The 533617-nt window shown below is 41.1% G+C and overlaps 42 protein-coding genes and 3 long non-coding RNA genes across 55 annotated transcripts; 18 read left to right on the top strand and 27 right to left on the bottom strand.

Annotated features, from left to right (window-relative positions):
* The first annotated feature begins 3318 nt into the window (after positions 1–3318).
* Positions 3319–18603, top strand: LOC311249536. The gene is made up of 5 exons (XR_014621198.1): positions 3319–3656; positions 9230–9327; positions 9434–9599; positions 11625–11670; positions 12400–18603. It is a non-coding gene; the product is annotated as an uncharacterized lncRNA (long non-coding RNA).
* Positions 18604–21349: 2746 nt separating this feature from the next.
* LOC311249254 (myosin-6-like) lies at positions 21350–34899 on the bottom strand. The gene is made up of 39 exons (XM_084340145.1): positions 34888–34899; positions 34762–34800; positions 34183–34391; positions 33914–34057; positions 33674–33830; positions 33558–33585; positions 33352–33457; positions 33165–33257; positions 33022–33085; positions 32835–32933; positions 32646–32749; positions 30910–31048; positions 30657–30775; positions 30409–30558; positions 29451–29621; positions 29053–29362; positions 28873–28946; positions 28590–28795; positions 27671–27794; positions 27442–27578; positions 27103–27358; positions 26776–27018; positions 26201–26377; positions 25973–26118; positions 25792–25882; positions 25306–25695; positions 24719–24845; positions 24402–24520; positions 24126–24322; positions 23853–24036; positions 23578–23743; positions 23356–23480; positions 22940–23248; positions 22587–22790; positions 22203–22499; positions 21997–22101; positions 21818–21913; positions 21574–21708; positions 21350–21478 (listed from the first exon to the last, which is right to left on the bottom strand). Exons 3-39 carry the CDS (start codon positions 34381–34383, stop codon positions 21458–21460), a joined length of 5814 nt encoding a protein of 1937 aa, XP_084196271.1. The 5' UTR covers positions 34384–34391; positions 34762–34800; positions 34888–34899; the 3' UTR covers positions 21350–21457.
* Positions 34900–44559: 9660 nt separating this feature from the next.
* Positions 44560–46649, top strand: LOC311249833 (myelin-associated glycoprotein-like; the record flags this gene model as incomplete). The annotated part of the gene is made up of 6 exons (XM_084341149.1): positions 44560–44630; positions 44825–44900; positions 45151–45534; positions 45796–46101; positions 46216–46458; positions 46630–46649. The coding sequence occupies exons 2-6, from the start codon at positions 44828–44830 to the stop codon at positions 46647–46649; spliced, it is 1026 nt and encodes a 341-aa protein (XP_084197275.1). The 5' UTR covers positions 44560–44630; positions 44825–44827.
* A 5378-nt stretch (positions 46650–52027) lies between these two features.
* On the top strand, positions 52028–55322 carry LOC311249832 (B-cell receptor CD22-like; the record flags this gene model as incomplete). The annotated part of the gene is made up of 7 exons (XM_084341148.1): positions 52028–52055; positions 52218–52589; positions 52837–53142; positions 53257–53505; positions 53801–53879; positions 53990–54026; positions 54753–55322. The coding sequence occupies 7 exons, from the start codon at positions 52028–52030 to the stop codon at positions 55320–55322; spliced, it is 1641 nt and encodes a 546-aa protein (XP_084197274.1).
* A 5788-nt stretch (positions 55323–61110) lies between these two features.
* Positions 61111–63174, top strand: LOC311249831 (sialic acid-binding Ig-like lectin 7; the record flags this gene model as incomplete). The annotated part of the gene is made up of 5 exons (XM_084341147.1): positions 61111–61153; positions 61321–61704; positions 61952–62257; positions 62372–62620; positions 63152–63174. 5 exons carry the CDS (start codon positions 61111–61113, stop codon positions 63172–63174), a joined length of 1005 nt encoding a protein of 334 aa, XP_084197273.1.
* Positions 63175–71331: 8157 nt separating this feature from the next.
* On the top strand, positions 71332–74228 carry LOC311249830 (sialoadhesin-like; the record flags this gene model as incomplete). The annotated part of the gene is made up of 7 exons (XM_084341146.1): positions 71332–71359; positions 71630–72004; positions 72261–72566; positions 72681–72929; positions 73680–73758; positions 73869–73944; positions 74175–74228. The coding sequence occupies 7 exons, from the start codon at positions 71332–71334 to the stop codon at positions 74226–74228; spliced, it is 1167 nt and encodes a 388-aa protein (XP_084197272.1).
* A 1761-nt stretch (positions 74229–75989) lies between these two features.
* Positions 75990–79285, top strand: LOC311249828 (sialoadhesin-like; the record flags this gene model as incomplete). The annotated part of the gene is made up of 6 exons (XM_084341144.1): positions 75990–76017; positions 76268–76639; positions 76885–77190; positions 77305–77553; positions 78256–78296; positions 79046–79285. The coding sequence occupies 6 exons, from the start codon at positions 75990–75992 to the stop codon at positions 79283–79285; spliced, it is 1236 nt and encodes a 411-aa protein (XP_084197270.1).
* Positions 79286–85141: 5856 nt separating this feature from the next.
* Positions 85142–88031, top strand: LOC311249827 (myelin-associated glycoprotein-like; the record flags this gene model as incomplete). Its single annotated transcript, XM_084341143.1, has 7 exons — positions 85142–85169; positions 85440–85814; positions 86072–86377; positions 86492–86740; positions 87491–87569; positions 87680–87716; positions 87968–88031. 7 exons carry the CDS (start codon positions 85142–85144, stop codon positions 88019–88021), a joined length of 1128 nt encoding a protein of 375 aa, XP_084197269.1. The 3' UTR covers positions 88022–88031.
* Positions 88032–89838: 1807 nt separating this feature from the next.
* LOC311249826 (sialic acid-binding Ig-like lectin 14) lies at positions 89839–94247 on the top strand (the record flags this gene model as incomplete). The annotated part of the gene is made up of 6 exons (XM_084341142.1): positions 89839–89866; positions 90029–90418; positions 90662–90967; positions 91082–91324; positions 92554–92620; positions 93908–94247. 6 exons carry the CDS (start codon positions 89839–89841, stop codon positions 94245–94247), a joined length of 1374 nt encoding a protein of 457 aa, XP_084197268.1.
* A 7679-nt stretch (positions 94248–101926) lies between these two features.
* On the bottom strand, positions 101927–112529 carry LOC311249582 (myosin-7-like). The gene is made up of 39 exons (XM_084340735.1): positions 112415–112529; positions 112248–112288; positions 111894–112102; positions 111625–111768; positions 111382–111538; positions 111267–111294; positions 111061–111166; positions 110874–110966; positions 110444–110507; positions 110259–110357; positions 110084–110187; positions 109838–109976; positions 109626–109744; positions 109359–109508; positions 109110–109280; positions 108685–108994; positions 108511–108590; positions 108194–108399; positions 107971–108094; positions 107760–107896; positions 107197–107452; positions 106871–107113; positions 106608–106784; positions 106368–106513; positions 105801–105891; positions 105310–105699; positions 105054–105180; positions 104857–104975; positions 104574–104770; positions 104301–104484; positions 104045–104210; positions 103787–103911; positions 103398–103706; positions 103099–103302; positions 102715–103011; positions 102537–102641; positions 102352–102447; positions 102133–102267; positions 101927–102038 (listed from the first exon to the last, which is right to left on the bottom strand). Exons 3-39 carry the CDS (start codon positions 112092–112094, stop codon positions 102018–102020), a joined length of 5820 nt encoding a protein of 1939 aa, XP_084196861.1. The 5' UTR covers positions 112095–112102; positions 112248–112288; positions 112415–112529; the 3' UTR covers positions 101927–102017.
* Positions 112530–116522: 3993 nt separating this feature from the next.
* Positions 116523–134963, bottom strand: slc22a17 (solute carrier family 22 member 17). Its single transcript, XM_084340736.1, has 10 exons — positions 134382–134963; positions 131839–132397; positions 125916–126019; positions 123926–124080; positions 123162–123327; positions 122381–122505; positions 120969–121074; positions 120575–120798; positions 119732–119843; positions 116523–119072 (listed from the first exon to the last, which is right to left on the bottom strand). Exons 2-10 carry the CDS (start codon positions 132310–132312, stop codon positions 118796–118798), a joined length of 1743 nt encoding a protein of 580 aa, XP_084196862.1. The 5' UTR covers positions 132313–132397; positions 134382–134963; the 3' UTR covers positions 116523–118795.
* A 6372-nt stretch (positions 134964–141335) lies between these two features.
* Positions 141336–143878, bottom strand: cebp1 (CCAAT/enhancer binding protein (C/EBP) 1). Its single transcript, XM_084339952.1, has 3 exons — positions 143612–143878; positions 142116–142415; positions 141336–141999 (listed from the first exon to the last, which is right to left on the bottom strand). The coding sequence occupies exons 1-3, from the start codon at positions 143612–143614 to the stop codon at positions 141694–141696; spliced, it is 609 nt and encodes a 202-aa protein (XP_084196078.1). The 5' UTR covers positions 143615–143878; the 3' UTR covers positions 141336–141693.
* A 92-nt stretch (positions 143879–143970) lies between these two features.
* ngdn (neuroguidin, EIF4E binding protein) lies at positions 143971–149563 on the top strand. The gene is made up of 11 exons (XM_084339951.1): positions 143971–144018; positions 144325–144384; positions 144658–144729; positions 146642–146779; positions 146875–146959; positions 147102–147154; positions 147355–147466; positions 147702–147876; positions 148220–148373; positions 148976–149039; positions 149370–149563. The coding sequence occupies exons 1-11, from the start codon at positions 143998–144000 to the stop codon at positions 149387–149389; spliced, it is 954 nt and encodes a 317-aa protein (XP_084196077.1). The 5' UTR covers positions 143971–143997; the 3' UTR covers positions 149390–149563.
* A 972-nt stretch (positions 149564–150535) lies between these two features.
* Positions 150536–163796, bottom strand: pabpn1 (poly(A) binding protein, nuclear 1). Of its 3 annotated transcripts, none has more exons than XM_084340769.1 (7): positions 163319–163796; positions 160486–160594; positions 159784–159851; positions 158446–158552; positions 157762–157849; positions 156875–157026; positions 150536–151277 (listed from the first exon to the last, which is right to left on the bottom strand). In XM_084340769.1, the coding sequence occupies exons 1-7, from the start codon at positions 163451–163453 to the stop codon at positions 151082–151084; spliced, it is 855 nt and encodes a 284-aa protein (XP_084196895.1). In that variant the 5' UTR covers positions 163454–163796; the 3' UTR covers positions 150536–151081. The 3 variants fall into 3 exon arrangements, with proteins under 3 accessions (XP_084196895.1, XP_084196897.1, XP_084196896.1); XM_084340771.1 differs by lacking the exon at positions 163319–163796 and adding an exon at positions 162897–163045; XM_084340770.1 differs by lacking the exon at positions 150536–151277 and adding an exon at positions 151857–152446.
* A 411-nt stretch (positions 163797–164207) lies between these two features.
* zfhx2 (zinc finger homeobox 2) lies at positions 164208–176434 on the bottom strand. Of its 2 annotated transcripts, none has more exons than XM_084340869.1 (5): positions 176346–176434; positions 174047–174205; positions 172692–172752; positions 168109–172331; positions 164208–167340 (listed from the first exon to the last, which is right to left on the bottom strand). In XM_084340869.1, the coding sequence occupies exons 1-5, from the start codon at positions 176349–176351 to the stop codon at positions 166915–166917; spliced, it is 4875 nt and encodes a 1624-aa protein (XP_084196995.1). In that variant the 5' UTR covers positions 176352–176434; the 3' UTR covers positions 164208–166914. The 2 variants fall into 2 exon arrangements, with proteins under 2 accessions (XP_084196995.1, XP_084196994.1); XM_084340868.1 differs by lacking the exon at positions 176346–176434 and adding an exon at positions 175771–176029.
* On the top strand, positions 175476–180119 carry thtpa (thiamine triphosphatase; the record flags this gene model as incomplete). 4 transcript variants are annotated; one of them, XM_084340873.1, is made up of 5 exons in its annotated part: positions 175476–175668; positions 177097–177216; positions 178715–178784; positions 179087–179578; positions 179714–180119. In XM_084340873.1, the coding sequence occupies 3 exons, from the start codon at positions 178715–178717 to the stop codon at positions 179812–179814; spliced, it is 663 nt and encodes a 220-aa protein (XP_084196999.1). In that variant the 3' UTR covers positions 179815–180119. The 4 variants fall into 4 exon arrangements, with proteins under 4 accessions (XP_084196999.1, XP_084196998.1, XP_084196997.1 ...); XM_084340872.1 differs by having other exon boundaries at positions 175479–175668; positions 179084–179578; XM_084340871.1 differs by lacking the exons at positions 175476–175668; positions 177097–177216 and having other exon boundaries at positions 178703–178784.
* Positions 180120–185125: 5006 nt separating this feature from the next.
* dcaf11 (ddb1 and cul4 associated factor 11) lies at positions 185126–198769 on the top strand. The gene is made up of 15 exons (XM_084339823.1): positions 185126–185362; positions 185715–185961; positions 188408–188535; positions 189603–189721; positions 190000–190064; positions 190292–190392; positions 190558–190704; positions 192557–192611; positions 193092–193160; positions 193399–193456; positions 195042–195227; positions 195458–195611; positions 196118–196270; positions 197262–197368; positions 197590–198769. Exons 2-15 carry the CDS (start codon positions 185729–185731, stop codon positions 197686–197688), a joined length of 1674 nt encoding a protein of 557 aa, XP_084195949.1. The 5' UTR covers positions 185126–185362; positions 185715–185728; the 3' UTR covers positions 197689–198769.
* A 1380-nt stretch (positions 198770–200149) lies between these two features.
* fitm1 (fat storage inducing transmembrane protein 1) lies at positions 200150–202702 on the top strand. Its single transcript, XM_084340855.1, has 2 exons — positions 200150–200615; positions 202019–202702. The coding sequence occupies exons 1-2, from the start codon at positions 200329–200331 to the stop codon at positions 202689–202691; spliced, it is 960 nt and encodes a 319-aa protein (XP_084196981.1). The 5' UTR covers positions 200150–200328; the 3' UTR covers positions 202692–202702.
* A 148-nt stretch (positions 202703–202850) lies between these two features.
* psme1 (proteasome activator subunit 1) lies at positions 202851–210900 on the bottom strand. 2 transcript variants are annotated; one of them, XM_084340856.1, is made up of 12 exons: positions 210779–210900; positions 209003–209048; positions 208687–208719; positions 208539–208601; positions 208232–208333; positions 206290–206347; positions 205679–205776; positions 205358–205426; positions 205159–205226; positions 203881–203935; positions 203639–203725; positions 202851–203096 (listed from the first exon to the last, which is right to left on the bottom strand). In XM_084340856.1, exons 1-12 carry the CDS (start codon positions 210832–210834, stop codon positions 203016–203018), a joined length of 816 nt encoding a protein of 271 aa, XP_084196982.1. In that variant the 5' UTR covers positions 210835–210900; the 3' UTR covers positions 202851–203015. The 2 variants fall into 2 exon arrangements, with proteins under 2 accessions (XP_084196982.1, XP_084196983.1); XM_084340857.1 differs by lacking the exon at positions 210779–210900 and adding an exon at positions 209180–209272.
* Positions 210901–215131: 4231 nt separating this feature from the next.
* Positions 215132–226584, top strand: pck2 (phosphoenolpyruvate carboxykinase 2 (mitochondrial)). The gene is made up of 11 exons (XM_084340378.1): positions 215132–215654; positions 220722–220934; positions 221033–221217; positions 222043–222113; positions 222335–222470; positions 222595–222782; positions 223513–223675; positions 223775–223990; positions 224472–224609; positions 224767–224862; positions 225081–226584. The coding sequence occupies exons 1-11, from the start codon at positions 215623–215625 to the stop codon at positions 225548–225550; spliced, it is 1908 nt and encodes a 635-aa protein (XP_084196504.1). The 5' UTR covers positions 215132–215622; the 3' UTR covers positions 225551–226584.
* Positions 226585–230311: 3727 nt separating this feature from the next.
* LOC311249825 (sialic acid-binding Ig-like lectin 7) lies at positions 230312–242794 on the bottom strand (the record flags this gene model as incomplete). The annotated part of the gene is made up of 7 exons (XM_084341141.1): positions 230312–230703; positions 231486–231525; positions 231801–231876; positions 241206–241454; positions 241569–241874; positions 242122–242496; positions 242767–242794. 7 exons carry the CDS (start codon positions 242792–242794, stop codon positions 230464–230466), a joined length of 1314 nt encoding a protein of 437 aa, XP_084197267.1. The 3' UTR covers positions 230312–230463.
* On the bottom strand, positions 232003–233614 carry LOC311249787 (sialic acid-binding Ig-like lectin 7; the record flags this gene model as incomplete). Its single annotated transcript, XM_084341103.1, has 4 exons — positions 232003–232286; positions 232401–232706; positions 232952–233335; positions 233587–233614. 4 exons carry the CDS (start codon positions 233612–233614, stop codon positions 232003–232005), a joined length of 1002 nt encoding a protein of 333 aa, XP_084197229.1.
* A 4085-nt stretch (positions 242795–246879) lies between the features above and the next one.
* LOC311249824 (sialic acid-binding Ig-like lectin 12) lies at positions 246880–250816 on the bottom strand (the record flags this gene model as incomplete). Its single annotated transcript, XM_084341140.1, has 7 exons — positions 246880–247119; positions 248658–248697; positions 248973–249054; positions 249217–249465; positions 249578–249883; positions 250144–250518; positions 250789–250816. 7 exons carry the CDS (start codon positions 250814–250816, stop codon positions 246880–246882), a joined length of 1320 nt encoding a protein of 439 aa, XP_084197266.1.
* A 1888-nt stretch (positions 250817–252704) lies between these two features.
* LOC311249823 (sialoadhesin-like) lies at positions 252705–258143 on the bottom strand (the record flags this gene model as incomplete). The annotated part of the gene is made up of 7 exons (XM_084341139.1): positions 252705–253364; positions 254761–254797; positions 254908–254986; positions 256565–256813; positions 256928–257233; positions 257478–257849; positions 258116–258143. The coding sequence occupies 7 exons, from the start codon at positions 258141–258143 to the stop codon at positions 253311–253313; spliced, it is 1125 nt and encodes a 374-aa protein (XP_084197265.1). The 3' UTR covers positions 252705–253310.
* A 3878-nt stretch (positions 258144–262021) lies between these two features.
* On the bottom strand, positions 262022–264865 carry LOC311249822 (B-cell receptor CD22-like; the record flags this gene model as incomplete). Its single annotated transcript, XM_084341138.1, has 7 exons — positions 262022–262174; positions 262348–262387; positions 263029–263101; positions 263277–263525; positions 263640–263945; positions 264203–264574; positions 264838–264865. 7 exons carry the CDS (start codon positions 264863–264865, stop codon positions 262022–262024), a joined length of 1221 nt encoding a protein of 406 aa, XP_084197264.1.
* A 4160-nt stretch (positions 264866–269025) lies between these two features.
* Positions 269026–272372, bottom strand: LOC311249821 (sialoadhesin-like; the record flags this gene model as incomplete). The annotated part of the gene is made up of 7 exons (XM_084341137.1): positions 269026–269419; positions 270234–270273; positions 270548–270623; positions 270785–271033; positions 271148–271453; positions 271703–272074; positions 272345–272372. 7 exons carry the CDS (start codon positions 272370–272372, stop codon positions 269168–269170), a joined length of 1323 nt encoding a protein of 440 aa, XP_084197263.1. The 3' UTR covers positions 269026–269167.
* Positions 272373–274359: 1987 nt separating this feature from the next.
* LOC311249820 (sialic acid-binding Ig-like lectin 13) lies at positions 274360–285459 on the bottom strand. Its single transcript, XM_084341136.1, has 8 exons — positions 285404–285459; positions 284879–285268; positions 282870–283175; positions 282507–282755; positions 276411–276716; positions 276176–276254; positions 276029–276065; positions 274360–274944 (listed from the first exon to the last, which is right to left on the bottom strand). The coding sequence occupies exons 1-8, from the start codon at positions 285444–285446 to the stop codon at positions 274891–274893; spliced, it is 1464 nt and encodes a 487-aa protein (XP_084197262.1). The 5' UTR covers positions 285447–285459; the 3' UTR covers positions 274360–274890.
* Positions 277248–278038, bottom strand: LOC311249743. The gene is made up of 3 exons (XR_014621214.1): positions 277952–278038; positions 277582–277638; positions 277248–277333 (listed from the first exon to the last, which is right to left on the bottom strand). It is a non-coding gene; the product is annotated as an uncharacterized lncRNA (long non-coding RNA).
* LOC311249744 lies at positions 280907–282054 on the bottom strand. The gene is made up of 3 exons (XR_014621215.1): positions 281979–282054; positions 281212–281248; positions 280907–280974 (listed from the first exon to the last, which is right to left on the bottom strand). It is a non-coding gene; the product is annotated as an uncharacterized lncRNA (long non-coding RNA).
* Positions 285460–287610: 2151 nt separating the features above from the next.
* Positions 287611–292533, bottom strand: LOC311249819 (sialic acid-binding Ig-like lectin 14; the record flags this gene model as incomplete). The annotated part of the gene is made up of 7 exons (XM_084341135.1): positions 287611–287763; positions 288241–288279; positions 289382–289404; positions 289770–290018; positions 290133–290438; positions 291859–292230; positions 292506–292533. The coding sequence occupies 7 exons, from the start codon at positions 292531–292533 to the stop codon at positions 287611–287613; spliced, it is 1170 nt and encodes a 389-aa protein (XP_084197261.1).
* Positions 292534–294910: 2377 nt separating this feature from the next.
* On the bottom strand, positions 294911–298630 carry LOC311249817 (sialic acid-binding Ig-like lectin 13; the record flags this gene model as incomplete). Its single annotated transcript, XM_084341133.1, has 9 exons — positions 298594–298630; positions 298329–298388; positions 298148–298223; positions 297533–297916; positions 296980–297270; positions 296617–296865; positions 296432–296516; positions 295483–295540; positions 294911–295159 (listed from the first exon to the last, which is right to left on the bottom strand). The coding sequence occupies exons 3-9, from the start codon at positions 298218–298220 to the stop codon at positions 294911–294913; spliced, it is 1389 nt and encodes a 462-aa protein (XP_084197259.1). The 5' UTR covers positions 298221–298223; positions 298329–298388; positions 298594–298630.
* Positions 298631–300258: 1628 nt separating this feature from the next.
* LOC311249294 (sialic acid-binding Ig-like lectin 13) lies at positions 300259–305135 on the bottom strand. The gene is made up of 8 exons (XM_084340220.1): positions 305097–305135; positions 304671–304736; positions 303943–304326; positions 303272–303577; positions 302909–303157; positions 302592–302664; positions 301966–302005; positions 300259–301584 (listed from the first exon to the last, which is right to left on the bottom strand). Exons 1-8 carry the CDS (start codon positions 305101–305103, stop codon positions 301369–301371), a joined length of 1341 nt encoding a protein of 446 aa, XP_084196346.1. The 5' UTR covers positions 305104–305135; the 3' UTR covers positions 300259–301368.
* A 606-nt stretch (positions 305136–305741) lies between these two features.
* LOC311249295 (sialic acid-binding Ig-like lectin 13) lies at positions 305742–309294 on the bottom strand. Its single transcript, XM_084340221.1, has 8 exons — positions 309222–309294; positions 308996–309071; positions 308288–308671; positions 307051–307356; positions 306586–306858; positions 306419–306509; positions 306248–306284; positions 305742–305909 (listed from the first exon to the last, which is right to left on the bottom strand). The coding sequence occupies exons 2-8, from the start codon at positions 309066–309068 to the stop codon at positions 305841–305843; spliced, it is 1233 nt and encodes a 410-aa protein (XP_084196347.1). The 5' UTR covers positions 309069–309071; positions 309222–309294; the 3' UTR covers positions 305742–305840.
* A 5249-nt stretch (positions 309295–314543) lies between these two features.
* fen1 (flap structure-specific endonuclease 1) lies at positions 314544–319495 on the bottom strand. Of its 2 annotated transcripts, none has more exons than XM_084340671.1 (12): positions 319390–319495; positions 318777–318890; positions 318206–318308; positions 317954–318056; positions 317474–317537; positions 317103–317212; positions 316660–316796; positions 316293–316359; positions 315914–316045; positions 315663–315814; positions 315102–315216; positions 314544–314837 (listed from the first exon to the last, which is right to left on the bottom strand). In XM_084340671.1, the coding sequence occupies exons 2-12, from the start codon at positions 318856–318858 to the stop codon at positions 314760–314762; spliced, it is 1143 nt and encodes a 380-aa protein (XP_084196797.1). In that variant the 5' UTR covers positions 318859–318890; positions 319390–319495; the 3' UTR covers positions 314544–314759. The 2 variants fall into 2 exon arrangements, with proteins under 2 accessions (XP_084196797.1, XP_084196798.1); XM_084340672.1 differs by having other exon boundaries at positions 318777–318898; positions 319390–319472.
* A 510-nt stretch (positions 319496–320005) lies between these two features.
* On the top strand, positions 320006–329542 carry tm9sf1 (transmembrane 9 superfamily member 1). Its single transcript, XM_084340669.1, has 9 exons — positions 320006–320133; positions 322540–322751; positions 323478–323609; positions 324533–324655; positions 324891–325249; positions 326393–326547; positions 326812–326997; positions 327921–328194; positions 328374–329542. The coding sequence occupies exons 2-9, from the start codon at positions 322545–322547 to the stop codon at positions 328765–328767; spliced, it is 1830 nt and encodes a 609-aa protein (XP_084196795.1). The 5' UTR covers positions 320006–320133; positions 322540–322544; the 3' UTR covers positions 328768–329542.
* A 238-nt stretch (positions 329543–329780) lies between these two features.
* nanog (nanog homeobox) lies at positions 329781–332532 on the bottom strand. The gene is made up of 4 exons (XM_084340673.1): positions 331855–332532; positions 331017–331399; positions 330794–330937; positions 329781–330504 (listed from the first exon to the last, which is right to left on the bottom strand). Exons 1-4 carry the CDS (start codon positions 332252–332254, stop codon positions 330145–330147), a joined length of 1287 nt encoding a protein of 428 aa, XP_084196799.1. The 5' UTR covers positions 332255–332532; the 3' UTR covers positions 329781–330144.
* Positions 331669–349134, top strand: ipo4 (importin 4). 2 transcript variants are annotated; one of them, XM_084340667.1, is made up of 30 exons: positions 331669–331775; positions 336549–336635; positions 336784–336863; positions 336984–337025; positions 337174–337303; positions 337684–337863; positions 337953–338018; positions 338140–338241; positions 338376–338459; positions 338987–339142; positions 339258–339311; positions 339488–339597; positions 340301–340409; positions 340714–340843; positions 341141–341254; positions 341619–341732; positions 341897–342020; positions 342237–342348; positions 342442–342575; positions 342684–342761; positions 342988–343045; positions 344791–344896; positions 345149–345342; positions 345436–345486; positions 345728–345853; positions 346589–346815; positions 346907–347039; positions 347136–347240; positions 348283–348352; positions 348587–349134. In XM_084340667.1, exons 1-30 carry the CDS (start codon positions 331704–331706, stop codon positions 348715–348717), a joined length of 3279 nt encoding a protein of 1092 aa, XP_084196793.1. In that variant the 5' UTR covers positions 331669–331703; the 3' UTR covers positions 348718–349134. The 2 variants fall into 2 exon arrangements, with proteins under 2 accessions (XP_084196793.1, XP_084196794.1); XM_084340668.1 differs by lacking the exon at positions 331669–331775 and adding an exon at positions 335815–336184.
* On the bottom strand, positions 348944–354001 carry LOC311249559 (uncharacterized protein). The gene is made up of 3 exons (XM_084340674.1): positions 350505–354001; positions 350288–350417; positions 348944–349734 (listed from the first exon to the last, which is right to left on the bottom strand). Exons 1-3 carry the CDS (start codon positions 350634–350636, stop codon positions 349643–349645), a joined length of 354 nt encoding a protein of 117 aa, XP_084196800.1. The 5' UTR covers positions 350637–354001; the 3' UTR covers positions 348944–349642.
* A 239-nt stretch (positions 354002–354240) lies between these two features.
* On the bottom strand, positions 354241–368281 carry rec8b (REC8 meiotic recombination protein b). The gene is made up of 18 exons (XM_084340670.1): positions 368092–368281; positions 367869–367937; positions 366847–366989; positions 365502–365577; positions 364877–364994; positions 363276–363351; positions 362382–362449; positions 361370–361451; positions 360686–360743; positions 359740–359932; positions 359068–359202; positions 358488–358563; positions 357606–357775; positions 357289–357328; positions 357085–357160; positions 356905–357000; positions 354900–355006; positions 354241–354595 (listed from the first exon to the last, which is right to left on the bottom strand). The coding sequence occupies exons 1-18, from the start codon at positions 368145–368147 to the stop codon at positions 354504–354506; spliced, it is 1731 nt and encodes a 576-aa protein (XP_084196796.1). The 5' UTR covers positions 368148–368281; the 3' UTR covers positions 354241–354503.
* Positions 368282–369658: 1377 nt separating this feature from the next.
* On the top strand, positions 369659–392754 carry pdcd6 (programmed cell death 6). Its single transcript, XM_084340201.1, has 6 exons — positions 369659–369868; positions 374436–374497; positions 388606–388650; positions 389550–389708; positions 391196–391305; positions 391890–392754. The coding sequence occupies exons 1-6, from the start codon at positions 369786–369788 to the stop codon at positions 391986–391988; spliced, it is 558 nt and encodes a 185-aa protein (XP_084196327.1). The 5' UTR covers positions 369659–369785; the 3' UTR covers positions 391989–392754.
* Positions 392755–392945: 191 nt separating this feature from the next.
* On the top strand, positions 392946–413364 carry LOC311249157 (enoyl-CoA hydratase EchA19). Its single transcript, XM_084339964.1, has 7 exons — positions 392946–393282; positions 395180–395350; positions 400736–400833; positions 401576–401720; positions 410756–410905; positions 412222–412337; positions 412915–413364. The coding sequence occupies exons 1-7, from the start codon at positions 393141–393143 to the stop codon at positions 413020–413022; spliced, it is 930 nt and encodes a 309-aa protein (XP_084196090.1). The 5' UTR covers positions 392946–393140; the 3' UTR covers positions 413023–413364.
* Positions 413365–415432: 2068 nt separating this feature from the next.
* Positions 415433–466074, top strand: bmp6 (bone morphogenetic protein 6). 2 transcript variants are annotated; one of them, XM_084339927.1, is made up of 8 exons: positions 415433–415542; positions 417221–417689; positions 447240–447432; positions 451071–451219; positions 451434–451631; positions 462139–462215; positions 463519–463629; positions 464501–466074. In XM_084339927.1, exons 2-8 carry the CDS (start codon positions 417281–417283, stop codon positions 464648–464650), a joined length of 1287 nt encoding a protein of 428 aa, XP_084196053.1. In that variant the 5' UTR covers positions 415433–415542; positions 417221–417280; the 3' UTR covers positions 464651–466074. The 2 variants fall into 2 exon arrangements, with proteins under 2 accessions (XP_084196053.1, XP_084196052.1); XM_084339926.1 differs by lacking the exon at positions 415433–415542 and having other exon boundaries at positions 416808–417689.
* An 85-nt stretch (positions 466075–466159) lies between these two features.
* Positions 466160–475487, bottom strand: txndc5 (thioredoxin domain containing 5). Its single transcript, XM_084339928.1, has 10 exons — positions 475051–475487; positions 473537–473689; positions 472936–473041; positions 472401–472497; positions 471459–471574; positions 470662–470748; positions 470038–470196; positions 469584–469666; positions 469301–469430; positions 466160–468256 (listed from the first exon to the last, which is right to left on the bottom strand). The coding sequence occupies exons 1-10, from the start codon at positions 475233–475235 to the stop codon at positions 468134–468136; spliced, it is 1239 nt and encodes a 412-aa protein (XP_084196054.1). The 5' UTR covers positions 475236–475487; the 3' UTR covers positions 466160–468133.
* An 18012-nt stretch (positions 475488–493499) lies between these two features.
* bloc1s5 (biogenesis of lysosomal organelles complex-1, subunit 5, muted) lies at positions 493500–497746 on the bottom strand. The gene is made up of 5 exons (XM_084340859.1): positions 497465–497746; positions 496919–497001; positions 496003–496132; positions 495629–495687; positions 493500–494907 (listed from the first exon to the last, which is right to left on the bottom strand). The coding sequence occupies exons 1-5, from the start codon at positions 497481–497483 to the stop codon at positions 494734–494736; spliced, it is 465 nt and encodes a 154-aa protein (XP_084196985.1). The 5' UTR covers positions 497484–497746; the 3' UTR covers positions 493500–494733.
* A 21455-nt stretch (positions 497747–519201) lies between these two features.
* On the bottom strand, positions 519202–527077 carry eef1e1 (eukaryotic translation elongation factor 1 epsilon 1). Its single transcript, XM_084340379.1, has 4 exons — positions 526957–527077; positions 526117–526314; positions 523456–523551; positions 519202–521168 (listed from the first exon to the last, which is right to left on the bottom strand). Exons 1-4 carry the CDS (start codon positions 527038–527040, stop codon positions 521025–521027), a joined length of 522 nt encoding a protein of 173 aa, XP_084196505.1. The 5' UTR covers positions 527041–527077; the 3' UTR covers positions 519202–521024.
* Between the last annotated feature and the right edge of the window lie 6540 nt (positions 527078–533617).

The raw sequence follows: 533617 nt of genomic DNA, 5'->3' as shown, positions 1-533617 counted from the left end.
TAAATTATGCCGTAATCGAAAATAGCACGTCATAATTCTAATATGATTGATATGTGATTATGATCATGCGTTTAATCTCTCAGGCTGCAGCCCTGAACAGCTGTTAGTCAGACAAACCTGTGTTTTTCTGTACAGCAACACTGACCTCCTCTGGTGACTGGTGGAATTGCACCTCGATCAGACATTAAGTCAGGACTGCCTGGATTCACTCAAGAAGAATAACCAAAACAAACCAGCAAAACAATTTGGTAAAACAAAGGCTTTAAGTTATCTAATTACTTAATTATTATTTTAAATACATTTATTTCCATCTAATTCTAAGTTCAATGTAATGCGTCATATTTAAAATGAAGATTTAGACAAGAAATTTCATTCAGAAGAGAAAGGTTTTCTCTGACTGATTTTCTTTATGCCTAAACAAATAAAATAAATAAACTCTCTTTGTTTTCATGACTGAACAGACTGAATAAACAAACTGACCTTAAAAAACAACAACAATTTCATACTGTTTAACTTTGTTTACATGTGGCGGACCCTGCCACCTTTCTAGCTTCAAACAGTGTTCTGGGACCTTATTTTCCTCTGAGAACAGCTTGTTTATTCAGTTATGGAAAAAATAAATATTTCTGGGACAATAAAGTTTAAAATAGCCTGCTTCAGTGACATTTCTTTGTAACAAACATTTGTGGTATAACTACAAAAAAGTGTGTATGTCAGCAGATTTATCGAACCCAAGAATCAGTATCAGTCTGACTCTACTGTTATTGTCTAGTGCATCAAAATTTGGAAACATATTTGGTAATTTTCAATTATTAAATTGATCGATTCACAGTTTATTATCTTATATATCTTTTTTTGTAATCAATCATTGATAATCATTAGGACAGAGTAGATACAAACTGAACAACGGCTTGCTAATCGTATCATCTCTTGGAAGACTTTAGGCCAGAGCTGCGTTATAGGTCAGGTTGGCCATTCAAACCAACAGGCCTATTGCAGATTTGTAGATACTTAGTGTTTTACATCCAGGATTCAAGTTATCAGGAGGGACCTGAGATCCAATGAAAGCAGCAAATTCATAAATCTAGGGGTCGCTAACTACCAAGAAGCATTACTTTTTTTATCACAAAATCTTTTTCTCTGTTATGACTATAATTTGTGTTAAAAGAAAAAAGACAGAAACTCCACATCATATTCTCTTGTGAATTACAGTGATACAGTAATGACTGCACTTTACTACCAAGCCAATATTGGGTCCAGTATAATATTGTGCAAAGCCGCTACATGTATCACCAGCTAATATCTTTATATAATATATTAAACAGATAGTAGTAGCATGGAGTCTATACTATGGACCATGCTGCCGAAAAAAAGGCTGCTGCTGGTGACAGTCCCTAAAAGTTCACAGTATAACCTGTGTTTCCTGGATTTCACACAGGTTTAAGTCGAAAGTTCCTTGTTTTAAAAGGGTACTATGTAGTTTCGGAGAAGAAAATCAAAATCAGAATTTTAATATTTACAATGTTAATGAGGTAATAATACCAGCTCTCATAACTGAATAAACAAGCTGTTCTCAGAGGAAAATAAGGTCCAAGAACACTGCTTGAGGCTAGAAAAGGTGGCAGGGTCCGCCACATATAAACAAAGAAAAAACAGTATGAAATTGTGTTGTCCTTTAAGGTTAGTTTGTTTATTCAGTCAAGTTTATACAGGCATAAAAAATCAGTCAATGAAGATCTTTCTCTTCTCATTAACATTTTTCACAAAAACTACACAGTGCACCTGTGGGTAGAAACTGAGCCAAGAGCTGCTGGCAGGTGATGAAGAGTGTGGAAGTGTGAAGGACAAAAAAAACAAAAACAAAACTCCAACACGTTTGTTCTATTTTAAAAATAAAAGGGGAAACTACTGTCATGGTGTCAGTCTGGAGGAACACTTATCAAAAATAAAGTCACTAACAAGCCTCTTCTCACAGGGAAAATAAACATGTCTTCCAAAACATGCTCCACTTTTGCCACATATTTTTTAAATAGCCCACAGGACAAAAAACAACAAAATAAAGTCTATGCACTTCTAAATTTGGGAGTTGAGGGATGAGGAATAGTTGGAATCTTAAAGCACCAGAGGTCATTTTTAATGATGATTGGTGTATGATTGATTTTGATGCCTAGTCTAGTACCTGAGAACAGCGAATTAATGAGTTCGGGTCATTGCCGTGTTGTTTTTTCGGAATTAGCACACATGATCAGGTGGTTTAGCTATAAAGGAGCTTTTATTTAAGGATTTCCACAAACCAAATCTGCAAAAACAGGTAGATTTCTGATAATAATTAAGCAAACTTAGGCTCTTTTCTCTTAAAATGTTTGGTCTCCAAGGAACAGATAATGAGCCAACAGATGAAAATGATAACGCTTCCAGTTTTAATCTATATAAAATGTTAAAAGAGATCATCACCACAATGGTTCTGATGTCTTTGGTTCCTGACCAATCAGTGCTGTGGTGGAATGTAACTCAGTACATTTACTCAATACTGTACTTAAATAGAAAGTTGAGATACTTGAGTATTTTCTTGTCATGCCACTTTCTCCTTCTTCTTCATGACATCTCAGAGGGAAATATTGTACGTTTTACGTATTGTACGTTTTTTACAATGTTTGGACTCTTGGCTGGACAAATGAAGCACTGTGAAGGCGTCAATTTGGGTTCTGGGCAGTGGTGGAAAGAGGACTGAAAACCAAGTATCTAACCAAGTATGAATACAGTTACATTCCTCAGAGTTTTAGTTACTTTTTAACTGAAATTAATTCCAGTTATACTCAGTACTCAGTGTAACTAGGTAGATTACATTACAGTAAGTAGACTACGAGTCAAAATGCAGACTTGAAAAACTTCATTAAAGTACAAGTACCCCCAAAAATGACTTAATTACAGTAATTTGAGAAGATGTAATTAGTTACTTCCACCCCTGGTTCTGGGTAACCGTGACAGCATTTCTCACTATTTGTTTTTATAAGTAAATGAATGGAGAAAATAATCAGTAGCGTATTGACAGTACACATTAGTTGCAGTTCAATTCAAAATAGTAACTGTGAGAATCTTACTTTCACAAGAATGCAGGAGTGATGATAATCTAATCATACAGTATAGGCATTTAACAGTCAGAGAGGACATTTAACTGCATTGAGTACTGTTACTTTGAATACTTTAAGTATTTTATTTCAATTGGGCTACATTTATTTACTTAAGCAACATTTTAAATGCAGTACTGTTACTTGTAACAGCGTGTGGTATCAGCACTTTCACTTGTGTAAAGGATCTTGATAGTCCCTCCAGTCTGAGAAGGAAATGGCCGAAGGCAGCACTTTTCAGGAAGGGACGCAGCCGCCAGTAGTCACCTGCCTGTGTGTCAGGAGGTGTTGAACCTTCACCTCCACGCTGACGATGAGTGGCACCGAGTGGGCACTTCGCGTGCTCGCTGTGAATTCCTCCCCACGTTTCTGAGATGCGCCGGTGTGACCGATGAACGCTGAACGAACCGGTTAAAATAGGATGTCAACAAGTGACGCAGGAGAGTTGGAGCTCAGAGTTGTTGTAGGAGGAGAGACAGCTACGCCTCAGTGCGGGACAGCACGAGCAGCACGGAGTACAGCCGCGAGGTACGTACACACGGCTTTAAACTGCATTTTAACAACGAGTTTGTCGTTAATTTGTGTCCTCTGCGCTTCTTTTCAGCCCGTTTAATGTCGCTGCGCACTTTTTGTGACTTGTTTGCGTGCTGGAGACTTTAGAGCCGGGGCTCGAGCGCTTTTCTGTGAACCCTCGCCAAACTGCGTGTATAAATCTGCATGTTTAATGTTGCAGCGCGTGTCTTGGAAAACTGCGCGTCTCTCACAGCCAAACGAAGACGTGTCACGATTCAAGGCTTGGTTTGAGAAAATTCGGCACTAAGCTGTTCAGCGGTGTGACATTTTATACCCGGTTCTCAGCTGGAACCTGCCCACACGTTGCTGTGTTTGACAGCTGGGTGCGGGAATAACTTGTGAAGAAAGTATATTTTTTTTACTATAGCGTGTTTTGTGTGCTACTTTGGATACAAGAAGCTGTGCTGTTGATCAAAAGTGGCTGCTCACGATTCGTGTGCTCCTTGGTCTTGGTGTACGAAAGTTGCCAGATTTTTGACTGAGGTTTGGTGGGACATGCTCTTCTTGACACTTACAAAGCGTGACGTAACCGGGGTCGAGTTAACTTGCAGAGGTTGAATGTAGGAATTATGTAAGCAAGTTCAGAACGTAGGTTTTGGGACTGAATGCTGTAGTATATGAATTTATTATTAGTCTAGTTATGCAGCTTACATGCTAACCAATACTAGATTTGTATGGGTGTATTCAGTAAGCCACATAGGCCTACTGTAAACCAGCAGCATTTGGTTGGTGTATTATAGAGCAGTTCAGCTTAGGTGGCTTAGCAGGCGAGCTCATACATGCACATCCAGGCTTGCAGTATCACAAAGATACCACCACGGATACACAGTGCAGCTGCCTGTGCATGTCCAGAGCTCTACCACTGTTAATTATCTGCACATCCTTGTGCTAATACCCTCTAAACCCATCTACTGTATACCCATCCATAGGCTCAAAGGTAAACAGCTCTGCTGGAAGCCTGACAGACGCTGAAGGTGTGGCAGCAAACAGGGCAGGTCTTACTTTGTCCTGCCAACTTTTTGTTACCACTCATCTAGTCAGTACAAAGTCATTAAGATATCCTTGGATGAATCTCAAGAAGTTTAGGGTGTAAATAATTTGCAGTAGTTTGAACATTGCATGTGTTGAGTGCACACCCACACTTTGGTTCAGGCTGGATCTTAGTGGTTATGTAAGTGTTAGCTGGCAGATAGAGCGGGCACACACCCACAGCGAGGCTGACCTCAAGTGAAGAATACACCGACATACTTGTATGAGACACACACTGCACATAATGGTGCGGCCCAAATAGCCTCTCAAAGGATAACAATTAGTCATCAGCTCGCAAAGCATGCAAACAAACTGAGAGACAGTTCACAGAGTGCTGATAACATGTACTGTATGTGACATGGCTGCAGAAGCGCTGACTGGTGATTACAGGTTGTTTTATTTTGTCAACACCAGATTAGAGGTCACTAATGCCTGAGATTAATTTTGGGGATTTTACTCTTGAAATGGGATAATAACTCTAACCTTAAAAAACATTCAATTAAACCCATAGAAAATAAGGGTGTCCTTTTACCCTCTGTCAATTATTTTTTCAAGTACTTGTTTTGTTTATCTAAAGCTAGGAAATAAAGACCCAGAGAGACATTTTTAAATCCTCTGCTCGGCTGATTCTTGATCTAACTCAGAATGTGTGACCAGCATTTTCCAACATTGTCCATCATTTGTGGACCAAAACTGACAAATAGACTCATGGAGAAAATAATCACAAGATTAATCGATAACGAGAAGTCCTCATCCTGGTCCCTTGGATGCAGCCCTAAAAATATGTTACAAATATATTCACATATTTATATTTTTAGGAGCAAAATCTGCAGTAAATACAATTACAAATACGTGTGCCAATCTTTAATATATATTGTCACCATAACCAGCAAACCTTCCATCTATGATAAGCCAACTGCACAGGACATGGACCACTTTCTCACCAACCTTAGTCGCGTAACTGTTGAAAACTGTGTTGCAGTTGAACAATGGTTGTAGAAACTAGCAGAAAAATCTGCTAGGATGACTAAAAGCTGCAACTGATAAATATTTCCGCTATTAATTCGTCAGCTGATTATTTTCTCAATCAATTTTGAAAATTGTAAGATGCTGAGCACAATCTACCAGAGCCATGTTCAGATTTAAATAACTTGTTTTGTCCAACCAACAGTCCAGAACTTCAGAACATTTAATCAGTTTATTATAGCAAATTATTGGATCAACTAATCAATGAATTAAGGTATTGTTTCAGCAGTAGCTTAAAGTAATGGATAAGTAGTTGTAATATCTGGCAAATGGAGGTAGTATGAATGCAAACATGTCCAAACCTACTGGGAAAAAAAGACCAAGCCTGCACATCCAGGCATGCACAATATGGATTTTTTCAGCTGATACTGATAACTGATAATTACCTGCTTCTGATGGCCAATGCCAAGATAACCAATAATTTCACATATTTGTGTTTTAAAAATAAATAATTTACCTGTAATTTATGCACACGTGAAAGTAAGAAAGGCCAAGATGGAGTTAGCAAAGAATGAATTAATATTCTTCTTCTTCTTGTTGTTTCTTGGTGGATCACAAACCAACTTTCAAGCTGCAAACAGCCATCTGCTGAATTGGAGATTGTAAATGCTGCACCTGGTTTCATCTTCATGTCTTTATTCGTCGGCTACAATTTCACAGATACAGATAAATAGCCGATTACATAAAATTCCAAATATTGGGCTGATAATTTATCAGGCAGATAAATATCATTCATCGCTATGTTGTATTTATTCAATGCTTCAGCCACTGATCTGATGCAGACGATGTGGTTTCTCTGCGATGAACAAAGGTTGAAACAACAGGAAAGTAAACAACAACAATTTTGGAAATCGATGAATGGTTCAAGTCATTTTTCAAGCTAAAACACCAAGTATTTGCTGTTTCCAGCTTTTTCAAATGTCAGGAGTTGATTCTTTTCTTTGCCATATATGACAGCGAGTTAAATCTGAAGTCTTTGGGTTTTGGACTGTTGATCCGACAACATTAACAAAATAATAATCCACATATTCAACGATTATAGTTAAACTGCTGCCTTACTATCAATCAGTTCCACGCATGCAATCCCATCTATTGAAGGATGGAAATTAAGGGTTACTTGAGCGTATTCAAAAGAGCAATGGAGGCACTAAATGTTCTGAACCAGTGGACTCTCTAAATTTCCTAAACAAAGTAGACACTAGCGTTAACAATGCAGTTTCACCTTGTGGGAATGCGGCCCCTCATGCTCTGTCATCACAGGCCTACCTCTACTGGTTAAAATGTCCAAACATGGTTACCTCCAGGTTTATAGCACTGATATTGCTGTGATATGATCTGCTTTCTTCTGTTGCCTCCAGGAGAGGGAGGATTAAAAACACTGAGTACCATCCACATGGAAGGCGTGTTGGCTTTGGCACTGAAGTAGCTGTTGATGATCTCCCTCTCGCCAAATCCTCCCTCCTCATGTTTTATCTGTGTCTCTCGCATGTCATGTCACGTCAGGCTTTTATACAAGCTTAACAGACATTAAGCTCTAATGGGGCCCATGAGTCGTCCCTGAAGGCAAGGTGGATAGGGATAGGTCGAGATGTTCCATGTTATTAAGGAAGGTCAAGAGAGACAAATCATCTTCACTCTGTGATCACACAAAGCACTGCAGCTTACACAAAGACTATGGATCCTAAGTAGCAATTTCCATCCACTTATAAACCTCTGAACTGGATAAGAAAGAGAGAAAGGTATCCTGGAATGTCCCGTGACAGATAATTGCTGTAGTTAAATGTGTTATGTTTAATGTTCAAAGGTTGCAATGACACGTACATCCATTTTTAGATTACCGCCTCATCCGTGTTGTGGTGTGATCATCGTGCTCGGCAGTAGGAACACTAGCGTGGGTTCAGCGTTGGGTTGCAGCAGTAAATGTGCATATGCATGCTTTAGTGACTGTGTGAGTGGGTGTGTTAGCTCTGTGCTCTGGTTGTAAGAGAGAAAGTGTGGAGTGAACAGAGTCGAAAATTGTTATATAACCACAGCTTATCAGTCCAGCACTGCCCTGCTGATAAGATGAGGGAAGCATGATTGAGCTTCCTTACTTGAACCTTTAGCACTAATTAGATTTTTTATACAAATCAGATTACGAGAAAGAGAGAACAGTGTATGTAAGTCAGCAGAAAAGGTTAGTAGATTCTTGGAAGATGAGATGAAATGATCACAGAAAATAAATCGGCAGTCATTTTTCAAGCAAAAACACCAAACTTTGTGTTTTAGCTGTACAAATGTGAGGATATATAGCCCTTTTCACACAGTACTAGTACCTGGGAAGCTCTCGTAATGTAATTGCAGATTAGTCTGTGACCTTAATCCCATGCGAATGTGCTATGTCTGTAATTTGTAAAGTAAAAATTCCACCGCATATTTCCTCCGCATATTTTTTGCCAAACAAAGAGTTTCTGTGATAATATCTGTCTTGTGTCATCAGACAACTTAACTAAGACATTTGATCACGGCTCATAATCAACAGCAGTCAACAGCTGTGCTATGAGTTCGGCTATATTGACGTTTAAAAGTGATGACACAGAGAATTAGGAGCATATTCAAGTACAGCCACAAAGCATCTTTTACTTGATCTAACAGAGCTGCAACGGTGTATTTATGTTTGTAACACATGCAGAAAGTAGCGTCTTGACATGATATCAAGGAGATAATGTCAGGAAATCCAAGTAAAATACAGACTTTGCTTATCCTGTGAGAATGTGCCACACAAAACACAAACATTGGGTGGTAATTTTTAAATTACAAGAGGTCCCCTGGTAGTACTAGACCCGTGCGAAAAGGACTTGTGATAGTAAACTGAATGTCTTTGGGTTTTGGGCTGTTGGTTGGACAACAAGATGTTATCTTAGGCTGAAGCAATATGAGACTGACACTTTAAAAAACTAAACAATGAGCCAAGAAAATATTCACCAATTTTATGCTGGGCCAGAAATTGGATGCTCAACATTTAAGCTTGATTAATGTTTGTGGATTAAAGGGTTACAGTGTAAGTCTATGCACACAGCCACTGGAAATATGCCAATGTAACTACATGTTGGGGCTACGGAGATACCAAATAGGGACTACAAGAACGGTTTCTGATGCAAGTAGATATTGTCGCTTTGGGGAATATGATTAAGGCACAGTTATATATGATACTGTACATCTGTGTAGTGTTGTGGTGGTGCTAGAGACAGTTGAAATCCGACAGCTATAAAACAGAACATAAGCTGCAGGTACAGTATCTACAATAGGACTATGATTACGTTCTTGTGTTGACCCACTGCAAGAAGCACTGTCCCAGCTGCTTCACTGTGGGGCTGCACAGTCACCTGCAGGATATGAACTGGAGCCACCGTAAAAAATCTTTTTGCACTAGAAAAAGTCTTAAATAGATTTTAACTTTTTCTGGGGGTTTCTTTTCTCTTTTGTTTTTTCAGAGAACAGCAAAATGAAACATTCAGTGAAAGGTTCAGGCACCATTGTGATGGAACCGCAACTGGACAGCAGTGTCACCTTCAAGAAGAAACTCACAAAGGTAACACACTAACATCAGATGCACATGATGCACACATTGTGTCCGTCAAATGTTTGAATTTACAGCAGTGAGCAGAACATAATCCCCTACTCTGAATCTATTACAGCACTAAAACAGGAAGAAGTTGCCCATTGTGGTGATTCACAGGTCCAGACCCAGAAGCCAATTGGACCAAGATTCACCTCCGGCCTCTTCGTCAGATTCTCCAGGAAGCTAGGCCCTGAAAACCCAGTGCCAAGAATCAAGAAGAATTTAGACCCCTGTCTACACAGGTAAATAAGGAATAGATTTACGCTGTTACAAATGTTAATGAAATTGTGCACTGACCATGAATGCAGGCTCAATAAATGATTTCTCCCTGAGTCACAGTTCAAGGAATAACATGACTTCACTCTTCAGTTAAGACATGGGTGTAGATAAATAAAAACAACATTCATCAGGGTCCTTAGGTCATTAAATATTTCATACCAGGAATGGAAGCACCTGGTCCATGACAATGTTTTATGCAATATATGGGTTTTTAACCCAAGTTTTTAAGCTCAAGTTTATCATGATTTAATTCCATTGTTGGGATAATCGTAAATCAGGATGATCGTGAATATCCTCACATCAGTGATTTGAAAAATCTGTCTAGTTTGACAACGTACATATTGACTTTCTAATTTATATTCAATTGCCGTAAGGGAGAGCTCACATCTTTCCACTCATCCCAAAATCCTAAGCCTGGCACAATGGCTGAAGGCACACTTAAGGTTAAATCGGATGTGTTGAAATACTATGGATAGACAGGAAGATGAGGTGCCCACCTGCTGAACCCACCCAATCATGAGGTGCCAAGTTTCCCACCCCTGTTTGTTATCATAAAACAGGTCTTAACCATTCCCTCAACTTTCCCAACAATGAGTTGTTTCATCATGATTGGGAAGCTGTACAAGCCAATATCCCAGGGGCATTTTCTGAGGTCTGGAATAGGTACATCTGGCACTAATGGTCGTATCATTTTCAGAGTTGCTGAAATCACAAGTCATCACCAACATTTAGTCAAACACTAACTGAACCACTGAACCCTGTCTGCATACTTTAGCCTGTGATACACTAACTAGAGTGGTCAGCCCCTTGTATAAACAAGGAAGTGCAAGGTAATTATGTAACCCCTAAGTGTAGGTTGGACATGATTGCATTTATATGTGTTTGTCTTGTCGGGAGTTGACAGTATGTTTGTATTTGTCTGTATTTGAACTTCACACTTCATGACCTGAAAGCCAGTATAGGAAGATAAAAAGCTCCTACCACCCTTTCAGCAGCCCAGCTTTACAGTCTTTACCTGCAGGCTGATTCTTTGCATGACAGTACTTCCTGTAGTCAGCAGCACAAGAGAATCAGTCATATTAGGTTAGACTTGTTGTTTTTCTGGCTGCATAATTGCTTTAGAAATTGTGTATTATGGAAAAAGGAAGTATGTGCCGAACATTTTCCTGAGGCATACTGGAATACATGTGATGCAATGCCAAAGATTACATTAGCCTTGTGACTAGAGGTCATTGATATGACTGGCTTTATAGGCTCAAGGGAGAACACACCCATTTTTTCTGTCAGCTAGCTACATTCTTTCATGCCATCCAACATGTCCTTATATAGACATGTACTGAGTGTGTGTGTGATCATGTGTGGTCAATGTGCCGCCATGGTCATGAAAATACCTTGCAAGTGCTGTCATAATTTCGTAAAAGGTGTGACTTTAGTGCACCTGTGACAGTGGGAAAACTGTTAAGTAAAGAGAGAGGCAGGAGGAAAGGAATGCTGACCATCCTGTTGATCAGCATTGCTATGGCAAAATGATCTCCATGTGATCCTCAACTGTTTCACAAAAACATTACAGGAGAGCACAGAATGTATGTATATATACATCACTGCAAGTACATTTACTGTAAACACATAGAAGAGTACAGCTTACATGATAAACGAAAACAAAACGCAAGTCAGTTAGATTATTTAATGCTGTGTCATATTTATTCCTTACTACATTCATTTCTGATGTGCATATCACATCCAGCATTAACAATAATAAAGTGTTATTTATTTATTTAAGGGAAATCCAACAGCTGCCTGGTGTGTCAGAAAACTGATATACTGGTCTAACCTTATTCAGTGTTGCTCTCATAGGTCATATGTAGGAGAAACGAAACGTTTTGTGCATACTGTACATTATGTACAATCTACAGTTACTGTAAGTGACAAGTCCAATCCCAGATAGTATTCCTAATGGGTTTCATGACTTCTTTCTCCTGTTTTACCAGTTTAACTGAAACACAGAGGGCTGAGACTGAGATCAGCAACTGTCAGGTAAGAATTAGCCACAATCTTGATGATCATTAATAATGAATGATTGTTTTTCGGACTCACGCTAGAGTCGTTATAATGTAAAAAATAAATAAACACATTTAATTTCCTGTGTAATTTAAAGTGACAAGTTCATAGTCTCTGATATTCCTTGAAAACCAGATGAAGCAGTTTACTGTGAAATCATCACAACATAATAAGTGACATTGCGTACTCTTGAAAACATGAGTCTGGTTATTATTTTAAGAGTTAGAAAAGACAGGGTGTGTGTGTGTCCTTGGAAATCTTTCCTGTCTTTCAAAATAACCTGTTTGTCAGGGCCTGAATCTCTTAAATAGCTACACCATGGGAACAGACGCTTAAGCAAAGCTCAGGCGTCTGCAAGCCAAAAATTTGAATATGAGATAGGCCACTGTTGCATACAGTAAATTGCAGAAAGCATTTTACTTTAGTGTGCAAGTAATTTGCATTGGTATGATTTGATAAGGTCAAGTTGACATATGAAAAGAGTTAGGCTTCAATGATACAGCTAGACATTTACTAATAAGTGGTTACAGTAATGAAATCGAATGTGGAATGTTGTGTGCTCATGTGAATTGTTTACGCAAAAATAATTAATTAATTAATTAATTAATTAATAATTAATTAATTTATAATGAAGATTCTCATTTGGTAAAACAAAAAAAAAGATTAACATCTGGTCAGTTGCAATAATTCCTCTTCTCTTTACAGGTTAATGGAGAAACATCACCAACGGACATCTCTATAAAGGTAGCCGGTGACTCTTCAAGGATCCAAGCCAAGAAGAAAGAAGAGTTTATCACAGTTGTTTGCAATGAACTGGAGATTTCCCGGGACTTGAGTATAACTCACAGTTTCTCAAATGGGGAAGTTCGACCATATGAGTGTAATGGCTTGCGCACACTTGATTGTGGGTCACAACCAAGGACTTGCACTAGATCAGTTGAGTTAGAGGAACTTATAAAAGAACATACAAAGCTTGAGAAACAAACTGATCCTGTGGAACTATCCAGCCCTACTAGAACCATGCTGTCTTCCACTGTGGTAACAGTTCTTGCCCCACACTTAAGTGGCCGACTAAGACGGACCAAAAGGTTTGACGGAACTGGCGGTTCAGAAGCCCAGGGAAATTTACAAGATGTGACAAACACTATGGAAAACCGTACACAGGAACGCTTTCAGGGGTCTATGGACAGGCCATTGACAGAAAGATCGCAAGCCCAATCAAGGTTGCCATTTCCAGGTACCAGGAGCAATACAGTGGGCTGGTCAACTAATAGTGGTCCTGCAAGTTTGGACTATGAATCCAAGAGGAGAATGATTCAGACTGTCTCTTTGGATGTAAACTCTGGAAGGATGGGCAGTAGGAATAGAGATGCAGGTGCTTTAGGCCCTGTAGCCACAAATGTAACACCCGTGTCTCACTTCTCCCCTGGTTCAAATGAACAAAGGAGGAATCCACAAACAGGTCATCAAGGAGAACTGTCATCTTTAAACTCAAAACCAACAACCAGCAGTCTACTTCTGTCTTTGAGAAGATTCAACTCCAATGGCAAGAACTCTAATGCAGCCTCCACACTTTCTCAGACAAACCCTTCACCTCTGAGCAGTTCGCCAAGTGATCGAGATGGAAAAGCATTCACAACATACCTTTCTCAAAGCATTAACAACAATAATGTACAAGAGAGGTCAAAGACCCTCCTCTCTCCATCGCCTTTTTCTTATAAGACAACTGAAACTGGGCCCACCCTTTCCCCATCATCTTCCAATCAAAGAGGAAGGACCACATTTGAATCACGGTTCTTTCCAGCTTCACCGACAAACAAAGATGCAGAAGATGCTGCATTTACCCAACAACCTCAAACAACATATAGGACCCAGTCCAGTCTTTCATCTTCCAAACAGGCATTTCTAAGTGGTGGACCGTCAGAGAGGCAACAAAGCTGCAGGGGCTCAAGTACAGACTTATTCTCAGAGAGCTCTGTCTCCTCATCCAGACATACCCCATATGACCCTTCTGCCCTCCAAAAAACACACTCCCTCCCTAGAAGGACCACCCTGACATCCACATCCTGGTGGAAACAAGTTACCCAGGAATCTGGTCCCCCCCTAAAGCTCAATGATGCAACTAACATCAAAGACAGGCCGAACACACCCGTTGTTTCACCCTGTAATGATAAATATGACTTGGCTTCTCCAAGTCCAATTGACAACAAAATATTTAGCAGTCCAATCCCCAATAACAGAGACAACAACAACACAACAACAGAGTCAGTTTACAAAGGTAACATGAACCTTTGTACGAAGACACAGGGAGGAACTCACAACCTCAGACAAAGAAATGCTGAGGATTCACGTGACCATGAATCAGACAGGCTTGTCAAACAGCAACATGGCTCCAATTTAAATATCAGGGAACCACAAAAGCTTCACAGTTTGCCTGATGTTCTGTCCGATTCTAAATTTAGCAGAGCTACAGCACAAACGATACTGAGTCACACAAAAGATCTCACCAAACATGACGCAAGTAATAGTTCATTTACAGCAAATGTAACTGAATTACCACCTACTTTGCTAAATCCCAAAAGCCCAGAAACACCCACTGAGAGCAGCAGCAAATACAATAACAATCATTGTACATCCAATACCAACACCAGCCCCGCATCTCCTCACAACAAGAACCCTCAAAGGTTTACCAAACCATCTCTTTCTCTTGCTACCACCACTCTCACTAGTCAAGCTCCTGCCTCCAAAACTGCCTCTGGTCTCCCCCTAACTGCAAACACTAAAACTAGTTCCTCCTTTTACTCTAATCCAGTTGCTTCACAGAGCAATATTCATGCTTCATCATATACCAGCTCTTCTTCCCAAACACCCAAATTCATGAAATCAGTTAATGTCACACCTCTTGGCTTTGAAAGAACTTATGCTTCAGTTCCAAAGCCTTTTCACCCTAAAACGGTGTCCAGCCTGATTCCTACAGTCGGTGCTTTGTCTAAAACAAACTACAGTCCTGTACAGTCCACTGCTTCCACCATCTCTTCATCTACCCCTGGCAGCCATCCTGCAGCCGCAACTGTCCCCAGCCAATCCCTCCTTACTCCTCCTCTCACTCCTGCCCTTTCATCTTCTCCCACCACGTCTCTCTTAACCCCTCCTTCCACACCAATCATTACTAGCCCCAACTACTCAGACAGTTCCAGCCCTACGGAAGGGAGGACATTTTCAAGCAGCCAAGAAGGAGGCATAAAGAAACTGCGTCCCAATGGAGAGACAAAGAGAGTGAGACGAGTGACATTTGAGGACTCTGTGGATCTGCAGCATTCTGAGCCCATCACAGTTGAGAAGCCAGAGCCATCTCATGTCCCAACAAGCTCCCCATCTCCTTCCAGGTCCTCACGAAGCGTGAGAGCGCCATCCATCTTTTCCTTTCTAAGATCAAGCAGTCCAACCACAAGTACACCTCCTCTTTGCTCTCCCACTCCTAAGACCTCCAACATACAGGTGGTGAAAGGGGAGAAGTATCGATCCTTATCATCTGACTCTGCTGATTTAGTATCCAGAGAGCGTGAGAGATCTAAGCAAAGACCTAGTGACACTTTGATCTCTGACTATGGAAGAGGGGCCACACCCAGACAGGAGAGGACACTTTCAGTGGAGTCTGGCACAGTTCAGTGCCATTCCTCTGCTCCTCTCTCCCTCCCTCCAGACTTTTCAAGTGGTTATAAGCTTCGATATAGCTCCCCACCTTACTCCGCTCTCATGTCTTCCAGGTCAACACAGGGAGAAACTAAGACAGTAACCCCCAGATCACCCCTCTTTCAACAACCCTCACAGTCAAATTATACCCCACATCTATCCACACATACTGACTCAGTTGCAGTCAACACCTTACTTATGTCCAAACCCCCTCTGTCACCCATCAGTCTGCCAAGGCCCCTATCGTTGCCATCCCAAACCAAAGCTGCCACCAGAGAAAGCTTAAAATGCGGGGTTTCAGAAACTGATCAACTCAACAATAATCTTCACAAGAACAGCCAAGATCGCCAGAATGACCAGATATCACTTGTCAACAACAGAGTTAATATCAGCTCACAGTCTCTGCCAGGTGATAGGGCACATAGCTCCTCTACATTTGTAACGGAGACTCTGGTTTACAGGGTGAAATCTAAAGAAGATACAGCTACAGTTGCCCCAAAGGACACCGCACCTCTGCAACATATTGCAAATGCACCGCTTTCTATGGTGACTAATTTAAGTCAGCAGTCACACAGGGTGCAGAATAAAGAAGCAGCAGGTAAGCCACGTTGTCAAGATCAAGGATCCAGTGGTAGCAGCTCAACAGGGAGTCAGCCCACTGATGGTGAAAGCTCCAACAGAAGAATGAAGGAGAGTGTACTTGGTAAAAGCCGATTTTTTTCAATGGAGAGCAACAATGAACAAAGCCCAAAGAGAAGCAGATTTGCACTGAAGAAAAGTGTCAGCACACCAAACTCCAGTCTATCAAGATCAGAGTCAGACAGGGCCAGTAAGACTAATAACAAAGTGGACCAGGTCCTTAACAAACTGAGACAAACATTCAGCACTAGACGGATTGATGATGACTTGTCGTTCCCATGGAAGTGGAAGCGAGCCTCTCAAACACCTTCTGTTAGCGGATCAAGTGACATCAGCAATGTCAGTGATGCCACTGATGACAGTTCAAAAACTCCAGAGAAGCGAGAGCAGGAGAAAGGGATGGTGCTGAAGGACAATGAAAAGGTAACTGATGTTACGAATAGATGGGCACAAAACAGATACACTGTCACATCACCCTCTGCTTCCGGGAGCACAATGACGGGAGATAATTTTTACATTTGGTCAGACAGATCAACTACAGAAACTGACCAAGACGAGCAACATGCTTGTGTAGATCACAAGTCTGAAAGTAAAAACAAACCTCATTTGACAATCCACAGCCCAACAACTGACCAGTTTGACTTTTACAAAGACAACAGGACAGATTATCAACCAGCAAACCAGTTCCTGTCTTGTAGAGACCCCAGTCCTGGAAGGAGCTCTAATCCCTCTTCTGCTTGTCCTACTCAATTGGGGAAGTCCACATCCAGCCCCAGGAGCCCTTTCTCACCCTTCTCCTCTCTTTCCCCTCTCTCATTTCCTTCACCTGATAATACAGATGACAGTGTCTTCTACAGTCCAAAGCTACAGCGTCGAAGAGAATCCTCCTCACCATGTGAGCCAGCAGAGGGGATAAGCCTGGGGGGTTCAAGAAGAAGCCGGGCCTCCACTGGTCCTCCAAGTGCAAGTCTAGGACAGGACGAGGAACGCTTGGCATCCTCCTATGCAGACTTAAAGTATGGCATTGAGCCTGGGAGGTCATTTTCTGTGAGTTCGGTTTCGTCAAGTCGACCATCAGGGCCTGGTCGCATCTCCACTGGATCCAGGTTCATGAGTGTGGGTGACCTCTCTCAATCTGGCTTGACTTGTGGAGGCACAAGCAAGGATCTGGATCACTGGTCTGTTACTTCTGATTGGACCACACAATATGATTGCCAGCCCAGTAAGGACGGTCGAATGTCATATTTCCCCAGTGACCCTGGTAAAATGAGATCGAGATCTCTTCCTCGATCACTGACAAGGTGCTTGACAAATTGGAGCTCCAGCGTCGCTGCATCTCCACCTGTAAATACCACAACCTCAAAGCCAGCACGCCTTTGGAGCCCAAACATGAACATTTGTCACTTTGCATGGGATACAGAAGGCCCTCCGACCCCTCCTCCAACACCTCCTCTGTCACCAGCGACCAGGCGAATGTCCAAACCTCCCAGCCTGTCCTCCCCTACCTTTGCGAGCTCACCAGGAGCACCACAGCCAGCGGACAGCCAGTCCTCCAGAGGACGTTTGCCCTCCAGAGGTTATGTAACCAGCCTTAGCACTTTTGAGGAGTCTTCAGACAGCGGCTCAGACACAACAACAGATGATGAATATTACTTAGAAACAGGTGAAGGAGAAGAAAAAGAGACAGAATTGTAAAAAGCAGAATCATTTCTTTAAATCCCCCTTGCTGTCAAGTCTCTGATGGACTTCATTATCTACAAAGAGGAGAGGGACATGAGAACGAAACATCCACAAGAAGAAAGATGGGCTTACATGTAATGTAAAGAGACCTCTTCCTGTCTCTTGTTTTTTTTTTTTTTTTTTTTTTTAATGTTTACTCTCTCATTGCCACAGCGGGGACGTGAGGACAATAGGGACATATGGTTGCCTGCATGATTTGCTTTTCTAAAGTGGTGGTTGCTGTCATGTCAAAAAGACACTAAATGAGCAAGCATGATATTATCAGTATAGGTTTAAAGATGTGTGTATGTACAGTGTAGTAAATATGATAGATCTGCAATCTAGGGATATTAAACATTGTTTAAGACTTGTGTAACATTTACAGTTAGGACAGTTGCATGGCACGGTTGAAGAAATGTACATCTGTTTAGTTGTTTTAATGATCAAACTACTGTGTAAGGTGAGAATTTTGACATAAGGCTTATCTTTAGGTTTCCATTTCATCCTGCTACTTAGTAAGTGCTGAGGTAATGTGGATTAATGTGGTATCATATGATATTTCACCTGTTTTCTTCTGTTGTTTGAAGATTGAAATGATTCATGGTAAATGTTTTAAGCATAAACCAGATCCAATTTATTTTCTTTGCCACATATTTTTAAACTGGCAGAGTAAAAAGTTTTGTTGAAGAGGTTTTTAAATTCTAGGATTAAATATAATAACACTGTATGTCAAGAAATAACATTTGTTATCAGATATTATAAAAGTACTCTATACAGTGCTTGCGCTTATTTGCACACTGACAAATTTTAAAGTCTTAATATATGTTTTATAAATAAATGTAATATTTCCAACAAGAACTCATGTTTTTGGATTTATGTTTGTGTTAAATTTGTGTTTCTGCAAGTTGGAAATACTCTTCCTGCTGCTTGATGACCAACTTTAACCAGCTTGAATTCTCACCTTTTTCCCATCCCGCATGCCAAAATAAGTGAAAAGATACGCTGAGTATTGGCATGACAAACCGATGATTCAGTGCCCAGGGCTTCACTCCAGTGTGCAGGAGACGATATTAATCACAATACTGTGCTGGGTGCTATCTTCTTTAAATGGTGTCCGCCATGGGTGGGGCTGTTTTAACAGTTTCACATTATTCAAATGGGTGTTGCCTTTGTTCTTGGCTGTGGCAGCACATAAACTGTTTTGGTGAAGGGAAGATAAAACATCCATTAGACTGGGTGGATTGAGTTATTGCATGTGTGTGTTTGCTGGCAGTGTACTTTGTGTCAATTACTTTCTCTGTATGATTTTTACCAGAGAGACATTCACACTGACACAATACAATCTGCTTCATATTATTAGCCGTGACATCATCAGGGAAAGGCATGGCTGCTTCACATCATGTGTCACAGTCTTCAGAGCAGTGATTTTGAATCTGTTTTTCCATCTTATGTCATCATAACAACAGCGCAGCACTGGTGACATGGCAACGGTGCAACACTTCATCAACCAGTAGCCTCATCCAGAGCCCTAGTTTCTCCTGGTAAAGACTTGGAAAAGGCACAAAGCTGAGGCTGACAAAAGAGACTGACGGATTGTATCTTTTATTTTGTGCAGTGATTGGACCAAAAGCAGCAATATTTAAGGCCTACCATAGGCTATTTTCTTGGTCTTGGGTTGTATAAGCCAACAGAAACTTATTTTTCTTGTTTTAAGGTTACTTGAGTTAAATCAACTTGCATTCAATAATTAATATTTTACTTTAACTTTCAGATTCTTTTAAACTGACTTTTTTTAAATCACTTTGCATCACATTATATAAAGTCTGTTAAGCTGCAGGCTCTGCAGTATAAATGTTAAACGTGCACACAACAGCAGTATCCACTTTCACCCAGCAATAAATTGGAAGTTGCAGCACTTGGCATGCTCATGCCAGGGGATTGTTTTGTTTGTGTGTGTGTACATGCATGTTTGGCCTGTGCAGAGCGTTTAGCAGGTGCAGTTGTCCAAAGTCAAACAAAAGAGGTTACCAGAGGAACTGCTTTGAACACTGATATAAAGGAGAGCAACAATTTTTTCCTTTTCTTCAGTGTGTTGCATAGGTTCATGTGCATGGAAAAGGTCTGAAAAATTAAAAGCCAAAAGTCTGTGCCAATGGGAGCTCTTCTCTCCCACAGAAAACAAAATGCCTGAAATGCTCATCAGTAGTCCTGCCTTTAACTCCATGACTTGTCGACATCACACATTTCCATAAATTATGCCTATATTAACAGTAGAAGTGAAGATAATTAGAAGCTAAAAGCAACAGAGCTGCCTGGAGCGGTGCTGACTCAGGCATGTGTGAGCTGACCAATCAAGGGGGGCTTGGTATGCAGGAAGAGAGGGGCGCCTTAAAGAGACTAAAACAGAGCTAAAACAGAGCATCTCAGTCAGAGGGGGAGCACAGGGCTGCTGCAGTGGACAGTATGAGAAAACAGATGTGTTTTTGAGCATTAAAGCATGTAAACCTATTTTTAATAGTAAGCCAAAGTAAAATTATGAACGTGAAAATGATTGAATATGTCTCCTTTAAAGTACATTATAATAATATTATCATACGTTATGTTATTGTTGTATATTTTAATGATCCTATGTAGCCAAATTAATTCATATACTTCAGCTTTATTCCACTGTATTACTACCTAATTACATTGTAATACTTTGTGACATCTCTGAGTATTGTATTTGTTACACAAACACATGTTTTTTTTTACTTTTGATGCTCATTAACAATAACACTGAACTGACTCCCTAAAAATATAATGAAACAAAATGACTATGATTTAACAATCAATGTATTCAAGAATTTCGAAATATTTTAACTGTCTTTATTTAAGAAAGGCAAACACTTTAAGATATGAATATCTTGTATTTTGAGGGGGAAATTGAAACCGGATATTTTGTATTCTCTTTCAGTTTTTCCTTTTTCTGTTATTATGGAGAAAGAAATTCTTACGAGTGGAGCTCTTTGACCATCTAGTGGTGACTTAGTATAGTACACCTCAACTCCTTCATGATATTGACTTGACTACACTCCAGTGTCTGTTCCCCCTTTTTTTAATATGTAAAAAAGTATATTCTTATAATAAATAGAAGAACATGTTCAATATAGGGCTATATCTCATTTTTTTTCCAGGTTTGCACCATGAGAAACAATAACAACGGAAGACTCACCACCTGGAATCACTTAAAGACGATTTCAATCATGTGATTGGTGGTCTCAACCACCAGCAGGTGTTTTGAGTTTACTCCTGCTTTGTTCCAGCTCATTCCCTGCTGTACCACCCGTGGCTCAAGCTCCCAGACTGGCAGTGCAGGCTATTGTCTTATTAGTACAGGGAGCAACGGTTTGAACTATTCCACTCTTGTCATGTTGAAACATGAAGAGCAACTCTGTTTTCATTTTGTGGTTTGGATTCTGTTGTTGGGAGTTGCCGCATGAGTTTTTATTATTATCTCACCGTGCAGGCCACTACTTTTTTTTTTTTTTCTTTGTCGTGTGGTGACTCACACTCGAAGTCATTACCTTTCATCCTTTCCAAATACAGTAAAAAAGGAACAAAGTGGTGCTTTCAAGTTGTATTTATTCTGTATTCCACTCATGTTGCATGGAGAATAAAGAAACTAAAACACTACTACAACTAAATCATGTCCTTGAAGATCCTGTTAAAAGCTTCACTCTTCTTCATGACCTTTCTGTAAAAAGAAAAAAATCCAATCAGAACTTTTTATCCCTGACAAATTATTAGCGTTACTCACTGTGCATCGCATCATTCTGAATGTTTACTGACCTTGGCACCAGAGTCACGGCTCTTTGCTCTCAGCTTGTTGACCTGAGTCTCTGCGATGTCGGCCCTCTCCTCGGCTTCCTCGAGCTCATGCTGTAACTTGCGCAGCTTGCCCAGATTTGTATTGGACTGTTCCTCCTATAAAAATCAACATCAGAGAATGGAAAAGAGCAGCTGCAGCACAGTTACTGATAAAAAGGCAAATGGACTATATTCTAGTAAATGAAGGTGCAGTATTTTGGCTTACAGCCTCCTCTGCATTCCGCTTGTAGGATTTAACTTTCAGTTGCAGCTTGTCCACCAGGTCCTGCAGACGGCTCATATTCTTTCTATCCTCCTCCGTCTGTTAAATTGGAAAATATTGCTTGTTAAGGCATTACTTTTTATCATTTGGTGAATGTTTATGACAGAGTCTGTAGAGTATACCTGATAGGTGAGCTCTTTGATGCGCCTCTCATACTTGCGTACACCTTTCACTGCGTCACTGCTTCTCTTTTGCTCCAGATCCACCTCATTCTCCAACTCTCTCACCTTGAAAAGAACAGTTATGGACGCAGCTTCTGTTAATGCCATCGAAACCTGTATTGTGCACTTTACTGCCAGGCAACACAGTGGAGGTTAGAAATACTCACCCTGGCCTCCAGCTTCTGGACCTGCTTCTTGCCACCTTTCATGGCTATTTGCTCAGCTTCATCCAGACGGTGCTGCAGGTCTTTGATGGTTTGTTCCATGTTTTTCTTCATACGCTCCAGGTGAGCGCTGGTGTCCTGTTCCTTCTTCAGCTCCTCTGCCATCATGGCAGCATCAGTAATGGCCTTCTTCGCTTTCTCCTCAGCGTTTCTGCACTCCTGCACCGCCTCCTCCACCTCATTCTGAAGCTGAGCTGTGTCGCTTTCAAGCTTCTTCTTCTGGTTCAGCAGGCTGGTGTTCTGCAAATTGTTTTACAGTGAGCACATAAATAACTTGGACATAATGGCATATTATCATACTGTACAGTGATAACAGTTTGGACATACCTGAGAGTGAAGCAGCTGAACTCTCTCACTGACATCCAGCAGTTCCTGCTCCGCCAGTTTACGACCTCTCTCGGTCTGCTCCACCACAGACCTCAGCTCATCAAGTTCAGCCTGCAGCAGGTTGTTACGTCTCTCCACCATGGCAATGTTCTCCTTCAGATCATCATTGGCACGGAGAGTATCATCCAGCTGCAGCTGAGCTTCCTGTTTAGAAAGATTTTTTTTTTTATTCAGAACATCTAAACTGAATATGCTGTTTACATGAACCGTTTTAAATTCTGAATATAGTAAAATTCTGAATTTTAGTGTATAGTATATTAGTGTATGTAGACATTGATCAGAATTAGGCCTACCTTCAGGTGAGCATGGACTCCCTTGAGCTGCTTCTGAGCCTCTGCTGCCTGCCTGTTGGCACAGCTCAGCTGGATCTCCATCTCATTGAGATCTCCCTCCATCTTCTTCTTCACTCTGAGAGCCTCGTTTCTGCTGCGAGTCTCAGCCTCCAGGGAGCTCTGCAGAGTGTCCGTCACTCTCTGATGATTACGCTTGGCCTGCTCCATCTCCTCTTCCTTCTCAGCCAGCTTCCTCTCAATCTCAGCCTTCACCTGGTTGAACTCGAGCTGAACTCGGAGGATCTTACCCTCCTCATGCTCCAGAGAGGCCTGTTAAAAAAAATAAATCTGTGTATGTCTTTCACGGCATCAGAAATTCCATCATATTGATCAATGAAACAATGGCACGTTCAATAGACGACAGTATTTTTGTTCACCTCAGCTTCCTCCAGAGCAGATTGTATCTCAGTCTTCTCCTGCTCCAGCTGTTTGCGGATCTTCTCCAGCTCATGGATGCTCTTTCCTCCCTCACTAAGTTGCTCAGTCAGGTCAGAAATTTCCTCTGTTTGGTCATATTCATTTTATTTATGTTTTCCCAACCTCACAATTGTATTCAGTATATATTCAAAGATAAATTGTGTTTTATTATATCTTCCTACCTTGGATATTCTTATTTTCTCGTTTCATGGTCTCCAGATGATCCAGAGATTCTTCATAGGAGTTCTTCAGTTTGAAGAGCTCAGTGCTGAGGGAACGAGCCTCTTTCTGGGCACCTTCCAGTTCAGTCTGGGACTCCTCATACTTCTGCTTCCACTCAGCAAGGACCTGGTTTAATAAAATATTCAGTAGTATATTTTTAGATTAGATTAGATTGGGTAATTAAATCACCCATTCACATTTTCCCTCAAGTGCTGTTTTTCCTGTCCTCCATTACCTTGTCAAAGTTTCTTTGTTTCTTGTCCAGAGCTGCAGCAGCAGCATTCGATCTCTCCACATCCACCATGAGATCTTCAATCTCACCCTGAAGCCTGTGTTTGGTTTTCTCCAGGGAGGAACATTTAGCATTAGCAGCTTCAACAGCTTCTTCTGCATCCTGCAGGCGCTGGGCCAATTTCTTCCTATTTGACAAGGACATGATAATTACAATAGTTATCAATCCTTCTCAAAAACATCTATGTGCTGTTGAAGAGGAGGCAACTGTTCTTACTTTGCTTCCTCCAGCTCCTCTGTCCTTTGGATGGCATCAGTTTCATACTTGGTTCTCCACTGGGCCACCTCAGAGTTGGCCTTGGACATGCTGCGTTGGAGCTCAGCTTTGGCCTCTTGCTCCTCCTCAAACTGCTCCCTCAACAAATCACAGTCATGGCGTGCAGACTGCACTGCATGGGCAAGTGCATTCTTGGCCTGGAAGGAGATAGTAAATGCTGTCATAAAATGATCTATCTTTCTATCTGGAAACTTCATTCATTGTAATTTGAGATACCTTGACTTCCTCCTCCAGTTGTCTCTTGAGGTCTTCAATCTGCTGAGTGTAGGACTGCTTCCCTCTGGTCAGCTGAGAGATCAATGAGTCCTTCTCCTCCAGCTGCCTGGAAAACTCACCTTTAAAAAATAAATGTTTGTAAGCCCCCAGATCAAGCTTTAATTGGTGTTATATATCAGTTTGCAGCTTGTAATTTTAGATTTTTTTTTTTAAATATGCCTGTCTTCGACTTAGCGTGATACTAAATGTCACGTATTCAGTATCAGTAGCAGTGTAAAACACTCACTAAAATGTTAAGTGTATGTTAAACCGATTACCATTTTCAGTTTGAAGCTTTGCTTTCTGCATTGTGAAGTCATTGATGATACGCTGGCCCTCCTCGGCTTTCGTCTTGTATTCAGTCATTTGATCCTCCAGTGTGCGGCACATTTTCTCCAGGTTGGCCTGATTTAAATTACATTTTCATATTGATATTAGTCGTAGAATGTATATGACCAAAGCAATATTTTCTGTATGTTATCATCTTTTAAATAACATAATATTTTAGGACATACATTTACTAGCCTTCTCTTTGGAGAGTTAAAGCAACATTATGTAGGAATTGGTATTTTGAGTGAACTGACAATGTCATCTCTGTAAGGTTGCCAGGAGCTAATGCCAGCAACCACTTAGCTATATTTAGCGCAAATACAGGAAACAGGAAAACAGCCAGACTGGCTCTCGCCAAACAAAGTCTGCATACTTGCACCATTAATTGTGCTAAGTGACGAGATGCTGACACGTATTTACCATGCAGACATGTAGCAATCTGCTCATCTAACTCTTGGCAAGAAAGCAAATACAGCATATTTCACAAAATGCTAAATACTTAATATGCATTCAATGAAGACTGATTTTGTCTTACTTTAAGTTTGACGATCTGCTCCATGTTGGAGACCACATCATCCAGCTCCAGTCTGAGCTCGCTCTTCTCTTTCTCCAGCTTCTGTTTGACTCTCTGCAGGTTGTCAATCTGCTCTCCCAAGTCTGCCACGCTATCTGCATTCTTCTTTCTCAGTGTAGCAGCGGTGGCTTCATGCTGCAGAGTGGCCTCTTCAAGGTCTCTACGCATCTTCTGAAACTCAGCCTCCCTCTTCTTGTTCATCTCGATCTGGGCAGAAGTGGCCCCTCCGGCCTCCTCCAGCCTTTCGCTGATCTCCTCCAGCTCTCTGGCCAAGTCAGCCCTCTGCTTCTCCACCTTGGCTCTGGCAGCTCGCTCTGCTTCCAGCTCTTCCTCCAGCTCTTCAATACGGGCCTTGATGACATTTATTAGATGATCATACATTGTGAGGAGCAATTCCCATAATGAAAAGATGATAACACGACAAATGAAACCTGTTTGAGCATTTACCTGTAACTCCTTCAGTTTCTTCTGGAGTTGAGAACTTATGGCTTGTTCATCCTCAATCTTACCCAGCTGCTGGCTGATTTCAAAGTCTTTCCTACAATTAATGACAAAATGGTTTGCATTAGTAATCAGCTTTTTGTAGCATAATGGGCATCGTGTTTGTTTGAAAAAGATTATTTTTTACTTTTTGAGTTTTTCCTCAAGCTGCTGCTTGTCATTCTCCAGGTCCATCACACTTTCTTGGGTTAACTTTAAGTCCCCCTCCAATTTTCTCTTGGCTCTTTCCAGATCCATCCTTACTTTCTTCTCTTGCTCCAGTGATCCTTCAAGCTAACAGACAAAACATCCCAAACATTTGCTCTCTGCGTTGTGTTTCCAGAAGGTGAGATTTAGTCTCAAATACTGTACTTACATCATCAACTTGCTGTTCCAGCTTGGCTTTGGCCTTGGTCAGAGTGTTGACTTTGTCCTCCTCACTCTGCAGGTCGTCCAGTGTTTGCTGATGAGCCTCCTGAAGAGCTTTCTTCTCTTTGGTCAGCTTAGCAATGATTTCATCCAAAGCTGCCATCTCTTCAGTCAGGTTTTTAACCTTAGAAAGCAGATCACAGCTGGTGTGAAGTCAGGTATTTAGAAAGATCCTTAATGAATACATGTAACAGGTTTTTGAACTTGCAATAACTGTTTTTGTTGGCAACCTGTTAGCAACTGTGATCAACACATTGAAATATCATTACCTTTTAGGTTGACATGGCTAACTTGTTAGCATACAGTTGCAGACACAAAGCACCATTAACACTCATTTAGAGACATGTTTTGGCCACCTGTTAAACTCCCAGTTTTTCCAGCGAGTAGCAAACCGCCTGTATGCTGACGATGTTTAAACGTTCCTGAGAACTGCAAGGTCAGGAGATAATTCTCTAAGGGTTTGGTGTACTAAGAACAACCTCTCTAGCCGTTTAACATTAGCATAATAGGTACATTCATTACCTTGTTCTCTGTGGCATGCTTTTCCTTCTCCACTTTAGCCAGAGTCAGCTCCAGATCATCAATGTCCTTCTTGAGTTCTGAACATTCGTCCTCCAGCTTCCTCTTCTTGGCAGTCAGCTCTGCATTCATCTCCTCTTCATCTTCCAACCTCTCTGTCAGCTCTTTGGATTTGGCCTCAAGTTGGATCTTACTCTTGATCAGACCCTCACAGCGCTCCTCAGCATCTGTGAGATTGTCTTGTTCCTGCAGATGGAACATTGTGTTATTTATCACATTTTTACAAGTATACATTTGTCAGTTTGAGGTAGAGCGAATGACTGATCTTACAGATTGGACTTGAAGCTGCAGGTCATTCTTTTCTTGGAGAAGAGTGACCATCTTTTCCTCCAGCTCTTTCTTGCGTGCCTCAGATTTAGCATAAGCCTCTTTCAGCCTTGTGAACTCCTCCTTCATGTTTGCCATCTCCTTCTCAGTCTCAGCTGATTTCAGCAGAGGTTTGATCTTGAAGTACATCTTCATCCAGGGCCAATTCTTGACACCCATGAAGGCACGGATGTTCCACTGGATCACCAGTAAGGAATCCCTGAAGATAAAATCAGTCAGCTTGAATCCTTTTTTCTGTACCTTGCCTTTTTTTACATCAAATGTTAAAAGTAATGCTCTAACCTGCGCTCAACAATTTTCTGGAACTCAATCCTGGCAAGTAGTCCTCTGGATCTCGCTTGAATACCAGTAATGATGAGAGCGAGACGATCGTCTCTCATCTCCTCAAGAACACCCAGTAGACCAGCTTTGAAGAACACCTGAAATTGACAGAAAGTTTTTCTTAACCTTACCTTAGGGCAGATATTAATTTCAAAATTGAACCCTTCTTTTTTGCAGAAACAGAACCAACCTTTGTGTGACCCAGTTTATACTGCTCATGGTCAATATCCAAAGAGCCCAACAGTTTTTCTGCTGCTTTCTTGTTGTCAATGAACTGTCCCTCTGGGATAGCATTAGGATTCAGGATGCGATATCTGAAATGATACAACAATAACAATGACTTTGCAAATAAACCCGAAGAACATATCATGGGCCACGCCACTACAGATCCTACAACATCCTCCCTAGCACGTCCAGCCTTTTCTGTTGGTGTCTGGCAGACACAACAGCATTCCCAAGTAAAGGGGATAGCTGGAGGATCTCATGAGTTGCTGTGCAAAGGTCCTTGGGGAGGGGCACTACTGGTGGTGAGGACAATAACAGATGCCACCTGCACAGGGTTTATCACCAGCAACAACTTCATCCAACAAGAAAGGACACCAGCTTTGTTAAAGAAAGGGCAAACCTTCTTGGAAGGCAGCTCTAGTTTCCAAATACCATCTCAAAGACTACATTGAGGTAAGACATGGTCCTTACTCTCCAAACAGCAAGGCAGGTTGTCCTGCTGGAATTGACTGTCCTCTGGGAATACTGGATAACAGACTGGGGGGGGTTTGGCTGTTGGCCAGGGAGCTTGAAATACCTGCATAGAGACTACCTGAAGAAGCCTTTGCAGCCAATTTGCCAAATTGGCACACATTTGGGACACCATCCTTGGCTTTTGCAAACAGGACGACTCTCAAACAGCCATCAGGAACATCACTGATACCACAAATGAGGCAACAAGACGACAATGGTTCATAAGAGGTGATCGATGGACCACACAAACAACTTGGACACAATTTGGGGCCTGATCAATCCTTGCCTGACAAGATAATATCTCTGATCACTCTATCCAAGCACATTGCATGATTTGTGAATAAGCAATAAATAAACATTGCTTGACTTGCCTTTGTTTGAAGTCTCCATACTGGATCCTGTTGGGGAATCCCTTCCTGCAGATCCTGATGCCCTCCAGCACACCGTTACAGCGCAGCTGGTGCATGACCAGAGGATTCTCCATCGCCCCAGGAGTCTTGGTCTCATTGGGGATGAGGCAGCGCACAAAATGGGGATGAGTTGACCTGAGGTTGGTCATCAGCTTGTTCAAGTTCTCCTGTAAATCAAGACTATAAATATCAACAGGTTCCATGTACCAAACTTAACATATACTCAACTTAAGACATATTTTACCCTGTGCAGTGCTGACACAGTCTGGAAGGAAGAACCTTTCTTCTTTCCTCCCTTTCCTCCCTTGCCTGAATCAGCTGTGTGGAAGATATAAATATGTAAGTCCAACTTTTTTATTTCTTTCCTTCTTGTTATCCTGCATAATTTACGGCTGAATAATCAGTATGGTCAAAGACCCCTTACCTGATTCTGCACCAGCATATCCAGCAAACAGGACACCCAGTAACTTCAGGTTGGACTTTTGAAACAGTCCAACTACGGTCTCATTCAGTGGGTCCTTGTTCTTCACAAGCCAGTTACCGATGTTGTAGTCAACAGTACCAGCATAGTGAACTAGGGAGAAATGAGCTTCTGGTTTCCCCTTAACAACCCTAGGCTTTTGGAAGTTGGGACTTTTACCCAGGTGGTTGTCATACAGTTTGGCTTTAAATGTTGCATCACTGGCTTTTGGGAACATGCACTCCTCTTCGAGGATGGACATGATGCCCATGGGCTAAAGGAAGGAATTGACTAGAATTAATCACAGGTAAACATGCCGGTTTGTCACAATAATTCTGAAATCAGATTAACTCAGTACTAACCTTCTCAATGAGTTCAATGCAGGCTGCCAAGTCCATGCCAAAGTCAATGAACTCCCACACGATGCCCTCTTTCTTGTACTCTTCTTGTTCCAGCACAAACATGTGGTGGTTGAAGAACTGCTGCAGCTTCTCATTGGTGTAGTTGATGCACAGTTGCTCAAAGGTGTTGAACTAGGAAGGTCATTCAATGAGAGAAGTTAGTTAAAGGCCTGATTTTTACCCCAACCCCACATTTTCAAGTGCCCCCTTGCCGCTTAGAACAGAGTTACAAGAGGGAACGGTTGAAAAGGACAACCCTTCAAGACCTGCATATGTCATCAGTTGTTGTCGATGGTGTTTATGTAAACAGAAGCAACCGGACATTTCCAGTACGCCATCTTCAGCTGTGGTGACTTGTCATGCATTACTATGGTAATCCTGGTTTTAGCACGATGCCATTTGCTATTCATCTGGTGGAGATAGTAAAGCATGGACGCTTGCAATTCATTAAAAAACTTCACGCTATCAATCAAGTCAGTTATCGAATAAAAAGAACGCTGCTTCATTACCTGGCCAACCCCTGTTCCTACACTTCCAGACTGCACTGATATTTGAGGAGCCGTACCAAGTACAGCAATTTAGCAACTAGACTTCAGTCAAGGTTCAAAGGATTGGAGTGCCACTTTGAAATATGACATGACATGAGTACACTAGTAGCATTTGTTTTATGCTTGTTAGAAAGAAAGGAACCATAATATATTAAAAAGACAGAGAGTTCTCATAAGCCTTGGTTTGAATTGTGCTTAATAAAAAATTGCATGTGGAGGGCCATGTAGCACTACCACTTCACCCAACCCTCTATCCCAACAAGAACTGGGACACCCTATGCCAAAATGTAGGTGTTGAACTAACTAGGAGGAGCAAGGGGTGTATATCATATATTGTGTCGTCACATGTCCATAAAATCATTCATACTCACATCAAAGATCTCAAATCCAGCAATGTCCAGCACACCAATGAAGTACTGGCGGGGTTGCTTGGTATCCAGAGAGTGGTTGATTCTCACCACCATCCACAAGAACATTTTCTCATACACTGACTTGGACAGTGCACCAATAGAGTAGTAGACCTAGATAATTGCAGAAAATCAATGATATTAAACATTAACTCACTTTATTCTTCAAACCCCCAATGGATTTCAGTGCACTGCCTCCATTTTCAACTTACTTGCTGCACATTCTGACCTTTGGTGACCCACTCGTTGCCTACTTTCACTCTCGGGTGACACAGGCCCTTGATGAGGTCAGCAGAGTTCAAGCCCATCAGATATGCAACTTTGTCCACATCTGTATATGGATTTTGAGTAGGAAAAGCATTTATTAAGTTATATCTGTCAAAAAGTTTCAGATTGGTTGCAGTTACACTCTTGATTTAAGAGAATAGAAGTAAACTAATATTTATTATCCTGATAATGTTTTACCCTCTGTGCCATCAGGCTCTGCTTGCTCTTCCCTCTGCTTCTGTTTGAACTTCATGTTTCCATAATGCATAATGGCACCAGTCAGCTTGTAAATGCCATTCTTCTCCTCTTGGGTGAAACCCAGGACATCAAAAGCATCCTTAAACATTGAAATTAAATTTGAGTTAGTTGTGAAGTATGTGTGTTTGTTTTAAAGTTGCGATATGTAAGAATTGGCCCTGTGTCTAATTTGTACACCAAACAGGAGCCAAACTGAGTAAGAAACCACCTCAGTGTTTTTGGACTGATGTTAGACTGGACTCTACAGTGACTCACTATCACCTCTCATGGTAGTAGGTGGTATTACAAGACAGGACAGGCTGGACAACACTGAAGCAAACTGGCTAGTATGCTAACTCCAACAGATATCTCTGCAACACAATACAACATAGATGTCTGTGACATAACATCATAATGGTTGTTTCTTTAGATTCTGTTGACAATTGTATTTATTTATTAACTCAAATCTTGCTTGTCTTGGGGGACAAGCTGGAGCATGCAGGGGTAGACCAACACCTCACGTCCTGGATTCTCGATTACCTCACCAACTGGCCACAGTATGTGAGGATTCGGGACTGTGTGTCAGACACAGTTGTCTGCAGTACGGGGGCCCCACAGGGAACAGTCATGGCCCCTTTCCTGTTCACCCTGTACACCGCAGACTTCACCCCACAGCCATCTACAAAAGTTCTGTGACGACTCTGCTATCATCGGCCTCACCAGGGACGGGGACGACAGAGCCTACAGAGAACTTATTAAGGACTTTGTGGACTGGTGCCAGTGGAACCACCTCCAGCTCAGCGCCGGGAAGACCAAAGAGCTGTTGGTGGATTTCCGCAGGCGCAAACAACCCTGCACACAGGTGAACATCCTGGGAATGGACTGAGATGGTGACATCTTACAAGTACCTGGGAGTTCACATGAACAATAAACTGGACTGGTCTCATCACACTGCAGCAACATATAAAAAAGGTCAGAGCTGACTCCATCTGCTGAGGAAGCTCACTTTGGGGTGCAAGGGGCACTCCTGACTTCTTTCTATGGCTGTGGTGGCATCAGCCATTTTCTATTGAGTAGTCTGCTGGATTAGCAGCGTCTCGGCAGCAGGCAGGAAGAGACTTGATAAACTTATCAAGAAGGCCAGCTCCATCCTGGGATGCCCTCTTGACCCAGTGCAGGTGGTGGGAGACAGCAGGATGATGGACAAGCTGTCATCGCTGCTGGTGAAGGAGTCCCACCCCCTGCAGGTCACTTTCACAGCACTGGGCAGCTCCTTCAGCAACAGACTGATACACCCTAAGTGTGTGAAGGAGAGGTATCGCAGGTCCTTCCTTCCTGCTGCTGTCAGACTCTACAATTAGCACTGCTCCCGAATGACCTCAATCTGTACCCTGCAATGTGCAATACAACTATACTATCTGGTCAATTTTCTTAATACCCATATTTATTATTTATTATTTATTATTTGTTTTGTAAATAAAAATTCACTGCTGTTAATTTTGTACAATATCATGTTTATATGTATATACAAGTCTATTCTAGTTCTTACCTTTTTAATTATATTGTTATTTTTGGCTATTGTTGTTTTTTGTAATATTCTGTCCTTTGGCTGCTGTGGAAAGCAAATTTCCCCGTTGTGGGACAACAAAGAAATTCTGATTCTGATTCTTCTTCAACAGGCTGCCTGTTTCACTTACATCAGTAGCCATCAGCTCTTCTGAATCATTGATGGAAGCTACGGTTGTCTCTCCTTGGGAGATGAAGGAGTAGTCATAGGGGTTGTTGGTGATGAGCAGCATTTCTGTTAAAGAAAGACAAATTTCAGTCTGTTTGTATAGGACATGTCTTAAGGCTGAAATATAATCTGTGTTTCATCCGGCGCTCACCCAGCAGTTCTGGTTTCTGTTGGGACAGAATCTGGTAGAAGATGTGGTAGTCTCTCTCAGCCTTGAGCTGATAGGTGACACGAGATTTCTCCAGCAGATCTGACAAAATATAATTGGTCTTAAAGTTTATTTCTGATCTATAAAAACTTTTTTCCTACCTTAAATTATTTATGTACTGTGAACTTACAAGTTTCAATATCAGCTGAAGACAGTTTCCCACTGACTCCAAAATGGATTCGAATGAATTTACCCTGTGATGAGAAAATGTTGTTTGTATCGTCCGTGAAACACAGTCACATCTGCACATGTACTCTTTGAAACCAAACGTACAAATCTGGAGGAGTTGTCATTTCTGATGGTCTTGGCATTTCCAAAGGCCTCCAGAGCAGGATTGGCCTGGATGATTTGATCCTCCAGGGTGCCCTGCAAGTTTAATGGGTGCCAAAATTTAGGTCACAGAAGTAAATTTATTATGTATATTATAATTCACTTATAAAAGAAAATGGTTGAAACCAACCTTTTTCTCTTGAGCAGCATCCTTCTTGCCAGAAACAGCTGCGATGCTGGCAAAGTACTGGATGACTCTCTTGGTGTTCACAGTCTTTCCTGCACCAGATTCTCCACTGAGAGTGAAAACAATCGTGAACCGAACACATCGTGGAGACAAAACATAAACTCTGCTCATTCAACCAGATTCAAATATAACTTCTATGAATTACTTACGTGATAAGAATTGACTGATTTTCTCTATCTGTAAGATTTAAGACAATGTTAAGTATTAGGACATTTTTCTTTTAATGTTTTGAGTCATGTCAGTGTTGACAAAGAGCTGAACTCACCTGACAGCATGTACTGGTAGGCATTGTCAGAGATGGAGTAGATGTGAGGAGGAGCTTCACTCCTCTTCTTTCCTCTGTAGGCATTGACCACCGCCTTATCGTACACTGGCAGCCACTTGTAGGGGTTGACAGTAACGCAGAACAGCCCTGAGTAGGTCTGTGGACAAAGATACAAGTCTGTTTATATTGGACTAAAGATTTCTCACAGTGAAGACGAGTAGATTTGTGATCTTTACTCACGTAGATCATCCATGCTGCGTAACGCTCTTTGAGGTTAAACAGCACAGCAGGTTCATGGAGGAAGGTGAACATCGCCATGTCCTCAATTTTATCGAACTTTGGCGGGTTCTGAGGGTGGATATCAGCCTCCTTATGGGTGACAGTCTGAAACAATTTACCACAGAGAATATCTCAGTATAAATTGTTGTAAAAGTCATCAAAGCTGTTAGTTTGACTGCTGTGTCACAACCACTTTCCCACTTCCATTAGTCAGTGTAAATCTGACTTACTTTTCCAGCCTCAGTTTCAACGGTGACTTTGTCGCCATCTCTGCTGGTGACTTTGGCTTTAATGTACTCCACCTCAGGGTCGGGCACAAAACACTGCCTCTTTATGTCAAAGGGGCGAGTCTGTGCCTCCAGACGCTCCTTGTCCGACTTTCTCAGGAAGGAAGCGGCAGTCCCGAATTCTGCCATGAGAGCGTCACCCATCTTGAAAGCTGTCAACCAGGAACTTGGTTTGAAAGCATTCTAATACATGGCCCCTGGAGTAGCACTGATTCATTGTAAGTTTATGATTTAATACATTTGTACAGTATGCACAGAAAAATTTACAGAAAATCAAAGGAATTATTGTAGTTAAGTAATTTAAGTAAGTAGAAAAGAAGCCTCTGAAATTAAATAACCAATGTTTTACAATGCAAATATATCAGCTGTCTTTATGTTTTTAAATGTATTTTTAAAAAGTTATCTTGATGAGTAATTCACAGAGGGTTTACAAACTACCAGAAGACAAACTAATGTTTTGAGTGTATTAATCATCATATATATATTTTTTTTTTGATAAACAAAGAGCATTGAGCTACTTACTTGTTTCCTCTCCCCCTTGATTGATCTGGTTTAGTGGATCTTTAGAAAGAAATAACAAAAAGGTGTTGTATTTTCAATTCAATAAGTGACATTGTTAAGTCACGTGTAAAATATATGTATATTTACCTGTAGGTGCTGTGTTCCTGTCTCTCCTCCTCTTCTCGAACCCCTCTTTATATACTGTTCATCCAGGAGGCAGAGCACAGCTGCCCTAAAAGGTATTAGCAAAAAAACAAAGGACACTGATCAGAAAAGGAGGATCTGTATTTGGAGATAAAGGAGTGGACAACAATAACTCTCATGTCATCATTGGTCAGTCTATTAAAACTTGTGATCTGGTCTTTGATCAGCGTCTATTTTTGTTTTGTCCTTCAAGTGGCAGCACATTTTAAATATAAAACATATGTATCTTTTTATTTTATTTTATTTTATGTTTATTCTGATATAAAAGGATGTCTGATGTTATTCACATTATAAAAACACTTTCCAACATATTTCCTGGCCAGGAAATTTCCTCAAAAGAAAAATATGTTTTTTTGTGGTTATATTATTGATATAAGTCTATATATAGTCAGAACTTCATCTGAAATTTAATCTTTTCCTTAAATTAATTTCAACTAAGGAGCCCACTGCACCTGTTGATCTGTCACTCCCACATTAAGCACTCTCTGGGTGGCCACAGACAACAGTATTGTCTGTCTTCTATTGTCCTGGAGGATAAAGATAAACTTGAAGTTCCTTATCCCCGTCCTTGTTTGTCTCCCAGTGGACCTCAGCTGACGCTCTTATCCATCTATAATAAAAGATGTGGTATGACAGCTGCCAGCTTTCAAATGTTTCACCACTTGAACTGTAAATAAATATGTTTGGGTCATACAGAACACTTATCACCTCCCCCATGTACACATTATTAACGACAACAGGTCAATGCTTGTAATAACTGTGGGGCCATTAGAGGAGATCCTTAAATCATGTGTTTATTGAGTGGACCACCTGAAGACCTCCTCAAGAAGCCCTTTTGACTTTAACAACTTCACACTTCGGGTTTCACCATGACCTTGTAGGTCTTGACAGTTGGCTGTCTGCACCCGTTGTACCATTCCTTAGCACATCAAGGGCAGCGCTGAGGCTGCCATTCCCAGCTGCCTTGTGTCCTTCTGCAGTCAACACTCATGAGTGCCAATGGCCTTCCTATATGTGTCTGTTGGTCAAGTACTTAGACAGATATGGCAGGTGGTAATATTCAGGGTTGTCCCTGTTGTATTGCTGTGTAGGTTAATTATCTTTGCAGGGTTTAAAGAAATAATATTAGATGAGAGGTCAGTATTGTTTTTGTAATTTATTTGGGTTGAGGGCCACTACACCAGTTGTATACATTAAGGCCAGTTTGTGCCATTGTTTTGGCTTTTTAGTCTAGTCATTTCCTCTTTAATTTGTAGGTTTCATCCTTGTGTCATGTTTTCCATCACACTTCCTGTCTCTGTCTTTTTCCTGCTTGTTTTCTGTGCTCACTGGTGTTTCATTAGTTGATTGGTCCCGGTTTATTCAGTCAGTTTGTTACCCTTTTTCAGTTGTCAGGTAATCTACTCCCCCAGTACTGCATTAACACTTGCTTCAGTGTTCCTGCTTTTGCGTTCTCAAGGTTTTGTATCAGTCCACCAGTTTTTTTTGTTTGTTTTTTTGCCTAGTTTCAAAATACGAGAAATCACTAACTAGCCATTCTATAGTGGACTATATAATGAGTTTGCCATTTTGTAGTGCTGTCCAAATGTATAGTGAGATTTATTATATCCTATTTAGTTGACCCAAAGTATCCCACACTGCATTGTGAAAAATAATGTGCAACCGATGGTCACTACCCAAGCATTGTCATTGTCACCATTTAGACATTTTAACATTTTGGGAAATTAGCTCATTTGCATTCTTGCTAGGAGTTAAATGAATAAGAGTTACCCCTCTGACATCTGCACACTGCTTATGAAGCTAGCCAGCAGCTCATTAGCTTAGCTTAACATAGAAACTAGAAACAGGGGAATTTGTACGTTTGTATGGACTGAACAAGTGAGGTATAACATGGACATTAGTGGACTTTAGAGGTGCTGGTAGGCAGATTTCTTTTTTTCTTTGGTAAGCTGTTTCCCTGTTTCCAGTCCATTGTGCTGAGCTAAGCTAACTGGATGCTGGCTGTAGCTTCATATTTATTGTACAGACACAAGAGTGGTATCAATCCAAGGCTATCTCTCAAGATGTCAAACAAGTCCTTTTCAAGCTGCTGTAAGCGTTGTTGTTGTTGTAGCTAACTTTCCCATCCATTTCACAGTCAGCAATTCCCAACATAATTTATTTTCTGTTTTACTGCATGAACAGGAGAAGGGCAGACATGGGTTACTGACCAAACACTAACGGTGATAACTGTCGGAATACAGAGCTATTTAACACTTGTTTGAATAAAATAAAATAAAAAATCACTTACAGCAGCTTTAAGAGAAGATGCTATTGAGTAACATTATGGGAAATGTAGGAGCTAGACCAACACTAAGGACAATAAGTGAGAATATCTCAGCCTCTGCCACATTGATTTTGACTATTTTTTATCTGTCTCGCAGAAGTTCAAGAACTTCATAGAAGTGCAACACTAAATTGCTAAATATATTTAATAAAATGCAAACAAAGCATACATCCATATATTTTAGATAAGATAAATAAGTATATCTACTAATGCTGTCTTAAAGACATTGGATCGCTTCAAACCTTATTCTCATGCATAGTTAATGGTTTTAACTACTAACTCATAGAAGAACACAAGACTGTATTATAAGCAGTCACTGTGGTTTCTCTTCTATTTACAGACTCCAGAGCCCTGTGTAAAGTGAGTCAACAGGCTTCCTACTTAGTGTCTTGAAAACTGACCACAGTGGACTGAGAGGTGTTTCTGGCACATTGTTCGCTTTCCTTTGTCCTTGAGCTCGGAGATCACCACATGACACTCATACAGCCACTACAAATGCCTTTGGCAGCCTGAGGCAGATTGCAAAGGCACAGTGAAATATCAAACTTAGACTCACACCCTCACACTTATTGGCTTCTTCTCTAACGTACACCACAGAGCACACCAAATATGAAGCTGCTATTAAAAGACAACACCACGTCTTCACTAGAAACATCCTACACGAGTCAGTCATCAGTTTCCTCTCAGGATAAGCTTTAGTGGTGGGCAGTTCTGGCCAAAAGAGAAGAGCTGTTTGGCAATCAGCCACTGAAAATGACATCTTTCTGTTGCCACCTTGTTTCCATCTGCATTTTGAGTGATCTGTCAACAGTATGATTATATTTCTCAACAATTTCTCAACCTTTAACAGGGCGATGTAGCAGCAATCTAACAGTACCATAAATTACATTTACATAACCACAATAATAAACAATCTGTTTAGGCTCTAACACTATAATAGTAAATTACTCAAAGCTGGGGCTGGTAAGTTATTTTAGAGATCAATAAATCAAATATTCTGTCAACAAAAAAGCAAATAATCCAGTGATTTTGGCTGTTGCACGCCTCTAAAAAGCCCATCCAATCATTTAATTTGGCCCAAAGGAAATCATATAATTATCAATGGCAAACTCTGTGTGAACAGATAGGGCAGGCAGGAGCCGCTCTGCAGCAGCAATGCAGCTGCCACGCAGTTGTGCCCAGCCTGTTAGTCGCTGTTAGCGCTTACTTTAGCAACGAGTGGAGTCATCTGTTCATCAGGAAACTTTCTAAATGACAGAGGGTTCAGGCAGAGCTGTCGGAGAACATTAGAGGGAAAAACAGAAAACACTTTCTCCATAAACTATGATCCAGTTTCACCCACATCAGTGAATAAAAGTATAAATTTGTGTTTTTGGACAGTAATCTGTGAAATACTGTACTCCAGCGGCATCTGTCTGACATGAAATCTGAGATTGCATATATAATAGAGGATTCCATTCGAAACATTTATTTTCTTTTTATTCGGGGAGATGAAGTCATAAAAGATGAAGACAGACATTCGATGTGTCATTTGATAACCTCGATAGAAGCGAGTTTAGCCCTAGTAATGTTATTTAGAGAACATCTGACTTCTTACTTTGATAATTACTGAACTGTATGCTTTATAAAACTGGTGAGCTCTTTTTCGAATGTGTTTGTTTTTTCAGTTGCTTGTGCCACTGAGAAGATATAACAATGAAAGTTTGAACATCGTCATAGTTGCAGCTGTTGTACAACTAGGCCGGGTCGTCACACTGTATATTGGTATTAAGTGCTAGTTCATACTGTAACTCCACACTCCTTGTTGGCCTGGCATTGTCTCCTTCTATGTACCCTTGAGGACAAAGATAAACCTGTGAAATTGTTTTGGAATTCCTTCTACTGACCTTAAGTGAAAGCCCTGTCACGTGTCACTGTGGTGAGTTTACCATTGTGAGTGTGTGTGTGTGTGTGTGTGTGTGTGTGTGTGTGTGTGTGTGTGTGTGCTCTTAAACTGAGGAGGAAAAGTGGTGCTTTCAGTCTCTAGTTGAGTTTCATATCATATGATTAAAATACTGAACACAGTATTTGTCTGCTAACATCAAGATGCACCAGTCTGATCCCTATCAACAGGGGCGCCGAAAAGGGGGGGTAAAGGAGACGGATTCTAGGGGCCCATGATTGAGGGGGGCCCAGAGAGGCCCCTAATGATGATGAAATTATATGCTAAAATAGCATCAAAAAATTTCGCCGCTGTGTTGGGGGGCCCTGTAAAGATTCTTTTCATGGGGCCCAAAATCCCTAGCGGCGCCCCTGCCTATCAACTCTAAAGTCAGCTGTTTTGAGTAATTGCTGTTAATTAGGGTTTTGTTGAGATACTCATCCAATCGTCTGCCCTCTTTTGACAATGTAAGCCAACATCCTGCGCCACAAAACAAAAACTCGGGGGTCGGGGGGTCAACCCAGCTATTTCTGCGCCATGCAAAGTGTAAAGCTGTCTACAACGTGATAATTTCTCTCAGACATAGTTGGCGACTAAATCTCCTCCTCCAAGACCTCTGCATTGCATAACAAGACCCTTTCAGCACTCACACTCATATCCTTAAGCGCTCTAATTACACCTCACAGCTTCCCCTGTCTGCACTTCCATTCTCAGCTGTTGTGAAGTAGTTGGCCTCTGACATCGTCTTGTTCGTCTGTCGTTCTTCATGTCATCCACCTGATGTGTCTGTCTGCCACATGTTAGCAACCTGTTTTGAGACTTCCTCTTCAGCTCAAAAAGACCCACATCTTGTCTGACTGATTAAATGGTTTATTAGACTATCTGAAGAGCAAAGATGTTGATTGGTTGAATCAGGAATTGGGAGAGGAGATGGGTGATGTTGGATAGCTGGGAGCTCCAGGCTGAGGTGTCTCTGGAGAAGGCCTTTACTGCTCGTCTCTGCCCTCCATGGGTTACTAAAGAAGCCAGAAAAAGAGAGAGGTGGGTGGAAAAGAGTTAACAGGGTTGCTATGTTATTCAATCACAATGGTGGTGCATGGAGATGCAGAGGCCGGTAGCCCCTCTAAATTATGCCCCTCTTAAGAAAGCGGGTGTTTTGGACTAAGAGTAGCGGACTTTGAGACCATCATGGCCTTCTGTGTCTTGCAACCATCTACCCTGACCAGCTGGACCGCCCCAGGGAAGAAGAGAGTCTGAATAAGAGCCATGCTAATCCAGCTTGGTTTAAGGCTGCTCCTGTCTCTAAATAGGACCATCATTTACAAAATGAACATCATGCTGTATTTCAAAAGACTTGAAACTAGAGATTGAGACCATAAACTCTTACTATAAAAATACTTTCTATGGTAATAAATCAAGTTAGAGGTAGGGTCATTTTCTCATAAGCTTACATACAATCTGACTTATTTTTGTAACCAGTGGAGCTGCTGGTTTAAGGCACTTCTGCATTGGCTTCAATTTTCACCTGGAAGCTCCGTCCACTCTTTATGAGGAGTTTCCAGATTACATGCAACCTAAACTTTTGTACCTACTTACATGCTAACTAATGTGAAAACAAAACATGCAGTTTAATCCTCCGTGTACTTTACAATTGAAAACCAAGGTAAAAAAACTTGCTACAGCTCTGTGAGGCTGTACTAAGGCACAGCAGGGCTTTTAGCATAATGCAAACGTCAGCATGCTAACATTTTCACAATGACACTGCTAATATGCTGTTTTTTTAGCAGGTGCGCAATGTTTATATGTTCATTATCTTAGTCAGCTTCAGTCTTTAACTTGCTCATGTGTAGGTAAAAGGGAGAGCGCACACATTAAAACCACGCAGCATATTTTAAGACGGCCTCTGAATTCTAACAACCTGTTGTGATGTAAATAACAAGGCGCTGAGCTCAGCGCTGCAGGTCCTGAATTTATGACTCAAACAAGTTAAAGGTCAAGTGAGCTGTCATCTGCAATGTGCTTCAGGGAAAGTGTGCAGTCTCTTTACAATGTGATAACGTGTTCCTGTATGACTGGAGGACGTATGACGACCTATACACCGTCTTGCCCTGCACTCCTCATAACTCAGCTTTCACAGCTTCACACCTCTTGTTTAGAGGGCCACTCTAACCTTGAGGGCATTGTTTTGCTACCAGGGTGGAACATACCAATCTGTGTTGAGGTTCTCATTCTCAGCTGTCTGAGCCAGCAGACACAGACAGACTGGGCCGGTTGACACAATGAGTAACTTCACTCTCAGCACTGAAGGGTAAGGAATGTGAAAATGCAAGGTGGGTTGTGGGGAGAATAAATAAATCTTCATCTATGTAACTTATCATTAGGTGTGACACTTGTTTGTGCAGATTACAGCAAATTGCCATGTAAATGTATTTGTCCATGTGGGGTACCAATGAAAGCAGCCTTTATTTTGCTGTTACAGATCCTGATGTTATGCATTTTATGTTGTTAGGGTTAGGGTTAGGGCTCAGCTTCCATCCTTCACCTGAGCCCCAACCTCACAACCCCTGTGTCTTCAGCTGCTATCTCTGGATCACAGAGGACCAGGACTTTTCCTTAACACGTGTGACAGATTTACACACTGTGAATTCATCAGTTTTAACCTTACAGCCCTCCTGTGTATCATGATAAGCTAACTTATAACTATTATTGAGACTCCCTTTTTTTATTTTAACTTTTAATTTAATTTCAATTGTGAAATAAAATGGAAGCGATTCGCTGGTCTTGTTATTGAGGGCAACTTTTATCTGGATGGTTTCTCTGATCTGAATACGAGAGGTTGTGGCTGAGGGGAGGGGAGGAGGCTATTTCCTGCCAAAGCTGCTCCATGTGTAAAACCTTCAGTGTCTGTTTCTGTTCCTGTTTCTATTATATTTTGATAATTCTGAGTCTTATCAATAGTTTATTTTCTTATTATTATTTATGCCACTGCTGAAGTTATTTACAGTTTTTTCCCACGTATCTGTTATTTGTCTTTTTGAGAGAGGAAGTGGCAAAAGGAAGAAATAACAAAAAGACAGGATGCACTGTGAAGCCTCTAATTCAAAAAGATAAGTCTACGTTTATGCTGCGATGTTATAATTCCATTTTATGTCATTGCTGAACTCACCGCTTAGAAATAAACTATTAATCCCTCTTATCTGCCCCCATTGTCTCCCCTCTTGCCCTCCTGTTTCAAAACATAAATATCTTTAAATTAAATTGTAAAAAACTTGAATTTTGAACACTGAGCGGATGTCACTTGGTCATCAGTAGTGAAAGCTGAAAAGACGTTTAAAGAAGACGTCAAAAAAACTTTCATTCAGGCTCTCCACTGGAAGTCTTTTCAACATCGTCAAAGACATTGAATTGAAGTGTTTTGGACATGTTTTTGCTCAGCGGGCAAGTTACAGTGTCTGATTGCATGGATTGGTAGAATAAAGTGAAAATATATTATATATTATATTAGTTAATATATTAGTGAAATATTAGTGTCAAATGAACAATAATCTCTATTTCCATGAATAAAACACGTCTGAGTGATGAATTTGGTTTAAGCAGCACAAATCTGCATAACATTTCACTTGTTCTTTGAGATCATCAGCAGTAAATGTTCAGTGTTCTGATAAATGAACAATAAATGACACTTTTCAGTTAAACTACATTAAAAAATTCCTAAAGAACTGAAAATTTTAATCATTCTTCTAATAATTCAAATAGTTTTTATTTCTGATAATGAAATAATAGAAACTATTTTAAATTTCCAATTTAAATGTTACATTTCAAACATTTTACATGTACTTATGCAGAATTTTTCTCAGAAGAATCATTGGTTTGTATATATATATAAATATGTGTGTTTGTGTGTATATATATATATATATATATATACATATATATATATATATATATATATATATATATATACACATATATCCAATGAAAGAGAACTGTAATCTGAAAGTGAGAATGCTAAAGAGAAGTGTTGGGACATAACCCGATGAAGTCATGAACCGACCTGAGAACTAAAAGGTCAGGGAAACAAAGGTAATAGGAGCATTTGGGGCTGTGACCCCAAAACTTGGAGAGTGGCTCCAGCAGATTTCAGGACCAACATCCGAGATCTGTCCAGAAGAGTGCAGTCCTCTGATAGAGGACCCAAGCTTGGATGAGGGAGGAAGAACACACATATATGTATAAATATGTGGCTGATAAACCAAAGCGAGATTGCTAAAGAGAAGTGGATGGATGTACCTGATAAAGTCAAACAGAACTGAGAACTTACAGTTCAGGGAAACAAGAAGTTAGTTTGCTGCTTCTGTCAACAAGTCCTCCACACAGCTGTCTGCAGCAAAATGTATTCATCATGTGCTTCATACAACAAATTCGCTCTCTGATACAGCTAAATGAGCTTCACCAGAAAGAGATCTAGATGAAGTATACAGTTGCATTTAAAAATATATACATAATCTCAATCTTTTTCTCCTGTAATTTAGTGCCAGGTGAGATTTCAGCTGTATGAGAAGCAGCTCCTCTCATCTCCGGTGATGATGGAAAGTTGACAGTGAACTACATGCAGGTTATAAATCTTTTCCAGCTACAGCAGTCAGGTTTACAATAGCAACACAGTAAAGCAACAGCTCTACCCTTTTGTTAACTTGTATCATCATTGATTTCCTACAGAAGAAACAGCTGCTTGTTGTGTGACGACCAAACTGCCAGAATTAATGTACATTTCTATAAACCACGGAAAAAAAACTGAAACTCAACTTTTCTGTATGTTCAATTTTATGTTGTGACCAAGCTGTGCTCATGGTCTGGTTTTAGGCACATAAACCGCTCGGTAAGGGTTAGGGTAAGATCATGTTTTGACTTTCCTGGTTCTGTGGGCTGGAAAATGTCCTGAACTCTCACTACCACCATGGCCTTCACCTCCTGACATGAAAGTCAGCTCATACACACATAATGTAATATGACACATAATGCAAACTGTCAGTATGGTACAACGACACGTACTAATGTGAAGTTGCCCATGGCTTGCAGAAACGTAAAATGTCGACGTTTTCTGGCTATTTCTGGAGTTAACTTTTATTATTACTTTTTCTATTGTTTGCTATTGATGTTAACGTAATATGTATTACAAAAGAAGATAACACATACAGGCTCCACTGAGTGCAGTGATAAAAATAACATTTAAAGAATGACTCATTTCCATTCTGATGACCTGATGACTTCCTCACTCACAGGGTGTGAACAGGAAGAATGGAGACTCTTATAGATACAGTATTTTAGTCATCTGTTTTCCTTTTATATCAAAACGTCTGAGCAGGGACGTCCGTTACCGGCTCTGATGCGGTTCTGCTGCAACTGATTGTTTCCCCGTTGTAGCTGCAGACTCGTTTGGTAAGGTCAAATGTTAATGCTTTTTCTTATGTTTGACTGAGAGAGGTTTTTATTTTGCTGCTTTTAATGCAAGAAATTTTAATTGTTGGTTTAGCAGAAATGAGCCTCAAAGAAATGAGACGTTGCTTGAGTGACATTTTAGTTGATCTATAATAACCTAATCTACGAACACGTTTTTAAAAATTATTTTCCAGGTGATGAGTGTCATGGCAGTCCTGTGTGTGAATATGGTGACAGTCAACATGTTGCTGAGTGTCTTCTTTGTTTCAGGTGAGCTGTTTGTTCACTCACTTTTATTTGAAGACATGATTATTTACAGTTTAGACTCCATTTAGAAATAAAGCAGAAAGAGCAGACAGAGTTACTTTATCTAACTGTTCATGTCCTGACTGCAAAGTGAAATGTTTTATACTGACATTGTTCACAGGACAGAGAAAAAGACCAGCAAACAACGTACTGCTGCTTTGTTTATCATCAACTTTATATTCCAGATTTTATTAATCATGAGTCTGGTTTACAGGTGTTTTGGCTGCTTGTCCTGATGATTCAGCCCTCTTCATCACTGCACCAAAGAAGATGGAAGCACTGAGTGGATCTTGTTTGCAAATCCCATGTAACTTTAGACCTAAAACAGAACAAGAGTTTAACAGCAGCAGAGAAATCTTTGGAGTGTGGATTAAAAATGACCCTGAATTTAAAATGTATCCAAACAATGTGATTTTCCACAGTAGTAGAACAAATAACACCTATCCAATGAATATTACTGGAAACCTGAGTGAGAAAAACTGCACCACTTTATTTTCCAGTTTAATCACTAATTACACAAACACATACTACTTCAGAATTGAGAACGAACCATTCAAGGCAACAGCTGTTTGTGATCCTCTTCTAATAACAGTTGAAGGTAAGAGAGTTTTGTTTCTTACAGTCAGTATATAATGTTATTGTTCAGAATAAAAATACTTTTTTCACTTTGCAGTGAATTTAAGTTTTAATATAATTTGACATCAAAGTTACTAAAAGCAGAGCAAACTTTTATTTTTACTCTATGTAGTTTCAAAAAAGAAGTGTGAGATTCTGTGTCAGCTGTGTTTGGTAATGTGTTTTTATTTTTATTTCTAATTTATTTTTCCATCTAAAATGTGCGTTTGATTTGAACCCACAGATTCTCCTCGTCGCCCCAGAATTGAGATCCCAGGTGATCTGAAGGAGAAGGAGTCTGTCACTATAACCTGCTCAGCTTTCACTCCCTGTCCACACTCTCCTCCTAAACTCACCTGGAATCTCCAACAAGACTCTCACAACAAAATAGAGGAAAACACAGATGGGACCTTTACAACTAAAATCCAGGAGACCATCACTCTGTCAGACCAACATGATGGATACAACATCAGCTGTTCTGCCACATATCCTGTGAATGAAGGAAAAGACGTCAAGAAAGCAAAGAGGAGGAAGTTTCTCAGTGTTTCATGTAAGACAACCAGAGTTTGTTATTGGATCCTGTCAGCACATGATACAAATAAAGGATCTTATTCAGGCTCTGATGTTACTCTCATATCTCACATCTCTGTCACATTTTCCTCAGATGCTCCTAAAGACACCTCAGTGTCCATCAGTGCATCAGCAGGTAGCTGGGTGAACCTGACCTGCTCCAGCAGAGCCAAGCCTCCCGTCAGCAGCTTCACCTGGTTCAGGAACAGCACAGATGGACCAATGAATGTATCTGAAGGACACTTTTACAGCTTTGATGTGAAAGATCGAGGAGATTATTACTGTGTGGCCACAAATGATCTTGGTAGTCAGAGGTCATTGTGGAGGAATAGTTCAGGTAAATGTAGAACTGAACTGAATCTGAATAATTTTAATCTAATTTTTTTTTTTTTTTTTTTTTCTTCTTTTCTGCTTCTGGGTGGCTTGTTAGGGTCCGGGCAGCTAAGCTGCCAGGACACTATTGTATTCCTAGGAATTCTTTCTTTCTTTCTTCTTTCTTCTGAGGAAGTCATACGCTCAGAGCGATAGATGACAGTCTTTGGTTCCAGAAGTTGTGGGTTCAAGTCTCAAGTGGTCCAAAATGAACATTGTTGTCAACTGTCTTGTCTTCCTATTCTCCTGTTTGTTGCTCAGAATTGCCTAAATTTGCCAAAAATAGCCCGGAGCCGACCCATCGCTGCGCAGCAGCTATAATTTGTCCCATTGCTCATTTGTTTGTTTTAGTATCCTGTGAATAATTTTTTTACTGCATTTTTAATTAAATTATTCTATATTAATAAACTCTTACATGGAGAGAAAAGATCTGCTCAGCACCTCGTGGTGGCTGGAGAGCATTTATTGTTGAATACAGTTTGTTCTGTTAATGAAATTCAGCTTTGTGAGAACTCAGAGTCAGTTTGACTCTCAGTGTTTCATGTTAGACATTTTATTTTGGTTAATGAAGTGCTGAAGGTCGTGTTTTATGATGTACAAGTTTACATTTGAGGTTAACAGAAGGAATTAAAGTTCAGGATGTTTTAGAGTCGTAACATTTTCCATTGAGGAGAAGGTGACCATGCTGTCTTGTTACAGAGTTTGGGCTTTCTGTCTACGTTACAGTGAAGATCCTGGGAGTCATAATGCTCTGCAGTACAATCGTCATCTTTCAGTGGTGAGACCAACTTTTCTATGATGTGATCATTTCCAGCTACAGGCTTATTGTTCTCTTTAAAATGTTTCACTTGTATTCATGTTTATTTATTCCATCTCCTTTTCTTTCAGCTGGTTCAGATCAAGATGCTGCAACAAACCAGTGAAGGTAAGCTACTAGATGAGGACAGGTACATTATTCTGTCAACAGTAAACTGTCTTCATTTCATTAAGGAGAGCTAATCTCACTTTATATTAGACTTTGATTTACCAAGACAAGCTCAAGGTGCTGCTGGCATTTCTCTTTCAGCTGCATTAAACTCACTGCAGAGCACCAACACCTCTCTCTCTCTCTCTCTCTCTGTCTCTCTGTCTCTCTCTCAGGACACAGATGAAGCAGACTATGTTAACATCATGATGGAGATTCAAGCATCATGACGGAGAAGAGGAAGACGTCATGTTCACCATTTTAAAGTTAACTGTCTTTTTGAGGGACAGAATTTGTCATGAGGTTTTCACACCGCTCACAAAGAATGACACAAAGCCTTTTTTTACTCAACTAAATTTATATGACCGCTGTAGTTGGTATTACATTTTGTTTGTGTGTTTGTCAGGAGTTGAAGGTCTGATTTGAAATAATGCTGACACTTTGAACTGCTCCTTTTCACAACTCCTCTCACCTGAATTCATCTCACAAACATGGAAGTGTTTAGTTTGTGAACAAAGTGGACTTACTCATAATACTGTTGCATTGCCTCCATCTTGTGGTTCTAACACAAACAGACAATGGAAATCTCACCGGCCGCATTATTATTACTGTCGAAATGAATCCTTTAAGAGATATCTTGGTCATGTAACTTGATCATAAGTATAATTCTATGTATGAATGACAATCAACTCCCACCTCACTTTAATGTGTCATCTGTATTATTTTTTACTTGTTTATTTACAAACTGTTTCTCTTTAATAATCCTCCTTATTGTGCAGCAATAAAACAGCAAAAACTTGACCTCCTCCATTGATGCATATTGATTATCATGAACTATTTCCTGTAATCTGATGCAGGACTGAGTCTGTGTGGGAAACATCATGGACACCAGCAGGCTGATACTCAGTTTATACAGTATTTCTAGGTGCTGTATCGTAGGCAACTGGACTTTCTTGGAGACGTTTCACCTCTCATCCAAGAGGCTTCTTCAGTTCTAACTAACTGGAGAGGAGTTGGCAGGCTTTTTTAAACTGGGTGTGGGAGTGTCCTACAGAGGCGTCAAGGACACGTGTGAGCTCTGAGTTTCAGAGTGGTTAGGGCCACTTGTGGGGCGTTGGTCAGACCGGCCTTCATGTGGGTTGCTAGGGCTAGGTGAGCCCATTTTATTTATCACAGTTTGACATGTGCTGCAGTTATAACCTGTTTGAAACACTGAGAACAGATGTTAAAGGATGTCTGACACAGTACACCAGTCAACATGTGTGTTTCATGCCACAAAAATATTTATTTTGCTTTAAAATAAGTTATAATAATACCCCCGATGGTGTTCAAAAATATCTTTTTAAGCAGAAAGTGTTTTGTAGAAAAGCATTTGTATCTTATTCTATCACACGTTTGTATGTACATGTGTAGATGACTGCTGAATTAAAAGCATTCATAAAATTGTCGTTGAAGACTTAAAGTAAGTAAAAGAGAGTGGTGGATGGTAAACTGAGGATGTCATGTGCTCGGGAAATGCTGAGAACTTTAACTAAACAGAGGAAGTTGATCATTTCATTGTTGATTAATCATTGAAGTATAACTGTAGACCTATGTAGCTTAAAAATACAAGTTTCAGTGTAAGATAGGCGACTTAGACACTTATGCTACGTTCACACCGCAGTTACAAGTGACCTGAATCTGATTTTTTCGCTCATATGTGACCCATATCTGATTTGCTTTTGACAGTGTGAACAGCACAAGTCGCATTGAATCTGACATTTTCTAATCAGATTCAGGCCACATTTAAATGTGGTACTGAATCGGATACGTATCGGATTTTTTTGAATGCGACCGCAATCTTAACAGCCAGGTCGCATTTAATGTGCTGCACTGTTTTGTAAATGAATGACAAATAAAGTTGATTGAAAAGCGGGCGGGAGCCACGAACATAATCAAAACAAACATGGAGGACAGCAGTGAATGCTCCGTCTATGCTCTAGTCTATGCTCCGCATAGAGCCATCATTAAAATATGAACTTTCTTTCTCCTCTTCCTCGTCGTGATATCACCCGCTCACAAATATGCCGGCTGCCGCCACACTGTTTTTAGCATTAAGCCATACAGTCCCACGTTACCGGTTGCCGTTGCCATGTTCGCTTCCGTAAACACCGCTGTGGCGTGATGTCATCAATGATCAACTGCGCATGCGGGTCACTTCAGGAGCGTGAGCTGTTCACACAGCAATCCGTAGACAGGCCGCATTTAAAGAGGTAATGTGAACGGCCAAACAAAAAATCGGATTTGAGCCATAAATCGGAATTGTACATTAAGACCTGCAGTGTGAACGTAGCCTAAATGTTTCTATTCACCGTCTTTATAATTTAACATGAACACAGAACACTTTTTACAGCTGTGTGCTGCAAAAAGTGAACAAATCTCCCCTGTTTTTCAAATCTTACTTCAGATGTGCATTTATTTGTTTGGTTGTATTTTCAAAATATCACAACAGATTCAGAACCTGATCCAACAGAAGAAGCCCACCAGCTCTGTCTTTGTTGTGTGATGAATGAGTCTTTGGTGATATGATCTTACTCTGGGCAAGTTTCTCACATATTTGTCTAATAAAACAGTCTGTCTGTACTGATGGTTTCACATCATTCTCCTTTGTTATTACAAAATGGTTCCACATGAACTAAACACTCATAACTACATGTGATCAATATATGAATTGAATATTTGTTAAACATGTCCCATCATGATGGAGATCCAAGCATCATGAAGGAGAAGAGGAAGATGACATGACTGTTCACCATTTTAAAGATCCTCAAACGTCTTTAAAGTTAACTGTCTTTTTGAAGGACAGAATTTTTCATGAGTTTTCATGAGGTCATAGTGTTGAAAATGAGGTTGGAGCCGTTGTTGTTCATGTATAGGCTATATCTATGTGCAGCCTTTTAAATCTGCTAATTGGAAATATAACATCAACAGGTCATGAAAATATAATTTATAATGTAGACCTAAATGTAGCTTAAAAATAGATTAACTAGATACAAATCGTTTCTATTCACTGTCTTTATAATTTAACATGAACACAGAACACTTTTTACGGGTGTGTGCTGCAAAAAGTGAACAAATCTCTCCTGTTTTTCAAATCTTACTTCTGATGTGCATTTATTTGTTTGGTTGTATTTTGAAAAAAACACAACAGGTTTGTCACCTGATCCAACTGAAGGAGCCTCACCAGCTGCAGTGATAATTGTCTCAGTGTTTATCCACTGCATGTCACTGTCCTTTCAATAATTATTTGATTTATTTTTCTATTGTAATATATATGGCTGATAAAGTGAGAATGCTAAAGGGGAGTGGTGGGTTGTGAACTGTTTAAGTCGTGAATAAAGCTGAGAACTGAGAGTAAACAGGGAAGTTGATTTGCTGATTCTGTCAACACGTCCTCCACCCAGCTCTCTGCAGCAAATTGTCTTCATCATGTGCTCCACAACTGTACAGTAACAGCTGCTGGGTTTTTCTTCACTTTTTTAGTGGCTGTATGTGAACAGATTGTAACATGAATAATGAGACCTTCTCTGTCTCTCTCTGGTGTCTATACAAGCTAGTGAGTGACTTGTTTAAGTTGTTTAATGCCAGCTAACAGCAGCTAACGGTAGTTTAGAAATGGAGTCCGCTAACATAACCTAAGGACCGGCTTCCAGCACAACACAAAAGTTCTGCAGAGCCGCTTTAACTTGTATTATTATAGATTTCCTACAGAGGAAACAGCTGTTTGTTGTGTGATGAATGAGTCTTTGGTGATATGATCTTACTCTGGGGGAGTTTCTCACATATTTGTCTAATAAAACAGTCTGTCTGTACTGATGGTCTCACATCATTCTCCTTTGTTTTAACAAAACGGTTCCACATGAACTAAACACTCGTAACTACATGTGATCAATATATGAATTGAATATTTGTTAAACATGTCACTATTTTTGTTAACTTAACATGAACTATAAGAAGATGATACATACAGGCTCCAGTGAGGCCTGTGATCAAGTCATATTTAAAAATAACGACTTTGCACTCTGATGAGCTGATGACTTCCTCACTCAGATGGTGTGAAGAGGAAGGATGAAGACTTCTCTTATTTCTGCACCTTTATCTTCGCCTGTTTGCTTTTACAGTACGAAGTCTGAGCAGAGACGTCTGTTACTGGGTCTGCTGCAGTGCTGCTGAGATTCACTGATCTTTTTATCTTAAAACTAATTGTTTAATCTGGAGGATCACTTGGTAAGGACAAATGTTACTGCTTTTTATGTTTGAACTTTCTAACTCAGGTTTTTATTTAGCTGCTTTTTATGAAAAGACGTGATTTTTTTATTTGGTGGGTTTTAGTTTAACAAAAATGTCTTACTTTTAATTCATGTTGAACTTGTTTTCAGTTCAACTCTGCACATGTTGTGTTATCTGTTTGATTAAAAGATGTTTTGGTTGAATTATTGAAAAGTAAAAAAGTTTTGTTGTTTAGTTTTTTTTTTACAAACCCAGGTGATGTGTCATGTCAGTCCTGTGTGTGAATATGGTGACAGCCAACATGTTGCTGAGTGTCTTCTTTCTCCCAGGTGAGCTGTTTGTTCACTCACTTTTATTTGGAGACATTCATTGTTTACAGTTTAGACTTCAGTGAAATGATTTATACTGACAGTGTTAACAGCATACATCATACTGTTGCTTTGTTTATTATTAACTTTCCACATAATGTTAATCGTGAGTCTGGTTTACAGGTGTTTTGGCTGATTGTCCTGATGATTCAGCCCTCTTCATAACTGCACCAAAGAAGATGGAAGCACTGAGTGGATCCTGTTTACAAATCCCATGTAACTTTAGTGCTAAACCAGGACAAGAGTTTAACAGCAGCAGAGAAATCTTTGGAGTGTGGATTAAGAGTACCTCCAATAAAGACAATGTGATTTTCCACAGTAACAAGAAAGATAACATCTATCCAATGAAGATAACTGGAAACCTGAGAGAGAGAAACTGCACCACTTTATTTTCCAGTTTAATCACAAGTTACACAAACACATACTACTTCAGAATTGAGAACGAACCGTTCAAGGCAACAGCTATTTGTGATCCTCTTCTAATAACAGTTGAAGGTAAGAGAGTTTTGTTTCTGTCAGTCAGTCTATAATGTTATTGTTCAGAATAAAAAGGGAAATCAGTTACACTTGAATACATTTTATTTCTGAAGTGTCATTACAGTTTGACATTAAATGGTCACATTATGGAGGAAATTGTGTGATTGTGAGATTCTGTTTCAGCTTTGGCATTTAAAAACACAAATATCTGAATTTAACATGATTTTGTTGATTATTTAAATATGTGTTTGGTTTGAACCCACAGATTCTCCTCGTCGCCCCACAATTGAGATCTCAGGTGATCTGAAGGAGAAGGAGTCTGTCACTATAACCTGCTCAGCTTTCACTCCCTGTCCACACTCCCCTCCTAAACTCACCTGGAGTCTCCAACAAGACTCTCACAACAAAATAGAGGAAAACACAGATGGGACCTTCACAACTAAAATCCAGGAGACCATCACTCTGTCAGACCAACGTGATGGATACAACATCCGCTGTTCTGCCACATATCCTGTGAATGAAGGACAAGATGTCAAGACAGCAGAGGAGACAAAGACTCTCAGTGTTTCATGTAAGACAACCAGAGTTTGTTATTGGACCCTGTCAGCACATGATACAAATAAAGGATCTTATTCAGGCTCTGATGTTACTCTCATATCTCACATCTCTGTCACATTTTCCTCAGATGCTCCTAAAGACACCTCAGTGTCCATCAGTGCATCAGCAGGTAGCTGGGTGAACCTCACCTGCTCCAGCAGAGCCAAGCCTCCCGTCAGCAGCTTCACCTGGTTCAGGAACAGTAAAGATGGACCAATGAATGTATCTGAAGGACACTTTTACAGCTTTGATGTGAAAGATCGAGGAGATTATTACTGTGTGGCCACAAATGATCTCGGTAACCAGACGTCGTCACAGATCCATTTGAATGTTGCAGGTAAATGTAGAACTGGACTGAATCTGCTCATTTTAATCTAACTTTTTTTTTTTTTTTTTATCTTTTCTGCTTCTGGATGGCTTGTTTTAGCATCCTGAAAATAACTTTTTTCCTGCATTTTTAATGAAATTATTCTATATTAATAAACTCTTACTTGCAGAGAAAAGTGCTGAAGGTCGTGTTTTATGATGTACAAGTTTACATTTGAGGTTAACAGAAGGAATTAAAGTTCAGGATGTTTTAGAGCCGTAACATTTTCCATTAAGGAGAAGGTGACCATGCTGTCTTGTTACAGAGTTTGGGCTTCCTGTCTACATTACAGTGAAGATCCTGGGAGTCATAATGCTCTGCAGTACAATCGTCATCTTTGAGTGGTGAGACCAACTTTTCTATGATGTGATCATTTCCAGCTACAGACTTATTGTTCTCTTTAAAATGTTTCACTTGTATTCATGTTTATTTATTCCATCTCCTTTTCTTTCAGCTGGTTCAGATCAAGATGCTGCAACAAACCAGTGAAGGTAAGCTACTAGATGAGGACAGGTACATTATTCTGTCAACAGTAAACTGTCTTCATTTCATTAAGGAGAGCTAATCTCACTTTATATTAGACTTTGATTTACCAAGACAAGCTCAAGGTGCTGCTGGCATTTCTCTTTCAGCTGCATTAAACTCACTGCAGAGCACCAACACCTCTCTCTCTCTGTCTCTCTCTCTCTTCCTGTCTCTTTCAATTCAATTCAATTCAATTCAATTCAATTCAAAGGGGCTTTATTGGCATGAAAGTTTCAATAACAATGTTGCCAAAGCATCCAAATACAATTCGTCCAAACATTTGGACAGAACACAATAAACAATAACACAACATTAAGATTGATTTATATCAATTATATATACAGCATATCTTGTGTGTTTGTTTGTTTGTTTGTTTGTGTGTGTGTGTGTGTGTGTTTTTTTGTGCGCTCTGGAGGCCAGTGCTTTGTTTTCGTGCTTTTCTTTTCTTTGTTTTTCTTTATATTTTCCTATTTCCTTTCCTTGTGGCGGGTTTGAGTGGTCAGTGTTTCTTGTAGTTTAGTGGTCTAAATTGTTTTTTAGGAGTTTGATCCTTTTGTTTTTCCGGCACGGTGGTGGCGATGTCCACCCCGGCCAGAGAGGCGGAGGGTGGAGGTGAGTTTATGCTTTGCAGCGGCATCAGGTGTGTGCCTACCACGTGGGTTATTGTGTCCAATGTCCCTTCGTTTATTAAGGATGAGGCCTTAGTAAAGGAGCTGTCTCGCTTTGGTAAGTTTGCAAGCAGGTTTAAGTCGATCTCTCTGAAGTGTAGAAGCACAGATCTGAAGCATGTGTTATCTTTGAGTGGACAAGTGCTGATGTATCTAAAATCTCCCGAGCAGACGCTTAATGTCAGCTTCTATGTAAAACACGGTGAAAGTGCTTATACTATGTATGCGACCCCTGAGAGCCTGCGTTGTTTTGAGTGTGGGGAAATCAGTCATAAGAGGATGGCCTGCCCCAGGAGGGAGGAGGAAGCTACGGTGACAGAGGACAGTAAAGCTGCAGGTCAGTCCTCTTATGGAGCTCAGGAGAGTCAGGGGCCTATAGCGGGTGGAGGACATGTGAGAGGGCAGTCTGCAACAGGAGGCAGTCTGTGTGAGGATTATCAGGGGGAGCAGGCAGAGGCTCTGGAGGAGGATGGATGGACTGAGGAGGAAAAGGAGCATAGGGGTGCCTGGGGTGCCACCTGCACTTGGGAGAAGGCAGGCTGGGGTCCAGAGATGGCAGACTGGTGGTCAGCAGGAAGTCAGCAGGCCGGCTGAGAAGTCTGAAGGAGAGTGGAATGACATGTAAATGTCTCAGGGGGATGTAGGAGAGGCTGAGCTGTCAGCCAGTCTGGCAGGTGAAGGTGAAGTCTACTCCTTTGAGGAAATTGATAATTTTCTGACGAGAACCAAGAATATGAAGAATATTGATTTGGCTGAATATTTTCCGGACTCCCAGAAGTTTCTCAGATCTGTGAGAAACGTGCTCGGGGGTAGGAGGGTGGCCTCAGGTGTGGGGTGGCTCCAAGAAAGAGGTACAACTGTCAGGAGGAATCTTGGATGACTGGATATATGTTGAGTGTGTCTGGTTTGTCACAGAGGCCTATTGTCCTGCTGGTTCTGTCTCTTTCTGTTTCTCCTCTCCGCTTTTCTTATGGAGATTTTAAAAATCGGGTCACTTGATATAAATTGGGCCAGAGACCAGGGGAAAAATGTTAATGTAATCTCTTTGCAAGAAAAACATACAGATGTGGATAATGAGGTGGACGGGGGGCTCTGGTGGAGGGGCACTCACATCCTAAGTCATGGTACAAACAGGAGTGCAGGGGTTGCAGTGTTATTCACGCCAGAGCTGGCGGTTGGTGTGATTTCACAGAAAGAGGTTTGTAAAGGCAGGCTGTTGGTAGAGAGGGCAACAATTCAGGGGCTGCTGTTTGTGTTTGTAAATGTGTATGCACATAATACAGGCAGGGAAAGGGTGGTGCTGTTTGAGGCTCTGAAACAGGAATTATCTCAGGTTGAGCAGGATGACATCTTAGTGCCGGGGGGATTTTAACAATAGACTGGTTAGGGCACAGTTGTCCTTTGCAGTATTTTCAGATCACTGTATGGTCCAGTGTCACATGAAGGAGGAGCAGAAGACTGCAGAACGGAGACAAAACCTGGCTGAACTAAGGAGAAATTTGGGCTCCGTTCTCCAGGATAGAGCAAGAGTAAAGGCTCGTTTTTCAATGTTAAATGAAATAGATGCACCTACCTCTTTTTTCTTTGGGCTGGAAAAAACGACAGGGGGAGGATGGATATGAGGTGGTGATGGAGTGCCTTCTTGTAGGAGGGCTACCACAAAGCTGTCGCAGGGCAGTCCTAACTCTGCTACCTAACTCTCAGTGACTTGAGGAACTGGCGGCCGGTGGCAGTGCTCTGTGCTGACTCTAAAATCTTTTGGTAAAACTCTCAAATGTGAACTTTGGTCTTCTAAATTTGGATCAGGAGAAGGCCTTTGACAGGGTGGGCCATGGCTACCTGTTTAAGGCTTTACACGCTTTTGGAGTGGGTGAGCGATTTGTTGCTGGGGTGAAGATGCTCTATGTCGGGGCCTCATGTCTAGTGAAGGTAGCTGGGGGCCTGTGTACGCAGGTGCCTTTGGGCAGGGAGATTCGGCAGGGCTGTCCATTATCAGGGCAACTATACACAGTGGCCATTGAACCATTGCTAGCCTTGCTGTGTAGGAAGGTTCAGGGTGGAGTGGGCCTAGAATTGGGTTTTAAACCCCCATTTTAGTCTCAGCCTATGCAGACGATGAGTCAGTGCTGGTCAAAAATGACCAAGACCTGCAGGCAGTAATGCGAGCACTTCAGATTTATCAAACGGCTTCGTCTGCAAAAGTGAAGTGGGGGAAGAGTGGGGCGCTGTTGTGTGGGGGGTGGAGGCAATTAGAGGCCCCACAACTACCAGGAGGTATGGGATGGTTGAAGGTTTTAGGGGTGTACCTGGGCTTGGAGGGCTGGGTCAGTAGGAACTGAGAGGGAATCTTGTCAGCCAAAACCACCAGGCTGGTAAAGTGGAGATGGATCCTCTCTCAGGTCTCCTACAGAGGTCGCACACTGATAATAAACAATTTGGTGGCTTCACTGTGGCACAAGCTGTCAATTCTTAATTCACCTGCCGACCTGTTGGAGAGGCTACAGAGGACTCTGGTGGATTTCTTCTGGTCCAGTCATCACTGGCTCAGAGCTGCGGTGCTGTATCTGCCGGCACATGAGGGTGTCCAAGGGCTGGTGGACTTGGAAAGCAGAGTGGCGGTTTTCAGGCTGCAAGCAGCCCAAAGGTTGCTGTGTCGTGCAGATATCTGCTGGGGTGACCCAGCACGGGTGCTGTTGCGAAGGCTAGTGGCACTGGACCGAACCGACAGCCCTTCCTTTTGAATCCGGGGGCTGTGGACATCATGAGACTGTTGAGGTTCTACGGTACGGTCCTAAAGAGCTGGTGGATGCCAACCCGCAGATTCCACTGGATACGGTACGGCTGCGTTACGGCTCCGCCACGGCGGCGGAGCTGATCCGTAGCACTCTCGTCTATGTGTTAACTTCCACCAGGTCCGCTGCGCTGCGTGTCTGCTGCGTCCCAGCTCCGGCAGTCCGCAGCCCTGCAGATCAGATACGCAGGTCTTCTATTCTGGCGGATGCCGCAACACAACGCAGCAATTCAGCCGAATTTAGCACAGAGCAGACAGGAAGTCAAACACGAAAAAACAACAACAAGACATCCGGTTGATTTTAAAAATAAAACACTCCGTGTTAATACAAACACAAAAACCTCAAAAAAGAGACAAATACGAGCTCTTCTTCTAATCCGTTGGTCGGGAACACTTCGTGTTGTTGTGTTTATAACACATACATATAACTCCGGTCGTGTGTGATTATGTAATTATCGCAAGAATTCCTCGTTTCGTAACTCCAGCTGATCGGCGGAGCTGCGCTGTGGCGGACTCAAAACGCAGCTGGTGAGGGTTGCCGGACGAGGACGACGGAGCAAAATCGTACCGGAGATGTAACGCAGCCGTACCGTATCCAGTGGAATCTGCGGGTAAAACATGTTCGAGAAGGGGGAGTGGGGCCAGGACCGTGGGTATGGGAGGAGCCCATCTTCCACAACCCTTTCATTCAGCTTGGCGGCACCTACTCTGGGACCCTGTGGAGCTGTTTTGTGAGTGCTGGAATTGTGACACTGGGCCACCTGAGACAGACGGACGGGCTGGGCCCACTGTCTCCATCAGCGCTGGGTCCCTACAGTCAGGCGATAGGGGAGGAGCCTCCACTCTTCCCGGTGCTGCGGTTGGCGGCAGGTCCAGAAGGTTGGCAGGAAGACAGAAAGCTGCTGTCCTTTGCCTCTCCGAGCCTGGGGTTTTTTGATGGTGTAAAGGGGAAATTTTTGTATGCAGCGTTAGTGAAGGTTAAGAACTTTGCAGTATTGAAGGACAACGGGGGAGCATCAGTGGCAGCGCTACCTTGACAGACAGACGATGGCAGGGTTGAGGTGGAGGGTGCTGTATAAGCTCCCGCTGCCTAAGAGGTCAGGGGATCTGCAGTGGAGGGTTTTACATGGAGCCCTGGCAACAAATGTGTTGGGGTCTAAAGGGGATCATAAGGTGGGGGAGGGCTGTGTGTTCTGTAACGTGCCTGAGTCTGTACATCATGTGTTAGTTGAATGTTATCGTTTGCTGTCTGTACTCTCTGCTCTCTGTGGGAAGATGGGGGTGGTGTTCTCTGAGGGGCTTAACATACTGGGGCCCAGGTATTCAGCTCGGACCAAGCTAAGAGATCTGCTAATGAATTTTCTGTTTGGCCAGGCTAAACTGGCTACTTGGCTCACGAGGTGTAACAGATTGCAGGGTTCAGGGCTGGTCGACCCTGAGTTACTGTTTAAGGGGCTGGTCAGTATTATTCTTTGGTTAATGACCCTGATGTGTTTCAGAAGGTGTGGTGTGTAGACGGGGCTGTTTGTATCTTGAGGGAGACTTAACTTGTTATCTGTTTGTGAAAAGGTCCTGTTACAGGTTTTTTTTATTTTGTGTGTGTGTAGGGGGGATGTGCAGTGTCTTGTATAGTCTTGCGATGAATACATAGACATATTTTGATAAAGGTGGTTAAAAGTCAAAAGTCTCTCTCTCTCTCTCTGTCTCTCTCTCAGGACACAGATGAAGCAGACTGTGTCAACAGAGTGATTGAGATTCAAGCACCATGAAGGAGAAGATGAAGACGTCATGTTCACCATTTTAAAGACCCTCAAACGTCTTTAAAGTAAACTGTCTTTTTGAGGGATAGAATTTTTCATGAGGTTTTCACGCCACTCACAAAGAATGACACACTCTTTTTTACTCCAAAAATTGTAAATGACAGCTATAGTTGATAGTTAAAATTTTTTTCGTTCAGTACCTTGTGTACTTTTTATGTAAATACAATCGCATCATGGTCTGATCTGTATTTGTGAAGAGATGAAGAAGCTTATCACTAATTCTTCAAGTACCCAGGACTGTTATTGTGAAAACTTTAATCCTAAATTATCATGTGTTTGTCAGGATTTGAAGGTCTGATTTGAAATAATTGTAACATTTTTAATGGAGATAGATAGATAGATAGATAGATAGATAGATAGATAGATAGATAGATAGATGAACAAATCTCTCCTGTTTTTCAAATCTTACTTCTGATGTGCATTTATTTGTTTGGTTGTATTTTGAAAAAAACACAACAGATTTGTCACCTGATCCAACTGAAGGAGCCTCACCAGCTGCAGTGATAATCGTCTCAGTCTTTATCCACTGCATGTCACTGTCCTTTCAATAATTATTTGATTTATTTTTCTATTGTAATATATATGGCTGATAAAGTGAGAATGCTAAAGGGGAGTGGTGGGTTGTGAACTGTTAAAGTCGTGAATAAAGCTGAGAACTGAGAGTAAACAGGGAAGTTGATTTGCTGATTCTGTCAACACGTCCTCCACCCAGCTCTCTGCAGCAAAATGTCTTCATCATGTGCTCCACATCTGTACAGTAACAGCTGCTGGGTTTTTTCTTCACTTTTTTAGTGGCTGTATGTGAACAGATTGTAACATGAATAATGAGACCTTCTCTGTCTCTCTCTGGTGTCTATACAAGCTAGTGAGTGACTTGTTTAAGTTGTTTAATGCCAGCTAACAGCAGCTAACGGTAGTTTAGAAATGGAGTCCGCTAACATAACCTAAGGACCGGCTTCCAGCACAACACAAAAGTTCTGCAGAGCCGCTTTAACTTGTATTATTATAGATTTCCTACAGAGGAAACAGCTGTTTGTTGTGTGATAAATGAGTCTTTGGTGATATGATCTTACTCTGGGGGAGTTTCTCACATATTTGTCTAATAAAACAGTCTGTCTGTACTGATGGTCTCACATCATTCTCCTTTGTTATTACAAAATGGTTCCACATGAACTAAACACTCGTAACTATGTGATCAATATATGAATTGAATATTTGTTAAACATGTCACTATTTTTGTTAACTTGACATGAACTACAAGAAGATGATACATACAGGCTCCAGTGAGGCCTGTGATCAAGTCATATTAAAGAATAACCACTTTGCATTCTGATGAGCTGATGACTTCCTCACTCAGATGGTGTGAAGAGGAAGGATGAAGACTTCTCTTATTTCTGCACCTTTATCTTCGCCTGTTTGCTTTTACAGTACGAAGTCTGAGCAGAGACGTCTGTTACTGGGTCTGCTGCAGTGCTGCTGAGATTCACTGATCTTTTTATCTTAAAACTAATTGTTTCTCGGTTTAATCTGGAGGATCGCTTGGTAAGGTCAAATGTTACTGCTTTTATATGTTTGAACTTTCTAATTCAGGTTTTTATTTAGCTGCTTTTTATGAAAAGATGTGATATTTTTTATTTGGTGGGTTTTAGTTTAACAAAAATGAGCCTCAAAGAAAAAAAACTGACTTACTTTTCATTCATATTTAACTTGTTTTCAGTTCAACTCTGCACAAATCCAGGTGATGAGTGTCATGTCAGTCCTGTGTGTGAATATGGTGACAGTCAACATGTTGCTGAGTGTCTTCTTTCTCTCAGGTGAGCTGTTTGTTTACTCACTTTTAATTGGAGACATTAATTATTTACAGTTTAGACTTCAGTGAAATGTTTTATACTGACAGTGTTAACAGCATACATCATACTGTTGCTTTGTTTATTATTAACTTTATCTTCCACATAATGTTAATCATGATTCTGGTTTACAGGTGTTTTGGCTGATTGTCCTAAGGATCCAGCCCTTCTCATTACTGCACCAAAGAAGATGGAAGCACTGAGTGGATCTTGTTTGCAAATCCCATGTAACTTTAGTGCTAAACCAGGACAAGAGTTTAACAGCAGCAGAGAAATCTTCGGAGTGTGGATTAAAAATGACTCAAGATTTGAACAGGATCCTAGCAATGTGATTTTCAACAGCAGTAGGACAAATAACATATATCCAATGAATATAACTGGAAACCTGAGTGAGAAAAACTGCACCACTTTATTTTCCAGTTTAATCACTAATTACACAAACACATACTACTTCAGAATTGAGAACGAACCATTCAAGGCAACAGCTAGTTGTGATCCTCTTCAAATAACAGTTAAAGGTAAGAGAGTTTTGTTTCTGTCAGTCAGTCTATAATGTTTTTGTTCAGAATAAAAAGGGAAATCAGTTACACTTGAATACATTTTAATTCTGTTGTGTCATCACAGTTTGACATTAAATGTTCACATTATGGAGGAAATTGTGTGATTGTAAGATTCTGTTTCAGCTTTGGCATTTAAAAACACAAATCAATTCATTTAACATGATTTTGTTGATAATTTAAATGTGTGTTTGATTTGAACCCACAGATTCTCCTCGTCGCCCCACAATTGAGATCTCAGGTGATCTGAAGGAGAAGGAGTCTGTCACTATAACCTGCTCAGCTTTCACTCCCTGTCCACACTCCCCTCCTAAACTCACCTGGAATCTCCAACAAGACTCTCACAACAAAATAGAGGAAAACACAGATGGAAACTTTACAACTAAAATCCAGGAGACCATCACTCTGTCAGACCAACATGATGGATACAACATCAGCTGTTCTGCCACATATCCTGTGAATGAAGGACAAGATGTCAAGACAGCAGAGGAGACAAAGACTCTCAGTGTTTCATGTAAGACAACCAGAGTTTGTTATTGGACCCTGTCAGCACATGATACAAATAAAGGATCTTATTCAGGCTCTGATGTTACTCTCATATCTCACATCTCTGTCACATTTTCCTCAGATGCTCCTAAAAACACCTCAGTGTCCATCAGTGCATCAGCAGGTAGCTGGGTGAACCTCACCTGCTCCAGCAGAGCCAAGCCTCCCGTCAGCAGCTTCACCTGGTTCAGGAACAGTAAAGATGGACCAATGAATGTATCTGAAGGACACTTTTGCAGCTTTAATGTGACATGTGGAGGAGATTATTACTGTGTGGCCACAAATGATCTCGGTAACCAGACGTCGTCACAGATCCATTTGAATGTTGCAGGTAAATGTAGAACTGGACTGAATCTGCTCATTTAATCTAACCTGCTCTCCTTTGTTTTAGTTCCCTGTAAAGTACCACAACAGACTTGTTACATGTCTACATTCAACCTTGGTTTTCTTTTAGTCACTGAGTTTTACTGTACTTTTCTTTTTGATGAACAGAGAACTCTGTAATATGGGGTTGGCATAATGTTGTCACAGCTCAAGACTTAAACATCAAGCACCATGAACCTGAACTTGACTGTGAATTTTTTTCATTGCTATTAAAAGCACTCATATGTGAACAGGCTTAGAAAAAAGGGAAGTCTCATGTGGCGACTGTCTGTCAGTCATTCACATTTATCATTATTAAAGGCTAAATTCTACAAAAATGTAGAAATATCCAAATGAATTTTAATGTCTCATGATGAAGCTGACTGGATTCAATTAAAACGCTCAAATTTGAATCTATGGTACAAACTGTACTGTACTGAATTCTTCAGTGTAAAACATAGGTTTGATTTGAACCCACAGATTCTCCTCGTCGCCACAGAATTGAGATCTCAGGTGATCTGAAGGAGAAGGAGTCTGTCACTATAACCTGCTCAGCTTTCACTCCCTGTCCACACTCCCCTCCTAAACTCACCTGGAATCTCCAACAAGACTCTCACAACAAAATAGAGGAAAACACAGATGGGACCTTTACAACTAAAATCCAGGAGACCATCACTCTGTCAGACCAACATGATGGATACAACATCAGCTGTTCTGCCACATATCCTGTGAATGAAGGACAAGATGTCAAGACAGCAGAGGAGACAAAGACTCTCAGTGTTTCATGTAAGACAACCAGAGTTTGTTATTGGATCCTGTCAGCACATGATAAAAATAAAGGATCTTATTCAGGCTCTGATGTTACTCTCATATCTCACATCTCTGTCACATTTTCCTCAGATGCTCCTAAAGACACCTCAGTGTCCATCAGTGCATCAGCAGGTAGCTGGGTGAAGCTGACCTGCTCCAGCAGAGCCAAGCCTCCCGTCAGCAGCTTCACCTGGTTCAGGAACAGTAAAGATGGACCAATGAATGTAGCTGAAGGACACTTTTACAGCTTTACTGTGACAGATGAAGGAGATTATTACTGTGTGGCCACAAATGATCTCGGTAACCAGACGTCGTCACAGATCCATTTGAATGTTGCAGGTAAATGTAGAACTGGACTGAATCTGCTCATTTAATCTAACCTGCTCTCCTTTGTTTTAGTTCCCTGTAAAGCTATTTTAAATGCAAGTGTATAATATTATTCTATCCAAATAATGACCACATCAATATTGTTACATGTTTACATTCAACCTTTTTTTTTTAGTCACTGTAGTTTACTTTATTACCTTTTTGATGAACAGACATTTCTATATTACTGGGCTCAGCTCTTGGAGGGATCATTGTCGTCATACTCATCTGCCTTGCAGTCTGTGTTTGGTGAGTTTCACAAACCTTCATTCATGGTGAGGACATGGATAAAGATGTGATGTGTCTATTAATTCAGTTCTGCACCAACAGATTCCTAATTTTTACAGTTTTCTTCCCAAGTTGTCTCTACAACTCCCAAAAAAGGTGCAAAAGTATGATCCAAGCTGTTCTGTGACTTAACTTCACAAAAAGTTCTTTAGCTTCACCACTAATCTCTTCTGAGTGGAATTTGATCTGGATTAATCTCTTTTTTTTCCCACTGATGAGCCTCATATAATCCCATCAGTCCATATGCTCCTGTCATCCTTTTAACTTAAACATGTAGAACTGTTCATTATATCTTCCAGGTGGTTTAAGACTAAACATCAAACTACACAGCAAACTCAGGTGAGTGAAGAAACTTCATTGTACAGTCCTGAAGTGTTTGTCTCACATCTGTTCACAGTGATTGTGTCCTCTATTTTATGTGAAAGCATCGTAAGTAGAATCTGCCAAGTAACTGCAGATGTGACTGCTAACTGAGTGAAGCAACTGACAAAGCTAACATTAGCTTCCTAATATATGACCTATTTAAAGTGAAGAGTAGCAGCTGAGAGGGATAGGCACCTTCTCCAAGTCAAATATTTAATACTTATAGTGAGAATGTAACAAAGAACTTAGAAGGACTTAAACAAATAATAAACAGCTGGTGAAACCCACTCTTGTTCTTGTGTTTACTCTTTTTATTGTGGGCTGGTTCTTGAATCAACCGGAGCAAAAACTTTGAGTCTTTTCCTTCTAGTTGTAAAGTTTAACTGAGTTTAACTGAAGGAAATAAATTCAATCGGTTCATTTATTATAATAATAATAGTATTATAGGTCACAGTGTAATCCAGCAGCATCAAAACTATTTTTTATCCTGAATCAGTATTCAGATTACTGTGATTTGACACCTTTACCAGTGCTGTGAGTCCAATTTATCCAAAGGGCCATTTAGTAGCTTTTAGTATGAAAGGATCCAGCTCACAACATTTCTTGTTTGATTCATTTTTCAGAGTCAAATCTACGACGAGCTGGCATTTCAAGTACCATCCAGCATAGCAGAAGAAAACATCCACTATGGAGAGATCAACTTCTCCAAGCGCAGACCTGAACCGTCCTCTGACTCGCAGGACAGTGGACAGCAGCAGGACACAGTGTACGCACAGGTCAATGTGTCCAAGCCAGCAAACACCTCAAGACAGACTGCTGACAGGCCAGAGGATCTCTACGCTCAAGTGAAGAAAAAATGAGTATTGTTTTGAGATCATATTTGGCTTGAATTCATAATATAGATTCATTTTTTACGTATGCAAAATGTTTTATGTCAGTTAATGCAGAAAAGACACTGGAGCCTAGACAAGAAAATGTCATCTTCACTGCCTAAAGTTAGATAAAGGGAAGCTCAAACCCTCCACACCCTGCGGCTCAGATAGTGTAGTATATCGTTGAGTAGTTTCAGATGGTTTTGTCGGTTATCTCATCATCATAATTTGTATTTATGTGCTGACCTCATGCAGCTGTTACCGGGTGATTAGTGATCTGTAGGTCAGATATGTACAAGAAAAAGTCCCAAAGCTCTAAATAGACACAAACACATTACCAGTGTGGTACAAGATTACAGTATATTTCATTTTTAATGTTTGTGTGATTTGATTTGTATGTTATATTATGGTCTGGGTGAAATATTGATTCTGATTGGCTGCTGGGTATCAATTAAATCCTGATATGAACTGTATGTTCACCGATCTAAATTAATGTGATATAGCCTGTATCTAAAATGAGTGGCACTGGCATCAGCTGGCTGCAGAAACCTCAATGTTAGAAATTAATTAATTTCATTAAATGAAAAAAAAAAAAGTGAATATATTATCTACAACACTGATTGTTATCCTTCAGTGCATCATCCTCTGAGCGCCACAGGATGGCGCCTGTGACACAAGCTGGCTAAAGTGTTCAATGTTAAGTAACGAAAAAGGTGTGTAAACTGAGTCTGTGCCAACAGTACACATGGACTATCATTTGTTAGTGAAAATCTTAACATTGATCTCTCACAGTCGTTCAGTGTGTTTCATAAAGTTTTGTGACTTGGTTTCAGCAGTGAGGACTCTGTAGATATTCGTACAAACACATTATGTAAAATATTTAACCTTTAATGATTTCACTGTATTTGTCATTTAGATGCATTGATGCTGTAGTGTGTGTGTGTGTGTGTGTGTGTGTGTGTGTGTGTGTGTGTGTGTGTGTGTGTGTGTGTGTGTGTGTGTGTGTGTGTGAAGGATGGTTGTAATGGGTGTAACTATTACAATGGCTGCATACACTTGTTGATTACAACTCATTGTTTTAAGTCTTAGTGAAAATAAATCTTGACAAGATGTGTTTTGTCTTTTTATGACTTGAATTATTTCACACAGGTTTCATTCTGAAAGCAGAGAAATTTAACTTGTAACTCAGTAACTCACTAATTCAGCATAGATTCCTTAAATTGCATGAAAATGCATCACACTTTACTTTTTTTACTTTTTTTTAAAAAGTAAGATAAAAAATCAAATTGCGAATATAAAATTTGGTCAAAATAATAAGCAAATTGATCACATAGAACTGTGAACACAGATTTCTGTCATATTCAGTGAATCCAAACAATACATTGTTTCAATACAGTGCAAATGAGGGTAAATATGATGATAAACTGTGTCAGTTTCCTCCATAGTTGTTTGGTATGTAAGCAAGACCAAAATAAATGCACCAGCTTTTCTTTCAACTCTCCACAAAAGGTCCAACTCACATGAATGTCCTTCTTCAGTTTCTGCAAATAGTGTTTAGTTGGATAAAACATGTGAAGCATTTTAAAGGATATCTCTGTGATTTTGTTTGTTTGCTTAAGGATTTTACAACCTCAACCTTATTTCTAGCATAAAATATGATCATTTACTCAACCAGATAACTTTGGTGTTATTTGAAGTCGTTCGGACGAAATTAGATCCAGTGTAGCGCCGGTATATCCATATAATGCGAGTGATGGGGCACCGACACACAGCCTCTATATAACGCATTATCTGCCACAAAACTAGTTCATTTCACCAATATTTTGTCATGATACGCTAGTGCTATTCCCCTCTGAGTCCGGGCTCATCTGTTATCAACAGCCGGGGTCAAACTAGCAGTAGCAGCTACAGGTAAACAAGCCGGCTGTCGCGGGTGCAGCTCAGAGATGACATCTTCCAGGTCAGAGGTAGTAGGTCAACCTACAGACCCCGGATGTTGATAACAGACAAGCCCGGACTCAGAGGGGAATAGGACTAGCGTATCGTAACAAAATATTGGTGAAATGAACTAGTTTCGTGGCAGATAATGCTCATAGAGGCTGCGCTTCAGTGCCCGGATCACTCGCATTATATGGATATACGTGGCGCTCCACTGGATCTAATTTCGTCCGAACGACACCAAATGACACCAAAGTTATCTGGGTGAGTAAATGATCGTAGTTTATGCTAGAAATAAGGTCCATGTTGTAAAAAACGGCAGTTATCCTTTAACAATTTACGTGACAGGTCACTGGTGTAAACGGGCTTGAGCTGAGATACATGAAACGTGGGATGCACAGGTAGGGATGCTGGCATTTTGATTCGGATGGCAGTGGGGTTGATGATCTTATCCACTTCAAATGGACCAACAAAATGTGGAGCCAGCTTGTGGGATTCCACCTGAAGAGGGAGGTCACGGGAGGAAAGCCAAACCCTTTGTCCCGGTTGGTATGGGGGCGGCAGACGGTGATGATCCGCCAAAAACTGACTTCACTGAGTGGAACAGGTAAGGGCATCATGGGCAGACCTCCATACCTCCTTGCAGCAGGTGACATAAGCCTGGATAGAGGGGACAGCGACCTCGCTCTCCTGAGCAGAGAGAAGAGGCAGTAGAAAGCCATAGGTGGCCAAAGAAAAGGGTCATTCCTGTTGCTGAGCTGGTGAGTGAATTATGGGAATAGTTCCCTCAAGGGTGACGGCGGAGGGTGGTCTCCAGGTACTGGTTGGACTCTCTCAGTCTTTCCATTAGATTATGGATGATAACCCGAAGTGAGAGTGGAAGAAGCACCAAATGCCTTAGGCCACCAGAAGTGCTGGCAAAGGAATTGAAGTGTCCACTGGGCTCCACGATGACAGATGAACCTGGATGAGTTGCCCCACTGTAACACCTGGGACCGGACCTCCTCTGGCACAAACAGGCGGTTAGGTGGACCCATACCAGGGTCAGGCTGACTGCGTAGGGCCTCCCACACTATGGTCTCAATCTCCCAGGTAGCAGCTCCAATGATCCAGGGAATGGGCACGATAGGCTCGAGGTTAGCTGGGAGTGTGTCTGGGGAGGAGAGCAGAGAAAGAGCATCTTGTTTTCCATTTGGGAAGCCGGGTCGGTAAGAGTGAGTGTAGTTGAAACAGCTAAGGAATAAGGACCAGCGAGCCTGGCGGGAGTTGAGCCTTCTGGCAGAGCTCAGGTAAGAGAGGTTCTTGTGGTCAGTCCAAATGAGAAAAGGGTACCTTCCAGCCAGTGTCGCCACTCTTGGAGAGCCAAGACCACTGCCAAAAGCTCTTGGTTTCCTACATCATAATTTCTCTCCGCCAGAGAGAGGTATCAGGAGAAAAAAGCACGGGGATGAAGCATGTGTGTAGTTAAATTACGCTGGGAGAGTATGGCCCCTTCGCCGGAATCCGAGGCGTCCCGGTCGGGATGCTGAAGGACCGGGGTGTGTGTGAATAACCTCTTCAACCTCTGGAAGGCAGCGTTGGCTCCGGGAGACCAGGTGAAAGGGGAGGCGATAGAAGTCAGTGAACGAGGGGAGCTGTGACTGGGCTGTAATCCCGGATGAACAGTCGGTAGAACTTGGCAAACCCCAGGAAACATTGCAACTGCTTACGGGAGGAGGGTGTGGGCAACTCCTCCACTGCCCGGATCTTGGCGGGGTCCGCTTGAAGCCTCCCCTGGGCTATCACAAAACCAAGGAAGCTGACCTCAGCCGAGTGGAATTCACACTTCTCTGGTTTAACAAGCAGTTTGTTCTCTAGGAGTCTCTTGAGCACCAACCTCACCTGCTCGATGTGTTCGTCAAGGTTCCTGGAGAAGATCGATATGTCGTCCAAGTAGACGAAAACAAAATGGTTAAGCATGTCGCAGAGAATGTCATTAATAAGGGCTTGAAAATCCACTGGGGCGACTCTCTCTCCAGGCGTGACAGGTTGTACAGGTGGCTGGAGGGGAGAGGCACTCCAGGTAGCAGATCGATGGCAGTCATACAGGTGGTGAGGTGGCAGAGACAGAGCTAGTTCTTCACAAAACACTTGAGCCAGGTCATGGCATACTGGCGGCACTAGAGGCAAATCTGGCAGCTTAGGAGGGATGGAAACAGATATCTTGACAGATGTAGCGGCGGAATGGACACAGTGGGAGTGGTAAAAGGTGCTCCAGCTGGAAATGGAGGCTGGAGACCAGTCTATGTGGGGGTTGTGAAGCCTAAGCCAGGGGAGACCCAGTACAACTGGGGAAGAGGGTGAGGGGATGACACGAACAGCTGGAGACACCCTCGATGATTTCCAGAGATGGTTAACATGATGGGTATTGTGCAATGAGTTATGGTGGCCAAACTGCATCCATCAAGGGCATCGAGGGTTTCAATGAGGATGAATTTTTGTTCTGTCAGGGCAGAGTGAACGAAGCTGTTGTCAGTACCGATTCCACAAAAACATGAATGGGAATAGACTCAAGTGACCACTGGAGGGATGCAGGTAGATTGATACCAACAAGGGGGCTGGAACTGGAGAAGGTCGGGCTCACCAATGTGCCCTCTTTCACTGGTGAGCCGGTCCTTATGGCCGGGCAGAAGGCGAGGTTGTTTCCGGGCAGGCCACAGTAGATGCATTGTTGGTTACAAACACGGCGTTGAGTGGAGTAACAGGATTACATAATTAGGATACACAGTGTAATTAGATTACAGATACATTCAGTACAAAGCTGAAGTCTGTAACTATGCACATGCGCACATATGACAACACTCTGGTCTGAAGTTAAAACAAATACATTCTAACAGAATACACACCCGTTATTGCGATGAACATCTTATTCATATTTCTTAATATCTTCCTCTTGATATTTCTCCTAACTGTGAAATTTGACGAAGATGTCACTGAATGAAATGAGTTACATCACTTTATTTACTTGCTCTACACGCTGACACATTGAGTCTATCTGCTGCAGTTGAATAGTAGTGGCCCAAGAGTCAAATCCTTAGGGACTCCTTCTCCCATATTAATGATCACTGCAAAACAGCATCGCCATGTCCACGAAAACTAGTGAGGATTGCTCCAGATAATCATAATCACTTTATTTTCAATAATATTAAAGGTCACAGTGTAATCCAGCATCAAGGCTAATTGTTAACCATAATAAGTATTTAAATACGTCATGAAACTGATGAATCTAGAAATCATCATCATCAGTGAGTCTAGAAAAATGCTTGATATATTGACTGTGAAAGACATTCTCATTAAGGATAATTGCATTAGTTCACTGATGAACCCAATTTAAAACCTCTCATCTCTCCACAAGAACCAAACTACTCGTAATAGAACACACTCTATATTTTACTTGTCAACATTTTATATCTATTGTTCACTTGAATCAAACCTACATGTGATCAAGAAGTTAAAATGTACAAAAGAAGATGCAAGATGTTGCGGTGAGTCTCGTCTCATCTGCATTCTGATGAGCTGAAGACTTTCTCACTCAGTGTGTGAACAGGAAGGATGAAGCCTTCTCTTATTTCTGCAGTATTTTAGTTTCGTGAAACAACAAAGTCTGTTTGCTTTTATCACAAAGTCTGAGCAGGGACGTCTGTTACTGGGTCTGTTGCTGTTCTGCTGACATTCACAAATTCTTCTCTGTTTTAGCTGCAGGATCGTTTGGTAAGGTCAAATGTTACTGCTTTTTATATTTAAACTTTATAATATCAGAAACGTGCTCACTTTGAATTCATATTCAAACTGTTTTCAGAGCAACTCTGCAGATATTATTCATCACTACACACACAACACTTGGTGGCAAGTTCCTGGTTTGAATGTTTGACTTTGAGGTTGAAACAACATGAATGATTTGTTTAAAGATGTTTTGATTAAAATATTGAAAAGTACCATTTTCTTTCAAATCCAGGTGATGAGTGTCATGTCAGACCTGTGTGTGAATATAGTGACAGCCAACATGTGGCTGAGCCTCTTCTTTCTCTCAGGTGAGCTGTTTGTTCTCTCACTTTTATTTGGAGACATTACTTGAATCATTGGAGTGTTTGTGTCACTGGGTTTGGTCACCACCGGGGGTCAGGCTTGTGTGGGATTAAGTGGAGGTTGTTATCTGCTTCTTGTAAACCTATAAAATGACCATTAACAAACTGTACAATGAAAACAGACATAATGTAAAATATTACTGCTGAAGTATATTTTGTCTTTCTCTGAATGAAGATTGTTTGAAACATTGTGTTCATCATGACTCTGGTTTACAGGTGCTTTGGCTGCTTGTACCAGGAATTCAGACCTCTTCATTACGGCACCAAAGAAGATGGAAGCACTGAGTGGATCTTGTTTGCAAATCCCATGTAACTTTAGACCTAAACCAGAGCAAGAGTTTGACAGCAGCACAGAAATCTTTGGAGTGTGGTTTAAAAGTAATCCCTACCAACAAAACAATGTGATTTTCCACAGTAAGAACAAAGATAACATCTATCCAATGAAGATAACTGGAAACCTGCGAGAGAAAAACTGCACCACTTTATTTTCCAGTTTAATCACAAGTTACACAAACACATACTACTTCAGAATTGAGAGCAGACTATTTGAGGCAACAGCTGTTTGTGATCCTCTTCAAATAACAGTTGAAGGTAAGAGAGTTTTGTTTCTGTCAGTCTGTCTATAATGTTATTGTTCAGAATAAAAAGACTTTCTTCACTTTGCAGTGAATTTAAGTTTTGATTGAATTTGACATCAAAGTTACTAAAAGCAGAGCAAACTTTTATTTTACTTTATGTAGTTTCAATTAAGAAGTATGAGATTCTGTGTCAGCTGTGTTTGGTAATGTGTTTTTGTCATTTCTAATTTATTTTCAACGTAACATATGTGTTTGATTTGAACCCACAGATTCTCCTCGTCGCCCCACAATTGAGATCTCAGGTGATCTGAAGGAGAAGGAGTCTGTCACTATAACCTGCTCAGCTTTCACTCCCTGTCCACACTCCCCTCCTAAACTCACCTGGAATCTCCAACAAGACTCTCACAACAAAATAGAGGGAAACACAGATGGGACCTTTACAACTAAAATCCAGGAGACCATCACTCTGTCAGACCAACATGATGGATACAACATCAGCTGTTCTGCCACATATCCTGTGAATGAAGGAAAAGACGTCAAGAAAGCAAAGAGGAAGAAGTTTCTCAGTGTTTCATGTAAGACAACCAGAGTTTGTTATTGGATCCTGTCAGCACATGATACAAATAAAGGATCTTATTCAGGCTCTGATGTTACTCTCATATCTCACATCTCTGTCACATTTTCCTCAGATGCTCCTAAAGACACCTCAGTGTCCATCAGTGCATCAGCAGGTAGCTGGGTGAACCTGACCTGCTCCAGCAGAGCCAAGCCTCCCGTCAGCAGCTTCACCTGGTTCAGGAACAGTAAAGATGGACCAATGAATGTAGCTGAAGGACACTTTTACAGCTTTAATGCAACATGTGGAGGAGATTATTACTGTGTGGCCACAAATGATCTCGGTAACCAGAAGTCATCACAGATCCGTTTGAATGTTGCAGGTAAATGTAGAACTGAACTGAATCTGCTCGTTTTAATTCATGCTTGTTTCTTCTTTCCTGCTTCTGCATTGCTTCTTTGTTTGTTTGTTAATTTGTTTAATACCCTGTACTGAATTTTTATGAAATGATTGTAGAGTAATAAACTTCTACTTGGAGAGAAAAGAAGTGCTCAGCATCTCGTGGTGGCTGGAGAGCATTTATTGTTGAATAAAGTTTGTTCTGTTAATGAAATTCAGCTTTGTGAGAACTCAGTCATGGGAAGATGCTCTGAAAACATTTCAGCTGAGTCAGTTTGACTCTCAGTGTTTCATGTTTGACATTTTATTTTGGTTAACCCTTGTGTTGTCCTCTGTGGTCATTTTGACCCCAAATTAAATTTTTGCTCTCAAAAAATGTTTTTTATTTATTAAATGGTATGAAAATAATGTTCCAAATTCCAAAACGAAGGGAAAAATTTGTGGTAATGGGTTGGACTGAAGTAAGACTGAACATGTAACACAGAATTGATCGACAATTTATACTATATGCTTTAAATAACAGTCAAACCAGACGGGGTCATTTTTGACCCCAGAGGAAAAAGATGTATGGCAATAGCGAGGACATTACGAGGGTTTTAATGAAGTGCAGAAGGTCGTGTTTCATGATGTACAAGTTTACATTTGAGGTTAACAGAAGGAATTAAAGTTCAGGATGTTTTAGAGCCGTAACATTTTCCATTAAGGAGAAGGTGACCATGCTGTCTTGTTACAGAGTTTGGGCTTTCTGTCTACGTTACAGTGAAGATCCTGGGAGTCATAATGTTCTGCAGTACAATCGTCATCTTTCAGTGGTGAGACCAACTTTTCTATGATGTGATCATTTCCAGCTACAGACTTATTGTTCTCTTTAAAATGTTTCACTTGTATTCATGTTTATTTATTCCATCTCCTTTTCTTTCAGCTGGTTCAGATCAAGATGCTGCAACAAACCAGTGAAGGTGCTACTAGATGAGGACAGGTACATTATTCTGTCAACAGTACACTGTCTTCATTTCATTAAGGAGAGCTAATCTCACTTTATATTAGACTTTGATTTACCAAGACAAGCTCAAGGTGCTGCTGGCATTTCTCTTTCAGCTGCATTAAACTCACTGCAGAGCACCAACACCTCTCTCTCTCTCTCTCTCTCTCTCTCTCTCTCTGTCTGTCTGTCTTTCTCTCTCTCTCTCTGTGTCTCTCTCTCTCTCTCTCTCTGTCTCTCTCTCAGGACACAGATGAAGCAGACTGTGTCAACAGAGTGGTTGAGATCCAAGCATCATGAAGGAGAAGAGGAAGATGACATGACTGTTCACCATTTTAAAGATCCTCAAACGTCTTTAAAGTTAACTGTCTTTTTGAAGGACAGAATTTTTCATGAGGTTTTCACACCGCTCATATTGTTGAAAATGACGTTGGAGCCGTTGTTGTTCATATATAGGCTATATCTATGTGCAACCTTTTAAATCTGCTAATTGGAAATATAATATCAACAGGTCATGAAAATATAATTTATAATGTAGACCTAAATGTAGCTTAAAAATAGATTAATTAGGTACAAATTGTTTCTATTCACTGTCTTTATAATTAAACATGTACACAGAACACTTTTTACAGGTGTGTGCTGCAAAAAGTGAACAAATCTCTCCTGTTTTTCAAATCTTACTTCTGATGTGCATTTATTTGTTTGGTTGTATTTTGAAAAAAACACAACAGGTTTGTCACCTGATCCAACTGAAGGAGCCTCACCAGCTGCAGTGATAATTGTCTCAGTCTTTATCCACTGCATGTCACTGTCCTTTCAATAATTATTTGATTTATTTTTCTATTGTAATATATATGGCTGATAAAGTGAGAATGCTAAAGGGGAGTGGTGGGTTGTGAACTGTTAAAGTCGTGAAGAAAGCTGAGAACTGAGAGTAAACAGGGAAGTTGTTTTGCTGATTCTGTCAACACGTCCTCCACCCAGCTCTCTGCAGCAAAATGTCTTCATCATGTGCTCCACAACTGTACAGTAACAGCTGCTGGGTTTTTCTTCACTTTTTTAGTGGCTGTATGTGAACGGATTGTAACATGAATAATGAGACCTTCTCTGTCTCTCTCTGGTGTCTATACAAGCTAGTGAGTGATTTGTTTAAGTTGTTTAATGCCAGCTAACAGCAGCTAACGGTAGTTTAGAAATGGAGTCCGCTAACATAACCTAAGGACCGGCTTCCAGCACAACACAAAAATTCTGCAGAGCCGCTTTAATTTGTATTATTATAGATTTCCTACAGAGGAAACAGCTGTTTGTTGTGTGATAAATGAGTCTTTGGTGATATGATCTTACTCTGGGGGAGTTTCTCACATATTTGTCTAATAAAACAGTCTGTCTGTACTGATGGTCTCACATCATTCTCCTTTGTTATTACAGAATGGTTCCACATGAACTAAACACTCGTAACTATGTGATCAATATATGAATTGAATATTTGTTAAACATGTCACTATTTTTGTTAACTTAACATGAACTACAAGAAGATGATACACACAGTACAGGCTCCAGTGAGGCCTGTGATCAAGTCATATTAAAGAATAACCACTTTGCATTCTGATGAGCTGATGACTTCCTCACCCAGATGGTGTGAAGAGGAAGGATGAAGACTTCTCTTATTTCTGCACCTTTATCTTCGCCTGTTTGCTTTTACAGTACGAAGTCTGAGCAGAGACGTCTGTTACTGGGTCTGCTGCAGTGCTGCTGAGATTCACTGATCTTTTTATCTTAAAACTAATTGTTTCTCGGTTTAATCTGGAGGATAGCTTGGTAAGGTCAAATGTTACTGCTTTTTATGTTTGAACTTTCTAACTCAAGTTTTTATTTAGCTGCTTTTCATGAAAAGACATGATATTGTTTATTTGGTGGGTTTTAGTTTAACAAAAATGGGCTTCAATGAAAATGAACTGTCTCACTTTTAATTCATATTTAACTTGTTTTCAGTTCAACTCTGCACAAACCCAGGTGATGAGTGTCATGTCAGTCCTGTGTGTGAATATGGTGACAGCCAACATGTTGCTGAGTGTCTTCTTTGTTTCAGGTGAGCTGTTTGTTCACTCACTTTTAATTGGAGACATTCATTATTCACAGTTTAGACTTAATTAGAAATAAAGCAGAAAGAGCAGACAGAGTTACTTTATCCAGCTGTTCATGTCCTGACTGCAAAGTGAAATGTTTTCTACTGACATTGTTCACAGGACAGAGAAAGAGAGCAGCAAACAACGTACTGCTGCTTTGTTTATCATCAACTTTATATTTCAAATTGTGTTAATCATGATTCTGGTTTACAGGTGTTTTGGCTGTTTGTACTGAGCATGCAGACCTCTTCATTACTGCACCAAAGAAGATGGAAGCACTGAGTGGATCTTGTTTACAAATCCCATGTTACTTTAGACCTAAACCAGAACAAGAGTTTAACAGCAGCAGAGAAATCTTTGGAGTGTGGATTAAGAATACCTCCAATCAAAACAATGTGATTTTCCACAGTAACAAGAGAGATAACACCTATCCAATGAAGATAACTGGGAACCTGAGTGAGAAAAACTGCACCACTTTATTTACCAGTTTAGTCACAAGTTACACAAACACATACTACTTCAGGATTGAGAACGACCCAATGAAAGCAACAGCTGTTTGTGATCCTCTTCAAATAACAGTTAAAGGTAAGAGAGTTTTGTTTCTGTCAGTCAGTCTATAATGTTTTTGTTCAGAATAAAAAGGGAAATCAGTTACACTTGAATACATTTTAATTCTGTTGTGTCATTACAGTTTGACATTAAATGGTCACATTATGGAGGAAATTGTGTGATTGTAAGATTCTGTTTCAGCTTTGGCATTTAAAAACACAAATTACTGAATTTAACATGATTTCTTTGATTATTTAAATGTGTTTGATTTGAACCCACAGATTCTCCTCATCGCCCCAGAATTGAGATCCCAGGTGATCTGAAGGAGAAGGAGTCTGTCACTATAACCTGCTCAGCTTTCACTCCCTGTCCACACTCCCCTCCTAAACTCACCTGGAGTCTCCAACAAGACTCTCACAACAAAATAGAGGAAAACACAGATGGGACCTTTACAACTAAAATCCAGGAGACCATCACTCTGTCAGACCAACGTGATGGATACAACATCAGCTGTTCTGCCACATATCCTGTGAATGAAGGACAAGATGTCAAGACAGTAGAGGAGACAAAGTCTCTCAGTGTTTCATGTAAGACAACCAGAGTTTGTTATTGGATCCTGTCAGCACATGATAAAAATAAAGGATCTTATTCAGGCTCTGATGTTACTCTCATATCTCACATCTCTGTCACATTTTCCTCAGATGCTCCTAAAGACACCTCAGTGTCCATCAGTGCATCAGCAGGTAGCTGGGTGAAGCTGACCTGCTCCAGCAGAGCCAAGCCTCCCGTCAGCAGCTTCACCTGGTTCAGGAACAGTAAAGATGGACCAATGAATGTAGCTGAAGGACACTTTTACAGCTTTACTGTGACAGATGGTGGAGATTATTACTGTGTGGCCACAAATGATCTCGGTAACCAGACGTCATCACAGATCCATTTGATTGTTGCAGGTAAATGTAGAACTGGACTGAATCTGCTCATTTAATCTAACCTGCTCTCCTTTGTTTTAGTTCCCTGTAAAGCTATTTTAAATGCAAGTGTATAATATTATTCTATCCAAATAATGACCACATCAATATTGTTACATGTTTACATTCAACCTTTTTTTTTTAGTCACTGTAGTTTACTTTATTACCTTTTTGATGAACAGACATTTCTATATTACTGGGCTCAGCTCTTGGAGGGATCATTGTCGTCATACTCATCTGCCTTGCAGTCTGTGTTTGGTGAGTTTCACAAACCTTCATTCATGGTGAGGACATGGATAAAGATGTGATGTGTCTATTAATTCATTTCTGCACCAACAGATTCCTCATTTGTACAGTTTTCTTCCAAAGTTGTCTGTTCAACTCTAAAAAGGGTGCAATAGTATGATCCAAGCTGTTCTGTGACTTAACTTCAACAAAACTCATTTAGCTTCACCACTAATCTCTGCTGAGTGGAATTTAATCTGGACTTAATCTTTTTTTTTTCACTGATGAACCTCCTATAATCCCATATACTCCTATCATCCTTTTAACTTAAACATGTAGAACTGTTCATTATATCTTCCAGGTGGTTTATGACTAAACATCAAACTACACAACAAACTCAGGTGAGTGAAGAAACTTCATTGTACAGTCCTGAAATGTTTGTCTCTCATCTGTTCACAGTGATTGTGTCCTCTATTTTATGTGAAAGCATCGCCTTAACAGTAAGTAGAATCTGTCAAGTAACTGCAGATGTGACTGCTAACTGAGTGAAGCAACTGACAAAGCTAACATTAGCTTCCTAATATGTGACCTGTTTCAAGTGAAGAGTAGCAGCTGAGAGGGATGGACACCTTCTCCAAGTCAAATATTTAATACTTATAGTGAGAATGTAACCAAGAACTTAGAAGGACTTAAACAAATAATAATAGCAACAGATTTAAAAACAGCTGGTGAAACCCACTCTTGTTCTTGTATTTAGTCTTTTTATTGTGGGATGGTTCTTGAATCAACCTGATCAATAACTTCATGTCTTTTCCTTCTAGTTATGAACTTTAACTGAGTGTAACTGAAGGAAATAAGTTCAATCAGTTCATTTATTTGCTCTACACACTGACACATTGAGTCTGTCTGCTGCTGTTGAATAATAGTGGCCCAAGAATCAAACGCTGGGGTATTCCTTAGCCCAGATTAATGATCACCAAGGAAAAACATAGCCATGTCCTCAAGATATGACCCAAACCTAGTGAAGATTGCTTCAGATAAACATATTCACTCTACTTTTAATAATATTAAAGGTCACAGTGTAATCCAGCAGCATCAAAACAAATTTTTATCCTGAATCAGTATTCAGATTACTGTGATTTGACACCTTTACCAGTGCTGTGAGTCCAATTTATCCAAAGGGCCATTTAGTAAACTTTAGTATGAAAGGATCCAGCTCACAACATTTCTTGTTTCATTCAATTTTCAGAGTCAAATCTACGACGAGCTGGCTCTTCAAGTACCATCCAGCATAGCAGAAGAAAACATCCACTATGGAGAGATCGACTTCTCCAAGCGCAGACCTGAACTGTCCTCTGACTCAGCGCAGGACAGTGGACAGCAGCAGGACACAGTGTATGCACAGGTCAATGTGTCCGAGCCAGCAAACACCTCAAGACAGACTGCTGACAGGCCAGAGGATCTCTACGCTCAAGTGAAGAAAAAATGAGTATTGTTTTGAGATCATATTTGGCTTGAATTCATAATATAGATTCATTTTTTACTCATGCAATATGTTTTATGTCAGTTAATGCAGAAAAGACACTGGAGCCTAGACAAGAAAATGTCATCTTCACTGCCTAAAGTTAGATAAGGGTAAGCTCAAACCCTCCACACCCTGCGGCTCAGATAGTGTAGTATATCGTTGAGTAGTTTCAGATGGTTTTGTCGGTTATCTCATCATCATAATTTGTATTTATGTGCTGACCTCATGCAGCTGTTACCGGGTGATTAGTGATCTGTAGGTCAGATATGTACAAGAAAAAGTCCCAAAGCTCTAAATAGACACAAACACATTACCAGTGTGGTACAAGATTACAGTATATTTCATTTTTAATGTTTGTGTGATTTGATTTGTATGTTATATTATGGTCTGGGTGAAATATTGATTCTGATTGGCTGCTGGGTATCAATTAGATCCTGATATGAACTGTATGTTCACCGATCTAAATTAATGTGATATAGCCTGTATCTAAAATGAGTGGCACTGGCATCAGCTGGCTGCAGAAACCTCAATGTTAGAAATTAATTAATTTCATTAAATGAAAAAAAAAAAAGTGAATATATTATCTACAACACTGATTGTTATCCTTCAGTGCATCATCCTCTGAGCGCCACAGGATGGCGCCTGTGACACAAGCTGGCTAAAGTGTTCAATGTTAAGTAACGAAAAAGGTGTGTAAACTGAGTCTGTGCCAACAGTACACATGGACTATCATTTGTTAGTGAAAATATTAATGTTGATCTCTCACAGTTGTTCAGTGTGTTTCATAAAGTTTTGTGACTTGGTTTCAGCAGTGAGGACTCTGTAGATATTCATACAAACACAATATGTAAAATATTTAACCTTTAATGATTTCACTGTATTGATCATTTACATTCATGCTGTATATACTGTGTGTGTGTGTGTGCGTGTGTGTGTGTATGTGTGTGTGTGTGTGTGTGTGTGTGTGTGTGTGTGTGTGAAGGATGGTTGTAATGGGTGTAACTATTACAGTGGCTGCATACATTTGTTGATTACAACTCATTGTTTTAAGTCTCAGTGAAAATAAATCTTGACAAGATGTGTTTTGTCTTTTTATGACTTGAATTATTTCACACAGGTTTTATTCTGAAAGCAGAGAAATTTAACTTGTAACTCAGTAACTCACTAATTCAGCATAGATTCCTTAAATTGCATGAAAATGCATCACACTTTACTTTTTTATTTTTTTTAAAAAAAGTAAGATAAAAAATCAAATTGCGAATATAAAATTTGGTCAAAATAATAAGCAAATTGATCATATAGAACTGTGAACACAGATTTCTGTCATATTCAGTGAATCCAAACAATACATTGTTTCAATACAGTGCAAAGTTTTGTCAGTTTCCTCCATAGTTGTTTGGTATGTAAGCAAGACCAAAATAAATGCACCAGCTTTTCTTTCAACTCTCCACAAAAGGTCCAACTCACATGAATGTCCTTCTTCAGTTTCTGCAAATAGTGTTTAGTTGGATAAAACATGTGAAGCATTTTAAAGGATATCTCTGTGATTTTGTTTGCTTGCTTAAAGGATAACTACCGTTTTTTACAACCTCGACCTTATTTCTAGCATAAAATATGATCATTTACTCACCCAGATAACTTTGGTGTCATTTGAAGTCGTTCGGACGAAATTAGATCCAGTGTAGCGCCGGTATATCCATATAATGCGAGTGATGGGGCACCGACACACAGCCTCTATATAACGCATTATCTGCCACAAAACTAGTTCATTTCACCAATATTTTGTCATGATACGCTAGTGCTATTCCCCTCTAAGTCCGGGCTCATCTGTTATCAACAGCCGGGGTCAAACTAGCAGTAGCAGCTACAGGTAAACAAGCCAGCTGTCGCGGGTGCAGCTCAGAGATGACATCTTCCAGGTCAGAGGTAGTAGGTCAACCTACAGACCCCGGATGTTGATAACAGACAAGCCCGGACTCAGAGGGGAATAGGACTAGCGTATCGTAACAAAATATTGGTGAAATGAACTAGTTTCGTGGCAGATAATGCTCATAGAGGCTGCGCTTCAGTGCCCGGATCACTCGCATTATATGGATATACGCGGCGCTCCACTGGATCTAATTTCGTCCGAACGACACCAAATGACACCAAAGTTATCGGGGTGAGTAAATGATCGTATTTTATGCTAGAAATAAGATCCAGGTTGTAAAAAACGGTAGTTATCCTTTAACACTTTACGTGACAGGTAACTGGTGTAAACGGGCTTGAGCTGAGATACATGAAACGTGGGATGCACAGGTAGGGATGCTGGCATTTTGATTCGGATGGCAGTGGGGTTGATGATCTTATCCACTTCAAATGGACCAACAAAATGTGGAGCCAGCTTGTGGGATTCCACCTGAAGAGGGAGGTCACGGGAGGAAAGCCAAACCCTTTGTCCCGGTTGGTATGGGGGCGGCAGACGGTGATGATCCGCCAAACACTGACTTCGCTGAGTGGAACAGGTAAGGGCATCATGGGCAGACCTCCATACCTCCTTGCAGCGGGTGACATAAGCCTGGATAGAGGGGACAGCGACCTCGCTCTCCTGAGCAGAGAGAAGAGGCAGTAGAAAGCCATAGGTGGCCAAGGAAAAGGGTCATTCCTGTTGCTGAGCTGGTGAGTGAATTATGGGAATAGTTCCCCCAAGGATGAAGGGCTGTGACACAACGAAGGGCGGTCTCCAGGTACTGGTTGGACTCTCTCAGTCTTTCCATTAGATTGTGGATGATAACCCGAAGTGAGAGTGGAAGAAGCACCAAACGCCTTACAAAAAGCCTGCCAGACCTGGGATGTGAACTGGGGTCCGCGATCCAAGACATTGTTAGAGGGAATCCCATGGAGCCAGAAAACATTGTGGGTGAGAAGGTCGGCGGTCTCAGATGCAGATGGGAGCTTGAGCAGGGGAATGAAGTGAACCATCTTGGAGAAGCGATCCACTATAGTGAGAATTGAGGTCTGTCCATCAGAAAGCGGAAGACCAGTCACAAAATCCACAGCAATATGGGACCGGGGATGACTGGGAACAGGCAGGGGTCTGAATGTATTGTCCTGAAGACGATGAGATGTCTTGCTCTGGGAACACACCACACAGGCCACCACAAACTCATTCATGTCCTTCGACTGGCTAGGCCACCAGAAGTGCTGGCAAAGGAATTGAAGTGTCCACTGGGCTCCACGATGACAGATGAACCTGGATGAGTTGCCCCACTGTAACACCTGGGACCGGACCTCCTCTGGCACAAACAGGCGGTTAGGTGGACCCGTACCAGGATCAGGCTGACTGCGTAGGGCCTCCCACACTATGGTCTCAATCTCCCAGGTAGCAGCTCCAATGATCCAGGGAATGGGCACGATAGGCTCGAGGTTAGCTGGGAGTGTGTCTGGGGAGGAGAGCAGAGAAAGAGCATCTTGTTTTCCATTTGGGAAGCCGGGTCGGTAAGAGTGAGTGTAGTTGAAACAGCTAAGGAATAAGGACCAGCGAGCCTGGCGGGAGTTGAGCCTTCTGGCAGAGCTCAGGTAAGAGAGGTTCTTGTGGTCAGTCCAAATGAGAAAAGGGTACCTTCCAGCCAGTGTCGCCACTCTTGGAGAGCCAACCCACTGCCAAAAGCTCTTGGTTTCCTACATCATAATTTCTCTCCGCCAGAGAGTGGTATCAGGAGAAAAAAGCACAGGGATGAAGCTTGTGTGTAGTTAAATTACGCTGGGAGAGTATGGCCCCATCGCCGGAATCCGAGGCGTCCCGGTCGGGATGCTGAAGGACGGAGGCGTGTGTGAATAACCCCTTCAACCTCTGGAAGGCAGCGTTGGCTCCGGGAGACCAGGTGAAAGGGGAGGCGATAGAAGTCAGTGAATGAGGGGAGCTGTGACTGGGCTGTAATCCCGGATGAACAGTCGGTAGAAGTTGGCGAACCCCAGGAAACATTGCAACTGCTTACGGGAGGAAGGTGTGGGCCACTCCTGCACTGCCCAGATCTTAACCAAGGAAGCTGACCTCAGCTGAGTGGAATTCACACTTCTCTGGTTTAACAAGCAGTTTGTTCTCTAGGAGTCTCTTGAGCACCAACCTCACCTGCTCGATGTGTTCGTCAAGGTTCCTGGAGAGGATCAATATGTCGTCCAAGTAGACGAAAACAAAATGGTTAAGCATGTCGCAGAGAATGTCGTTAATAAGGGCTTAAAAATCCACTGGGGCGACTCTCTCTCAAGGCGTGACAGGTTGTACAGGTGGCTGGAGGGGAGAGGCACTCCAGGTAGCAGATCGATGGCACAGTCATACAGGTGGTGAGGTGGCAGAGACAGAGCTAGTTCTTCACAAAACACTTGAGCCAGGTCATGGTATACTGGCGGCACTAGAGGCAAATCTGGCAGCTTAGGAGGGATGGAAACAGATATCTTGACAGATGTAGCGGCGCAATGGACACAGTGGGAGTGGTAAAAGGTGCTCCAGCTGGAAATGGAGGCTGGAGACCAGTCTATGTGGGGGTTGTGAAGCCTAAGCCAGGGGAGACCCAGTACAACTGGGGAAGAGGGTGAGGGGATGACACGAACAGCTGGAGACACTCTCTCTGAAGTTAAACCGAATACATTCTAACAGAATACACACCCGTTATTGAGATGAACATCTTATTCATATTTCTTAATATCTTCCTCTTGATATTTCTCCTAATTGTGAAATTTAACGAAGGTGTAACTGAATGAAATGAGTTACATCAGTTTATTTACTTGCTCTACACACTGACACATTGAGTCTATCTGCTGCAGTTGAATAGTAGTGGCCCAAGAGTCAAACCCTGGGGGACTCCTTCTCCCAGATTAATGATCACTGCAAAACAGCATCGCCATGTCCACGAAAACTAGTGAGGATTGTTCCAGATAATCATAATCACTTTACTTTCAATAATATTAAAGGTCACAGTGTAATCCAACATCAAGGCTAATTGTTAACCATAATAAGTATTTAAATACGTCATGAAACTGATGAATCTAGAAATCATCATCATCATCAGTGAATCTAGAGAAATGCTTGATATATTGACTGTGAAAGACATTCACATTAAGGATAATTGCATTAGTTCACTGATGAACCCAATTTAAAACCTCTCATCTCTCCACAAGAACCAAACTACTTGTAATAGAACACACTATATTTTACTTGTTGACATTTTATATCTACTTTTCACTTGAATCAAACCTGCATGTGATCAAGAAGTTAAAATGTTATTAATATAATATGTGCTACGAAAGAAGATGCAAGATGCTGCGGTGAGTCTCGTCTCATCTGCATTCTGATGAGCTGAAGACTTTCTCACTCACAGTGTGTGAACAGGAAGTGTGAAGCCCCTCTTATTTCTGCAGTATTTTAGTTGTGTGAAACAAAGTCTGTTTGCTTTTATCACAAAGTCTGAGCGGGGACGTCTGTTACTGGGTCTGTTGCTGTTCTGCTGACATTCACAAATTCTTCTCTGTTTTAGCTGCAGGATCGTTTGGTAAGGTCAAATGTTACTGCTTTTTATATTTAAACTTTATAATATCAAAAACGTACTCACTTTGAATTAATATTCAAACTGTTTTCAGAGCAACTCTGCAGATATTATTCATCACTACACACACAACACTTGGTGGCAAGTTCCTGGTTTGAATGTTTGACTTTGAGGTTGAAACAACATGAATGATTTGTTTAAAGATGTTTTGATTAAAATATTGAAAAGTACTTTTTTCTTTCAAATCCAAGTGATGAGTGTCATTTCAGTCCTGTGTGTGAATATGGTGACAGCCAACATGTGGCTGAGCCTCTTCTTTCTCTCAGGTGAGCTGTTTGTTCTCTCACTTTTATTTGGAGACATTACTTGAATCATTGGAGTGTTTGTGTCACTGGGTTTGGTCACCACCGGGAGTCAGGCTTGTGTGGGATTAAGTGGAGATTGTTATCTGCTTCTTGTAAACCGATAAAATGACCATTAACAGACTGTACAATGAAAACAGACATAATGTAAAATATTACTGCTGAAGTATATTTTGTATTTCTCTGAATGAAGATTGTTTGAAACATTTTGTTCATCATGACTCTGGTTTACAGGTGCTTTGGCTGCTTGTACCAGGAATTCAGGCCTCTTCATTACGGCACCAAAGAAGATGGAAGCACTGAGTGGATCTTGTTTGCAAATCCCATGTAACTTTAGACCTAAACCAGAGCAAGAGTTTGACAGCAGCAGAGAAATCTTTGGAGTGTGGTTTAAAAGTAATCCATACCAACAAAACAATGTGATTTTCCACAGTAAGAACAAAGATAACATCTATCCAATGAAGATAACTGGAAACCTGAGTGAGAAAAACTGCACCACTTTATTTTACAGTTTAATCACAAGTTACACAAACACATACTACTTCAGAATTGAGAATAGACTATTTGAGGCAACGGCTATTTGTGACCCTCTTCAAATAACAGTTGAAGGTAAGAGAGTTTTGTTTCTTACAGTCAGTCTATAATGTTATTGTTCAGAATAAAAAAACTTTCTTCACTTTGCAGTGAATTTAAGTTTTGATTGAATTTGACATCAAAGTTACTAAAAGCAGAGCAAACTTTTATTTTTACTTTATGTAGTTTCAATAAAGAAGTATGAGATTCTGTGTCAGCTGTGTTTGGTAATGTGTTTTTGTCATTTCTAAATTATTTTCAATGTAACATATGTGTTTGATTTGAACCCACAGATTCTCCTCGTTGCCCCAGAATTGAGATCTCAGGTGATCTGAAGGAGAAGGAGTCTGTCACTATAACCTGCTCAGCTTTCACTCCCTGTCCACACTCTCCTCCTAAACTCACCTGGAATCTCCAACAAGACTCTCACAACAAAACAGAGGAAAACACAGATGGGACCTTTACAACTAAAATCCAGGAGACCATCACTCTGTCAGACCAACATGATGGATACAGCATCAGCTGTTCTGCCACATATCCTGTGAATGAAGGAAAAGACGTCAAGAAAGCAAAGAGGAGGAAGACTCTCAGTGTTTCATGTAAGACAACCAGAGTTTGTTATTGGATCCTGTCAGCACATGATCAAAATAAAGGATCTTATTCAGGCTCTGATGTTACTCTCATATCTCACATCTCTGTCACATTTTCCTCAGATGCTCCTAAAGACACCTCAGTGTCCATCAGTGCATCAGCAGGTAGCTGGGTGAACCTGACCTGCTCCAGCAGAGCCAAGCCTCCCGTCAGCAGCTTCACCTGGTTCAGGAACAGTAAAGATGGACCAATGAATGTAGCTGAAGGACACTTTTACAGCTTTAATGCAACATGTGGAGGAGATTATTACTGTGTGGCCACAAATGATCTCGTTAACCAGACGTCATCACAGATCCGTTTGAATGTTGCAGGTAAATGTAGAACTGAACTGAATCTGCTCATTTTAATTCATGCTTGTTTCTTCTTTCCTGCTTCTGCATTGCTTCTTTGTTTGTTTGTTAATTTGTTTAATACCCTGTACTGAATTTTTATGAAATGATTGTAGAGTAATAAACTTCTACTTGGAGAGAAAAGAAGTGCTCAGCATCTCGTGGTGGCTGGAGAGCATTTATTGTTGAATAAAGTTTGTTCTGTTAATGAAATTCAGCTTTGTGAGAAGTCAGTCATGGAAAGATGCTCTGAAAACATTTCAGTTGAGTCAGTTTGACTCTCAGTGTTTCATGTTTGACATTTTATTTTGGTTAACCCTTGTGTTGTCCTCTGTGGTCATTTTGACCCCAAATTAAATTTTTGCTCTCAAAAAATGTTTTTTATTTATTAAATGGTATGAAAATAATGTTCCAAATTCCAAAACGAAGGGAAAAATTTGTGGTAATGGGTTGGACTGAAGTAAGACTGAACATGTAACACAGAATTGATTGACCATTTATACTATATGCTTTAAATAACAGTCAAACCAGACGGGGTCATTTTTGACCCCAGAGGAAAAAGATGTATGGCAATAGCGAGGACATTACGAGGGTTTTAATGAAGTGCAGAAGGTCGTGTTTTATGATGTGCAAGTTTACATTTGAGGTTAACAGAAGGAATTAAAGTTCAGGATGTTTTAGAGCCGTAACATTTTCCATTAAGGAGAAGGTGACCATGCTGTCTTGTTACAGAGTTTGGGCTTTCTGTCTACGTTACAGTGAAGATCCTGGGAGTCATAATGCTCTACAGTACAATCGTCATCTTTGAGTGGTGAGACCAACTTTTCTATGATGTGATCATTTCCAGCTACAGACTTATTGTTCTCTTTAAAATGTTTCACTTGTATTCATGTTTATTTATTCCATCTCCTTTTCTTTCAGCTGGTTCAGATCAAGATGCTGCAACAAACCAGTGAAGGTAAGCTACTAGATGAGGACAGGTACATTATTCTGTCAACAGTAAACTGTCTTCATTTCATTAAGGAGAGCTAATCTCACTTTATATTAGACTTTGATTTACCAAGACAAGCTCAAGGTGCTGCTGGCATTTCTCTTTCAGCTGCATTAAACTCACTGCAGAGCACCAACACCTCTCTCTCTCTCTCTCTCTCTGTCTGTCTGTCTTTCTCTCTCTCTCTCTCTCTCTCTCTCTGTGTGTCTCTCTCTCAGGACACAGATGAAGCAGACTGTGTCAACAGAGTGGTTGAGATCCAAGCGTCATGAAGGAGAAGAGGAAGATGACATGACTGTTCACCATTTTAAAGATCCTCAAACGTCTTTAAAGTTAACTGTCTTTTTGAAGGACAGAATTTTTCATGAGGTTTTCACACCGCTCATATTGTTGAAAATGACGTTGGAGCCGTTGTTGTTCATATATAGGCTATATCTATGTGCAACCTTTTAAATCTGCTAATTGGAAATATAATATCAACAGGTCATGAAAATATAATTTATAATGTAGACCTAAATGTAGCTTAAAAATAGATTAATTAGGTACAAATTGTTTCTATTCACTGTCTTTATAATTAAACATGTACACAGAACACTTTTTACAGGTGTGTGCTGCAAAAAGTGAACAAATCTCTCCTGTTTTTCAAATCTTACTTCTGATGTGCATTTATTTGTTTGGTTGTATTTTGAAAAAACCACAACAGGTTTGTCACCTGATCCAAAAGAAGGAGCCTCACCAGCTGCAGTGATAATTGTCTCAGTCTTTATCCACTGCATGTCACTGTCCTTTCAATAATTATTTGATTTATTTTTCTATTGTAATATATATGGCTGATAAAGTGAGAATGCTAAAGGGGAGTGGTGGGTTGTGAACTGTTAAAGTCGTGAAGAAAGCTGAGAACTGAGAGTAAACAGGGAAGTTGATTTGCTGATTCTGTCAACACGTCCTCCACCCAGCTCTCTGCAGCAAAATGTCTTCATCATGTGCTCCACAACTGTACAGTAACAGCTGCTGGGTTTTTCTTCACTTTTTTAGTGGCTGTATGTGAACGGATTGTAACATGAATAATGAGACCTTCTCTGTCTCTCTCTGTTGTCTATACAAGCTAGTGAGTGATTTGTTTAAGTTGTTTAATGCCAGCTAACAGCAGCTAACGGTAGTTTAGAAATGGAGTCCGCTAACATAACCTAAGGACCGGCTTCCAGCACAACACAAAAGTTCTGCAGAGCCGCTTTAACTTGTATTATTATAGATTTCCTACAGAGGAAACAGCTGTTTGTTGTGTGATGAATGAGTCTTTGGTGATATGATCTTACTCTGGGGGAGTTTCTCACATATTTGTCTAATAAAACAGTCTGTCTGTACTGATGGTCTCACATCATTCTCCTTTGTTATTACAAAATGGTTCCACATGAACTAAACACTCATAACTACATGTGATCAATATATGAATTGAATATTTGTTAAACATGTCACTATTTTTGTTAACTTAACATGAACTACAAGAAGATGATACATACAGGCTCCAGTGAGGCCTGTGATCAAGTCATATTTAAAAATAACTACTTTGCACTCTGATAAGCTGATGACTTCCTCACCCAGATGGTGTGAAGAGGAAGGATGCAGACTTCTCATATTTCTGCACCTTTATCTTCGTATGTTTGCTTTTACATGACAAAGTCTGAGGAGAGACGTCTGTTACTGGGTCTGCTGCAGTGCTGCTGAGATTCACTGATCTTTTTATCTTAAAACCAATTGTTTCTCGGTTTAATCTGGAGGATCGCTTGGTAAGATCAAATGTTACTGCTTTTTATGTTTGAACTTTCTAACTCAGGTTTTTATTTAGCTGCTTTTTATGAAAATACGTGATTTTTTTTATTTGGTGGGTTTTAGTTTAACAAAAATGAGACTCAAAGAAAAAAAACTGATTTACCTTTAATTCATATTAAATTGTTTTCAGTTCAACTCTGCACATGTGTTATCTGTTTGATTAAAAGATGTTTTGGTTGAATTATTGAAAAGTAAAAAATGTTTTACCCAGGTGATGAGTGTCATGTCAGTCCTGTGTGTGAATATGGTGACAGTCAACATGTTGCTGAGTGTCTTCTTTGTTTCAGGTGAGCTGTTTGTTCTCTCACTTTTATTTGGAGACATTCATTGTTTACAGTTTAGACTTCAGTGAAATGTTTTATACTGACATTGTTAACAGCATACATCATACTGTTGCTTTGTTTATTATTAACTTTCCACATAATGTTAATCGTGAGTCTGGTTTACAGGTGTTTTGGCTGCTTGTCCTGATTATTCAGCCCTCTTCATAACTGCACCAAAGAAGATGGAAGCACTGAGTGGATCTTGTTTGCAAATCCCATGTAACTTTACACCTAAACCTAAACCAGAACAAGAGTTTAACAGCAGCAGAGAAATCTTTGGAGTGTGGTTTAAGAATGACCCCAAGTTTAAAGATTATCCAAACAATGTGATTTTCAACAGTAGTGGGACAAATAACATCTATCCAATGAAGATAACTGGAGACCTGAGAGAGAAAAACTGCACCACTTTATTTTCCAGTTTAATCACAAGTTACACAAACACATACTACTTCAGAATTGAGAACGACCCAATGAAAGCAACAGCTATTTGTGATCCTCTTCTAATAGCAGTTGAAGGTAAGAGAGTTTTGTTTCTGTCAGTCAGTCTATAATGTTATTGTTCAGAATAAAAAGGGAAATCAGTTACACTTGAATACATTTTAATTCTGTTGTGTCAGTACAGTTTGACATTAAATGTTCACATTATGGAGGAAATTGTGTGATTGTAAGATTCTGTTTCAGCTTTGGCATTTAAAAACACAAATATCTGAATTTAACATGATTTCTTTGATTCTTTGTGTGTTTGATTTGAACCCACAGATTCTCCTCGTCGCCCCAGAATTGAGATCTCAGGTGATCTGAAGGAGAAGGAGTCTGTCACTATAACCTGCTCAGCTTTCACTCCCTGTCCACACTCCCCTCCTAAACTCACCTGGAATCTCCAACAAGACTCTCACAACAAAACAGAGGAAAACACAGATGGGACCTTTACAACTAAAATCCAGGAGACCATCACTCTGTCAGACCAACATGATGGATACAACATCAGCTGTTCTGCCACATATCCTGTGAATGAAGGACAAGATGTCAAGACAGCAGAGGAGACAAAGACTCTCAGTGTTTCATGTAAGACAACCAGAGTTTGTTATTGGATCCTGTCAGCACATGATACAAATAAAGGATCTTATTCAGGCTCTGATGTTACTCTCATATCTCACATCTCTGTCACATTTTCCTCAGATGCTCCTAAAGACACCTCAGTGTCCATCAGTGCATCAGCAGGTAGCTGGGTGAACCTGACCTGCTCCAGCAGAGCCAAGCCTCCCGTCAGCAGCTTCACCTGGTTCAGGAACAGTAAAGATGGACCAATGAATGTATCTGAAGGACACTTTTACAGCTTTAATGTGACAGATGGAGGAGATTATTACTGTGTGGCCACAAATGATCTCGGGAGTCAGATGTCATTGTGGATGAATAGTTCAGGTAAATGTAGAACTGAACTGAATCTGCTCATTTTTATTTAAAAAAAATCTTTTTTTCATCTTTTCTGCTTCTGGATGGCTGGTTTGTTTTAGTATCCTAAAAATCACCTTTTTACTGCTTTTTTATGAAATGATTGTAGAGTAATAAACTTCTACTTGGAGAGGAAAGATCTGCTCAGCATCTCGTGGTGGCTGGAGAGCATTTATTGTTGAATACAGTTTGTTCTGTTAATGAAATTCAGCTTTGTGAGAACTCAGTCATGGAAAGATGCTCTGAAAACATTTCAGCTGATTCAGTTTGACTCTCAGTGTTTCATGTTAGACATTTTATTTTGGTTAATGAAGTGCAGAAGGTCGTGTTTTATGATGTGCAAGTTTAAATTTGAGGTTAACAGAAGGAATTAAAGTTCAGGATGTTTTAGAGCCGTAACATTTTCCATTAAGGAGAAGGTGACCATGCTGTCTTGTTACAGAGTTTGGGCTTTCTGTCTACGTTACAGTGAAGATCCTGGGAGTCATAATGTTCTGCAGTACAATCGTCATCTTTCAGTGGTGAGACCAACTTTTCTATGATGTGATCATTTCCAGCTACAGACTTATTGTTCTCTTTAAAATGTTTCACTTGTATTCATGTTTATTTATTCCATCTCCTTTTCTTTCAGCTGGTTCAGATCAAGATGCTGCAACAAACCAGTGAAAGTAAGCTACTAGATGAGGACAGGTTCATTATTCTGTCAACAGTAAACTGTCTTCATTTCATTAAGGAGAGCTAATCTCACTTTATATTAGACTTTGATTTACCAAGACAAGCTCAAGGTGCTGCTGGCATTTCTCTTTCAGCTGCATTAAACTCACTGCAGAGCACCAACACCTCTCTCTCTCTCTCTCTCTCTCTCTCTCTCTCTCTCTCTCTCTGTCGGAGTGCATGCTGAGTGGACGGTGAGAGTTGGTGCGCATTTCATCAGCGAGTGTGTGTTTCTATCTTTTGTATGTTTGTGTGCTAGATTTATTACATTTTGTGCTGTAGTTTAAAGCGGTAGAGGAGTGGTATCAACCGGCCTCGGCTGGAAGTTATTCCCACTCATGGAGTCTGAGGCGTAGGGCTGGACAAGCTCACACGCCGAGACGGAGTTTAACTCTCTCCGACTGTTCATTGCTCTGTGGAGGATTGTAATAATCATCTATCTGTGTTTTATTTGTTTCTCATTTTTGCGTCCTTACCAATATCAGTTTTGTACAGCCAGGAGGAATACTTCCTCTCTGACAGCCAAGTTGGGTCGAACCCTGTCAACCTATGGTGACTGGACTTGTGCTGCTTGTCGGGGGGAGAGGGTGAAGCAGGTGGGCTGCTGCTTTGCTCCATGGATGCGGAAGTGAAGAAAGTGTCTCTTCAGAGTGAGTGTCTGCAGTCAGGTGAGAGTGAAGATGATGAGGAGAGTGATGTGGAGTCTGTAGCTTCCTCACAGACGTGGGCTCACAACAGGAGTGGTTACTCTTTAATGAGTATAAACAAGATCCTGCAGAACACCAAGGGAGCCAGAAATGTTGAAGTTGAGGAAGTGTTCCCTGATCTACAGCTCTTCCTTGATTCAGTGAAGGCTTTTGGGAGAAGTCCTGGAGCTCTGGGGGAGAAAGCTTTCACTGACCATGAGACTTACCGTCTACTGGTTCAAAAGGTCAAAAAGCAGTTAGATGATGATGAATAAGTCAAATAGATATTCCTTCTGTTCCCTGCTTTGTTCACTTGTTTTTGGTTTACAACTTTTTTTCTATGCTATGGGGGACATACGAATATAGGCAGCTTGGATTTAAATGGAGCAAGAGATGATGGGAAAAGAGCTTCTCTTTTCAAGCTGTGTTCTCTCAAAAAGCTGGATGCTATTTTGGTACAAGAGACACAGTACTTCTGATAACGAGACTGACTGGAGGACAGAGTGGACTGGTGAAACCTTTTTAAGTCACAAAACCAGTGACAGTTGTGGGGTTGGAATTCTTTTTTTTTCCAGAAACTTTATTCCTCAGTCTGTAGAATCTGAAGAAGTTATTAAAGGCCGTCTGTATAAAGTAAGAGCAGTGAGTGAAAATGTAAAGATGGTGTTTATTAATATTTATGCTCCGGTTGTGGGAGTGGAGAGAGTAGTGTTTCTAGATGTTTTAAATTAAGTAATTGAGAAATGTAATAATAAGGAATATGTATTTATCGGTGGAGATTTTAGGGGCGGCTGTAGCTCAGTGGGTAGAGCAGCAGGCTGGCGACCAGAAGGTCGCTGGCTCGAAAACCCCGGCTCCCCTGGGCGGAACTGAGCTACAGGCCGAAGTATCCTTGAGCAAGATACTGAACCCCGACATTGCTCCTGGCGTGCAGTTGGCACCCTGTGGGGCAGCCTCTGCCGTCAGAAGGGCCCTGCGATGAGCTGGCGACCATCCAGGGATATACCCTAGCCTCCGCCCATTAGAATACTGGGATTGGCTCCAGCAACTCGCAACCCCCCCTCCTTGAACCGACACCTTACCGTGGTGGAGGGGTTTGAGCACCTGAATGATCCTAGCAGCTATGTTGTCCGGGGCTTAATGCCCCTGGTAGGGTCTCCCAAGGCAAACAGGTCCTAGGTGACATGAGCGTTTCCAAAGAGCGTTTCCAAAGCCCCCTATGGAAGATTCAAGATCAAGGAAGTGTACATCGCCCGGAAGGGCGTCACCGGGGCCCCACCCTGGAGCCAGGCCCAGGGTTGGGGCTCGCAGGCGAGCGCCTGGTGGCCGGGTCTCTGCCCACGGGACCTGGCCGGGCACAGCCCGAAGGAACGACATGGGCCCACCCTCCAGTAGGCTCACCACCCGCAGGAGGGTTCAGAAGGGGTAGGTGCGGTGTGATCTGGGTGGCCGTCCTGGGCGGGGGCCCCGGCGACCCAATCCACGGACGGTGACACTAGCCATGGGGACATGGAATGTCACCTCGCTGGGGGGGAAAGAGCCTGAGCTAGTGTGGGTTAGTTAGTTACCGACTAGAGATAGTCGGGCTCACCTCCACGCACAGTCTGGGCTCTGGAACCCAACTCCTTGAAAGGGGCTGGACTCTGGAGTTGCTCGCGGCGAGAGGCGTCGAGCTGGTGTGGGCTTGCTCATAGCTCCCCAGCTCGGCCGCCATGTGGTGGAGTTCTCCCCAGTGAACGAGAGGGTCGTTTCCCTGCCCCTTCGGGTCGGGGATAAGTCTCTCACTGTTGTTTTGGCCTACGGGCCAAACGGCAGTGCAGAGTACCCGGACTTCTTGGAGTCCCTGGGAGGGGTACTGGAAAGTGCTCCAACCAGGGACTCCATTGTTCTCCTGGGGGACTTCAACGCTCACGTGGGCAGCGACAGTGTTACCTGGAGGGGCGTGATTGGGAGGAACGGCCTCCCCGATCTGAAACCGAGTGGTGTTCTGTTATTGGACTTCTGTGCTAGTCACAGTCTGTCCATAACGAACACCATGTTCAAGCATAAGGGTGTCCATCAGTGCACATGGCACCAGGACGCCCTAGGCAGGAGGTCAATGATCGACTTCGTGGTCGTGTCATCTGACCTCCGGCCGTATGTCTTGGACACTCGGGTGAAGAGAGGGGCTGAGCTGTCAACCGATCACCACCTGGTGGTGAGTTGGATCCGCTGGCGGGGGAGGAAGCTGGACAGACTTTGCAGACCCAAACGTGTTGTGAGGGTCTGCTGGGAACGTCTGGTGGAACCCTCTGTCGGAGAGGTCTTCAACTCCCACCTCCGGGAGAGCTTCGACCAGCTCCCGAGGGAGGCTGGGGACATTGAGTCCGAATGGACCTTGTTCTCCGCTTCCATTGTTGACGCGGCTGTTCGGAGCTGTGGCCGTAAGGTCTCCAGTGCCTGTCGTGGCGGCAATCCCCGAACCCGGTGGTGGACACCGGAAGTAAGGGATGCTGTCAAGCTGAAGAAGGAGTCCTATAGAGCCTGGTTGGCTCGGGGGACTCCTGAGGCAGCTGACGGCTACTGGCAGGCCAAGCGTGCTGCAGCGCGGGCGGTCGCTGAAGCTAAGGTTCGGGTCTGGGAAGAGTTCGGGGAGGCCATGAAGGAGGACTACCGGTCGGCCTGGAGGAAATTCTGGCAAACCATCCGGCGCCTCAGGAAGGGGAAGCAGCCCTCCACCAACACTGTTTACGGTGGAGGCGGGGAGCTGCTGACCTCGACTGGGGATATCGTCGGGCGGTGGAAGGAATACTTCGAGGATCTCCTCAATCCCAGTGACACGCCTTCCAAAGGGGAAGCAGAGGCTGGGGACTCGGGGGTTGATCCATTCATCACCCGGGCCGAAGTCACTGAGGTAGATAAGAAGCTCCCCGGTGGCAAAGCACCAGGGGTGGATGAGATCCGCCCTGAGTACCTCAAGTCTCTGGATGTTGTGGGGCTGTCTAGGCTGACACGTCTCTGCTCCCTCCGGGTCGGGGGAGAGTTTTTGCCTCAAGTGGAGGAGTTCAAGTATCTTGGGGTCTTGTTCACGAGTGAGGGAAGGATGGAGCGTGAGATTGACAGGCGGATCGGTGCGGCGGCCGCAGTAATGCGGTCGTTGTATCAGTCCGTCGTGGTGAAGAGAAAGCTGAGCCGAAAGGCGAAGCTCTCGATTTACCGGTCAATCTACGTTCCTACCCTCACCTATGGTCATGAACTTTGGGTCATGACCGAAAGAATAAGATCCCGGATACAAGCGGCCGAAATGAGCTTCCTTCGCAGGGTGGCGGGGCGCTCCCTTAGAGATAGGGTGAGGAGCTCCGTCACGCGGGGGGAGCTTGGAGTAGAGCCGCTGCTCCTCCACATCGAGAGGAGCCAGCTGAGGTGGCTTGGGCATCTATATCGGATGCCCCCGGGACGCCTCCCTCGGGAGGTGTTCCGGGCATGCCCCACCGGGGGGAGGAGACCCCGAGGAAGACCCAGGACACGCTGGGGTGACTACGTCGCCCGGCTGGCCTGGGAACGCCTTGGGATCCTCCCGGAAGAGCTGGAGGAAGTGTCCGGGGAGAGGGAAGTCTGGGTGTCCCTGCTCAGACAGCTGCCCCCGCGACCCGGCCCCGGATGAAGCGGGAGAGAATGGATGGATGGATGGAACTCGCAACCCCCCTGAACGGGGGGATATAGCGGCAACATCTCTCCGCGACCCACACAGGATTAAGCGGCAAAAGATAATGAGAGATGAGGTGGAGATTTTAACTGTACTGAGGACAGCAGGTTAGACAGGAACCATGCAGAGCCTCACGCTCGCACACATCTGCTTCAGCTCATGGAGGCTCAGGAGTTGTGTGATGTGTGGAGAGGCTTTCATAATAAACAGAGACAATACACCTGGACACATGCGAAAGATAACTCACTGTCTATGGCCAGGCTTGATGGTTTTTATTGCTTTAAACATCACTTTAATGTATTTAACAGTTGTTTTATCAGCCCTGTTGGCTTCTCTGATCACCCACCTGCTGGGTGTCTCAGCTCAGGGGGCTCTGGCTAGGTCCCGCTTTCAGAATGTAGCCCAGATGGATGTTTCATCACACTTCTTCTTTGGTCTGGAGCGTAAGAATGGACAGAAGAGGTTCATTCACAGTTTAACACTGGTCCGGTGCTGACTGATCACACTGCAATCCGCAAACATGCTGTCAACTTTTACAGTGACCTGTTTAAATGTGAGCACAAAGAAGGAGCAGGCAGTGTCTCAGAGCTTCTGTACTGGTCTTCCTCTGGTTGAGCAGCAGAGTAATGTAGAGTTGGAAGCAGCTCTCTCCTCTGATGAGCTCTATGCTGCTCTGCAGAGCATGCAGAGTGGGAGAGCTCCTGGAATAGACGGTCTACCTGTTGACTTTTATAAGTGTGACAGTTGAGGTTCCGGTCACTATGCCTCCAATTGATCATGTGCCCTGGCTACTTGGCCAAAGGGATGTCCCTTTGGCTGACTGGCAAGCACGCATGACTCTTACCCGGGAGGTGTGGGTTCAATCCCCGCCCGGGCCCTCTTCACCTTGCCACATTCTGGCGTTGTTGGCAGGATCCATGTAGCACTAGGGGTGGGTCCATGGATTCCTAATGTGTGGCAGCCTGCGCGGAAGCACAAGGACGTGCTTGTGAAAAGAGGGGGAGAGATGTGACAGTTGAGGTTCCGGTCACTATGCCTCCAATTGATCATGTGCCCTGGCTACTTGGCCAAAGGGACGTCCCTTTGGCCGACTGGCAAGCACGCATGACTCTTACCCGGGAGGTGTGGGTTCAATCCCCGTCCGGGCCCTCTTCACCTTGCCACATAAGTCTTTCTGGTCGGTGGTGGTGGGGGATCTGCTGGCAGTACTGAGTGACAGTCTCACCAGAGGAGGGCGGTCCTTACCTTACTGCCTAAGAAAGGTGACCTGCAGTTCATCAAAAACTGGAGGCCTGTGTGACTCCTCTGCTCTGATTATAAGCTCCTTTCTAGGTGTTGGCGTCCAGGCTGAGCAGAGTGATGGAACAAGTGATTTAGTGTGATCAGACCTACTGTGTAGCAGGTAGGCTGATTTCTGATAATAACATTTTGATTCGTCACTTTTTAGAGAGCTGTTTGGCCTCAAAGCTGGCATCATATCAGTTGATCAGGAAAAAGCTTTTGATCGTGTTAAGCAAGAATATTTATGGCTCACGTTGAGTTCCTTTGGTTTCAGTCCTGGTTTTATTGATAAAGTTAGGGTTTTATATTGTGACATTCAGAGCATCCTGAAAATTAATGGTGGTTTGAGCACCCCTTTTCAGGTTCAAAGGGGAATTAGACAAGGCTCTAAACTTAGAGCTGACCTTCAGGGGCTGACTATTCCAGGTTGTAATGCACCTTTAAAATTGTCAGCCTATGCAGATGATGTGGTCATCCAGGTGGACAGCCAGCAGGATATTGATGTGTTGGTAAGAGATGTCGTCCAGTTCGGCTCAATATCCTCATCCAAAGTCAACTGGGACAAAAGTGAAGCTCTCAGTGTTGGTGGACTGGAGAAGAAGCTCAGTTTGCCTGGGGGGTTGATTTGGAAGACGGGGGGGCTGAAATACTTAGGAGTGATCTTTTGTTTTTTCTTAATAACTGGGAGAATGTTCTCAAAAAAGTTAAAGGTTGTTTAGCAAGGTGGAGGTGGATTAAAACCAAAATGTCCTACAGAGGTCGAGTGCTCATCACTAACAATTTAGAATCGTTCACTTTATGGCATCGCCTGTCATGTGTTGACCCCTCACCTGACCTGCTGTCAAAGATCCAGGCTCTTCTTGTTGAATTCTTCTGGGACAGACTGCACTGGGTGCCTCAGAGTGTGCTGTATCTGCCGAGGAATGACAGAGGACAGGGCCTGATCCACCTGAGCAGCAGGGGGGCTACCTTCCGTTTCCAGTTCTTACAAAGGTTTCTGTGTGGTCCTGCTGAACAGACCTTTGTTTCTGATGGACTTAAAGCAGCCGAACATCAAGGTATTACCTTATTTTTATCGTGGACTGTTTAAGGTGTGGAGCTTGTTAAAGAAGAAGAGGCTGGGGCGACTACAACTCAGTGTACTGGCTGCTCCAAGAACCAGTAATCTATGGGACCCGTTTCAGTCCAGGCTGTCAGGTGGGGTCGACTCTGCACAGGCAGTTCCATGTGTCTAAAGTGGTGACTCTGGGACATGTAGTTCAGCTCGCAGGTGCAAACATGGACAATGCAGCTCCTCTTGCCTGCCGCTTACAGGTGAAATCAACTCAGGCTGTCTCTCTGTTGCTCAGAAAATGAAGAGAAGCTCTCACAGTTAGTGAGCAGACTTTGTTACAACAGTATTGTGACGGTTTTATTAAAACCTGACGAGAACGATGTTTTCCCTTCAGTGAGCATTTCCCCAGATTTCAAGGACTGTACAGGATTGTTCTTAAAAAGTGGCAGTTCCTCTGAGTTTTTCTTTTCAAGATGCAAATAGAAAATGAATGTATGAGACGTTTGTCAAAGTTTTGCAGAGGGATAAACTGAATGGTAGAACTGACACTCCATGGAGCGCTCACTTAGGCCTTATTGATGGTGTTGGACCTGAATAGAGAGCGCTGTATAAACCACCATTGATCAAAAGAGCTGCTGACCTGCAGTGGAGGGTTTTACACGGGATCGTGCTGCTGCTTCTGTTTACAATGTTGGAACACGTTTTCGGACCATTTGGGGAAGTTTTTTCGAAACGTGTTCATTCTGGGCTACAGGTACTCTCAGAAAAATAAAGACAAGTGACACCTTTTTAATTTCATTGTGGGGAGAGCAAAGATGGCTGTGTATCTGAGCAGAAGAAACAGAATGGAGAAAGCTGTAGATGATGATGCTTTTCTTGTGTTTGTTAAAATGTTAAAAGCCCGTTTAAAAATAGATTTTAAAGTATTGTTAAAATTCAAATTCTCCCTGTTTCTCTGTTGTTTCATCTCTACAGGAAGCAGAGACACAGACTATGTCGATAGAGTGATTCAGATTCAAGTACCATGAAGGAGAAGAATTCACTTTTAAAGGAATATTTCTGTTTTGTTCTTCTTTGCCTCAATGGTGTTTTCTTTGTATATAAAATATTGTATTCTTAATGAGAAATAAGCACAATTCGAAACACAACATGAAAGTGTGAAAGATTTTTTTTTTATGTCTCCTGCTTACAATGCTCACAATAAATCTTTTTAATGATCAAATGTGTTCTAACTGGTAACTACATCCAGGGCTGTCCTCAGTGTTTTTATGTCAAAATGTGGTGTTTGGAGTCCTCTTAAGATCAGTTTACCTTCTATAACTAAATACTATGATTTTATTATGATCTGATCTGTATTTTTAATAATGAAGAGATGAGGGTGCTTTTCACAAATTCCTCAAGTATCCTAGACTGATATAATAATTACAGTTATTCTAAATTATCACCTGTTTGTCAGGAATAGAATATTTGATCTGGAATAATTGGAGTATTGTTTCTGTATCAATCAGTGCTGTTTTTAAGTTGTTATGTTTCTCTGTTCTGCATGAATTACTTGAATAAAATATGAATTTCTGGCACTGAGTCTCTGTCTCAGCTCTGATTAGCAGTGAGTGTACGGCTGAATGTCTTTGCACAGCTACTGCTGACAATTTCTCACACCTACATTCATCGCTGGTGGCCATTATCACAAACAAGGAAGTACTGTGTCATGTAACGCTCCCAGACTAATAACTGTCATATCATTAATTAAAAAAATAAATATTGTGATTTGTATTAATCTTATAGAATCAGTCATATAGAGAAAGTCTTCTCTTTTGTATGTTCATTTAATGAAGTTATGAATAATCCCTCATTCATGTTACTATAATGAAGGAGTGCAGCCTGCAGTTTGTTCCCTGTTGTAATGTCTCCATCTTGTGGTTCAGGTCCGGTCCCTGTCTGTCTGTGTTGATGTGACCACACTGCTGAGAAACTAATCTCACCAGCTGCATTATTAACATTGTGAAGAGGACTGCTTCCTGGCCAGGCAACATGGTAAAGTGTATTTAATGTATGACTGACAATCACCCCCTACCTTCAATTTGTCTTCCTTCTTTCTTTCTTTCTTTCTTTCTTTACAGTATCAAGAGTTTAAAAAAAAATCGATAAAAATCTGTTTTACTTTGCTTTGAAATGACAAAAGTCAAAAGATTAAAAACATTCAAACAATTGGAAAAACGTTTAGTAAGCTAACTAACCTGCCATCTAGCTAAGCTAGTAAGCTAACAAACGTTTACCTTCCTATGTTAATGTCTGCCAGCTTACATTAGCACCTACTGTTAACTCGTGCTAACGTCTCCCACGTTAACAGCAGTTGCTAATGATATTATGGGATATATTATTCAGCGTTATATTACAGTTGACCGTATTTGTTGCTTTTATAATTAACCTGCATCCTCTTTCTCTCTGTGTGTGTGGGGGGCAGGTCAGCGTTTAGCAAAACATGGCAGAGGAAAGGAAATGGTGGACATGGGAACATTTTTGAGGGCTTCAAAGTACCTGTGATATTAAAATACTAGTTGATATGGTCTTCATAGAAAATGAAGGGCTAATGTTCAAATAACCTTTTAAATGAAGCTGATAGTCTCACCATGCAGTTGGAGTGTTTTTGGGGTACCTATATGTCCTCAAAGTGATTAATTTATATATATTTAAGCTACTGTTAATGGCTGTGTCTGTTACATACATCTATATGCTATGGATATTATTGTTGTCCCCTCCATAAAATACTCTGTTTGTGGTCCCCCATTGTAATTGCTAAATCATTATCAGCTCTATGTTAGTTTGTCATTATGAGTGAACGTTTTCACAAACTATCTTTAAAGCTTGATCTTGATCTTGGCTTTGACCGGCCCTTGGTGTATTTTTGCAGTCGTATTCTGTTTTACATGATTTGGAGTACGGGGTGGTTTTTAATGAAGAACAATCAATTCGACAAAACATAATCTAATATTATGTTGTCAAATTATGTAAAACTGTTGTGTACATGGAGGAGGAATATGAAGACTCCTCGCTGCGTCTTTTTGTTCGTACCTGGAAGCACTGAATTCTCCAGGCGGTGTCTTTTACGAAACAGTGAAGTTGTGGAAAAGACTGAACAGGACACAGAGATGTAGATTTTTGATATGCTTCATTCTTTATTATGGTGAGTTATAGTTTTAAGGCACTTTAATGCAGAGTCCTCGAAGGTTCCAGCCGAGAGCTTCACTCTGCATCATTTCCCTTCTGTATGAGAGAGAATGAATAAAAATAATTAGGTGTGCAATCAGTTTAGTAACAGTATTCAGTGTGCAGAAAAGCAACAGATATACTTTCTGACCTTGGATCCAGCGTCACGGCTCTTGACTCTCATCTTGTTGACTTGCGACTCAGCGATGTCAGCCCTCTCCTCCGCCTCATCCAGTTCATGTTGCAGTTTACGGAGCTTGGTCAGATGGCTGTTAGCTTGTTCCTCCTGTCATAGATAGTTTTGGTTAAATATTTAAATAGTATGGGAGCAGGATATCCACCTGTAACACCAGAATACACCTGTACTTACAGCCTCCTCTGCAGTTCTCTTGTAAGATTTGACCTTCAGCTGCAGTTTGTCTACCAGGTCCTGCAGACGGGCCAGATTCTTCCGGTCCTCTTCAGTCTTCACAGTGTTGAATGAGCAGAGTCATGGATTTTACAACTGACACAGGGAATCAATGTGAATGGATACAGAAAATAATTAGGATATACCTGATAGGTAAGCTCCTTGACTCGTCTCTCATATTTACGGACTCCTTTAACAGAGTCACCGCCCTTCCTTTGTTCAGCTTCCACTTCAGCTTCCAGTTCCCTCACCTATGAAAACATCGACAAAGTGTCACAGAAGCCAAGCTTCATGTCCACACCTGAACAGGTAAGTGTCACTCACCCTGGCCTCCAGCTTCTGGACCTGCTTCTTGCCACCTTTCATGGCTATTTGCTCAGCTTCATCCAGACGGTGCTGCAGGTCTTTGATGGTTTGTTCCATGTTTTTCTTCATACGCTCCAGGTGAGCGCTGGTGTCCTGCTCCTTCTTCAGCTCCTCTGCCATCATGGCAGCATCAGTAATGGCCTTCTTCGCTTTCTCCTCAGCGTTTCTGCACTCCTGCACCGCCTCCTCCACCTCATTCTGAAGCTGAGCTGTGTCGCTTTCAAGCTTCTTCTTCTGGTTCAGCAGGCTGGTGTTCTGCAAATTGTTTTACAGTGAGCACATAAATAACTTGGACATAATGGCATATTATCATACTGTACAGTGATAACAGTTTGGACATACCTGAGAGTGAAGCAGCTGAACTCTCTCACTGACATCCAGCAGTTCCTGCTCCGCCAGTTTACGACCTCTCTCGGTCTGCTCCACCACAGACCTCAGCTCATCAAGTTCAGCCTGCAGCAGGTTGTTACGTCTCTCCACCATGGCAATGTTCTCCTTCAGATCATCATTGGCACGGAGAGTATCATCCAGCTGCAGCTGAGCGTCCTGTCAAGGAAGATAAGGTAACTATCCATGAGAAAATGGACAAAGAAAGTAATCCACAAGCATACTCCCATCATTGGTAGGACTTAAAAACTCACCTTCAGGTGAGCATGGACTCCCTTGAGCTGCTTCTGAGCCTCTGCTGCCTGCCTGTTGGCACAGCTCAGCTGGATCTCCATCTCATTGAGATCTCCCTCCATCTTCTTCTTCACTCTGAGAGCCTCGTTTCTGCTGCGAGTCTCAGCCTCCAGGGAGCTCTGCAGAGTGTCCGTCACTCTCTGATGATTACGCTTGGCCTGCTCCATCTCCTCTTCCTTCTCAGCCAGCTTCCTCTCAATCTCAGCCTTCACCTGGTTTAACTCGAGCTGTGATCGAAGAATCTTACCCTCTTCATGCTCCAGAGAGCCCTGTAAGAACAGTCTCTTCCATTAATTTGCATATCTTGTGAGAATAAGAAGAAAGCCATAACAACATACTGTATTCTCACCTCAGCTTCCTCCAGAGCAGATTGTATCTCAGCCTTCTCCTGCTCCAGCTGTTTACGCATCTTCTCCAGCTCATGGATGCTCTTTCCTCCCTCACCAAGTTGCTCAGTCAGGTCAGAAATTTCCCCTGTCATCAAAAGAACATTATGTTCATTATACTGTATGATTAGTATTGCTTAGTCCCATAACAGACATATCAAGATCACAAATCCACAGGATCCACAGGGAGGATGATTCTTTCTTAATGATGATTCTTAAACCTTGGATATTCTTATTTTCTCGTTTCATGGTCTCCAGATGATCCAGAGATTCTTCATAGGAGTTCTTCAGTTTGAAGAGCTCAGTGCTGAGGGAACGAGCCTCTTTCTGGGCACCTTCCAGTTCAGTCTGGGACTCCTCATACTTCTGCTTCCACTCAGCAAGGACCTGGTTTAATAATATCCGGTTTTAGATTACTTGGGATAATTCATCAATTAACTTTTTCCCTCAAGTGCTGTTTTTCCTGTCCCCCATTACCTTGTCAAAGTTTCTTTGTTTCTTGTCCAGAGCTGCAGCAGCAGCATTCGATCTCTCCACATCCACCATGAGATCTTCAATCTCACCCTGAAGCCTGTGTTTGGTTTTCTCCAGGGAGGAACATTTAGCATTAGCAGCTTCAACAGCTTCTTCTGCATCCTGCAGGCGCTGGGCCAATTTCTTCCTATATGACAAGGACATGATAATAACAATAGTTATCAATCCTTCTCAAAAACATCTCTGTGCTGTTGAAGAGGAGGCAACTGCTCTTACTTTGCTTCCTCCAGCTCCTCTGTCCTTTGGATGGCATCAGTTTCATACTTGGTTCTCCACTGGGCCACCTCAGAGTTGGCCTTGGACATGCTGCGTTGGAGCTCAGCTTTGGCCTCTTGCTCCTCCTCAAACTGCTCCCTCAACAAATCACAGTCATGGCGTGCAGACTGCACTGCATGGGCAAGTGCATTCTTGGCCTGGAAGGAGATAGTATAAGCTTTGATAAAGTAACATTTAAAGTAAGTATTCATCTGGAAACTTCATTTATTGTAATTTGAGATACCTTGACTTCCTCCTCCAGTTGTCTCTTGAGGTCTTCAATCTGCTGAGTGTAGGACTGCTTCCCTCTGGTCAGCTGAGACACCAATGAGTCCTTCTCCTCCAGCTGCCTGGAAAACTCACCTTTTGATAAGGAAGAAAATTATCCTCATTTCTTAAATATCATGAATTAAATTTAAAAGATTTAAAGAGTGTTCTTACCATTCTCAGTTTGAAGCTTTGCTTTCTGCATGGTGAAATCATTGATGATGCGCTGGCTTTCATCACTTTTAGACCTCAATTCACTCGTTTGATCTTCAAAGGTGCGACACATTTTTTCTAAGTTTGACTGAAAAGGAAACACAAGTTGCTTTCATGTTTAGAAACTCTTTCATTCAGACATCTCTAAACATGGGATGAAACTGGTACCAGTGAAGCATTATCTAGTCTCCTGGGGTAATTTGTTAGTTGTACTCACTTTGGATTTGACGATCTGCTCCATGTTGGAGACCACATCATCCAGCTCCAGTCTGAGCTCGCTCTTCTCTTTCTCCAGCTTCTGTTTGACTCTCTGCAGGTTGTCAATCTGCTCTCCCAAGTCTGCCACGCTATCTGCGTTCTTCTTTCTCAGTGTAGCAGCGGTGGCTTCATGCTGCAGAGTGGCCTCTTCAAGGTCTCTACGCATCTTCTGGAACTCAGCCTCCCTCTTCTTGTTCATCTCGATCTGGGCAGCAGTGGCCCCTCCAGCCTCCTCCAGCCTCTCGCTGATCTCCTCCAGCTCTCTGGCCAAGTCAGCCCTCTGCTTCTCCACCTTGGCTCGGGCAGCTCGCTCGGCTTCCAGCTCTTCCTCCAGCTCTTCAATACGGGCCTGAGATGTACAGTTTCCATTAAGAATGCCAAGTGAAAAGGAAAACAATGTCTTTGATCATTTGAATTTGCAAAGTAAAGGCTGTGTTAATTTCAGCTGACCTGTAACTCCTTAAGTTTCTTCTGAAGTTGGGACGCCAATGCTTGTTCATCCTCAATCTTGCTGAGAAGTTGGCTGATCTCAAAGTCCTTTCTGTTAAGACAAAAATATATCTTAAGCAAGCTGTACCTAAGTTAGTTTTCCCTACCTTTGATTTGGCAACTATATCACCAGACAAGAACTTACAATTCAGTGACATGTTTTTAAAACTTTTGCTTTATACTGTGTCTGGACATGGCAACTATTGGATCATGGTTGAGGTGAAAGAAAGATTGTGGTTGTGGAAAATAAACTATCATTAAGGTAAGACAGCAAAAAGGATATCAGGAAGGGAAAGTGTGTGGTTAGGGTTGATAAAAAGATGAATATTAACAGCTGGTCGGACTATTGCATGAAAGTCGGATGTGCTACACATCCTTCCACCAACCCAACTTTACAATCTGCTTTGGAACATAAAGGGCACACTACGTCCTGCGCATGTTAACATTGGATGTAAATTGGAGGTGAGGACTCATCCAACATTGCAGTAATTCCTGGAATGCTGAATTGAATTGGGAGAGCAAACTTACTTCTTCAGCTTCTCTTCAAGTTGCTGCTTGTCGTTCTCCAGGTCCATTAGGCTTTCCTGGCTCAACTTCAGATCTCCTTCCAACTTTCTCTTTGCTCTCTCAAGATCCATCCTGACCTTCTTCTCTTGTTCAAGAGAACCTTCAAGCTATTTCAAAGCATAGAAAAACATATTCATTACATATTATCCAATCAAGGTTTTAAGTCTATATCCTATTGAATGTATGTGAAGTTGTACTCACATCATCAACTTGCTGTTCCAGCTTGGCTTTGGCCTTGGTCAGAGTGTTGACTTTGTCCTCCTCACTCTGCAGGTCGTCCAGTGTTTGCTGATGAGCCTCCTGAAGAGCTTTCTTCTCTTTGGTCAGCTTAGCAATGATTTCATCCAAAGCTGCCATCTCTTCAGTCAGGTTTTTAACCTAAATAGTTATTAAGTTTATTAAGTTAGAACACCTCATGTAGTGGAAAATGTGTTCTATTAACGCTAGTCAAAATACTTTGTTACCTTGTTCTCTGTGGCATGCTTTTCCTTCTCCACTTTAGCCAGAGTCAGCTCCAGATCATCAATGTCCTTCTTGAGTTCTGAACATTCGTCCTCCAGCTTCCTCTTCTTGGCAGTCAGCTCTGCATTCATCTCCTCTTCATCTTCCAACCTCTCTGTCAGCTCTTTGGTTTTGGCCTCAAGCTGGATCTTACTCTTGATCAGACCCTCACAGCGCTCCTCAGCATCTGTAAGATTGTCTTGTTCCTGCACAAACCAATATCATAATCAATGACACCTGTGAGCATAAATCTGTGCACGTTTTAGGAACGATGAATGACTGATCTTACAGATTGGACTTGAAGCTGCAGGTCATTCTTCTCTTGGAGAAGAGTGACCATCTTTTCCTCCAGCTCTTTCTTGCGTGCCTCAGATTTAGCATAAGTCTCCTTGAGCTTTGTGAACTCCTCCTTCATGTTTGCCATCTCCTTCTCAGTCTCAGCTGATTTCAGCAGAGGTTTGATCTTGAAGTACATCTTCATCCATGGCCAATTCTTGACACCCATGAATGCACGGACGTTCCACTGGATCACCAGTAAGGAATCCCTGTAGATAACATAAATCAGCTTGAATCCTTTTTTCTGTACCTTTTAAGTGCTTTTACTTTTTAGTTATGCTAGTAGCACAGCTCTAGGGATGACAATGTCAGTAGATCAAGAAAAATATCTCAGTAAGTATCGTGAAATTGGCACAGACATTCATGATCACCAGAAGATAGATGTATTAATGTTGGTGTTACCCTGACTTTTTGTCTACCACTATCAACAGGTCAAATTTCAATTTGACAAATACTTGAGTTTATTGTATGAGCAAATGCCTGCAATACCGTAAATGTTAAAAGTAATGCTCCAACCTGCGCTCAACAATTTTCTGGAACTCAATCCTGGCCAGTAGTCCTCTGACTCTTGCTTGAATTCCAGTGATGATGAGAGCGAGACGATCGTCTCTCATCTCCTCAAGAACACCCAGCAGACCGGCTTTGAAGAACACCTTGTAAAGATACAGAAAACGTTAATGTGATTGCTTTTAAATAAGTGTTGTTTTTACTTAAATCAATGCTTTACCTTTGTGTGTCCCAGTTTATACTGCTCATGGTCGATGTCCAGAGAGCCCAGCAGTTTTTCTGCTCCTTTCTTGTTGTCAATGAACTGTCCCTCAGGGATAGCATTAGGGTTCAGGATACGGTATCTGAAATGTGGACAAATATACAAAAACCATAAGAACATTTTGACTATGACTGTACTGTAGATTTAAAACACTTTTTTCATTCATTTGTATTTACGGTACCTTTGTTTGAAGTCTCCATACTGGATCCTGTTGGGGAATCCCTTCCTACAGATCCTGATGCCCTCCAGCACACCGTTACAGCGCAGCTGGTGCATGACCAGAGGATTCTCCATCTCCCCAGGAGTCTTGGTCTCATTGGGGATGAGGCAGCGTACAAAGTGAGGGTGAGTTGACCTGAGGTTGGTCATCAGCTTGTTCAAGTTTTCCTGTAATAGTCAAAAACATGCATGATGTGCAAATGTGTAGTGACAGTATAAGTCTTTTTTAAATTAAAAAACAAATTAATAACAGATTTTAAATGTTTTAAGTTAATTCACCCTGTGCAGTGCAGACACAGTCTGGAAGGAAGAACCTTTCTTCTTTCCACCCTTTCCTCCCTTGCCTCCTGATTCCTGGGCTGTAGAAAAAGTTCATAATTCATCTTCACTATTTCCATATCCAGATGTGTCAAGTAGTTTTAAATGTTATAAAATGTCACAGAAGAAATGTACCTGAATCTGCTCCAGCATAACCAAAGAAAAGATATGACAACACTTTGAGGTTGGACTTCTGGAAGAGTCCCACCACAGTTTCATTCAGTGGATCCTTGTTCTTCACAAGCCAGTTACCGATGTTGTAATCAACAATACCAGCATAATGGACCAGGGAGAAATGAGCCTCTGGTCTCCCCTTGACAATCCTGGGCTTCTGGAAGTTGGGGCTTTTACCCAGATGGTTGTCATACAGTTTGGATTTGAATGTTGTGTCACTGGCTTTGGGGAACATGCACTCCTCTTCAAGGATGGACATGATGCCCATGGGCTAAAGGAAGGCATTGAATTGAATCAAAATTAATTGTAGCTAGAATTGTTGGATTAATAAAGAGTAGCTTATGTTTGTGACATTAACCCTGAAATCAGTTTAACTCAGTACTGACCTTCTCAATGAGTTCAATGCAGGCTGCCAAGTCCATGCCAAAGTCAATGAACTCCCACACGATGCCCTCTTTCTTGTACTCTTCTTGTTCCAGCACAAACATGTGGTGGTTGAAGAACTGCTGCAGCTTCTCATTGGTGTAGTTGATGCACAGTTGCTCAAAGGTGTTGAACTAGGAAGAGAATTCAAAGAGGGAAGTTACACAAAGTATATTTCATAGTCACCTGTCCATAAAATCTTTCATACTCACATCAAAGATCTCAAATCCAGCAATGTCCAGCACACCAATGAAGTACTGGCGGGGTTGCTTGGTATCCAGAGATTGGTTGATTCTCACCACCATCCACAAGAACATTTTCTCGTACACTGACTTGGACAGTGCACCAATAGAGTAGTAGACCTGTTTTAATATATAAAAACAAAGAATTGATCATGTTAAAACTATATGTACTTTTAATATTTTAGTATTAGGTTTTACTACATTAACAATGCTCCAACACTTTGTGGGGAGACTCACCTGCTGCACACTCTGACCTTTCGTGACCCACTCATTTCCAACCTTGACCCTTGGGTGGCACAGGCCCTTCAGCATGTCAGCAGAGTTCAAGCCCATCAGATACGCAACCTTGTCTATATCTGCAACAGTGAAAATGTATAATTTATGTATGATAAAGATCTCATATATTATACAGTCTTTTCAGTGGTCTGCATTTTGGAAGCTGTATTTACCTTCAGTGCCGTCAGCCTCTGCTTGCTCCTCTCTCTGCTTCTGCTTGAACTTCATGTTGCCAAAGTGCATGATTGCTCCAGTCAGCTTGTAGATACTGTTCTTCTCTTCTTGGGTGAAGCCCAGGACATCAAAAGCGTCCTTTAAGAAAAGAAAATTGTACATCACTTTAATAAATTAAAATCAAAGCAATGTGGTAGGTTACCTCAGTGTTTGATGAATATAGCACTGTTCTGTATATTGCTTACATCTGTTGCCATTAGCTCATCAGCATCATTAATTGATAAGACAGCGATCTCTCCTTGGGAGATGTATGAATAATCGTAGGGGTTGCTTGTAATAAGCAGCATCTCTGAAAAAGAAAACAAATTTAGTCATAATGTATGACTCATGTGTCATTTGCATTCAGCAACTGAATCTCACCCAGCAGTTCTGGTTTCTGTTGGGACAGAATCTGGTAGAAGATGTGGTAGTCTCTCTCAGCCTTGAGCTGATAGGTGACACGAGATTTCTCTAGCAGATCTGACAACATGTAAAATATTTGTTTTAAGATTTATTCCTGAGAGCTATGTTCTTGCCTTAAATTGATTAATGCTCCGTGAACTTACAAGTTTCAATATCAGCTGAAGACAGTTTCCCACTGACTCCAAAATGGATTCGAATGAATTTACCCTGTGATGAGAAAATGTTATTTAGATGTTGTCCACGTAACACAGTCACATCTGCACATGTACTCCTTAAAGGTCCAGTGTAGGCTTTAGGGGGATCTATTGGCAGAAATGTAAATTTAAACATAATTGGTGATTATGTTTTTTTTACTGTATAATTTCCTGAAACTGAGAATTGTTGTGTTTAATTAGAATTAGACTTTTATATCTACAGAGGACGCAGGTCCTCTTCCACAGAGTCTGCCATGTTTCTACAATAGCCCAAAAACTGGAGCCACTGAAGGGAGGGTGGGGCAAGTGGTATTGCGTTGGCTGCATCTGCAACCTCACTGCTAGATGCCACACTGGAGCTTTTAATGACCAAACGTACAAATCTGGAGGAGTTGTCATTTCTGATGGTCTTGGCGTTTCCAAAGGCCTCCAGAGCAGGATTGGCCTGGATGATTTGATCCTCCAGGGTGCCCTGCAAGTTTAATGGGTGCCAAAATTTAGGTCACAGAAGTAAATTTATTATGTATATTATAATTCACTTATAAAAGAAAATGGTTGAAACCAACCTTTTTCTCTTGAGCAGCATCCTTCTTGCCAGAAACAGCTGCGATGCTGGCAAAGTACTGGATGACTCTCTTGGTGTTCACAGTCTTTCCTGCACCAGATTCTCCACTGAGAGTGAAAACAATCGTGAACTTAACACATCATGGAGACAAAACATAAACTCTGCTTGTCAACCTAGATTCAAATATAACTTCTATGAATTACTTACGTGATAAGAACAGACTGATTTTCTCTATCTGTAAGATTTAAGACAATGTTAAGTATTAGGACATTTTTCTTTAATGTTTTGGATCATGTCAACGTTGACAAAGAGCTGAACTCACCTGACAGCATGTACTGGTAGGCATTGTCAGAGATGGAGTAGATGTGAGGAGGAGCTTCACTCCTCTTCTTTCCTCTGTAGGCATTGACCACCGCCTGATCGTACACTGGCAGCCACTTGTAGGGGTTGACAGTAACGCAGAACAGCCCTGAGTAGGTCTGTGGACAAAGATACATGAAACACAAAAAACATCATCTAAAGATTTCTCACAGTGAAGACGAGTAGATTTGTGATCTTTACTCACGTAGATCATCCATGCTGCGTAACGCTCTTTGAGGTTAAACAGCACAGCAGGTTCATGGAGGAAGGTGAACATCGCCATGTCCTCAATTTTATCGAACTTTGGCGGGTTCTGAGGGTGGATATCAGCCTCCTTATGGGTGACAGTCTGAAACAATTTACCACAGAGAATATCTCAGTATAAATTATTGTAAAAGTCATCAAAGCTGTTAGTTTGACTGCTGTGTCACAACCACTTTCCCACTTCCATTAGTCAGTGTAAATCTGACTTACTTTTCCAGCCTCAGTTTCAACGGTGACTTTGTCGCCATCTCTGCTGGTGACTTTGGCTTTAATGTACTCCACCTCAGGGTCGGGCACAAAACACTGCCTCTTTATGTCAAAGGGGCGAGTCTGTGCCTCCAGACGCTCCTTGTCCGACTTTCTCAGGAAGGAAGCGGCAGTCCCGAATTCTGCCATGAGAGCGTCACCCATCTTGGGACCTGTGCAGTACAAATGATGACTTCACATAGACTTTACATTTGTACAAAATAAGAATTATTAATCAAATATTTGTCTAAATGCGTACTGAAACAAATTGAAAAATAATAATATAGGGTTAGATAAAGATTACTATTATTGCTTTACCTGTGTTTTACCCCCTTTTGCAAGATGATTTGTTATATCTGCTGCAAATTATACAGAAGAAAAAACATTTAGAATCCTCCTAAAACCTTATAATTATTAAGAGTTGAACAAAGAAGATGTCATGAAGAATATAATTGTCTATTAAAAATCTCTTCCACAATACTCACCGTCACTCTGTGGCTGTCTGGTTACTTGCCTCCTGCTCTCAGTCTTCTTTATAAAGGCTGCAGTCCAACCATGAGCGGCAGAGAAATTAATTATTCAGATCTTCCATCAGATGATCTAGATATCAAGGCTGGAGGTGTTCACCTATTTGACTTATAAGGCTCGTAACCATTTGTTCTCACGAGCCCAATATGGAGAACCTGCTGGTGTGATGACATCAGGTCAGCAATGGTAAATTTCACAGCCGTTGTTCTATTTTAGCCCCCCACCCTTAATATTATTTTTAAAGTTTCATTGTTTACGTCACTGAATTGTCCATTTGGATGAGTTTACATCAAAACACATGTGACAGTGTTAAACATGTTAAACATCCATGCTGTTGACTACTTTTCCAAAAAAAACATGCATGAATTCCTCATTTTATTCATGTGACTTAAGCACATCCACCTGTCTCCTGCTGACGACAGCAAGGTCACAATGCTCTATTGTCACAAGTGAGAGTAACAACTACACAGCTGGCCTCTCCTGTCAACTGTTCCTTCTCTTTATCCTTGAGAACAAAGATAAACCTGTGAAATACTTCTTGGATTCTTTCTGACACTTGTGAGGTTGGTTTGATTGCCAGACCTTGCCCTCCCTTTGTTCCGTGACAGGTGCTTGTGTTTGTGTACGTCCCAATGGACATAAATAAAACACTTAAAGGCCATACACGGAGGAGGCACTTTGCTTTGAAGGTATATAAAAGGTTTATAAAAGCAATATGGTTGAAATATGGCTATTATACATTAAACATTTACTCCAGATACAAGTCAGTAGCAGTTAGGGAGTATGTTACAGTCCCACAGCCCATAAAACTCACTCACATGACACAGTTTTCACAAAAATCAGAGTATGATTACTAAAACAATCAGCTACAAGAAATAAAAAAATATATAAATTATTAATAATAATCATATAAATGATTATAACGGAAATGGCACTGAAATAGATACATCAAACAGAGACCAGGGAGTGACTGAAAGAGGCCCGGAGGTTTAACAAACTGTTGAGACAAAAGGTTTTGATCCTCTTAACCTCTCCAGTGTCACCTTCCTTTAGGGTTAACATACCTGTCAGATGTTACTGTGCAAGAAAAGTGCTGAGTGACAAGGTGCTAACACGGTTAATAGTGAGTGGAGTTTTCATTCCTTAGCGGGACCTTAACATGTCACTTGTGAACCCCTTCAGATGCCACTAATTTACACCTCGGATGTTGCTGTTAGCTCCTTGGACAGGAGGTCAAGTTCCAGACATGTCCAGGGTCCAGGTCTCAGCTGTCTGCTTGGCTCTCGGCAGTCAGTCTTAAGCATGACAAGAAAGGACTACTGTCTGTCGGAGAGAGGGCTGTCGCTGACCTTGGTACATTTGTCCTAGAATAAACTCACTGTAGTCCATCCAAATCCAATATGTAATTAAAACAAATATTGTTGTTCACTTTATGTGGAAAGTTAGATGAGAAGAAGAATAAGGGCAGTACTACTCTCATATCTGTCCATTAAATTAGGCTAAGGACTGGAAACAGGAAACAGCTAGCCTAGCTCCATCCCAAGGTACAAAATTCAGGTGTATCCTTTAATCTTACTGTCTTCTCCTACATAGTGTGGTTTTTGGAGACTAGTGCTAGGTCATCTGCAAACAGTCCTCGAGCTGAGTCAACTAGGTCCACTGGATTTCTGCCCAGTGGTTTTAAGTTGTCAGTTCTCGTTGTCCCTCCCCACCTTGGCTTTCATGTCTCCCAAGACTTCTCTTCTTGGACTCTTCTGTGTTGATGCTTGCAGCTGTTGGTAGATCTTCTACCTCAGTTTTCAGTTTGTTGGTGCGTAGCACTCGGTGGTGGTGATATTTTGGCCCTTGGATCCAGATCTGGATTTGACGATGCTTTCTGGAACTGGTTTCCACTCAGGAAGGCTTCTGGCAGCGACTTTGGAAAGAATCGAGCCAGCATCATACATACAAGTTTACATTCTTTATTCTTCTTTTAACTTTCTTTATCAATGCATGGCCATTTTTTTAAATTAATTCTTTGATTACTCGTGAGCACCAGGCCAAATTCTGATGGAAAATCCCCAGACACCCCATGTTCACTGTAGACATTTAGTTTTTGGTCATTTCATGAAATGCCTAATCAAGGCCCCATCTTGTGGAGAGACCATTAGAGGAATTTATTTGTGGCCCTGAGGATTTTAAATGTCCTCTAAGAGCTCAGCCTGACAAACTTTGAGTCAGTTTCCTTCAAACACTTTTTCATACTCTCGCTTCGCCATTATCATTGTTAATACATGTTCTCTTAGCCAGGTTTTCAGTAGATGTAGAGCTCAGTGTCACACACAATGCTTCAAGGTACTTCTGCTCCAGGCCAGCATAAGTAACAGTTTCTGACCCAGCCAAAGCTCAATAAAGAAGAAAAAATGATGAATGACAGTAGAACTTTAGCTCAGCCGTATTCATGAGAGTTTGGATGACAAATTAACTTGAACTTGATGTGCAGTACAGAGGGGCTGGTCCTGTCCAGAAGTGTTGAGTGGTCTGTGAGCTGTTTCCATTCTTCATAGTGACAATGAGGTGTAACCAGATCCGTCTCGACCGTTGTCTCCTTCCTTTTGTCCTTGAGGACAAAGATAACTGGCTGTCATCCACTCTAAATGCCTTTGTTTGATTTAGGTGGACAGCTTGAGAGGTACATTTGGATCTGTGCATTTGATCGCAACACACAGTCTGCCCGTGTGCTGCATGTATGTTTCATCACTACTACGCTGTTTACTTAGAGCATTTACTGTCAAACACAGGTATAGACATCTAGCCGATACATTTCTCGTTCATTCTATCTATAATTTATACTGTTTCTGTGGTAGTTGTACAAATATCCTTTGGAATTAGTTCCTACAGAGAGGAGGGAATACAATTGAGAGAGATAAATTAAGAAATAGTTTAAGCTGCATGATATTTTATTAATTTTTTCATTGTTAAAGACTACATTTAAAGACTGCCCTCATTCACAGCTGTTCAGTCAACTTTATTTACTCCATTTTGTTCTCTGTCCCTCTCTCTACTTGTTGAAACACCATCAGTTTACCTTTTACTTTACTGCAACATTCTCTGTACTTAACTGCCAGCAACATTTTGTTAGACAGTTGCTGTATGTATTTAACCTTACTTGTTGAAAGTTGTATTTTAGAGTGTTCAGGTATCAGAAGTTATGACTGTGGGCAAATAGACTGTTATTTCTGGTCAGGGAGTGAAAGTGTGCGTTGTTTAAATCTGCTTCAAGGAACTTGAAGTCAATTAGACAATTCATTTTTGTCAATTCTGGCGGCCCCTGTGGACAAAAGCAGCATGATCCTTTTGTGGTAAAGGTCTGGCTAGCTGAACATTTTTTGCAAGCAGGTGAAAGAAAGATACAACTAACTTTTAATTTTACATTTCCTGTTTTGCAGGATGCATGATGATGAGGTAATGTATCTATTTGTAGCTATGTAAGATTAATAACTGTGATATGATAAGGGTGAAACAAAGTCAAATTTTAGCATACCGAGACTCCTCAATTTGTCCTCAACACTCTGCCAAAAAATATATATTTAATTTTATGACATGTCCAACCTGCATAAGACAGAATCCAACCCGTTGACCTGTGTTAAGGATAACTGTAACATTTTAAAAATAGCCAATCATCTCACTGATGGTCTTGTTGCTTGTGTAGGTCATGTAGAGGAATCAGTATTAAATAGTTTCATAACCAGTTAAAAGTTCCTTGTTGTAAGTTTAATGAACATTATGTGCTAAGATACATTATGTGTAACATAATTACCTCCTAAAGGATACAAATGTACTTTTTCGTCTCTGTATGACTTGTACTTAACATTACAGACAGGCTAATGTAGATGGTGGTGGGAAAAGTACTCTGATCTTTTACTTAAGTTAAACTAGCACTACCACAGTCCTGCATTTTAAATTTTACTTAAGTAAAAGCACAAAAGTATATACATCAAAATATACTTACTTAAATATAGTCTTATTCTTGCTTTGATTTTTATACAGCTGCAGCAGTTCACATGATTCATACTGTAACGACTCTTAAAAAATGCTCATGTCATGTTTATTTAACCAGTTTTATTTTACATTAAATCAGGCTATAGAGTTAACTGCATCACACTCATCATTGAACAGATCATCAGTGTTGTCAGACGTAATACTACTCGAGTCAAGTTAATCATAGTGATAATAATCATCAGTGTATAAGTGCAACATACAGAGGAAAAAACTACCAAAGGCTGACGGAGGAAGAAGTCATCAGCGAAGGTGAGTGTCCTTCATAACTTCAGGCTCCAAATTAAACAACTCCCGTTTCCTCTTTATATCACGCACCGACAAACACTTGAGGAAAAAAATCACCCGAGTACATTAATATATCGAGAATGTTTTCAAGCACTGAAACTGACATGCTTTTGTAATTCTCTATCACGGTTTAAACTTGTGCCAAATGTAACGTGGCATCTAGGGTTGTCGAAAGGAACGATACTTCTTTTGATACCATGTGTTTAAAACGATACACCTCTGTTAATTATACTATCGATAGTATCGAAAGTACCTAAACTATTAAGGAAAAATAAATTAATTCATTAAAAAAACAGAGCCACAATTACAAATGTGTTGGTATGTGTTCAGTGACTTTTTCTGTCCCACCACTGTTTACAGGTTGATAGTAAAAAAAGAAAGCAATTATCCTATTTTGTGTGTTCAGGACTTTTTTTTATTTATCAATTTAGTTGCTGTGGTATCAAAACAGGTGACAAGTATCGTTTTTTATGCTAGCACTGTATCGAAGTTTAAAATTCACCGATTTTGACAACCTCAGCCTCAAATTAATGAAGCAGCTATGACGAAAAATGCATCCGTGGTGCGTGCTTGAGGAGCCGAGAGTTAATTTGGAGCTCTGGGGCCCTCTTCAGCTCCCATTCAAACCTCCCGGAGCATCGTCATCAGGCCCTTTTTCCAGCATCATTACACATTCAGGCAAAGTACAGATGACCTCGTTCAAAAACCTCCACATTTAAGACCTGACAAAAAAATATATGTGCCTGGTTATACAACTTCTACGGTAGTTTGTTCGTACCCGTCTATTCTCTGGTCATCTAGAGAGGTATTGAGTAACTATAAGCTTCTGAGGAAATACAGAAAAAAACAAGCCCTTCAGTGCTTCCAAACATGCAGGAATGTTGTGACAGTTTAACAGCTGCACTGTTATTTGATCAGAGACATCAGAAAATGGAAAGTTTATTCCATGCCATCCCAATTAAATTATATTTAGCTTAATATTTAAAAAACACTAGGCCTCTGGATAATTTATTGATTATGCTTAATAACATAAATAAGACATAAATATAGCTGGCTCCAGGCCAGATTGAGTAACTGGATTCACACAGTTTGAACATAAACTTCTTTCTGTTTGAAGGCCCCCTTTTTGTTTTGTTTTGAGCCTCTGATCCCAATATTGATAAACAGTTGATTTACGTTCATAAAACTGCCCCTTAAATTTGTAGACTTTGGTCAAATTAACCTCCATCATCTTTAAAAAGAAAGTGCTCTGCATCATCTCTCCACTGCATAGCTTACTGTACTGTACAGTTTCCAGCCACAGGGTCTGCTTTAACAAAACTCAGATGCCCCACGAAGTTAAAGAAACTAAGTCTAAGTATTTACAAGGCATTTTAACACCCATAACGTTTGTCTGAGAACTGTGGTCCATCCCTGTTTGGAGCGCCAACTTTTTTAACACAAATGTAACAGGAAAGTGGAAAAGACTGACTGATTTGCTTTTGCACCCCTGCGAGCACTTACCGTGTTGTCTTACACAGCGAACACGACAACAAAACGTTCTACGCGGGTTAAGACAAATGCTAAGAATCACTTGCGACTACTCTCCGACCCCACGTCTGGTCTGGAGTGTCAGTAGAAAGCAGCTAACACCTCTACAACAGACACACTGGAGGACTGCGTGCAGCAGTGTATGCTGGTGTGTCACATGGTGGGGGACCGCCCGCCCGCCGTCTGGTCAGGAAGAGATGAAAGATGAAGACTTCCCTACAAGTGTGTGCGTGGACAATGTGTGTCAGATCGACACACATTTGAATGGCAGGAGATACAGAATGAAGAAACATGGCAACTCAGCCCAACCGCCTGCGTTTGGAATGACTAGTGGATGATATGTTAGGAAGCTTAGAGTCTGATCACCATCACCTTCAGGTCTCTGTCTTGCTCTTTCTCCTCCTCTGCATGAACATGACAGATGTAAATGTTCTGAATGCAAAGTGAGTGATTTGAGCACAGTCCACTCTTTCAGGAGTCCCTTAAGTCTCTGGGTTGGGAGTGGCCAGCAGCGGCACATTGTCCCTCCTCCTCCTGCCCAGCGGGGGGCGCCTGTACTGCTCCCCATCGGCCAGCGTCTGGGGCAGAGGCTTCCTCTTGCTCTCGGGCAGCAGCAGGATGGACAGCACGGCCAGCAGGGCCAGAGAGGAGTAGACCACGTGGTGCAGGAAGTAACCGTAGTGGTTCCTCAGGTCCATGAGCGGGGAGCTGAGGCGGCCCACGCAGCCCAGTGCGAGCACTGCGCCTACACCAGTGCCCCTGTAGACACAACACAACTTCAGATTCAATATATACCACATTTTATATGCTAGGATTCAGTTTTTCAGGAAGACCAAACTCTCGATTTTAATTGCTGGTCTTTATTTCTTTATTTCAGGTTAGAGGAACATCCCCTAAAAATGTATCTGCATGTTGCAGCCAAATGTCGTATGAATTAGCATTTATTTGAGAAAGATCGGTTCATACACAGCACTGAGTGACATGAAATTCCTTCAACTTGAGGCATTTTATTCCTTCATTTCCAAAAGTAGATAAGTTAAACTGTCACGTAATTGTTAAAGAGTTAATGAGGATTCTCTTAGATGTCAGAAAGCTTCTCTTCATCACTAATACATACTGAAGTAAATTTCCTCTTTCCTCCCTCCAATTGACTGCATTTTTCATGTCCTGATTCACTTTGGCAGCACTTATGGACAGAGCAGTCTCTTTCTGACAAAGAATAATAACACATTTTACATCTTAAAGGTGCACTTTGTATTTTTGGGGAAGACTTCTTAAACAGAAGAGAAAGATCTCTATTGACTGATTTATTTTTACAATACACAGTGCCCCTTTAATATTTTCAGAAAAAAGAATGAATGGTAAGACTGCTTTAACTTAAATTTTTCCGACTGCAAAGGTCGCTGTGTTAGTGTTACCTGATGATGGTGGGCATTATCTCTGCCGTGAAGAGGATGCAGAGGGAGGCTGTGGCCTGGGAGGAGAAGAGACCCAGCACTGAGAACACTGTGATGGCCGTCTCACTCAGATCTGAAGGGGAGGAGGGACAAGCATCAGTAATTATGGATTACCTTGATAGAGTGCAGTTTTTGTAATTTCCATTTTCTGATGATATATCATGATGCCCCTATGATTTGAATTGATTTTAATTCAAAACAGTGAATCAGTCCACCTATTCTTTCCCTAAAACTTTGCCAGACTTCTGTTATTAACAGAAGACACAGACAGCAGTGTGTGTAGCCTCTGAGAGGAGGTCAGCGCTGCTGCCCTCTCAGCCTTTGATGCATGATTAAAGCACAGCGCCTGACACAGCTTTGACTTTGCTGCCACTGCAGTGTCCTACATAAAATGAGTGTTATACTCATTATTAGCCACAAGGGGGAGACTGAGACTGAGGCAACAGCAAGTGTGTTTCCATACCAGGCTGTGGCAAGACAAAGGCACTCAGCACGTACTTTTCCATTCTCAAAGCTGACCGGTTTGCTTTTCATACAGCATGACGCCCATATGAAGTCAGTAGTGTATAGGTGATCTAATGTTACCACAAGTCTGAGCATAAACTAACTTTTGTCTTCATTTAAGGATTTAGGATTTGACAAAGCAAGGCTTTTAATCCCAAAACAAGCCTCACATATTGGTTCTCCAACAACAGGGGGGGGATTTAAGGAGAGGTTGTTGGCAAAGACTATTAATAGCTTTCTTTATCTGGCTCTAGATTTACTTGAGAAAACAAACAATCCTGCCGCCTAAAGACTACTTACACTCCATGAGTCCCAGAAGGATCAAAGAGGCCAGCCCCGTCATCGTCATGAAGAGGAGCAGGATGCCACGGCGGCCGCACCTGTCTACAGTCACCCAGAGCAACAGCCAGGCACCGCCCCCTGCACACACAGACAGCAGGTACGTCCAATAGAAGCTTGGGGCAGTGCCCCTGACGTCACCTCGGAAAGAGCTGTAACAGTGACTAATGCCATGAGAGATGAATCTGAGGGAGGAAGGGCAGGGAAACAAAGAGTAAGCACTCGTGTGTTTGCAAACAGCTCTTAAATAGAAAAGCGGCGAAGTGTGGAAGAACATCATGATGAAATATGAGAGCAGCTCCGATTCGAAGCTGCAGCGCTGCTTAATTAATGTCAAGAGTGTCGGATGACTTACGAGGTGAAGCCGAGCACACACATGTTCTTCCAGATGTTCCTGCTGTGGAAGAGCTCTGGGAAGGAGAGGTGGGGGCGTGAGGAGGGGGACGGCTCTGAATCCAGCTCTGCAGTAAGCGAAAGAGGACAGAACAGGCTTTCTCTTTTTACTTCACAGTCCAGCAACACCTGACCTGACCTGGTTTCCCTTTCAATCAATAGTCAATTTTATTCTCTGAGAAGAGACACGTACAGGAGATAAATCAATGATGGGACAATTCCTATTGGCTAAATAGAGTCTGTTTAATAACCACTTACAATACTGAAGCTATAAAAATAGATTTTACAGTAAAACTTTATGTTGATCCCCTAATTTGACAGCAAATAAACAAGTAGAAAATGATCAATACACTACTACACTATGTTGTTATTGTTAAGTATGATGCTCCAGACCAGACAGACAAGCACAACATCAGTAAATCATAAATGATCGACAATATGACACAGCTGTGATCTGAAATGTTTGTTATTTTTATTATATCTGTCAACTGTATATTTGTATACAGTATACATCTGGTCAAAATGTCAAAATTTCTCACACAAAAGTCTCAAATCATGGCATAAATCTAGCGATTTCTGTTTCGGGAAGAAAACACACTGTGCTATCAACCAAACAGCTCTCTGAAAACGTGCTCCCTGAGGACTGCACGGTTTACTGGATCCTCCAGTAATGCAAGATGAGCCATGTTACATCTTCTGAAAACCTGCCACAGATGTCTTTTATAGATTTTAACACCGATTAGGCTGAGTGTCTGTTTCTTTTTTGAGTCAAAGAAAATACAGAACAATACTGTACGTGGACGTTGAGATTGTTTACTGCGTGCTGTGACACTCGCAATGTTTCCTATTCTATACAGTATGTGCAAGTCCAGTTTGTGGCAAAGGGAAAATTCTTAATTCAACACTTTTTTCATATTGGACTTAAATAATGTATAAGTAAAGTAGTAGTAGTATAGTAAAAGAAAAAGAAGAAATGGTTGATTGTTATTATTTTTACACCAACCAATGTTGATATCACCAAATGTGAGCAAACTTCCTGAGAAGCATATTTGCATATAAACTGGTGCGGAGCCCAGTGAATATCCAGCTCAGACTGTGTAGCTGCAGGTTATGATGCTCTATTGTAATTCCATTTTTAAAACAGGAACCTCATGTCTTTAATAAATCATGAATCGCAACTGAGCATCATTACCTGCTCTTGGTAGTGGTGTGTGATAGGTACCCATGTTTTGAATGTAATGCATTATAAAAAACATAAATAATGCAGGCTTCATAAACTGAATGTCCATTCAGTCCGGCAGTGATGCAAAAAATAAAAATGTAAGCAGCTCTAACTTCGAGGAAGAGAATTGAAACGCATGTGTGCAGACTCACCTGTGAAGCTCTCGTCGTCCCTCACATCTCTGTTGGAGTTTCTTCTCTCACTGAAGGAGTTCATGTCTACAGATCTCTCTGACAGAAGGAGCCACCGAGGAGACTCTGGAAACACTCCAGGAATGCTGCAGGAGAGCGAAGACAGAACATAAGTCCATTCTTTGATCTCTGCTTACGTTTATCCAGCACCAAAACTATTCAGACGCATTAGGTTTTGTTGCTGTAGCCCAGATTTGATCCTTCGGCACGGAAACTAACCGATGTAGGTCACAGACTGGCAGAATTCTTTATTTCTTAATCCAGCTTTTTCCATTCTTATAAAAAACCTGCAGTAATCATCTGTTAATCTTTGTTAATTTGGTTTTGAAACTACAATGAAGGCTTATCTTGTAACAGAGGTCTTAGAGGGACCGGGGACCTTAAACAAAGTAGCTCTAATGCCTTCTGACATGAGCTAAAAGGCTCAGTGTGACGAGACGATTGAGATCAATACGATCCAACAAAGCTTTCAGCCAGTCAGATGGCATCAAGACACTTTATCAAAAGACTATCAGGTCCCTTCATTCTCTTGTCCCTGCAGTTTCTCAGAAAAACTAAACACGTGTCTGCTTACACAGTCAACCGATATCTTAAATATGAAAAGAAAATACTGATGATGATGATGAAGTTTTAAAAATGGGAATTAACTAAAACTGAATCAAATTAAGATACAGAAAAAAGAAAGATGTTTCTGAAATAACTTATCATACATGTGGCTGTTCAAACACACATGTAATCGTACCCGTAACTGAGGAAGAGTGTCAGCGGGGCGGCACCGGCTCCAAGCAGGCCCCTCCAGGACTGGCAGCCCAGGGCGACGGCTAGCAACAGCAGCTCTCCGGCTACAGTCATCAGCCCGGCCAGCATGGTCGCCACCAGCCTCAGAGACGGTTCACACAGCTCCAGACCTGACAGACGAGCACAACATCAGCAAATCATGAATGATCCCATGAAGAGGCGAACCAAACCTAATTTATACTACAACCAAAGCTGTTGCATATTAAAGAAACCAGAACATCCTCACCATCTCCATCTTAATTTTATGGTCCTTCAAAAGGAAAATACTTACCATCAACAGGTTAATTTCTGGTGTCTATGGTGAATGTGTACGTGTGATGGATGTAGAGGCAGTATTTTTAGCCAAGCTAGCAGCACAGCTCTATATATGGCCATGTCGGTCTGTTGGATGTCCACTTTGCCCCAGACTGAAATCTCTCAACAGCTACAGTAGTCAATGAATTGACATGAAATTTAGTAAAGATATACATGGTTTTTTGCATGGTACATGGCTTTCCTTTAGTGCCACCGAGGTGTCACATTTGTGTTTTTAGTCAAATGTCTGTAACAATGTTTGATAGATTGACATGAATGCTAACATGCTAATAAGCAAATGTTAGCATGCTAACAAGCTAAATTAAGATGGTGATGAAGGTAAACATTATACCTGCTTGACACCTGCGTATCAGCATCATTGTAAACACGTCCTTCAAATGTGTAAATACTCACGAGTGATGTACAGAATGAGGTAGACTCCCGCACTAGCTGCTGCCAAACAGAATCGCATGACGATGAAGATGGAGGGGTACGGAGAGACACACACCAGCACCCCAAACACCACCGACAGGGTCAGGGAGGTGAGAAGAGTCTTGGACCGGCCCAGCCTGCAGGTGAACAGAGATATATACTGAGAACAACCTAAATGACACATCAGTGCACCTTTGTTATTACACAAGAAAGTCACTTACACACAGAGTAATACACTTCAGATATTGTTGATCTTCCATTCTGGTTATTATCAAAAGTCTCTTTAGTCAGACCACAGAGAGATGAAGCTAGATTCATTTTTAGCATTAAAGAAAAAGAAATCAACACACTTAAACTCAAATCAAGATAAAAGCTTAAAAACAAAAGATGTACCACAGCAATAAAATTATAATGGAAGTGCTGATTATGCAAGAGCAAAAACACTACTTCACATGTTTAAATATTAACAGCTAGACAGTTAAAAACAGAAAATAGGACAATGGTCGACTGTGAAGTTAAGAGTTAGGATACAATGGAGAACTCAAAACTTTTACAGCATTCAGGATTCATTCCAAGAACCTCACACAATTTGTTCTAATCGGATATTTTACTAAAGCTAACTTTCAAAAAGTAATGTTTCAAATACAAATAAAGAAATCTTCCAATCAGCTCAAGTCTGAAGCACTAAGTGATCACTAAATGTGATGATTAGCCAATTTTCAGCTGCATGCGCGAGCAGCAGTTTCGTTTCCAACTTGCAGATTAGCGCTGTTCCCTTTTCTTCTGTGCTTGTTCCCAGGAGGCTGCATTAATTCACTAGTCTTAACAAACAGATGCTATGCTCAATTGGTCAGCAAATTAATGAAGGCTGTTAGCTGATTAAATCTGCATCATCTCCCTCACAATTCCCCCAAAACTACAACTTCCCCTGTGTGATTTTCAATCCGACAACCGGCTGGATTCATTATGTCAATTATCTGAAGCTTGGGGTGTGCCTCATGCAGACTGTCGAGCATCACGTTGGAAGATCGAGCCAAATAAAGATTGCAAATGTTAATAGGCTTACATTCGCGAACATTAACTTGTATACCATGCTTTGCTTACGAGTAATAATCATTTTGTGGCATATTCTTTGATTTCTCCGTAGCAAACAATATTTATTGCACAACATTTCTCACCGTGACTGAAAGGTCTATAAAATGGCATTTGGGCTGCTTGATACTTAATCTCTCTTTCGGCTGGAGGCCACCGTCTACTGACTGATCGAGGAACAGGGATAGTAAATCTATAGCTAAATTCATGTGAACATTAACATCCAGGCAAGTTGTTGTGCTTTTTGTGCGTTCTTTTGTGTGTTGTCTGAAGGGCTGTGAGGTAGTAAAACTGCAAAGTCATCACGACAGACTGAAGAATGAGGAACGGAGTCATTTAACAGCACAGATGGACGGAGTGGCAGTGGAACATGTTAACATGCCAGCAGTATGTGTGTGTGTACTTCTATCTTTGTGTGGTTTCATACCAGCGTTGTGAGGACACTTCTGGTTGTGAGGACATTTTGGCCATCCTCACAACGGCTGTTTGAGGGTTAAGACTTTTTTAAGGTTACGGTTAGAATAGAATTGCGTGTGTGTGTTTGTATTTCTTTCTTTCTGTGGCTTTAAACCAGTGTTGTGAGGACATGTCCGCTAAGGTTAAAGGTATAATTTGTAGAAAATAGACAAAATTCAGAGGTAGCACCAAAAACATAGGAGTCAGCATATCACCAGAGTAGCTGGCATCTGATGCCCTTTGCTAGCTATCTTTGGCTGTAGCTAGCTACCATTAGCTAATTAGCTCAGCCGTGTAGCCAGTGGTCCTAGTGTCCTATTTTGCCTAGACTGGGACCTCAGATGAGAGGGGAAGTCTGACGTGAGCGTGAATACAGCTGGTTAGAAATAGTGTGCATGCGTATGTGTGTTTGAGCATGTATTACCTGTCAGCGGCATAGCCCAGACCGAGACAGCCAGTCAGGACGCCCAGGATGAAACACACCTCCTCCACTGGGACCAGCCAGTACTGACCACACACCAGATCCCACTGGACAGCACACACACATAAGAGAGATCTGTCAGTTATCATCTGTTCAGGTCAGCACAGCAACGTACATGTTAGAGAACAGGCAGACATCAACACACATCAGGAGTTGTTTGTAATGTTTCAATCATGTTCCAACAAACCAAAAATAACTCAGTGGGTACCCAAATATCTGTTGGGCTGCAACAAACAATTATTTTTAGTGACAATTACTCTGACCATTATTTTTTGATTAATTCAATGTCTATCAAATGCGAGAAAAGAGTAGGGAAAAAAAGGTGAGGTCCAAAACTCTACAATTACAACGATAGAAAGCACACACACACACACACACACACACACACACACACACACACATACATATTATTATTATTATTATTATTATTATTATTACCACCTCAAATGGTGACTGAATAACAGAATATATGGTAAACTGGTTAATTGTCAGTAAACTCATGAAGGACCTCCTTGTCATAGTACCTACATACATTTTGTTTCTGAGGAGGATACAATGTGCAGGCCATGCCCTCCTCAGCCACGGTGACAGGCTCAGGCAGTTCAAAATAACCCAATGTAGGACTGTACGTCAGCGAGCTGGACAGCTTATTTAAGTCACTCGTGAGGATATTCACGATTATCTCCAATGATGACATTTCACCACAATCAACTTATAGTGAGTGTTTTTATTGTGGTCAGCCATAAAATCTTTCAGTCACATCCCTAGCCTCTACTTTTGATGCCAACATGAAGACAAATGGAGGCTCTTTGCTCACAACGACAGCTTTGCACTGAGTTTGAAATATGTTGCCTTCCTCCCTGCACGCTTTAAAGCCTGAAGCCAAAATGTATAACTCAGCTCACTGAGCGTTCATGCTGATTGTTAGCTTGAGTAGCTTGTGAAGAATTATGCTTTGAGCACATTAAATTACTTTCTTAATTAATTACTTTGATTCAAAGGCAGCCCAGTTTTATTTACAATGTTTAAAACAGTGAACCCAGTCTACAGTGCAAATATAAAATAAAGTTTACAGAAGAAGTACTAGCATTTTATGTCTACTATACCTCTCATACTACTCAGAGATGGTTCAAGAAAATTAGTTCCTGGTCCGTCTTGGATGTAATAACACGTGCTGTGTGGATAATTATTATAGATAAATAATTATGTGTCCCAGGTGTCACTAGCAGAGAGAATGAGGCAGTAAAAAGCCTTCAGGACCCATTAGACTCCGAATACAATCACAGGGAGATGTAACCTCATAATATTACTGTCTATGTGGCTTTGATAGTCAGAAGAAACTTGGTGTATTACTGTTATTGTTAATAATATTGGCAGTAGTAGCAGTATTAGTAGTTTTACACCAAGAGGACAGTCTGGTCATATGCATTTACTTTCAAACAAATGACTGTGTGGTTGCACATCATAGTGCATCCACATGGAAAGTCAGCACATCTGTTTAAAACAAAAAAAACAGTTATCTGCTCTCAGATCTGAGTTTTAATCACATTAAGCCGACCCACTGATTTGCATTAACAGCTGAGCTCTGCTAATGTCACTGTCTGCCCGCCCGCTGAAAGCAAAATGATTTTAATGATCCAGAGAGGGAGAGCGAGAGCACAAGGCTGGTGATAAAAAGGCCTTGCATAATTGGAGCCCGCGCATGGAAACATAAAAGCCTGTCACATAATATCAGCTGTCCTGTTGATGAGGCACAGAGCCGTGACAGTGCACACTGGTCGGGTAAAGGGCAGTGTCGCAACCTGGAGCACTCATACGGGTGGAATGCTTTGGACAACAGGAGGGTGAAAAATGTACACGAACCAGTTTGTCAACGGGTTTGGGAATGAGGCTCTGGCACCATTCAGGTATGTGCCTTTAAGAAGGACTAAAAACCTGCCACCATTTCCCACTTTGACATTGCCATAAAGCAGATCTGCAAGAAAGAACAGCTTTGACTTTATGACATCTGTGTGTTTTGTTGAATATATGCCTACTGAAGTTAGCATGCGAAGCAGTTGGTCCCAGCCCATCCCGGTCTTAAGTTCCCGTCTAAGGTATAAACACCGGTACCCCCCTGGTGCTCAGAGCTCACAGTCCGGATCAGTCACTGCACGGCTAACTGAGCTAACTAGCTCATGGTGGCTATAATTAGCAGCAGTTAGCGGTTACTCTGGTGATATGCCACGCCTCTTTTGTTTTGAGTATGAATTCAAAAGGTGTTCCCATTCCTACATATTGCACTTTTAATGATTTATAATATTGCCCCCTAGAGCCTAATATGCCTGGATATATCTGGTGTAGCTATTTTTAAAGGTTGACAAATTTATGTAATCTCATGCTATATTGTCATCAAACTGCCCTAACCTAATGATGACAGAAAGAAAAACTAACAAGGCCAATCTGTGCATTAGCCCATAGACCAAAGAATAGAGATGTGAATTGAAAAGTGTATTGATCAGGGGAGAAGCTGATCAGAAGCCTTCCTGCTTCCTGCTCACCAGACTGCCAGATCAGCAAAGCAAAGCAGCACTGGAGTGACATCATCATGACTTTCTGAGCTCAATCTGACTTAAGGGCTCAAATATGTCAGTGTCCTTCTCTGCCCATGTCACTCTCAGTATGTCAAATGAAGGATGGAGGAGGCTGTGCGAATACAACTTGCTCTTTAGGAATGTACTTGCAAGCACGCCGCTGCTAAATGCCTCCCTTGGCTGCGTTTACGGATCCCCAGCTCGCTGCAGTGGTGTGGGTGGATTACCGGCGAACTGCCCTAATACCACTGCCTAAAGGGCTGGGTGTGGTTCCCACATCAGTAGGCACAGCAATGCAAACAGACTCAAAAGCCAGAGCGACCAGCCTGAGTGGAAAACTTTGAGCAGCAGGCTTGGCTCTGGTAAAGACATTAACAAACGCAATTCAAGGCTTTTACTATGAAATACAGCTCTGACACAGAAAATGCGGGTTTTTTTCGGTCACTCAAAATGTCAAGCCAACCACAAGTCATGTGCAAGGTGACACATTATATGCCAACACAGCATTTATCTGCTGCATGTATCACAATTCAAGCAGAAGTAGGAAACACTGATGCTTTTATTAATATGAGCATGACAGAGCCAGAAGCAGTTTTGTTGCTACAGCTAGAAATCTGGTGTAATCCTCTCAGAAAACACTGATTGTGTAGTTATGAGCATTAGAGGAAAAAAACTCCCGCAAATTGTTGGTACAGGATTGTTCTTCAAACCTGTCAATATTCCTTTCAACAAAATATTGCCGCTTCCACTGTAGCTGATCCTCAACTTGCCTGTCTGCTGTTTAAATACAGCGAGCAATGCGAGAAGTATGTTACAGTTAAAAGGTTAGAGATGCAAAGCTGTGGCCAGCTGTGGCAGGAACATGTTAATGATGTGTCCATATGAGCAATGCAGCATCCTATCTTTGTGCAAATTACTGACAATCATATTCTAAAGCCTTTTTAAAGACTAAGATATTTTGTACCTTGTGTCCATTCATTTTATATCAATCAATCGTAATCTGGTTGTGAGCTGGGATTGTTCTTCCTTCATGAAGACATTTCAGACACGTTTCAGATATCTCCGAAATCTATTTCAGTTCCAACCAGTGACGTAGGGAAAATGCACGTTACACGATACACGAGTGAGTCACCTGGTGTTATCTAACCTGGCTTCACAACCCTGTTCTCATGGTTGAATGGAACTTTTCAAAGTATTTAACAGTATTAAAACTGATGCAGCAGACCCCGAGATCAGGGATGTCACGATTCTCTAAATCTATGATTCCGTTTGACTTACGATTTAAACATTATTTTTCAGAACTGAAGGCTATGACGTTGTTAGATCTATCGGATCTGAATCTGTAAAGATCAACAGATCATTGTATTAATGCAACTATCGTTTACATTTTTTCTCAATTCTTTAAAAAGGGGCATTTTTCGACTTCATTCTGGTGGCGTTTTGCAGGTTTGGGGTTGACTCGAGAGTTCAACAAAAAATACATCCCTTCAGGGATTCAACTAGTAATATTGATGATAGAGAGAGATTCTGTTTCTTACAAAGTTTGGTTTCTCATATCTGTACAAAGTAAACCCCCTTCATAAACATAACAATAAAGGTTCTCTGAAAAAATAAATAAACCCATCATCTCTGAGGCTGTCAGAGTTACCTCTGGTACCAGTCAGCTGATCGTCTTCCTGCACATAGGATAAGTGTCTGGAGGTGAAGCTGCAGGCTACCAGTAAGCATGCTATGAGTATTTAAATTAGGGAGGCACAATAATTATCAGATAAGTTATGGTCCAGATCTTGGTCCCGAAATGTATATTATTGTCTATTTATTGGTATTATCAATTTTCTATTTAGAATAGAAATCACACCTGTACCAGCAATATCATGTTCTTCATTGTCAAACTGTAAATGCCTTAATTACTCAGAATGCAACTTGACCACTGACAGTTTGGTTTGAGACTCGGTGTTGTTATGCTAAAAGCTGCTAATGTAGCCTATAGCCTGGAGCAGAGATGATGAGCAACTACAGAAGTCTGGTAACATCTCTTCTTTCTCCACATCCCCAGATTTTTTTCATTTTTCTCATTAGTTCAGTCCCAGCCACAGTCAGAGCAATTTATCAGACTCTGAGCAGCTCCCCTGGAGCCACACATGGTTTTATACAACTATTTGAAATATACAGCAGTACCTGTAAACAGACTTTGATGTATACCCCAAAAAAAGATATGCAGTTCCATTTCTGAATGGGTCCATGTGCATCACCCAACCACTGTCACAACGTCCCTCCCTCATATGGTGGAATACAAACACTAACTAAATAATATTAATGTTGAAACTCAAATCAACTACCTGACAAGTGAAACAAGGAGAGAAAAATGAAGACACAGAGTGAGCAGGTGAGCGCATGAGAGACATTGTATCTGAACACAACTTGTTTGTTTTATGTAATCATGTGTAAGTGTGAAGAAGTCCTGTGGTTTAGCGGTGGTGTGTATGGAACAACAGCCTGTACTGGTATTGCATCCAACATCAGTCACATGGATACCTCAAACATAGGAGCTACGCACATTCGCTCAATCGTTCATTATCTACATCAAACAAGATGTTTGTGTTGGAAAATGGTATCAGGGATCTCCTTAATCTCTGATGCTGGAGTTTTCTTAAAAGCACCAGCAAGGAAAAGTTTTCACAACAGCTCCTTTCTCCACACAACCGTAACAAAACATAACTTTAAGCATAACATCTATTAAAAGGTCCAGTGTCTAGGATTTAGGGGCAGAAACGGAATAAAGTATTCACTATGAATGAGCCTTTTACTTCTTCCTCTACCACAAAGTCTGCCATGTAGCACCGCCATGTTTCTACAGTATTCAAGAACAGACAACCAAACACATCACATTTTAGCTGCCATCCTAAGGGAGGCTGAGACAAGAGGTGTTCAGTTGTTTGCAATCTGAAACTTCACTGCTAAATCCTACACACTGGACCTTGAAATGCTATGATGGATTATGAACCAGGAAGATTCAAGGCTCCACAAGCCACCAGTAGACGACTTTTTGTCCGACTCATAGGGACAAATATGTGCATCCGTATTAAAGTTTAGCAGGCACTGCAGAAATCGAGGCTGCATGCTCAGCAAGACCCTCCAGCGGATAAATACAGGATAAAAAAGAAACAAACTTTTCAGCATTTTAGGACTAAATCCATACATAAACAAAAGGCAGCCTTCCCACAGAAAGCCAAAACAGTGAACAAGGCCGGGACCATAATTAGAGAACTAAGGAGGACCTCAGGCTGCTTTACCTCTGTAACGATGTTGTTCCTCAGCCCTTCTGTCACGTTGTAGTCCCAGCCGGATTCGCAGTCCACCACAGCCGACTGGCTGCCGTTGCTGTACTGCCTACACTGGGACAGGCCTCCTCTGTCCCCGGGCCTCTCCCCCTTGTCCCACGGCAGGGAGGCGTTCAGCACCTCGGGCGATGGCAAGGGTCCCGGCAGGTGGCAGTGGTGCGGCGGGGAGAGGGTGATAAGGGGGTCGGAGGAGAGCAGGAAGGCCAGGAAGAGGTTGGGCAGGATGGAGAGAGCGATCAGCACCCTCTGCTTCTTCCTGCCCAGAGCCAGCACCATCACTTCCCCCGTGGGAGGCAGCGAGGGCGGAGCGGGGAGGGAGGAGGAGGAAGGGGCCGGGGACGAGGGCACCGGGGATGAGGGGAGGGATGGAGGGGGAGCAGGGCACGGGGAAGGGGAGACCAGCGGGGGAGAGTCCGGGGATGTCATTATTAGGGAGAGTTAAAGGTAGAGGTGGGGAGAGGTTGTCGTGATGGTTGGTCCCCAGGCGGAGGGGACGAGACGTGGGAGAGCTCTGTGGAAGACAAGAGTTGCACTGCATTATTTTATAGAACATTTATAATGTCTTTATTTATTTCGTTAGTTTTTATACTTAAACTGCTGAAGTAAACAGTGCTGGAAAGTTTAAATGTGTATATATATGTAACACCGCTTGTTTTGTCACCACATTATGGCATTACTTGAAAGTTTTACAACAAATCTGGTGGGTTGTATATACATAGGGTTGGAAAGTTCTGGGAATATTCAAGGCGGATGGAATGGAATTAACAGGAATTTATGGGAATTTAAAGGAAGTAATGATAATAAAATTGAAATGATTATTATTATTTGCTCAGGCTGTATTAACCAGGTTAAAATAAAAACTTGTTTGCATGTCATATGCAGATGAAAACCACATGGTAACCGCTTGTTAGCAAAAACTAGAAGACAGGGTTTACAAGCTATAAACTGTGTACTTTGTTTTAAGCTACTATCTGCTGTTGAACCAAAATATCATAAAAAAAACATTAACTACATTTGTTCCAGTAATTTTAGTCAAGTTTTGACTTAAAGGCCTGTAGTTTTTTGGTCTTCTGTGCATAATGCAAAGGGTTGTAACTTTACTGAATTCAGGGCATACTTTGAATTTGTACCCTATTTTAAAAAAGGATACATTTTTTATTGAAAGTTTCTAAAATTCCATAGATTTTTCCTTTTGTGGAAACTTTCTGGAAAATGAACCGACCCTTTGCAACCCTAGTTGTGTACGCCTTTGTGTTTATTTCCTGCTGGACCACATGTGGCATGTAAAGTAGCACTTAAGTGAAAGTTCACAGTAACAGTGGATTTTGTCCAGAGTAAGAGGGGCACACTGGGTCATTTCACAGTGAGACTACAGTATTTTAAACACTGAGCAAAAACCAATCCTGAAATTCTGACTGAAATAAAGAAATCTGTCCCAAACAGGAGCAGATTATTTACATGGTCTGATTCTGTCCATGCACACCACACTGGGAGAGAAGAGTTATGTTTATGAGATCACACCTGCAGGCTCACACTTCAGGACAAACGTAGAAAATGTGAACCAACTCAGACTGGATAAAAAGAGCTGAAACAATTAGTTGATTGACAGAAAAATAAATCAACATCTATTTAGATTATTTTTAAAGCAAAAATACCAAACTTTGCTCTTGAATGCTTTTCTTTTCCTTGCGTGAGAGTATCCTGAACATCGAGTTTTGGACAGACTAAACAATCGATGGTGATCACTGTTAGTTGTAGCCCTAATTCAGGCCCGCTAATCCTTACATAAAACACTGCATATTGCTTACAGGCCTAACATGAAGCTTATAGTCTTTGTCATGACAAAAACCCTCAAGTTGTTACACAACAAGAGACTCAGCGAGGGGGTTTTGTGTGTATAGGAGTCATACCCTTAACCCTTAACAGGGACATGGAGAGACAGAAAATGTATAAGTAACAGTCAACAACCCAGATGTGGATTAACACCCTGACATAAAGCAGCATAATGATGGTCTGTCCAGAGCAGAGGGAGCCCGTCCTTCCCCTGTCTGTATCTCAGGCTGTGCTCCCAGTTGAGGGCAGGAATGTGAACAGCCTGTGCTTTTCCTCAGCAGCCTCCTCTGTCTGTCGGTGCACATGGTGCTCCTCTAGCAGCCAGTGCTGCTGTGTTTTCCTTGCACAGGGCCAGGAAGTCTTGCAAAAAAAAAAAAAAAAAAGGAATCCCACCGGGTTACATAAGAGCCTGTACACGAGGGGAGGGAAAGGGGACGTGGAGGGAATTCAACACACGGGAGCTGTCCGGCCTGTGTGGATGAAGAGCAGTTAAATAAGGAGAGCAGCGGTGTGTGAGGGGAATAAAATGACAGTGTTGGAGAGGAGGGGGGAGTAAAGCTGCTGGGCCGGGTTGACAACACTCGCACCTGCCCTGGCAGACTGGTCACACACACATATACAGTCTGTAAGGCTTCAGAAAACACATGTATACTGAGACTTACCCCTTTAAAATGTTGCTTAATGTGAGGCTAAATCCTACTGCGCGCTGTCAAACATCCGAAACATCGTGGGGTGACAGGGGAGCACAGAGTAGTTTCACCGCATTCACCGCGTCTCCTCCGCGCCTCGAAGCCAGCCTGCTTTGTCTGTCATGTGAAGAGACATGTCTGTCCCCGAGAAGAAGAAGAGCAAGTGTCGTGTCCTCTCAGAAAACGCCACCGCTGCCCGGGACACGAGCAAGGACGCCGGGGCTGGTGTCGGTCCGGAGCTCGGCTAACCCTCCGCCACTTTGAGATGAGGTGATGCCCGCCGGGGATGCTAGACTCCTCTCCTACCGTCGCTGCTTGGTAACGTTACCGTCGAGTCCAAGTTTCTGCCTGCCGACATTACACAAAATAATTAAATAAGGCATGTGTGTGTCCGACATCATCTTAAAGGGGAACTCGTCGTCGGTCGGTCGGCCGCGGACAAAGAGCGGGTGGAAACTGCATCGGGAGAAGCCTGTTTATAGGAGAGCTGCTCCACCGGCGGCGCCACACTTCGGGAGCAGTCGGTTGAGATCGTCATAGCGACGTCCCCTCGTCTCACTGCGGTCGAAGATCGTATTTGATGAGAAGGTGCGTCACTCCAAACTCAAAATCAGGTCTATTGCCGATTGCTTTATCCACATGGGAAGAATTCGCCGTGGTATATTCGTGCATAACATTAAAGGGGCACTATGTAGTTTTGGAGAATAAGTTCAAACTCAGAATTGTAATTTTTACAATATTGATGATGCAAACTCAAAAATATTTATGTAGCTAGAAAGGTGGCAGGGTCCACCAAAGGTAAACAATGTACAATATTGTGAAATTGTGTTGTTTTTTTTTCAAGGTCAGTGTGTTTATTCAGTTTATTCAGTCATGAAAACAAAGAGAGTTTGTTTATTTAGTTGGGCATAAAAAAAATCAGTCATTGAAGATCTTTCTCTTCTGATTAAAATGTCTTCCCCAAAACTACATAATGTACCTTTAAACATAGGATGTCTAAAAGGAAAAAAGCCAGCGCTGCATAAGTCAAAAGACATATAGATACTCTATATTTATATGTATACTTTATTATACTGTATATTTGTACTGATACAGTGTATTTGCATATTGTACTAAGGTGTTGCACCTTCAAAATACCTGACATTATCTCATAAGCTGTTGCAAATTATGGACGTTCATAAAAAATCTGCTTTATTTAAATGACATTTCTCTTGTTAAGGAGAGAAGAAAGACGAAGAGGAGAGCTTACTAAGCTCATAGTTATGGCTTCATTTGTAGAAAGCTTCTTATTGCTAACACTTTCACACCTTTTGATATGTTCAATAATAAAAAAAAATTGTTTCAAGTTTTTAAACACCTTATGTTGCTTGAGCATTTGATTTACAGTGGTTTTGAAGAGTTTCTTACTCTTTTGCTTATCAGGAACTAAAAATCAGTGTAAATCAGGAGCTATAGCCAATTTAATTTGTGTAATTTATTTTAGTTTTGTTCAAAAGCAGGGGTGGCAGGGAAGAGGTTTGGAAACGAAAATGTTTATTTCATATAGTCTCATATAGGCCTGGTCAGTGTGGCTTATGACTTAAGAAAAACCCTAAAGGAAATTGAGTTTCTTGGAACTTCTCAATAACATCTTTGATTTATAATTATATATAATTAATTTGCTTAAAAAACAGTAAGGTAAAATGTGCTCAGAAATAGGAACTTGCACTTCCCCAAAATACAGCAAATATGGTGATGATTTGGACAGCAGAATCAGTGACAGAGTGAGCCATCTGTTCTTTGTCTACTATCTGTACAGAAGGCCTACATGTAGCTCTGCCGCATGGTGGAGCCATAAATCATGAGCCACACCGGTGACAGGTCTAATGCACCGACTGTGCCTCCATGGTCCAGGCTGATGTGGGCTTGTTTTTTCTCATGAATATGTTATTTCTTATCTATAATAATAACATGTTATAATGTTGTTATTATAGAAAATACATGTTACATGTTTCCTTATTTATCTCCTGTCAGATTTATGACTTTACTGCATTCTGCAGTTACATCCAGCAGTACTGTACATGCCATGTCATTGTGCATTTCATTTACTCCAGTCATCATGAACAACACGTTCATAGGTGGAAATAGTGCAAGATTTGTATTACCTTATGTGTACAGAGAAAGCACCCTAATTTATGGTGAAAACCAACCCACAGGAATTATATGCACCATGTTTTCTAGATGTTATTTTATTTTTTTAATACATATTTTTACTGGTACTGGAAAAGATGACGTGATGTTGTTAATATGGTCACACCTGACAATAAGGTACACACAATGTGAATAGTTAAGGAGTGAGTTAGAATGAAGAAGTAAATTGATAGTTAATGAATTGTTAATTAGTCATTCCTGAATAACTGTGATTCAAGGACTATATAGTAGATAATGATGAGTTGCTATAGAACAGATTGGGACATACTATGTTAACTAATCATTAGGTAATGATTAGTTCCTAAAAATCTGTCTACTTTCTTCTTGAGTTGTTCCTCATTACCTAAGAATCAGCTGCTGAGTAGGGTTGACTCATTAATTGCTAATTACTTAACCATTAGTTACACTTTTTGTAACCTCTAGAGTAAATTACATCATGATTATGACAATTAGCTGTTTATTTTTAAGGCATCAGCACCACTGATGCTACAGAGTATGACTTCAATGTAAATAATAATAACGTATATATGGTGTGAATATGATAATTAATTAGCTAATTGTCATAATCATGTATTAATGAGGGATTACTTGGTAACTAATCAGTATTATGTTTCATTTTACTTGAAAGTACACAAAATGAATAACTAATGATTAAGTTATTAATATTTAAGTGTTGTATTGGTAACTATTAGTATTATGTTTCACTTTGCTTGTAGCTGCACAAAAAGAATAACTAGTAGACAAAGTAATTAGTAGGCTAATTAATAAATTGTCAATAGTTTGTGCCACTCAGCAGCTGGTTTATGGTTGATCAGGAACAATTCATGAAGAAAGTGGTCAGATTTTTAGGAACTAATCACTTCCTAATAATGTAAACAATAATTCAGTATAGTATCTCCCAGTCTGTGTTGTAGGAAGTCATCATTAGCTCCTTATAGCTCTCGAATCACAGTTATTCAGGTATTACTCATTAACAATTAATTATATCGAGACATTCCTGATTCTACTCACATTTCGGTGTACCTTATTGTAAAGTGTTTCCGTTAATACTGCTCCTACTTCATCTGTTATCAAATTCATAATATACCCAATTGTCTCATGAACAAAGACCATTGGTTTCAGCTTCACATGGTAATGACTGCTAGGCTACACTTGGTGGCACTAACACAGTTTGTTCCACTGGTGTTGCAGCGGCCAGTAGTGGAAGACTTTGTCTCCAACGGACGACACAGACGGTGCTGTAAATTTGAATGTGTGCCATCGGTCTAATTGTATCTAATGTGTCCTTTACACAGTCACACAGGATGACTGCGCTCTCTTTTCCTGATGAGTGCCATTCATTTTAACATTTCACATTTTGTATTTCAGGTCATTGTCTTCTGTCCTGACACTGTACCAAGATAACATGTATATATCACAGAAAATGAACATTTGTGGTGAATTATGTAAACAGACAGTTGGATGCTTATGATTACGACTTGGCACACTCTTATTCAGCGGATGATTCGCCCTCAATTAATCAAACATGCCATGAAAAGCGATTTGCACCTCTGCATAGTCTTCAATTTTTTAATATCTTTGCAGCATCACTGCAAACTTTTTGAAGGTGTGGTGGGAACTTGGAGCTGAGAAAGCTAAGCGTTTCACCGCAGAGTTGTAATGGCACATAGAAGGGCGGAAGTGCTGAAATAGAGGTAAAAAGTTTATCGCCCATGTTTGGACCTGTTTAAATATACATATATCTTTATAATCCAGAGACAACAATCCAACTAGTTTGTTCTGTTACTGCCATAAAAATACAATTAGATAACGGGAGTCATAAGATTGGAGCTGCTTCACTGGAGCTGTGGTGGGGTTCATATAGTCTGCTGCTGTTGAGTAACTTGGTAGGGACTAGGTGAAATACACTCTTTCTTCACTCTGCTGAGATGTTGCAGTCCTGGGACCACAGATTGCCCCACACGACACTGCGGGACATTTCAACAGACACGGACGCACAAGAAGTCATTATGTGCTGCTCAGTGCATGACAGGCTGGAAGTAACCTGCGCTACACTTTCACTCTCCTTCTACAAAAGAGGATTTGTGATTAAAAATGACAAAGCTTTTATAAATATGGAGGAAAACGTAGGCAGGTGTATAATATATCTAATTATCCTGAAAACAGGTTACAGTTTGTTTTAAAACTTTTTATTTTTTATGACCAATGTTTTATTGATTTTACCTTGAGATAAATCGTATATGTACATATATGTGCATGCACTCATACATTTTCATATATCTATGACTATGACATTTTTATTGACTTTAAGGTCAAAGTTCACCCCAAAATGAAAATCTGCTCAATCTCTTGCCAATTGAAAGTCAGGTGAAGGTGATCCGAGTCTCCAGAACGATTTTGGCTTTAAAAAGGGTGCAAATAACATCTTTTCCATGGATGAGCTATACGGAGCTATTTTATGTTTTGGAGGAGGAGGAAAGGGGGGTTACGCTTTTAAAACAAGTCCCCATCTACTTCAGTTGTTTAGGCGAATGCTGCAAAACCGTTTTGCTTTGAAACTTCATCTGACTTTCCACCGGCATGGGGGTGAGTAGATAATGACTATTATTTGGGGGAACTTATCCTTTAATTCACATTGCGTGTTTGCTTTTTTTTACATTATTATTGTATTCCAGTTATTCATGTTGTTGCTGTACAAGTAGATGACAAAATGATCCCAGTCCTCTACATAAAAACATACACAGCCATAAATATAGACTGATTGTCCGCTGTATTGTTCTATCTCGTCCTCCCATCATAACACTGGTATCTGATGCAGCAGTGCTGGGGTCTGTTCTGGTTTTTAAGTTCAAGTAGAGTGTTTTCTAAGTTTGTAACATTACAGATACTGATCATCTGTGCAGAGCTGCACTCTAATAAAATCTAATGAAGCACTCAGACTCAGTAACTGGATGTGATTAGTTTTGGTTCCCATTAGAGTGATCAAACTGCACAGTGATCAGTGTGTGCTGATTAGAGTAGTGTTGCAGTTATCATAGTTAAGTCGGTTGTAAAATTGCATACTGACATCGTTTATATAATTTTGCTTCGAGTTCGAGTTTAAGTCTATAATAATGAAGACAAATGTTTTCATTTAGCATTTTTATTTGTGAGAAGTGAACTTCTGAATCCATGTTGGCTCATTTTGTTTTTATCTGCCATAACTGCAATAAAGCAGAACCAGGATCAGGCCCCAAACTTATTTATTTGTGAAATTTTAAACATTTATGTGACTGTGTGCTTTCTTTACTTTGACTGTCACACTGACAGTGAGAAGTCATCTGATCCTCGATCTTGGGAACCAGATGCAATGAATGTCCCACTGTTGGTTATCTAATAGTGTTGAACATATTTGACCATAGTCACCACAATAGTTACCAGATGTTGTAACAATTATTTTTGGCAAAGATAAAAAAAAGAAAAACATGTCTGGCTTCTTGCCCCCACCCCCTCCTCTCTGTCTCCTATCTCTATGTCCCTTCACTACCATGACAGCCACAGGAAGGCCGTGGCAGCCCGAAACACTGATACTATCTCTGCGCTCCTCATCTCTGTCCTCCGCTGTGTCGAAATCTCGCCCATCCCACAAAGGGAAACCGCTGGTGCACAACCGTCCATGGCGTGACGTCCGTTTCTGTGGGTAGACAACTAATGATAAATAATGTGGCAGGTGCACGCCATGTTCCCTGACGAAGGATGCCTAAATGTAGAGACTGAGGTTATATCACACCGTTTCTTATGAGAAAATGTGTTTTCAGTCAACTGTAATCAAAGCTTAGTGGTTTTGCATCTGCAAAGGCTGTTTAAGGAAGTACTGAAGCTTCTTTAATATCCACGTGTGTGTTTAAATATCCCTTTTTATGTTGAATCTGAAACAGTTGTCACAAATCTTGAATTGGCAGATATAAAAGACGACCGTTTCATCCGAGCACAAGCAATAATTTGTTTATTTAAGAATTCTTTGGACAAAGTTTTGCTTTAACAATGTATTACAAATGTATAAAAGACATTCAACAACATTAACATCGTCTTATATTGACATTATTTCAAGTAATCCCACACTCATTTAGTGACAAAAGATAGAGTATCAGACAGAGAGAGGCACTTAGATTTCCCCTTTAATCCCCTACAAACCGCAGGCCGTGGTGTAACGTTGTTGGGCAACGACACTTACAATCATCTCTGACAATGACAAGAAGTGTCAGGTAGACGATTAGGCAATGTCTGTTAAATCAGATCTTATGACAAGCCAAGCTAATGCACAGAGGGGTCTTCTTTTTGAAGGGTCTGTGAGGATTATGCATGAATGTACAGAGACATTCTGGAAAGTTCATTTGGAATTAGTTACACTTAAGTTGATGCAGGTTTAGACCTTCAGGACTGTTTGTCTCCGGGCCCATTTGTGCAGTATTTGGGATTTTTATATCTGCTTCTTCTTTAAAACCCTTGTTTTACATCTCACACAGCTGCTTTACGTATCTTGATAAGCACCTCGACACACTCACTGGAGGTTTCTGTGCACTCTGCAGTCTCTTCGCTCACAGTTTAGAACATACAATGAATTAAAAGCATCTACATTCAAACCCATTACACGTCTTCCTGCAGAGACTTCATGGTCCAGCGCTGGTGTGCAGCTATAAACCTAACATTTCCAGAAATAAAGAGAGGGGACATGGCATGAGTGTCTACAGCCCTGCTAGCTTGTTCTGCTTTCTGTCTTCATGATTTTTAGAAAATTAAGTCCTTAAAGGTGCAATATGTAAGAACTGGACTGGCTAGGGGCTAGCTGGTTAGCATGCTAACTTCATTAGATATCTATGTGAGATCTTTGACATCAAAAGTGTTATTTCTTCGCATACTGCTGATAATTTTAGTTCATTTTTGACTGCTTTAAACTGAAAATCTTACATATTGCATCTTTAATACCTTTACTGCCCCACAAAATGCCTCATTTTCAAATCTACTTCTTTTATATGTGACTGTGGCTGCCTTTTGTGAAACTTCAACAAGGACACATTTGACTTTGAGTCTCAGAGACCTAATGATAATAATGAATCTAGATGTTAGACTCCCCTGCTGCTCCCTCCTCGCCTCCATGCAGGTGCCGCTGTGACAGGATGTGTTTGAGAGTGTCCAGCTCCTGTGTCAGCTGCCCTATCCTCATCTGCAGCTTCTGGTTTTCATCCTGCAGCTGCTGGGCCCTCTGCTGGGTCAGCAGGATCCTCCTGCGGGCCTTGTCCCGGCTCTTTCTCACAGCGATGTTGTTCCTCTCGCGTCGCAGGCGGTACTCTGTGCTGTCCTTGCTGATGCTCCTCTTGTTGACCGGGGCCCGCAGAGCTGGCAGGAGGAAGGAAGAGAAGTCCTGGAGGCCAGAAACACAAATGTGTCAAGTTCTGTTTGATGATTTTCACACTCAGAAAGAAACAGTTTTTTAAATCTATTATCCACACATCAATAATCACTCTCACAAACACACACCTGCTGAGTGTTGCCGTGGCTCTGGTTGTGGTTTGTGCTCCCTGCGCTCGAGGTGTTGCTGAGACAGGGACTGGTGTAGTTCAGGTAAGACAGTCCCATCATCTGCTCAGCCACTCTGTCGTCACTGCCCCCTCTCACCAGTCCCTGAGACTGGCTGTACGGTATCATGTCCATCTGGGTCAGCTGATTGGTGGATCCAGCGTGGTTGGAAGTAGACGGGTTCAGGCTCTGGGTGTGTGGGTGGACCTGACCTGGGTACGCCCACTCCTGGATGACAGAGGACACCCTGGAATCAGACATCTGGAGGGTTCAGAAAGAGGAAAAGATTAGGTTTGTCTTTTATTAAGGTGCTACTTTATTCTTCTACATCGCTACATGTGGGTGACATTTTACTCCATTGCATCTACCTGACAACTATAGTTAGGAGTTACTTTGCACATTAAGATTTAACATGTAAAACTTGCTTTTTAATGGATAAAAACATATAATTTAATTAGCTCCAGTTCAACCAACCACAATTAAAGGCTTCTTACATGTTATTGTCCCGGAAATAATGATAGAAAATGATATATCTGCTAATTTAACTGCCTGAAAGGCCCAATATTTATTTAATATTTAAGGATCTTAGTATTTCTTCTTCTTCTTAATACTTCTTTTGAGATGTTAAGTCAGATGTTAATATGTCTGTAAGAAGTTTTGACTGTAGGCAAGAAAATAATGTTACCTTCAAAATTTCACAAAAATAAATATTTTTTGTTAAATTGAATAATTTGATTTTTAATGTTTTTTTATTTTTTTTTAAATACGTTACAAATTACATATTAACACTTGGGGGAAAAAATACAGTGACAACTTAGAGGTTAGGAGTACCGTAACAGTGTCAGACCAGAAACAATTACTCAATTAATTTAACAGTCAACTGACAAATAATTAATTGATTGTTACTGATGAATTTTCTTTTTATTAGCAAATTCTATTATTGAAAACTTTGTTTCTTTAGGTTTTGGACTTTGGTTGTGATTCTGACTTTTATAGACCAAAAAATTAATCAATAAACAGAGAAAACCATTAAAATAATTGTTTCATGCTGCCCAACAATCGTCAAAAACATATCAACATAAAAACTAACCCTTCTCATATCATTTGACAGAAATGTTGTCAGTATGAATATAGTTGTAACCTTTGATTATTGCCATTCCCTTTTTATTCTTCACGTCCTCTTGTTAAACTGATCTGCACAGTTTTAAATAAAAAATAGAGACTATATATTTCTTAAAAAACTACATAACCTAATCTAAATAAATCCTTCTTTGGCTTCACTGCTTCATGTTCAGAGAGCCGTACTCAGTGAAACTTAGTGACCGTTCCCATCATAACTATAAGAGAAACCACCTCTGCTTTTAATTCTTCCAGTGGTTTGTTTATTCAAAAGGTCAGTGGATGAATTACATTGATCTAATGTCTGAATGGTCTAGGAAAGTTATGATCTGACTTACCATGACTTAGCTCTCCACAGACTCTGAATATTCTTCAGGTTTCTCTGACAGTCTGACTGAAAATGGTTTGAACAGCAAGGAGACAGAGAGACAGGTACCCCTGAGATCATCTCACCATCACTTCCCCTCTCTCTCTCTCTCTCTCTCTCTCTCTCTCCCTCCCTCTTACCCCCTCTCTCGCTTTCTTTCAGCAGCAGGTCACTTTTAATAACTAACTATTTAATAAGGCATTTTATTTCATATCTTCCCGTTTTTCCCCACCATTGACACTCACTCGTTTATTTGTGAGCTCTAATATTTTAACAGTGCGAAATTGGTTCCAGCAAACCAAACGGCTGTATGTCTGCTGTCACTCTGCGGCTTCCGTAGATTACACCCAAATCAAAATGGCTGCCCCTGTTGACAACGTGAGTTGGAGCTTAAATAGCTTCTCGTTTAGAAAACACGTATTTTAAACACGTATTTTATCTTTGTACAGTCTATGTTAACACATTAGACCGTTCTGACGATGTGATGTGCATTCTGAAACTGTGTTTGCTTGATAAAAGCGAGTGATAATAGTCGTTCTGTCTTGAATAACTTAAGCTAGCCGGCTAGCCACTAGCTAAGTTTTTTAGCAGCCTTCCAACTACATTACCCACATTTAACTGTAGATAAAGAATGAGAGCAAGTGTTGCAGGGTAGTTTTAACATGTCGTTTTACTTTTTGACAGGATTTAATTGAAAGTGATTTGCCCAAAGCTGTGCAGCTGCTGCATAGTCTCACAGAACAGGTAAGAACAAGCTGTCTGTACTATTATTGTAATAATAATGTTGGTTAATAAAGATATACTGAGTTCGTCTGAAGTAATTGAAACCATAAGAACACGTTAATATGCATACTGAGATCTCATGGTGACCCATCACAGACTAATCTTCTTATGATCCTGTTTTATGTACTGGAGTTAAGGGATCATGAAGTGATGTTGTGTCCCTTTCACTGTGGCTTCACATCCCAGACTACTTGTGTACATAGGATTCTTCACCACGGCTCTTTTTCTCACCAGGTGGCCTCAGTTACGAGTCATGTCCGTGAGCTGCTCACTCAAGTCAAAGATGGAGCATTTAAGACGTCAAAGGTGAGCAGGGGCTTAATCACAACCAGGGTACAAATGACATTTTTACCTAACGGTTATCATACCATGTATATACCATATTAGTGTTGTTAAAAATATACACATTTCAGGTTTCTATTAAGTTTCATGTGTGTCAGGACATTGTACTTGTCACATTGTCAATTGACTGTCACAATAAGTTGATCGTAGTCAATTTCCATCATTGGGATAATCATGAATTGAGACCATCCTGAATGTTCTCATATGAATGACTTATAAAAGCTGTCTAGCTCACTGACATACAGTCCTATAGTGGCTTCCTGATTTATTTTGTATTGCCTGAGCCTGTCACCATGACTGAAGATGGGTCGGCTTGCACATTGTATCCCTCACAAAAGCAAGTTAAATCGGATGTATGTAAATGCTCCAGAATCCAAACTGAGGTGTAGAGGTCCTTCATTTGTGCAGGGGGACCTTATGATTTATGATTAATATAGATTCTTTGATTGTTTTTTCACTAAAATAATGTGTGTCCTAACCCTAACCCTGAGGTTGAAGTAGCTCCAGCATGTTTTAGTGCAATTTTAGTCTTTCTTTTAAGTTTTAAGAATGCTGTGATCATTACCAGAATAATACTGTGAATCACAACTATGGTGGAAGGGATAACTGTGACATGAAATGTTCACATCATCTGTGCTTACAAGCAACAAAAAAATATATATGTTATCATTCCTTCATTCTAACTACTACTACTACTACTACTACTACTACTATTGCTACTATTACAAGTACTTTTAAATCTTTTTTTTTGTGTGTCATGCACATACATTGCCCTATCCTCATGGGTGTGCAAGACACCAAAAATACAGTTGCAACACTTAATTACATTTCATTACAAAATTACATATTATTTTGGTCTAGCTTGGTCTTAAATAAAACATTCTGCCTTCTCTCCCATGCTTGACAAAGAAGGTTCCCTTCCTGAAGCGCAACTCAAGTTTTTCATAATCATCCAACCAAAAGAAATCAGCATAAATTTTAGTAAAAAGTGTCTCTTACATTGTCATAGACAGGACAACAAAACAAGAAATGAACCTCATTGTCAATTTCAGATATCACACAACAAAGTCTGTTCTCCTCTGGTGTGATATTAAACCTGCCAGTCTCCAAAGCTAATGGTAATGTTCCTGAGCGTAACTGTGCACATGGGACCTTTGCCTTTTGTTTAGATTATACTTCACATAAGGTCCTACAGTATAGCTGTCCTTTATGAGACATTACTACTACTACTACTACTACTGCCACTCATAATAATAATAATAATAAGAAGAAGAATGTAATATCAAGTGCCATTAAAGTGTACTACTGTTGCAACCCTACTGGTGAGAGAAGCAAATCTACCAGCCACTTGTGTGCTGGTTCCTTGTGCTTGTTTTGCACCCTGATCAGAACTGTTAAATATATTACAATCCCTGAACAGCAAGGCTGCATTAACAGCTGGGACAAACAGGCCAAAAGCCCCATGTTCACTGCACGTCTGCTGCTTTTTAGTTATTCGATTAATTACAAATTTGTTAGAGAATTTTTACCACTTCAGTAAGTAAACTACAGCGTTTTCCTTGCGCTGTTTTGTATTATTTTTTCAAGTTAAGATGAACCGTGAAATGTTCAAAGTGTTTGGACAGTGTTGGTCTGGTGTACTCTGTTTGACACATGGAGACAGTCCAGTGTGATAGCTTGGTTTGATGATTTTTAAAGATTTCTCATGTTTGGGTTCATGCAAGGTTACAGAAAAATAGATGACTAGAATCTAAATTTTATGAAGGGTCGTGCATCTGACATGTACGTAAAAGAAATGGTTTTCTAATACTCCCCGGCCCCAAGTTAGTCTCGACACAGCCCCCTCTGACCCCCTGTCTGTCCTCTCTCCCTGCAGGGACTGTCTTTCTTGGACCTTCGCTACCACCTGCTGCTCTTCTACCTTCAAGACCTCACTCACCTGATCGGCATCAAAACTGAAGGAGGCAAAATAAAAGACAGCGAAGCCTTGAACAGAGTGGTCACCATCAGAACGGTGAGATGATTGTAGAAACAGACCACTGATAATACATTTAGTTTGTCCTTGACTGTGCAGCTGACACAGCGTTGCTTTTCCATCTTGGTTTCAAGGTGCTGGAGAAGATGCGACCGCTCGACCACAAACTCAAGTACCAGATTGATAAACTGTTACGCACAGCCGTCACCGGCAGTTTAGGTAAGACTGGGTTTCTGATTGTTGCAATGAATGCATCCACCAATGATCTGATTTTTAACCTTGCTTTAACATAAAAGACATGATTCGCAGGACAAATATTAGACTTCAGTTTATAAGTTGCTTCTTGTTTTGTTGATTTCAGCTGAAAATGATCCGCTGCAGCTGCGACCTAATCCTGAGAACCTCATCAGCAAAGTAAGTGCACAATTTATTATAAATGTATTTATTTATTTCTTGACTTTATTGAATGAATCTACTGAAAATAAGATTGCAAGAAGGTTTTGTTGTGTGTTAAAGCTTCGACACATTTACTGAGTGAGGCCACCGTTGATTTAAATACTGAACGTGCAATATTGTAACGGTGACTGACTGACCTAATGTGCTTCATCAACTAGTTGAGTGAATCCGAGGAGTCTGAAGGTGAAGCTGAGAGTACGACGGAGAAGAAAGCAGCCCACTCTAGTGGCAGGAAATATGTACCGCCAAAGATTGCTGCAGTGCATTATGGTAATGTCCTGTCTTTCTTACAGGGTTCTTCTTTTTTCTCAATATTGACTTGAGTTGATGATTAAAAAGTATAAACGTTTGTCTTTAATTAAGTGTTAATTACACTGTTTGGACTAAGTATGACATTTAGCAGCTGCTATGTTCATCTTGGTCATTTAGAAGGCACTTAGCTGTGCTGTCTTCCACATCAAAATAAAGACCAACACAAATTCTCCTCTCATCCCGTTTCCTTCAGACGGTGACATGACAGAAGCGGACAGGAAGAAGGCTCAGGCGGAGCGTCAGCGGCGGGCAGCCCTCAGAAGCAATGTCATCCAGGAGCTGAGGCAGCAGTACAGCGACGCTCCAGAGGAGATCAGGGACAGACGAGACTTCCAGAGCGAGCGGGAGAGCCGCGATGAGCTCCACAGGTGTTTATTTATTTACTGTATTTAAGCAGGTAGACACATGACGGCTGATAAGTGGTAAAAGACGTAGGGCAGGCCAAATCAACCACTTTTTTCCCGCCTCGAATACGTTTATTAGTTTTCACAATTAATAAAACTAAGAAACATTCTAAATACAAAAGTAGAGGGAAAAAAAATTAAATTAAAAATCTTTAATGAAATAAATATTTAAGAGTAGGTACTAGTTTTTTTGTGCTTAGCAACCGACATAACTAGTGAATGGGCTAATTAGCTAGGGGTTGGGGCTAATCATTACTTGAATAAGCTTTGCATACACAATTTCCCATCACCATTTTCTTTTTTCCAGGAAAAAATATGAGGAGTCGATGATGGTGCGTCTCAACATGCCCAGAAACCAGAAGAACAGCAAAAAGAGAGGCATGATGTCCATGTCCGGCCAGCTGAGCGGTATCACGCACTTCGGCGACATCTCGGCACTGACAGGCGGCGAGGGCGGGCAGGTGAGCTGGCAGCAACATCACCAAGGGATCATATTTCACTCACTGAGCGAGGCTGACACACTGCTGATGGTGAAAATTGTGTGGAGAGAGAGAATGGGAGTTTCGCTCAGGTGGAGGAAGGCTCTGTTCAAAGAGTAGAGGCTGACCTGATTACTTGCATTGATTATTATGGTTCACTTTGGCAGCCACCAGCAGACAGTAAGTGTTAGACAGAACATATCTGTTGGGTGTGAGCTGGCAGAGCTTTACTTTGTGCCTACACAGCTTTGAAATCCCTCTTGTTACCGTTTCCTGTCTCAATTAACCGTCTGCTGTTATAACAAGTACTAATGAGTCAGAGTAATTACTGGCCAACCTCATGCTGATTGTTTGTTCCACTGCCGGCACATGTGGAAAAGTCATTTAGCTTAAATACACTTAAGAGGGCTCGGAAAGTCCGTGTGCTATGTTTAGAATTTGTGCTGAACATAAGAAGCCACAAAAGGATGTTTCTAACAGGCCCATCTCCGTTTGCTATGAATGGGAGCATTGTTGCCTGTTTTTATTTAGATCACATTCTTAAAGTAGCTGCTGGTTGTGACACGTTGTGTTTGTCGATGCAGGATGGGGATAACTCTCGGCCCAAGAAAAAGAAGAAACTGATGAAGAAGAAGACCAAAAGACGAGGTGAGGACATTCAAGTATACCAGATAAATTCATTTACAACTCATTTTTAATCAACTTACTTTCTTCACTCTGCTGTGTAATTGTCCAACAACTCGTTTGTCTCTTGGGTCTGCATTTAGTGCAACACCAGAGCTACTTAATTGCTGTTACTAAGTCATTTTACAGAACTCTTATCTTCCAACCAAATGTTCAGAAAAAATGTATGTTCTGATTGTTTTCATATTGTTTTGAGTTTAATTTCAGTGACCACCTCTACAACTATACATTGTTGAGGCAGCAATGATCATTGCTTTGATTTGTCTAAATACTGTTTCATGTCTTTCTCTGCAGCTTTTAAAAAGCACAGATAGACCTGAGACGTGACGTCCAAATGATGAGGATTTCTTACCAACAGCCATCGTTTTCTTCAGACATGAGAATTTTATAACCAGTAACTGAGTGATATTACAGTAATAAGCTCCCCACCACCTCAGCACAGTGTATGACTTTGTCATTTAGTTTGTAAAATAAACATTTACTGTTGACTCTTGTATTTGTTTTATTTATCTCCATTAGAGGGCAGTCAAACAGCCTCAACAGCCTTCAATTAGGACAAAAAACAGTGGACTCTCCAGCTAATTTCAACATTGCGTTCATCTTTCTTAAACCATCAAATCAACCTTGCTGCTAATGTAAAGAGCATTTTAGGACACAGTCATTATAAGTATTGATAGACTTGCAGAGAAACCCATTCAGTTCTGTTTGATCTCCACACATTTGCTTGAGAAGCAGCCAGATGCTGACACGAGGCCTAATCACAACCCGGTGCAGCAGGCTCACCAGCCAACTGAGCAGAATGCAAATACATGTTCGAGGACACGTGTCACTGGGCTGGATACAGTATGATGCAAAAAAGTTAACCCTGCTGGTTTGTGTCATTTGTTCATGCAGTTACATAGCCCTTGTTTACAAAAGACATGTCACAGTAGGAAAAACACAAATAACATTCAAGGCTGAATTGTGTCTCAGATTTTAGAGTCCTGGTATTGTGAGCATCTGTCACGTCTTACTGGGCCACTTGAATAGCACAGAGCCATCATTAATGTTCATAACACAAGCTTTTCTTTTCCTGCAATGGTCAATGTCTGCTGGGAAAAAGCTAATTGGGGAGCCTAAAAGCGACATCATTACCTCCCAAATTTAAATATCCCTTCATAGAAATGCATCTCAAATTTCAGAAACATACAGTAACTTGTAGTTTGTCATACATTACGTGCCATCAAGTGATATCAAACCAATGAAGTTAACTTCTCAAGAGGTTTCTTGTGAATAAATATTAAAGACTTGGCCAGATTAATACAACTTGCTCCAGAGCACTTATTCCATTATAGCAATCAATATCATTATTGTTAGGGGACCAATGAAACTGTATGTTGATACCATTAAACCATCAATCAGAGCAGCCAGGTCAGAGCAGAGCAGAGCAATAGTCGGGACAAACTCACACAGACGCAGTCTCATTTTTACACAATGTCTTTATTTTTTTTTTTCCTAATTACAGACTCATGGGTTAAAAATAAAAATAAAAAAAAGCAAAACATTTGTTCAAACCCACTCCCCCTTTTCAAAAAAAGAAAAAGTCTCCACACAAACCCCACCCCTGACTTTCCCCCGCCCTAAAATAACAGCTCCGGCCCACTCCATTTATTAAATTAATAATCAATGCCATTAGCTCGTCAGCCTTCCTCAGACAAGCCGTGACTGCACTGCGCGTCGTCAGAGAAAGGGGGCGCCTTAAGGTCCGCACTGTACACCCCAAAAAACACCCTCGTCTCTGGTCCTGCCTTCCTCACTCTCACGCAAACTTGCCTGCCTGCCACTCAGCTATGTTGGCTTCAGCTCTCTGTATATAAATCATGTGTTGGGTTGGCTGCCTGTTAAGTGCCGCCTGCAGTGTGCTGTGGTGTGTGTTGAACAGGTGTGTGTGTGTATTTGTGCATGTGTCTGTTGTCGTCCGTGTGTGTGTGTCATGAGTTGAAGTGTGAAAGGGACTAAAAGCATCATCAGCGTTTGCTGTTGTAGTAAATGCCCCCTGCGGCGGGCCTGTGGTCGCCCTGCCCCCCTCCCCCGCCCCCCCACACGGACAGGATGGGGTGAGTGTGCATAGCGGGAGCAGAGAGAGAGAGAGACGCTGCGGAGACAGTGGGGGGGGCCGGCGCCACCTGGGGAGGGGTCGTCAGCCTCCACTGGTCCTGAAACCTGAAACGACAAGAAGTGGTCTAATATACAGAGAGAGGAGGGGGGAGGGAGAGGGGGGAGGAGGAGAGGGAGCACAGAGGGGGAGAGGGGGAAAAGGGGAAGGGGGGGTGCAGGGGGTTTTGCACGAAATAAAAACATTGATGCCTGTCAAAAGAATAAAAGGAGCTTGGGCCATGCCTGAGGTGGAGATGACAGGTATGGACGAGCGGTGGAGGGGTGGCAGCACGACAAAGAGCCCCGCCCATGAGGAAAAGGGGGAAAAAAAAAAAAAAATTCATCTATGTATGTACGAATCCACTGAACACTGAAGGTCCATCACTGCCCAGAGAGCAGAGAGAAACACAATCCATGGTGTGATGAGAAAGGGAGGAGGGGGAAAGAAAGCATGAGTTATAAAATGCAGGGAGGGTGAGAGGGGAAGAGAACGGCAGACACAAAAGGGGTTGAGGGGGAGGGTGGGGTGGGTAGGTAATGATATACTCCAAACCACAAACTTAAAACACAACAAATACTCTGGCTAGTGGAAGCTTCACATATGTACGATACATTAAAAACAAACAAAAAAATGAATACAGTATCTTTTCTTGTTGCCGTTTCCCCCCACGTTTTTTTTTTTTCTTTTCTTTTTTTTTTCCTTGTTTTGGTGGTGGTGGAGGGTGAGTGGGTGGGCCGTGTTGGTGATGGTGTGAAAGCAGGAGGTCACAGCCAGACCAAAGGAGACACATCTGCAGCCTGAGATACCATCATCTTCTCTCTCTTTTTTTTCCCCCCCACCTCCCCGCCCCCCTCCCCCAAAAACCAACAGAAAACAAGTAGAGATATCTGCCACCGTATTCTTTCCCCAATGGCCAACTTATACCTTACCAGGGGTGACCGCATCAACCTCCGCACACGCACGCTCACACACAATCGCACACTGCGGCCAGTCAGTCTCTCTGTCCAGGAGTTTTTTTTTTCCTTTTTTGTCTTTTTTTCTCTCTTCTGGGATTCTCTTCTTTTATTGTTGGGGAGGGGGAGGACTTTTTTCACTGTGTGTGGTTTTTTTTTTTTTCTTTTTCTTTTTTCTTTAAATGGGAACAGAGGGGGGAGAGGGTTGATAGTAAGGGAGTGTTGGGGAGGGAGGGGGTGTTTAGTAAGGGGAATACCACGATGTTGTTCGCCCTCGGCCCCTGGAAAAGAGAGAGAAAAAGAGGGTGAGTTTTTTTCTGGTTGGCTTAAGAAGACGGACACCAATTTCCTGGTGTGATAGTAGTATAATAGATAATGTGTATGTGTGTGACTGTGGGCACAGAAAAGGGTCTGCTGAAACTTCAGTCCAAGAAGTAAACTGAAGGGGGAAAGCATATATTTATAGATATCAAAACGAATGACAGAATGTTTAGGACATATTCACAAATCACTAAATAGACATACCATCTTAACGGTATTGTGCCTTTGAGCTTACGAGGTGTTTGCATTACAACAAATCAATCTGGAAGGATAGACTACAGTGCTGGAAGAAGCTGAAAGCAGCTTTGTCAAGAGAGGAAAAGTTTGATTTCCAGATAGGAGAATAATGATTAGTGTGTGGGTGTGAGGGGACAGCAAAGGCACTCTCTCTCCCTCTTTCTCTCTCTCTGTCTCTCTCTGCGAGAGCCGCCTCTGGGGTCACTGTGGGGAAAGACCTGGAGGACAAACAGCACCACACATATACCCCCAGCGGGACACGGTGCACACATAAACACACACGCACACGAACGCACACATGACAATTCGGGGGACAACACTACATCATCATTATACACTCAAAACACTCTCCTCCATCTCATACACACACATCATCATTCAGTGGCAACAAAACACAAAAAGGTCACACTGGGACTGAAACCAGTGGTTGTTAGGCTAGATGCTGAGGTCAGGCTGCAGTAATGAACCCTCGTTTCTGGGAGTGAACGCTGGAAAGGTGAATCTGAGTTGGAGTATATGTTCTGTGTGTGTGTGTGTGTGTGTGTGTGTGTGTGTGTGTGTGTGTGTGTGTGTGTGTGTCTGTCTGTGGGGGTTCCTGTACATGCAAGGACATACACTCAACATTCAAAGCACAGAAAAACCAACAAAGGTTTTCCACATCACGTGTGTGTCTTCTGGCTCACGTCAAAATCTGTGCTTTCACCACGCCAACTTGGGAAGATGACGAGAACTATGATGTTAAATGATTGTTAAATAAGAGGAAATACTTTTGGTAACCAGAGGCCAAACATTAAGGATTTCCTTTGTTCTCTGGCTTTCAGCGAGGATTAGAGGTGCAAGAGAAACGCCGATATTTGGCTGCGTTGTCTTTTAATCTCATTAAATTCTGGCAGATCAGGCCCCACTGCAACACTTACTGAGGCCTTGTTCAATCTTAAACTTCTTATAAACAAAGCCAATCAACACTTTTAATAAAACATATCCCTTTGGACTGTGAATGCAGGACCACAGCCAGACACTGAAATCTTCCCAAGCACACGACGGGTCAATGCAAAGATTCTGAACCCACCATGTGTTTTTCGTCACCATGGATGTGTTACCGCAACAAGAGAAGGCACCAGTGGAAAAAAAAAGTGTTATGTGGTTCAGATCTGAGCCTGATTCTGCTCAACTACAGCACTTAAGTAGAATAACGATGAATTCCTGATACAGCAACTAAACAGCACTTCTGCTCTCCTCTGCAAGAAGTGATCAAGGCCAGCTCAAGTGGAACAACTTTGCTTCTCTGCATGCTACTCCCTGTGGGTGACTATTACATTTTTACTAATGCTGTGAGATAATGGGAAGATACACTATGTAGTTATCAGTAATACTCTTGAGGGTGTTTTCCATGATTCTTTGACAGTTTTTTACAGTTAGATTAATATTGGCAACACCACAAATTCCATTCACCCTGGCTCACTCTGTGTCCGTTAACTTGTGAGTGTGTTTTTAAAGCTATTCTGCTGGATGGGATGTCAAATTGTACACAATTATCCTGGAATAACTGCAAATAAGTCAAACAGAACTTTAAAGTTCAACAGTCCCAATACGTGTTACCTATATATTCAATCAACAAGCTAACTTGAAGCCTTTAAAGTTAAACGCAAGTAAGTCTTTCAGCTAATTAACTACTCATAGACAGCAGTACTTTCATATTCTGGAGACTTGATTTAATATAAAAACCCTCTGAGCTCTCCTCCCCTTCTCCCCATGTCTTTGTGTGCCTTGTCCTGCAGCTCAGGCCAAATCCCAGTGAGTAAACTGGCAGGGTTAGGGTTTCTTGGTATGTGTGGGAGTGGCTGGAGTAAGTACACAGAGCGATTAGAGAGATTCTGACCTTGAGTTTCAGACACTTTCTCACACAAAGGAATGAATAGAGATGTAACCCTTTCTTGTGGTTTTTTTAAAAGGCAGCCTCGCTGAAATGGGAGTTCATTGCACAAATACTCGAGTCAAGAGGAAGGGCGAAAATGAAACATGAGAAACACAGGAGATAAAATGGACTAAAAGGGAGCTTGTAGGAAGAACTTGGCAAAGTGTTAAATCACTGAAATAAAGACCTCTGCATGAAGGTCTTAAGGCTCTTTCCAAAATAGCCCCGTTAGGGGCTAGCTCTTCTGGAGAACGTTCTTTGTTGAACATTAAGTAATAAGCTATTTCCAAGGCCTTAAGGTTCCAGATGCATTGCAGGGTGACCAAATCAGAATCTCTCCGTCTCACAGCTCAGTGCATGTGTGGGGAAGTTGGCATGCTGATCAACGTGTTTGGCAACACACCTCCTTTCTCAGTCTCAACAGAAAAATAAACAAGATGGCCCCACTGATAGAGCTCAGTGGGGCTTATATGGAGTTTATTGTGTAGCCTTGATTTCTCGCTGCCTTCAGGGGATAGCCACAGTTTACACAAATGAGTGCTAGGTTATGTATTTCACTTACGCTCAGAACAGCCTCTCAGATTATTTCTGCATCATCTCATTTATAGAAACGGTGCAGCTCGAGTTATCTGCCAAGTGTTTTAATCACATGCTGTAAACACTCAAAGTTTGCAGTGACAAACCCCATGTGGCCTTTCAGTAGAAACTAGACTACACAGACTCACAGGGCCCCACTGCAGAGCTCTGAAGTGAAGACCATCGAACAGTGTAGGTAGAAAGCCACCAGAAACCCAGTGCACAAGACTCTGATCAACACCAGGCTTTTTCTGTCCAATGTGTATCACAATAACAGGTCTATAAAAACAAACAAAAACACTACAAGCACCACCATGGAAATTTCCCACTGAAACAGGTTTTGAACATAACACTGATGAGACGGAGCATCCAACACAACTGCTACAATGCTGCAGGTCACTGTACTGATCATCACACAGCCAGAAGTTCTCGTTTAAATGCTCCCTCCTGCCATAAAATTACAATTGACATCCCAATCTCTCCAAAAGAAATGAGATGCATTCAGTGCAGCCACCAGAGCTTTGCACCAGTAACTTTCTGTTATCATTAAGTTGCAGGAGATTGCATTGGCACTAACCCAAACGTTGTGTATGAACAGCCTGGGAAGAACAAACTGATGTGCACCGAGTCTGTTTGCCTCTCCTGAAATGGTTATATGTGATGTGGCATGCAATGAGCCCCTCCGTCCCACAACTGATGTGATTTCTAACCTGACTACATGGCATGTTTGTGCTCCTGTGTTTCTATTTTGATGTCTAATCCAATCCATCTCTCAATAAAGTCAATACCATGATGACATATGGTTTATGTTCCAACACATCTGAGACTAACTAACATTTACACACAGAATTCAGATCTAAGAATAAATGTGTAAAGACCTTTGGAAATGTTACCTCCTCTTCAATGACAAAGCTCAGATTGATTTTTTTTGGCCCGTCTGCACCTACCCTCTCTATTCTACCAATCAGGAAGGAATTTTGTTCTTCCATCTCTGTTCTCAACCTATTTTCTTGCTCTGTTTTCAATGTGCCTAAAAACCTTTCTTACAGCATTCTATCCATCCAATTACATCTTCCGTGAAAACGCAGAACACCTGGACAACAATCTGCACCAAAGAAAGGTGACAAATGTCATCCACCGCACTGGACTGATGGAGTCATCTTCAAAAAATTGTCGTCAACTAATTAAAAAGCTTCACACTCAGACTCGTTGCTGTGGGCAGGAACAACAGAATGTGGTACACAGACTCTCATTTTCTCCAGTGGGAGAGGGCCTACTACAACTATACTGGTCAGAGTTTCTGATTAATGAAACCCATCCTTATTTCCATGCAAGTTTTCCTATTTAGTATATGAAAAGGATGTGATCAGTAATTTCTCCGATGGAATGATCAGCTTCCTCGTCCTATAACCCAGGGCCAATGCAGTGAATATTCTAATTTGCCAAGTCCCTCATCTGTGCAGCAAATGGCAATAAAATTCATCATAACTGCAGTCCATATAAATCCATAACACCAGCTGTTAATTCTAGCTGGTCATGATGGTCTGCCTTGTTTGTCCTGTCCTTTCCCTTCAGTGTAAAACAGTGAGTGAGGTGGAGTGCATGCAGGTGTTGTGTTCTCCCACAGTGTCAAAAGTGAGGCGTCTCGGCGTCAGCTCACCTGAAGGCCCGTCCTCTGCCTCTGGGTGGTGTGTAGCCGCTGTAGTAGCGTGCACGCGACGAGAAGCTTCCTCCCCGTGACCTGAACCGAGCCCGTGGGAAGCCGCGGTCTGTGGTGCTGATGCCTGGTCTGTTTGTTCTCTTGGCGCCCACCTGGGGAGCGAGAATGAAGCAAAGATTAAACATCAAGTGTTTCCTAACCACTTTAAAGTTCCTTGTAGTTAAAGTTTAGATAAAAGATTTTATATCAGTGTTTCAAATCATGTACCACAGTGACAAAAGTTTATGAAACCTTTTCTTTCAAACCAAACTGCACATCAGTAAGTGTCAATACTGCGAAAACTTTTCATCAAAAAAGTCATCATTAAAAAAGCTAACAGAGCTTGTTTTCAATTTGAACCAACCGGCTCTTCTGTTAGTGTAGAACAAGAATGGATGTTAGAACTTGTGACCAGATTTCTTTCTAAGTACAAAGGAGACTGTACCCTCTCAGCCAATCAAAACAAACCCACCAAACCTACCAGAACTGGCAGAGTGGTCTGTCACTGCCACTCCAAGCTTCAGTATCAGCTAAATTTAGCCAACAGTCTCTATTCTGCAACGGTGTTGTTGCCGCAGCAGTCATTGTAATTAAATCAGTATCATTGTTCCGTTTATTTTGAAAAAAGTATTTTGGGTTTGACAACTCACAATGAAGCCATAGTTTCTGAATACAGGAAGAGAAAGCTTGTTTGTGCTTCTTGCTAAGAGAAAATTAAACGGCCATGTTGCTCTTTCCTCATTTCCTCTCACAACAGTGTCACTTTTCTTTTCATTCAGACATGTTAATTACCTTAATTTCACTATGAGGACCTTCCAGTATGAAGCTGAAATGTGAAAATGTCTCACCTTTATCTGTCTTCCTCTGAAAAGGGACTCGTCCAAAGCCATGGCTGTCCTAACAGACTCTTTGTCTGCAAACTCAATATAGGCAAACCTGAAGAAGGAGAAATAATCAGTCAGAAGTATTTAAATACAAATAAAATGGCAGCAACGTGCAACACGACAGCTCCAGTACTTTGATTTATTACAGACATACCTAATATTTATGTATTTATAGATCAAAAACATCTAAATGGTAAAGGAAAACTTTCTCCTAATGGTGATCAAGAGTTTGTATGACATTAAAAGCTGGTCCTGGTGGGATTCAATGTGACTTATTTGTCTGTACAGAAGACTGTATGCTGACAGCAACAGATATCAGCTTTTTTTATTATCTTTATTTAAATGACAAGAAAGTTGCCACCAGAAGTCACAAAATGTTTGTGTTTCAAATCTGGTCCCAGCCAACTGTTACTGTTGAGCCCAAGCTTTATCTTAACAAAAGCAAATTCAACCACCCAGCTCTGGTGAAACTACATAATCTGTATTGATGCATCACACAAAGCTGTCCACCCACAGCGGGATTTTGTATTGTTTCTCCGCAAACAGTGTGACTTTCGTATATTTGCAACACACGACTCTGATAACCACCCCTCTACCGCTTTCTTCCAGTGTATAAGGAAAAGGTACAGTTAAGTGACAGTGTATTACCCCTTGGGATGCCCTGTGTATTTGTCACAAAGGATGGTGACTCTGTTTACTGAACCGCAGCCATGAAAATGGGCCTCGAGCTCTTCTGCCGTGGCGCCATAGTCCACCTGAAGAAAGAGAGGATGAAGTTTAACATGAGCAGAGCTGCTCCACTTAAAATCAATATTTAGAATAATTTTTCATCAGCTTACGCTTTAATATTAACATCAATGTATATCTATAAAGACACAAGGTGGACAAAAAATCAAATGTTTTATAGAAGACAGGCTGTTCGAAACTTTATCAAAGACTGAGGCAAAAAAAGAAAGACACAAAACTATAGAGACAGACAGAGAATGCAACTGTCAAGTATGGTCTCTACATAAAGCATTTCCCCCTTGGAGTTTCTATTGCATGAAATCACAGTACATTGAAGACTTGACACTGAATTAGGTCAGAAGTCCTTGACAAACTAAATAAAACTCTTGTACAAAACACTCTAAATAACACCCAAAGGTTAAACAAACCCATTGTTTTGTAAGAATTCACCCCATCATTTTACAGGTGTGGGGAGTGTTAATGAGCCAGGTTGTAAATTAAGTGAGATCAACGTTGTGCAATCACAGTGATCACAGGTTAATGGTACCTGCATCTGTAAGCTCAAACTGCTGGTTAGTACATTTCAGCAGGAGGCTGGCCTAAAAAAGTGTCAGTGTGAAGTTACCGAAAGGCAACTCTGAGGAAGCAACAGGGTTTCATGGCTCAGACTGGAGACACTGTGCAGTGTTCATAAAGTAACTGTAGGGTTTTAGTAGTCACAGCTTTATGGCAGAGTAGCCAAGATAAAGCCATTGTTTGCTAAAAGACACACAGCAGACTGAAAGTGGAAGACAGTTCCATGTTCTTATGAGATCAGCTCTGTGGTAATCGTACTCCACACCATTTTGGCACAACCAAATTGATGCACTCGGGACTCATTTGCCAGCAAAGCTGTACAGCCATTTAAAAATAACATGCATTTAGAATTTCTTGAAGGTGCTCTTAATACTTAAAAACTAAAATCTATATAAAGTCCTGGCGTAACCACAACTGTAATCCAATCAAGCATTTGTTGCAGGATTTCAAAACTTGTCCAGATGCACAAAGTTGATACCAATCTTCAGACTCAAACAAACTGTTCAATCTTTAAAACCACTAAAACCTTGCAAAAGATCAAATGGGGTTTGTTTTTTGTAGGGACTTTTTCTTTAAGAATTCGATAATTTTTGTTTGATGTCATCCCAAGAACTGTAAAAGGAAACATGACAATGTGGCCAAAATAGTGTCTGTGTATGAGACAACAGAGAGACAGTTACTCACATTTCCGACATAAATAGATCTGCCATCTGCTTCCATCTTCTCCTCGATGGACATGATGACGGGGCCGACTGTGCAGGGGAGAGGAGAAAATACAAATCTACATGAGCATGTAATGTAAAATTAAAACCGAACTATTCAGTTATTCGCAAATTTAATTCAATTGACAAGAAAGGAAGAGTTGAGTATCAAGTGCAGATCTGAATGCAACGTTAAATTTCCCATTTGAGGCCAGAGCTGAGAGACGCTGGCAGGTTTTTGTAATAACCGAAATTGGTGTAAGGTTACAAAGGCTCTTAAATTAAAAATCTGAACTGAAGGTTGTAGTGTTTTAGACTAGTTCTTAAGTACTGCATAAGTACATTCTTTCATCATTATTCTGTTTCTTGTATTTTTGTTTTCAAAACTTGCTTACTGACTTTAAACTCATCTGAATATTCAAGACTGTATTAAATCTTAAATATCTTTAAAAAACAAAAAAAAGGTTAAACATTTTAAAAAGGTAAAAGTGTCAGTTTGGTATCAAGTGGTTGCAGCAATGAATTGTTGTGCGGGATATTTTTTAAGTATGCACAAAAGCAGACAATATGGTTATTTCAAGATTCTGGTATTCTTCCTCGATTGGATTTTTTGACAGTAGAGAGAGAGATAGGAAATGTGGACAGATGGGAAGAAAGACGAGGTCTTCGTCTCACACAAACGCACCTGGTGGGGGGCTGAGATTCATCTGTTTCTCCACCTCGTTCTGTAGCTCCTTCAGCTTCTCTGCCTCTTCCTCCATCTCTCTCACCCGGGCTTTGATTGCCTCCAGCTCCTGCAACACAGAGACACATTCCATTGGAGCTGTCAGTCCATCATAAGCACAATACAACCACACAATGTGGGTGACTGCTATGCACCGCTCACAAATACAGACCTCCTGCCAAATCTATCCATGAAAATGTAATCATTTACAAATGTTACACTAACACCCCCTTTGACAACCCCACTGACAGCTGCGCCCGAGGGAAGATATGGTTCTGTCATAACACAGTCTCAATCTAAATAGAAGCGAGTCTGTGTGTGGTTCTGCCCAAGTCGAAAAATCAACACATTGGGACAACTTTCATCTAAAAGAGTCCTGTCTGACTGGTCCATTACCTTCACTAGAGCTGTGATGTTTCTCACCTTCATGTTTTAAAAGGTGTTTTCTACCATCCACCCAGCCTACATTTGGCAGTAATTGCCTCGTAAAACTTCAAAGTTAACCTTAAAAGCATTTTTTTAAAAGTGTCTCTTCAGGACATGATAGGATTGAGTAGCATATAGGCATAAGGCAAAACTTGATGAATCAGTAAAGCACGCTCAGTTTTCAAAATTTCCTTTCACTACTCACTGAGTATAAAGTCAGTGTTCAGAGTCGGCATTCAAAAGACTGATTTCTAACAAGAAATTAAAGAGATGAATATAAAATCCTGCTAGAAACTGATAGTCATAATGGGAATGTACATGAAATATGTTTATATGCCAACATTTGTTCAAATGCAACTGTCTGCACTACCATTAGTTGTTAGTTAAAATATTTTTACAGGCTACATTCTTGAAGCAGACCAGCTAAATTTGTGTTCCCAATGAAAATATTTAGTTGCATTTGACAAACTTTGGGCGCATTTGGACCAAAAAGATACAGCGCAGAAACCAAATAACGAGTATAAACATACATAAACACAAAGACAATCAATACAGATGTCAACACATTCATTGTTTCAAGTTGTTTGCTATGCAAAAATACACATAATGAGAATACGTATATTTCCATGTTATAATATCAATATTTCTGGACATATTTCTCATGTCAATCAATAAGACACTTGATTTGCTTCAGCTTTAATATAATAAAAATTTAATTAAGAGCCATTTTGGGGCATGCATTTGGGGCTGTGATTGCGATCAGGTCTGAGGCCAGAAGTTGAACTGAACCGCACCAAACAATCACTGCCAAAAAATTCAATATTCCTGTGGTGAATACAGAGATGGCTGTGTCCTCACGTGGGAGCGGACCCTCCTGTCTGACTGTGGTGCACTGCAGCACAGTGGGAGTCATTCCAGCTCCATCCAGGGCTGTTGCCTGTGCTGACAGGATCTGTAATGTAAAGGCTCTTTGTGCAACTGGGTGCACTGACACAGACAGCCCATATAAAATTCAGGTCTTCTAACCAGAGGAGAGTAGAAACTGCACCGTGCCATACCGCACGAGAGAATAATGGCACCATCCTTTCCCTCAGTCCTATTATATCCATGTGCCTGATAATCTGACACATCAGATGTCAACAACCTCCAGCTTCATGCATTATAGTGCACGTTAAACCAGAGAGAGTGATCCACATTCACAGAAACACTGTTAAAATAAGCCTTCCGACACTGACACGTTGGAGCTCCATTTTTTGTCGCATATTCAGTGCAAGCTCTTTCACTCCCCTCCCTTCTCTCGTTCTCCTTGCCCTAGCAAAAACACTGAAGGATGCAAACCCAGCCCCTCAAATACCGCAACCCCCTGTTTCTGCGTTGTATGCCGCGCTCTCGCTGCCCGACACACACTACAGCCCACCTGGACATGCTGCAAAGGCATTCCCCGGGAAAAAATACACTTGCGTGCAGGTGGTGTCAGAAAATTTAAATTAGGCCGACAAACGCTAATTGTGCATCTTGAACCATTACACAGGTCACAGCAAATCCTGTGTGCCACTGATGCGCGATACCAACTGTCGTCCAACATAAATGACAAAGATGGTCAGGTGCATGTCTGCCATCTCCACCCTAGCTTTGTTAAATTCAGCTAGCCTGTTAGCCAGTCAGGATCCTGTCATCGCATTGTCCTAAATCTAGCAGACAGGCTAATAGTAATAGGTCCCAACAGCTTAAGGTGCAAAGTCCGCATTATATCTCGTGACTAGTCATTACGGTTGACAGGTCCTCTGGTCATCTTGGCTGCAGCACTTGATGCTGCTGCTCGCGATAAGCTAATGTTAGCCTGCTGACGGTTGGTCATTTGCATGTGCACACACCGGTGCTTGAAATGCAGCAGCAGCAGACAGCATAATGGTCAAGTTAAATGGAATTTAGAAAAATGTCATTACCGTAAGCAGGTCGCCTTCTAAAGCGGGTAGACTCGCACAGCGGCGGCTAATGGCGGCGGCCTGTCCCACCCTCGCCCCTAACTGTCTCCTGCATCTCCGTCTCGCATTTTTTTTGCGACGAGGATTCACCCCCCAACGGCTCGAGCTGCTCCCTGGCGCAGAGAAACTGGCACCGCTGTTGCGCCAAGATGGCTGCCGACATCACGCATGTCACCACCCATTTCTACTGCACTGCGTGAACCACAATGGCGGTTGATATTACCCTGGCGATAGCAGCAACGCACACGGCATGTGACCCAAGATTTGTGGAAAAAATAACACCAAATCGGTTGCCTGTTTTCATTTACTATTCCGATTGGGCCATAACGTGTGTCCTGGTGCTCATGTGGGCTCTAACAGCCGAAACAATGCCCTTCACTTACCGGGTCTTCAATTGCGGCCTCTCCCTCTTCTAACCCCGGTTCCTCGTCACCGACACCCGGGTCTTCCAGCTCGGGATGTCCGGGGTCTGAATCTAGTAGAGATTCCTCCGCCAGTCCGTTACCGAACTCCGCCATCGCCCTGTTCCAACTGTGAAGTTACCAACACGCCTCGTGGCCAAACCAACGTTGCAGGCCCCTACTCACACACAAGGGGGTAGAGTGAGCGGGGCGGCGAAAAGAAAAAAACGGCGGAAAACGCCGCTTAGTAAAGTTAAAATGGGGAATAAAATGCTAGCTACAGTCCCAGCCAGTACTCAAACTGCATGCCACGATTACTAAGGACTCCGGTTTCACTCGCTACCTTTACGCAACGGTCCTAAATTACGACAGAGAACCTAGTTTATTTACTTAAATGAGTGTATAAAAAAGGCGAGGACTCTACGCGAGAGCGGCGGCGTCCCTTCAGTTCAGAAATGGAAGCCGGGGGCGGAGTCATGTATCACTGCGGGCGTAAAACTCTCAATCCTATTCGTCGGCGGATCATTCCAGACAAGCCTCTTCGGTGTCTGCCACGTTCCTATTGGCTGATCGCGCAAGACTTTCCGGTTTGCCAAATCGCATGTGTGCTTTTAATTGGATTACGTTTCTGTCGATCATATCTCTGTCAGTCTTAAGTAGACAGGCAAAGCCAATTGTTCGGCAAATTAATTCCAGGCACATTGAACGTCCCGTATACATCGTCTCCCTCAGTGTGACCTCAGTGACCTCTGTTTAAATATGCCACTCAGATAAAATCTCAGACTGCACAATGATTATCTAAATTAAAAACCTTGTCACGCATGGTAAAAATAATAAATGCCCCAGTAGCGCTACAATCAGACAGATATGCTTTGTTGTTCAACTGATTTTATTTCTTTTTCTGTATATCAAAGAAAGCATAATGGAGACCAAACACAAAAAAGGCAGGTACAAGTGAGGAGGAAAAAATAAGCTTAATCAAAAATCTAACAATTCATAACAACACTGCCACTATTATTGTTCAATATTCATAGGAATACCATACTGTTTTTGAGCAGAGAGGTGGCAATTAAAACCATTATGGATCAATAATAATCAAAAACAGTGATGAGTAGTAATGATAAATCGTATAAGTAGTAGTACAGTTATAACAATAGTGATAATCAAAGTGACAATGAAACATAAGGGAATAAAAAGCAGATCTCCATAAAAACCTATCTAGTTTGGACAGTGCAACACCGTGTCTGTGTGTGTGCGTGTGTGTAATCCCAGTCTTGAAGTTAAAGCACTCCAGTCCTTGCTTTACACACAAGATACAGTTTCCAACAGGAGTACAAATTATTACTCATGAAAAGGACTTTGTAACCCTCCTTGTTTCAAAAACCACACCAAGTGACTCTTCTTGTTGTGTTAATGGCTGTGTTCATTTGAAATGTCTGTAGCTTGTGCAAAAATTGTGGACTAGTGCAAGTGTCAAGCCGTGGGATGTCCTTTACAGTTTGCATTTACGAACACCTCTCCTGCTCTCTGTCGACCTCAAGATTGCTTTTTGGTTTTTGAATGACAGAAAGCAAAGGGAGGATTACTTTGGAATATCAGTTATTTTTTTTAATATATTTCTTTACAAAAGTTCATGTTTTAGTTTTGCATTTTGTTAAAACTATCAATAGTAACATTAATATACAACTTAAATTGAAGGAAAACATCTTTAGTATGTTATGTGTCCTTCAACACAGCACCATCTTATTAGCTCTCAGTCAACACATTTAATGTTTCCCAATTTGCTTCCAAGATTTGAGTATCCATTAGTCCCTTGAGGATACAGGTAATACCCAACTTTCTCCCTTGTCATAGTTTCCAGATATTAGATCTCATTTCACAGCACATACATTACCAGAATTAGTAACTCTGTATCAAAACTGAACAAAACGAGGGGGGAAAAAAGTACAGGAAACAGCCCATTTCAAGCCCTGTTCTCTTCATAATTCTAGAGGCTTTGCTTTTGACCTAAATAAAAATCTGTTACACCAGTTTAATTGCTTCTATTGTCATTTGTATAAATATTGAAGTAAATAAAATTGAGTACTTAACTTTCTTGTCTTATGCACAGTATTCATGGCAAAGGAAACCGTAGATTTAAAAAAAAAAGACTAAAATAAAAATCACTCTGACCCTCTGTCCCAGGTAAAATGAAATCAATACACTCACAATACAGGAGGATCACCTGGGCTTAAATTTATATACCTGGTGGTGGTGTTTCTTCTTAAGGCTGTCATATTTCTAACACACCTCCAGTGAGACAAAACTTTTATCCTCCGACAGGTTTGAAGAGCTGCTTTTCAAAATGAGTTATACACCATTTGGAGGGAAAGTGAAAATCCACAGGATAAAAGAAATGCGTTTTAAAAACCGGGATAGTTGACAATTATAGTCCTTGGCCAAGAGATTGCTGACACCTTTACAGAAAGGATTTGCTAAAATCTAGATACAGAATATGACATTCAGATATTTCCCCCAAAGATGGCTATAAAAGCATTTTGTAACAGAGCTCTTCTTCATTTATATACCCCGGTCTGCTTTTTGCACAATATTATGCTCACACCTAAAGCATGTTTCAATAGACTAGCAAAAATCAATTTATTTCACGTGATTTATATTAAGGCATCCAACATGCATTTCATGTATCTTTCCATAAAGACACTTGCATTAGAATGCTTAAAAACATTTCAAACAATGTAAAATGTGTCAAAGTGCGGTATGCCAAGATCAGACTTTCCTAAGCCTCTCTTTTTGCCCTGTCTATTTGGATTGTCATGAAAACTATGAACATGTAAATGGGGACAATTCACCAGCCCTATTCTCTCAAAAGTACCTCTTTTTATATCCCAAATGAGTGGACACAACACTCTTCAGATCACACTCCCATAGCAAATAAAAAGGTGACAGTCAATAGCACTTCTTCCTCTCCCAATGATTCAGTCCAGTCATATTTTATCCAAGCGATCTTTGCCCTAAAAGTGAAAGTAGGCATGAGAAAAAAACAATTCCACAGGAGCAAACTGGGAGATACTAATGTGAGTATTGTATGTTATTATCCCAAAAAGAGTTTCCGGGTCTACCGTCAAACGGCCACTTCCAAAGAGGAAACACTTTTGCATCAGTCTTTAGGGTAGGACAGTTCAAGCATGGCAAGATGAGTGCCTTTACAAATTATAGGAAGGTCATTGAAGTAAGTTAATATATAACCACAGGCTTAGGACCAAAAACGTTTGGGTAAAGTGTGTGAGGATTGAGGGAGACTTGAGATGTGTTCGTCACTTATCAAACAGCAACTGAAAAAGTGTGAAGCAGCATGGAAATAGTCTGCTGTTGTTTTGGAATCCAGGGGAACTCTATAGTTTAACGGATTTCGAGTCAGTGAAAGTTGAGCAAAGGATAGCGGGTGCAGGGGGAGCCAACTTCAAAAACTAAAGAATATTAGCTTTTGAGGGGTTAGTGCTCAAATTTGTTTATTAAAATCTGAGGAGCCCAAATGGGTCCAAGATAGTCAGTGTGCAGACCAATCCTGATCTGAGTCTTTAACTGTTGCTGATGGCCGTCGGTGGAGGCGACTCAATCTCCCCTCCAGGCCCAGAACTGGTTACCGGAGTAGAATGAGAGACCTGTGAGCCCGGCACAACAGTGCCAGGGCCGCTGTTACCGGTTCCATTCTTGTTGACGAGCGTCGTCGGTTGGCCAAAGTTAGTGGTTCTCAGGGTTGCCAGATGACGCGGGGAGAAGACGTGGGCTCTCGCTGCAGCGCGGGATTCAAAGGAGACATTGCAGGCATCACAGCGGCCTGTCAGGGTCTCCTTTGGCACTTGCTGGCCGGCTACTGGGGAAGCTGGAGGTTCAGTAACTGTCAGTTGAACAGGTTTGGGCAAGATGGGCCGGTTGGCTTTGAGAGCGTTGTACTGCAGGTAGGTTCCTGAGCTCATGTCCACCTTCCCATCTGACAGAGGATACTGGAAATAGGAAGGTGGGGTGGATAGCCAGGGCAAGAGAGGGAGATAGAGAATGGTTTAATGTCATATCATTTAAAGTCTAAATTTAGTTACAGATTTGAGTGAACCATCTGACGAATAATCAATCACTCTATGTGATTGCTATATGCACAATGTTTTGTTTTAATTATACTTGTTTTTAAAGAAAGCAAAATGTGTTCTTGAGAAACACTTTGACTACTGAAAACTGAGCAATACTAGTACTCCAAATAATCAATACATACTTATTGTCACAGCGATGCCACAAACTATGGTAAAAGTGCTATATTGTCAACGGCAGTGTATTCAGGGCAGAGACACATTTAGCTTTCAAAGGAATAAGAATAACTTGAATGCAGCAGTGCATTAATAGGAGTATTAATAGGATTTTTGTCACAGAATGGCAAATGCATGCAAAATTGCATCTGAAAATGAACTGTGCTCCTTTGCGAAGGACTACATCAGAAAAAAAATCATCAAATGTGTTTCAAAGAAAAACCTTCTGCGCTTTTAACCATAATTTGCTTGAAATCACATTTAATTTCCACCGCGATACTACACTGAATTATTACCCAGCCCTAGAATAAAGGTGACCACAACCACAACAAATGAAGGTTCCTCTTAAGTGACCTACCTTTCCTGACCTTGACCTGCTTGTTACTGTATATACAATAATGTTATTTATACCAGAATTTTCAAAAGAATTCTGTATGTATGTCTTACATACACTATGTCTTCTTGCCAGCTTACCATTTTCTCTTGCTGCAGCCTCCAGCGCTTCTCCTTGGCTCTGGTGTTTTGGAACCAGATCTGCACCACCTTGAGCGGCAGGTTGAGCTCGGTGCCGATTGCCTCGCACTCCATGGCGTTAGGGTGGGCACAGGTCTCATAACAGGACTGCAGAATGGACAGCTGTAGGCAGGACAAGTGTGTGCGTGGCCTACGGCTTGATGAGTGGGGCAAGAAGCTGCTTTCTGTCGGGCTTGATTTAGCTACGACCGGGGTGGAGGGGCTGGCCACTTTGGCAGAGCTGGGGGTATTTGGGCTGACTGGCGCAATGCTTGGTGTGGGAGGAGGGGGGATGGTACGAGGAGGCGCATGTGTGGGTAAAGCCAGTTGTTCTCTTGATAGGGTGTTGATCTTAATGGGGACTTTGGGGGTCCAGTAGTTTAGCCCATTCTGTTTTTGTGGCAGCACTGTTGTGGCAGGAGGCCTGTTATTAATGGGAGTTGTGGGTAGCTTGGGCACCATGCGGTTAGTGGTCCCTGGTCCAGAACCCACCTCATTTTCATTGTCTTTCTCCTCATCTGTCTTTTCTTCCTCGCTCTCCTCTTCTAACTTTCGTTTCTGGGCCGGTCGTGGGGCAATAGGGATTGGTTCCTTGGGTGGTGCTAAAAGGACAGGCGTGTTGACTTTGGGCGCAACTTTGACCATAGTGACGTTGCTGGTGGTTTCGAGCTTAGTCTTTGGCACTGCAGAAGCACTGCTGCTCACAGTAGAGACTGCGGTAGAGGAAACGACCTCCTTGGGCTTGATCGGAACTGGGGTAATTTTTTTCACCAAAGCAGGTTTGGCCAGCTCCTTGACAGGCTCTCTCTCTGTCTTAATGAGGGTGCGCACAATAGGAGTTGTTGTGATGCACCCAGTATTATTCGTAGGAGGCTTGTTGGAGAATATGGGTTTGGAAAGAGGCCAGGTAAATTTGATGAGAGGTTTGCCAACGGCTGCCAGGGTCCCGTCACTAATGAATCGGACCTCACCCTTCCGTTCCCTCGCCCTCATGTTCTGGAACCAAATCTGAACAACTTTCTTTGGAAGGTGGACCCACTCAGATATCTGTTCAAACTCATGTTTTCCAGGGTTTGGGTCTTTGAAATAGCAGCCATACAGAATGTCAAGTTGTTCAGCTTGAATGATGGTCCTTGAACGCCGCATATCCCGATATCTTTTTCCTTTAGACTTCCTCTGATGCTGCTCCTGCTCCTTTTCCTTCTCCCTCTCCTTCTCTCGTTCCCTTTCCAATAGTGTAGCATTCATTTTCTCTGCTGCCCTCATGTAAATACTAGACTTTGTCATGTTATTGCAGTTGACCAGACTCATACTGCTGTTGGAAGAGGACATGGAAGTAACAGATTCAGGCTTCACTTGGACAACTACAAGACCTTTGGATGTGGGCCTCAGGCCAAGCCCATCCAGCAGCTGTCCCTTCTGTGCTGCAATTTTATCAGCCAGAGATGATGATGAAGTAGCAGATTTTGAATTGTTTTTCCCCATGCTGAGATCTAGAGCGGACTCGCAGTCGCCCCCATTTGACAGGTAATGAGAAATTTGGTTGTGGGAGGAGAGAGACTGCGAGAGAAGAGAGCTGGAGAAGCGCGTGATAGTTGGTGGATTAGGAAAAACAGGTAACTTGCTCCCATCTCCAATCAGTGAAGGAGTAAGGGAGAGGACATAGGGGCTGAGGAACTGAGTAGAAAATGGAGCAATGGACAGGGGAAGTGAGTGGAGGGCACTGGTTGGAATCTCAGGGTGGTCCATAACATGGGACAGTGAGCTTGGAGGATCCCCTTGAGCCTCCAACTCTAGATCCACATCTGGGTCCTGTCTCTCCTTCTTCACCTCCACCTCATCCCGCTCAAATTCCCCCTTACGTTTTTTCCTCTTGGCCCTCTGACCCCCTCCGCCCTCCTCATCCTCATACTCATCCTCTGCATCAGAGAGAAATACAGTTGTGGAGCGCAAGACCTTTCCTCCAATTGACCCCTTATCACCATGGACCTCCCACTGTGCTTCATCTTTTGCAGGGCTCTCAGGACCCTCCCTCAATGACCCATTCTGACTTTCCTCATCAGACACAATGACAGAGGTGTACACCTCATTTTCTGAGTCAGAAGTAAGACAGGAATCTCCCAGCCCCTCCCTTCCCGAATCTCTCTGTCTGTGTTTCCCTCTTGTACTAGACAAATCAATTGCCTGACTACCTGAAGCTTCAGCATCATCCTCACCTTCTGCTATAATTAGTGAGCTTTCCTCGTCATCATAGTCATTGTCAGAACCTTGGGCATGTCTCGGAAATCCTACCAAGCCTTGCAGGTGATCCAACTCTGTCGCCCTCTGCCTCTGTTTTGCATGTCTTGCTTGGCTCAACCACCTACGTACCTCTTCCTCAGAAAGCCCCACCTCTCTGCCCAGCGCCTCACAGTCCTCATGGGGAGGACTTGCAGCATCAGCCTCACTACGCGACTCAAAGAACGCCCAGAGAACCTCCGACTGGAACTCTGACAGCACTGGAAGGTCTGGGTGAATGGATCCCATTGAAGTACAATGGGGTCGAGTTTGGTTGTTAGTTAAGGCATTTGTACTCGGGCTGGATTTTGGGGTGCCTAGAGAGCCACAAGGGCTCATGCCCGTTTGTGATTTTTGAGGGGTAGAATCAGGGCTAAGTGTAAGGTTTAAATTTACAGGGCTGAGGCTCGCAGTGCTGGGAACAGATGCAGAAGGCGAGAGGTTCTTATTGCGGAGGCTCTTCTCTGTGCCCGCTGGGGAGAGATTGAGGCTAGCTGCTTTATCACCTTCCAGGTCCAACTGATTAGTCGAGCTGTCTCCATCTGTTGTGCTATCTCTATGTGCCTTCTCATTGTCTTCGTTATTCTCAACCTTCACTTTGCTTTCTATATTAGGACACTGTGCAGATTCTTTACTGTTCTCTTCCTTAAGTTTCTCTGTTTTAATGTTCTCTGTAGTACAGTTATTCCTGTCATTATTCTGATCCAAGACCTTCTCTTTAACTGTCTCTTCACTGTCCTGCTTTTCTTTAACGCTCTCACCCTTTAAAGCCTGTGTTTGCTCTTCTGTGCAGGGCTGCACATTTGTTGAAACCCCTGCAGAGGGCCACTGGCTCTGTAAGCTGTTTAGTCTTTGGGTTAGGAGGGCTTGCTGGGCTGTGGTGAGACCTACGAATGGCACACACTGGGTAAGGAGCTGGCCTTGCTGGTTCTCTTGGTGCTGCTGGGTTTGGGCTTGGAGCCCATTCAAGATCAAGGGCATGACCATTTGAGGCTGAGGCACGAGCTGAGGCACGGCGGCACCAGGAGCAGAACCGGCCGTGAATAAGGAGGGGAGGAGAGAGTGTGAGAGGGTGTTGGGACTAGATGTGAGGAGGGTGAGAAAGGCTGAGACCGCCTGAGCTGAAGCCACAGGGGAGGTGAGGAGCGAGGGAGCCACTTGCGAAGTTTGAATCTGCTCTCCATCTTTTGTAGTTGTCACCATCAAGGTCCCAGGAGCAGCACAGTTGGTGGTGGTAACCAACTGACTGGTCCCACTTCCAGATGTGGTTACCACAGTGTTAGGAACAGTGGTGGTGCTGCCTCCCAAACTAGCAGTGGCCACTGCACTGTTTGCAGCATTTGCAACAATTCCAGCATTTCTGCTGCGGGACTGATGCAAGACAGATTTCATATGGCTCTCAAGGGTGATGGCATGATTGTAAGAGACTCGACATACAGCGCACTGGTAAGGTTTGTTTGATATATATGGCCGAGACAGGACAGGAACTAAGGGAGTTTGGGGATCAGTTTCCCCAGCTTGTTTTGCGGAGCCTGTTGTCATCCTCTGAATATGGGATGCCGAGTTGTAATGAACGCTCAAGGCAGTTCTGCTGGGAAAAGTTTCCAGGCAGGCATTGCATTTGAACGACCGGGTGTTATTTTCAGCTGGCACACCATTTTTACCAACTGACTTTTCACTGGCGTCTGGGATTTCTGTGTTTTCAGTTGCGTTTTGCTGTTTGGCTCCTGCGAGTTGATTTCCCTCCTTTTCTGGCTCTGGCTCAGCTTCACCTCCCTCCTGTTCCATTATGCTCTCTTCCTCCATCTCTTTGTCTCCGAGCGTCTGGGTAGCGTCTGAACTCTCACTAGATTGGCAGGGGTCTGATCTGACGTCTTCAGTAGGCTTCAGTAGTGAAGATTCTAGATCTGATAAAATCAATACACATGTTTTATGATGTAATACAGGAAGTACTAACTGATATCAGAAGTATACATTTGCACATTATACCAATTTGATGGCCCCATCAACCTTCTTACCCATCTGCACCCACCAAACCCACATTTGGGGCAATTTTTTCACTATAAATGCATTTCTTTGATTCCTCTTAAAAACTTCCAGTTTGATTTCCTTTTAAAATATGTGCAACACCATTTTAGTGACATAAGTCAAGTCTGGCTGGCTGAAAAAAAGTCAGTGATTATACATCTAATAAATGTTATAAGATTGAAGAATAACATGTGTGAAAATACACCGTTTTCAATTTAAAAAAGCATTTTCAACCTCACCTGCAGACTTTAGAGCACCTTTTTCCTGTTGTCCTGCAATGGCAGCCTGTTTTAGACCGGCCTGTTGAAAGAAAATGAAAGGAGAAGTCAGCAAAATTTCCATTGCAAACTAAACTCTGCAACAGTTCCTTTCAGATGAGCTAGATGCTGTGTCGCTTTGGAGCAGCACAACATTTGGGCGTGACACATAGATGTGTGGTTATATTACACATAGCAACCCTGGCTAGCCTTTAATTTGCAAATTACCCTGAAGGCATAAATTAAGCTATCTTTGATCAATTCATCCACCAATAAAATTCCCTCTTTAACACTTTACATACTAAGTTGTCATGGATCCATTAAAATAGTGTGTTCACTGAGGTGCTTACTTTGATGTCTCCTCAGCAAATACTTTCAAATTTACATATTTGTTAACTGGTTAATCCAAACAATAAAACATTCAAACTGCCAAAATATTGAACAACAACACTATACTGCTGGCTCCCAAAAGTTTATTTCCACAGAAGTGATGAAAACAGAAAACACCCTGAACAGTCAACTGACTAATAAAACTAGTAATTACTAATGTAAACAATGTCATCCAGTAAATACTCCTCTAAAAAGGTGCGATTCTTTGGATAAGATTTTTATCAAGAAATGTATGAGACCATTGATGTTTACATAGGAGTATTAACATTATTTCCTTATTGTATTTAGTAATTACATGTCAAAGGATTAACATTTTTGTTTATTAAAACGTCCCAATACATACATGTGTGCAACCTGACTAACTTTTTATGCATGGGTGACCAAACCAGGGGATTAATAAATGTATCCATCTCAGGGTTTCCCTCATATACAATCATAAATACAACAGGGTGAACAAAGCAACAGAAACAACGTATGATACTGTAACCCAGCAGTGAATGCTCATTGGGTGAAGCTTATATACGCTTTAAAATTATCATTAGTCGTAGTCTACTTGTGACCACTGTTCCTCTATACTAACGCAGTTGTCGACTTTCCACATTTCATAATTCTGTTTGTTAGCAATGTCCCAGCAGTTCAGGGATCAACTCTCAGGCCAGTCAAGTTGAACAAACATCTTAAAAGAGTCACAAGATTCATCAAATTTATATTTACTGCAGAGCTACAGCATTACAAGATGTTTGATGTAAGTCCAACCCGTGTATGTCAGTCAGCAACAAGTGGGCTCATTAAACATTATGCACATAATTGAAGTACCACCCAGAGTAATCAAATTATATCCTTGAGAGTTTAACCTGTGTGGGGAAAATCCATGCATACTCCGACACAGATTATGACACTGACAATCTTATAATTTTTTTTTTTTTTTTTTTTTTTACCATACTTACGATGTCGAGCAGTTTGTCGACACAAGATGGAAGTACGCTGTGTTGCTCAGTGAGATGTGCAGACAGGGAGGATCTGTCAGTTTGTCGTGTTTGGCACAGGGGGCACAGCCATTCTGCCACCCCATTGCTCTCACTGCTCACTGTCTCTCCAGACTCCTCCTAACGAAACAAAAGGATGTTAGAGAATCCTACTCTCTGGAGCCGCAATTATTTATCACAAATTCTATATAAAGCATTTCCTCGAAAGAGGAAGAATGGAAAATTGTGATGTGAACACTTGATACAAAAGCATATTGTTACTTGTTGGTTATGCACCTTAGCTTGGTAAATGGCATTGCTGTGTTTAACAATTTGAACTCACAATCAGAGGCCAGTTACTATATTCAATAGGCACATGGTGTCCTTTATGATAGCAGTGCTATGATAGTAAAACTAATCCTAGATTAGCATCTCATTCTTTGAAGATTAAATCCTGACATCTTTACTCCATCAACCGAGTTTTGTAGGGACATTCCCAACATTTTGGCTTCAATGGCTGCATCAAATTACACAATAATGCAATTGTTTACATAACACCTTTGTAATGTAAAGGATTATCCATCTAATGTTTTCATTACATTTTACATTGCATTCTCCAAATGGGTTCTAGATACAAGATCTATTGTTTCATACCACTTTGCATTCAATCCAACTTTCAACTTAGTGCTCTGATATCACATGTGCACATTAAATATATTAAATGCATAGTTACACCAAATTATAAACATGCACTACTTAACAATTTACAATGACTGCATTGTCTCTGGAATCCACTTATTTCCCTCCAGTTTTGACCAACGGCAGGGACATTAAATATGATCTGAGTCCATGCTGCATGTGCCAAAGACGCATGATCAAGTAACTATTAGTCCCATGTTTTCAGGAAGTCAAACAAAAGACCACTAGTCTGGATTTTATTTATTTAGCACGCAGCAGCGAGCATTCATAAAACAAGATGCGACCAACACAGCAATCCATGCCCATGAGGAGAAATACCAACACAGCTACAATCCTCACTTCCTCGTCATGCCAATTAGCAAGCTAGCAGGGTAATATGACCAGATAATATTTCGACAAGTCTAAATCTGCACTGTATATCATGTTTAAACCCTCCTCGTCACGAGTTTCATAATTAAAAGCCGACATATAACTAAATTGACGTTTCTCGACTCATAGCTGGCTAATTAACGAGAGGTCTAATTAGCTATGCCGAGCAGAGATGAATCAATTAGCTAGCAAGCTAGGTTGAGAAGCCCCCCTGTAACGTCGCATTACAGTCGTGTTTCTGGAAATGCTGGTTAGCTGTTAGTTTGCTGAAAATAAACCCCGCAGTGATAACTACTCACTTCTCCCAAACTGCGAAAGACAGGGCAGGCGTCAGCATAATCTCGTCGCTTTGCTCTCGGTTACGGCTGGACGGTCATTACATTAATAAACAAAAAAAAAAAAAAAAAGGGGGTTGAGCTAATAACAGTCGTGTCACTTTGCTAGCTAGCCTGTTAGCAGGCAGAGATAATTAACCGCTCCTCAAACTGTCTCCAACTGGCTCGTCTCCACTCCCCTACAAACTCTGCCTGGTCCAGGTGGGAACTGCAGCTCCGATACACCGACCGAGTTCAGCCAGGATAGAAAACACACTCGCTAGGCTTCAGATCAAAAACCTCGGCCTCGAGTTATTTCCTTACCCCTCTGATTGTGGGCTGCCAATCGGGCATCTAGTGTTGCACCGCCCGCCGCCTGCTGCTCAACAGCGCAAATTGAGGCCTAGCCGGACTAAAGCCATTTAATTAATGAACGTGGGCTCCGTTTACAGATGTGTTAGAAAACACTCGCACCCCCTCCTCCCTCGCCGCCCAGCAGACCCCCTTTTTGACGCGTCCTAGCGCTCAAATCCATACGTTAAATACTCCCGGTGCAACACATGGCCATTTAAACTATCATTTTAACAGCTTCCAGCCGTAATTGGCGAAGGAATTAAACGCAAAAAAAGCGACTTGAAGCGAGAGTACGTGCGCCGCGGTCGCCTCGACGATGGGGGTGGTGTAAGGGAGAGCAGGGCGAAAAGAGACGGAGAGGCAGAAAAAAGTTTGGGATTTAATGTTGGATTTCTATAAGGGATCGGATTAGTATGTGGCACAATCCGTCGTCCGCTCGATCTTCTATCAGTCGCAGGCCACTCTCGCCGCTCAAATCGGCACAATTAACCGATCGCGGATGACGTTTAATTAAGTTCGGGAGCAATTAGCTAATGCGTTTTTACCTGCATGGTCGCCGCTCCAGCACGCACACACACACACGCTTCCTCCGTGGCTCCTCAGAAGTGAAAAGTTTTCTTGCCTGCCCTCCCTCTCTCTCTCTCCCTCTCTCTCTCTCTCTCTCTCTCTCCCCCCTCTCTCCTGTTCTCCCCCTCCCTCCCTTCACTCGCCCTATCCCTCTCTCCTTCCCCTCTTCTCTTCCCTCTAGTAAACAGACCACAGCTCCCCCCAAGGCTGATTGCTGACATTCAGAAGGGGACAGACACGGCTATCAAATCCCTTATGTAACCCCGCAGATATTAGACATTATTAATGTATGTCGCGAGGCCGATTACTTTATTGAGCCATATAGATAAGAGGAGAGAGAATTAAAAAAAAGGAAGCACGACAGATGATGTTCTCAAAGAAAGTATGCCGATGCCTAGATTACACGGAATCCCCTTTAACACGAAACCCTCCCTCGTTTGTTTTTTTTTACATTAAAGGTGAATAAAAAATGAGTCCCCATTCTGCCAACTTGGATTGTCACAAAGAGTGTGACGAGTTAATTAAGGTTGAAATGATAGAGATGTGAGCGCCGAGGCTCCACTCAGCGTTAAGATTATGACATGTTTTCAATCAGATGATAGGTGTGGCGCATATCAACAGTCGAGTATGTGGAATAAATATTTATGAAGCGGAGGGGATTAAAACTGCACCATCTGCATGCCCCTGCGTTCCTGGGACAGGAAGTGATGTCCCTGAATACACTCATAGGTGTCTCCAACCGCGCCTGTGCAAAATAAAACTTCGCTGACGTGTGGGGGCTGCCCGGTTTCATCCGTCGCCCGGTTTTTCATGCCGAATTGTTTGGATTGAAGGACTTGACATGTGAAGGTGGGTTAGAGAGCAGTTCGCTACGTAGGTGGAGATTTTTCAAAAGTCTTTGGTTCAGTTTGGCGATTTTTTACTTGAAGTTCGTGCAGCCTTTGATTCTGCAGCAGTAGCTAAGGGCTGAGTGACTCGAGTCTGATTTTAATGACACAGGTGCGGCTAGAAGAGCTACTGCTGTATTACTGCATAATAATAGAGTTGGTACAACAATAACAGTTCAGTTTTGAGCATTTAAAGACAGTATTCATAATAATAATGATAACACCAAACGGAATTACCATGAAATTTACTACCAGGCTAAAATTTTGAGAAGCCTGAGCAAGTAGGTTAAATGCAGTAGTGGGAAGAGTAAGCAGATTTTTACTTCTACAGTTCAAAAGTCATGCTTTCAAAATTTTACTCCAGTAAATGTACAGAATAAGGTTACATTATTATAGTCAGAAAGTACATAATTATGATGATGGTGATGATGATTGTTGTTGTTGTTGTTGTATTAGATCATTAATACCAGTGCACTACTGTGTAAGCTGCATTTGAACGTAGCAGGTTGATGTAAAGCTAAATAATTATAAAGGATGTGTATACCTTTTTATATAGTTTTAATAATAATTGATTATTTTTTGTATATTTAAATGTATGTAATGTATGTAATATGTTAAAGGGGCACTATGTAGTATTGGAGAAGAAATCCAAGCTCAAAATGGTAGAATTTACAATGCTAATGAGGTAATAATACAAACTTCATTTTTTTTCCATAACTGAATAAACAAGCTGGTCTCAAAGCAAAATAAGGTCCCCAGAACAGTGTTTGAAGCTAAAAAGGTGGCAGGGTCCGCCACATATAAACAAAGCAAATCAGTATGAAATTTAAAACTACATAGTGCACATTTAATCTGCAGAGTAAAAAGTAACTAAAGCTGCTAGATAAATTAAAAGTACAATATACATTTGTAACTGAAATGCAAAACTAAAGTATCATAAAATGGATGTACTCAAAAGTATTTGTACATACTGTTGTTTTCAGTGTGCTATGGACGTTCCTCTGTGTCCTTAATAAAAGTTATTATCTTATCAAATCTAATATTATCTCAAGTACTGGTACCTTAAAACTGTATTTACTGAACAGTACCTCAATGCATGAACTTCATTAATATCCAGTATTGGTTCATTATAACAATTAAAAAGTCTTTAAAAAGATTTTTTATCTTTTGATTTGATGTTGACATCCTGACTGAGTGGTCACTGTTACTGATCACTGTAAGTGCTGGGAATAAATTAAGTGTTAAACAACAAAATAAACCCTTTTTTTTCATGAAATGGCCAATGCATTTTTCCCTGATGACAAAAAAAAATCCTCATATAAAACTTACACCTGCCTATTAGATTACTGACTATAAAGACTAATATCAGTCATGAAGTCTTGTAGTAGGTTAAAGTAAATGAAGCTGGATCCGTAAACACTCAGTATTGTTGGTGTTGATCTATGTTGATGTCATTTCAGATGAGTGTGGAGGTGGAAAGAAAGTTTTTATGCAGTGCAGACACTCTGAAAACACTGGAGGAGATCGGGGGTAAAAGCTTCATTTGCCTACCACACATTCACGCATGGGTAAATTTAGAATTGAGACATTTAACTGATGCTATGATCCGCGTCAGCTTACAAATGGTCACTGAAGGACTTCTACAACATTTAATGACACTAATTGCTGCGGTTTGTTCTGTAACTGTAGTGACACTGGCCATCTGTCTCTTGTTAATAATGAAGTTAAATTATCTGTGTCAGCCTCATTAGTAATTTTATATTTATTTACTCATTTGTGAAATCATCCGTCTCTCTTCCTCCCACTTTTTCTTTTTTTTTTTTACTCAGCAGTGTGTGTGGGCCAGCGTCAGTTTCATGACCAGTACTTTGACACCCCCAAGTTTGGCCTGACTTTGAGAAACATGTGGCTGCGTAAACGTAAAGGATGCTGGGAGCTCAAGTGCCCAACAACAGTGGACGGGTCAGAGGAGACGAGTGGAGAGAAATCTAAAGCAGCGGCGCTGTGCACTCGCTACAAGGAGATAACCAATCTGCCTGAAATCCAGCTGAGAGTGAAAGAGGGCATAAAAGGTGTTTGTGAGGATAGCGAGACAAGCGCCTCACAGGAGGAAGAGGAGTCTTGGCTGAGCAAAATGAATCTGGTGTGCTTTGCAGAGTTCACAACAGAGCGGCGGTCATTCACTTTAGAGGAGGAGGGGGTGCAGATCGATCTCGACCAAGCTGACTTTGGTTACAACGTGGGAGAGATAGAGGTCCTGGTTCCAGAGGGAGGAGATGTGCAGTCTGCCCTGGAGAAGATTGAAAGGACGGCTCAAAAGCTGGGTGAGCTCAAAGCTGTCAAACCCTTTCTATAAATGTAGCATTTACCATCATGTACTCATCAAGTAGGATGTCAACCTGCCATTTTGTGACATGCTTTCCTCAAAAGTCATAAACATTTGTTGTTCTTCTACACAGGTCTGACTGGAGATCAGCGGGTTGAAGGGAAAATGAATGTTTACCTCAGAAGAAAACACCCAGAACACTACGCAAAGCTACTGAGTACACATGTCCTGTAACTAAGACATATTATATACTACACGATCTGTAACAGTTACAGCTCAATAGTTTTTAAGATGTACATTTTATCTGTAAAACTGAGGTATTATTTATTAGAAAGTCTAGCTCTATAAAAATGTTTAAAAATCACACATTTTAAAGACCTGTCACTCTCAAGAGATGTACAGTGGCCTGGTGCTCATTGGCTGTTTTCATCTTCACTTGAACTTTTAGTGTCAGATGAACCACGTGCAATGTTTTTGTCCATTTGTATTATGGAGAGTGTGAGAGAACTGTGAATACTGGAAATAAATGGAGTGCGATACTGTCAGTTCATCATTAGTAATGACCGTTTTGCACTGTGTTATTAAAAAGACATATTAGATAATCACAAATGACGAGCAAGCAACCCAAGCACAGAATGAAGGTGCTAGAGGCCAGACACACCAAAGCAACGTCAAAGAACTAGTGGGGACAAAGACCGACTGTTGCGTCGCCTCACATGGCATGTGTCTCGGCCAAAAAACTGCACTTGAACACAACGCAAAGACAACAGCAGACAGCCAACTAGAAGTTTGACATCTGGGAAACACTGCATCAACTTTGACTGTGAGCACTTTAAAATTTAAAATGCCTTGTGCAGAACATTTCGCAAATAATAACCATCTGATGTTTTATTCATGTCTTAATTTTGCAGCCATCTGCAAACTGTTACCCACTCATCTATTGGGGCAAGTTAGATATTGAAGGTACAGCGTTACTTTGTGACTTCCAGGTCCATTTAAAGCTATTCGATTCAACTATGCAATAGATGTGATTGCAATCCTTCGTCAAAGGTTGCATACAGTTGAAAGTGAGATTTCCATGTCCATGTCTTTTCCATGATAAAGCAGGTCCAGATGCTGTTCAAATACTGTGACAGTATTGCCATATTCAGAAGCTGTGCCTTCAAACGAGCTGTCAGGACTTCAGTAAGGTTTTGATATCACAACAATACAGGCTCTGCCTTCAGAAACGCCCCCAGCATGGCCGTGGTTGGCAAAAACACCAGTAGAGCTAATACAGAAACGCGGTCGATGGTGCCTGCTCAGGCCTGTTAGAGCTGACCAATCAGAGCAGACTGGGCTTTTCAAGCAGGGGAGCCTTAAAGAGACAGGCACTAAAATGTATTCAGACAGAGGGTGAATAGAGGTGCTGCAACAATGGACAGTATGAGAAAAATAATGTTTTTTTCAAACATTAAAGCATGTAAACATTTTCTTGTAGACATCAAAATAAAAGTAGTATCCAACTGAAGCAGTAGAAGATATTACAGAATGAGCTACACCATAAGAAATAAGGCAAAATCAGGTGTTACCAAAGGTGCTCTGTTTCATGGTTCTCTCTCCACTGAAGCCACTTAGTTGATTCCCAGTGTGTGAATGATTAAGGCAGTCTGCTTATTACTTCAGAGCAAAACTTCCCTGAGAAGAAAGAAAATCTCATTTTCTGTTTTCAAAACAAGAGATGTATGTGTCATCATGACAAAACGTCTATTATAGCGAGGACATTATCTTGTTAAAGTGTCTAAACGTTTTTATTTTTACAATAACAACAGATGTTTTCTCATTATAATGAGATAAGTTAAAAGCGGTGTTAGAAAAGAAATAGACGAGCGAAAGCACTAAATGAACTGTTGAGCAAGATACTTTTTAATTAGTATGCAGACAATTGTCTGCTCTGCAACTCGCAGCACAAATTCTTTCTCCAACATTCCTGCAGTACTGTGGCGACAACAATACTGAGACAGAGACTTGAAACAAAGGATGAGTTACCACGGTCACGCATCCGTCATCATCTTCAATTTCAGGCTGTGGCCAATCAGTCAGAGGTGATGGAGGAGGTATCTGAGAGGTTGAAACAGCCCTTCTTTGTACTGTTCTGCTGGTTTCGTCTCTATTGATCAACACCAGCACCTGTTGTCGTCAACTTTTTCTGGACACCTGTGATCCACACACAGAACAACAGATTTAATACAGTTTAAAATAAAGTAATACAAGGGTTAACATCATCAAACAGAGAGGAATCAACAGTCTTTTGAGAGACACACACCAAGGCTTCTCCTGTATATCAGTCTTCGTTCTGACATTTGGGTCCCCACAGTCCTGGTCACAGGGACACTACACTGACAGGCCACATCTGCTCTTTTTGAACATAATGCAGCTGCCCCCCTCAAAAACAGCACACTGATTAAAGTTACAACATAAACCCTGACTGAATAGGCCTATAGATGTTAAGAATAAGATATTTTAACAACTTTACCCTTTTGGGACCACATCATATTTACCTTTTATACCAAGCCTAGGTTTACCATTTTAATATTTCATTATCACTGGACGCATGTCTGATGTTGAAGGCAAAACAATGCAGCCTTCGTATAAAACGTATATAAAGGCTACATAAACTGCTTACAAATAATTAACGGTGTTATTGATTACATTCAGTCATCCATGTCCCCCTTCCTTTGCAATCTTTTTACAACACGGCTGTTGGTCCAATCATCTACACCCTCAGCTGGTCGCCAGTGTTGCACTACCTAACGTTGCTAACGCTAGCCGGCTAAGGTTAACGTTTCTTATGCTAGCTAATGTTACGTTGTTAATGCCAGCTAATGCTAACACTAAATTAACGTGTTGGCTTTTATAAATGGAATTGTGATCAATATACAAAAAATATATAAACCAAAATATTTACCAAAAAAACCTCAATAATGTTAAAGTGAAAACAGATTTCTACAGAGTAATGCTGATTAATTAAAAATATATAATGTAGAATAAGTGATTGCAAAAGTAAACAATTAGAGGGTGAATACTTTTTATTGGCGCTGTATGTAAGGTAGTGTTTGTCAGTCTTGATGCTGAAGGCGCCCTGCCCTGCATGTTTTATATACTGTATGTCCCTGCCCCAACACACCTGATTCAAATAAATAGTTCGTTATCAGGCTGGATGACGAGCTGATCATTTGAATCCAACCCTCGTGTTAGTGACATCATCTTGCTGAACAGTCACGAAAACCTGTAACCTTTCACATTACTGCAGTTGTCAGTATGGCCAGATTTATTGTGATGTTCACCTTTGTTAACGCTTTTTCTGTGTCAAGGCGACGGTCATGTTGGTGTTGATGACATATGTTGAGCGAGACGATGTAGTTCACTCAGTGCTTTAACACAAACTAGATGAATAAACGTTGGTACCTGTATATCACTGAGGGGTGTGAGTATTACTTAGGCCCAAGCAGTGGTTGACTCCAGTAGCCTGGCAGTGAGTTGCACAGAGAACATTGTTTCCTTAGAAACTTCAGCCAAAAAAATAAATACTTAGATGCTTTAGCCCTGTTGGGTTCCCAGGATAAATGCATGGCATTGCATCAGGCTTCAGAATCAACTTTTTGGCAAATCCCATGGACCTTTGACAGAAATTCATGAAACATTCCTTACTAAAATGTTCACCGCAAATACAGACTCCCACTGCATTTGTGGGTCTGCTTAAGTGCTGTCTATAAATAGAAAAAATAAAAGAAATAAAAGTCCAACCATTTCTGCTTCAGCTCAGGATTCCTTGGCAAATAGTGGATGGAGGCTCCAGGCTTTGGTGTGTATCCAAAAACAGCACAGTCTGACATATTAACAGAAGTGGACTCTCCACCACTCCTCCCACTGGAGCTGCTTTCACTTTCAAGCATCTTTTCTGTGTGCTGGAGGTCTCAGATTTCCACATTGACACTTGTTAAATATCCATGAACAGTGATGCATACTGAACCATGACTGGCTTCAGGTTTGTGATGTCACAAATATCTGCACACGGACATCTCAACTTGCTTTTAACAACAGACAAACTTAGGCTCAGCGATGCTGGTTGTTCCATCAACCTCATTCACAAACCGTGATGGAATTAAAACTACAATTTCAAATAATCATTGGTTGTGTTTACTACAGGGCTATTCGCACTGCACAGAGTTGACTCTTGGATAACTTAGGCCCTTTGTATACACACATAGTTAAACCAGACTTAACCTAAGCCCAGGGCTATAGGATTCACTATGCAGTCATGCTGGCCCTGGGCTAAATATCCATTACAACATGTAGCTAATGTTTGCTTCTACAATGCTGTATGACTTCTGTTTACTTTAGCCCAGTTTCACACTGGCCCTATTTATAGTTAATTTTTTAAAACTTTTAACTGCTCTGGAGCAGTGCCAGCAATCCCAATTCTTTAGGGGGCTAAAGTCGGGGTTAGCCCACTAAAGAATGTACCAGGATTGTGCCAGTGTGAACGCTTTCTTAGGCTCGGACTAAGAAGGTTGTAAGAATGCTTTAGCCCTGTGGTAAGTGCGGTGTGAAAAGCCTGTAAACTTTCAGTCCGCAAGCAGTTTTAGAAGTGAACCAAATTGCATTTAAAACAATAATGGGAGCCGGTTTCACTCTCCATGGGGTCCTGGGGCTTTTGTGAAGAGGCCCCTCATATTTAATTTATCATTACGCTGACATCGTGTTCCAAAGTATGGAGAGAGAAATTTAAAGTTCTTTAAATTACTTCAAACCAAATGGCACACAGTGCATCTAGGGCTCAGGGCCCTGGTAATCCAGCCTGGTATGTCAGAGAAACTGTGGCTCATTAGATCGTTTTGTAGGAGCTAAAAAATGGAGGTATATGTCAAACATTTACAGATAATGAGATTAAGGAACCCTGGGCACAGATCAAATGCCTCAAACGCCCCCGTCCCACAAAGCACAACCCAGGCACACATGAAGGTAGCCTGATTTCTTTTAGTTGTGGCATCCTCCAAGTAAAAGGGGAAGACTTTTTTTTTTTGGCTCTCCGAAAATAAATATTATCACTCAAGCTTTTGCTCTGGAGGTTTGTTTAGTAAGCCGCACATGATGCCAAATGATTACCAAGCACAATGATCTCTTAACACGTACTGTCTGGTAAAGCAGTGAGCTGGGCAGATGCTGTTTGCAGAATAATTAAAGATAATTAGCAAAAAAAAAAAAAAGAAAAGAAAAAAGAGTTATATGCCTACCAAGATGCATTAATCTGTGGGATGCAGCATGACATGTTTTAATCACTTAACCTATAAACTTTGCTTGACTTCTTAGTAACGCTGCACATCCCAGATCATCCTCCTGTGTCGGCTGTAATGGGTTCTTCCTCGGTTCTTCTGCTCTGTGTGTTTGTTTTGGTTGATTTTCTGTCACAGTACTTTGTGTACTTGCTGTGTTACTGTACTCTCTGTCAGTTACTGTCCAGGCTGCTGTCTGGAGGTGCTGATCACGTGACGGCGAAAGGGCAGGGGCACGCGCAGGGTTTTTTCACACTTTTGTAAACAACATGGCGATTCACGGACTGGCCCTGCTGCTAGCCGACTGAACAAACACTGTGCTGTCAGACCTTCTGCCTCTTCGTGCGGTGAACGTCACACGCTGGACCCCGTTGAAGTCACCCCGTCGGGCACATTGTTAACTTCGCACCGACACGACAACGAGCTGGACTGACGAGCTGTCAAGAAGACCGTTTGACAATCAAACGGTAAGTCGTTAGCATCTTTAGCTAGTTAGCTCAACAAAACCATCCTCGTTATCTTGATCACGATAAGCTAACCTACGGGGCAAATATGCTGTTCTGTGTCTGTGCCGAACACGTCATTTGTCAATCTGAAGAAGTGGAGGTACAGTGACTAGAGCAAACAACTCGTATTAATTTCAGTTTAGCTAGCGCAGGTGTGTGTTTTTAGCCATTGTTGCCTTACTTCTGGTTTCACATTTCCTCTCAGGATCAGTTCACACACACACTCTCTCTCCCACACTGTACTTGTGTTCACCTGGCTTCCGCCAGGTAAATCTAGGACTGTCATTCAATGTCAAATGATTCTCCCTGCCAGGCCCTCTTCAGTCTATGGGCTCTCAGTCCAGTTCTGGGATGTCTGGTGGAAGGGGCTCTTCCAGTGGCAACCCAGCTGAGCAGTCTGATACAACAGAACCGAACCAGAGCAGCAGCAGCAGCAGTAGCAGCAGCAGCAGCAGCAGCAGCCGAGGCCGCAGGACGGCTGACAGGCAGCAAGGGGACAGACAGCCGGCATCAGAGGAGGACGTTGACTTAGCTGAAGTGCTGGCTTACCTACTGAGGAGGTGAATGGAGAGTTTAAACTTGCACTGGCATTGATGTTAACACAACAACATGTGCACTCTGGACTTCTGAACCCAGTTTAGTGAAACAGAAAGGAGACAAAATCCAATTGTCTTGCACATTAAAGATTAACACTCTTTTTGCAGTGCAATGCAATAGCTGTATATCATCTTACATACATGTACTTTCATTTCAATGTTTCTGGTCATTTAGCATATACAGTATGAGTATTGTGCTTGAGTGAGAGTGAGTACACGAAGCATGTACATAACATCAAGTCATCATTTTAAATCTTATTAGGATGTACCGCATTGATTGTATCAAATTGAGATTTTTACGTTAGATACCACCCCCTACACCCTGTTCTACTATAAAAATCTCCTCAAAACACAAACAAAACAATGGCGTTGTCATAAATTATAGGAACAGTCCATTTTATTATACCGCTGTGCAAGCAAGTGCAAATATTTACAAAAGGTGAATTGAATAAAGTGTACAAGATTATCAGTAACACTGGAAATTGAGTTCCTCGATAACTCAGAATCTTCCAGGCAGAAACAGGCAAAACAAATAAATAAATAGAAGCAATACAATTTTCAATTTGAGAGCTCAAACCAAGACTGACTTCACTAGGCCAAGATGACCCCCTTTAAACTAATAGCCCCTCCCCAGGGCGTATTTACTTACATAAAAACATACAATTAACAATATTATCTGGCAGAGAAAACATTTACAGGCCACTGAACATGTAGTGTATGTAAATTTTCCACCGCTGTCTAAAATTTCCCCCATATCCAAAACAAGTTAATTGGCAACAAAATCACAATAGAAAATAATTGGATAATTGGATAATGGGATAATTGGAAAATAAAAAGCATTTTTATGCTGATCACATGACCCTCAAAACACACAAAATGCTCTTTTTAACAGGAAATTGTTACGCCCATGTTTTGCCAGTCATGAATGTGAGATGATAAGATGAACATGCAGCATTTCATCACACGGTGAATGAGAGTAATGTTTGTGTGAATATATGCGTACAGGAAACAGCAGAACAACCAAGTGTGCACCTTTGATCGCGCTACTGAAACAGTTGCAGAAAGAGCTATAATTGCAAGGTTTTTTTTTTAACTATTTAGCGAACGGATCAGAGAAATGTGTGGTGTGTGTGTGTAGGTGTGCACGCTGCCTGCAGGCAGCGACACAACGGAGAAGTATGCGGTGCGTGTGTGTGTACTGCAGACAGTCAATGATGGAGCTGCTCTGGATCCGATATTCAGCGTTTATCTGATTTATTATTGTTTTTTATCCGATTGCTGATAAGATAAATTCATTTAAAAATGCACTTCTTTGGCTCAGATGTAGCATGCAATCTGGAAAGCAACTAGTAACCTAAGTTATCAAATAAATGTAGTGGAGTACAAAATTTGCCCTCAAAATGTAGTGGAGTGGAAGTTAAAAGTAGCAAAACAATGGAAATACTCAAGTAAGGTACAAGTACCTCAGATTTGCATTCAAGTAAATGTACTTTACATTCCATCACTGGCAACTACCAGGACAGATGTGACTACTTAAACTACGATCTTCGTTTGATTGTAAAGTGTCATGGTTATGAAAAGGTGTAACAGTTCCTGTTTCGGCTGGAGAGAGGAAACTTCATCTCGATGCTTGCTGCTGCCCTAGACTTCGATGACGGGTGCTTCATTCAGCTGGGAGTGTGACTACAGAGTTTACTTCATGATGGCGTTGGACTATGTTGGAGAAGTAGAAGTCACGCTTGTCACATCTTTATTATGTGACAGTTTATTAGATACTCTCAAAGTAGAGGGAAAGCTCACAGTGTTATTACCTCCCTGCCAAGAGAGCAAATAAGTGAAACATCACATTACATTCCAGTGTTACTAGAGTGGGGGTTGGGAGTTTCCCGTCCCTATTCCAGGTTGATTTTAATTCAGTTAAAGTTGCTGGGAATTTTTTGAATAACACCAAAAACCACAACTAACAGAATAGTTTTCAGCACTTGGATCTGATCCATGACGGTGGCCTCCAGTGATAACACAGCAAGAGGAGTCAGTAGTAGAAAGTACGAGGATCTGGAAGAGATGAAATGAATAAGTAGCACTCACATTTCTCAGTTCAGTTAACATTTAACTACTCTGGAGCAAGCTACTGATCCCCCATCTGTTACAGTGGAGCTGCACTGTGAAAAACAGAAGACTGTTGTTTTACCCACAGCACAATAGCCTTTGTGCAGGCAGGTGTCTCTGCAGCTTTGTTTTCTGAATGAGTATTTCAAGTGTTATTAATATAAGATGTCTGTTCCCTGTTATTCCTTGAAATTCTTTTTTTAGGTGCTCTCTTTGCTGTAGAGGGTTGGATTGATTTGATCATCTTGTATCACCAGTTAGACTGATTGGTCCTTGGGCTGATGTGAGTTTGTGTGTGCAGGGGCCAGGTCAGACTGGTCCATGGCAGTGGAGCCACAGGGCTGCAGCTGGTCCAGTCATACTCTGACTCTGATGAGGACAGCGACGGAGCCTGGGAGGGTCGGCTGGGGGACCGCTACAATCCACCAGGTAACCTCATACTAACACTTTTCACTGCAAACTATATTGTATCTGACTTTATAGTATTTTAGAGCCCCTCGTCGTCACTCCTCTGCTGAAAACAAACAGTTTTAACAGCCACACACATCTGAGAGCTTGTGAAGGTCAGTTTGAACTTAAACATTTACTTAAATGTAAAAGGGAGACATTTTAATATTTTGTACAACAAATCAATCTATACAGCTCTTCAAAACTGGTTAACAACTAACAGTTTAATTTCGATAGTGAGTTCTGTGTTTCTTGTCCTCAGTATCATTTGATATCAGAAAACAAAAAAATGTTTGACGAATGGTCATTAAAATATTAATATTAACTACAATGACAACATTTACATGCACACTAAAAGTTCTCTATTTTTCCAAATTTGATACGGCTCACGTCGGCCTGTTCCATTTGGACATACGGGAATTAGCCCTTATTTCAGACAGACACACTGCCTGTTTCCTGTTTACGGTCAGCTCTGTGTGTCGTCATGGATAATTTGGATACACACACCAACAATTTGGAAAAGTGGAGGCGCATGCCCAAAAGAAAAGCCCCCATTTCTGTTCTCAAGGAGAAACATACCAGCTTCCACGTTTAAACATTATGAAAGACTTGGATATCATCAGGTTTTGGTTATGCACAAATATTGCAATGCTGACATTTTCAAGAAGGTGGTTGAAGGAATAAAAGAGAGAGGTTGTGCTTGCATTGTCAGTCAAGTCTGCCACCATTGAAATACTAACAGAATTTTGACTCAAAAGAATTAAAATGGTACAAGCAGTTCCAGCTGTGAGACACGTATGACACGAGACATGACACGTTATTGCACGTTAATCGGAGTATGCACAGCTGCACGTAAACAGGAATATTAGAAGAATATTTATTTTAATAGCCATGTGACCAGTTTAATAAGGATTATTGTCCTTTTAGTCACTGTGTCAGTTGTAGAAAAGACCAACATTCTATTCCCGTAAATATGCAGGACTGTTGAATCAGAATGTAATTTATGTAACAAGGTGTAAAAGTTTGATTTGTGCGTGTTGCCTTTCAAGTGGACACCCAACCCGACACACATGAGGTGGACCGGAGTGAGATCCGGACTCAGATCCTTCTGGCCACGGCCTCCTCCGCCCAGAAAGGCCGACACAGTTTCACCCACATGCTAACAGAGGTCAGACCACAGAGATAAGATAGCATTAAAAAATGCTTGAATGTAATTTGCAGATTCCCAAGATGACGATGATTTGTTTTCATTAGTTTCATCCAGTTTTACAAGACATTTTTCAAACAATTAAGAGCTCTACTTTGGCATAACAAGTTTTCAACCCAATTCTTTCCATATTGTTTGAGATGACTTAAGTCACTAACTTGTTTGTGTTGGCGTGTTTAATTCCTGATGTTTTTCACCAGTTTGATGTTCTCTTCTCTGATGAACTCTTTGCTGTTTAGAGAGAACAAGGCAGATGTAGAGGCTCCAGTTTTTCCCATGGAGAGTGCAGTCGTATCCGCACACAGTAAGTGATCTTTAAACTCTACACATTTCCAATATTTCTCAACAAGCTACCACAAGGTGACACGGAGACTGAATGCGGATCAGTTAGATCACAAAAGTCGCACATTATGATCCATTTCATGTGACTGATTGCTGTATATTTTTTGTGAAAATCTACAACATGACGTGATGTTTACTCACACTGCTGTCTGTCATTGTCAAATTATATTGACCCTTGTTCCTTTGCAGTTTTCTGCCAAACCATGTGTCCCACAAGGATACTTACCTGCAGAAAGCCTTCTGTGGAGTGTACAGCGAGGAGGGCAACATGTTTCTCTCTGCCTGCCAAGGTGAGTCCCCCAAATAATTAAGGCCATCAGATTTGTGTAAAACAAACAAAAAGTTCTTAGAAAATACCAAATCTAATGGCACCATGTCATATTCATTCGTTCATTCATTCCTTTGATTACAGCTAGCCATTATTTTTTAAACCTTTTTTCTGTTGCTTGCTTTAGACCAGAACATCCGCTTGTACGACACCTCCAGGGGGCGCTTTCACCTACGGCGAACAGTGAAGGCTCGTGATGTGGGCTGGAGCGTGCTGGACGTTTGCTTCACCCCTGACGCACAACATGTGCTCTACTCCAGCTGGTCTGACTACAGTAAGGCTAGGGGACCTGTAAGATCATCATCAGTCGATGATGCTAATTAGTGATGTGTTTTGTTTGCAAGAGTCGTGGCTTGGACAGCTAGTGATCCCCTAAGACGCATCCATACTATCCATATGTGGCTTTTACTGATGATGCAGTAACTCTTGTCCCTGTAACTTAAGCGTGTTGCAGTTAGCTGAGCTACAGTGCCAAGAAAAAGAAAGTAGAAAACACAATAGGCTAAAGTATGGCTGGACAATATGGCCTTAGTATACTACTGATATTTTTAGACGATATACAATAAATATGTTGATATTTTGAATTCTCCTCCTTCATAAATGCTATGACTGAGTGACAAAATCAAATATCACAATATCATTGACTAAATACCTTTTATATTGATTTTGCGTCGATGTTGTAGGGATGACAATTGGTACTTTTATAAAATATTCACACATTTTTTGATAAATAATCATCAGTAATGTGGATATGATGCTAAGTGAGTAAAGGAAAGTATTAAAACACAACACTCTGGTAAGGGCCCATGTCCACATAATGTGTTTTTCTGAGCACCAGCATATTTTTTCCCACTTGTTCCTGATGAGAGAGTGTATGCAGTGCCCGGCATCTTTTTTTCAGAGCGCTCTGAGTGCTTCTAGGTGAAAATCTGAACTTTTTTAGAAAGGCAATGGGGTCGTCACCATTGCTCTTTTTCAGGCAACCAATCATATAATAGATCGAGTGCGACTCGTCACCTGTCACCCTGGTTTCCAAGAAAATGGAGGAGAATCTTGTTCCCGTCGTGTTTGTCTATCCTGAGCTTTATCAGACAGAAAAGGCAATTTGTTGGAGCAGTAGTGTTAGCTAATGTCAGTCAAAACCAATGTGCAGCATCTTCTCTCTCACAGCACAAGTGCTTCAACCCAGCGCTCCCAAGTGCCCTGTCAGCACTTTTCTGCTGGAAAAACATATAAAGTGGACAGGGGCCCTAAGGTCAGAAAATGACTGTACTGTACTGTAATGCAGCCTTCAAAGTCATGAACAGGGTTACACTTATGTCATACGAAGATACAACAATATCCCAAATCTGAAGCGATATATATATATTACGATAATGATATATTATTGATATTAAGCTAATAAAGCAGAAACGGTTGCAAAACAAACAGGAAACTAAATCAAGACTACCAAAAAGACACAAAGTCAAAACACAACAGGCTGAGGCTGAGAGTGAATAAGACCACCAGTCCCCTCTTCTGATGCCAGCACAGGAGCTTTTAAGCTTCATTACCAGGCCAGGTGCACCTCATTGAGCAATTACATGTAGTTCACCTGGGCAGAGCGAGAGAGGACAGGAGGGGGAAAAAGGACAAACAGCACAAAGAGCAGATTAAGCTGAAAAATGGCCATAATAGAAAAATAAAAGTAATGTCCGTGGCTTGTAAACTTCTTTCTGCCAACAATTCCAAAATGCTACAGTATGTGTCACATTTTATAGATGCAATAAAATACTGTCATTTGAACCCACACCTGTCAGTGATGACGCTGATGATTCACGAATGTGTGAAATCTCAATTTACAGCCCAAGCAAGAGTGAATTACTGTGTTTCTTTTGAAATGAGGATTTCTGACACAGTTTAAGTTTTTGTTGGTAGGCAATGTCAACTAAAGCTAGAACGACTTATCTTTCTATTGTAGCCCAGCAGATCAAAGATGCGATATTCAGCTTCAGAAAACACTGAAAATCAAATCGTTGCATGTTTTTGCAGCGTGACTGTTAATACATGGTTGTGTTCTGCCAGTACGTGTTCGTAGAATGTGTTGTTGTATTCAGATGTTCTCTCTCTCTGTGTCTTCCCCACAGTTCATTTGTGCAGTATAGATGGAGACAGTGAAAACCACACCGCCCTGGACCTCAAGTTAGTGTTTCCCTCATAGTAACTTATAGCATTACGGAGCAGGTAATCTATCATTCCCTACAGGCCGGCCCTCCTCTCCCTTCATTACCACCTGGATGAATGATGCTGTCAGAACTTGTCACCTCAACATTCATCCTCTCGCTCTGTGTGTGTGTGTGTGTGTGTGTGTGTGTGTGTGTGTGTGTGTGTGTGTGTGTGTGTGTGTGTGTGTGTGTGTGTGTGTGTGTGTGTGTGTGTGTGTGTGTGTGTGTGTGTGTGTGTGTGTGTGTGTGCGCTAATTGGAGAGCTCATTATTTCAACAAAGCGCTGCCATTACACTCACACCACTCCTAACAATAGCATTGTTTAAGAGTTGATTGGTGCCTTCATCAAGCTTTTTTGGTGTGTGATGACATGCAGTAGACGGTGTAGTTGTGATTCAATATTGGTGCCACTGCTGTAGTGTTAACCTGCTTGTGTGTGTGTGTGTGTGCTTTGTAGTCCAGATGAGAGGAGGTTCTGTGTGTTCTCACTGGCTGCGTCCACAGATGGCAATGAGATCCTGGGAGGGTGAGTACAATTTGCTCTTATGTTTCAAGGCAGTGGCTGACAGAGTTGAAACCAGAACTGAAGTCTCTTTCAGAAATGTGGAATCAAGCAGCTCTTCTTTTTCTGCTGTTTATTCGAGGTTGATTTTTTTTTTATTATAAAAGACAAGACACCTATATCTAATATAAGGGATGATTGGTTTAGTTCAATTTAAACCTTGAATGCGAATATGTTCATTCTCTCTCTTCTCTCCTCTCAGAGCAAACGATGGCTGCCTGTACGTTTTTGATCTTGAGCAGAATAAGCGAACGTTGAAGGTCAGTGTGTCAGCGTGCATTAGCTCTTTTTGCTTGTGGGTCTGCTTGTACCTGTTTCTGAGTCGTGTCCGCCTCTTGTGCCTCATTCTGTGATCAAGGTGAGCCAGACATTAGCAGACCTGAAAGTGTGCTGGCTCACATAAAGTTTTACACCACCCTGCCGTCTGAAAAGTAGCAGTCTAGCTCAACCCTGCAGCGGGACAGGGGGGTTAACCCTCCCCCCTCCCTCTTCCCACAACCCCCCTCTGCGTAGAAGTCAGTGGCTGGCCTCTACCATCTGCTTCATCACTGTCTTGTGCACTTTTTCACTCTGTCCGTTTCATTACCTCTGCGTCAGTGTGTCTGACCTTGTTCCTTTTCCCCATTTTTCTGCCCAGGATAAGTCTGAAGGTGGTCTATATTTTTCTTATTCTTAATAAATCCCTTAAAAAGACCGAAACCAACATTAAACCGATCCTGCTAACATATAATGCCTGTGGCCAGACTCTCATTAATGTTATTCTTCCGCTCCACTGTTGTCCAAAAACTACTAAAAACTGACCAGTGAGCCACTGTGGTGAACTTGGTGAACTTGGTGTCCCTTTATTACAGTAGATGACATTGGAGCTGCAGTTTATTTTCAGTGGATCCTATAAACATAGTTCTGCTGTAAATAACCTCTAGGGCACCAAGATAGTGGTTGAAAATAGTCCTCAAATCTTTATTTACTTTTGTTTTAGTTGTGTTGCTAAAAACAAAAGTGCCGTCAACTATTTTGATAATTGATTAATTATTTCAGTGATCATTAAGCAAGAAAGTCATAAACATTTTCTTGTTCCAGCTTCTTAACGGTGCATTATTTAAGAATTTGCCACTTGTCAAATTGATACAGAAAACAAAAAAGGCCCAGCATATCACCAGAGTAACTGCTAACTGCTGCTAACTGTAGCTACCGTTAGCTTGTTAGCTCAGCTAGCCGTGCAGTTAGCTGGTAGCTTGGGGACCAAGGGAGTGTCTTGTTTACACGGCTAGCACAGGGGCTGTGGCCCCAGGAGGGGCTGGTGCTAGCAGGTTAGCATGCTAACTTCACTTACCGGCATCACTATCCCACGGCTCATAAAGAGCATCGCCATCTTCACTCTTTATTAATGTTGAATAAATAACTACATTTCAGTAAACTACAGTAACGTTTTCTAGACTATTCTTTTTATATTTCATTTTACAATAACAAAGACCAGACTCTGACTCTGTCAGTGTTTTTAGCTGTTATTTTTTATAGTTGTAATGGCAGAATATGTGTTATCGTGTGTCACAAAGTCTCTGACCGAGGTATACAGTGGCTGAGTTAAAACATACATCCTGTGTAGTCACACACATCAGCTGGAAATACATTGGATCAGTTCTGGAAACGTTGGGCTAGCTTACATATTGCATTTTTTTCTGTCACGACTTTAAAGTACACACAGACATGCACAAGCACACAGTGCTTTCACAAAAGCATGTATACTACACACCGTCTCTCACAAAGGAAACCACACACGCTCACTGGCTTGCACACCCTCCACACAGCAACGCTGACTCTCTTTTTTGCGTCTCTACTCATCAGATTGATGCCCACGAGGACGACGTGAATGCGGTGGCGTTCGCCGACAGCTCGTCCCAGCTGCTCTTCTCTGGCAGCGACGACGCGCTGTGCAAGGTGTGGGACAGACGGACACTGCGGGAGGACAGACCGCAGCCTGTCGGACAGCTGGCCGGCCACCGAGACGGCATCACCTTCATCCACAGCAAGGTGGGGAGGAGAAGAGAGGAATGCTGCTGGTATTTTATCAATCTGTCAATGAAAAGCTCCCTAAATCCTTGCGGGTAGTTGAATATGACTGATGGCTGGTTGGAAGTTGATTAATTAAATGTCATTATTAGCCAAGTTAACTGTATCTTTAATCCAATGTATTGGTCTAACCCTGAGGTTTGTTTTGTTTTCATTTTAAAATTTGGTCACCTGTGTCGTGACTGTGGCAGGGTGATGCACGCTACCTGATCAGCAACTCGAAGGACCAGTCCATCAAGCTTTGGGACGTCAGGAAGTTCTCTCCCAAAGAGGGGCTGGCAGCTTCCCGCCTGGCCGTCACCCAACAAAACTGGGATTACCGCTGGCAGCAGGTTCCCCAGAGAGGTGAGGAGGAGGAGGAGGAGGAGGAGGAGATGTAGCTACTGGCAGTGAATGAGTCATGAGGGAGGAGAGGAGGTAGAGGTCACCTGGAGGAAGACAAGAGGAGGGGATAAAGATAAAATGATGTTGTAAAAGAAGGGAGACAGGGCCAATGACAGAGAGGTGAAATGTGGGTGTGTACGTGTAGTGAGGGTTAGGGGATATGGCAGTAGTATAGCCATGCATAAAGAAATGAGTGATTAGCATTGCAAGTCAAAAAGGAGGGAAGGCAGAGAGGTGAAGGATAGGAGCTAATGAGATGGAGCAGGGAGAGGGGGGAGGAGAAACCTAAAAATAGAAAATATAATATCTACCCTGCCCCCTTTATTCAACACCTGATTTTACATGTTTAGGATCAGTTAATTCATTGTGTCACTTAGTAAACTTATGTGAGCTAAATTATGACTTAAAGATCTTAATATCTGAAAGTATTATGTGTATTTACCTCCTGGCCCTGTTGTCCCTTTCAGCCCTGAAGAGACACAAGCTAACAGGCGACACCTCTGTGATGACCTACCGCGGTCATGGCGTTCTGCACACCCTCATCCGCTGCCGGTTCTCTCCAGAGTTCAGCACTGGACAGAGGTTCATCTACTCTGGCTGCTCCACTGGCAAAATCATCAGTGAGTGCCACCATGTGCCCGTGTTATTTTGTGTCAGCACCATAGACTGTGTAAAACATGGTCGTAGTTTGTGTGACATCACCCGCAGGTTTCTGAAGAGCCAAATCTGATCTCAGTGTGGTGGCTCCAGCCGTCGCTATCTTGGCAGTGCCTGGAATTTAACTCCTAAAGTTTAACTCCTTCTTCTTCTTGGTCTTCATTTTCTTCCTCGTTCTCTTCGTCTTCTTCTTCATCATCTTCTTCTTTGTTGTCTTCTTCGTCTTTTTCTTCATCTTCTTTGTCGTGTTCTTCTTCGTCCTTCTTCTTTTTCTTTTTCATCATCTTCTCCTTCAGCTTCTTCATTTTACTCTGTCTTCTAGGTTTTCTTCTTCTTCATCTTACTCTTCTTCCTCTTTTTCTTCGTCTACTTTTCTTCTTATTTTTCTTTGTCTTGTGTTTCTTCTTCAACATGTTCTTTGTTTTTTTGTTTTTCTTCATCTTCTTCTTCTTCTTTAACCTCTTCGTCATTGTCTTTTTCTTCTTTGGCTTCTTTGTCTTGTTCTCCGTGTTGTTGTTGTTGTTCTTCATCTTCTAGGTTGCTGTCAAGCAACCTCCCCCACACTCAATTATGCATAACTTTAAGCCTTAATATAGTTTTAAATGAATATTCCCCTTGATACAGTTGTAATAAATGGAGAAATTAGAAAAATTAGAAGAATCTTTAGATACCAAAACCATTTTTTGTACCAAGCCGTAAATTTTATTTTTAAATGGTCGTCTGTTGGGATTGACTCACTTTCGGGGCCAGCCTCAAGTAGCCATTCGAGGAAGTTTTTGGCACTTAATTGCCTTCATTTTCCAGCCACAGAGCTTGCAGCTTGTTCAAAACCAATTAACCCAGTGTCGTCATTTTTACACGGAGAATAAATACAGTTCTGATGTGTATGAGGATGTTATACAAAGCACATGCCAACAAGTAGCTAATTCTGTTGAATCCTTTGTGTGTCTCCAGTTTATGACGTGCTGACGGGCGCTGTGGTCTCCAGACTGTCGGGCCATGACGCGTGTGTGAGGGACGTCAGTTGGCACCCTTACGAGGACAACATCGTCAGCAGCTCTGTGAGTGCTGTTAACGCAAACTGTTCCGCTGGAGTGAAAAAGCTCAAGTTCACAATGTGACATTAAATTGAAGGAAAGCATTTTTCCAAAGTTGTTTTTGAATGAAGTCGGAGAATTTGATGTGTTCTGCTAATAACAGGTAATCACATGGAGTTGATGTTAGAAACAGCAAGACAGTGCAGCACTCACCTTCATCCTCGTCCTCCTTTGTTTCTCCACAGTGGGACGGAGCGGTGCGAATGTGGGAGCACAGACAGACGCATCCTCTAGAGGAGGAGAGAGAGAGGGAGAGAGACTCACAACAGGTGAAACACCTTTGAGACTGTGAGAGGAGACAAAGGAAAAAGATGTCGGAGGAAGTGACATCACAACAGAAGGGGCGACGCTGGCCCTGACACAGGACGACAATAAGCTCAAAAGGACCGGGAGAGACTTAAATATTTTAAAATTCAATGCTGGATATTAATGATTACAATTATAGCGTGGTTGTGAAGTGTTCATTTGGAAGGCATTATAGCCTTACGTTGTCATGTGCAGACTAGGGCGCAGTGAGAGGGCCTACTTCTGTTCCTCTTTTGTTTTTGCCTCACTGTTTTGCGTCAACAGGCCGAACCTTTTGAATTTGTCCTGTTAACACTTACTTAATGAGATATGGAAATGTAATGATAAGTTAGTGACACAAAAAATCATTGTTGGATATTGCAGGGAGAAACTGAGGATGATGATTCTGTATAAATGTATAGTATTTTCATGGTATGTGTGTTCAGGGAGTGTATTCGTATAGTTATCAGCGTGCTGACTTCGGCTCAGTTTTGACTCACGGGCCTTCGTCACGTACAAAGTTCACCTTTTAACACCCAGTATACCCAAAGTCACAACTCCTAAACCTGAGCTTTCCACTGGTGCACCACTTGGTCCGCTGTTCAAGGGCAACTTTCTGGTAGTCGGCTTCCTATGTCGGCTATCTCTAGCACACCACATAGACCAGGATGCTTAACTGTACTGCTAGTTTCACCGTCTTACTCGGAGTGATTTTACACTCAGTTCTCTTTGGACCACCTTAAGTCTGAAGGCAATCCTTGTATGTACACAGCCATAGTCTGAGGTATTGTTATTGATCCCAGGTCAGCACTCAACTCTGTAAACACAAGCCCTGAGTCAATTGGAAAAAAAGAAACAAGAAGATGAATTATGTTGGCTAATATAAACCTGTGATCTGTTTAAAAGATTTGAATGTGACTCATAATATGTTGAGACTTGGTGAAGGGACTGAAGATGTGAGCGTGGATCAAAACTCACACACTGATCTGTATATGCAATTTTCAGGTGTTTATATCAAAGCCCAAATTTCACTCTCCGTTGTTTTACAGAAACAATAAAACCTCTCTTAAAATTTTACAAGCGGAAGCTTTTTACTGAGTGTTCGCTGCTGTTGATGGCAAGCCCTGTTGTTTGTATTTAAATTTGCTTTATCGGGCTTTAAACATGCGGAAGTGGGCCACAGAGACAATGCAACACTTTCATATCCTGATAACAGTGAACTAAGTGGAGATAAGTGCCCATTTGCACATCACATGGTCCTCAGTGGCAAAATGGTTTTCAAAAGTTACCCTTTTCCATTTAGTTTCTTTTAATGTGGTGAGCACAACTGCAACATGGGCATTTACCAGTAGCACATAACGGACAATTAGCTGCAGGAGCAATAGCAAAGTTGCCTGAAGGTCGTTGTAACAACAGCAGTGCAGCAAGAGGTCTAAAATTAGGCAGAGATTCTTTGGCATGTCTGGCTGCAATTCCTGTTCCTACTTAACACAAATTAGATTCTTATAAAAAAAGCCACCAACACAGTGGAAGTAATTATCTGTCATCTGCAGCTTCATTGAAAGGAATTCAGGTCACAATTCAGGAAAAAACTTCTCTGGATCCAGAAAGTAATCAAAAAATGCTTGTCCTATTACTGTTTAGTAGTTTTTAATTAAAAAAGGACACTTGGGAATTTGCATTTGAATAACTGAGAAGGCGAATGGAAGAAAGCAACAGCTACTCTCCTTACATTTTATTATGTAACAACTGTTTCACTAAAAAAAAAAAAGCTTTCACACATGGACTCCAGCAGTATTTCTGTTAGTGTGGAGACTATATTAGAAGTGGGACTGGATGTCCTCGCTTGTAAAAACACTTCTCGTTTGTTTTATTGAGCATAAATCCCATGGAAAGACTAAATTTACTCAATTTGGCTCTGAGAGTCGGGGAGGTTTAAAAGGCTCTGGCCTGAGGAGTGGGCCTGGAAATAAAAAAAAAAAAGAGTGAAAGTGCTGTGAGAAACGCAGCTGTTCAGGGCGCCAAATGCGGGCTGGCAACAGTTTATAACTTAAATTAGTTTTGGCTCGAACAGCTGATTCTAAGAATGGAGAGACTTAAGAAGAACCAAAGAAGGAGCCAAATTACATGTTTGACTCTTTTTGCAGGAATAGACAGGCCTTTTTTGATGCTACATGCAAATGTAATTGAACAAAGTCGCAGCAAACCAGAAGTCTGATTGCAAAGTAGTTGTTTTAAGCCATTATGTAAGATTTACGGTTTAAAGTCAAGCCCCAGAGTGAGTTTTATTTTTTCATCAGCTGCCATCTAAAGGGATCAAATTCACAATGTGTTGGATCATTGTTGGAGAATAATGGGGTCAGTTACAGCAGCAGCTAATACCATGTCTACACTCTGAGTCTGTGTTGTGGAGGGGGAGGGCTTTTGAGAAGAGAGGGGACAGAGGGGTTGTATTTTTATAAACCATGTGCCCTCCTGCACGTCTGACAGTGATAAAGTGGAAAGGCTGCCAGAGTGGAACTGCTGTGCCTTTCAAAGACAAAAGAAAGTGAGACTCGACTCCACCGAAGGGTCTCCAAAGGGAAGAGACTCTAAAACTACAACAGGCATCATCAGGAAGACAAACGGAATAGATAAGCATGGATCTGAAGACCGAAAACTCCTCAAATGGCCCCACGCCTGAGATCAACTTGGAGAAGTTACGCAAGATAGCTGCAGAGCTGATACTGCCGGGAAAGTTCATCCTCAGGCTCCTGAATGCTGTTCTGGTGTTTGTGACAAACTTACTGGCCCGAGTCTTTGGAAGCAGCCTGGTCAGAGGACATTTCCACCTGATGCTGTCTGGTTTGGTTCTGTTTGGTCCTGTGCTGAGTTTCTGGGTGTCAAAGTACAGCATCTTCGCCAATAAGAACAACTTCTTGTACAGGTGAGAGCTCTGGAAAAAAAGGTCATTGTTGTATTTAGGCTTTTAAATGGAAATCTTATAGCCAGTTGCCGGGAACTAATAAAGCGGCTGTATGATTTTCAGTTGGACCTCTGTGCTCCTTTAAAAACTGTCATGAATGCTTGTCATTATGAGCCCAAAGGTAATTTAACTCACATTAAAGGAGCAATATGTCAGAATTCGTATAAAACAAACAAAAATGACCAACAACGAACTAAAATTACCGACAGAATGTGAAGAAGTTTTGACGATGTCTGTGTATTGTATTGCAGAGATATCTATTAAAGTTAGCATGCTAACCAGCTAGCCCCAGCCCGTCCTGTCTTTTAATACCACTTTGTGCCTCAAGAGATGATAATCCAGTAGTAGGTCAGGCCCGGTTACGTCGCCTGCTCACCCAGCTCCAGTTTTGTTTTCCATTCTAGTGGCACGAGCTCCATAATCCTCATCCTGGCAGTCCAATCCTGCAGTGTGAACAACACCAACACCCCCACAATGCTCCGAGCTCTGCTAACCGCTAACTGCGCAGCGAACTGAGCTTATTATCTAAAGGCAGCTACAGTTAGCAGTTGCTCTGGTGATATACTGCCCCCTGTTTGTTTGGAGTATGACTCGACAGGTGGCCAGTTCTTACATATTGCACTTTTAAAGACCAATTAAATTTAAAAGGTATAATTATACATTCACACTTAATATACTGCAGTCAATGTATATCATCACTTTATTTAAGGTAAACAATGAATCGCAATAATTAGTTTATTCTTCACAGATTCATATCCAAGTTAATGGATAGTTGATGCACCATTGTTCAGTTCAGTGCACTCAAAGGTTTTGCTCCTACACCCATACTTGGTCTGGTATGTAGCTTATGATGGCTCATGCTAGCTGATGTTTGCTTACTTTGACTGACTCCTCTCTATTGTATAAGTTAATAACTCCTATCAGCGACCTTTGTTTTATCTTGGTCCTTGTTCCCCATCTCCTCCTTACACAATAAAAGTATCAAATATCTGAAAAAATACTTTTGGTCAAAGTACACATGACTCTTAACATGCCATACATATATTAAAATAGTACTGTATATTGTATTGGTACCTTTCCTACTGTACATTGTAAAGGGACGTAGTAAGTTAATACAAGTTTGAACATGAATTAAACACCCTTGAGGCTTTGCTGAGTCCACACATTTTTGTGAGGTTATTTATTGTGTTTTGATGTTATATAACTCACGATGTGAAGCCATTAGCGGAGCAATCATTCATCCTTTTGCAGAGCAAGTGGATTTAAAAAACTGCAAAGTTTAAGCCCAGAACAACCTCACACATGGCTCAGTGGGTCAGTCCTATGGCACATTCACTGATTTCTGCTTCAACACTCCCTCACAGGAAGTTCCTGAAGTCCACCTGGGGCTGGACCTACACCTTCACAGGCTCCTTCGTCCTCCTCCTCTCCATGTCCGCCCATCACTCCCTCTCCCGTTCTCTCCGACACCTCTCTCGGATAGGCTTGGTGGGGTTGCTCTGGTGGTGCGGTCAGCGTCTCCTGACCCTGCTGGAGGACGCTGCAGGAACCTGTTACGAACCAATGACCCCTGCTCAGGATATCCAAGGCGCTGCCTCCGCAGTACAGCCCCTGCTGCTCCTGCATGAAGGCCTTACCAAGGCCTCCTGCCTCAAAGCCAAGATGATGTGGAGAGGTTATGAAGTGTCCCAGGAAGTCCTCATCCTCTGCTTTTGTTGCCTGCTGCTGATCGAGGAGATGTCCGTCTTTGGCGATCACCTGGCTCAAGCAAAGTCTCTGCAGAGGTCGCCTGGAGGCCCTTTGAGGTTCATCTTCCTCCTGTGTGTGCTTCTACTCGCCGTTTGGATGTTCCTGCTGCTGTGTTTGCTCGCACACTTCCCCCAGTTCCCCTCCCAGCAGCTGGGAGGAGCTCTGGGCTACCTGGGATGGAGGGGCCTCTATCAGGGATTGTACAGACTCAAATCGAGCTGGAGCGGTCCTGGTCTGCCAGGAGAGGGACTTTTTACCACCACAGACATCGATAAACAGCCTCAGTAGTATGAAAGCCACAGTAGATGATGTTTTAGGGACGTGATTGTGATTTTAAAAGCTCACAAGTTTTGAAACATATGAATATGCAGGTGACATTCAATGTAGGCCAATGTTAGTCCAAAACCACATTTTAAATTCACATTCGGACAAAAGAAGTGCACAGGATTATCAGAATCAAGTTGCTTTATTGTGTAATCGGAGCCAAAATGAATGCACAGTATGAAAAAGAGGACTTTTCTGTCAGAGCAGGTGTTTTGTTACTTGATAATAGTGTCACACTACACTGCTTGTATCTTATTAGAAAGGCTGCGAGTGTGTTACGAGTCAGTCTCAGTAGATGAGAGCTTTGCCGTCTCCTCTGGGCTTCTTAATCTTGTCATAGTTCTTGTTAATGATGTCAAACAGCACAGCCTGGTGAGAGAAACACAAAGAGAGACGTCAGTGGGAGAAAGATATAAGAAAGATAGACAGCGAGCGAGAGAGACAGAAAGGTTAGAGGCGGTAATAAAAGAGAGAGATGGCCAGAAACAGAGCTGTGATCGTGTCAAACAGCTCCTTTCATCATCACCTGTACCGCCTCGTTCATTAGCAGCATCAAACATAGGAGGACAATAGCCACAGGAACGAGACAAACAGTGATTAATGGACGGGAGATGGAGTGCCAATCAATTTAACACAAGCGCAGCAATTAGTTTAATTACCCTCCTATTAAGAAGGAATGGATTCCATTTAGCCAGCGTCCCTGCTGCTGGGACACGGCTGGAATATTTTATAGGTGTCTGGCTAGTTTTATTCAAAACACAGAGCATGGGAACAGATGGAAATTCATATATGTGATTTACATTATTAAGATTACATGTATGCAGTCTCAAATGTTTGTACAAACATGACTTTGTTCCATTTTTTAACACAAATATAACCCAACAGTAAACAACAGGGTGCAGGTGTCTTACATATGTGCTGCAGATCTCCAGGACCACAAGGCGGAGCTCGCAGTACTGATACTGGTCCAGCTCATGGACCAGCTGTCGGTAGTCTCCCTGCAGCAGAGAGCACACAACACAGAGTTGACAAACATCAACAACTTTTATCCAAATTTACACTCTCACTGCGAGTGTGACCATTAAAACTCAAAAACACAAATAAACACACAGAAGGAAAGTGTTACAGTGAACCTCTCTGTTGAGATACTGACCACATGGGGTTGTTTGGAGGCTTTGGCCACAGCGTCACCTCTCTCGCTGTAATATCTAAAGAACCAAAGAAGGAGAAGTTACAGTCGCCTACAGGATATGTTACTCCCTGACCATTAGTGTCTCAATAAATGCCAAAATTCAGTTATAATTTTGATTAGGGTTGGCACAGTATGAGATTTTCACAGTCCAACAACCAGTTTCAGGTTGAACAAAAGCTTTATTATAATTTCACAAAATATGATGTCCCGACAGACACGAAACTTGATATAAATTTAATATATATATTTTTAATAGCACTAATAGGTTAGAATTCAATACCATAGATAAGCAAATCTACAGGGTGCAACAACTGGCAGTTTTTAATCCACGCTTTACCTCAAAACTGGTTTACTGCTGGAGAGCATTGATATCAAAGATCACCACAGTCCATTTTTGTTTATGTGAGACTTTAACTTTGAATGGCAGTTATGGGTTTTTGCTTAATGCTGAGACGTTGTAGCATAATAAAGTCAGTAAATTTGTTTGTTTGTTACAAAGCAATATTTCCCTTAAGGCAGAATGTGTAGGATTTTCTGAAATGACTTTTACAAAAAATAATGCTGCCCAATCACCACTAATGACCCACTAGAAGTGTGCTGTTAGGTTAAAGCTTACAGTGATTTATCTGCTTATTTTCCTGTGTGGACTGTGTGTTACCTTTGGGCAGCCAATAACAGCACACAGTGTGTGAGGGTGGGAGGAGGGGCCAACTTTGAATCAATCAATTCTGCCTATAAGTTTGCTAACATCAGCTAATATTAGCCACCATAAGCTACTGGTCATAATGGACCAAGTGAGGCTTCAACTTATTATTATTATTTTTTTGAAAGGAAGATTGTATTATGTAATTTTTCATAAAGTCACATAGTTTCACTTTATAATGCCTTGCATTTCACAGGGAGAGCACAGATGCATGAACAAAGTAAAGTCTGAAAGTCCATAGTAAAGGTGTCATCAATTATATGGACTACTTTCATCTCTTTTTAGGACTTTAAGTGTTTACAGTCCATGACACTTGTGTTTTGTTGCTTCAGTGTGGTGTGAAAAACACATTTATGATGCTGATAAACATATACTGTTTGATCACGTGAAACTGAAAACCAAAACCAGCCAAACTAACTGACAAAACCTGCGTGGGTGGAGAGGGACGATGCATCTTGTTTGTGTGACGGCATCTTTTTTCTTTTTTTATCATTCAAATAATAAAAAAACAAAAAAACAACTAACTGGGCTCCTACTTTGAAATCTGGGTTTGGAACGCCTCGATCTTGGTGCGTGTGTTGGTCATCAGCTCGAACACTTTCTCCTGTTGCACAAGAACAAAGATATTAAACCCAACGTTCACACGAGAGATGTCATCTTCACAGAAACATCTTCATAACAATCAGAACAAGAGAACCAGTGTACTGCTCCACCAAAATATCAGCAGTTACTGACCTGTACAGCCACTCCAAAGTTGTTACCGTCTTCAATTTTAGGGACCTGGAGTTGCACCCACATCGACACCTGCCAGAAAAAATTGAATTTAAACATCTCTTGTGTGATATATATGTTTGTCAGTGTTGACAGTTACCGCTGTTATTAAAATCCCAACACATCCCCATTTAAAACAGGTCTAACCACGATCACAAAGGGAGCTCATTTATCAGAGCTGTTGAAACATGTAGCTCATGAGAAGAACTCACAGGCCAGTCCTTACATATACTGTACACTAGGCAAGAAAAGCTATTAACATTTAGACTGATTTCCTTCACTGACCGTGTTGAGCTTCTCCTTCAGTGTCTGGATCTGAGGCTTGACCTCCCGCAGGAGACTCTCTACTCGCTCGTTGCTGGAGATGGGACCACAGGGCGGCCCTGATGGACAAGACATCCCCAAACATTAGTCACCATATCAGAAAATTCTGGTTCAGTGTGGCTTCACCTGGGCTGCTTTCTAAAGGGATTTCCTTTTTAATTTAGAACACGCACACAAAAACAGCTTAGTGCTCTCTTTAATTATAGTTGGACTCCTCATTTTCAATGTTTTTGGATAGGGAATAGGTGGAAAAGCAATAATATCTGGCAGGGATTGATTCATCGCTAAAATGTTTTTAATAAATATTCATTGTTTTTAGAAGTGTGGCTGCCAAATTATTGTCATGGTTCACCTCTGATAATGAGATTTGTGAAATTAATCAACTTACTGGCATAGAAATATTTTTAGACACCAATCTTCACTTATATTTTCTTCACAAACATAGCAAACATGTTTTTGTACAGACTGCAATCACACAAAACCCAGGGTTGTTACTGTACAGTACTTGACAATCATTTCTTCTACTTTCAATCAGTATGTTGCTTCATCATCCTCTCAGTCTCCTCATTTACCTGAATCTTCATCTTCTTTATCGCTGTCCTTGTCTTTCTTACCCTCCTTCGCCTCCTTCTGCAACATAAGAACAGAAGGCAGCAGGTCAAAGAGTTTTCATTGCCTATTAATCTCTAAGACAGCTCACCCACGTGATTTTTTTTTCCCGAAGATGTCAAACGATGGATTTTTTTCTCTTTGTATAAGAAATGTAACCTACTTCCAGCAGTCCCTGCTCCTGAATGCACTCTAACAGACTCAAGATTGTTCCCAAGAGTTGCTATATGATGCCAAATATTCTTTCAACCCATTTTCCCCCCACATAAAACTAGCGACACTGGCAGTGCTGCACTCTTTCCTCCTCTAAATCAATGTGTGCAATGTGGCAGCAACTGCTAAAATAGAGGGGACATCTGTATAAATACGGCATAAAAGAAGGAGTGAAAAAATATCCTTATCCTTGAGTGACTTCTCTGCTTTCATCTTAACGTCAGTGAGGATTTTGCACTGCACTGCAGTCTGCAGTCTGCAGGATACTTCCATCTCTCAAACAGGTTTTTTTTTTTAAGAGCTAGTTCAATCAAGAATAACCTGAATGTGATTTCTTGCCAAATAAAACACATCGAGCGTTTGAAAGATCACCCAAAATAAAAAGGCCCACTCGCCAATTTGTAAAACATTCCTTGGAAATTACACAGCGATCGGTTGCCATGGTAACAAAGGACTCTTGTGTTTCGATATTTATGAAACGCTAAATATAAACCCGTGGCTGAGGCTCCCAGTTGAGAGGCTTTATACAGTTGCTCCTGAAGAAATTCGAGGTTTAGGTACGGGGAAGCTTAATTAGGAGGGAGCGGAGGTACCTGTGCTCCCGATGGCTGGTGAGACTCAAGCTCAACCCAGCAGCTCCGCTGACACTTAACAAATAAGAGAGTCCTCATCCTGCTAACATACAACTAAATGAACTTCATTCAACTGTGAGCATTTGACCAAAATTTTTGTCTATTCACCGCAGTATTTGCTGTTATTGTGTTGTGAACTATTATGTTTAAGTTTTTTTTCTTCTCCTTCAGTGTGTTACATGGGTTTATTTTGTATGTAAAAGGTCTTGAAAGTTAAAAAGGCCAGAGTCTGCACCAGCAGAAGCTCCTCTTTCTCACAGAAAACACTGCTCCTGAAACGCCTCGTCAGTAGTCCCGCCTATAATTTTGTGACTTTGTGACATCACAGTTCGCTACCACAGAAGTAAGAAGTTATTAAGCACAGCTGCTCTGTTGTTGTCAGCGGTGCTGGCTCAGGCATGTGTGAACTGACCAATCAGAGCAGTCTTAATTTTCAGACAGGGGACCTTAAAGATACAGGAGCTAAAACGGAGCGTCTTGGACAAAGAGGGAATACAGTGCTGCAGTAATGGACAGTATGAGATAACTGATGTGTTTTTGAGCATTAACGCATGTTAACCTCTTCTAGTAGTAACCCAAAATACAATTATGAACCTTAAACCCGCATTACATGTCTCCTTTAAGTTTGTATTAAGAGCAAACTCTCAGCAGCAGACCAGTTCAGCGAAGAGGCCACCATCTTGTTTGTACATCACTACCCATTTATGTGAAGACCACCAAATACAGGTGGTTCAGGTTATATTGTTTACATGAGGCAACTTTTATTTTGATCGGTTTATGAAACTACCCCTCTGCAACCAATTGAGATTTCTGAGTGAGTGTAAGCCCATATTATTGTACACTTAGACAGTCTACATAGGTAGAAATACCATTTAAAAAATATATAATTAAACATAAGTAGAGAGATTGATTTGGTGTTGACTTTAATATGTCTTAAGAAATTACAGGTAATGGCAAAATAAAAGAATCAACTGTACTCAACCAAAGAAAAAGTATTCTGCTCACTTAATCGGATTTGTATCACCTTTTCTGCCTCAACCCTGCTGATCGTGAGACATACCTCCTCTTTCTTCTTGCGTTTGGCCTCTTCCTTAGCTGGGTCTGGTATCGGGATGTCCAGCGGGGCCTTCAGGGACGCCAGGTCATCGCAGCTGAAAGACGTCTGACAGAAAAACACAAGTCCTGACAACCTTCCCCTGGCACTGACACACACTCTTACATGCCAGACGGATCTCAGATTACAGACAGAGCATGAGTTGCTGAAATTTTGTCTCAAGAGAGGTCACTGTAAAAGAGTGTTTTCAGTCAGGGAACAGGAAGTCAGAAGGAAAACTGAAACCCTGAGCACATAGCAGTATTTCTAATACCTTCAGTAGAATCTGCAGCTCTTCAATCTTCTGAGGGAAGAATAATGAAACCAGGTTTTCTGCCTGTTGTGAAGAAAACAATAATCATCAACAATGTTTATAACACACTTAAACTCATGGGAGTGATGGAAATATCTCAGAAAATTACCTCCTTGGTGAGGTTTTTGCAGAAGGTGTCCACCTGCAAAAGAAGAGATGATATGAACTGGTTCCCTTGATGTTTAGGCGCTGTGTCTACATGAGGGAACATCCTCACAGGCCGTTATGAGGCTAATTGCCTGATAACTCTCTGCTCACCTGAGTGACCCCTGCTGTCTGGCTACTTATCTGAACAAACAGTCGGTTATCTGAGCACCACCTGTCAGCCTCACTCACACAGCAGCACGGTGTCTGGAGTTTAAAGCAGCATTAAAGGCTGCTGTATCCGACACTTTTAAATCATGCTAGCAGTCACTCGTGCTCACCTGTTTCTTCGACTCGACGCCAATACCGAGAGAAGCCATGTCGTCTCTGCAGAGGAAAAAGTTGCTCGGTTAAGTTTTGTGAAAGCGTTTAAACGTCAGTACGGCGGAGGGAGACGAATAATAAACTCTTTATTCTGTGTAATTCAACACCAATGCACGACACGGAGACATACTCACAGTTACTCAGCAGAAAGAGCGAAAACGAAAGTAAAGGCGAACAATCAGACAGTTCCGTACTTTCCCAATTTCATATCGCATGATTCTGTTGCATTGTGGGAGTTGTAGTTTTTCCCCCCAGGAAGCGTTGGCTTTTCATTTCCCATAACAAGACCTCATGGTCCAAGATTCATCTACTGTATGGTGAAAACCTCCGTTATATTTAGTATTATATAATAACAATATATATTATTTAGCCTACTAATTAGTTTTATAATAATACGAATAAACACTACTTATTATGTATATTATTAATAATAGTGTGTGTGTGTATACAATTAATAAGTAGGCTAAATAATATATGATCTAAAATTACTTAAACAATTTTTTTACTCACAGTAGTAATGTAACTACTGTAAATACAGTTACTCATTTTGATGTACTTTACATTAGTACTACTGTAGTAGCGTATTATAGAGTATTTCCACTGTCTGCTACTTTATACTTTCACTCCACTACATGTTGGAGGCAGGTATTGTGCTTTTGCTCCGCATCATTTATTAGTTACTACTGTACTAACTTTGCTGATTCCATGCTGAAGCCGAAGAAGTACTTTTTAAAAAATGAATTTAATTTTATAAGCAACTGGATTTTAAAAAAAGAAAAGAAAAAAAAGAACAGATTCCAATATACATAGCTGTAAATATGTACAATTTACTTTGATACCTAAGTGCAGGTAATATAATTGAAGACTTTTATTCATTACTTATTCGTATGTGTGTCTCTCACTTTTACCAGAGAAGTATTTGTACATGATATCTTTACTTATTGGCTACTCAACTATGACTCTTGGGAACTTTTTACAACACTGATATTAGGAAATCCTCTGGTCATAGAATCATATTAAAAAATAAAACCTAAAACCCCACACATTTCAAAGGATTAGTTCTCCCTGAGGTACAGTCTTATAAAACCAGGTTATTTGACATGGCTTCATGTGTGGAAGATAATTGGGGGCACTGTGTTATAAAATTGTATTCCTTAGTACTCAGAATTATATTAAAATTATTCACTGGATTCATCTAAAAATGTAATTTGTCACTATTATGTTCTTTAATTATATTGACGCGACACTGCACCAAATGGCTTTTTCCAGGGTAGTGGTGCTCTACAAAATTAAACAACCTTTATGTCTATGCACTGAATAAATAAAGTCCAAAGAAATGATCAACTGCAGTGGTGTATGAGGAAAATCAAAATCCTGTATTTAGAAAATTCACACATCAACACCTGTTCTCCATCTATGAATGACTGGCTGATTACCTTCAGCTGTGCAGCACCAATTACTATACAAAACACACACCAACACACACAAACTCAATTCTATGCATGTTGTTATGTTTCTATTTAGCCTTTGTAACATTTTGTGAATGAAGGCAATCATGTAAAACACCACATATTCCAACTTCAGGGGTCAAGGTATCTATACTAGCCAGCAGCAACCACATTACAATCAGGCAACAATCACCAAAAAAGAAAACTCAACAATAAATACAAAAAGATCATAACACATTAAGTCATTTAAAAGGCCACTGGCAGCAGGGATGAATGAGTTCTTACATCTGTTGAGTCCTGCATCTTGGCAAAATGTATCTGTGGCCAGATGGAAGCAACATACGGTGAACTCTGTGGACAGAGGGTGTCTGGGATCAGCCAACACTGACCGGGCCTCCCTGTCAGCAAAGCATCTTCTCCTGTAGGTTCTGACTGTGTCCACTAGGTGATGCTGCTGTGTCAAGTGGAGTGAATCAATCTGCTCTGTGGTTAACTACAGGAAATAGTTAAGAGATTAACAGCACCAGAAAAAACCTGTGAAGATAAATGTCATTTATCGTGTGTGTGTGTGTGTGTGTGTGTGTGTTATCTAAATCATATGCGTATATGAAAGGTGTGTGAACCATTTAACAGATTTTTTTTTTACGTAAAATATATTTTAAATGTTTCACCTGTAAAAATGTAATAGAGCTTCAAAGTTATACTCAAAGACAAAGCCCCACAGGCGTTCAACAACAACAATCAAACAAACCCAGCAGCAGGAGAGCAGCTCTCCAGCTCAGTATTGATCCTACCTGAGGCCAAAGTGTGTCTCTTTCATCAGGAGCTGTGTGGACAGAGCTCGGGTCGACCCAGTCAGGTTAAAGCCTAAAACAAATACAGGATCCTGAGTGGACAGAAAGGACGTCAGAGCCTCCCACTGTAAACACAGTCTTCATCTGCACTGTTACATGCTATCATTAAGCCAACATGCTCTGTGTTATACCAGATTAAATCAGGTCAACTCCATCATGTTTAATCACATCAGGAGATTAATAGTACAAACACAGACTCAATCACATTTATTTACTATAAAATCATCAATAAAAACAGTTTTGGGTGTATGATTATAATTGTTGGCTGCCTACATCTGTTTAATTTCAGAGCGTGTGCGGTGTGTCGTATTAAACAGTGAACACACTAATACATCATTCCTCTCAGGCGTCACTCAAAGTTTGATTCAAAGGGCAAAGAGCGCACTTGTTTACAGTGTGAGCACCATTAGTTATTGGCTCTTTGATTTGATTGAGTTAGTGATTAAAACACTGTGTGTTATTTACGTGAGGGAGGCTGTTGTGAAATCCTGAGGACAAAGGTCAAACAGCCGAGCAGGGAGGAGACAACAACTTGTGGCCATGTCACTGTAAAGAAAATATTTGCACGCTGTTGATGTGTTGCAGGATTTCATCACCTGCCTCCACAGTTACACACTGACCATATTAACTCAATGCATCGACAGATTGTACACATTACACGTATGAATGTATTGTTTATGTCTAACTGCTGTCTTGCCTTGAAATGTAATGTGTGTACTGTATATACAGTTTATCACCTCATGGAAAGTCATGTCATATTACTGTAAATATATTTTTCTGTGTTTATTAATATTCCTCATGAAGATGCAAAATAGTGAGAATTGCTGTAACAGTCACCCAGAGCCCAAAGTGACACAACAATGACACAACAGTCAAAACCTTGATTAGAAATTAATTAAAATCATTAAAGGAAGAGCAGCAAATCTTTTAATTTGTGAAGCTGGAACCATCAAATGTTTTTGCATGAAAAAAAGGTAACGCTTTAAATTAAGCCTCTTGTAATAGAAGTTAGTTAATAGGTCAATATTCCAGACAGGAGCCCTCTGATGCATGTCATCATCTCTCTCTCTGGTACTATTCAACAGTCAATAAGTGCATTATAAATGATTTATTAACCTTAATAAGGCCTTCTTCTTGCTTTAAATGCAGTAGCTGCAAAAAGCATTGCTAACTGCTAATAAGAGCAAAAATAAAGTATGTATTTATCTTAATGAAGGAACCAGAATGCTAAAGGTTTAACAGTGACATTATAGGCGAGTTGGTTTAACTGAATGGATGTGTTGGTAGGTGCCTTAACTGTAAAGTGTCTTATAAATGTCTTAAAATCTAACAATAATTGTGTTCATGAAGCTATTATTTACAATTACAAAGTCTTATTAACACATAATAATGTTAAAAAGCATCTTATAAGGGCCTTATTACCTATTAACTAATGCTTATTAGTGCTACTTAAATATGCTGTAGTTTAAATTATAAAACTGCATCATATTTTACAAGCTCTTCAATGGGTTTGGTTTGCGAAAAGCCCAATTTGTTCACTAACTAGTAACTTTGGTTGTCAGAAAATTGTAGTGAATTAAAAAGGACCGTATTTCCCTCTGAGATGTAGTGTAGTAGTTGAAAGTAAAGTACAACTACCTCAAATTTAAATTACAGTACTTGAGTAAATGTACTTTGTTGATTCCATGATCAAACAAATTGGTCTCATTGCAGAAAGACAGCAGTTTCAACGTTAATCATCCAGTTGCTTGATTAAATCAGACATTAGACATTATTAAAATATAACAATGTATAAATCTTTATTGTGCTCCATCACAAGAGGTTTTGTGTGTGTGTGTGTCATAGATTGTTTAAGACTATTACATTGTGTCCTTTGGCCTATAAAACCAGAGTGATGCATCTAAATAGATTGAAACTTAACTTCAAATAGCCACAGCGGTGCTATCAGCGTTTCAAAGGTGTCATCAAGTCCACACTGTTGAATGATTAAAGATGGCTGATGGTTTCTTTCATGCAGTTTTTCATGCTGTTCCTGCACTTCTGAATGTTCCCTTTCATAACCGTGGGCTGCAGTTGTGGGCGTATAGCATGTATGCATTCATTCATAGTAAATGTGTGTGTGCTGCGTGTTCTTTGGGAGTCTGCTCGGTCGCCTGCTGACTCTGCAGGCCCTGTTAGAGAACATGAGGCAGGAGGGCTGAAGTTTAACCAGACATATTGGACTGTTGTATCTCTCTTTATCTCATGTATGCAGCGTAGCCCTTAGTCGAGACCCCACCCCTTTACTTCCCCTTTCTCATAGCTTGTATCTGTGTTTGTGTGTGTGTGTGTGTGTGTGTGTGTGTGAGACCCCTCCCCCCATTTCCCAGGGAAAGAAACATTAACAGGAAACTATTTAAAAAGTAGACACAGACACACTTGATTGCCCTGCAGTGTACTGTTAGTCTAAAGTGGGAGCCTCCTGCTGGCTCATGACTGAAAGTAAAACTATTATACTCATAAAACAGGCTTATCAAGGTTGTACAAGAGATCAGTACGACAACATTGTCTTAGAAGATCTACGATAAACCCTCGGCAGTTGCACAGTCCTTGATGGCTGTAAGACAGAGCTGTTTGAAACGTGAGCTTCAGTACTCGACAGTTATGTAACATGATATCGAAAATCACAGAGTCAGAGAGTCACGTTTCTCTGAGAGGTGGAGGGAAACTTAAATGTAACGATTTTCTGCCTTGCTTTGTCCTCTGTGAGAGGAAAGCAAAATGTCAGCCTGGGCTCTGGGATGGTGTGAAGGGCATTATTCGCGAATCGGTGAATGAAGAAAAGAGATAACCAATTTTGATTTTCTCTTGGTGCTTAGTTTAAGTATAACAAATGGAAAATCCAGTACCTGGAAACATTTGTACCACTGGAAGGAGAAGTATAGGTTAATATGATAAAAAATAAGCTGTGAACAAGTCATTTTACATTGAAACCTATATTGTATCCTCACATTCATTTTTTTGATTGATAGATAGCTATAAGGATATAATACATTCAACAGATATAAATTAAAGGGGCACTCCACCTATTTCACATAGGAAGTTTATTATATGTCTCATGAGGTGAACTACTCTCTGCCAGTGCAAACAGTTGTTTAAAGACTTTTGTGGCTCTTTAAAGTTTGTAAAATATAATCCTGATGACGTCATCACACATTTTGATTCCAGGTTACTCGTGGCTTATATTTGAGACTTGAGGTCAACACCATCATTAATACATGGTACATTTATTGTTAATTAAGCTTCAGTTAACAGTTATTTTACTGTTAACAAACAATGAAACACTTTCTAAACCATTTATCACGCTTTTTTTTTTTTTTTAATTGCAACTGATGTTTATAATTCTTGGTAAATAATTCATACTGTGTAGTTCATCTATAAACATTACTTGGACTATTTCTAAACCTTTACAATCGCTTAATAAATGGTTTATGAAGCGTTTCATTGTTTGTTAACAGTATGAACTGAAGTTTAATTAACTATAAATGCATCATTTAATTATGAGGGTTGTTATAAACTGTTAAGATGTCCTTGTAAATAGATGAATAAGCTGATTAATCTGATGTGAATCACTTTTGATACTCACCTGTTGCATAATGAAGCTAAAAAAGAAAAATGTGGACACTCTTGCAATGTAACATAAAGACAGCACACTGCTGTCCTTCCTAATGTAACGAGAAGCACGTTTAGGTTGAGCAGCAGTCTCATGTGGACATCATCCAGTGTCCCCGGTGATTTGTGTTTCCGTCCCGCAGCTCGTGTTTCCGGGTTGTCGCTGCTGCCGCGCGCCGCTCTGCAGCTCGTGTGAGTTTGGTGGGAGCTTGCATCATCCGGGAGGAAGAGAGCAGTCGGTCGGTCCAGTGTGGAGGAACAGACAACACAACAATGGACACAACCTGCGACCTGATATTTCCATATTAAAAGCACCACCTCCTCCTCAATGCGGGGCCGGGAGGTTAGCAGAGTCAAAACTTCACTTTTATCACGCGGTACCGGTGCGACTGAGGAGTTTGGGGGACTTAAATCTGGAGGCGGTGGTCGACATCACCCGGGTGACATAAGGTGTATCTGTGTGAATGTACACGTTGAGCAAAGTGCAAGGTCCCCTCCGAGCAACAGATATGAGCTGCGACCAACTGTAGCCGACTGCTCCTCACTTTTACCTCCTCAGCTACCTTAAATGTGCCTTTTTACACTTTACTTTTTTATAAGCTAGTTTTAAATTTTGCACCGAAGATGTCGTGCCTGTTGCTGGGAGTCATACGAAGGTGAGTAACTGGGAGTTTTGTGTGTTTTTTTCCCGTTGTTGTGTGGTTAGATCCTGTTTTAGCTTCGTGGACGGTACATTCAGTTGTATTTAAGCTAACTTGGTGTTTTAGAGAGTGTTTACAGCTAGCTTCAATGCTATCCTTCCAAAATCTGCTTTTCAAATGTGTGTTTGCCTGTTTTAGTTCAGTTTACTCAATTAATGCTTAATAATTTAGCCTGTTCTTAATTTCATTTTACACCTCATGTCTTCCCAATTTAATATAAACCTATTATGGATAATGTTAAAGGTGCACTGTGTAGTTTTTAGGAAGGAGTTTAAATCAGAAGAGAAAGATATTTATTTACTTACTTTTCATACCTAAACAAACTTAATAAACAAACTCTTCCTTTTCATGACTGAATAAACTGAATAAACAAACTGACCTTAAAGGACAACACAATACTGTTTTACTTTGTTAATATGTGGCGGACCCTGCCACCTTTCTAGCTTCAAACGGTGTTCTGGCGACGTTATTTTCCCCTGAGAACAGCTTGTTTATTCAGTTATGGAAAAAATAAATATTTCTGAGTTTGTATTATTACCTCATTAATGTTGTAAATATTAAAATTCCGACTTTGAAAGTCTTCTCCAAAACTACATAATGCCCCTTTTACCACTTTTTCTGAAGCAGGGACATTTATTTCAGACACAGTGGCACTATTAGAGCAATCAAACATTATTAGTTTATTTACTTTAAAAACCTGATCTTCTTAATGAGTCTTTGTGATAGGTCACTGTCCGTCAGCTGCTCTGCTGCCTGCCAATAGGAACTTGTCCAACTTGATCTCAAAGACTGGCCTCAGATCAGATAACACTGAGCAAAGACCTTTTTGTCTTTCATAGATTAAAACAACACCTCGAAGTAAAATGTGAGGATTTTTTTGTCTTTCTGCATTCCTTCTCTCCACCACTTCTTCCCCTCCAGGCTTTGTGATGACACCACGTCACTCAGGGACTCTGGAGTCAATGTGAGCGCTCCACAGCATTGTGTGTTTGCCCTTATTTCGTCATTAAGGATGCATGCGAGTGACACCGTGGTAGGGGCATGTGAGTCGGTGACAGGATGGCCCGTGTTCATGTGCATTCTGTTTGCATTTCTGCTTGAGAGATTGTTAAAGGCTGGAGTCATCACTCCTCTGTTGGAGCATGTTCCATGCGTTTTCTCCCAGTGTACACTCTGTACTCCCAGTGTGAGGATAATGTACGCAGCACGTGTGCATGTTTTACGTGAAACTCCGGCTTGACTGTGCTCCATGTGTAGACTCTGCCCTTAAGAGGCTAATGACCAGGATCCATGTGAAGGGGGAGTGTAGGCGTGTCCGGCTGTGGTGTGTGAGGATTGGCTCAGTGATTTGGAGGTGTGGTTTGCAGGAAAAGTTGCAGGGAGGGGAATGGACAGCACATCAGGGATATCTGTTCCTTGACATTCCTCGTTTCCCTTCTGGATAATGTACCATATTTAAAAAAGCTGGCACCCTTAAAATAGATAATGGCGTTCACTTTTTTAATGCTGCCAAATAGTCAAATTGAGGCATGCTTGTCCTCATCAGATATGGGGGATGGGTGAGGAATGGGGAGGCAGAAACAAAGGCAAGAGGGGGTGAATGACTGCAGGGGGAAATTAGGGTCAAAGGTCATTGGAGTCTGTTTAGGATTTGTAATTTTGCAGCTTTTTAGAAGCAAAGAAGGAAGAACAGAGCTGCTAATCCAATCCTGCTGCTTTGACCTTTAATCTTCAGTCTCTAGTCAGCCGCTGCCCGTGCTTCAGCAAGCAAATGAGTGAATCAAGAATTTCTTAGTTTCTGTTCATTAATTTCCAGTCATCTCCTCTCCTAATCCTAATCACTGTGGAGATATAATAGTCAGCACCACCCGGATGGTTACAGTAATTAGTGGCATGACAGTGTGGATCATTGGAAGCATAGATAATTGATTTGCCGTGTGAGGGAAAGAGACTGAAGTACTGTAGAGCAGATTTAGTGAGACTGGTTCAACTAAAATCCCAGACAAGTTAGACAAAGTGCCTCTATTTTTTATCGTCTGTGGTTAAAAGTCAACAGCGACACTGTAGTTCTTTGAGTTCCCCTTCAGCTAATCATTTATCTGTTCAGAGTTTAGTTAAAAAGTCTAAAGATTCACTGAAAACTGAAAAACATGAGCAATGTTTCTTCTATAATCTCCAGAGACTTGCTCTTGCACCACCATGAGGTTCAGATTTGTGGTTTTGAGTGAAAGATTTTCGACCGCTATCGTGAGGGTTTCCATTTGAAATTTAGTCCAGATGTTTTAGTTCAGGATTAGTTGAAGCAACTTTTCTAATCATGTGGCATTTCATCGAGCGCCATCATCAGGTCACCAGTTCGATTTGTCTCTCAAAATGAATGACATTCCCTTCAGCCTCAGCTTTACTTTTTTATTGAGTGCTAGTCAGCTAATGTTAGCATGCTAACAAGCTAAATCAAATGGCCAATATGATAAAGATTATGCCTGTTAAACAGTTGCATGGTAGCAAATTCATCGTTAGCTTGTTAATGCTAGCAGAGGCGGCAAAAGTACACACATTCTTTACTCAAGTAGAAGTACAGATACTTGTGTAAAAAAAGACCACGGTAAAAGTAGATGTACTGATACAACTACTCAAGTAAAAGTAAGAAAGTCCAGGTAAAAAGTTCCACTTCCGCTTCTACTACATCATTTTGTCTAGCTACAGTTATGCGTTAAAACTAAAGTGACATGTTTTGAAAAAGTAAGGAGTAGTAAGTCCATATACTGTATTTGTGTTTAAAATGTAGGGAGTAAAAGTTCAAAGTTGTCAGAAAAATAAATACTCATTAAATTTGTACTATGTTACTCCCCACCGCTGAACGCTAGCATTTAGCTCAAAACACCACTGTGCTCAATTACAGCCACTAACATGCCGTAGCAAAGTAAAACATTCTGGTATTATGCCAGCCTTTGCAGGTATTCCTTTCAGGCTGACCTCAACAACCTCCACAATAAGGTAGTGTAGCCTGAGCGGTCAAACCCGGGGCAGCGATCATCACAATTGTTGCACTTCTGACTGCTGCTTATTCAGCTTGTTTCTGCCTGATAGCTGAGGACGACTCAGACGAGCGTATCAACATTTTATCCATTCAGATCTTCTTTTATCTGGACTGTGGTGACAGTAAAAGGACACAGCACAGACTGTCTGTTCTGGATTAATTGCTCACACATCAATAGTTAAACAATAGTCAGGTCTCCTGTCCTGAGGGAGTTTGGACCCTGAGGCTGGTATTGGACTGCTCTTTGCCCTCACTGTCGCGCTACATGCCATCTCACTGTTCGCCTCTCGCCGTGCCTGCTGCCCGTGCCCTTACAATGTTCCGACCAGATTTACGTGTGTGTCTGCTCGCACAAGCAGAAGCGTGTGATGCATCTGTGATGACACACACAGTGCAGCCAATTGGGAGCCACGTGCTGACACACGACGGGACAGCTTTGAAACACCAAGTAGAGGAGTGTGACTTGAATTTCCAGTGAACTTGTAGTGACTGTAGTGAGAACGTGAGTCAGTTTGTGGTTGAAACTTGTTTTGGAGAATTTAGAATATGAGATTACAGGATTATGAATTTTACATTTTTCTAAAGAGTTCATCCGGGGTCATCCACACTGTCCATAAAACAAAGCACACACACACATTGTCTATTCAATCGTCGGACTATTGCAGACAGGAGACGCACACACACACGCACACACACATACACACAGGCTTCTGTTTTAACAGCTTGCATAGCTGCAGCCCTCCCAGTGGCTTGTGTTTGTGAATATCATGCTGCTAACAAACAACAGGCCGCCCCCCCGTATGCCTCTCTTTATGTGGAGGAGTCTGTGTGAGGCTCTCAGGTTTCACTAATGACCGCCCCATGGCAACAAATGCATTGAGTGCTGTCACATGAAAAGCACACAACTCCAATTTGGTGCGTAATTTCAACTTGTCTGTGTTCCCTCGTGACTTTTAAAAACTGCCTTCAGTTTCCATTGGTATCAAGACTGCTCATTTCATCACATATTTGTAGCACTGTGACTTTTTCGTTGTAGTCTGTAATTAAAAACGGCAGTAAATAAAGACCAGAAGTGTCACAACTGGAGAGAAATGAACCCAGTGAGAGACTGAATTTTAACTTGGCTGAAATTGATTAATATGTTTGAGTGATTTTGTAAGAAAAAACAAGTCAAGTTCTCTGTTTCCAGCTTTGTAAATGTGAGTAGCTTCTTTACTTCTCTATGACAGGAAACTGAATAACTTTGGGCTACTGATGAAACAAGACATTTGAGGATGTCTTTTTGGGCTTTGGTAAACACTGATGGATGGATGGACATCAATTAATTAATCTAAATCTTAATCTAAAAAATAATTAACAATGAATTTACTTGACTCAACCCACTAAACCAACCGTCTCCAATCAAGCCATTAAGGACACACTGTACTATATTTGTTCCGAACCAGTTCAACCAGCTAATCTGCACTCGTGCTCCAGTTTGGATGTTTCTGTTTTCTGGCTCATGATCAAGTGTTGGAAGTCTGCCTCCCAAATCAAGGCATAGTAGGAGTAGGAGTTATAGCTTCCTCTATTAAAGGGAAAATAAGAAAAGTTCCAGCAGACCACAGCCCTAGCGTTAGTAGATCACAGGACTGTTTTTATGTATACGTTTTCAAGAACCTCACGTGGCAGGTCTTGCAAGAAAACACCAAGAACAGGAATGCACTTAGAGTAGTAAAGTAGACTGCATTAGTTGTTAAGGGTCATCTGCATTATAGATGTCAGCCTGTTCGATTTGTGTGGAGTTACACCCAACTCAGTCACAGGGCATTGGAAATGCCTCGCTAGATTTTTGTGTGTAATCCTTTAGGAACAGTAAGGATGGTTGTGTCAGCATGTCATGTCAGACACGTTACTTAAGTTTCATTCAGTGTAGTTTCGATTTGTCCTGGTCCTAAGTAAATGGTCAAAAAAGTACTTACTCGAAACCTGTTCTCTTTTAGACATGGTGGTGTTGGAGCGAGTGTCGGGGTTCGGTCCCTGGCCTCCATCCCCTCGCTGCCCCCTGCGGTGGCCGATTTTGTGAAGGGGGCAGTGGATGAATGTAAGCCCGCCAATGTGCACGTGGTGACAGGGACGCCGGAGGAGACGGCAAACATCCTGGCAGGTCTGGAGAAGGAAGGGATGGTCAAGAGGCTTCCCAAATATGATAACTGGTAAGGGCTTACACAAAAACATGCATTCTTTGGCGTATTGCTTTTAGGCCCCCAAATGATTGTATTTAATTCCTGATTCCCGCTCTGTTTTTTTTCAGTTGGTTGGCGCGCACAGACCCTAAGGATGTGGCTCGGGTGGAAAGCAAGACTGTGATTGTGACCAAGAGTCAGAGAGACACCATCCCCATACCTGCTGGAGGGGCGAAGAGCCAGCTGGGCAGCTGGATGAGCGAGTCAGACTGGCAGAAAGCCAGAGTGGAACGTTTCCCTGGCTGCATGGCGGGTACGTATTGTATGACGGAAATGAAATGTTGGTCCCTTGTTGCCAGGAGATGTGTGTTCTTAATTCCCCTTTCAAACTTTTGAAAAGTGATATTTGAACCTGGACATTAGCCAACTATTTTAAGATTTAACAAGAATAAATAAAATGAAATGAAACAAGTTGTGTCTTTAAAGAGTAACGTAAGAGTTTGAAGCATGTATGTGTTCAGAGGGATGCTTTGTTGCATCTGTAACCACGGCCAGGTGATGCCACAGTAAATCTGCAGATCACTGCAGCAAGTGAGAAGTTAAACCACTGGAGGTCAGCAAAGCCAAAAAGAAGTCCCATCTGTAACAACAAACAATAACAAATGATTACAAATAATTTTTCACTGTGAATAAATGGGGAAAAATGACTTGATTTGAACTCTCTTGACAAAAAATGTCATAAAACTGTGTTACACGTGCCCTGTGGAGTTTTGTTGTAAGACACGTTTGCATTCACTATTTCACAGCAAAATACATTATGTGAATCCTTGACTTGAAGAACATACTGCATTGTTTACATGCATGTTTTCTTGCTGGCATCCTCTTCTTCACTGCTGTTTTTTTAAGTCTAGCTGCACTTTTTGCATGCTCCCGCTTCGAAAACGCGACAGGAACATTTGTCTTTTTGCATCTTGCGATCAAATGGGGATCCGCTTATAGAAGCATTGCTCAGTAGAGCTACAAGTGGTCAAAAACTCCACAGGGTACCTTTTCAAGAAAAGACTGATATCGGCATCATAATAAAACCTCAATTACACAGCATTAATGTGTTGTTTATACTTCTGTGTCTTCTCTGTAGGTCGGACCATGTATGTGATTCCCTTCAGTATGGGTCCTGTAGGCTCCGCTCTGTCTAAATACGGTGTCCAGGTACTTATTGTGCTCCTCTCAACAATTGATACTCAGGAAAAAACATTCAATTAAGCCATAAACCTGCCGTGATGTACCTAACAAGGATTTGTTGCTGTAATTCATTAAAGAAAGTTATCAGACAGGATATTATATTAAATTACTACAGCACTTTATGGTTATTACTCACTGAAAGTCTGAGGTTGTAGATCAGGGTAATAAACATTTTGTTCTCCTTCAAGGTGACAGATTCACCATACGTTGTGGCCAGTATGGGCATCATGACGCGCATGGGCACTCCTGTCCTGAACAAACTGGCTGAAGGAGAGGACTTTGTCCGTTGTCAACACACTGTGGGACGACCTTTACCACTCAAAGGTACAAATGCCAAAAGAAACAAGTTGCTTCAGTGCTTTGTATTACTTTCAAAGCTATTATTTATCATCCCTACTCCGTTTTACCAACACTTCACTAAATAACCTCTCATATGTCTGCTTTCCAGCCCCACTGGTCAACTCGTGGCCTTGTAACCCAGAAAAGGTGCTAATATCTCACCTGCCAGACCACAGGCAGATCATGTCCTTCGGCAGTGGCTACGGAGGAAACTCTCTCTTGGGGAAGAAGTGCTTCGCCCTCCGTATCGCCTCCCGCATCGCCAAGGATGAAGGCTGGCTGGCCGAACACATGCTGGTGAGTGCTGCCTAAAGCCTGCCTGACACATAATTCTCCACAGTAAAGCACGTAGAAGATGCTCATTTGTTGCTGTCTGAACTTGAGATGAATGGTCACATTTATTGATACATACATTGATACAGTTTCACAAAACAGCTAGCTGTTTTTTTTTTACCTCAGTACTGTATTCCCTGTCTTCAAACTGGCCTCTGTCTGTCATGGAGGCTTGTGTTCAGTGTTTATTGGGAGGCTGCTAGTTCGCAGTTGTTAGCGCTTACTTCAGCAGCTGGAGGACATCAGAGATAAAACTAGGATATATTTTCTCCATCAAATGGGTTTCAGTTTCAACCAAATCAGTGAATTCACTCATTAAGGTTGTGTTTTTCTGCAGTAATCGGTGAGGCTCAGCCCCCAGAAACAATTGACACCAGTGGCAACCTTGTCATCATACATCTATGGTGGCATCTTCAAAATTCAAGTGTTTCGCTAGATGCAAAATTAGCTTTTGCCCGAGTACAGGATTAGTTATCATTCATTTTTTTTTTATCATTCTCCAGGAAATTACCATTTAAGAATTTCTACAAATGAGCAAGACATATGTGATAAAATACTTGAACTTCTTTCCTGTATATTTTGTAGACTTGATCAGTGCTCATTCTTCCAAAAGTCTTTGATCATGAAGAACTTAGAGCACTGTTAAAATGTGTCCTTTTTAGCATTTTTATTCACTGCTCCCTCCTCTCCTCAGATCCTGGGTATCACCAACCCTCAGGGAGTGAAGCGTTACGTTGCTGCAGCTTTCCCCAGTGCCTGCGGTAAAACCAACTTGGCCATGATGAAACCAGCTTTGCCAGGCTGGAAGGTCGAGTGTGTGGGCGACGACATTGCGTGGATGAAGTTCGACAGCCAGGGTGAGAAGGAGGAGGAGTCCTCACACGCACGCATAGAATCACCTTGTTACTCAGTTGGATGTGTCTAAAATCCTCACGTGATCCCGTCTGTCTCTGCAGGTAAACTGAGAGCCATCAACCCTGAGAACGGTTTCTTCGGTGTGGCTCCCGGCACCTCAGACAAGACCAACCCCTACGCCATGGCCACCATTGCCAAAAACACTGTGTTCACCAACGTTGGCGAGACCAGCGATGGAGGAGTGTGGTGGGAGGGCCTGGACCCCCCTGCAGCTGGGGTCACACTCACAGACTGGCACGGCAAAACCTGGAAGAAAGGTAACATCCTCCCAGACTGTCCAGGATTAATGAAGACATCCATATAGCTAGAGAGGAGATGATTTATTTTCACCACTTAGTCTATAATGAATATTCATTTCACTGATATAATTTTAGCTTGACCATGTTTGTTTCTTTGCCAACAAAGATATTTCCCCAGGTTCCCACAGGTTCTGATTTATTAATGAGCCATGGGCAAATATATATATATATATATATATGTAAATGTATATATGTATATATGTTTATATATATATAACTTCGAAAATCAGTCAGTGACACAACAGTGTAAATTGCGCTTCCTTGTATCTCAGACTTTTTGCTTTCTGAACAAATCAAAGTGATATGAGACCTAAACTGAACAGCCATAGTGTTTACAGTGCCATCTTGTGGTATGCTAAAGCAATAGCATGAACCATGATATTCAGATGTTTACAAAGCATTGACTGTAAAATAAACGGTTGTTTCCTCTCACATAAAGGAAGCTCAACTCCATGTGCCCATCCAAATTCCCGCTTCTGTGCTCCGGCTGGTCAGTGTCCCATCATTGATCCCCAGTGGGAGAGTGAGGAGGGCGTTCCCATCGATGCCATTATCTTCGGCGGCAGGAGGCCAGAAGGTTGGTACTGCTTTCATTTTATACACATCAAGAGTTTTTCTATGATAAGTCACAGATATTGTTTTATGTGAAAGCATTTGTCACATATTTCACCTTTTTAAGAGTTTAGTTCTTAGTCTTTTGTGGCGTGATGATGATAAAATGTTGATGTTGGCAGGAGTCCCTTTGGTCTACGAGTCTTTCAACTGGAAACACGGAGTCTTTGTTGGAGCCTCCATGAGGTCGGAGGCGACGGCAGCTGCTGAGCATCAAGGTACAAACTAACACACCTGGATTTCCTCTTGTCTAAATTCCTACAAATGCATTTGTGATGAATGTTTTTGGGTTGATTGAACAGTTTTTAGAATACTTTAGACATTACATGTTTGTCCTCTCGATGAAGTGTTTTAAGACAATGAGGTGATGAGGAAGTTACTATTACTGAAGCCAATTATTTGCAAAAATTACAAAGCATTTAATGTTTCTCTTCAGGTAAGGTGATTATGCACGACCCCTTTGCCATGCGGCCCTTCTTCGGTTACAACTTTGGTGACTACCTCGCTCATTGGCTGAGCATGGAGACCCGAAAGGCCCCCACTCAGCTGCCCAAGATCTTCCACGTCAACTGGTTCAGAAAGGACCCTGCGACCGGCGCCTTCCTCTGGCCCGGCTTTGGGGAAAACGCCCGCGTCCTGGAGTGGATCTTCAAGCGCTGCAGCACAGGGAGGGAGGAGGAAGCAGCCAAGAAGAGCATTATCGGCTGGCTGCCAGAGAATGACGCCATCGACACAAAAGGTCTGGGAGGCAACGTGGATATGGGTGCCCTGTTCGACGTGCCCAAGCATTTCTGGCAGAATGAGACGAAGGAGTTGAGAGCCTACTTCACTCAGCAAGTCGGCGCTGATCTGCCCGCTCAGGTGGAGGCTGAGCTGAAGTCACTGGAGGACAGAGTGCACAGTTAAAACCCTACTGACAGGAAGTTCCTCCAGAAACAGGACAGGATATAGATCATTAGGGTGCAATCAGAGTCACTGGCTGGGTTAACATACACAGGGAATTTAGTTCAGATTAGGTTTTATCCATGAAAACATAAAAACTGAGATTGGACAACCAGGATGAGATACCTGGCTGACAGGTCACATTGGCATAGAAACACCCCACTCCTCTTTGGTTTCACAATGTAGAACATGTACTGAAATGCCTGCAAAAGGCAGTAGCTAGTATGAGAGATGACTAGTTCTTGGCAACCGCATTTTGGTCAGTAACGTCCTCTGTGTATGAAAACACAGTCAGTGACTCTCGTCTTTCTCTTTTATGAAGAGAAATCTGTGAATAAAATGTCAGATATGGAATTGGAGGAGAAGCTAGTAATCTACAATGCAATACTTACCTTTTGGTCACTACTTCACACTAATGCTGCAGCACTGAGGGACTGATGCTGGGTTGGCGGTAGGGAGGAGGTTTGACTCTCAACATGAAGGTTAGATTTCAGGCTTGTCATTTAGAGAAGCTCATGTCACTACCTCCGTTCACTCACAGGACCTGGCACGGTACTAAAGCACAATCAACATGGCTCAGTAGTGCCTGTGACACATTCAACACTACAGTGTCCAGGCTGCTAATGTTTACAAGCTAAAGCCCAAAGAGTAGATAAAGTTTTAAAATGTGTATTCATTAAAAGGTTTTAGGTGAATTTTAGCACCAGCTCTGTCTCTCATCAAATGGCCTTTATTTTAGATTGAGTCTATATCAGAAATCCTTTAACTACACAAAATATGGTAGCAGTTTTCAGTGGGCCTGAGGATTACTATGCATAATTCATCTTGCCACTTTGTTGAAATGTTTGTGATTAAACTGTATGATTTCAGGTGATGTTTACACACAATATGTGAAATGTTGGACCAATAAATGCGACTGAGATTATTAGGTATTTTTAGAAGTTGTATGCCAAGGTTTTTATTACAGTGCAATGAATAAATATCTTCAAATGCAGAAACTGTCTCATGTCCATTTTTGAAAAATCTGGGATACAAATTCTAAAAATAAAAAAAATGAGATTGTAGTTGTGCTGCTGTCCACTGTCCTGCGCTGAGTCAGAGGACGGTTCAGGTCTGCGCTTGGAGAAGTCGATCTCTCCATAGTGGATCCGAGCCAGCTCGTCGCCTCTTTGACTCTGAAAAATGAATCAAACAAGAAATGTTCTGCTTCAGCACTAAAGTTACTTGGGATCTGTAGACAAGATCCACTCAGGGCTTCCATCTTCTTTGGTGCAGCAATGAAGAGGTTATGACAATCAGCCAAAACACCTGTAAACCAGACTCATAATTAACACTATGTGGAAGAGAAAGTTAATGATAAACAAAGCAAAAGAATGTTGTGTGCTGGTCTTTTTTGTCTGTCCTGTGAACAATGTCAGCGTAAAACATTTCACTGAAGTCTGAACTCTAAGTTATTTTAATGTCTCCAAATAGAAGTGGGTGAACAAACAGCTCACCTGAAATAACGAAGACCCTCAGCAACATGTTGGCTGTCACCATATTCACACACAGGACTGACATGACACTCATCACCTGGATTTGAAAATAAAGTTACTGTTCAATATTTGAATTAAAGCATCATTCATGTTCTTTTGGAGCAACTTCAACTTCACACATTCAAACCAGGAACTTGTCATGAACAACCGGACGTCACTGCATTATATAAAATGTGTGCAGAGTTGCGCGAAAACCAGTTTGAATGAGTTCAGAGTGAGTGAGTTCATGATATCACAGCTCAAATAAAATGTCACCGAAGCAGCTTCTCATTTCTTTGAAGTTCATTTATGCAAAATCAAAGCTCAACAAACACAGTATATCATGTCTTTTCATAAAAAAGCACCAACATAAAGACCTCTCTGAGTTCAAACATACAAACATAAAAAGCAGAAACATTTGACCTCACCAAACGAGCCTGCAGCAGACCCAGCAACAGGTCCGTGCTCAGACTTAAAAAAGCAATCAGGCGGCAAAGATGGTGCAGAAATAAGAGAAGTCTTCATTCTTCCTCTTCACACCATCTGAGTGAGGAAGTCATCAGCTTATCAGAATGTAAATGACTTATTCTGAAATATAATTTTGATCACTCACTCAGCCTGTATGTGTTATCTCCTTTTGTGGTTCATGTTACATTAACAACAATAGTGACGTGTACACATGTAGTCATGATTTGGGTGACCAGTAGATATAAAATGTAGACAGAAAGGGTGTTTTTAATCTTGTGCAGCCATTTTGTTATAACAAAGGAGAATGATGTGAGACCATCAGTACAGACAGATAGTGTTTTATTAGACAAATATGTGAGAAACTCCCCCAGATTAAGATCGTGTTGATCACAAGTTAAAGGCCAGACGATCATTTTTAACAGCAGTATGGTTCAGCGCTGGGCTCCCCTTCTCTTCCTGCATGTGTTTGCTCGTTCATGGGCAAGTTTGAGGAAGATTTCACTCACAATAACAAGAACAGTCAATATATCGAGTATTTTTCCAGATTCATTGATGATATTTTTATGATGTGTCAGGCAATGAAGAGGAGCTTTCAAGGTCTTTCTCATATTTAAATTCATGTACCGTCTTCCTCAACAGATCAGAGCATTGATTCCAAACACTTCCTAGATGTCAAAATGATCACGAACGCAGAAGAAAATGACCACATGTATCTTTGAGAAATACCCTGACAGAAACTATTTCTACTGAGTTATATGGCTCAGCAATGACTGACTTTTAGGGTTAATGTGTTTCACTCTGGGTGGAGTCAGTGATTTAACTGACCTGGCACCCTTAAAAAGGTAGTACACACAGGTTAGTACACACTGATGAAGGCAAGATGGCTGATAACATTGTGCGTCCTTCCAGACAGAAGATTAAATGAGCTCATTAATATTCCTGAGTGCGACCTTGTCTTGTTTTAAACTGAGCCTTTATGCAGAGATGCTTCTTAATAGGAATTATTAGTCAATACTTGGACAATGAACACAGTTGTGGAGCACATGATGAAGACATTTTGCTGCAGAGAGCTGTGTGGAGGACTTGTAGACAGAAGCAGCAAACCAACTTCCCTGTTTACTTCTCAGGTTTTACTCAGAGCTCTGTTATAACTTTATCACTTTACATCCCACCACTTCCCTTCAGCATGTAGACACAGGCCTCTTTCATCTAAGTTATATATATATATATAGTACTGCTACCTCACACCTAATGCCTCAACTTACTCAACCCCAAAGACGAGACCACAGAGTTCTGGTAACTCGTTTTGATTTTTTCTCACTGCTGCTCTGCAATGCTTTGAATGCTGCATCACCATGAGACTATAATACAATAGTGATGTTTAAACAAATGTACAGTTCACAGAGCCAAAGGAAAAACACTGATCGAGGCAACAGACAGAGCTGGTGAGGCTCCTGCTGTTGGATCAGGCGACCAATCCTGTTGTGGTTTTGTCAAAATACAACCAAACAAATAAATGCACATCAGGAGTAAGATTTGAAAAAAGTGGCAGATTTGTTCACTTTTTGCAGCACACAGCTGTAAAAAGTGTTCTGCGTCTGTGTCAGATCATAATGAAGATGAACAGAAACATTAAGTGTCTAAGTGGTTTATTTTGCACACGACATCCTCAGTTTACCATCCACCACTTCTCTTTTACACACTTTAATTAATCAACCACAAAATGCTTTGAATTCTTCAGTCGTCTATATACAAACACAAATGATAGTGATAAGTGATAAAAGCGCTTCATCTTAAATATCTTAGACTCTTTTTTGTCACTTTTGAATATATATTTTTGCACACAAAGAAACACCAGCGAGGGGAAGAAGAATAATGTTTCTATGAGAAGGTGCCTAAAAACAACCCAACTGCACACAGAGCTGGATTTGTTTCTATGTTCTCCTCCATAAAGAAACATTAGATAACATCTGCCCTCCAGGCAGAAAGACGTATTTTATATAAGAAGGAATTTGCATTGAAATGCTCTTCAATCCTCTCGTTCTATGAAAACCACATCTGTAGTACGTTTTGTAACTGCAGTTTCCTTTAGTTTGTTGCTCGATATTAACAGTCATAAAACATTATAGATGTGACTTGTAATTAATTGTAAGTTCAAGTGTCTTATAGATGCTCCTGACTAGTTTTAAACAGTGATGGAATGAAACTAAATACATTAACTTAAGTACTTTACTTGACTACTATTTTGAGGTACTACTTTACTTGAGTATTTCCACTTCCTGCTACCTTATAGTTCCTCTCCACTTGTACTTTGCACTCCACTACATTGACTTTATACCTTTAGTTACTAGTTGCTTTACAAAGTGCATGCTGCAGCAGAGCAAGTAGCGCAGTTTAAATGTATTTATTTTATCAGAATAAAAAAAACAGAAAAATCTGGATATGATGATCATTAAAATGCTGAATTTCAGATGTAATAACTCATATTATACAGTATATACAGTACTTACATGTAAATATTTGCAATTGACTTTTACTTTTGATCCTGAAATACATTAATTGTGTAAATGAAATTAAATAACTTGTCACGTTGAGGTGTCTGCAGCCAGCCAGCACTCACTTTAGATACAGGGTATCGCGCATTAATTTAAAGCAGTGAGCAGACAGTTTATATCAGGATTTAATTGATAAACTACTCAACGGTATACTACACTATCTGAGCCGCAGGGTGTGGAGGGTTTGAGCTTCCCTTTATCTAACTTTAGGCAGTGAAGATGACATTTTCTTGTCTAGGCTCCAGTGTCTTTTCTGCATTAACTGACATAAAACATCTTGCAAACGTAAAAAATGAATCTATATTATGAATCCAAGCCAAATATGATCTCAAAACAATACTCATTTTTTCTTCACTTGAGCGTAAAGATCCTCTGGCCTGTCAGCAGTCTGTCTTGAGGTGTTTGCTGGCTTGGACACATTGACCTGTGCATACACTGTGTCCTGCTGCTGTCCACTGTCCTGCGCTGAGTCAGAGGATGGTTCAGGTCTGCGCTTGGAGAAGTCGATCTCTCCATAGTGGATGTTTTCTTCTGCTATGCTGGATGGTACTTGAAGAGCCAGCTCGTCGTAGATTTGACTCTGAAAATTGAATCAGATAAGAAATGTTGTGAGCTGGATCCTTTCATACTAAAGTTTACTAAATGGCCTTTTGGACAAATTTGAATCTGGATTCTGACCACAGCACAGCACTGGTAATGGTGTTAAATGACATACATCTAAATACTGATTATGGTTAACAATTAGCTTTGATGCTGCTGGATTACATTCCTCACTAGTTTTCGTGGACATGGCGATGCTGTTTTGCAGTGATCATTAATCTGGGTGAAGGAGTCTCCCAGGGTTTGACTCTTGGGCCGCTACTATTCAACCAAACAGCAGATAGACTCAATGTGTCAGTGTGTAGAGCAAGTAAATAAACTGATATAACTTAATTCATTCATTCATTTTCATTAGTTAGATTTCACAGTTAGGAGGAAAGACTTGATGTTATTATTCGGTTGATTCAAGAACTAGTCTACAATAAAAAGACTGAAGACGAGCAAAAAATGGTTTGAACCATTATTCACCACCAGAGCTTTGCTTTTAGCTACTGTGCTGTTAACAGATTAAACCAATTTGCAACAAACATAAATTGTCTACTGTGTCTGTTTTACAGTTTTGGAGGGTGATTGCTTAACATTATCCAACCACTGTGTTGCTAACAGATTGTTTTGTCCCATTTGTTGTGTTTCTTAATATTTAACCCACTCAGTAACCTGTCAAAGATTGTCTACTTTCACACAGAAGACACAATCACTGTGAACACATGCAAATACTCACAACAGTTCACTACTGTACAAAAAAGTTAAGTATTTACTCACCTGAGTCTGTTGTGGAGTTTGATGTTTCAACTTAAAACACCTGGAAGCAATAGAGAGCTGTCAGAATAACAAGGACTGAGGACTGAAGCAGACAGTTTTGGATGTGTATCAGTGGAATTAAAATAAAAAAGTTTTTTTGAAATTAAGTCACAGAACAACTTCTTTGTTTGTTCCCTTTTCTTAGAGTTTCAGAGCCTGTCACTTTAAACAGTGCAAAAATGTAAACATGAGGAATCTGTTTGTGTAGAAATGAACAAAACAGACATCACATCTTCATCCATACCCTCACCATGAACGTATGTTTGTGATACTCACCAAACACAGACTGCAAGGCAGATGAGTATGATGACAACAATCCCTCCAAGAACTGGACCCCATATTAGAGAGTTCTCTGTTCATCAAAAAGAAAAGTACAGTAAAACTCAGTGACTGAAAGAAAACCGAGGTTGAATGTAGACATGTAACAAGTCTGTTGTGGTACTTTACAGGGAACTAAAACAAAGGAGAGCAGGTTAGATTAAATGAGCGGATTCAGTCCAGTTCTACATTTACCTGCAACAATCAAATGGATCTGTGACGACGTCTGGTTACCGAGATCATTTGTGGCAACACAGTAATAATCTCCTCCATCTGTCACATTAAAGCTGTAAAAGTGTCCTTCAGATACATTCATTGGTCCATCTTTACTGTTCCTAAACCAGGTGAAGCTGCTGACGGGAGGCTTGGCTCTGCTGGAGCAGGTCAGGTTCACCCAGCTACCTGCTGATGCACTGATGGACACTGAGGTGTTTTTAGGAGCATCTGAGGAAAATGTGACAGAGATGTGAGATATGAGAGTAACATCAGAGCCTGAATAAGATCCTTTATTTGTATCGTGTGCTGACAGGATCCAATAACAAACTCTGGTTGTCTTACATGAAACATTGAGAGTCTTTGTCTCCTCTGCTGTCTTGACATGTTTTCCTTCATTCACAGGATATGTGGCAGAACAGCTGATGCTGTATCCATCATGTTGGTCTGACAGAGTGATGGTCTCCTGGATTTGAGTTGTAAAGGTCCCATCTGTGTTTTCCTCTATTTTGTTGTGAGAGTCTTGTTGGAGATTCCAGGTGAGTTTAGGAGGGGAGTGTGGACAGGGAGTGAAAGCTGAGCAGGTTATAGTGACAGACTCCTTCTCCTTCAGATCACCAGAGATCTCAATTGTGGGGCGACGAGGAGAATCTGTGGGTTCAAATCAAACACACGTTAAAATAATCAAAGAAATCATGTTAAATTCATTAATTTGTGTTTTTAAATGCCAAAGCTGAAACAGAATCTTACAATCACACAATTTCCTCCATAATGTGACCATTTAATGTCAAACTGTAATGACAACATAATTAAAATGTATTCAAGTGTAACTGATTTCCCTTTTTATTCTGAACAATAACATTATAGACTGACTGACAGAAACAAAACTCTCTTACCTTCAACTGTTATTTGAAGAGGATCACAAATAGCTGTTGCCTTGACTGGTTCACTCTCAATTCTGAAGTAGTATGTGTTTGTGTAACTTGTGATTAAACTGGAAAATAAAGTGGTGCAGTTTTTCTCTCTCAGGTTTCCAGTTATCTTCATTGGATAGATGTTATTTGTCCCACTACTGTTGAAAATCACATTGCTACGATCCCATTTAAATCTTGAGTCATTTTTAATCCACACTCCAGAGATTTCTCTGCTGCTGTTAAACTCTTGTTCTGGTTTAGCACTAAAGTTACATGGGATTTGCAAACAAGATCCACTCAGTGCTTCCATCTTCTTTGGTGCAGTAATGAAGAGGGCTGAATCATCAGGACAAGCAGCCAAAACACCTGTAAACCAGACTCATTATTAATAAAATCTGGAATATAAAGTTGATGATAAACAAAGCAGCAGTATGTTGTTTGCTGGTCTTTTTCTCTGTCCTGTGAACAATGTCAGTAGAAAACATTTCACTTTGCAGTCAGGACATGAACAGTTGGATAAAGTAACTCTGTCTGCTCTTTCTGCTTTATTTCTAAATGAAGTCTAAACTGTAAACAATGAATGTCTCCAAATAAAAGTGAGTGAACAAACAGCTCACCTGAAACAAAGAAGACACTCAGCAACATGTTGGCTGTCACCATATTCACACACAGGACTGACATGACACTCATCACCTGGGTTTGAAAAGAAAAAAAAAATTAAATGTACCAGTGTGAGTTAAAATGATATTATAGATCTAATAAAATGTCACTGAAGCAACTTCAAATTTTTTTAACCAACAAATAAAATGTGTCATTTATTATATTTAAAAGAAGCAAAATCAAAATATTTGAAGAAATAAAAAGCAGTATCAGTTGACCTTACCAAATTAAACGTTAGATGATTTGTGTCAGCAGAGCTCCAACAGACCCAGTAACAGACGTCCCTACTAAGACGTTGTGATATAAACACAAACAGACTTCTTGTTTCACACGACTAAAATACTGCAGAAATAAGAGAAGTCTTCATCGTTCCTGTTCACACGCTGTGAGTGAGGAAGTCTTCAGCTCATCAGAATGCAGATGACTTATTCTTGAATACGATTTTGATCAGGAGGCTCACTGGAGCCTGTATGTCTTAACTTCTGCTTTAGTACATATTTTATTAATAACAATGATATTAAACATATTTCAACAAATACTAAAAATATATCTTTTTCACACTGGGTCAGAAAAGGTGGACCCAAATGCAGAAGATGACAAGCAGGCAGATCTATGGATGAACATTTATTCAAAGTAACAGCAGAAACAAGCAAACAGGACAGTTTGACAAAGACTGAACTAATGACTGGACTTAAATCCAAACTAAAGTAACAAGGGGATGAGGTGCAGGTGGAGAGAGGAGGAGAAACACAGGTGAGGGGAACGAGTGGAGGAAACATCAGGCTGAGGAGGAGCACAGGAACACAGGAGGGAAACACAACAAAAGACAAAACAAAAACCCAGTCAACACATAAAACACAAGTAAAAGGAGACAGAAACCACAGCACCATGAAAACCTCAATACTGCTGATTATCACAAAAGATGAGAGGTTTTAAATTGGACCTTCACACAGAGCTGCTTCTCAAACAGCTGAAATCTCACCAGTTGGGACTGTGAGGTTAAATACTGGAGTGATCAGGTATTTTAAGGGAAACTGAGTCACAGGGGGTAAAGATTTGGATGATCTGTTAGCAAAGAGAAACTGAAGGAAAGTGTTCAGTCAAAGAATAAATAGTCAATACTTGGACGATGAACACAGTTGTGGAGCACATGATGAAGACATGTTGTTGCAGAGAGCTGTGTGGAGGACTTGTTGACAGAAGCAGCAAACCAACTTCCCTGTTTACTTTTAGCTCTCAGGTTTTTCTCAGAACTCTCTTCATGACTTTGTCGGGTTACATCCCACCACTTCTCTTTAGCGTTGTCACTTTGGTTTATCAGCCACACACAGAAACAGGTCTCCTTCATCTGCATATGGGTGTGTGACGTGACATGGCAGTTTTGCTGTCTTCAGTGTCAAACATGTATAAATAAAAAATATATTTGTCAAAAACCTCCTCAATATTGTGCAGAAAACTATGCTTTATGTGAACATACTCAACATTAAACCAGTTCATCACTCATTTTTTCAGAATTTTCAACCAAACATACCAAAACTCATATGGTGTGACTGTCCGACACTTGTTTCTCAAAGTAAGAACTTGAATAAAGCTAAGAAAAATAAATGCAAAAATTCTCAAAACAATACAGAAAAATAATACAGATGTCTATTTGTGGGCCTACTCTTTTCAAAGTCCAAGCATAGTGTTTTGAGTCAGTTCTGATCAAAAAGATTTTGTCCCACAAATTAAAATCATATGGTGTGACACTATTTTGAGATATTTCAACGGGCAACTGTTTTGACACCCTTGGGAATGAGAGGTCCTTCTTCAGCAAGGTTGTTCAGTACTATTTATACCAGACCATGACAGGTTTCTGAGGTGAGTTATCATTTTTATGTTTTCAATAAATCAGATTTTGTTGGCACTCTGACAAAAGTCCCACTTCCGGATGTCTTTTGGTGTGACACATTTTTCATAGAAAATGCAAAAGAAATGTAATATTTTTTGTCATAATTACATGTTAATCTATGTTGCTTTGTTATAGCTAGCATCTTGTCAGCAAGTTAATGTGTAGCTACAAGACTCAAGGTTGTGCTAAGTGCAGAAAACATAATATGGTGTGACACTTCATCATATGGTGTGACATGTCTGCCTGTCACGCCATATGATTTTGATTGTCGCACCATATGATACGAATTGTAATTCCATCATCACATAAAAGCTGTAATTATCCACAAAAGATTGTGTTTAGTTTAGTTTAGTTTAGTTTATTTGGTGATACAGATTTCTAGTTTATCAGACAGACACAGCAGACTCTTCACAGAAACCTTAGAATGCTGTTTAAGTCTAAACAATGTTTTGTCTTCGTCTTAAACCATACATTCCCTTTTCTTTTGTCAGCTTGAGGCAAATAATGACACCCTGCGAGGAGAGAGGAGTTGCTGAGGCAAAGAAAAGTAAACGACAACTGTGTTTCCATTCGCTGACCAATAGGAAGGTCTGAGGGAGGGTTTTAGAGGGTGCCTTCATTGTTGATTCAAAAGGCCTTGGGGCAGATTTCTTCGAAGCCTGGCAATACATCATATCTAAAATATCATTGGACTAGAACACTGTAGGCAGTGCAACTAAGAGGAACGCAGTTATGAAATGCAGAGAATAACCCTAATTAATATTTCCTGCCATATGAGTGATCAGTACTCACCAACAGGTAGGTTAATACATGTTTTGCACTGACACATGGCGACATGATTATATGGTGTGACACTATATCATGTGGTGTGACATTCCAAATTGTGAAAATAACATACCTTTATTAATGATAAAACGTGAAAATGTTCATGGAATACATAGAAAATAGTATGAGCAAGAGTCACAAATATTTTCATAATTTTATAGCAAGGTTTGTCACAATAAATAGAAAATACAATTCAATTTTCAATTTATTTAGGATAACCCCTTGAGATGCAGCATCTCGTTTTCGAGGGGGTCCCAAAACATACGTTGACAGACTGACAACATAGGTCTCACATTGAGCAATGATTTAGAAAATAATACACAAATTTGATTAATTTTCACAAAACTATAATGGATCACAGTTTAGTTATGATAAAGGACTTCGATAAAGTGAGTAACTTAAGAAAGGTATAATCTATTTTCATTTTATATAGAATTATTTTCATGTCACACCATATGACGATTTTAGGCAGTAATACAACAAATTGTCGCATAAATTCTGATTCCAATTGAAAATCTAAAAACAACATATGTTTCTATAAAGATGAGAGTTAGTAGAAAAAAACTCAATCAGTTTTATGCCTGTTATTTGAAGTTTTTGAAAAAACACTTTTTTCTGGTGCATATGTCACTGACCCATATATATATGAAGCAAGAAAAATGTATTGAAGAAAGAAAAAAAAACGCTTCTACTGTAATAATAATAATGATAATAATAATAATAATAATAATAATAATAATAATAATAATAATGAGACTTCCATTTTCAGCAACAGGGAACTAACAAATCATATTTCTTATGTCTTTAGTAATGATATGACCTTTATGTTGGTTGTTATGTTGAGATATGCAGCGTTTTTTGAAGATACCAGATGATTTTGACACAAACTATAAATCCTAAAAGCTTCGACACAAACACAACAATCTGCATCACTGTTCATGTTTGTGGTGGTGGTGACTAGTGATGAATTTAGATCAGAGGAGAGAAACATAAACATTAAAACAGCACTGATTGATCTGCATTAACAATCATCCAAATATTTCAAATCAAATCTTCAAACCCTCACTAGCACATGATACTTTATCATTTATTTTATTATAACAGTCTTTGATACTTTAGGAATTAGTGACAAGCGCCCTCATACAGATCAAATCATAATGAGATTATATTTACATAATTACACACAAGGTAAATAAAGCAAACATGTAACTATCAATTACAGCTGTAATATAAACTTATTGGAGTAAAAAGGCTGTTTGTGTCAAATTTTACATACATATGATCATTACTATGGTTCATTGCTACATTAAAACAAGCTGTTAGAATAAACACAACTCCTTCACACTTTCTGCCTCTTAATTATCTAAAATGTTTCACATAATCATGTTGTTGCACATCAGAAAACACCATTCAGCCCAAGAGAAAGAATGAACATAAAAATGCAATAAATCAGCTCAATCTTACACAAACTAATGATGAAACAGAGAAATATTCCATTTATGGGGAACATGACGCCTTCCTCTTCTCCTTCATGATGCTTGAATCTCAATCACTCTGTTGACATAGTCTGCTTCATCTGTGTCCTGAGAGAGAGAGAGAGAGAGAGAGAGAGAGAGAGAGACAGAGAGAGAGAGACAGAGAGAGAGAGAGATAGAGACAGAGAGAGAGAGAGATAGAGATAGAGAGAGAGACAGAGAGAGAGAGAGAGACACACAGAGAGAGAGACAGAGAGAGACAGGTCAAAAGGTTGATCAAAAGGTCAATTAAGTTCCAGGTTCACTTAGCACAAGCTGATCCTGATTCCTATCACCACAGAGCCTTCCTCAGTAACAGCCTCTGTCCAGAGAGAGACCCTCTGAGAAACACCAGAGAAACCTGCCACCTCAAAACCCAAGACCTCCAAACTCTCTCCAAAACTCATCTGATATCTATAGACAAAGAGAATAAAAAGACTTACATTGACAATTGGAAAAATCAAATCAAATCCATCAATAAATTGGAGTGCTATCGCTCACTGGACAGAGAGTATTCTCCAGCACAATATCTGGTCAGCATACAAAACCCCAAACAAAGACAAACACTAACAATGTACAGACTCAGCGACCATCAGCTGCAGGTTGAAACAGGTCGGCATAAGAAAGAGTGGAAGCCCAGAGAATTAAGAATCTGTAAACACTGCTCTTCAGGAGAAATAGAAACTGAGGCCCATTTCCTCCTCTCCTGCCCCCTGTACCAAACTGAAAGAGAGGTTTTCCTCCAGCAGATCACTGCAGCAGATCCAACATATCAGGGAAAAACATGTGATGAGCTGTTAAAAGTCTGTCTGGGAGAAGATCCACCATTTGTAAAATTAGCTGCACAATACGTAACACTCTGCCATGAAACTAGAGAAACACACAAATGCTAACCACAACCATTACTGCTATGGTATAATATTGTTGTTGTTGTTGTTTTTCATTTCTTTATTTTATATATTATTATTATTATTATCATCATTTAATATGAACTGTATATATATATGTATATATATATATATATATATATATATATATATATATATTTATATATATATATATATATATATATATATATATATTTTTAATTATATATAAGAACTTGCAACTGTCTAATGACACCCAATCTGTGTATAAGAGAGAGACAGCACTTCATCAACACACACACACACACACACACACACACACACACACACACACACACACAAGGTATACAGTATAAATATATATATTTTTTATTTATTTTTATTTTTATTTTTTATTGTATTATATTTGTATATATTTGATTCTGTGAGTTGTATTTGTTTTGTTTTCATTGACTCTTGATGCTTTGGCAACATAGTTCTTGTAACAGTCATGCCAATAAAGCAAAATGAATTGAAATTGAATTGACAGAGAGAGAGAGACAGAGAGAGATATTTAGATTTTCAAGAATAACTTTATTCTGTCATTCCTCAAAAAAAAAAAAAAACTATTTACAAATAAATACGATCATGTTCAGAAACACAGACAAATCAATCTTAACATCCATTGATCTCCTACAGAGAGTAAAGGTCGTTATCCAGCCCCTGATCAGTCCCAGGGAGCCGGTCAGTGTCCTCCTCCTCCTCCTCCTCATCATCATCATCATCACCACCACTCATAACTTGACTGCTGGATAAAACCTTTTCCTCTGTAACCTTCCTGCCCTGCTCACTAGTAGACGGCTCTGCCACATCAACACTGTGAGCAGAGCCCCGCTGACCTCCCACAGCGGGCAGCTGACTGCCCGGTCCTCCATCAGCGTCCTGACCCGCTGCGCCCCGCTTACCACCACCATCGGAGGCCGCTACGGGCGTCTCATCTCCGGCTCCCCGGGCCGACACGGGAGCCAAAACAGCGGCCGGCGGCGCATCAGCGCTCCCGGTGCTCCCTGCAGCCGGAGCTGCGGCGTTAGCCTCGAGCTGTCTGTGCGGACATAACACACGCTTGTGGCCGACACCTCCACACTCAAACACTTCATATATCCAGCGCTGGCATACACCATATAAACCCTCTCCATACTTTACCCTGAAGGACACGTCCAGGCTCTGTGAGTCCAGGAACACGAACACCTGTCGTCTCAGAGACATCACGTGTTTCAGCTCAGGATCTTTACAACCCAAACCGACTGTCTTAAACCCGCTGGCAAACTTCCCAAACCTGCGCAACTCTTTCTCCAGCAGCTCGTTTGGGATGAACGGCGGGACACCGGACACAGTAACTCTGGTGGACGGCACCGCCAGAGGAGACACCTGGACAAACATGTCCTGTATTAGCACCCCACTCTCCACCAACAAACTGCTCCTGTTTTACAAACACCACCACTGCCTTGTTCATCCGGGAGGCACAAACCAGCTGATCATGCTCCACCACTTCTCCCACAGCCAGCAGCACCACCTCCATCAGCACCGAGCCCAGGGACCAGCCTCACGCCGTGTTGGAGGCACAGAGACGGCGTCTCGCCGGACGCCATCTCGCCCACCTCAACGCCGACTTTTTCCAACTTTAACCACTAAAAACAAATGACAACCTTACCTGGACATGCACAATAAAGAGGAAAGAAAAGGTTTAAACTAACAGAACAAAGGAGAAGTTTAGGAAAAACTGCAGCAGTCCACACCGCGTGCAGCCTGAGAGAGAGAGAGAGAGAGAGAGAGAGAGAGAGAGAGAGAGAGGTGTTGGTGCTCTGCAGTGAGTTTAATGCAGCTGAAAGAGAAATGCCAGCAGCACCTTGAGCTTGTCTCGGTAAATCAAAGTCTAATATAAAGTGAGATTAGCTCTCCTTAATGAAATGAAGACAGTGTACTGTTGACAGAATAATGTACCTGTCCTCATCTAGTAGCTTACCTTCACTGGTTTGTTGCAGCATCTTGATCTGAACCAGCTGAAAGAAAAGGAGATGGAATAAATAAACATGAATACAAGTGAAACATTTTAAAGAGAACAATAAGTCTGTAGCTGGAAATGATCACATCATAGAAAAGTTGGTCTCACCACTCAAAGATGACGATTGTACTGCAGAGCATTATGACTCCCAGGATCTTCACTGTAACGTAGACAGAAAGCCCAAACTCTGTAACAAGACAGCATGGTCACCTTCTCCTTAATGGAAAATGTTACGGCTCTAAAACATCCTGAACTTTAATTCCTTCTGTTAACCTCAAATGTAAACTTGCACATCATAAAACACGACCTTCAGCACTTCATTAACCAAAATAAAATTTGGTTAACAAGTTAACAAACAAACAAAGAAGCAATGCAGAAGCAGTAAAGAAGAAAAAAACATGAATTAAAATGAGCAGATTCAGTCCAGTTCTACATTTACCTGCAACATTCAAATGGATCTGTGACGACATCTGGTTACCAAGATCATTTGTGGCCACACAGTAATAATCTCCTCCACATGTCGCATCAAAGCTGTAAAAGTGTCCTTCAGATACATTCATTGGTCCATCTTTACTGTTCCTGAACCAGGTGAAGCTGCTGACGGGAGGCTTGGCTCTGCTGGAGCAGGTCAGGTTCACCCAGCTACCTGCTGATGCACTGATGGACACTGAGGTGTCTTTAGGAGCATCTGAGGAAAATGTGACAGAGATGTGAGATATGAGAGTAACATCAGAGCCTGAATAAGATCCTTTATTTGTATCATGTGCTGACAGGATCCAATAACAAACTCTGGTTGTCTTACATGAAACACTGAGAGTCTTTGTCTCCTCTGCTTTCTTGACGTCTTTTCCTTCATTCACAGGATATGTGGCAGAACAGCTGATGTTGTATCCATCATGTTGGTCTGACAGAGTGATGGTCTCCTGGATTTTAGTTGTAAAGGTCCCATCTGTGTTTTCCTCTATTTTGTTGTGAGAGTCTTGTTGGAGACTCCAGGTGAGTTTAGGAGGGGAGTGTGGACAGGGAGTGAAAGCTGAGCAGGTTATAGTGACAGACTCCTTCTCCTTCAGATCACCTGAGATCTCAATTCTGGGGCGACGAGGAGAATCTGTGGGTTCAAATCAAACACACTTTTAAATAATCAAAGAAATCATGTTAAATTCAGATATTTGTGTTTTTAAATGCCAAAGCTGAAACAGAATCTTACAATCACACAATTTCTTCCATACCGTGAACATCTAATGTCAAACTGTACTGACACAACAGAATTAAAATGTATTCAAGTGTAACTGATTTCCTTTTTTATTCTGAACAATAACATTATAGACTGACTGACAGAAACAAAACTCTCTTACCTTCAACTGTTATTTGAAGAGGATCACAAATAGCTGTTGCCCTGATTTGGTCGTTCTCAATTCTGAAGTAGTATGTGTTTGTGTAACTTGTGATTAAACTGGAAAATAAAGTGGTGCAGTTTTTCTCTCTCAGGTTTCCAGTTATCTTCATTGGATAGATGTTATCTTTGTTCTTACTGTGGAAAATCACATTGTTTTGTTGGTATGGATTACTTTTAAACCACACTCCAAAGATTTCTCTGCTGCTGTCAAACTCTTGTTCTGGTTCAGGTCTAAAGTTACATGGGATTTGCAAACAAGATCCACTCAGTGCTTCCATCGTCTTTGGTGCAGTAATGAAAAGGAGTGAATCATCAGGACAAGCAGCCAAAGCACCTGTAAACCAGAATAATGATGAATAAAATGTTTCAAACAATCTTCATTCAGAGAAAGACAAAATATACTTCAGCAGTAATATTTTACATTATGTCTGTTTTCATTGTACAGTCTGTTAATGGTCATTTTATCAGTTTACGAGAAGCAGATAACAATCTCCACTTAATCCCACACAAGCCTGACCCCCGGTGGTGACCAAACCCAGTGACACAAACACTCCAATGATTCAAGTAACGTCTCCAAATAAAAGTGAGAGAACAAACAGCTCACCTGAGAGAAAGAAGAGGCTCAGCAACATGTTGGCTGTCACCATATTCACACACAGGACTGACATGACACTCATCACCTGGATTTGAAAGAAAATGGTACTTTTCAATATTTTAATCAAAACATCTTTAAACAAATCATTCATGTTGTTTCAACCTCAAAGTCAAACATTCAAACCAGGAACTTGCCACCAAGTGTTGTGTGTGTAGTGATGAATAATATCTGCAGAGTTGCTCTGAAAACAGTTTGAATATGAATTCAAAGTGAGTACGTTTTTGATGTTATAAAGTTTAAATATAAAAAGCAGTAACATTTGACCTTACCAAACGATCCTGCAGCTAAAACAGAGAAGAATTTGTGAATGTCAGCAGAACAGCAACAGACCCAGTAACAGACGTCCCCACTCAGACTTTGTGATATAAAAGCAAACAGACTTCTTGTTTTACGCAACTAAAATACTGCAGAAATAAGAGAAGGTTTCATCCTTCCCGTTGACACACTATGAGTAAGAATGTCTTCATCCTTCCTGTTCACACCATGTGAACAGGAAGGATAACAACAATATCTTCATCATCACATAATCATCTTGAGTAATGATATGACCTTTATGTTGGTTGTTATGTTGAGATATGCAGCCTTTTTTGAAGATATCAGATGATTTTGACACAAACACAACAATCTGCATCACTGTTCATGTTTGTGGTGGTGGTGACTAGTGATGAATTTAGATCAGAGGAGTTGTGAACAGGAGCAGTTCAAAGTGTCACCATGACCAGCTGGTGGTGTATGAACCACTCATGACTTAAAGTACAAAAAGCTCACTGCTAATCAGAGCTCAGACAGACTCAGAGCCAGAAGTTCATATTTTATTAAAGTCATTCCTGCAGCACAGAGAAACATAAACATTAAAACAGCACTGATTGATCTGCATTATCAATTAAAGCATCATTCATGTTCTTTTGGAGCAACTTCAACTTCACACATTCAAACCAGGATCTTGTCATGAACAACCGGACGTCACTGCATTATATATAATGTGTGCAGAGTTGCGCGAAAACCAGTTTGAATGAGTTCAGAGTGAGTGAGTTCATGATATCACAGCTCAAATAAAATGTCGCTGAAGCAGCTTCTCATTTCTTTGAGGCTCATTTATGCACAACCAAAATTCAACAAACACAGTATATCATGTCTTTTCATAAGAAATAACCAAAATAAAGACCTCTCTGAGTTCAATAGTTCAAACATAAAAAGCAGAAACATTTGACCTCACCAAACGAGCCTGCAGCAGACCCAGCAACAGGTCCCTGCTCAGACTTAAAAAAGCAATCAGGCGACAAAAATGGTGCCGAAATAAGAGAAGTCTTCATTCTTTCTCTTCACACTATCTGAGTGAGGAAGTCATCAGCTTATCAGAATGTAAATGACTTATTCTGAAATATAATTTTGATCATAGGACTCACTCAGCCTGTATGTGTTATCTTCTTTTGTGGTTCATGTTACAGCAATAGTGACGTGTACACATGTAGTCATGATTTGGGTGACCAGTAGATATAAAATGTAGACATAAAGGGTGTTTTTAATCTTGTGCAACCATTTTGTTATAACAAAGGAGAATGATGTGAGACCATCAGTACAGACAGACAGTGTTTTATTAGACAAATATGTGAGAAACTCCCCCAGATTAAGATCGTGTTGATCACAAGTTAAAGGCCAGACGATCATTTTTAACAGCAGTATGGTTCAGCGCTGGGCTCCCCTTCTCCTCCTGCATATGTTTGCTTGTTCATGGGCAAGTTTGAGGAAGATTTCACTCACAATAACAAGAACAGTCAATATATCGAGCATTCTTCCAGATTCATTGATGATATTTTCATGATGTGGTCAGGCAATGAAGAGGAGCTTTCAAGGTCTTTCTCATATTTAAATTCATGTACCGTCTTCCTCAACAGATCAGAGCGTTGATTCCAAACACTTTCTAGATGTCAAAATGATCACGAACGCAGAAGAAAATGACCACATCTATCTTTGGGAAATACCCTGACAGAAACTACTTCTACTGAGTTTCATGGCTCAGCAATGACTGACTTTGAGTGTTAATGTGTTTCACTCTGGGTGGAGTCAGTGATTTAACTGACCTGGCACCCTTAAAAAGGTAGTACACACAGGTTAGTACACACTGATGAAGGCAAGATGGCTGAAAACATTGTGCGTCCCTCCAGACAGGTGATTAAATGAGCTCATTAATATTCCTGAGTGCGACCTTGTCTTGTTTTAAACTGGGCCTTTATGCAGAGATGCTTCTCAATAGGAATAAATAGTCAATACTTGGACAATGAACACAGTTGTGGAGCACATGATGAAGACATTTAGCTGCAGAGAGCTGTGTGGAGGACTTGTAGACAGAAGCAGCAAACCAACTTCCCTGTTTACTTCTCAGGTTTTACTCAGAGCTCTGTTATAACTTTAGCACTTTACATCCCACCACTTCCCTTCAGCATGTAGACACAGGCCTCTTTCATCTAAGTTATATATATATATATAGTACTGCTACCTCACACCTAATGCCTCAACTTACTCAACCCCAAAGACGAGACCACAGAGTTCTGGTAACTCGTTTTGATTTTTTCTCACTGCTGCTCTGCAATGCTTTGAATGCTGCATCACCATGAGACTATAATACAATAGTGATGTTTAAACAAATGTACAGTTCACAGAGCCAAAGGAAAAACACTGATCGAGGCAACAGACAGAGCTGGTGAGGCTCCTGCTGTTGGATCAGGCGACCAATCCTGTTGTGGTTTTGTCAAAATACAACCAAACAAATAAATGCACATCAGGAGTAAGATTTGAAAAAAGAAGCAGATTTGTTCACTTGTTGCAGCACACAGCTGTAAAAAGTGTTCTGTGTTTGTGTCAGATCATAATGAAGATGAACAGAAACATTAAGTGTCTAAGTGGTTTATTTTGCACACGACATCCTCAGTTTACCATCCACCACTTCTCTTTTACACACTTTAATTCATCAACCATGAAATGCTTTGAACTCTTCAGTCGTCCATATACAAACACAAATGACAGGATAAGTGATAAAAGCGCTTCATCTTAAATATCTTAGACTCTCTTTTTTGTCACTTTTGAATATATATTTTTGCACACAAAGAAACACCAGCGAGGGGAAGAAGAATAATGTTTCTATGAGAAGGTGCCTAAAAACAACCCAACTACACACAGAGCTGAATTTGTTTCTATGTTCTCCTCCATAAAGAAACATTAGAGAACATCTGCCCTCCAGGCAGAAAGACGTATTTCACATTAGGAGGAATTTGCAATGAAATGCTCTTCAATCTTCACGTTTAGTTTTGTAACTGCAGTTTCCTTTAGGTTGTTGCTCGATATTAACAGTCATAAAACATTATAGATGTGACTTGTAATTAATTGTAAGTTCAAGTGTCTTATCGATGCTCTTGACTAGTTTTAAACAGTGATGGAATGAAACTAAGTACATTAACTTAAGTACTTTACTTGACTACTATTTTGAGGTACTACTTGAGTATTTCCACTTTCTGCTAGCTTATAGTTCCTCTCCACTTGTACTTTCTACAAGTAACCTTTAGTTACTAGTTACTTAAAGAGTGCATGCTGCAGCAGAGCAAGTCGCGCAGTTATAATGTATTTATTTTATTAGAATAAAAAAACAGAAAAATCTGAATATGATAATCATTAAAATGCTGAATTTCAGATGTAATAACTCATATTATACAGTATATACAGTACTTACATGTAAATATATGCAATTTACTTTTACTTTTGATCTTGAAATACAAAATGTGTAAATGAAATTAAATAACTTCTAACGTTGAGGTGTCTGCAGCCAGCCAGCACTTACAGTTTATATCAGGATTTAATTGATAAACTACTCAACGATATACTACACTATCTGAGCTGCAGGGTGTGGAGGTTTTGAGCTTCCCTTTATCTAACTTTAGGCAGTGAAGATGACATTTTCTTGTCTAGGCTCCAGTGTCTTTTTTGCATTAACTGACATAAAACATTTTGCATACGTAAAAAATGAATCTATATTATGAATCCAAGCCAAATATGATCTCAAAACAATACTCATTTTTTCTTCACTTGAGCGTAGAGATCCTCTGGACCGTCAGCAGTCTGTCTTGAGGTGTTTGCTGGCTTGGACACATTGACCTGTGCATACACTGTGTCCTGCTGCTGTCCACTGTCCTGCGCTGAGTCAGAGGACGGTTCAGGTCTGCGCTTGGTGAAGTCGATCTCTCCATAGTGGATGTTTTCTTCTGTTATTCTGTCTGGTATTTGAAGAGCCAGCTCGTCGTAGATTTGACTCTGAAAATTGAATCAAACAAGAAATGTTGTGAGCTGGATCCTTTCATACTAAAGTTTACTAAATGGCTTTTTCAACAAATTTGAATCTGGGTTCTGACCACAGCACAGCACTGGTAATGGTGTTAAATGACATAAATCTAAATACTGATTATGGGTAACAATTAGCTTTGATGCTGCTGTATTACATGGTGACCTTTAATATGATTGAAAGTAAAGTGATTATGATTATCTGGAGCAATCCTCACTAGTTTTCGTGAACATGGCGATCCTGTTTTGCAGTGATCATTAATCTGGGTGAAGGAGTCCCCCAGGGTTTGACTCTTGGGCCACTACTATTCAACCAAACAGCAGATAGACTCTAGGGCTGTGCAATCAATCGAATTTTGATAGTGATTTCGATTTTTGGGTCAAATGATCTCCAAACAAATATAATCGAATTGAAACGATTTATTTGGCATTTTTTGTTGTACAGTAAGCCGAGAGATTTTCTGAAAGAGACGATCATGCGCAATTCAGTCCCTCCCCCAAAGCTTCACTGCGGCCCTGCTGACTGGCACTCACTCAAGTTACGTTTTTCTCTAAATTACATAATTACATAATCGCCATCAGTCAACAGGACGCTGTCTGACTCTGTCACTCGCGGGGAGGGAGGCTGTTTTCTGGGGGAAAGTTCACAAAGTCTCGGTCGGAAGGGCTGAATCACCGCGACAAACACTTGGTGAGTGAAAGTTTTATGCCGGGGACAGACGCTGTTTTTCGCGCAAAATATGACGAAGAGTCGGTCGGACAGAAACTTCACGTATTTTTTTCCTCATATAAGTGGCCAAAGACACGAGTTACTACGTTACTGTTGTTTGGTCCTGTAAGGTTGCTTTGTGGGACATTTCTCTATTTTGTTGAGTGATGGACCTGTTCAGTTATCAGACAGTGAACACCATCAGACCGACACACCCCTGCTCCGCGCCGCCGGCTTATCCGTTCACACTGGGTCGGTTCGCCATTACTGCGTGTCATCGATCTCAGACACACTGTATAATGAGACTCCTTATCCGTCAAATTTGGACAGGCACAAGAAAATAAAGTAAATAAACTAATATAACTTAATTAATTCATTCATTTTCATTAGTTAGATTTCACAATTAGGAGGAAAGACTTAACGTTATTATTTGGTTGATTCAAGAACTAGTCTACAATAAAAAGACTAAAGACGAGCAAAAAATGGTTTGAACCAACTATTCACCACCAGAGCTTTGCTTTTAGCTACTGTGCTGTTAACAGATTAAACCAATTTGCAACAAACATAAATTGTCTACTGTGTCTGTTTTACAGTTTTAGAGGGTGATTGCTTAACATTGTCCAACCACTGTGTTGCTTACAGATTGTTTTGTCCCATTTGTTGTGTTTCTTAATATTTAACCCACTCAGTAACCTGTCAAAGATTGTCTACTTTCACACAGAAGACACAATCACTGTGAACAGATGCAAATACTCACAACAAACAGTTCACTACTGTACAAAGAAGTTAAGTATTTACTCACCTGAGTCTGTTGTGGAGTTTGATGTTTCAATTTAAAACACCTGGAAGCAATAGAGAGCTGTCAGAATAACAAGGACTAATGACTGAAGCAGACAGTTTTGGATGTGTATCAGTGGAATTAAAAAAAAAAGTTTTGTTGAAATTAAGTCACAGAACAACTTCTTTGTTTGTTCCCTTTTCTTAGAGTTTCAGAGCCGGTCACTTTAAACAGTGCAAAAAATGTAAACGTGAGGAATCTGTTTGTGCAGAAATGAACAAAACAGACATCACATCTTCATCCATACCCTCACCATGAACGTATGTTTGTGATACTCACCAAACACAGACTGCAAGGCAGATGAGTATGATGACAATAATCCCTCCAAGAACTGGACCCCATATTCTCTGTTCAGAGTTCTCTGTTCATCAGAAAAGAAAAGGACAGTAAAACTCAGTGACTGAAAGAAAACCAAGGTTGAATGTAGACATGTAACAAGTCTGTTGTGGTACTTTACAGGGAACTAAAACAAAGGAGAGCAGGTTAGATTAAATTAGCAGATTCAGTCCAGTTCTACATTTACCTGCAACATTCAAATGGATCTGTGGCGACGTCTGGTTACCGAGATCATTTGTGGCCACACAGTAACAATCTCCACCATCTGTCGCATCAAAGCTGTAAAAGTGTCCTTCAGATACATTCATTGGTCCATCTTTACTGATCCTGAACCAGGTGAAGCTGCTGACGGGAGGCTTGGCTCTGCTGGAGCAGGTCAGGTTCACCCAGCTACCTGCTGATGCACTGATGGACACTGAGGTGTTTTTAGGAGCATCTGAGGAAAATGTGACAGATGTGAGATATGAGAGTAACATCAGAGCCTGAATAAGATCCTTTATTTGTATCATGTGCTGACAGGATCCAATAACAAACTCTGGTCGTCTTACATGAAACACTGAGAGTCTTTGTCTCCTCTGCTGTCTTGACATCTTGTCCTTCATTCACAGGATATGTGGCAGAACAGCTGATGTTGTATCCATCATGTTGGTCTGACAGAGTGATGGTCTCCTGGATTTTAGTTGTAAAGGTCCCATCTGTGTTTTCCTCTATTTTGTTGTGAGAGTCTTGTTGGAGACTCCAGGTGAGTTTAGGAGGGGAGTGTGGACAGGGAGTGAAAGCTGAGCAGGTTATAGTGACAGACTCCTTCTCCTTCAGATCACCTGAGATCTCAATTCTGGGGCGACCAGGAGAATCTGTGGGTTCAAATCAAACACACATTTAAATAATCAAAGAAATCATTTTAAATTCATTAATTAACTTTTTCATTAAAAGTTCTTAAATGCCAAAGCTTAAAAAGAATATTACAGTCACACAATTTCCTCCATAATGTGACCATTTAATGTCAAATTGTAATGACACTTCAGAAATAAAATGTATTCAAGTGTAACTGATTTCCTTTTTTATTCTGAACAATAACATTATAGACTGACTGACAGAAACAAAACTCTCTTACCTTTAACTGTTATTAGAAGAGGATCACAAATAGCTGTTGCCTTGAATGGTTCGTTCTCAATTCTGAAGTAGTATGTGTTTGTGTAACTTGTGATTAAACTGGAAAATAAAGTGGTGCAGTTTTTCTCACTCAGGTTTCCAGTTATTTTCATTGGATAGGTGTTATCTTTGTTCTTACTGTGGAAAATCACATTGTTTTGTTGGTAGGGATTACTTTTAATCCACACTCCAAAGATTTCTCTGCTGCTGTCAAACTCTTGCTCTGGTTTAGGTCTAAAGTAACATGGGATTTGCAAACAAGATCCACTCAGTGCTTCCATCTTCTTTGGTGCAGTGATGAAGAGGGCTGAATCATCAGGACAAGCAGCCAAAGCACCTGTGAACCAGAATCATGATAAACAAAATGTTTCAAACAATCTTCATTCAGAGAAAGACAAAACATACTTCAGCAGTAATATTTTACATTATAGCCGTTTTCATTGTACAGTCTGTTAATGGTAATTTTATCGGTTTACAAGAAGCAGATAACAATCTCCACTTAATCCCACACAAGCCTGACCCCCGGTGGTGACCAAACCCAGTGACACAAACACTCCAATGATTCAAGTAATGTCTCCAAATAAAAGTGAGAGAACAAACAGCTCACCTGAGAGAAAGAAGAGGCTCAGCCACATGTTGGCTGTCACCATATTCACACACAGGACTGACATGACACTCATCACCTGGATTCGAAAGAAAAACGTTTCAATATTTTAATCAAAACATCTTTAAACAAATCATTCATGTTGTTTCAACCTCAAAGTCAAACATTCAAACCAGGAACTTGCCACCAAGTGTTGTGTGTGTAGTGATGAAAAATATCTGCAGAGTTGCTCTGAAAACAGTTTGAATATGAATTCAAAGTGAGTACGTTTTTGATATTATAAAGTTTAAATATAAAAAGCAGTAACATTTGACCTTACCAAACGATCCTGCAGCTAAAACAGAGAAGAATGTCAGCAGAACAGCAACAGACCCAGTAACAGATGTCCCCGCTCAGACTTTGTGATATTAAAGCAAACAGACTTCTTGTTTTACGCAACTAAAATACTGCAGAAATAAGAGAAGGTTTCATCCTTCCTGTTCACACGCTGTGAGTGAGGAAGTCTTCAGCTAATCAGAATGCAGATGAGACGAAACTCACCGCAGCATCTTGCATCTTCTTTTGTAGCACATATTATATTAATAACATTTTAACTTCTTGATCACGTGTAGGTTTGATTCAAGTGAACAGTAGATATAAAATGTTGACAAGTAAAATATAGAGTGTGTTCTATTACAAGTAGTTTGGTTCTTGTGGAGAGATGAGAGGTTTTAAATTGGGTTCATCAGTGAACTAATGCAATTATCCTTAATGTGAATGTCAATATATCATGCATTTTTCTAGATTCACTGTTGATGACGATGATTTCTAGATTCATCAGTTAAATGACATAAATCTAAATACTGATTATGGTTAACAATAAGCTTTGATGCTGCTGGATTACACTGTGACCTTAATATTATTGAAAGTAAAGTGATTATGATTATCTGGAGCAATCCTTAATAGTTTCCATGTGATCTTTGACCAGATCCCGAGGGAGGCTGGAGACATTGAGTCCGAATGGACCTTGTTCTCCGCTTCCATTGTTGACGCGGCTGTTCGAAGCTGTGGCCGTAAGGTGTCCGGTGCCTGTCGTGGAGGCAATCTCCGAACCCGGTGGTGGACACCGAAAGTAAGGGATGCTGTCAAGCTGAAGAAGGAGTCCTATCGAGCCAGGTTGGCTCGGGGACTCCTGAGGCAGCTGACGGGTACCAGCAGGCCAAGGAATACTTCGAGGATCTCCTCAATCCCACTGACACGCCTTCCATAGAGGAAGCAGAGGCTGGGGACTCAGAGGTTGATACATTTATCACCTGGGCTGAAGTCACTGAGATAGTTCGGAAGTTCCCCGGTGGCAAAGCATGGATGCTGTCTACTTTAAGCAGAAATTGTAATTTTAAAGCTACACGGATCTACAATTATACTTTAATAATTAATCCATGTCCTTACTGACAGTGACTGAAGAAACAAAACATGCTTCTACTGTAATAATAATAATAATAAAAATAACAATGATAATAATAATAATAATAATAATAATAATAATAATAATAATAATGAGATTTCTATTTTCAGCAACAGGGAACTAACAAATCATACTATTTCTTTTGTCTTTAGTAATGATATGACCTTTATGTTGGCTGTTATGTTGAGATATGCAGCCTTTTTTGAAGATATCAGATGATTTTGACACAAACTATAAATCTAAAAGCTTCGACACAAACACAACAATCTGCATCACTGTTCATGTTTGTGGTGGTGGTGACTGGTGATGAATTTAGATCAGAGGAGTTGTGAACAGGAGCAGTTCAAAGTGTCGCCATGACCAGCTGGTGGTGTATGAACCAGTCATGACTTAAAGTACAAAAAGCTCACTGCTAATCAGAGCTCAGACAGACTCAGAGCCAGAAGTTCATATTTTATTAAAGTCATTCCTGCAGCACAGAGAAACATAAACATTAAAACAGCACTGATTGATCTGCATTAACAATCATCCAAATATTTCAAATCAAATCTTCAAACCCTCACTAACACATGATACTTTATCATTTATTTCATTATATCAGTCCTGGATACTTAATAATTACACACAAGGTAAATAAAGCAAACATGTAACTATCAACTGCATCTGTAATATAAACTAATTATTAATAAAGACCTTTGAGGATCCTTAAAAAGTGTAACTGTTAGTCATAGAAGGTAAACTTCACATCAGGGGACTCCAAAACATGAGGACATGACCTCTGTTACCTCTGTGGCAGCTACAGTAACTTTGTAGATAGATTTTACATACATATGATCATTACTATGATTCATTGCTACATTAAAACAAGCTGTTAGAATAAACACAACTCCTTCACACTTTCTGCCTCTTAATTATCTAAAATGTTTCACATAATCATGTTGTTGCACATCAGAAAACACCATTCAGCCCAAGAGAAAGAATGAACATAAAAATGCAATAAATCAGCTGAATCTTACACAAACTAATGATGAAACAGAGAAATATTCCATTTATGGTGAACATGACGTCTTCCTCTTCTCCTTCATGATGCTTGAATCTCAATCACTCTGTTGACATAGTCTGCTTCATCTGTGTCCTGAGAGAGAGACAGAGAGAGAGACAGAGAGAGACAGAGAGAGAGAGAGAGAGAGAGAGAGAGAGTCCGACTTCATTTAATGTGTATATAAATGAACTTGCTGTTGCGTTAGATCAATGTGCTGCTCCTGGCCTCTCTCTCCTAGATAGAGAGGTGAAGTCTCTGCTTTGTGCTGATGACCTTGTTCTACTGTCTCCTACTGAACAAGGACTGCAGCAGCAGCTGGACATAGTAGAAAAGTACTGTCAGAACTGGGCCCTGGCAGTAAACATGAAGAAAACTAATGTCATGATCTTTCAAGAACGCCCCAGATGTCAGGAGAACAAACACCAATTTAACATAAATAATCATATCATTGAACATAGCATGAGTTATACCTACCTTGGTATAACCATTACAGCATCAGGGAGTTTCAACATGGCAGTGAATGCACTAAAAGAAAAAGCTCGTAAAGCCCTACATGCAATTAAGAAAACATTTTATAATTTCCAAATTCCAGTCAAAATCTGGCTTAAAATATTTGATAGTGTCATCCAGCCCATTGCGCTGTACGGTAGTGAAGTATGGGGTCCACTCAGTCATCAGAGCTATGGGACAAACATCCAACAGTCTTTACATGCAGAATTCTGCAGACACATTTTACACGTACACAGAAACACACCAACAAATGCATGTAGAGCAGAATTAGGCAGATACCCACTGATAATTAACATTCAAAAGACAACGCTCAACTTTTTTACCTGAAATACAGCCCCCGAGACACCCTCCACTCCAAAGCCCTCCAAACTCAAGAGCTGAGCCCAGAAAAGAGTCCCCTAAGTCAGTTGGTACTGAGGCTAACTGCCCCCTCTCAGACACAGTCTGACCAGCCTCACAACAACACTGCTCTCCAAACACGAATCAGAGAAAAGCAAATTATAACACAATGTAAAGAAATCTATCTGGAACATTGGAAAGAAGAAACTAAAAGCCAAAGTAGATCAGAATGTTATCTAGCCCTAAAAGAGATGATGAATCAGCAGAATATCTCCACTGTCAGAGATAGAAAGCAGAGACAGATCCTCACCAAGTACAGGCTCAGTGACCACAAACTGACAATCCAAACAGGAAGACACAAAAAATCATGGCAACCAAAAGAAAACAGAACGTGTGGTCACTGCTCGACAGGTGAGGTTGAGACAGAGAGAGAGACAGAGAGAGAGAGAGAGAGAGAGAGAGACAGAGGTGTTGGTGCTCTGCAGTGAGTTTAATGCAGCTGAAAGAGAAATGCCAGCAGCACCTTGAGCTTGTCTTGGTAAATCAAAGTCTAATATAAAGTGAGATTAGCTCTCCTTAATGAAATGAAGACAGTTTACTGTTGACAGAATAATGTACCTGTCCTCATCTAGTAGCTTACCTTCACTGGTTTGTTGCAGCATCTTGATCTGAACCAGCTGAAAGAAAAGGAGATGGAATAAATAAACATGAATACAAGTGAAACAGTTTAAAGAGAACAATAAGTCTGTAGCTGGAAATGATCACATCATAGAAAAGTTGGTCTCACCACTCAAAGATGACGATTGTACTGCAGAGCATTATGACTCCCAGGATCTTCAGTGTAACGTAGACAGAAAGCCCAAACTCTGTAACAAGACAGCATGGTCACCTTCTCCTTAATGGAAAACACGATCTTCAGCACTTCATTAACCAAAATAAAATGTCTAACATGACACACTGAGAGTCAAACTGAATCAGCTGAAGTGTTTTCAGAGCATCTTTCCATGACTGAGTTCTCACAAAGCTGAATTTCATTAACAGAACAAACTGTATTCAACAATAAATGCTCTCCAGCCACCACGAGATGCTGAGCAGATCTTTTCTCTCCAAGTAGAAGTTTATTACTCTACAATGATTTCATAAAAAATGCAGTACAGGGTAATTAAACAAATTAATAAACAAACAAAGAAGCAATGCAGAAGCAGGAAAGAAGAAACAAGCATGAATTAAAATGAGCAGATTCAGTCCAGTTCTACATTTACCTGCAACATTCAAATGGATCTGTGATGACGTCTGGTTACCGAGATCATTTGTAGCCACACAGTAATAATCTCCTCCATCTGTCACATCAAAGCTGTAAGAGTGTCCTTCAGCTACATTCATTGGTCCATCTTTACTGTTCCTGAACCAGGTGAAGCTGCTGACGGGAGGCTTGGCTCTGCTGGAGCAGGTCAGGTTCAACCAGCTACCTGCTGATGCACTGATGGACACTGAGGTGTCTTTAGGAGCATCTGAGGAAAATGTGACAGAGATGTGAGATATGAGAGTAACATCAGAGCCTGAATAAGATCCTTCATTTTGATCATGTGCTGACAGGATCCAATAACAAACTCTGGTTGTCTTACATGAAACACTGAGAGTCTTTGTCTCCTCTGCTGTCTTGACATCTTCTCCTTCATTCACAGGATATGTGGCAGAACAGCTGATGTTGTATCCATCATGTTGGTCTGACAGAGTGATGGTCTCCTGGATTTTAGTTGTAAAGGTCCCATCTGTGTTTTCCTCTATTTTGTTGTGAGAGTCTTGTTGGAGACTCCAGGTGAGTTTAGGAGGGGAGTGTGGACAGGGAGTGAAAGCTGAGCAGGTTATAGTGACAGACTCCTTCTCCTTCAGATCACCTGAGATCTCAATTCTGGGGCAACGAGGAGAATCTGTGGGTTCAAATCAAACACATGTTTTAAATTAAACAATTCAGTACAGTACAGTTTGTACCATAGATTCAAATGTGAGCCTTTTATATTAAATTCAGTCAGCTTCATCATGAGACATTAAAATTCATTTGGATATTTCTACATTTTTGTAGAATTTAGCCTTTAATAATGATAAATGTGAATGACTGACAGACAGTCGCCACATGAGACTTCCCTTTTTTCTAAGTCTGTTCACAAATGAGTGCTTTTAATAGCAATGAAAAAATTTCACAGTCAAGTTCAGGTTCATGGTGCTTGCTGTTTAAGTCTTGAGCTGTGACAACATTATGCCAACCCCATATTACAGAGTTCTCTGTTCATCAAAAAGAAAAGTACAGTAAAACTCAGTGGCTAAAAGAAAACCAAGGTTGAATGTAGACATGTAACAAGTCTGTTGTGGTACTTTACAGGGAACTAAAACAAAGGAGAGCAGGTTCGATTAAATGAGCAGATTCAGTCCAGTTCTACATTTACCTGCAACATTCAAATGGATCTGTGACGACGTCTGGTTACCGAGATCATTTGTGGCCACACAGTAATAATCTCCTCCACATGTCGCATTAAAGCTGTAAAAGTGTCCTTCAGCTACATTCATTGGTCCATCTTTACTGTTCCTGAACCAGGTGAAGCTGCTGACGGGAGGCTTGGCTCTGCTGGAGCAGGTCAGGTTCACCCAGCTACCTGTTGATGCACTGATGGACACTGAGGTGTCTTTAGGAGCATCTGAGGAAAATGTGACAGAGATGTGAGATATGAGAGTAACATCAGAGCCTGAATAAGATCCTTTATTTGTATCATGTGCTGACAGGATCCAATAACAAACTCTGGTTGTCTTACATGAAACACTGAGAGTCTTTGTCTCCTCTGCTGTCTTGACATCTTGTCCTTCATTCACAGGATATGTGGCAGAACAGCTGATGTTGTATCCATCATGTTGGTCTGACAGAGTGATGGTCTCCTGGATTTTAGTTGCAAAGGTCCCATCTGTGTTTTCCTCTATTTTGTTGTGAGAGTCTTGTTGGAGACTCCAGGTGAGTTTAGGAGGGGAGTGTGGACAGGGAGTGAAAGCTGAGCAGGTTATAGTGACAGACTCCTTCTCCTTCAGATCACCTGAGATCTCAATTGTGGGGCGACGAGGAGAATCTGTGGGTTCAAATCAAACACATAAAAAAATCAAGGAAATCATGTTAAATTCATTAATTTGTGTTTTTAAATGCCAAAGCTGAAACAGAATCTTACAATCACACAATTTCCTCCATAATGTGAACATTTAATGTCAAACAGTAATGACACAACAGAATTAAAATGTATTCAAGTGTAACTGATTTCCCTTTTTATTCTGAACAATAACATTATAGACTGACTGACAGAAACAAAACTCTCTTACCTTTAACTGTTATCAGAAGAGGATCACAAATAGCTGTTGCCTTGAATGGGTCGTTCTCAATTCTGAAGTAGTATGTGTTTGTGTAATTTGTGATTAAACTGGAAAATAAAGTGGTGCAGTTTCTCTCTCTCAGGTTTCCAGTTATCTTCATTGGATAGATGTTATCTTTCTTGTTACTATGGAAAATCACATTGTTTAGACTGGGGGTACTCTTCATCCACACTCCAGAGATTTCTCTGCTGCTGTCAAACTCTTGTTCTGGCTCAGGTCTAAAGTTACATGGGATTTGCAAACAAGATCCACTCAGTGCTTCCATCTTCTTTGGTGCAGTAATGAAGAGGCCTGCCTGCTCAGGACAATCAGCCAAAGCACCTGTAAACCAGAATGTTAATTAACAAAATGTTAAAAACAGTCTCCATAAAGAGAAAGACTAAATATACTTCTGCAGTAATATTTTGCATCATGGCCTCATACAGTCTGTTCATTGTACAATTTTTGTTGATCTACAAGAAGCAGATAACAATCTCCACTTAATCCCACACAAGCCTGACCCCCGGTGGTGACCAAACCCAGTGACACAAACACTCCAATGATTCAAGTAATGTCTCCAAATAAAAGTGAGAGAACAAACAGCTCACCTGAGAGAAAGAAGAGGCTCAGCAACATGTTGGCTGTCACCATATTCACACACAGGACTGAAATGACACTCATCATCAGCTTCCCTGTTAAGCTGTTGTAATCAAAACCACATCGACTTCCCCCTTTATGAATTTATGCCCCTTTTTTTATACCGTGTTTCTCCTTTCCTGCTGATATCCTCTGAGTATTTTTACCCACATGACTCACTGTGACTCTGTATGATGTCAAATTTTTACATATGTGTAAAACAATAATATTATGATAATATTTACTAATTATAATAATATTTAAAGTATTTAAAACATGTCATTTCACATGTAAGAACCACAGTGATGTCGCTGACTTGTGCGCAGCCACTGTGGGTCACTCTGTCACTGTTGCTGTCACCATATTCACACACAGGACTGCAATGACAACCACTATCAGCTTCCCTGTTTAGCTGCTGCAATTAAAACCACGTCTACTTCCTCCTTATTGACCAAAGACCACGCAACATCCATGACCTGGTTTTTATTTCACACGTACACAAGAATTTATCTCCTTTCCTGCTGATATCCTGTCAGTATTTTTACTCACATGACTCCCTGCAAGTCTGTATGATGTCAAATCTTTACATGTGCATCAATGCTGTAATAAATATGATAATATTGATAAATGATGAAGATAATTAAATCATTCAAAACATTAACTTTCACTTCGTTCACATGTAACATCCACAATGATATTGTTGACTTGTGCACAGTCACTGTGGGTCATTTGTAACTGCTGCTCAACACGATTGCACTGATGAAAATGTTTTCCTGCCTTCTCAGGCTTTTATTTGTACATTACAACTTTATCTTTGTATCTACTTTATCGTTCAGTTCCTAGCTGAGTTCTCATCAACTTTGACAGTTTGTGATCTGTCTGACAGGAAACATCACACACTGACATCACTTGTGCACGGTCCAGGACAGGAAGGCTCTCCAGCTGGTGATTAAAACCATCCACGATATCATTAGTTCTTATTTACTGAGCATCAGTGATATCGGTGAAGTGTCTGCACTGACTTCTGAGCTTATCCTCAACACTCCACCATGAACTGCTTGTTTCTCTGACTTGATTTTTCATTAATTAGTCTGTATAGCTTCTTATTTTTTGCATGTGTTTTTGTAGTTTAGGGAATTACAAGCAGAAATGTCCTTATACAAACTTGTATTGGATAAGAAAGGAGAGAAAAGGTGAGAAACTGCCTCGTGATTTCAAAAATCTAATTAGAAGTGTTTCAAAATGTATTTTACATACAAAGGAACACCAGCACACAACGGATTTATTTAAAAAATACATGAAAAGGTGCCATAATATAGCCCAGTGTTACACAGATTGTTGTTGAAGCTGTACAGTATTTGTTGTTATGTTATTCAAACTTGCAGGAAAAAGAAAAATGAAAAAATGAAGAAGAAATAGACCCTTTCTGCACTCATAGAAAGAGGCATTATTACAGAAACCCATGGTTAACAGTGGAAACAGTAACAAAAGTGATGCAGGCCTAGAAGAAGTCTCAGTTTTCAAAGATCAAACTCAGTGTATTCAGTCCTGGTCAGTGTTTACCTCATGCCTCAACTTCTTCTGAAGTGTCAACAACAGAAGACGAGTCAAAGTCTGTTTTATACATGTTGGCCTCACAGAGTTTTGGTACCTGTTACAGACGAGGACCGTACCTGAAAGAACCACTAGATGGACGCACTCTGCCATCAGTGTGTGAATGTGTGTGTGAAAAGGTGTATGTGAGTGTTTTAAAGCGTCTGAGTGGTCAGTAGACTGTGAAAGCGCTTCTGGATATAAATGCAAGTCCATTTACCATCATGATGAAAACACATTTATTAGAATTACATAAATAAACTTCATACAGAAGGGAACTGAAGCAGAAATGTCTCAACTGAAATGTAAATATCAGCTGCAGCTGTCATAAATTTAGTGGAGTAAAAAAGGCTGTTTGTGTTATTCTGTGTGAGCGGTGAGAAAAACTCAAGAACAAATCTGTCCGTCAAAAAGACAGTTACATTTAAAGACCTTTGAGGATCTTAAAAAAGTCATCATGTGTCAGTTATAGAAGGTAGACTGACCTTCAGGGGTCTCCAGCCGCCACATTTTGACCCCACAAAAGTGAGGACATGACCTCTGTATCCTCTGTGACAGCTACAGTCCTGGCTATAGTTCCTAGTTACAACACATACTCTCATTATTATGATTTATTGTTAGAACAAAACAAGCAGTTGTCATTAATAAAAATCCTTCACCTGCGTTTCCATTATCTGATATATTCCACATAAATTGTTCTGATTTCAGTTACAGAGAAAACATCATTAAGACAAAGAGAAATAATTCACAGAAAAATACCACAATTCAGCTCAATCTTACAGAAACTAATGACGCAGCTGCAGTTTATTATATTTGAAAATAATATATATATAATATAATATAACAAACATCTGTCCTGTTCACACTCCATCCTTTGTTCTCCTCACCAACCTTCACCAGACTTCTTCTGTGATCCTCAAAAGTGTCAGACATTTGTTACATTACAGTCGACCCACACAGTACACTTTTCTATTTCATTTTTAAGCGTTCGCTGAGATGATGCTTGACAAATTACTCTTAAATCTAGGGTACAGAAGATGTGAGTGACACGTGGTTTAAGTCCACATGACAACAATGGTGGCATTTAAAAAGAGTTGGTATTAAAGAGTTAAAGACTTACAGCTGTTGAGTGCAGACAGACCAGTTTACAGAGCCAAAGGAAATAAGGCTGAATGTGGCTACAGAGCTGTTATCACTTCTCTTCAGCACGTCCACTCTCTTTAACCACACATGCACAAATACTGTAGACCTGAGGCTAATATGTAGCCATCTTTCATCTCATTTAGAGCGACATCTTGAGTTCCCATTCGGCCTCAGAACTGACCTCTGAGAGAGTCATCACCCAAAGACCTCTGATTGACTAAACTACAGTACTGTAGCAGATAGCGCTTTGATTTGAGGTTTTACACTTTAGATGCAGTACTAAAGCTGCATGACTTTTGTTTTGAGTTTTCCAAGTTGCTGCTCTAAACTGTGAATCATTATGATTGCTGTTTGCCTTTGTGCTCTTCACGAGCTGATTTGAGCTTTTCCACATGTGGATCAACAGTGTTAGTTTTGCAACCGTGTGAGCACAATAAGCTGCATTTCTATCTGAACCAAGGAAGGTGATCAAGCCAGAGTTCGTCCAACGGCCTCCGAGTGATAGAAGAGCAATACTGTGGCTCTCTGCGGTCCGCTCCCAACAAGTGGTTCTTGAATTTGATCCCATGTTAAGAGCCATGCAGCTCTCCTCCTTCAAGTTACATCTTTCTGATAATATTGGGCATGTGTGAATTGCATGAAGTAAAATGTTGGACAAACCAATGTGACCAAGATTATAAGGTCATTTTTTAAACTAAGATTTAAAAAAAAAAAGGAGTTTCATTGCAGTTCAATGAATAAATATCTTCAAAAACAAATGACTGCATGAAAACAATATAATACACAGTAGATTATATAACACTCTGTTGCCAAAAATAATTTAAAATATCACAAAACTAAATCACAAACCTTTCAAAATGAAACAGAACTGCCTCTGGTGTTGTGTTCATTTATTTTATTTAAACATGGGACTTTTACTCACACATATCTGACATAACAGATTACACAGAAATGTCTGTGTGAGGTCAACACACAAATATGAACATGCTGATCATGTAAAGCTGCTCAACATCTTTCTGTCCAGGCTCCAGTGTCTACACCAACACATATAAAACTTGGTTTATGACTTAAACATTAAAGCACATTAAATATAAATTCTTCACTTCAGTGTAGACATCCTCTGGGCCATCAGCAGTCTGTGTTTAACTGTTTGCAGGCTTGGACACGTTGACCTGTGCGTACAGCGTCTCCTCCTGCTGTCCACTGTCCTGGACTGAGTCAGAGGCCGGTTCAGGTCTGCGCCTGGAGAAGTCGATCTCTCCATAGTGGATGTTTTCTTCTCCTTCTGTTTGACCCTGTATAAACACGAACCAGAACATGAACAAGACATGAGAGGAACATTTTCAGCGATATCCTTTCACCTCAAATAATTACAGACCCATCTCAAATGAATTAAACTGAATTTTTGGACAACAGATGTAAAACCTTCAAAGCACACAGTCCGTAAAGCTTTGTAGAATTTTCGCACCTGAGTCTGTTGTGGAGTTGGACTTCTTGATCTTAAATGCCTGTAAGACATGAGATCCTGTTAGAGTATCAGTTCTGTTCTTCAGGGGTGTTAGTAAAAATGATGGAAATAGATATTATCACATGTGGAGCTGAAATGTCAGTGCCAGTGTTACATCCTAGCAACACAAGGAAACAAGGGGGACAACACTAAGTGCAAGGCGGTTTATTAATGCAAGAAAACAACAGAAAACAGAACAAAGGGATGAGCAGCCAGGGATGCTGCGGCCTGGCCTGCTGTCAGTGGGAGTGTGAGAGAGAGAGAAGAGGTGTGGCCTGCTCTTTTAAGCAGGGGACCATGTGACCGCAATCAGCACCAGGAAGTGAGAGGGCCTGGACAAAAACAAAAGCACCAGCAGGCAAACGAACATAATATGAACATAACACGAGGCCTGTAACACCAGTTACTGAGTCAAGTGGCCACTGCTCAGATTTTGATCGAGACGTGAAGCCACTGGCGCTCCAGCTTGTATGTGGGTGCAGTTTGATGATGTCTGTCCTTTTGATATGTTTTGTTTTTACTTTTAATTGTATATGTTTATATATAACATCTGTTGTTTTCAGTTTGCTATCAACCTTTTTATTGTCATTGATGAAGTCATTATCTATCATCTTAATTATCTGCTTGATTAGGGATACTTACCAAACACAAACAACCAGACAGATGAGTGCAATGATCCCAATAAATCCTCCTAGTACTGCCTCCCACGGGAGTCCTGAAGACCAATTAGAATTTTTATGAGTGAAAATTCTATCTGCATTGTTTACATCGTGTTTTTACAAGCAATGTTAGAGTCACAATATTCATTAAACACGAGAAGTCAAATGAGACATCTGCCCCCATGTGCAGGGGTGATTGTTGCAACACATGTAGGCTAGTGACTAGATTACCTTTAACAGTCAGATGGATCTCTGATGACTTCTGTCTCCCGAGATCGTTTGTGGCCACACAGTAATAATCTCTTCCATCTGTCACTTTAAGGCTGTAAATGTGTCCTTCAGCTACATTCATAGGTCCATCTTTGCTGTTCCTGAACCAGGTGAAGCTGCTGACGGGAGGCTTGGCTCTGCTGGAGCAGGTCAGGTTCACCCAGCTACCTGCTGATGCACTGATGGACACTGAGGTGTCTTTAGGAGCATCTGAGGAAAATGTGACAGAGATGTGAGATATGAGAGTAACATCAGAGCCTGAATAAGATCCTTTATTTGTATCATGTGCTGACAGGATCCAATAAAAAACTCTGGTTGTCTTACATGAAACACTGAGAGTCTTTGTCTCCTCTGCTGTCTTGACATCTTGTCCTTCATTCACAGGATATGTGGCAGAACAGCTGATGTTGTATCCATCATGTTGGTCTGACAGAGTGATGGTCTCCTGGATTTTAGTTGTAAAGGTCCCATCTGTGTTTTCCTCTGTTTTGTTGTGAGAGTCTTGTTGGAGACTCCAGGTGAGTTTAGGAGGGGAGTGTGGACAGGGAGTGAAAGCTGAGCAGGTTATAGTGACAGACTCCTTCTCCTTCAGATCACCTGAGATCTCAATTGTGGGGCGACGAGGAGAATCTGTGGATTCAAATCAAACACATATTTTAAAGAAATCATTTAAAAATCATTCATTTGTGTGTTTTTGTGTTTTTAAATGCCAAAGTTGAAACTGACTGACGATTTTGTTTATTTTCAAAATTAGACCGTTTAATGTCAGAATATCACTATAGACTCAGTGTTTAAGCAAATTTAAAATTTAAAAAGTGTAGCTGATTTCCTTTTTTATTCTAAACAATAACATTATAGACTGACTGACAGAAACAAAACTCTCTTACCTTTAACTGTTATTAGAAGAGGATCACAAATAGCTGTTGCCTTGAATGGGTCGTTCTCAATTCTGAAGTAGTATGTGTTTGTGTAATTTGTGATTAAACTGGAAAATAAAGTGGTGCAGTTTTTCTCTCTCAGGTTTCCAGTTATCTTCATTGGATAGATGTTATCTTTGTTATTACTGTGGAAAATTGCATTGTCTTTATTGGAGGTATTCTTAAACCACACTCCAAAGATTTCTCTGCTGCTGTCAAACTCTTGTTCTGGTTCAGGTCTAAAGTTACATGGGATTTGCAAACAAGATCCATTCAGTGCTTCCATCGTCTTTGGTGCAGTAATGAAGAGGGCTGTCCTCCCAGGACAATCAGCCAAAACACCTGTAAACCAGAATCATGATGAACAAAATGTTCATGGACAAATATTCTCGATGAGGAAGCCAAATTATACTTCAGCAGTAATATTTTGCATTATGGCCTTTGACTGTATAGTTACAGGTTTTATCGGTTTACAAGAAGCAGATAACAATCTCCACTTAATCCCACACAAGCCTGACCCCCGGTGGTGACCAAACCCAGTGACACAAACACTCCAATGATTCAAGTAATGTCTCCAAATAAAAGTGAGAGAACAAACAGCTCACCTGAGAGAAAGAAGAGGCTCAGCAACATGTTGGCTGTCACCATATTCACACACAGGACTGAAATGACACTCACCATCAGCTTCCCTGTTAAGCTGTTGCAATTAAAACCACGTTGACTTCCTCCTTACAGTTTTTGCCTAATACTTAAACACTAAAGTGGTGACTATGTGCAAAGCATCACAACCTCTAACTTCGGTGACCATGCCCTAAACAAAAGCGCCAACCCTGCAAACACAATATATGCTTTGCACTACGTTTGAAATTCTCCAACACACTTCTTGCAAAACACTACACTGTTTTTTACATAAGACACATTGTTCAAAAAGGAAATCTCATGCAATCATTGGGAAACACATCTATTTAAAATACAAAACACAATTTAAATTGGAAAAGCACACAGATTCACACACATGAAAACATTTAAAATCTAATTGTACACCAATCAGCGTAAGCCATAGCACTACAAATACACCTGATGTGAGCTCAGCTCCTTTGTGCCAACTTTGGAAACATGGAGGCAGAAAGAGGAAGGGGGAGAGTAAGAGCAGTAGCAGGATGAGGAAGAGGACGAAGAAGGGGAGCAGGCAACAGAAGAAGACAAATATCTGATAACATGAGGGCCACTTTGGTGAACCATGTAATAAATCATGGCCTTACAATGAGGGAGGCTGGGCAGAGAGTTCAGCCAAACCTAAGTCGCTACTCAGTTGCCTCAATTATTAGAGGGTTAGGGTTATTTCAGACTGTAAAACAGGTATGTTTTGAAGTTTCCACACTAAACTGTACCAAAGAAATTACAGTATTTCACATTGTTCAAACGCACAGTACACTACATTGCTGTATTACTGTAGGTCTACGGGTCTAAAGTACAGAATGTATGATGTTTCATTTTCTACAGAACTGCCGGATGACCTGCTCAGGGTGGAAGGCAGATTATGTTCAGTGATGAACAGGAGGTGGCCATAGTTAACATTGTTTTGGCAAATAACGAAATCCGGCTTCGTGAATTGAGAGAGCAGATCATCGCAGATCAAATAACCTTCGCTGACATCAACACTGTCAGCATATCTACACTCTCCCGCATCCTTAAAAAGCACAACATGTCACTGAAGCAGCTGTAGAGAGTTCAATTCGAGAGGAACAGTGCGAGAGTCGAAGACCTCCATCATGACTATGTGCAAGTAAGGCCTACTGTCCTACTGCTGTGGAAAATCACATTTTGTCAATTGTTGTAAAAAATGTGATTACTTTTAATCCACAAAGATTTCTCTGCTGCTTTTAAACTCTTGACCTTGTTCTAAAGTTACATTTGCAAACAAGATCTACTCAGTGCTTCCATCTTCTTTGGTGCAGTAATGAAGAGGCCTGAATCATCAGGACAAGCAGCCAAAACACCTGTAAACCAGAATCATGATTAAAGGATAACTACCGTTTTTTACAACCTGGACCTTAGTTCTAGCAAAATATATAATCATTTACTCACCCAGATAACTTTGGTGTCATTTGGCGTCGTTCAGACGAAATTAGATCCAGTGGAGCGCCGGTATATCCATATAATGCGAGTGACGGGGCACCGAAGCGCAGCCTTTATGAGCATTATCTGCCACGAAACTAGTTCATTTCACCAATATTTTGTTACGATATGCTCGTGCTATTCCCCTCTGAGTCCAGGCTTGTCTATTGTCAACATCCGGGGTCTGTAGGTTGACCTACTACCTCTGACCTGGAAGATGTCGTCTCTGAGCTGCGTGCTCACCCGCGACAGCCCGGCTTGTTTACCTGTAGCTGCTACTGCTAGTTTGATGTTGATAACAGACGACAACAAATAAATTACATCATTTCTGGCATTAAAATGCAGCAAAATAAAAACCTGTCTGAGTTAAAAAGTTCACACATCAAAAGCAGCAACATTTGACCTTACCAAACAAGCCTACAGCTGAAAAAGAGGAGAAAGTAGTTTGTTCCAGTTACAGTGACCCAGTAACAGACGTCCCTGCTCAGACGTGTGATATAAAAGCAGCCAGACTTCTTGTTTCACAAGACTCAAATACTGAAGAAATAAGAGAAGTTTTCATCCTTCCTGCTTATGTCCTGTGAGTGAGGAAGTCTTCAGCACATCAGAATACAAGTGATTTCTTAATTATTATTTTGATCAGGAGACTTGTGTATGTGTTATCTTATTTTGTCGTACATGTTACATTAGGAGGACGTTTTAAATTGGGCCTTGATGCAGAGCTGCTTCTCATACATCTGTATCAAGTATTTTAAGGGGCACTAATACACAGGAGGAAAATATCGAGCTGTTCTAGATTTAAAATGCAACTGTGCAGGTCACCCAGATCAGTTGCTGGTGAAGCTCATTCTGTTGGGTCAGAGAAGGAAATTGTTTTGTGTCCATCAGAAATCATATCTGATAAAAGATGTGAGCTGTGTGTTGGATTCTTTCTCACTTCTCATTGCTGTTAGCAAATTAACTAAAGCAAAGTGTTCCAGTCAAAGAATAAATAGTCAATACTTGGACAATGAACACAGTTGTGGAGCACATGATGAAGACATTTAGCTGCAGAGAGCTGTGTGGAGGACTTGTAGACAGAAGCAGCAAACCAACTTCCCTGTTTACTTCTCAGGTTTTACTCAGAGCTCTGTTATAACTTTATCACTTTACATCCCACCACTTCCCTTTAGCATTTAGACACAGGCCTCTTTCATCTAAGTTATATATTTATAGTACTGCTACCTCACACCTAATGCCTCAACTTACTCAACCCCAAAGACGAGACCACAGAGTTCTGGTAACTCGTTTTGATTTTTTCTCACTGCTGCTCTGCAATGCTTTGAATGCTGCATCACCATGAGACTATAATACAATAGTGATGTTTAAACAAATGTACAGTTCACAGAGCCAAAGGAAAAACACTGATCGAGGCAACAGACAGAGCTGGTGAGGCTCCTGCTGTTGGATCAGGCGACCAATCCTGTTGTGGTTTTGTCAAAATACGACTAAACAAATAAATGCACATCAGGAGTAAGATCTGAAAAAAGAGGCAGATTTGTTCACTTTTTGCAGCACACAGCTGTAAAAAGTGTTCTGTGTTTGTGTCAGATCATAATGAAGATGAACAGAAACATTAAGTGTCTAAGTGGTTTATTTTGCACACGACATCCTAAGTTTACCATCCACCACTTCTCTTTTACACACTTTAATTCATCAACCACAAAATGCTTCGAATTCTTCAGTCGTCTATATACAAACACAAATGATAAGTGATAAAAGCGCTTCATCTTAAATATCTTAGACTCTTTTTTGTCACTTTTGAATATATATTTTTGCACACAAAGAAACACCAGCGAGGGGAAGAAGAATAATGTTTCTATGAGAAGGTGCCTAAAAACAACCCAACTGCACACAGAGCTGGATTTGTTTCTATGTTCTCCTCCATAAAGAAACATTAGAGAACATCTGCCCTCCAGGCAGAAAGACGTATTTTATATAAGAAGGAATTTGCATTGAAATGCTCATCAATCCTCTCGTTCTATGAAAACCACATCTGTAGTACGTTTTGTAACTGCAGTTTCCTTTAGTTTGTTGCTCGATATCAACAGTCATAAAACATTATAGATGTGACTTGTAATTAATTGTAAGTTCAAGTGTCTTATAGATGCTCCTGACTAGTTTTAAACAGTGATGGAATGAAACTAAATACATTAACTCAAGTACTTTACCTGAGTACTATTTTGAGGTACTACTTTACTTGAGTATTTCCACTTCCTGCTACCTTATAGTTCCTCTCCACTTGTACTTTGTACTCCACTACATTGACTTTATACCTTTAGTTACTAGTTGCTTTACAAAGTGCATGCTGCAGCAGAGCAAGTCGCGCAGTTTCAATGTATTTATTTTATCAGAATAAAAAAAAAACTGAAAAATCTGGATATGATGATCATTAAAATGCTGAATTTCAGATATAATAACCCATATTATACAGTATATACAGTACTTACATGTAAATATATGCAACTGACTTTTACTTTTGATCCTGAAATACATTTATTGTGTAAATGAAATTAAATAACTTCTAACGTTGAGGTGTCTGCAGCCAGCCAGCACTTACAGTTTATATCAGGATTTATTTGATAAACTACTCAACGATATACTACACTATCTGAGCTGCAGGATGTGGAGGGTTTGAGCTTCCCTTTATTTAACTGTAGGCAGTGAAAATGACATTTTCTTGTCTAGGCTCCAGTGTCTTTTCTGCATTAACTGACATAAAACATCTTGCAAACGTAAAAAATGAATCTATATTATGAATCCAAGCCAAATATGATCTCAAAACAATACTAATTTTTTCATCACTTGAGCGTAGAGATCCTCTGGCCTGTCAGCAGTCTGTCTTGAGGTGTTTGCTGGCTTGGACACATTGACCTGTGCATACACTGTGTCCTGCTGCTGTCCACTGTCCTGCGCTGAGTCAGAGGACGGTTCAGGTCTGCGCTTGGAGAAGTCGATCTCTCCATAGTGGATGTTTTCTTCTGCTATGCTGGATGGTACTTGAAGAGCCAGCTCGTCGTAGATTTGACTCTGAAAATCAAACAAACAGGAAATGTTGTGAGCTGGATCTTTTCATATTAAAGTTTACTAAATGGCCTTTTGGACAAATTTGAATCTGTTTTTTGACCACAGCACAGCACTGGTAATGGTGTTAAATGACATAAATGGTTATGGTTAACATTTAGCTTTGATGCTGCTGGATTACACTGTGACCTTTAATATTATTGAAAGTAAAGTGATTATGATTATCTGGAGCAATCCTCACTTGTTCATCGAAGCTGTTTTGCAGTGATCATTAATCTGGGTGAAGGAGTCCCCCAGGGTTTGACTCTTGGGCCACTACTATTCAACTGCAGCAGATAGACTTGCTGTGTCGGTGTGTAGAGCAAGTAAATAAACTGATATAACTTATTTCATTCATTCATTTTCATTAGTTAGATTTCACAGTTAGGAGGAAAGACTTGAAGTTATTATTCGGTTGATTCAAGAACTAGTCTACAATAAAAAGACTAAAGACGAGCAAAAAATGGTTTGAACCAACTATTCACCACCAGAGCTTTGCTTTTAGCTACTGTGCTGTTAACAGATTAAACCAATATGCAACAAACATAAATTGTCTACTGTGTCTGTTTTACAGTTTTGGAGGGTGATTGCTTAACATTATCCAACCACTGTGTTGCTAACACATTGTTTTGTCCCATTTGTTGTTTCTTAATATTAAACCCACTCAGTAACCTGTCAAAGATTGTCTACTTTCACACATAAGACACAATCACTGTGAACACATGCAAATACTCACAACATACAGTTCACTACTGTACAATGAAGTTAAGTATTTACTCACCTGAGTCTGTTGTGGAGTTTGATGTTTCAACTTAAAACACCTGGAAGCAGTAAAGAGCTGTCAGAATAATAAGGACTGAGGACTGAAGCAGACAGTTTTGGATGTGTATCAGTGGAGTTAAAATAAAAAGTTTTGTTGAAATGAAGTCACAGAACAACTTCTTTGTTTGTTCCCTTTTCTTAGAGTTTCAGAGCCGGTCACTTTAAACAGTGCAAAAATGTAAACATGAGGAATCTGTTTGTGTAGAAATGAACAAAACAGACATCACATCTTCATCCATACCCTCACCATGAACGTATGTTTGTGATACTCACCAAACACAGGCTGCAAGGCAGATGAGTATGATGACAACAATCCCTCCAAGAACTGGACCCCATATTAGAGAGTTCTCTGTTCATCAAAAAGAAAAGTACAGTAAAACTCAGTGACTGAAAGAAAACCGAGGTTGAATGTAGACATGTAACAAGTCTGTTGTGGTACTTTACAGGGAACTAAAACGAAGGAGAGCAGGTTAGATTAAATGAGCAGATTCAGTCCAGTTCTACATTTACCTGCACCATTCAAATGGATCTGTGATGACGTCTGGTTACCGAGATCATTTGTGGCCACACAGTAATAATCTCCACCATCTGTCGCATCAAAGCTGTAAAAGTGTCCTTCAGATACATTCATTGGTCCATCTTTACTGTTCCTGAACCAGGTGAAGCTGCTGATGGGAGGCTTGGCTCTGCTGGAGCAGGTCAGGTTCACCCAGCTACCTGCTGATGCACTGATGGACACTGAGGTGTCTTTAGGAGCATCTGAGGAAAATGTGACAGAGATGTGAGATATGAGAGTAACATCAGAGCCTGAATAAGATCCTTTATTTGTATCATGTGCTGACAGGATCCAATAACAAACTCTGGTTGTCTTACATGAAACACTGAGAGTCTTTGTCTCCTCTGCTGTCTTGACATCTTGTCCTTCATTCACAGGATATGTGGCAGAACAGCTGATGTTGTATCCATCATGTTGGTCTGACAGAGTGATGGTCTCCTGGATTTTAGTTGTAAAGGTCCCATCTGTGTTTTCCTCTATTTTGTTGTGAGAGTCTTGTTGGAGATTCCAGGTGAGTTTAGGAGGGGAGTGTGGACAGGGAGTGAAAGCTGAGCAGGTTATAGTGACAGACTCCTTCTCCTTCAGATCACCTGAGATCTCAATTCTGGGGCGACGAGGAGAATCTGTGGGTTCAAATCAAACGCACATTTAAAAAAAATATTCAAAGTCATGTTGAATTCATTAATCTGTGTTTTTAAATGCCAACGCTGAAACAGAATCTTACAATCACACAATTTCCTCCATAATGTGACCATTTAATGTCAAACTGTAATGACACAACAGAACTAAAATGTATTCAAGTGTAACTGATTTCCCTTTTTATTCTGAACAATAACATTATAGACTGACTGACAGAAACAAAACTCTCTTACCTTCAACTGTTATTAGAAGAGGATCACAAACAGCTGTTGCCTTGAATGGGTCGTTCTCAATTCTGAAGTAGTATGTGTTTGTGTAACTTGTGATTAAACTGGAAAATAAAGTGGTGCAGTTTTTCTCTCTCAGGTTTCCAGTTATATTCATTGGATAGATGTTATTTTTCTTGTTACTATGGAAAATCGCATTGTTTTGATTGGAGGTATTCTTAAACCACACTCCAATGATTTCTCTGCTGCTGTCAAACCCTCCTTCTGGCTCAGGTCTAAAGTTACATGGGATTTGCAAACAAGATCCACTCAGTGCTTCCATCTTCTTTGGTGCAGTGATGAAAAGGTTTGATTTTTCAGGACAAGACGCCAGAGCACCTGTGAACCAGAATCATGATAAACTAAATGTTTCAAACAATCTTCATTCAGAGAAAGACAAAATATACTTCAGCAGTAATATTTTACATCATAGCCGTTTTCATTGTACAGTCTGTTAATGGGAATTTTATTGGTTTACAAGAAGCAGATAACAATCTCCACTTAATCCCACACAAGCCTGACCCCCGGTGGTGACCAAACCCAGTGACACAAACACTCCAATGATTCAAGTAATGTCTCCAAATAAAAGTGAGTGAACAAACAGCTCACCTGAGAGAAAGAAGAGGCTCAGCAACATGTTGGCTGTCACCATATTCACACACAGGACTGAAATGACACTCATCATCAGCTTCCCTGTTAAGCCGTTGCAATTAATACCACGTCAACTTCCTCCTTGATGACTATCTATGAAGTTGTTATTTCAACCATACACAAGAATTTATCTCCTTTCCTGCTGATATCCTGTCAGTATTTTTACTCACATGACTCCCTGCAAGTCTGTATGATGTCAAATCTTTACCTGTGCATCAATGCTGTAATAAATATGATAATATTGATAAATGATGAAGATAATTAAATCATTCAAAACATTAACTTTCACTTCGTTCACATGTAACATCCACAATGATATTGTTGACTTGTGCACAGTCACTGTGGGTCATGATGACATTTGTAACTGCTGCTCAACACGATTGCACTGATGAAAATGTTTTCCTGCCTTCTCAGGCTTTTATTTGTACATTACAACTTTATCTTTGTATCTACGTTATCGTTCAGTTCCTAGCTGAGTTCTCGTCAACTTTGACAGTTTGTGATTTGTCTGACTGGAAACATCACACACTGACATCACTTGTGCACGGTCCAGGACAGGAAGGCTCTCCAGCTGGTGATTAAAACCATCCACGCCATCATTAGTTCTTATTTACTGAGCATCAGTGATATCGGTGAAGTGTCTGCACTGACTCCTGAACTCATCCTCAACACTCCACCATGAACTGCTTGTTTCTCTGACTTGATTTTTCATTAATTAGTCTGTATAGCTTTTTTTATTGTGTGTGTGTGTCTTTGTAGTTTAGGGAATTACAAGCAGAAATGTCTTCATCCAAACTTGTATTGCATAAAACAAGAGAGAAAAAGTGAGAAACTGTCTCGTCATTTCAAATATCTAGTTAGAACCTTTTCAAAATACATTTTACATACAAAGGAACACCAGCACACAACGGATTTATTTAAAAAATACATGAAAATGTGCCATAATTCAGCCCAGTGTTACACAGATTGTTGTTGAAGCTGTACAGTATTTGTTGTTATGTTATTCAAACTTGCAGGAAAAAGGAAAATGAAAAAATGAAGAAGAAATAGACCCTTTCTGCACTCATAGAAAGAGGCATTATTACAGAAACCCATGGTTAACAGTGGAAACAATAACAAAAGTGATGCAGGCCTTGAAGAAGTTTCAGTTTTCAAAGATCAAACTCAGTGTATTCAGTCCTGGTCAGTGTTTACCTCTAATGATGATTACTGAGATCATTTGAGGCCCCAGAAATGAACTTGTCCCTCTGTGACATTAAAGCTGTAAAAGTGTCCTTCAGACACAGCCATGGGTCCATCTTTGCTCTAAACACAGTTCTTGACCACTTGTTAAGACATTTTATTGCAGAGAGCTGTGTGGCTGCAGTCAGTCCTTCAGTCCTTATCTTCACTTTATCGGCAACACACACACACACACACACACACGCACGCACACACACACACACACACACACACACACACACACACACACACACACACACACACACACACACACACACACACACACACACAGTTTTGTTTCAACACATTTCCATCAGTGGTAATTACAGATTAAACTGTGAGGTGTCTCAGTTTCCTTGAACTAAAGAAGATATCTAATAATACAACCTGACGTCCAATGCCTCAACTTCTTCTGAAGTGTTAACAACAGAAGACAAGTCAAAGTCTGTTTTATACATGTTGGCCTCACAGAGTTTTGGTACCTGTTACAGACAAGGACTGTACCTGAATGAACCACTAGATGGACACACTCTGCCATCAGTGTGTGAATGTGTGTGTGAAAAGGTGTATGTGAGTGTTTTAAAGTGTCTGTGTGGTCACTAGACTGTGAAAGCGCTTCTGGATATAAATGCAAGTCCATTTACCATCATAATGAAAACACATTTATTAGAATTACATAAATAGACTTCATACAGAAGGGAACTGAAGCAGAAATGTCTCATCTGAAATGTAAATATCAGCTGCAGCTGTCATGTAAATTTTGTGGAGTAAAAAAGGCTGTTTGTGTCATTCTGTGTGAGCGGTGAGAAAAACTCAAGAAAACTTCTGTCCGTCAAAAAGACAGTTACATTTAAAGACCTTTGAGGATCTTAAAGAAGTCATAATGTGTAAGTATGTGTAATATGATTCATTGTTCGATTAAAACAAGCAGGTGACATAAATAAAAAGCCTTCATCTGCATCTTCATCATCTAAAAAATCTCACATAAATTGTCCTCAATTCACAATTGGAGATCATTATTTGTACAAAGAACACACCACTGTGGAAAAGAAAATAAAAACCATAAAAATACTATAAATCAGCTCGAACTTACATAAACTAATGATGATGAAGATGAAAAAAATATATTTGTGTTATCTTCCAATCAAAACAAACACCTGTCCTGTTTACACTCCATCCTTTGTTCATCTCACCAAACTTCTGCAGACTAATTGAATATTTAAGAATTAGAGGAACAAGAAACAGAAATATTCCGTTCATGGTGAACATCTTCCTCTTGTCCTTCATGATGCTTTAATCTCAATCACTCTGTTGACGTAGTCTGCTTCATCTGTGTCCTGAGAGAGAGACAGAGAGAGACTCTCAGACAGTCTGACCAGCCTCACAACAACACTGCTCTCCAAACACCAATCAGAGTAAAGCAAATTGTAACACAATGTAAAGAAACCTACCTGGAACATTGGAAAGAAGAAACTAAAAGCCAAAGTAGATCAGAATGTTATCTAGAGATGATGAATCAGCAGAATATCTCTCTACTATCAGAGATAGAAAGCAGAGACAGATGCTCACCAAGTACAGGCTCAGTGACCACAAACTGACAATCCAAACAGGAAGACACAAAAAATCATGGCAACCAAAAGAAAACAGAACGTGTGGTCACTGCTCGACAGGTGAGGTTGAGACAGAGATGCACTTTCTCCTACAATGTAAAAGATTCAATGAAACAGGGAACATTTATTTTAACAAGTTCAACTCTGTAATCTCAGATTTTAAAGAGCTGAATGACATCTCAAAAATAAAAACACTCCCGGGAGAAGGAGACAGGGCATACCTTGCTGCCCAATATGTGTCAACATGCCACAACCTGAGGGACAGTGAATGACCAACACACACACACACACACACACACACACACACACACACACACTGTATATACTGTATATATAATTAATGTAAATCAATCTTGGTGTTGTGTTTGTGTTGTTAGTGTTGTGTTCTGTCCGCGTGTTTGGACAGATGTGTTTTGGACAAATTTTCATCCCAATAAAGCCCCTTTGAATTGAATTTGAATTTGAATTTGAATTTGAGAGAGAGAGAGAGAGAGAGAGAGAGAGAGAGAGAGTATTATATATATAGAATATTATTATTGTGATTAATATTATTTTATTGTTATATGCTTTGGCAATATAAGCACTGCCTTGTCATGCCAATAAAGCTATTGAAATTGAAATTGAGAGAGAGAGAGAGAGGTGTTGGTGCTCTGCAGTGAGTTTAATGCAGCTGAAAGAGAAATGCCAGCAGCACCTTGAGCTTGTCTTGGTAAATCAAAGTCTAATATAAAGTGAGATTAGCTCTCCTTAATGAAATGAAGACAGTTTACTGTTGACAGAATAATGTACCTGTCCTCATCTAGTAGCTTACCTTCACTGGTTTGTTGCAGCATCTTGATCTGAACCAGCTGAAAGAAAAGGAGATGGAATAAATAAACATGAATACAAGTGAAACATTTTAAAGAGAACAATATGTCTGTAGCTGGAAATGATCACATCATAGAAAAGTTGGTCTCACCACTGAAAGATGACGATTGTACTGCAGAGCATTATGACTCCCAGGATCTTCACTGTAACGTAGACAGAAAGCCCAAACTCTGTAACAAGACAGCATGGTCACCTTCTCCTTAATGGAAAATGTTACAGCTCTAAAACATCCTGAACTTTAATTCCTTCTGTTAACCTCAAATGTAAACTTGTACATCATAAAACACGACCTTCTGCACTTCATTAACCAAAATAAAATGTCTAACGTGAAACACTGAGAGTCTTTGTCTCCTCTGCTGTCTTGACATCTTGTCCTTCATTCACAGGATATGTGGCAGAACAGCGGATGTTGTATCCATCATGTTGGTCTGACAGAGTGATGGTCTCCTGGATTTTAGTTGTGAAGGTCCCATCTGTGTTTTCCTCTATTTTGTTGTGAGAGTCTTGTTGGAGACTCCAGGTGAGTTTAGGAGGGGAGTGTGGACAGGGAGTGAAAGCTGAGCAGGTTATAGTGACAGACTCCTTCTCCTTCAGATCACCTGAGATCTCAATTCTGGGGCGACGAGGAGAATCTGTGGGTTCAAATCAAACACATATTTGAAAAGAAATCATTTCAGATTCATTCATTTGTGTTTTTAAATGCCAAATCTAACACTTTTTTGCCCCAAAATCAGACAATTTCATTTTAAACTGCAACAATAGACTCAGTGTTTTCTCAGAATTTAAATTCTTGGCAAAGTGACAACTTCTTTTTATTCTGAACAATAACATTATAGACTGACTGACAGAAACAAAACTCTCTTACCTTCAACTGTTACTAGAAGAGGATCACAATAAGCTGTTGCCTTCAATAGTCTGCTCTCAATTCTGAAGTAGTATGTGTTTGTGTAATTAGTGATTAAACTGGAAAATATAGTGGTGCAGTTCGTCTCTCTGAGGTTTCCCGTAATATTCACCGGGTAGATGTTATCTGTCCTACTGCTGTGGAAAATCACATTTTGTTGATTGTTGTAAAAAATGTGATTACTTTTAATCCACACTCCAAAGATTTCTCTGCTGCTTTTAAACTCTTTTTTTGACCTCGTTCTAAAATTACATGGGATTTGCAAACAAGATCCACTCAGTGCTTCCATCTTCTTTGGTGCAGTGATGAAGAGGTCTGAATCTTCAGGACAATCAGCCAAAACACCTGTAAACCAGAATCATGATTAACATGTGGAATGTGGAATATGTGGAATATAAAGTTGATGACAAACAAAGCAGCAGTACGTTGTTTGCTGGTCTTTTTCTCTGTCCTGTGAACAATGTCAGTATAAAACATTTCACTTTGCAGTCAGGACATGAACAGTTAGATAAAGTAACTCTGTCTGCTCTTTCTGCTTTATTTCTATAAACAATGAATGTCTCCAAATAAAAGTGAGTGAACAAACAGCTCACCTGAAACAAAGAAGACACTCAGCAACATGTTGGCTGTCACCATATTCACACACAGGACTGACATGACATTGAAAAAAACAACTTTTCAATATTTCAGTCAAAGCATCTTTTAAACAGCAAACAAGGAACTAGCCATGTAAAACCAGATGTTACTGTGTTATAAGTAGGAATGAATAATATCTGCAGAGTTGCACTGAAAACAGTTTAATTATCAAATGATTTTATGATACTACACTCGGCATCTCATTTGTTTGAGGCTCATTTCTGCTAAAACAACAAATAAATTATATCATTTCTGGTATTAAAATGCAGCAAAATAAAAACCTGTCTGAGTTAAAAAGTCATCAAAAGCAGCAACATTTGACCTTACCAAACAAGCCTGCAGCTGAAAAAGAGGAGAAAGTCGTTTCTTCCAGTTACAGTGACCCAGTAACAGACGTCCCTGCTCAGACGTGTGATATAAAAGCAGCCAGACTTATTGTTTCACAAGACTCAAATACTGAAGAAATAAGAGAAGTTTTCATCCTTCCTGCTTATGTCCTGTGAGTGAGGAAGTCTTCAGCACATCAGAATGCAAGTGACTTCCCAGTGAGCAAAGAGTGGTCTAGATCACGTCTTTTAGACGTCATTTAAGGACATCCAAGAAAAGTCTAAAAAGACGTCCTCTGGGGAGCCAGAATGAAAGTTTTTTATACATCTTTTCTGGATGTTGTATAGACGTTTATATATCGTTTATCGACTAATTCTGGCTGTCAGTGGACGTCTAGATTACGGCCTGACTGGACGTCTTTTCTCAACGTCATTTATTGACTAATTCTGGCTGTCAATGGACGTCCAGATCATGGCCTGGCCATCTCAATAGTCAGGCCATAATCTAGACATCCACTGACATCCAGAATTAGTTGAGAATAGACGTTCATACTGGCTATGATCTGGACATCCACTGACAGCCAGAATTAGTCGATTAACAACATATAAACGTCTATACAACATCCAGAAAAGACGTATAAAAAACTTTCATTCTGGCTCCCCAGAGGACGTCTTTTAGACGTCTTGGATGTCCTTAAATGACGTCTAAAAGACGTGATCTAGACCACTCTTTGCTCACTGGGTTATTCTTTATTATTATTTTGATCAGGAGACTTGTGTATGTGTTATCTTATTTTGTCGTACATGTTACATTAGGAGGACGTTTTAAATTGGGCCTTGATGCAGAGCTGCTTCTCATACATCTGTATCAAGTATTTTAAGGGGCACTAATACACAGGAGGAAAATATCGAGCTGTTCTAGATTTAAAATGCAACTGTGTAAGTCACCCAGATCAGTTGCTGGTGAAGCTCATTCTGTTGGGTCAGAGAAGGAAACTGTTTTGTATCCATCAGAAATCATATCTGATAAAAGATGTGAGCTGTGTGTTGGATTCTTTCTCACTTCTCATTGCTGTTAGCAAATTAACTAAAGCAAAGTGTTCCAGTCAAAGAATAAATAGTCAATACTTGGACAATGAACACAGTTGTGGAGCACATGATGAAGACATTTAGCTGCAGAGAGCTGTGTGGAGGACTTGTAGACAGAAGCAGCAAACCAACTTCCCTGTTTCCCTGACCTTTTACCTCTCAGGTTTGTCCTCAGAGCTCTTTACGTAACTTCATCCGGTTGCATCCCACCACTTCTCTTTTCACAGTCAGTTTGGTTTATCAGCCACACAGAGATACAGTTCTGTTGCATCATATTTACATCGCACCGTTTTAGTGGTAATTATAGACTGACGGCGTCAAAGTTTCCTCGTACCAAAATGGACTTCTAAAATACAACCTGACGCCTAATGCCTCAACTTATTCTGAACAAAGAAAGATAAGACAGAGAATATTTCATGTTGGTACCTCAGGGTTTTGGTTACTTGTGTCAAGTTTTTCTCACTGCTGCTCAGCAACACAGAGCTGATGAGTGAACCTCAGTGAGTAAAATGACATATACGCAAAGTTCTCAGTCTTTTCTCAGCACTCTGCACAATGACATCATCAGTTTAGCTCCCGCCACTTATTTTTTATTTACACTGAAATGCCCATCTTGTGTTCATCCTACCAATCTTATCATAACATTATTATTTAACATGTAGAGGCGGCTGTGGCTCCGGAGGTTATGCTAACCAGAGGGTCAGTGGTTCAATCCCTGGTTCCAGCTGCATGTCAAAGTGTTTTTGGGCAAGATACTGAACACCAACTTCCTCCCAGTGGCTGTTCCATCAGTGTGTCAGTGGAGTAAATGTGTACTTATCTTTTTAGGCTCACAGTGCCTGAAAAGTCTGACACTTTTGATGGTTGTGATGGGCGTGACCAGAGGTGAATTTAGGTTTAGGAGTTTTAATAGGAGAAGTATCAGCACCACCAGCTGGTGGTGTATGAGCCACTCATGAATTAAAGTAGAGAAAGACATTCAGCTGTACACTCAAACAGACTCAGAGCCAGAAGTTCATATTTACAGAGAAACATAAACACTTAAATACAGCACTGATCAACCTGATCGATCTGCATTTACAATATTCCAAGTCAAATCTTCAAATCCTGCCAAACAGATGATAAATGAGAATTAAAAATTTGTAACAATAACGGTCTGGATACTTGAGGAATTAGTGATAAGTGCCCTCATCTCTTCACAAATACAGATCAGATCATGCTGAGAGTATATTTACATTATAATACACAAGGTAACTAAAGCAAAAAATAAACTACCAGCTACAGCTGTCATATACAGTTATTGGAGTAAAAAAGGCTGTTTGTTTCATTCTTTCACCTCGTGAAAAATTCTGTCCCTCAAAAAACACAGTTACATTTAAAGACCTTTGAGGATTCTCAAAAAGTCACAATGTGTAAGTATCACTTATAGAAGGTAAACTGATCTTCAGAGGACTTTAACCACCACATTTTGACTACAAAACACTGAGACATGACCTCTGTGTCTTCTGTGACAGCTACAGCCCTGACTATAGTTACTAGCTACAACACATTTGACCATTAATAAGATTAATTGTTGGATTAAAACAAGCAGTTGACATTAATAAAAAATCCTTACATACAAAGAAAACATCATGAAGGCAAAGAAAAGCAATGAATATATAAATGCCATAAAACAGCTCGACCTTACACAAACTAATGATGAAGCTGCAGTATATCATATTTGTGTTATCTTCCATCAAAACAAACACCTGTCCTGTTTACACTCCATCCTTCGTTCATCTCACCAAACTTCTGCAGAGAATTTTTATTATTTAAGATTAGAGGAACAAGAAACAGAGAAATATTCAATTTATGGTGAACATGTCATCTTCCTCTTCTCCTTCATGATGCTTGAATCTCAATCACTCTGTTGACACAGTCTGCTTCATCTGTGTCCTGAGAGAGAGACAGAGAGAGAGACACAGAGAAAGAGAGAGAGAGAGAGAGAGAGAGAGAGAGAGGTGTTGGTGCTCTGCAGTGAGTTTAATGCAGCTGAAAGAGAAATGCCAGCAGCACCTTGAGCTTGTCTTGGTAAATCAAAGTCTAATATAAAGTGAGATTAGCTCTCCTTAATGAAATGAAGACAGTTTACTGTTGACAGAATAATGTACCTGTCCTCATCTAGTAGCTTACCTTCACTGGTTTGTTGCAGCATCTTGATCTGAACCAGCTGAAAGAAAAGGAGATGGAAGAACACACGAGTTAAAGTCCCCATGATGTCAAAATCACGATGTGTTTTTCCACATATATCTTGCTTCATATCTCACTTATACACCAGCATCAGGCCCAACATTAGCACACAAAAAGATCCGTTTTGCAGATATTTTTAATGTTATTTTAGAGTTTGTAACTGACTGGAAAATCATCAAAACTCATCAAAGATGACTTATCATGCACTCAGGGGTGTATATAGATTATTTGTCCAACGCTTTCTTGGAAGTGAGTTCCTCATGACAGGAACTAATGGATTACTGTACAAAAGCATAGCTTTATAACTTATACAAAAACCCACCTTTGTAACATTATTCAGTGTGTGTTTAGGGTGAAACTGGATCATGTTTTATGGAGAAAACATTTGCTGGTTTTCATTCTGCTGCCCTCAGGCTGCTCTGCCTTGTGAAACTCTTGACAGATAGCATTACTTGTTGCTAAACTAACTGCTAACAAACTGGTAACCAGCAGCTTCTCAGTAAACAGCTGTGAACTGGGGACATATGGGCCTCCAAGAACGACGACGGAGGCCCATTCCAAGGTGATTTATGGAAATTTCCTGGTAGACAGATACTGGTAGCTTTATTGTTAAAGAAAAAACGCTAACTGTTGCTAAATGTAGTGAGCTGCCCTTAGCTTGGTGAGTTGTCCTTGCTGACTCACGCATATCATAGAAAAGTTGGTCTCACCACTCAAAGATGACGATTGTACTGTAGAGCATTATGACTCCCAGGATCTTCACTGTAACGTAGACAGAAAGCCCAAACTCTGTAACAAGACAGCATGGTCACCTTCTTCTTAATGGAAAATGTTACGGCTCTAAAACATCCTGAACTTTAATTCCTTCTGTTAACCTCAAATGTAAACTTGTACATCATAAAACATGACCTTCTGCACTTCATTAACCAAAATAAAATGTCTAACATGAAACACTGAGAGTCAAACTGACTCAGCTGAAGTGTTTTCAGAGCATCTTTCCATGACTGAGTTCTCACAAAGCTGAATTTCATTAACAGAACAAACTGTATTCAACAATAAATGCTCTCCAGCCACCACGAGATGCTGAGCACTTCTTTTCTCTCCAAGTAGAAGTTTATTACTCTACAATCATTTCATAAAAATGCAGTCAAAAGTGCTTTACTAAAACTAGGATACTTAAAACAACAAAACAAATGCGTAGACTAAAATGAGCAGATTCAGTCCAGTTCTACATTCACCTGGACTATTTAAAGGAACCCGCGACGATGTTTGACTCCCGAGATCATTTGTGGCCACACAGTAATAATCTCCTCCATTTGTCACATTAAAGCGGTAAAAGTGTCCTTTAGATACAACCATTAGTCCGTCTTTACTGTTCCTGAACCAGGTGAAGCTGCTGACGGGAGGCTTGGCTCTGCTGGAGCAGGTCAGGTTCACCCAGCTACCTGCTGATGCACTGACGGACACTGAGGTGTCTTTAGGAGCATCTGAGGAAAATGTGACAGAGATGGGAGATATGAGAGTAACATCAGAGCCCGAATAAGATCCTTTATTTGTATCATGTGCTGACAGGATCCAATAACAAACTCTGGTTGTCTTACATGAAACACTGAGAGTCTTTGTCTCCTCTGCTGTCTTGACATCTTGTCCTTCATTCACAGGATATGTGGCAGAACAGCTGATGTTGTATCCATCATGTTGGTCTGACAGAGTGATGGTCTCCTGGATTTTAGTTGTAAAGGTCCCATCTGTGTTTTCCTCTGTTTTGTTGTGAGAGTCTTGTTGGAGACTCCAGGTGAGTTTAGGGGGGGAGTGTGGACAGGGAGTGAAAGCTGAGCAGGTTATAGTGACAGACTCCTTCTCCTTCAGATCACCTGAGATCTCAATTCTGGGGCGACGAGGAGAATCTGTGGGTTCAAATCAAACACATGTTTTACGCTGAAGCACATATTGCTTAAGTGTGACGTGTTTGGATTAAGTGTAGCACAATTAGCCAACGTCATCTCCCCACCAGCAAACCAGACCAGCAGGACCAAACGTCACCGCAAGTGACACAATCGGGTCCAGGATGAAAGAGAGCTGGGATTAGAGCTAAGATGACTCAGTCTAATTCTCTACCAAGCCTTCCTCTGGCATATGCCAGATCGCAGGAAAATACAATGGAAGAAGAAGGACTCTTGTGCCAACATGACCTGGCTACATCCCAACATCCTGGATCAAGCTATTGCAGTGGATGGGTCGATGGATTGTGTTTCCCAGCTGACAAATCTTTTATGTTATGATGTCAACCAATCTGATCTGAGAATTCACCAGCGTCTTTATTGCTGCTGTGTATATCCCTCCAGACGCAAACACAAATATGCAATACAGGAATTGTATGAAGTCATCAGGAGCAACATGACAAAAAAATCTGATGGGATTTTTATTGTAGCTGGTGATTTTAGTCAAACTGACCTCACACTGTTTCACCTAAATTCCACAATCATGTTCAGATCCCCACCAGGAAGAAACACCCTGGATCATGTCTATGCAAATATTCCTGGCGGCTACAAAGTAAACTGTTAGTGTGGACAGAAAAACAGAAAGCATGTCCTTTCAGTAAGGTGACAAGGAAGAATACAACACCACCGGAGCAAGACTGAAAGCTGGTGTCACGAAGGAAAAGAGGAGACATCAGACATCAGAGACTGGAGAGGAACCTCAACATCAACAGCACTAAAGAATTGTGGCTGGAGATTCAACATGTCACAGGCTACAAAAGCAGGAGTGTCATCAAGTGTGAGATCACGTTGCCGGATGAACTTAACGCATTTTATGCTCGCTTTGATCTCCTCAACAAAGAGTCAGCTCTTAAGTCTACTCCACCTCTAGTGGCTGGAGTCCAGCCACTATCATTATCCACAGCAATCTTGCGGAGAGTGAACATGAGTAAAACTGCTGGTCCTGATAACATCCCTGGCCGTGTACTAAAAACATGTCTCAGTCAGCTAGCTGATGTTGTTACTGACATTTATAACATATCACTCTCACGGGAGATTGCCACCATCGTCCCTGTGCCTTGAAGGTCGTCAGTGTCCAATGTTAACTCACCCCATTCTGATAAAGTGCATTGAAAGACCAGCTCTCAGGCACATCTCAGTCTTCAGACACCATGAAAATAAGAACAATTACATCAGAATGCTGTCTGTGGACCACAGCTCAGCATTCATTACAACCTCACCATTGAAGCTGATTGGAAAACTTCACACTGTGCTCGAGTACCACACTCTGCAACTGGAGGCACACACACCCAGTCCACATCAGTGGAGCTGAGGTGGAGCAAAGAGAGCAGAGAGTCCAAAGGATACTAAAAGATGACACCCACTCCTGCCACAGTCTGTTCACTCTGCTGGTATCTGGCAAAAGATATCTGTTGTTGTACCACCAGACAACAGTGCTTCTGTGTGGTTGTGAGACTCGTAAACTCATTCTCAACACTACACCATAAGAAATAGTTTTTCTTGTGCAGCATACAGGAACTACAACTTGCATTTTGTTGTACAACCCTGTGTTGTAGAATGAAAAACAAGTTAATCATGAACTTTGACAGAAGGAAACAAAACTCTCTTACCTTTAACTGTTATTAGAAGAGGATCACAAATGGCCGTTGCCTCAAATAGTCTGCTCTCAATCCTGAAGTAGTATGTGTTTGTGTAATTAGTGATTAAACTGGAAAATAAAGTGGTGCAGTTTTTCTCTCTCAGGTTTCCAGTGATATTAATGGGATACATGCTAGCTGGTTTACTGCTGTTGAAAATCACATCGCTTGGATTGTTGCCAAATCTGTGGTCATTTCTAATCCACACTCCAAAGATTTCTCTGCTGCTGTTAAACTCTTGTTCTGATTTAGCTCTGAAGTGACATGGGATTTGCAAACAAGATCCACTCAGGGCTTCCATCGTCTTTGGTGCAGTAATGAAGAGGCCTGAATCTTGAGGACAAACAGGATCAGCCAAAACACCTGTAAAGCAGATTGATGATTAACAAAATGTGGAAGAGAAGAGTTGATTATAAACAAAGCAGCAGTATGATGCATGCTGAAATGAATGTAAATGATCAATGTCTCCAAATAAAAGTGAGTGAACAAACAGCTCACCTGAAACGAATAAGACACTCAGCAACATGTTGGCTGTCACCATATTCACACACAAGACTGCCATGACACTCATCACCTGGTTTTGAAAATAAAATGTTGGTTTTCAATATTTCAATCAAAGCATCTTTTAAACAAATCATTCATGTTCTTTTAAAGCAACTTCAGATTCACACATTCAAACCAGGACTGTGCCATGTACAACCAAATGGTACTGTGTTATAAGTAGTGATGAAAATATATATATATAATATATAATATATTACCTCCTTTCATGGAAAGCAGCGAAATAAAACATCAAATTCAAACATAAAAAGCAGTTACATTTGACTCTACCAAACAATCCTGCAGCTAAAACAGAGAGACACTTAGTTTTAAAATCAGAAAGAACAGACTCCGCAATAAACAGATAAAAGCAAACAGATTTGTTGTTTCAAGCAACATGTCACAAATTTAAAACACTGCTGAAATAGTCGTCAATTTTCTAGTGAATCAGGAAGTCAACCTTTGATAGAGCTTAACTTCACACAGGTGCAAATAATTTTTTGTAGTATGATTGTATTACTCACTTACTGTGAGTATATTGTATCGGTTGCAAGCCCATATGCCTTATTTTTCTGGAAGTATTGGGTATATTGTAATAGTAACATACTAGTAAATACTTACTATATTGTAAGGAGGATATTTCCAGTCGAGATTCAGATGATTTTCTCCTGCTGAGTTTCTTATTGTCAAACTTACAGCTGTTCACTGCAGACAGACCAGTTTACAGAGCCAAAGGAAAAAAAGGCTGAATGTGGCAACAGAGCTGCTACGACTCCTTCTGCTGAATGAGGTGAGAAACTGTTGCGGTTTTTGTTGACATGCAACCAAGCAAGTGCCCATCAGAAATAAGATGTGACTAAAGAAAAAACACCGAGGGAACACAGATAAAAGTCTGTAAATGTCACAGCTTGAAGAAGAGTGGAGCAGAGTGAAATTTAGATATAATTTGGACTTTAAGGCTACATGTAACTTCATGCATACTTTAATCCATGGCCTTACCGGCACTGAAATATTATAGAGTATTAATAACTTCTACACTAAGTGATTAAGCAAATGTTTTGCAAAACACTGCAGACACCAACTGACCAACTTCCCCCTTCCTATCTTATCTTTTTCTCTGTGGTTTGCATGACATTATCATTTCCCTCGCCATCACTTCTCTTATGCACTTCCACTCTCTCTGTCAACAGGCATGCACATATACTGTAGACCTAAGGCTTATATGTAGTCATCTTTCATCTCATTTAAAGTGATGTAGCACTAAATGTAACGTCCACTTGCAGGACTTGCCCCACTCTCTCAAAATATAACAGATCAAAACTTTGCAAAAAAAATTCAGATGCTCATTTATTTACTTCTGAGAGAATCATCACCCCAAGACCCTTGTTTCACTAAACTACAGTACTGTAGCAGATAGCGCTTTAAGTTGAGGTTTTACACTTTAGAGGCAAAGTAGTGAGACTTATATGGCTTGACTGGTTTGAATTGAGGACAGCTTGTACCACAGTGTGGTTGTCCACAGAATACAACAGCAGTGCGTTAATATCAGAAGAGGTTCTTGAATTTGATCCCAACTTAACAACCACACAGCTCTCCTCACGGGAGGAATATCTTTCTGATTAATTGAATCCATCAGATTATTTTATATTTCTTTATTTTTCAATTCAAATGAAGACAAAAAGGGTTTCATTACAGTGAAATTAATCAATATGTTCAAAAGAAATGACTGTATCAATAAAATGGGATACACAGTAGATTATGTAACAACATCTCGCCAAAAATAATCTCACAAAACAAAATGACAAACGTTTCAAAATTAAACAAAATCTTGCTCATGTGTGTACAGAGCTGCCTCTGGTATCATCTTCATTCATTTTATTTACACTTTGGGACTTTTATTTGCACATATGTGACATAAAAATAACAGATCAAACAGGAACAGCTGTGTGAGGTCAGCACACAAATATGAACATGCTGATCATGTAAAGCTGCACAACATCTTTCTGCCCAGGCTCCAGTGTCTACACCAACACATATATAAAACATGCTTTGAACATTAAACCTCTAGGCACATTAAATATGAATCCTAAACAACAACAACAACAACAACAACCATTTTCCTTCACTTTAGTGTAGACATCCTCTGGGCCATCAGCAGTCTGTGTTTAACTGTTTGCAGGCTTGGACACGTTGACCTGTGCGTACAGCGTCTCCTCCTGCTGTCCACTGTCCTGGACTGAGTCAGAGGACGGTTTAGGTCTGCACCTGGAGAAGTCGATCTCTCCATAATGGATGTTTTCGTCCTCTTCTGTTTGACCCTGTATAAACACGAACCAAACAGAATCCTTTTATTTTAAATAATGACAGGCCCAGCTCAAAAGAAATGAAATTGAATTTTGGACACAATCAGAACTACATACATCACAGACCAGAGACTGCTCTGATAAAGGTATTTTAAATAAATAAATCATTATCTGAGCAGTGGGTGAGATAGGCAGCCTGTGTGAACAGATGTAAAACATTCAAAACACCCAGTGCAGTAAAGTTTTATAGTATTTATGCACCTGAGTCTGTTGTGGAGTTGGGCGTGTTGACTTCAAATACCTGTAAGACATGAGAGGCTGTTTTTTTAGGATGAATATACAGCGTGCCAGTCAATTCTGACGGAAACAGATAGTATCTCATGTGTGGCTGAAATGTCACTGCCAACTGAGTCAAGCATCTGCTGTGGTTTTGCGATACCTACCAAACACAGGCAACCAGACAGATGAGAGCAATGATCCCGATGATCCCACCGAGAACTGCATGCCAGTGCACAGAGCTAACAGGATGTCCTGATGGAAAAACAAGACCAATGTAAAACATTAAGTGGTAAAAAGAACATGTGATTCGATGTCGACACGTGATACAACTGCTGTAGGCATTACTGGAGTTTGGCTTTTCACATATGGATGCTATATATAAGCCCTATACAAGTGACTACAAGGCAATGACAAAATGGTATTTCACATGTAAGGTGAAGACTTCAGCACTGTAAAGCGCCCGTACAACCAACATTTAGTTAACAACAAGTACATTCAAGATGCAGCAACCAAAAGTGCATTTGTTCCGCATTCACTATTAGACTACTGTGCATTTGTAATAATGTTTCAGATGAAATGGCTATCATGTCAGAAACCAAATTAGTAATAGCCTATCCAAAGTGCAGCCACAACGAGGAGTGCAATGCTTATAGCCTACGGCTGGTAACTGTGCACACACTTGTAAAACGAACTATCGTCACAGTGATTACATTTCTGATGCAAATAAAAGAACAATGTGTATGCCGAAGATATAATATCTTGCACTATTTTGTACTTCATTCAAAAATAGTTCTCACAGCGTGGAAGGCAAGGATGCATAAAAGAAGATGAGACATTCTCAAGCGGTAAACGCCTGTTTAAATGAATGAACTTGAGTTTGCTGTAGTGGAAGGAGCTACAAAGCTGGCCGTCCCCAGTCCCCAGTTGCAGTTGAATCGAGGAGATAGTGTGATCATGTGATCATGTGAGCTTGCGAATCCATTTTGCAAGGCTTCAGGCTATGTGATCAGTCAAATCAGCATCCTGCGAGGAACTACTGGCAGCTATGGTTTAGGTGTGATGACCAGCAAGAACAGCGACTGTTCATTTGAAAGCAACAATGCCGGCTCCTGAAGAGGTTATGATAGCAGCTGTAATATCAGTTCTATCAGAACTGGAGGGTATATCACACTGAGAGAAGAGCAAGGAAAGGCACCAAAGCCTTTAGCCTTTAGTGACTGCTGGTGGTAGTCCTCTTCTACTGTTGATCTGATTGGTTGAAACTCAGCCTGTGATAGGTGCTGATAGACAGATGATTCGTACAATCACCTGACAAGTATATTTTAAAAGTTCAAGCCCTTCCCTGAACAGTCACCCAGGATGACTTTCCACAAGGTTCTGAGTAAAAAAACATCATGAGAGTCAGGTTATCAGTTAACCAGTAACATAATACCTGCAGAACAGAAGTGCTGCTGTCTTCAGAACAAACTTTTAAATTAGGCCCTTTAGATCTAACATAGGTGAAGATTCAGCAACTGAGATTGCTTATTTCTCTCTAGGTTATGTAACAAAACCTATTGAGCCTTTGTAAGATGAATTGTATGGATTCAATTCAGGTCAGTATTTACCTTTAATATCAAAGTCAATCACTAATGATTTATCATTACCAAGATAAATGATCTTGAAACAGTCTTTGGTACTTTACAGGGTACCAAAACAAAGGTTAGATTAAATGAGCCGATCCAGTCCAGTCCTACATTTACCTGCAACAGCCAAACGAAACCATAATGACGTCTGGTTACCGAGATCATTTGCGGCCACACAGTAATAATCTCCACCATCTATCGCATCAAAGCTGTAAAAGTGTCCTTCAGATACATTCATTGGTCCATCTTTACTGTTCCTGAACCAGGTGAAGCTGCTGACGGGAGGCTTGGCTCTGCTGGAGCAGGTCAGGTTCACCCAGCTACCTGCTGATGCACTGATGGACACTGAGGTGTCTTTAGGAGCATCTGAGGAAAATGTGACAGAGATGTGAGATATGAGAGTAACATCAGAGCCTGAATAAGATCCTTTATTTGTATCATGTGCTGACAGGATCCAATAACAAACTCTGGTTGTCTTACATGAAACACTGAGAGTCTTTGTCTCCTCTGCTGTCTTGACATCTTGTCCTTCATTCACAGGATATGTGGCAGAACAGCTGATGTTGCATCCATCATGTTGGTCTGACAGAGTGATGGTCTCCTGGATTTTAGTTGTAAACGTCCCATCTGTGTTTTCCTCTGTTTTGTTGTGAGAGTCTTGTTGGAGACTCCAGGTGAGTTTAGGAGGGGAGTGTGGACAGGGAGTGAAAGCTGAGCAGGTTATAGTGACAGACTCCTTCTCCTTCAGATCACCTGAGATCTCAATTCTGGGGCGACGAGGAGAATCTGTGGGTTCAAATCAAACACATGTTTTAAATTAAACAATTCAGTACAGTACATTTTGTACCATAGATTCAAATTTGAGCATTTATATTAAATTCAGTCAGCTTCATCATGAGACATTAAAATTAATTTGGATATTTCTACATTTTTGTAGAATTTAGCCTTTAATAATGATAAATGTGAATGACTCACAGACAGTCACCACATGAGACTTCCCTTTTTTCTAAGCCTGTTCACATATGAGTGCTTTTAATAGCAATGAAAGAAATTTCACAGTCAAGTTCAGGTTCATGGTGCTTGCTGTTTGAGTCTTGAGCTGTGACAACATTATGCCAACGCCATATTACAGAGTTCTCTGTTCATCAAAAAGAAAAGTACAGTAAAACTCAGTGACTAAAAGAAAACCAAGGTTGAATGTAGACATGTAACAAGTCTGTTGTGGTACTTTACAGGGAACTAAAACAAAGGAGAGCAGGTTAGATTAAAGGAGCAGATTCAGTCCAGTTCGACATTTACCTGCACCATTCAAATGGATCTGTGACGACGTCTGGTTACCGAGATCATTTGTGGCCACACAGTAATAATCTCCTCCACATGTCGCATCAAAGCTGTAAAAGTGTCCTTCAGATACATTCATTGGTCCATCTTTACTGTTCCTGAACCAGGTGAAGCTGCTGACGGGAGGCTTGGCTCTGCTGGAGCAGGTCAGGTTCACCCAGCTACCTGCTGATGCACTGATGGACACTGAGGTGTTTTTAGGAGCATCTGAGGAAAATGTGACAGAGATGTGAGATATGAGAGTAACATCAGAGCCTGAATAAGATCCTTTATTTGTATCATGTGCTGACAGGATCCAATAACAAACTCTGGTTGTCTTACATGAAACACTGAGAGTCTTTGTCTCCTCTGCTGTCTTGACATCTTGTCCTTCATTCACAGGATATGTGGCAGAACAGCTGATGTTGTATCCATCATGTTGGTCTGACAGAATGATGGTCTCCTGGATTTTAGTTGTAAAGGTCCCATCTGTGTTTTCCTCTATTTTGTTGTGAGAGTCTTGTTGGAGACTCCAGGTGAGTTTAGGAGGGGAGTGTGGACAGGGAGTGAAAGCTGAGCAGGTTATAGTGACAGACTCCTTCTCCTTCAGATCACCTGAGATCTCAATTCTGGGGCGACGAGGAGAATCTGTGGGTTCAAATCAAACACACATTTTAAAGAAATAATTTTAAATTGATTGATTTGTGTTTTTGTTCTGTTCAATTAGCCGCAAAATTTGTTCATTTAATGTCAAATTGTTATGAGTGTTTGATCGGTGTTAAAATTCATGGCAAGGTGAAAGTTAATTTAAAAAGTGTAATGGATTTCCCTTTTTATTCTGAACAATAACATTATAGACTGACTGACAGAAACAAAACTCTCTTACCTTTAACTGTTATTAGAAGAGGATCACAAGAAGCTGTTGCCTTGAATGGTTTGCTCTCAATTCTGAAGTAGTATGTGTTTGTGTAATTAGTGATTAAACTGGAAAATAAAGTGGTGCAGTTTTTCTCTCTCAGGTTTCCAGTTATCTTCATTGGATAGATGTTATCTTTCTTGTTACTATGGAAAATCACATTGTTTAGATTGGGGGTATTCTTCATCCACACTCCAAAGATTTCTTTGCTGCTGTCAAACCCTTCTTCTGGATCAGGTCTAAAGTAACATGGGATTTGCAAACAAGATCCACTCAGTGCTTCCATCTTCTTTGGTGCAGTGATGAAGAGGTTTGATTTTCCAGGACAAGACGCCAGAGCACCTGTAAACCAGACTCATGATTAACAAAATGTTTGAAACAATCTTCATTAAGACAAAAGATAAAATATTCTTCAGCAGCAATATTTTTGCATTATGGCCTATTTTACTGTACAGTCTGTTAATGGTACAGTTCCTATCAGTTTACAAGAAGCAGATAACAATCTCCACTTAATCCCACACAAGCCTGACCCCCGGTGGTGACCAAACCCAGTGACACAAACACTCCAATGATTCAAGTAATGTCTCCAAATAAAAGTGAGAGAACAAACAGCTCACCTGAGAGAAAGAAGAGGCTCAGCAACATGTTGGCTGTCACCATATTCACACACAGGACTGAAATGACACTCGATTTCCCTGTTTAGCTGTTGTAATTAAAACTACGTCAACTTCCTCTTTTATGGCTTTATGACCCCTTTTTTTATACTGGGTCTCTCCTGTCCTGCTGATATCCTGTGAGTATTATTATTCACATGACTCACTGCGAGTCTGTATAATGTCAAATCTTTACGTGAGTGTAGAATAATAATATAATACATATATTTATTAATGATAATGGTATTTAATTAGGCTACAAAAAAAAATCCAAACACAGGAATAATACAGAAAAGGCTGAGACGGGCAGCTGCTTTTGATTGCGAGAGTTTCCATCAGTAACACACCAACAAACCTCAACACCTCATATTCACTCAGCATCGATGTGTGTGAGAAACCAGTCAGTGGAAAGAAAAGTGGTTAACACAACTCGTATGTGATATTATCTATGGATCTGATAACGCAAGGCAGGATTATCTCTATACTGATCTCTAACTGACATGAATTTGTTGTAAAAGAGTTTTGACATTTTAAGACTTTCAAATATGAGTTAAATGAATCATGTGAGGGACTGTTGATGGCCTTTTACAGTACTAATGGCCTCCACAGAATAAAAACTGATGTGGTAATTGCACTTAATGTTTTGAGAAGTATTGCAGAGAAAGAGCTGTACTGTTAATTTAGAGCCAATAACAGACTCTTCATGGCCAACAGTGCAGCCTGGTGGTCAAATTGTACATAACAAGTCATCAAAAAGGGCGATATTAAATGGAAAATACAGTAAAATGATGAGAGAAGAATGTATAACAGGTGAAAACCCTGCACATACAAGAGACGAAAGAGGTACAACCTGACCATTTATCACATTTTTGGTTTCGTTTACACTGTAAAAGTATTTTAAATAAAGAAATGAAACATTTAGAGTCATTATAATGTGAAATGAGAGCAGACTTAATTGGCTTTATTGGTATAAATTGAGGATGCAGTGTGTTATACATCAAACAATGTTTTTGAGTGTGAATTTAATCCCAGAAAGATAAAGACACTACTCTTCTTATTCATCACATGCAGGAGGAACATATTGTGGATATATTAATTGAAAATTGTTATTGTTGAAATGTGATTATTGGGACTTTTAGAGGGTGGTTAAATGGTAATGGTAAGTAACTAAATACATTTATTCAAGTACTGCACTTACTACCATTTTGAAGTACTTGTACTTTACTTGAGTATCACCATTTTATGCTGCTTTATTCTTCCACTCAACTACATTTCAAAGAGGAATATTGCACTTTCTGCTGAACTATATTTATCTGTCAGCTTCTGTTACCTTTAGGATGGAGATTTTACACAATGGATTATAAAACAAGCTTTTAAAATACGAGACTGTTAAAGACTGCGCCAGCAGTGGTTTCCAACCTTTTTGGCTTCTGACGTCTTGCAAAAAGCAGCGTGCAGTCAGTGTCACATATCTGTTGCTATGACTTATCAGCCGCTCCATCAGAAAGTGTTTTATCTCCTCTAAACTTCTCTTATGGTTCCATTTCAATACACGTCCAAATGATCCAGTATCTCACCGAAAACCAAATGTTTGACAAAAAATCCAAAAACTAGAAACATTTTGTGTATCAGAACTTTGTTTATGCTGATTAATGATGCCATATATCCTAATATATCAGCCAGAGGGACCAAACCAGTACTCACAGTATATGCTTCATACTTATGTACTTTTACTTGAAGGTCCAATTTGTGAGAAAGTTGTTTTATGAGTCTCATTCCCAATCTGTCACAAACTGACACTGTAGGCTGGCAGAATCAACTCTCTTACAAATTGTAGGATTTTTACCTGTAACAAAGTACTTTTTCATTGCTGTATTGGTACTTGTACTCAAGTAAAGGATCTGAATACTTCTTCCACCACCGTTACAGTGCAATGAATAAACATGTTTGAATCCAGGAGCAGTGTCTTCAGTGGTTTGAGGACAAAAAAGGGAAGGCAATAAATAAGAAACTGAGTCATTTTGGCAATACCTTGTCAGAAATTAAGCTTTTTTAAAATCAAAACATACTCTCATACTGAAAATGCACCACACTGTATTGTTCATGTGTCTATAGAAATGCTTCTGGTGTCATTTAGAGTCTTGTTCTTGAGATTTGGGACTTTCATTGGCACGTATCAGACATGTATAAATCCCATGGTAACAGCTGTGTGAGGTCAGAACCCACATATGGACATGTTGATAAGTGACATTGTCATTTTCCTGTCCATGCTTCAGGGTCTTTTTCTACATTAACTCTAAATAGAAATAAAGGTACATTTAGAATGAATCCTATTCAAATGTGATCTCTTTCCACAAACCCAACAACTCTCATTTTTTCTTCACTTGAGCGTAGAGATCCTCTGGACCATCAGCAGCCTGTGTTGAGCTTTTTGCTGTACTGGACGCTTTGACCTGTGCATACAACGTCTCCTGCTGCTGACCACTGTCCGGCAGTAAATCAGAAGAAGTTTTAGGTTTCTGCACGGAGAAGTCAATCTCTCCATAATGGATGTTTTCGTCCTCTGCTTCTCCTCTTCTTGCTGGCTCCTCAACAGTCAGCTCTTCACCTGTTTGACTCTGTAAAAACAGGAAGTGTTGTGAGGATCTGGATGTGGACTGTCATCCGGATTTGGAGCCGTGATCCAGCTTTTAATGGACACAGCAACAAAATACCTTATATTGTTTAAAAAAGAGCTCAAAATGAATTGTGTTCTCCTGTTTGGGTTATATAGTCTTCAACCACAGTGGGTTGCTGATAATTTGTAGCATTTGTTTTTTGAGCTTATCTCTTGGGTTGTCCATTTACTATTTAGTCCAAACGTATTCATACGTTACATCTTAGAAGAGATGCAAAGCATTTAAAATCAAGTGCTACAGAGAACAGTTTAGCATTTTCCCACCTGATTCTGTTGTTGAATTAAATCTGTCGACCTTGACCGCCTCGCACGCTTCAGGATCCTGTCAAATAAACCATCAATGAGAAATCTGGATTGGTACGTACACTGATTGTAGAAAAAAAGTGCTCTTTTAAAGGGTAACCACTAATCCACTAATTTTACACATTAAAGTGTGTTTACAGGTGTTGGGGAGTTCTGCTGCATATGTGAAATAAGTAGTATGAAGCCTCTGAAGGCTCCAGAGGAAGCTGCATGTAATCTGATAAATTACCTCAAGCAATGTTACTTGGTGGCTGAGCTGCATTTTGGGTAATGTGGGTGTCGGGTTTCACAAGGAAGAAAAATGCGTGGAACAAAAAAAGTGATCTCTGTTCTGCTGTTTCCATTTTGATCATTTGTTTTTAAACTGTCCGTGAGTCAAACAGTGTTATGAGAGTGCGATGCAGACCAGTGGACTGCTTCTCCAAACCTGGTGCTCACGAGGGGTGTCACCGCTAACGACAATAATCATAAGCTGCTATGAACAATAAATGTGACATTGAAAAAGTGAAGCATTGATATCGTGTTAATAAAAGACTCTCTCCACTCTCCACCTGACTACACTCCACCTCCCCTATAACCAATGTTATTCATTGACAAAAAAAGATAAAACACACAATAAACAAAGTTAAAATGACTGAGAGCTTCTTTTTTTCAAAGTTTCTATAGATATTGAGCCCTCGTGCCTACATCACCCACAACGCAACTTAGCCACTGAGTGACATCACTGGAGGAAATTTATCAGATTTCATGCAGCTTCCTCTGGACCCACAAAAGGCTTTACAATACTTTTTCACATGTGCAGTATGACCTCCTCAAGACATGTAAACACACTTTAGTGTGTAAAATATGTGGAGTTACCCACAAGTCCCAGTAACTGAGTCACATTAGCTGCTGTATATGTCATACTTACCAAACACAGACAACCATGAGCACGATGATCCCAATGATTCCTCCAAGAATTGCCTCCCATGGTGGAGATCCAGGGGGGTCTGCTCCTAGTGACAAACCAAACGTAAGTCATGAATAGACAAGTAACAAAACCTATTCAGCCTTTGTGAGATCGATCTTATGGATCCAGTTCAGTTCTACATTTACCTGAACCATTCAAATGGATCTGTGATGACGTCTGACTCCCGAGATCATTTGTGGCCACACAGTAATAATCTCCTCCATCTGTCACATTAAAGCTGTAAAAGTGTCCTTCAGATACATTCATTGGTCCATCTTTACTGTTCCTGAACCAGGTGAAGCTGCTGACGGGAGGCTTGGCTCTGCTGGAGCAGGTCAGGTTCACCCAGCTACCTGCTGATGCACTGATGGACACTGAGGTGTCTTTAGGAGCATCTGAGGAAAATGTGACAGAGATGTGAGATATGAGATTAACATCAGAGCCTGAATAAGAGCCTTTATTTGTATCATGTGCTGACAGGATCCAATAACAAACTCTGGTTGTCTTACATGAAACACTGAGAGTCTTTGTCTCCTCTGCTTTCTTGACATCTTGTCCTTCATTCACAGGATATGTGGCAGAACAGCTGATGTTGTATCCATCATGTTGGTCTGACAGAGTGATGGTCTCCTGGATTTTAGTTGTAAAGTTTCCATCTGTGTTGTGAGAGTCTTGTTGGAGATTCCAGGTGAGTTTAGGAGGGGAGTGTGGACAGGGAGTGAAAGCTGAGCAGGTTATAGTGACAGACTCCTTCTCCTTCAGATCACCTGAGATCTCAATTCTGGGGCGACGAGGAGAATCTGTGGGTTCAAATCAAACACATATCTTACACGGAAAAATAAAGCAGAAATTACAAAAATCTTTTCATTGTTAAATTCCAAAGATGATGCAGAATCTCACACTTCTGTATTGAAACTACATGACGTATAAATAACAGCTTGTTCTGCTTTTAGTGTTCAAAAATTTAACAGACACTGTTAATTAAAAATTGAAATTCCTGACAAAGTGAAACATTCTTTCTGAGCACAAATATTATAGACTGGCTGAAATAAACTCTCTTACCTTTAACTGTTATTTGAAGAGGATCACAAATAGCTGTTGCCTTGATTTGGCTGTTTTCAATTCTGAGGTAGTATGTGTTTGTGTAACTTGTGATTAAACTAGAAAATAAAGTGGTGCATTTTCTCTCTCTCAGGTTTCCAGTTATCTTCATTGGATAGGTGTTATTTGTCCTACTACTGTTGAAAATCACATTGTCTGGATTGTTACTAAATGAGTGGTCATTCTTAATCCACACTCCAAAGATTTCTGTGCTGCTGTCAAACTCTTGTTCTGGTTCAGGTCTAAAGTTACATGGGATTTGCAAACAAGATCCACTCAGTGCTTCCATCGTCCTTGGTGCAGTAATGAAGAGATGTGCATCTTCAGGACAAGCAGCCAAAGCACCTGTGAACCAGACTCATGATTACAAACTGTTCAAAACAGTTCTCATGAAAAGAGACAAAATACTTTCAGCTCCAGATGACTAAGTCAGTAGTGTCACAGTGACACAAGAACTCAGGCAGAAAACACAGTTCATAATACTTACATGAATTTAGGAAAAATAACAAAAATGGAGTTCAAACTGTAAATGGACAATAATGTCTCCAAACAAAAGTGAGTGAACAAACAGCTCACCTGAAACAAAGAAGACATTCAGCAACATGTTGGCTGTCACCATATTCACACACAGGACTGACATGACACTCATCACCTGGGTTTACAAACACAAAAATGCAGTCCTGTTTTAGGCATTTTAGGAGCTATTACAAAATGACTGTAAAGAAATCGGAAAATGTCACACAATCGCAACACCAACCTGCACCGTACAACCAGGAAACTCTGTGTCATAAGTTGAGATCAATTAACGTCTTCAGAACTACAGAGTCAAACACAATATTTAAAGTCTGAAAAATAACACATTTGTGAATTTCTGGTATTTCAGTGAATACAATATTCTGCTGATGCAAAGTCTCTTTTATTACATTTTTGTTCAATTTAACAAACTCAACTAAATATGTTTTTGAAGTGTAACAAAATAATATAATTGTCTCAAAGTAAAATAAGTGAATACAAATCCTTACCAGACAACGAAAGAGAGAGAGAGCAGCAATGAGATGCTTTGGTGGTGATGATGATATCAAAGTGGAAGACTTCAGTTGACAAATCTTAGCTGAAGTGCAACACCTAATAACCAACTTCCCCTTTTAGTTGTTGCAATTCAAAACCAAGTCAACTTCCTGTGTTGGAAGTTTACAAAGACAAGTGCTAGACATAATCTGAGCAGTGAGCTTTACAGAATCATTTTTTGTAGAAGGAGGTACAAGAAGTTCACACATTTATATTGAACACATGAAAATTAAATAATAATAAATAATGAATGAGATAAAATAAAAGTAAGTTTTGGTCATGTATAAAACACAGTTGTTCATCTCTACTTATTATTTTACACTACCTTCCATTGTTTTAGCTTCCTCCACACTACATTTTTCATTTCAGGCTTCTGCTTCTCCTTGTGTGTGGAAATTCGGCACGCTTGACCATTCAGGAGAGATGAAGAAAACTCAGGAGACCCCGATGACTTACGATGAAGTAGTTTATATAACTTGATCAAGGAGGAACAACATAACAATACAACTGTGTTCACAGTGTAATGCCAAGTCAATTCCTCCCGAACCTCCCCAATGTTCAGGTTTTATCCACTCGGCTCAGGAGGCACCTTTCCCATACATGGATATCTGTTTGACACCAAAATACAGGAAAGTTACTGCAGAGCTTTATCTGCAGCTGCTTCGATCTGCTAAGTATGCGACGACCATGAGTGATATACACTCACAGATCAAGAGGTCACTGTGCCCTCATCCAGACATGATCAGGCCTGGACTCCTAACCTTAATACAGGGCACTTATGAAATCTTGTCCTGTGGGGGCAAAGAGTCTGGTCAGCAGCCTCTTTGGAGCCTTTTTCCCCCCACAGACTGAATGAGTCCGTCATTAAGAAAATCACAAACATTACTAAATATATCTTTACATATGGATAAGGATTTAGGTGCTGCTAATTAAGCAGGCTCAACTGCCAACAGTGGGAAACGCTTGGATACCAAAGTGACAAAGTGTCTCTTATTTTTTGAATGCCCTCTCTTGCTGACAAGAGCCTTCCTCAATAAAATAACTTATGAAGTGAAAATAAATACTTATCAAAATCACTTATCAAATTATTGGTTTGGTTAGCATTATGACAACTTGCAGGGTGCAAAATCAGTATGATAAATGCAAAATGAAAGTAGTACCTCAATGTTACCCCAGATTAATGAACTACTGTACATGGGCCTCAAATTCAAATTGTAAATGATTCAATTTTTGTCTCCCATAATGATAATAACAATTCACAGCCGGGAATGTCACGATAGGACATAATACAGTTATGTATGTGGTGTTTTTAAGCCATTGTGTTCTTTAAAAACAACTCCCAATCTATAAATTCACACCAGGAAATACACTGTACAACAGGTTTTTCTGTGTCGCAAGTAGTGGCGATCAACAATCACACTGCTGCTCTTTAAAATTATATTTAATGTAAGATCATTAAAAGAATGAGTTTGCAGTATTTCAACTACATTTTCAATTTAATTATCACTTCTTAAATTCCAGCTGGTTTATGTTGTAAATCAGCTAGGTTGCACATCAGTGATTTCTCAGTTACTAATTATATCTCGTGACACAGGAGGAAGAGAGAGGCGACAGACCGGTAAACTCAACCAAATGAGATCTTTTATTTGTTGTTATCTTATTTACATAAAAAAAAAATTCACAACTTTTCGTAGAGCGTTTTTTTTGCAGCTATTGGTTTTCTGAGCTGGATATAAAAGAAAACATTTGTCAGAGGTCAAAGAACTATTTCACATACTCTTTAAAAATGTCTTGTGATGATTTTAGTAATGTTCATACACAATACGTAAAATGTTGTGGGCCAAGCCATGTTTCTCAAGTGCAAACAATGCAGAAACAATGAGTGTCCGTCATTTTCAATCAAAACACAATTCCACATATGATTCATAAAATATGATGCATGCTTTCAGCCATTCAGCTACAGTATGTGCGGTGAATCAGAATCAGCTTTATCTGCAAAGTGTGTGTGTACATATACATGGAATTTTACTTTGATTTTGAGTTGCTCTCAGTGTGCTTGCACACGGTTACAAGAACAATCTGCAGGAAGAAAGTACATTTTGAGATCTATAAACACCATGCGCACTGATGAAAACATGCACAAAATGTCACATTTTAAATCAAATGCAATGAACTAGATGTAAAGAAAAAAACATTTCCTTGTGAAAATGTGACAATATGTGTTTAAAGGTTGCATGTTATGCTCATTTTCAGGTTTATACTTTTATTTTAGGTGTCTACTATTAACTGCTTAAACACTTTTTCTCATACTGCCTATCGATGCAGCATCTCCATTCACCCTCTGTCTGAACGCTGTACTTTAGTGCCTGTCTATTTAAGGCCCTCCTCTACGAAGGTTGCTCTGATTGGTCAGCTGTCACAGGTCTGAGCAGGCACCTCCCACTGTGTTTCCACATCAGCTCTGACAGTATATTATTCGACCATGGCTGTGTTGGAGGCGTGGCTATGGAGATGATTGTAAAGTTGTGACATCACAACATTACAGGATTCCGGACGGCTCGTTTAGAGTCACAGTATTTGAATACAGACTGTGTGTATTTCTCTGTTGATTGAGCATTTTGATACTTTCACAGTTTTTATATGGCACCTAGACCTCTTATATAATAAAACGACATTGAAATATTACTTTCTCTAATATGATGCCCTTAAATAAAGATATGTCCATACGTTCATTTTTTCCTCACTTGAGCATAGACAGTTTCTGGGCAGTCAGCAGTCTGTGTTAAGCTGTTCGGTGTCTTGGACACTTGAACTTGAGCATACAGTACATCCAAGTTTGAGGATGGTTCAGGCCGATTGGTAAAGTCGATCTCTGCATAATGGATGTCTTCTTTATCTGTTGCTCTGGCTGGTTGGTGAACAGCTGGCTCTTCAGCTGTTAGGCTCTGTGAAAAAAGAGGAAACAAGAAATGTGGTGATGAGCTGAAGTTGAGCCCCTAAATACTTCCTTTATTTCACTTAATTTTGTCACTCACTCAGCTCCCACTGCTATAGCAAAGTGATAATAATCACAATAATCAATAACAGAAGCTTTTATGAAACACGAAAACCTTGTTTGTATGCCAAAAATCTGAATGATCTCATGTATTTGCAGATACCACAGTGTGTTGTTGATGGGGGTTTTTAACAGGATGTTTCATCACATTTCCTTTGTGACTACATATTTACCCACCAATGAGGAACCTGTTTAACCCAGTGTAGATCCCATGAGTGCAATCAGTATCAATAGAAACATAATCAAAATACACAATTCTGTTCTTTCCCACCTGTGCCTGTTGTGAAGTTGGATGTTTTGACTTTAGCCACCTAGAAAATATAAGAGGGCAGTCAGCTTAACCATTTGTGTAATAATAATAATATCAATAACAACAACAACAACAACAACAATAATAATTATGATAATAATAATAATTTTTATATAAAGCTGTTACAAAGTGCTTTACTTTAAAACCATAAATTAAATACAGATAAATGTAACAATTAATAAACACATTAATTAACACAATATAATATATAATAACAGATCAAAGCAGGTCAGTTCACAGTTTAGAGGATTTGAAAATGAAGTCTGTCAACCATTCTTTGAGAAGGCTAATTCTTCCTGCCTTTATAACACACATTTGATGCTTTACGGGTGAATAAAACTTTTCAAATCTAAAACTCTACTTGATGTGAGAAATGCATAAAGGTTCACTTGTGTTTGAAGGATAATTAAATTAAAGATGCTTTATATAACTGAAAGAAAAAAGGATTGTGTAACTATGGTGTTATGCTTTCTTATTGTCAATTCACTATGAAAGGAAATTCCTGCTTTCTGCATTGGGATTTTTAGATTGGGACCTAAGGTTTCTGTGTGGACAAATCTGGATATAACTTGATTTGAGTTACTTACCAAATAGCAACAACTGCACAGATGACTACAATGATCCCAATGACCCCTCCAACAACTGCCCCATGTTGTGCTCCTACAGAAACAAAAACTTTGTAAGTCAAGTCAGAAAGTATCATGCCTCTCACCTAGCTTTCCTGTAAGGCTTAGTTTAACATACCACATTTTGCTTTTTATATGTAATAATATAATTTGTTGGCTGTGTCTGTAAAATTTGGACACAACTGATGCTGTTGATATTTATATTGATGCATAAAATACGTAATCCAACATTTACTGCTCCTATTTCACCAATGGATGAACTATAGTTCCATGTTTACCTTTATTAGTTGGATGGATCTCTGTTGACCTCTGTCTCCCCAGATCATTTGTGGCCACACAGTAATAATCTCCTCCATCTTTCACATTAAGGCTGTAAAACTGTCCTTCAGATACATTCATTGGTCCATCTGTGCTGTTCCTGAACCAGGTGAAGCTGCTGACGGGAGGCTTGGCTCTGCTGGAGCAGGTCAGCTTCACCCAGCTACCTGCTGATGCACTGATGGACACTGAGGTGTCTTTAGGAGCATCTGAGGAAAATGTGACAGAGATGTGAGATATGAGAGTAACATCAGAGCCTGAATAAGATCCTTTATTTGTATCATGTGCTGACAGGATCCAATAACAAACTCTGGTTGTCTTACATGAAACACTGAGAGTCTTTGTCTCCTCTGCTGTCTTGACATGTTTTCCTTCATTCACAGGATATGTGGCAGAACAGCTGATGTTGTATCCATCATGTTGGTCTGACAGAGTGATGGTCTCCTGGATTTTAGTTGTAAAGGTCCCATCTGTGTTTTCCTCTATTTTGTTGTGAGAGTCTTGTTGGAGACTCCAGGTGAGTTTAGGAGGGGAGTGTGGACAGGGAGTGAAAGCTGAGCAGGTTATAGTGACAGACTCCTTCTCCTTCAGATCACCTGAGATCTCAATTCTGGGGCGACGAGGAGAATCTGTGGGTTCAAACCAAACACATATTTTAAATTGAAGAATTCAGTACAGTACAGTTTTTATCATAGATTAAAATTGGAACCTTTTATATTAAATCCAGTCAGCTTCATCATGAGACTTTAAAATTAACTTGGATATTTCTACATTTTTGTAGAATTTAGCCTTTAATATGATTATGTGAACGATTGACAGACAGTCGCCACATGAGACTTCCCTTTTTTCTAAGCCTGTTCACATATGAGTGCTTTTAATAGCAATGAAAACAATGTCTAGTTTCACAGTCAAGTTAAGGTTCATGGTACTTGCTGTTTAAGCATTGAGCTGTGACAACATTATGAACTGACTGATAAAAACCAAACTCTCTTACCTTCAACTGTTATTTGAAGAGGATCACAAGAAGCTGTTGCCTTGAATGGGTCGTTCTCAATTCTGAAGTAGTATGTGTTTGTGTAACTTGTGATTAAACTGGAAAATAAAGTAGTGCAGTTTCTCTCTCTCAGGTTCCCAGTTATCTTCATTGGATACGTGTTAGCTGGCCGACTACTGTGGAAAATCACATTGCTACGGTCCTGTTTAAATCTTGAGTCATTTTTAATCCACACTCCAAAGATTTCTCTGCTGCTGTCAAACTCTTGCTCTGTTTTAGCACTAAAGTTACATGGGATTTGCAAACAAGATCCACTCAGTGCTTCCGTCTTCTTTGGTGCAGTAATGAAGAGGCCTGGATCCTTAGGACATTCAGCCAAAGCACCTGTAAACCAGACTCATGATTAACAAAATGTTTAAAACAGTCCTCATGAAGAGAGACAAAATACTTTCATCTCCAGATGACTAAGTCAGTACTGTCACAGCGACACAAGAAAACACAGAAAACACAGTTCATAATATTTACATGAATTCAATTCAATTCATGAGTTCAAACTGTAAATGACATTTCAAAATGTGCGAAGAAAATATCCACAAAGATAACTGTCATGATAAAGAAAGCAGCTGTATGTTACTGTTAGTTTCTTTTCACTTCACCAGGGTATGAACAGTCAGAAAAAGTAACTCTCTTTGTTAATAAAGTGCAGATTGTAAATGACAACAGCTCACCTGAAATGAAGAGGACACACAGTAACATGTTGGCTGTCACCATATTCACACACAGAAACTTGCTCCCTGGATTTGTAAACACCATAACACTCGTCAGTCGTCTTAATCATGTCACTTATACATTTTTACAAAGCATTCATGTTCTTTAAAAGCAACTTCCTCATTTCAAATATACACAGGAAACTTGTGATGTGCAACCAAAGTTCACTGATTTTTTATAAGTGGTAATTAACGTCAGCGGAGCTGTGCTTTCAGAATCAGTTAGAATACAAAAAATGCCATGAAACACTGATTTATTGTTTGTTTGTTTTTTCATTTAAAGTAAAACTAAAACACAAACAGATGAATAATGTGTCTGTCAGTGCAACTAAACTTAAGGTTTAGTTTAAGAAGCTCAGAAATAAAAGCAGCAAAACGTTTCCTTACCGAACATGGCCACAGATCGAAAATACAAAAAAGGCTGAGGTTATTATAGAGTGACCACCTGACCTCGCTGTTGTGAAGAAATGCAGTGCACTTTGTTTCAAGTTTTCTAGTTTCTGGTCACTTGACCACTATGACTAAACACTGCAGAAACACAGGCAGTTTTGTCTCTACTGCTCATGCTGGGAGCGGGAAGCCAGATGTTGCGACATCTTACAGTAGGTTTTAATTTACTAATTCTTCCTCAGTGATTCTGTTTTTTAACGTGACTCACATGAGCCTTTATACATACATTAAATAACAGACAATGGCAATGGCATATTTTAGCAAGTGAAGTATTGGCTGCATGTAAATCACCCATACTACAGTTACTACAAAGTAACACTTCTGAACACTTTCCGCTATGAAAAGCTTCATTTTTATTTCATTTAGCAAACTTCACATACATCATATGCAAAATAATGACATGGAATAAGCATCTTTTTGATAGGTTGGAAAATACCAATATTAGACTTTGAGAACAAAAGAAAGAGTCAGATGCCATAAATGATTTCAACATGAGATAAATTCTTCAAGATAATGTTTTTACTTTACACACATGGTAGAAAAAACATAATACAAAATGATTATTCACCCAAGTCTGTGGTTATGTTTAAAGAAAGTACTATTTATTAATAATGACCTGGAGAACATCAACACTTTTGCACACAAACAAGTACAACCAAAGACGGAGAAATAATCACATCTTCATCTTCTCCGTCTGTTTCCTGATGATGACTGAGTCACTGTGTTCACATAGTCTGATTCTGCGGCGTCCTGTGGAGATGAAACAAGAGAAAGTGATGGGACAGAGCTGAAAGAGTTTTAGTCACTGTAAGACTCCTAGTGGCTTTTACAAAACAGCTACAACATGTCATTTGTGTTACAGGCGCGGTGGTGTCAAGGGGCCTTAAAACACCCACATTAGAACAGCAGGTCGGGCAATCAACCACAGTCTCTCTCTCTGTCTCTCACACTCACAAACACATGACTACATTCAGCTCTGATTTATTTAGAACAAGTCAGATTACCTACACTCACGCTAATGTGCTGCATTGCCTTGTTTGCATTGTTAAACTGATTTATAATAAATTACCTCTCCTCATCTAGCTTACCTCCGGTGGCTTGGTGGACTGCCTTGATCGAAACCAGCTGAAAGAAAAAAGATGGTGGAGTTCAGTTTATTTTCCATGTAATGCAATGATGCTGATATGTCTCATACAGGATGACAAATTAGACCAATTTGTCATCCTGACCAAGTGATCATAAGGAAAAGTTTGTCTCACCACTCAAAGATGACTAACACACTGACGAGCGTTATGACTCCCAGTAGCTTCACCACAACTTGGACGCCAACCAGTCCAGATTGTTGACCACCTGTGACACAACAGCACAGTCACCCTCTGAAATGTTACCTCCCTAAAACATCACAAACCATAATTACAGCAGTTACCTGTAAAGGTCAGCTGTAGTCCTGTTGATAGTAAGATGTCCAGATCATTTCTGCATCCACAATAGAACAATCTGCCTCGGTCACTGTTGGTCACTTCAAAACCATAAACCTGTGTATCAATTCTGATCAGTTCCAGTCTGCCATCACTGAGCATGAACCAGACAAAGTGGACAACGGGAGGGTTTCCTCTGCAGGAGCAGGTCAGGTTCACCACACTGCCGACTGACACTGGATCAGTGGGACTGATGACCACTGAAGTGTCCCTGGGAGAGTCTGGAAGACACAAGAAGATTTAATCAGACTATGTGATTTCATTTATTCAGTTAACATGATAGGAAACGTTTACATTAAATCTGACAATTTACAATGAATTTATGTAACAGAAGTGAATGGAAAATGGACATGTAATGAAAATACTTAAAGTTGCTGTTTATCTTTTAATCTTTATCTTAATTGGAGTCGTACATGAAACACTGAGAGTCTTTGTCTCCTCTGCTGTCTTGACATCTTGTCCTTCATTCACAGGATATGTGGCAGAACAGCTGATGCTGTATCCATCATGTTGGTCTGACAGAGTGATGGTCTCCTGGATTTTAGTTGTAAAGGTCCCATCTGTGTTTTCCTCTATTTTGTTGTGAGAGTCTTGTTGGAGATTCCAGGTGAGTTTAGGAGGGGAGTGTGGACAGGGAGTGAAAGCTGAGCAGGTTATAGTGACAGACTCCTTCTCCTTCAGATCACCTGAGATCTCAATTGTGGGGCGACGAGGAGAATCTGTGGGTTCAAATCAAACACATATTTTATTCGAAAAACATATTGTAAATAATTCAGTAAGTAAACAGATATACTGTAGATTAGGGTGGGGTTTTATGCTTAAATTGTTTCAATTTCCCCAAATTTGGTCAGTTTTCTATAGTAATAATATTTGTGTGTTTCATTAAAGCCCCTCGATGTGCTCAGCATCTTAAATACTATTTATTTATAGTTTAACAGTCAAAATCTCAGCTAATCTGCTTCACCAGGACTGTGTGGGTGTGGTTTGATCAGATCACATTTTGACGCAATTTTTTTCTTAATCAACCAAAACAGAAATCTCGTCAAATTAAACAAAACTCTCTGAACTTTTGCAGAAACATGTGATTATGTTAGACTGTGTGAGGTTGTTGAGCAAACAATCGTTCAATCTAATAATGTCAACTGTCAGTCAGAACTGAAGCAAGGTAAAACAAGGTCGCAAGATTTTAATACTCATTGACAACAAATGTTAAGGAGTAATAATGACTCAATTGATGAGACGTTTATGCAAGACTGTTACAGTAATGAAACAACAATGGATGAGGTTTATTCATTCATTGTAGGATTCAATCACTTTGGACATCAGAACCAATGACATTTTTTATAATCCTATAGTAGATAGATAATGTGGAAGGTTTGGGTCAGTGTATTTGTTGTAAAGCTGCAAATGATGAACCTTACTGGTCCAAAGCTCCTGCGCTAGCAGTGTAAAAACCACCCCCTGGTAACCTGAGCCCCCAGTCTGGACTGCTAGCTGCACGGCTAACTGAGCTAACTAGCTGACGATTGCCACAGTTAGCAGTTATTCTGGTGATATGCTCCTCCCTATTTTTTTTTGAGTATGAATTCGACAGGATGCCAATTCTTACATAGTGTACCTGACTGACTGAGAAAAGAGAAACTCTCTTACCTTTAACTGTTATTTGAAGAGGATCACAAAATGCCGTTGCTCTGAATGGCCAGTTTTCAATTCTTAAGAAATATGTGTTTGTGTAAATTGTGATTAAACTGGAAAACAGAGTGGTACAGTTTTTCTGATTCAGGTTTCCAATAATACTCATTGGATAGGTGTTAATTGTGCCACTGCTGTTGAGAATCACATTGTCCGGATTGTCCACAATTCTGGAGTCACTCTTAATCCACACGCCAAATGCTTCTCTTTCACTGTCAAACTCTTGCTCTGGTTTAGGTCTAAAGTTACATGGGATTAGCAAACAAGATCCACTCAGTGCTTCCATCTTCTTTGGTGCAGTAATGAAGAGGCCTGAATTCTGCGGACAAGCCGCCAAAGCACCTGGAAACAAGATAATGATCAATAAAATGTTTTAAACAATCTTCATGTCAAGAAAGACATACTTATATGCACTTGAGGACTAATATTTAGCCTTTTTTATTGGTTAACAACAAGCAGATGACAACCTCCCATCAGGCCCCCATTAGCTCGACCCGAATGATCATCAGCCCATAAATCTCCACATAACTAAGTCAGTATTGTTACAGTGACACAAGAAAACACAGATGATAATATTAACCTGAATTTAGAAGGGAAAAAAGAAGTTTAAACTGTAAAAAATGTCAGTAACATCTGCAAATAACAATGAGAGAACCAAAGACTTACCTAAAACAAAGAAGAGGCTCAGCAACATGTTGGCTGTCACCATATTCACACACAGGACTGCCATGACACTCATCACCTGGGTTTACAAACACAACAGTGCACTTACTTTCCAGTAATCTTGGTGATTGATGTGGATTTATATGGATTTTACCAAGCATTTATGGTCTCATAAAGTAACAGTAATAGACATTTGCAGAGCTAAATTGTGACAAATGATATTAAATACCTGGAAAATGAAATCTTGCAAACGTCTTTTCAAAGCTGACCATAGAAAAGAAGTACAATCCGTAGAAGCAGTATAATTCTTTGCCTTGCCAAACTATCCCACAGCAAAAGGGGAAAGAAGGACTTATAATTGAAAAGAGAAGTGATGAAATTGAGAAACGTCAGCCATTTTCAGGAAATGTATGCAACAGACCAACATAGCAACTACCCGATTTAGCTCTGTAATCAAAAGCAAGTTTTAACAGACGACCTGATCTGAAAGACTGCAGTTGTGCAGAAAAGCTGGTGGTTGTCACCCATATCTTTAGTCTTTGTATCACGTGACTCACAAGCCTGTGTGGGACATATACACACAAATGGTGACATGTGAAAGAGACACAATATTCTTGATAAAGTTTACAGTTTATGTACTGCAGGAAAACACTGGAAGCATTAGTAAAAAATGCCTTTTCATCCTCTAGAAAACAGGAAAAGTGCCATGAATATGAAGAAAGGCGTGTTTGCTTTTGTGTTATCCCAATTGTCACAAAAAACTCGGCAGAATTCAATCCTCCCCACATTCGAGGCCGAATATATATAAAGTAAAATTATTAAGTATTTACTGGCCAAGAAAAAAAGAAGCAATCCACTTCCTTGTAAGTGGCACATCACATAAAAATGGGGAACGAGACAAAATCAAATATAATTCCAGTGACATCTTCCTCTTCTCCGTCAGGCTCATGACGCTTGTACCTCAATCACTCTGTTGACACTCTCTCCTCTCCTTCTGTGGAAACATACACACTGTCAAATATATCACAAAATCATTTCATAATAGCAGCACACAGTGACTTTTTAACCTCATCTTAATCCTGGAAATGTATGTTAAATTATCCTAAACGCCTATCACAGTTTAGCCCCAGAATAAATTTTTAAAAAATGCAAAAAACAAACAAACTGGAAAATGCAATGGGTCCACATACTTTTATTTCCTTGCATAAGTATTAAAACACCTCATGGTCAGGGTCATTACAGAACAAATGTGTTGTCTACTTTCCAGAAGCCCTTGCATTGCTCAGTTTGTCTTTACAGTGACGCACTTACGTTCATTCACTTTCTGTAGGTGTGACTTCCACTTCTTCAGTCATCACTGGCTTTGGCATTAAGAGATGATGTATCACAGGCAAAATTGGGTTATATTATTGTCTGTATCTGAATTCAGTTTGGCTAAGAAATACGATGATTATATATTTTCCAAATGAAACAACACACGGACAACTCACCTGATAAAAATAACAATACAATACGCATCATGGGTCTTTCACTGAAAGTGGATGAACACTGTTTGAATGTCACTCAGTTTTGAATTAACATAATTGATCATTAATATCAAATAAGTTCATTAAAGTGAAAATACAGTTAGAAAACATTTGTTTTTGGTGTTATGAGGTGGGGGACTCTCATATAAGCAATAAAGGCGACTACACACATATTTAAAATGATGCTGTCACTAACACTAACATTTCAAATGATAAAATCTTACCGATAAATAACTTTTGCTGGATTAAAATCAACAGTCACTATGAGAAGCCTGCAGGCCAAGTGACCAGTTTTCCCTGTAAACAAAGTTCTCAGCATTTACTCTGTGGTTTGTCTGTGACATTCCCCTCCACCACTTCTGTAACTCCGGTCTGTCAGCCACAAAGACAAACCACATGTTTTTATAGTTCATACTATAGTTTCATAGTTTCATAGTTAACAGCCACAGTAAGACTGACTAGTTTCAGCTCTACTCCAGTCAGTTTGATGTCTTCTTGAGGAACTTGCATCACACTGCTGATTTACTAGACTCCTCAGTACATGAATTTATATGTTCTTTTCAACAATAAAGTCTTTACATTAATGTCTGCCACTGACAGTATAAGTATAGGTCATGTATTAGGATTTAAACTGTATACAAACTGTATATAAACCAAATGCAAGTGCCGCCTTGTGGTCAGATGTGGTATAACCATAACTGTATGCTGGTAGGGAAACACATTTTTTGATATTTTTGATTTAATACTCACTAGTACAATAATATCACGACAAAAGCCCCTTTAAGATGCCAAGCCTGGTCACAATGTGACAATATTATAATGTATGACAAATGAAAAATCCACTCCACTACTCACAAAAAATGACTGCAATTTCCTACTTTTTTGGACTACTTTTCCCAAAATGCCTGCTAGTGGCTCAGTGCTTACAATACATACCAGCCAAGGACCTCGCTTCAATAACACATGCGATTCGCTCTCCTTACTGAAATTAGGCTGAATTACACTTTAGTCTACTGTCACTGCTAATGGTGCAGACACTTTGGCATTCAATTATTTTCCCTCCTCCTGAGACTTGAGGCAAAAGTTTAGTTGTTGGATGTGGTTAGTTGCCGTGCATTAACTCAAATCCATTCCAGTCTGCCATCACTGATCATGAACCACAAACAATGGAAAAATAGTGGGTTTCCTCTGCAGGAGCAGGTCAGGTCCACCACACTACTGACACTGGATCAGTGGGACCGATATCCAGTCCGAAAGATTTGGCATATGGAGAGATTTTTGAGTAATGAGAAAATATTTATTATAAGATTTCCGGTTTTCTAACTCTTTGCAATTAGTTTTAGCTGTATGATACAAAGTGCAGGAAGTCTTTCAACATGCTGTATTTACAGGATTTCATCAGTCTAGAAAGACCCACCTCCAAATGTAATGTGACAAGGAGAGGGTGGAAAATTACCTTGTATTGACCTCATCGGACAGATTGTGAAAACTAATGGACCAACAAAAGAACCCTGTGGTACCCCTCTGTTGTTGTTACAGGTCAGGATAATTTGAGATCATACACAGAAAAAAAGTTACAAGCGTTACCACCTTCTTATATCTCTATAGCAGGTATCTCCAAATCTTGCCAATTTTCACCCGAACAATCAAGATGGATAAATAGCACTACAGGTAGAAGAAAAATACGTACTTTTGATTTTTGGGTGAAATGTCCTTTTAAAGAGGCATTAAGTCACATGATTTTCAAATCTAGATCATCTAGTACTGCTGAGTGTCTTACAATTAAACCTTCAGCTTCAAATCGCATTGTATTCTTCAGAACAACCTGAGGGGGAAATTGTTGCTTATGGCAGCAGACAAAGCAGGTAAAACTTGATCTGCTGGATTGAGGGATTGGTGTATTTAATCTCTGGAGCACTCTGAAGGTTCCTGGTTTTAAAGGGTCATTACAATGCTTTATCTTAAGCTACAGCTCTTGGTATCTGAATCGGATGTTTTTCAGCATTTACTCAGTGCCTTGTGGCATTACCCTCCACCACTTCTCTTCATCTCTTGCTATCAACCACACAAATAAACCGTTTTTCGAACTCACACTCACACATTTAGAAACATACAGTACAGACCAAAAGTTTGGACACACCTTCTCATTCAAAGAGTTTTCTTTATTTTCATGACTATGAAAATTGTAGATTCACACTGAAGGCATCAAAACTATGAATTAACACATGTGGAATTATATTTAAAGTGTGAAACAACTGAAAATATGTCTTATATTCTAGGTTCTTCAAAGTAGCCACCTTTTGCTTTGATCACTGCTTCGCACACTCTTGGCATTCTCTTGATGAGCTTCAAGAGGTAGTCACCTGAAATGGTCTTCCAACAGTCTTGAAGGAGTTCCCAGAGATGCTTAGCACTTGTTGGCCCTTTTGCCTTCACTCTGCGGTCCAGCTCACCCCAAACCATCTCGATTGGGTTCAGGTCCGGTGACTGTGGAGGCCAGGTCATCTGGCGCAGCACCCCATCACTCTCCTTCTTGGTCAAATAGCCCTTACACAGCCTGGAGGTGTGTTTGGGGTCATTGTCCTGTCGAAAAATAAATGATGGTCCAACTAAACGCAAACCGGATGGAATAGCATGCCGCTGCAAGATGCTGTGGTAGCCATGCTGGTTCAGTATGCTTTCAATTTTGAATAAATCCCCAACAGTGTCACCAGCAAAGCACCCCCACACCATCACACCTCCTCCTCCATGCTTCACGGTGGGAACCAGGCATGTAGAGTCCATCCGTTCACCTTTTCTGCGTCGCACAAAGACACGGTGGTTGGAACCAAAGATCTCAAATTTGGACTCATCAGACCAAAGCACAGATTTCCACTGGTCTAATGTCCATTCCTTGTGTTCTTTAGCCCAAACAAGTCTCTTCTGCTTGTTGCCTGTCCTTAGCAGTGGTTTCCTAGAAGCTATTCTACCATGAAGGCCTGATTCACACAGTCTCCTCTTAACAGTTGTTCTAGAGATGTGTCTGCTGCTAGAACTCTGTGTGGCATTGACCTGGTCTCTAATCTGAGCTGCTGTTAACCTGCGATTTCTGAGGCTGGTGACTCGGATGAACTTACCCTCCGCAGCAGAGGTGACTCTTGGTCTTCCTTTCCTGGGGCAGTCCTCATGTGAGCCAGTTTCTTTGTAGCGCTTGATGGTTTTTGCGACTGCACTTGGGGACACTTTCAAAGTTTTCCCAATTTTTTGGACTGACTGACCTTCATTTCTTAAAGTAATGATGGCCACTCGTTTTTCTTTACTTAGCTGCTTTTTTTCTTGCCATAATACAAATTCTAACAGTCTATTCAGTAGGACTATCAGCTGTGTATCCACCTGACTTCTGCACAACACAACTGATGGTCCCAACCCCATTTATAAGGCAAGAAATCCCACTTATTAAACCTGACAGGGCACACCTGTGAAGTGAAAACCATTTCAGGTGACTACCTCTTGAAGCTCATCAAGAGAATGCAGAGTGTGTGCAAAGCAGTAATCAGAGCAAAAGGTGGCTACTTTGAAGAAACTAGAATATAAGGCGTATTTTCAGTTGTTTTACACTTTTTTGTTAAGTACATATTTCCACGTGTTAATTCATAGTTTTGATGCCTTCAGTGTGAATCTACAATGTCAATAGTCATGAAAAGAAAGGAAACTCATTGAATGAGAAGGTGTGTCCAAACTTTTGGTCTGTACTGTATACGAATGAAACATGAAACTCAATCAGAAACTAAATCGTGACATTTCAGCTGTACTGCAGTAAATGTCAACCAAATGCCTTCTTGAGGAAGTGGCATCACACTAATGATTCATTGGTCTTGTCAGCAGGATTTATGTGTTCTTTTCAACAATAGTTTTTATAGTAGTGTCTGCCACTGTCACAACATGTATTGGGACTTGGGACCTTATGTACTATGTTCTCTGCTCTGCAAACAAAGAATTTCCACATTATGATGTACAGTACATGAAAAGGCAAATTTCTCTACAAAAAGACTTCAATACTTTTATTCATTTGTTTTACATCAACAAAATCCTGTTTGGTCACGGACATACAGTTTTTCAGCTGAACTTATCATCAAACACAACCTCTGATTATGTAACAGCTTTTTCTTGCCTCACCTGGAGCTTTTTTGTTCTCTATTTAATAGATGTTATTCATAAAAATAATTGCTTTCCAAGGAAATCAAAGGAGCCCGATGTTCAGTCTATTTCCCCTTCCTAAATTTGCCTGGTGTGGCTCCAGTCTTCTGCTTCTTTTTTGCTGATCCTTTAATCTCGGGTTCCTATGTGAGACAAAAGAAATGGAACAAATGAGTGAGACGTTTACAAGATAACTGAACTGAAGAAAAGAAATCTCATGGACTGGAAAAATTCATAATTTAACCTGGTATAAAAATAAAGCAGTCTACAGAACCACTCTGCTTACTCTTTATGGTTATTAAAAGGACTAGATCAAGATTCCCACATGCTACTGTAAGTGGTAAAATTAATTATAGATTAAGTACAATCATTTTAGAAACAGACAGGTGTTGTTTTACTATATGTACCTTTCGCTTGGAGGACAGAGATCCAGTGACAGTGAAGAAAGAGTCCAGTCGTCCCTGAGTGCTGCCCTGTCGGCTCTTTAAAATCTTCTTACAGCCGTTGCGCATCCTGTCCTCACTGCAAACATATACCCAAAGCAATCAATCAATGAACAACATGTAATCCTATGCACGATGTTAATTCCAGTTGAACTTTCCACCATTTTTTTTTTTTATCAGCAACAAAAACAAGCTCTTAAAACAGCCTTTAAAAGACAGAAGTGCAAGAAGAACAAGTGACTGAAGTAGATCTTTAAGAGAAACTTGATTGTATGACTGGTGTTAGAAAGAACCCTGGCTAAAATCTCATTATATATAAAAAGGTTTTAAGTTCAAGAGATGCTAAAACCATAAACTCTGCAGCAGTGCCGCCTAGTATGTCGTATAACCAGCTGTTCTGTTTATACAATCATGACAACTCTCAATGTCAACATCCACCATCAGTGCAAGAAAACTCAATAAGCAAGCAAAGACGATGACTTCTATATGCAGTACAGTGCTGAAGACAGTCTGCTAATGGTTCACCTGAACTGTTTCTCGTCACACATGAACTTGATCAGTCCCTCCTCATCCGGCTCACTCCACTTCAACTCCACTGTGGCACAATCCACCACTTCTGGTTTCAAGAACAAACCCCGGGCCTCTCTGTACAGCCAGTCCTCTGGAGCAGGGTGCTTCTGCAGGAAGACGAGCAAAATGCACACACAATGAATCAGGACCAGACCCCGCTTTATTTAACTGGCTGAACTTCTGCACTGTAGCAAACATCAACTTACGCTGGGGTCAATGTTTTCAAGGATCTCCTCAATGCAGCCGTGCTGTTTGATCAGGTCGATGGCTCTCTTTGGGCCAATCCCCTTGATGGTGCCACAGTAATCACAGCCCAGCAGAATACACAGGTCTATGAACTAGGATGGACAACAGAGAGGAGAAAGTTAATGCAAGAAAGACCAAAATATCACTCACACAATGTACCTAGTCCAACTGTGTTTATGGTTCCACAGCACACACAGTTCTAATTAATATGATCATTTTGTGACATTTCTCTGATTCTCTGTGATTTCTCTCACAGAGAGTGATCAGCACAATGAAAGTGGTTCAAAATGACACTCTTGATCATGTAATGTACTGCAACTTTATGAGAACAAACTGTACCTGTTCATTGGTCAAGCCCATGTCCTGCAGCATTCGACTGAAGTGGAACTCTTGGATAGGAAGTTTCCTAAAACAAGAAAAAAATGACGATGGTTATCAAATCCTCCCTGAGCTGGTACGACAACCTAAGAACACTGCCATCCTTAAAAAAGAACATGTGAACAGTGATAACAAGTATTTTGTCCAATGCTGCCACCAAAACAATTAAGGATAGCTATATCAATTATAGAAATAAATCACAGCTGACATCAAAAGTTGCACCAGAAACAAAACGGGGGAAGACATCAAGTCATCTTTATTCCCTGAACATCTGTGCAACAGTGGAAACCAATGACACAGTAACAGTGGGGTGCAGGTGTAACATTACTTTGCTTCACTGGCAGTCAGATGTCTGAGCAGGACATTTGTCCCAAAGGTCAGCCCATCCATGTCCTCTGTCGCTGTGGCAAACACCTTCCCTGCTTTAACCAGAGCAGCACAGCTGGCCTCCGCCTCACATGGAGCCTACAACACAAAAACATATCCAATATGACATTTCACACACACCTGTCCTGTTGCATTGAGTTCACTTGACATGGGGGGAAAAAAACACTTTAGTTACCAGGCAAGCAGTAGAGAAGCAGACATTTCACTGCATATTAACTTCAAATGTAGTTCTCTAACAATGTTCATCATTCGTTTCATATTTCAACATTACATTTTATGTCTTTCAGATTCCTTAAAGCTGGTTGGCAAGTTCACTGTTAATATAAATGTGGAAATGCATTTAAAGCCAGCAAGAATTTCCATCAAAGGGAGAGTTGATCTCACCTCAATGTAAGGCACTCCCATCAGAGTCAGCAGCGTCTTGCAATCATCATTATGCTGCTTAGTGACTTTTACTAGACGCTTGCTGAATTTGTCAATATTCTCTTGTTCCCCTGTGTTGAGAAAGACACAAATTACAGATATTTTAAAACATACCCAAAGTCAAACATTTTAACAATCTTTCACATGTAAATAAATCTTATCATAAAAAAAAAATACATTATTTACATTTTGGCTAATGTGCCAATAAAACACTGATTTTAATCTTTAGAAAGAATATAATTTGTTTGCCCTCAATAACACAGCAAAACAAATCCAGACTGGCAGGAGTCATGACTACTATTAAAATAAAGTGTAGAAAGCATTAACTATACCCATTTCCTGGGCTTGAGCCAACAGCTTCTCAGCTTCTGCCCTCCTCTCTCCTCTCTTCTCCAGCTGGAGGTGAAGATAAGAGCAAAGACAGTGTGAAAAAGAAGACGGTTACAAAAATAAAAGATAATTCAGTATTTTAAAAAGGAAAGTGAGCGCAAATGTAAGTGTAAAATTCAATTTAGCATGTTTTTCCCCTTTTTATTTCAGAATAAATGCTTTACACATACAGAGAGTTTTACAATGCTTTTGCTTTTACTGATGAATCAAACAACAGATTATGGAGACTAAAACCACAGTCAAACATAGTCAAGTGTGCCACAATCAGAAACTCTATCCCTATGCACACAAAATGTTGATTAATCTCACAGTATCACGGTTACGTGCAAACAAAAGCAATACTAAACAGCAACAAGAATAAATCTAATCCAATCTGATCACCAGGAAGACTAGCACCTGAGGAAATCAGAGCACATACAAACCTCTGCTGATTTGAGCTGTGGGGGCTTGCCATCAAACACATATACTGGTTTGATGCCGTGTTCCAGCATGCGTATCGTCCGGTAGAACATTCCCATCAGGTGGCTGAGAAAGAGAGCAAGCAGTTCAGAAAAAAATATTTCAGCCTTGATTCCAGACTCCGTCTAGGGTCCTTCCAAGAACTACTGTACTGTATCTGTAACGTGTCTCCTTTACGGCTCCTTGTCTAAACGTCTATATTGTGGGGGTTGTACCTCGTCGTCTCCCCGTCCTCATTCTGGAGAACGTTCCCGTCCTGTCGCACAGCAATCAGGAACTGGTAGATACACATGGAGGCATCTATAGCAATCTTCCTGCCTGCAAAAGTTACAAAAAGCAGTTAGTTAGTAAATTATTTAGCATGTTAAAACATCAGCAACACGATAGCATTGAATCTAACAATTTTTTTTTTTTTACCTATAACGTGGTTTCTATGTGAGAATTCATTGACTTTATTATCAGGGTAAGTGAGTAAAGTGAATCTGATTATTCCATTTGAAAATTTATTTGAAAATAAAGTTTTGAACCCTCAATTTGAAACTATTACTACACCACAATGACAACTTACTGCGTAACTACAATTTGGACCTGTGGTTAATTCATTCTGACACAAAATCTGATATGACTGTCAATTTCTAAATGATAGCCCTTTATTTTGATATCTTCAATATTTGTTGTCAAACAGCATTGATCCAATTCATTGGAGTGAAATCTCAGTTATTTCTAATGCAGACCTCATAATCCTAACCCTAGATATAAAAGGGAAAAGGGACCTGTAATTGTTACCGAAATAGTTCTTGATGTCCTGCTCTTTGATGGCACCAGGGGCCTGGTCAGCAATCACCTTGGAAAGTCCGTGTATTCCCATTGTGTTGGGCTGAAGCTCAAACTGAAAACACTCTGAAAGTCTGAAAAACAATTTTAAAAAAGTCCGATGATACTACTGACGTTTACACCGATTCTGAAAGCACGTTCTTCGCTGTTAAACACGTAAGAGCAATACACCACTCGCTTTTACACGTTTACATTTTGTTTACATTGTGTGCTGCTTTGTCTCGTGTACGCCGAATTAAAGACAATTAACTGATAACAGTCACCATCTAACGTTAGCTGTGTTCCATGACTGTGGATTTACAGTAAAAGGGCGCCTACGTTAAATTGCCAGTTTTTTGAATGAAATCCGGGGTGCAGGGATAGAACGTGTCCTAAGAAGCTAACTTTGCCGCAGAGCTAACTATAGGCAAGGCTGCAGACGTGTAGCTAGCGCGTGAGCTACACACATAAAGAACGTCACATCTATTACCAATGCACATGCTATTAGCGGATAGCAACAGGTGTCCCCGCTATATTTAACATACAGAATTAGGTTAAACCGTTTTATTGTTTACAGCGGACTCACCGGCAGGCTGCTCCACTCGAGTTTGTACACTTCTCCCGGCTTCTCGGGCGCGAGGAATTGCGTCTCTTTCGCGGGAAATCAAATCGCAGACATTACCTATCAATCTATCGAGCGCGGCATCGTGAAAGACGCTGGAGAGCCGCGAATCGATAGTGCAGGAACGATTAAATGGGTCTGAGTGCTGACCAGGAAGTACTGGGAGGGCATCTGATTGGCTCATTGAGGTTGAAGGAAATCCGGTCAGTGAAGCAAAATAATAGAGTCGCTCAGGTAGCAGCTAAAACGGTCTAAATGTCGGATTTCGGCGGCGTTAAAGCACCGAAACAAACCACTTTAATTTCAAATGTCTTGTGAGCGGGGGGTATATTACTGGCTGTGAATAACGTCAGTGCTTTTGTGCTTTTGTATCTCCGCCCACTCCGGAAAACTCAACCGAGTCGTCGTTATTTTTATTTTTTAAGGTGACGTGGAGTCGGATCCCCTCTTCTACACTGTCTCATGTGTCAATGAAAGTACTTGGTGTACCCGGATATGAACGCAATGAATGCATAATACGTTGTGACATTGCGTCGAGGGTTTCCACGATGTTTAGCTGTAAATCTTTACATTGAGGATCCAGTCTCGGCGCATACCGGAGCAGAGAGGAGACTGTCAGGGCCTGGAGTCCGAGGAATCCGGCGGACAGACAGGTTTTGTTGGATCTGCAGCATCGGGACTGAAGTGACACAGCAACGAGTGAGACTGGTACGTCAGATTTTGCCAACTTCTTGTCTGTAGTAATTTGCTGTCATCGCAATGTGGCTCTTTGGAATAAAACACAGACGATGTAGATTAGGTTGATTATTTTTACATGAATCATACAGAGGCCCCTTATTATAGTACCGTTTCTTTACACAGTATCTGTAAGATAAATGGGATGTGTCCTGCGTTTCATGACACTTTGATACTTGACTTTGCTTCAAATTGTCTATTTCAGCTATTACTAGACGTTATAAAGAGTTTATTAAAGCATTCCTACTTTGGCTTCCATCTGTTAAACATTAACATGGTGAGTTCTTGAAAAAAACACTATCAAATGAGGGGTTTGAATTGTAGTCTTGGCACTAAAAAGTTCAGGAGGTCTACACCTGCAGCTGTGATGCTCTGAGGAGACATGACAGGAGACAGTTTGACAGGAGATAATGGACAACTGAAGTTTCTTGAGACCAGCCCCCCGATAAACCAACTAAATCCATACTTCAGTGTGATAAAAATACGCCCACTATTTATCAAGCACATACACTGTCCTTCAGGGCCGGTTCGGCACAAACTGATATCTGCTGTCACCACAGCATTCAGGCTTTTCTCCAAGGTTAATGCTGAAAAGCAACACGGCGATGCACAACGCAGAATAGAAAGTGTCCACTAGGTTTTTTATTGATTTATAACTAGGGGTGGACAAAGTATCCGAAAGCCAATAAACTGTATCTGTATAGTACCGCATGGCAACCTAAACCTGCCAGTCTGACTCACTAGATTCACTACTCCATAACTTCTTGTGGTCTAAATGTCTGTAAACTTCATTACACAGATTAAGTTTTTTCACAATTTATGGCTGATATACATTGGAATAATGGCACATGTGGACATGAACACGTTGCAGTCAGTGTGAGTGAGGAACTGAGCTAAGGCTCTATGCACTTTTTTAATACATTGTTTTATCTCAGTTCATGTCAAATACTGTGAAACTAACACCACAATGGAGTAAATAAATACACAAGTCCTGCAATTTGCCTTTTTTTTAGGGGTATCTGTTTTTTTCAGTGACGTTAGATGATTGCCTTGAAAATGTGTTGATTATCGCAGAACCGCTGTATCATGATACTATCGTTATCGTGGGCAACGTATCATGAATTGTATTGTATCATGAGTTACTCTGTGATTCCCACCCCTCCCTAAAACTGCTACATACAGACAACTCACACATTTTGCACTGCTGGGACATTTGAGCAGTATAGCTGATGGAAGCTATCAGTGCTGACCATGGATCAGACCCCAACAAATGTCACATCGTCAGGATTTTAATAGTTTTATTTGCCCTGAGAATAAAAACTGTGAAACAAAAATGATCATTCCCACAAATATAGTCATATTGGACAGGATATTGCTTTCACAGTATGCCTTATTGTGTGCTAAATGGCACTGTAGTATCATAATTTCACTTTCAAAATACAAGATAAAAGATTCTCATATTATCATTTTACAGCACAAGATTGTATATTGAAATGTACTTTGTAGTCCCTTTATGCTACTATCAATGAATGAATAATTAGTACGTCATACAAATGAAGCAGAAGTTTTTTATATATATATTTGAGTGCACAAGATGAGTTCAGGAGTCACACAGCCTGAAGAAAAAAGCTACCCTGCACCTGGTGGTATGGCAACGGATACTTGTGTATCTCTTGCGAGATGGCACTAGGGCAAATAGACTGTGGCTGGGATGGGTGTTGTCTTTTTGTATCCTTCTCAGAGACATCTCACTTAACCTGTATCGCTGATGCTTGGTAGACGGGTACCAGTGATGTCATCATGGGTGGTGTTAACCACCCGCCGGAGAGCATTCCTGTCCTGGTCTTTATGCATATTAGCATTAGCATATTAGAATGCAAGTATAGCATGCAGTGCACAAAATATGTTTCCAATTCATTTTGAAAAGTGCACTCAGGAATTCTAGACAGCCACATGTAGTTTAATAAAAAAAGAGACTCAAAGAATAACATCTGTGGGCAAGATGTGTACATCGTGTCATTCTCACAAACTCATAACAGACAGATAAAAATTGACAGAGCTCAGAAAGCCCCAAAAAGGGCTGATAAAAATGATGTAATACATTGTAATTCATGTTGGTCACACTGTGTCTCGCAGTTCTGTGTTAGTGTGAGTGAGTGTTTTCTGCTGTGTTTGTTGAGGGAATGACTATGCATAAAATTCTCCATTCTCTTTATTCTCTTGACATATACATCATCACATTTCTAGTCTAAATGACATGGACATGAGCTCATTTTTTGACTTGAAATGAGAGGCATGCTGTAAGTGTCAGGACAGACCAGTCAGGTTTAAATCACACCTGTCCCTCTTGAACTGATTATCTGTCTGTCTCTGCCACAGGGGTTATGCAGTGTGGAATAGGACACCTGCCAGGTGGCTGCCAGAGGACGATGGGCCTGCACTGCGTCTTGATCCTGTGCTTGTTCTCAGGCTGGACGGTGGGCTACAAGCAGGGGGACAACGTGACTCTCTATGTCAACAAAGTGGGCCCTTATCACAACCCCCAGGAGACGTATCACTACTACACCCTGCCTGTTTGCAGGCCGGAGAAGGTCAGTCTTTGTTCCGTTTCGCCGTGTGTTAATGGGCTGCTGTATTTTACAGAGGGAACTGGAGATCATTTTGTCATGCTAATGTAAGGATAACACATAAGTCTCAACATTTCTTGTAAAAATTGCCTTTATCTGAAAGGTAATGTACCCTCATCAGGCCATACATTTATAATGTTTTCATAGAAGATCATTTTTAAAAAAGGTCAAATGAAGTTGCTCTAAGATGGCATTTCATCCCATGTCCATGTATTACCACGTGAGCAGGTCGTAGCATTTAGAGAGGTTTTATTTAGGACTTTATTGATGAGGACTTGGCTGGATTGTCACAGAATCTAAGAACACATTTGAATGAATTCAGAATTGAAGAGGTACATAAAACATTGTGAAAAATGGCTGATATTTGGCAATAAAAATGTCCATGTTTTGCTGATGTGAGATTACACCTGCCAGCATAAGCTAAGTTTTGTCCCTTTGTTTAAGCTTTAATTCCTGACTCATGGCTATAAAGAAAGGCCATTATTGGAAATGTGATTATGTTGGTGGCAGCGAGACCTACATTTACTGCAGCAGTAGCTTTATGGGATATGGTACCTTTAAACACCAAGCATGCAGTGATGGAGTGTGATTGTAGCCAGCTGTGTTTGCCTGCTACTACTACCTCATTGCTGTGTGTGCTGCTTGTTTTTATCTCACACTGATACTGATATTGTAACACTTCTTCTTCAGGTGCATCACAAGTCCTTGAGCCTGGGAGAAGTGTTGGACGGTGACAGGATGGCTGAGTCGTTGTATCACATCCGCTTCAGAGAGAACGTGGAGAAAAAAACTCTCTGCCAGCTCACGCTTTCAGAGAAACAGGTATATATTGACAGAAGAACAGGAGGGGAGAGAACGTATGTCTTCGTGTTCTCCCACACACATAGTGGGGCGGGTTTCAATACTCAGGGCTTAAAGGTGATTTCAACTGTTTGCTTAATTTTTTCAATTGAATCCTGCAAGTGATAATTACTATTGCTTAGCATTTCTTCAAGGAAATGGCTATCTTCACTATGCCAGTCTATTGTAATTTCAAATAAATATTTCGGTTGATACAATTAAAATGCAAATTTTCCTCCTGCTCAAAAAATAATAGAACTGAAACTTGTATTTGAATATTTAAAGTTCCTAAAGTGTGCTGACAGCCTTCCTGATTTAAAGCTATGTTTCACAGTCTGATGCACCGGTTTGCATGGTTTGAATTCTAGGGAAAAGGATGTAGCAGAGCAAGTTCATCACAGATGTTTCATTGAATTAGGGCAAGAACACCAACAGTGGGCTCATTGATAAATAAAACTGATTTTTGTGTTCTTTCCTCAACTGGTTCATTTTAATAAACTTAAAATATCACAAGCTGTTGTCCTTAAAGGTGCAATATGTGAGAACTGGCCACCTGTCGAAGCAAAGTCACTTCAAACAAATAGGGGTCAGCATATCACCACAGTAACAGCTAACTGCTGCTAACTGTAGCTGCCGTTAGCTAGTTAGCTCAGTTAGCCGTGCAGCTATTGGTCCAGACTGGGAGATCACGGTGGTATTACGAGACGGGACAGGCTGAGGCTAGCTGGTTAGCATATTAACTTCAGTAGATATCTCTGCAACACAACACATTTATGTCAGAAATGTTATTTATTCACTGTCTGTGGATAACTCGATTGAGTTTATTCATGTTTAAAACCAAAATTCTTTTATATTGCACCTTTAAAACACATGGGATGCAATTGTGGACATATTTTGTGTGTCAGGTGGACGAGCTTCGTGAAGCCATCGAGGAGCTGTTCTACTTTGAATTTGTCCTGGATGACATACCGATCTGGGGGTTTGTGGGATACATAGAGGAGAGCGGCTTCCTGCCCCACAGCCACAAGGTAAACCTGTTGTGCTTCTGAGGGTCTGTGGGATACGTGGAGCAGACTGGATTGTGTGAGGGAGACAGAGATATGTAGAAACAGAGAAAGACTAAGTTTGTTGAAGATTTTTTCTTCATGCAAAGTTCCTGTTTTAGTGGAACCACACTGTCATTCTTCTTCTTTCTGACTTCCTCCTCCTCTCTTTCTTTTTTGTTCCGTCTTTGTGTCTCTCCTTGCCGCCCTCTCTGACCAGGTGGGTTTGTGGACTCACCTAGACTTCAACATCGAGTACAACGGTGACTCTGTGATTTTCGCCAATGTCTCGGTTAAAGACGTCAAACCCGTTCCCCTGGAGGAAGGGGCGGGTGCAGTGGTGGGCGGAGTCGGGGTGGGTGGGGGCAGCCTGACAGTCACTCACACCTACAGCGTACGCTGGTTCGAGTCCACTCTGACTCACGCCCGGAGAGCCGAGCGCCTCAGAGACTACTCGTTCTTCCCGAAAACACTGGAGATCCACTGGCTGTCCATCATCAACTCGCTGGTGCTGGTGGTGCTGCTGTTGGGCTTCGTCATCATCATCCTCATGCGGGTGCTTAAAAATGACTTTGCAAGGTTGGTCAGCGAAGGAGCTCACATGTTTTTTTCTGGGCCAGTGATATCTCTTCAAGTGCTCATTTAAGCCAAGTTTGGTTTTACTCAGATATTTTAATGCTATAAAAAGGGGGTGAGGCATCATGATTGACAGACAATCCTGGCTCACCATTGACCGGGCTGGTGTATGGGCTGGAACTCGATACCGCGGCTCCACCAACCAATTACTTAAGTGCAGACAAATTACATCACCAGCACAATGTGGCAGCACGCATATCCAGGATATTTTGGCTTCATTTTTGTACAGTGGGAGAAAGTGGAGATGCATCATCCATCTTTATATATGTAAATCATACCCACCAGCATCCTTCTGGGTAATAAGTAAGTCTTAGGGATAAAAACAAAGGTTGTCAAGACTATTAAAATACCTTGAATGTAGTTAATAGAACTTTTATTTGTTTGACAATGCAATAAGAGATTAACCAACCAACAGAGAATAAATCTACAGAAAACCTGCCAATTGTTGGCATTTATGACAACAGAAGTGCCAGTCATCTGCTGCATCTAGCTTCTGTAATGTTAGGATTTACTGCTTTTCTCAGTTTTATATAATTTTAATTTTGATTTTGATTGATTTGACATGTTTCACCATGTTTAGACAATTTATAGACGAAACAATCAATTGCTTAGTTGCAAAGATAGTTCATTTATTGATCAAAGGTAGAAAAAATTGTAGTTGTACGCCTAATTGAAGTGTCTATTTATACTAGCTGCATTCAGGTCATAAATACTAAAGTTTTGCCTAACTTCCATTTAAAAGGTCTTAACTAATTTGCCTTTAAACATACACAATTTTCTATATTCTTTGTTGTACATAATGGTGTAAATTATACATGCGTCTTAGTGAAGGTACAGGCTAGTTAAGATTGTGTATACTTGCAGGCATGAAGGCAGGCAGTCTGTCTCTTACATCTATGTTCTTGTGTACAGTTTGTTTTCTAAAAGAGTTAAAGGCTGTATAAGGTTACATCCAGTAACTTGTTTAGTCTTCTAATCAGATGTTTTCTTGTGGCAAATTACAACAACTTCCCTCTCAACTTAAGCTTTCTGCTCTTCGGGTACATGATAACATCCTGGGTAAAAGCAATTTTCCCTTGCCTTCAGGTACAATGTGGAGGAGGAGGGCGGCTGTGACGATCTGGACCAGGGAGACAACGGCTGGAAGATCATACACACTGACGTCTTCAGGTTTCCCCCTTACAAAAGCTTGCTGTGTGCCGTGCTAGGAGTGGGGGCTCAGTTCCTTACCCTCGCCACAGGTGAGTGTTCATCTCAAATTCATCCGAACACAGCAACACACGACTGATCGTGGTCCAATAAAGTGCACAAAAGCACAGGGGACTATACTGTACCTTACTATTGTTCTGTTTGAAAATTGAGCAGACTTGTTTTCTGAGCAGCACTGACCCGTAGCAGCTGTCTTTGTACTGAAAATCGGAGTGACACAACAATTAGAGTTTCAGAAAGAACAATTAGCTCAGATGTAGGAGTCTCATTACTCTAATGTCTATTCTTGATGGTAGCAATCATCCTCATGGCGTTGCTGGGAATGTTCAACGTGCACCGCCACGGTGCCATCAACTCTGCAGCCATCGTCCTGTACGCTCTGACCAGCTGCGTGTCAGGCTACGTCTCCTGCAGCTTCTACACACAGATTAACGGCCAGCGCTGGGTGTGGAACATCATCCTCACCTCGTCACTCTTCTCCGGTAGGTCCGACAAGAAGGGTCTGGGATCACTTCACATGTTTGTTCTAAGAGCAGGGAAAAGAGCACTCATGGTGCACTCATATACATGTTGAAGTCCTCGTGTATTCAAGCATGGTGGTACTTACAACATTTCGTGTAGCATTATCTCTTCTCTCTGTTGGGAAAAATCAATAAAGTCTCGCTGAGTTTATTAGTGTCCTTGAAAATCCATGTTCACAGTTTTCTTTTTCATTCCATGGCTCCATATAGTATACTTTTTTCATAGCTATTTATTGACTGAGATTCAACTTCAGAACAAGAATGTATGTATGTACATGTAAAAAATGTAAAACTGTAGTTATAATGATCATTTTGGTACTTTGTCGATATAAAATTTAATTGGACATTTCCTCAAGAATAAATATCGTCAATAAGGCTGCCTAGCATGATCACTTCTGTTGACTGTACCATTGTTTGTACTGACCTTTGCTTTAAGCTTTTACTTTAACATTTAGAAGAGAAAGTGGCAGGTTTTCACTCAGCCCTCATGGATGATTGTTTTTTATAGTGCCATTTTCTAACAATAGAGCCGGATATGTAGGGGCACCTCTCGTGTATTACTGCAGCTTCCATTACTGTCATTTACGAGGTAACAATGCCAGTCTGTTCAGTTAATGATTTATTCATGTATCTATAATGTATTCCCAGTGTTCACACTTGCAGCAGTACTTTGTTAGGTTCAGGAAGTTGTGTAAAACAAAATATGCCTTCTGGCACATAAAACTTCCTGGACTTCTTAAGTAATTAAGCAGCCTTATCTCATTATATTTTCATCATTAAAAACATTCATATAATAGGTCCATTTTTAGCAGTACTCTGAGGCAGAATTTTCTCAATGAATTATCTGGAGTGACTCAAAGACAATGGCTGTCCTTTATTCACAGCTCCTCTGTTCCTCACATGGAGCGTAGTGAACTCAATCCACTGGTGGAGCGGCTCCACCCAGGCTCTGCCGGCCACCACCGTGCTCCTCCTGCTGGGCGCCTGGGTGCTGGTGGGCTTCCCTCTCACTGTCATCGGTGGCATCGTGGGAAAGAACCGAGCCGGTAGCTTCCAGGCGCCCTGCCGCACTCGCAACATTGCCCGGCAGATCCCCACACAGCCGTGGTACAAACACACAGCTGTGCACATGGCCATCGGTGGCTTCCTGCCATTCAGGTGAGCTGAATGTACTGTAGCTGTGACAGAGGAGGATACAGGCTACAGTTTTAGGTTTTACTGTGAAATTATAATTTTAAGTAGAGTGGGTATCCCAGCACAAGATTTTACTTTTATGTCAAGTAGGGTTGCTACAACAATCACTCATGTCTCCTCTTTCTTTCAATTTGCTCCCTCAGTGCTATCTCAGTGGAGCTCTACTACATCTTTGCCACCGTGTGGGGCAGAGAGCACTACACCCTCTACGGCATCCTGCTGTGCGTCTTCGCCATCCTCCTCTCAGTGGGCGCCTGCATCTCTGTGGCCCTCACCTACTTCCTGCTGTCTGGCGAGGACTACAGGTGGTGGTGGCGGAGCGTGCTCAGCACGGGCTCCACGGGCCTCTTCATCTTCGTTTACTCTGTTTTCTACTACCGGAACCGGTCCTCTATGAGCGGCCTGGTGCAAAGCACGGAGTTCTTCGGCTACTCTCTGCTCACGGCGATGGTGTTCACGCTGATGCTGGGCAGTGTGTCGTTCTGGGCCTCCCTGGCGTTTATTCGCTACATCTACCGGAGCCTGAAGATGGACTAGACCTGGAATATGCATACACTCATACACAGCATTAAACACACATTTCTTCCTAGCACACATGGACAATCGTCATTCTCCTCTCTTGCTTTCAGACATGTACAACACACACAAACACACACACACACCTCCCATAGGGTCAATGGGAGGAGCAACAGGGGCCTTTACGTTGATTTGACAGGAGCTCATTATTGAACTATCATTTTTGGAAAAAGGGATGACTGAATGGATGGACAGATGGACGGGGATCATCTATTTAAGGATTAAATGGGATAATTAAGTACAAAGAGATGATTGCGTCCCACCAGGACTAAATGGGTAAAATGTATGATGATATATGAATGAATGGATTTAAACATTGTATGTTGCAGTGTGGCAGCATTTGCTCTGGTTCCTACTTCACTGTTTCTGAAGGCTTGGCAGGATCTACTCATCCTCTATTCCCTACATCACACTGGTTACCCACTGAGATAGCAGACTCCGTAGTTTTGATTGATTATGCAGCAGTGCAAGTGTTAATACTTGCAATTATACGCCCCCCACACATACAAATGTGGCAGCCGATTCAAATATAGTAGACTTATTATGTTTTGCAGTGGCCCTGTCAAGCTCCACACGGCCCTGCAGTGGATAAGAGGAAGGATGCCTGGTAGATTGAAGAGCTGGTAAATGTTGGTGATGGGAGCAATATTGTCATTGTATTCTATGGTCACCATTGACTCTGATTTTGGTTCTGATGTAAATAGTCTTTTCAATAAAATGCTTTTTGAATACAATATCTCCAGCAAACACTGGGCTAATTTTTCTCAGGATTGTATACATATTCCTTTGAATCTTTAATAAGGGTCTTTCTGCTTAACAACTTCCTTTATTACCACTATTATTATTCTCATCTTGATCTTTTGGTTTGATCAGAGTTGATTAACTTTGGGAGAAAAGCAATATGTACGTATGTGTAGGTTGTCAAGATGTTACAATATGCTCACAGTAGAACACAAAGTGAAACAAAGACAATATTTCAAGTTGTCAAGTGAACCTGTATTTATAGAAAAAAATCCATTGAAGTGTGCACATGATATGTATCAGCACTTTGTCGTAAAACTGTTTCCAAAAAACTATGCAAGAATGCATCCAACTTGGACACATCTAGTATCATCAAGCGCAAGAACACACCAACATACATTAAATAGTTGCATATAAAAATAGAACTTCGTGATAAAAAAGGTAAACTGCTTTTGAACAGAAGTATGAACAAGGCATATGTACACCCGACCTGACAAAAAGCACCCCAGTTAATTACAAAGCCACAGTCAGGAAACTCAAAGAGAAGAATATTAACATGGCTGTGGGGAAACATTTACAGAAAAGCTCAATCATCAACTACTGGCTGACATTATGTACTATGGCAGAGCTGCGGCTGCTGACAGGCTCTCCGTCTTTGCCTTCAAAGCTCGTGTCTTGCCCGGTGTTGTTTGCAGAGGCAACACTGGCTGAGGTGAAAGCACTGGGGTTGTATTCATAATGGCTGACGCCGGGGGGCATGGACCAGCCAGCCGCCTGGGGCCTGGTGGGCACTGCAGTCTGTGGAGGGCCTGAGGACCAGGAGGAGTAGCCAGCAGATCCAGCAGTAGAGCCCATAGCTGCAAGATAGAAGGCCAGGTTCTGTGGAGCCGTCTTCTTGAAGGCTGCCTCCATCATGTGCTGGTTGTAATGCTCCTTGAGCTGCGATTCTCCCTCATACTGAAAGTCAGACAAACGGTTGTTCAAATTAGTATCCAACTTTGAAAACATTTATGTACTCTCCTCACAGTATTTTTTTTTTTGTGTGTGTTTCGTCTCGCCTTTAAGGCCGTAACCAGACTATGGTAAGGCCTCCAGAATGGACGTTTTGATCTTTGTCCAAGCCTCCGTTTCTCTGGCATCACTTACCAGGAAACTTGGGCAGGACAGTGGCCTGATCAGTATTCATATACATTTGCACATGTATACAACCCTAAAGAATAAATTGTGTTATGTGGGTGCTACTTACAGGTGGGATATGTTGGGGAATATTGGTGAAGATGGTTCCACGAACTGGGCTGCTTTTGTTGGTGGTGTAGCGCTCAGACACCCAGCTGGTGTCCTTCTGGTGCCTCCTTAGCTTCATCCTGCGGTTCTGAAACCAGGTCTTAACCTTCACAGGGAGAGATACACAACTGATCAGAGAGTGTCCTAGAATTAATTTGCTGTACACAGCAGAATAAACCCCTCACCTGTTTGTAGGTCAGCCCTGTCATTTCTGCCAGGTTCTTCATTTCTGCTGGAGGGAGGTACCTCTGCACACTGAAGCGCTGGACGAGAACATTCATCTGGCCCTCTGAGAAGGCTGCCCGGACCTTTGCTTTAGGGTTATTTACAGTGGTAGTGCTTGGCTTCTTTGGGGGAGTTAAGGGTACATGTAGAGAGGCAGTGTGGTTGGTGTTTTGGTCCCCCGTGATCGCAAAGGTCCTCGGCTCCTCCATGAGTGAGCTGGAAATCTCCTCCATGGTGTCGGGGCTCCTGCTGCTGACCTCGTCGTCAAGCTCTTTCTTCACCCATGTAGTCGGGTCTGCCTGGGGGAGACTTCCTTCTCTGCTGCTGCCAGAACTCCATGAATCTATGAGGAGGAGCAAATAGTTGAGGGCAAATCTTGACCAGAGACAAAATAACTTGTCAAAGAATGTGAGTTTGTCATTTTAGTTAGCACTAGACTAGGATCTTTAAAGTACATCTGAATTTTCAATGTGACAAAACTCCAACAAAACATCTCTAAATAGCATGTAGGTGTGTGTGTGCATGCATGCATGTTATTTTCTCCGAGATTCTCATATTCTGTCGCGAGATGTCGCCATTTCGCTTCTTTCCCAGGAGCGTTCAGAAATTTCAGTGGCGGGATATTTTAAAAACCTTTTAAAACAAAGATGGAACCGAGTTGGACTTCACCACCAACTCTGGAGGAACAAATCACCGCTTTGAGCAACCAACTGGGAGATGTAAGCATTTACACAAGTTATCATTCAATGTTACACATGCGGAGTGGACTGGACAGCTAGCTAGGTCAGGACTACGTACCTGGTGAGATGTGGGCCTCCGAGTCGCTGGTTGAGTCGCTCCCGGCCCGCCTGGCCTCGTGTGCTCTCGCGTCGTAGGCAGCCCGGTGTGGCCCGGCCATGAGCAGTCGGCCTGCCTGGGTGTCACCGAGGTAAACCAACCCTGAGCCCTGGTAGTGACAATGGCCGTTCACAGCGTGCTGCTCCGGACTGCCGGGCGGGGACTCTTCCCGCGTCCTGGCGGTGGCGGCGGTGTAGTAGGCCTGCGTCACACCGGCGTTGTTGTTGCTCAGATCCGTGACCCCGGCCTCGCCCCAGCTGCCGTGATTCTGCTCGGGCGCGGGTGGGTACATGAGGCCGTAAGCGTAGGCATGGTAAGAGGGGTTGTAGTTGTAGCTTATTTGAGACTTCCAGTCCGCCATTTCTCTGGCAGGTTTAAAAGTTTAAAAACGCTAAAAAAAAATAAAAAAAATAAATGTTTTTTAAAATTACAACAAGAAAAGTATTGGTGGTGTAACTGCTTAAAATCCAGCAGCACGACTCCGCAGACCCGAAGAGGCAGTTTATTTTAAAAACTAGGACGGATTATAAGTCGTGTGCTAATGTGCACAACATATCAGGAAGACTAAATAAAAGCAGTGTCTAACCTGCCCAGGTACAACGAGCGGAGCCAATTAACGTTCAAAACTCGCGCACTGCTTCTCACAGGCGGTTTATAAAGACGTGGGCAGGGCCGGAGGTGGGAGTCTGCGAGGCAGCAGGGCCTCTTCATTGGCCAAACTTGGTTGATGCTTTGGTTTTAAAAATCAATGTTCAGGTTTGGAGCCAAAAAAGAAAGAAGAGTTAGTATACTTCTTTATCATCAAGCTCAGCCTTTATAAGATGTCAAATTATAAGTACAAACATTCTCAACTACTGTGCTTCAGTTAAATTTTAAGGTCCTTGTACTTTACTTGAGTATTTCTGTTTTCTGTTACTTTATACTTCCACAGGCAAATATTCTACTTTTCACTCCACTACATTCATTCAATAACTTAAGTTAGTAGTTAAGAAAAAATGAATGAATATTGGATCACATCATCATCCATGCTGATTATCACATGACCTATAGTATACACATACATGTAAATATATGTACAATATACTTTTATTTAGTACTTTTGATATTAAGTACATTACATATCAAATAATTTAAGACTTTTACTTAAGTACTATTTATGTGGATGACTTTCATGTTCACCAAAGTTATATTTATATGCAATATATTTACTTTTACCCAAGTATGACTGAATACATTGAATACCTGTCATTTCTTTTAGTAAATGATGTCACAATGCCACTGATCAGACAAAGTGTAGCTTCATACAGAGTTACTAATGAGTTTTACTAGACTGGAGATTAGTCAAAGCTGGATTAACAAAATAGACCCCAGTCCCACATTGCTGTGCTTACATTATGTATATTCCTTAAATTATTTTCCGTTCATTTAAATTATCACTTAGTTTACTTTGACCTATGTTATATTCCAGCAAAGAAGTATGGTACATAATGCCAGCAGGATGGACAGAGGTTAAGTGAAGCACACTTTCTAATAAAGTTATAGTTTAGAACTGAATCCAGTGTATCTGAAATGTCAGTGGGTTAAGGAGGTACTCCAAGTTGACATATACTATATGTACAAAGGAATTACAAGTATGCAAAATCCATAAACCATCTTTAAATCATAAGATGAATTCGAACCTCATGACAAGCCTGTTTTGAGTGTTTACTCTGTATGTCAAGGTACCTTCCAACCCAATTGCTCTCGAATGGGTTGCCCAAATCATGTATTTGCAAAGAAGACATTTGTCTCCTAACGGGGCTTTTCAGGCTTAGATAGTTACTAGCGGTGGTGTTTTCTGGTTGTGTTTGTTGAAGGAGGACACCTTCAACTATCAGAACCATCTTTAATACCTTCAATAAGGAAGGGGCAGTGACTCAGATATAATACAGTTCAGGCAAACATTATAATTTTATGAGAAGGGCTTTTGTGTACAGTTTTACATCCGCCCCCACATCTCCTCAATAAAATCACCATCTGCACATTGAACATAATGTACTCGCAAAAAGGGGATTATCCAAATACAGATGTTATGTAAAGTTGTAAACAACCGATACATGTTGCCTTGTCAGCACATAAGCTCCAGTGCTTTTGGGGATGAGTCAGTTGAGTCCCCCATTGGCATGCTTAATTATGTTTTCATGAGCTCCAGTCCCAGATCAATAGACTAAATATAGTATCTGGGTCTCAAGCATGAATAGTTTATGAATCACTACTTCTTAGTCAGCGTTATTGTTGATGATTGAGAGGTCCACATATAAATCCAAGGCAGTGCAGTCACTTACTAAGAAGAATTCTGCAGAACATTTTGTTGGAAAGTCTGTGAGGAGTTTTTTTATGTCACACATGATGTAAAACATTTGATTTCTACACAGTGTTCAAAGACAGAGAATACAGCTTCAAATCTCAACATCTCTCTGCACAGTGGGCTGAGACATGTTGACGCAAACTTTACCTCCATTTGCAAACCTTTTCACAAAGATGAATCAGATTAGCCTGATCGTTACCATCTGATTGTTTGTGTTCCCCCTCTTTGGCTGTATTGACGTGGTAATGAATCAGTTAGCGATGCAATGATTGAGAACAGTGAGCCTAATGGTGCATTAGCATTTCTACTGATCTCTGCCTGGACAGGGTGTGTTTGTCTGATCTTGTATGAGCCAAGACATACAGGATGGGGTTTATTGTGTAGGGGGTGGGTCAACAGGTGTGCCGTGCATTAGCATTGGTATGTGCTAAGAGGAATACAGAAGACTAGGCATTCATTACTGTATTTTGAAAGTGTATTTGGAAGGTACTGTGAAAAAAATGGCATACTAGCTCAAGTACTATGCTACTTCAACATTGGGATAATTTCTTCCTTAGCTTCCTATAATAAAGAGTAAATAGTGAGGCATTACTATCTAAAAAACTAGTATTGAAATAGTTGCCTTGTTATAAGTTACATGATGACTTCTTCTGTGTTCTCTTCTGACGCAAATGCAGATTAGTCTGTATGGTTGTTTTCCAGTGATGAGTGTTTTGGGCGTGACTTTTAGGGCCATCAGTTTCTCTTTTGTTGTCTGAACTGAAGTTAGCAAACAGACACTAATGCACATATCTTCTCCAGTGCACACTTTGCAGAGTCACTTTTTTTTTCCATGAGTGGTGGAAGAAGTACTGCTCAGGTCCTTTATTTTAGTAAAAGTAGTAACAGATAAATACTTGATTACAAGTAAAAGTTGTAGATTGAAAGTATAATCTGCTGAATGTACTTAAGTATCAAAAGTAAAAGTACTCATTATATAGAATGGTCCTTTTCAGTGTTGTAAATTATATTTACATCAAAAATCAACACATTGCAGCCATTTTCTGTACTGCAATGTATCAGCCTTGCCAGTCGATATATTGATCTGGCAATTTTATTGGTCTAGCTCTTAGGATCATATAAACTCATATATCATATATCGTGGCTAGGATAAATAAAAAACACAAATCTGTTAATAAAAATATGAACATTATAACCTTGGTAAAGGGAGGATTTATTGCAAAACAGCATTATTGAAGCCAGGTGTGCCTAAATAACTGTCAACTGAGTGTATGTTTTGTATGTAAAGATAAATGTGATGGAGTAAAAAGTACAATATTGGTCCAATATTTCCCCCAACATTTCCCTCTAACATGTAGTGGAGTAAAGTATTAAGTAGCATTAAACTGTAAAAACCAAAGTAGTGCACAAGTACCTCAAAGTTACACAGGATCACTGAATATACTTGATTACTTTCCACTGATATTAAACTGTCGCACCGCGCCCTCCTCTCCGCTGGGGGCGCTGTTTGTTTCTATCACACTGAAAACACTGAGAGCTGCAGGGCCCTTTAACTTGACTCACATGGAGCTCCTGGCACCGGTTCTGCCCCGCGTGCTGGAGCACTAACGGACCAGACCGAGCAAGAGGCTCGAATCTGTCACACTCTCTCTTTCGGCTTCATAACTTCAGACACACCCGACTTTTTAAAAGAGTTTCAGGACAAACTCGGTTGCGAGCGAGCATAGAGGCGTTGTTTACATATTTGACAGGTGTAGCATACTTGGGACGACGTTGGGAACCACACCGCGACAAGACATCTTGATCAGATCGAGCCAGATTTATCAGCAATATTAACAGACAGCAGACTAGTTAACCGAAGAGCACCGAGCTGTCAAGATGACAGAGGAACTGGAGCAAATTCTTTCGCAGCTGACACAGCCTGACAATGCAGTTATTCAGCAGGTAACGCCACAAATGACTTTGTTTAAGTTAGCATTAGTTTGTTTGACTGACGACAAGTTAGAAAACTAACTAACGGTTATCGAATTACGCTAGCTAAAGCAGCTAACGCTAAGTTAACGTCTGCTAACGAACGGCTGGCTAACTGTCAAACAAGTGGTCATGGCTGTTTAGCACCATTGTGTTCTAACCTCATTAGCTGTTACAATAGGTGACTTAAACTTTACTTTAAAACAGAAAAAAGGGAGACTTGAGCCATTTGGCTGCACGTTTTTGATGTGTCTTGATGCCATGTGATTTCTCCATGAATGTATAGTTATTTGTGGCAGCCAGCCAACTTAGTGAGGTCTCTTTTGTCTCCTTTCAGGCCACAGCCCAGCTGAAACAGGCGTTCAAAGACCCAGCCATTATACCAGCCCTGTGTGCTGTCATGAGTGGCTCCCAAAACCCTCAGGTATTGTGTGTGTGTGAGCAGTGAGAGAATAGATTAATCCTATGGTATCCGTGTGTGTATGTGTGTGTGAGTGAGTGAGTGAGTGAGTGTGTGTGAGAGAGAGAGAGAGTCAGCTCTCCTAAAATCTTTTCCTGACTTTACCTCTTAGATTCGTCAGTCAGCTGCTGTGATGCTGAGGTTGAGAGTGAAGAAACACTGGAAGAAGATTAGCCCCAATGACAGAGAGAGGTTGGTCATTACTTTTTCCAGTGAATAATTGTACTTTATTTTAAAACTACACCCAGTTGTTAAAGTTGAAATTCAGTTGAAAATAAGTTTTAATTGTGATGTTTGCCTTCATTCATGCAGCCTCAAGGCAGTGGTGCTGCAGGCCTTCATGCAGGAAGCAGAGTAAGTTTTCAGTCAACTCATCCAAAATTACCCAGATTTCTTATGACACAAATGAAATGTAACCTCAAATATGTCTTGCCACACATGACTTTAAACACTTGTGTAATGTCATGTATGACTGAGCCTTTACTCTTGTCTGTGTATGCAGGCACACAGTGCAGCACTCGCTCTCCCAACTGTGCGCAGTGATGGTTAAACATGAAACACCAGACCGCTGGCCTGCCCTGCTGCAGCTCCTCAACCAGTCCACCAAGAGCAGCAACCCTCATGACAGACAGGTACAGGACTCACTGAACAACTACAAAGTTAGATATGGTTCATTTATCTACTACTCTACCATTAAGCTGTTTTTGTTTATGGCTGAACATCTATTTATAAGGTGTGACTACAGATTGGTGTTGATATTCAAGCTCGCATGAATACCATAATTAATTTCTCTAAAGACAGGATACAAGATAGCTGTTTCAAAGTTGCCAGATTTGAAACTTAATGATCAAGTGAAAACAAAACACTGCCTATATTTTGGCGCAGTTGATTTTATTTTATGGGTGAGGAGTTACAGTTTGTTCAGAGTTTTATAGAGAATTCCATCTTCTGCTTTATTGTATAACATGCTCAATAACAGCCTTTGAATATCAACACGCTTCTTTCCTGACAGGTTGGCCTCCTGCTGCTCAATAAGGTGATGGATTCCAACCCAGAGCCTTTCAAGCCTCACTACTGCCAGCTGCTACAGCTGTTCAGTACTGTGCTGCAGGACCACAACAACCCAACAGCCCTGTACTACTGCATCCTCACCCTCACAGCCATCACTGCATATACTGGCACAGAAGAAATGGTGAGGCAGTGTTACTGCTTTGGTTTTGATATATGGTAGGAACAGAGAGACATGACTTTCATTTTGAGTTTCATTTTGCTTCCCTACAGAACCTGATGCGTTCTATCATCCCAAGCCTGATTGTCGCTCTGAAACACCTCATCAAGGCAGATCAGGTACATTGTAATATGTTGAAAGATATTTTACATATTAAAGAATTGCTGTGTGTATTGTCAGTGAAGTGTATGTTAGGAAACTAAGTCTGTTAAATGATTGGTATTCCCTTTGTCCACGCAGGACCAAGCCAGCGAGGCTATGGAGGTGTTTAATGAGCTCATGGAGAGCGAGGTGTCCATCATCGTCCCCCATGTTACCGAGATGGTCCACTTCTGCCTGGAGGTGGGAGCTGAATGTCTGAACTCTGTCTTCACTTCCCAACTTTGTGTTCCTTAATTTTATTTTCACTTCTGAACTGAACAATAACGGCTGAGTTCACTTGAGAATATCTAACAACATATGTTTGTTTGTGTCAGGTGGGAAGTGACACCACGCTGAGTGACTCTCTGCGGGTGAAAGCACTCTCTTGTATTGCCTTCCTCATCAAGCTGAAGAGCAAGGTAAAGTAACACATCAGCTGCTGTAAATAGATGACCTCTATCTGTCCTCTGGTTTGTGATGAGTAATAAGGATTAAGAATATGACAACAAGTGTCTGCAGTACATGTGGTCACCTTAACCCTTCTGGATGTTTTATTCCTCAGGGAAGATGGTGGGTGGGCAGGCAGCTGTCCCTCAGTTTTGTCTTGATTTTCACAGACATGTAGCAAAAGTAAAGTTTTATGCATTGATAGTTGTAGCAAACCTTGGTAAAGTTATTACTTTTACTGTTGTACGTTTTTACACTGAATACAAATGAGTTCATTATGTCATTGGTAGTGCATATAATAGCTTTCAGAGGTACAGATGGAACGAAGACATAAACGGCACACCTTCTTAACCTAAATCTAATATAAAAAGTCCTCTTTTTAATAAAAGATGTGCTCTTCTGGCAAATTACATTCAGAGTCAGCTAGCTTGTGCTTGGCTTTGTAACATCATTCCGACTAAATAATAAACAAATCTAAATCTTTTTCTATACGTTGCAGACTGTGCTGAAGCAGAAGCTGCTGAACCCCATCCTGCAGGCTATTTTCCCTGTGCTAGTTGCAGCTCCACCACCTGGTGAGCATGACCCAGAGGATGAGGAGGATGACAGCGGAGATGGCACAGACAATGACAATCCCAAACACTGTGCTGCTCAGGTGGTTATTTGTGTTGATATTCATTGTAATCTTTCGTTGTGTAACAAAATATCTCTTGCAAAAGCTTTATTCATTGAGGATTAAACTTGATGTATCCTTTTTGTTGTATTTTCAGATTATTGACACCATGGCTCTTCATATGCCCCCAGAGAAACTGTTTCAACAGTTGGTAAGTCAACCAGATGTCGATGTGAACAGTAAAAGATGTGTTATGTTCCAGTGACCTTTCCTTTTCAGTTTTTTTTAAGGGTCTTGATGAATCTTTAAAATGCATTGAGTATTTCAATAACCCTGACTCAGGTACCTGCCTCTTAACAAAGTATTGCATTGTGTCTTGTGTTTTAGATGCCCCTGGCTCAAGCCTGCCTTGCCAGTGAAAACCCCTATCAGAGGAAGGGAGGTCTCATGTGTCTTGCTGTGCTGGCTGAAGGATGTGCTGACCACATACGCACCAAGTACGTCCAGTTGACCAATAAATACGTCTCCATATCTTTTTAAAAATTAATTTATTTCTTGTAGAACATACACCGATCAGGCATAAAATTATGACCACCTCCCTAATATTGTGAAGGTTCCCCTTGTGCAGCCAAAACAGCTCTGACCTGTCAAGACATGGACTTAAGACCTCTGAGGGTGTCCTGTGGTGTCTGGCACCAGGGCGTTTTATAGTGGATCCTCTGGGTCCTGTATGTTGGGGGGTGGGTCCTGGATCCATGGATCAGACCTGCTCCAGCACGTCTTACAGATGCTCGATCAGATTGGGATGTGGGGAATTTGGAGGCCCGGTCACACCTTGGGCCCTTTATTGTGTTCCTCGAGCTGTTCCTGAGCAGTGTTTGTGGTGTGTCAGGCACATTGTCCTGCTTGGGGGCCACTGCCATCGGGTAGTGTTGTTGTGATGGGGGGGTGTACTTGGTCAGCAACAGTGTTTGGATCGGTGGTGCATGTCAAGTGGCATTCACATGAATGCCAGCACCCAAGGTTTCCCAGCAGAACATCGCATTGTGATGAGATGATCAATGTTATTCACGTCACCTGTCAGTGGTTTTAATGTTGTGGCTGATCGATGTATATTCTTTGACATGGATGGTCTGTTGGCTGACTAATAATAGTCATCAGGATTTGAAAATATTCACCTTTTGTCTCGATGTGTGTTAGGATGCTGTCATCTATGCTGCAGACAGTCTGCCAGAGTCTTTCCGACTCTAATCAGGTTGTGCGCAGTGCCGGCCTTTTTGCCCTGGGACAGTTCTCTGAACACTTACAGGTGAGTCAACACTCGCATCACTTACACTTAATTACTTGGATTTTTCAAAAATTATATTTTTAATTAGTGTTTACAAATCGATGTTGTGATCTGCAAATATTTGTGTGCTTTAAAACCATTGAATGCTTTGACAATTCAGACTTGAGACTGTATATGTAGCAGTGGATACAAATTACATTACAATACAGCATCTCGTGGCATCAACTCACCTTATACAGGGTACTGCTTACTCATTAGTATGGTTAAGAAATAATAATGTGTAATTCTTCTGTTGTTCACTTTGTTTTGCAACTTTTCTTCCCAGCCTGAAGTGAGCAAGTACTGTTCGGACCTGATGCCTTTGCTGTTGGGCTACCTTTCTTCCTGTAACCAAGCCAAGGTTGGCCATGTTACGAAGGCATTTTATGCCCTGGAGAATTTCATGGAGAACCTAGGTAAGCTGAAATAGGGTTCATGCGATCACTCACACCATAGAACCTGCATGCTTTGTCAACTGCAAGACGAAATTCATTCATTCATGCATTCATTAACTTTCCTGAAGCCACACTTTCCAACAAATCAGTAAAAAAAATAAACAGTAAGCTAATTGAGCTGATTTGGTTTAAAAAAAAATCATTATATATAATTTATTATTATCCATGATTTGTTTTGTCATCCACAGTTATTTGAAACAGGATCTACTTTATCTTCACTTTGTTTACTTTAGCTCCTCTTTCCATATCTCTAAACAGGAGCAGATATTGAGCCCTACTTGCCCACCTTGATGGAGACTATGTTGTCTGCCCTTAACAACACTGAAAACCTCAAGATAAAAGAGCTTGCTGTGTCAGCCATCGGTGCCATAGGTAAGAAGCTGCTGAAGATTCCTCCAAGGACCTGCACTAGAAAATTATCGAGCATTTTTTTCTGGGTGACTATGTCAGCTAAAGGTTAAGCATACCACCATATATCTCACTTTGGCAGTGTTCGATTGTCTTCCAAATTCAAACACTAAAAGTCTATCCGATTATTTAGCTTATGAAGTGTATTTCTGATGTGGAGGACTGATAGAGAACAGTTATACATTTTAGCCAAACAAGACGTCAGCTCATTTCTGGCTGAATGATTGTTGGTCAAATGTTTGTTGTTAGTGCAATATCAACTGTTGGAATACTGCTTGGATCAAAACTAAGTGACTTAAGCACTTATTGTGAATCAATGTCTTATCAGCCAATGCTGCCAAGGAGCTGCTGGTGCCCTACTTCCCTCCAGTTATTGAAAGCCTGAAGGGCTTCCTGACGACCACCACAGAGGAAATGAGGTCTCTGCAAACACAGTCCTTGGGTAAGTAAACCCCCTCCAAAAAGGAAGAAGTTGTGATGTAGGTACATTCAGGAGAAAACACATTTTTTACTACTTATCCCTGGTAGCAAAAATTGCATCTCACTTGGGAAGAAATTCAAAAGTATGAATAAACGAAGTTGATCATCTTTTGCTGTTGCTGTCAGATACTCTCTCTGTGCTGGCCCGTACCATCGGCAAAGATGTCTTCAGCCCTCTTGCTGCAGAGTGTGTTCAACTGGGCCTCAACCTCACTGACACCATTGATGACCCTGACTTGAGACGCTGCACGTATGTGAATGTTTTTTTTTTTTCTCCACTCAGTTAACCAGTCCACACACACAACATCTGTTAGTTGAAAGCATTGACTGTAAAATAAAAAATACATGAGTACACATCATTTCTATTATTTGAAAATAAAATAAATAATAGTATACTGTATAATAGTATAAATCCTTTGTTTTCTGTAACCTTTGCTTCACCTCTCTCTGCCCTTCCCCCCATCAGGTACAGTCTATACTCTGCTGTATCCACAGTGAGCCCTGACTGCCTGACACCTCACCTCACTGCCATCACAACAGTCATGCTCCTCGCCCTCAAGTCCAATGAAGGCATTACGGTATAAATCACACAGACAACACTGTGAAACCTACAGGCTATTCATAACATAAATAACAGAACAGCATTTCACTTCTCACCTTCCTCTCTTCAGGCACACCTCGAGGAGGACAAGACCTTTGTCCTTCTGGATGAAGACGATGATGATGATGACAACAACGAGGGAGAAAAAGATGTTGATGATTTTCTAGAAGATGATACTGAGACGGATATACATGATGTTGCAGGGTAGGGGGTCACACACATGTACATGCAAACACGCATGTATATTTACTAACCATATTGAGTAAAAGACTGCTGTCACTCCATGTAAGATCATGTCTACTCATCTCTCAGGTTCAGTGTAGAAAACGCCTACATCGATGAGAAGGAAGATGCCTGTGATGCACTGGGAGAGATTGCCTTCAGCACCGGGTAACAGATATTTATTGAATTATTTACATGACAGTTCTTATATGTTGTAATATTACCAAACCCACAGTTATGATAGTAATCTGTGTGCAGTTATCTCCCAAACTCAAGTTTGTATGTAGTCATGTTTAATATTTATTTTCAGTCTAAGTTTTGTTAGATATCTGTTACTCTAACTTCCTGTCAGGCATTTCTTTCTTGTTTCAACTTCTGTGTTTCCCCCGGACAGCGTTGCCTTCCAGCCCTTCCTGGAGTCGAGCTTCCAGCAGGTTTACGAGATGAGAGATGTAAGTCACTCCGGCTGGCTGCTCGGCTGTCCTCTGTCTAATGTACTGTGAAGGGCACCCTGTGGTCTGTATTTGTGCATAAATTGTGTCTCAGTGGTTTTATGTGTGTTTGTAAATGGAAATGTCTGTATTTAGATCTATGATGCCAGTCTTGAACTCAACATGACTTATGTTGTTATATAAAGTAAGCTTTTAAAGGTATCCAGGAGAGTTACTTAAAATTAGTTGGCTAATTCCATTTTTCATGATTTGGCCATACCATTAGTGATAAGATTTGTTTTTTTAACATCAACATCAAAGGTTAATGACCCTGTGGAAATTGTGGCTAATAAACAATAGAAAAACCCACCCACAACAAGAAATGTTCATATGGCAGTAGCATAGGGACAGTGTTCTTTGACTGAGTGATAATAATTTTTCATTTATACGTCATGTTAATACAGCTTTTGTCAGGACCAATTTTTCTTTTCTCAGTCTATCTTCGGAATTGTTAGAAACTAGCTATTATAAAACAAATTGTATTGTTAAGTTAACTTAGTGAAGCTTACTTGTTTGTTTTGTGACGTGGTCGCGGCAAGCCGGTCCTTTGGTCAGCATTTTCGGCTCACAACCAAATGGTCCTGGGTTTAAAACTCACTGAGGAGTTGACTGAGGTCTTTCTCTTCTTGTGCTTGCGTGGTATCCCATGTCAAAAGACATGCTCGTTAGATGAATACTCCTGTTCGGGCTGGGTGATACAGCCTTAACATAGCACTGGAATATTTTTTGGGCTATAAAACATGGTAAATCTAGATATTTTGAAATCTCCTCAAAAGCACTTTATAAATGAGGGAGTGAGAAATTCAAATATCAAAGTCTTTTATGACATAATACCTTTTTATTGATATTGCGACAATATTGTTGGGATGACTATTGGTACTATAACACAAAGATTCCATCTGGTAAATTATCGTCAGTAAAATGACTATGTCGCTGCAGTATTGACACTACACACTTTTCTGTCCAGTAATCAGTTATTTTGAAGTTGTTGTGGTTCGCTCACTACCAGACAGATTAGCGACAGGGGATCACACATTTCAAGATAGTTGACCAAGAGGAGTCCTCAACAAGACTGTCTGGTCTCCACACAAGTGGTCCAAGATTTTTGTGCCCTGGTTTGCAGCGAAAAAAGAAGAATAAAGGAATAAGGGTGCAAGAATTGGAGATAAATAAATGATGAGATTAAAATGAGTTTCCTGCTTGTATTGTGGTTCAGAAAGGAAGGCAAGGTTAAAAAAACAGAAAAGCCTTTGTTATAACGATGTATTCTAGTAGAATCCGTATTATTGTGCACGCACTGTTCAAGTGAATGCATGATGAGACTGTGTTCAGGGAGGAACATCTAGGTCTTAGCTCATTGCATGACTCCTCGACACAGCCAGATGTCAGCCTGTTATATATCCAGCAGATGTCTGTGAGGCATCAGTGAGTTCTCGAATTGTGTCTTTGAACAGCTCACACATAGCAATCGTTGCCCACGGGAGCGAGCAAGCGCCAATTTGCCTCTGATCTGGGGCCTCTGTCCACAATCTCCAAATCTGTTGGCAACTGGAAATCAGGCTACAATCCTGTACAAACCTGGAATTTGTATCTTTTCTTTACACTTCTGAATATTAGGGGCTTTGTCTCTCTATTCATGACCCCCGTTAATCTATCACCTTATGTGTGTGTGTGTGGGGATCTCCCTCACTTCCTTCCCTCCTTAGTTTCCCCATGAGGACGTCCGCAGGGCAGCTTTCGGAGCCATGGGCCAGTTTTGTCGAGGTCAGCATAAAGTATGGATGGAGAATCCCACCGAGTCCAACCACCAGGGTAAAGCCTTTCTTCTCTGGAACTCTACACTATTGAAGGAAATAAAGAAATGGGCAGTGCTGCTCTCTGCTGCAGTGGGGATTATTAATGAACAACATCAAAGGGGGGAAAGTGATGTCTCAGCAGATATGTACTGTAAGATTATATACCATTTTAAACTGTAATGTTGAGGCCAGCTAGTTGTTTTAAGACTGTCAAACAGACATCACTGCACTTGCCTTTACTGAATTTGAACTTTATCGCCTCCCCTAGCCCTGCTGAAGTTGCTGGATGTGGTCATTCCCTGCTTTTTGGAAACGGTGCGAACAGAGCAGGAGCGGCAGGTTGTGATGGCCGTCCTGGAAACCATGAACAGTGTCATCAAGTCCTGCAAGGAAGAGGTTTTCAAGAGCCCTTCACGGCTCAAGGAGATCAGCTATGTCATCCGTGATGTGCTCAAGAAAAAGGTGAGGGGAGGGAAATGGCTTTATAAGCTGAGATCACTGATGTTATCCTAGTAACCCTCAACCATCATCATTCTTTCTTTTCTCTCTGTTCAGGCTGCTTGTCAGGGCGGTGGTGTTGATGAAGCTGATGATGAAGAACAACAGGTTAGTGGTCCTTTCACTGTCACAACCTTTTTAAAATCCATCTACACATATACCGGTGATCAATACTTGAGTGTTACCACATCAGAGCAGTTGGTGTTAATGTGGATAAACCATGTGGCTGGTTCAATCCCTCTAGATTTTGATAAGAAATGGCTTTTTTATTAATTATTTCCAAACGTTTGTGTCCACATCACTGTTAGTTTGCTCAATGTGCCTCCTGTTGATGTGTTTTCTGGTTCAGGCGGAGTATGATGCAATGCTCCTGGAGTTTGCCGGGGAGGGAATTCCCCTGCTGGCCTCTTCTGTGCCTGCAGACCAGTTCGCCCCTTTCCTCAATGACCTGCTGCCTCTTATCATGAGCAAAGCTGTGAGTCTGGACCTACTGAACAGCACAGGAGCTTAACAGAAGTCTGTTAATTCAAACACATTTTCCCAGTTCTGTCTCTTAGTGATACAGTACCTTCTTAAACTGTAGCTGTTCATTTCTTAAAAAGTGCAGCAACTCTTTGCAACTACAGGGTCATTTTCTGAGACCAAACTCTGACTTAAAGTTTGGTTGATAGCTTAAATTCAGTGCCATGAAGGTCTTTTTTGCTATAAAACAAGCTCCTTCTTATCGACTGAATCCTCAACTACAGCAAGGAGACACTTTTCTGGAGTCATTATTGTAGAACTGGGGTAGGATCTCAAGTCATAATGGTACAAACCTACAACAAGTATTAATAAACGTCTGCAGGTCCTTGAAAAGTCTTCAAATGTATTTAATTCAATTTGATAAGTATTAGTCCTTAAATGTGAATTTGTTTAATTGCCACAAACATGTTATCTCATTTAATTTATCCATCTTTTTATTTCTTTTTGTCAAAATGAGTCAAGCTCTTCTGCATTAAAGTTCACATTTCTGATATTACAAATCTTCAAACCTACCACGTAATACAGTCTTTTTACTTTATACTTGTGCTTATCTGCTGGCAATATAAAATATAAAAAGCATTAAATGTGTCTGATATCTGTAGACACCCTTATGTAGTCAGGTGTGCTGCCACAAAGTAATGCCTTAGTGTCAGTATCACACTAAATCATTTTCTCTGTCTCTCAAAAGAAATCGTCGTGCACAGTGGCAGACCGCTCCTTCTCTGTGGGAACCATTGGAGAAATCCTGCAGGCCCTTGGGACTGTGTCCGGCGGGCAGGGCTTGGCAGGCCGCCTGTCCAATCGCTTGCTTCCCGTGCTGGTAGCTGGAACGAAGGACAGTGACGCAGAGGTTCGCAACAACAGCGTGTTCGGACTGGGATGTCTGGCCCAGGCAGCTGGACCCATCGTTGTGACGTATCCTTCTTACTTGTGTGCGTTTCTGAGAGCGTGGGTGTGTGATTTCAACCATAAACATAGAGCTGTTCCTTAATGAAGTGTGTTCCAGAGACTATCCCATGATGCTGTCTGTGTTTTCCAACCTGCTGACCAAAGAGTCAGACCTCAGGGTGATTGACAACCTGTGTGCTGCCCTCTGCAGGATGATCTTGAGCAATGTTGAAGCTGTCCCTCTGGAGCAGGTATATTTACAGCTCACTACAAATGATTCTTACTGCGGACTACACATTTAGTTGTTTAGGTGGTTCAGTCAGATCACACTGTGTCCTCTTTCACAGGTTTTGCCTGCTCTGGTTGATCGTCTTCCCCTCAAAGAGGACATGGAGGAGAACAAGACAGTGTTCAGCTGCATGGCTATGCTCTACACTAACAGTCCTGCTCTGGTACAGTACAGACATATCTTACATCTGGTATTATAATCTGTGGAGAAGTCTCCATTGGGATCCAAGACAGTAACATGAGCAGTACTAATTTCAAAAACTTCAGTTTGTTCATATGTGACCCTTTCCTGCTTTCGAGAAAACTTTGACATGTCTTAGGTTTAGAATAAAATAATAATCACAAAGCCAAGGAGGGTAATATTTAGAGAGAAACTCAGAATTTCTGGGATTTAAGTAGTAAATCTATGAGGGAAAACACTGGATATTCTCTGACGCCGAAGTGGTAAATTCACAAAAAAACCTCACATTAATGAGGAAAAATCTAAACTACTCTCTCAGATTTTAATAAAATATTATACATTTGTGTGGAAAAAAACCTCAAAAATTCTCTGAAATTTAAGTGTTAAATTTACGTTTTTTTTTCTGTCCTACAATGGTCTTTCCTAAAATGCCACTGTAGAAAACTGTCCTTGCAATTTTATTTAATTGTGATAGAAAACCCATATATTCAGGCAAACTCATGGTGACATTATGTAACGTGTTTACAACTCCTCTTTATATGTTCTCATGCCTGAAAGAGCAGACATCTGATGACACTGAAATGTTTTTCTACAAACACAAACAGAAGCAGAAGGTGAAGGATAATTCTACATTACTGATGTTGGAGCAGCTGTTCAAATGTTTAGAATGATCCCGACATACAGTGTGCTCTGTACAGATGGACCGCTGTCAGGCCAATCTTTCAGTCATTTATTTTATTCCATGTTGCCATGCTTTATACAGTATTACTACAACACATTATACATGCATACAGCAAATTCTCACTCTGTAGGTCATGCAATCCCGAAGAATTTAGACAAACTTCAGCAATTACACAAGACCTATAGATTTAAACTGTATGCACGAAGCTAAACATTTGATTCAGAACAAGCATTTTTAACAAACATCACATGCTTCCATTGCAATCCTTGCAATTTTGTTTCTCAAACAGGCTAATATTGAGTGTTGTTACCATGGTTTTTAAAATCTTTTTCCTCCCTTTCAGGTTGTGAAGCTAATGAAGCCCATTGTCGCTGCTTCCAGTCATGTCCTTGGCAACAAAGACGTTGATGAAGGTGAAGATTTGTTTGGTAACAGGTCTCATTTTCAGTGGCCTGTGTGCTTTCTGTTAACTCAACTGAATACTCAGAAACACATTAGTTTTAAGCTATCTGTTTTTATTGAAAAAAGAAAAACTTTGAATGTTTCCCCTCATTCAGCCTCCTCAGTCAGTCCCTGCACATTGCTCTTCTGTTGCTCATCTATCTTCAGTGTCATCCGTCAACTCTTCTTTTGTCTTCCCTATACAGAGACCAAGACCACTTCTGCCATGCTAATCAAACAGTTTGCCCAGCACCACTCCGCAGACTTCCAAGCAGCTATGACATCACTTCCTGGAGAGCAGCAGGCCAAACTCAGCGCGGCCATCTCTGCCTCGTAGCACACGCACACACACACACACACACACACCCTTCCACTCTTGTGTGAAAGCCAGCCCAAAACAATACATTTTGATACTGTGGGTGGAAAACTGGACAGTTATTTAAGACGATTCCCCAAACTGATCTAAATTCAGCACTTCAACCTGTTCTAATATACTGTAGTCATTGTCACATTCAGCAGTTATTAACTTTTAATTTATTTGCCTATATGCATGCTATGTTGAATTTTTATTATTTTAAGAGTTCAGGTTTACCATCCTGTGTTGTTACCTTTGTTTTTCGTTTGCCTGTCATTCCTGTGAAGTGCTTCTATTAATTGCAACTGTCCTGTTTTGCCACTGTTTGAAGACTTCTGGCTATCTGAGTGTGAAGCAATGAATTTGATCTCCTGATAAATTTAATTTTTCATTCCCATCTCCCGGTGTAAGGCAGTGTACTGTAATGTTTTCATCCCTGTGCGTTCTCCGCTAGTGTTGCCTTACTCTGAGATGTATCTGCTGCATGCAGAGGGGTGTCCCTAATGGGCTGTTTGTTGTGTGAATTCCCCAGTGACACAATACTGAGCTAATTATAGGCCACACTCAGTTGTTCCATACTTAAAGAAAAGCAACAGCAATTAGTTTATCCTCTGTACACTGTGTTAGTGCTTACTGCAGCTCAGCTTGAACCAGCCCGTCTCTATCGGTGCTGTTTCTGTTCAGTCTGTTAAAAAAACCAACTATTTGACAAGTGCAAGAGATTTTTTACAAACGCTACGAATATCAAGTTTCGCCATGCTGTTAATTTCAAGCCATTCAACCTCGCCTCACTGTAGAAAGAGAAAGTGATTACTTTGAATCCTCTAAATAAAGGCGAACTTGCATCCTGAATTCAAAATGGAGTTCAAAACTGTGCTTTGCGGTGGACCCGTGATGGTGACTGTCCTCAGATCTCCCGTTGTTCCTGGGCCTCGCTAACTTCAGGCTGCTGGTTTTCCAACGCCATGGTCATCTGAACCGGCGCCAGTCCGTTCTCCCCTGGCACAGAAAAAGGTTTTTTATTTTAAATCATATAGATGTATCTGTATGTGCTAATGATGAGAGGGACAAATACCACACCCTTGTAGCAGCTATGGAAACAGCCCTATGAAGCTGTACATACAACACAACTGAAAGGATCAAGTCAGGTCTATGATTATTATTATTAGTGTCCCTTTTTCTGTTTTTAACATCAGCTTTAGTCACACAACAACTTGAAGCCCCTCATTCTATCACTTGTAAAGAAAACAAATAATTGGTTGTGAGTGGGACAAGTCAAACAGATTTTCACAAGTGCCTGATGGTGTGAGGTCAAAGGTTTTATCTGGACACCGATGATCTCATTGGACTGCCCTAGGCTCTGGCACACAGCTGTGATCTACATCAGTCTGACAGTTCAGCCGTTATGTGAGAGGTCGCCGCAGACTGAGGCAGGGCTGATTGCGCTCATACAGAAATAAATCTTCCATCATGGTGTGAACTATGAGCTCACAGCTGCACAGATAATCAACAAATCTGAACTAACAGGTGCAAAATTGCAGCATTTCCAGACCTGTAGATGTTTGTTTCCAGGGCAGGATATCCATCCCTGTGCGGCAGAAGGAGCGGTCGGTGTGGGCCTCGGTGCTGTACAGGACCTCCTGGAGCTGTTTGTCACCAGGCTTCTGGGCTTTCACTCTCACCTACAAGAGGAAACAAGATTTTACTTCTTTACCGGCCTCTTCCATGTGGAAGCTCAAAATGGATCTAAAAGATGTCTTCCTTCATACCTCTAGGATAGTGATCTCTTTCTCCTTCAGCTTCCCTGCTTTGTTCTTAACCTGCGTCTTCTTGGTGTCTACCCACACCACCCTCTCCTTCACCTCTGACCTGCACACACACAAACACACAAACTTGTTCATCAATCTGCATCAGATTGCTGTTTTAAAGACCCCTCACACTGAGAGCAGACTCACTCTTGGATGCCCAGGTCGGCTAGTGTCGTGTCCAGGAAGGGAAAGGGTTGGTGCGCCGGGTCGGGCTGCACCACGACGGGCAGCGTCACCGACATGGGGATCTCCCACTCCAGCTCAACACGCACTGTCTTGCCAAGCGGCCCGGGGGAGTCCCTGCCTGCTGGGCAGTCTGGCCCTTCGTCAGCCTGCTCCACATCCCCCTCCTCCACCCTGCTTTGTGTCTCGTCTGCCGCCAGCTTGGCTTTTGATCAGTATCTCAAAAAAGGATGAGATGTATCCCTCGCCCTTGCCGTAGCTTTTATCTCTGTGACTGATGCTCGGTATCTGCACCTTTTGTCTTCAGCCGGTGTTGTTGCAGATGCTGGCTGCCCCGCTGTCCTCTCAGGGCTGATGATTCAGAGCTCTGCCTCCTCTGATAAAGGCCCCTGGAAAGTGTGAGTGTGTCTAATGCTGCAGACTTATGCTCTGCCCTCCTGGCTCATATAAGCAGCTGGTGTGAATGTGTGTTATGTGTCGCTCAGATGTTAGGTTTATTAGACTGTCAGGGCAGTGATGGACGGATGGTGGTGTTCGTACTTCGAGCTGTCCGTGTGTTAACAGTCTGACCGGGCCTGGGTGAAGTCAGAGTGAAGGGTTGAGGATGTTTTGACAGTTAATGGAGGAAGTATGTGGCCTAAAGCAGTGGTGGAAAGTAACTGTACTGTACGGTATTTTGTTTGATAACTTAAGTTACTTTGCAGATGAAGTTTAAACGCACAGTTGATGCTTTTGGAGGAGAGTCGGGTGCAGAGCCAGACATACTGGAGGAATAAACAGCTGGAGTTGTATCTGATTCTGCTCGGATCCAGAGCTGGATACCGACGGGAGGAGAGCTCAGAGATTACTTTTACATTTTTGGGATTAAAAAGTTGATTCTTCTTCATCCCCATCTATCAACCTGACTGCAGCAGCAATCCTCGGAGGTGATCTCCATTGTCGGGTGTTAATGTACAGTAATGTTGACTGCCGACTGGAGCTGGAGGGGAAAGGTACTTAACTTCATTAATGTATAACGTTACACAGAGAAAAGGGGGAAACGGACCGTTACCTTGAGTACAATTGTGGAGTTCTTAGGATTCAAACATTGTTGGAAACATTTGGGATCATGTGAGTAATGTTACAGAACTCAACAAAAATGTGTAACAAAGGTTTTTAAAGAAGAATTCTAACATATATCTATAATAATACAGGAGAAGAAGATATACATTGTGATGTAATATAATGGATTAAGAGAAAACTTTATTGAACCCAGAGGGGAAATTCACAAGCTACAACAGATAACTACATTAAAGTGATGAACACATGAATGCATCAGAAATTACAATCTGATAATATAATAAACATTATTCTGACACGTGCCATTCTGCAGAGTACCTCTGCTTACCTACAACATTTCAGTACTTTCATCTGTGAATAAATCATTGGAAATCCAATTGCTTTATGACGTATAACTAATACTTAAAGTATAAATGCATTCTGTTTACATGACATAACATGGTGTCAGTACAGGTACCATGCAGACAGCAGATTTATGATTGTGTCTAATGAGATGATCCACCCCTCCACCTATCATTTGTCTCCCTTTTGTGGCCTCTCTCATTTCGCTGACAGTTTAGGTGAGCAGCAGGTTGATGTATGGGCCGTTCACAGCGCAGTGTCACATATTCGCCTTTTGAAAAATGTGTTCTTGCTCCATCTTACAAGAGGACACAAACATGGGACACGTGCAGACCCATGTGCGTGTTGTCCTGTACAGCAGCAGGGATCTTTTCCCGACTAAACCAGCACTCTGGACTCAGCATGACACATTCCATGGGGCAGCCACAACGAATCCTCTCATACAGATAGCAGCCTTACGTCAGCACTGTGGAGGGATACAGATGATGTAAAGGACTGGGAATGTATAGAGCCAAAGGGAGGTTGATCATGTAATCAGCAGATTATGGTAGCAGGTGTTGGACTTTCTGCTCATTAAACACGCTAGAATACTTTTTTTGTATTAACAGTAGATCACATGGCCACTTGTATGTATGTATGTATAGTTGGGCACTAAGCAGGTTAAGGGACAGAGAGTTACACCAGAAACCCAGACAAAGACTTGAATTGAAGCTGGAATGTTAAAGCACTTCATGTCTGCTGGATGTGTAAATAAGCAAGTGCTCACCATATATATTGATAAGGTGATAATACATCAGTGTTGTTGTCACAGCTTGTTTCTCCAAAAAATCTGTTAATGTATAGGTTTAATTACTAAACTGTATGTTGCTGGCTGCTTTTTCAAAGGAATCGCGTTAAAATGCCAACAACACAAGTAGATTATTTGTTCTCACTAATCAGTCTGTGACCCTGCCTTCGCAGCAGTGTGTCTGTAAACACAGTGAAGTCACACTTACATTTTGTCCTGCAGTGCCAGTGATGCAGCAGTCGTAGGGGGAGCTGCCCACTGTGACCTCTGTTTGTGCCAGAGATGACTGACCATCAAGCTGCTTTCGAGCAAGGCATTTAGCCCTAAACTGTGAGGGTCTGTGTGAAGGAGGTAATAGCAGGAGAACGCAACAGAATAAGGTAGTCAACCAGTTTTAGATGCCGTTTGTATCAAAATATTATGTGGCAATGGAAAGGACGTTTCCTGGCACAGCAGCGCAGCCTGAATCACAAGTCGTATCAACAAAATTACCATTCTACTATGAAGATGTGAAGTAAGATTTCTGTTCTGTGACTGCAGCACTGACCTCAGCCCAGGCCTCTCAGTCACAACGAGGTGCCATATGGGTATGGTCTAATTCTTATGCGCACACACACACACAGTCGCAGTTCCCAGTGTATTTAATGAGCAAACACTTTATTGTGTGGAGTTATTGAGGCATGAGGTCAGAGAGGAGTTTTCTGCCAGCGAGGCACAATATGTGGCTGTTGGAGGGAGGGAGGCGCTGATGTGCTTTCAAGTCAGATTTCAGTGATTTCTCTACCTTTTTCTGCACCACAAGCTCAAATCAAAGTACTTGAAATAAACTGTTGGGATTGTTGGGGTCTTTTTTTTGTGATGTTTTCTATACCACAATAAGGAGCCTCATGTTTGTGTGATTATTCTGGGATATATCTCAAAGGATCGATAATGGTATAAAAAAAACAAACACATGCTCACGTTTCTAACTGTGTTCAGTGTCAGGTAAGGGCTAAACTAGTGTTAAATTGTGTTTTCAGCGATTCTTAAAGTTAATATTAGAAAATACTATGCTATACAAAAAACATGAACCTGAGTAGTATACTCAAAAATACCTACAGACATACAAAGTTCATCAGGCCTCAATATGTTTAGGGTTTGAAGGGATACTCTGACAACATATGCAATTCCAATGAGCAGAAACATTTTATTAAAAGGTCAAGTTAAAATAAATATGAAATAAAATCTGATGCAAACTGTATAAAAAGGTACATTTAAAACCATTTAAAAATGATTAAAAGCCATATTGATAAGATACAAACTGTATAACAAAACCTGCAAGGTCCACATATTTAAAACTTTAATAACAGTGTGTGACATTAAAGTGTGTAACACTTCTCAGCAGGTACAAATATTTAAAAATACAACCATATGAACAAATAAGAACCAGATTAAAAAGGGTAAAAACCTTTCTTTAAAACATTCTTTAACATACTGGTTTCATGTGATAATCTCATAGGTTAAAAATCATCAATTTTATTCATCAATAAAAACATCATTAACTGTACCTAAAGGACTATAGGACTGCTAGTAACTGTACGTGTGTATGTTCAGGCAGTCATCCTGAGGGCAGCAGGGTTTATGGTGATGTTACTGTAGGGTTCATTCTGTTGTACAGTCACGTGTCCAGCAGACAGCAGCTCTGAATAGAGACAGCACTGATTAATACCACTGAATAATAACACTGAAGAAAGCTGAATACAATTCAGACTGAAACAGCATCAAAGTGCATCACTGACAAAAGTTTCAAGTGTGCAATTTAATAACCCCATTGTTTTTCCAGTATTGCAATGAATAAATTGGTCCCATTTATTTTAACACTCATTTCTGATTATTCCCAAGATCTGTGTCACTGTCTGAATGAAATCAATTCCCAGGTCATCAGTGCTAGAAAATGAAGAACTGGAATATTAACGGTATGTTGAGGCTGCGTTTGATTTCCTCACCCAGCAGTTTGAAGAGGCTGTGAGCTGCAGTGTTGCGGTCAGCCTCTGGGGGCACTAGAGAGCCAAAGGGGACTTCTCCAAACATGTGCAGGTTGGAGGTGATCCAGCTGGAAAAGACAAGCGGTGCATGGTAGGATTTAATCTGGAGGACTGATATGAATATATTTGGATTGATGCTGCAACATTTTTGTTTTGATAATTAATAGTAATAGATGTGACTTTTATCATGCCAAGAGATTCTGACATTGATATTTTTCTGAATTAAACTGATGGAGCAGACGGTTTGTGCATTATGATCACGACACTAAAACTTTCCATTGAAATCATCATAGAGGCGCTACAACTGCTGCTATGGATTCAACTCCTGTTCAGACAAGTGAATCCAGTTAAAATCTCCCATTAAAGGCAAACTCAAGTTCAGGGATTCCCTCGTACACCACTGTAATGTGGATCGTTTATTAAACAAATACTGAAAGCAATCAAACAAACTTTCATATCTAATCTGACACTTACTGGCCAAGTTTATGACTGTTTCAGTGTATTCGTAGAGGAGTTATAAAGGGCAATGTGTCTGTGTCTTAAATTCATCCCGCAGGCTTACTAGTTGCTTTCTAATTTGACTTTCAAAGCAGATGTCAGAAAAACTTAAGATGTGGAACAACCTGTGATGCTGGAGGCAACAACTGTTTCTTCCAAACAACAACAACATCCCCATTAAAGACAAAAATGACTTTACATATATGCTGTGGCTCCATCTTATACACATTTACACACTGTTGAAAGTCTCAAGACCTGTTTGAGTGCATTAGAATATGCCACCTAAGTTATATAGAGAGGTGACGGGATCTTATTTTGGAAAACTTTGTACAGTAGTCAATGGGGAGTAACAAATACATTTTTGATCCCATATGAATTGTGCCATTTGTCAGTTTAAAAGATAATTTTGCAAGTAAAGAAAGTCTCAGTTTGCTTTAAAGGTAATAAAATATCATTACATTTAGTGTAAAATATTACCAACACCGACATGGCTGTCAACTTGGTAAAGAAAAAGTATTATGAAGGTGAAAATAACAATAAATCTGGCTATTCACAGCTGCAGTTACATGAAAGGAGTGTTAATCAGTTATGTGAGCAAGTCCCATAAACGGGACCGGCTCTACATGGTTTCAGGTTTTTAACCTTTATTAATAGTAAATTACCTTTTAAATGGACAAATATCATATGTTTAAAGTGTAACTAAACCCCCAAACCACTTTTTTTCTGCTGAAATGTATTTGGGTATGAAGTAGTGTTGTTGATGTATTCTGGTCCAACTCTTGACATTTTAGTCAAAGTATTTCAATTTGGTGTATTTTGTTGTAAAAATGTAAGAGTGACTGCCCTCTATGGGTTGAAACCCGGCTATTACAATCGAATTTTGCTATTGGCTGAGATGGAGGCCGGTGACTTTTGGAGGCAGCTTACATCACGAGCCCCATCTGTTCGCCCTGCCCCTCTGTGTGTGTTTTTGCATGTGTGAGTGTAGTGGTGTGTGTGTGTGTGTGTGTGTTGGGGGGGGTGGGTGCCTCCTGGAGCCCCACCCACAATCAAGGCAATTTTTGAATTTCCAGCCTAGATGCACCTCAGCCAAAACCTAGGGGTTTAGTTACACTTTAATTCATGGCACAATTCAAACAGGATATATGCAGAATATATGTTAAGACGGCTGTAGCAGAAGAGAGTTCATGACCATTAAAAATGGCCAAAGTCTACCTTTATTCAAATAAGCAGTGAGTGGAGAGTAACCATGCTGTGCCATGTTGCCTCAGGATAAGTCTTGCAACAATGCTGGAGTCTGGAGTTCCATGAATCATTTCTCTGAACCCCAGATTATCTTTTAGGATTCATATCCAGACTGTAAATAACCAGCAGAGTTCTCACATGAAACTTCTGCAAAAGGCTGTTTCATGAGCTACTTAAAGTCATGGTCAACCTAGGTGTGTGTTGTGCATATTGTATGAAGTACCTCAGCAGGTCCCTGCTCTCTGTCTGAGCCTCGGGCATCTCGATGTTCTCCTCTGCAATAGGCTCCATTGGCAGCTGGGCCTCTTTTTGTGGAGACCTACACACACATGCACACACACCTACAGTGATCTATTTCTTTATCCATCTATCTTGTCCGTCTGTCTTTCCTTCTGAGACTCACCATCTGCTGACAGGAGTGATGGCATCGCTTACAGATCTGTCCTCTTTTGACATGTCCAGGATAATATCTAATGCAGCTGTTTACACACAAACATAAAGAAACACATGATGAATGGCTGGCTGCTTTAATACATGATGTGTTTGTGGTGCAGCCAAAACACATTGTGAACATAATGTGTGTGAGAATGAGTGGAAGGACTCTTACATGAGCCGTCTGCGGGCTGCAGCCCTGACTCACTGGACATCTGAGAGAGAGAGAGGGAGAGTTTCATGAAATAGAAACAAGGTTTGTAATCTAATTTGTCTCACCACTGAACTGAACACTGAGTTGGCAGTCTACCACTGCAGGCTAGCTGGCTAATGGATAACCTGTATTATTATAGCCACAGTTTCATAAATTCCCCCTCAGATTTAAACATGACCTGAAACTGGAGTTTGGTAAGTATATTAATCATTCCCCCCACACAGATGGTACCATTTAATTTTAGATCATTACATGGTACCAACTCCACACAAACCCACCTCCTTCATGCTTGAGTATTTCCTCTTCCTCTCTGTCCTCAGTATTTCTCTGTCCTGCTCTGACTCCTCTTCATCTTCCTCCTCCCCTCTCTGTTTCTCCCCGATTCCAGGCAGGACAGCGAGCAAGGCATGCTGCTTCCATAGTGCCTGGAGGTCAGCATCAATAAGCGCTGTGGAGGGGTCAAACGGTGGGTTCTGTTATGTCTTTGCACTTCAAAAGAGGACCCAAATGCAGGACACCAGGCAGGCATAAAGCTGAATCCAGACAACGAAGCAGACAAAAAAGTGGAGGGAGCAGGCTGACAGAAGAGAATACTGTACAAGCAGTGATGCTGACAAGGGACACGAGCAACGAATGCAGACAACTGAAAGAGGGAAAACACGCCCACTAAGTATAAAAGGGACTAAAGAACTAATGAAACACTAAAGAGGGAGAGGAAAAACTCTTTAAACATAGAACAGGAGATAAGTAAACTAAAACCCAAAACTATTACAGGTTTTGGTTGGTATTTTGTATTTTCATGCCCACAGCTGATGTAAAGAGTTTGTGAAAAGCTAGTGCAACTCAGAGGCTGCTGTAAAGTGCTGTGATCAATAATAATAAAATGTTTCAGAGGCCCTACAAGGTTGTTGCTGATTAGAAAACACATAAAATGTATGATGATTTATACGCTTGGAGCTCTAAAAAGACCATTTATCAAATTTATCAAATTTTGTTGATTAGTTTTGTGTTTCTTTTTGTTTTCCCTCTTATGTGCTTCTTACTAATATTTTAGAATCCTTACATCTGTCTGTATTTTCAGTATTTCAGAGAAAAGCTGAGAAATAATGTCAATGATCAGTCAATAGATGCATGAGTGAAGTGTAGCACTTGGCACTGACATCCACAGGGGGCATTGAAGAGCTGAGCAGGAGCAGCACACTTAGTCAAGGAGGGCAAGTCCAGCAACACCTCGGACTGAGAGGAAGAAGAACATATTAGCTTGATGGTACAGCTTAAAATCACATTTTTAGTACACAGAGAGAGAGAGAGAAGGGGTAAAATCCAATGTTAGTGTCTCAAAGGAAATTAAAGAAATGAGGAAAGAAGGAGGGAGGAAAAAGGAAAGAAGGAAGGAAATAAAATCAATGAGAACTCTCCCAGTGGGCTTAGAGAGCAGGAAGAGAAGTGGAGAGCTGGAGTTTAATTAACTGACACCCTGGTGAATAGACACTTTGATTGAAGGGCTTTGATTACCGAATAGCAAATGCTGAAAATTCAATTGGTCAGCATCTGTGTGTACATACAGTATATACATCTATTGCTATGGTGTGCGTGGTTGAGAGGGAGAAAGGGGCTGGTGTGAGTGTGAGATCAAAGAAAAATAACTCCAGGGTGCAATACTGCAATATTTAAATAATGTAAATATTGCATTTTAAGTCAGTGGATCTACTTCAACATATAAATTGTGTGCTCCTGTACCAGGTCGAGTGTCTCGGCCTGCGGGTTACCGATCTGTTCCTTCATCGCTCTGTCAGATATCTGGACCTCAGGGTCTGCAAAGACCAGCTGACGCCTGCGACCTCGACCAGGTTTACCTACAGGACGAACAACCACCTGACGGCACAGTGAGAAACACACAGCTTTAATGTTGACAGGACTGGATCTATAAAAGGGACATCACACACCAGCACACTGGAAAATATTCATCTGAATCTGAATATGAATGTGGTGACACACCCACGTGTCCTTTCCATTGGAGGTTTCCAAAACAAAACAAGCTGCTCATGAGTCACTTTGTGGAATGTAAATTAAAGTTGACGACAACTGTCACACCAGAAAATGCTTTGTCACTGTCACCTGTGAGTTTCCTACAGGTCAGAATTTGGACAATAGGTTTTAGGTTCATAATGGGTGCAGAAATACACCAAACTTGGGTGTGATAGTTTGTATTTCTATTTAGGCAAGCAGAGATGTAATTAAGGAACTAAGGTTAGTGAAAATGTTTGTCTCTGGTAATGATGTTGTCTCCAAAACATGTTTAGCGGCTCTTAACTACTTGTTGCAAGTACCACCAGTCAACACATACTACTACTTTTACTACAACCTACTACAGGAGAAATTAGTGAATAGGCGGCATCACCAACGTCTCACCTCCTCATAGGGACTTTCTGTTGCTCCGTCTCCCTCTTTCCCAGATTCCCCAGAAGGCGGAGTTGGCATGGCAACCTGCAGTGGGGTCATCTCTGGGGCAACAGCAGCCGTAGGAACCTCCAGAGGCTGACCCGTCTCTTCGTCTGGGAGCCACAAACTGTCCCGATCTGCTCCCAGCACCGTCTCCTTCAGCCTGGAAATGATAACACACACGCACACACACACACACACACACACACACACACACACACACACACACACGCACACACACACACACACACACACACACACACACACACACACACACACGCACGCGCCTACTGTACACAACACCAAATATATCTGTATCTGTCATGTTACACAATTCGTCTGAGCTCAATATACAGACTGACCGAGAATCAAATATTAAGTCACTGCAGTATGTTTTCAGTCTTTCTTGAAATTACAGGATGATCTTTTGTCAAAATGTGCCTGCTTGTTAACATGCTATAATATAGCATTATAGCATGCAAAGGCAAGCTGGTAGCCTCACTACTGCTCCTTACACACATGCATTGCTACCCTGAAATTGTCAGAACATTACCTGGAGATACTGTATGTGAGTATCAGTTGAACCGGACTTTACACTGCAGGTTCCATAGTACAAAGTCTATGTAATGTCAGATTGAGCCGATGTGTAAATAAAGCACGTCATTGTCTGGAGAATTCCAATTAGTGAATGGGCATGTTGATGACGTTGCACAGAGGTGTAACTGTGCCATCATGAAAGATGGGTGCTCCTCCTCCTCGCTATACACAAGCATTAGCCCTTGTCTAAACCAAACAGAGTCTTTCCAGTAGGTGCAACATGTCTAGACCTGAGTGCATATGTGAAAATGGCTTATAACATTTACGTTGCCGTTAAAGTGTGTTCTGAGCTGTCTAGTTAATTTTCTACTAGACTCACTTGTCAATAGAGGACATGGCTCCTTCAAGTTCCCCTGCTGACTGCCGCTCCTCCACCTCTGTTTAACACACGTACATAACAAACAGAGAAACATATACACAACACACGGAAAGTAAGCACATCATCCCCATAAAGATGTCATATGTAAAAGGCTTATTACAATAAAATGACTTACATTTTTAAAGAAAAGGTTTTCCTTTTACCAAACCTCTGAACAAATTTCTACTCTTTTTTTCTCTCACTAATGTTTTATTGCTGGAGGTGAGAAAACAAACTTTTACTAAACTTAAACAAATGCTTCTGACATGTTGTCCTTCTGCTGTCTTTGCTAAGAAAAGTAGGCAGCCATGTTTTTTTTCTCAGTTTCTATTAATGCAGGGCAGGCTCCCCGAAACTTGAAATGGTACCTCTCTATTCTCCTCCGAAATGAAACAGTATCCTGAAAATAAGCTTTTTCTCTCTGGCAGAAGCAAAAGCACTCACAGAGACAGAATTGCTTTTTTTTTCAATTATAGCTGTGGCACAAAGGATTTGACCTGGCTGACTGGTGCAGACACATTACAAGAGAGAAACACACTGCGGGACTGAAAAACTTGCCAGATCCTTTTGGTACAAACCTGCAGAATGATATCAAAACATAAAGATACGTACGGCATGTGATGCTTATCATACACAAAGACAGACCTCTACGGAATTGGTCTGGTTGATCCATCAACAAGTCAATCTCCCTGGCTGTGGCTTCGGGGAGGTCATCTCCTTCAAAATACTGATACATGAAAGAGAGAAGTCATAAGAGGATAAGATTAAATAGTAAAGAGATGGGGATAAGAAACAAACAGAAGCGATGAGGTTTGGACTGTTTAGTGTCCACAGTGTTAAATAATGTAAGGAAAGTGATATAAACACAGCAGAGGTTCCACAGCAACAACCAAAACAGAAGGATAAACAAAGAAGTGACTAAATGTTTGCATGCAAAGCAAAGATAAACCCGAGGGGCTGACGAGCTGGGACAGAGGACAACCAAAAGTGAGCCACACGTCTCTGTAAACAAACTGTGATTGCAGGATGATGTAATTAAGTCAGAGCTTATCAAGCCAAAATGGACCTCATCAGCTGATCATGCTTTTGGAGGAGGAGCATTATCAGTCCCTAAGTGACAGAATGAGGAGGCTAATAGTGTGTGGAGGTACCGCTCACTGTAGTGAAACACGGCTGCATTTTATGACAAGGAGAATAAAGCTTTGCCTTCTTTTAAGCACTGTGGACGTTGAGAGGTGAATTCAGGACAGTCAGTCAGGCATCAAGTATTTTATGTCTACATTTCCCCACACCATTAACTTCACTGTATTTAGAAATTTAATGGATTTCTTTCGAGGATTGTAAAAAAAAAGAAGAAAAACCTCACATACCTCCCACAGAATTGAGTTAAATAAAATAAAATAAAAAAAGATCTTTGCCACAAACAGACTGGACAATATAGAATCTGTACTGGCTTTAATGCCACTTCATCATCACATAGCGTGCTGCAAAGAGTGACAGGAGAGACCAACAAGCGAGCAGCTAAATTGTGACAAAGACCTTAACCAAAGCGGTTGTGGGCACACAGTCCACATCCCAGCTCAATGATTCACCAGGACGCCTGTTGTGCCTAAAAATGATGACTGGGATGTTTTCTGTGACTCGACAAAGAGTTTACCTCAGCAGCGGTGATGAGCAACTGCTCCTTCTCTGTCAGGGTGATGGCAGCTGGAGGTGACCTGAAACCTGGTTCAACACAGCAGGATAAATTAGGAGCCATGCACATTCGTGGCATATGACGGGTGTGGGATGTGTTTGTGGCACTTGAATTATGGCTTTTGGGAGAAAAACAGCCAAGAGGTCAAGGAATCTGGATCTAGACTTGACCTGGGACTGAGTGATGCATTTTTAATTCAATATGTGCAGATAAAATGAGATTAATTCACCGATGACAGTGCATTTATTTACGATTTTCCTAACAGGGGGGGAAAGAGCAGCCTTCCTGTGCCACATTTTTTAAATCTAGAAGAAAATCAACTTATGGAGTTAATTAACTGACCCATTTATAAAACCTCTACAAATAGATTATCTTGACAAACATGTCAAATCTTACCAAAAAAACTATTACGAATCCTAATCAGAAACATCTAAAGTGCATAATCACAGGCGACACAAAGACATTTAGAAGCATCCGGAAAAATCCTTCATGAATTGTACAGTTATAAACAGTCTTATGGAGTAAGATGTGTCCCATTTCAGATGAGGCCTTATTCAAAGGAAAGTGATTACACAGGTGTAGCTTTTAGAAGATTGGATGCCAGTGAGCCAACCTGCACATCCTCCCTAAAATGTCTGCTCCTGGTGTCACAGACAAGTAGGCAGTGGGAAATGAATTTTAGGAACATAAACACAAAAAGGACTCTATGAACTTCAAAGTTTCTTGAAGCACTTGAAACAGGGCAACATTATGAACTCATTATAACATTTTTGGTCTTAAAATGTGGACTTGTGGCAGCCAGCCTTGAAATTGGACACAGGTACAGTCTTTCAAATGTCAAAGTATCAGTCTCACCCTCTTTGTCAAGTGTGGTGTTGGGACTGGGCACCAGGGAGTGCTGTGAACCTGCCACTTCAGTCACCATCACTGGCTAGAAATACACATGACAAATATTATGCAAGACAGAACACTGAAACAGTTTTATTTTCATTTCTTGGATGAGTGTGAACCTAATGAAAAACTACCTTTTCATCGGCAAAATGTGTTCAAACATGAGGTAAGGATTGTTATAGACCAGACTGATTCAGAAATAGTATGTTTGCTTATTTGTTCTTTTGCCTCTGTGTACCAAAAGGATGCTGCTGGTTTGCTTTGGTTTCATATAGACCTGTGGTGAAACTTATGGGTCACATGGGTGAAATGTGATGCACTTCCTTATGTGTAAACTACTGAAATTCAAAACAGAATCTAAATATACAGCAGTTTCCAATTTGCATTGTGAAAGCCACAATCCACTGAAGAGATACTAAATTCCACGATAGTGCCCGACGAAAATATTTTCATATTATCGTCCTCATGCAATTTAAACTCACACATTAGCTCTGTTAGTGATTTAAGTCACACCTTTTATTTCCCCATGACAATATTACAATGAGACAAAGTTCAGCCATGTCCGCTAGATTTACAGCGCACAGATAAGAGTTATATACTATGATTTACTCTGAGAATACCAATGATTGTGTGGAGGGATGTTGAACGCCTGCTGTGTTAGAATAGGAGTGACCTACACTTCTAAGGCCATGAAACAATGATTCACTTGTATGCTCTTGACTGAGAACATAAAAAGCTGGGATAGTGTAGATTTGTAATTTATGAGGTATGTGACAAAAAACATACAATGTTGGAGAACCCAGAAAAGTAACATCACAAGAGCATCATATTCACACATGGTTCAACACAACAACCTACAGTATGTGGTTGTGTAGAGGCTACAGGTGTGTGTGTGTATGAGCTCTATATTTGGACTGTGTAGCGCTTGTAGCAGCTGAGCAGTTGTGCGGAATGTGGACACATTAACCTACTTACTATTTTAAGTATGTAATTAGAATATTTGATCAATTCACTGCTGTTTTGGACACAAAATGTTAAATTGTTAGCATTACTGAAAGAGAAGATTCAAACTCACAGACGGTCTTACAGAAGAGGTCTTAATGGACTTTTCTTCAGATGTGGGGATATATTAGACTGCAGTTTGTTTGAGACAACTTCATAAACAAATATATTAAATTGTGGGTATTGGTCTTTCATACTGAATATTCAGCATCTTGGGTCATGTTTCCTGGCTATATATAGTTTATTTGTTAGCCTTAAAATACTACTATTATGAGTCACGTTAACTGTTATTATAACAGTTGTATTGTACTAGAGTGTCTACTGATGCTCCTGACAACAACATCCATCCAGCCTGCTCATGTTTACAGAGTGAATAGTTGCTATGAAGTGCAGGCTACCTGGGGATGGTGACTGTGTACAAATAAATTTGATATTAGCTGAGTTTTGTTGTGCTACAGAGCAGAGAGATATTACATGTAGGTTACACCCCGTGCTTGGATATTCACGAGCCACACATGCAAATACAGTACAAAGCTGCACTGATGTATGAATTGTCAATGTACCTGGTGTATTTTATAGGGGCTGGGTAGTTGATGTGACTCCATAATCCCGAAGAAAGGATCCTGAGCTCCCTCGGCCTCCTCCATCATGTACACGTTGTCAGGCACATCCAAGGCCAGCCTAAGAAGAAAGTGACACACACTGATGTTACGAACCAAAGTATTCCTCACACACTTTGAGTGCTGGGCTCGCTAATGAAACACTACACATACTCTTAACCACGCTGTTGGTTTCATGGATTTATAAAATAATAATAGAATATAAGTGGAATAAGATTAATGTGCGCTGTCTCTAGATGTAGGTGTGAAGATATATGGCATCTGCAGAAACACAAGCACATACATTACCACTGTTCCATAACACTGCTTATTAAACATTTACGAAGTCATTCACATGAGAGTAGCTCAATTTGTCCGTCACTCACTCAATAAAACGCAACCATCTCCTTTTCACAGTCTTTATTGCCCTAAACAATCTGCCTCATAAATATTCAGCTCAGACTTACTTAAACACGTATAACCTCAGCACAGTTCAGCTTAAAATCGTAGGCCCCAGGATACAAAACACTCTTCCACTGCGCATGATCAAATTGTGTGTGTTTGTGTGTGTGTGTGTGTCAGTGCAGACCTGTCGCACTCAGCCATGTCAATGCGTATGTATCTTTTACGGCGCAGCAGGCGGTCAATGGTCTGTTGAATTTCCTCTGGACACAGAGAAGGGTTCAAAGTTTTCACACACACAACTTTTACTGTAGCAGTGTAGTAATTTCTTGCAGAAACAGAAGCAGAGATGTCACACGTCATTTTAAAAGATCTGATATGACAAATTTAATGAAGGTGAACATATAACCATTCTGCCTCATATCCACACAAGAGGAGGAGACAATGAAGGAATCAAGACATCCTTGAAATTAAATATTATTTTCTCATGCATAAACTCTGGGTTTACTGAAATTCTTTAATTCTTCATTTGGAAAATTCACACTCTAGTCTGGACTGACGAAACAAATTCTGCAGGGTGCATATACCTTATCCATTTTAAAAGACCACATTATGAAACCAAGAAGACAAACAGCATAAACATTATGCACTCTCAGTATGCATGTCAGTATGTGACAGCTTTGGGATTCTATTCTTTTCCTGTGTGAAATGAAATGCCATTTCTGAATCCAAGAGCAAATGCAGACAACAAACAGTGGTTGCTGTCTTGGCATCTCCTTCTGCTTATCGTCCTGCATTCTATTTCACCTTTTTCATCAACCATGACTACGGCATGATTGTGAATCTGTCGGATGCAATATCAGTGTCAGGGTGTAATTTAAGACTGGATGAATAGAGACGCTTGAGCTGTGTTTGATGATATTGCATTCATCAGCTCTATATTGGCTTCTGAATCAGACTCGTCAGGGTGATTTGCAGATGTGTGACGAAAGCACTGTTTTGCTTTTATAATGAAACAGCATTTCTGAGATGACTACATTTTGCAACTGACAGAGACAATTTATCTGCTGTGTTTTGCATAAGATTACCAAACAGCATTTTCACATTTCACCTGAGCTTACCTTGTAGGGCCGCCCGACAGACAATTAAGTTTCTTGTTAAACTGCAAATCATCCTGCTTACTGAATGCATTTTCTGCAAATCCTATATTAGGATGTGCCTGAAATATTATTCCCTTAAATCCAACTAACCCATTTGACGTTCTTTCTAATTTCTGGTATACACTGTGAAGTGAGACTGCTGCCACAATAACTGAATGTATAGTATATGAGTTTTATACAGCACAAAGAAAAGGAAGTCTCAATTTTGTGTGTCCTCCACTCATTTTATTTCCTTTCTTTTCTTTCACCTAGCAGGAATTTACAGTCTATTGTGTGCAGACAATGTAGCTTGGAGGAGAGTTACGACTCATAATAATTTTCAGTTTCTGGTCTCTCTACTCTTGCTTGTTCCACTTTGTCTGTTCCACTTACCAAGCAGGAAGCCACACTGCCTGTGGTAGACTACAACCACTCCATACTGCAGCTGGGAGGACAGGTAGAGAGAAAACCGAGGCTTCGGTAGGTTGGGTTGGGGTGGAGGAACCTGAGCTGTCACATAGTCCAAAATGTCGTTGCTGTAAACATTTGACAAAGTGTATTATTAAATTGTACATTGTATTTAATCTTAAATAAGTTGCACTGGATCCCTAAAAATAACATACAACATGTTTAAATTCAAAGAGGAAATAACACATATGCACTATTTTGTACTATTTTAGGTAGTAATGCAAAGAAAGATTATATGTTCAACTGTTTACCTTTTAGTTTAAACTCTGATAGGTGGCAATACCTTTACACTCTGGGTCAACCAATGTGTTTTCTGGGATGATACAGATACTGATTATTATTCATCAAGTGATATTCTGAACAGATATGCATTTGCAGTAAAAATGAAAATCTTAATAATTAGTACAATTCACCCAAGTACTGTACTTGAGTAGAATTTTAAGGTACTTGAGTATTTCCATGCTACTTTATACTTCCTCTCTACTACATTTATTTGATGACTTAAGTTACCAGTAACTTTGCAGGTTCAGATTATTCAGAGTTGATATGATATCACCTGTTATGTGTAACCAATCAGATAGTGTTGTGGTTGGGACAATGCGTAAGACCACAGAATAGGGACTATTGACAGGAGGGAGAATGCTGCCTCAGAGCCACAGAAGCACACAGATGTTGGCCCAGATAATTGGCAAGGCTGATAATCAGTCTATTCCTACTTTACACCATTCTAATCGACACTGGTAAAATCACCTAATATTAAGTTACCATGTAAAGTAAGGCTGGTAAATGGAGATATAAGTAGCTGATGGTTACAGAAAGTACTATATAAAAAATTAAAACATAAAGTGTATCCGGCCTACCTTACTTTAATCAAATTGAGCAGTCCTGGTAGTGACAAGACCAGACAGATAAGCTAACATTAGACAACCCTGTGAGCTTATTCTTACCATGTTCGCTTGACATTGACTTTGAGAAACTCTCTGCGAGTGACCCTGATACCTCTGGTGGCTGCTAACCTGAAAAACAAAACAATGAGAAATAAAACTTAGCTGACAGGCTAATCTGACATGTAACTAGCCAAAGGCATCTGTCTTGCTGTATTAGTTTGCTAGCTAAGTTAACTCAAAGGCTTGCTAGCTTTGTAGATACAAGCTGTTTTTTTAAACTCACCAAATTGTGGAAAAACATCCAGTTTGGCGCTGGAGGACATTCGGGTAGTAAAACATATTTACTGCTTCTCTACAAAGCAGATAAGTTGAGGGAAATTGTTAAGCTTTATGGATTCCTTCTCTGGCAAATTGATAAGTCCTGCTGCGCTGCTGCCACGGTTTTCCCGCGGCAAGTCCGGCTGACCAATCAGGCTGCCAGATTCATCACATTAAAAGTAAACAATAGTGATGCATTCAGGAAACATAGAAAAATATGAATACTGAGCTTTTATGTAATCACGCTTTAGGTAGAAGGGAGACTAATGACAATTAAACAAGTACAGAACAGCATTACTTTAATATTTTACAGTTATGTTCACAAGTGGAAGTATCAATTACTCTGATTGCTGTAGATAATTACCACTGGGGGTAAATACATTTAATCAAGTAGTCTACTTCAGTATCATTTTCACTTAGGTGACTTGTAATTGTCTTCAGTATTTCCATTTTTGCGAATTTACAATTATCAGTATTGTACTATTTATCCCACTACATTCACACATCTGCACCATTCACCACACCATAGCTGTATTTCCTTACTTTTCAGATATACTTTATTAAGCATTGTTATGGATAGAATCACCCTGCAATAAAGTAGTTAAAATTCATTATTCCTGGTTCAATTCCTTCCTGATAAATTCCTTATCAACCAATTACAACTTTAAAGTCATGCTTAACACAGCTGTTTTAATGGGAGCTTACCTATTTTCCCCAGTTCCTATGTTCCCCGTTTTTCCCAAAAAAGGTCCTATGTTTCCCGGTTTGTTCATCAACCGGCAACAGCGGGGAACATAGAACCCTTTTTCTAAAAAAGGGTCCCATGTTCCCCGGTCACATACAAAGCAGGGAACATAGGACCCAGGGAACATAGGGATGATCCCGTTTTAATGACAGGTCTACCTGGTCGCTGCTTAGATGTTAATGCATCAAGGATAAAGATTCCATAAAATAACATTTACATTTGCTTAGTTTGCTTACAACACAATGGAGATTGTGTTTCCATCTGCATTGTTGTGTTGTCCTAGTGTGCCTCTGCGGAGGTATGCACGCTACCTAGTGCCTTTCTAGTGTGCTAAGAAAAACTTGTAATGCTGTCATTTGATAACATGGTTTTAATATCCCACTACTACAAATGTTGTTGTTACAAACAAAAAAGTGCAAAAATGACATTCAATATCCCTTTCCAATTCAAGATGTCACGTTTACACACTACAGGAAGAGAAAATTTTGATTAAAAAATAGTCAAATACTAAAAGATAAATGAGCAATTATCACAGTGATACAAGATCAGAACTTTATCATGTATTTTTGTTATATTTCGCTATGTCTTCAAACTTCTGGAGAGGGAATTTATTCATTTATTTATTTGACGGAAATTTTTAATTAAGCATTTTAAAACACTCTTGTTTTGCTTTTCTAATTTTAAAAATCTGTTTTATTACAGTTCCTATTTTTAAGCCCTTGAAAGGAAAGGAACATGTGACGTCACCCTCCTTATGGGAAGTGGTGAATGATTGGCCACGCCTCTGTGCGCGAGGAGGCAGAGGCAGGTCGGGTGGTGGAGTCTGATTGAAGCCGTCCAGTGAAGAAACTACAGCAGGAGGAAGCAGTCCGTCGGCGTTACTTGCACATTTTTGACAGAGCACACCCTTTAAAATGGCGTACCACAGTCCGTACAAGGCTCCCCCACACATCAACGCTCCTCCGGACCAGGGCTTTCTGTGGAATATCTTCCAGAGGTGAGTGGCGGAGAGAGGCGGTTGGTTTCGCCGCTGTGTGCCTCTCTCACTCCGCTCCGCAGTGAACACTGCTGTCGTTTGAGGCGCGGAGAGGAACAGAGCGGGGCTGGGTGCTGGTGGTTTTCTTGACAGCTTTCTCTCTACTCTTGTTTCCTTCAAAACTATTTCTGGCATACGGAAGTGCCCCGCAGTGAAATTAGTGATTTGTCAGTTCTAAGGTTACCTCTCAGTTGTGGAGCTTCCTGGAAATACTACTGTAGTACACACATAGGAAATAGCTAGTTACACGTCCCACAGCTGGTCGCGTTACAGTACATCAGATTACTATACACAGTAGTTTTATGTAGCTTTTAATATTGGCGTTGAAATGAAGTAACAGCTGGCTCAACCAGTGAGCTGGCTTCTGTAGCAGTGAGAGTTTACAAACTGGATCCAAGGACCTCCAGGAGTCCTTGAAGGCTTTTGTTCAGGGTTCTCCCAGTAATACAGAGACACCTCAGTTGAATTCATTTAAAAACACAGATATGAGAGGGTATTTTGTGAATGAATTCTTGCCTACTGTCTGTATCAGCACCGAGCCACAAGGGTTAAATCCTCTCAAGATGTGGTTTCCTAAAGAATTCTGACAGTTGTGAGTCTATATGACGCAGTGTGTATTCATTTATGGGTCCCTGACATTAATTTATTTGTAAGCTCAGACCATAACAACCAACAACTGTATTATTTTTATCCTGAGCTGATGTTACAGTGTCAGCCGCAGCTTCCAAACGCTGATCGTCATCAATTTCACCATAGCCTGAGTCAAAAGTGTGTCAGCAGCTGAGAAGGTCACAGTTGTAGGCAGAGAGGGAAATAGTTGATATGTTTTGGCCCCTGGTAGTAGTAAGCTATAGAGTTATGTAATACTGCAGAGGATTTTTTTTCCTGCTGCTTTGCTTTCTCACAACATTGAGATGCTGCACGCGTTGCAAGGCTTGAAACACCCTTAACGAATTATTTATGTGTGGCGCAAAAAACCCTCAGAAATTAGGTTGGATCATGTACACACTTTGTCTCATGTATATGTATTTATTTCTCTTCATCTCTCTCACACATTCTTAATAATGCATGACTGCATCCACATGCCGCTTTACGTCATACAGATACGAGAATGTGACTGTCATGAGAACACACACAGTCATCCTCACTCAATTGAACATTGTGCTGGAACATCTGCTGCCTCTTGGTGAATATCTGGCAGAGCGGCGCTGGAATTCCCTCAGTCATGTGACCAGAGTCAATAGAGCATAGTTGACGCGGGAGGCCTCTCAATCTGTGTGACTTCCACGCTATGACTCACCCACTGTTGCACCGTCTTTTGCTAATCCATTCGGCTTAAGTCACACTTTGTAAGTGTCTTTATCCTCCTGTGCGATCATGGCTGGAGAAGAAATGTAGTCACATTTGTTCTGAAGCATTTCGCTCCTGTATTTTTAGATAAATTAAATTCCATGACTCGACACGGGCTGAGTCATGAGGAAGCCATTGTCTTGTTTTGACTGCGTTCTAAAGAATGATGTTGGCATGACAAATATGTCACCCAACCCAAGAACAACATGAGGCTTTGAGTTGGATTTAGATCAGCAGTGCAGATTTGTTGCTATGCAAGCACAACAACATGTCTGCTGCCAGTATGCTACTGCTTGGCGATCTCAGAACATTTGGAATGACAACATATTCAAACTCGCTAGTAACAAATTAGGACTTGTAGGGGAGGGAATCTGGCTGTGTGAAATAAATGAAAAGGAGTGAGTCAGATTTTTACATACAGTTAAAGCAGATGTGATCACTGAAACATGTGGAAACAGACCAAAAATAATATGAAAGCTAGCAATGAGAACTGACTGTTGGACACCAGGTTTTCGTGAATGCAGCTTTTAGCTGGGAGTTTCTCCTCTTCTCTATGGGAGCCACAGTGACATCACCTCACTTTTGGACCATTTATGTGGAAAGTAGGGCAGCCTTTGTTCCGCAAGCCATATTCCAACCGTATTGCTTAATAGGAAACAGTGAAACATGGGAAAATCTGAGCAGGATAACCGACTCAGCCATGATGTTTTATGTCGTCCGGCTGCTTCACATAGAAAGTTCTGTATTTGACGGCATGAAAGATGGAAACGCCAGATGCTCAACGGTCTGTGCTGCAGGCAAGAGGGCACTTTAATGATGTTTTCAACTTTTCAGCTCGCTTTAGGTAAAAGTCTGGTGTGGTAACTTTCCCTTAGGTTGAGTGAGCGAGGCGGTAAGAGGGAGGTGGGAGAAAAAAATACACACAAACGTCTTTGAGTTAATCTGTGTTTGTGTAATCAGTGTTTGGTAAAGGTTGTTCCCCCACTCCCTGCACCACCAACCCACCACTCCTCACTTTTACTGTGACAAAGCTCTCATTTATAGAGGCTGTTTTCTTTTTCTCCAAGGAGACCACCTTATGTTTATTTTTCTTTATTTAGGTAGGGGGAAGGTACACAGGCCATATAGCTGATCAGCGTGTAGAAAGCCTTGAAGGCTGCAGACATGGAGGGATGACGGCACATACAGCGTCACAGCTGGGAGCGGAAACCCAGCCCTCAAAGTCAGCACTGGGCTGGGCCTGTGGGTGGGGGGTGGGGGGTTCCCCGTCACCTCCCCTGCCTCTTCCCCTCTGCTGGTATTCACAACGCATTTGTCGAGCATGCTCTGTGTCGACAGGTTGGGCCAGGAAGGTTGCTAAGGAACAACTGAGTCACTGGATGTTTGAGTAACATTCAAACTGTGAGGCCCGTTATATACGTGTCACAGTCCAGCCTGTTAATGTTTTTATGTGTTTGCATCTCAGAGAAAGATGGCTCTTGGCTTGGAGTTGGGCTGTAAACGCATCTTAGTAGTTGTCAGCTTTAGGGAGATGGTTTAACAATCAAAATAATCCTCTTACAGTTTTTAGATTTTTATGTCATATCATGCCTTTTTATCTGAGGGGGTTTCCCTCATGCTTGCTAATTCCACACTACCGGTTTGTTCATTTCATGACCTAAAAACTGTTGGATGTTGGTCAGGAGGAGATGATGACCAGATGATGACAATGATCCAGAAAGTATACTAGTCCATACAAGTTTATTGGCATTTATTAAACCTATGGGATAAGTTGACAGCCTGCTCATAATCATGTCTTATTATGTTTCCTTTCTTTGATGTCAGTCGGTGATCCAGCTCCTCCGAAGAGTGGGTGTGTATTTCAGCTTCTTCAGTTCTATGTTTAAATTTGGACACAGCATTTGAAAATAATTTCTGTACTTAAAGAAGGGGAGCCCAATCCAATATCACTTATTCTTTTAAAACTAAAGTGATTATCTTCAGGTTTTTGATTGTTGGTTATTATACCTTGTTTAACCAAACCGGGCACAAACATGCATAAAACACACCGAACCTTTTGGAAATGTCCTTTTATTCAAGAACAACTTACAATAAGAAACAAAAATACTATAGGAGAGCAGAAGCCTTAAAATGTATTGCATTTAATTAAACCAAAAACCACGCATTGCGAGCTATGCCATCCATCTCGGTTGAGAGCAGAGAAATGTCTGGCCAAGTCCTCCACGAGTTATGCTCAGCACTCCCTCCTACCCCACGAAGCTTTGAATATTCACTGTTGATTACTACAGAAGCTCCGGAGCCCAAATAATGTTTTTTGGGACAGCCCTACCCGAAACTGACAGATTAATCAATAATGAAAATAATCTTTAGGTGCAGCTCTGTTATTGATTAAACTGACATTTATTTACTTCATTAACTGATTAATCGTTTGGTCCATAAAATGCCAGGCAGTAATGGAAAATCATAATTTTTCAAAGGCTAAATTGACATTTGGAAGCTACAACCAGAGAATGTTTGGCATTTTTGCTCTGATCAAATGTTTTGTTGATTAGTCTTGATTAAACGACTTGTTGTTTCAGATCGAAACCACGAAGGATAGATTACATTCTATTTTGTCATCATGTAAAATACAAATGAATTCCTTCTCATGTTTAGATTTTTATGCCACTTTGTCTTTATTTGATATAGTGATACAGGCCGGAAGCATGCAACTTTTTGGTTATATGGGGTTAACCACTAAGCCACCGGCACAGCTGTAAACTCATGTTTTTCTTCTTTTTAATTTGGTTTCACTTCTCACTTTAAAAGTATGTTACACTGTCTGAGATTCTCACAATCTGACACTATGCGGGTCGCACTGCAAGTTACTTGTACAGTTGCCAACATTCACTTTCACTTCTCTGTCTCAGGCTCAACAAACACACACACACACACACACACACTCACAGCTTGTCTGGCCGGTCTCAGGGGAGCTGCCAGCGTAAAGGCCGCCTTGTGTGTCCTAATCATAGAACTCCATTCATTCCCTGTGAACTGTTGAAATACTGTCGACACGCGCTCCAAAGGATCAAGTTTCAGCTGGCGAGTGTTGATGCCCGCTCCCATTGTGTGTCAGAACGTGTGTGTTTGTGTGAAGTGGTTGATACAGGCGGTATCTAATCTGTGTTTTCCTCCCCAGGGTCGACAAGGACCGGAGTGGAGTGATATCAGACTCAGAGCTTCAGCAGGCCTTATCAAACGGTACGTATCAGTCTGACTGTTCAGCCACTCCCTTTTGGGTTTCTTTCTGTTCATTTGTGCTCTGTTCTCATCTTCCTCCTCTGCCTCAGTCTCCTTTCCTCTCTAACTTTTTCACACTTTTATTACTCCCTCTCTACCTCTTTTTTGATGCCTCCGTCTCCGCGTTACACACCATTGCTCTCTCTTTGATTTAAGCAACTGTCAAGCCTTAAAGCAGGAAATGGTTTGTGATTTTATTTTTATCTCGAAGTGGCAGCTGAGCCGAATAGAAAATGAATGGAGTTTTATTTTTGTCCCAGAACAACAGGGAAGCAGGTGAAAAGTTCATCAGTTTAGCTTCAAAGAGAACGCTTTGATGCGCCTCAGTGTCCCTGTGATTACAGCTTCCTCAACACTGTAACCACTGCTGGTTGAAATTGTAGAACAGTAGTTGAATTGATTGAACGAATAAGAGCGATGCTTTACATTAAAAAGTTTGGATGATGGCTTTCTTACCTTCAACAAAAAACCTGAAACACAAATACAAAAAAACGTGTATGGAATGGACTAAACGCCATGTTTTCCTCCTCTAACATAAGCTATGAACATTAACATGGTCACAAAACACATGGAAATATAAATGAATGTTTTTTTTTTCTTTGGCAATTGACAATGGTTTGACGTGTCTATAGTCAGGAATGAATGGACTCCTCTGTTCGTTGGACGGTTCTAGCCTCCATGTCGACCATCAATTCTTGATACTGGACACCTCGTCAGCCATTATCCCTTAGGTAATGCATTAAAACCCTCTATTTGGTTGTCCAAGTATCTGAGCTAAGCATCTAAAACAGGGATATATTGAAATTGACAGACTGATCTTAGAACTTCCTAATCATTAGGAATATTCTGATCAAGTTTTTCTTTTCTTTTTTTGGCCTTTTCCCAATCCAAGTACTTTCATGTTGGGTATCTGCTAATGAAGTCTAATCCAATACATATATCTACTGAAATATTGATGAAATATGTTATCTGACCCACTGAAGTAGCTAGCAACAGCTGTAGCCTACTAAATGTGACACACCTTATTTTTCACGAGCTACTTTAACCAAATATTTTAGGTCCTGATTAAAAGCTATTAAGTTTACAAGCTTAAATAACGGATATTATAAAGTAAAAGATTGACTGGGAGAATGTGACTCTGAAGTGATCTGCTAGAGAGGAGACGTCTCACTGTGTTGGAGTTGTTAGAAATCCAGAAACACTCCATCCGCTCTGAATGTACAGCGGTGTAAGAGAGCGGAGATTCTTCGCTCACAGACTACGATCGGATTTTAATCAGCTATATTTTAGCGGATACCGAGCCATTAAAATATGCCTTGGTCTGCCCCGATGTCAATCTTTAGGAACAGCTTGGGTCTTTGAATCATCTGTAGTTTAGACCAGACCGAATCTAAAATGTTTAAAAATTGGCTCAGGATTTCAAGTAAATCTTCCCCCGTTACGAGTGTAAACTGCATATACACACTGCGCAAGAATGGAAAGCTTGACAGGCGAAGCTACAGTAACTAAAGGGGCGCGAGATTGTGAAATTGTAATCCAATGAGGATTGTTCCCTGGGCTGCAGAACGGGAGTTCATGTGAGAAAGATTGAATACTGAGAGGAAATAACTCACAAACTCAGCATGAAAAAGACCCAGGGATGGAACATGAGAATTAGAGCTGCTAGTGATGGAAGTGTACTCGCGCTGGTCCTGTGTAGCTCAGGAGGAGGAGGAGGAGGAGGATTCGAACAGGATCAAGGCTTTAGTTCCCACCGGGGCCCTCTAAACAAAAAAGAAAACCTTGTGATTCTGCGAGGCAGTTCGGAGAGCGCTGTTGAATAAATGATACAGCAGGTCATCTTCTCTGCGCCAATCCTGGCAAGTGAAGTCAGTTTTACTCCTGCTTGGACTGAGAAGAGCATCAGGCTGGTAAAATATCTGTTTTCATGCCAACACACACAACACCGCACCAGCATCACTTCTTGACCTTCCTCACAGTGAGACAGCAGGGTCAAAACACGCCACTGATGAATGAGATGCCCAGTGAGAGGAGCACAGGATGCCCAGAAAATGTAGCACTGGTTGATGTTTGTCTCCTCATTAAAACATAATAAGTTTATGGCTGAATTGCTCAGGCAGCTTTTCAAAGACTTCTGAACAGATTACTCTCTTTGGAAACCCATTTTTTTCTGGGCACTTCAGAGGGAAAGCAAAAAAAAAAAGAAGTGTTGAAGCCAGCAGCAGCAGCAGTGAAAGAAGCTGTTATCAGGCTGCGCAGTGGCTCTGGCTCAGCATACTGATTAGTGTGTGAGTTTTTGCATGCACGCATGAGCGCTTGTGTTTATCTACAATATGTGTGTGTTATTCATTTTGTCTGCAATCATTCCAAGGGTCAGTAAGGAGCCTTTTTGTTTTTACAGACTTGGCGTGCGTGCCTTTTCTTCAGCGTTGGGTGCTTGTGTACCTTGCTGCGTGCGTGCTTGTGGTGAACGGCAGGTTTTGCCGGTCTGGTCTGCGCCAGTTCATTAGGCTCACTGTGATATGAAACAGAGCCAGTGAGGCTGAACACACGCCGCACCTCATCCTGTCCTGCAGTGAAAGCGAGAGCCACCAAATCTGCCACAGTCTGTCTGTCTGTCGTCTAGGGCCGCAACTCACGATTATTTTCATTGACCATTAATCTGTTGATTATTTTCTCAATTAATCAATCAGGGTTTTGGTCGGAAATGTCGTTTCCTAAAGCCCACAATGTCTCGACTGTAAAGGAGTAAAGAAACCAGAAAGTGTTCACATTTAAGAAGCTGGAATCAGATAATTTCGACTTTATTTTCTAAAGAAATTACCAAAACCGATCAATCATTTATCAAAATAATTGGGAGATTTGTTTAATAGTTGACAACTAATCAATGATTGCATTAATCGTTGCAGCTCTGCTGTCCCCATGCACCACTGACAATCTTCTTTTATCTATATCGGTTTCACACCATCAGCCAACCTTTGTCTGCCATGTTGTTCCTCCTCCCTCAGGGGAGCAGAGTGCAGAGAGTATCAGGGCCCTGGAGGCTGGAGAGGCGAGGCAGGGGTTGTTGGCGCTTTGCTGATTACACTCCTCCATCCTCTGCTGTTTCTGCACCACATGCTCTCTCGTCCTCTTATCTCTCCTTTCAGTACGCTGCCTTCAATAGCTATCTTTTTGCATTTCTAAAAAATCTGTCAGCCATGTTTCAATGATTCTGGTTTTTGTTTTTTCAAAGTAAAAACAATGCTTGTGTAGCTTTATGCTCACAGTGACGATGATGTCACTGTGTCTTGTGTTACACACTGCATTATCAGCTTGACGTTGTCTCCCGCTGGCAGATCATCCTTCTGCTTGCATAAAATTAGAAACTAACAAAATTAGAGACTGAGAGTGGATGGACTTGTTTTGCAGCATCTCTCCTCTCCTCCTTTATCTTCTCTGATCTTTTATCTCTATCTCAACTTGTCTCCTCCCTTCTATCCTCTCCTCTCCTCTCTTATTTCATCTCCCCACAGTCCTCAGGAGGCTATGGCACCAGCTCAGTGCCCGCTGTGTCCTCTGTCTGTTTGTCCTCTCTCTCTCTAACTTTCTCTCTTTGTCTCTCGCCCATTCTCCCTTAGTCTCCACTTTCTCTGTCTTCTCCTCCCTCTCTCCATCCCTCTATCAGCTCTTGGTTTGAGAATGTATCATCCCTGATGAGACACGGATTGGCTTTGTGCCGCTCAAATGTATGTGCATGTCTGTGTCGTGTGTAGCTGCGCCATTTGCTAAAAATATGGAATATTTTGGCCTCCCCACGCTCAGCGGTGAGTAGACATCATACCAACTTGCCATCATGTTCCCCCTCTCTCCCGCGCACACAGATTTACACTCCTCCTCCTTGAGTTATTTATTTAAGTGTGTAGGAGCAGTAATAGCCTCGAAGATTGCTGATCCAATTGAGAGAGCACATGCTTGCTGTGCAGATTGCAGAGTTGGCTGAATGGCTTGACTCAAGGAGCTCCTTCAACAACTCTCTTACATCTGTGGCATTTTGTAAAACTCTGCTACACTGGAGTTAGGAGCCAGCAAGCATTGATTTTTGTCAGCCAACTTTGCAAAAAATCTTCTCCCTGTTATCAATCTTCAGTCCTGCTCAGCCATTTCTGTTACAGCTGAGCAGTGGATGAGATGCTTCATGCGCTCATTGACTCCGTGTTACACCCTGTGATTCTTATCTAATGCTGTGAGGCACCAGTGCTGATTATGAGTGACTGGATCCCTTGAGGCCAGCCTGCTGCTGCATGTCTCACACATCATGAGTATTGTCTGGCATAACGCACAAAAACAAACAGAAACTGAGAACGACTTGCTGTATGACCCATTGGCCAGTGACTATTTCTAATGTTTCATGACGCATCCACGATGTCCTGGAGGTGTTTTTGAAATATTGCATGCTACACAATCTCAGCTTTTAAAAATAGGACTTTCAGGATCTGGAAATTGGAATTGGGAATGATTCAGTACTGGTTATGATCCAATATTGGGTCCAATATTGGGTTCCGAAAACAAATATTAAAAGAAATACTAATCTAATTTGAATGTATGTATATAAATTAACTTATTTCACTGGTGGTTCCTGTACCACAGTTTGAGAAACAATGACTCAAATAAAATTATTCACGAAAAAAGAGCTGTGAGTATCGGTATCAGCAGATATCCAAACTAAGGAATCGGATCAATTGTATTTTTTTTTTACCCTTATATCTCAAACTAAAACCAGTCAGATCAGAATAAACCTCATGTGGCTCACGTGTGGAATGGCTCAAGTCTATGAAATGACTCTGCAGAGTGTATATAGCAGAAAATTCTGGCTTTGTGTGTCAAAGTTAATGTCCATGTGTGCTCACATATGTCGAGTGTGTGTGTCCAAGTGTCTCACTGAGCTCCAGCACAGCCGTTATATGCATGTGTACACACTGCGGTCACCTCACTCTGTTTTTCCATCAGCCTCCCTCTCTCCTCACCTCCCAGCCTCTCTCTCTCTCCTTTCTCCACCTCACCACTGGCAGTTAGGCTCCCCAGTGAGAGAGCCCAGTGTGTGGACTGGACAGAAGGTGTATTGTACCAGTTGGGCCATCAGACGCACACAAACATCTCAACCATACTGACCAGCTCAAACTGGGCCGCCACAGTCTGTCTGGCATACATTGGTGACCTCGCAGCCAGCTACTGGTGTGAAAAGTGTGTGTGTGACTGTGTGTGTGTGAGTAGAGGAATCAGTGTGGCTGTAAAGGTCAAAGCTTGTTTTTCTTCTCACTGCCTTTGGTCATGTTTGTGATGGCTCTAATGCTGGAGCAGCATCATTGCAACAGGCGCTACAAAAAGATTTCTGATTCCTCTTTGTCTGTCTGATCGGCTGGACATCTTGCAGTTTTAACTTGAACTAGCATCCTAGCCACTGTTCGAAGCAAAAAAAACAAACCAATTTGCCTTTTCATAACACTGAGATCTGGATTTCTATGTCAGAGTAAAACACCTGGTTGTATTAATAAGTAGGCATGTTCGTTACTCACTGATATAGTGGAAGGAAAGCCGGTTTTGAAGTGTCTCAAGTCCCGCTGGAATTCGGGAACACATATCAGTGGGGCAACAAACTTTAATGTAACACCAGTTCTTGGTTAATTTCGGTTTCTTTCACTCTCCTTCTTCACCTTCTTTGCCTCCTACATCATCAGGGTTATTTTTATTTTGCAATGAAGAGTTTCCAGTAATTCCAGTTGTTCCGTCATAACCCGTGGATCTTGAACGGGGAAAACATCAGTGCATCTTCCTGTTTTGTTTGTGCAATGGCAGGCATGCTTTTGTTGTGCTGTAATATGACCTTCTGTTGTGAAATATCCAGCCTAATACCATAGTGAAAGCAAGGTTTATAGTGAACCAATCTACACCTGGATGGTGTCATTTTTCTACAGCCATTACACCGTGCAATCAGTATTTACTTCAGAATGATACGTAGAAGTAAAAAAGTTGTCTATTGCAGTTTAAGTAGAGCTCAGCCGACACATCAGTCAGGCCTGTATATTGGGTGATATTACTCAATTGCAGACAGTAGAAAAATATCAGAGATTAGAGAAGAGATTAGTCTGAGGTAATTTACAAACAGTATGTCCATTATAGAGTTTTGGCTTTCACCGGACTGAACTGCAGCAAGTAAACACACAGCAGTCCCTCTGACTTAGTTCTACAAATTGCTGCTGCATCAGTACGTTTATGATATTTTGTGTTTGTTGCTTTCGATCAGGATTGCAATAAAAGTACAATATAAGAATATAGATTCTGGCTCAAACCCCAGTTCCAGTAAGAGCCTCAGGCCTGGTCCCAGACCAGCTCTACCCACAGTCCCAGACAGACTCACAAATCAATAAAACAGACCTGAAGAGGAAGGAATTGTCGAGTGTCTTCTTTGAACACTGAAGTAAAATCTGCCCAAAATGTCTTTAAGTCATAAACTCATTTATTTACAATTTATTTGGACATTTTATGGACCTTTTTAAAGATGGAATCCAGGTCAAAATAAATAAAATACAAAAAAACAAACCATTTTGCTTGCAACCTTTTTATTTAAATGAGGTTCTCTATTTCAAAGAGCTCCTATCTAAGCTCTTATAGCTCACGCTGCAAACCTGCTTACTGCTGGCATAGCTAAAGTGTGGAGGGAAATCAAAAACAAGCTGGAACAGGCGCAGCGTGAAAAAAGCTCCATACTTCGCCGAGGAGATGTTAAAATCCTGCAGATGCTGTTTAAAGGTCTGTAGATAGAGTTTCAGGGAGGGATCTTAGGTCAGCAAAAGTAGGCGAGAGAGTTCAGGTTACTGCAACACAAACTAAACTGCAAATGTTTTGTGCGCCTTTTCATCTCCTCTGGTCAATTCTCTTTTGTTGCCTCTGTTCATCTGGTTATCTCTCTTCTTTCTTCTCTTTTATGGGTTCTTTTGGTCTCTCTCATCTCGTCTCCTCTGCATCCTCCCATGCTCTCTCCTCTTTATTTCTGGTCCTGAACTGTCGGGCCTCTTGGTGATAAAGTGAGATGGTGAGTCAGCAAGGATTTAGATACCCTGATAAATCTCAGCGTCTTGAGAGAGTGTGAAGTAGACCATAAAGTATAAACACCCTGCTGAACTAAAGCACAATCAGTCTTTTTCCAGAGCGTTATAAGTGACAGGTGGATTCACATATGATTGAAGAGTTTGTCCTGTAGGTGAGAAATGACTGTTTTATGTGTTTGGGGGTGCGGAAGGCCATAAAATGTCACCAAACTTTAAGTCTTTTTTAAAAACAACTTTGACTTAGTTTTACGTCTGTTGTGATGAAATATAATGATGCATTCACACGTCACCTACTCCTTCCTTAATGTGATTTCCGCTATTTGGTCAATGCTTTTATCCTCCTCTCTTGTGAGTGCATTATCAGTGTGGGTGGCTGCTGCGGGAACTGAACATGACCCCTGCCTGTCATTTGTCTACACACAGATCTTTACTACTCCACGAACAAAATGCCAACCAATATAACAGGCAGAGGTGGCTGCCTACTACCGTTATCTCTCTATTAGGGGTGGGAATCACCAGAGCCCCAATATATCACATGACTTAAGCCACAATATGATATTATTGTGATTTTTAAAGTCCCCTTTTTTTTAGGCTCATACTTTTATTGTCGATGTCTACTAGAAAATGTTTTCATTAAATGCTTTAATGTTCAAAAAACACATTTCACTTTTCTCATACTTTCTATTCCTGAGGCACCTCTATTCACCCTCTGTCAACGCTCTATTTTAATGCCTGTCTCTTTAAGGCCCTCTTCCCGAAAAGACCAGTCTTGCTCTGATTGGTCAGCTCTCACAGGCCTGAGTGCTTTGATATATACCACCCCCCTCTTCATACTATCTATGCAAAATTATGGCATTTTGTTGTCCTCCTTTAAGCTGACATAGAACAAATCTAAGTAAACAACATAAATGAACCCACACATAATATTAATAATATTTATCCTTGGATTAAGATTAACAATACTCTCATCTTTTAAATACACAGTACACCGTATAAGTACACTGTACACATACCCAGTACACCGTACACATACCCAGTACACAGCACACAGTAGAAATACACAGTATACATACCCAATACACAGCACACGGCAGAAATACACAGTAGAAATACACAGCACACAGTAGAAATACACAGCAGACATACACAGCACACAGCAGAAATACACAGTAGAAATATACAGCACACAGAAGAAATACACAGCACACAGTAGAAATACACAGCAGAAATGCACAGAAATACACAGCACACAGTAGAAATACACAGCAGAAATACATAGCACACAGCAGAAATACACAGTAGAAATACACAGCACACAGAAATACACAGTAGAAATACACAGCAGAAATACACAGCAGAAATACATAGCACACAGCAGAAATACACAGTAGAAATACACAGCACACAGAAATAGACAGTTGAAATACACAGTAGAAATACACATCACACAGTAGAAATACACAGCAGAAAACACAGCACACAGCAGAAACTACTGGGTATATGCATTTCTACTGTGTATTTCTGCTGTGCTTTTCTACTGTCTATTTCTACTGTGCAGAAATACACAGTAGAAATACACAGCACACAGTATAAATACACAGCAGAAATACACAGCACACAGCAGAAATACACAGTAGAAATATACAGCACACAGAAGAAATACACAGCACACAGTAGAAATACACAGTAGAAATACACAGCAGAAATGCACAGAAATACACAGCACACAGTAGAAATACACAGTAGAAATACACAGCAGAAATACATAGCACACAGTAGAAATACACAGTAGAAATACACAGCACACAGAAATACACAGTAGAAATACACAGCAGAAATACACAGTAGAAATACACAGAAATACACAGCACACAGTTGAAATACACAGCACACAGTTGAAATACACATCACACAGTAGAAATACACAGCAGAAAACACAGCACACAGCAGAAATACACAGTAGAAATATACAGCACACAGTAGAAATACACAGCAGAAATACACAGCACACAGTAGAAATACACAGTAGAAATACAAAGCAGAAATACACAGCACACAGCAGAAATGCACAGAAATACACAGCACACAGAAATACACAGTAGAAAAGCACAGCAGAAATACACAGTAGCAATACACAGAAATACACAGCACACAGTAGAAATACACAGTAGAAATACACATCACACAGTAGAAATACACAGAAATACACAGCACACAGTAGAAATACACAGTAGAAATACACAGAAGAAATACACATCACACAGTAGAAATACAGTACGCAGTAGAAATACACAATAGAAATACGCAGTAGAAATACACAGCACACAGTTGAAATACACAGTAGAAATACACATCACACAGTTGAAATACACAGTAGAAATACACATCACACAGTAGAAATACACAGCAGAAAACACAGCACACAGCAGAAATACACAGTAGAAATATACAGCACACAGTAGAAATACACAGCAGAAATACACAGCACACAGTAGAAATACACAGTAGAAATACAAAGCAGAAATACACAGCACACAGCAGAAATGCACAGAAATACACAGCACACAGAAATACACAGTAGAAAAGAACAGCAGAAATACACAGTAGCAATACACAGAAATACACAGCACACAGTAGAAATACACAGTAGAAATACACATCACACAGTAGAAATACACAGCAGAAATACACAGCACACAATAGAAATACACAGTAGAAATACACAGCAATACACAGCACACAGTAGAAATACACAGTAGAAATACACAGAAGAAATACACATCACACAGTAGAAATACAGTACGCAGTAGAAATACACAATAGAAATACGCAGTAGAAATACACAGCAGAAATACACAGTAGAAATACACAGCACACAGTTGAAATACACAGTAGAAATACACATCACACAGTTGAAATACACAGTAGAAATACACATCACACAGTAGAAATACACAGCAGAAATACACAGCACACAGCAGAAATACACAGTAGAAATATACAGTACGCAGTAGAAATACACAATAGAAATACACAGCACACAGTAGAAATACACAGAAGAAATACACAGCAGAAATACACAGCACACAGTAGAAATACACAGTAGAAATATACAGTACGCAGTAGAAGTACACAATAGAAATACGCAGTAGAAATACACAGAAATACACATCACGCAGTAGAAATACACAGAAATACACAGCACACAGTAGAAATACACAGTAGAAATACACAGCACACAGTAGAAATACACAGCAGAATTACACAGCACACAGTAGAAATACACAGTAGAAATACACAGAAATACACAGAAGAAATACACAGCAGAAACACACAGCACACAGTAGAAATACACAGTAGAAATACACAGCACACAGTAGAAAAACAGTACGCAGTAGAAATACACAATAGAAATACGCAGTAGAAATACACAGAAATACACATCACGCAGTAGAAATACACAGAAATACACAGCACACAGTAGAAATACACAGTAGAAATACACAGCACACAGTAGAAATACACAGCAGAATTACACAGCACACAGTAGAAATACACAGAAGAAATACACAGCAGAAATACACAGCACACAGTAGAAATACACAGTAGAAATACACAGCACACAGTAGAAAAACAGTACGCAGTAGAAATGCACAATAGAAATACGCAGTAGAAATACACAGAAATACACATCACGCAGTAGATGTACACATAAATACACAGCACACAGTAGAAATACACAGAAATACACAGCACACAGTAGAAATACACAGCAGAAAACACAGCACACAGCAGAAATACACAGTAGAAATACACAGCAGAAATACACAGCACACAGTAGAAATACACAGTAGAAATACAAAGCAGAAATACACAGCACACAGCAGAAATGCACAGAAATACACATCACACAGTAGAAATACACAGCAGAAAACACAGCACACAGCAGAAATACACAGTAGAAATATACAGCACACAGTAGAAATACACAGCAGAAATACACAGCACACAGTAGAAATACACAGTAGAAATACAAAGCAGAAATACACAGCACACAGCAGAAATGCACAGAAATACACAGCACACAGAAATACACAGTAGAAAAGCACAGCAGAAATACACAGTAGCAATACACAGAAATACACAGCACACAGTAGAAATACACAGTAGAAATACACATCACACAGTAGAAATACACAGCAGAAATACACAGCACACAATAGAAATACACAGTAGAAATACACAGCAATACACAGCACACAGTAGAAATACACAGTAGAAATACACAGAAGAAATACACATCACACCGTAGAAATACAGTACGCAGTAGAAATACACAATAGAAATACGCAGTAGAAATACACAGCAGAAATACACAGTAGAAATACACAGCACACAGTTGAAATACACAGTAGAAATACACATCACACAGTTGAAATACACAGTAGAAATACACATCACACAGTAGAAATACACAGCAGAAATACACAGCACACAGCAGAAATACACAGTAGAAATATACAGTACGCAGTAGAAATACACAATAGAAATACACAGCACACAGTAGAAATACACATAAATACACAGCACACAGTAGAAATACACAGAAGAAATACACAGCAGAAATACACAGCACACAGTAGAAATACACAGTAGAAATATACAGTACGCAGTAGAAATACACAATAGAAATACGCAGTAGAAATACACAGAAATACACATCACGCAGTAGAAATACACAGAAATACACAGCACACAGTAGAAATACACAGTAGAAATACACAGCACACAGTAGAAATACACAGCAGAATTACACAGCACACAGTAGAAATACACAGTAGAAATACACAGAAATACACAGAAGAAATACACAGCAGAAACACACAGCACACAGTAGAAATACACAGTAGAAATACACAGCACACAGTAGAAAAACAGTACGCAGTAGAAATACACAATAGAAATACGCAGTAGAAATACACAGAAATACACATCACACAGTAGAAATACACAGAAATACACAGCACACAGTAGAAATACACAGTAGAAATACACAGCACACAGTAGAAATACACAGCAGAATTACACAGCACACAGTAGAAATACACAGAAGAAATACACAGCAGAAATACACAGCACACAGTAGAAATACACAGTAGAAATACACAGCACACAGTAGAAAAACAGTACGCAGTAGAAATGCACAATAGAAATACGCAGTAGAAATACACAGAAATACACATCACGCAGTAGAAATACACATAAATACACAGCACACAGTAGAAATACACAGTAGAAATACACAGCACACAGTAGAAATACACAGCAGAATTACACAGCACACAGTAGAAATGCACAGTAGAAATACACAGAAATACACAGCACACAGTAGAAATACACAGTAGAAATATACAGTACGCAGTAGAAATACACAATAGAAATACACAGCACACAGTAGAAATACACAGAAGAAATACACAGCAGAAATACACAGCACACAGTAGAAATACACAGTAGAAATATACAGTACGCAGTAGAAATACACAGTAGAAATACGCAGTAGAAATACACAGAAATACACATCACGCAGTAGAAATACACAGAAATACACAGCACACAGTAGAAATACACAGTAGAAATACACAGCACACAGTAGAAATACACAGCAGAATTACACAGCACACAGTAGAAATACACAGTAGAAATACACAGAAATACACAGAAGAAATACACAGCAGAAACACACAGCACACAGTAGAAATACACAGTAGAAATACACAGCACACAGTAGAAAAACAGTACGCAGTAGAAATGCACAATAGAAATACGCAGTAGAAATACACAGAAATACACATCACGCAGTAGAAATACACAGAAATACACAGCACACAGTAGAAATACACAGTAGAAATACACAGCACACAGTAGAAATACACAGCAGAATTACACAGCACACAGTAGAAATGCACAGTAGAAATACACAGAAATACACAGCACACAGTAGAAATACACAGTAGAAATACACAGCAGAAATACACAGCACACTGTAGAAATACACAGTAGAAATACACAGCAGAAATACACATCTCACAGTAGAAATACACAGCAGAAATACACAGCACACAGCAGAAATTCACAGCAGAAATACACAGCAGAAATACACAGCACACAGTAGAAATACACAGTAGAAATACACAGAAATACACAGCACACAATAGAAATACACAGCAGAAATAGTAGAGTAGAAATACACAGTAGAATACACAGTAGAAATACACAGTAGAAATACATATACCCAGCATACCCATCTGTGTATTTCTACTGTGTGCTGTGTATTTCTGCTGTGTATTTCTACTGTGTATTTCTACTGTGTGCTGTGTATTTCTGCTGTGTTTTTCTACTGTGTATTTCACAGCACACAGTAGAAATACACAGTAGAAATAAACAGAAATACACAGCACACAGTAGAAATAGACAGTAGAAAAGCACAGCGGAAATACACAGTAGAAATACATATACCCAGCATACCCAGCACACAGTAAAAATTCACAGTATACATACACAGCACACAGTAGAAAACAACATCCCTTTATTGGTATCTTGTGATACAGCAGTGGTCTTAAAATTAAATATGGGCACTTAAAGCTATTTATCTTGAGAACATTTTGTGATTAAGCCAAAATAATGAAATCTTAACCATCTGAGGATAATGGTCCTAAAAAAATATTAGCAGCTGCTCTCAGCTTCTGTAGTTGGCAGTCTAATAACTCTCTACTGAAAACTTACAGTATGAACTTTGCCTCATAATTGTCCTCTGTGGAGCTGGATTATCTGTTGTGTTTTATAACGATATCTTCTGTGTCTTTATCTGCAATACAAGTAAGGTTATACATGTTTTTAATGTTGTCCAATAGATACTAAAATAGCCCAGTAATCTCACTGGGCCGGTATGTCTTTAACTGGTTTTGTTCTGACTCACAGGCACATGGACTCCTTTCAACCCAGTGACGGTGCGCTCCATCATATGTAAGTAGCTGCTAACAAAGACATGCTTGTTGTTTATTTGCCTCCTCTCCATGACGGCCAACAAATTAATTCAGTTTTGAGCGGTCTGAGAGCAGGAATATACTTATCTTGGCTTCAGTAAGTGCTGCTCTAGTGGAAACCTGCAGCCATCAATAAAAGAAGGAGCAGGAGAGAGCATCTGGAGGAAATGGGAAAGTTTGTCTCAAAAGGCAGCAGCCGATTGCCTCGGACTCCGAATAACGATCTGTTTACACTCTAGTTGTTATATACAGCTGAGGTTAAGGAACTCTGCTGTGTAGTCAAGGGCTACGGATTTTTAATTTTACTACTGTAGGTCTGACCACTTCACCACAAATAAAGCTGCCTTTGTACTTTCAGTTTTTAGGTGTATATCTCTTCTTGAATCTGAAAGAATGTGGCTGATTTATTATCTACCTTTAAACTCACATTTTGCACGTTTGCTTCCAGTTTAGACAAAAATATGCCAAAAATATTGTTCCCCGGGTCTCATGTGTACTTTGTACCATTTTTGTTGTGCAACTTGCGGAGTAAATCCCTCTAATTCCATCGCTTCACCATCCCACTGTACCATACTCTGTAAATCTATTGTTTAATAGTTCCCCCAGCAAGAATCCTGTGATAACACTCCCTTTGTTGGGAGGTAATTGGATTGAACCACACAGGGGTGAGGAGTGGAGTACTGTTGGGGAGGATCAAGCAGTCTTATGAGGCAGGAGCTAGTCAAGTGTGAGACTCACAGTTTACACTTTTCTGCTCTCTGACAGCCATTTAAAACTGTTGTTTTTGCTTTCACGTCACAGGATTGGTTCCCAACTGTGTCCAACATGTCAAAAGTTGTGTGTATAAATTTCTTTAACCTCTTCCGCCTCTCTCTTTAGCCATGTTCGACAGGGAAAATAAAGGCGGGGTCAACTTCAATGAGTTTGCCGGCGTATGGAAATACATCACAGACTGGCAGAACATCTTCAGGACCTATGACAGGGACAACTCGGGCTTCATCGATAAGAACGAGCTCAGACAGGCGCTAACTGGATTCGGTGAGCAGCAAAGTATGCTTATTAATTTCAGTTTGGTGACTGTGGTGGAGGGCTCCATTGCTGTCTGTAGAAGGGTCCTTTCTCTGGGTCATAAGGTCAGATTCTGTCTTTTCAGTAGCTACCTGTTTGTTTTTGGAAATTGTTTATTAAAGGAATAGTTTGGAATTTTATCCTTAATTCAGTCACCGCTCATGTTTTATATACTTGATAGGTTCGCAAACGTTCATTGTTATTTTTTCGCAACAACACACTAATGGAGATGTATTGATGAGTCAAAATCTATTAATTGGCAACTATTTTGAAAAGAACATCAGGATTTGCTGCTAATCGGTGCCATTTACGATAGTTGATGAAGAGTCTTTAGGTTTGGACTGTTGGTTGGGCAAAAAATCTACTTGAAGATGTCAATTCTTTCATATTTTATAGACTAAATGATTAATCAGTTATTGATATAATCAGCAGGTTAATCAATAATGAAAATAATTGTTAGTTGCAGCCTTACACGCTAGGGTTTTAGACAAAAGACAGAAATTTCCACAAAAAAAACCAAAACATACATCATAATTGTCAAAAGTTTTTCCATTATTGTTATTGTGATGAACCAGAATTTACAGACGAAGACTTGCAACATACAGTTGGAGGAGAAACTGCACAAATTTGAAGAATGGAAGCTTTTTGTGGATTTGGTTTTGGATTTGTCCTCTACTAATTACAGAAATTACAAATAAAAAATGAAAATTTCTAAAATTTAAAAACTGTTCAGTCTGTGAGTGATTTTGCAGGAATTCGCTTTGGTTTGGTTAATTTTCCTCAATTTAGTGTATGATTTCCAAAACAATTGTACAAGACACATAACACACTTTTATCCACTATGCACACTGCATAAATGAAACAAGAGCAGGAAGAAGAGAAGCTATTATCACCTGCTGGTTTCTTAATAATAACGTAAAATAATGTAGATACAGATGGCCAACCCTTCTTTGTTTGTTTTTGTGATTGTGTCACGTGTTTATGTGTAAAAGCGCCTACAGCAAAATCCCTAAAGTCTTCTGTTTAAGTTCAGTAAATGCCAGAAGAGCCATAATCAATATGTTGTTGAAACTGAGATGTCGCTGACAATATATGTCAGTTAAAACTGCAGTAAAGGCTGAGTGATAAGGACGTATTATACTGATGGAGGCAGTACTGTGAAGACATCCTTTCATTTGACCTTATCATTCTTAACTACTGTCACAAGCTGTTCATCTGCTGCAGCCAGTGTGCACCAGCACAGCTCCAAGTTGTCTACAGCTCTGCAGCAACAGTTGTTCAAATGTTCTCCTCCACTGTGAAGTCATCACATGGACAAGTTTTTGTTCTACTTAAGACTTGTTCCCTTCCACTACTGAGGAGCCTCGGGTGCTGTTAAGCTGTGTAGGTGACCATACTGGGGAATTTAAAATCCATGTCCTGTATATTGTTAATGTGTTATTTCCTGTTTTGTGCAGGGTATCGTCTATCAGACCAGTTCTATGGCACGCTGATAGAAAAGTTCGACCGCCAGAGGAAGGGACAGGTTGCCTTCGATGACTTCATCCAGTGCTGTATTGTACTACAGGTAACAGATTCACACTAAATAAAAAAAACACCAAAAAAACTGAATGCACATACATGAATATATGATGTCCTTGGGTTTTGCACTTGAATCACAACAAGGCTACTCTTGTATTCATAAGATTCAAAGGGAGGGTTTAATTATGCAAACGCATTACAGTCTTCCTTTTTAGATTATTAATCTCTTGTGGAAGCTCCACTTGAGCCTGCTGCTTGTTCTGTTCCGGTAATTTCACACACACACACACAGCTGAGTGGAAGCTGCCAAGTGTGACTATAACCTTTCATTAATACAGTAGCTGAAGCAGCTCTTTCAGGTACACTAGGAGAGTAAAATAACAGCTGCTTTTGAAGTGCCCCTCTCAAGGTGTCACAATAGCTCTAGCTCCGCTTTATTTGGCACTTTTCCAGACCTAGATTTGAAGGAGTGACCTTGTGTTGCTATATTTGAATCTTAAATGTGATATGACGTAAAAATTGTGAATACAACAATGAGGTTTCAATATGACACCGAATCTGTAAGAATAAATGTATATTCATGGTGTATCGGTTCATATTAATTCACTCTTTTTTGCCTCTTTTCTACAGAGGTTGACTGACGTGTTCAGGCGGTACGACACAGACCAGGATGGCTGGATCCAGGTTTCATATGAACAGTATCTATCCATGGTCTTCAATATAGTATAACGCACACGGATCACCACAGAAGAGCACAACTGGACACAACTGTGCCAAAGCTAGCGGCACCTCCCGGATGTTTGCCATGGTGGACACTACAAGATTTTTTTAAACTTTACTTTAGCCCAGTTGTGCTATTTCACACAAATTTATAGAAATGAACACACCAAAATATGAAAAACAAGATAGTATTTGTTTTGAGGTCCAACTACAATGCTTGACGTATATAAAAAAATCTTGTAGTGTTTTGTTGGATGACCAATCTGAGCTACATCTGTGTTGGGGTTGGGGAATTGAATGGACACACCTCGTCTTTCTGTCTGTCAGTCTGTCTGTTATTGTCGACAACCTTTTTAATGTCTTAACTTTAATTGATACAATTAAAAAATATTAACTCTGCTGAGAGTTAAAACGATGCATTGTAAATATGATTTAAGATGCATTGCATGCTTTTCAGGGAAATTTAGCCCCACGTCGAAGCATGCTTTCCCTTTCTCTTGTCTTTTCCTCAGCCCTATTTTGCTCAAAGCCATGTTTACAAAAACAGTGAAGGCAGGTAATGTTCTGCTTCGAGATTCACTGACATGCCAGCTTACATGCCATATTTGTACAAACTTATTTTTAACAGCGACTCTTCAAATGTTAGAACATATAATTTTTGGTAGAGGGGTTAAGCATAATGCCTTTTAGTATGGCTTATTTTTTGTGCATGATGCCTTAAAATGTGTAAAAACGACACAAAAAGAGAAATCTTTTATTAAAAAAACTGAAAATCTTTGGTGGAGTTGTCTTTCATTATTTACAGGCCCACAGAGCCACGTTGCACTGCAGGGGAAACAGTTGACCTGTAAGGTGGCTCGATGTCGCCCTCTGGTGCACGGTGGTAGTTTTTACCACTGCAATGCACCAACATGTGCCTCAGAACCTTGTGTCTTGTTATTGTTTCTTAGGGGAGGATAAAAGCGTTGCACCTTCATATTAAAGTTGTGTTGAAGTTAGCTCAGAGTTAGCTAGCATAGCATAGAACGTACGTTACCTTCTACATTGCTAATTTTTTATTTTAAGACATTGAATTATCGCATTTAAATGCGAAAGCGCTGACTTTGTCGACTGCTTTTTGTGAGTCAGAGCTTCTAGGTTTTTCATGAGTGAGCGTTATCAATGGCGCTGAGGCATTTTCCGACGTTGGCACCGGTTTTATGGGTTTCCTATCGAAGTAAAACATTTGGACGGTCGATAAAAGCGAGTTTGTCGACAGCAAAATCCTACAGCACTACAGCAGGAGGTGAAAACACAGGAAGAGGTATGTGTGGAAACATGCAGTGACTCAATAGTGACTGTTGGCGGCAGCAGAGGCCGACATGTCAGCACAGACATAACACACCTGTCGTCATCAATAAAGTCATTAAAGAGTCAACACACAACACAAACAAGAGGCAATGCTCACTACAAATGCCCCAATTGTGTAGTTAAACACACTTATTATTTTACACTTGTTTGACTTACAATATGATTGATAAACCTTTGCATGTTCAGGGATCATAAAGGAACAGGCTCAGGTGTAATAAATCAGATTTAATTAGGGCTCAGTTCCATAAAGTCCACCAATTGTCCACATTAAGTTGTATTGACGGGGTTAGGTAAGCACTATTGCATATGTGAAAAATATTAATATTAATAGTATAAAGCCTTTATGTGGCTCCAGAGGAAGCTGCGTGTATGTTGCATTATGGGTAATGAAGGCACACGGTTTGGAAAAGTGTTCCAACAGTGTTATAGGACTGCAATGCTAGACCGGTGAACATCTTTTAAAAACCTGTCGCCTACATTACCCACGATGCAACTTAGCCACTGAGTGACATCACTGGAGGCAATTTATCAGATAACATGCCGCTTCCTCTGGAGCCACAACCCCAGTATAATTATAATGTCCTTGGCCACAACAGGTTTACAATTTTTTTCACATATGCAGTAGAACTCCCCAAGACCTGTAAACAACACTTTTATGTGCAAAATTGGTGGATAACCCTTTAAATGACCCAGTGAGCCAGCAAGCACAATACAAAGGCCTTGAAAGTGTAAAAACCTAAACGGCATGCTGTCATTATTAAAGGTTCACTATGTAGTTTTTGGGAAGACACTTTAATCAAAAGAGAAAGATCATCATTGACTGATTTTTATTTTTTTATTTCCCTCATTATGGAAAAAAGTAAACATTTCTGAGTTTGTATTATTTCCTCATTATTTTTATAAATATTAAAATTTTGAGTTTGAATTTCCTGTCAAACTACATAGTGCCCCTTTAATGTATTTTGTCCCACCTGTAGTTTTCCTCTTTTGTTAAAGCATCTTTTTATAATAGCTTTTTTGCTAAATAAATGACATCATCAAAAATACTAATGACATATTTTTAATTAACTTATCATTTTAGAGCCATTTGTAATTGTTTTTGCAGTTTAAATATGTGTTAATAATGCATCATAATCGGTTGCAGCCCCCCTCCAACAATTACAGTACTAAACTGTGATCCTAATGTTTAATATGCCCTGCTGGCTTGCTGCATGTTGCTCACAATAAGAAGTCCTAAAATGTAACTGTGAAATAAAATGAAATCCCAGCACTACACACAGGTAGTTAAACTGTGGTTCCACTCCCTTGCACACACTGCACTGTGTGATAATTTGTTTGTGGTGTAGCAGAGTAGAAAAGGGCTGCCTGAGACAAATTGCCTTTAGCTTCACTTCACCAGGTTTTGTTTAGCAGTCTCTTCTCCTTAGAATAGATTGTGTGAGAGAGGTTAATGCATCCAGTGGCTTTGCTTCCCTGCTGTTCTCTCTTGGATGCAGTTGCCTCTGGCTGCGGTTGACAGCTGGATTCCCTGGGATGACCCCAACAATGTCAGGTCAACTGCTTGCTGCAACCTCAAGCCACAATCACTGGCACACACACACTTATAAACACACACTGAGTGAGACAGAGCGAAAGCCAAGAACCTCACCTCAGCCCAGACCATCTCTTTCATTGTTTCACCGTCTGTCGCTGTTTCTGTTATCAAGTCTGTCCACATAAAACGATTTACATTCCACCTCCATCCCTCCTACTGTGGGGTTTAAACTTAATGTCTGTGAGTCGGCCTCTCTCTAAGTGTTGCGGTCCATATTGGTTTCTGTCTGTGCATCTTTATCATTCTCTGTCATTAGTTGCGGGACAGACTGTGGTCACAGAGCGCAGGGGGTGCGTGGTTACCGTGGGGATAAACCGCCCTGAGGTGCGTAATGCGGTGAACCAGGAGACGGCGAGGCGTCTGCTCGAGGAGCTGGAGGCCTTCGACAGTGACCCGGACTTGAACGTGGCTGTCCTGCATGGGAAAGGTAAGAGAAGTGTCTTGCTCGTTGATTCAGGTAGATTCTTACAGACATAGTGCAGAGTGTCAGCCTGGCTTAAAACTTGTTGAGGGTTTTTTGTCTCTTTCCCTCCTTTTCTTATATTTCAGCTTCAAAGGAAAGGTTTGACTTTATGGGAAATATGCTTTCTTGAAGATTAAGATGAGAGGAATAACAGCATTCTTATGTGCATATGCTATAATTGTAGTTACTGCCAGCAGCCGGTTAACGTAGCTTACCCAAAGACTGAAAACAGGGCGACAAAGATATTCTTGCTTTGTGCAAAGGTAACAAAAAACACCTACCAGAACCAGAAGTCTAAAAACATCACGTTATGGTTTAACCAGGGATTATGTGCTGGACAATTTTTTTATTTGGATTGATTGATTGATTGATTGATTCATTCATTCATTTTAAAAACACATACTTATGCCTAAATATGCCGTTGTTAAACAGTTAACTGTAAACATAATAATGATGCATCAACTTAAATGTATATTCAGTTGAAATAGTGAGCATGACATATATAACATCAAGCCCTCGAGGTAATTTATTTGTAATTATTCAACACAGGGTTGCACAATGAAATGAAAGTTGTTCATACATGCTGCACACATTTTAATCATTTCATTCATTCTTATTCACCTTATTCTTGACTTCGCAAGTTTACCCATGGTTTATAGCGGTAGTCGGTTATGCTCTTCCGGTTGAACTGGTTGAACTCTAGCTGGTTGTGTTTACGCTAGCATAGCTGTCATGCTCGCTCTAAAAAACGGCTTTTAACGCAAAGAAAGCGTCAAAATGGACAAAAATCGGAGGTGGATACACAGTACGGATGTTTTAAAAAGTCGTGAGGACAGTTCTGTAACAGTGCCTCACCCGTCAGTTCTCATGGAGTGGGTAGATGACATGAAGCAATGGCCCAACGTTAGCTACAACAACATAGTTAATTATCTTGTATTTTCTGAAGGTGTTGACAGCGAAGCATTACGCAATTACAAAAGCACAGAAGCATACAACTACCTGCACAGTAAAAAAATAGGGAAAGTACTGTTGAAGAAACACAGCGAGTTTATATTTCTGAAGGCAGCAGTAGAGCCCAGCCAGAGCGTCAATCAAACTAAACATACAGCGTGGATAATGCTGAAGGAAAGTGGAGTCGTGGAATTTTCTTGAATTGTTGTGGCAACAAACAACGGCACATGTTGTACCGGAGCTCATTTTAAAAACAATTTAGCATTTATCACATAACGCTAGTTGTTTTGGGCTAGCTTGGCGGCGGCGATCAGTCATGCAGTTGCAAGGCACCTGGAAACAGAAAACCGCCGGTGGAAGTAGTTGTCTGTCATGGCAGCACCCATAGGCTTCTGAAGAAACTGGTGAATATTGTAGCATCTCATTTTCTTTAGACTTTAGATATAATATAATATGAGTATTGATCTTTTTTATTTATCTCTTGGCAAGAAAGGGAATAAATGCATTTTCCAAAATACTGAACTATTCCTTTAAAGAGAAAATCAGGGCATTGGAGACATTGTAATGGCAAGTTGGAGATTGTTCAGTGCTTTCACTGAAGTGTTATTTTATTTGAGCATGCCGAGTCCAAGACAAATTTCCCCACGGGGACAAGAAAATATATCGTATCGTATGTCTGAGTGAATTTCACAACTTCTTACCTTCACGGTTTAATAAGTCAAGGAGAGCAGAGTCTATAGCCCTTCATTATAATTTTTGTATGAGCTGAAAAATATTCACAAACCAGAAAAAAGAACATTGTAGGTCACAGAAGTTCTATATTGCAGTTGTGAAAATTTGTTTTCATCCTTTCGTCAGCCCTTCACCTCTTCCTCTCCTCTGTCCTCAGCACTACACCTTCATCTTCTCCATCAACTTCTTCCTCTCCATCTTTTTTTCCAGCCGTTGCTCCACAAAGTCCTTAGATCTTGCCGACATGCCAAGGTGACCAGACTAGTGCACACACAGAAAAAACACACACACCTGTGAGGTGGCCTGCACTGTGTCAGCCGCCCAAAGCCAGAATCATGCCATGGCTCCTAATAACTCTAAAAATAATCATCAGACACACTGAATGAACTCCTTCCCTCAGTGGAAATAATGTCTTCAACCTGGATCAACCTGTCTGCAGCAGAATGTGCACTGTGGCCTCAAGAGACACAAGTATATACTTTGTTTGGTACTTCAGAGGTTGGAGCCTCTCCAGATGACGACTGCTGAGTGCCACCAGTCTCAGCTGTGAACAGAAAAGTGTGTGTGTGTGTGTGTGTGTGTGTGTGTGTGTGTGTGTGTGTGTGTGTGTGTGTGTGTGTGTGTGTGTGTGTGTGTGTGAGAGAGAGAGAGTAATTAGCTCGTGTTAAATGGGTTAGCACAGTAGGTCGTTCCAGCTAAAGCTGCTCTTCTTTGATTCCCACAATGTCTTTAATGTGCTTTTAATCGTCCCACCACACATTCCTGTCAGCAGGTCGTCCTGTATCGCTGCTCCACTGTAACAAGAAGACTGACCTTCACTGGTGATTAGCAGTCTGTCTGTGTTATGAGATGACAAGCAGGGAGGTTCTAGTTTGGATGTAGTGTTTCTGAAAACATAAGGAATCCATTTTGTCCATATTAGCGCTGACACGATCACTCTCTCAGCTCTCGTTTTTCAGTGTCGACATGTTTTTTTTAACTTGTAAAATTAAGAGTAATTGCTTTCTGCAGGTTTTGAGTATGCTGGCACATATTTAGAGAGTTTGGGATTCGGATTTCTGTGGGCGTTTGCGGTCAGGTACAATCTAGATGTCAGCCCAGCTGTGTCACTACAGGCACATGTTCAGCTGAACTGAGATGAAGCCACTTTTAATGTCGGTAAAGCCTCACTAGTCCCATAAAAACACATTGTTCAGCCCTGAATTTGGTTTGGATTTGATTTAACATTAACAAAATTCAGCAGCAGCAACTCATCTGAAAGAATGAGGTCAAGTTAATGTGCTGACCAATCAAGTTCTTCTCCATCAAACCTGTCTTTGTTCACGGAGCATAGGCCTTTTTCACAGGAGACATTTTGACTTGTCATAGTAGGAAAACACATGTTTTTACTAATACAGCCCTGATTCCAAAAAAGAACATAAATGAAAACAGATTGCAATCATTTGTAAACAAACTGTTTATACAGTAATGGGTTTACAAAGTGGTCTCTTGCCCATGTACTAATATCTTTTATGCAATCATGTGTTTAACAAAGTGATGAACCTCCCCCCATCCGTGCTTGTGAATGACTGAGCTTCTTGATGCCCAATCTTGATACTGTCACCTGTTACAGGTTTGGAAAGTTCTAAAGTGTGTTTTTTAAGCGTTCCATAACTTTCCCAGTCTTTTGTTGCCCCTGTGCCAACTTGTTTGAAACGTGTTGCTGGCATCAATTTAAGAATAAGCATTTATTTGCAAAAAATCAATGAGCGTAATGAGGTAAAGCATTAAATGCATTATCTTGGTGTTGTTTTAACCACAGCATAATTGAAAAAGGATTAGCAAATGATCACGTTCTCTTTTATTTATGTTTCACACAGCATCCCAGCAACTTTTTTGGAATCGGGGTTGTAACATTAGCACCTTTTGTTATTTTCAAGTGTCCCACTAAGTCACAACAGTGTGACAGTGAGTCAGCACTGAAACTGAGCGCAGCTGAATGGAATTCAGCTATAATTACCAGCCACGACAGCGTAGGCTGGTAATGTTTTCAGTTTTGTGAGTCTGTGTGTTTGTCTCATCATAGCAAAATGTGCTCCTGGAGACAACTTTGTTGCAGTAGCAGAAGGGATTGTGTTTTTTCCCAGGTGTTTATATGGCTGTCTGTCTGTGGACAGATTATTGTCAGCACGATGGCGTCACAACCAGGATAGATGCAGTCATGAAACTCCACAGGATTATAGTTGGGATCAAAATGATATAGTTCAGGCATAGTTCGAAGATAGGCGAGGTCAGAACCAGGAGGACTGAGTTCTGTAATATTGTAGTTATCATTACTGAGTAGTCGTGGATCAGAACGTGAACATGTTGATTGTCGTGACCGGTGTGATCCCATTGTAATATGGTCTCTAGTTCATTTAATGCTTTACACCTGTGCTCTTCCTACTGTGTCAAAATGTCTATGGTGAAAAAAGGCCTACTGTCATTTTAAAAAGGAAATGTCTCCAACATGTTTTGCTTGTATCCACTTAAAATTAAGCAAATGTATGTGATTTTTCATCAGTGGTTTTGTTTATGGGTGTCTATTATTTTTGCCCAGTTTAACTAAAGACAGATTTTTTTCCTGTTACCTGAAGAAAAAACTGAAACTCTTGTAACTGTTTAGCACATGTTTTTTCCGCTTTACTACTTTATTAATCATCCCGCCACACCTGAGATTTATCTTGTGACCCCCTGGAGGGCAGACACGACTGTCAACACACTTTTGATCACATAATATTCTTTCTACAGAAGAAATGGTCCCTATGAAAACATTTTTTTTGTGTGTTCAGCATGAAAAATGTGTTTCCTTTTCATAATTAGGCTTAAATGACCTTTTAATGCTTCAGCTTAGTCTCCCAATCATTCCTCTTCTTTCATTGCAACATCTCTGATGTAACCGCACTGCACTTTTTAAACTCCTGCAAAATGTTTATGTCAGTGTTCATCACTCAAATGATAAGTAAATAGAGTATCTGTCGCTCTGTTTTACCTCTCAGTTCACTAACAAACCTCAAAGAGTCTGAATAATGTGGTACCATCCACCATGAGTGGAGCAGCTCTTCGTAGCTTCTGCTCTTTTTCTCCTACAAGGACAAAGGGGTTTAGGGAGCTCCGTCACATCACTACTCCCATAAACAGCATGACGCACTGTTTTTCTATAATTGCCCTGCGCTGACCCACAGCTGTAATCAAAGCTCCCAGTTGATGGGTGTTGCTGGCACATATGTTTGTTATAATCATTTTCATTACAGTTACATTAAGGAGAGAGGAGGATTTTATGAGTCCCGGGCCGAGCCTGTGACATAGTGTTTGTAGGCCTCTTGGGTAATGTTGTAATTACCACATGAATCCAACGGAAGGGGCTGTGGTTGAAGTATGTTAGTCTTCCATTAATGAGGATATTGTGTATGTGCATTTGAGTGTGCGTGCGTGTGTTTGAGCACATGCATGATCTGTGACTATGTATTGGATTTGGGCTCTTTAGGGAAGAGAAGCATTTGTGTGCCAGCCAGCCCAAAGCAAGCTGCTATCCAAATTGCAGCCCTCGGACTCCAGCTCAACTTGTTGTTTTTTTCATCCTCATCATTTTCCCTTCCTCTCTGACTTTCCAGCTGCCATACTTTGTAATTTTGTGGTCTCCTCCAGGAGGGAATTTCTGCGCTGGTTATGATCTGAAAGAGCTGGCCAATCACACAGCCTCCCTCAAATTGGAGCAAGATGTCACTAAGGGTCCCGGTCCGATGGTGAGCTCCTTGGGCTGTGTGTGTGTGTGTGTGTGTGTGTGTGTGTGTGTGCGCTGGTGAGGGTTATATCTATATTTCCTCATGATCTTAATGGAGGGCTAAAGGTTCCCACAAAAATATAAAGCAGAAGATGTGGTCTGTACTGATTTGGGGCGACAGGTAGTGGTAAAGATTTTGGTTTAGGGACTGATGTTGAATCGGGGAACTGCAGCTGTGTGTTGTTCACGTGCAGAAAATCCACTGGCACACTGCATTTGCTTGACAAAGAATAAGGATCATATCACAAATGAAGTACTGTAAGCCATAAAAACTGCAGCCTGCATGAAAGCTGTTTGGATTGCATGTTAAGTCTTTATGATTGAGTGGACCTCCTGTGCAGCAAATTATAGCACTGCATCTCTTACAGAATACACACAGTGCTTCATTTGTTCAGCGACAGCCAGAACTCAGATCATTTGTTACTCATTTGTTTGACCAGTTTTAGAAAGACACCGGGAAATAAAATCTGGAACACTTTTAAACCATGAAAATCAAAGAGGCAAAAAAAGTTCGACATGCATAGTGAAAATATACATTCACATGGACATGCTACAAATGTGCAGTGGATGTATTCTACAGGAAGCGGTGTTGCTGCCTTGTTAACAATGTGTATCCCCTCTGTGTTTACACTGTGTTAAGTCATACAGCTTTGCATGTATAGAGTGTGTGTGTTTTGATGTGCTGATCTGGCCGTTTCCTCCAGGGTCCATCCCGTTTGCAGCTGTCGAAGCCGCTGATAGCAGCAGTCAGTGGCTTCGCTGTGGCTGGAGGGCTGGAGCTGGCTCTGCTGGCAGATCTGAGAGTGGTGGAGGAGAGCGCCGTCATGGGGGTGTTCTGTCGCAGGTTTGGTACGTCTGACACCTCATGTTACTGTTGTCTTTACTGCTACGACACTCAGTACTGCACTATGTTGCACTGTACTTCTACTAGTAGTGGTGCTCGGACTAAGCTACTAATTCTTTGTTAAAAAAATGCTATTAGTGCCATTACTGCTGGAAGCTTTTAAACATGTATTCAAGGTAGTTTCACTGAGACATTGGGGGTTCAGGGCCCTGTTTAAAGGGACAGTTCATCACAAAAATCAAAACTACATATTTTTCCTCCTACCTGTACTATTTATTCATTTAGGTGGCATGGGTGTTAACGCCAAGCTTTGGAGATATCGACCCTTGAGATGTCTGCCATATCTTGTATATAATGGAACTAGATGGCACTCGGCTTGTTGTGCTCAAAGTGCCACATAAGCAGTTTTTATGTAGGAGCTATTTTCTTTCCACCAAACTACACCCGCAGAAAGAAGTATACATCTACTCATGACTGAGAGACGAGATGTAAACATTAAGGGCGTCCTCCTCAGCTGAGCTGTAACGTTAGCCAGCTCAGTGCTGATGAAAACCATCTAAATGGATATAAAATGCTTCAGGTAAGAGGAAAAATACAGTATCTGTTGTTGATTTTTGGGGTGAACTGTCCCTTTTTAAGGGCAGCAAAGGGATTTTTAGTGAAACATTTAGTGAAAACATTAATTTCAGCTGATATTATTCCTTCAAGTTTCTCCAACAAATACTGATAGTATTGATACTGTGACAGCTACTCCACAGTACTACCTCTACATAACTACTGCTGTGACTAAATGTCACTAGTTGTCATAGTAGTAATATTGCAGCAGTTGTAGTATTAGTACTCTGCTCCTACAACTACTTAAAACACTTCTCTCTGCTTGTGCTAGTAGTATTATTACTTGGACGGCCCCCACTGCAATGACAACCACTCCCTGTTACTAGTATAATGTCAGTCAAATACTGGCGATGCTAATGGAGATGCCGTTTATCTTTCAATCCTGCTACTGTTAACACTGCTGGCAGTTGTAATGGGAAACATTCTGCTGTTAGCACTCCTGCTATAGAAGAACCAGCAGACCATCTCTCTTCCCACTTACTCTCCTTCTGCCTGTCAGTGGAAGTGTCATTGTTTTTCTTTGAATCCAAGCATACATCATCTGTCTCCTAATGCCAGGAAGTCTACGCTGTTTCTATTTTTCAACTTTGTTACTCTGTCCTCTGTTATCACCCCAGCCTTCTCTTGTTTTGTGAGGACGTAGTCACGGTACGATAACACCAGTGACTGTGACCTTCTGGCATCACAGCCAGAGTCTGCTGGGCAGTCTTGATAAGTAGGAGAGGAAGCCACCGACTGCCAGGTTTCCACTGCGGGGCCAAACAGGGCTTACATATTATTTATGTCACACAATTTCCTCATAAACAACATTTTCCTTTTTTGGCGTCTCGTAGCCTACTGGCACGGTTTGCCCGCTGACTCGACTATAGTTTTAAAAGAACAAGTAGTACTTTGGATCTTGTGTTGTAAACACTTTAAGCTAATCCTGATCCCAGCAGGTCATGGTTGGCTTTACTATGTAGAAGCGTCTCATGTCGGACCATTGCAGAATCTCTCATATAGCTGTCATTGCTTTAGCCATGCTGCTAGAGGGTTTAAAATACGACCATGGTGTTTATAAATACAACTGTTGTACTATAATTTACTGGCAGTACTAGATTTAGAGTGTAAACATGCAGGGCTTATCATCTCAGGCCTGTAATTTAACAGGAGAGCATCCTGGCAGTGCCGTCATCGTTCTGTCTGTCCAACTGTCCGTCCTCCCACACTGTCTGGTGGCAGGTCTTCAGTGCCAGGCCTCGCTCCAGTCGCTGCAGTGGTACTCAGGAATCCATTTACCACCATTATTTTAGATGTTGAATAGCTTTAAAATAATTTATTCAATAGCTAAACATAATATTTAATAACATTTAGAAACCACCATGATTTAATGCTCCATATTAATGGGAAAACAGGGAACAAGCCTCCAACGGAATTATGTATGTAAATTATTTCTGCCAATCCAATTAGTTAATCACCAGCGATAGCTATTGAACTTCACTACTACTTAACAAATGATGTGTGAAGTATCAAAAATCATCAAGTACTGAAAACTGTAAGATTGATCTTGTTACCATGCAATGTAACTTTGGGGAATCCTTGAGTCCTGGTATTTGTGTGGATGCAACATGACCTGCACCACCCATCCAAACACCGTTGCAGACCAAGTACACTCCCTCATGGTAATGGTACTCAGTGTGATCAGGACAGTGGGCCCTGCCACGCTGCAAAAACTGCTCAGGAATGGAGCGTGACAAAGAGCTCAAGGCGTCGCCCCGGCATCCAAATTCCCCAGATCCCAATCCCATGGAGCACCCATGGGATGTGCCAAAAGTCCGATCCATGGAGGGGTGGGCACTGATAGCCGGGAGTGCTATTGCCATTAGGAGGTGTGTACTTGGTCTACAGGGTCGGTGGTGCGTGACAAGTATCATCATATGAATGCCAGGACCCAAGAATTCCCAGAAGAACTTTGCATTATAACATGATGATCAATGTTATTCACTTCACCTTTTAGTCATATCCATATTTTGGCTGATCAATGTATCATCTTGTTTCCTTTTTGATCAGATAGTTGAACAGCTGGATCCTCAGACATCGTCTTAATATTTCTCAAAGTAAGGAATAAAAAAATGATGGTTTTGGTAACAGTAGCACAACTCTTTTTTCATTTAAAATGATACTAAGAAGATACTATGACTCGAATCTAGTTGCATATGTCCTCTGCTTGTCATTGATTTTTTGCAATTACAGTTTAGCACAATCTTTGCTGTCTGCCAGAAACAAAAATGCCTGAATTGCAGATAGAAGTACAGATTAGAGGAGACGCAGGAGAAGATGCATAATGCCTTGGTTATAATTTTTTTAACAGTGGATTATCTGTGCATCTGTGACAAAAACTGACAAAACTCTTTTCAACAGATTCTAAAATCTCAGTCTGAGCTCTGCATGTCCCATCAGGGATGAAATTAATCCAACGCCTGCACTCAGACCTCTTCCATCAGCTCAAAACTATGTTTGGGAGGTAGAAATGAGCATTGCTGCGGTTTCAACACATTAAGTTGCACATTTCCTCCCAGTAATTAATTCTCTGCCTCTTGATTGCCACATATCTTCAAGGCTTGTTTGTCAACACATTTGCGTAGTTTCCCCCAGTTTAGTTAAAGCCACTGTGGTTTTTCATTCAGATGTAGCCAAGCGAATATTACTTTGACTCCTGGTTTTTAGCATTTATGTGCTCATGCTCTGCATAGTTGAATGCTGCACAACCAGCATCTTGACCCTTTCAAGCCTGTAGTTATTGTACTTTAAATCCTGGAGTGGGTGAGGAACATTAACACGATTTGATGGGGCTGCATTTCACAACGAGACATTTCACATAAGACCTTAAGTTAGGACCTTAGATAAGACCTTAAATAGACTGCTTCACAGTGGAAAAGACACAGCAGCATGCATTTAAACTTTATTTCCCCAACATTAAACAATTGAAAACCAAACTTCCCTGCCCATTTACATCAAACGTAGCGCTGCTCTGTGGGACGCACAGTTTATTTAAAGATCCTGTGTTTCTTACCGATTATTTCCTTTTAATGGTTGAATTCTGTAACCGTTTTGGGGTCGGGCACAGATGGCAGCAGCCGAAGGGAATCCCTGATGGCTTTGGAGTCCAAAAACCCTCAGAGGCTCACTGCACTGCTCTGATGTGGGCCAATGGCAACCATAAGGATCTGACAGCTTTCTGGCACGTGATTGGCTGCCGAACCTGCGGCTTCCTGTCTGGGGCCCCTCTGCCCCGCCGAGGAGGAAATGAGAAGGAGGAGATGGTTGCGTCACAGGGGTCTGGTATTAGTGTCTACTGCTCATTGAATTTTGAGACCTGAATGAAAAAACCACCGTGCTTACCTAATTCCCTGATGTTATTTTGGTTTCTTAAACCAGAGGAACATCACACAGCAGAAAAAGAAGTTGGCACCGGAAAAGGAAACTTAAAATACTCCAGTAATGCTTCATTCAAGGATTTTTCTTTAAATGGTGAGGCTAAATCAGGAAAGCATGGAGGTTGTTCAGGATTGCTATGATAGTACTCCTCTGATTTTCCTGTTTGAAATAGAGACCCTTCAGATACACACACAAATCAGTCATGTCCGTGTCTCCTCCCTCTTTCTTCCTCTTAGTTTTAAGTCCTGTCTCATACCTGGACAAGGGACAGACGAAGAGGGCCAAAGAAGAAGAAGCCACATGTTGAAACGAAGTCAAACCTCAGTCCAAAGCTGACATAACATGGGCCAATTAAAACACCCGCTCAGTGAGTTTGAAACTGAGTGACATAGTCCAGTGGTTACATCATCTCGCCTCAAAACGGCACAGCTTTTGAAACTTCAGGTTTCTTTTCCAGAGTGAATGGACACAGCAGTGGAGTACAGAGACGAAATCAACATTTTGCGTGCATTAAATGATGGCAAAATATAGGCAGTCACAAATAGGCTCATGTTACAGCTCACACTTGCCAAAACTGCCTAAAATGTAGTGACTTTGGGGGCAGCTGCCAGTTTCATGGTTTAAGGCCCTCTTTGCAGCCTTGGTGGTCTCACATAAGGGTTCTCTGCAAACTAAAGAATACACAGCCCTGGTATTAACTCAGTGGGTTAAATACATGAAATCAAGTTAACTGTGTGGCACTCATCTTTGACCCAGCCCAATGGGAGCTATGTCCCTTCATTCCCAGCGGGTATTTCAAAGTGAGCCTCCAATTGAAGGCCTGCTCTTTTCCCTCTGTCCATTTAGTCTGGAGTTGTCCGGAAATCGTTAATCCACATCAAACTTAATCGCATTACCCTCATGGGAGGCTATTGTAGTGGGTCTTGCTTTGATGTGGTGAGGATACCAGCAGTACCAGCAGCAAACCAGAACACTTCAGTGTGTCGTGTTTCACACTCTGTTCACAGGTTATTAGAAGCTGTAGATGGTGGATGTGATGTCCCGTGGAGTGTGGTCTCCTCCTGTTGTACTTGGCAACCAAAACAGAAAAAGTCATCAGTTTTGTATCTGATATTGGTACCAAGTACAAAGTGTGTTGAGGGGTCAGCGAGGGGTCAGCTACAGGTCAGCAGTCTCATAGCTAGTAGGGAGTTGATAGCCCATTTTACAGAACTCCCACGATACCGCTGCAACCAAGACTTGTTATCACGTTCGCTTTGCTCTTTACACTGAACTAACACCGCTGGCACAACGCCCCAGGTGTCCCATCCTGCCCTCTTACGTACACAGACGTCGATTCGGCACTAGCGGTGCCATAGTTCAGGTTTTTAAAAGGTTTTTAAAAAGCCACCGTGCATTGTAGTCAGCTCTCCTAGCAGACCATCTAAAAGCCCCTGTATCATTGACTCATCAGTGCTGTGTCTACTGCTCATACTGAAAATTGTAATGGAATACTTTAAATGGTCTGTTTTAGCAAATGAATGCTCATTGAGGATACCAATAAACAAAATTCCGAAGAACTAGAAAAAATGCAGCTTTTTGTGATGACTCGTATTGGATTCAGGGAAGAGCTCAACTGTGCTGTTATCAGAGGCTGACACATTATACCAAACACTGTAGCAAGTAGATAAAATACAATGTTTGTACTCTCCTCCAGACTTCTCCTACATGCCAGTCAGATAAGCTGTGATGTCCCTGTGATGCAGGAAGAGAACCACCTATCTAGTTATTAAACAATAGGCTTTGCTGACTCATGTTCAACCTTGTTAATAACAAGCCACAGTCTTGACAATGGGCTTATCTGCTTTGAACAAGAGCACACAGGGCTCCTGTGCAAATGTTTAGCCCATTATTAAAAGCCAACAACGACAAATCCACGGTTTTGTTTTGCGGACACTGACTATCTCCTATCAGGATCACTTCCTAACATTTTCTTCTATGAAATTTGGAATAGGGGATCAAAACCACCTCTCTACACTTCAGCCATCTTCTTTCAAGCCAAGCATGCCTTTTGTGTTAAACTACTTCAAGGAGGTGCATGCTCCCAACCTCCCAGCTCCCATTCATGTGGGACAAAGCACAGGTCTGTGTAAATTCCCTCAAACAGGACACATCAGAGACGGGACTATCTGACAGAGAAAGGAGGGTGAGGGTTGGAGGTGCAGGAGACGAGTGCTGTGGATAAGGAGGGAGATCCTTCCGGTTGCTGATAGCGATGGTGCCAACAGCAGCACCAAAGACAGACAGACTGGAGGTCAACCTGCCTCTTTATCTATCAAGAGCCAGGCTCTGTCTTCTCTGCCTCATTACACCTCAGTGTGCTGCTTACTGTTTTCTAGAGAACCTCCTGTCTCTTTCCGTCATTCCTTTTTATTTTTCTTTCCGTCTTTTCCTGTAATTGAGGGTGACGGTGCTAGACACGACCTAAAGAAGCTCTTTGCACAAATCAACTTTTTGTCACTGAGGACTAGTGCAGTGATTCCTCACCAGAGCTACATGTACCCCAGAGGGTACTTCTGCAGTAGGAGTAGCTCAACAAATTTGATAAACGCACAAACAAACACAAAAACACTCAAAGAAACAATCAAATGCACGATTTGAAAGGATTAAATACTTAAGTAGTAGTAGTAATAAAATACTGAGTCAGCTGGAACATGGATCGGCTTAACAGGAAGATATAATTATTAAATTGTTCCCTAAAGTAATGGATAAATAGTTAGCTAAAGGTAATGGATACAAGTGTTAGACATTACTTTTAGCTAATTATTTCAACCGTTTATCCATTACTTTTAGCTAAATTGTCAAAATAGTTAGCTAAAGTGTTGTTGGAATATCTAAAATAAATGACCAATCTATTGAGACAGTTACCTAAGAAATGCAAAAACTGTTGAAAGTTTGAAAAACTAAGCTAAAAGTAAAGAATAAATGTGAAAAAGTTTTGTTCAGTTACAATTGTCAAAAAAGTATAGCAAAAGTGGTTGAAATATTGAAAAGTAATGGATAAGTGGTTGAAAAATCCAGGCTCTCCCACTCATCAACAGTGTTAACTACGAGTTTAGAAACAATTCAAATTAACACATTTGGAACTTGATGGCCTCTTGATTTTATCTGATAGGGCTGTGAATTTCCTGTACACACGACAGTGATGTTTGGGAACTACTAGACAACGTGTGTGTGTTTGAACTGTGCAGACTTGCTTGTATAGGAATGCCCTTGTGAAATGTAAGTGTGTGTAACTACATGTGTTTTAAGACAAAGCTCCACAGAGTAAAACCTTGGCTGAAACACACTCGGTTGTTGTCTCAGTCAATATTGAAAAGACCTTGAACCTCACACACACCTGTGCTGCAAGGATATGTGCTATTCTTACGATTGAACTCCAGCAGAAGGGAATTCAGGCGTTTCATCGGCTCTGCCAGTGCACTCTGTAATTCACATTTCAGTCGAATACATTCCTGTAATGGGGGATGACTGAAAATTTGAGTGAAATCTAGTATTTGCGGACAGTATAACACCCTCCTCCCCCACCTAATCACAGTCTTCTGTCTGTCAGAGCGCCATATGTGCTGACTGCCTGAACCCAAAACCAGGCCCCTGGATTGGTCGCACATGTATTAACACTGGTATTCCATGTATTCCAATTCAATTCATTTGAACGACATGGACACAGAGAGTAGCTCGCAGAGAATGAATAGAATCACAGTATTTCCACGACTCCCTACTGAATGAGAGAAGAGAGAAAAAACCCCTGAAAGCTAGCATGATGATTTGGGGTTATGAAAACATGTCCGACACATGTGCTCTCAATAAGGGGCGGTCAAATAGAATCAGCGACTTGGAGGAATTAGGGAGTCGGGATTGTGCCGTGGAACTTGGGAGCGCTGAACGGTAGAAAGTATGCCAGTTCCAGCTGGTGCTCTTTAGAAATTAGGACAGATGCCAGAAGCTTACTGTACCTTGCAGTATGCTCTCTCTCTCCTCTTGTTTCTGTCCCTCGCTTCCCTCCCATCCTTCTTTCTCTGTGGTAGTCTCAGTAATAATGCAAATGTGTCCAGTGAGACTGAGAGTTAGGAGGAATTTTAGTTTTCATGTACTGACAGAAGGAAAACATAGTTACAGTTAAGGAATGAAATCGTTCAAAAACTTTGTTCCCCTGACAGCTGTAACCGATTAATGCTAGCAGTATGTTATATATTTCTTAGTGTTTCTTTGACTGTTTTCACACAGCTGAAGTGTCCTGAACTCAATTCAGTGACACACTGGCCTACATTTCCTTTCACCTTTAGCAGTTAAGGGATCCTAATTTTTGTCTAAAGCTGCCCACCCCTGTATTCTGGATATACTTTTCGCTGGCACAGGAATCCAAACGTAAAAGAGCGATTGTGCAGCAGGAAAGTGTAGATGATTTATGTCTGTCTGTAATACAGACTACTTTTAGGGTGTAAGGCAGGTTGCACCTCATAATTATTTACATTATCAATCAACCAATTAATTTTTTTCCCCTCGGTGTTACGGTGAAACAAGATGTCACAAAATCAAGGAAAGTTGTCTGAGTTTTCTTATCTGTAAAACAGATAAAAGTAGTTATGTTATGTTCACATTTGAGAAGTTTGAACAAGAGACAATTTGACTATTAATTTCTTGATGAAAGTAATAAAATACTGATTGACTACTTGAATAATAATGAAATAATCGTTTGAGGCTCGTGCAAGACTTTAGTATAAGTATAAATGCAGTGGTCTGAGATGTAGCATGAAATATTTTCTTGTCTTGTAAACATGTTTTCTCAGGGACTACAGCTATAAATCAGTTTATAGCCAACTCTGGTCCAGCTCAGAAGCTGTGCACTGACCCTGTCAAATAAACAAATAATTTAATAATTATTTTAGATTCTCTGCCGTGCTAAGCAGAGATTTTTTGGTACTCCTTTTGGCGCAGACACGTTTTACACTGAACACCTTTCTTTCAGGAGTCCCCCTGATTGACGGAGGCACAGTGCGGCTCCCGCGTCTCATTGGTCTGTCACGAGCCCTCGACCTGATTCTGACTGGACGACCTATCGGAGCGCAGGAGGCTCTTGCCTACGGACTGGCTAACAGAGTTGTTCCTGACGGCCAAGGTATTGGAGTTAGTTTAGATTATGTGTTCATCAGGGCTGTGTCATACATTAGATAGGGCTAAGGATCAAAAAGTGTCATGCTTAGACAGATTCATAGGCTTTTTTTTTTCTTCATCTTTGATCAGATGTCTCCAGATCAGAAGCAGAAACTTTGACTCATCAAAATGTGATCTGAAATAAGCCAATTTTTTTAACCCTGCTACTGTACATCAGTCTTAAACATGATTACTAACATGACTGCCATTGTAGTGCTTTTTTGTTTATCCTGTAGTAGTTATATACAACCAGAGTTTCTGCTCATAACACAAAAAACAACAAGTAGGAGGTTAAGACAAAGAAAATGTAGGGATCGTCAGTCCAGTGCAGCACACAAGATGTCAGTGGTATATTTACAGTGGATTGTAGTTTGTATTGTAGGTCATTCGATGCCAAATGTTCGAGATGTGAAGACCAGATACAGAGGAGGCTGGAGGTCCTCCGTCTGTTGGGGTGGGAAGTAGAAATCATTATTCACTGTGAGGACGATTCATGTGTGTACCACAGAGAAACAGGCCTGTGACCCAGTTTCTCTCAGGAAACAGTTTTTAAGAGACTGTCTTATAGGTAAGATCAGACAAAAATCCTATATAATCTCAATTTGTTCCAGTGAATCTGTTCTCTTTATTTGGCTCCAACACTGCGCTGAAGCCATAACTCAACATTAGCACTGTACTCTCCTTACTCATTCAAGCAGCAGTCTGAGGATTAAGCTATGCACGCATTTCAATATGGCATTTCCTCTATTATATTAATGCATGAGCACTCCCGTATCCTTAAATCCCAATAAAGCCTTTCCATGTGCGATTCTCACATTCCCTCCCCTCTCTCCTTGGACGTTAAAAGAAGATTAGCTTAATTCTTTTAGGAAGTTCTTCTTCCCACAGTCGAGCCTCGGCCTAATTGGCCTCTCTGAGAGATGATCACTTAGCGCGGGTTTAACATCAGAGGGAAGCGAAGAAGTAGCAGCTCACCAACACATACACACACGCAGGGCATCAAAGTATGGCATCATGAGGCGTAGTTTTTTCCATAGGACTGATCTGGATGTAGTCCAATGCTTTGATGTGGCTGAGGAGGCAGAGTGGCACGAGTAAAGCTCAGAGAGACAAAGCAGCACAGAGGGGCTGGTGATTTTGGATTTTGTTATAAGAGAAGGGATTATCAACCTGTATACATTTCATATGTTATAAATGGCCATACTGCTAAGTGTGTGAATATTCTTCTGTCTGTGTTCATGTGTGTGACTGTGTTGGACTGACTTCATGTTGCTACCACAGCTTTACAGGCTGCCCTGGAGTTAGCAGAGCAGATCAGCTCCTTCCCTCAGCAGTGTCTGCGGGCCGACCGCTCCTCAGCCATGTACAGCTGCTACGACGCTCCCTCCTTCACACAGGTACACCTCACGTAGGAATTCTATATTATCGTACCTGATCTATGAAGCCACCATTTTCTGATTCATATGACATACGTACAACAGAAGGTACAGGTCAGTTCTTTCACAGATTTACTGAAATAAATCCCTGTCATAACGCCTTAAAATAGTTTTTATCAAGTGTGTGAGAGAGTCAAAGTGTGCGTGCTGATTGGACACACACACACAAAACCCTCTTTTGGAACTTTCAGGATGTTGTGAGATAAAAGTCCCAGTGCTGATTTTTCTCAGGTAGTCGTGACTCAAATTGGTTGTGAAGCACTTTAAGGAATAAAATGTAACATTTCCATATTAAAATGTCTATTAACGTTGTTGAGCTGTGTACTTGCAGTATCCCAGATGTTCTCAACAATGTTCAAACCTAGAGAAATCCATGCATTTGTTCACGGTTCAGGGAAACATCAGATGATACGTCAGACACTGAGAAAGGAAGCTGGCAAATTAGCCTTCACAAATTGCCAAGTTGAGTTTATGTAAAAACTTTCTGTTATGCAAAAAAGTGATTTTTAATTAACTTAGCCGTTCGTCCTCTGTCCAGGCCATGCAGTATGAGATCGACCATGGAGTTCCTGTCATCCAGTCAGAAGCTGTCGCCGGGGCAACCAGGTTCACTACGGGAGCAGGAAAAGGAGGAAAATTCTCGTAGGATTTAGTTTACGGAGGCCTCATGAATTGTGATTTTCAGGTGATCTAACACATCTTGCTGCATCCATGTTGGAGGACAATGGTTATGTTTTTAAACATACATTGAACTTGTGTCAACAATACCGAACCATAGAGACCATCTATTTATCTATTTGACCATATTCCATCCGGTTTGATCTTGTATTCCGACTTTGCCTACTCATTACCGAGCCATCCATATTAGCTTGTAATCTATGCATCACTTCTTACATTTCAGAAGTAGATATGGTGAGTAGTAGGTCCTACAATGTCTTTATTCTGCAATAAAATTGTACTAAAATGGTTACAATGTTCACTTTATTCACCCTGTTGTATTTTAGGTTTAATTATTATTATTTAGTACGGGTGTGGGTTTCAGTTGTGAGCAGTATGCTCAGTTGTAACAAGTAACATCTGAAACACCAGAAATATAATACATAAAGGTAAAGTTAGTGTTTTATTTGAAAGTCGCGATTTCTAATTGTTGGACAGCACCGTTTTCCTCCCAACTTTCAGTCCCCAAGCTCCACATTTCATGTAGCAGCGTGTACACAGCTGTCTGCAAATGAAGGCCGTTTGGACTCTGATGGCTGGGAGTGGATGGAGCTCCACATCAAGTATAGACTGGGGCTTTAACTTTCATTTTCTTGATGAAAAACACACGCACAGCTTTGTCTGTGCTCCCCAGAATTGGGTTTAACCCAAATGGATTAAACTAAACCAAAGTGTAATTTTTTCTTCAACTGAATGTCAAACTGGATAGTTTGATTTCCTTATCTGTGAATTATGAATATACATGTTGTTTAAAGAAATTGTCTTTCGCCTTTTGAATTTTCTCTCATTGAGCTGTATGACCGAGATATCTTTATGTAACGAGTCGTGTGGAGCTAAAGGAAGGCTGCGACCACAAAACTAATCCAACACAAAAGACTTAAAAAGGCATCAAAAGCACGAAACCTGCAGCAGCTCGCCATTGTTCCTTTGACTTGAAAAACACTTGATTACTGGGATAAGACGTGTTTCGCGTTTGTGTGCGAGTGTGACCGAGTAACCATAGTGATATACTGTAATTATTGCAGGAGATTCAGCACTTCTTGTCAGATCTATGCCAGGTGTAAGCATTCCTATGGTTTTGGAGCACACTTCCCCTTAATTTAGCATGCGTGTGTGTGTGAGTGTGTCATACTTGAGCACCAACACGCATGCAAAATTCTCCGTGTGCAAACTCTTTCGTGACCTTTCATACTCTTTAATAAAAATGTCTCACAGGACGACTGAAGACCAACTAAAACCAAGATGTATGGTGACGTGTTTGCCTGTGTGTGCGTAAAAGAAAGAGATACAGACAGACAAAGACCTCATTAGGTCTAGGAGGTGTCCTGTCTAGACAGTGTGATGACAGGACACAGAACCTCTGTTTAATGTTTCCTCCTCCTCCCTCTGCTTCCAATTCACCCAGCATACATACACACATCACCTGCTCTGCCTCTGGGGATGCACACACACGCATACACACACACATTTGCTTAATGTCAAGGGAAATGTTAAGGACATATAGAAGCATTTAAGTGCTTTTTTCGATCACTGTCAGCCCACAGCGTGCGGCTTCTTTAGCACTGGATTGTTGGAAGCACAAAGGAGGAGGAAGCTGGATGTTTTTGTGCTGACTTGTGTTTGTTTAATATGACACATGCCCGAGGATAATGTTCCATGAAGTGTTTGAAACATGGATTCCATGAGGTGACTCGTACGCAGCACCAAAATCACCCATTTCCTTTCATAGTTTTATCCCCAAAAGGACAACTTCCCCTTTTCTGTTTAGTGCTAGAGCCAAGAAAGCATTTCGAGGAAACTCACCATTCACTGGATCATTTCCAGTGAAAAAAAGTCTTTTATTTTTTGTTGCTCAAACCACTGAATCTGTATTATAAATCAGGAATATAAGCAAATGGGACTTTGAGTCCGAAAGAAACTAAAAAAGCTGATAAATGACAACCTTGAGAGCACCGGTTCTCTGTCAGCCCAGTATGGTGTCTTTAGTCATGGTTCTGTTATTTTAGAGCTTGATCAGTGAGATTTATCTTCAGTACAGGCGCACAGGTACACAAAGAATTTGTCTCATAGAAGTTTCAAGACTTTGTGCATCTTTTTCATAGTGTCTAGACAGGATTTCCGCTTGGAAAACATTTTAAAATGTAGAAATCGCAACAAAAGTTTTAATGATAATGACAAAAATTGGTTTAACATGCTGTAAAGGGACTTGGACACTTTAGCTGTATGAGAGTGAGACTTTGAATTTAGTCTGAAAGCTATCTAGCAGTTGTGTGTGTGTGTGTGTTTTGGTGGTGGTATGTGCAGCTTTGATGCTGGTTCTCACTCTTCACGTGCAGATAAGATAGGCTCTGGCAGCAGCAGCAGTAGCAGACACACAGAGATACGGACACCTTTGGGCCTTATCACCAGGACCATCACAGACTGAAGGGACCACGAAGACATAACACAGGTTAGGATGGGAGGAAGAGGAGGGAGAGAAGGAAATGAAGATTTTAAAGAATTCCTTGAGGTTTCTGGGACATATTCAGTTGTCATATCCTATTATATCGAATAAACATAAGGTACTATAGCGTGACATTTTGCAGCAGGTATTTTACTAGCTGGTGATTTGTTTGCTTTTAAAGGGGCACTATGTAGTTTTGGAGAAGAAATTCAAACTTAGAATTTTAATATTTACTATGTTAATGAGGCAATAGTACAAACTCAGACAAATGTATTTTTCCATAACTGAATGAACAAGCTAATCCCAGAGGAAAATAAGGTCCCCAGAACAGTGTTTGAAGCTGCAAAGGTGGCAGGGTCCGCCAAATATAAACAAATTAAAACAGTTGTGTTCTCCTTTAAGGTTTGTTTAGGCATAAAAATCAGCCAATGAAGATCTTTCTCTCCTGATTAATATGTCTTCCCCAAAACTACATACATACCTCTAACAAAGGGGGTAATGTGAATGTGCAGACCCATCATGTCGCTGGTTTAATATTGAAATGATATACAATTAATAGCGTTTGTGACCCTCGTGCTGGAGGGAGATCAGATCACTTGTCCTCTGCAGGTGCTGCGCGTCATTGCCTGCTGTTTCCCACTCCATCGTCAGGGGTCGTGCCTCAACTGGGCAACATTTATTCCGCCTGGTCGGAGTGGACACACACCTTGGTTCTGGATGTGTAGAGATGTAAGCCCATGCTCCATTATAGTAGATCTAACGATTTCATTGAAGTGCGTACTTTTTCAGATCCGAGGAATAAATTGAACTATCTAAACCTTATGAAAGAGAAGTTAAGCTTAAATGTCAGAAACAACTGTGCGCATGTTCTTCTACAGAAGACTAAAAGCATGAGGCCATTCTGAAGTTTTACCCCTGTCAGATCAATGTCATACAAAAGTTAAACAAAAGTATGAAAAACTGGACTCTTGGATGAAGTCGCATCACAGAGAGCGTAAATGACTGTATGAATGCTGTATGTGGAGTAACTTTGCGTTTTAACGACAGCACCCCGGCTGTTATTCTGCAGCGGACAGAATATGGAAATATGATGTTAAGAGTTGTCCTTGTAGCCTGAAGAGCTCCACCTCTGGCTCAGTGCGCACGGAGTGGGCGGTTTCTGAACACGCATACACACAGAGACGCACGTACACGCGCGCGCACGCATATTATGGACTGCAACCTGCGGATTCCTGTTACTCTCGCACACACAGCCTGTAGGAGTAGGTGACCGTCACTGGGACCGCTTCCACTGTTAAAGGGCGGCTTTTGTCAGTGCGCAACGTTGGAGAAGCATATGTTTTTGGAGCGCAAACAGTAAAATGGCTTCTTTCAGAGGACTTGTTATTCTTTTATTGGAGAACTTCGTGTCAAACGGTGTCTTTTGACCGACTTACCGGAGCGCTCAGAATAAAGTTTCACATGGTGCACTTTATCCTGAAGCAGCACAGCGCGCTACGGGAATCAGAAATGAGAGCAGGTCCGACGCTTTTCTGCGCATTTCTCTTTAGAAAGTATTTCAAATGGCTTGATACACGAGTCGTTTCTGCTTTTTGATCTGCGGCTGCGACAGATAACAGCGCGCTCTCGGACGGACTTTGGTTACCATTACGCACATTTTTTTTTTTTTTTCACGTTTGGATAGGCGACTGAAGCTCCAAGCCAGACACACTTGGGACTCCGGAGAGCACAGCGGGACAACACCATGACCAGCTGCTGGCTTGCCTTGGTCGGATTGTGGTGGAGCGCTTATTACTGCATGTTCCTGGTCGCGGGGAGTAATTATTCACTGGATGGAAACAACGAAGTGCACCCGGGTTTCATCCACCGGCGGCTGCGGACGCACGAGAAGAGGGAGATGCAGAAGGAGATCCTGTCCATCCTCGGGCTGCCGCACAGACCGAGACCGCATCTGTCGCACGGAAAGTACAACTCCGCTCCACTTTTCATGTTGGACTTATACAACACGATATCCAGCGAGGAGAAAAGCCCAGTGGAAGGCGTGCTGGACCGCTATCAGAGCATGCGGACGACCCAGAGTCCACCTCTGGCCACATATCAAGAAACTGCCTTTCTAAATGACGCAGATATGGTGATGAGCTTCGTTAATTTAGGTAAGTTCCTTGAAATTATTTTTACTTTACGGATGGTTTTTGTGCGTAATTGCGAGATGTTTTTGTTGGATCGATGAATCACATAGGACATCTCACTGTGCGAGATTGAATTAAGGGTGAACAGGTGTTTGGCACAAGCGAGACTGAAGTAAAGGGTCGCTGGGAAAAATCTTACACAGCAGATTTATGTCAGTTTATGATGAGGAAGGGATTTTTAAAAACCAAGCATCTTAAAATACATCTTTTGTAGTTTTCCACGGTGGACCTGGAGCTCAAGGTTGACCCACATTTTAATTCACCATCACTTAACACAGGACACTAGACGCGCATTCAGTAATGGATCATGAACCACCTCACCGTGTGACCCACACAGAGGCCTGAGACTCCCTCATGTCCGCTGTGGGTTAGAAAAACTGTTGAGGTATGTATTGTTTCCGAGTAATTTATTGTTACACGTCCTCTCTCAGGACGGATCGGCCCTCCGCTCATTTATACGACCGAAATTCTGTGGTCAGTCTTGCTGTGCAATCTACTGCATGATTTATATCCCCGCGGGAAAAATTGACCTTGTATCCTCAGCAAACCATCAACCACCACCGCTGGTATTTGTATGTAAAGGGCTATTCCTGCCGTTGACCTCCAGCGGGGCGAGTTGCGGTCTCCGTGCGTAAACTGCGTCGCATTGTTTGTGTTACCCCCGCAGATTTGTCTTTAATTAGCCCCAGTGACGATAAAGAGGGACACTTTAATCATAACGAGTTTGGAACATAAAAGCCAAAGGGCCTTCCTTCCATTAGCAGCTCCAGTGTTTACTGGGACACTGTAAACAGAGCGCCTGAAGATAAACAGAGTCAGACGCTGGTGGACAAGGAGGCTTAAACCCAGATTGATTGTCATTCTCCTTGGGAACTCGGGGCATTGTCATGATCTGGCCTTGAGAACAGTGGGAATGTATCACTGCTGAAGAATGTGCTCTCTTTTTTTTTCCTCTTGAAACAGGATGTCCAGCAAATATTTAATCCCTCACCTTTATCAACTATTTAATAGTAACCTAGTGCCACACATGAAGCAGAGAATGAGGATTGAAGTTTGAAAAAGCAAATGTTTCTCTACTTATTGGTCCTGTGAGTATTGGTGTTGCAACATGCAGTGATGAAAACCAGATATTCAGACAGAAGGAGGCCGTCGTATTGGTATCAAATATCGAAGCCCCTCTGTTGGCTTCTGTGTGGGGGTGTGATGGTGGCGGCGTGGTGTTTGTGTGTCTGTGGTTTTCGGTATTCCTGTGCTGTGTAACTTTGGGTTTATAGTCCTGTGTTGTTGCACATCTGGCTCTCCACTTTGATTAATCGCGTCCTGTGCATCTTTTGACGATTCCCTCAGATTTCTGCGGTGACCGGGGGATTAGGTTGCCATCTCCTCCAGCCGTACACAGAGTCCTAACCGCCCTGGAGGAGGGACGGCTTCCTCCCTGAATGTGATTGTAATTAATGTTGGACAGGCCAAGGCTTTCCATCTGCTTTGCAAATAAGGCCTTGCACGACTACCGTGTGTCATCGCCGTCCGATTGGTTTTTAATGTGTCTCTTACTCGATTGGAGTGGTTATAAAGCTATAGTAGAGAGAGGCCTGAAACTCTTCTGGGTGGTCCTTCTTGTTGCAAAACCGGCCTAAAAATCTGGATATCATGTGTGGCCAAACTACAAATTAGAATCAAGATAAATGAGAGGAAGAAAAGGGAAGAAGCCAAACAATCTGTCTGAAAAGATTTGAAAAATATGGAGCAGGATTAAGAGACTGGGCCTGGTGCGGATTTACTCATTGAAAGGCACCTTCTCTGCATAATCTGTGTTTGTAAAATCAAAGCAAAGCAGAAGGAAGCGGCTCTGTTTACACTGACGATCTGATTTAAAAACACCTTTTTTATAGGCAAATCCTCCCTGTGTGTAAATGTAAGAATATCAAACTTTAAAGTGACCCACAGCAAATAAAAGGATGACAGTGATTTAAGCTTCGGCCCGAACTGATGTCTTTCACAGCCAGCTGCGGCAGTAGCACAGATAGAGAGCTCATTTTCTGAGGGTACTCTCTCGGGACTCAGGTAGATTTAAGAGCCCCTGCGTTACATCCAGTCTCAAGTGCGCTCTGAGAACCATATGCCTCCCCCTGCATGATTCATATAGACCTCTTGTTCACTCATCCATTCTCCTTAGCTTTCATCACTCGTTCAGAATGACCCATTGAAAAATAAAAAAGCCGAGCAAGTGGTGGAAAACTTTAAATTGGGGGGGAACAGAAGCATATTTTCCAGCTCCTTTTTCATCTTCATTCCTAGAATAGCACGTTCATCACTGTTTGCCTTGCGGACGTCCTGCTTTCCACTGAGGTCTAGTGAAGTGACACTGTGTGCTGAATGACTCATGCTGTGTGACACGCTGCAGCTCCGAACATGTCCTAATGCCCAGCAGGGTCCTCGGGTAATGGTAGCAGTCACTGTTGAAGCTTCCCTGTGGAGTTTTAGACCTGTAGTAGAGCTATGCAGTTGTTTATGAGTGGGACACCATTTTGTTTGTCTCACACACGCATGCTGATAACACTTTTTTTTGTTGTTGTTGCTTAAACATGCAGACACATTGACTTTGAACATGAAATCAAATTATTCTACCGTATTATTTAGAAAAGGAAACAGATAATCTGACATTAATCGGACGCATAAATGTTCCTATGTGTGAAGTATATGTGCAGAAAATTCCCTCCGAGAAGACTGTGTGAGGTTTTAAGTGTGATAGCATCTTTTTCCTTATTTATATTTGAGGAGAACTCCAGTTGTGACACATTTAGTGGAAAAAGGACGACCTTTTCAGATGTTGGTCACTGGTCGCAGAACTTCTATAAATTCCTCTCAAAGTTTGTAGAGTGAGTGGGGAGACACTGACCATTATTGGTAAGGTGCATCCCAGTGGAAAACAAATACAAGAGGTCAATGCTCACTCAATTAATGAAGGGTGACATATTGCTGGACAAATATCCGCAGACACCCTGAGGGCTATAATAGCCAGCAGGGGGAAATTTGCTATTCCTATCAGGTTTGGTTTTTGTGGCTGAGCTGTAAGCTCGTGGTAACGGTGAGTCAAGGATGCACAGAAATGGCTTTGGTTTCATGGGTCACAGAACAGGAACTCCAAATGTTGTTCCTGTGTCATCTGCATTTAACCGTGATGAGTTTGCTCCGGCGTTGCCCTCCAGTGCCAGCCAGACGGACAGGTGTGGAGGCCTCTCTGAGCTTGGCTTGGCTCAGAGCGCAGCCCGAAGCTCCCATTGCTTGTTTGCTCTCCCATCCTTTGCTGTTTGTATGCTGGGTTTTACCAGAGGGAAGGTCCCATAATAATCCGGGAAAATCCATCCGTGGTTTTCAGAGTCGATCTTGTTGTACTTTTCCTACAATTTTAAATACAATGATTAACAGGTGAGCTTGACCCCGCCCTTCTTTAATTGGCAGACTGTTTTCTGTTCTAAGGCCCCATTTACCAAGTGTATTATTATTGGATCAAAATCCACATGTGTTTTAAGAAAGTTCTGTTTACACTGGGCCACATGCACTGGTCGCTGACAGGTGAAGTGAGTAACATTGATCATATTATCATGGCACTCATAAAGATGCTACTTTACACGCACCACCCATCCAAACACCATTCCCGAACTGCAGCAGTCCTCCCAGCAGGACAGTGCGTCCTGCCACACCATAAAAAACTGCTCAGAAATGGCCCAAACAATGTTAACATTAAGAGCTAAGGGTGTTGACCCACCCCCAGATTCTCCAGATCCCAATCCTATCAATCATCCTTGGGACATGCCGGATTAAGTCTGATCCATGGTGGCCAAACAGTTGATCGGACTTGGCTCTGACCCATTAAGGCATGGACACAGGACCTCTCAAGGTGTCCTATTGTCTCAAAGGTCCCAAAATGCTTGATGGAATTGGGATCTGAGGAAATTGTAGGCCAGGTCGACACCCTGAGCCCTTTGTCACATTCCTCCAGCCATTCCTGAGCAGTTTTTGTGGTGTGTCAGAGCGAATTCTGCTGCTGGGGGACCACTTACAATGGGGATAGTGGTTGCCATTACTTGGTCTACAACAGTGTTTGGGTGGGATGTTGCATTTGCCTTGTTTTTCCCTGGTTACATGCTAAAATCAAGGTCAACGCTGGGTCTCACTAAACACTTGGTATTTCACCCAAATGTCCATTTCGGTGAGCTTGTTGACAGTCTCAGCCCGTGCCCTGACTGCACGTAGTTTTTCTTTAATTTGTGTATTTGATCTCACATCTACATGAATAGAGGTGATACTCTATCTTGTAAGACAAGTTTTGGTGGTTATATGAGAAGTTTTCTGCCAGAAAATGTTATGGAAAAGTCTGCCTTTAAGTGATATAGTCTAAAGATGCTTAATTACTTTTCTTTCAATAAGACGTGCTGGACGAATAGATCTTACAAGACTTTAATGTGGGTGACCGGAGTTTGCGTCCTGATCGTAAGAACAGTTTCTTTTATGGACTTTTGCTTCGATTTCAGGTATTTAAAAGAATATTTTCAGTCGCAGTTTGGTTAGGTTTAGGCGATAAAACATACTTGGTTAGGTTTAGGAAAAGATCGTGGTTTGGATCAAAATAATAAGTCATCTTTCACTTTTGGTTGGACAAGAACAGCGCTGATCACAAAAATAAAAAATCACCTCTGAATTACAAGTGAGGAGTCACCCAGTGCAGTCCGATGAGAACGCACATCAGGCACACAACAGTCTACTCAGGATGTAAGGTGGATGAAATACCAACTTTTCAGGGAGTCCCAGTCCATGCCACTCCAATCTAGGTGATAATTTTATTGCAGTTTATATGCAACTAAGACTATAACTTGGCTGGATTGGCTATGAGCTAGACTCACCCATGCTGATCATTCAGAGATCAAAAAATGTGACAGGGAGAATGGTGGATCTTTTCAGGATCACTTCAGCTGTTGTCAACACAGGCAACAGATGCTGACAGGCTGACAATCAGATTTTCTCAAATGTTTCTTGGTTGCATACCCACCTGACTCTTATGATAACTGGCTACATATAAATGCGTTCCAAGTTATTGCAGCCCATCTGAAGGGCATTCGAGTGTATGTCATTTTGAATCACAGGTGCTTCCTGTGGCTTAAATATTACTAAATTGTTTAATGCTTTCGTGCACTTGTCTTGTCATCATGACTACCCTCCTTTTCTTCTTCTTTTCCCTCTCCTTTCCGCCTCTGCACACCTCGTTGCATGGCTATAGCTGAGCTGTCACTAGACCTCTTACCCAAGTCAACAGCCAAGCTTTCTACTAGCCTACCTCCCACACTTTAAAGGCAAACAAGCCAGAAGCTTTAAGAAGTGGGTTTCAGGAGATTAGCTGGGTCCAGACAGCCCTGGGCTTATTCTGAAATGAAGTGCCCTTATTAAACGGCTGTTTTCCTTGTCTTATGATGCCTGGCTGCATTTCTCAGTGCCTAAGCCCAGGTAAGCCACTTCCTTTGCAGCGAAACGTGTCCCAAAGCCCCAGCATGATCAAATAATTAGTTGGCTTCGATCAAAGAGTCAATTGTTTGATGCAGAAGGGAGCTTTGGAAAATTTTCACTAAACCGTCTTGAAACACTTCCTGCAAAGCCTCAGAGACCAGAACAGAACACAAGACCACCCGTCACTTCACCTCAACTTCAACACACCGTAAACAGCATTAGCCAGAAGTTGGGCAAGGAATTCAAGATATGCTGCAGTGGAATAAAGGATATTTTCTGAGACATAAACTTGGCAGCTGAAACCTTCCTGCAATGGTGAGAAAAATTACATTAACAAACTACAAACCCCTGTGTTTGTTTTCATATGTTTACAGTATCAGATATTTCACTGCCGCTACAAGTTCACTTGAACTTGCAGTGATGTTCAAGAACGGCCCAAGATATACAAATAATGCTGCTTATTGAGTTACAGTGTTTTAAAGTGCTTCCTTTTTCTTGTGTTTGGATTGTATTGGTTGTCAAGCTCTTTGGCAAAACACACAGCTGCCTCAAGAAACAAACAGGGTTGATGGAGGAAACATCTCCGGTTTACCAGATTATGTCTTTTCCAGTCCAGCTTCTTGTCCGTCATAAAAAACTAGGTGTTACGGGACAGCTCTATTGTCCATTTGACTTTTTGTGAAAGACCTTGAAATGTGCACAAGTGTGTGAGTATCTCCTGACAGTATTATCCTCAGTAGGTGGAGGAATTGATGCAGCTAACCTCTTGGTGTGGGTGTATACATAGATGGAGGTGTATACACGGATACACGCAGTTGGTCGAACCCTAGGTCAGCAGATAACCATTTATAAGAGAGCATTCCATTTACACTTGAAGTCATCTCTGTCACGCCCCCTGCTCTTAACACCCCTCTCCCTCCAAGCCCACCCACCCTGATGATATCTCCCCCTCTCACGCCATAACTCTCCGACCTGACGAGATGGCAGCAGAGATCGGGGCTAAGTACAAAGATTACACCTCTTCTTGCCTTGTTTTCTCTTCGTCTTCATTTCACCTCCCGTCCAGTCTCGCGTCTTCTTTGGACATTCCAGTTCAGAGTGATAGTGGCGTGGGATGGAGGAGTGTGACGAGATAAGGAGGCGAAGTGAGACGCACTTGCGGCTGGTAACGATCTATCGAACGGAGCAGATAACCCTGGCGGAACATCTGATTAGGGCCCGCTGCTCCCATTTATCACCTCTGCGTGCAGGGATGGAGGAATTTGCACTGTTTGTTCTGCCGTGCTTCACTGTCCTCTCACACATCTGTTGTTTTCTTCATATCTGTCTTTCTTCGCGTCTCGTTTTCTTTCTGTCTTTGCCCTGTGTCAAATTATGGCTGTATTTCATCTTGTTGCATTTCTCAAATCAGCCTGGAAAAACCTCAGAAGGAGTCTTGACCACATGCTGTGCAAAAAGAAGCAGCTAATCAGAAACAGGTTGATATGATGACATCCTTCGGGAACTCATAAACAGACAGCACATGATTTATCAGGCTATTGCCCTGGTATTAAACATATTGATTATAGTATGGGTCTCATCGGAGAGTCTGGTGGTCCAAATCCAGCTTTAAAGGCTGTTCCAGACCCAAAAGAAAAGGATTCTGGCATGAAAAGGCACCATTTTAAAGATACTGAAGTGTGGCACAAAATGTAAAAATGTGTTACTTTTCACTGCAGTTGTAGTCTTGCTAGTGATTGTTGTAACCTCCTGTATAACTCTGAGTGTGTGGGTATGTGCTTAAAACGATGAGACAAAGAGTGTGTGTGTGTATGTGTATGTGTGTGTGTGTGTGTGTGTGTGTGTGTGTGTGTGTTTTTACTCCTGCATGGCTCTTTCCTGCTAAGAGCGCTGTAAAGCTGTCAGCCTTTGTCTTGTGTTTAACTCTCTATGAGGAGGCCACGCAGAGGAGATCATTAACCTGGAATTAGTGTGTGTGCACTTGTGCGAGGCTGTGTTTGTATATACGACGTTTGTATATGTGAAAGAGAGAGGCGAAGATGCAAACAAATGTGTCTTTGTTTTGATTCATGCATTTTCTGTGTTTCTGACTACAAATAAAACCAAAGCCACAGAATCCATTCTGGTGAAAGTTGAAAACACCTGCTGCTCGAGTTTGAGTTTAGGTCAGGGCTGGCCAAAGTGTGGCCTGCAGGCCATCATAAGTTTTGATTTGGCCCGTCAGATTTCTTCTTTTCAATATACCACAAATACCAAGCAACATCATGTATTTTTAACTAATTTAAACTTCATATGATAGAATGAGGCTAAAAACACAACAAATCTCAGCACAGAATGCTTATAATAATAAGAATAATAATAGTAAGCACTTTGACACTTTGTGTGCAAAATGCAATGCAGAAGTAAACCACTGGGAACCACTGCTTTACTGAACGTTAATCCCTTAAACAGAAACACCTGAGACTTCCTTCTCAGACCACTTGTGTCTGTGGTTTCTGAGTACTTCACTGCTGACTCCATGTTGTTATTTTAAGAGCTCAGGAGGAATATTCTGCTGTGATTTAGCATTAACTTTAATTACATTTGATCAACTTTGTCACATTTCCCTCTGCAAAGGACTTGTTTATTGACATTGTTTAAATCTGCATGTTAGATTTGATGTACAGGACTTTTTCAGTAAACACTGGTTGATATGTCTTTGGAATTTCTGGTCCGCCCCGGTGTTAAAAAAGGTTGTGAACCTGTGAACCGCTGAACTCCGCATCTGCGTGTCCTTGTGTGCCCAGTAAACTCCATCCATTATCATAATGATCCCGTCGTTTGCTCTGCCGGAGAGGCTCGTTCTGGTAATGGAGACAACTGCGGCCGTCAGGAATGGCGTAAATGTAATGGTAAACATTCCTGCTGTCACATTCTTCTGTGAAGCCACCAGGAAACCTGCAGGGATTTATCTCTTGTAAATAAAAAAAAAAGCAGAGAAAGGAGGGAAGAAAGGAAAGAAAAAGGCACACCCAGAGGATGCTTGAGGGCTGAGAAACTCTGGGACAGATGAAAGGTGATTTAAAGCCTTTGGTGACCTTGAAGGAGCAGAGGAAGGAGGGTGTGAGTGTGTGTTTGTTCTGGGAGCTGCATATACACATTTATGTGTACACAAATGTCTTTGTGTTTATATGAGTGCAACTTGAAGATATTTTATGGTCGGAACAAGGAGAAACATGATGGAAATCTTTTTCCATCATGTCAGTTTGTTCACTGCTTTGGGTCAAAATGAACCAAGGTGGATCGCCATGAAATTTTAACATTCACTGAATCGCCAGAATGAACGTTGGCATTGTAAGTTTCTGCAAATCACAGATATGTAACTTTGAGGCTGTTCAGACCTGATTTTGTTGTTGCATAAGGGGAAACTTTTCGAACTTTGTGAAGCGGCTGCCCTCTTGTAAAGTCAGCATTAAATAGAATACATTAAGATGTTTCTTTCCATGTAAAAAGCGTCAGTTTGTCGCAGCATCGCAAAAAAAAAAAGTCTGCTTCCTTGTCTGAAGTGCTTCATATCTCCGAGTAGCTGTTTGAACTCTCTGTTTCAACTGATTTTACAAGAATATAACATATTGACAGTAGGCATGCCAACTTTTACAAATACAGTAAACTAATTAAGGCTGCTTCTTTGTCGTCCAGGGAGAAAGTCCCCAGACTCCCTTAAAAACAGGCTTCATTTTGAGACTAGCTGCATTAGGAGGAACTGTATAAACTTCTTAAAATGCGGTCTACAGCATATTCCTAACTGTTTGGGCCTTCTTGTTAATTTGGCAAACTACATGTATAACACATGTAATTTTACACTGTGTAAAAATATATTGTGTATATTTGCATATAAAGCAGGGAAGTGAGATCCGATCACAAGAGGTCACCCAGAACGCATGTTGATACCAAATGTGAACAGCCTCTTTGTTTCTTTATGTTGCAACTTTAGGTTCTGTCTTCGATTTTGCATTTGTTGCCATTTGTTGATAAAGATTCCTGGTCTTCGGGTGAAGAAATCTCGAACAGTGCTCTCTCGCCTGGCAGCCGCCTCAGCCAGGTGTCGCCCGCTGTCATTAGCATCTGACTCTAAGCACTGCTGTTCTTAATTTAGGCCTACAGTCTCACATAGTTGCTACCATGGCATGGTGTCTTGATCATTTGCTACTAGCCTCAGGACTTGGGTTTAAGGTTCATGTTAGACATAGAATAAAAAAAAATGTTTTCAACTGGGATTTCCTCCATTTTCCAAAATGCCTTGCACAGATGTAAATCTGTTGTATTGAGTCAGATTTTTGGATGTTGAAGAGAAAAAACTGCAAGAATATTTTCTATTGGCAAATATTAAGGTGTTTTGCACCTGTTAGATAGTCTTTGGCCAGTTATTCTTACAAATTAGAAAAATGCACCACTTTAAAAGAAAATGGACCAAGAAACCTGGGGTAAATCAACAAGTTGTTTATTTGACAGTGATAAGTGTGTTTAGGAGTTTTCCTACAAAGGTCAGGGTCGGGGGTTAGGGAATGAATGTCGTCACTTACTTGTGCAGAGTCTGTACAATTACACAAACATGGTCAGATGTGACTTGGCTTGTGCGTGTCTGTACTGATAATTGAAGCATATTGAATGTACTTGTTAGACAACAAGAACTCCCACCTCGTTACACATGAAGTCTTCATCAAATACTGGAGGAACGAGAGGAGAAAGCACCCCTCGGCCCCTCGCTTGTTCCCAGGCTGGTCGTCTCTCTAAAGAGGACGTGCCTGAAACAACAACCGCGGGTCCACAGTGAGAAAAAGGCCCCATGTGAGCGCAGATGCTCCTGACCCTCCCGAGCAAGTAGCCTCCCTTTCAACCGCGCTGCCGCTGACAAATTTACGAGCCCTACGCTGACCCGCGGGCTGACTTTCCAAACACGATACTGACAGGAAAACAGTCGGAGACGGGAGGGATGGAGGGAGGAAGAGAGAGATGAGAAAAAGAGCATGGAGGAGGAAAAGAAGCAAGACATGTATATGCTGTGTTTTTATCAGCCAATAATATGTCTCATTCTCTTTAATACATTTTCGTACATTTTCCAATGTGATTTCCTTTTACACTCAGAGCAAGTGGAAAATATTTGGTTATAAAGAATTCTATATAAACTTGTATGATTTACACTCTGCTTTCCTAATTCAATACATCATTCTTTCTAATGAGCGGTGGAAAACAGAGGTTGATGCCTTTAACCACAGGCATCACCGGAGAAAATAAAATACGGTGGCAGAAGAAAGAACAAGGAGGAGAGAGCAGTGCGATCATGAAACTGCAAATACAGAAGAGAAAGTAAGTCAGGTGAGAAAAAAATAAGATGAAGAAAAATGTTATTTGTATCTCAGTCACTAAAATGTCCAGAGTTTAGGGGTTTGACTCCCAGTGAGACCACTCTTAAAAAAAATAAATTTATCCACTCCCAGTGCCAAGAGGATAAAAGGATCTTATCACTAAGGATGTGCAGGGGAAACTCTGCCCAGTCCTTCCTCCTCTACGGACAGTTTCCACACCTCCGAGCAGCCAGTCTCCTGGATACCTTATCTGACTGAGGGTCCAGTCCAGTATGAATCCTTCTCCAAGAGGAAGTCTCACATTTTTCAACATATTGAGGTCAATATGGTCCGTAAGTTCAGAAATATTCCCTCAGTACACACAGTCATACTGTATATACTCTCTGACATTAGCAGCTGTTAAAGCCCAGCTGGTACTATGTGGAAGCTGAAAAGAATGTAACTCTGAGATCCATCTAATGAGCAAGACAATTTGAATTATTCTTCTAATAGCTTCTCGCTGTTATATTATAGGCAGTGGTCAAGAATGTCTCAGGCCTTTGTAGTGGACAGATGGATATCTATTGGCCAATTGTATCAAATCAAGAGATAATGCTCGTATACGTATTATAAGAAGGGTCCTATGTCTGTAGTTTCGGCCGTAACTTCTGTCTAATATTAACACTAACATTGTACGCTCTCATCAATCTCTGAGATCAAGAAAAAAATGCCAAAAGAATCAACCAGGGCAAGAAGCACAAGTGGTCAGGTGATAAAAAAAATGGAAACCATGACTATAGTTTTGTTTTAGTCAATGAAAACTGTTGACATGTTAGTATTTTTTGTCATCAAATTATATTTGAAAGTTTAAGTCAATCTGGTATCGCCAAAACCAATACTTTTATTTTTGCCACTTAAGTCAAACTTATTTCACATAAGTTTTTATCTCAGCATTATCTGATGAATGATGAAAAACACAGGTTGAATGGTTAAGAATGCAGCTTTGCTGTTCTAGTGGTCTGACGGTGTCCATGTTAGGAATACATCCAGACATGGAACCTACTTGCCTACAGGCTTGGCCTGATATTAGATATTATCGAATATCGCGATGTTTGCTGTCATATGTGATATTTTTCACAATACTGAATATCAAACAGCTGTTTTGAAATTTTGAAAAGAAAAATGCACATTGTACTTCTTCTGTAGTTGTGCATGTACAGTTAAATGAGGGATCATCACCAACACTTTTAGTTTCTTCTCCAAATAACGTGGTTTAGAACATCCGGCTGAACTGTTGGCTTCTTTACCGATCATCTGGATCAGAATCACGTTGAAATGAACCAGAATTATCTTCTTACACGGTCAGTCACTGATCACTGTTTATGGGAGATGATTATATTAAAACCAGATGTAAATCTATAATTAAACCCCAATATACAAATTAACAATTATAGCCAAGTATCAAAAATAAAGTAGATTAAAACACGATTTCCCCTTTTTAATGAATATGTTTTTTCTCATACTCTTTCACAGAAGGTTTTAAAAATACGCTGGGTTGGCCTCATCTTTAGCGCACTGCATTGTACATTTAGAAGGGAAGTGTTTAGGGAACAGTTCCCACTGGGGCTCCCAATGTTGAAAGGAAAGGCAGTTTTTGATATGCATTTCTGGCTTTCAGCAAAAACTCAAATAACACGAAGAAAGCCAAAGCTCTCTACACTTTCATCTCACCAATATTGTGTTGACATCGTGGACAGATGTATTATTAGAAACTTTGATTATTTTTCTCCTGATTTTCCTCAAGGCCCACCTGCTTTTTGAATATCCAGGTATCTGGTTACTGTCGCTGTTTTTGGAGCTGTGCCTGTGTGTAAAACAAGCAGTAGGTCTTACATGTAAGTCAGCCCAGGGGGGAGATTGAAGCTGGCCCAGACTGATTTATCAGTGGATCATATGCTCTGCCTCTAAGCCGCTGAAATGCGCTGTGGTCACCACAGACTTTCCAAAGGGAATCGCACCGAGGATCGACTGTCTTCACGACAGAGAAAAGCAGAGGGGAAAGAAACGCAGACAGAGATGTGAGGATAAGGAGATATACTGGTAGGGAGGGAGGAAAAGATGTGCGGAGAGGGAGATGGGGAAGAGAAAGTGTTGATAGTGAGAAGGAGGGAAAATGGAGTACCAAACAGCATCACAGAGTGAGCCGGCCTTCTACCTTGTGGCTGTGGAATGCAAAGCCACCAATATTTTGACTTCTCCTTTGGAAACAGCTGCGTTTCCCTTTTTCAAAGATATTTTTTCCTTATTTATCGGATCCCTCAGGAGAGATCCATCTCCTGGCCATGACACCGGCTTCCTCCTCTAAATCTGGGACCAGACCGGCCGAGCTCAGATGCACACATATACACACACACTCACACACATGCACACCTGCTGCCCAGAAGCAGACATTAACCACAGATCACTATAGCAGGCCTCTTTACTGCCTGCACTGCTACACATGGACACACAAGGCAAACAAAAATATGTGCCATCAGTCAAATAAAGGCACACACACACCAGCAGCGACACAGAGACCTACCCTTAAAGCAACCTGGACATGATGAACATGCAGCCTACATAGTATACCTACTTAGATTAGCACATACACAGACACATGCCTGTGCGATCAGATTGATTCCCACAAAGCCCAACAGGAAAATAAGAGAATACTTGACAACCATCATCGCTGTATTGGCGCGGCTTGAATAAAATGAGGCCTAGACCCACAGAAATGTTTTGTTTTGCTCAAAATGGACTCCCCATCAAAAACCACAGGAGTACATCTCTGTTTACGGAATATTCACTTAGTGCTGAATGGTGGCAGATCTCTGAAAGCAGCCGTTCCTGACTGGGTCTCTGGTCACGACCCACAGAGGAAAGCAAGTACGAAGCCGTCCTCTGTCATATAAATCGTGGAAGAAACGGAGCCGAACATCAAGGACGGAGAAGGAAGAAGGAACAAGATCAGAGGTTTCTTTTTTCAAATGATTAGACCCCCAGTATGTCATGGTCACTGATTTCCCCAATAAATACTGACTTTAATCACATCTTTGAAAACTATTATTGGTATACCTGTTGTCCTACATTTGGGGATTTCATTTTGAGACCAAGCAACTGTCAAAAATCCCTTTATTTTCACAAAGCGCTGATATATTTGCAGCAGCTTCCATTTTACAGCAGACAATCGTTGACCCAGACAAAACCTCCTGTGCTGGCCGCCCAAATGTTTTTCCCCCGTATCCTATGGCAACCGAAGGACAGCAAATCCTGACAATCTGACCAACTCTAAACAGTGTATCATTTAGTGTGCAGTGTACCGCGAGATTAATGATTCTGGTTTAGGACTGTTGTTGTTAGTCACATACGTTAGACCGTGAAATGTTTTGGTGTCGCTGGTTTTTGTTTATGACTGCAGTGTTTGGTTGCGTTTATTTTCTTGTACATGTGTAAACGAAACAGCCGGTAGTATTTCTGCCAAATCGACCTCCAAAGAGAACAAGATGTCAGAGGAGAAACACAATGGACTCAAGCACCAAACTCCAGCAGAAATCTTGCACTTTTATCCCCATATGAAGCCATTCAGTTGTCTAATAAAGTCATGCCGTGACCAAAGCGGTAGGACTAATCCTTATTTTTGTTCGTCTCTGAAGGATTGTATAGAGTAGAAATAACTAATTATATCCCCTCTCAGTAATTGAGAGGCTTTTCACTGAACTGATTTGTGCCATCTTTGTAATTCTCTTTCCACCACTGAGGATTTGAGAAGTCGTCTGGCTCTTCCGTCCGCAAGACCCACGTCTTGTGTGAAGACCGCTGATCCAAGTTGAAGCGAAGTGAGGGCCACCATTAGTCTGACCAGAGGCTGTTGTGACAGCTGCTCTGCTGTAGAATTACATTTTTATTAACATCCCATAAAGTGGAAAGAAATATTTTCTGCGTTGTTTCTTTTCCAGCTCATTTATTTCCTGATTTCATGGAATTTCCTTATAAATGTGAAAAAGCTGTTGCACCGTCTTTTGTTGACAGCTCATTGGCTCCAATTGGTGTCCAATGAAACGAACGCTTGTTTTTACAGGGGCTTCTGGGGGAAATCGCAACTGGCCATTAATGTCAATAAGCTGTTCTCTGTGGCCATTTAGACCTCTAAGTGTTCAAACAGACACAAATGCTGTGTAAAGATTGATTATAGACATGGGTGTAAAGGTTGAATGTGTGCAAGGCTCCTCCCTGCACACACACATTTGTCTTGTAAATCCTGTGAGATCTCTCATCCTTATCTCCAAACTCAGCTCTCACCAACTTTGCGAAAATGCATCTGCAATTGCACCATGACATTTTGTCATATTTTACTAATTAAAACACAAACAAATTCCTGGATGCGGCCCATCCGTTCGTATGCAAGAGCCCTGCAGGACTTGCACATTTGTAAGAAACAAGGTTTTGTGAAACATGATGCTGCCGTGATGATTTGTAAGCAATGCTTACAAAATTGCTTTTGTGAACCGGGGCCTTGAATCTTAACTCAAACATTGAACCTCAACTCATACCCCGAATCTAATCTAATTTAAAACACTAAGCCCACATAACATTCCTCAGAAAAACAGGGCAAAGTAAGTTTTAAAACGCTTTCAGCTGCGAAAATGTAACAACTTGTGACTTTCCATAACCTGAACTTTCACAAATTTGTGAGGTTTTGTAATTTTTGCATTTCCATTGTTTTGTTTTGTTCTCAACAGAGACACTTTCAAAATACAAGATGACAATAACCTCAAACATCGCAGATGGAAGACATTACTTTTATTTTGTGGTTTTGCTCAGCTGTGCTTGTTGTGGACCTTGATGTTTGTGTAGTCTTATTTCATGTTTGAAGTATTTTCCTTGTAGTACTTTGTTAATCGGTGCTTCTCTGATTCTCTCAAATACTTTGACATCCTTTGGTGCACGTTTTACAGCTGATTCAAACACTCTTTTCCCCCGGTTGCTTATCGGGTCTTGAATTTTGTTGTTTGTTTAACATGCACATTTTAGTTGTTATTACCTTCACCAAGGAGGTTATGTTTTCATCTGTGTCCATTTGTTGGTTGGTTTGTCAGATGGACTATTCAGAAATTGCGAAACATCCACGAAACTTGGATGCAGGATGGGTCTCGGCCCAGAATATAGACCCCATTAACTTTTGGTGCGAATGCAGATGATAGGACGGATCCAAGATATTTTCTTTCAGTTACTTTAACATTATGAGATATAGTAGATCAACATTTTCATGAATTTCTCAGGGAATAATGCATCACACATATTTAGGTGGCTGGTATCTCTGAGCAAGTCCAATTTGATGCGGACCCGAATAAAAAACATCCAGATCCAGTGGATTTAAATATCTTTTATTTGATTTTGGATTAGGCTTGATTGAATGAAAGGGGACTGTTGCCCCTTGGCGGAGGTATGCGCTCTACTGAGTGCCATTCTAGTTTCAGATGTGTTAGTAAATGGTGTTTGTGGCAGCAGTCTTTGATGATAATGTACCTAAAATATGGAGCCAAAATTAAGTCATGTCAAGCTACTTTATACTACGTGATGTTAGGCTGAATTACGCTATTATGTTACTTATGTTACCTTACTATCCTTCTCTCATGTTACGTTAGCTTGCCTCATGTTACCATTATGGTAGACTACATTACTGTGGTGGAACAGGGGCATAACAAGAACAGAAAAACGCAAACATTCACATACCCTTGCTGTTTAAATGCCCCCTGCAGTGGGTCCACATCTTAATCCTAGGTAATAGCGCTTGTAGAGATGGAATAAAATCTCCTATTGACACACAGGTATGACACATCTAGCTATCTGGAGGCCAACTGGAGACTCAACAGAGAGCTGATGACTGCTACCACTCAGCTGTCAGTCTGTCGATGGAAAATACTGATACTACACAGTCCAACAGCCATACCTTGGATATCTATCTGTTAGCAAAGCCCCAGAAGAGCAGCAATTAGAGCAAATTATCCGCCTACCCTCGGGCTTAGGTACACACATACACACACAAAAACCCACACATGTTGCGGACTAGCTAAAAATCTCAAAACGACATAAGATAGATGTGTGTCCAGACTTCATTTTATCATCTTGTATGGAATGCAGCGCAGTGGTGATAGAGCTCGGGGTGTGGGAACAAAAACCGAATACTCATACTAACTCTGTGGATGTGTGTTAGTTTGTGTGTGTCCTGGAACAGTACGCCTGACATTGTGTGTCATGGTTTTGGATGGGTAGACAAACCCAAATGGTTTTTCAAGGATTATATGGAGGATGATGGCTGTAGAAAAATGTGATTATATGGTTCAAATGGGGCCTTTGTTCCTGGGGATGCCTGTCCAGTGAGATCATTATGTACTGTAACCTGTGGGAGGTAATGGAAGAAGAGCAGGCTGGATATCCAGGCCATTGATGAATGTGTGTGTGTCTGTGTGTGTTAGAGAGAGGGAAAAGCAGGCTAAATTGTCAGCCTCTCAGGAAGGGCTGTACCGTGTTGTGCAAGTTCACACTTCACAAGAGCTAACTCAGCATTCAGTTCAAACAGATTCCAATGAAATGGATCATGTTCACTGATCAAAATTATGAATTTTAAACTAAGGTCACTTCACTTAATTTCTTTTCTTATTGTTATGCCTCAGCTTTAGCGATAGCCGTGGCCGGAAGCATTGTTTTCAGGTTGTCTGTCTGTCCATCCAATTCTGGTGAATGCGATATCTCGGAGGGGCCTTGAGGGAATTTCTTCAGATTTGGCGCAAAGGTCTGAACCTTGTAAAGCTATAGTTTACATATTGTAAATCTAGATCGATTTGCTTCAGGTTAAACAGATTGGGAAATCATTAATCCCTTCAGTACTTCCTGTACAGTATATAGTGAGGTACACGTTGTCAGGTACTTTGCAGCTGTTGGCTAGTGGTCTTTGACCATTTTAATGATTTCTTGTGATCATCATTAAAATGGTCAAAGTACCATTTTAATGATGATCACAAGAAATCATTGTCCGTCTGTCAATCAGTGCTGTTAATCCTTTGATATAATCTAAAGTAAAAGGCAAAATTGCCTATTTTGTCATCTGCGCATTTATTTGTAAAAGATATTGTGTGAAGCAAGTGCCGGAGAACCAAAATGACTCCAAATAGTAATAGATCTAACAGTTTAATCTCCTGAACAGCACCCCTATCACAGACGTCTTCCATCAACTTTTTACAGCAGACATTTCGACTTGTCATTTCAGGAAAAGCCATCATTAGTGATGGCCTGGTGCTCATAAGCCATGACGGATGACTGTGAGCCAACATACACAATAGCAGAACCCAGAAACCCGAGCAGATAATGGGATTCAGCCTTCAGTAATTTTATTATATTATTATTTACAAGTGTGTATTGTAACTATGACATACAGAAATGTGTTTATGAGAAAAGCCTGTTGCCACAAACATCGCACAAGTCGAGTCATGCTTGATTTACTTGTTTGCCCGTTCAGAATGAGGACATTTTATTTTATGATCTCTGAAAATGGCTCAAATTGGTATTAAAATGTTAAATTCGAGGTGTTTATCTGATTTAATTGTAATCAAATCATCAATCAAGATAACTTGTCTTTGCTGTAATGTTTCTGCACGGCATTTCCCAGAGATCACCTGATGATGGTGATGATGATGATGAAGGTTTTGGTCAAGCAAACTACTGTCCCAGTTTTCTTTTTTGCATATTTCAAACCTGCTTGAAAACACAGAGAAATGCCCCAGTAAAGACACCCAGCACAAGCTGTTTTGAGCAGTAAACATAAAACTTTCATGAACCAGCTGTGCGATGAATTACTGTTTTTGTGGCAAAACTGACATTTATTTATGTAAGTTTGTTTCACATTGTTGCTTAAACTTGAAATATGGAATAACAGTACAAGAGTCTGGCCTGCTGAGTATCAAACACAATTCTTGGCTGTTCTCAGCTGTCTGCCAGGAACACAGAACAGTAATTATGAATGTGCAAAAATCACTGTAGTGATTTTCGCTTGACACTGAGAGTAAATCTGTCGGCTGCTGCTCTGTGTTTACTTATGGGGCTCGACAGTCTGCAAAAGGGCTGGTCTCACTGTTTCATATCTTCGCTATGTACTGATGCTCCTGCCTTGGCAATGACTCACACCATTGACCTCTGGGACTGTGTGTGTGCATCACAATGTGTGTGGGAATGTTAGTGTGAGCCCCTCTGTCCTCTTTTTCTCACATGTGTGGGGTCCTGTGTGTTTGAATTCTTTGCTTTGACACTTACATCTGTACGTGTGTGTATGTCAGCGTCCATATGCATGTAACTACCCTGCGCGGATGTGTGTAGAGGTCTGAAAGGTGTGTGTGTGTGTGTGTGTGTGTGCGCGTTTGTGTGCTTACATGCATCGGACGTAAACTCTCGCTCTTGCCAGTGGCCCTTGGCTGGTCCTGTGGCGCTCAGTGTGTCTGCTTTGATGCCGGGTCAGGGGAGAAGATCAGAGCACAGGATGAGTCTCCAAAGACACACACACACACACACACTGTTGCTCAAAGTTAATGATGACTCCCAGCAGACCTCCAGCCCCTTCGTCTGTACCTCGACCCCAGGAGCTGCCCTGCCAGCTGCCGGACTACAAAGAGCCAAAACACTCAGCAGAAGGCGGAAACGGCTCCTGGTGGCAGCCAAGCATAGTGGCAACACCTTAGGCAGCTCACACCACTACTGTGTGTGTGTGTGTGTGTGTGTGTGTGTGTATGCGTGTATGTGTGCACTGTAAGCTGCCAGTATCCATCTGCTTTGCAAAAATCAACAGCTGTCTCCGTGTTTTATCTTTCCACACTGCATCGATGCCAAAGGTTAAAGAGTTTGAAGCATAAAATTTGTCTCGAGCCTCTTCAGAGAGAAAAGTGTTTACAGCACAAAGTTTTCCACTTAATGAGATGTTTTTCTTTTGAATGAAATAGTGGCAATGAGGCCGAGCTGTGATTGTATCAACTTTTCCAGCGAAAGTCAATCTGACGGGCCAAACCGTTAATTAGATGGGACTTTGGAGGAATTAACGATCAATGGAAGATATGGACATATCTGATCTATCCCCAGAAACCATCAAGTCTGAGAGAGAAACCAGAGAGATTATGGGCTGTAATTATGTAAACACAGATGGATTCTTCTCATGCCTCGGACATCCAGAACATTTTTTATCGGCTTAGCCATCCACAGCGTCTTTAACAATGTTGACAGGTTCTTGATGTGTAAAAATGTAATCGAAGGTTGTTTGTGAAAATGTCTTTTCCTTTCTCTCATTCATTTTCATTTTTTCTACCCCTCTCATAGCCTCTTCTTCAGTGTGATGCATTATGGGTCAGAGGAAACAGTAAATTACAGATTTAATTAGAAAGCAGAGATTTTTACGAGGGTCTTAGGGATTCAGTTTTGGCATGCTCTACGCGTATAAGCCCCACAGAGCTCAGTTATTGAGAAGATACTGGAATCTTTGCCGTGCTGCAGAGAAAAGCTGCGCTTGTTTCTCAGCTACACTGGCTTCTTGTTCCCATGTTAGTTCACCAAGGTCAGTGGTTCTGACTGCAATCATCCTATTTCTTCCAGGAGACAGTGAGTGGAAAGCCCAAAAACCAAACATTGCCTGCTGCAGGGACAGTAAGCCAGAGCATGAAGTTGTCTTTTAAATCACATTTAAACTATACCTGTCTCACAAACTATATGTCAACATCCACCCTTTCCTGTTGGGAGGAAGAGGAAGAGGCAGAGTAAACCCAGAGTTGTGCGGTGCATTAAATTATCTCACAAATGTTGTCCTTATTAAACGATTCTGCACCTCATGATTTACATCTAATGAAGTCAGAGAGTTGTTGTAGCATGAAATGTTATCATTCTTGATCAACTTATCAACAAAGCATGGTTGGCTTTGGTTGTTTAATAAAATGCACTCCCCTACAAACTCACCCCAATCATTTAAGAATGATTAATGATTTCCAAACAGAGCTATTCAAGTTATCCAAGTTAAGTATTGTTTTATATTACATTACAGCTGAAATCCAAAATATTGCAATTTCAGTTTTTTCCCAATATTGTGCAGCCCTAGTCTGCAGAGTGAAGAAAAGAGGATGAGCAAGTGAGACAGGATGTCAATAAATGTCAATAAAGGCGAAGTTGAGTGGAAGTTGGAAGAATATCTGTTTCGTCAGTTTGCAGAGTTGAGGGTTTGAGTGAACACAGTGACAGGACGCACGTCAGGCAGGGTCGCTTGTGCGTGCTCACTTCTGCCTGAGGGTTGGCTTGCCAGGTACCGCAACACGTATCCCACACAGAAACTGAGAAACATCCATTTGATTTGTATCACTATGAAACTGAGAGATTAGCGGGATAAATTACCAACGAGCAGAGCAAGAGAAAGCCTTAAAAGTAGGGGCGCTCCTGTGAAAACCAGGATCAGGTGTGCATGTGTAGCTACTGTCTGAGGAGAGATCTGTTTAAATTTCAGTCTGAACCAAATCTATCTGTCTGTCATCAGATCGGTACTTAAAATCTCCCCGACAGATCTAATAAGAGCTCCCTTAAGACTATTATCTGGGTCACAGGTGCTCTTTCTCTGCTATCTGCATTGCAGCTCTGGATACCACAGAACAGTCAACAACAGTGACATTGGAAAATATGTAAGTGTGAGGTCACATTCTGAAGATGCACTTGATTGATGATTAAGAATCTGGTCTGTAATGATTGTGGACTAGAAAGTGTCACATGTCTATTCCAGTGGTTCCTTTGCACAAGCCTCAACGCCACGACGGAAAAGTTAATTACTCCTCTCGCTTTGAGGCTAAAAGCTTCCAATAATCCCCTCTTTAAAATGGATAGATATCTGACAACATAATTACCCTTTGAGAAAACCGTCCGTGATGTTCCCTTCAGTTAATTTTACAAGCTGAGTGTTGATGAAGGGCGAAGGAGTATTTTGGTGAGGGAAGGTGGCTGTTGGTTGTTTTGCTCTGCGGCTGTGGGACGTGTGAGAGAAAGCAGGAGGGATTTGATGCAGGCGGCTGTCGGCCAGCTGTCCCTCCGAGGGATTGGCTGGACGCCGTCAGGAGTGTGAGCGAAAAGCGCTGACCACTGACCACAGACAAGTCAACCACCCCAGGCCCTTTCCTGCACAGTCCTGCTTTTTCTGCTTCGCATCGAAGAACACTCCTCCTCCAAACTAGTTTCTTCCCTGTTTACCTTTAAATTTGTCTGTCTTCCTTCCTTCTACTTATAGATTTCATCCCTCTCTCTTCTTACTTCTTTTTCAGGTACTTTTCCATCATACCTTCCAAATGTGTGATTTCATCCTCACAAACTTTCAGTATGTTTTAATACATTCGTTCAACACATTTTAATACATTCGTAATTTTTACTCCAGAGGGGTTTTGGTGATCAATCACTGTCAGATTCAATTTAGTCTCTTCTTCTATCTCGTCCGCCTGTTTGTGCGCTCATCCGCCCGCCTCCTCCCTGCACAGACAGACTTCTGGCTCAAAGCTTCACTCACTTGTCTTTCTTTCAGCACCTTTTCCCTTTTTCCTTCCTCTGCCTCTTAAAGGGGCATGCAGTTCATTAAAAGGCAGCCACACTTCAGTGCCTGTCTGTGTGACTTCACTTCTTCCAAAGCTGGTTTCTAGAGGATTTTTTATTTAAAATATGGAGTCTGTGTAACACTAATGCAAAGACTGTTGATTACATTTTTTGTATAATTTCAGTAAAGTTATATTTTGTTCAGAATGTATAGTATTTAATAAGATATTCCTTTATCATGATGAGAAAATGATCACTGATGTTAAACGTACTAATGTCAGAGTTGGTAATGCTCTACAATTTAAGATACTACTTTTGTCATTCACTTGCCAGTTTTGTTAGTTCTGGCTTTTTATGCTTCTATAACATGTTCTCTTTCAGAGTAACACACACATTTAAATATTTATTTCAGTTCAGATTTCTTTTACTCTGCAAATGAGCACATATTAAGCTAAAATGGCACTTAGTAGAGTGCATACCTCCTTCCTTTATCTGGATCCAAAAGTTAATGGGGTCTAATTTAGGCCAAGAAACATCCTCCAACCAAGTTTCTGGGAAATCCTTTCAGTTGTATTTATTTAATCCTGCTAACAAACCAACCAACCAACCAATGGACACGAGTGAAACATTAGTTAGTAGTTAACTAGAATGGCACTCAGTAGAGCGCATACCTTCGCCAAGGCTCGACAGCCCTTTTTTGTACTTACCATAGATACACACCACCTAAATTAGCCTGATATTTGTCATCAGGATCCATGCACTCTTCCCTGAGAAATTACAAAAAGGTTGAAAAATGCCCTATCTCACAATGTTAATAGAAATATGAAAATATTCGTAGATCTGCACCAAAAGTTAATGGGGTCCAGTCTGGGCAGAGACTAATCCTCCATACAAGTGTGGTGGAAATCTGTTCAGTAGTTGTTGTGTACTCCTGCTGACAAAGCAACAAACAAAGAGACACGGATGAAAACACAACCTCCCAGTTGGTGGTAATTAGATATCCTCATTTAAATATTTTAACATAAAATATCAGAACTTGTAATACAAAGAATAATTGTCTTAATGTCAGTAATCAACTGGGGAAGTTTCATGATGATATCTATTATTTAAAGGATATAAAGTAGTTCTATGCCAGGATTTATGACACATATATACTGATTACCTCTCATAATGTGCAGGCTGTGAATATAAGAGCCATATGCATACATGTGATAGCAAAAGATTCCCAGGGTCAAGGTGTGTGTGTGTGTCGGTGTGTGTGTGTGTGTGTGTGTGTGTGTGTGTGTGTGTGTGTGTGTGTGTGGGTTGCCATAATACCTCCAGCAGCAGGGAGAGGACAGCAGTGCCAGATGTTGCGCAGGTGGAAACGAGAGAACAGCTCCTATCAAAGCGTCCAAGTGGATCTGCACACCGTCTGTCTCACTCTCTTTCTGTCACTAACCGTCTCCATCTCTCCTCCTTTCATTGCGTCCCAGACTCCAGACTTTTGTCTCTTCGGTCTCTCGATCTTCCTCTCTGTGACAACTGACTGTCTTCCTCCGTCTGGTGTTGTCATCTCATCCACCTCTCCCACAGTCATTTTCTCCACCTGTGTTATTTTAAAAGACACAAACTTTTTATTGAAAATACAAATTAAGCTTTTTTGGGGCTGTATTGCCGTTTCCATTCAGGTTATCCGATTTGATTCATCATCCGCAAAATACTCTCTTCCCTTCCAAAAAAATCCTTCATCCATTTCTCGCTCTTTTATCATTTCTTCCTCTTCCTGTTTCTCTTTATCTCTCTCTCTTTCTTTGCATAAATTGAGATATTGGGGTAAAATATTCAATCTGTCTCTCTCAACCTTTTATCACCCTTCAAGCAGTCATTGATTATCCTCCTCTCCTCTCCTTCATCAATCCCCTCCTTTTCTTTTTCGTTCTGTCTCTTGCGTCTTTCTGTTTCTTGTAACAGATGAAATCAGTGTTTATGTTGGTGAGTTGGTGAATCATCACAGAAATTTCCCGCTATTGTCAGGTTTTCTGGTTAACCTTGGCCGCCCCTGTGTGTGGTCAGTGAGACTGAAAGAGAAAATAGGTGACTGTTATTTGGGTACTTTCTCATGAACTGGTGACCAACGATGGGAGTGTGGTAATAAAATAAAGCCATAAATACACCTACAGATTAGCAATGACACACATGTGACACATAAACACTTTTTTTCCTGTGGTTAACATTAAGCACCGTCTCCACCAAGTCACTGATATAATCACTCTTTTCACATCTTTAGAATCACTCTGAATAAATTCCTCTCTGAATCATCCAAATCTAAATCCCTTTTCCCTTCTGTGTGTTCCTGTCTCAAAGCTCACGTCATGGTAGATTAGCGCAGAGGTTACACTCCCTGTGCGCACCGTGTGAAGACTTCCCTTTGATTTTAGATGCGAAACCTCTGTGGATTTCAATTGAATTTCAAGCTGAGAAGGTGGGGAGGCAGCTGGAATGCTACTTAGCTGCTAACGCAGTGGCTCCCAGGTCGCTAACGCAGAGGACTGTGGTGATAAAGCGTACGTAAATGTGAGACAGTGGCTGTCTGCATATTTCGTCATTTTAATTGTTTGTCTTCATCTGAACGCTACTTAAATAACTCCCCTGCCTGAGATAGAAAACAAAGATTGATATGGTCTGGTGAGTTTTTCAGTGAGCTCAGGGGTGCCTTGAGAATTTTGTTTGGATGTGAGGAAGATAAATGTTGAAAAGAAATGTGTCCTGCAGATTTCATTAAAGCCTAATGAAATCAGTGAATACATTTTTCTCCTTGGCCTGATACTCTTTCAGGTCTCTTGTGTGATTGTAGTAGGTGTTGTAGCATTTTTCAGAAAAAACATGTTGACATGATGTTGAAGTCTAGCAGCAGTATTGCTTAATGGAAGATCAGGGCTATACTGGATAACTTCCAATGACTGTCTACAAAATCTTTAAGAGGGTCTGTATAGAAGTCGGTGCTAATGCTGTGTTCACATTGTACTGTACAGTTATTACTAGTTAACAACAAGTCATGTCAGCTCACAAGTGCTGCTACTCATAGACTTTAAAATAGTTGATGGAGCTTCCAGGTCTGAAAAGTGAAGCCAATGCTTCCCCTGGTTTCAAAAAGAAGTCTGATTGTATATAAGCTTATGATAAAACAACCCTACTTCTGAATTGAGTTATTAGCTCAGTGAACAGTTTCCTAATGAGTTTATGTTCTCAATCACTACTTTCAAATCTTCTTCAAAACAGCATGATGTTCAATTTGTAGATTATGGTCCCATCTAGAGTAAAATAGACAATAAAGGGGGTTATGCTTAAGGGCGTGGCTATCATGTGATTGACAAGTTGCTACCAGAAAAAGTCCTCTGAGTCAAAAACCATCAGGATATCCTACCCAGCTCCACCCTCCCACACAAATATGGTTACTTTTGTCTCCAAGGGTATAACCTGCAAACTCAAACAGGAAAGGAGTGACTTAAAACCCAAACTATGACAAACTTGAGGCTTCAAAACGTCGTCCACAAACCAGTGAGTAATGTCACAGTGGGTTTGCACTGGGTTGTAAGTCATAAAAATTGGGAATTTCTCACAGCCATCTCCCAGTTGACAAAAATAACAACAGACGCGTCAGCAAACTCATACTCAGTGCACTTACTGGCTGTAACTTCTGAATAAAATCAAATGTTGAAGGGGCACTCCAGCAATTTACTATTTGTTCTTCGTCAGAGTCAGGGGCCTTGTGAGTGAGAGATAAAAAATGGACCATCAAAATTGAAACAACAGAGGCCCAGATATACTGACTATTAGTCCCTGGTATGGGTCCACAATTACTCAATCCTACATTTCCCATAATGCAACCAATAGTATATTTTTGGTAGACCCTCCCTGCTTGGTATATCTTTCAAGCCCCACACCCTCCTGTCTGTAACGCAATTTTCCCGGGAAAAAATGTAATCAAATAACCCTGATGACATCACTATGATATCATCTGGGTCACTTTCTCAAAACTAACAAAGCTCATTCAGAGCTAAAGAAGACAGTATTCAATGCTGTAGGCTAAGCAGTACTCCAGTTAACAAGGGAGTAGAGCTAAAGAAGCCATTTGAAGATGTCACTCTTGTATCTAGTTGTGTTTGCTCACTAACCACTACAAATATGTAACACAATGAAAATACCTCATTTAGGTGTAGTTTCTCTGTGTTCGGTGTAACTACAAGGCTAGCACAGGAATAACCATCTTTGAATGTTGTGTTAACGTTCCTAAAATCAGAGAAACAGGTGGTTTTCCCAGTCCTCTCTGTGAACTCTCCACACTCCTTCCAATAAACCCACACAATGGGAAATCCGATAAAGATTTACCTTTGATTGGTATGATGCTTCGCTTGCCAGCACAGTCTCCCAAACACGCTCAGCCGCTCTGAACAGTCAGGTGGCTGATATTTGTGCATTTAACATGCAGTGCATTGCAGCAGATGTAATAAATATTTGATACATATGAAACTCTCCCTGACCTTCTCACCACCTACGGACAGTTTATCAAAGTGCTTTCTTGCCAAAATGTCAGTTGATTCTTAAACAGGGAATATAAGATTTCAAGCTGTCGGTCTTTAAGCCCAGAGCTGTTGAAGGGAGTGTTGTAAAGTCATTTAGAGTACCATGACCTCTTGCTTAAGTCCTCCACACACAGACACACACAAGCTGAGTTGATCTATCTACCCTTCAACACAAGACCAGACCCGTTATCACACACACTTACTGCGACATCTGTGTGTGTGGGTAGTTTACGGACTAAGATGATGAAATGGTCAGTGTCACATGCGATAAAAGTTGCAGTGAGGCTGATGGGAATAACATCTCATTCTTTATAGGTGGTTTCCTTTGCTTCAGTGGAAAGTGTTGGGAGTGAAGAGAGGCACAACTGGCTCACACTTCAACTGAGAGGGTTACAATTATTGTAATTTGTTTTGACCAAGTCACAGCAGTCCACCTCAGGATTGGACTTCACTGATTTTCCTCAGAAATGCAGTGAAGCTAGAAAGACACGCCTCCCCTCCTCGCCTTTTCTGCTCAGTTTCCTATTTAGGTTGAGCTTGGAAATGTCTGGGGATGAGGGGAGCTTGACCTTCCTGGGTGTGGGTACAAGGTGGGGCTGGCACTGTTGGGAGAGTCTGATTGGTTCCAGTGTTCTCACATCAACACAATTTTCTCTTCGGCTATGACTTGGGGAACAAAATGTGTCATTGGTCCATTTTGGGCGGGTCCCCACATCATAAAATTACCAGAAAGTTTTAACAAGCCTGGCTCGGGTACAAAAATAAATTCTTCTTACCTTAGCTGTGGGCCATAAAAGTATCCAAATGAATCTTTACAATAAAATAAAATAAAATATTTGCTTACATAAAATAAAAAAATATTGGCCTAAAAAATGAATCTGACTTCTCAGATTTGAACTGTCTGTGCTGTCTTGTGAGTTAATGTTGGAAGGAGGAAGACCCCATGATGTTTTTCTAGAAGACAGAAAGTGTCTCCATATTAGCTCACTTTTAAAGTAATAATTTGGGGTAACTATCGCTTCTAGGGCTGCAACTAACTAATTAAACGAATTAGTTGTTTGGTCTGTAAAATGCCAGAAAATGGTAAAAAAAAAAAAAAGAAAATGTCAATCAGTGTTCTCCAAAGTCCAAGTCCATTGTTTTGTCCACAATCCAAAGATATTCATAAAATATTCACATTTACGAAGCTGGAGTCTGAGAATTTTGACTTTCCTCTTAAAAGATTTACTAATACAAAAATAGTTGCCAAGTTATGTAATAGTTGACAACTAATTGATTAATCAATTGATGGTTGCAGCCCTAATTGCTGCAAGTGTGGCTAGCTTGATCCGGCACATAACCCCGCCAGCGTGTGCCGTTTTAAAAAACGCTAAGCACAAAGCCAGCCATTCCCACTTGTTTCCAGTTGTAATGCTAAGCTAAGCCAACCAACTGCTGCCTCCAGTTTTATATTCAGCATACACTCAAACACGAGTGGTATCAATCTTCTCTGTTGTCGTCTAAAAAGCAAATGCGTGTATTTCCCAAAATGTGGAAATATTCCTTTAACTAAAATCTTTAGGGCTGGAGCAGCAGGATTAGCAATAGTAGAGGACAGATGAAGGCAAATTCACGATGTTGTATGTTGGGTCCACTGCCGGCAGTAGTATACATCAGGCTCTGGTTCCCAGTGAGTCTGCACTTACAGTCTGAGGTGGTGACACCGCAGCCTGTTGAACCTCATTGCACTGAGTGGAGATGATGATATAGTATGCATGTACTGTATGTGCCGCATATGATGAACTATTTAAGTGAGTAAGAGTTTGACGGATGAAGAATAGTAAGAGTGTGTTGATGTGAGTTTTGGGCTCTCAAGAAACTATGTCACTAGTTTTTTTGTGTGCTTTTGCAGAATATAGCACATATTTGAGGCTTAGCATGTAGCGTTTATGTCTGCATGGGTATTTCTGTACCCGACCTTCTAATTGCACTCGACATGCCCCTCTTTATTCATTTCCCTCTTCTCACTCCGTGTGACCATCGACAGAGTGACTCTGCAGGCTCTTTGCTGTGGGAGCAAAACCTCTAACTGAGACAGGAACCGAATCCCCGGAGAGCACGTAGTCATTATGGCGCATATTGCACTTAAAAGCATAGGAGGGAGCACATTTGTTGGTTTTTGTCATTTCACGGCGTCAGAAGTGGTCGCAGAATATCTCTACGTTTACCGCCGCTGAAAAAATCATGGGCTTTTGCTTTCGGACTGAAGATAACAGGGCATTATTTAGGGAAACTGGGGGCCACGAAACCTATTAGACCTTAAGTGTAAATCACATGTGATTGTTTTAAAGGCTTCTATGGTTGACACTGATGTGCTTTGTACAAATCATGATTTCTTCTGATGATCAGGAGTAGAAAAACTGAACGCCAATATTTAACTATATGCAGTGATTTTTTTTGTGTGTGTGCATAATGTTATAATCCTATGTGTGTATTTGTGTGTTTCTGTCCCACAGTGGAGTACGACAGGGAGCTCTCTCCGCAGCGGCGTCACCACAAGGAGTTTAAGTTCAACCTCTCACAGATCCCAGAGGGCGAGGCCGTCACCGCAGCTGAGTTTCGCCTCTACAAGGAGTGTGTGAGCCGTGCCTTCCGCAACGACACCTTCCTACTCAAAGTCTACCAGGTGGTCAAGGAGCACCCCGATAGGTAACACTCACACACACACACACACACACACACACACACAAATAAACGAAAACGTCACATTGTTAAAGAAAGTGAGAAGAAATTCCTGGATCCGAAACCAAAAGTTAATGGATTCTACTCGAGGCTGAGACCCATCCTCCATCCAAGTTTCATGGAAATATGTTTTAATAGTTTTTGTGTAATCTTGTTGTCAAACCAAACAACCAACAAACAAATGGGACGAGTGAAAACATAACCTCCTTGGTGGAGGAATTAAGAAAACATCTTCAGCAATGTGACAATGCATACACAGATTTTAGGAGAATGCTGCAAAGTGAGAAAAAAACAACCAAACACAGAAACGATTCCATTTGCACAAATGACAACAGAAACTGTTTCCAGGGGATGAACATGCTTGGACATGACTGCGACTCGCTTGTTATCCCACCAAAAAACTGACAATTTAGCTCATTTCCACCTCCACTTACAGATTACAGTTACTTCATGAGTCACAATCCATGGCAAAAACAAGTGTTTCCCAGCCTTGTGCATCACTTTTTGAACATTTTTTTCATGAACATCATTTCATACACATTTCTCTGTAATTCAGCCTGACATGTTTGGTGTCTTACTAAGCTTTGGCACATTGAGTGGAATCTAAAATAAAGTTCTGTGGATTTGAGCAGTGCTTGGCCATGCAGCATGTGTGTGCATTAATCCACCCTTGGGTGGATGAGCTAAGTTTGCGGAGGGGTTGCACCGAGGTTGTACTGGGAATCAACAGTTCAGCAAGAGATAGGGTGTTCCTGAAAACAGCAAGCAGCAGCTCAGTTGACCTTTTCTTGAAACAAAAAAGGTAAAGTTATGATTAGAAGAAAGAAAGTTCCCTCCCCCGTTTGTTCTCCCTGTCATGCTCCCTCTGTGTTGCACAGAGTCCGGGCCTTTGCCATGTTTATATTGTAAAATCAAGCAAAACCACGTCTTTCAGAAATAGCACAGCTTCAAAATCCTCCCATCCCCAAAATGAGTGCAGCTAATACATGCCAAACATTTACATTACGTCGGCAGGGGCAGATAAACATCCAGTCAGATTTCTGAATGATATTTGTGTTTAATCAAGCCCGCCCAGTGAGAACATGAAGGAGAATTTCTGATATACATTTTTAAGCTAACATCTTATGTCGCCCAGTATATTTTGTTTAACAATGAAGTAAGTTTCATTAATATATTATTGTGTGTGGAATATCATCAAGAAACAAAACACCTTAAGGTGAGGTCTCTAACACCAAATGTTCTCAGACTACAGTCCAAAGCTAAAGCTGATCCACTTTGAAGTCCACGGCTTGAGAAAGTATAAGAACTTTAGCTATAGATGTTGGCAAAGTATATTTTTCTGTCTGTCAAAAGGTTTCTAAGGGTATCAAGAGCTACTTATTTGCTGCATTCCTTTATCCCTACAATGGGTGGTTTGTGCTGTCCAGCCTGGTGGTAAAGCCTTTTATTTTTGGAGATATTTGGAGATTAAAGGGCCCATATATCTCCAATTTCTGTGTTATTGTAGGACAGGTTTTTTACCTTGAAGAAAATTACAGCCTGGATGGTGTGCTCTCGGGTGGGGAATATCTGCTCACACTGTGTTTGTGCCTTGTGGGGGTAAATTTAAGGTGCAACGTCAGGAAGCACCTTAAAAAAAAAACTGAGCTTGAACCTGCTTTGATTTTACATTCTTACATTCATTTTCTGCAGTGCTGAGAGTAAGGTCTGAAAGTTTATATGAGACGATGCTTTGTTGTTGTTTTGGCCCATTTTCCGCCTTCTACAAAAACGTTACCTTTTGTAATCGCCCAATCAGCAGGGAGCTTATTAACTTTCTCGCGCCCCTCCTTCCTGTAAAAACCTCGACTCCTGTTTTGACTCTAAGCTGTAATGATAGAGCGCTTAATTAGCCTGACACCCTTTGTACTTTTCATTTGATTGGGGTGGTTTCGCTAACAGCAGGCAAGGAATGTGAGAGATTACAATGGCAAAAATGTGGCAGGCCTGACATCGTGTTGAGAAGAGGCAGGTTGCTGCAGAGGCTGGTTTTACTGACTAAAACCCATTCAGCAGCTATTATACTGTACCGAACCGGATGATTTTTATTGCTGTTTCTCCTTTTACATGTATCTTATTGCTTACATTATTATTGCCTTGATCCTGATTCTTAAAATGTTATTTAGGCATTTAGATCCCCTTCTCTGCATTCTTCCCCTCCAGATGTCTGTCTTACATATTGCTTTTACAATTTTACAAATACGCCTCTTCAGCAGTTTACAAGATGAAAGCATGTGAAATAGCCAGGCCAGCTGTGAGCTGCACTCTCCCACCTTGTGTTTCATTTTTAACAACACTCACTGACAAGACTTATAAAGGAGATTTATTGTAGCAAAAAACACAACCTTCACCTTTGACCTTATTATTCCAGTTCATTTAAGCAGTCAGTCAATAAGAAGTTTTACAGTAGGGTCTCGGTGGCCTTCGCCCCTGCAGGCGGCTCGCTGATGGACCCCCTGCCGTCCATCGTCAGCCGAACAGCGACTGCGGCGATGAGGCGGAAACATCGGTACACTGGCCCACGCTGTGACAAACGTGTGAACCTAGCAGTGGGGTGGAGTGTGTGGGTATGAGGGAAAACAAGGAGTCCCGGCTCATACGGAAGCTGTCAGAAACACTCTCATTAATGACCAATAAAGAGGGGCTGCCGATGCATGACTGCAGGGGCATTCTCCGAACACCTGGATGATTGTGAGGCTTTGATGTCGGCTCTGGAGGAGGGTCGGACAGACCCGACGCTGTGTTATTACTACTGTAATGGGACAGTGGGAGGACAGGCCCTCTTATCACTCACACTCAGCCTTTTCCTTACAGCTCCTCAGTTCTCTTTTCAATCATTAGTCAACAGTTGTATAATGGTGGTCTTTTCTTCCCCCCCGCCCTTTGACACATTCTTCCATTTTGCAGCCCGATTTCATTCAAACAAAATATTGTAAATGATATTAACATGCCTGTAGCCTGATACCAAGGATTTAATTCCTTCCTTTTTTCCTGTCCCTCAGAGAGGTAGACTGTATGGTCAGAGCTACAGCCGAGTACAATACAGTGTATCCCAGCATTTTCTGTTAAGTGCAGCTATCCATCTTTCTGTCATTCTGTTATGATTCTGTTACCCTGATACAAACCAACAGCTCTTGTGTTTCCCTTGGTTTTTTAAAGCGGTAGATCAGTCCTCTGGTGTTCTGAGCTAGAATGACACTGTACCGTATACCTGTATTTTATGCTGTAGATTGAATGATTCATTAAACCTATTTCAAACAACTGTACACAGCACAATATCAGCGTCAAGCACACCAGATAACATAAAAATGTCTACATTTCCTGCATTTTTCTCTCTTTTTGCCAATGTTAGTTATGTGCATCATCTGTGCATCATCTGTTCCTCATTTATCTTTCTCTCTGTATATGTAAGTTGTGTACTTTTCATTTTCCCTCTTAGAAGCTTACCCATATTAGTCTGTCTCTCTGTGTTCTGTGGACTTGGACTTTTTTTAAAATCTATCCAGCTAACTAAACATACTAAATGTAATAATGACACTTAATAATATTAGCTTATTTCTCTCCAGAGAGGCAGACCTGTTCCTGCTGGAGTCTCGCAGGCTGTGGGCAGCTGAGGAGGGCTGGCTGGAGTTCGACATCACCGCCACCAGCAACCTGTGGGTGATGAGCCCGGTGCACAACCTGGGCCTGCAGGTCAGCGTGGAGACCAGCAGCGGTGAGAGATTAAATCACATATATGTTTTTTTTAATCACTTTTTTCAATACTTTATACGGTTAAAATAAACTGCTATAGTTTAGCGTTAGTAGCTTGAAGTCACTTCCTCTGGTCGACAAAATAAATATAAGGGACTATCGAGTGTACTTAAGGCAACTTGTGCAAAACAACACAGCCATTGTGCAGTTTATAAGTTCTGTGTCTTCTGAAACAGGGCAGAGCATCAGCTCCAAGGACGCGGGTCTCGTAGGACGTGATGGTGCGCTGGAGAAGCAGCCTTTCATGGTGGCGTTCTTCAAAGTCAGTGAAGTACATATCCGCACCGCCCGCTCCACTGGTGGAAAACGTCGACAGCAGAACCGCAACCGATCCACACAACCACAGGACGGATCCAGAGGCTTAGGCCCAGCAGGTCAGTCTGACGTCTGCTACACAAACACTGAACCTCAACCGACCTCATCAAACAATACAACCATGAACACAATCAGACCCACAACTGACTTCAAACAAACCTCACTACATGCGTAACTGATGTGTAACCTGTGGAGATCAGTGGATGGGCAGCATGTGTTTGAAGTATCCTCTCTTTGAGACCCTTGATAAATTGGACCTGACTTCACCCGGATCTTTCGCTAATCAGCTCTCATCAGATAAAAATCCTCACCCAGGGACGATGTCCAAGATCTGTTTTTACTGTGGTTTCTATGTAAAGAGTTGGTGTAGTGAGGTGTATCCTGAAACCTGCATCTTGAGGGAATATGGTGTTTTTCTGGAGGGTTAAATGGAGGATTTGGCTTGAGGTTAAAGCTAAAAAGAGCGAAGGCTAGAGCATGAGATAAATGGGCAGTGTTAGGGAGAAAGTATAGAAGAGACAGGAGTTTAAAAATTCCAGTTGCAAAACGCGAGACGAAAAATAGTGGCCTAGTGAATATTCAATGATTTAGGACGCAGACGGCGAATTCGTCTTGACAGGTGACCTCATCCTCAACCTCCTCATCCAGTCCTCCCTGCTTCTCTTCTTCCTCAGCAGATGATGTAATGAGCAGGTATAAGCCTGATGTTATGAGCTCCGCAAGCTTTTCAAATTAAATCAAACCCTAATCCGCCCACCTTTCACCTGCTGTGTAATTCTGGCCAGACTTTATAGCGCTTAAAGCTGAGCTGCTCCTGTGAGGCTTCATTGTGTGACGAGTGCGGTACATAAAGCAAGAGCTCAGCGAGCCTGCTGTTAATATCGGGCTGATCCTCGGCTAATTTGACAGATGAAGCATCGTGTTAATATTAAGCCTTCACGGCTCAAAGCTTTGACTCTGCTACGTGCTGTATGCAGCAGTAAATAAAATGTCTCCAGCAGGAAACCACCTCTATATAATTTAATTGCAGGTGATATTTCTAAGATTTAATGGATTCAGACTTTTCTTATGTATTATGTTTTGTTTTTTTTTAAATATGTGCTTTCTACGACATCTGAAAGGTCATGGTTAAGTGATTACGATTAAAAATTATGATTGTGGCAAATAAACTACAGATAAAGTTTGGTTTAGGTTAGGCAACTAAAACATTTGGTCAGGTTTAATGAAAGATCATGGGTATGGTTAAAGGGGCACTATGTAGTTTTGGAGAAGAAATTCAAACTAAGAATTTTAACATTTACAATATTAAGGAGGCAGTAATACAATCTCAGAAATGTTTATTTTTTTACTAACTAAATAAAAAAACTGTCCTCAGAGGAAAATAAGGTGCCCAGAACACTGTTTGAAGCGTGGCAGGGTCCGCCAAATATAAACTGTGTCTTCCTTTTAAGTTGCTTTGTTTATTCAGTTTATTTATTAAAAATACAAAATCAGCCAATGAAGATCTTTCTCTTCTGATTAAAATTATTGTCCAAAACTACCAAGTGCACCTGAAGGGGAGCGTTCTACCTCACTGCATAAGGGACGTTCAGATGAATTCAGTATAATACAGTGTCCAGTATAAATAAGTCAAATCACTTAAATCATTAAAAAAAAGTTTAACTTGTACAGTCTACAATGGATTAATGAGAGAAATATCAGCCTCAACCCTTGTTAAACTTGATTCCACAAATATAAATATGTAAATCCGAGTATAGCACTGTTTACAGACTGTAGAAGAGTCTACATAGTACAGAGTTTTGCTGTATTTAAACATATGGTTTTCTATCTGCTCAGCCTCAGGTAGCAAAAAATTGTTTGTCCTCACAGCGGCCAAAGCTCGGCACACCTGCTTGCTGGTCTTATGTCAGACTTGTGATAAATGACTTGCGAGAATCAGCCCAAGTATACTTGCGCTCATTCCAGGGGCTGAGACTGGTCCAAAGCTAGCACGAGTGCCGCTAACTGGAGCTGATTCTCAGCCCAAAACGGCTCAAGTCTTCACCCCACAAACTCGGCCAAATGTGGGCCAGAGTGGGCTCACATGACACTGACACACAACTGCATGCAGCCTGCCTTGGCTGGCTACCTGGGAAGCGATTTACCTCTGCTTTGCTACTTCTGCTGCCCCGTTTAATGGCTCGACCATCTGCATGGTATACAGAAGTATTTGTGGGACAAGTTGGGTTTGTTCTCGCTGCTTCTCTCAAAACTCCTTGCTAAGATTTGTTGGCTCTACTTCCTGTTTGTTCTCCCTCACTTTCTCAGTGGGTTACAGCGTGCCGCTGTTAACACAAGAGGTTGTAAGTTGAAATCCTGCAGGGCTTTTCCTCAGTAATTGCATTAGATGAAAGCTTTGGCTGACATAACAGAGAACAAAGACTCATCATTTGTTATGCTACAGCTAGAGTTAGCGTGTACCACATGTTCAGTTTTGGCTCCAGACCTGCACTCTCTTCTGCCCAGCTGTCTTTGGCTTGAGATGTCTGAAGACTTTAAGTCAAGATGTCCTGAAGATGCTGTTATACTGGGGTACACTGCTGAAACAGAGAGCTGAGGTGCACACCATAAGATTACAATGTGGGGTAGCACATGTCAGGGATGTCCTCTCTGGTCCCTTTTAATATATGAAGGAATATTTGTGAATAAATTCAAATTCAAAAAATGCTTCCTATTATAAGCAAACTGTGAACAAGGTATGTTGACTGATTTTGTGTCTGTCCCTATGAGGAGGATGAGAAAACTTTCTCTGAGGTGAATCTGCTCAAAAAATCTGCTCTAACAAGGACAATCTGTTAAATATGCGTCCTGGAGGATTGGACTTTACATAACCCAAAACATCAAGACCTCTCCGCCTCGCCACTCGGGACGACGGGGAGTGTAAATATTTAGATCCTACACAGGAAGCGGGGAGGCCCCCCTCGCGACAGCCGAGTGTCCGCGGCCAGCAGAGGACTGCTGGGATTGGACGGGATGGGAGGATCCGTGAGGAATTCAGGAGGGCATATGGTTTCAATACCGCATCACTCACTCCAGAGACAGGGAGGAGGACAGGATGGATGGGGAGAGCATCCGTCTTGTGGAGCGCTCATGGGGAGAAACAAAATGTGGACGTTGTCCCCCAGTTTGTGTCTGGCACAGAGCTCCAGCACATCAGCTCAGGCCACCACAGCTCCAGCTAAAAGGGGTATTTCACCGATAATTCACCCTGATACTTTTTTTCCGAAAAAACATGAGATCTAAGGCCGGAAGGCAGCAATGTGTTTGTTTTTAATTGCTCTAGTGAGCACCAGCTTTCACATAGAGGCTTTTTAAAAAAACATTCAGCATGAGTTACTTTGCTCTGTGTGTTTTCTAAAAATAGTTTCCTTCCTCTGCCCAGATCGCACACTCCTGACCTGTGTGGTTAACCACTGCACTGATTTGACTGCATCCTTGTTATCAGTTTGAAGTAGAACTGCGATTAGTTGAGAAATATATTTGTCAATTTTCATTTAGATTTCATAAATTTGGCTGCTTTGCTTCGTCATAAAATGCCGATGCCTTTCTCAGTCTGCTGGATATAAAACAACCTTTTAACTCTGAAACTTTATTTTCCCCACCGTATTCCCCGTGAGGCCTTGGACCTTGTTATTTTCTCATTTTCACAATTTTAGTGAGCTGGATTTAAAAGGACATGTGATATTAAATATCTTCCAGATGACAAAAGAGGATAAATTGAGCCAAATACATTTCTGCAGCTTCAGTTTTGAGTTAATGGTGTGATTATGTGTGTAATAAATCATCTTTGTTTTTCATTTTACACTCAGAAAAACAGACTTTTTTGCAGAATGGTCAGACTGATGTCTTGTTTTCTTATTTCTTGGGCAAATTGGTTAATTTAGTTGACATTTTTTCATGTCTTTAGAGTTGTGAGTTGGATGCATGAATATTTTTGTCAGCATGATGCTTCCGCCCCCTCTGGGTGTGCCTGATGTGAGCGCAGTGGAAAATGCTGCTGTACCTTGCCAAAAGAACAATGCAACACCTTTAAAGGTAATTTGGGGTTTTTTGGGGGCGAAGAAGGCCGGGGAGGTAATGGGAGTCGGGTCGGGCTTTTGTGGGGGAAGTTAACAACCATCCGGGGAAGGAATATCACATCCCGGCACAGCACAGGCGGCCTGTAATTAGGCCTAGCCAGTCATTAGCTGCACAGCTAAAAGAGTGACCACGCTAACAGTAACGCTTAAAGAATTATAATAACACGGCGCTCGGCCAGCGGTGTTTTTTCATGTCTCTCCTCTCCTCCCTCCTCCTCCTCATTCTCCTCGCTCCCTCCCCACCCGACCTCCTTTTGTTTACCGTTGGAGTAATTAGACGTGGCGGAGCTCCCTCGAAGGGTTTAATAACCTCTGTGATGAAAGACAGGAAGAAAGATAAACTTCAGTAGTAGTGGGAGTGAAAAGAGAGGAGAAACGTCAGAGACAACAGTGACATTCTTCTTTCATGTCTTCACAGCCGTTGGGACTTTGTGCTTCCTTCTTCTGGGTTGAGGACCCAGATTATTTTAATTTGGGCCTGCATAACCTAAGATTTCTGTCACCACCACCTCTGTGGGAGTTCATATAATTGCTACTGTAAAAGCTGCAATCTTTTCTCGCTCTTTATTTGAGAAATTGCTGGAGCAAACTGTAGAATTACAGCGAAGCGTTTTGAAAGATTGCGGCTGGCTGGGGTTGAAATGACTTTTTAATGTCTCACACACACGTACACAGTCACGCACACTTCCTACAGCAAACACCCAGGCTGTAACGTCTGAATTGGCACCATTTAATTCTTATATTTTTGGAACAACTTGTGATAAATATAATTTACAGCCTTTTCCTCCCGACAGGTGCTGGTGAAAGTGTTTCAGGGGCTTAATGAATGGCGGGTAGTGTAGTGAAGGGTTAATATCAGCCCCGGACTCATACAGTATTACGTTCAACAGTGTTTCCCCTGCTATTGAATAGACAGGGTGGGGAACCGGCAGCTGCTGCTCCACCTTAATGAACTCAATGTGAATTGGTCTTAGTGGAGAGTTTTAGTGTCACATGGTCAAATGGGTGCTTGTCTACTCACAGAGAAACATTTCCAGGTTAAACACTGCTAGGTAAGCTGCTGTGACATGGGAGTACAACTCAGTGCCCCCGGCTGCATTCAAATTACCATCTCAACACAGGAAATCCTGATTCCATTTCATATTCAAATATTTGGTCCTGACAGAAGTTCAAGAAGCAGGTGAAACTTGACTCTTTTACTGCTGCCAATGTTTAAAGGAATTGTTTGATATTTTAGGAAGTATGCCACTCTCATATCTGTTCCACTGACTGTGTAAAACATCGACAAACACTCAGGGTCTGAAAAGTGAGGCCGGGGCAGAAGTGTCTTAAACCTTCATTCTTTCTAATGGCCAGCAGGGGGTGACTTCATGGGTTGCAAAAAGCAGTCTGATTGTATGTAAGCTTATGAGAAAATGACCCTACTTCTCACTTGATTTTTTTAGTTCAGTAGTAAACAGTTTCCTAATGAATTTATGGTCTCAATCACTTGTTTTAAGTCTTCTTCAATACAGCATAATGTTAATTTAGTACATTATGGTCCTGTTTACAGTACAAAAGGAGATAAAGCAGGATTTGCTTGCCATGTGAGTAACAAGTCGCTACCACGCCATGTCCGCGGGTTTCTCAGTGAGCCTCATCCACTGCTGGCTCCAAAAAAACCAAGATGGGGACGGCCATAATAGCAGACTCAGGGCTTCATAACGGTAGTCCACAAACCAATGGGTGACTGACATCAGTGTGGGTTTACACTTGCTCTGTCTGTTAAACATGCTGCTGGTTAGCATGTTGTTTTTACACATGGATTTGTGTAGAGATTAAAGGTGCAATACGTAAGAATTGGCTTCCTGTCGAGTTCTTACTTAAAGCAAATAGGGGGCAGCATATCACCAGAATAACCGTTAAGTGTAGCTACCATTAGCTACTTAACTCATGTAGCAATGCAGTTAGCAATCCAAACTGGGAGCACAGGCGCCTTAGACCGGACATAATAATGTCAAAACTGTTCTTCACGTTCTATTGCCAATTTTTTTGTTTTCAACTAAAATTCTTACAGCAACATTATTTAGTGACCTTTTGAGGTGCTAGTAGGTGAATTGTGTTACCTTTGGACAGAGCAGGGCTAGCTGTTTCCCTCTGTTTCCCGTCTTTATGCTAAGCTATGCTAGCTGCCTGCAAGCTGTGGCTTCATATTTAATGTACAGACTTGAGTAGAATCGAATAGGCATATTTCCCAAAATGTCAAACTATTCCTTTAATGAATAAGCATCTTAAAATCTCAATTATGTTGTTAATTTATATTAATTATGTATTCATTTGTTTACTTTTGGGCAAACTAATCACTAATCTGATATTAAACTGTTGTATGCACTGTCTTTTGATTATTGTAGTAGTAAGTGGTGGTATACAAATACATTTTTTACCCATTCTCTTTCCCACCTCTGCTCTCTGTCTAGGGAAGGAAAAAGAAATGAATGGAAGGCTCATGGGAGCCGGAGCTCAGCGGTAGCTGTGTGGCATTAAATTTTTACAGGCAGGAAGGAGAGATGTGGTTTATGGGCACCACAAATCTGGGCCTTTACACTCAATGAAAGCCCACAGTAAATATCAGCTTTATTCCTCTTAAAGAGCCCCACAGACTGTAAATGCTGATGGCTTTGAAGGCCAAGAGGTGCAAGGAAAATGAGCTGTGTGTGTGTGTGTGTGTGTGTGTGTGTGTGTGTGTGTGTGTGTGTGTGTGTGTGTGTGTGTGTGTGTGTGTGTGTAAGACAAAGAGAAGAAAAGGCTATATGTTGCTCAATACTAAACCACAGAAAATGACTTTAAATGTGTGTTGGTGTGCACTTTGCGTAAAGTATAATGACTTAAGAAGAGTACAGAAATTCTATCACCCCAAAATCAAAATAATCTTGTTAATTTTAAAAGATTTGGTGCCTTTAATTTTTGATAACAATTATAAATAGGGTAAAATACAGACAGTTTTTCTGTCCCAGCACAATGAATCTAATGAAATGATCAGATTTTGCCGCCCTGCCTGCCCCCATAGACGCCTCATGGAGAACTATATTAATGGCTGCTGGTGTAGGAGTCTGACTAGCGAGCAGGCTGCTTCATTCACCCTCAACCCTGGGCTGTGATTTGACCCGAAGCTGAATGTCACGCACCATAAACTAGAGTCTGTATGAAGGAGCTGGGGGTCTCTGTGTAATATGGGTGTGTTCAGTTTTAGCCAGTGTGTAGGTCATGGTATAGTGTGTTACTCACAGAGACGTGTTGACTGGCATCCAAATAAGAAGCCCGGAGTTATTATATATTCCAACATGGACTCATAAACCTCTATACATTAACTGTGTGAAACCTTTGTCATCTTACAATGCTGTAATGTGTCACTTCCTCCTTCTATAAACATCACCTCGGGTTCATATCAGGTCAGCCAAGTCATCCAGCCAATCAGCGCAGTTCCTTCAGTGGCACTTTTCCTCCATCCTTGGATGTTTCCTGTATACAAACATTGTACACACTGCAAATGTAAGGGAAATAAAACAAGTGGATTTACTGTAAGAATCAAAGGAAAACAGCCGCTGGTTCAGGAACAGCCTGTTTTCTCATTTGTGAAGCTCTCAGTACAGTAAATCTGTTCAGTCTGAATGTTCTCAGGTCGAGACGGGCGAGCATGTGTATCATCTATACACATACATTTAGACACACACATGCGTACATGGAGCCAAACATGCGTGCCTGAATGCACAGAGTACACGTGCACCCATAAAAGCACACACACATTCATATAAACAGTGTATTTCCACATTAGCAGACGCCCAGTGAACCAGCCTTCCTACTGGAGAGGAAGGAACCCTGAGCGGGGGAAACACCTGACTGTATTCGACTGTTAAGGTTGACCATTCGACCTCACCCCTCAGCCGCCTGTCGTGACCAGTCTCACCTTTTATTTCCTGTCTCCTGCAGCATTAACCTGTCCAATCAGATGTCATATACACGCTCTGCTGCGATAAAAATAAACTCTTCATTGTTGTTCTTGTTCAGGGAAAATTTAGATCACACTCGATCCGCATGGTAGAAAGTCCCCATCTACTTCAATTGTTTAGGAGAACGCTGCAACACTGTTGCTGTGAAGCTCCAGAAATGTTTTGTGGACTACACAACTTCACCTGACTTTCCATCGGCATAATGATAAGTTGATGGTGACATAATTTGAAGTTTTGGGTGAACTTATCCTTTAATCACAGACAACTGCAGCCCAAACCCAGGCAGCGTTAGCTCTATGCTCCAGTCCTCTCGGTCTATTTTCTCTTTCCCTCTCTCCTCATTTACTTCAAGCTGAGATGAATCCAAGTGACAAATCCAACTCTCCCCCCCTCCCTCTGCCTGTCTCTCCCTCTCTCTCTTGTATTTGACAAGAGGCCAGCTAAAACACATGGGTCTGGGCAGTGCGGTCAGTGCGTCTGTTCAAAATGAAATTTGATTTGATGATGAAATCTTAATGCAACTAGCGCCGGTGACTTTAAATGACAACTCTCCCTTTTAATGAGTGGCTAAGTGGATTTGGCTGTTACACGGATAAACATCAGGTCATTTGTGTGTGTGAGTGTGTATTTGTTTATGTACTGTAAGTGCCAGTGGTAATGAATGATAGACGTTCAGATTTAAGGACATCAATGACCCTTACATAATTGTTTGTATATGCAATATGCCTAAGTGTGTGTGTGTATCCGTCCAACTCCAGCTGACTAACCACGGCTGCTGTTGGCAAGTTAGCGAGGTGAGTGGCTGGGTGGTGGCTGTGACTGAGTGACAAATCCCCGTCTGCTGTCTGACTCACTCTTTTTCACAGGCAAAAAAAGAAGTCGGATGATGTGAACCTAAAACAATACATTTATTATTTGATTTTCTATGCTTCTATCTGTAATGTGCTGCCCGTTTCTGTAGGCAGACGCATCAACAGGCCAACAAAGCAACGAGCAAATCTGAAAAAGCAGCAAATGATGAGTTTTGAACGTGAGAGCCGCACTCAAAGCTGTAAATGTTTTATTTCTTGCAATCTGTAAAGTTATTGTAGCCTAAATCTCTCAAGCACCACCTCCACTAGGCTAAACATGGAGTCAGAAACCAGCACCGAAGCCCTAATGACAAGTGACGCATAAAAATATCAAAAATAGGCAACCACCAGTAGGTCTTCTGCCAAAACAGCTCAACAGTTTTATAATTAACTTTGCGATGTGAGAATGTGTCGACCAACAACCAACTACAATTAAAACCTCTTAAGGGCTTAAGGCTGAAGTATTGCTTAAAGCATCGTGGGGCCACCAGCAAGTCAAGCTTAGTTTGCTTATGTCTCAGGGTGGCTGTTACAGCAGCTACAAGGAACTTTGTTTTTTGTTGATTCTGGCGACCCCTGTGGAAAAAAGCGGTATAAGCACCAGCGTCTCCTGTCATAATAATAATCATTTTTCTCACTGCAGAGTGTTAACATTACCACAGCAAGTTGTGGCACAGCTGTCTCAATTATGTTTACATCTGCTTCCCCGTGAGATCAGGTGAGGTGGCGCATCGCTCCCTCTGGCACGATTATCTTAATAATATCCTGTAGCGTGTGATACGCCGATATTTTTCAAATGCTGTGTGCATGTTTCTGATTCCTGAAAAGAACATCTGTGAAGATTCTCCTCGATTTCAAAACAAGTTATAATTGTACGCCTCCTGTAGTGTGAGCCCGGCCTAGGGGACAACTGCTACACCACATGGGTCCTCCTGGATGAAGCTGCTTTGTGATTACAGGACTTTAACAAGAACCACAGCTTGCATTATTCCCACTGATTGTCTTTCTCTGGAAGGCTTGTAAAGAAAAAAAATCACAACAATAGAATCAATGAGGCAAGACAGACAGCGAGCGAGAGAGAGAGCCCTCGAAACATCATTGGAAAGACTGCGTCACCGCCTTGACTTCAGCGTCGCGACCGATGCCAGCAATGACCTCCTCGACTGAGAAAACCAAGCCTATACCTGGGACTGTCTGCAGCCGTCCGCCCTGCTGCTGCAGAGTGGAACAGAGATAATTAAGTACAAACTGCAGGGCAGGAGAGTCCATAAACACAGTTGTCACTGTGTCACCACTTGCGCTCGGGCCAAGCAATTTTTGAATGCTGATGAATTCAATTAGGCAAGCGCTCAGACGCATTAGACAGCAGATGAATGTGAAGCACGTTCAGCGCAGTGACCGCTGTCATGAGCATTTGTGCCTGTGCTCTGGTCTACGCCCTGTCATGTGCCTCCACCCAGTGCATTACATGAGGCGGATTGTGTTATTCTTCTCTCGGATTCTGAGTGCAGTGCATCACTTCCATGAGGTTTAATTGGGATTTTTTTTTTTAAATCATCTACCCAGGGAAGGTTTTTGCTGACTGTGGCTGTCTGTTTTTTTCTGTTGCAGATTACAACAGCAGCGATCAGAAGACGGCGTGCAGAAGACATGAGCTCTACGTCAGCTTCAGAGAGCTGGGCTGGCAGGTAGGGAACATTTTCTTGTTCAGCACATCCAAACAACTGCAAATATACATGTGTGAAACAGGTACAGGAGCGGTCAATCCTCACAGTCTCACTCTTGAGGGCAACTTTGATAGTCTAATAAGTGTTTACTGACAGCTGGCATACTGTATGTAGAGAGATTTTAGAGGCTAACACAAATAAAACTGTCTTTTAAAATTTGAGTTTGGTTCACTGAGGATCCATAAACACATTGGATGCAAGTCTTCACCTCAATTTGATAGGTAAATTAACAGAAATTTACTAAAATGATAAAATAAAAAAGTTATGTTAAACTTATGGTGGATAATTTGATAGATATGTTTACTTAATTACTGTCCTCTCCCTGTCTTTGCTGGCACATTTCAACAGATCTTGGCGTTACTGTCACCTGTTGAATAGTTTCAAACCATTGGTGGGACTGTCTACCATGACACACCTATGTGTGTCCTTCTACTTGTGCACAAGAAAAACAAAACAGACCCACTAAATCTGAGAAGTGCATTAATTCAACAAAACCAGCTAAATGACTATTGCACACTAAGGTAGAGCTGAAATATATGTGCATTTATGATGAGATGAATAGCTGTGTATACACTGTATGCTCCCGTGTGTGTGTGTGTGTGTGTGTGTGTGTGTGTGTGTGTAGTGTGTGCTTGTGTTTACAACGAGACTGAGAAAGATAGAGAAAGGCAAAATTATGTACACCCTACCAAACAAGTTGTGATCTGTTGACACAGCACTGACATCTAGAGGGAGACTGCCAGCACTCTCTGTCTCTCTCTCTCTCTCTCTCTCTCACACACACACACACACACACACACACACACACACACACACACACACACACACACACAGGAAGGGAGCTGGACAGACAGAGAAGTGAGAAGAGAAACACAGAGAGAGATAATTGACACAGACAGGAAGGTACACTCGATAAAAAACAACCAAAACAAGTGAGAAGAGGTGAAACATGCAGAGACTTAGTCAGAGCGAAACAGTAAGACACAGAGAGGAAGGAAGGAAGGAGGAGAGAAGTATTGCTTCCCTGAGCGATCCCACAGACACAAGTGTTTGAGCAGGGATTTGTCCTCAGAGATGAGGTTAACACTGAATTTACCAACAGGAGTCAGGTGGGCTGGATCCGGATTTGACCTTTCTACAGTTCCAAGACTAAGACATACAGTCCTACCCTTCTGATGGACTTGTTTTTTTTAATATATTAACATGTTTTATTTACTCTGCTCTGACCGTGCTGCTTTTTATGTTTATGGTGCGTTTCTCTCAGGACTGGATCATCGCTCCTGAAGGCTACGCGGCCAACTACTGTGACGGAGAGTGCTCCTTCCCCCTGAACGCCCACATGAACGCCACCAACCACGCCATCGTACAGACACTGGTAAGACCAGCCCACACAGGTTTACCATGCTCAGTGTATTCCTAACACAGTGTAGGAGAAGTTTTGAGTCACCGCAAGCAAGGTTTATGTGAAAGTGCTCATACATTTCTTCTGAAGGATTCAGGAACATTGCAGCAATTTGAAATAACAAACAACAAACGACGACTATGTACTTATCACTATCAGGTTTCTTAAAATGTGTTTTTTTTAAAGTCATTCCTGTATTTTTAAACCCATGCCTGATTTATTTGTACATATTTTGGTGATAAATTTGTCCCAAAAGTTTTTAAATCTGTCCAGCAGATCGACAGAGTACCATCCTTTTTGTTTAACCAGAAACATTCAAGCTAACACGGGCAAAAGTTGGCGTTTATTGCTCTGTAAGTCTGAGAAAATAACCCTAAGTGATGTCATCGGCGTCATCTTGAATCAGGCTTAAGATTTTTAATTATTTAACTGAAAAATTGTGTTATGAAATTTAGGCCTGGAGTTTGAAAGATGCAGAAGAAGATGCTGTTGGGTTGCATTATGGGAATTGTAGTGTTTTTCAGAGTATGACCTGTACTAGGGACTAAAAGTCAGGATATCTCATCTTCCAATGCTTAAATTTTGACCATTATATTTTAAAAATCTGTCTATTGTGACTTCCCCAATTTAATGGAAGTGTTATGCTGAATTGCTGATGGCCCCTTTAAGACAACCTCTTATCTCCTATTTCTTTTAATAACTACTTCAGTTATAATTTGTCTTTATCTTAGACCACCAATCTGTAAATGGTTTACATTGTCTGTTTTCAGTGTGGACTGTGTGGTTTGGTGGAAACAGTGCTATCGATCCTAAAGTATCTCAATGTATTTCTCTTGCTTTTCAGGTGCACCTGATGAACCCCGAGAACGTACCAAAGCCCTGCTGCGCCCCCACCAAACTCCATGCCATCTCAGTGCTTTACTTCGATGACAACTCCAACGTCATACTCAAGAAATACAAGAACATGGTGGTACGGGCCTGCGGCTGCCACTGACACCGGCATCGAGGGCTGATAATGCTCGATTGAAAGTTGGGTTGTGACCAGTGACTCGTGGGTGCTGTTGACCTCGGCTAGACACCAGCTTCCTGCCCAAATCCTCAGCCTGCAAGGAATGTCCACCCTGAAAGATCATCACCATGTTCTATTCCAACAATCTTGGACACTTCAAAACATCCAATCTAATAACATGACGTCCATCTTCATCAAACTAAGAGGGGACCATCCCAAAAATGGCACCACACGGGTGTCATCTACGGGCAACTTCACCCTACTCCAGTGTTGAGCCACCACGTTGTCTATCACCTTCTCTGTTAGCTGTGGAATCTTCACTTCATGAACTGACTGAATGGCTGCGAGTGTGTGGGGAGGACGGAGTGTTTGTATATTATGTGTGTGTATGAATGCCGAAGAGGCTACTGCACCCTCTCCCTCACTGAGAGGGCGAGGGCAAAACTGAACTGTTGCGGGACCAGTCCGAGCGCTGCTTTCTTTTCCTTCCCATCTCCTCTCTCAGAAACGCACGGTGGATCAGTTCTCAGAAGAGGCTCGAACAATTACTGCTGAACAACCTCCCTACAGCACGTGATGACCCGGGGGAGTTGACTCGGTGACAACACCTGGTAAAAAGACAGAAAATGTGCAGAAATGGTTTGAGCGAGTTGGGAAAATACAAACCAAGTTTCCTTTACTGTGCAAATGTTAACTCAATCTACTGCTAAATGAATGATACATGGAGTCAGTAGATTCATATTTCCTTCCTCTTTCCTAATGTATTTTCTTCTCAAGCCATATTTGCCCTCCTAAAATATAATACGGACTGAACCAAAGTGACCGCAGGCTATTTTAGTAGCGCACTGCTCCAAATATCCCCTCCGTGTCAATATTTGCCAGGCTCATGCTGAGCTGCGATTCACCAGGCTGGTTCAACATGATGCATGTTGTGGCTAAACTGATGTTTTTCTCCAAAGAACCGAAGAATACAGCCTTATCCCTCCGACATACCGCAAATGGCCATTTCCATGTCGCTGCGCTCGCAAAGTTAACAAACGCTTCCACCCCTGACAACCCATCAAGAGATTGTGGAAAAACATTTAGCGAGTCAAAAACAGCCGGCAGGACGGTTTCTGTGCCAGCTTTCTGAAATTAGCCCTTTTGCTTTTTCAACCCCGGGGGTAAAAATCATGTTGAGATTTGTGTCCAGTGGCAGCGTCTTTCCAATTCGAACATGTTACTGTGAGCTTTGAATGACATGGACGTTTATTTTAGAGAGCATATTTTAATGAAAAACTAATACCAACAAGAATCAAAATACCTTATGTGCCTAACCAATCATAAATTACAAAATATACCTCTGGTAAGCTGCTGTTTACATTTGTGATCATGTTTAGACTGTTTTTTGTAAATACTTGTACATTCTCAGCTTATTTATTGCACCTTTTATTAAAAAGAAATCACATACCTTATTAACAGAGACCGATGCAAGAACAAAATGAAAATACAAACTTATTTTTGAAAATTTTTTATTATGAAATCTCATGTTACAACTTGCCATTATTCACTCTTTTTTTGTACAAAATCCATGGGTAGTCACAACCCATGACTCACAAGGAAAAAAATACTTCTGTCACTGGAGTTCCTTAGACCATGTGCTATCCATAAAAACTTTTACTGACAAAAAACTGCTGTGTCTGACTGTTTGTGTACCTGGGTTTAGACAATAAATGGTGCCCTGCATCGTGCAGCACATACTTCTCACATAACCTGGGTCAAAGGGCATTTGTAGCGTAAAGGGCACAGAGTCACAGGTGAGTAAAGGTATAGAAAAGTGCGCTGCAAAGACTAACTTAAATTGACGTTTTCTTGGCCCTTGACTTGGATCTGTGGGTTGATGGTTGTGATACAGAATACGGCAGACTAAAGAAGAGTTCAGAATGGGTCATTAAAACCAGCCACTAGCAAAATTAGGCTTTATTTTTGTTGTATTTGATAAAATGAAATAGAAAAAGTAGCATCATTTATCAAATAGTGACATCATCCAACTATCCATGCAGCTAAAGCTATACCCATCTATACCCATCTAGCCTTAAGACATTAGCTGCACATCATATTTTTTCATTGTCAGTAAATATAACATGTTGAAATGATACTTGAGACCAGGAAAAGCAAATTACACAGACCCAAGATGCAGCTGGTTCCATCATTAAGGTAAGAAAAGATCACAATCATAGAGGTGATATGATGCTAGCTAGCCCACCTGACCCTGAGCTGCAGTGAACGTTTGTCTCAGTTCCAGCCTCACATACATTACAAAAATATCCAATCACAGAGGGAAGCTTCTAAAAACTGAAAAGATGACCAGGAGAACAGCTCCATTTCTCATGCATACGATCCTAAACTTACACTGCATGTGCAGTACACCCTCAAAACTGGCTCCAAGTGTCCATTCCCACTTACAGGTTCACAAATGAGCCTGGCCTAAGAGACACAGTACAAACACTATACATTCACACTTCTTCTATTACATTTGAGGATAAAGTGAAGTCAGTTTTAAAAATGTCATACCAGAAAAACAGAAAACAACAAAACTAAAGCAGTAGTGACTCTAAAAATGTTCAGTGTTGGAGATATGGGGCAACATGGTCCAGGCCTGAGACCCTGAATGCTAGGAGGAGTCGGGAGGGATGATTGAGAGGGAGTCACAAAATGGATAAAATGCACACTTGAGGTCTTTAGATTATCTGGTTGTTATTTCCAAAAGAAAATCCTCATGGTTTAAAGAAAATCAGACTCCATCACAACTTCTTCTAGCTTTCCTGGGTGTTTCCCTGAGAGTTAAGTCAGATAGGCCATTGCCGGCATGGATAGAAAGTACCCTCAACTTAACACTCAACTTCACATTTGGACAACACAAACTTTTAAAACCTTTGAATGACAGTACCGCAACTTTAATGGCTTATGATTTAACAACAGATCCCATGTATAAAATTTTGCATTTAAAAAAAGTCAAATATCAACAGAAGTTAATCAGAAACAATTGATTTTGAACAGGCAGAAAAGGGGACATCTGTCCTCTACTGCCACCCTCTGAATAAACAACAGTTTTTATATGTGCGAGGAATTCTGGTTCTGATTGACTGAGCAGTGCTTGCAAAGTGGTTGTCAGACATATTACTTCATTCGTAAGCCCAACCACTACGATAGTTTCTCTCCATAGTAGGAGAGTTACGGTTGGGCAACAGCAATGAGAAATACATTCACATCCAAAACTACTGAATCATTCAGTCCTTGAACATAAGAGAGAGACGACAGACCGCATCAGTCTGTCATTGGCTGACTCCTTTCTGAAGAGAACCCAAGTGGAGAGAGAGAGATAGAGAGAGGTTTGGCTACTGTAGGAGAGAGAGTGGTGTCCTACTGGTCAGCTATGCAGTGTGGGCGAGCAGAGTGGTGGAGAGTTGAGTGCCGACTCGACTGTTTTTACAGCTCGTCTCTCGCCTGCCTCATCACAAAGCCGTGCAGGCTCTCCAGGTCCCGCCCGCCGTGATGCTCGTCACCCTGCACCCCCGCCCTGAAGACGAGCAAGGTGGGGTAACCTCGCACCTAAAGATGGAAGAAGGAGAACAACAACAGAGGCTTAGTCCATGTGCTTTTTAATCTGTTAAAACCATTTATTCTGCATGCTACATGCAGTTTGAACATTTTTAACACTAAAGATGATCAAATGAGTTCAAATCAACTGTCCAATGACAGAAATCTCAGATAGCTTCAGATCCCTCTTGAATTCTAGTCAGCTCTTACTTGGTCCTTTCTGTCCACCATGATAACGGTGTCAGTAGAAAGTGAAATCTTATGTATGAAAATTTCTTAGATATGAGAAAAACACAACAAAACATAAAGGTCACATTTCATCACAGTGAATCATCACTCTTCAGAAACTGTGGAGCTTGAACCCTGACGCAGCAATTCTGCAAGCAGTACAACATACATTGTATGCAGTGACAGACTGGCTTAATGACTATCCATTCAATTTTTGAATGGGAAATTTAAAGTTTTAATGTGACTGGGCTTTTTATTACTTCATTATAGATGAGCTGTAGGTTACTTTAAATCAACACCTTCACACCCTTTAATTCTAAAACCATGTCAGCATTACATAATGCTCTGGGCTTTCCTCTAAATGACATCATTCAGACTCCGCAGCCAAGCAAAGCTGATAGTTAATTGTAGACGGCTTGTCCAATGGGGAAGAAAAGCTGATTTTTGGGTCAGTGGTTAAGGTTAGGGTTAGGCAAGTAGTGGTTATGGTTCAGATACATCTCCATGTAATGTCCCTAGTGACCTAAGTCAACGTGTGTGTGTGTGTGTGTGTGTGTGTGTGTCAACATTCTTTCCCCATGTGTTAAATCTGCTTTGGGACTGCAGTCTGTAGGATCTAATTAAAGTATGTGGCAGTTGTATTGTTTTATGGCTCTGTGATAAAACCACCATCTTTATTTTATTACATCCCGTACAACACACTTAATCTTGGAGAATGAAAAAAGCTGACAGCTGGGTATGTGAGAAGAAGAAATGGAGTGCTACATGTTTGGTTTAGATGGGGACTTGTGCAGTGGAACAACTTGTGGATGACACCCAGATACTTACAGAGTACTTGTTGCACAGTGTGCGTTCAACAGTGCAGTCCACTTTGGCTATCTTGACATCAGTGAGGCCGGAAAACTCCTTCTTGGAGAGATCCTCCCATGTTGGAGCGAGGTTCTTACAGTGGCCACACCTACAGTGGACAGCAGGCGAACACATGAATTACATCACAGTGATAGAAAAGATGCCTGGATAATAATAATTTGCAACTGCTGCATGTTGGAGCTAAATTACGAACAGGTCATTCTAGATGTGAATAACAACACAGCTATACATTCAATCTTACCACGGTGCGTAGAATTTGATGAAGGTGATGCCCTTGGCCACAGTCTCGTCAAAGTTGCTCTCTGTCAAGGTCAACACACCGGACTGCAGAGGGGAAACAAACTGATATTAAACTGTGCTGAAGGGTTATGATCACCTGTCCGAGAGCCCTTCTTAAAACATTTATTAATTTATTATATTAGCCGTAGAGCTTGGATGCCATGCCTACTTTCTGGTCGCTGCCATGCCCACATCATCTCATTAAAAGACAGAAAATAGCTAGGCTAATCATAGCTGGTAATTGAGATGCACATAGTTGAGTGGGTGCTAAGCTCAGAGACCTTTACTTATAAGCAGGTAAAGATGGCTGCCATATGTTTGATCCACCCTCATGAAACATAAGTGTGCCATAAAATCTTTCAAGCCACTGTAGAATTGACCACTTCTGAACGTCGCCTTTTGTTGCTCACACCCACCTTCACCTCCTCTTTGGCTAGCTCGTCAGTGAGGACCTCGTTTGCTTTTTGTTCCTCGCTTGGTTCCTGCTCTTCCTTCACGGCGACGGCAGCCTTCAGCTGGTTGTCCACAAAGTCTTTAAAAGAGTCCAGGTCTCTTTTCCCTTTGTACTGGTCCGTCTACAAAAAGACACGCACAAGAATAAACAGATTGTTGCCATCACCATAAATGTGGAAGCTATTTGAATTATAACATTGTTAATCATTTTTGTCTTTCAACAAACTCTGGAACTCAACATTGACCCTGGAGGGTTGGGCCTGATTTAGGAAAACACCATAATTAAAAACCACTGACACTTTTTGACACACGTAGAATACAACACATATCGAAACCAAATACTATGTATGATAACCAACATAGTTTCATCTGAAGCAAAATATTTAACTCAATCTTCAGTGGCATCAATGTAAACATCATGACTGTTGTGATGAAGATGCCAGTATTTTTACAATTTGTATATGTATTTAATCATCCCAGTATGACTTCATGTCAGGGAGGTTGTTACAGCTCGCAGTAAAACTTAAGAGGATGTTGAGTAGCAACATGTTGGCCACTGTGGCAGCAGTCCAAAACCTCCTCCATACCTTCTGTCCGTTGTTGAAGAAGAGCAGAGTGGGATATCCTCGTACGCCGTTCTCAGAACACACCTCATAGTGCTGTGTACAGTCCACCTAGGTCATAAATATACACGTGTTATTAAACAAAGATGAAACATCATTGCAAACACTGACCCTGTCAATTTGCTTAAGGGGTATTTGTTTAATAACCCAGTATGCAAACAGTTAGCTCTTCATATGACCAGCATCCTGTTCTGTTAGATGGTTAACAGGATGAATATGCAGGTAGTGTAAAGTGAGCAGAGAGCAGATGGAGGACTGCTTCAACACTGCAGTTTGGCATCAGAAGTGTACCTTTATAGTAGTCCTGTTTTTAATTGATGCAACAGTATGTGGTGTTTTAATGTTTTAAAAGGGGCACTGTGTAGCTTTGGAGAAGAAATTCAAACTCAGAATTGTAATTACTCCAACATTAATGAGGTAATAATACAAACTCAGACATATTTATTTTTTCCACAACTTAATAAAAAAGCTGTTCTCAGAGGAAAATAAGGTCCCTGAACACTGTTTGAAGCTAGAAAGGTGGCAGGGTCCGCCACATATAAACAAAGTAAAACAGTATGAAATTGTGTTGTCCTTTAATGTCAGTTTGTTTATTCAGTTATGAAAACAATTTATTTTGTATTTAGGCATTAAAAAAAAAACAGTCAATGAAGATCATACTCTGATTACAATTCCTTCCCCAAAACTACACAGTGCACCTTTAACATCTAATTATTTATGAGCAGCTGAACCTGTGAACCAGTACAAAGTAAAGGACGCACCTTTCCTATCTTGACATCATCAGAGTGCTCAAAGGTGGTGGCCAGCTGCTCCCAGGTTGGAGCCATGGCTTTACAGTGACCGCACCATGGAGCGAAGAACTTCACAAAATGAGCACCTGAGGCAAGATTAGAAAAGCCAGATTAGAAAAAGAAGCTGCAGATAACTAGCAAGAAAATTAACTATAAATGAAAAAAAAAAGAACATAAAAATACTGTATATAAACATAAGTAAAGTACCATTTTCTATATGTATTTTTTGTGCTGAAGTGAGGCTGAACAAGTTTATGTGTTTTGAGCAATGTAAGAAGCAGATTCCACTACAAACTCATCACAGCCTGCTGTAAATGAAAATATACACCTCTTACAGAGGTTACACGCAACCAATTACTCAACGTTTATTGCCGCTCCGTTGCCAAGACTTGAAGGAGGGACCAATAAACACAGTTTTTAAAATGCCCATGTCATATCCTGCCTTTTTTGTCTCCAAACAAGAAATCATTTATTTTTCTTCAAAACCAAAACATTTCAACGTCAGTGCCGCGTTACGAGCCACCACTTCAACGAGACAATTATCGTAAGCACAGTTTATTTTTACAATCGCTGTCTGAAAATCCAGAAACGTGAGGCGTCAGGAGACAAGTGTTGTACAGTTGGTTCGAGTTGACTGACACTGTGGTTTGCGGCTCAGGTACTCATGCTGAAATGTCAAGTTCTGTCAGTCAAGGCAATGAGGTGTTTCCATTCTCTAACGAGGGATCTAGAAACATAACCGCATGTGGCTGAAAACTGAAAGCACAACTGAAAGTAACAGAAACAATTTATCCATTGCAGGTGTGATGCAGCTGCGTAAATACACAAGATGAAGTTAACCATTCATTTGTTAAGTTAAGTGGTACAACAGCACTTTCATGAAGCATTATAAATGTTCTAGTCGAGCTTTACCTTTGGCTATGTGGGCCTTAAAGGTGGGAGCAGTGAGCTCATACATGCCCTGTTTGGGCTCTGGGGCTTTAGGAGGCTCCAGTTCGGCCTCAGGTTCCTGGAGGACACAAGAACAAGCATCTATGAACAACACCCATCTTGCATCGTAGGTCTACATCCACACTAATACATTTTCATTTGAAAATACATGACTTTTGCTACATTTACGCCTAGTGTCCACACTACTCTGGTGTTTTAGAACCCCTAAAATGAAGACTTGGAAACGCTGCTGACCCTGTTTTAGTTTGGAGCCCGTTTTAGACTGTGTCAGTCTACTTTCCTCAGAGTTGAGGTCTGTGTGCACAGTGTGTGTGAACAGTCATGTGATATGATATATGCGTTCAGATGTGTTACTTACTATGGGCGAAAGGGTGCTAAAATGCTTATCTGGATAGAAATTGTTTTTATTTTAAAGTGAAACTGTGTTGGTGTGGATGCAGCATATGGGTCAATGGCTTATAAACTTAAGGTGTTAACTTCTCGAACCACAACTCACCGAAGGCTCCTCCTGGAGTGTCTTCAGCATCCAGGTCTCCAGAGACTGTAGATCCCTGGGCCCCTGGTACTTAATAGCCTCCTGGTCTGGCTTAAACAACTTCAATCTAGACATAACACATTAATTGAATGAATTATGGCATCGCAGACTCATGATTCAAGTTTTAAGTTTACACAAGAAAGTGCACTAAGACTAAATGACCCATGCAAGCAAGCACACTTTTCTAACTAGTCTATTCAATCATCATTAAAAGCTCTGAGACCCCGTAATTTAGTATATTATTGTTGTAAGAAGTTCTGTCAATCATTATCCAGTGACTGCTGTGTTTGCAGGTACACTGTGCTGTCAGCAACATCCAAGATGTAAGTGGATGTCGTTAAGATAGTGGGCAGAATATTCACCCAAATGCAGGTCAACGTGTCACTTCTCTGTAAATCAGTAATGTTGTAAGAGTTGTTTGCATCTGTGCAACAGCCAATGTATTATTGTTTTGATTCATTGGTTTTAGCTGTTGATCTCAACTTCTGAAACATCTACGCAGATGGATGCCAACAATTTGATTTGAATCGATGAATTCAAGGATTATGTGACGAGTACTTACGTGGGGTAGCCCCTAACCCCGTGGACATTGGAGCAGAACTTGGTGTCCTGGACGCAGTCTACTTTTACCACATATGCAGGGGGCTCTTCCATGCTGTTGTATTTGTCTGCCAGTTCATTCCATGCCGGCTGTAACCTCTGGCAATGGCCGCACCTGGACACAACAGACAAAATCAAGATCTGGTCACACATATCTTTTGTTTGACCGTGGTTAAGAGTCATCACTTGCAAACAACTTCTCTTAACTGACCACACAGTTCCATCTAGTGTATGAAGCATTTCTATTCTATTTATTTGAGTATATCTTTATTTATTCTATTTTATTTTTCTCTAAGTCAATTACTACATTGCGCTGCAACTTTTTAATATTTGCAAACTGGTTGTTCCCTTGTGCTGCCGTGTCCAATTTAATTGCTCCTCTGGGGGATCAGTAAAGGTACATCTTATCTTCTCAAGATGGTGTATGTGAGTCCTTTTATTCTTAGATACAGGATGACACAGGTAGGAGCCTGCTACTGGAGCATCCTGGCACGGAAACTGGAAAGTTGAAGTTTTATGTATTAATTTAATAATAAATCATCAATATCATTGTGTACACCGTGTCTTAATGAAAAAAGACAAATAATGTGAATCATGTCTATGGCAAAGCTAAAGTGACAAAGTCAAAAATGTGTGTTATACTGCTTTGTATAAGAGGATATTTATATTTTATATTTATTTAGGGCAAAAGTAATGTAACCTTAATGAAGACAGTACTATATTCTATGTCAACAATACCAATCTGAGCTTTACATAAAGGTTTGATCCCATGAGAGATGACTGATCCTTAGTGGTCAGAGAGGCTGAACCTCTAATCTCATTTTACAATCTGTCTTTTATCTCAAACTCGTTTTACCATCCACATTAAATAGGGCGACGATCGACGTGAACTGCTCTTTTTCATTGCGACTCCCTGATCCCCTCCTCTTGGACCTCTGGGGGGTCCGCGGACCCCAACTTTGGAACCGATGACATAACATCAGTCAATCAGTGCGTGCCACGTAAGCACAGCGCCCCAAACTACTGTTACAACTTCGAGCCCTGATTCACTCCAACAGCGTCAACCGTCAAGAATCACGGCGTCACAGAACTGTGTTAAAATAAACCTGGTTCAACGTCCACAACAAAGTTTTAAGACTACATTTCAGCAGCTACTAGCATTGTTAGCCCCGCGGCCCTTTGTGAAAAGTGTCCCATTCTGCTAAAACTGCAGTCCGCTAACTGTTTGGCTATGCTAGTTAGCCGCTAAGCTAACCGTGCCGGTTTACCAAGGGGACGGGGCTAGGCAGCTAACTAGCTTGAATGCCAACTAGCTTGTTTGCTAACTTGCCGGCTAGCTCTAATCCCAACTCCCGACAGCCATTTTCCCCCTGTTTTCAGTGAATATTGGGGATGCTAAAGAAAGACAAGTGTTACTTCCAGTCCGTTTATTCAACGTTGTCTGCAAAAAACTCGGGAAATTAACAGTTAACTCACCACGGGGCGTAAAACATGACAAAGTGGGGTGCAGTGGGCACCGCCTCGTTGAACATCTCCACCGTGTACGAGTGCTTGGCATGCTCGTCTTCTTCTGCGTCGGCGTCGCAATGTACACTTGCAAACAGTACGGAAATATAAATAAAACACAACATAAAGGGTGTGCAATTCAGTGCTGAGGCCATGGTGAATCTCTCTCGGTGGGTGAACAGTGTCCCAGCTAGTGTGAAAAGACCGACTCCGAACGTGCACGCCCCTCTGGCAGCCTCGCTTCAGAGGAATGTGGAGTGTGGATGGGACTCATGCAAATGGAGACTCCAGTTGTTGCAGCTGGGCGAAGCAAACAGGATGATGTTTAGATCTGTGGGAGCCAGCAAGCGCTTTACAACCCTGTCCAAGCTGACAGGTCCAGGCAAGCGCCATTCTCTGAAGAAGTACGGAAGCCTGGTTGGAAAAAAGCGTCTACACTGGAGGGGAGATCTATAACTTACTAAAAGAAGACACAGCATTATCCCCAAACTGGTGCATGCATGTGTGCAAATGCTCCCTGCTTTTATATGGTATTAAATCAATGGTGTTCATTACCATTAATAGTGATATTGTTAAAGTAAAGTATCAGGAGAGGTCAAGAGGTCAAAGATTTCACTGCAGAAAACACACCAATAGTTTTGTTTCTCACAAAAATCATCAGCATCAGTAAATCCTTGCTTCTGCACGCTGGAGATTGAGATGACATACGTGTAGCCCATAATGAACACGGTGTTGTTAATGAGGTTAATTGGAATAGCTGACTATTATTTGATTATTGTCAGGTAAATCTTATTAGTTCCAACCAGGGAATACAGACACTTAGTTAGGTTGTGGTGGGCTCTATAGTAACAAAAACTGTACCAACATCCAAAAACAGAACAGTACCTGATTTCTAATGAGTTTGGATGCCACTAGAATATGATTTACATGTTTATTTTTTTCATTTTAAAGCAAAGTTTTTCTCAATCTGCCCCCAGGGTCTAACAATTGTAAAGCCCTTCGAGACAAAGCGGTAATTTGTACTTACAGACAGCACTCTGCGGGAGTTAAAGTAAAAGTCTGTCGATTATTATTAAATAGGTGTTGGACTAGAATCATCATTATGTTTCAAATGTTTTGAAGAACTTCTCTACATCGCCATTTATGTTACGGGTAACCTTATGCAACCTTTAATTGACAGGTAGACTTCAGCGACGTTCACAGCTTGGCACCGTATTTAAGTGGTGATTATGAAATTAGCCCGATTTCAATGTGAACATTTACTTTAAAAGTTAAAGGAAATCAAATGGAGTCATACGAGGAAGCTAGAAAAATGTCATTAGGATACAATTTGAGTGACATTCAGGAGAGTTTATTTCAACGTTGGTAAGGTAAGGAAAAGCCAAATTGGTTTAATATAAATTATCCAGTAAGTTAGGGTCGACCGCACCGCTTTGGCAGGCGCTCTAAGTTTCCTGCATAACTGAGGCTGTCCTTCTGTAACACATTGGCTGTCCTTAGAGTGCCTAACGGTATAAACCTATTAAATTTTGTGAATAGACTAGGAATAAGACAGCAGAAAGTTAGCGTTTTGCTTAAACTGTAAAAATATGGACGCAACGGCTCAGGTGTCAGATGACAGTTGTTGGTTTTCATCAACGATGGACAGATATGAGTCAGAGTCGCCCCCTCGATGAGAGTGAGAACATTTTAAGGCAAATATAATTAATCCAATTTATTGCATTGGATAAATAGTGCCTCTCGTGGGGGCTGTAGTCTGGCGTAATGGAGACAGCCTATATAAATCATGCATCTATTCCCATGACGGGGTGTGTTTGCCTGCGTCTGTTCCTGCTGGCCTCGTGGATTGACAGCCTGCTGGCAAGTCCTCCCTTCTCCTCTCCTCTTCACTTTTAATACAGTCATGATTTCATGAAGCCAAATGAAGACAGCTTTCATATGTGCAGTATTTCTCTTTAATCATCCCCCCTTTTTCCTTTCATCTGGACAACAGGAAGAGTGGGAAGAGGAAAGGAAGAGGTTACAGCATGGAAACAGACAGAGGTGGCGCCCGGAGCGGCACTATGGAGCTGTATATAACACTATTCCAGATTGTCGCAGCTCTTTCATGAATCCAGGTTGGTCTCCTTGAATGTCTATATAGTAAAAGTGGGTGAAAATGATCCTACCATGCACAGTCAGTGTCTGAAGTTATATATATAGGTTACAGGCCGAGGTGTTTATGAAGTCCTGAGTGTGTAGATGTGTGTGTGTGTCTGTGCTTCTGAGACAACTGGTGTCAGGAGATTGTCCTGCTGTTCCCTTGACAACCATTGAAATTCCACTGTTAAACACACATGTGCGCACACACACACCGGTTATTTAGTCCCGAGGGAGTATAAACAGTCAATGGAGAAGCAATATACTTGTAAGAGACTCCCTCACAGAGACAGATGATGCTGCACTGACCTCAAAGCTGACAGGAGGCGACCTTTAACCTCTGAGTGTAAAAACTTTCCCTTTGAAGAACTTGAAATGTCTCGTCCGATGGTCGTGACCTCGCTTTCTGAGAGCGAACTCGGACAAATCCAAAGGGTCAGCAGTCTGTAGATCCCTGTATGCTGCTCGAATTGTGCAGTGGGATCATGACAGATGTTCTGGCTGCTCCATACTGGGTACGCACATAAGAAATATACAGCAGTCCTCCCTCTCTCTCATCCAGTTTCCTGTCATTTCTCAGGCTGTCCTATCAAATAAAGCCAAAAAAAAATACTTTAAAAAAGAAAGAAATATACGGCAGTTTGTTTCCCTGTGTGTGGGCCTGAAGACAGATTCATTTACTTTCAAGCATTGAAATAGTTTGACATATTGTGAAGCGAGCTTATTTGCTTTCTTGCCGAGAATTTCATTATTGGATTGATACCACTCTCATGTCTATAAGGTAAATATGAATCAACTATGGAGGTGCTAGTAGTGGGATTTTGTTAACTTTGGAAAGACCTGGGCAAGATCTCCAGTCTTTGTGATTTATGTCTTATATCATACAGTATGACTGAATGCTAAAAATGAAGCTAGCCAGTAGTGATAAGAGAGCACACCATTGTCTGTGGGCCTATGTGTTCAGCCTATGTGTAAGATGTTTAGGAGTGGTGATGTTGAAGTCATGCAACCCCTACGTAGTTCGTTTATAGCCTAGCATTAGTTTTTTACTGCAGGGAATTTTATTTACGCTTCAAAAAGTTACAAAAAAAATGGTGTTCATCTGCGAGGATTGTCTTGCTGAACAAAACATGTAATTCCACTGAATCCAAAATCCAAATTGAAAAATCCTATTCACTTTCTGGCAAGGTACCCAGGGCGATGCTAACATCTGGCTTAGCCTGCAAAATACGCCATCCCTGCAGCACTCTATTCATATGCGTTGATCAGAAATGGCTATATTTTGTATTTGTTACAAAACTATTTAGAGAAACAATGATTTGAGCTTCAAATCAATGTTTCACAAGAAAAAAAAAGTTTCTTTTTAAATAAAATTAAATGAATGCTTTTCAGTCAGCAACCCTGATGATGAATTCCTTCATCACAGGTACAAATATTGGCACATTATACTATCAGATGCTGCTAGATCTGTCTAGCAGCAAGTCTAAAGGTCACTACTCAACACATTTTATATTGTTTGTTTAATTTTTTACAAAAACAAAAGTTTAAAAATGCTATTTCCTACTATTTCCGAGAGATTACAAGATCATCTTGTCTCGGGCAAGGGCAAGACACACAGCAGGCTTGGCTAAAAGATCTAAAGTGAGCTGAAGAGGTGCACGGTTGGCAGGTTTGTTACCTGTGGGCCACAAGTATGGAGTCAATCTTCTCATCCCAGCAACAGAGCAAAGAAGCATATTTCCTAAAATGTCACACTTGCTCTAACTTTTTTCTTATATCAGATTGATATACTCTCACAGTACCGATATGACGAGTAGGCGTATTTCCCAAAATATCTATTCCCTTACAAAACTTTGACACGTATGTGCCACTGAGTAAGAAAACACATTGAGTGCTGCCTTCTTGAACTCTTTCCAGTCGACATCAAAGATATATTTTGTCTCAACTGTTATGACTGCTATGACCATATTCCTGCTCTGGTTTAGTCCACTGTGCTGACATGAAGGTGTCGGCAGTATGAGATATACCACCCACTGAAGTTTATTTGAGCTATTATATCAAAAAATGGCCTTGACATCCACTCATGACCCACAGTTCTCGCTACGCTCTCATACTCCAGCTGCTGCTACAGTGAAACACAACTGCCTTTATAGTTAATTGGGAGTGAAAAATGATATATGAGATTATTTTTCTTGAGTTTTGCACACTATAAATAACATCTACACACAAGCCCAAAGGGGCTCTATTGTTACCATGGCCAGCCAGTAACCACACATCACTATTTAATCTCAACATGTCATTTAGCTGTGGTAAATATGACCAAATTGCTGCTGACACATTTTATATTTTGCCCGATGAAGTGGAGGCTGCATAGTTGTGGGTGTCTACTGGTTACCCATTGTTGATGGTCAGGCACCTTGCCAGGCCGGCTACAGCATGGTGTAATAGGAAAAAGAAAGATTAATGGACCCTGGGGACCCGAGGACATTCTGTTTATTTTCTTAATTGCCTGAAGTTCGTGGCTGAGAGTGTGAGAGTCGGCAGGTGGTAAACAGGGCGAAAGTGAGAACTGAAAGACTGTGAATAGCACAGAGGAGGAGTGTGTGTGAATTTGAAAATACTGCCTGCTATAGCTGATTCAGACAGCGAGCAGTAACTCAAGGCAGGGTGCTAACTTTCTTCATGACGTGTCTTTGTGATCTACAAGTGCATTTCCTCAATGCAAAACTGCAAAATCCATCTACCAGCATCTCTTAATGTTGCTCATCGACATGGCATATCTTCTTTGTTTAATCGCTACAAAAACTGAAGCGTAAAAACAACACAAGGTTATGTCTTGGGCTATTTCTTCCTCGAGTAGTGACCTCATGAAGAAATCACACCCCCATAAAACTACAAGTTCTGTTGTTTTCTTTCTTTTCTTAATAGACTAAATAAATAAGATAGAACAGGTTAATTAGCTGCAGCTGCTGGTAGGCTGATTAGAAATGTTTGAACAGAGCCAGGCCAGTAGTTTTTCTGTTTTACGGTTACATGCTGGCATTCCGACATCCCAAAATTCCGACATCCCAAAAGTCCGACATACCGCCATTCCGACATGTCACCATTCCGACATACCACTATTCCGACATGCAAACGTCCCGGCATTCCGACAAAGTTTCACCATAATCCGCAACCCATAACCCTAACCCTAACCCTTTTAAAAGATGTGTCGGAATGGCAAGACATTTAAAAAAGAAATAAATACCACCATTCCGACCTTAGGAGGCAAAAAATGTCGGAATGATGGGATGTTTCATTAAAGGTTTAAGTATTGCCATTCCAACAATTAGGGCCTAATGTCGGAATGGCGTTATGTCGGAATGGCGGTTGCCTCCCCTGTTTTCCAGTTGTGCTAAGCTAAGCTAATTGGCTGCTGGCTGTAGGAATTTCATCATTTTAGTGGCAAGGCCACCTGTCTCACTCACATCAGCTAGCTTGCAAGCGTTTGCTAACGTAACCTTTGTTAACATTAACTCAATGCTACAAACATTAACGTTCTTTGCAGAAGCTTTGCAGAAATTCTTGTCCTGGTGCCTCCGATCTTCTCACCTCTTCTCAGACAAAAAAAGGCATATTTTTCATTCACCATTGTTTTAAATGTTTCCCTGATCACCATAAAATTCAAACAAATTGCAGAAATTACACTGACTCTCCTCTCTAACAGCTGTGGACTACCTCTCACAAATAGTATCTATTTCAAAGCTGGGTCTGCTTTTCAGCACTGCCAAGGAACACACTGAGAAATCCCTACAGAAGACTTTCTGGAATAAGAGGCTATTTCTGACCAAATCTAATTCTGTCATGTAAACTTATGGGAATCACCTTGTTGGACACTCGACCTCTCTGTAAAAATGTTTTAAACACCATCTTCCCATCATGCAATCCAAAGCCAGACGTGTTTCCATTAGGAACTTGACTCATGGCAGTATCATATCCGGGACACAGGATGTGACCAATGGAGGGGAACCAATGTCATTAACAGACAGCTTAGTAAAGCCACTGCAGCAGGCACCTGTGCTGGGAAAAGACAGCGGGGAAAGGACAATCCCACATGACTGGAACAACTCCAGAAACGAACGTCAAGGGATAGAAGTCGGAAAACGCCTTGTCTTTTCATCTGGGTGGCTAAAAGAGGAAGAGAGGAAGTACGGTGTGTGAGACGGAAGAATAAGAGACAGGCGGAGAGTGAAGAAATGAGAATGAAAGAAAGTTAAATGGTGATTGTAAAAACTATTTAGGAAAGGAAAGAAAGGTGTGTGTTAGAGAGGGAAATTGGATAAATGAGGGATAGGGGATATGGGAAATGGTCACGGTGGTTGTGGATTACCATGACAACTCCCGCTGTATCCCAAGTGTTTTTATGTTCGACTGCTCTCTGCTGGATCCAGTCGGATGACTAAAGCCGCGCCAAGTCTCCTGAGGTATCTACAGTATTGGAATTACCATCATTTTCCACAAGGCCTGTGTACTTACGGGATCCTGCTGTTTTCTCACTGCTGGAAACGCCACACAGTTGCTGTAAACAGGTTGGATATTGACAACTGCGACTGGAAATTGCAGTTGTTTGAGAGAAAACATGTTCCTGCAAGAAAAAAAAAAAAAAAAATCTTGTATGGCTTCTACCATCATGAAACTGAATTAACACATAAATGGGCACATGATGATTAAGTTGATGCAAGTATTAGCAAAGGATTACGATTGTTTACAGGAGATGTTTTCCTGACAGCAGCAAAGCATGGTGACAGGACTTGGTGTTCATCTGTAAGATGTATTCACTGAGAATGCACATCAGAGATTGACTCAGTTTAATGCATGCAAGACATGTCGATTACATATTGTTGGCTAACATTAGCATGTTGGCATACAAAAACAAATCTGCCATGGTGGGCAGGTTACCTGAAGTTTTTACCTGCCGCAGACATTTACTCTGTATTCAGCAGGTGGCAGGTGCAAAATTCATTCCTTGCCTGTGACTGAGAACAAGTCGGCTCTTATCCTTGTTAATTCACAAGCTTATATTTGACAGTAAGTCTTACATGAAGTAGGGGTGTCCGGATTGATACAGATATATCGATACATCTGATCCCAAATGTCTCAGTTTAGGATCGATTTTCATATTAAAAGGTTGATATCTAAGCTCTGTAATTTAGGGAAAATGTGTATGGTACTGGTGTCAGGTTTTACTTGGTATCACACATCACTAATATGTGGTTTATAGTTATTTATAGAAAAGATAGGATCTGATGAATTGTTACTTCAAGTTCAACTGACAAGCTGGATAGAAGACATCATCTTTTTACGCCTGGATGACCAATTATTGCCTCTCGCACCACATGATTTTCTACAGTACGCCGTAGAGTTTCATTTCCTGTGCAACACACAAACACATTGACTTTCTGATCCTGTTCACACACCGCTAATGGTGCCTGTACTGCACTGCAGTTTGTTAAGCATTTGGACACGTCACCTGAGGCGAGACAACACAGGTGGTGACAGGACCCACCTCGACTTGGACTTTGCCTGCCACGGACGCTTCTTGGTGGAGAGCCCTTACTGTAAAAGCCCCACTTCCTGCTGGTAAAGCCATCAGAGTATACAGGCCAGATTGTGCAGGAGCTGATGTAGGGCAGAAAAAGTGAGAAGGCGGCAGAGAATAATAGAGAAGAGGAGAAAAGACACGGACATCCTGGTGTATAGAACTTTTAGGGCCTTTGGAAACTCGACGTGTTAAAGTTCTGATATTTTTCTTGTTCAGATTATATACGGACGGAAGCTTGAGATGTTTTACGTCTCATAAATCTTTTAAAGGGTTTAGTGAAGTATTAATCCATCCCTTTTAGCATTATCAAATGGTATATGCTACATAAATACATATCATGGTATTAATATGAAGAGAGACCCCCTTGAAGCCCACACAACTGGAAAGAATCCACTCTGCTAAAGAGTCCTTGAGCAAGTCATGAAATGAAATGCTACCAGCTCCATGGCTGCTGCTTTGAAGGCGGGCCCAGCTTCTGAAATAGAAAACAGAATTTCCCCACAAAGATCAATAGAGGATTACATACGGCTCGTGTCCAAGAAAAGAACATGCTAGGTTGCTCTTACATGCATCCAAATATCATTGACGACCTACAAATCAAGCGGCTGCCATGAAGGCTTGAAGCGACAAGGAAAATAGGGCTCTAAAGTGATATTTCAGCAGACACTATTTCATGTGAGACGAGCCATAAATGTCATCAATAGCCAATGAGGCTTCACTTTGCCTCACTGTGCAAAAGCCATATATAAAGACTGTCCACGCTTTTATTCTTTTTGGAAATACTTCAAGACACGTTAAGAGCGCCCCAGTACCTGCCTTCATCGCGTCAAGGTTTGTTTTTATTTTTCTCCGCTTCTTGAAAAAAAACAAAAAAAGAAGAAATTACAGATGCTGTCACCCACTTACTGGTACTCCCGCTTGCTCTCATGGAAAATGTAAAAGGGGCCCAGCCTCGTTGAGGTCAGGCTGACATTGCCAGTGAGAGAGGTGGCCAAGTCACAAAACAGATGTTTACTGTTTTTCTTAGGATGATTTGTTCTCTGCTCGATATTGACTCGGGTCCAACCATAACCCAGTTCTCTTTAACAGAGCGCCGCATTGGAGTGGGCAGACGGGGGCACAATGCTTGAACCAGGTGTTAATGTTTTATTGTAAAAATGTATTTTATTATACGCATGCTTCAACTGTCCGTGGGTACTCAGAGTTTACGATTCTGACAGGTGTCTGGATTCGTCCGTTCTCAAGCAGATGTGCAATAAAATGATCGGATGGATCACACGTAGGAAAGTTGTGCCTGCGTGTGCGCTCTCCTGGATGTGTTGCCCCGTGTAAGCAGTGAGTAAGAACGAGTTTTAGGAAGCCTCTGTGTGTTTCTGCGTGTGTGTCAGTGAAGCCTCAACTCCGAGCGTCTGCAGAGGCAGTCATGGGCCCGGTAAAGGTCTCTCCACAGAAGCCATTAAGCCGTGCGTCTGTTGGAATAATGTGTTTGACTTGGCTCTGGGGCAGCAGCAGGTGCTGGGAGGACCGGCCTGGAGCTGCTGCTCACTGCCTGCTTTGATGTGCAGGCCAGGGACCAGTCTTCCCTTCACTGTCTTTCCCTCCCATCTCTGTCTTCCTCCTTCCTTGTCTTTGTTCCTCTCTTCCTCTCTCCAATCTCTCATTTTTTCCTTACTGTTGTCATTGTGTCCATTTTCTTTGTCTGTTTGTCTATTTTTAGTGGCTCTTCTGCTTCATCTGCTGCCCTTTTAACTTGACTTTTTCTTAAAAGCCCCCCCCCTTTCACTTTTCCTTCTTCAAATGTCGTTTTTCTTCATTCTCTTTGTGTTTTTTCCCCCCGCGCTTTCTCCTATCCCCATATGATAGCTGTCAAAGAGCTTAGTTCTAGCCCTCGAGCCCTCCACACATCTGCTAGACCTCAACGACACTGCTGGGTGCAGAGCATTGAGTGCAAGCTTAAATTTATGCATTCAATGGATCATTGAAAGCGAGGTTGCAAAGGCCTGGAAGTCGCTAACAAAGACCTTTTTGCTGATTCATTATGCAGGCAGTTCCTTTGGAATGACCAAGTGGATAGTCGGTGTAAAACTGTTGTCTTTCCTCAAATTTAAAAGGAATTTAGTCATGTGTCAGCACAACTGTCTTGGGTGGTGCTAAACCCAAAAATGCAGCGATGGTGCCCCCTGCAAATTAGGGTCGTGGGCAACTTGTGTTTCACGTGGGGAGGTGAGTGTCACTAGCAACGTTATATTAAAACCTGGATACAGTTTTGGAGACGAGGCCCCATTCATTCCTACAGAAGCTGCCCAATGGCACATGAAGCCAAAAGAGTTCGACTACCTGGATCTTCTGCGTTGTGTGGCCCATAATGGCCGTGCACTGGAGACTTCCCCCGATCGAGCCGGCTAACTTCTGCTTTTAGCACCTGAATGGCTCAAATTATAATAGTTAAAGGATGTATCCACAGTTTTACAGCCGCTTCTTTCACAATGTAAGCTTATGGCAAAAAGTATTTTTGGACCCAGTGCATCAAGTTGTAATTACACAGTTTGGCCACTGCGAAAACTGGCTCAAAGCCTGGCGCCCATCTTGGGAGCTTGTGCGCAATGTGCAAGCATGACCACCTTTTTGGACGGCTGGGTACGGCATCACCACTAAGACAAATCACATGCACAACTGCAGTAAAACCAGAAATTTCAAGTTAGTTTATGATTATGATTACATTTGCTAATGAGTATTTTGGATGGCGGTGCGAGGTTGCCTGTTGTGGCATCGCATATTTTTCAATGTTTATATTGCTAGTATTTATTGCTAATAGTTAGCCAAAGGCAGGCATTCTGCAATACCATCAGTCTACGTCTGGTGAGTCAGACTAAAAAGGAATTGGTCAACATTTTGAGAAATTCGCTCTTTGGTTAACTTGCTTAGATATGATGAGAAGATCAATACCACTCTGACAGCTACTGCATGTGCTAAATGTGAAGGTAAATCTAGCAGCCCTTAATCTTAGATAAGCATTAAGACTGCTTTTGGACAAAAAGCGAGTCTGGTCCACATGACACCAGCACCTCTGACTCTAACTCTTGGCAAGATAGCAATTAGCGTATTTCCCAAAATGTCAAAGCATGTCCTCAAGATTATATCTGATCCAGACTGTTCTGAAACATCCAGTTAAAGATATCTTTAACCGGATAGGTAAACAGTTAAATGTGATCCAGTATTATCTGCTGAATGGCAGGCAAAACCACACTGAGCTCTAACAAGATGTCATGAGACCCAGTGCTTAACATGGGCATGCAGTAGGTGAGTCATAATTTTAGGTCTGGACTCCTCCCTTCCTCTGTGCCTTTCTCTCTCAGCCTCAAGGTAAACCCATTACGCTTGAAACGAAGCAGCAGCAGTAGCAAAAGCAGCAGCCCACTTGGGTTCAGGGAGACAGGGGAGGGAGACGATGAAAAGGAAAGCCCAGGGCCGTCCTGGGGCCCTGAAAGAGAGTTGCCTTTATTGAAGGAGCCCACTCCCATGCATTCCTCTGCCAAGAGCCCAGGCCTCCCTGGAGAAAGCCGGGATGAGAGGCTGACTCACATTCGGAGGGGGTTCACGGGCTGGAGCTGCCACAAACACACAAAAAATCACATCTACACAGAGGCACAAACATGTATGCAGTCACACACATCCAGCATGTACCTTGCTCGTCCTTCCCCTGTCTGCCTCATTGTTCTGTCAGTCAGGATGGTTTTTTAGCTGTGATCCACAGCAGGGATTCTCTATTTCCTGAATGGGTAACACACGCAGGCTTGTAAAGCACAACTGATTGATTTATTGGGTCGCAGGGGCTGAGGTAGGTGGGATATTAGATGCTCCTCTGAGATCTCATCGTGAGATCATTCAGCGAGAGCAAAGGGCTTGTTCTGAGAACAACAGGGGAGAAATTCCACTTTCTTAGATCCGATTTACAATGGGAAAAGTGTTTTTTTTTTAAAAAGATGCTTTGTTAGCTTTGTGAAATGTTCACTACTTGGGGAGCTTGTCCTTTTCTTCCATCAAGCCTTCCAAAAATGTTCAAGGATAATCCTGTTTTTAAGATGCCTATCATTTATGAGGAGCTGAGAGGCATCCAGAACAGAGGATACTATAATCACTGTTATACAACCAGCACACACTTTTCTTTGCCCAGATTAGATTTGCCTAATTCGATTTTAAGGGTTTACTGATGGGATTTTAATTCAAATTTGATAACAGCGAACTGAAGTATCCCAAAGTTTTATGTGCCAGCTGAGAAAAATCACAAGGTTTGCATAGGAATGTGTAAATTAAAGATTATTTCCTTCTTTCTAAAGTGGCTGATGGTGAAATAGGGCTGATCAGTAAGAAATTATTGCTGCAAACATCTTGTCCAAATCTGGAAACCACCTGTTGTGCCTTTTCACTGAGAATGGTGTCTGATTTTATTGACCATTTAAACTTTTACAGCTATATCAGTTTTATTTTATAGTATTCCTAACAATGCACTGAGAATATTCCTTTGGAAAAGCCCTGTGGGTATGTTCCTACAAAGTCACATCCAGGAACTGGACGCTGGGCTGATGAACAACATACAGTTCTTGGAAATTTCGAGTGTTTCGTTTTTTAATTTTCAATTTGCTCTGCATTCTGCAACATCTCTGTTTCTTCAATAACCAAGGCCTTTAATCGTCCTTTATATTGCTTACCTCTCTCCTCTCTGTTCCATGACCTATTTCCTTAAATCACTTCCCAGACAATGAGTTATAAATAACACGATCAAAAAGGCTCAGAGCAAATGGTTTTCTCATGACCAGCGGATTAGATTTAAATCATACTCTTTATTTCACAATGTCAAAACAGGAACATTTCAAGGGAAGAAGCAAGTAAGTAAATCTGGAGTGCAGTGAGTTGGCAGGAAGCTTGTAGCTTGTAATGTCAGGTAAATTGACTCAGGTTAAATCTCTTGAGGTATTTCATATTAAAATTGGATGTCTTTGCAGTCTCTCTCAGCTCTACGAAGCATTTTAGTGTCATTGTTGTAGTTTTATGTTTTGGGTTCGCTCTCACCGCTCTCATAATGACATTCCCTCTGCCCAGCGCCAAAGTTAGCAGCTATGTTGTGAACATAGTGGAGCTTACACCTGCTGAAGAGCCAGATATGTCCCTCAGGAGTTGGCTGATGGAGACCAAAAACAGAGTGGACTTATTCATTGGATCACACAGAGATCCCTTGACATTGCTGCAACGAGGAACCTCCAGTACGCCAGCTTTGCTTTTATTAGACTGAACCCAACAATGCTGGCATAATGCTGCCCAAGTGTGGGATTTTAAATAGTGTGGAGCCATTCTGGACACAAAAGAGGCTTGTCGTGTAAAGGCTCATTAATGTGTAGTTCACGCGAGACCACCATGGGACGCGGTGAAGAAGTTTGTACAATGGCGAACATCCGAAAGAACTGGAAATGACATTTGTCGGCACATCGCAATGAACTAAATGGCCTCACAGACCACCAGGTACATTATCACAACCTGTAGCTTGACTCTGAGCTGACCTGTACTGGATGTGTTGCTTAACATCCATGCCAATATAAAGGACAAATGGAAGTATGTGGGCAGTTATGGTTGCATCGTTTGAGATGGACTCACATAAAAGGGGCATAATTGAGCCTTAACATAACTCCATATCTAAAGTACTGGGTCTGCTCTGAGGTGTCTGTCTGTTAAAAGGCAGTTATTTCTCAACACTTCTGCCAAGTGGTTCCTCATGGGGGGATGCTGGGTCTGTAAAATGACTTAAAGCTCCTAGTCGATGAGATAGTTGATTTTTGAGTCTCAATCCCAACTCGTCAAATACTGACGCTTTCGGATGGCAGCCGACTCAACCTACAATCCCAACACGTCAGTATTACTATCATACCAACAGGGGCTTTGATTAAAGAGTATGGTCTCGACCTGCTCCAATTGAAAAGAGTCATGAGATAACTTTTGTTGTGAATTGCTGCTATGTGTATATATATATATATATATATATATAAAAGGACTTGACCAGTCTTTTTTCAGAGCTGTGAGGTGAAATAACAGAGCAACATTCCCGCCTTGAACAAGCTGTGTAAAAGGGGCAGAGAGATAACATCAGGAAAATACCTGTCTGGTACAGAAAACAGGGAAAAACAAGTCCAGTGAGAAGGTATGTGGTTGGCAGTGAAGCCAGACATTCCTCCACAGTTCAAGAATCTAGACGACAACAAGCTTTGCTGCTGCTGGTGGCCACCGGCCGATGACAGGCCGTTCTCCGCATCCTCTCTGGCTATTGTTTGCCCTGTGATTGACTGAGGAAGGTGTTTGTTGTTGCTGGACTCTTATCTGTGTTTCTTGGAGCTGAGCTGTTGTATTAGCGAGGCTGTCTTATGAAACTGAACAGGCGCAAAACATCACGTACAGTTCAGCTAATTAGACCTTGTATTGCAACAAAAGATTGCAACGGAGCGTGTGTCTTTCAAACGGAGATTATCTGATCAAGACATCTGGTTAAGAAAGTGACTCTGTTCACTGTACATAATAAAAACTGACATGTTACAGAGTCAGCCTGCACCAGGGAACAGATCAGTGCGTGCTAATAAGGGAGTGCTGGCAGTTATGGTGAAAGGTGGGACGTTTAATTTCCATCATTTTTCTTTCCAGTGATTGCTTTTATATGCCACCCAGTGCTCATTTTCTGAGCTGCCAGGGTCTGAGACTATCCAGCATGCCTGTCCCTCAGAGAAATATCAATTTCTTAATTTGTTTCACTGCAGCTTTGAGAGCTCTCCCTTTCTTATTTAGCGATCCACTGGGTGAACGTTTGCTATTGCCAAAGAATTCATATTACCACCTGCATTTCAATCCGCGCAGGGCCCATCACCGGCTCCCTGGGGTGGTTTTATGCCGGATTATTAACTTGGAAGCGAGGTGCTTTTGTTCATTGGCATTTTCATTTTGGACCCCTCGGTAATTGAGTAACAGGGGCCCATCACGTAGCACAAAAGAAAGAAAGCGAGCATGCAGAGGCTGAAAATTCTCATAAGCTGTCAGTGAATGAATACCTCCTCGCTTTCCATTGTTCCAGCACAAAACAGTGAAACTGTGTTTCTGTTAGGCCTGCTTTTTCTCATCGGTCGCCTGAGATGAAAGGTGATCAAGGCCAAAGAGAAAAATGTTGGTAATGCCAAGATTGCTGTCAGCTGCATAGAAACTGTAGCAGTCCTCTGGGGTCAGGTGCATTTTATTTGTTTCTTCTAGGAAGTTCTTACTCCGCTGGTATTTTATTAGTTCTGAAAAAGTGCAGCAGTAAAGGAGAGTGAATAGACTTTCAAATATGAGCTGTTCTTGACCTGTCTGACACTCGTAAAAGTGTACATTGTACCTTTTATCCTGATAAAGCAGCCAAAGATAAGAATCCACACATGGGTTTGTAAAAACCCAAATGACCTTTGGTAGGTTGTCTACAAAAGTGCCAGCACAGGATCCTGCAATGATAATTACCTGTACGTCTATGGAGCATAAACATGAAAAAGAATCTGAACATAAATAATGAATCCAGGGATATTTGTGTCACCTGCTGTACATGGATTACACATACATATGGGTATAATCTTAACAAATCCCAAAACTACATCTATCCATGTTTGGTGTTTAGCCAGACATAAGTCAAATACACACAGTTCTTATGCACGTAACTGGTGCCAAATATTTTATTGATATCTGCACACCACATGTTCTCAGATGAATGTAACCATACAGGCTGATGTAGTTCAGTTAAATCAATGTCTCCTCAGCTGTGTGCGGAAGCCCAGAGGGATCACTGATGAGGAAGAACAGGATGTAGTAGGAGAATCTGTATTCATCACAAAGAATGATTGAATGTGCAGCGTGATGAAACTGGTTCTCTGCATTAACCCGTGTCGGAGGAGCAGCAGTGGGCAGCGAGGTACAGTGCCAACTCCAGTCATGGGCACTGACCAGAGAATTAACCTAATGCACATGAAACCCATGCAAAATCGGGATTATCTACAGTTTTTTTTCACCCAAAGGTTTATATCAGTAAATACATTGACATTACAGTATTTTTCTGCACTCTTACTCTTTATCAGCGGCATATTTTTTACAATACATTTTAAAACTGTACACGTATGTTATGTCTTCTTACTGTGTTCATCGTTTAGACTAAAGAGGTTGTTCTGGGGTAAAATCACAAACGTCATCATTCATTGCAGCGCCAGGTTGTTACAGTGGTGTTTTGAACTGATCTCACCAGTGTGTTATGGTTATTTTGTTGTGTATGTGTATTTGATGACTCTTGTGCGATGCCCTGAAGGCAAAGTTTGTTTTTTAAGATTATATGTTTTTGAGTGGAGAGTGGTTTTCACATGTAAGTTTGAAGATGAGTGTGTGGTTTTGCATTTGTGTCTTGTTTCGTGGTTGAATTCTGCGAAATGGAGAATAATTTCAAGAAATGTGTCGTAACATAAAAAAACCCTGTAACTTCAACTCTCTGTTTGGTAGTTGCAGTAAATGAATTGAAGTCTAAGTGTAGACCCTGTGTAAATAAGTATTCACAGATTGTTTTAACACAGAATTTGGTTTTCTGTTCCTTATAAATTGCACAGCTGTCATAGATGTTGGTCGTAACAATTGTCCGTACATCCCGGTGTAACTGTTTTACATACTTGCTTCAAATCTGCTGGTAGCTGATAGAACTAATCTTGTATTACTTCAAACACGTTGGAATGATATTTTAGCCAGTTTCGCCAGCTGGAACAGTCCAATCTCTGAAAACCAAATGACTTCCTTCAGGCCAGCCTATTGTTGTGTAGTCTGGTGGTGTGGTTGGAAAACTTTGGTTAAGATGTTGGCTGGCGATAGCAGCATGTGAGGCAAGGAGAGAATTTGTCAATGTTACAAGCAGATGTTGGGTGGGCTTAATTATGCCAAAACATAGTGCTGAGTATTGATAAAACTGATAAATAAATTAAATTGAACCGCCACGGGACAGGGTGGTCCGATAAACCTGGAAACATTCGCACATGCCTGACTTGCTGTCATTCAAGCCTCTCAATCCACCATGAATGACTCAGCACATATCCTGTTTTTTAGCAAACGTCTTCATGTAATCTGCACATTTCATCCCTGTCATATATTCCATTCTCTTCCAGTGGATGTGGAAAGCTCTTTTTCAGACAGAGCATCAGATTGCATTCACCAACACGCTCCTTATCTGTGTCCCTCGCCCAATGGGCCTCCAGCTGGGTGCTGCTGCTTCCTTCACCATTTGTGTTGGCACGGGGAACGGCAGCTCCGCGGCCCGAGAGTGCTGCTCTCCCTTCAAAACAGGAAGAACACACTGCTCTCTGATGCACACTGGAGACAGAAAAACACACCAGGGGCACGAGGCAGCAGGCTGAGGAGGATGATAACATTTCAGCCGGTGCCCAACCCTTTCTCTGCGCAAGGAGTCGTCTTACAGGTCTGTGTAGAGGAAAGGATCTGTGCCAGCTGCCTGAGCACATGGGATGCACAGTTTCCTCTTAGCGTTCAACGGCTATCTATTCAGACAAACAAGATTCTATCCTAAATGCAAGATCGCTTTCGCCTGTTTGACTTCTCCTGTTTTGTACCACGAAACCAGACACTAACAAGGTTGTTGATCAATACCAGTCTCTCAACAATTACTTGACCAGATGCTGAGATTTCTGGCTCCAGCGTCAAATCCCAAATTCCCACGAATGTCGAAACCTGTTGTTGTTGCTTTCCCTCGGTCGCAAACAGACATTGATCGAAATCCCAGACTGCTTGATGTCAATTGAGCTTGGAGAAGAGCACATGACTGTTGACAGCGCTGGTCTTGCGCTTTCCCACACTGCCTCAGCCCGGTCATCAGGCAGGTATTTTATGGTTTTGTGGATTTGAACCAACAAAGAGCAGGCCAGGCAGCGACCAGAAACACGTCAAAGTTATGTAACTAGATCTGCAGTACATGTAGATGTACTGTAAATCCTTGAAGAACCAGCCTTGTGTGTTCCCTTTTCTCTGTAGGAGTTCATACGTACTGTCAAACATGATCTCACGTACAAATCAGTTCACAAAATGCTGCAAAATGTGGCTGACTTGACTTTTTCTCTAATTCTGACATAACACGGCAACGTCAAACTTTATTATATCGGCTATAAATCCTGTACTTATCAGTCCAAACAAGTATCAACTGTGAGCTTATGACTGTGCTCATGAATAGCTAACGCTCATATGACTTCAGCGGTGACCTTTCGTGTACTCGGGTTGTTTTTCTTTCTTTCCAACGAAAGCCCCAAAAATAAACAGGGGCAGATGAAAAGGTGCCTTGCTGGCAGAGGTGGGCCACGTTTCCGTATTGTCGCTCCTCGTTAGCCGACGATGGGCTGTCTCCACATTGGACAGCTGTGGTGTCCACACGCATGCAACTGCTGGCACCACTGTGCCCCCTCTGATCTCTGATGACATGCCAGCCACCCTGTCCTGCTCTGACGCCAGCCATCCCTGACTCCGTCTCTCACACACACACGTACAGTATGCACAGACGCAGGCAGAGCAGCTAGAGAGTAGTTGTGCACGAGAGCAGAGGGGGCGGACGGAAAAAAGCTGCAGCTTCTGCGAAAAGGGGAAACAGCACTCAGTTCACTTCAGCTGTGTTGTCACGGTTTTATTCTTATTTTTCTTGCATAAACTCTTTTTCTTTTCGGATGAGGGGAAGTCTCAGCTTGCTTCTTCACATGGGATGTTTGACAGTTGAGGTGTGGGCAGTTTACAGCAGTGTGTGGTAGGGATCTTAAATATTTGATTTATTACGTTTTCTGAGATGAACTCTGTTCTCAGCCATGCCGGGAATGTGCCCAGTGTACCCACCCATCCATTAACCTGTCCGACAACCCACCATTGTGTGGAGCAAAAACAAAACACTGCATCAAAAGTGCTGTGAGTTTAACAATCAACCTCAGAGACAGCTTTTTTACATTATTGTGCTTAAAAATTCAGTACTTACACTGTGACGCATGCCTCTGTGTGCAATTACTCCAATAAACAGAAGAAGCGAAACAGAAACGAACACTTGGATTGTTTGCTTATCACTGTGTTCATCAACAGCGTGACAAGCAGTAAAAACTAAAAGGATTCAGAAGGAAATTCAAACCAGAATACCAAAACCTGATTTATGTTTCTTCTGTTTAAACAGCAATGAAAATATTGGATTTGTGACTCATTAAAATCAGATTTGAATTGGCAACGCAAACAAAAAACAGCTGCTGCTGATCATTCAAAATGGTGTCAGCAAAGGCCTTTTATAATGAAAGACAGTTAGTTTACTTGAAATTAATGTCAGAGGTCAGATGTTCCAAACACAGCAGAGTGAGGGATGACTTGTTCTGGAGACGGTTCTGTTTGAGCTCGTTTCTACAACACTTGACCTGCGCTTTAAACACACCTGCTCAGAAGGGCTTTTCTGACATGTAATGATCTCGCTCTGAGTGCTTAGAATATCTCGCCTCGGTGCCAAACACCCGAGGCTGGTGCAGATTTATCATCGGCACCCTTCAGGCAGGCATCCATTAAAAATCTTGAAATGTTGAAAACTTCACGGCCAGGGAACAATCAAATGATTGCTTGTTTAAAAAATGTTCCAGACATTTTAGGTGCTGCGAAAATTCCATGTGCTAAAGACATAAACTTGGGAGTTTGATGGGTTGTGAAATGTTAAAATTGTTAATCACACTCTCATATTTATGATTTGGAAAGTCAAAACAGCCCAAAGCACATAGCTTTGTTTTGCACGTGCAGAGCAGATGTTCCCGTCCATAATAACCAGAGTGTTCATGTAATAAGAGAGGATGTGTTGGTTCATCAACACCCTCACAAACATCAGCTGATTAGAGGGGTTGAAACTTAGACAAGTCCTTCTTCATTTCGCAGTATTTAGTGCTGACTTGTCCTACAGCCTTAGCGTGCTCCTCATCCACCTCCTCCTTTAATCGCTGCTGCTCCTTCAGGAACTCTGCCCACTCGTCTTTCAACCGCTCCATGTTGGCCTGCAGCTGGGTGCTCTGGAAGAATGCAACAAGACGAGAATACAAACAAACAAAAGATGACAAAAAGTTTTAGCAAATGTCTCACACCAAACTTGATTTGTAGGAAAGACTTCATTTTGACAGCACAGCTTGATCAGAGATTTGAGTTGACAGTAACAGCAAAGAAAAGATAAAGACTGATTTCTTCATGTTTGATTGGGCTCGTCCACTGCTCTGAAGATGCTGATGATGTAAGGCAGTGTACGGGGGATTGTGGTGTGTGGACACAACATCATAAATGTCTGTAGCTGTGCAATAATTCAACAATACAATACTCTTAGTATGCTTTAGACTTTAATAAATAAGTATAGAAATAAGAAATATTAATTATAATTTAATTAATACCAAAGACAACACCCATCTCAGCCACAGTCTGTTCACCCTGCTGCCATCTGGCAAGAGATACAGAAGTATCCACTGTTGTACAATTAGACTACTGAGCAGCTCTTATGTAGCATAAAGGGACTTAAACTCAGTTTCCATTTTCAACCCTGGTATTGTAAAATGTCAAATAAATGAACCTTTAACCTTTTTAGCCATTTTATTCTAGCATTTTGAACACATTAATAGATCGTTTTATGAAGTGACTCATTAAAGTATTTCTGATGCAGAATCTGCAATCCGATCTAGTTTTTAAGGCTGTGACATACGTTCTGTCCACCTGCGGTCAAAGTCTTTAGCCTGGAGTTGTTTTTACCTGCTGTGCCTCTAGCTCCCTCTGCTGGACTCTCTCTGCCATGTGATTTGCAGCCTCCACTGTAGAGTGGGAGAAAAGCAAAGAAATATTCTTATGTTTTATATTTGAGATTCACATTTTCTCCTACACAACACAGATACAAAGATGGCCATTATTCAGTAAGTAAGTAGGCTTCTTGTGTCATCATACCATCATAAGGATTTTGCTGAATATGCCTCTGCATTTTTAAATATGAAGCTGAATATGAGGATGAATTTGTAAACTGACCAATACTAAATACAATACTGCATTTGACATGTCAACAAATACAAGAGTCCGATTAGAAGTCAGGTCAAGCAGGAAATGAGACGATTTTATATTTAAAAGAGACTTACAGCGTTTAGTGATGTCAGACAGCAGCTGGTTCATGCCTTCTAAATTTGCGGGCAGCGTTTGCTCGTTTGATTCCAGCACCATTTTATTGAGGTTCTCCAGCAGTCTGCTCTCCCTGTGCCCACGTTTCTCCTAAACAGCAACAGAGGAAAGCTTAGCCTTGTCACACACAAACAACAAAGTAAACAAAAAAATACTAAACTGTCGTGTAGTCCAGCACTGGGTCTTGACATGTCGCGTTCAGTTGAAATAATTTCCAGGGATTGTCTTTTCAACAATAAGAGATCTGTAAACCACTGAATCTGTTATTTGGCTTAGTAATATTCTGAACAAGTCAATTTGCACAACAAACAGCACCCAGATTATTTCACTAAATGAGAAAAACTAAATTCAGTAGTTCATGAAATTGCGTATAATGTAGATAAATATAATACAATATATTGCAATTTGTATTTATTGGGGTACATTGTTAAAACATAATGACAAAAACAAAAAAAATATGTTTTTTTTAAATCGTATCTGTGACCCAAAATGTAGTGTGTTGTGGGTTAAGCTTATGTGGCACAGTAGTCTTTGCACCTTTATTGTGTCCCCTGCCAACCCACACATTTCTTCCCTCCTTAGCCACTATGGCAGGCATTCTGACAAAGTGTTCAAACAGCTGTAATCAGCGGCACTGAACCCACGTAATTCTTGGATTTTAAAGTGGACTGTAGTCTTATAAATAACAGATATTGGTCATGCTCATGACAAAATAATTGTAATGACGAAAATGATCAAAGACAAAAAAACCTGAAAACTATGTGTGAACTTTGGATGAGCAACAGCACAGTGTGTGCACGTATAAGAAGTGTGTGTAGCTGTTTGTAGGAACATGGTCATTATCACAGTGTCCCATCATAACTTCATGTCAACTACCTCAAACTCTCTGACAAAGTAGCGGATCTCTGCATTGATGACTGGTCTGTGGTCCAACAGTCTGGACTGGATATCACCCACATCTGCAGGAACAACACAGTTCAAATTACATTCAAACATGAAGAACACACAGGAGAGAACATTTTTACATTATTGTGGTAAGTCAGTGCCATGTTTTAATATTTTAAGCACAGTTTCGTAGATGGTGCATGCTTCTAGTGTTGTGTTAAGTAGCTTGCTTACTATGAAAAGGTATGATCTTATCAACATGACTTAATTCCAACCAAGTTTTAATTACCCTTTTAATCCTTTCATGGATGTGAGGCAATACATATATATCAGCATCTTGGAGGATGAATTAAGTATATATTTTTTAGAAAGCAAACAAATCCTCATGTCTATTACATCAAATGACATTTCTAACAGCCCCTTATTGATCTGTATCTTATTATATCAGCTGCAATCTGACATCAGAGCTTTAAAAGACAAACATCGAGGCAAACATGCAGACGAAAACGATGTTTCCTTCTGTTGGTTTTCACTCACCTTGAGCAATTTTGTCCATTTTTAGAAACCCTGCTGGCACGTTGGTCTTAGTAGTCAAACCAAAGTTGTGTCTCCAGTGAAGGAGCTAGCTCAACCAGCTGCTAACTGCTAACCACTTGCCAAATGTTCCAAATGCTAAGCTAACTGAGTGCTTATTGTGAAAGCGAAGGAGCTGCTATAAACTATGAGTCATTAACGTGGCCTATGCTTTAATAATATAGTGATACATGTCAGCTACACATTGAAAAAATACCAACGCTAATTGCAGTCAGGTGAGGAGAAGTCAGCTGACTGCGATGTAAATATTTACTACTACTTCCGGGTACGAGGGCGTGGACCGAACCAAGCGGCGGATAGAGAGGGGTGTCACAGTTTTGGTTGGAGGTTTTTTACCAGTCCACGTGAAATACTGTTCTTTAGTCTCGCTTTGAGGTAGGCTATAATTTTTAAAAATACTTTTTGAGGTAGCTTTTAAATGTCTGCAAGCTTTTTTGTGAGAAATATGATGAGAGACAGTAACATGTAGACTAAAGGAAGTTAGTGTAGTCCGAGGCTTTGCGTGCTGAGGACAGCAGATGTCAGTCTTGCTCTGCGGTGGAACAAAGTTACATCAACATCCTGCTTTTTAAACTTATTTCCACACATTACCTCTGTGTCAAAATACATTCTGTTGACCTTTTAATATAAGAATGTGTTTTTAAAAAAATACTACACTATGTTTTGCACTCTTTCCCTTAAATGGGTATTTTAATCCTTGCAAGTCACCTTTAAAAAAGGTTTATACATTTTAAACATTGACTGTATAAACTAATGCCGTTATTCAAGGCTGACAACTCATTTACTTTAGCTTTAACACATCCGTGTGTTATAACGACAACTTGGGGGTTGCCAGGTTGTGAAACATCCCTGTAGGTGTGTATTCTACTTACCTGCAGATTATCTTAACCAAATTCCAGTATTTTAATACATTTCTTTTAAAACATGTATAACTCTAGACTTGATAAATTAGGAGAAAGTGTGAAAATAAGATGTATTTATTAATGAATTTCCATCACTTCCAACTGCATTATTACCAAACCGAAAAGGAAAAAACACATACACAAAACATATTTCACAACCTGGCAACCCAAAAGTGGCTATTATTAATGTGTCATAAATTAATAATTTGTCTCTTTGTAAAGGTTGCCCTTTTCGAAAGTGGTATTCTATAATCCTACAATAATTAACAAATATCAGTCAGTCTTAATGTCATTGTCCTTATTGTATGTTCAGTGCACATATAGGGACATTCTTTGTCTTGGTGCTCACAAGCTTTGTTTTAAATGTTCTCCTACTGCCAAGGATTATTTTGGTTACAGTCAGACCAATTAGGAATTATGGTATGATGTGTAACCTCAGGAGAGAAATACACCAAGACGTATGATAATATCTAAATAAACAAGCAAACACACTATAATGTTTGTATGAGTGGTTAGAAGGCTTTGTCGACCTCTCAGTATCTACATTAGGACAGCTAAATTCATATTAAGTATACTTGTATGTACAACATTTGCATTTGTAAAGATGCCATTATCATAAGATTAGCTACAATAAGGTATTTAGATAAAAAAACATTAATAGTGAGTATGTTTGAAGAATTGTCTTCATCACAGTCACCACAAGATGGCACCAAATCCCTCACATTAGTTTTGAAAATCCAGGGTTGGCGAAGCCCCCTGTGACCGAATTATCTTGGATTAGTAAATGCTTTTATTACACTTCATGAAATGCAAATATATTGGCATAAATGTATTAATAAACACAGCACTTGTGGCAAGAGCAAAGTACATGCAGATATTCAAGTCAGAGTGAGAAGAGGCATTGTTCGGGGCAAATGTTGCATATTAGTTGTCAAAAGTTTGTTTGTGAGCCCTAAATTCATTAAGACTGTCATGCTCAGTTAAGAGAAAATCATTAAGGCACCACTTAAGTCCCCCCACTGTCCACATTGTTTAGTTAAAGACTTATTACATGCACCATTAGTTTTGATTTGGGCCTATTAAAGAGATTAAGTGATTGATCAACAGCCGAGGGAGGAAAACAAGCCCGTCGCTGCAGCTGCAGACGCACGAGAGGATCTCTGACAACAGAACATGTCAGATCGAGCAAAGGCCTCCGTGACAGGAATGTGCATCCTGTTGTTTTGTTTATTTATGACTCTGCAGGGTGAAATTAAAAACATTAAGATCAACTCTGAGAATGGGAGAGGGGCTAGTTAAATGCAGCATTCATTACCATATTTAAAGCGCAGCAGAGAAACATAAATATCTAACTTGTGGTTCAGAATACAAAAAAAAATGACATGTTTACAGAAAAATGCATCATTTAAAAAAATGATTCATCTTGAACAATTATAATGGATTTAAAATAGGAATTCATTAGAATTCACTGATGTGTAATTATATTATTATTGTTATTATTATTATTATTGTTATTATTATTAATGATTTAGGTTTGGAGTCAGTAAAAAAAAAATCTGGAATATTATCCCGACCTCTACAAAATGTGAACTCAAATCATCTCTTATTTTGAAATTTAACAAAACATTCAAATGCAGTTCAAATAGGATTCTGCACACACAACTTGGGGGTTGGGAATAAGACTTTACATAGTCGGATGAAGCCGTAAAAAAGGAAGCTCGGACTCTAAAAACTTATCCAAAGTTTAGATTTCCACAGCACTAAAGAATTCGGAGGGCCAGGCCAACATCAGCATAACGAGGAAATATCTGTCCCTCTGCATCAGCATCTGCGAGCGTCCTGATGTTCGGCTGCAGTTTGCATGCGAGAACTCGTTGCATGAGAGCGGATCATGTGTTTCTCCGTGTTTCTGTCCCACAGGTCTATTAAGTGAATTCTGCTTTTTTATTTGACACCCCTGCACGGAGCACAAAGCCTTTCTGGGACACTCGCCAAAATTGTCACAGAATAAAGAAAAAGACATTGTTCAAAGTCATAACAGAGAATGAAACTTGTTCATGATTAATGTTACTTTGTTAGGTGATACATTTTTTCAGTAGCTGTGTGCTTTAGATAAGATCATTTTGACGCTGTTCAGCCTTTCATTAAAGCTTTATTGACAATATTTACATTATAATATTTCCGTGTTACTGACCTGTCTGATATATTGTCAAGTATTACTGTCTTACAAAAGTGCTTTTATTAAGATTATTAAGACTATTTAATTGTTGAAAATGAAGCTGAAATATTGTTCAGATTTTTGCTCTATTTCCTGTTACGGAGTCGTCTTGAATTACCCATCAGCTCAAGGCACACGGCTGCATTAAAGGTGCACTATGTAGTTTTGGGGAAGACATTTTCATCAGAAGAAAAAAAGTCTTCATTGGCTGTTTTTATAAAATAAACAAACTCTTCATTTTCATGACTGTATAAACTGCCACTTTTCCAGCTTCAAACAGTGTTCTGGGGACTTTATTTTCCTCTGAGAACAGTTTCTTTATTCAATAATGGAAATAAATAAATATTTCCTAGTTTGTATTTCTTCTCCAAAAACTACACAGTGCCCCTTTAAAGCCAATCCACTGTAGAATCATTCTTACATTTTCACTGGGAGCTAGACGTGAGCGTATGTACACAATAAACCCTTCAACCACGTATCTATTTTCCTTGTCATATAAGATACAATCTCTCCCCTTATCTTTTTTATTAGACTTCCACATATGATCTGTACACAGGACCAAAGCAGCAGCGTTTCACCCCCCGTGCGTACACACTCGCCAGCATCCAGATGATCTCCTGCAGCACTTCCACAATCGGTGCTTCAGCAGTCCAGTGGGAGGTCTGTGAGTGTGGTTTACCAAACATGCCCACTGGCCCTGCGAGCTCGCCCCGGTGACGCTCTTGCCTCCGCGTCTCTCTCCTCCCCGGCCCGACCACACCGCCCCTGTAACGACGGTGCTCGCATTACCCACTGGGTATAATTATTCTGCATTTTGCTGCTCTCCGTTCTCTCCCTCTCTCATGTTTTCTCTGTCTCTCTCTCTCTCTCTCTCTCAGCCTGGCTGGGTCTTGACACCGAGGTCCAGGCGGAGGGCCGCGGGGCCGCTGCTTTGTGCTCACAACGCGCTGAACGCCACTCACTGCACCGTGGCTCTGAACAGGTGGGGGGTGGTGATGCGAAAGAGGGGGAAAAAGGGAAGGGAAGGAGGGGGGTGTTACTCACTGGATGCCAAGGCCTCTAGGCTGGAGGGGAGGTGGGGGTGGAGGGGTGGTTGGAGAGGACCTGCTGCCCAGCAACCCACCTACCCGCTCCTGCCCTTCTCTCTCTCTCTCTCCATATCCAGCTTCTTATCTCATTTTCTGTCTCTCTCTCTCCTTCAGTCCCTGGGCTGCAGGCAGGTCGTTCGTCCCGGCGCCACCACTTTCTTGTCCCCCTGCCTGCTGGAGGCGAGATGCTTCAGAGCTGTCCACCACAGAGGAGAGGTGGGGGGGGGGGGGGGTAGGAGGTGGTAAGCAGAAAATAGAATCAAAGGTAGACAGTAAAAGAATGGAGTTCAACAGGATGGTTATAACCCAAATAAACACACTCAAGGCCCTTATGCAGTGGCACTTTAGAAGTCACTGTGTAGCGTGACACTATCCCGCTGTCACTCTGTCCCAAGGCCTGATGGGAAGACACAGTGGCGGTACATGGCTCACAGCCTGAAAATCAACATATGTACTCATCATCCTGCGCTTTTCAGGGAAGGGAAAGATTTTTTTCTCTTTTGCAGCAAAACAGAACGAAACCTTGTCAGGCTCATCTTGCGATGACGGTGAACTGCCCCTTTTCCTTGGAGCCTGAGATCAGCACTGGACTGGAAGTGTGTGTGCTCGTGAGGGGGAGACCAGTGTGTCGGCCACGATTAGCGTTCGCGGCGGGCCCCTGCCGCCATTTCGGGGCTCATCCTGGAGATTAAAGGGAACTGCACTGTCATTTTTCCCATGGGGGGCTGTCCCCCTGTCCTCTCCCGTCCTAGCACGGGGAGGGATCGCCTCTTTCTCCAAGAGGCAGTGAAGAAGTCGACTGAGGGCAACAGGCTGGGGAAGGCTCCAGACCTGTTGAGGCAGAGCGTCCCGCAAAGTGGCCGCAATCAAAGTGACAGATGTTGGGGCGGAGGGAGCGCCGGACGAGGATATCTCTGCGTTTGCGGCGGGCAAAATCATCGCTTCTCCTGGCTGTAGCGTCTCAAACACACATATACACTTAAATAACACATCCACATGTGTGCGCACACACTACGACTGGAGCAGAGGGGGAGCTGAGACTGCGAGGCGGAGGGGAAGCGTCGACTGAGCTCCACTTGATGGTTTTTGAAGTTTTTCTTCAGTTTGTGTGTGTGTGAGTGTGCGTGTTCGCTGAAATTCGACGTGGGACAGAGCAGAGCAGAAAGGCAAGGAGTAGGAAAAAAGGGGGTCTGCCCTGGGGTCACGCACACAAACTCAAACACACACACACACACACACACACACACACACACACACACACACACACACACAGACACACACTTTTCGGGCTGCTGTGGCATGTTTGGAGCAGTGCCTCGTCAGATTAGGGCCATGCTGGCTGTGTTTGATGGCCAACCTGGACAGACAAGGCCTGCCAGGCACAAACTGCTCAGGCACATGATGTCAGGGCGGACACACACACACACACACACACACACACACATGCACGCATACACAAAAATTATCCCGCGCCAGACCAAAGAGACAGATGACACCCAGCATGAAGCTAAAGCCAAATCTGTAAGCATCCGCTGCGATCCAGCTGGCTAGCCCTAGGGTACCTGTCTCTGCGAAGTGGAATCAGCGTCACCCCCGTGAGCTGTCAAATTAGCTCACAGGGCTGGAAATGCTGAAGAGATTTGGCCCCTCGTTGTGGAAGAGCAAAAAAAGAGGAGGGGGGAGTTAGGGTGGTATTAAAAAAATGTTATTAATTCATCCTCCTGTTGGGAGAAATGGTTAAACTCCCAGCTACATAAAAATCAAGTAAGGTGGAGTTATTAGTGTCAACCTGTGTGTAATGAAGACTCACAAAGGACACGTGTACACACACACACACACACACACTGTTCCAACACCAACAAACACACACATGCACGCACATACATGCTGATACTAGCAGATGCACATGCTCAGACACAGAAAAAACTGTTACACACATACACGTATGCACCCTATGTGCTAATTCACACACACACACTCACACACACACACACACACACACACACACACACACACACACACACACACACACACACAGTGCCAGGGGCGAGTTTTCAATTACTGCCAGTGCTAAGCAGTCACCTGGGAGAGATGTACCATGTTTGAGTGGAAAGGCATTTCCACCAAGGTTTTTTTTTTTTTTTTTTTTACCTCTTCTTGTCCCAGTTGTGAGACAGCTGTGAATGTCAGGCACATGATCAGAAGTGACATTAAACAAAACATCAAATGTTTCCTCGCTGAACATTTACATCACAGGAAATGATCAAGGAAAGCCTGTCTGAAAAGTGAGATTTGAAACAACTGTTGAATGCTCAAAAAAAGGTTCAAGATGGAAGGCCCCGGGGATGAAGTTGTCCATTTAGTCAAAATTAAATCATGTAGTTAGTGTGAAAAACTGAAAGTGCAGCAACATGAAGGGAGACATCACGCCCTAAATCAACTTAAATACATAAAAGACACAAGAACAAATTTTCCAAGTACAGTGTAAGCGCTGTTGCCGTGGTCGCGTCATTACTAAGATATGTGAAATGTGTTTTTATATTCTAAAAATGAAGAAAGCGGCAAAACCTTTTGTCAATGTTTGACTTACCACCCTCACCATCATTCACATATTTTTACCATTGATAACTAAAACTGCATTAGGAATTTATGATGATGCAGCCAAATAGGAAGAATAACTTTCACATATCCACCAGCTGCCAAAATCGGGACCCGTGATCTTCACAAAAATCATTTCATGTCACTTTTTAAAGGTGCAATGTGTACGAATTGGCCACTTGTTGAATTCTTACTTAACACTGATGGGGGTGGCAAATCACAGAGCAATCCCTAACTGCTAACTCCTAATGTTAGCTACTTAGCTTAGTTAGCCCTGAAGTTAGCAGTCAGGACAGGGAGCTTGGAGCACCGGGAAAGATTAGGTGTTTCCACTGCTGGCAAGCTAGTTAGCATGCTCAACATGCTTAGCAGCACATTAATTACATAACGAAGAAACTGTTACTCCTTCACATTCTGTTGATTATTTGAGTTAATTTTTTAATGTTTTCAACCAAAATTCTTACATATACTCACACACCTTTAATTATCTTTGCAATAAAACTCACAAAGGAGATGAAAAGAAATACATCTGGTATGAGGAAACAATTAAAAGACCCTCCCCTGTCTTAAAAAATGAAAATACCCTCTCTTGAGCAAAAAATACATAACCCTTTTATTACATTGTGCTTTCCTAGAAAGTAACAGACCCAGAAAGTAAAGAAAGTTAAGCTTTATCAAGACTACTCCAAAATGAATAGCCAATAGGCAGTTTTCATTGTATCTCATTATGAAATTGAGATGCTGACTCATTTCCACTACTGCAGACCTGTTATGTGCCGAGCTCATAAAAGATTTCTTACAGAAGAGATTTTGTTCATTTTGTCTCTTTTGATCTCTGCCGGCAACCTAAGCCGGAGAAAAAAACTGCTCTCTTGTTCTTGTAAGAAATAAATAAATAAAAGACGGCTGCCAAGTTTTAACCAGGCTGAAGTCCTTCTGGGCCCAGAGTGTCCCTGCCACGCTGGCACGCTAATAGCCACAGCAGGTCTCCTGTGTGTGAGGTGACATGGACAATAGTGAGGAGGTAAGGACTGCCAACAACAACACTGCTCCCTGGTGTGTGTGACAACATGTTGACCCCTTTGGAGAGCCTGTCCTGTCCTGAGACAGACCAGTGTGTGTGTGTGTGTGTGTGTGTGTGTGTGTGTGTATTTGTGCGTTAGGGTGTAAGATGGAACCTGACAGGAGTTTAGCGCTGATGACCACCACGGCGAGAGATGGCAGCGCTCCTCCTGAAGGGAGATACTGTCACTCTTCTAAGTTTGAGTGTGGGTGTGTGATTGTTCTTCCTGGCTGAGCTTCGTGGAAAACGACACACTTTCTCAGTATTGTGGTTTTGAAAAAAACGTTTCTCAATATGTCTTCTTTCTGATCATGTGAGCATAGCAGTAGTCCATCCACTGGTGAAAATGATGAGATGCCCTTTGGAACAGCTAGTAAGTTGACTGTGAGTTAAGATTTTTTTCATGGCATTCATGGTCCCCAGAGGATGAAGTCTACTGACTTTGATGATTCCCTGATTGTTTCTCTAGTGCCGCCATAGCGTTTAACATTTTTGCTTTTTAGTAGTTATTCCATCTCATTGGTCCAGACTAAAATATCTTAAGGAATAGCAGCTATCAATGGTTCCCAGAGGATGAACCTTAATGCACCTAAGTAGGCTACAGCCACACACAGAGCTGCTAGCTAACAGTTTCCTAATGAGTTTATGGTCTTGAACCCTAGTTTAAGTCTTCTGCAATACAGCACGATGTTCAGTGAGGAAAGTATGGTCACATTAAGACTGGGTTGCACTGACAAGGATTCATTTAATCCAAGATTAGCTCTAATCAGAGTTTAGTAAAACTAGTAAAACGTTAACTTTCGGCTGCTCTGTATCTCTTAATAAAAATGTCACATTGTTTAGAAAATTAAATGGAGGAAGAGTGTTCACACCAGCCCGCTGGTGTGAAAATGTCTTGAAACGTCTTCCACTCAAGACAAGTGCTCTGTAGTTAAAGTCACACCTTGAAGCAGGTAGCCTTGTTGAGATGGAGATGTAAATCCCAGCTGTGCTCATCTAATGTGCCCAGTCAAGCCGAGTCAAGCCAGGCTAGCACATGTGGAAATGTGAGTTAACCAGCTGCATTACATTTATCGGCCATTCTGCCAACGGTAAAAGCCAAAAAGCGAAGCATCCATTGCAAATACCATCTAAAAAAAATGCACATTTAAAACAAAAGATTAAAAAGACGTTGGTAAGTTCTGTTTCTGATTACTTTGCAGATTCATAGATAATGTGTTTCCAATCAGTTTCCTTTGAAAATAATGAATATTAAACTAGCATGTGTCAGTGCCCATGCTCTCTGAATTAATCATGTCAGCAAATAAAATGTCCACATTCATAAAACCTGGTTGCATTTTCCATTACCAACAACATGTTGAAAAGCTTCACAAATGCCTCTATACACACTCTGTCATCTTTGAACGTGCTGAAAGTTACGGATTGCAGCTTTAAGGCACCTTCATCATTCAACTCTTCTTCTTCTTCTTCTTCTTCTTCTCTTCTTCTTCTCTCTGCTGATGTTTGTCCCTGGAGGTGCTCTCTTAATGTCTTTGACTAAACTTCAGCCAGTCTTGGCAGTGACGGTGCCCCATAGGAACACAGTTGAGAGGAGACCAATATGATTGTAATGGAGGGTTTGCGGGCAGGGTCTATCACACTGTGTCACCTATAAAAAGCACAAAAGCCAAGTGGCGGGGTGCATAACACTCCTGGCTACAGAGATTTAAGAACAAAATCACATAAGCTACTCAACTGTTCTATAGAGACGCCGTAGAGAGAGGGGACATTTTCATTTTAGTCTTCCTGTTGTGTCACACTCGCCACTGATGCAGTGAACACCGCGGTGTCACATTAGCTGTGGAGGGGACTTTTTAGCATGAAAGCCTTGTCGAAAGTTGACGTCTTTATTTCAGTGCCATAATGAAGAATGTGCTCGTTTTGAAAGCGTGTGAGGGTAATTTAATTTTGCGAAATCCTCTCGCCTGATGAATGCAGTGCCTTTATTTGCAGTGACTAAAAAAAACACTTCGGTCACAGATGATTGATTCTGTTCAGATTAAACTGCACCGGAAAACAAATCTTGTTTGCGTTATTGACGTTGTGACAGACTGAAATGATTTTTGATCAAATGTCATTAAAAAAATTGAATTTCAAAACAGCCTCGCTCCTCTCATTACAGCAATGTTATAAAAGTCATGATATAATTAGCCCTAACACGAAGCACCTACTTGATATAATGCATATCATTAGCATTGCAATGGCAATACACAGTGTGAAATGACAAATAACACACCGCATTAACACCATGTCAGCTGTCGGCGAGTGTCTTAACTTATTCCCTGTATCCATGCATCTGTGTACATTAACTATGCGTGTGTTTGTGTGTGTATGTGTGTGTGCGTGTGTGAGGCATCATCACATGCTCCTGCCCCTGAGGTGAGTGGATGAATGAAGGCTGTAAAGAGGAGCATGACAGCTGTGAAAGTCACAAGGGGAGTCCGCCAGGCCCGTAAAGGAGGCAAAGTTTCCCCCCCTCTGGGTATGACCTGAGTATATGTGTGTCTGTGTGTGTGTGTGTGTTAGTGGACATATCTCTGTATTACAATATAACAGTTGTAGTGTGTGTGTGTTTTTAAAAAAGACAGACTGAATATATGCATGCATTTGTGTGTGTTTCTGTTGCCTGTTTGCATGTGTGAGGTTGTTCCTGGAGCTAAATGCCACACACTGGAGTCTATTGTGGAGCCTATCAGCACTCTATTAGAGCCCCACATCCTCTACCCCCTCCGCCGCATCAACAGCATCTTTCATCGCCGCCTCTCCCTCCCACCTTCACCCCTGAGGGAAGGCAGTGTGTGTGACCGTGCGTTCGTACCCTCCGGAGTTCACTTCAAAAAACTGGTGGTTTTAGATGGGTCAGAGTTTGTGAAATGCTGAGGCATGTTTGAGATAGATAGATAGTTGTCTGTGTGTGTGCGCGTGTGCGTGCCTGTGTGTGTGTGTGTGTGTGTGTGTAAACCTCAGCAGTCCAACATTCGAGGATCAGGAGATACAGAGATGACTTTGTGTTTTCCTGTCCAAATGTCGATTTCACACCGCCCGCGTTTTGCGGCTGCTTTTCAAAGAGGCCAGTGATCAGCTGTGTGTCATGTGCTGTTAAATTTAGCCCGGACAAGAAGTGTTTTCTGTTCGTCCCTCAAGATCAAATGATATAAACACTGTTCTGAAACACGCTGTTCACGAACCAACGCAAATCATCCACTGTCCCTCGGGGTCACTAACCTTAGGCAGGAACTTCACTGTTTTAAGGGCTTACTATTAAACTTAATCGGTTATATTCATCTATCAAAATATCATGCCTGTCTTCTTCTGAGAATGTCTCTTCTTCTGCAACGGGCTCTTATGGGTGCCAGTTGAGGGTGTGAATCGAAGCCCCTGGCCCTTCACTTTGACAACATGGCCCATTGGCTATTGTATTGTACAGAGAGGCTGTAATCCATTTCATGGGACAGTGAAAATGAAAGCGGCCCTCACCAGTTTGCACACTGCAAATTGGAGAATTAGCTTGCCTTTAACCTTTTAGTGATCTGTTTGTCTTCTGCTTATCCATGCCTGTCACTGTTAAACACACACACACGCCTGCATGCTGAAAACTCTCCTTAAGCTGAAGGTTTATGACTTCCAGTAAAACATGTGACCTGAATTTTTTAAAGAACAAAAGATATTCATTGATTTATAACGAGGGCCTTGGCTTGCACCATAATTCAGACGTGCCCTTCCAGAGGCTGCACGACCAGTTTAGGCTTGATTTAGCCTGCTAGCATTTGATTGGCTGAAAGGGAGGGGGGGCTTGAAGGGTCACACCATGTGAAAATTTGATATCTGAAATATTAACTGCCAGACATGGAGGAGGCGATCAGCTGACGAGCTGATCGCTGTGCTGACAACAACAGCAATTAGCTTCACTGCATGGCCTGTTTGTGTGACCTAATGTTGTGAACTTTAACCCCCCACGATCAGTTCACCAAAAGGCGAAGCTGCTATATTGCTCTGCTACTGCCATGTTGGTCTAACAGGCGATGGTGCACGTCGACAGATTAAAAGGACCAGGATATGAAGCATATCACTGTGGTTGGTTTGAAACTGGTGCAAAGACCAAATTGAATGATTACAAGTGAAACATAACGTTACACGAAGAAATGTCCGTCGTGCCACGACTGACCCGTTTCCGTTGCGATGTGCTTTTGGTCATTCACGCAGCTAGCCTGATCGCCAGCTTACGTGATTACTCACTCCGTCTCCTGCACTGTACAGCACAAGTAACGCAATTTTGTCCATACCAACATGTTTTGTAGTAGATATCATGTATGCAAAAACGAATATAACCTCTGCGATCAGTCCGGATATGTTTCCTGTTCAGTGTAACCAGAGCGTAACTCTTAGGATGTTCAGGAAATGTAACCTTTGAAAGTCAACATATCTGGTCATGGTTTATTTAAAAACGAGTTGGTTTCATAAGATCTTACTCATTCAACATTTAAAATTGCCCCCTCATTTTTAACAGTCACTTCATCCTGACAAGGACCTGTTTGTATCTCTGTGGTAAAAAAAAAAAATCAGTTTTTATCTTTTCCAGTAAACACATCATTCTGACTGATTTTATTTTGGATCACTACACTTTGAATCACAGGAAAACAAAGATCCCATGTTTTTCAGAGCTGAATATAGTAAAATATAAAGGAAAACATTTCGCTTCTGCAAAACAACTTAATTATTTTAGTCAATCACACTTTACAATACAGTCAATTCAAATGTGGAAGTATCTCCCAGTCTGTTTATTTAGTAAATCATCAATATCTACTGTATACCCCTCAATTCCAAATGATCCAGGAATTATCGTTGTTTATCACAATGATTTAATTTGACTGTGTATTGATTAATTATAAATTCACAGTTTTATGTCAAAAGATAAAAGCCAAGAACTCAGTCTGTGAGTTTGTTTATCAGAGTTCAAGAGATCAGTTGCTTCTTCATCCTCCTCCTCCTGAATGTCTCACCCATCCCTCCCCTTCTCTCCCTGATCATAATGATCCAGCCCCGTTTGTCTGTGGGATGTCATGTGTATGTTTCTATGTACTCTCTGTTTGTCTGTCTGTGTGTGTGTGTGTGTGTGTGTGTGTGTGTGTGTGTGTGTGTGTGTGTGGGTTGGTGGGTGGGGGGGGGGGCTAAGAAAGAGCCATTTGAGCAGAATGTGTGTGTGTGTGTGTGTGTGTGTGTGTGTGTGTGTGTTGGTGGGGGACTGTCTGTGCCAGATTGCAGCTTCATGCCCTCAGTCCAGTAGATAACCAGTCAGCAGTGAAGCCACCCTCCTGACACACACACACACACACACACACACACACGAAGAGTAAAATGTGTGTTTCTGCTTCATAATCACGTCCTTTCAAGATTAATCAATTAAAGTACAGTTGACTGGCTGTCCTGTCACTGTCACTCACCCCACCTCAAACTGTATGATGTACCCACTATACTGTGTGGCATCACTGATATTTATATATTCATATCAACTCTGCCATCATATCAGTCTGTGACTCACTTACTGTTTCTGTGAACCTATGTACAGTATGAACAGTATCTCCCTCATTGATCTGCCTAAAACTCTACGATCTATACCAAGGACACAGAAACAGACACAGTGACAGACAAGTCATAAAATGATCAATATGTTTCTTATGCAGCAAATGACCAGGTGTGCAGATGTGAGGAGGTAACAGAAAAACGGTTACCACAAAGTTTGATTATGAAACCAGCTTAATACAACCAATATTTAAGTGTTGCTCAGTGGTGACCTCTTGTGGGCATAGTTGTTAATACAACAGCAAAGGAGGAAGTCAGGTGAAGTAGTATTAAGAATCCCCAAAGTCCCCAAGGGGAACTGGGTGGACTGGTAAAACATTCACTGTACAGCCAGGAGACCATAGTTCATGTCCAGTGTAAACCAAAAGTTTTACACTGAAGTTGCATCAGTAACTGAGCTTTTTTAACCCAACCCATAAGGTTTTCCTAAACATAACCAAGTAGTTTTCTTGCCTAATCCTAACCAAACTGGGAGTTTACAGCAAAGATTCAGCACACCTTTCACTGGCAATTGACATAGTCAGTCGTAGTAGGTACAGTATGAGGACTGTTGGACCTCTCACCGTGCTTTTGAGTGTGGCTGTTTGGAACAGTTATAAATACTTTTGCCTTCATGAAACATGAAAGGAGACCCAACACTAAAAAAAGTAAGCAAGACCTTGCTTGCCATGCTGTCTGATGCGCTGAAGAAACATTTGATCAGGGCAGACGTTTCCACTCTCATCCAAGAGGCTTCTTCAGTTCTAACTAACTGGGGGGGAATTGCAGGCTTTGGTTTCTTTTTTATTCAATTTTTCAATTTCTACATCTTCACGGGAAATATAATTTCATTCAAGTCAAAAATGGGTGAATCGTGTTTCCTTAAAAAGAAACAGGGAAGATACAGGGTGGGGCTGTTGTATCACAGGAAAGAAAAGGGGCAAGTGTAAAATCTGAGAGAAATTAGGCAAATGGCGATGATCAGATTAATCTCCAAAACGGAGACAGAGGAACTCACAACAGTTAAGGGAACTATTTTTTCTCTCTGTTGTTGGATTAATCCCTGCACCGGGGGAAACCGCTGACACTTGAGGGAGAGTTTACATAGAACTTACTGGAACTGAAGCTCTTTGTCTTAAATTGTCTGCAGATGGACTCTCCTCTCTCTTTTGAATAAAATCTTTTGTTTTTGTGGTGAAAGCATTGTGTTGGGTCATTTCGTAGCAGCATTCCTCTGCGTAACCACCAGGCACCACATCCATGTCCTCATTAAAAATAACTAGCCGGTTTTCACACAAGAATAATAAAGAGAGCAGGGTCATTAAGTTAACAACTCATATTCAAAATTAATGATATGAAACCTTGTTTATGTTCTGTTACATTGTCATCAGCCCCGTGTTTTTTTTTTTTTTTTTTTTAATCATTAGGGAAATGAGATGCGTCACAAAGAGAGAGTTCTCTGCAATTTAACTCCAGGTTTAAATAAATTAGTCATCTCAAATTAAAAGCAAACTCTTCTAATAAGAAAAGACAGGCCATAAAAAAAAATCCGCCATCCTGGTGACGTATGCAGATGAGAAATATGCAAATTAGAAGACTGTTGCTGTTTTGTTATTTTTCCCATGGAGGTCAAATTACAGTAAATGGCTGAGGGCAGTGCTCTCTGCCCACCCAGGAGTCTGTCTATTAGCTCCTCACCCCCCTCACCCCTTGCCCCTCCGAATATCCTCTATGCTTACTTCAAATGCCACCCTCCCTGTGCTCTTACTTTTTTTTTTTTTTCCTCAAAGTACACCCCCCTGTCACAGGGTTTCAGCTGCAATTACTTTTAGTATCACTTCTCAGTGAGAAGTCAACTTCCCTGGAGGCTTCCTATCAGAACCTATTACAGCAGGGGGGCAGGCTGAAGTTAAGTGGCATGACCTGTGGGGTGGATGGAGCAGGAGGAGGGGGGGATAAATGTATGGCTAATTTGTGGAACATTTGAATAAGGGGATGAGGATTGTGACGGGGGCCACACAATGTGACAGCACGGCAAATGAGAAGACCTTGACTCAACCGAGGCCAAGTGTGCTATCGTTTCGTTAAAAATGTTTCCAAAGATTTTTTTTCAAATTTTTTTAGGCCTGTTTTCTGAACTCATTTAGCTGAGTGGGTCGACCCACTCCCTCGCTTTTTTTTTTGCTTCCTTCACCCTTAATTCACCTCATGCCCCCAAGCCAAAACCATAACCCCATGAATGGGTGCATGACCACACACACCCATGCACACACACATACTCACACGGACAGAAAAATGCGAAGAAGCTGCAGCTGAGGTAGCTCAGCAGAAGGGGTGAGGAGCGATCGAGGCGGCTAATTCAACAACAGCTATCTGTATGTGTGTGTGTGTGTGAGAGAGAGAGAGAGAGAGAGAGAGAAAGGAGAGACTTAAGGTGCAATCTTGTGCAATCTCCTTGCCCCGGGTCACACATATGTACTTTAGCACCAACGTGCCGAATCAACCACCCATCTCTCTGATTGATGAGCTGAGTGGGTGCATCTCGTAAAAACGTTCTCGCTGCACACCTGGGATCCTTATGCAATCCGAGGTGAGGCTGTGTCTTGCAGGAGGTAGAGAGAATAAAAACAACTTCAGAAGTTCTGCTGGCATCAATGCATACATATGGTAAAGTGGTATTTGCAGATTCACAATAGTGATAGAAAAGCCTCTGAGCCATAGTCTGAGGTAAGCAATCGAACAGATGTCGGATTCGGTTGTTCAAATAATGATGTACTACTCCACAGATGGTGATGAAAGAGAAGAACAGAGTATACATACATCCATAAGCTAGGCATGTGCCTAATGAAACGCTAAAGTATAATTCTATTTTATTACAGTCTTATTTTCTCCGCTTTGGCCATAATTTTTATAGGTTATGATAACAGTTATTGCACCAAGTTGATTGCTGAGAGCTGTGAACAATAATAGAAGTCAGACAGGGCAAGAAATGAGAGGTCAGAGGATTAGACAGGCTGTAAACAAGCCAAAAGTTCAGCCAGACTTTATTTCACAGTAAAATAGAGGCAGTTGTAATTGTTAAGGTTAGGCAAAAAAAGGCCAAGGCGCTAAGGCAGGCAGGAAGACGTGACAAAAAGTGACCTGTCTTCATTTTATTCATGCCACTGAGAGTAGCCAGAATTCAACTTTAATCACATGAGGTGCAGTAACGAAAACTGCATCGGATATCACCTGCTGATATCACCACCACAACACTAGACGGATGCATCGCACGTAATCAGGCCATACTTTGTTTTAATTATATTCCCCATGACAACTGTGTTTACTTTGCTTGGTGAGCAGAAGGTGTGCTTTGGATATGGCTTCGCCAGCTGTGTGTTACTGAAAGGAGAAAATAACAGAGACCCTTTTTTTTTCACGTGCTGCATGTCATTTTCACTCTCAACAATCCCGAATGGCATCCAGACTTATTGGAGCTGGGGTCCCCGCAGTATCCCCATGGAATCTAGTTACATTTCTGAGGTAGCTCCAGAGCCTACGCCCGTAGCTGCCACTCATGCAGGTACATCCTAACCCCTTAATGAATAGAAATGGGGCTAAACATGTAACGTAACAACATCTGGCAGACGAGCCTTTGTTGTCTCCTCCAAATATGTTTAACTAACCAGACTTCTTTTAAGCGATGTCAGCGCATTTCCACATTTTAGCAGCTCCTTTAATATTTGCCTTACTAAGGCTGTCAGATAATCCCCTAACATGACAGTTAATCTCCTAGATGTGGTCTGACACACCTCAAGAGGACCAACCAGCTGAATACTCCTCGCCTCCCCTTCTCATTACAGTGGCTGCTAAAAAAATGCAAAACATACAAAAGGCATTCTCGAGAGCCAGGGTTGGGTTTGTCCTTTTTGGGCTACTGTAGTAACACAGCAGTGAAACATGACGGACTCCATAGAGGAGGATCCTCTCCTTCTGTAGATATAAGAGGCTCATTCTGAGGTAACAAAAACACGAAAAATCGTAAATATTATATTCCAGTTCTGCCCTTAAATCCTACACGCTGTACCTTTAATATGGTTCTTTCTGAGCATCAACACGATTAATTGTAACCAAGAATAGTGTGTATTTGCTTAAAGGATGAACCTTCACGTATTAACATTTCTTTATAAAGATATTAAGTTATAGAAGTTGTATAAAGTGGAGAAAGCAAATCTCTTCTTCACGTCTACAGGAATAACTTTACAGCAAGAACATGTTGTGAACAACACATGCCCCCCCCCCCTCCTCCCTCCTTGCGTCCGTCATAGCTGCGTCCTTGCTCATACACTCATGTAATTGCAACAGACAATCAGATGCCATCTTTATGGGCGCATGGTACAACTGTCACAAAGTGTAAGAGCACGATGGAGCGCGGTCGATAAGTCCTGTCAAAAGAGCTTACGACACGCTAACGCTCCCCTCACCACCACGCGGTGTTGATTGTTCCACTGAATCAGTCAGCGAGAGACGAGGGAGTCCTCCTGCTCTTAGCAGATGTCGCGGCCGATGCGTTTCCCTCTCTCTGATGTTGTTAATAAGAATTAATGAAGGGTGGTGGCGGCTGCGTGGCTGTTTGTTGCTGCGTGGGTGGAGGGGACGACTGTCCTTCTTTTATGTTAAGTTAACGCAAGGTGACAAAGGTGTTGGGAGAGGATGAGGAGGTGACATGGGTAAAGCCTGAACGTTTGACTCTTTTCCCTCATCATGAAGAGACAGCAGTGACCCCTGCTCCTGCAACTTTTGGCTCACTTCGGATCAGTGACTGCTGATTTTGGTAGTCCATCTCGCCGACAAAATCTGCTTTCCATGGACACTTAACTTTGTGTATTTGTGTTACTGGAGGCTAAACTCGTCAGCTCAACAGCTCTTTAAAGACAGCTCTTTAGGCATATCAGATTTTGACCATTAATACAGCAGCAAGCAACTATTTGTTATGTAAATATTTAATGGTTTAATGAACCGAATTCACACTGCAGCCATTTTCCTTTGACGTAACACTCAGGGTGGGAACATCAAATGCTGGGAAAATGATTATTTGTCACCATTTCACAGCTTCCCAAGTGATCAGCAACAACAAAACGATGACAGTGAAAATCTGTGGGGCCATATTTCAGGTTAAAACAACACATTTGATAAGTTATCAGCAAATGTTAGCATCCAAACACTTCCAAGCTAACATTAGCATTGGATTACATTCTTCCGGGCTTAAATAAATGTGTCCAAGACGTGCGTGGATATTTTAGAATTAACAGTAGTTGAATGCTAAAGTTAGCTGTGGTCTAAAAGTTAGCAGATATGTTGTTAAACCTTTAAATGTGGCCCTATGTCCCCGAAATGTCGGATGCCCTTCTTTCATAGGACCTCCAACCATAGCCATACAACATCTGAGTTTTCCACCCTGAGCGTGGCATCGAGTTTCTATGCTATTTTTCTTTCACAATCACAATCGTTTTCAACATGGCCGCTGGGTAAGAAACTTTGTACTAAAATATGCTCCTGAAACATTTTGACATGAGAAATAATGAAGTGACAGAATCCTATTTCATATCTGAAATCATATTTAATCATATTTGATTAACACTACCTAACGCTGCAGTTTGACATGAGCCAGCGTTTCAAAGCAGGACGCAGAATGGTCATAAACCTTCCTCTTATTCTCCAGTAACAGAATGTCACATATTTCATTATTTAATGGATTTTTTAGCCTTTATTTGAAAATTGACAGTGGTAGGTGACAAATGATGACGCACAACGAGAATCCCCGCTAACTGCAGGTCACAATGCGAGACTGGTTTAGTAAAGTCTTGGTCGCAATCTGGGTCAGAGTGTATGAAACTACACTTGTGTTGATCGGTGTATTCTGCGTTGTTTAATGCCATATTTTGACTGCTTTAGTTTGTAATTGCTCGCCACTGTCAGAATCTTTACACGGGCTGTCTTTAAATTGTTAATCAGCAATAGTGTCGAGAACGTTCACTGTTTTGAATTGACACTAAATATTTCTTATGTTTCTCTTTAAACATCTTTATTTATTTCTTCTAATCCTGACTCTGTGATGCTCAGATGACTTGCTGATGTGGTACAGGAAACAGGGCCACCTAGGTGCATGGCCTCTTTGGCAGTGATGTAATATGATGCCAATTAATTATGTGTATAATTATTCATTCACTATTATCAGGAGTGTTATGTGTATTCCTGGGTCCTGTACTTACATGGGGCCTGTCTTTAATGCATCTCTGTATATTATTTTTAACTTAATTAAAAAAGTTGTCTGGGGCAGCCCTTAATCAAAGTGTTTATGGGCCTTGGCAGCACTGATACCTCTGGTTTCTGCAGATGCAGCAAGTCTCTCTGAAGTCTGTGCTGTAGGAGTCATTAATAAGGAATGTATGGACCCATGAAATATCATCTTTCTCATTTCTGTGGAAGTTCAAGTACGTTGCTAAAACCACCCTAGTTAAATATTCTTATTAAATAACTTTTCACAGCTTATTTCACCTCTGCCCTCCTTTTCTCTGCTGGAGAGAGACAGAGAGAGGCACATCTCCCTGCCACAGCTCCATGATGAGAGATGAAGTCATCAGTAAAAACTGATGATAACCCTACCTTATTAGACCTTTGACCTCTCCCTCACCAGGCGGCGGAGTGAGGTCAGCGGTCAATAAGGCTGCCGCAGGCCGAGGGCACAGCTGGTAAAGTGGGTGGGTCTTGAGTGTTCAGGTTGGAGGGCCACCCCTGCAGTGTGCTGCTCCCCTCGCCTTCAGAAGTCAGTGGGAAGGTCGTCTCTAATTGGTGCCTCTGTCCCGGTTACCTGCTGTGGCCTCGTCGCCGCGCCTGTGCTTTGACTGCACTCAGGTTTGATCAGGGAGGACTCTGACTGTGAGGCCCAACCACACCAGCATTTTGAGATTCTGCCAACAGTCAGCACAAAGCCACATAAGGACGGAGTGGTTTCAGAACGACTGGCTCATCATCGTTTTGTGTTCTACAGTCGTAATAGTAACCCTGTATAATACCCATCATTAATAAATGTTAAATCTGTATTTATTTAAACTTTAGTTCACTGTTAACAATAGAGCATTTAATTTTTTTTTGGTAGTGGTGAAATAACTTTCAACTAAAGTTTCATTAACTATACATTTACCATTTATTTGTTTATTATGACGTGTTACCGCTGTGATCATTCTTGAACACTTTGGAGAATATCAAACTTTGAACCAGAGGATGATTGAAATAAATCGACATCAAATAGACAAAAAGTTGACAATCTAATAAAAAATAATTCAGCCACTGGATACGCTAGCTGTTATTATCATTTTATCTGAGTCTAGGTCACTTTTATCAGTTTAATTTCCATCTTTTAAGTTTTTTCAATTCAGATCTTTCTTTTAAAAAAAACTGTTGCTGTCTTCTATTAAGGCCATTTTGGTTGTTGTCAACTATTTCTATTTACTTTTTTATTGATTGTATTTTATCTTAACATTTACTGTATCGATATTCTGCCTTCCACCGTCCAAGCCAATGATATCATGTGTAATGTCAGTGGTATTGAACTCTCTCTTAATCTGGCTCTTATAATTTGGCTTTACCTAACAAAAAATGTTGCTTTGCCAATCTAACAGGCTAAAGAGCTCCATGGTTTGTCATATACCTGTTTAACAGAATCTTTTCATGGGCACAATAAGGGGCGTATCATTCCTTTACACTCAACTTTTTCGCTCCCTGGCATCCATAACAATAAAGGTTTTATCTTTGCTTTTGGTCTGTAGCCATGGCATCATCACAAACATGTGAATCCAGAACAATCTGTCCAGCTGCAACTTATGTGGGCAAAGCTTCATTATTTACACCTCACAACTAGGGTCATGTCTGATGCTGCGCATTCAAGACAGCATTCCAACCAAACTTTAACAAAACCGAGAGCACAAGGCCTTCTTTAATGGTAGACCACATCATAAACGGCCCAGACTAGTCACAAGGCTCGCTCAAATGACTGCGAGCTGTTTTTATCCTTCACATCTTCTTCACAGCACTTTGCCGCAAACACTCAGCGAGCCTTTCTTTACGCAGCCTCACTGAACGGCGGCTCTGTCTTCTGGCTCGTTTACGCAAAACGAATTCTGGGAGAATGCGACGAGAACACAGTGAAAAAAGATCTGCAGAGAGGTCAGGGGTCATGAGCTGCGAATCCCTTTGATTTATTGGCACGGGGGTGAACATCATGGTTACATCAGATGACATAAAGCAGCAGACGTAAAGATACGTAGAGCCTGTTAGGGTGGAGGAAATTAAACATAAGGCAGACATGGGAGCATTTTTACAGAATAAGACAACAAGGAAGAAGAGAAGCATTGAGGCAAACATGAAACTGAGTGTTTATAGAGTTCAGTATTTGTGCTCAAAGACTTTAGTGTGTACAAGTAACGCTTTGATTTATACACCAGCAAAAGCCTTGAAAATTGGAATTTGATCAATAACAGCTGACTGAATAGACATTTCTCTCATCCCACCACACGTTCAGACCGTTCTTTGTCTATTTATAATTACCATTTAACATAATGTGAGTTTACAGGTTCTGCCACCACCGCCACGACTAAACCTGTTAATAGTGCTAACAGCAAACATCCAGCCAGCAGCAGTAAGGCTTTCAGACGCGCGGATCATTGTTCACATGTCACAAAAAGATCCCTCGGCCTCTGGGTGCTCTTTTTCTCTCTCTCCGTGGTCCCTCTCTCTCCAGTAGCCCCCCGTGGGAGCGTGAGGGTTGAAATGACACACAGTGGCTGACTGTCGCCCACGGGCCTGGGTTCTGGCCTTGGCTGGCTGGATCTGTGTGGCAGCTGGTGAGCCCGCTGCCCTCTCTGTGGCCTGCAGCATCAACAGTGGTGGTAGTGGGACTGATTGGAGCCTCACTCTGATCTCTGACTCTGGGGCTGACGCTCAACTGCTCGCTGCTGCCCACACGACTGGTGGTGAGGAAGTGGGACAGAGAGCGGGGATGTAATCAGGAACACACACACACATCGAGAGAAACTAAACTGTCCAGTGAAATGGCTGAGAGTTGCATGTGAAAAACATAAACACCAGGGTCCTGATATGGCTGTAAGCTGAGAGAGGCCAATTCATCAGGGCAGAGAGATGGCAGAACGATGTGGACTCAGCATTGACTGTGGTCATTATGGGGTTAGGATTTTTGAATAGGCGACCACATTTATTTTGACAAACTGCTGCTGAAAATGCATTGATATGGCATGAAGGAAGCTGCGTTTCCTCAGGACATAATGTACCGCCAGTTAAATAACATCTTATTAAGTCTTCTTTGAACCTGTAATACTTGTCGTGGCATATTCGAGGCTCAGATTACACAAAGAATCACCATTTAACCACCATTTATAAATAGAAACACCTTTTCAACAAGCTAGCAGCACTTCCCTTCAATGCAACCCATACAGCATTCCCTTTGAAAACAACTTTACAAACTTCTGAAAGTCAAACACAAATATCCAACCGAAAAACATAAAGGACAGACGTAATTCTCACAATTGAGCTCCCTAGTAACAGAATAAGGGTTAAGACACCAAACTTCTCTTGAATAAAGCTTGCAGGGTTGAATGACCAGAAATTCATGCTTCCTCTCCCAAAACTTGAGCCGATTGGTACTGAACAATATAATGATTAAAAACAGACTTTAACTGGATTTTTTTTTAGCAAGGAATCAGGTTCAGAAGCTCATATTCATACTAAGGTTTTAGTGTTTTTGCTCTTTACAGATTTTCCCACAACAGCAAACAGACAGTGTTCAGGTATGTGACCAGGACTGAACATAAAAGGCAGGAATCATGATCCGAAAAAACTGAAATAAAAGGAGATCTTGGGTAGAAGTGAGGAGACATCCTTAAATTGTGATGATGATGGTGATGATTTCACCAAGTAATTTGCCCATACGACAGATGAGATTGTGACGAGTCGGGCTGGGTGGGTTGGGTGGAGTCAGGTCTCAGTGGTGTCTGCCGGTGTAAATTCTGTTCCTGAGCACGGCTACGGGAGGGAGGTGGTGTCGGATTCCGGGGTAGTGCTGTATGTGGTCGAACCATCGTGTCACGTTTACATACTGCTCCTTCTCCTGGATGGCCAAGTCCACCTGGCGGAGAGAGGAGAAGGTGAGGTCAACACTGGTTAGTCAGTTTTATAAAGTATATTTTATTACATGCTGTTGTGCATTTAGATTTTATGTAGTCAAACAATGCTTAGTCGATTAAGTGATTATTTGATCAAAAGAAAATACATTTTCATTTTACATTTTATAGACTAAACAATTAATTGATTAATCATGAACATAATCTGCAGATTAATCGACATTGAAAATAATTGTAAATTATAGCTGCAGTATTCACAGAGTTCAGTTAATGCAGGTTATTTTATAGGAGATTTGTCTAAAGAGATTATCTGTCTTCAAAGCAATTTTTATGAAAGAAATGCAGACAGGGATATTTCAATTATACACAACTTTGCTTATTTTGTTCTGACTTTTTTTTCTCATTATTTTTAGACAAAAACTGGATAATTATACTTTTTAAAATTTTCTCCAGGACATTAAAAACCGAGATGGAAAATTCCTCTCCAGTCATACCGATCAGAACTGATAACTTGTGATGCCATTAAGATCACAAGTTAACAGTTTTTATAGGTTCACAATTTTGTATGATCACAAGCCAAAAAGCCTGGAAAAAAAAGCCTGGAAACCCCTGATTTAGACAGATTTTCATCAAATATAAAAAGTGACCAAAAAACAGAGATAAGAAAATTAGCTGGAAGGAAGAAATGATTCCTCTTATTGTGAACTTTTGAAGCTTTGCTCGCTGGAAGGTTTACTCCCCTTCAATTTTTCAAATCAGGAACTGAAGATGGCAGTGACAAATGTTAGTTAATCATGGCCTCTGAACTGATGACAACAACTGCTCAGGTCTGAGGAAAGCCCCTCTGTGGAGCTCTGCCCGAGTTGCTCGGACTCTCATTACGACAAATGCCGCACAAGTGTTCTAGTAACTGCCCGTGATTGACAAGTTTGTGTCGAACAAACACACTTTCCTGTTACTGCACAACGCAGGTGGCGAAGCATAATACTGAAATGCATCAGGATGTCCTTGGAAAAAATCTTATTAGCTGTGTGCTTTTTCACCATCTAATTAACTGAAATGTGGAAATCCCCCACACAGACAACAGTCAAGCCCAAAACCATTCTAGCATCAGTCAGGTTTAATGTTTGTGTAATGTTGTTTTCCATGAATTGAACATCAGGACAGGCTGTGGTTAAGGGTTGGGCTGGCTGACCCCTTGTCCCCGAGGTTAAAAACCACACTGATTGCAAACCAAAGTGACGCTCCTCTGCCTGGTGGCGGGGGGCAACCTTCCATCTCCGCCACAACCACTGACATCTCTCAACATGTGATCCCCCCCCTCCCCTCCATCTCATGCCGTCTCTCCCATTTCTGAACTCACTTTTTTGGAATCCTTGAAGGCATAACAAACTTACTTGTCCTGGTCTGAGGCTAAAGACTTCACTTTGTGCCACATCACTTTATTTCACTGAAGAGAAGTGAGAATGTGTTTATAACCCGTGTGTTTATTGCCAACTTGTTCTTCGTGCCCTTTGGCCAAATGACTGGTCTAATTGTGTGTTATGCACTGTGACAAATTTCTTATTAAAGTTGTGGTTTGACTGAAGTGAGCACTGATAGGGAGGGAAAAGGATGGATGAAGGGATGAAGGAATGGACGAATGAGTGAGTCTCTGGTTAATCATGGTGAGAACAAGGCAAGGCAAATCAATCACATTTACCCCTGAACATGCAATCTTTGAAAAACTGAGGAAAATCCTAAAGTTATTTTCAAAAGTTCATTCATAGTTACATAAATCTTTAAATGTGGCCTTGGAGTTCACCTAAATTAGTGAAGGTTTAACTGAACACTCTAAAAATCATATTGCATAGATAGAAATTAGTAGAAAATTTTTCTTTTTTTAAAGTCACAGGTTTTGAAACTGCAACCCTGATCCTAACCTAATGTAAGGATTTAATGTTTTTTAACCCAAAACCTACGATTAACTAATCCAAACTAGAACTGCAATGGTTAATCGATGATTAGTAAACTATTGAATTGAATTGATTTACCTGTTTCAATATTTCCTTCTATTTATACACAAAGCAACTCATCTATTAATCGAGAAAATAATAGAACCATTAATTGACAATGAAAATAACTGTTCGTTCAACCCTAAACAAAACCACTAAGTATCCCCAAAATTCCTTTCACTAAGTTGAAACTTACTTTACGTTTTAGCGACACATTACAGTTTAAGTGATTATAAGCGCTAAAAAAGTCTGAATCTTGACACCTGAAGGAGCAGCAGTGAGAGAAAATGTGACTTACTATGAGCGGATGGATTCCATAGTACATGAAAGTATCAGCTATGGTGAGCTGGTTCCCAGCCAGGTAGACCTTGTCTTGCAGGTAGAGGTTGAGGTCCTGCAAGAATAATTTCCACAACATAAAAAGCTTTGCAATGCAAATGAGGCTGTTAATTTATGCTTTATGGAATGTATTCCCATGTAAACACACTTGTCTTCACATGGCAGATGAATACATTATACATTAGGGGAGAAAATTATGTTAATGTGAATAACTAATGAAGCCTCCTTGAAGAGAGGAGGTGGTGTTTTTGGTCCTATTGTGACTAATGCTGCATTTCACGAAAGTTTGTTGTGGATTTATTGTAAATACGCTTTTATGCTGATGTTGAAAAACAAACTTAAACAAAACAAAATTTCTTTTTTTAGAAAAACAATTTTCCTCTCTTGATGGAGGCATGACAGCAGGTTCGTTAACCTATATATCTGTGGGTGCGTGAGGTACACGAGTCTGGATCCTAGCTTGCATGCGTGTGTGCTACGTGGCTAGGAATAATATGTAACCTGAGGGGGTATAGCATCTCTCCCCATGACTGGCGACTTAGCACAGATGCTGTACAAAACAGACTATTTGTTTACTCCGCAACCAAATGACTCCAGCTCTCGCCTGCAAATCTAATGAAGCCGTCCTAAACTTGAGCATCGTCATGCGTATTCCTCAGTCCATGTCTGTGTGCAAAGTCGTGCATGGAAGTGCTGGTCCCAGGGGAAAAGACCATCTTTAGCACTTGTACATTGTGCGAAGGGAACACTCCACGCACACAGAGCATCTTGGGGGCAAATGGAGTTATTGTGCGGCAAGAGTGGGTGATGCCAAACAAGGCATGAAGACTGCAGACTTCCTCCCCTTCTACAATCAGATCCTTGCTTTTCTTAGCCTACAGCCATGGAGCTGAAGCCCAGTCGAGCATCAGAGGAGAGGCAGCTCCCCTGCCACCCCCACCCAACACATGGACCTCCAGACCGGGGTCCTTCTCTACCTACCCCCGCCTTAACCGTGCACCCATAACTGTGACCAATCATTGATACCTTCAGATAAAACATTGCTGGGAGAGTCTGCAACAGAATTTTAACAGAGTGCTGTTGTGTAATGACAGAGTTAGGGCAAACACTTTCAAAAATTAAAAAATGTGAAAAAATGTATGAGAATTTGTGTTTTTTATGCCCTCTGGGTGGGTCATGTACGGGCCGGAAAAGCACAGCTGTTCATTTTTACATTAGAATGGAACTAATAAGCAAGAATACCACAAAATATTTCTAAATTATTTTTGTAGTTCATTGCATGTCTTTGTGCCCATTTCTTTCTACGTATAGGTACTCAAGAGACCATTTATCATTGTTGCCTTTCTACATATTTGACTCTGACGTTACGGCTAGTAAAAAAACAAATTCTGCTGGCCCTAAGCACACTGTTGATGAACTCTTGATACTGTAATATCAGAATACTGTTAACGCTTGAGGACATCTCAAATTAATGAATGTTTTCTACCTGTCACATTAATGATGCACAGATTTTTGTCAAAAACAAACAGCCGTCTGAAGGAAGAAATCATTAAACCTGTAATGCTGCACATGGACTTCAAGATTTTGGTGCTCTCTGTTGAGAAAGAAAAAGTGAGGACTGATCCCGACATAATTGGCATTTGCTTCACACAACCAATGATAGTAGTCTGTCTGTGGCGGAGAAAGTCATCCAGCGCCGTTCTAATTTTCGACATGCATCTAACTTTGGGTTCAGGGCCAAATTGGCCTTGCTTGTCTGTCATCACATTACATGAGTGACAAGATGTTCACTTCAGAAACAAGTCTCAGCTTGAAAAACTATGAATTTCTTATTTGCATCCCGGGGTGAGAAAGTTTAAGAACTCCTGCAGTTGACAGTTTTTGTCTCTGGACAATTTAATGTGAGATGACTGGTGTGCTTGAGAGAGAAGTGTTAAGGACAGAGATAAAGCAGCAGGACAGGACAGGAGGCCACCGGGGACCACAGCAGAGCTGCTCAGGGCGACTTCCTTCTGTAAGTGGCACCATTAAAATATTTAAGAGGCCTGTCCAGATAGCATGCTGCCACACAGCATGACTCCTCAGCCATGCCACAACAGTGTGTCACGCTGAGAAGAGCGCACACACACACACACACACACACACACACACACACACACACACACACACACACACACACAAACACTTCACGCTGACACAACAGTGCCAAGAGGCGCCCAGCGTCCAGAAGACCAGTGGCTGGTGATCCATTTCACGCTGACTGGCGTCAGGCACATTAAAGCATTTTTCTCTGTCATGTGGGGCCATGTCACTGAAGGGCCATACATCAGTCTGTATTCCTGTCGCTTGTGCCTTAACAAGACAAACACACACACATGCACAGTGGCCTAGCTGGTGGGCAGAGACGGCGAATGTGAGAAAAACTGAGATGCCGTGGCGCCTCTCAAAGGTAGAGAATGAAAACACAAAAACGCAAAAAGAAAACTGAATCAACACAATTGACTGCGTTCAAATCTGGGGGAATCGTGAGTACAGACACAGTTAAGTCTACAGACACAAAACAACAGCAATTTGGAAGAACAAGACTTCAAAGCTTTCTCTTGAATATCCGCATCTTTACCTTCAGGATGGTCTTGATGTCTTCCTTTGTGCAGCCGTCCAGCTTGGTGACTCTGTGCTCCAGCCACTGCTGCACCACAGCCCTGCTCTCTGCAGAGTCACCCAGCAGCTCCGGGCGCTTGGCCTCTTTGACCAGGTGACAGGCGATGGTCACCAGCCCCACCAGTGGAGAACCATTATTACTCTGTAGCACAGGTACCTGCATGGAGAGGTGAGGCAGGGGGAGCGCAGTGAGTTGGATTTCATTTCAGACATGCTTTTCACCTTCTTAAAGACTGACTGAACACATTTGTGATACATATTGTTGGCTTTGAGGGAGTGTCTCATATGCACAGTGATATCAACATGTCACTTGATAACGCAGATTAATGAAATGAGGCTGAGTGTGTGGGTTAACATCAACCTTTCCTTAAAGATTAAGCTGTTTTCTCTCATCACTACTTCTGGTGCAAGTCATGTCACAGTCCTGCAGTATAACTCTACAGCAGGCAGTGACAGCTCACGCCTCCTCTCACTTTACATGTGTGGGCATGCGCAAAGCAAGGAGCTATTTCTATTGTGCTGAGCTGTGGATATCAGACAGCTGGCCTTAAATGTTGCTGCCTGAGTGCTCTTTAAATATCAGCCTACCAGATGTAAAACATCCCTGACTATCAACTGATAACACGAGGCAGAAATGGCGCAGAGCCTAATGTAACACTATCAACACACATGACCAGCGTGTTAGCATTATCTAGCTAGCTACTGTGTGCTAATTTCAATAGCTTACAGGCTTCTTATATAATTAAAACAGCGGTTTAAAGTCAACAGTGGACGCCACTAACGTGTCCGGTCATGTCACCTTTTTATCCCCCTGTGTGCTGTACTTGTTCGGCTTTTTCAATCCTAAAAATTTCTCCAGCGATGATAGCTCCCGGAGCGCCATGTTTCCGACTGTCGGAGGGGAAGTGCAGCGTGCGTGTGACCCGATTGGGTGAAACTGTCTAGTCCCGCCCACTACGTTTTGACTGACTGTAGAGTCAACCAATAACAGCACAGCATGCGAGTCTTTCATCACATTGCATCAGTGAATGAGACGTCGATCCGTTCAAATAAAATAAAATAAAATAAAATAAAATTAAATTAAATTAAATTAAAAATATGGTATATAAAAAAAATCGATAGTGGGTAAAACTCACAAAACGGAAACATATCAATGAAACAGAAATAAAAAATAATAATATAATTAACAATTATATTAAAAATGTATTCTTTTTTTAAATTGATATATATATATATATATATAACATATATAATATGAGTTATTAATAATAGGGACCATCGATCACAATGTGTAATGTCCAGGATGTAGAAGTGTGTTAGTGCACATTTTGTATACAGAAAAAAGCAGAAATTAAACCTTTAATCTAAAGCAAAACTACAATAAACTGCAAACAAATAACACAATTTATCTACCTCAAAGCCACACTGGAAGTCATGCTCACTCATGTCGGCTAAAATATTAGAAAGGGCTGTAATGGATGGCAGATAAGTTATGAATGATATATATGAGTGTAAAAAACAAACAGGCACAATTCTGAAGTGATTTGATGGGCTAGACTGATGTTTGACCACATGCCAAGATAAATATAACTTATTTAATTTGACTTCACCAAATGCACACACAAACACACACTGCAATCTATCAGGATAGTGTGCTGTTATTGAATATGAGCATATCCCAGCATTCCTTAGGTGGGCTCAACTCTGTAATCCAACCCCCCAGCAGCATGGGATGAACTGATCAAAACCGAACGTTATGCAATCCTGCCAGTTCCTAGTAACATGTCTGTTTTCTCAGAACCTCCCCATGAGGATTTGTGCTTAAATGGAATCAAAATGACAGTGGAAAGTCTGGAGTTTCAGTCTGAAGTCCTGCAGCAAATTTTCCCTGTCCTGTCTGCCTGTCTGTCTGTCTGTCTCTGCGGTGTGTCCTGGCTGTGACATTGTGTGTGTCGCGTCTGTTTGGATTTGCACTGTGCCTCTTCGATTCCTCCATAATGAAATGTCACCTGTCAGTCAAAAGTGGGCTTATTAACTCTATACTGTCCAAGTATGTGTGTATTCGTGACACCATAGAGAGTGACAGTCGGGCTGAGGTGTCGCACTACAAGCTTTCTCTCCATCCGCAGCGGTCCCACTTCGTAACAGTTTCACCTGGATGACAAGGCTCGAGGTGATGTCTGCAGAAATACAAATCAAAGTCATATTTTGGATTTTTATTGACCTTCTTCAGACTGCAATAAAATGTACAAGAGATGGAGGGTAAGGGAGACAGAGGCTGGGGAGTCCAAACTGAAGCCCACTGTGACTACTTTGTACTGCAGTGTATAAGGGCTACATTTACTTTGAGTGACTGGGCAGATTCATGGCATGGTAGAGTTCAGATCTGTAAATACATTTAGGGAGACGGCAATTTAAAAACACTGCTTTACAACTGAAAGTCAAATTTTGCTCAAGTTATACTAAGTATACATACATTAGTTGATTATTAGTGATGCTTTAACTTAAAAGTACAGTATACAGTAGCGTTTTCAAGTACATCAGCTCAGTTCTGTAGTTGAGTAAATGTGCTAAAAGTACATTTCTGAAAGTTACTTTCCACCACTGGATTAGTGCATGGGAACACACTGTTCATAGGGGAACCCCTTGGTGCATGTGACAAAATGCGAGGGAAAACAAACTGGAAATCTGCTTCAGGGAGTCATCAACCGCTTAATTGGAGGAGATAATTTTCAATCCCGCACAACACAAAAGGCCTTTTTTCCCATAGCAGACGATCTGATTTGCCATAGTAGGAAAAGCACAAGAAACAGTAATTTAATTAACAAGGGTTCTGTTTTATGTGACAGTGAGTCATTAATTTTGTTATGTACACCTGGGGTTTTCCTCCACTGTGACAGGTCAAAGTGTCCTCCATGAAAAAAGGCCTTTGAGGGCCAACAGCAAGATCGATGTATACATAATGTTTTTCCATTTATCCATATTTGCCCCTTTTTATTCGCACTTTTGTGGGTCATTTTTTTCCCTACAACAAGGAAACGGCAAATGCGATGTTCTTTTTTCAGATCAGCTGAACAAGTAGGCTGCAGAAAATACAAATAGGTCAACTAAAATTATCAACAGAATGTGAAGCGATAACTAAATCAATTTTGACACATTTGACTCAAAGACGTCTATGTTTTATGATAAAGAGATATCTACTAGTGTTAGCATGCTAACCAGCTAGCCCCGGGCCTGAAAACCTCCTTCTCCCGGTGGCCCAAAGCAAGCTCCTCCTCCACACACTCTGGTAGTCCAGCTAGCTGCACGGCTAACTGAGCTAACAAGCTAGCAGTAGCTACAGTCATGGATTCATGAAAAGAATACAGTCAGCAGCAGTTAGTAGTTAATCTGGTGATAGTCTGCCCCTATTTGTTGAGAGCATGAATCCAATTCTTTCATATTGTGCCTTTAAGGTTTATGGTATTCCAGATTACATGATGAATTTCCAGCCCTATCAGGCTTTTTATTAAACTTTAACTTAAACATTATCTCGATTATAAATATCAGCTCACTGGACAACATCATAAGATAACTATGAAGAGTTTAATGTTGAGTGTGACTTGATTCTCATACAGGCAGCAGTTGCGCTTCAAGTGATCTGCTTTCATTGATGTTTATTGCCTTGCACATACCCACATATCCACATCTTTCCCTGTCACCGTGTGTGCTTAATATAAGAGAACAGATGATATTTTTAAACCCAATTTGTTGAGAAAAAGCTGTCCGGGAAAGCAAATTAATTATAAGAATGAGTACGCAGACTATCACAAATGATTAGATGCCATGAAACAAGGTAAGGCTAATTCTTCCTTTTTTCCCCCCATGCAACCTTCCATTTTTGCTGTTTGTTTATAGGCTCCAGCACGTCATACACTTCTACCCTAGTAGGGCTCCCATAAATGCATGCCTGCAGCGTTAAAATGCGTCTCCTTTAACTAAATGCCTCCAAGCTGCCACATCCTGTCTGTACTCAGGCGGGCTGAGGACAACGATCCCCAGTGCCCAGGACTAACTGTAGCCTGTGGGAGTTTTCTCATGCCGATTGTGATACATAATCTGGGGTCACATTAGTAAGGAAATCTACAGTGGGGGTCACCGATAGTGCCGTGGGGCTTCCCAAGGCAGGCATAGCCATAAACACAGCCTCAGTCCTGGTAGATATATCCCCCTCTGCTTAGTCTGTAGCTTACAATATGCTGTTACACTGATTTGTCTGGCTGGGGATGCAGGGCCACAGCCCCGCCTGTCTCCTCTGTTACCTTTCATGACCTGTGAAAGCTCTCTGACTGAATACTGTATTTTAACCACACAGATGCTCGCAGAAGGAGAGGGGAGGGATCGGTTTTGAGTAGTCGACATGAACGCTGTCAGCACGGATCGGTGAAATTGCATATTGGTGCTAGCGCAGAGTGAACATGGGGACGGGCGCCAGGCGGCTGGGTGACAGTTTGGGAGAAGGCTGCGAGTTGTGAGATGAAGACAGACAGATGTATGGGGGTCAGAGAGCTGCCTGTACCTTCCGCTCCTGTCAGGTTTTGTTTTTGATTTTATCTTGTCCGAAGAGCTTGATGCACGGGGGACTTTTTGAAGAAACTAACATGAAAATAGATTTATCTTAGTGGAAGAGTTTAAAGGTGCAATACGTAGTTTTGGGGAAGACATTTTAATTCAGAAGAGAAAGATCTCGGTTGATCTTCATTGAGAACAGCTTGTTTATTCAGTTATGGAAAAGATAATTCAAGAAATTTATAAGAAATATTTCCGAGTTTGTAATATTACCTAATTGATCGGGTTTGAATTTCTTCTCCAAAACTACATAGTGCCCCTTTAAGTTACATTTTTGGTCGGATTGCTTTTTGTAATAGCTGCAAAAATAGTAACTCTGAGAGAGGTTTGTTTTCAACACATGATGTTCTTTTCGATGCGAAAACTGTCACAGACAAGTTGTGTGTTAACCACATCATCATCATCATCACAAGTATTTTTCAAAATGCATTTTTAGAATCAATGAATTCTTTGGTCCATAAAGTGTCTTCCCAAAAAAGCCCATGGTGGCATCGTTAATCGTCTTGTCTTTTCCCCCACAAACAGAAGATATTAATTCACTATCACATGACAGAAAAAAAAAGTAGAGCATTTGCTCAAATTAGAGAAGCTACAACCAGAACGTTTGTCATTTTCATGACATGAAAGTTACCAAAAATATCCCCCCAAAATCTTTGTTCCATCAACTAAACCACAAACTGTTTCTGCTCTTGTTTTACTGTTCCTTAATGTATCTAAATCTCGCTTGTTTCTCATTTATTTCAAGGCAAGTCCTACTATACAGTAAGTCACTTTGCAGCCAGTGTAGTATACGACTAGTCCGCGAAGTGTGTCTTTTTGGCTCCGGAGCTGCTGGCTCTTGCAGTGGAGGAGAGTCAGAGGATGCCAGAAATGTCGCACCTCCAGGCGGGACCTTTGGGCCTTCATGACGACAACAGTGATGGGATTATAGGAACCACCCTGCTGCTCCATGCAGGAACAGGCACCCAAAGGCTAAAAACAACAAGCTGGTTCCCCCCCCCCCCCCCCACTCCATCACACACAAACACACACATGCAAATGAGTGTATGTTCGAAAATGTTTACAAGGGAGGGGGGGCGGGTGGGGGTTGAGGGGTTGGATGAGCCCAGTGACAGGAGTGGAGTGATGACATTTTTGTGGCATTTCGTGTCTTTCCCTTAACATTTGTGACATGAGATTAGCATTGGAAGGCATGTTCATATGTGTGTGTGTGTGTGTGTGTGTGTGTGTGTGTGTGTGCGGAAGGAGGGAGAGTCTGACTGATCAGGAGAGGCCCCGCAGACAAACGAACAAGTAATAAAGGCACTTTCTCCATTTCCTCCTCCTCTGCTTACATGCCAACCCACAAGGCTGTGGGACATGCTGGGGGACACAGTACCAGCTCACAGTAACAACAAACCCTGTCCCTGCCTCCCATCCAGCAGCAGTCACTTAGGACTATTAATTACCGCTCTGAATTTCCTCCTCCTTACCCGTAGCCATCCGTGTCCCCCTCAGACAAACAACCTCGGTGGGAGGATCTTGATTATTATAGCTTCTGAAAAGTCAGATTGTCTTTTATTGAAGTTGCCCACTGGCCATGCAGGTTTCTCTCTCTCTCTCCCTCTCTCTCACTCTCCCAGTTTGTCCCTCGCCCATGATTCAGACAAAAATCTTGGAGGAAACCGTTACGCCGTGGCTCTCGCTGTGGGCAGGAGGTTGATGAGGGGGAGACTCCCGCGTTGTTGGAGGTTTGAACTCACGCAACCCATGCGAGGTCGAAGCATGCACGCAGACACACATGCATGCACCGTTGGGCGCCCACTGTGAGCTGTGGCCCGTGTGTGCAGCCTTCAGAGTCGTGTTGCTGTTTTGCGCCTCACCAGCAGGGAGCACTGTGGGTCTTTGAAAAATCACAAAGTCCAGCTCCCCTCTCAGTCCAGTTGCATCTAAAGCAGGACTCTGCCTTGTAAAAATCAACTTAAAAAAAAAGAAAAAGTGAAATAAGAAGGTGACTGTTTTAAAAGAGATGGGATCATGTGGAACTTATAGAAGGAAAATAATGAAACAAAGACAATGCACCACTTTTACTATCGTTAAAGAGCATTTTATTATAATTCTACAGTAGTATTACTTTGTTATTTTATTGTTAAGCCCTAAAACTGTGTGTTGGTGTTAAAATGTTATGCACATGAACTGATATCTCGGCTGATAGAGCGGTTTGGAAACATCAGCTTCCACAACAGGTTCAGTTGTGGTGCCTCTTTTGTTAAAGTGCTGCACTCCGGGGCACATTAATGATTTTTTTTTTCCAAAAAATCAGTTTTCAAGAGGTTAAAATTGAACTTGAAAATGGAAGTTTGAAATGTTTAAGAATCACAGGCGTACGAGAACACATTTGGGAAACCTCTGCCCGGGTCCTAATCCTCCCACTCATCCGTCTTCATGTCTTTAACCCATTAGTTTGATTCACTACCTCTGGTGCGGGAAAGTGAAAGCTCAGGCCGCCACTTGTCTCTCCTATGACTGTGTCCACTATATCCCTTCCGCGTGGCACTTTATGGCCTGCCGAAGAGGGGTGGAAGGGACATGTATGTGTGTGTGCGAGTGAGGAAGAAGACGGAGAGTCGGTATGGGGAGGGAGGGGGAGGTTGTGGAGAGATAGATATAGGGAAATTCAGAGGGTTATTTGTCCCTCTTCCCCTCTCTGAGAGCTAGGAATCATGGTCTGCATGACAGGTCGCCAGCCCCCGTCGGGGGTGATCTATATGAGACCCTCTTTATTGGCAATTTCAACCCAGGGACAGATGAGACTGCAGCCAGCCAGCCGGACAGCCAGACTATGATGAAAGCGCCCAGGACTCACCTGTGAC

Source organism: Pagrus pagrus (genome assembly GCF_965226575.1).
Source record: "Pagrus pagrus genome assembly, chromosome: 20".
Taxonomy (NCBI): Eukaryota; Metazoa; Chordata; class Actinopteri; order Spariformes; family Sparidae; genus Pagrus; species Pagrus pagrus.
The sequence above is the reverse complement of the archived record's forward strand: the minus strand, read 5'-3'. Positions and strand labels throughout refer to the sequence as shown.

What these genes read in the sequence shown, in the direction of transcription:
- dcaf11 (XM_084339823.1), top strand. Translation starts at nt 185,729, where the DNA reads ATGGGCTCTCAGTCCAGTTCTGGGATGTCTGGTGGAAGGGGCTCTTCC. An exon ending in GTTTCTCTCTGCCTGCCAAG is followed by an intron (nt 190,393 to 190,557) that starts GTGAGTCCCCCA and finishes TGCTTGCTTTAG; the next exon opens with ACCAGAACATCCGCTTGTAC. An exon ending in AGAATAAGCGAACGTTGAAG is followed by an intron (nt 193,457 to 195,041) that starts GTCAGTGTGTCA and finishes TCTACTCATCAG; the next exon opens with ATTGATGCCCACGAGGACGA.
- tm9sf1 (XM_084340669.1), top strand. Translation starts at nt 322,545, where the DNA reads ATGCAGTGTGGAATAGGACACCTGCCAGGTGGCTGCCAGAGGACGATG. An exon ending in CTGTTTGCAGGCCGGAGAAG is followed by an intron (nt 322,752 to 323,477) that starts GTCAGTCTTTGT and finishes CTTCTTCTTCAG; the next exon opens with GTGCATCACAAGTCCTTGAG. An exon ending in CACCTCGTCACTCTTCTCCG is followed by an intron (nt 326,998 to 327,920) that starts GTAGGTCCGACA and finishes CTTTATTCACAG; the next exon opens with CTCCTCTGTTCCTCACATGG.
- zfhx2 (XM_084340868.1), bottom strand. Translation starts at nt 175,800, where the DNA reads ATGCCCGATTGGCAGCCCACAATCAGAGGG. An exon ending in GGCAGCCCACAATCAGAGGG is followed by an intron (nt 174,206 to 175,770) that starts GTAAGGAAATAA and finishes TTGTTTCGTTAG; the next exon opens with GAGGAGTCTGGAGAGACAGT. An exon ending in GGCTGCAGCAAGAGAAAATG is followed by an intron (nt 167,341 to 168,108) that starts GTAAGCTGGCAA and finishes TCCTATTTCCAG; the next exon opens with TATCCTCTGTCAGATGGGAA.
- fitm1 (XM_084340855.1), top strand. Translation starts at nt 200,329, where the DNA reads ATGGATCTGAAGACCGAAAACTCCTCAAATGGCCCCACGCCTGAGATC. An exon ending in AAGAACAACTTCTTGTACAG is followed by an intron (nt 200,616 to 202,018) that starts GTGAGAGCTCTG and finishes ACTCCCTCACAG; the next exon opens with GAAGTTCCTGAAGTCCACCT.
- ipo4 (XM_084340667.1), top strand. Translation starts at nt 331,704, where the DNA reads ATGGAACCGAGTTGGACTTCACCACCAACTCTGGAGGAACAAATCACC. An exon ending in AGCCCCAATGACAGAGAGAG is followed by an intron (nt 336,864 to 336,983) that starts GTTGGTCATTAC and finishes TCATTCATGCAG; the next exon opens with CCTCAAGGCAGTGGTGCTGC. An exon ending in GCTGGACCCATCGTTGTGAC is followed by an intron (nt 346,816 to 346,906) that starts GTATCCTTCTTA and finishes AGTGTGTTCCAG; the next exon opens with AGACTATCCCATGATGCTGT.
- LOC311249559 (XM_084340674.1), bottom strand. Translation starts at nt 350,636, where the DNA reads ATGAACAAGTTTGTGTGTTTGTGTGTGTGCAGGTCAGAGGTGAAGGAG. An exon ending in AAGAGATCACTATCCTAGAG is followed by an intron (nt 350,418 to 350,504) that starts GTATGAAGGAAG and finishes TTCCTCTTGTAG; the next exon opens with GTGAGAGTGAAAGCCCAGAA. An exon ending in CTGGAAACAAACATCTACAG is followed by an intron (nt 349,735 to 350,287) that starts GTCTGGAAATGC and finishes TTTCTGTGCCAG; the next exon opens with GGGAGAACGGACTGGCGCCG.
- cebp1 (XM_084339952.1), bottom strand. An exon ending in GCCACGGCAACACTCAGCAG is followed by an intron (nt 142,000 to 142,115) that starts GTGTGTGTTTGT and finishes TCTGGCCTCCAG; the next exon opens with GACTTCTCTTCCTTCCTCCT.
- eef1e1 (XM_084340379.1), bottom strand. Translation starts at nt 527,040, where the DNA reads ATGGCGCTCCGGGAGCTATCATCGCTGGAGAAATTTTTAGGATTGAAA. An exon ending in ACATCAAGACCATCCTGAAG is followed by an intron (nt 523,552 to 526,116) that starts GTAAAGATGCGG and finishes TTATTCTTGCAG; the next exon opens with GACCTCAACCTCTACCTGCA. An exon ending in ATGGAATCCATCCGCTCATA is followed by an intron (nt 521,169 to 523,455) that starts GTAAGTCACATT and finishes TCTCTCCGCCAG; the next exon opens with GTGGACTTGGCCATCCAGGA.
- bloc1s5 (XM_084340859.1), bottom strand. An exon ending in GTCTGACATCACTAAACGCT is followed by an intron (nt 495,688 to 496,002) that starts GTAAGTCTCTTT and finishes CCCACTCTACAG; the next exon opens with TGGAGGCTGCAAATCACATG. An exon ending in GGGAGCTAGAGGCACAGCAG is followed by an intron (nt 494,908 to 495,628) that starts GTAAAAACAACT and finishes GCATTCTTCCAG; the next exon opens with AGCACCCAGCTGCAGGCCAA.
- LOC311249157 (XM_084339964.1), top strand. Translation starts at nt 393,141, where the DNA reads ATGGCGCTGAGGCATTTTCCGACGTTGGCACCGGTTTTATGGGTTTCC. An exon ending in GGCTGTCCTGCATGGGAAAG is followed by an intron (nt 395,351 to 400,735) that starts GTAAGAGAAGTG and finishes GGTCTCCTCCAG; the next exon opens with GAGGGAATTTCTGCGCTGGT. An exon ending in AGTTGTTCCTGACGGCCAAG is followed by an intron (nt 410,906 to 412,221) that starts GTATTGGAGTTA and finishes TTGCTACCACAG; the next exon opens with CTTTACAGGCTGCCCTGGAG.
- rec8b (XM_084340670.1), bottom strand. Translation starts at nt 368,147, where the DNA reads ATGTTTTACTACCCGAATGTCCTCCAGCGCCAAACTGGATGTTTTTCC. An exon ending in GCAGTGTGGCTTCCTGCTTG is followed by an intron (nt 365,578 to 366,846) that starts GTAAGTGGAACA and finishes CTCTGTGTCCAG; the next exon opens with AGGAAATTCAACAGACCATT. An exon ending in ATCACTCCTGTCAGCAGATG is followed by an intron (nt 357,001 to 357,084) that starts GTGAGTCTCAGA and finishes ATGTGTGTGTAG; the next exon opens with GTCTCCACAAAAAGAGGCCC.
- ngdn (XM_084339951.1), top strand. Translation starts at nt 143,998, where the DNA reads ATGGCTGCCCCTGTTGACAAC. An exon ending in TGCATAGTCTCACAGAACAG is followed by an intron (nt 144,385 to 144,657) that starts GTAAGAACAAGC and finishes TTTTCTCACCAG; the next exon opens with GTGGCCTCAGTTACGAGTCA. An exon ending in GAGCATTTAAGACGTCAAAG is followed by an intron (nt 144,730 to 146,641) that starts GTGAGCAGGGGC and finishes CTCTCCCTGCAG; the next exon opens with GGACTGTCTTTCTTGGACCT.
- slc22a17 (XM_084340736.1), bottom strand. Translation starts at nt 132,312, where the DNA reads ATGACATCCCCGGACTCTCCCCCGCTGGTCTCCCCTTCCCCGTGCCCT. An exon ending in CCTTCTGGGACTCATGGAGT is followed by an intron (nt 119,844 to 120,574) that starts GTAAGTAGTCTT and finishes CCTCCCCTTCAG; the next exon opens with ATCTGAGTGAGACGGCCATC. An exon ending in ATAATGCCCACCATCATCAG is followed by an intron (nt 119,073 to 119,731) that starts GTAACACTAACA and finishes TTGTGTCTACAG; the next exon opens with GGGCACTGGTGTAGGCGCAG.
- LOC311249582 (XM_084340735.1), bottom strand. Translation starts at nt 112,094, where the DNA reads ATGGGTGACGCTCTCATGGCAGAATTCGGGACTGCCGCTTCCTTCCTG. An exon ending in ATGAGCTAATGGCAACAGAT is followed by an intron (nt 109,977 to 110,083) that starts GTAAGCAATATA and finishes CTTTTCTTAAAG; the next exon opens with GACGCTTTTGATGTCCTGGG. An exon ending in GCCGTGACGCTGGATCCAAG is followed by an intron (nt 102,039 to 102,132) that starts GTCAGAAAGTAT and finishes TCTCTCATACAG; the next exon opens with AAGGGAAATGATGCAGAGTG.
- LOC311249254 (XM_084340145.1), bottom strand. Translation starts at nt 34,383, where the DNA reads ATGGGTGACGCTCTCATGGCAGAATTCGGGACTGCCGCTTCCTTCCTG. An exon ending in ATGACAACTCCTCCAGATTT is followed by an intron (nt 33,086 to 33,164) that starts GTACGTTTGGTT and finishes TTCTCATCACAG; the next exon opens with GGTAAATTCATTCGAATCCA. An exon ending in ATAAACTGGGTCACACAAAG is followed by an intron (nt 27,579 to 27,670) that starts GTTGGTTCTGTT and finishes TGTCAATTTCAG; the next exon opens with GTGTTCTTCAAAGCTGGTCT.
- pabpn1 (XM_084340769.1), bottom strand. Translation starts at nt 163,453, where the DNA reads ATGGCGGAGTTCGGTAACGGACTGGCGGAGGAATCTCTACTAGATTCA. An exon ending in GATCTATTTATGTCGGAAAT is followed by an intron (nt 158,553 to 159,783) that starts GTGAGTAACTGT and finishes CTCTTTCTTCAG; the next exon opens with GTGGACTATGGCGCCACGGC. An exon ending in TCAGAGGAAGACAGATAAAG is followed by an intron (nt 157,027 to 157,761) that starts GTGAGACATTTT and finishes CTCGCTCCCCAG; the next exon opens with GTGGGCGCCAAGAGAACAAA.
- pck2 (XM_084340378.1), top strand. Translation starts at nt 215,623, where the DNA reads ATGTCGTGCCTGTTGCTGGGAGTCATACGAAG. An exon ending in TTGCTGGGAGTCATACGAAG is followed by an intron (nt 215,655 to 220,721) that starts GTGAGTAACTGG and finishes GTTCTCTTTTAG; the next exon opens with ACATGGTGGTGTTGGAGCGA. An exon ending in CTTCCCAAATATGATAACTG is followed by an intron (nt 220,935 to 221,032) that starts GTAAGGGCTTAC and finishes GTTTTTTTTCAG; the next exon opens with TTGGTTGGCGCGCACAGACC.
- fen1 (XM_084340671.1), bottom strand. Translation starts at nt 318,858, where the DNA reads ATGGGAATACACGGACTTTCCAAGGTGATTGCTGACCAGGCCCCTGGT. An exon ending in GAGGACGGGGAGACGACGAG is followed by an intron (nt 318,057 to 318,205) that starts GTACAACCCCCA and finishes TCTCTTTCTCAG; the next exon opens with CCACCTGATGGGAATGTTCT. An exon ending in CACAGCTCAAATCAGCAGAG is followed by an intron (nt 317,538 to 317,953) that starts GTTTGTATGTGC and finishes CTTCACCTCCAG; the next exon opens with CTGGAGAAGAGAGGAGAGAG.
- LOC311249820 (XM_084341136.1), bottom strand. Translation starts at nt 285,446, where the DNA reads ATGGTGACAGCCAACATGTTGCTGAGTGTCTTATTCGTTTCAG. An exon ending in AAAGACTCTCAGTGTTTCAT is followed by an intron (nt 282,756 to 282,869) that starts GTAAGACAACCA and finishes CATTTTCCTCAG; the next exon opens with ATGCTCCTAAAGACACCTCA. An exon ending in ACAATCGTCATCTTTCAGTG is followed by an intron (nt 276,066 to 276,175) that starts GTGAGACCAACT and finishes CTTTTCTTTCAG; the next exon opens with CTGGTTCAGATCAAGATGCT.
- LOC311249294 (XM_084340220.1), bottom strand. An exon ending in AAAGACTCTCAGTGTTTCAT is followed by an intron (nt 303,158 to 303,271) that starts GTAAGACAACCA and finishes CATTTTCCTCAG; the next exon opens with ATGCTCCTAAAGACACCTCA. An exon ending in TGTGCAGTTGTTGCTATTTG is followed by an intron (nt 302,006 to 302,591) that starts GTAAGTAACTCA and finishes TATATTTTCTAG; the next exon opens with GTGGCTAAAGTCAAAACATC.
- txndc5 (XM_084339928.1), bottom strand. Translation starts at nt 475,235, where the DNA reads ATGGCCTCAGCACTGAATTGCACACCCTTTATGTTGTGTTTTATTTAT. An exon ending in CACTCCAGGAGGAGCCTTCG is followed by an intron (nt 472,498 to 472,935) that starts GTGAGTTGTGGT and finishes TGTGTCCTCCAG; the next exon opens with GAACCTGAGGCCGAACTGGA. An exon ending in TAGCCAAAGAGGAGGTGAAG is followed by an intron (nt 469,667 to 470,037) that starts GTGGGTGTGAGC and finishes TCCCCTCTGCAG; the next exon opens with TCCGGTGTGTTGACCTTGAC.
- bmp6 (XM_084339927.1), top strand. Translation starts at nt 417,281, where the DNA reads ATGACCAGCTGCTGGCTTGCCTTGGTCGGATTGTGGTGGAGCGCTTAT. An exon ending in GTCAAGGAGCACCCCGATAG is followed by an intron (nt 447,433 to 451,070) that starts GTAACACTCACA and finishes ATTTCTCTCCAG; the next exon opens with AGAGGCAGACCTGTTCCTGC. An exon ending in ACGCCATCGTACAGACACTG is followed by an intron (nt 463,630 to 464,500) that starts GTAAGACCAGCC and finishes CTTGCTTTTCAG; the next exon opens with GTGCACCTGATGAACCCCGA.
- nanog (XM_084340673.1), bottom strand. Translation starts at nt 332,254, where the DNA reads ATGGCGGACTGGAAGTCTCAAATAAGCTACAACTACAACCCCTCTTAC. An exon ending in GGAGGCCCACATCTCACCAG is followed by an intron (nt 331,400 to 331,854) that starts GTACGTAGTCCT and finishes TCCTCCTCATAG; the next exon opens with ATTCATGGAGTTCTGGCAGC. An exon ending in TTCCCCAACATATCCCACCT is followed by an intron (nt 330,505 to 330,793) that starts GTAAGTAGCACC and finishes TCTGACTTTCAG; the next exon opens with TATGAGGGAGAATCGCAGCT.
- psme1 (XM_084340856.1), bottom strand. Translation starts at nt 210,834, where the DNA reads ATGTTGCTTCCATCTGGCCACAGATACATTTTGCCAAGATGCAGGACT. An exon ending in AGATGCAGGACTCAACAGAT is followed by an intron (nt 209,049 to 210,778) that starts GTAAGAACTCAT and finishes TTTCCTCTGCAG; the next exon opens with AGACGACATGGCTTCTCTCG. An exon ending in ACTTTGGAGTGGCTGTACAG is followed by an intron (nt 205,227 to 205,357) that starts GTCAGTAACTGC and finishes CTTGTGCAACAG; the next exon opens with GAGAAAGTGTTCGAGCTGAT.
- LOC311249295 (XM_084340221.1), bottom strand. Translation starts at nt 309,068, where the DNA reads ATGAGTGTCATGGCAGTCCTGTGTGTGAATATGGTGACAGCCAACATG. An exon ending in ACTACAGCTGACCTTTACAG is followed by an intron (nt 306,510 to 306,585) that starts GTAACTGCTGTA and finishes GTTGTGTCACAG; the next exon opens with GTGGTCAACAATCTGGACTG. An exon ending in GTGTTAGTCATCTTTGAGTG is followed by an intron (nt 306,285 to 306,418) that starts GTGAGACAAACT and finishes TTTTTCTTTCAG; the next exon opens with CTGGTTTCGATCAAGGCAGT.
- pdcd6 (XM_084340201.1), top strand. Translation starts at nt 369,786, where the DNA reads ATGGCGTACCACAGTCCGTACAAGGCTCCCCCACACATCAACGCTCCT. An exon ending in CTGTGGAATATCTTCCAGAG is followed by an intron (nt 369,869 to 374,435) that starts GTGAGTGGCGGA and finishes TTTCCTCCCCAG; the next exon opens with GGTCGACAAGGACCGGAGTG. An exon ending in TCAGCAGGCCTTATCAAACG is followed by an intron (nt 374,498 to 388,605) that starts GTACGTATCAGT and finishes TCTGACTCACAG; the next exon opens with GCACATGGACTCCTTTCAAC.